At 44.9% G+C, this 576,566-nt stretch overlaps 3 protein-coding genes, 1 long non-coding RNA gene and 1 pseudogene across 5 annotated transcripts; 2 read left to right on the top strand and 3 right to left on the bottom strand.

The window, feature by feature from the left end:
* Positions 1–9,192: 9,192 nt before the first annotated feature.
* Positions 9,193–112,633, bottom strand: WNT10A (Wnt family member 10A). The gene is made up of 4 exons (XM_073634347.1): positions 111,956–112,633; positions 71,362–71,624; positions 38,810–39,183; positions 9,193–12,869 (listed from the first exon to the last, which is right to left on the bottom strand). Exons 1-4 carry the CDS (start codon positions 112,018–112,020, stop codon positions 12,393–12,395), a joined length of 1,179 nt encoding a protein of 392 aa, XP_073490448.1. The 5' UTR covers positions 112,021–112,633; the 3' UTR covers positions 9,193–12,392.
* LOC141101871 (U2 spliceosomal RNA) lies at positions 33,344–33,464 on the bottom strand (annotated as a pseudogene).
* Positions 112,634–190,328: 77,695 nt separating the features above from the next.
* Positions 190,329–358,194, bottom strand: WNT6 (Wnt family member 6). Its single transcript, XM_073634348.1, has 4 exons — positions 357,874–358,194; positions 248,842–249,062; positions 224,535–224,839; positions 190,329–192,041 (listed from the first exon to the last, which is right to left on the bottom strand). Exons 1-4 carry the CDS (start codon positions 357,948–357,950, stop codon positions 191,580–191,582), a joined length of 1,065 nt encoding a protein of 354 aa, XP_073490449.1. The 5' UTR covers positions 357,951–358,194; the 3' UTR covers positions 190,329–191,579.
* LOC141147195 (uncharacterized) lies at positions 356,065–437,702 on the top strand. 2 transcript variants are annotated; one of them, XR_012245035.1, is made up of 4 exons: positions 356,065–356,235; positions 357,679–357,967; positions 401,166–401,265; positions 437,102–437,702. It is a non-coding gene; the product is annotated as an uncharacterized lncRNA (long non-coding RNA). The 2 variants fall into 2 exon arrangements; XR_012245034.1 differs by lacking the exon at positions 356,065–356,235 and having other exon boundaries at positions 357,602–357,967.
* Positions 437,703–518,710: 81,008 nt separating this feature from the next.
* Positions 518,711–566,859, top strand: LOC141147196 (sterol 26-hydroxylase, mitochondrial-like). Its single transcript, XM_073634350.1, has 9 exons — positions 518,711–519,269; positions 545,609–545,799; positions 548,680–548,879; positions 550,341–550,538; positions 551,618–551,781; positions 552,786–552,952; positions 559,361–559,442; positions 562,840–563,040; positions 566,117–566,859. The coding sequence occupies exons 1-9, from the start codon at positions 518,769–518,771 to the stop codon at positions 566,237–566,239; spliced, it is 1,827 nt and encodes a 608-aa protein (XP_073490451.1). The 5' UTR covers positions 518,711–518,768; the 3' UTR covers positions 566,240–566,859.
* The last annotated feature ends 9,707 nt before the right edge of the window (positions 566,860–576,566 follow it).

The following is a 576,566-nucleotide window of genomic DNA, read 5'->3' on the forward strand; positions in this document are numbered from 1 at the left end:
CATCCTACAGTTGACACCGCCTCCCTCAATGCATGGAGTGGTCCATATGGGTTTTTTGGTCCAATATTGTCTTCCTCTTCAAGATGGAGGCAGTGACACGAGGCTCCCCTTCTCCCACCGCTCCTTACAGCTTGACTACTCCATCTGTCTAAGGGAAACTTTCTGCGATTTTTTTTTACCGGCATTTAAAAGACATAAGATTATTGTTCATTTGAACATTTATTTTGACAATTTTGGACCAAAAAACCCATGTGGACTACTCAATGCATTGAGGGAGGTGGTGACAGCTGATTGTAGGATGACAATCTTTATATTGACCTATGTCTATCTAGAGCTTGCGCCGTAGTTCTAAATTCCTGAAGAAGCGGGCTTTTTGTACCCGTGAAACTTATCATCACCTGGCTGCAGTAAGGTCATGATGAATGTACACAACTTATTACAGGAATCTTTTCCCTAAAAAGGTAAGTTCGCCTTTTGTACACTTTTTTTTTTCCCCTAAATTCCAGCTCCCCTATGCACGAATATAGCATTCATGTACTTTTTTTTTTTGCAAAAATATCAAAGCTTTCTATTAAATCTACAGTCACTTACTTTTCTTGTCCTAATCCATGTTTCCAGACATTTCTATTAGTAATGTCTTTCTTCCTGATCAGACTTTAGGTCATGACACAGGAAGGAGTTGACCAGCTGACCTCATTAGCACACATCCTGCATCATCTACCCTCCCACTCCCATGTGCATGTTTTTTTAAATGAAATGCAATCAATCAGTGATCACCCTTCTCACTAAATACACAATATACAATCAGATTGCATAGTATATGGGTATGTTTATACACCCAAAATTACTAGTTGTGCTTTCAGTGCCATTAATTGTTAACAGCACACCAAACACAGAAGCGAACACACATTTTGCCATGTGAAAAAACGAGGGGCAAATGCTGCAATACGCACAGTAAAAAACACGCAACCCACAAAACACCAAAAACATCCCATTAACCACATGTAGTGCAGCCCAATGAAGTCAACAGGCTGCCCTATGTGTGTCACAGGAAAAACGAGACACAAAATGTGCGCTGCCACTATGCTAGATGTGAATGGGGCCTGAAAGTGAAATTTGGTGCAGTAACACAAGAACAACGAGGCTCCGTTCACATCTGTGCTTTCCTTGCATTTCAGAAATGGGCTGCACCAAAAATTGCAGTAAAAAACGCACCAAGCTCCGCTCTAAAAAAAAGAAAAAATCTGAAGTTTCTTTGGGGCAATTGCTGCGTGTAGGGCAGCCCATTCAGGTGGATGGGCTGCCCTATGTGTGATGAGTGAAAATGCTCCAAAACGCCCCCCTCGCTAAAAAAAAAGAAAAAAACGCATGTGGGAATGTGAGTTCCCTCTATGCAGAGTGGTGAATGGGGCTTGACAGCTGAGTGTTTCTGTCTACTCCCTCCTATGTACTTGTATAAAGATGGCCATACACTATGCCATCTGATTGTGTATTTAGTGTGAAGGGTGATCACTGATTGATTGCATTTCATTTAAAAAAACGTGCACCTGGTAATGGGTGGGTGGATGATGCAGGGTGTGTTCTAATGAGGTCAGCTGGTCAACTCCTTCCTGTGTCATGACCTAAAGTCTGTAAGGAAGAGGACACTACTAATGGAAACATCTGGAAAGGTGGATTAGGACAAGAATATTAAGTGTCTGTAGATTTAACGGAAAGCTTTGATATTTTGGCAATAAAGTACATGAATGGTATATTGGTGCATAGGGGAGTTGGAATTTAGAAAAAAAAGTGTACAAAAGATGAACTTACTCTTTAAAATTGTGCAATGTACTATATGTGTTTCTTCATGTTATTGACATGTTTTAATCTCTGTATAATAAAGCTTTTTTGACATTTTATTCCAATAGTATAGTGAAAGTTCTTTATTTAGTGGTTAGAGTTTTTTTTATATATGATATATTTTAGGATGTGGTACTGGACAACTATGTCCATTTCTTAGAGGGACTTTTCCTTGGCCCCTCCTCCCAATCCCTCTTTCTCCTACTGTAGAAGATCACTGTAGTAGTGGTGCCTATTGTAGGAGATCACTGTAGTAGCAGTATCTATTGTTGTTGACTACTGTAGTAGCAGTGCCTACTGTAGGAGATCACTGTAGTAGCGGTATCTATTGTTGTTGACCACTGTAGTAGCAGTGCCTACTGTAGGAGATCCCTGAAATAGTGGTATCTATTGTTGTTGACCACTGTAGTAGCAGTGCCTACTGTAGGAGATCAATGTAGTGGAGGTGTCTACTGTAGATCACTGTAGTAGCAGTGCCTACTTTAGGAGATCACTTTAATAGCAGTGCCTGCTTTAGGAGATTACTGTAGTGGAGGTGCCTACTGTAGGAAATCAGTGTAGCGGCGGTGCCTATTATAGGAGATCACTGTAGTAGCGGTGTCTACTGTAGGGAGATCCCTGTAGTAGTGGTGTCTACCGTAGAAGATCATTATAGTAGCACTGCCTACTGTAGGAGATCACTGTAGCAGCACTGTCTACTGTAGGAGATCACTGTAGCAGCACTGTCTACTGTAGGAGATCAATGTAGCAGCACTGTTTACTGTAGGAGATCACTGTAGTAGAGTGTTCTACTGTAGGAGATCACTGTAGTAGAGTGGTCTACTGTAGGAGATCACTGTAGGAGCACTGTCTACTGTAGGAGAGCACTGTAGTAGCAGTGTCTACAGTAAGAGATCACTGTAGTAGCACTGTCTACTGTAGGACATCGCTGTAGAGGAGGTGCCTACTGTAGTAGATCACTGTAGTAGCAGTGTCTATTGTAGTTGACCAATGAATCAGCAGTGCCTACTGTTGGAGATCACTGTAGTGGAGGTGTCTACTGTAGATCCTGTAGTAGCAGTGTCTACTGTTGGAGATCACTGTAGTGGTGGTGCCTACTGTAGGAGATCACTGTAGTAGGAATGATCCAGCTTCCATGGGGATCCCACAGTTATTGTTTATCTATAGTTAGGTTGGGACAATGTAACTACAGTTTATAAAAATATCTATACCTGGAATTCACCTTTTATGTGCCAGAGAAGATGAAATGTATGGGAAATGTTATTGTAGAGATGAACTAACCTTTTAAATTAGTAATTTCATGTTCTGTTCATGTATTATAGGTATCCGGAGAAAGAAGTATGAGACCAAACGCAGCAAAATGGAAACAATTACAACTTTATTACAATATTATTTGAATGACTATTCACAACAAGAAAATAACTTATATAATATACATATAATATCTACATATACAAATAACATGATTGTAATGGTCGGTTTGATTTATTTCAAAATCCAAAATCCATCCAGAGCATAAAACTGTCGTTATCTGGTATGGGAGACCGTCTAGTGATATGTGTGCTGGTTCCCTAACCTCTGGCATTGCAAAATTTTGCTGTTCGACTTCGGAATTCACCCCAGGCATGCATGTTTTTGGGTAAGTTAAGTTCGCATGAGGAAGACAGCCCTGGGGCCTATACTTTTTAAATCAAGTTATCAATGCCTCCTCACTGTTTTACTTTTAAGATACCTTGTAAAAAAAATAAATGAAAAAGGTCTTATCACCGGTCTTCACTCTTTTAAAGACCTCTGGTGGCCAAAGATTTCTCTTCACCTGACACTTCCGGGAGTGTCGGATTTCTGATCCCCCCCCGCCAAATGCTGTGGTTCCTTCCACCGGTCTCTATCTCACTGCAGGACACAGTAATGATGCAGGAAAACAGAGGAAGGAACTACAAGTCTGGGCGTGGGGACCAGGACTCAAACATGTCCAGAAGTGTGTCAGATGTTGGGGGATGATGAATCCAATACATCCAAAGCAACGCCTCCTCACTCTTTCACTTTTAAGTGACCTTGTCATAAAATTAAAAAGGTCTCACCACTGGTCTTGACTCTTTTAAAGACCTTCGGTGGCCAAAGAATTCTCTTCAACCGACACTTCTGGGAGTGTCGGATTCCTGATCCCCCCCCCATCGAGTGCTGTAATTCCTTCCACCAGTCCCCATGTCATTGCAGGACACAGTAATGATGCAGGAACATGAAGAAAGGAATAACAGCTCTTGGCGGGGGGGGGGGGACGGGACCAGGAATCCAACATGTCCAGAAGTGTCAGATGATGGGGGGGACCAGGAATCCAACACATCCAAAAGCAATGCCTTCTCACTGTTTTACTTTTAAATGACCTTGAAATGTCATAAAATTAAAATTTTCTAACTAGTCTTTACCCTTTTAATGACCTTCTGTAGCCAAAGAACTATCTTCAACTGACACTTCTTGTAGTGTCGGTCTTCCTGATCCCCCCGCCAATTGCTGTGGTTCCTGCCACTGGTCTCTATCTCACTGCAGGACACAGTAATGATGCAGGAACATGGAGAAAGAAGCTACAGCTCTGGGCGGGGGGACCAGGAATCCAACATGTCAAGAAATGTGTCAGATGATGGGGGAACCAGGAATCCAACACCTCTTCAGCAATGCCTCCTCGCTCTTTCACTTTTAAGTGATCTCATAAATAGGTTAAATAGGTCTTCACCAGTCTTCACTTTTTTAAAGACTTTCGGTGGCCAAAGAATTCTCTTGAACTGACACTTCTCGGAGTGTCGGATTCTTAATCTCCCTACCGAGTGTTGGCTGTGGTTCCTTCAACCGGTCCCTGCCTCACTGCAGGATACAGTAATATTGCAGGAACCGGTGGAAGGAACTACAGCTGTTGGCGCAGGGGACCAGGAAGCCAACATGTCCAGAAGTGTGTCAGATGATGGGGGACCAGGAACACATACAAAGCAATACCTCCTCACTGTTTCAATTTTAAATGACCTTGTCAATAAATGAAAACAGTCTCACTACTGGTCTTCACTTTTTAAAGACCTTCGGTGGCCAAAGAATTCTCTTCATCCGACACTGCTGGGCGTGTCGAAATCCCGACCCCCCCACCGAGTGCCGTGGTTTCTTCCACCAGTCCCTATGTCACTGCAGGACACAGTAATGATGTAGGAACCGGTGGAAGGAACTTCAGCTCTTGGTGGGGGAACCAGGAATCCAACATGTCCAGAAATGTGTCAGATGAAGGGGAGTCTCCAAGCACCGTACCTGTTGAAGAAAGCAAAGATGACCGGCACAGGCAGCAGGACAGGTAACTATAATATCTGTTTTTTACAGGGGAACCTTCTTTACTATTTTTTATTTCTGTGACAGGATCACTTAAAGTCAAACTACAGACAATTTTTTGAAGCTTTAAACATGGCTTGGAAGAGTCACGACCTCTGTCAGGTTTTTATTGCGGTCTGCCCCCGTTGGAGGGATGCACACTTTCTATTTGTTCTGATGGCCATTGTCCTTGGGAGAGAAAGTAAGGGGGAATCCAAAATTTTACAGTTGTCACCAGAACTGGAGTAAAGGAGATATTTGTGGTCCATGCCCCCACTGGGGAGATTCACCCTCACTTCCTGTGAGACAGGAAGTAACACTAAAGTCCTCCAGTGGGGACACAGATGCAACAAAACACTATTAGTAAAAGTGAGAAGTTAAGATCCATGTTTATGGTTATCACAAATTGTAGCAAAGCACATTACATGCATTGGTATTATACTGAATGGTTCCCCTACACCCCTTGGCAAGGGACTTGTGTTGCCAAAAATGCTACATACACCATTTTTGGTGCTTTAGCAGTCCATTAATTTTGGGTGGGCTTCCATAATGCAATGCACATCAATACACAGCATAAAGTGCATGTGCTAACACACCAAAATTATGTATATAGGTCCTAAGACCATTTCAGCTAATGGAAGGTGACAGAGATGGCACCAGAGATGACAGTAAGAGCCCATTCACTCAGGTGTGGTTACTGCAATGCGTGGCAACACATGTTACGTGTTGGTGCAATGTGGCACTATTCATTCCGAATGGCACCCCAAGCCACCTAGCTGACAGAGGTGCATTGTAAAACACAGCCAGAAATGGTACATACACAATTTTTGGTGTGTTTTGGTGACTTGGCAGCCCGTTAAATTGTAATTTGCTGGTTGAATGCAACAAGGGTGCGACATAATGCGCATTAACGTGTGTGCATTAACGCACTGCAAGGATGTAAATGGACCCTATAAGACGATTTCAGCTAACAGAAGGTGAAGACTGCAAGGGGCTGTGGTGGTAAGATTAAGGAAAATCTAGGGTGGAGATGGGTCTCATATTTTTCACTGGGGGCCTTAGACAGGCTGTTGTATAAAGGGACAGTTATCCTTTAAATATTTAATACAATACGCAGAAAAGGAAGAACATTTAAATGCACAATTATCCCCAAAAAACTAAGATGAGAGTTTCCATGGAACGTGAGGGTGTCAACAGACAACTCAGCCCATTGACAACTGTTTACAATCGGCATACCAGTTGACCAGCAATCCAACATCTAAACTTTTCAGCTTCAATCTGGCACTCTAGAGCTATACCTTGATTTTCTATCAGGAGCCCAACGTGGTGTTGCCTGTCACATGACCTTCCTATCTGCCCTGATCAGCGCCACAGGGCAGGCATGTCTGGACTATCTTACTTGAACTACAAGTCCCAGCATGCCCTGTCAGCCTCTAGTTCAACAACAGCTGTGAAATCACATGTTATCCGGTAAGATAAATACATGCAGCTCTCATACACGCATATCATTCCGTGGAACATCCTGGAAGTATTTCTGGAATGTAGCGCAGACGATGTGTCATTCAGCTTTTCAGGTACATGCAGAAATATGCACGGCCGACCTCAGGGCATTTCAGCAGGTGTGAACACCTTCATTTCCCCCCACTCCCTCTTAACCTGAGGTTTACATGTAATGAGCTCAGAGGGCCTGAACTTCTTCTTTGTCACTATCATAATTTAACTGGATTTAACAATTCTATGCTAGAGAGAGGAACTCCGAACAACTAAATACAGAACTGAATTACATAGACTATGTGGCCTTCGGTTTGTAGACACCTGACCATCACACTTATATGAGCTTGTTGGACATCTTATTCCAAAACCATGGCCATGGAGCTGGCCTGTCCTTTGAGGCTAAAACAGACTTCACCTTTAAGGGAATGCTTTCCACTAGATGTTGGAGTGTGTCTGTGAGAATTCGGGCCCATTCATCCAAAAGACTAATTTGTGAGGTTTGGTGCTGATGTTGGATTAGGAGACCAGGGCTCTGACCACTTGAGGTCCTCCACACCAAACTCATCAAATAATGTATTTATGGAGATGTTGGTTGAGAAGTCCTAATTCATTCCAATTCATCCCAAAGATGTTCAGTAGGGTTGAGGTCAGGGCTTTGTGCAGGACACTCAAGTTCCTCCACACCAAACTCATCAAATCATGTCTTTATGAAGATGTTGGTTGAGAAGACCTGGCTTGTTCCAATTCATCTCAAAGGTGTTCAGTGGAGTTGAGGTCAGGGCTCTGTGCAGGGCACCTAAATTCCTCTACACCAAACTCATCAAATAATGTCTTTATGAAGATGTTGGTTGAGAAGATCTGGTTTGTTCCAGTTCATCCCAAAGGTGTTCTGGAGGATTGAGGTCAGAGCTTTGTGCAGACCACTTGAGTTCCTCCCCACTTGAGCTAACCTGGCTTGTTCCAATTAATCCTGAAGGTGTTCAGTAGGGTTAAGGACAGCATTTACAGTATTCTTCACTGGAAACATCTGGATCTAAACATTTTGGAGGGAGCCCACATACTTTCGCCACACAGAAGGTGTAATAGTTAGGTGTCCCCATGATTTTCGCCATTTAGATAGTGTGACAGTCAAATATCCACATACTTTCAGGCCATATAGAAGGTATAATGGTCAGGTGTCCACGTATGTTATGCCCATGTAGTACATATGCAAACTGTTTCACTTGGTGCAGTATAAGGGCCACCTGCCCAACATTTCTTGTTAGTACTGGTTTGAGGAAAGGTGAAGGGGTTGGGGCAAATGCCCAGTCTAGTGAGTCACACACGTACCACATTACATACCCAGAAGGGTAACACCATTAATGCTCCTTATAGCTCTCTAACATCTGTCAGTTCATCAAACTAGTAACAAACCTTATGACTTTCTCTTCCTCCTCTAACCTGATACCTAAAAACCTCCCCTTTTATCCCCAAGTGTCTGAAACATGTAAGACTGGCAGTTAAGAGCAATGCAATAGTCTAACTGGATCACACTATTACGCTGACCACATGCACTGTAATTGTTTTGGTAATTTTAACGATGATCAGTTAGCTTTCAATTACAAAGCAATCAAACAGATCAAGAAAACCTGCTACAAACATTTTATATGTTCATGTCTATATCTATACGGTAGGAATGGTGGTAGGTTGCATTGATCCGTTTATTGTTTTGTGTGCAGCCAGAAATGGTTGAAATTGGCTGCAAATATTGCTGGATGCATGACCAGGGCTGCCGATAGCGGGGTACCACCGGACCTACTGTAGGGTACATAGGAGGGCCCAGGCAGCAGGGGGATCACTGCAGTGAGACGGGAGGACAATTACAGAGCATTGCACTGTGTCTGTGTCTCTCCCTCCAGCAGCTGAAAGCCAGGTTCCACTCCCTCTCCCTCCCACCAGCTTTCAGCTGCTGTAGGGAGAGACACAGACACCGTGGATCGTTCTTGGTCTGGCTGTACCAATCCCCCTCCCTGTGCTGCCCACATCTGCTTCCCCCTTGTGTGCCTGGGACCCCCCCCCCCCCGCAGCGCTGCCAGCTCTTCTCTCCCACCGGCTGCTGGGGGTTCACAGGCGGATCGAGAGTGAAGGAAGAGGCTGGTAAATATGTCATTTACTGGCACCTTCCTTTTCTGAATTGGACAAAGTGAGGGATTGGTACCAATCACTCCTGTGTCTATTCATAACTGAGCATAGTAAAAGTTGTTTACAATGCTCCAGTTTATGAATGAACAGGAGCCTCTGTCTTCAGTACAGGCATACCCCACTTTTAAGTACGCAATGGGGTTTATTTACTAAAGCTAGAAAGTGCAAAATCAGGCTCACTTCTGCATAGAAACCAATGAGCTTCTAACCCCAGCTTGTTCAATTAAGCTTTGGTAATAAAACCTGGAAGCTCATTGGTTTCTATGCAGAAGTGAGCCTGATTTTGCACTTTCTAGCTTTAGTAAATAAACCCCATTGTGTACTTAAAAGTGGGGTATGCCTGTACATCTGAGTAATTTCTGTATTTTGGGAGGGGCTGTGATTTCTGAAGGCAGTCCTCTGCAACGCCACTGTGGGAAGATAGCATAAAGATAGAATCCTGGCGGTTACATTAGCAGGATTTTTAACTACACCTTATGACTCTATTTTTTCGATCTGTCTGTATTTGCCTGGAGTTCTACTTTAAAGCGTTGATCTTTTAGCAATGTTCTGAGTTTCTGCTTTAAATGTGCTAAGTGAAAATTACACAAACGCTGCCTGTTGGAAATGTTTAGTAGAAACAGAATCCACACTTCACAGAAGAAAAGGCAACATAACGTCGCACAGAACCCCTGTTGGTGTCACATTCACCCCTGCCTGGCAGCCACATGGAGTCTGTGCATTTGAGAAAAAAACAATTGGTGTTTTAAAGAAATTTCAAATCACCAGGAAGGTAGAAAAGCAGCAAAATGGTTCCATAGGCCCACATAGGATATAGCAGACCGCCCCAGACGCCTGATAAGGAGGACGGCTCCAATTAAAATAGAATGCAAGTCTACATAATAAGTGATCTACTCCATCACTCCCTGACAGCTGCATGGAGTCTGCACATTTGTTAAAAAAAAACAAAAACAATTGGTGTTCCAGAAAAATATCAAACCACAAGGTAAAAAGAAAAAAGCAGCAATATGGTTACATAGGCTCACATACAGTGAGATACAACAGACCAGTCCGGATGCCAGATAAGGATGGCTCTAATTAAAGCCTAAGGCCGGCCATAGACGGTGCAAATTTCTTTTGCACGATCCCCCCATCAACACTGATGGTGCTGACAGGGGAATCTCTCCTGCCGAGCAATTGTCTTTTCCCAGCGGTGGGGGATCCCTGCAAGGAGAAGACAGTGATAATTGCTAGCGGCTATACCAGCTATAAGCGATAATCGCAAGTGAATACGGAAGGCTGATTGTACCCAAGTTGATTGATTGCTCAAATTGGTACATTCACCCTGCCCACACACAGTTGAACTGGCCGAGATTCGAACCGTTTATGGCAGTCCTAACTCCAACTTTAGCATCACTATACTGTAAATAGTTCATTCGGGCCAAGCTGGCCCAAACTAATTTATTTAAAGTGATAGCAAAGCTGGCGTTGGGCTTTAAAGTAGAATGCCGGTCTATACTGTATAAAAACTGATCTGATTTACATCAGTCTCCCAAAATTGTATTTTTTTTTCTTTTTTGCAGCAAGGCAAAGCAGATCTCTAAAGCTCACCGCCCGTCAAAGACATAGAGACATCCTGAGCAAAGAGGTGGATGAATTGGCTAGGTGAACAGTCTCAGTGGGATCTAAACAATCCATTCAATTTGTATGCAGTCAGATTGGCTCTCTTACCACATAGTTTGATAGATTGTACAATTTGATTGCAAGGTGTATGGCTAGATTTAGATTCCCCAATTTAGAGAAAAGACCTGTCTGATTGTATACAAACTGAATGGTCGGCTTAGGTAAGCTCTCACATGATATCGTTTTTGACACATAAAAATCGGCTTGTACAGAAATTGTAAAGTGTGTGGGAAGCTGGCCATCTACTATACATTCTGATAGTACAATCACCTTTATTCCCTCTGTGCAAGGACCTATCGGAAATTCGGAATACAGACTGAGGTTGATTTACTAAAACTGGAGAGTGCAAAATCTGGTGCAGCTCTGCACAGAAACCAATCAGCTTCCAGTTTTTATTGTTCCAGCTTTATTGAACAAAGTGAAGTTAGAAGCTGATTGGCTGCCATGCAGAGCTGCACCAGATTTTGCACTCCCCAGTTTTAGTAAATCAGCCTCACTGTATGAATTGTCATGATAGGCTCTCACGTTACATAGTTTATGGTAAATCGAAAGGTGACCGTGCATTATACAATCTGATTGTACACGCCCCTGAAGATCTACCATCAACTATGTAGTGCCTGATTTGATACAAATTGAATGGGTTGTTTAGGTTTTTCCTTATAATACATAGTTTTGGTAAATATAAAGGAGATTGTGCCTTGAACCCGGAATATGCCCAGGAGGCTCTGTTTTGTAATTTTGCATACGTAGACAGGCCATAGATGGTGCAAATCTTTCCGGCAATCGCAGGTTGCAGGAAAGAAATTTGCACGATTCCCCCATCTATACACACAGTGCTGACAGGGGATTCCCTCCTGCTGAGCCATTGTCTTCTCCCGGCGGGCAGAAGACAGTGATTATCACCAGGGGCTATAGTAGCCCCTAGCGATAATTGCAAGTGAATCCGGCAGGCTGGTTGTACCCATGTTGATCAATCGATTGATCAACTTTGTACATTCAGCCTGCCCACACGCGGTTCAAATCTCAGCCGGTTCTCGCTAAACTGGTCAAGATTCGAACCGTCTATGGCCGGCTCAAGTACTAAAATAAAAAAGACCCCCCCCCCCCAAAAAAAGGAGATTGTATAGTGCAGGGATATGCAATTAGCGGACCTCCAGCTGTTGCAAAACTACAAGTCCCATCATGCCTCTGACTCTGGGTGTCATGCTTGTGGCTGTCAGAGTCTTGCTATGCCTCCTGGGACTTGTAGTTCTGCAACAGCTGGAGGTCCGCTAATTGCATATCCCTGGTATAGTGTATGGCCAATTTAAGACAGGTCTTTTCAACTAAACACATCCCTAAAAATGAAGGGGGAGGGTTACAGGTAATAAAAGCATGTTTTAACCTTTACATTTATTTAGGACATTTATTAGGAGTTAAATTAATCTTATTTTGCTTTGAAAAGTCCTATTTTTTTCCTGTGTTTTTATATTTTTGGATATACAGTCCAAGCTTTGCTTCTTATTTTAAGTCCAATGTCTAAGTTTATTGATTTGGTTTTGACCTGGTGGTTTGAGCAGCCACACCGAGTTGTCACCAAGGCTCTGACAAGAGTACCTGTCACTTTGCCTTGAATTACAGATCATCTTTATTTCATATTGGGCAACCGAAATCCGGTATGTGAAGAAGTAAACACGGGCAGTCAGCGGTGCAATGTAGTCCCAGGCTAATCTATGAGGGAGATGGGAGATGCATGAGTTGAAGGCCTGTAAGTCCCTGAGCATCTCTGCTCTTGGAGTGATAATATTTATTTTTCCCATAGAGAACCTCCTTGTTTTTTTATTTTTCATATCAAATCTTGGAAGCCGGGTAATCCTCGTAGCGTCCGCTCTTTATTTACACACGCTCACCCACTCCGTGATGCGGCACTCCTCGCACACCACATAGCAGCACCAGTGGAACTTGCAGTTGCAGCGCTCGCTGCGCGTCTGCCGCAGGATGTTGTGGCCCCGGCCGCAGCAGAGGCTCTCACAGTTGTCCATACCGGGGCTGGTTTTGTTGCATATCCGCCCTTGCGTCCCAGCCGAGTCCATATGCAGCTCCTGCTCACAGAAGTCGGGCGACTTCTCGAAATACACCAAGTCATTAATGCTGGCTCGCCTCCGATACGGGGCCTGCGTCTGCTCCAGCTGGCCCAGCTGTCCATTGTTTCTGTTGTGGGGCCTTATAAGGGTGGCCACCGTGAACCTGTCCTTCAGAACGGAGCCAATCGCTCGAAACTCAGGGGTGACCTGCCAACAGGTCTTGAGCTGGCAGCTTCCTGAAGTTCCATGGCATTTGCATTTCCGTTTCATGTTGTCCATCACAACCTAAAGAAGGTAAAAAGAAAAAAAAAAAGAAAATAGTTAAAGGATCACAAAACTTAAAATATATTTAAAGCCAGCACTTTCTTAATATTTTGGAGTGTGGAGGGGTTGGAACTTCTATCAGGTGTTTATTGCTATCTGATACCCAATGTGGATATTTCCCATCATTTCCTGTCCCAGAGACAAAACAGGAAGTTAAAGGAAACCTCTCCAAAGTGAGGAAAATCCCCTCTGAGTTCAATTGTAACATTTTGGATTTTCCATCATATTTTGTCCCTATGATAATGATCACCAGGACAAAAAGAAAGGGTTAATCTCCCCAGCAGAGACATGGATGTCAATAAAAACATGCCAGAGGTTTTCAGCCTTCCCCATTTTTTCCAAAGGGAAAAAAAATTGGCTTTAGATATTCTTTAACGTATACGTGCAATGGCCACGGCACATAGACGACATACATTCTTCTTGTAATGAAGGTTTTATATACTACAAACACCTACTCTTATGGAGCATAGCAGGTACGCTCCATTCCTTAACTCACCATACCATTCCTGCCTGCTTCCCAGATCCATGCTACAACCCTGCCTATAGACCAGCTACTTAAGAATTTTGGGAGCACGTGAACCTTTCCTCCGCCAATCCAGTTCTGCAGCCTCAACCAATCACCAGGTCTGAACACTGTCACATGGGGGCAAGTGGAAGGTGACATGTCAACCAGTATGCAAATGTCAACTATAGCAAAGAGCTGATAATTGCATAGGCTCTATGGGGTTGATTTACTAAAACTGGAGAGTGCAAAATCTGGTGCAGCTGTGCATGGCAGCCAATCAGCTTCTAACTTCAGCTTGTTCAATTAAACTTTGACAACAAAAAAAACCTGGACGCTGATTGGTTTCTATGCAGAGCTGCATCAGATTTTGCACTCTTCGGTTTTAGTAAATCAACCCCAATGTGTGGAGGGGTTTGAACATCCCCCATTCCTTAACTAAATTTCAGGAGCATATGAGCCTGTCCTCCTCCAATGCAGTTCAGCTACAGCCAATCACATTGCACGTGGGGCAACAGTAAGAGGGCATGTGAAACAGTATGCAAGTGTCAAACTGCTAATTTTTGCACAGGGTCTATGTGGGTGTTGGGGGAAGGGGGGGGGGGCACTTTATAAACTCTGCTAGTCCTGCATTGTATGTGAAGAGATTGGAGATGTGGCAATTATACGACAGGCGTCTGATGGGGAAGAAGCCTGCAGGACTGAAGACTAAGATAAGCAATTAATTCTATTAGCGTTCCTCTAGACTAAACGAGCACTAAATCCAATATGTGCGGGGAAGGGGGGGGGGGAGCAACCATTACTTATTTTTTATTGCTGGCGCTATTTCTGTAACAGGATGCATAATATGCCGAATGATCAGGAAGAGAGTAACTGTAACCTGCAGTTTACTAAACAGGTTCAAAGTTAGAATTATTAGCGCAAACAAGGTCAGAATGGCCAAAAGCATGCATAACTGCACATTAATACAAACCAGACTATGAAAGCTGCACAAATATGAACTCTTCCCAGTAATGTCTCTGCGGCTCAATCAGCGTAATAAGTGGCTACATAGCACAATCTCTATAAGACTCTAATGCAACAGAGAGTCTAGCTGAGAATCATTACTTCAGTAAAACAGTTCAGAACACAGACAGCTACTTGTGATATATATATATATTGATATATATATATATATATATATATATATATATATATATATATATATATATATATATATATATATATATATATATATATATATATATATATATATATATAGGGATGGGCGAACGCCCCCCGGTTCGGTTTGCACCAGAACACCTCGAACAGGCAAAAAGTTCTAGGGAACATGCAAACTCTATTAAAGCCTATGTTACACGAACATGAAAAAGTGCTCATTTTAAAGGCTTATATGCAAGTTATTGCCATAAAAAGTGTATTGGGACCTGGGTACTGCCCTAGGGGGACATGCATCAAAGCAAAAAAAAGTTTTTAAAAGATTGTTTTTAAAGAAGCAGTGATTTTAATGATGCTTAAAGTGAAATTATAAAAATTAAATATTCCTTTAAACATTGTGCCTGGGGGTCACCTTAGTCTGCCTGTAAAGTGGCGCATCTGTGTGATGTATAGAACATGCCGCAACAATAATGAAATTTCTAAAGGAAAAAATGTAATTTAAACTTGTTCGCGGCTGTAATGTATTGACGGCTCCTGGCAATATAGATAAAAAAAAAGGAAAAAAATAAAACGGCATGGGTTTCCCCCCAAAATCCATACCAGACCCTTATCCGAGCATGCAGCCTGACAGGTCAGGAAAAGAGGGGATGAGCGAGTGCCCCCCCTCCTGAACCATACCGGGCCACATGCCCTCAACATGGGAGGGGTGGGAGCTTTGGGGCAGGGGGGGGCTCTGCGCACCCCCCCACACCAAAGCACCTTGTCCCCATCTTGATAGGGACAAGGGCCTCTTCCCGACAACCCTGGGCGGTGGTTGTCAGGGTCTACGGGCAGGGGGCTTATCGGGATCTGGAAGCCCCCTTTAACAAGGGGGCCCCCAGATCCTAGGCCCCCCATGTGAATGGGTATCGGGTACCCGAAAAATAGCAAAAAATGAAAATGCTCCGCTTCCATGGGAAAGCAGTCGGTGGGAGGCCTCCCATGGAGGCGGAGTGTTTTCATTTTTTCAGAATAATATAGTGCAGCGCAACTAGCAACAATGTATCAAAGATTCCAAACAATACATGTGAATAACTGTGTGTCAATGTGTTCTAAAGGCAAAACAAACCTGATACAATCAAAGAAAATTGTGGAAATCAGTCCAAATAAATGGCTCAAAAGTTAATTGTGCTAGTGAATGAAACAATATACTGTGATCTTCCATCTCCGTGTTACAAAGTAAATGTGCTCTTCAATAATAATCCTCCACCGGTGAATGTATGGCCGCTCACCTTATACTTAGACCCCTTTTTCATAAGTGGGTCTAAGCAAGCAGTCCCCCTAATAGGGATGATAACCGAGCTCATGATATTTCCTCCCTCAGGTGCCACTTCCCCTGATTTCCCTGTCAAGGTCAACGGCTCAACTATCAACCCATCTCCCCACGCCAAGGTCCTAGGTGTAATCCTGGACTCTGAACTAACCTTTCGACCCCACATTCTATCACTATCCAAAGCTTGCCGCCTCAATCTTCGCAACATCTCCAAGATACGCCCCTTCCTAACCAATGACACCACAAAGCTTCTAATCCACTCTCTGGTCATCTCCCACCTCGACTACTGCAACTCCCTCCTCATTGGTTTACCTCTAAATAGGCTATCCACACTTCAGCCCGTCATGAACGCTGCTGCCAGGCTCATCCACCACACAAACGGCTCAGCGTCTGCCACACCCCTCTGCCAATCCCTCCATTGGCTGCCACTCAGTCACCGAATTAAATTCAAGATACTAACTATAACTTACAAAGCCATCCACAACCTGGCCCCCAGCTACATCTCTAACCTAGTCACAAAATACCAACCTAATCGTTCTCTTCGCTCCTCCCAAGACCTCCTGCTCTCAAACTCCCTTGTCACCTCATCCCATGCTCGCCTTCAGAACTTCTCCAGAGCCTCCTTCATCCTCCGGAATGCTCTACCCCAATCCGTCCGATTTTCTCCTACTTTATCCACTTTCAGACGATCCCTGAAAACTCATCTCTTCAGAGAAGCCTATCTGGCCCCCACCTAACAACTGCACTTCTCAATCAGCACATCACCCATAGTTATTACCTCTTGTATCTCTTGACCTTCTCTCTTAGATTGTAAGCTCTAAGGTGCAGGGCCCTCTGATTCCTACTGTATCAAATTGTATTGTATTTGTACTGTCTACCCTCAAGTTGTAAAGCGCTACGTAAACTGTTGGCGCTATATAAATACTGTATAATAATAATAATAATAATAATATCAGATAAATGCTCCTGGTCCGCTCTTTAATCTCCAACACCTCCTGTCAGTGCTGCATGCTCTCAATCAGCAGTATATGAAAATCAAACAAAAGGAAATCTAGTGCTCTCTGTCAGAATGATTAATGTTGGATAAAATCAAGGTAGCACACTCACATAGAAGGCACTCAATCGTGCTGGCATGTCAAACGAGTAATCAGCTCCTAAAGTGCTTCAGCATCAGTGGTGATGACCGCGGGATGAAAAACCGAGGGTCTGGGACTTAGCCCCTGAACTATGATTGGCCAAAGGCACTTGCCTTTGGCCAATCATGGCTCTCACTGTACATCACAGTGTGACTGGCCAAAGCATACAGGTCAGGTGCATGCTTTGGCCAATCAGCAGCCTTCAATGCACTGCGAACTCGCAGTGCATTATGGGGCACTCTGCGGTGGGCAAATGTCCTGTGAGTGCCCCATATGTTCACTTGTTTTACATCAGGCCCATCCCTAGTTATATATAGCATCCCTTACAGGTAGCTCTGGTAACACAGCTGGAGGGATCCCGGGCCTGAGGACACAGGTCCTCCCCAATGGAACTAGAGTACTCTGGTAGCAATCAGGGAGAGGCTCCTCACAATCACTGGGTGTTCCAGACAAGACAGTTCTGACAGTGGAAGGCATCTACTGTAAGTAAGTATGTGCCATACCTGTGGGATCCCTATGGAAGCTGGAAATCACTGTAGCAGGCATTGCTACAGTGATTGCCACCAGCTTCTGGGTCCCGTGCCAAGCAGCTGTACTGCTGTTTAATGAACACAGGAGGTTGTATGCTTGGCCTGGGCAACCATTCAAAGAATGCTATGCATTTTCTCAATGAGTGCAAAGTGTACTCTGAATGGACAAGGTGGACATCACCGCCCCACCTCTCCATCTTGTCCAATGGCACCTGTGCCAAGTGAGCTACCTCCTGGGTCCACAATGCAGCGGGGCAGTTTCTTGGCACAGGATCTGGAAGGTAGTGGCGATCATCCATATAGTACCAGGTATGGTCCAAGGTAGACCAGTGCAACTAAGTAAGAATTGTCCTACCTAAACTTCAGCTTTAAGCTGACATTTCTCCGCTTATACCTGATTTGAGATTTCTGGACAAGAATTCAACATTTTGTCTCCTCTTTAGCCACCTACCGATATTAGATGGCAGTGGAACATGCACAATCCAACCATCAAAAGCCCTGTAGAACATCAGTTGGTTGAGATATGAGCTCCTTTACAGCCTTATGCCCTGTACACACGATAGGATTTTCCGATGGAAAATGTGTGATAGGACCTTGTTGTCGGAAATTCCGACCGTGTGTGGGCTCCATCACACATTTTCCATAGGAATTTCCGACACACAAAGTTTGAGAGCATGCTATAAAATTTTCCGACAACAAAACCTGTTGTCGGAAATTCCGATCGTGTGTACACAAATCCGACGCACAAAGTGCCACGCATGCTCAGAATAAATTAAGAGATGAAAGCTATTGGCTACTGCCCCGTTTATAGTCCCGACGTACATGTTTTACGTCACCGCGTTCAGAACGATCGGATTTTCTGACAACTTTGTGTGACCGTGTGTATGCAAGACAAGTTTGAGCCAACATCCGTCCGAAAAAATCCATGGATTTTGTTGTCGGAATGTCTGATCAATGTCTGACCGTGTGTACAGGGCATTATAATCTACCTTTACAGCTCATTGACCTGTCTTGCATTATTTTTATGACTAGTGAGTCTCAGGTCATAGGCAAAAGCCTTTTTTGCCCATTTATTACAAAAAAAAAACATTCCAGAGCATGCATCCCAAAAATTACAGTATGGGACCCGAAAGCTAGCGACGATCATTATAGTAGCGGGTATGGTCCAAGGTCCAATGTAAATTTACTGACCCAAAAGACCTGTATCATGTGCCGCTCAGGCTCTCTGGAGGTTGTACTAGTCCTTAATGTCTACCACTGGGAGTGCTGGTCGAGAGGGAGTCTGTCCTGGCTCCAGTGATAACTCAGAATGAAGAGAGGTATCCCTATGACCGCATATCCATATCATCCCAGGTGCAATGGTAAGTGGCAACCTCAGCCTGGACTCCAGCCAGGCCACACCTCTATGCTTTTTGCTCCGGCCCTCGGAGCTTAATCATGGGAAACATGACTAAGCTCCGAGGGGTGGAGCAAAACGCATCAGGGGCATGGCCTGGCCAGAGTCTAGGCTGATGTTGCCACTTACCATTGCACCTGGGATGATATTGATTTGCGGTCATAGGGATACCTCTCTTCACACTATGTAAAATGAGTCCTACCTAAACTTTAGCTTTTAGCTGATATTCCTCCACTTATCCCTGATTTGAGATTCCTGGACTGGAATTGAACTTTCTGTCTCCTCTTTAGCCACCCACAGATATAAGACGACAGTGGAACATGCACAATCCCACCTTCAAAATCCCTGTAGAACATCAGTTGGTTGAGATATGGGTTCCTTAACAGTCTCATAATCCACCTTTACAGCTAAATGACCCATCTTGCATTACTTTTAGGACTGGTGAGTCTCAGGTCATAGACAAAAGCTTTTTTTGCCCATTTATTATAAAAAAAAAAGCTCCACGTTCCAGAGCATGCATCCCACAAATGAAGGTTGTGAGGAAGATGCAAGCGTTGGGCCGAGCTCTAGATCAACACAGAAGTCTCCAGGTATACAGTCTCGTTACCAATAATACGTTATTGATGCCAGAGATTAACTAGGATTTCTCTACTCTGAGAAGTCAAAGTGAACTTGAAAGTGTCTCGGATTTGTTTACACATCCATCCAGCTTATTTTTATTGAGCTGTCTCTCCGAGACCAAAGGGTTAACAGAAATTTTTGCAACAACTGTCAATATGAGTCCAGGCAAATAAAGGGGAGGCTTAAAGATTTATGGAAACAAGCCTCGAGCTAATTGGTATGAAAGCCAAAGCTTCTCTGACAAGTTGTTTTCTAACAAGACTTACGTGCCCCGCAGGTGAAGCGTGAGGTCGCAGGTAGGTCAAGGAGGAGAAGGGTGAAAGGTCAGAGCAGAGTTATGCACAGAGTCAGATACCTTTAGAGATGGTGTTAATATTGGGAAGCTTTTCCTAGTCTTGATCGTAAGAAAAAAATATTGTAAAGAATAACAATTTTATAGTGGGCAATATCTAAATTTAGGGAGTCATTTCAGGTTGTCATCTTGCAGTTTCAACCACAACTGACAATTCTGTTTGCATGCATGCTGGAAAATTGCATACTTGTTGGCCTGTTGTATCTCCTGGGGACTACAACATGGCTCCCAACAGTCCCTTTTTAAGGATGGACAATCCCTCTTGTGGAAGCAAATCCCTCTGTCTCGCTTACCTCCCCATCTGACCTTATGTTTGGCCTGAAATATCTCCGTATGTAATTGTATTATTTAATTGTCTTGCTATTGAAAAACATGTCAGTTTTTTGGAATGGGCCCACATACGCAATATGCAATGACGATATGAAAATTCGAAGAAGCAGGATGGAAAAATGTTCTCGACTGTATGGATTTCTAATGGTGCATGTGGTTTTCAGTTGGTAAAGTCCATTCATTCTAAAATCGAATGTTAAAAACAATCAAAATTTTGAACTACATTCGAATTTACTGGGAATCTTCCTACAAATTTTCATTTGAAGTTCTATTAGTGTACACCCAGCTTAAAGGTGTCCCTCTTCCCATTTTGGAAGTTTGGTTATAGGAAAATATTCTACCTGTTGAGGATACATTGATACATTTATTACATGGGATTCCTATGAATGATCCTGTAGAATATTGTGATACTTCTCAACCCAACGAATGTTTCCAATCTGACCCAACAAAGGCCGGGATGTCTAGGCATTGCAATATACGGCACAACTGATAAACAGAGCCGTATCCTTGTACACAAGAAGATCAGTGCGCCCCGGGCTCTGGATCTCACACACACAAACACCCTCTTCCTGCAGATACGCCCTCCGAACAATGGCACAACATTGTCCTCCATGGAGTTTACACAATCATGGGCACGCTTGTCATATGATTGACACTGTTTAGCAGATCAAAGGCCATTGTCTAATGTTTTCCAACTGTTTTTCTGGTCGTCAAGATGGACCATTGTCATGTTGTGGCAGACCAGGAAGTCGTTTGTCAGTTGCTACATATGTGTCTATGTGGAGTTAATGGAAGGCAGAGGGACCGCGCGTGCATTATTATTTCTTCAATGGCAAATGCACAACAGCTGAATACACAGGCGGTACACCCGGAGAGGATCTTGTGATGTGAGTAAAGTCATACATCTCAAAGTGACACTAAGCTCCGGAATTAAAAGAAAAGATTAATTTCAAATATATATTGATAAAAGGACACTTAATTCCTGGTGCCCAACCTGCAGCCCTCGGGCCCCCTGCGGACAATAATCTGTGTTTCCTATTTACCCTGTTATAGCAGTAATCTCTAGCAGTCTTCTATAATATATCTCAAGTCTATGACTGTCTCCGGAAGCATGTCCCACCAGTCTACAATAACTCTTATAGCATGTTCACCGTTTCTGAAAGTCTCCTGCAAGGTGTCTGTAGTCTCTGACCATCCCTTGTGTTATTTCAGCAGTCTTCGACCATCCCTTGTACTATCCCTGCAGTCTCTGACCATCTCCTGTACTATGTCTGCAGTCTTCGACCATCCCTTGTACTATATCTGCAGTCCCTGAGCATCCCTTGTATTATGTCTGCGGTCTCTGACCATCTCCTGTATTATGTCTGCAGTCTCTGACCATCCCTTGTATTATGTCTGCAGTCTCTGACCATCTCCTGTACTATGTCTGCAGTCTTCGACCATCCCTTGTACTATATCTGCAGTCCCTGAGCATCCCTTGTATTATGTCTGCGGTCTCTGACCATCTCCTGTATTATGTCTGCAGTCTCTGACCATCCCTTGTATCGTGTCTGCAGTCTCTGACCATTCCTTGTATTATGTCTGCAGTCTCTATCTGTTGTATCATATCCTCAGTCTTTGACCATCTCCTGTATTGTGTCTGCAGTCTCTAACCCTTTCTTATATCATGTCTGCAGTCTCTGATCATCTCCTGTATCATGTCTGCGGTCTCTAACCCTTTCTTATATCATGTCTGCAGTCTCTGATCATCTCTTGTATCATGTCTGCGGTCTCTAACCATCTCTTGCATCATGTCTGCAGTCTCTGACAATCTATTGTGTCATGCATGTAGTCTTTGACTATATCCTGTTGTGAGTCTGCTGTCTCTGACACTGAATAATCACTGAAATTAATGTGCGGCCCTTGTGTGATGTTAGGGGCTAAACTTGAGGCAAGAAAGTCGAGAAAGTTAGACACCACTGCACTATACAATATCCTTATTCTCCAAAAATAATCCATACACATCCAATATTTAATGGCCCTGTTATCTATTGTTTATTAAATTCTTTCTTACTTTCTGCCTCCTTGTAATGTCTTCTGTAAGCTCCTGCACCTCTCTTTTCCTCCCTGACTTCTATTTCTCTGAGCAGTGCATATTAGTTGTGGTATACTATTCTATGCTCACTATAAATCCCACAGTCCATAGGCCATCTCAGAAGTGACCAAGAAAGGGTGGCTACTTTCCTACAGACAGTGGGACTAAGAGCCCTTTCACACTGACAGCGTGGCCGCCTTAGCGGAAAATTTTTAGCGGCGCTTTACTGTCATTTCAGAGGCACTTTTCAGCCACTAGCGGGTTGCTTTTAACCCTTGCTGGCGGCCGAATAAAGGGTTAAAAGCGCCGCTGCCAATGTGCTTTGCAGGCACTTCGGCGCCACTGCCCATTGATTTCAATATATATATATATATATATATATATATATATATATATATATATATATATATATATACACCGCTCTTAAAGCGCCCCAAAGATGCTGCTTGCAGGACTTTTTTTAATGTCCTGACAGCGCAGCGCCCCAGTGTGAAAGCACTCCGCTTTCACACTGGGACTGCAGATGAGGCATTTTTTAAGGCGCTTTACAAGACTATTTTTAGCTCTAAAGCACTTGAAAAACACATCCAGTGTGAAAGGGGCCTAAGGCAGGGTGGCTATGTTTCTACATACAGTGGGACTAAGGTAGGGTGGCTATGTTCCAGCATACAGTGGGACTAAGACCCCTTTCACACTTGTGCGACTTCAAAGTCGCACGATTTTACTGCGATTTCGCGGCCGCGATTTTACTGTGATTTTGCTGCGATTTGGGATCAGTACTACTTTGTACGACTTTACAGGGTTGGTGTTTACAAATGCTTTGACCCTCAGCTTGTGCTTACAGCTTGTACTTACAAAGTCGTACTGAAATTGTGTCTCTATTATTCAGGTACGATTTGCATGCTACTTAACATTGAGGTCTATGGACATCAACTCGCATGGAAGTTGGACCAAAGTAGTGCAGGGACTACTTTGAAGTCGGCACGACTTAAAGTCGTGCCAATATGAATGGTAGTCATTGAAAATCATGGAGAATGTTTTGTCATGCAATTTTGCAGTACAAAATCGTGACCAATTTGCATAAGTGTGAAAGGGGACTTAGGCTGGGTGGCTATGTTCCTACATATAGTGGGACTAAGGCAGGGTGGCTACGTTCCTACATACAGTGGAACCATGAAGAATGTATGTAGCTACCCTCTAACAGGGAGACAGATAAAAAAAAAAGGATTTAGGAGATTTGGAGGAGGCTGAGAGCAAAAGAAGGGACTTTTCTGAGTTAATAATTCATACTGAAATAGAATTCATTTTTTTAAACCAGAGTTTAGTGTCACTTTACCTCAAAAAAGTACAGAGTGACCCGGCTGAGCCCCCAGGGCCTGTGAGAGAGAGAGACTGCTTTTTTTGCTGGTTTCTTCCTTCTTCCTTTACTTTTTTCTTCTTTACCTCCTTTTCCCTCCTGTCCCTGCCCTTTCCCCCTACCTCCCTTATTCCCCTCCCATACCCTTTATGAAGTTTGGTGATATGTCCTTGCAGTTTCGGTAATTACCCGGCCATTATATTTTGTCCATTTGGTTGTAGGCCCTGCCTGAGTCATTATGGCCCCCGGGGCCTCTCTGATGACCCCGGTTTTCTTTATTCTTCTTTTTTCACATTGAATGTAGTTGTATTCTTATGCTGCACTTCATGCACCGATACGGATACCGGTATCAGTGCTGATACTAAGCATCTGCACAAGTATCGGTACTCGTGTAAATGCTCAGATAATTGAAACCAATATTTTCAGGCTGAGTTCTTTCAGCTGACAGTGGGATTCCCCCACTGACAGCTGAAATGTAAAAAAAAAAAAAAAAAGCGTTAGTGGAGCTGCCGTGTCCCTAACAACCGATGACTCATTCAGCTGTCAGTGGGGTTCCCCTGTTAACAGCTGAAGTATAAACGAAGTCCCGGCAATTGGAGCTGTCAAAAAATAAATGAATCAAAAAACAGCCTGGGCAATGTTTACCAACAACATTGCTCAGGCGAAAGAGAAAAAGAAACATTGTTTCTTTTTGTATCTTACTGATTATCTTCATCTACAGATCAAAGGGATGAACTTCCATCTGCAGATGAAGTCAGTTTAAATCAACCTGTCAAGTAAAAAAAACTTGCTTTTTATTAAATGTTTCTCTGTTTAATTTCTCATTACCCCTTAATTTACTCTAATAAGCCTTAATTAACTCTTTATTCTCCTCCCTTTAATTAATATTTTCCTGCTGTTTTTTATTGTTCACTTCCATTTTATAAACTATTAATAATTAAAACTTTTTTTTGTTTGTTTGCTTTGTTCATTAATATTTTTACACCTTTAACATATATTTACATGTTTCACATTGAAAAAAACGCAAAATAAAAAATAAAAAAAAAATGTATTTCATTTGTAGACAACTTTTCAATGCTTTGTACCATTGCTGTACAGCTAAAGTATAAACAAAACAGTTGCAGTAGGTATCGGTAATTGGTATCAGCGAGTACTTAAAAAAAATATCAGTATTCGTACACATTGTAAGAAAAATGCTATCCGTGCATCTCTAATCTGTACGGGTTGGAAACTCTCAACTGCCAGCTCTCTCTGAAACTTTTATGTTTTTTGTCAATAGTCGCTTGATTTGCACAATGTCATTTCTTGGGTGCTCATTGATGCTGTGCAGATCTTACTGCATTATCACCGATATTGCAAGTTTGTCTATTCATGCGACCAGGGGAGTAGCTATAGGGGTCTCAGGGGTCTCAATTGTGACCGGGCCCCATGCTCCAGGGAGCCCATGCGGCTGACCTGTGCACCCGATAGGAGGGGCAGTGGGGGTGACAGTTCCTCTGTATGTCAACCCCCGCCGCCCCTCCGATCCAGGCCCTGCAGCCAGGTCTATGCGCAGTGTCTAGCTCGCCATGCCCCTGCCTCAGGAACTTTTGCTGAGCCATACACCAGTCATGGCAAAAGGGGATCCAGAGGAGGCAGAACTACAAGTCCCTGAAGAGGGGGGGAGGGGCAGAGGAGCCCATGAGGGTCAAAAAAGTATTAATTACACCCAACCACCTACTATCACTGACCTAGGATCCTCTGCCCCTAGATAAAATAACGTGAAAGGATCCCACTATGGGACTGTGAAAAAGGGCCCTGCAATGGGAGTAAAGGGCCTCTGGATCAGAGGGAAGGGCCCCAGCTGGGTGTCAGGGGGGCCTTCACGGTTTCTTGCACCGGGGCCCTGAAGGTTCTAGTTACACCTCTGCATGTGACCTTGTTATACACTATTTTTGCACAAGTTTGAATTTGCAACTGTTTGTTAAATAAAGGAATTACAAAAAAGTGGCTGCACCTGCTGATCGACAAAAAGTTTCCTAATGACTGACCTCTGTCAAACTGGGACGACCACATATGGCTCAAAATCCATCAATTTTCTGCTGAATTAGTGAAATTTCAATCAATCTATGGCCAGTTTTAGTGTCACTTTAACACAAGGATAGAGATCTTTATTTTAGCCATGTGACAGCTCCGGTCCGCTCGCTCGGAGTCACCAGCAAGTATACCTCTAAACTTTTCGAGATGGGAACGAGGGACACCTATTAGGAAAAGTATGCAGGCACAAGTGCAAGTGCTTTTTTTTATACCACTACTATTCCTTTATACTGGATTTTGACACTAAGGTTCCATGCACACTGGACTTAACCTCCTTGGCGGTTTTCCTGAATGTGGCTCGGAGTTAAATTTTAGCACCATTAGCGGTAACCCCGAGCCACACTCAGGATTGCATTGCAGGATCCTGGTCCAGATTACTTACCTTGTCCCCAGGATCCTGCGATGTCCCCCTCCGCTGTGTCTGCAGGCTCTGTCCTCCGCCCGATGCCTCTCTGTGCCGGGCTCCGTTCCCCTTCGAGCGTCGCGACGCACGGGGGCGGAGCCCCGTGGCAAATTCAAAAAAGTGAAAAATCATAATGCATACAGTACACTGTACTCTTACAGATTACATTACTGTATGAAATTATTTCACATCCCTTTTGTCCCCAATGCTTTGTCCAGTGCCCTGCATGCAGTTTTATATGATATATACTGTTCTTTCCGCCTGGAAACTGGAGATTGTCCATAGCAACCAAAAAGTTTCCCTTTACATCAAAAGTGGTTTTAGACCAGCTAGAAAACAGCGATAATAAATTAGAACACTTGCAGAATTGAGCGATAGTGAATTGTGGGGAAATTCATTTTATTATTATTATATTATCATTTTTTATAATTATTTATATTTATTTATTATATTATAATTTATGATTTTGTGTTTCAAACTTTATTATACCCGGGATATCTACTAGACACTTGTTTGGACAGATTTAAAGAAGAGTTCCAGGCTTTTTATGTTTATTAAAAGTCAGCAGCTACAAAAAGTGTAATGCGAATGTTATCCCCGCACAAGGGTAAAACTGCCCAGGTATAAAATAAAAGTTGCTCTCCAGAGACAAGGAGCCCCAGGTGCTGGCTAATGCTAGTTGAAGCTGTGTGCAAACAGGAAAATCCGGACAGCCGCACTCCAGGAAATTATAATCCAAATTGCTTTATTGTAAAATCAGGAACATGTCATACAGGACATCATTGACAGAGTGTACAGGCAATCAGCTATGAGTAAGCACTTGGCATTGTGCGAAACGCGTTAGATGATTGCCTGTACACTCTGTCAATGATGTCCTGTATGACATGTTCCTGATTTTACAATAAAGCAATTTGGATTATAATTTCCTGGAGTGCGGCTGTCCGGATTTTCCTGTTTGCACACAGCTACAAAAAGTGTAGTTGCTGACTTTTAATGAACAGACACTTACCCGTTCCACGGTCCAGCGATGCGGTCGAAGGGAGCGTTGCTTCTCTCCCCCGGCGCTTCCATTGCCACTCTGGGCACCCAGCCGTGACAGCTTTTGGCTTCACCGCCGGGCACGCATGGCGCATGCGAGAGTCGCGCTGTGCTCCCTGAGTGGATAGGCGATCTCCTGGGACCTGTCACGTGTCCCAGGAGATCGCCTAGAGGGAGGGGGCGCCTAAGGCAAAAGGAGGAGTCGCCTTGGCGGTCCCTGGGCGGAAGGAGGAAGTGGGACAGGAAGTCCCCCTCCTAACGAAGCCCCCACTCCCCCCCCCAACAAAAAATTGCATGCCAAACGTGGCATGTAAGGGGGCGAGGAGTGCTTACATTTTTGGGTGGAACTCCGCTTTAAGTATGTTATTGCTAAGAATTACAGGCCCACAATATAAAACGCCAAATTTCTATGCAAAATAATTGTACCGCTTTGAGTCGCAAAAATCTGACATAATCATACCAGCAGGGAGGCTACAAAAAGTCGATTGTACAGGCGTTTGATGTTTTTTTCACCTGCCTCTAGAAGCACTTCTATTGTGTTCTATGTGTCTTTGCACATTATGACTACTACAGGAAAAAAAAAAAAAACCTTCTCTATCGTGTTTAGGAGCTGTAAAAACGTCAGTCTCTTCTAAACTCCTCTTATCTCTTCTAAACGTCAAGTTTCAACGTTTTTTTAGTAAAAAAAAAAAAAAAAAAAGGTGTGTTGTCACTGTACATCATTTCCTGGCTTTACAGGAAGTATCTTTTGACCCCGTCCATCATCTCCATCATTCTATGAGAGAGCCTCACGTTCAGACATGACCAGGAGGGAGGTCACACAACATCAGTTAATTGCAGCTGTGCAAGGACATGCCAACCTCTGGGATAAATCTCACCCAGATTATAAAGACAGAATTATAAAACATTCATCCTGGGAGGCATGAACTGAAGCACCTTGAGTATTCAGGAAGTATTCGGAAGAGTAGAATTGAAGAATAGAGTGGCATGGCTCTTGATGGCTCAGGAATCTCTGCTCACAATATCCTTTGCGCTTTTTGTCCAAAATGGCAACCAGCAAAAAAAAGGCTGTGAAATGCTTATTTTGGGAGTAAAACTTTTGCAGATGGGAGTGTAGTGCAAAAAACACCTATAAACTAAAATGCTCTTAAAGAGGAAATAAACCCCGATGGGTTTTACTTCCTCTTTGTTTCCCTGCAAAGGTAAAGCATAATGGGCTACTATGCATCGCATAGTAGCCCATTATGTGTCACTTACCTGACAAGGCAGTCTGCGATGTCACCGCTGTCCCTTCTCCTACGAAGCGTCCATCTTCTTTCCGGGTATCGCGGCTCCGGGGCTGTGATTGGCTGGAGCCGCGATGACGTCACTCCCGCGCATGCGTGCTGGTGCCGCCACTAACGGCATGATCGCTGTTAGAGACGGCATGCTCAGTGCGCCTGTGCGCCGTAGACATCGGTGCCTGTCTTTTGGAAATATCTCCTCAACCATGTAGGTTGAGGAGATATTTCTTGCACCTACAGGTAAGCCTTAATCTAGGCTTACCTGTAGGTAAAAGTGCTCTGTAAGGGTTTATAACCACTTTAAACTCTCACAGGGGTTGATTTACTAAAGGCCAATAAACTGTGCACCTTGGAAAGTGCAATTGCACTCTGCAAGTACAGTTGCTCCAGAGCTTAGTAAATGAGGTAAAGCTTCACTTTGCAAAGAATACCCAATCACATGCAAGGAAAATTAAAAAAACAGCATTTTTGCTTGCACATGATTGGTTGATGAAAGTCAGCAGAGCTTCTGCTCATTTACTAAACTCTGGAGCAACTGCTCTTGCCGTGTGCAACTGCACTTTCCAAAGTGCACAGTTTTTTTGCCTTTTATGCCACGTTTTTAAGCTAAAAACGCTGGCCTTTTTTTTTGTGCTCATGGTGTGCATGGAGCCTTACAAATGCAGCGACTTCGAAATCAGATGAAAGGTTTAGCGCTGGGAAACACTTTTTGAAAGATAAAAAGTGCATTTTATATACAACTATATAGATCAGATCAAAATGAGGGACAAATGAGGAGCAAAAAGGGACTTTGTTCCAAATCAGGGACAGTCCCTCGAAATCAGGGGCAATTGGGAGCTATGGCAGCAAGACAGACAGAAACCTCCAGCGCCTAATAGAAGAGTCAATTCTGATGCTGGTGTTTCGTCACATTCGGCGACCCATCACATTTGGCTACGGATCTGACGTTCCGCTGAGAAATTTCACACTGCGCATGCGTAACTTGCTGGTATGCGTTCCAAAAGTTTTGCGACAATAATGTGTAACGAAAGTGACGTTCCGTCGCCGCCATCTTGCTACACCCGCACTCCTCCATAGTAAGGATACACTGAGAAGGGGGAAACCGGACATCTTGTTACACCCACCGGAGTTTTGCATTTTACACTTATTTTTAACAGTAAAGTGAGTTTATATAATGAAATACAGTTCGGTACTTAGAATTCCGTCTGACTGGTTAAATGTTGAATTTTAAAAGCAGCAGCAAGCCTGCTCATCTCATAGGTTTGCTAATCTGACAGAAGTTCGCTGCTTTTAAAATTCAACATCTAACCAGTCAGACGGAGTTCTAAGTAGTGTATTTCACTATATAAACTCACTTTACTGTTAAAAAGTAAGTGTAAAATGCAAAACTCAGGTGGGGGTAACAAGATGGCCGCTTCCCCCCTTCTCAGTGTATCCTTACTATGGAGGGGTGCGGGGTGTAGCAAGATGGCGGCGACGGAACATCACTTCCGTTACACATTCCGACGGGTCACGTAGTGTGCTGTTCTGTCGTAAAAGTGTTGGAACGCATGTGGCGGCGTCGCGCATGCGCACTCCAGCGGGTAGCCAAATGTGATGGGTCGCCATATGTGACGAAACACTGCCAACCCAATGCTTTTATCTTAGCGTGCAGGAAGGCTGGCTGTCCCAGGGAAGGAGAGCTGAATATGCAAACAGGGACCTTTCAGTAGATTTAGAAGTCTACATAAATACATTCCTGACATTTCACAATATACAGAAAATGTATCAGAACAAAACAGATGTATAGACCTCGTTGTCAGACCATTCATCTCAACACAAATATTCCCATTAGATTTTATTTGTATCGTATGGATTTTATTTCCTTTGTATAATCTTCCACTGTGTAGACCAAACTTATTTTTTTAAAGAAATTAACCAGGAAGGCCTAACTAAATAGTAAGGAACGTAGAAAAATATAATAAAACAAATGTCACTGTAAAAATATTAACTTACCCTACCTTAAAAGTCGAAAGTGTCAGTCAGTAGAGCAGTGGATGGCATGGGTAGGGCAGAGGACGATGTCAGTCCATACAGCTGTGGACTGTGCCAGTAGTAGAGCAGTGGACGGTGTCATTAGGGCACAGATTGGTGGCAGTGGGGCAGTGGACAGTGTCGATAGTTAGTTTTTTATTTTTATTATTTTTTTTTTTAACAATTTTATTACTTTTTACAATCATATGTTTTATTTTTTTACAATTTTTTTAGGTGCCCAGTTGGGGGCTTTGGTAAAATATCAGGGGCCTACACAGGTCTAACGTTTGAGACTGAAGAAGGAACTGAGAACAGTCCAGTTACATAGACAGTGAATGAATGGGAGGTGCTCTGTGCTGAGAGGCTCCTTGTTCATTCATAAATTGAAGCATAGCAAACTCAGTTATGAACGAACATATTGGGTGATCGGTACTGATCACTCACTGTATTCATTCAGAAAAGGAAGAGGCCGGTAAATTACATATTTACCGGCCTTTTTCTCCCCCTCTCCATCCTGAAGATCCCCTGCAGCAGCTAGTGGGAGAGAAGAGGAGGGAAGCCAGCAGCACTGCAGGGGGAGGGGGGAAACCAGAGGAGCACACAGGGGGGGCCCAGCAGCAGAAAGAAGAGGAACAGGAGAGGTGTTGACGCGGCATTTATTAGAACTGATCTGTATTTTCCTCCTGCAGCACCTGAATGCCGGCAGGAGGGAGAGGAGGAGAAGCCAACTTACAGCTGCTGCAGGAGGAAAATAGAGATTGGTCCTAATAAATGCTGCCCCTCCTTTCCAAGTTCCCCGTGGGTTGGCAAGAAAGGATCGTGGTCTACTCGTCACCTGCCCGCGGTTGACGGGTTGTTGACCCTGCAATAGAGGTAGCTAAGCTGGACCCGGCAAACGTCAGTGTGATGGTGATGACCAATCAGAATCCATCTGGTCCATCCTGTAAGTGCTGATGGAGAAGAGCAGGGATTTCAAATACCCGGACCGCTGGGGTGCTGACAGCTCGGCAACCCTGAAGGAAAGTACAGCGGGGGTGGGGAGAGTGTCCGGTGTTAGTTCACCTTTAGGTTTTTTCTGTAGAGGAGAACTAACACTTTAAGGAAGATTTCCGGTATGGATATTTTTACATAGTTTCATTGGCCAACTATGTATATACCATACCTGTGGGATCCCTCTAGAAAAGGGGTCTCCAAACATCCTAAACAAAGGGCCAGTTTAATGCCTTTCAGACTTTAGGAGGGCCGGGCCATGGCCAGTGGGAGTAGAAAATGCCCCAGCATCAATGGGAGTCCACAATGTCTCAGGTGTGGTGGTCAGTGGGATTTAAAAAATTAGTGGCAGGAACAGTGTTGGTGTCAGAGGGAAGAATTATGCCCTATTATTGGTGTCAATCGGAGGAACAGTGCCCCATTGTTGGTGTCAGTGGGAGGAATAACGCCTCATTGTTAGTGTCAATATAGGGAAAGGCCAGACAAACTCAAGCAAAAGGCCACATCCGGCCCTCAGGCCACAGTTTGGAGACCACTGCTCTAGAAGAGTGGTCTCCAAACTGTGGCCCTTTGCTTGCTTTATCCAACCCTTTGTACACCCCCCCCCCCACACTGTCAGCAACAGTGGGGAATAGTTCCTACCCCTGACATACATAGAGAGTGGGGCACTGTTCCTCCCCTAATACCAAAGATGGAGCATTGTTTACTCCACTGACCCCACAACATTTTCCACTTCCAGTAGCCACAGTCTGCCTCCCCCCCTAAAGTTTGTAGGACAGTAAACTGGCCCTTTGTTCAGAATGTTTGCAGACCCCTGATCTAGAAGCTAGAAATCATTGTTCTAGGCACAACTACAATGATCTCCCACTTGCATCCAGGTCTGGTGCTCAGCAGCTGCCCTACTTCATTGTGAACACAGGAGGTTGCTTTGCATGGTCTCAATGACTGCAAACCATTTTTTGATCAGGAGAGGTGGGGTAATGACGTTACTCTCTTAAACTCATCCAATCAGAGAATGTTCTGCATTCATTGAGATAATGCAACACATTTTTTTTTTTTATAAATCCATGGTGCTGCAAAAACCAAAAAGTATATAAAAAAAACATGTGAAACACTAAGAAGTGCACTTAAGGGTGTGCTTTGTCCACCCCCTGAAGGGGTAGGACCTCTCCCTGATCGCCCGGGGCGCAAGGCTCCTGACAGGGACATAGGGCTCCAATGGTTCTGCCTGGCCAGAAGGCCTGGCAGACTCTGTTCTTCTAGGTTAGCCGAAGCCCACCATCGAATACTAGGTCGAGGGGCTCTCCCGAAGAGCGAGAGGCCTCCCCTCTCAGGGGCAAGAAAGGAAGGCACCTCAGGGCCACACATCCTCCCCCTAGACGTCAGGGCAAGTCTGAGGACTCACACCCTTCATCTTAGTGAGAAAAAAACAAACACAAAAGTGAAAGAGTGACAAACGTGGGGAGAAAATCAATTAAAATAAATAAGTGGCCGTGCATGTGCACTGGCCAGGCCCTGAGGCCTGGAAGACAAAAACTGTCCCAGACTTAGCCAAAAGGCCCAGCCCCAAAAGGCACAGTGCAGAAAAGCTTTTAGTGACGGTGACCATGTGATGGTTCACACAGTGGGGTCCCACACCCAAGTGTTACTAAGAGAACCCCTAGGGCAACCAGTGGCAGGGGGCACAGACACTGGCGCTCTCTGCCTTCCCAGCCAATGGTCAGATAAAGTAGATCCACTCAAATCAGGAGGAACTGGGCTCTTCCAGTTTTCCTGAGGGAAATAAGCCTGTGCCCCAGCTGCCTGTGAGTGCCCTGGTTTCTGTTCCAGCCAGTACTAGCCTTCAGAGCCCCCATTACTCCAGCAGGGGTACTATACAGCCAATCATCTCAACCGTAAGGCAGGAATAATGGCGTAGCACCCCTACTGGACACTGATAAGACCAGATACTACACTTGATCTTAGCCAAAAGGCCGAGAAGCAATATAATACAATACTATCTCCCCAATTCCCCCCCCCCCCCACAACCATGGTGGGTGGGTGGGGGGGGGGGGTCAGCAGGCCCACCATTCACAGAATGCTCATCGGAAATTGTGATGAAGTTTAATGATGCAGTGCAAGTTTCTAAATTGGCGCCACTTATAGAAATGTTTTTGCCTGTAGTGTTCTTGTGCAAAGTACATACAAACGGGTTGATTTACTAAAGGCATATAGACTGTACTTTGCATGTGCGGTTGCTCCAGATCTTAGTAAATGAGGGGAAGCTCTAAAGACTTCTATCATCCAATCATGTTGAAGCAAAAATGTTGCATTTTAAAAAAAAAATTTCCTTGCATGTGATTGGGTATTATTTGCAAAGTGAAGCTTTACCTCATTGGGGTTGATTTACTAAAGGCAAATTGGCTGTGCACTCTGCAAGTGCAGTTGTTCCAGAGCTTAGTAAATGAGGTAAGGCTTCATTTTGCAAAGAGTACCCAATCACGTGCAAGGAAAATAAAAAAAAAACTGTGTTTTTGCTTGCACATGATTGGATGATGGAAATCAGCAGAGCTTCTGCTTTTTTACTAAGCTCTGTAGCAACTGCACTTTGCAAAGTGCACAGTCTATTTGCCTTTAGTAAGTCAACCCCTTTATACCTGGCTTTAGTAAATCAACCCCAATAATTCTCTACTGGTCCGCTGGGCTCTCATAACTATTCAGCTGTAAAATACAAGAGCCATGAAACCGTTTCATGGGGATTTTCCACAAAATTTGCAAAAATACGTGTTTTATGCAATGTACAGCATTGGGGGTTGATGTACTAAAGGCAAATAGACTGTGCACTCTACAAGTCCAGTTGCTCCAGAGCTTAGTAAATGATCAGAAGCTCTGCTGACTTCCATCATCCAATTATGTGCAAGCAAAAATGCTGTTTTTTTTTTTTTTATTTCCTTGCACGTGATTGGGTATTCTTTGCAAAGTGAAGCCTTACCTCATTTACTAAGCTCTGGAGCAACTGCACATGGAGCGTGCAACTGCACATTGCAAAGTGCACAGTCTATTTGCCTATAGTAAATCAACCCCATCGACCATTTGGTTATAGAATACAAGGACCTGCAAACTGTCAGCGCTGTACATTGCTGGTTTCATTGTGCGTCATGGCATGCCAACGTGACTTTTATAAGGCGCATATCTTCCATAAAAAGATTTGATAGAATGGGCACAAATAAAAAATAAATACATATACAGGCGGTCCCCGGGTTACAAACAAGACCGGGTCTGTAGATTTGTTCTTAAGTTGGATCTGTTTGTAAGTAGGAACAGGTACATTTTGTACATGTACTGGGATAACTTTCTGGAGCAGATTCTTTTTTTTTCTTTTTCTCCATGGAAGCCCCCAGCAAGTGTCAACCCCTGCAGGTGAGTCCTGATCCATGATTTACAACGGTAGCTCGTACAGGTGGTTTAGATAATTACAGATGATCATCATTAACATCAAACACGGCACGAGAGAGCAACAAAGAAGTTGCCGTACTTCTGAGAAGATCAGAGGCTTAGCGGGGAAACCTTCCCCACCCAACTCCAGAGTAGGACCGATGGAGAGATGAGAGGCAGAAGGGAATAATCCAGCTGAGCCTTAGAAGGGTCAGGATCAGATAAAACACCAACATTATTTATCCACAGACTAAACAGACTGGAGGTGCACTACACACACACACAGGTGGAGGCTCAGCCGTGCATAAAGTCATCCCTGTGTTTACTACAAAATAAAATTCTGTCCTGGAGACGTGAAATCCTATACCTACTCAACACTTACCCAATAGTGAGAACTCTAACATAAACGAACACTCTACACCAGCCTTATTTAACCCAGGAGGAACCCATGAAATAACGTTCCGGTCTCATGGAACCAATTATTTTTAACTATAGCTACAACCCATAATACAGTAGCATGATGATCAGTGGGAAGAGTGCTCCTTATATTTGTGGTCAATTGGAAGAATCCCTCTGACCACATTTATGTTAGTGGTTACTTATGTCAGATTCATTTTTGGTCAAGGAACCCCAAGCAATCTTTTGAGGAATCCTAGGGCTCCATGGAACCCCCATTTGAGAAAGGCTGCTCTATACACATAAAATATACTTTTACCAGCATATTCTGACCACAGCACATAGTACAGTTCTTCCACACTCTACATCCAAAAAACATAAAAGATTCCTTCATAGCCTGACCAATAGACATCATCAAAATATAATTATATTATACCCTATCCATAGAACACTACACATGACCCACCACTGGACATGACTATAATACAATTCTATTACACTCTATACATAGAACACTACACCCCCCAACATGACCGACCGCTGGACATGACCATAATACAATTCTATTACACTCTATACATAGAACACTACACCCCCAACATAACCCACCACTGGACATGACCATAATACAATTCTATTATACTCTATACATAGAATACTACACCTCCAACATGACCCACCACTGGACATTACCATAATACAATTCTATTACACTCTCTTTATAGAATACTACACCCCCAACATGACCCACCACTGGACATGATCATAATACAATTCTATTACACTCTATACTGTACATAGAACACTACACCCCCAACATGACCCACCACTGGACATGATCATAATACAATTCTATTACACTCTATACTGTACATAGAACACTACACCCCCAACATGACCCACCACTGGACATGACCATAATACAATTTTATTACACTCTCTTCATAGAACACTACACCCCCAACATAGCCAACCAGTGGACAGAACAGAATTCTATGGTACTCGACAGATATAGAATTTCAGTAAAAAACGTCCATGATTATTCTTTTCAGCAGTAATAACAGTTAACAGTTGTGCAGATTCAGTATCTTTGTACACAAAAACAACACACATTATCTTTAGTTAACAATTACAATAAACTGATTTGACAGGACTGAAAATCTCCTGACCTTATTATAATTGCACATTCTTACACACAGGGATGTCTTTAAGGTGGGGAAAAAGGGGCAACTGCCCCGGGCCCAATCATTGTTGTGGGGCCCGAATCAGCTGCCCCTTCAGCCCATGCTGCCCATGGTTGCCATTGCCAACAGTACATTTAGCAATGGCAGGCACTTTCTCCAAAAGGCTCTGGCAATGCTGGGCAGGTGCCGCAGAAGAAGCAGTCAGCCACATTTGCCAATACTGCTTCTCTAGTCCCAGCTGCAGCCCTGTCAGTCATGATGGAGTGATCTGTCCTCCACCTCACATTGCACAGCTTCTCATCCCATATGGGCGCTGCCGCTGATGTCCCGGAACGTGCTAAAAGTCTGGGGCCATCCGCTTTCTTGAACCCCCACCCCACTGTGACAGTTTCATTGCCTTCATCTTAGGGAAAGCGCCCATGCCACCCCGCACCTGCCTGCTGTGGAGGAGGAGGGGAGAGATGCATTGGCTCAACTTAGCTCAGGTGAGACCCACATACAGGGTGCACACGGAGGTGGGGGTGGCGGGAGGGGAGCACAGTGTTCCTGCACTACTGTCACTATTGTCACTACTGGGGCTTTTTATTCTAATGTCTCTCTGTAATAGGAGAGGCCCCTGGACTGGAGGTAGTAGTCCCTCTATAGAGGGGCCCCTGGACTGGAGGTAGCAGTCTCTCTTTGAAGGGCCTCCATAGAGGGACTGCTACCTCCAATCCAGGGGGCCCTCAATAAGGAGACTGCTACCTCCAGTCCAGGGGCCCCTTCGCAGAGAGACTGCCACCTCCATTCCAGGGGCCCCTTCATAGGGAGACTGCTACCTCCAGTCCAGGGGCCCCTCCATAGAGAGACTGCCACATTTAGTCCAGGGGCCCTTCTATAGAGAGATTGCCACATTTACCTCTAGCAACCAATAAATAAAATGGTAATGATGAACAATAACCAATAGCAACCAATCAGTGAGAAGTAATTATGTTCAGTAACCTCTAGCAACCAATCAATGGATGATAATGATGTGCTGTATCCCCTAGCAACCAGTCAGTGAGTGGTAATCATATGCAGTAACCTCTAGCAACCTATTAGTGAGTGGTAATGATGTGCTGTAACCTCTAGCAACTAATCAGTGAGCGATAATGATGTGTTGTAACCTCTAGCAACTTATCAGTGAGCAGTAATGATGTGGTTAACCTCTAGCAACTAATCATTGAGCAGTAATGAAGTGGTGTAATTTCTAGCAACCAATCAGTGAGCGGTAATGATATGCAGAAACCTATAGTAACCAATCAGTGAGCAGTAATGATGTGCTGTAACCTCTAGCAACTAATCAGTGAGTGATAATGATGTAATGTAAACTCTAACAACCACTCAGTGAGCGGTAATTATGTGCTGTAACCTCTGGCAACCAGCCAGTGAGCAGTAAAGATCTGCTGTAACCTCTAGCAACTAATCCGTGAGCAGTAATGATGTGCTGTATAATCTAGCAACTAATCAGTGAGCGGTAATGATGTGGTGTAACCTCTAGCAACCAGTCAGTGAGTGGTAATGATGTGCTGTAACCTCTAGCAACTAGTCAGTGAGCGGTAAAAATATGCTGTAACCTCTGGCAGCCAATCGCAATCATTGCCTGATCTTGCGCAGTAAACTAATTTTGAGTCAAGCTATTGACCAGGATCCAATCAATATTAAAGACAGCCCTGCCTACACACATAGTGCAATGCCAACCTGACAACATAAGTAGATGTACATGTGTAGGTAACAGGTAACATGCAGGCTCTGGACAGGAGCCATTTAGAAAGAAGTAATCCCTTTGAGCCAAGGTCCATTGGTTAGAATACATGGCCTACAACCCCACTGCAAGCTTTTTAATGCTATGATCTGGGAACCTTCCACTGTGGTTCATAAACAACTTTGGCTGTACTTTGCCTAGGCTACAAAAAGTCTTGAGGGACCTATTAGCATTCCCTCTTGTCCTGTAGTCCCATCTCTTATCTCTGCTATTAGCCTCAAAGGGTCATTTGACCCAGCAGTCAGATCTCCCTGCCATAATTCCTGACTTTGTTCCTGTCCATCCAGGAGTTTTAAGTGTTCCTGTGTACTATTGTGTGTTCCAGCTTCTCCTGTCAGATTCTCCATATTATAAAATAAGTGCAAACCCCTCATAATGCGCACATCGGGTGCACTGACCCAGAAACTCAGTGCAGAGATCTCTCCAAAAGAGTCCCTGAGAGACAGAAGATGTCAGATGTTGGCTGACCACTCTTACCTTATCGGCCCATGAGTGACATGTGGCATTTTAGATTCTGTTAGGAGGACTTGTGCAAATTAGGTCATTGACTCACCTGCCTTCCCACTCTGTTGTTATGGAGCCTCATGCGGGCGTGTATGTCTCTGTAAAGTTCCCGAGAATCCAAGAAGTCTTTGGAAAACTTCTCCCCGTATTCCACATCGGGGCTGCAGCCTCCCCATTCCCAGGAGTCCTGTGGCCCTGGAACCTCAGCAGGCATGTGTTCCATTACACCATGGACCATCCCCTTCCCTCGATTCATTGCTTCCATCTGCAACCTGTGCAGCTTAGCTTTGAATGCATCTTCATCCCCTCTCCTCTTCTCATCACAGCCGCACGACTTCAGCTTGCCCATGGCACAAGCGTTGGACACTGCATGGACCACTCCAGCTGCCGCGATAGCATAGGCGTAGGCACTCTCCCGGAATCCTGCAGGGAATAAGGATGATAAATCTCAATTCTGACAATCATTTCAGTCTAAAAAAAAAAAGAATCTTGTTAAGGATAAAGTATATAGAACAACATATAGTATATACAGGTGCATCCCAAAAAAATGTAAATATCAAAAAGTTCATTATTTTCAGTAATTCAATAAGTGAAACTCATATATTATATAGATTCGATACACACAGAGTGATATATTTCAAGCATTTCTTTCTTTTAATGTTGATTACTATGGCTTACAGCTAGTGAAAACCCAAAATTCAGTATCTCAGAAAATTAGAATATTACATAAGACCAATAAAAAAAGGATTTTTAATACAGAAATGTTGGCTTCCTGAAAAGTATGTCCATGTACACTATAGTATGCACTCAATACTTGGTCGGGGCTCCTTTTGCACGAATCACTGCATCAATGAGGACTTTGCAATTCATCTGATCACTCTTCACAACATTCTGGAGTATTTGCAAATTGCCATCATAAAAACGGAGGCAGCGGACTTTGTGAAAATTAATATTTGTGTCATTCTCAAAACTTTTGGCCGCGGCTCTACAACTCATGATACATTAGTGTGGTGGCCAGTGGGAAGAACGCCCTTTACACTTGTGATCATTGGGAAGAATTACTCCCTTACAGATAGCTAGAAACATCATTGGTATCAGTGGGAACTTATCTGAGAGGCAAAAATTTCTAATTGCTCAAAGAAACCCCTAGCAATCACTGGAGGAACCCTGGAACCCTTGTTGAGAAACCCTGTATTAGAACAACTGATGTATGTGACAATATAAAACCTTTTTTCTTTTACGTGTCTTTAAGGGCTCATTCGCACTGCTGGCAGCCCTTGCCACCCCTCTGAAAAGCGAACCATGGTGGATTGATTTTCAGGTGGCGGTTGGCAGATGATGTGTTGTCTCTTCCCTGCTTGTTTTAACCCCCGCAAAGCCTGTGCATTACAATTTGTTGATGGGCATTTGTCCCATGTCCCCTCCTATTCCTTCTGTTTTAAAAATGTATTGTAATTGTACTGTAATTCTTTATAATGTCAAGCACTGCGCAAACTTTTGCCACTATATAAATCCTGTAAAATAATATAATAATTCATTTGATGAATGTGACATGGGTATGATTTTTGCCACGGCTGCAAAGCACAGCATCAAGACTGTGGCATATACAACCCTATCGGGCCATCGTTGGAGCTCAACTGCAGGTCGGCCATCTATTTTACCTAATGATTATGAGTAATTTGTTTCTTTATATAATAATGTATAGAATATTTAAATTTAAACCCCTTCCTTCCCAACCTTGGAGTCCCTTTAACTATGTTGATACTCCCGGGGAGCTGGAAGGTCCGCTGTCACAGTAGTCACATGATCGGGAGCCAGTCTTGCTGACCTCCATTCATTGCTAGAAATCGGGAGCTATCTTTGACAGCTTGGTCACTCTTTTGGGAACACGTTCTCAGCACAGAAACCTCACCTGCCCACGGACGCAAAGTCATTAAAGTCCACCCTCTTTTCCCCTGGACATATGCGTTACATGAGCGTCAAGAGGGTAATTACCATCTTTTCACGATTATGGAATAGATTCACAAATGAAGCAAATGCCAGAATTTTAGTTTTGTTTGCTATTTAGCTACCCTATTGATTGAACAATCTCTAGTCATTGAGGGCCGATGGTGGGATTACGTTTTTCTGGCCACCGCCTGAAGTTCCTTTCTGTTCTCAGCCACCACCTGTGCCCTATAGCTGCCTCCAAGTCAGTAGATTTTAATCAGTTATTTTTCAAGTTTCAACTTATTCTCATGACCGTCGTTTTCGGTGGTATCTGTTTGCGACGGATTGGCAGAATGTTGAGCTGTTTCTATTTTGGGAGAAGCTGAGCGTGGCTGGGGCTCTTCTCATTTCACCGTTGGATGGAAGGCAGAGCAGAAATTGTTGTTTTTTCAGATTCTGGCAGCTCTTTAGAATACATTCTTTACATTAATCCTCTTTATCGAGTCTGTTTACCAACCTTCCTGTGCAAAGTGATTGGAGGGAGAGCCAAGACCTTCGCCGTTTTGCTTCCTCACAATTCCACCGGGTGCCGGCCCGAACATGTCTCCCCTATCCATCACCTTCACCACCCCCACTCTCCAGACTCCACCTCGGCTGAGAGTATACCTGCCTCGGCTGAACACCAGCCACGTATCCCAACTTGTTCCAGTCCCTCAATGCACCTTCTGTGTGCCGGAAAAAAAAATATCCTTAAGTGTGATGGGTTTAAAGATGAACTCTGGGCAATCAGCTGAATAGACATGCAAAATACATCTATGGGAGCGGTTTTGCCTGCAAAAGGATTTGCAATTCAGTCTAGCCAGTCTTCAGATTTACACAGTCCTATTACAGAGTAGGGATGAGCTTGAGTTTAGTAAGAAGGAAGGAAGCTCTCACTCCTGCCCACTGCCACATAATCACCTGCAGCCAGGATATTCCCTGGTCTGCATCTGCACATGCACGAAGAGGGTGGCTCATGCCATGTGACCTAATATAGCCACAGGCCATTGACCTAATATGGCCATGTGGTCTAATTTAACCATAAGCTATGGATTTATTATGGCCAGAAGGCCATGTGACATAATTTAGCCATCGGTCATGGACCCAATTGGCCACATAGCCATGAGACTTAGTACAGCCATAAGCCATTAAACGAATATGGCCACATGGCCTTGTGACTTAGTATAGCCATTGACCGAATATGACCACATGGCCTTGTGCATTGGTGTAGCCACATGGCCATGTGACATAATTTAATCATAGGTCATTGGCTCAATATGACCACACGGCCATGTGACTTAGTACAGCCATATGCCATTGACCGAAAATGGCCACATGGCCTTGTGACTTAGTATAGCCAATAGCCATTGACCAAGTATAGCCACATGGCCTTGGTATAGCCATATGCCATTGACCTAATATGGCCACATGACCTTGTGACTTAATATAGCCATAGGTCATTGAACTAATATGACCACATGGCCATGCGGCCTTATATAGCCATAGGTCATTAACCTAATATGGCCACATGGCCATTTGACCTCATATTATGGCTATAGGCCATTGGCCTAATAGGATTTCCCCTGTCTGTTTATTATTGCTGTTCACTTCCGTTACCTACCTTGGCCTAGACTTCTGACTATTGACTTGGTACTTCTCTGCCCACTAACCTGTGCTTTTACCTGATTTTGATTCTGCCTACAATTTGGTGCTTCGCTTTTCACCTGCTACCTACCCCAGTTTGTGTCCTGAGATTTCTTATATGTGAACTGGGTGTATCTTAGGGGCATTCCCAACTGTACTCCTGCATTTCTGATACCAGCACTCTCGAGTCCCAGACACCAGTTTCGACACCCAAGCACCTGTGCCCTCCCATTGCCCTTGCAGGCCCTGTCCTAAATTCAAGGAGTGCTTGGATGCCAGTTGTGCAGGAGGCCACTCTCATCATCCTTGCTGTTCACCTGCTACTGACCCCGCCTTGTGATCTGACTTCTGAACCTGGTATTTCCTCGATTCATTACCAGCTTTACACCTGCACATCTGATACCTGACCTTCCGAGTTCCAGTCATCAGTTCCAGCACCCAGGCACTTGTGTCCCTCGGCGGCCCTTGTAGGTTTTGTCCTAACTTCAAGTAATGATGGGAATTGTGCATTAGGCCACCCTCGTCATCTGCACTGTTCACCTGCTACTGACCCCGGCATGTGACCTGACTCTGCTCCTGTCCGAACTTGGTGTATCCTTAGATCATTGCCAGCTGTATCCATGCACATCTGATACCAGCGCCCCTAAGTTCTAGTCACCCAGACACTTGTGCCCTCCCATTACCCTTGAAGGCCCTGTCTTAACTTCTAGGGGTGATTGGATGGGAACTGTGCAAGAGACCACCCTCATCATATTCACTGTTTAACTGCTACTGATCCCTGCTTGTAATAAGACTTATAGGCTTGGTGTATCCTCAGTGCATTACCAGCTACACACCTGCACATCTGGGTCCCTAAGGGTCCCTAAGTCCCCCAGGTACTTTGTGTCCTCTAATTGTCTTTGAAGGCCCTGTCTTAACTCTATAGGTTTCTTGGATGGGAATTGTGCAAAAGGCCACTCTCGTCATCTTTCCTGTTATTGTTGATGACCTTGGCCTGTGACCTGACTCTGCTTATATCTGGACTTGATGTATCCCCTCTGCATTACCAGTTTTATCTTTGCACATTTGATACCACAGTTCCCAACTTCCAGTCACCAGTTCCGGCACCCAGGCACTTGTGCCCTGCCAATAACCTTGCAAGCCCCGTCTTAAAGTGGTTCAGAAGGCTGAAGCTCCCCCCCAAGGGACCTCTTAAACTTACCTGAGCACCATCTCAATCCAGCGTTGTGCAGGAGAATGGCAGCTTCCAATGCTGTCAATCACATCCAGTGAGAAGGGAGCAGGGGGTGGAGCCAAGCCCTGCTCTCACAGCAAGCGACTTAATATGGGGGCACTAGGCGAAGAGGAGGAGCCAGGAGCACCGGCGGGGGACCAGGGAAAAGGAGGATCGAGGCTGCTCTGTGCAAAAACATTACACAGAGCAGCTAAGTATAACTTTTTTTTTTTTTTATGTACCTTTAATTTCCTTTTAACTTCAAGTAGTGGTGGTAAGGGAATTGTGCAACAGGCCATCCTTGTCATTTCAGGCTCCTCATACAGGTACGTGACAAGGACTATGAAATGGCACAATGACCAGAAACGAATTGTTTGCTGTATAAAGATTAAACATAACCAGGATCAGTGGATCAATGAATCAGAATGAATCAGAATACTTGTCCCAGCATGTGATGAGTAATCCCTCTGATCACAATGTTCAATGCCAGCTCCTGAGCTTTACAACACACATGGCTGCCCCACACCCTTCTCCCAGTCTGAGCTCTGCTGTACAGAGTGTACCTCCCAACTTTTTTGAGAAGAAAATGAGGGACATCTATTAGCAAAAGTATGTAGGCATAGGACACACCCCCTGCCACACCCCTTTAAAGGAGAATTATACAGTAGTGTTTTTTTTTTACCATTACTATTCCTGTATACTGGCTATTGAAATTTACAAATGCAGCCATTTAGAAATTGGCTGAAAGGTTTAGGACTGTGAAAAACCTTTTGACAGATAAAAAGTGAATTTTATATACAACTATAAAAAAGACCAAAATGAGGAACAAATGAGGAGGCAAGAGGGACAGAGGGACTTTGCTCTGTGTCAGGGACAGTTGGGAGCTATGACAGAGGACTTTAGGAAGGGTATACCAATTCAAATCCAGCTGCTTGAGATTAAAATACATTCCCTTTTTTTTCATCTGCCTTGATTTTAGCCTTAAAGCCGACCTTCTCCTTCCCACTTTCTGTCATTGCACTCCTACAATCCTATTGTTTACTTTTAATTTTTTTGAATATCATTTTTGTGGCACTCTCCCTGGATTTTCACCTAGGGACGAATGATGCATTTGTTGCCTGCAGCCTCCTGGGATACCCACATTATAAATCCTAAAAGTCCTTAAAGCGGAGTTCCACCCAAAAGTGGAACTTCCGCTCATCGGATTCCTCCCCCCCTCCGGTGTCACAATTGGCACTTTTCAGGGGGGAGGGGGGTGCAGCTACCTGTCTAAGACAGATATCTGCACCCACTTCCGGGAATAGACTTCCATGGGAGTCAAGCCCCCTCCCGCACTCCCCCGCTGTCTCCTGGGAAAGACACAGGTCCCAGGAGATAGCGGGGACCATTGAGAAAGCGCAGCGCGACTCGCGAATGCGCAGTAGGGAATCGGGAAGTGAAGCCGCAACACTTCACTTCCTGTCTCCCTCACTGAGAATGGCAGCGGCAGCACCTGAGGACCGAGGGACGGTTCGGTCTAGGGTGCTGACATCGCTGGACCCCGGGACAGGTGAGTGACCTTATTTTAAAAGTCAGCAGCTGCAGTATTTGCAGCTGCTGACATCTAAAATTTTTTTTTTCGCGGGACTCCCGCTTTAAGGTACTTTATGGCCCATAAATAGGAAAAACAAAAGGAAAACACCGCGCTGTGAGGGGATATTAGTGAATAATACTTGTGCAAGGACAAATTAAAATTATGAAACCATAAAACAATCAATGATCAAAAACAATATACAAAAGCAGCTGCTAAAAGTAAGATACAAGTTACTTATATAAATGGTTATAAAGGAGCAGCGCTGTGACAAACCATGTAATACGAAGGCATACAATAAATATTCTCAAAAGTTCATTATTTGTATAATAAACAAAGTGTAAATAAGTATAGAAAGTCCCATTCAAAGGATCCTAGACAGCAGATACGTGGGTAGGTAGATGGCAGTTAATTCTTAGTCCTTCACCGCACCACTGTGATAATAATACAAATGCGCGCTTACCAAACAGCAAGCTTAGGAAGCTTGTGACCTTAACCCGGTCGGGGCCTTTCCAGGAGGGACCATCAAAGGAGAAACAGACCACCTTCGCTTGGGATAAGCACGCTGTTCAGCAGTTATCACTAATAGGAGAAATACCCCTGGCTAGGGATAAGCCTCAGGAGAAGTATGGCAAGAAAAGAAGGAGGGCAACATAGCGTGATCCTGCTTTCAATGTTTAATAAAATCAAATGGAAATACACTTACATTTGGATGATAAAAACAAGCACATAAGCCGGCCGGCTAGAAACGATCGCCCGTCCTACAGACGGTAATGCAGCACGTCAGCACGTCAGCACGCCCAACGTACGTTTCGTCACACTCTGACGTCGTCTGGGGCACGGGCGACGCACTGACGTGTCGCATTAATATAGTAAACAACATACCAAGCCTCGTACTGAGGACGGGACCGGAAATCACCTTGCGTTCCACTAGTTCCGGGCGGATACCAGAGAAACGTCATCTTGAGTATGGGATTAAACTTAACATACGGTGGTTCGTTATCAATAGTGTGCACAGTATGTTAAGTTTAATCCCATACTCAAGATGACGTTTCTCTGGTATCCGCCCGGAACTAGTGGAACGCAAGGTGATTTCCGGTCCCGTCCTCAGTACGAGGCTTGGTATGTTGTTTACTATATTAATGCGACACGTCAGTGCGTCGCCCGTGCCCCAGACGACGTCAGAGTGTGACGAAACGTACGTCGGGCGTGCTGACGTGCTGCATTACCGTCTGTAGGACGGGCGATCGTTTCTAGCCGGCCGGCTTATGTGCTTGTTTTTATCATCCAAATGTAAGTGTATTTCCATTTGATTTTATTAAACATTGAAAGCAGGATCACGCTATGTTGCCCTCCTTCTTTTCTTGCCATACTTCTCCTGAGGCTTATCCCTAGCCAGGGGTATTTCTCCTATTAGTGATAACTGCTGAACAGCGTGCTTATCCCAAGCGAAGGTGGTCTGTTTCTCCTTTGATGGTCCCTCCTGGAAAGGCCCCGACCGGGTTAAGGTCACAAGCTTCCTAAGCTTGCTGTTTGGTAAGCGCGCATTTGTATTATTATCACAGTGGTGCGGTGAAGGACTAAGAATTAACTGCCATCTACCTACCCACGTATCTGCTGTCTAGGATCCTTTGAATGGGACTTTCTATACTTATTTACACTTTGTTTATTATACAAATAATGAACTTTTGAGAATATTTATTGTATGCCTTCGTATTACATGGTTTGTCACAGCGCTGCTCCTTTATAACCACTTTATGGCCCATGCAGCGCATCATTGGGGCTGTCTCCTCCAGTTTTTTTGCAGCTCAGCCCCACTGATGGTGAGCCGTGGTGCATGTGCACAGTGCCGGAATAAGGTCATCCAGTGCTCAGGGCAACAGAAGAGGAAGCGTGAGAAAGCGAGGAAGGGTGAGAGGGAGAGAGAGATATAGTTGCCAACATTGTAAAAAAAATTTAGAGGGACACTTTTTTGTCTGTAGGCGAGTCTTATTATAATTAGGGGGTGGGGCATTTTGTTTTTAGGCGTTGTGTAACGGGAAAGGAAAATGGCGAAAAATAGGCATGGCTTAAACTAAATATTGGGCGTGGCTTAAAGGGGGCATGGCTCAAAGGTGTCCCCTACATCAGGTGTTCTCAGTGGAGTCCCTCTTACATCAGGTGTTCTCAGTGGAGTCCCTCTTACATCAGGTGTCCCCAGGCAGCGGAGTCCCTCCTTACATCAGGTGTGCCCAGACAGTGGAGTCCCTCTTACATCAGGTGTCCCCAGTAGAGTCCATCTTACATCAGTGTCCCCAGGCAGTGGAGTCCCTCCTTATATCAGTCCCCCAGTGGAGTCCCTCTTACATCAGTGTCCCCAGGCAGTGAAGTCCCTCCTTACATCAGTGTCCCCAGTGGAGTCCCTCCTTACATCAGTATCCCCAGGGGAGTCCCTCCTTACATCAGGTGTCCCCGGGCAGTGGAGTCCCTCTTACATCAGGTGTCCCCAGTGGAGTCTCGAGTCCTAACATCAGTGTCCCCAGTGCAGACCCTTGGCTCTGCCTCTCGTAGGCAGCAGGCCACAGGACCGAGGGTTGGCAGCAGCTCCATTTAGGTTTCTTTTCCATGTGTTCAGTGGAGAGGGAAGGGGCCTCCGATCCGGTGAGAGGGGGGGGGGGAGAGAAAGGGAGAGAGAGGAAGGGTGAGAGATAGGGTTGCCACCTGATCGGGTTTGGAATCATGCGTCTGGGTTTCAGACTGCCTGAAACCCGGACACATTATTCAGACTGGACTATGGCTTCCCAGCAGGGTTGCTGGCTGCAGTTGTCTAAGCTGAGAGTGTCTGTTACACTCTTTTATGCTGCCCAAAGCCAGCACTAACAATCCCCCCCAACACACACACAGATGGGAGAGAAGAGAGGCCTCGATCTGCACCTCTTGCTCCCACCCCTACCCCTCTGTGTCTGCCCACACTCCAATCCCCAAGGCTGTGCCTCAGAAAAGGAAAGTGTGGGCTGGAAATTTGAAGTCCAGCAGCCTCAGCTACATCTGGATGAGAGGTGCTGACTGCCAAGGGGTGAGTGAGCTCACCATCCATCCCTGTCTGTGACTGAAGTCTCCCCCTTCTCTATCTTGCCTCTGAGTAAGTACACTAAGGTAAATCAGGGTTCTCAGAGCACCCCTTACATCAGAGTTCCCCTTTACACCAGAGGCCACAGTGTTCCCCCTTCAATCCGGGTTCCCAGAGCATCCTTTATGTTAGAGTCCCCAGAGTTCTCCCTTACATCAGAGTCTGCAGAGTTTCCCCTTACAGTGAAAGGGAACTCTATGAGTTCAGATGTAAAAGGGGAACTCTGTGGACTCTAAAGGGGGACTCTTGTTATTAACTTCATATGATTAGAAATGTTATTTAATATCAAAATATATCTAAAGTTTATACTACAAAAAAAATTGCAGTGCGCTGCTAAAGTGTTCTGGTTTGACTTGAAGAAATGGTGGAAACCCTAGTGAGAGAGTGGGTGGTGGGGGTGAGGGGGAGAGAGAGAGAGAGAGAGAGGGAGAGAAAGGACAGGTGAGAGAGAGATAGAGGGGGTAAGAGAAAGGGAGGGGGTGAGAGAAAGGGAGGGGTGAGGAAGAGGGGGTGAGAGAGAGAGGGGGTGAGAGAAAGGGAGGGGGTGAGGAAGAGGGGGTGAGAGAGAGAGGGGGTGAGAGAAAGGGAGGGGGTGAGAGAAAGGGAGGGGGTGAGAGAGAGGGGGTGAGAGAGAAAGGGGGTGAGAGAGAGAGGGGGGTTGAGAGAAAGGGAGGGGGTGAGAGAAAGGGAGGGGGTGAGAAAGAGAGGGGGTGAGAGAAAGGGAGGGGATGAGAGAGAGGGGGTGAGAGGAAGAGGGTGAGAGAAAGAGAGGGGGTGAGAGAGAGAGAGAGAGAGGGGGTGAGAGAGAGAGAGAGGGTGCCTTAACTGGGCCCAGTTAAGTAAGGTGTCTGGAGCTGCAGCTCCAATAGCCCCTATGTTCACCCGGCCCTGTCTATGGCAATGCCAAAGTCAAGCTCCTGGTGCAGACTTGCTCTGCTGTAACCTATGAGGAAAAGTGACCACACACACACACACACATTATTATTACAGAAAAGGAATGGGTGGCCTCTAAAGGTGATATCAATGAGTATAAATTTTAGAACAAAATTTGTACCATCATCCAAAACTTAGTAGAATAGAGGTATGGGAGCCTAGTCCAGTGATGGCGAACCTTGGCACCCCAGATGTTTTGGAACTACATCTCCCATGATGCTCAACCACACTGCAGAGTGCATGAGCATCATGGGAAATGTAGTTCCAAAACATCTGGGGTGCCAAGGTTCACCATCACTGGCCTAGTCCCTCAAACCAAGCTCACCAGAGACAAGGGAGAAAAGTGGACTATCTTGGTACAACGTAGAAAAATGTACAAATACTATGTATAGAAAGAGATAAAAACTTACAAAAAGTTTATCAATACATATTATTGATAAACTTTTTGTAACTTTTTTTCTCTTTCTATACATATTATTTGTACAATTTTCTACGCTGTACCGAGATAGTCCACTTTGCTCCCTTGTCTCTGGTGAGCCTGGTTTGAGGGACTAGGCTCCCATACTTCTATTCTACATTATTATACAGGATTTATATAGCGCCAACAGTTTGTGCAACACTTACGAACATTCAAATCTCCACAGGTGTGACTGGCAGTCCGCACACACAAAAGTGAGCCGATTCACAGAGTGCTACTATTTCCGAAACTGTAGTTGTTGCGGAGTGCTCCTTTAGCCTCCAGAAGCAGCCATTACACAATCGGCAGGCAGCATGTCCTCAGGTCCTAAGAAGACCCGGGCTGAGATCGCAGGCGTGACGCGTCCATGTAAAGCGAAGGAATTACTTTCTTCCGTGTATATAAATATCCGCGCCACAAATAATTCATCGGCCATCCACACGCACGGCTGGGCTGATGGCGAAGAAGTGGGAAAAGGGGATGAAATATTGAGAAGGCCTTGTCGCTTCTCATTAGGCTTGAAGACCCCACGAGCGCTCTTTGTACCGGGATAGCGGTGGGATAACGCGGGGAACGGCCATCCCCGGAGGCACTCCGAGCCATTAGCGAAGAAACACAAATATGTGTCTCTTCTAAGTGTTAGGAGGCTGTTAAAGCTAAACGGCGTCCTGTTTCACACCTCCGCGCCCCCCCCTTCCACGGACCACCAGGACAGCGCGTCTTCCATATCTCTGCCTAGGCCTGGCTTCAAGCAGAACTATTTATTTTATTATACAGTGCTTACAATTTACACAGCGCTTTACATACTGTACATTCACATGCGTCTCTGCACCCCAGGAGCTTGCAATCTAATGTTCCTATCTCACATACTAGGGGCCAATTTAACCACTTCACCCCCCCCCACATCATGACCAGGCCATTTTTTTACGATATGTTACTGCGTTATTTTAACTGACAATTGCGCGATCGTGCAACACTGTACCCAAATAAAATGTAGGTTATTTTTTCCCCACAAATAGAGCTTTCTTTTGGTGGTATTTGATCACCTCTGCGGTTTTTATTTTTTGCGCTATAAACAAAAGAAGAGCGACAATTTTGAAAAAAAAAACAAACTTTTTTTTACTTTCTGCTATAAAACATATCCAATAAAATTTTTTTAAAAATATCAAAAAACATAAATTTAAAAACATTAAACATTAAAAACATAAATTTAGGCCAATACAGGCAGTCCCAGAGTTACGAACCTCCGACTTGCGAACGACTCCTACTTACGAACGGAAGGCGGCGTGGCGTTCTGCGCATGCGCGGCCACTTTTCGACAGCGGGCACCTCGGAAAACATCGGAAAAACGACGTCCGCGCATGTGCGGCCACTTGACAGAACATTGGAAAACGTCGGAAGACGACGTCTCTGCCATTCTGCGCATGCGCTTCCGACTTACGAACATATCCGACTTAAGAACAAACCAGCAGTCCCTAACCCATTTGTAACTCAGGGACTGCCTGTATGTATTCTGCTACATATTTTTGGTTAAAAAAAATTCAAAATAAACGCATATTGATTGGTTTGCGCAAAAGTTATTGCGTCTACAAACTATGGGATGTTTTTATTTATTTCTTTTCTACTAGTAATGGTGGGGATTAGCGACTTACATTGCGGTGGACAGTTGGACACTAACTGACGCTTTTGACACTTTTTGGGGGACCAGTGACACTAATACAGTTATCGGTGCTAAAAATATGCACTGTCACTGTACTAATGACACTGGCTGGGAAGGGGTTAACATCAGGGGGCGATCAAAAATGTGTGCCTGATCAGTGTTTTACTACACTGTGGGGAGATGCTTTTAGTAGGAGAAGAGATTGAATTTATTTGCAGGGGCACAAATCCTATCCCTCCCCCCCCCTGTCAGAATGGAGATCTGCCTTGTTTAGTGTAAACAAGGCAGATCCAGGCAGATCGTAGTTCTGTCTTTCTGCCTAATGATCGGAGGGGCGCCTGAGAACATCAGTTACTGTGCACCTGGCAATCGCCTTCCGCTGTGTGTAATCACAAGTGCGCCCCCCGGCCTAGAAGTGTCGGATCACGTATATATATATATATATATATATATATATATATATATATATATATACACACATACATACATACACTTACGTGATCCGGCGCACAGGTGTCGCCCTATAGCAGTAAAACTGGAGGGAGATTTAGAGTGGGGGGGGGTGAATGTGGGGGGGGGATTTGAGGGGTAGAGGAGGGGTGATTTTTTTTGGGGGGGGGGTAAATGTGGAGAGGAGATTTGAGGGGTAGAGGATTTGTGCTAGGAGGGGTGATTTTTTTTTGGGGGGGGGGTGTGCATTTGTGCTGGGGGCTATGGGGGATGGGGGCAGGGATTTGTGCTGGAAGGGGGGATTTCAGCAGGGGGGCAGATTTGTACTGGGAGGATGGCGGGACTTAAGCTTAAGGGGTAATCATGCAGATTAGTGCCCAATTTTTTTTTCTTTGGGGGGGGGGGGGGGGGATTTTTTCTGACACATAAACAAAAAAAAAACATTTAGTACATCTCTGCAGTATATGGACATTTCCTCATGTTTTGTCTCCTTGAGATGCATGTACAGGTAAATATCTGTTGACCCTGCCAGAAATCCAGTGTACTCCTATCTTCATTTAGGGCCAGTTCACACCACATGCAGTGTGTGGGTTTTTTTTCTGCATCAGAAAAGCATGAAAAATAGGTTATATGGTTTGCAATGGCATAGTTCACACCAGTGCAGTCAGTTCCAGGGCGTTCCAGTTCCAGAAAGAAAAGAACATGCTGCATTTTTCCTGCGCCGGACTGTACTGGAACATGGTAAAACATAACAAAAACTCACCAGACCCCAGTACAGTGAAAAAAAAAAAAAAGAAGAAAAAAGCATCTGAAACGCATCAAAAACGCACCAGAATGTGCCAAAAATGCCTTAAATGCGCATGCAGAAACGTAACCGAAACGGATCTGGAGTGCGTTTTTGCAGCGTGAACCGGCCCTTAGTGAGTTGACAACACAATGCTTATGCTGCACTAAATTCCCAACCACTGTTGTCAGCAGTTCTCACCTTGGACTACAGAACACTTCTATCATATGTTATGGGGATGATGAGAGGGGGGCGGTGTCCTATAGCCCAGCCCTTTATTTTCAAAGGACGTTTATTTGAAGTATTTGGATTTGCCAAAACCTGCTGACTGCGCAAAGATCCGCCAAAATGTGAGCGTGTGTAATGCTGAACTGGACTCTAAGTAGGAAAAGGGGAGGGTTAGGGACAGCAAGGCTGGGGAGGAAAGGGGCTGGGGAGGAAAGGGTTAGATGGCGCTGGACGTCCTCCAGCCAGGAAATGAGGCGGGGCTCTATCTGACTTGCCACAGCTTCTAATGCACATTGTGAGAAGCTCACAGTGTGCAGTGAAATCAGGGGAAGCCATTCCAGTCCAGGAGAGGAGCCGGTACAACGGTGGAAGACTGGAGGTAAGGCCCGGAGTTATGGGCCGCTGTGTATCAGATAAGAGCAGTGAGAGGACCTGGGCGCCGCCTTCCCTCTACTGCAACAGAACAGATTTCATTGCAGCCACAGAACAGACTTGGCAGCGAAATGTGGATGTTTCTAATTTGCAAAAAAGCGTGTCAAAAAAGTGCGGTCACGCCCGAGATCTGACACCTCTCAAGCACGGGGCTCCAATTCACGGAACATTTAACTAAACAATCTTCATAATGGGAAGAGATTCCTTCCAGGGGCTGGGCGGTGAGGAGACAGGAAGAGCGTTGGATCTCATCTCCACAAGTCGGGGAACGAGGGAGACTTCTGTGCTGTCAGCGGGGACCAATCAGATTCCAGCTGAACGGGGTAAAGGGGACCTCAATGGTAAACCTAGGTGTATTTTAACCACTTCAGCCCCGGAAAGGTTTTACCCCCCCCTTCATGACCAGGCCATTTTTTTGCTGTGTATCACTGCACTACTTCAACTGGTAGTTGCGCGGTCATACAACGCTGTATCCAAAAAAAGTTTGTATCCTATTTTCTTTTATACGAATAGTTTTCTTTTGATGCTCTTTGATCACCACTGCGTTTTTTTTTTTTTTTTTTGCAAAATAAATTGTAAAAGACCTCCTGAAAATTTTAAAAAAATATATATACAGTCAGGTCCATAAATATTGGGACATGGACACAATTCTAATCTTTTTGGCTCTATACACCACCGCAATGGATTTGAAATGAAACAAACAAGATGTGCTTCAACTGCAGACTTTCAGCTTTAATTTGAAGGTATTTACATCCAATTCAGATGAACGGTGTAGGAATTACAACAGTTTGTAAATGTGCCTCCCACTTTTTAAGGGACCAAAAGTAATGGGACAGATTAACAATCATCCATCAAACTTTCACTTTTTAATACTTGGTTGCAAATCCTTTGCAGAGAATTACAGGCTGAAGTCTGGAACACATAGACATCACCAGACGCTGGGTTTCATCCCTGGTGATGCTCTGCCAGGGCTCTACTGCAACTGTCTTCAGTTCCTGCTTGTTCTTGGGGCATTTTCCCTTCAGTTTTGTCTTCAGCAAGTGAAATGCATGCTCAATCGGATTCAGGTCAGGTGATTGACTTGGCCATTGCATAACATTCCACTTCTTTCCCTTAAAAAACTCTTTGGTTGCTTTCACAGTATGCTTCGGGTCATTGTCTATCTGCACTGTGAAGCGCCGTCCAATGAGTTCTGAAGAATTTTTCTGAATATGAGCAGATAATATTGCCCGAAACACTTCAGAATTCATCCTGCTGCTTTTGTCAGCAGTCACATCATCAATAAATACAAGAGAACCAGTTCAATTGGCAGCCACACATGCCCAGGCCATGACACTACCACCACCATTCATCACTGATGAGGTGGTATGCTTTGGATCATGAGCAGTTCCTTTCCTTCTCCATACTCTTCTCTTCCCATCACTCTGGTACAAGTTGATCTTGGTCTCATCTGTCCATAGGATGTTGTTCCAGAACTGTGAAGGCTTTTTTAGATGTTGTTTGGTAAACTCTAATCTGGCCTTCCTGTTTTTGAGGCTCATCAATGGTTTACATCTTGTGGTGAACCCTCTGTATTCACTCTGGTGAAGTCTTCTTTTGGTTGTTGACTTTGACACACATACACCTACCTCCTGGAGAGTGTTCTTGATCTGGCCAACTGTTGTGAAGGGTGTTTTCTTCACCAGGGAAAGAATTCTTCGGTCATCCACCACAGTTGTTTTCCGTGGTCTTCCGGGTCTTTTGGTGTTGCTGAGCTCACCGTCTTTCTTTTTAAGAATGTTCCAAACAGTTGATTTGGCCACACCTAATGTTTTTGCTATCTCTCTGATGGGTTTGTTTTGTTTTTTCAGCCTAATGATGGCTTGCTTCACTGATAGTGACAGCTCTTTGGATCTCATATTGAGAGTTGACAGCAACAGATTCCAAATGCAAATAGCACACTTGAAATGAACTCTGGACCTTTTATCTGCTCCTTGTAAATGGGATAATGAGGGAATAACACACACCTGGCCATGGAACAGCTGAGCAGCCAATTGTCCCATTACTTTTGGTCTCATAAAAAGTGGGAGGCACATATACAAACTGTTGTAATTCCTACACTGTTCACCTGATTTGGATGTAAATAACCTCAAATTAAAGCTGAACGTCTGCAGTTAAAGCACATCTTGTTTATTTCATTTCAAATCCATTGTGGTGATGTATAGAGCCAAAAAGATTAGAATTGTGTTGATGTCCCAATATTTATGGACCTGACTGTATGTTTTTACTTTCTGCTCTAAAATATATCCAATTAAAAAAAAAACAAAAAAAAAACAAATTTCTTTATAAATTTTGTCTAAAATATATTCAGCTACATGTCTTTGATAAATAAAATCTCATTAAGTGTATATTGATTGGTTTGCGTGAAACTTATAGCGTCTACAAACTATGGGATATATACTGGAATTTTTATTTTGTTAGTTTTTTTTTTTTATACTACTAATCACGGCGATCAGAAACTTATAATGGGACTGTTATATGGCGGCGGAAAATCTGACACTTGGGGGGGGGGGACTGACTAACTGCTACTGACAGCACCAGTGACACTTATACAGTGATCAGAGCTAATAATATGCACTGTCACTGTACTATTGACACTGGCTGGGAAGGGGTTAACATCTAGGGGCGATCAAAGGGTTAACGGTGTGCCTAACTATGTATAATGTGTGCTGCTTTTACTAACAGATCTCTTTGTTTCTTATCCCTGCAAAGAAACAGAGAGATTGTTCCTTCTGTATAGATCCCTGTGTTGATTGTTAACAATCAAGGGCTCAGGGCTGCTGACAGACTCCCGCTGTGTACAATCACAGTTGTTGTTGGCAGGGGGGCGGGGGGCGCGCATGCGTGCACCATAAACCTGGAAGCAGGCAGCGACGTGCCAATATATCGCTTTGCCTGTCTGCAGTATATTGTGGGCTCTGGTCCTTAAGTGATTAATAGGGGATTCAGAAGTTAGGGGGAGAGGGTAAGCAGAAATGTACCCATGTCCTTCACAATTGTCACCTGTGGGCAGTGCTGGGACAAGGTCATCTAGAGCCCAGGGCGAACATGCCGAACTACCCCCCCTCCCTCCAAGATGCATGAGCATTATGTGTCAGCAAAAAAGCCCCCCAAAAAACTGAGCACTAACCTGCATGATTACCCCTTAAGCATAACTGACCCCTCCTCCTTACAAATCAGCCCCCCTGCTGAAATCCCCCCTCCCAAAACAAATTTTTGCCCCCCATCCCCCAAATACCCCCCCCCCCCCAGCACAAATGACCCCCCCAACAAAAAACTACCCTGCCTAGCAAAAATCCTCTACTACTAAAATGTCCATTCCAAGTACACATCCTCTCCCCCAGCTCAGAACAAACCCCCCCATCCCCAAATTCCCTCCCCAGCACAAACCCCCAATCCTCAAACCCCCCCCCCAAAAAAAAACAACAATTTCCCTCCTAACACAATCCCACATCCCTACCACAAACCCCCCCGATCCTCCCTCCTAGAGTACAGAACATGGGTGTAACTACAAATCATAGGGCACCATAGCAAACATTTGATGCCCCCCCTCCTCCCCAGCAACTTTTCTCTGTGGGTGGCACCTGTGACTCTATCAATGAACGTAACATAAATGATGCTGAAATCAATGACTGGCAGTAGGAGATCTGTCAGCATAGGCAGAAGATTAGCAGGAAGCAGAGGTGTGGATACAATTTGCCATGGAAGAGCAAATGTGCAGAGCAGTGGCGGCCAGTGGAAACATTTTTTTTGGAGGGGTGGCAATGGGTATGCCACCCTCACCCCCACTGGTGCGGTAACACTTACTTACCCTATCACCGGCGGCGGCCTCCCGTTTTCCTGCTCTCCACGGGTCATCAACGCTGATGGCGGCTTCAGCTTCCTCCCTCCTTGGTTCTTTTCGGCCAATCTGTAAAACAGGTCTCACACCCACTTCTGATTGACAGTGCGGCGCTGGAGGGCTTTGTTTTGTAGTAATATGCTTTATGACACTGCCTTGCAGAGAATTTTTTTGTTTTGTTTTCCTCGACTGCAGTTTACCCGCAGAAAAAAAATTAAAAAATGTAAAAAAAAAAACCTGTAAGGCACAGGCATAATGAGCTAGTATGCACTGCATACTAGCTCATTATGAAATACAGTACCTTAGAATGAGGCGTCACACCGAGGGAGCTGACATTTTGCCCTCTGCGTGTCTTCCGGGTTCGCAGCTCCGGCGCTGTGAGTGGCCGGAGCTGCGTGCGCGCGGAAGTCTTCTTCCCGGCAAGGTCTGGCAGCGTCTGCCGGACCTTCAGCCGGGCATTCACAGCGCATGCGCCGCTGACGTCAGCGGCTGCATGCAAAGTGAATATCTCCTAAACCATAAAGGTTTAGGAGATATTCATTTATCTACAGGTAGGTATTATAGGTCTTATTATAGGTCTTATTATAGGTCTTATTATAAGTCTTATTATAGGCTTACCTGTAGGTAAAATTTTAAAAAATGGGTATACAACCGCTTTAAAATCCATGCAATGTACATAGCTCACCCAGAGGAGAGCGTTTTTTTCTCAATAAAAGTGGAGTTACTCTTTAAGGCAAAATTGGGTGCTAGGCAAGGTAGCAGCTTAAAAATAACGCAGATAAACGCGCATAAACGCGTGTTAAATAGCGTTCGGCTTTCTATTTTTTCAATGCATTGTGGGAGTTTGGGAACGCATTGTGGGATTTTTGGAGTGTCCTCTGTGTATTTTTATTAAAAACACCCATAAACGCTAACGCTAAAAAAACCTGCATAAACGCTAATACAAAACGATGTTAAAAGCGCGTTTTTCAACCAGCGTTTTCTGCCAGCCATCTGGCATCCAGAAAAAGCTTTTTTGAGCTCCAGTGTGCACGGAGCCTTATGGACAATCCAACTCTGGTGCTTTTCTGTTCTGTGTACAGATGCTGACCCCAATTTTTTGTACAGTCACAGAGACAGGAAGTGAGGGAAAGTCTCCCTAATGGGGGTCACAGGCTGAAATTAAACCCAGCCCGGCTGAGCAGCGGAAACTGTTGGCCATGTCTGCATGTTTAAAACCGCAACCAAATAATGCGCTGGTTGGCAATTTATATTAACCACTTCAGCTCCAGCAGGTTTACTTGACCAGGCCATTATCAGCGATACGGCACTGCGTTACTTTAACTGACAATTGCGCGGTCGTACGACGCTGTACACAAATAAAATTGATGTCCTTTTTTCCCCACGAATAGAGCTTTCTTTTGGTGGTATTTGATCACCTCTGCGGTTTTTATTTTGTGCTATAAACAAAAAAATGACCGACAATTTTGAAAAAAACAGTAATTTTTCCTTTCTGCTGTAAAAGACATCCAATAAAAAAATGTAAAAAAATCTAATTTCTTCATCAATTTAGGCCAATATGTATTCTACTGCAAAAAAAAATCCCAATAAGTGTAACTTGATTCATTTGTGCAAAAGTTATAGTGTCTATAAAATAGGGGATATTTTTATGGAATTCTTTTTTTTTTTTTTTTTTTACAAGTAATGGTGTAGATCAGCGACTTGTAGCGGGACTTGTGGCGGACAAATCTGACACTAAGTGACCCTTTTTGGGGACCAGTGACACTAAAACAGTGATCAGTGATAAAAATATGCACTGTCACTGTACTAATGACACTGGCAGGGAAGGAAGGGGTTAACATCAGGGGCTATCTAAGGGTTAATTGTGTCCCTAGGGGGTGCTTTCTAACTGAGTAGGGGAGGTGCTTGTACTGTGGGAAGATAGAGATCCATGTTCCTGCTTAGCAGAAACACAGGATCTCTGTCTTCCCTTGTCACAGAACGGCGATCTGCCTTGTTTACATAGGCAGATCTGCCTCTGTCGGGAACGATCAGTGAGTCCTGGCGGATATCGGGTCCGCCAGACCTGCTGATTGGCTCCCGCTGTGATTGTACACAGCACGCGCGCTGCAGACCCAGAAGAGGCGATCACGTACAGGTTTGTGGTTTTTCCTGTGGTTTTGCAAGTGGTTAAAGGAATCCTGACATGGGAAAAACATAGGCTGCCACTCCGGAAAATGCCATCAGCTTGGCTGTTGTGCTGACTTTCTTATATTAACCACTTGCTTACTGGGCACATAAACCCCCCTCCTGCCCAAACCAATTTTCAGCTTTTAGCGCTGTCACTCTTTGAACAACAATTGCGCGGTCATGCTACAATGTACCCAAATAATAATTTTTTCCCCACAAATAGAGCTTAATATTGGTGGTATTTGATCACCTCTTTTTGTTAAAAAAATAAAAAATAAAACGAATTAAAAAAAAAAATACAAAACTGTTTTATATTTTGTTAATAAATTTTGCAAACAGGTAATTTTTCTCCTTCATTGATGTACCCTGATGAGGCTACACTGATGGGCACTAATAGGCTGCATTGATGGGCACTGATAAGGCGATACTGATGGGCACTGATAAGGCGGCACTGATGGGCACTAATAGGCAGCACTGGTGGGCACTGATGAGGTGGCACTGGTGGGCACTGAGAGGTGGCACTGATGGGTGGCACTGAAGGGCATTGATGGGTGGCACTGAAGGGCACTAATAGGTGGCACTGATAGCTGGCACTGATGGGTGGCAGTGATGGGCACTAATGGGTGGCAGTGATAGGCACTGATCGGCACTGGTAGGCGACACCGATAGGCAGCACTGCTAGGTGGCACTGATTGTCACCACTGGCGGGCATTGATAGGTGGCACTCGTGGGCATTGATAGGTGGCACTGATGTACTGGTGGGCACTGATTGGTGGGAACTGTGGGCACTGATTGTTGGGCACTGTGGGCACATATGAGGTGGCTTTGCCTCTCCCTGCTTGGGACTGATGTCCTTTCAACAGAAGCCGGTGATCGCGCTGTCAGCGTGAGAAGAAAAAAAAACGATTACCGATCCTCTGTTTACATCAGGTGATCAGCTGTCATTGGCTGACAGCTGATCACGTGGTAAGGGGTCGGGATCGATACAAGTCAGATTTCAGGCATCCGCTGCAACAAGAATGTCATTTTTTGGAGAGATACTTCTGTACACAGAGTGTGTACTGACCACTCCCCAGAAACATAATTCCCTGTATGTGTGATTGGCTCACCAATTTTGGCCAGAAGTCTGCCTAAGATACAAGTCAGATTTCAGGCATCCGCTGCAACAAGAATGTCATTTTTGGAGAGATATTTTCAATAGGAACACGTCTAAAGGGATGCAGGCCCAGCAGCTTTCCTCATTAGTGCTCTGCAGCTGCACACCTGACAGTTAATAATAAAACCACTCCCATTGGAACCACTCAGTACAGAAGCACAGACAAACACACATGTATTTCTTCAGAATAACAAAAGGTAGGAATCTGCAACAAAGTTTGTTATAATCCTTGCAATGTACATAGATCACCCAGGGGGGAATGTTTTTTTTTCTCAACAAAAGTGGAGTTACGCTTTAAGTGACTGTACAATGTTGCGCTGATTGCGAGATTCACATAACTGGACAAAGAATGCTTTGAAGTGAGTGAAATCATTTGAAAACGTTGTAATTAGCCATCCATACATTCATAGAGATGTACGGGGCCTGCTCATTTTGGGGCTGAAGGGAAGATATTGCAGCCGCTGTGAGCTGGAGGGAACAAGTGTAGCCAGGTGCTTGACGTTCATTTTGAAGACGTGCAATTATCAAGACCTTTCATCATTTATCAACCCAAGATCTGACCATTTACAGCATTTTTGGAACTTGTAAAGAAAACTGCCCCATCTCTCCTGACCTGAAACCTGCCCAGCAGCAGTTTTATGTGAAGCATTTTTACAGTCTGCCTTATGACATGGTGCTGGTTATTAGCCGGGGGTCAAGGTTAACCCGGGAGGGGGTTATAGAGTAAATAAGGGAACGACCTGAGCGTCTGCCTTGGCTCTTATCTGCTCTCAGACATCTTTGCTTCTGTGTGTCTTGACGTGAGAGCCAGATACATCAGTGTCAGATCAGAGGGGTATAGAGAGAGGGGAACTCTTCAAAGACTGCGGATGAAGATGAGCCATCAGACAGGAATGGGGAGCCGCAGGCCATTCGTCTGAGTCACGTCTTTGGCGCAGGAATTCCGACAAGATGGCTGTGCAGAAGTCAACCCGACAAGGAGGCCCGGTCAGCTTATTTCCCGGTCTCGGGTAGACATGTGCAATCTGTTTCGAAAAGAAACGAAATTCGGACGAATTTTGCATCTTTCGGACATTCGGATGCAACGAATTTCAACTAATACGAAAGAAATTATAGCGGATATAACGAATGAATTCGACATGATTGGGTAGTTTGTTAAAGATCTAATGAAACAAAAGGTTGACTCAAAGTAAATCTTACAGTCCGATCAGCTGATTCATTTTGCGCCGGAGGTTGGATTACTGGCAAAGTCCATTCCTGAGAACTGAGTGAGAAGGGTGTTGTATTGTATTTGAGCAGAGGAGAAGAGATATAGTCATTGTGTGTGTTAACCACTTCAGCCCCGGAAGGTTTTACCCCCTTCCTGACCAGAGCACTTTTTACAATTCGGCACTGCGTCGCTTTAACTGCTAATTGCGCGGTCATGCAATGCTGTACCCAAACGAAATTTGCGTCCTTTTCTTCCCACAAATAGAGCTTTCTTTTGATAGTATTTGATCACCTCTGCCGTTTTTATTTTTTGCGCTATACACGGAAAAAGACCGAAAATTTTGAAAAAAAATGATATTTTCTACTTTTTGTTCTAAAAAAAATCCAATAAACTCAATTTTAGTCATACATTTAGGCCAAAATGTATTCGGCCACATGTCTTTGGTAAAAAAAATGTCAATAAGTGTATATTTATAGGTTTGCGCAAAAGTTATAGCGTCTACAAACTAGGGTACATTTTCTGGAATTTACACAGCCTTTAATTTATGACTGCCTATGTCGTTTCTTGAGGTGCTAAAATGGCAGGGCAGTACAAAACCCCCACAAATGACCCCATTTTGGAAAGTAGACACCCCAAGGAATTTGCTGAGAGGCATGTTGAGCCCATTGAATATTCATTTTTTTTGTCCCAAGTGATTGAACAATGACAAAAAAAAAAAAAAAAAAAAAAATTACAAAAAATTGTCACTAAATGATATATTGCTCACACAGGCCATGGGCATATGTGGAATTGCACCCCAAAATACATTTAGCTGCTTCTCCTGAGTATGGGGATACCACATGTGTGGGACTTTTTGGGAGCCTAGCCGCGTACGGGGCCCCGAAAACCAATCACTGCCTTCAGGATTTCTAAGGGCGTACATTTTTGATTTTACTCCTCACTACCTATCACAGTTTTGAAGGCCATAAAATGCCCAGATGACATAAAACCCCCCCAAATGACCCCATTTTGGAAAGTAGACACCCCAAGCTATTTGCTTTGAGGCATGTTGAGTCCATGGAATGTTTTATATTTTGACACAAGTTGCGGGAAAGTGACAAATTTTTTTTTTTTTTTTTTGCACAAAGTTGTCACTAAATGATATATTGCTCACACAGGCCATGGGCATATGTGGAATTGCACCCCAAAATACATTTAGCTGCTTCTCCTGAGTATGGGGATACCACATGTGTGGGACTTTTTGGGAGCCTAGCCGCGTACGGGGCCCCGAAAACCAAGCACTGCCTTCAGGATTTCTAAGGGTGTACATTTTTGATTTTACTCCTCACTGCCTATCACAGTTTCGGAGGCCATGGAATGCCCAGGTGGCACAAACCCCCCCCAAATGACCCCATTTTGGAAAGTAGACACCCCAAGCTATTTGCTGAGAGGCATGGTGAGTATTTTGCAGCTCTCATTTGTTTTTGAAAATAAAGAAAGACGAGAAAAAAAATTTTTTTTTTTTCTTTTTTCAATTTTCAAAACTTTGTGACAAAAAGTGAGGTCTGCAAAATACTCACTATACCTCTCATCAAATAGCTTGGGGTGTCTACTTTCCAAAATGGGGTCATTTGGGGGGGTTTTTTGCCACCTGGGCATTCCATGGCCTCCGAAACTGTGATAGGCAGTGAAGAGTGAAATCAAAAATTTACGGCCTTAGAAAGCCTGAAGGCGGTGCTTGGTTTTCGGGGTCCCGTACGCGGCTAGGCTCCCAAAAAGTCTCACACATGTGGTATCCCCGTACTCAGGAGAAGCAGCAGAATGTATTTTGGGGTGTAATTTCACATATTCCCATGGCATGTTTGAGCAATATATCATTTAGTGACAACTTTGCGCAAAAAAAAATAAAAAAAATAAAAAATTGTCTCTTTCCCGCAACTTGTGTCGCAATATAAAATATTCCATGGACTCGACATGCCTCTCAGCAAATAGCTTGGGGTGTCTACTTTCCAAAATGGGGTCATTTGGGGGGGTTTTGAACTGTCCTGGCATTTTATGCACAACATCTAGAAGCTTATGTCACACATCACCCACACTTCTAACCACTTGAAGACAAAGCCCTTTCTGACACTTATTGTTTACATAAAAAAATAATTTTTTTTTGCAAGAAAATTACTTTGAACCCCCAAACATTATATATTTTTTTTAAAGCAAATGCCCTACAGATTAAAATGGTGGGTGTTTCATTTTTTTTTTCACACAGTATTTGCGCAGCGATTTTTCAAACGCATTTTTTGGGGAAAAAACACACTTTTTTACATTTTAATGCACTAAAACACACTATATTGCCCAAATGTTTGATGAAATAAAAAAGATGATCTTAGGCCGAGTACATGGATACCAAACATGACATGCTTTAAAATTGCGCACAAACGTGCAGTGGCGACAAACTAAATACATTTTTAAAAGCCTTTAAAAGCCTTTACAGGTTACCACTTTAGATTTACAGAGGAGGTCTACTGCTAAACTTACTGCCCTCGATCTGACCTTCGCGGCGATACCTCACATGCATGGTGCAATTGCTGTTTACATTTGACGCCAGACCGACGCTTGCGTTCGCCTTAGCGCGAGAGCAGGGGGGACAGGGGTGCTTTTTTTTTTTTTTTTTCTTTATTATTATTATTTTTTTATCTTATTTTTAAACTGTTCCTTTCATTTTTTTTTTTTAATCATTTTTATTGTTATCTCAGGGAATGTAAATATCCCCTATCATAGCAATAGGTAGTGACAGGTACTCTTTTTTGCAAAAATTGGGGTCTATTAGACCCTAGATTTCTCCTCTGCCCTCAAAGCATCTGACCACACCAAGATCGGTGTGATAAAATGCTTTCCCAATTTCCCAATGGCGCTGTTTACATCCGGCGAAATCTAAGTCATAAAATGCTCGTAGCTTCCGGTTTCTTAGGCCATAGAGATGTTTGGAGCCACTCTGGTCTCTGATCAGCTCTATGGTCAGCTGGCTGAATCACCGGCTGCATTTTCAGGTTCCCTGTTGAGACAGGAGAGCCAGAGAAAAACACGGAAGACGTTGGGGGGGAGGGGCATTCCCTCCCACTGCTTGTAAAAGCAGTCTAGAGGCTAATTAGCCGCTAGGATTGCTTTTACATGAAAGCCGACCGCTGGCTGAAAAGAATGATACCAAGATGATACCTAAACCTGCAGGCATCATTCTGGTATAACCACTCAAAGTCGTGAATGGCGTACCTGAAGACAAAAAAATGGTTAACAATAAAGCACAGTAAACGGTAAGGTATAAAAAATTGCATACCTGAAAAGCAAACATGATAAAACATAATAACAATAAAACATTGCAGAATATAATACAGTAAAAAAGAGCAGAACAATAGAGAGAGAATAGAGAGAGAGAGAACAATAAAACGACAACTATTTTTTTTTATTTTATATTTTTGTATGTGTTTTTTTTTTTTTTTTTTTTTTTTTACACTTTTTTTTGTAACTAACTTTTATAACTGTAACCGCGATGGCATCTTGGGAGACCCTGTGAAAGTGTGCCTAGTCTGTGCAATGCTGTACCCTACGCTAATACTCAACTAGTGAATGGTAGCGTTCAAAACATTCACCAATGCAAAGACCAGGATTGTCAGGACAGGAGGGACAATAATAGTGGATGTCATGCCTATATTCGCGCTTGCTGCAGACACGACATCTTTTTTGGGGGTTCGCTGGGTAGGGGTACTCGGGAGGACATAAAGAAAATGCCTCTCATGCAGCCGACTGCATTTGGTTGGGGATGTGAATGGGGGAAGTACGGGCGCTGCAGAAGTGGTGGGTTCCCAATTAGGATTGGCGAATGCAGCAGGAAGGGCATTATGGGCACGACAGGCCTATGTTTGTCTTTTTGGTGGCAGCGGGACACTACTTGTGCTTGCCACCTCACCAGCTTGAACTGCACTTATGGGACTCGCCACGTCACCAAGTGTTACTGCAGTGCTGGTTTGACTACGACCGGGGTGTACTAGGCCGCTGGTGCTTGCCAGTTCACCAAAACGCTACCAAAAAAACTGTTAGCGATCGCAAGGATCAGGCCTGACTCTGCGAACGCTGCAGTTATGCGTTTAGTGTTTTGTAAGTGTCAGTGATCGATCGATACTGCACTTGGGTGGGCTGGGCTGGGCCGGGCGGAGGGGCAAAACGCAGGTGCTAGCAGGTATCTGGGCTGATCCCGCTAACACTGCGTTTGTGGGAACCCTAAACTGCTGGGGACGCTAGTATAGATCTGATCGGATCAGATATTGATCCGATCAGATACTATACCACTAAGGGAGGCGTATGCTGCGTGCGTGGGTGTTAGCGGTACTGGCGCTAACCTGACACTGCTTGGGGCTGGTGCTTGCCAGTTCACCAAAACGCTACCAAAAAAACTGTTAGCGATCGCAGGGATCAGGCCTGACTCTGCGAACGCTGCAGTTATGCGTTTAGTGTTTTGTAAGTGACAGTGATCGATCGATACTGCACTTGGGTGGGCCGGGCAGAGGGGCAAAACGCAGGTGCTAGCGGGTATCTGGGCTGATCCCGCTAACACTGCGTTTTTGGGAACCCTAAACTGCTGGGGACGCTAGTATAGATCTGATCGGATCAGATATTGATCCGTACAGATACTATACCACTAAGGGAGGCGTATGCTGCGTGCGTGGGTGTTAACGGTACTGGCGCTAATCTGACGCTGCCTGGGGCGACGCATATCACCGCCGGGCGATCAGGGGGCTAAACCTTTATTCGGTAATAAACGGCGGGTGCCCTGACACTATAAAAAATAAACGAACTAACCAGCGTCACCCGTAACAGTTATACGGTGATCAGTGGTGAAAGGGTTAACTAGGGGGCAATCAAGGGGTTAAAACATTTATTAGATAGTATATGGGGGTCCCTGTCGCTATAAAACGCTGACGGCGAACCTAAATATTTACCTCACTAACTAGCGTCACCAGCGACACTAATACAGCGATCAGAAAAATGATCGCTTAGTGACACTGGTGACAGAGGGTGATCAAGGGGTTAAAACTTTATTAGGGGGGGTTAGGGGGGTATCCTAGACCTAAAGGGGGCCTAACACTCACTGCCCTAACACTGTAACTGTCACAAACTGACACTATGCAGTAATCAGGAAAAAAAAAAAAAAATACTGCTAATGTCAGTTTGTGACAGGGGGGGGGGGTGATTGGGGGGGGATCGGGGGGCGATCGGGGGGGGATCGGGGGTGTAAGGTATGCCTGGCATGTTCTACTGTGTGTGTTTGTGTTGTGTGCACTTACATGTCTTCTCTCCTCGGCGCTGGACGGAAACTGCCAGACCGAGGAGAGATGACATCACATCCTCTGCCTGTGTGAAACTACACACAGGCAGAGGAGGATTCCCATTGGCTGGGAGCGATCGCGAGGGGGGGGCCACGATCGGATGGTCTCCCCCTCGCCTCCCGACGCTCCCAGTCAGATGCCGACCGCCGCTGGCACCGGGGGGGGGTCCAATCGGACCCCCCGCCCGCGGGAGGCAGATCACGTATATATACGTGATTCTGCCTGCCCGTGCCACTCTGCCGACGTATATCTACGTTAGGCGGTCGGCAAGTGGTTAATAGATTCAATAAACAAACGTCTTTCCAAACTACGAATCGTTATCACGAATCAATATACATACATGAATCTCAAATTTCAACTGATTCGAAAGAAATTAGAGCGGATATAACAAATGAATTTGACATGATTCAAGATTCAGTATAACGAGTATCGACACTCTACGAATAATAACGAATTATCCGAAAACGAATTAAGGTAACATAACGAATATAAGAGAATGAAATGATGTATTTTACGAATGAAAACGAAACGAAACAAAAATTTTCCGTTGTGCACAAGTCTAGTCTCGGGTACTGAACACTCCTTGGAATTATAATTTTAAACCGTGAGATTGGGCTCTATAAAAGACTGAAGAAACTACAGGAAAATGCATTTTAATACAATAAAGTAGCTGTTTATTAATTTGATAATACCTATAAATATCTAAATGACATTTAAGGTCTCTGTAATTTGTCCACTTAAAGTGTTACTAAACCCAGGACCCTACACTCACTATATCTGGTCTCCCACAGTACACAGAACATGGAAATGCAATTATTTTAGTACCGTAAATATAAACTGCTAAATACCTTTTCTCATCAGCAGTATATAGCAGTCTTGTGACTTCTATCAGTGTCCAGCCAAGCACTGGTTGAAGCTTGTAGGAGGAGTTTTCGTTCTGCTCTGACTGTCCTATGAGGCTGCATGACCCCTGACCCTCTGTCTGGACAGTGCTGTTTGGCTCTGTGCTGATCACATGCACCCCCCCCCCCCCCAACAAAAATCTTTAGCAATACACACCAAACTGAGCATGTGCAGAGTACCCCCAAGGTTCTGTTCTATCAGGAGATGGATTGGGGACAGTAAAAGAAGAGGGGGATCAGAGAAGACAGGATCAAACAGCCTTTTTACACAATGCAGAGGATTAACCCCTTAGGTTCCACAGTGAGTACAACAAGCATGCTTTATTGAATATACAGACTGATTTTACTGTTGTGGGTTTAGTAACACTTTTAAATCATTTCTACTTTGTTTTTATTTAACCTCCTTAGAGGTAACCTCAAGTGTTAGCTTTAAATATAAGTGTCTGCGCTTAATGGAAAACTCCCTTTATACGTGATTAACATACTTGAGATAAGCCTGACAAAAAATCTTAGTGAATACTAATTAAATGGTATTATTGAAAATCCTTTATACCCAGCTGCCACTTACAAAGTGATCCCAAATTGCACTTGCTAATTTCAGTTGAAAAAGCGGTGCTTCCTCATGTGAAACAACACTGTAACCAAAAACTTCCACAGTCATTAAATCATAACTTTGTGTATTACAATACACACTCCTCGTCCAAAACTGACTGCTTCCAAAAAGGCGTCCACTGGACAAAACGCGTAAAGGTGGGGCTTTTGATTGGCCATGTTGACGGCACTTCCGCCCAGGGGAACACACAGCGGCTCCAGGAAGAGCAGAGTGGCTGCGTATCCATGGCAAACTTGGTGCCGACTCATCTGTAGTGCATCATATCGACACAATTATATGTAAGTGCAATCAATGGTTTTATTTATGGGGTTTTAAATAAATATATATATATGTGCAACGAAGTGCTCTCTTTTGGCTTTCATCTGAACAACTGGTGGAGAGAAGACAAGGTGGTGAACACCTGTACTGGATTTCCCTTGGTTACGTTGGTGCTATACGGGCGAGGAGTTGTCCTAGATATACCTTGGCTTAATAATATGGAGAAGTCCACGGCTGCAAGAGATTCTTTGACCTTCTTACACAAAGAGACCACAGGCGCTCTGGTGATTTCACTTATGCCCTATACAGACGATCAGACATTGATCGGACATTCCGACCACAAAATCCATGGATTTTTTCCAACGGATTTTGGGCCGAACTTGTCTTGCATACACACGGTCGCACAAAGTTGTTGGAAAATCCAATCGTTCAGAACGCGGTGACGTAAAACACGTACGTCGGGACTATAAATGGTGCAGTAGCCAATAGCTTTCATCTCTTAGTTTATTCTGAGCATGCGTGGCACTTTGTGCGTCGGATTTGTGTACACACGATCGGAATTTAAACAATCGGATTTTGTTGCCAGAAAATTTTATATCCTGCTCTCAGGCTTTGTGTGTCGGAAATTCCGACGGAAAAAGTCCGATGGAGCCCACACACGATTGGAATTTCCGACAACACAATCCGATCGCACTTTTTCCGTCGGAAAATCCGACCTTGTGTACAGGGCATTAGTGTTGGGGACAAGAGTGTGGACTACACAGCTGTACATTGAGTATTGATACAGCATATGAACTGATTTTTTCAGAAAGTTTATTACTATTACAAAGAGTGTGTATTATAATACACAAAGTGATGATTTATTGATTGTGGAAGTTTTTGGTTACAGTGTTGTTTCACAAAGCGCCTCTTTTTTTAACTGGAACCCCAAGTGTTACTCAGGCTCGGAATTCTATGTAAATACGGTTAACCCCAAGCATTACTTTTAAACAATACCCTGAACACGAGTAACGCTCAGAGTTAACGTCAAGGCAGAGTGGAGGGAGGAGATGGGTAAATATCTGATCCTTACACCTTTTGTGAACCCAGAAGTGCTCTGCACTGAGCACTTCCAGGTTCCCAGCTGTCAGATTTTGCCCGCTGGTGGCCATGCCTAATTGACCCCTGATATCTCTGTAAAGAGGACCTGTCAGGTAAAATATACTATCACATAGGGGCTTATCATCTCCTCTGTGATGTGCACAAAGTCCGATAAAGGACTCTTCTTGGTGGTCCTGTCTTCAAGGAGACCAGAATAAATAATAACTTCCACCCTGAACAACCAGATAGGGCCACCTGGAATAATCCACGACTGTGACCGCCAGTGGTACGGGGACAACAAACTAGAAATAGAGAATAGGGAGAAGGCACACCAGCCTAGTGCAGGCTAGCTCTGAGGAAGAGGGCATGTCCCTTGAAACACATCAGCTGCGCCTATCCGGCTGACATGCATCCGGTGGGGTTTGCGTGCTATTGCTTGTGACTATTATCACTTTGAGAGTATAATGGATTGTTTTATTGAAATGTATTAAAAGTTTCATAGGATAATGCACTAGGCTGGTGCGCCTTCTTCCTATTTTCTATCTCCTCTGTGATATCAATAAATTAAAAATAAATACATAACATAAAAAAAGATTTAAAAGTTGGGAGAGGTTTGCTTACTACATACGTGACGACTAAAGGCCAGTGTTGATTGATGGGTTTTAATATCCAAATGCAACTTGCTTTTGACATCAGTATGAGATGTTTCTGAAGGAACATTTAACCAGCATTTGACCTGCACCTAACCTACATTTTACCTTCTCCTAACTTACATTTGACCTGCACCGAACCTACATTTGACCTGCACTTAACCTACATTTTACCTTCTCCTAACCTACATTTGACCTGCACCGAACCTACATTTGACCTTCTCCTAACTTACATTTGACCTGCACCGAACCTACATTTGACCTGCAACTAACCTACATTTGACCTGCAACTAACCTACATTTGACCTGCAACTAACCTACATTTGACCTGCACCAAACCTACATTTGACCTGCACCGAACCTACATTTGACCTTCTCCTAACTTACATTTGACCTGCACCGAACCTACATTTGACCTGCAACTAACCTACATTTGACCTGCAACTAACCTACATTTGACCTGCACCGAACCTACATTTGACCTGCACCGAACCTACATTTGACCTGCACCGAACCTACATTTGACCTGCACCTAACCTACATTTTACCTTCTCCTAACCTACATTTTACCTGCTCCTAACCTACATTTGACCTGTACCTAACCTACATTTTACCTTCTTTTAACTTACATTTGACCTGCACCGAACCTACATTTGACCTGCTTCAGCTGCTTTTGCATTCCCAGAGACTTGTATGGGAAGAGAGAAGTGCCAAGTATGATTGCCGAACTCTACATACAAACAGGGGTGTTAGAACTTTACCATGTATTAACTGTGGCCTTTATCACACAACAAATAGTTTATGTTACACTTTCATTATCACCAAAATATTTTATTTTTTTATATTTGAAGGCCCTTGAGTAGGACCCCCACCATGCTCACCTCTGCTGAAAACTGCGCTCTCATAAGGAATCTTGTTCTTTGTTTCCAGACTGGAACAATTCCAACGGTGGTCCCTGAACTGGTGCTGACACTCGTGGATGGCGATTTGGATCCCCTGTATGGCTGAGGCCGTGACATCAGGGTTCCGCATACAGACTTCCATCTGGCGCCGGGTCAGTCCAGGTAATGTCAAGCACACGGTGTTGGCATTAAGTATCGGTTCTGGTGGTATCTTCAGTCCTAGAATTTCATTCGTTAGGGACCTGAATGGTGCAAAAAAAGAAAAAAACACAATATTTATTTATCTCTCTTATCATCAAGCCAACATGTTCAATAGCAAGCCAGACACGACCAAAGCAATTGTTACATTTCGGCTATAGAGACCTATCTCGGCACTAATTCTGTCATTACTTACCATAATAAAGTAATACATATATATTTTTTTGTTTTGTTTTGTTTTTTACAACAAACAAGACCTTCATTTGATTACATTGTCTTGCAAATTATTATTATTATTATTTTTTTTTTGCAATCCGCAAACAAAAAAAGCATAACAAATAAATGTACTTTATATCTAATTTGATCAGTTTAAAAAAATTGTGTTACTGTAGATAAAAATAATAAATATTATTTTATAATTTGTCCTCTTTAAATCGACACTACAATTATTATTCTGCTACAAAGTATTGCATTTTTTTTACAAGTGAAATAACATTTTTATTCTAAACAAACAAAATGAATAAAAGAAATATAAACAAAAAAAGGGGGGGGGGGAGGAGTAATTTAGGGCTGGTAGGGTAAACTAAGGATTAGTAAGGATTTAAATACTAACAAATTTTATTAAAAATTTGGGCCGATGATGTATCCACCTAGGTGAGTATGATTCTTAAAAAAGAAAAAAAAACTTCTCTTTTAATTTTGGTCAAAGCTGCCCAGTTTGTTTTCATTTCTAAACAAACAAAATGAATAAAAGAAATATAAATATAAAAAAAGGGGGGGGGGGGAGTAGTTTAGGGCTGGTAGGGTAAACTAAAGATTAGTAAGGAATTAAATACTAACAAATTTTATTAAAAATTTGGACCGATGATGTATCCACCTAGGTGAGTATGATTCTTAAAAAAAAAAAAAAAAATACTTCTCTTTTAACTTTGGTCAAAGCTGCCCAGTTTGTTTACATTTCAAAACAAACAAAATGAATAAAAGAAATATACATATAAAAAATGTGGGGGGGGGGGGGGGGTAATTTAGGGCTGGTAGGGTAAACGAAGGATTAGTAAGGAATTAAATACTAACAAATTTTATTAAAAATTTGGACCGATGATGTATCCACCTAGGTGAGTATGATTTTTAATAAAAAAAAATACTTCTCTTTTAACGTTGGTCAAAGCTGCCCAGTTTGTTTTTATTTACAGGCACCCCTTACCTGCAAAGGTAGTTTTTTGGTAAAGGTGGACTAACCCTTTAAGTACTCCCCTTCACTCCTCCCACAGCAGCTATCTAAAAACGTATATAGATATGGTGGGAGGGGAGGGCAGAGGAGCTGGGGCAGCACAGACAGTGACTGCACACTTCCAGAAGAGGAGAGGGCTACGATCTGCAAAGAGGGAGGGTCCTGAAGTAGTCAAATTTTCAAAAATACATTACAATTTTGAATTAGTTGCGGTGTGTTGGTTCAGCGCTTACAGGGTTAAAAACAGATGATTAAGAGGCGTCACGTTGCCTCCACACCACCTGTCAAATGTCTCTGAAAACCAATCTGAATGTGGATTCCCTTTTAGAGACACAAGTCTGTATTTAACGTTGCTCCCTATGAAGCCCTTGATTGACAGGTGGCTCACACATGTCACCTGAGAGTATTATCTGGCATAAAGACAAGCACCTGGCTGCGGGAATCGAGGCATTGTATACCAGTCAGTGTATGTGACTGCGAACAAATGAGCGATGAATAGGGTGAGGTCACTGCCAACCGCCGTCCGCAGTCACCTGGGAGGTATTCCGTGTCATTCCTGCATTTCTACCTGTCCCTTCCTGACGTTTTACAGACATCTCCACCTTTTATCTACAAGAGCCTTGAGCTACGAAGCTCTCCAGGTCTGCCCGGGCCCCATTAAAGATAATTATGCCTCTCTCTCTCTCTGGGCTGGAGGATGAGCGCTGCACAGCGGGCTGAGATAGCGCAGGTGACGGGAATTAGAGCGCCAACATGCCCTCCGGACACCGGCTCTAATGGTCTATTTCAAACACTTCCCAACCTGTTTGTTGCAAAGTATCCTGTAAACAGCAAAAAAAAAAAAAAGAAGTACAAGAAATCTTGTACTGAGAGAAACATAAAGGCTGCCATTGCTATTTGTCTGCTTGTCATACTGATCCGCTGTCTTCTCAGAGAATGTACGGGTCTGAAGATCACTTTGCTTGTGGACTGCTTGTTTTTCGGGGGATAGGATTTAGTTCAGTGGTCTTCAAACTGCGGCCCGTGGGCCTTTGCTTGCCTTTATCCAGCCCTTGGAGGCATTTTTTTTTTCCACTGATACCAATGATGGGGCACTATTCCTCCCCCATCACATGCCTGATGAAGGGGTCCTGCGTGGCTCCGAAACGTTGCACTACACTGTTTTGTGATGTGATTATTGGAATAAAAAAAAGTTTTGATTATCCTTGGTGTGCTGGCGAATATCTACATATCGCATTGGTTCCAGTATCCAGCTGGCTGTCGCTACAGCACCCAATACCTTCATTCTAGGAGCTCATTCTAGGAGCAAATGGGAATATAGACTATTCCTCCCACTGACACCAATGATGGGGCACTATTCTTTCCACTAATACTAATGATGGGGCACAATTCCTCCCACTGACACCAATGATGGGACACTATTCCCTCCACTAATACTAATGATGGGACACTATTTCTCCCACTGACACCAATGATGGAATACTATTCTTCCCACTGACACCAATGATGGGGCACTGTTCCTCTCACTGACACCAATGATGGGGCACTATTCCTCCCACTGACACCAATGATGGGACACAATTCCTCCCACTAATACTAATGATGGGACACTATTTCTTCCACTGACACCAATGATGGAATACTATTCTTCCCACTGATACCAATGATGGGACACTATTTCTCCCACTCAAACCAATGATGGGACACTGTTCCTCCCACTGACACCAATGATGGGACACAATTCCTCCCACTAATACTAATGATGGGGCACAATTTCTCCCACTGACACCAATGATGGGGAGCCATTCCTACCACTGACACCAATGATGGTGCACTATCCCTCCAACAAATACCAATGATGGGGCACTATTTCTCCCACTGATAACATTGATGAAGCACCATTTCTTCCACTGACACCAATGATGGAATACTATTCTTCCCACTGATACCAATGATGGGGCACAATTTCTCCCACTGACACCAATGACGGGGAGCCATTCCTACCACTGACACCAATGAAGGGGCACTATTCCCTTTTTTATCATTTACACACTTTCCAAAACTTCAAAAGTGTTATCTAAACGTTCTCACAGTACAAGAGAATGTCGCCAAATAAGCAAGTCCCATTTGAACTAGGGGTGATCCTAGGACAGAAAGTGAGGGGAAATTTCCCTAATGGGGACACAAATCACAATAGAAGCCTGATGTTTTTTGCAATCATTTCCGCTCTTGGGACTTTTTATCTCAACTTTCTCATACGGGATGTCCTTAAATAAGAAAATGAATTGACAAGTCCCATGTGAACTGACAAGGCCAAGAGTCACAACATGTCACCTAAGGTGACCCTGGGACAGGAAGAGAGGGAAATTTCTCTAGTGGGGACACAGATTGCAATAGAAGCCTATTCTTTATTCTTAGCCTTTCTGTACTTTCCAATTTTTTTTTTTTTATCCAAACTTTATAACAGTACAAAGGAATGTCCCCAAATAAGGAACAAGTGGCAACAAGTCCCAGTAGAACTGACAAGGCCAAGTGGCAACCTTACTTGTCACAGTGGGGTTGATTTACTAAAACTGGAGAGTGCGAAATCTGGTGCAGCTCTGCATGGAAACCAATCAGGTTTTGTTTTTTGTCAAAGCTTAATTGAACAAGCTGAAGTTAGCAGCTGAGGCTCCATTCACACTTGTAGGACTCCAAAGTTGTGCTGACTTTGGAGTGCAACTTTGATGCAACTCTTGCGTTGTATAACATTCAGGTATGACTTTTTATTGGTGTGGGTGGTTGTGGTGTTTTTTTGGGTGGTGGTACCACCATTCAGGTATGACTTTAATGCAACTTTTGAGGGTTAACATTGAAGTCTATGGCCCTCAAGTTGCATAAATGTCTGACCAAAGTAGTGCATGAACTATTTTGAAGTTGCTGCAACTTTAAGTCACACATATACTCACCGGCCACTTTATTAGGTAACCTGTTCAATTGCTTGGCAACACAAGTTGATAATCAGCCAATCACGTGGCAGCAACTCAATGCATTTAGGCATCTAGACGTGGTGAAGACGACTTGCTGAAGTTCAAACCGAGCATCAGAACAGGGAAGAAAAGGGAATTTAAGTGACTTTGAACGTGACATGGTTGTTGGTGCCAGACGGGCTAGTCTGAGTATTTCAAGAACTGCTGATCTACTGGGATTTTCACACACAACTATCTCTCAGGTTTACAGAGAATGGTCCGAACAAGAGAAAATATCCAGTGAGCGGCAGTTGGGTGGAGGAAAATGTCTTGTTGATGTCAGAGGTCAGAGGAGAATGGACAGACTGGTTCCTGATGATAGAAAGACAACAGTAACTCAATTAACCACTCGTTACATCCAAGGTATGCAGAATACCATCTCTGAACGCACAACACATCAAACCTTGAAGCAGATGGGCTACAACAGCAGAAGACCACACCGGGTGCAACTCCTGTCAGCTAAGAACAGGAAACTGAGGCTCCAATTCTCACAGGATCACCAAAATTGGACAATAGAAGATTGGAAAAACGTTGCCTGGTCTGATGAGTCTGGATTTCAGCTGCAACATTCAGATGGTCGGGTCAGAATTTGGTGTAAACAACATGAAAGCATGGATCCATCCTGCCTTGTGTCACCGGTTCAGGCTGGTGGTGGGGGTGTAATGGTGGGTGGGGGGGATATTTTCTTGGCACACTTTGGGCCCCTTAGTAGAAATTGATCATCATTTAAACACCACGGCCTCCCTGAGTATTGTTGCTGACCATGTCCATCCCTTTATGACTACAGTGTCCCCATCTTCTGATGGCTCCTTCCAGCGAGGGGAGATTATATTAGTGGGGACACAAATCGCAGAAGAAGAAATCATTTTTTTTTTTTTTTTTTTACGCTTTCCAAAACTTTGTACATTTTCTTATTGTACAAGTGAATGTCCTCATAAAAGCAATTAAATTGTTTAAATAAATCATAGTAGGTTTGAGCACCTGCAATGGTGCAAGGAAAGGAGCGTGTGACCTAAAATGGTCTTTTCCTGGGCACCCGACTCCCCCGTACCTGTAACGTGTGTCTCCTCACTTTTAAGGGTGCATGCCACCTCTGTGCCCCCCGCCCCCTTTCCTGCCTCCCCCAGACCATTTTATTGTATTCATGGACCTAAGATCAAAGCCTAGGCCATCTCCCAAGAGATGAAACGAGAATCCAGCCAAAAATAGCCAGTGATCCCTCCACGTCCTGCGTTCCCCTGATCAAAGCCGAGGCCTCTGATACATTTCCTGCCTGGAATTTATTCCCTGACATATTTTTTTTTTTTTTACTCCCAGGCTTCCCCTCTAAAGAGGCTGCAAGTTCACATTTGCAGAGCCAATTTCCATTCGCCGGAGCGGCGTGTGGAGGAAGGTGGGGTGGGGGAGGCCTGCGGTCTACAACACGGACGATGAAAGTGGGGCGTGGTTTTGTGGTTCGCGGGCTCGCCTTTGAAGTGGGCAGCGTTTTCAAGGGTGACACGTTCTTGCCTGACCTGCTGCAAACCCGTTTTAGTTTTTCCCCCCGACTTGTGCTTAACCCTTTCCTGCTGGGGACCTGTTCAAAGACGCCCCCCGTCTACAGGAATATTTACACCTCTTTTGTTTCAATGCAATTTAACCACTTCATCCCCGGAGATTTTACCCCCTTCCTAAACAGAGCACTTTTTGCGATGCGTCGCTTTAACTGACAATTGCGCGGTCGTGCAACGTTACACCAAAACAAAATTGACGTCCTTTTTTTCCCCACAAACAGAGCTTTCTTTTGGTGGTATTTAATCACCTCTGTGGTTTTTATTTTTTGCGCTATAAACAAAAAAAGAGCGACAATTTTGAAAAAAAAAGCAATATTTTTAACTTTTTGCTATAATAAATATCCCCTAAAAAATATATAAAAAAACATTTTTTTCCTCATTTTAGGCCAATATGTATTCTTCTACTTATTTTTGGTAAAAAAAAAAATCGCAATAAGCGTATATTGATTGGTTTGCGCAAAAGTTATAGCGTCTAGAAAATAGGGGATAGATTTATGGCATTTTTATTATTATTTTTTTTTAATATAGTAATGGCAGCGATCTTAGATTTTTATCGTGACTGCGACATTATGGCGGACACATCGGACACTTTTGACACTATTTTGGGACCATTCACATTTATGCAGCGATCAGTGCTATAAAAATCCACTGATTACTGTGTAAATGACACTGGCAGGGAAGGGGTTAAACACTAGGGGGCGATAAAGGGGTTAAATGTGTCCTAGGGAGTGATTCTAACTGTGGGGGCAATGGGCTACCACTGACATGACAGCGATCACTGCTCCCGATGACAGGGAGCAGTGATCTCTGTCATGTCACTAGGCAGAACGGGGAAATTCCTTGTTTACATAGGCATCTCCCCGTTCTGCCTCTCCATGACACGATCGCTGGGACACTGGCAGACATCGATCCCGCGGGACCCGGGGGCACGGTCACGCTGTACGCGGCGCGCACGTGTGCCCACTAGTTCCGCAAATTAAAGGGGACGTACAGCCCACTGCTGCCATTGTGCCGATGTATATCGGCGTGCAGCGGTCGGCAAGTGGTTAAATTATAGCTAAAGCAATTTTGGATACAGATGCGAAGGTTTAAAGCTGAAGTCCCAGAGCAAAGAAAAGCCTTTTCATTTAAATATATTCCTTAAATAGCCACAAAGGATGATATACATCCACTGTGTGCACCAAATACCTTTATAAACCCAGATATTACTTTGCAAAAGTAGCATCATCATCGCTGTTCTGTCCTGTGCCGGGAATAGAGTTGTGGGAGAGGCTACTGCATGCCCCACCCACTAAAGGCTGCCTGAAGAAAAATACAGGAGGGGGCGGAGACAGGACCAGTCACCCCACGCAAGGAGAGAGAGTAGAGCTGTGGGAGGGACCCAGCAGGCTCCACCCACTGCAGGCTGCCTGCAGAAAACTACAGGAATGGGCGGGGAAAAGACCAGTCACCCTGCACAAGGAGAGAGAGAGAGAGAGAGCAGAGCTTCGGGAGGGGCCAGCAGGCTCCACCCACTACAGGCTGCCTTCAGAAAACTACAGGAGGGGGCGGAGACAAGACCAGTGACCCTGTACAAGGAGAGAGAGCAGAGATGTGGGAGGGGCCCAGCAGGCTCCACCCACTACAGGCTGCCTGCAGAAAACTACAGGAGGGGGCGGAGACAAGACCAATCACCCCACACAAGGAGAGAGAATAGAGCTGTGGGAGGGACCCAGCAGGCTCCACCCACTGCAGGCTGCCTGCAGAAAACTACAGGAATGGGCGGGGACAAGACCAATCACCCTGCACAAGGAGAGAGAGAGAGCAGATCTGTGGGAGGGGCCCAGCAGGCTCCACCCACTACAGGCTGCCTGCAGAAAACTACAGGAGGGGGCGGAGACAAGACCAGTGACCCTGTACAAGGAGAGAGGGAGCAGAGCTGTGGGAGGGGCCCAGCAGGCTCCACCCATTACAGGCTGCCTGCAGAAAACTACAGGAGGGGGCGGAGACAAGACCAGTCACCCTGCACAAGGAGAGATAGTAGAGCTGTGGGAGGGACCCAGCAGGCTCCACCCACTGCAGGCTGCCTGCAGAAAACTACAGGAATGGGCGGGGACAAGACCAATCACCCTGCACAAGGAGAGAGAGCAGAGCTGTAGAAGGGGCCCAGCAGGCTCCACCCACTACAGGCTGCCTGTGTTCCGTCAGATTAGGCGACGCATCAGATTTCTTAATGGAAGTGACACTCCGCTAGCCCACACTAAGTCTACAGTCTGAAGTCACCAAGCGGACATCTTTTTGCACCCACCGAAATCTTGCATTTCACACAAATTTTTACCACTAAACTGAGCTTATATTGTGAAATGCAGTATTTAGAAATCTGTGACACTGTTTTGATGTTGAATTTTAAAAGCAGCGGCGAGCCTGCTGATCTCAATGCATTTACAAATCTGACAGAACACTGCTGCTTTTAAAATTCAACTTTAAAACAGTGTCACAGATTTCGAAATACTGCATTTCACGATATAAGCTCAGTTTAGTGGTAAAAATAAGTGTGAAATGCAACATTCCGGTGGGTGTAAAAAGATTCCGCTTGGCGACTTCAGACTGATATCTGCCTGCCATTGCACAGAGCGGCCCCAAACCTCCTCTTCTGGGGTCCCTTGCTGGCTCTGTCTGCTCCACCTATTCCCTGTGTGCCCCCAGAGCAAACCAGCTGCTAAGGGAACACTCGTGCAGGTGTGCTCCTGAGCCGGGCTCTGTGCATCCATAGACACACACACACAGCATGGCTTAGACTCCGCCCCCTCCTCCTCCCAGGATTTCAGTGACAGCAGCAGGAACCAATGGCTCCCACTGTTGCCTCTGTGCCTGTGAGAGCGGGGAGAGAGACCAGTGCTGCTGAAGGCGGGCACAGTGCTGGATGGAGAGAGAGGGCTCAGGTAAGTATTTAGGGCAGTTAGTTGGAGGGTTTTTTTTATTTTAATGCAGGGAATGCGTTAAGGTAAAAAAAAAAGTTTTGGCTTTAGAACAACATAAACCACTTCAGCCCCCGGAAGATTTACCCCCCTTAATGACCAGGCCATTTTTTGCGATACGGCACTGCGTCGCTTTAACTGACAATTGCGCGGCCGTGCAACGTTATACCCAAACAAAATTGAGGTCCTTTGGGTGGTATTTGATCACCTCTGCGGTTTTTATTTAAAAAAAAATAAAAATTTTGATAATAAAAAAAATATTTTTTACTTTTTGCTATAATAAATATCCCCCCCCCAAAAAAAATTCTTCCTCAGTTTAGGCAAATATATATTCTTTTACATATTTTTGGTAAAAAAAATCCCAATAAGCGTATATTGATTGGTTTGCGCAAAAGTTATAGCGTCTACAAAATAGGGGATAGATTTATGGCATTTTAATTTTTTTACTAGTAAAGATGGCAATCAGCGATTTTTAGCGGGACTGCTACATTGCAGCGGACAGATCGGACACTTTTTTGGGACCAGTGACATTTATACAGCGATCAGTCCTATAAAAATGGACTGATTACTGTATATCTGACACTGGGAGGGAAGGAGTTAGCACTAGGGGTGCGATCAAGGGGTTAAATGTGTTTCCTGGGAGGTGTTTCTAACTGTGTGGGGGGGACTGACTAGAGGAGGAGGAGAGAGATCGCTGTTCCTGATCACTAGGAACAGCAGATCTCTCTCTACTCCCCTGTCAGAACGGGGATCTGTCTGTTTACATTGACTGAACCCCGTTTTGGCTCTCTGTGGAGCGATCGTGGGTGGTGTCGCTCTGGCATTGCCCCTATCGTTTTTGAAGCGGCCGATTTACACCTACGCCGATTCGCCCAGGAGAGCCAACCTGTCGCAGTATAATGACAGCAGCTGGTCCTTAAGCGGTTAAAGAGTAAATCCACTTGTGTTGATAAAAACATTCCCCTTTGAGTGACCTGTGTGCATTCCAACTTTGTTGCAGATTTCTACCTTTTATTATTCTGAAAGAAATTGCTATTTGTCTGTCTGTGTCCATGTGCACAGTGAATCTGTACGGGAGTGGTTTTATAATGATAAATCAGCTGCTGCACCTGCAGGGCTCTAATGAGGAAAGTGGCAGGGTCTGCATCCCTAGATGTGATTTCCCTTTTGGGATTATCTCAACAAAAATGAAATTTTTATAGCAGGGGATGCCCAAAATCTGAATTATATCTTAGTGCAAACTTCTGGGAAAATCAGTGAGCCAATCACACAAGCAGGAAATTACATTTCTGGGAGGGTACTCCAGTTGGCCATATTGCATTTTACAGAAAATTACAGCGGCTGTAGATTGGAAAGGAAAGGTAATTTTTAATAACATTCAGTTACAATATGACTTGTGTAGAAATTATATATGCATGTTTTTTGTTATTTTTTCCCACAAAAGTGGAGTTACCCTTTAACCAGTTCCCGCCCAACCTATAGCAAAATGACGGCCGAGCTGGACTTTTCACCGTTCTGGGTGGATGTCAAATCACGTCCTCCTGGATCGCCGGGCCACGATCTGTCACCGGCAGCGTCCATCAGACACAGCTGATAACTGATCAGTGTATCGGCACGCTGCCGGTACCATGTGATGGCTGTGACCAATCCCATGACAGTTGTAAACAATGGATGGCTTCATTTCATGCTATCCATTGTATACAACTGTGTTGCGAGCTGTGATTGGTCACAGAGATCACATGGTACAGACAGGGCCAATCACAGCTAAATCGCAACAAAATACACTGAATGAATAAGTTTCATTCAGTAAAAATGGTTGCTTATACCTGGGAAATTCACAGGTATAAACAACCATTATGTGTAAAAAAAAAAAAATAAATAACCTGATCACTACTAGTAACACTGTATTGCTCAGGTCACTGTGTTAAAAAAAAAAATAAAATAAAAAATGTTTACTGCACTGGCGACAGTATGTAAAAAAAAAAAAAAAAAAATTGTAAAAAGTTTTTTTTTTTTTTTCAAAAAATTGTGCAAAAAATTACAGCTTCCAAAAAACTCGCCATGCCTCTCACTAAACACCTTGGGCTGTCTACTTAATTAATTTGGGGGATATTTGTCCTGGCATTTTCAGGCCTCAAGAAATAAGATCATTACACCAGCATTGACTGACCTTCCGATATATATATATATATCTATAGATATATATATCTATAGATATATATATATCTATATATATCTATAGATATATAGATATATATAGATATATATATATATATATATATAAATCCCATAGAATGTGGACTTTATAACTTTCCTACAGACTAAATAATATACACTGATTTGGGTTATTTTCACCCAAAAATTTAGCAGCATAATACATTTTGGCCTAAATTTATAAAGAAAGATTATTTAACTGCAAAATTTTTTAACAGAAACAAAGAAAAATGATATTTTTTATTCAAAATTTTCAGTAGTTTTTTGTTTATTTAGCAAAAAAAAAAAAAAAAACCCCAGAGATGATTAAATATTTTGTGTATTAAAGCTCTATTTGTGGAAAAAAAAAATGATAAAAATTTCATTTGGGTACAGTGTTGCATGACCACGCAATTGTAATTCAAAGTGCGACAGCGCTGAAAGCTGAAAATTGGCCTGGGCAGGAAGGGGGGGGGGGGGGGGTAAAAGTGTCAGGTATTGAAGGGGTTAAGTGCATGGGTCATTTTTCAGAATATTCCAGTAAATACAATTTCTTGTTTGATGTCATCGTACATCATAATTGTTCTCACTTCCCTATTGAAGAGGGACACATGATGTCACAATTGGGTATGACTAGACACACATTTGGGACATTCGTCTGCCCCGGCTGGTAGAGCTCTGATTGCTCAATCATTACAGAAATTCCCAGCAGGTTACTCAGCTGTTTGTTGACGAAAGAGAAAAAGAACAACTCCAGGTAAAACTTTTTTTTTTTGCCATCTGTTCCCCCATTGGAGGATCTTGCTATTCTGAGGACTGCCATCTCTTGGAAACAAAAAAAACCCTTTAAAGAAGAACTCTGGGCAACCTATATGAACACCATACGGATGTATAAGCAGCTTTGCTAAAATTATTCTCAAATTGTCCATCATTATCTGATCAACTGACGGTGCGTTGGGTGTTTTTTTTTTTTTTTTTGCAATGTTATACATGAAAATGAATGTATGAATGTATGAAATTCAAGTTGAAGTTGTTGAGTTTATGTCAAGTTGACATAAAAACGTTCATATATATTCCTCACTAGCCACAAAGGATATAAATCCACTTTGTGTGCACTAAATGCCTTTGCAAACCCAGGTATTACCTTGTAAAATTATCAGTGACATCATCACTGTGCTGTACAGAGAATGGAGCTCTGGGAGGGGCCCAGCAGGCTCCACCCACTACAGAGCACTACAGGAGGGGGGGGGGGCGGAAACAAGACCAGTCCCCCTGCACAAGGAGAGAAATCAGAGCTGTGGGCAGGGCCCAGCAGACCCCACCCTCTACAGGAGGGGGCAGAGACAAGAACATTCCCCCTGCACAAGGAGAAAGAGCAGAGCTGTGGGAGGAGCCCAGCAGAACCCACCCTCTACAGGAGGGGGCCGGAAACAAGACCAGTCACCCTGCACAAGGAGAGAGAGAGCAAAACTGTGGGCGGGGCCCAGCAGACCCCACCCTCTACAGGAAGAGTGGAGACGAGACAAGTCCCTCTGCACAAGGAGAGAGAGCAGAGCTGTGGGCGGGGCCCAGCAGACCCCACCCTCTACAGGAAGAGTGGAGACGAGACAAGTCCCTCTGCACAAGGAGGGAGAGCAGAGCTGTGGGCGGGGCCCAGCAGACCCCACCCTCTACAGGAGGGGGTGGAGACAAGACCAGTCCCCCTGCACAAGGAGAGAGAGCAGGGCTGTGGGAGGAACCCAGCATACCCACCCTCTACAGGAGGGGGCGGAGACAAGACCAGTCCGCCTGCACAAGGAGAGAGAGCAGCAGTGATCGGTCTTTATTACAGGAAGTCTCACACTGGATTACTGCACAGATCTGGAAGAAATACACAAAGCTCACCGAGATTCAAGAAGAATACACATGAAAAATGGATTTAGAGAGAGGAAATCCCTTCTTAGATCACCACTATTTCTGTTCTAGTAATACGTGTATGTATTGTGTAAATATGTGTATTTTACATTTCACATTCAGTCCTAATGACAGGATATATAGAAAGCATAAATCTCACTAATGGAGACGCAGACAGCGATAAAAACCTGATAGAGATTCTAACCCTTCTATACTATTACTACTTATATACTCTACCCAAAATTGTAAAAAAAAAAAAAAAATAGACTTTAACCGCAACCAAACTCCTAAACCCGAGCCCGCGATTGTGTTATCTCTGAGCTGGAGTCTCAGTCTCAAGCCACTAATCCTAAAGCACTTTACCATAAACCCTAAACTTTACATCCGATTTCTAAATTGCTGCATTTGTAAATTCCAAAAGCCAGAATAAAGGAATAGTAGGGGTAAAAAAAAAAAAAAAAACGTGTGGGTTTAACCAATCTTGTTTTTTTTTTTTTTTTTGTACAATTCTCCTTTAAGGGGGCGTGGCAAGGGGGGGTGTCCTATGCCTGCATACTTTTGCTGATAGGTGTCCCTCATTCCCATCTCAAAAAGTTGGGAGGTATGCATCAAGGCTGGGAAAGAATGTGATGCAGTGCGATGTGAATTGCATTACACAGGGGAGACATGCCGGGTCTTTGTCTCATTAAAGAGAACCTGTCACCGAAAAAAAAAAAATCATCACATAGGCAACTTTTTGTCCCATATGTGATGTAAGTAAGACCCCTTTCACACTGAGGTGCTTTTCAGGTGCTTTCACGACAAAAAAAAGTGCCTGAAAAGCTCTCGAAAACCTATTTGAATGCTTTCACACTGGGGCAGTGCGCTGGCAGGGTGGTGAAAAAACGCCCCTCTCCATTGCAATTAATGGAAAGCACTTCAAAAGCGCCCGAAAAGCTCTTCAAAAGTGCTCAGTGTTTTACTGGCAGTTTATAAGCGCCTCAATGTGTAAGGTGCCTAAAAGTTACAGCAAAGCACATAAACCCCCCCCCCCCAAAAAAAAATGTTTTTTGAGCCTCCCGCATATATGCACATACAAACGTAAATGCGGGCATTGGGGCACTACGCATGAAAATGTCAATCGCGATACACATGTTACATATCCCCGTGCACACGCACAAACGGGCTCCTAACTTTTTTTAGGCTGCTTTCACACTGAGGCACTAAAAATAGCGCCTGCATAGCGCCTGTAAAGCGCCTCTCCTGTGTCTCCAGTGTGAAAGCCCAAGTGCTTTCACACTGGAGCGGTGCGCTTGCAGGACGGTCAAAAAAAGTCCTGCAAGCCGCATCTTTGCAGCGCTATAAGAGCGGTGCATTCACCGCTCCTAAAGCGCCCCTTCCCATTGAAAACAATGGGGCAGCGCCGCAAACCCGGGCGGTTTTAACCCTTTTTTTAGCGGCGCTATTTGGCCGCTAGCGGGGCGGTTTTAACCCCCGCCCCAGTCTGAGGGTAGCCTTAGCTGGCTCCTAGATTCAAACAAATTTGTCATACCCTGACTTTATAATTACAGTGTATGAATAATAATAATAATAATAATAATAATAATAATAATAGAGAATAAATAATAATAATTGTTATTATTATTACAATGTAATTACAATGTCATATTATGAAAACAATACAACAGATCATATAACACTTTATAATTACAATGTATGAATGTAAATATTATAATTATTATTTCATTACAATGTCATATTACGCAAACAATTACCCTTACAATGACCTTATATTAATCCTATAACCTAACTAGCTTATAATTATATAATTATAATATTATATATTATGTTGTAACATCTGTTGAGTTTTGTTCATAATATTCACACTGTCATAATAATTATTATTATGATTATTATTACTATGTTTTTACAATGTAAACAATACAAACACAATGATATAACATAATATATAATATTATAATTAAAATGCATGAATAATATCAACACTACCACTAAACTACTACTACTAATATTAATAATAATAATGATTTTTTGTCATTATTATTTTTTACATTGTAATATTATGAGCGCAGAACAACAGATTATAAAACAGATGATAAAACAATAAAAATATCTTAGGCCACGTTGGGGTCGGCCACTAATTTGTGACAAAATCAAAAACACTTCATCAGGGTTTTTCAGCCAGGGTGCCGCCGCCACCTGTGAGTCCCCAGGGGTGCCGCGGCAGAAAAGCCCTTTACAGTCAAATCATGAAAGGGTTAATGTCTGTATACAGAGAGGGGGGAGAGGGCTCACCCCTCACCTCCTCTACACTGTTATCTGTACTCTTGCCAGCAAAACTGAAAGCTGTGCAAACCACCCGCCGGCGTCTAGGCAAACGATGATGTCATCGGTTACTAAGGACAGGTCGGGTGGCTTGCACAGCTTTCAGATTAGCTGTGCTGCAATGTCAATCTGCTGTTCCTGTAAAAATTAGATCACATGACCTTCACCAGGCTGAATCTCGGACTAGTTGTTAGTGCTGAGTGCTGAGAAAATAGAACGCTTGTTGCCTGGGTTGAGATTGCATAGAAAAATAATTGTAGACTCAGAAAAGAGAGTCTCAGATATCAGGACTGGCTGTACTCAAGAAGGTAAAAGATTTCCAGGTTAGAAGGCGGCCTTAATAGCTGTCTGTTTTATGTTTTTTTATGGAGTTCCTGACCAGCAAGAGGCTGAATGACTTCAGGGAAGAGATAATAAAAACTCGTTTTATTTGTAACATGCCGAAAATGTGTCCCGTGCCCCAGTTTTTTACCCCGAGGTGATAAAAGGTGTCTGCCCCCCCCCTCCCCCTACAGACACAAGTCATTACCAGAATCCCCGGACGCCTTTGTCTGCCTATTCACCGCTAAGACAAAATATTTTGTTAACAAAAAAAAAAATCTTACATTTCCAGAAAAAAAAAAAAAGTTTTTCATAACTGCAAATGTATACTTTCCTCTTAAAGAGACAGTTCCCTCCATGGACATTTTACTCTCACGCATTTGTTTGTATAAAAAATAATCGGCCTTCATTGTGATATAATAATATCATATCTTATATATTTTCATTTATCAAAGTAGCTAAAAGTTTATATATTAAAGCAGGACTCCGGCCAGCGGTTTAGACATTAATGGCTGTGTGTTGAGTTATTTTGAGGGGACAGCAAATTTACACTGTTATACAAGCTGTACACTCACTACTTTACATTGTAGCAAAGTGTCATTTCTTCAGTGTTGTCACATGAAAAGATAGAAGAAAAGATTTACAAAAATGTGAGGGGTGTACTCACTTTTGTGAATACTGTGTATTTTACTTTCTACTATAAGACATATCCAATAAAAAAAAAAAAGTTATTCGTAAATTTAGGCCAGTATATATTCTGCTACATATTTTTGGTAAAAAAAAAAATCCCAATAGGCGTACAGTATATTCATTGGTTTGTGCCAAAGTTATAGTACAAACTATGGGATATATACTGGAATTTTTATTTATTTATTTATTTTCACTAGTAATGGCAGCAATCAGCGACTTATAGCGGGACTGCGACATTCTGACACTGACACTTTTGACGCTTTGCTGGAACCAGTGACACTAATATAGCGATCAGTGCTAAAAAAATATGCACTGTCACTGTACTAATGACACTAGCAGGGAAGAGCTTAACATCAATGGCGTCCCTAGGGGGGGCCAGAGAGGGCTCTGACCCCACCAACATTATGCTGTGCCCCACTTGTGCCCCCCAATTGAAAAAAAAAATTTTTTTTTTTTTTACAAAAAGGCAATGTCTAAGAGGGAGAGCTCCCCCAGTCAGCTCCTGCGGGTGAATAAATATATATAGTTGCATTTTATAGTTGCCCCCCCCTACTTTTGTCCCTGTCCCCCCATGTGCCCCCCCTAAATATGAAAGCTGGAGACGCCACTGGTTAACATCAAGGGGCGATCAAAGGGTTAAATGTGTGCCTAACCAGTGTTTTTGTGTGCACTATAATGGGACATGGTGGATTTTTTTCCCCTTTTTTGCAAGGAATCCAAATCCATCTCCCCCCCCCCCCCCCCCTCAGAACAGAGGTCTGCCTTGTCTCTCTCCTCGCTGATCGGTGGATGCCGGCAGATATCCATTGGCCAGCACCCACTGACCGGCTTGTGCTTGTATCTAATCACAGCACTGACGGGTTGCTGGCGGCGCGTGCGCCCCCTACCTGGAAGAGCCAAATCACATACTAGGTACTGTACGTGATCTGCAACAGAAGAGCTGCTCTGCCGCTGTACATCTAAGTGATGCGGTCGGCACGCGGTTAAAGCGATTTTCATTCAAATTAAAAGTTTGGAACGAAAATCTGTCCATGTATTGGCCAGCATTACTATATGCTATAATATAACGCTAACTGTCACATTTGCTTGTATCCCCAACCAAACTGTCAACCCATCAGATGGCTGGTGTCATCACTGATCACATGTGCAGCACCATGGCGGTTGCAGATAAAACAGAAGTTAGATGGCGGCTTCCTTGGCTAAAAAAGGACAGGAGGGTTAAGTTCCGCTTTAAGAGGTCAGAATTCTGACTGCTGGTATAAATTCCTGAACGTCAGCAACAGCTTTTTTTTCTTGTTTGCGCTTCAGGAGGCAACCTGTAGGAGGCAACAGTGAGCGACCTGTTCATTTCAAGTTGCAAACTCTTCAGGTTTTTTGGCCAACTTTTTTTGGCGGTTTTAGCCAGTGTTTGCGGTATTTTGCTAGGATCAGACAGGTACAGGTGAAAAACAAGTGATGCACAACGGGAGACCTGAAATGGACGGGTTTTAAAAGAGATCCAGCCTACTGCACCCCCTAAACCCAATATTAGTCAATGAAGCCGTGCATCAAAGTGATGGACCAATAGGGAGCAGCAGCAGGGGCCAGATGACACTAGCGGCCATTTTGGGTGTGGCAGAGTCTATTTAAGAGCATGGCCCCTGGGTTTGGTGTGCTTTATGGGTAGTGGGTAGTGAAGGGAAAGGTACTCCATCTGTTAGGAACAGTACTAGCAATAGGGAAAGATTCCTGATAATGAGGGAATGCTTAGGGTTGCAGCTCTCTGGAGACCTTGCTGATTGGGCAGGAGACGGCCAGGCCGTATTCTGTCTTCTCTCAACAGACGCTGGAACCCTCTTTTCACGAAAACTGTAATGCCGCGTACACACGGTCGGAATTTCCGACAACAAATGTTCCATGTTAGCTTGTTGTCAGAAATTCCGACCGTGTGTAGGCTTCATCGGACATTTGTTGTCGGAATTTCCGACAACAAAAATTTGAGAGCCAAGAAAATCCGCTGTCAGAAATTTTCCGACAACAAAATCCGCTGTCGGAAATTCCGATTGTGTGTACACAATTCCGACGCACAAAGTTCCACGCATGCTCGGAATCAAGCAGAAGAGCCGCACTGGCTATTGAACTTAATTTTTCTCGGCTCGCCGTACGTGTTGTACGTCACCGCGTTCTTGACGTTCGGAAATTTCCGACAACATTTGTGTGACCGTGTGTATGAAAGACAAGTTTGAGACAACATCCGTCGGAAATAAATACAGGATTTTGTTGTCGGAATGTCCGATCAATGTCCGATCGTGTGTACGCGGCACAAAGGTGCCGGCTGGGCTAATGTGAACTGTTGCTTCATTACTTCAATGCAAGTTCTATATTGCACCTGACTTTGTGAATTATTGTTGCTGCACCCCACCTATACACCCCCTCCCCTTCCCCCAGCCGTCCTCGTTTTTACATAGATAAATAAAAGCTGATCATTGTAAGCACCCCTGCTAGTAGTAAATGGTTTGTCTCAGCCCTCTAACTCGGGGGGTCGGCAACCCGTTGATCGCAGTCCACCTGTTGACCGCAGGCAGGTGACAGGTGGACCATAAACAGGTTCCTGCACCGCCGACCCCCGCTTTCTAAGTGCCGGTCCTTGTCTCCCCTCCCAGCCTCCTTCGCAGCTCCGCCGCACCATCTATGTCCCGGTCTCTCCCCCTCCCACCTCCTCCGCCGCTGTAATCAGTGAACAGTGGAGACCGGGATGAAACACAGCTCAGGACAGAGGGCGGGAGGAGGAGCTGGCCAAATTAACTTTTTATGTTTAACCGCTGGTGATTGGCTGCTAGGACACAGGGTGGTCCTAAGCAACCAATCACCAGCTTGCTAATATGAAAAGTCACTCGGCCATCTCCGTCCCTCTGTCCAGAACTGTGCTGCCTCCCGGTCTCCGCTGCGGTAACAGGTAGGACACTGCTATGGGGGGAAGGGGAGAAACCACTGTGTGCGTGTGTGGGGTGATGTGAAGGGGGCAGAGGACACTGTTATGGGCAGGGTCACCCCCATAGCAGTGTCCATTACCACCCTTCACATCACCCCCCACCTTCCCCCAATGCACCCCTAAACCCTGCATTCTGAGTGTAACGCACCCCTAAACCCTGCATTCTGAGCGCAACACACTCCTGAACCCTGCATTCTGAGCGCAATGCACTCCTGAACCCTGCTTTCTGAGAGCAACGCACCCCTGATACCTGCATTCTGAGTGTAACACACCCCTGATCCCTGCATTCTGAGTGTAACACACTCCTGAACCCTGCATTCTGACCGCACCGCTAAACCCTGCATTCTGAGTGTAACACACCCCTGATCCCTGCATTCTGAGTGTAACACACACCTGAACCCTGCATTCTCAGTGTAGCACACTCCTGAACCCTGTATTCTTAGCGTAACGCACTCCTGAACCCTATATTCTGAGTGTAATGCACTCCTGATCCCTGCATTCTGACCGCAACGCACCCCTGAACCCTGCATTCTGAGTGTAACACACTCCTGATTCCTGCATTCTGATTGTAAAGCGCCCCTGATTCCTGCATTCTGAGTGTAACACACTCCTGAACCCTGCATTCTGAGTGTAACACACTCCTGAACCCTGCATTCTGAGTGTAACACACTCCTGAACCCTGCATTCTGAGTGTAACACACTCCTGATCCCTGTATTCTGAGTGTAACGCACTCCTGAACCCTGCATTCTGAGTGTAACACACTCCTGAACCCTGCATTCTGAGTGTAATGCACTGGTGAACCCTGCATTCTGAGTGTAACACACTCCTGAACCCTGCATTCTGAGTGTAACACACTCCTGAACCCTGCATTCTGAGTGTAACACACTCCTGAACCCTGCATTCTGAGTGTAACACACTCCTGAACCCTGCATTCTGAGTGTAACACACTCCTGAACCCTGCATTCTGAGTGTAACACACTCCTGATCCCTGTATTCTGAGTGTAACGCACTCCTGAACCCTGCATTCTGAGTGTAACACACTCCTGAACCCTGCATTCTGAGTGTAACACACTCCTGAACCCTGCATTCTGAGTGTAACACACTCCTGATCCCTGTATTCTGAGTGTAACGCACTCCTGAACCCTGCATTCTGAGTGTAACACACTCCTGAACCCTGCATTCTGAGTGTAACACACTCCTGATCCCTGCATTCTGAGTGTAACGCACTCCAGAACACTGCATTCGGAGTGCAACGCACTGCGGAATCCTACATTCTGACCGCAACACACTCCTGATCCCTGCATTCTGAGTGTAACGCGCTCCTGATCCCTGCATTCTGAGTGTAACGCACTCCTGAACCCTGTATTCTGAGTGTAATGCACTGGTGAACCCTGCATTCTCTGCATAACGCACTCCTAAACCCTGCACTCTCTTGTAATACTTATTTTTGTTCTGAGTAAAAATATTTTATCAAAAAGAAGAAAAAAAAAAAAGGTCAGTCTTACTGTCTTTTTTTTTTGGGGTGGGGGGGGGGACGACACTGTGATCGTTAACTTTATCAGTGTTGTTCAAGTAGATCTCCATCTCTCGATGGTTGCCTACCCCTGCTCTAACGTCTACATCTGCAGGACAGCTTGTTCTGTTGAAAAACAACAGACTTACTGGCGGGATCAGCAGGTGAAAATAAAGGAATGAAAGCCTAAATAAGAAAACTAATGCAGCCATCACATAATGCACAGAATTGGTAATCTGCAATATAATAAATGTTTGCTTTTAGGTTTATTACTGCTTTATTAGTGATGGAAACATTTGACAATTGACTATTTTGAACCTGAAAATGGGTTTGCCTGAAAACCTTTGATTGGCCGGATCAGAGATGGCAGGATGAAGGATGTACAGGGTTGTGCGTCGCTGTTCTGCAGAAGAGTAAAACGGAAGGAACGGGCAGCCATTGCACAATATCCCCTGCGCAGGGCACACAGGCCGGGCATTGTCTCACATTGTCAGATGGTAGTTCTCAGACTTTACCAGCGAAATCTCAGCGACGGTTTCACAATCAAAAAATGAAGCCACAGTGAAATCGGATGTACAAATCGCACTGATGTGCAGCTTTCGAAACCGCGCTGAAGTAGCACAATTTCAAAGCCGCATCAGTGTGATTGGGGGATAAAGAATATCCTGATTTTCCAATAATCTATTCACATCCACTACTTCTTGGCCCAGGCTGTGATCTATTTTTCATGAAATCGTTTCTTGCTGTGTTTTTCTGCCTCCTTGTAATGTCCTCCATGAGCTCCCGATCCTTTCCTTCCCCCCTCGCCCATTTGTTTGGGATGAGCAGTGCATGTTAGTTGTGGTCATGTACACTGCTCTATGCACTTTAAAAACCTCATAGTCCATAGTTCATCTCCGGATCGAGCAAGAGAGGGTGACTATGTTCCTACATACAGCGGGACCATCAAGAATGAACATCCTCCAACAGGGAGTCAGATCACAGCAGGAAAAAAAAAAGAAGAGATTTTGAGATTTGGGGGAGGCTGAAAGCTATAGAAGGGACTTTTTTTTAAGAATACATACTTGAATATACACTAGATTACCAAAAGTATTGGGACACCTGCCTTTACACGCACATGAACTTTAATGGCATCCCAGTCTTAGTCCTTAGGGTTCAATATTGAGTTGGCTCCGCCCTTTGCAGCTATAACAGCTTCAACTCCTCCGGGAAGGCCTTCCACAAGGTTTAGGAGTGTGTCTATGGGAATGTTTGACCATTCATCCAGAAGCGCATTTGTGAGGTCAGGCACTGATGTTGGACGAAAAGGCCTCACAGCTCACAGCCTCCACTCTAATTCATCCCAAAGATGTCCTATCGGGTTGAGGTCAGGACTCTGTGTAGGCCAGTCAAGTTCCTAGACCACAAACCTTGCTTTGTGCACTGGTCCAAATCATTTGGTGGAGGGGGGATTATGGTGTGGGGATTTTTTTTTTTCAGAAGTTGGGCTTGGCACCTTAGTTCCAGTGAAGGGAACTCCTAATGCGTCAGCATACCAAGACATTTTGGACAATTTCATGCCCCCAACTTTGTGGGAACAGTTTGGGGACGGCCCCTTCCTGTTACAACATGACTGCGCACCAGTGCACAAAGCAAGGTCCATAAAGACATGGATGAGCGAGTTTGGGGTGGAGGAACTTGACTGGCCTGCACAGAGTCCTGACCTCAACCCGATAGAACACCTTTGGTATGAATTAGAGCGGAGACTGTGAACCAGGCCTTCTCGTCCATATCAGTGCCTGAACTCACAAATATGCTTCTGGAAGAATGGTCAAACATTCCCATAGACACACTCCTAAACCTTGTGGACGGCCTTCCCAGAAGAGTTGAAGCTGTTATAGCTGCAAAGGGCGGAGCCAACTCAATATTGAACCCTACGGACTAAAACCGGGATGCCATTAAAGTTCATGTGCATGTAAAGTCAGGCGACCCAATACTGTTGGCAATATAGTGTACTGTATATATATATATATATATATATATATATATATATATATATATATAATTTTTTATATATTTTTTACACCAGAGTTTAATGTCATTTTCCGCATTTGAGAGCTGCAGCTATGGCCCTCAAACAGATTCATGGGATAATGCCTATGAGTTGATAAAGGGAACTCCACAAGGCTCCTGATAATCTAGAAGTGTATTAGTCACAAGACACGTTAGGGGGGTTCAGAAAGCTCCCTTAATCGGGGCTTGAAGCTGAACTCGAGGAATTATATTTTTGCACTTACATTGGGCCAGCTTGGCTCCAATTAGGTATCCATATCTGATAATGGAGATGCTGTAAATCTATATACAGTGAAAGCCGTGATTTTCTGCACCTTGGCAGTAGGCACTGAACACTGGGTGCCACCATGGTAAACACAGCCCTAGTGGCCAAAAAGGCCATGGCACGAACAACAACACAACCTTCTTGCATTCACAGTCACATCTACCTACTCATCTAAAGTGGTGATCAACTTTTCGGATATAGGGGACCTCAACTGCACACCCTGATATCAACAGAGAGCCCCACATAAAAAAGGTCAGAGACTGAGAACATACTATAGGAGAAGGTCAAAGCCTGAGAACATATGAGAGGGTCAAAGCCTGAGAACATACTATAGGAGAGGGTCAAAGCCTGATAACATACTATAGGAGAGGGTCAAAGCCTGATAACATACTATAGGAGAGGGTCAAAGCCTGATAACATACTATAGGAGAGGGTCAAAGCCTGATAACATACTATAGGAGAGGGTCAAAGCCTGATAACATACTATAGGAGAGGGTCAAAGCCTGAGAACATACTATAGGAGAGGGTCAAAGCCTAAGAACATACTATAGGAGAGGGTCAAAGCCTGATAACATACTATAGGAGAGGGTCAAAGCCTGATAACATACTATAGGAGAGGGTCAAAGCCTGATAACATACTATAGGAGAGGGTCAAAGCCTGATAACATACTATAGGAGAGGGTCAAAGCCTGATAACATACTATAGGAGAGGGTCAAAGCCTGAGAACATACTATAGGAGAGGGTCAAAGCCTAAGAACATACTATAGGAGAGGGTCAAAGCCTGATAACATACTATAGGAGAGGGTCAAAGCCTGATAACATACTATAGGAGAGGGTCAAAGCCTGATAACATACTATAGGAGAGGGTCAAAGCCTGATAACATACTATAGGAGAGGGTCAAAGCCTGATAACATACTATAGGAGAGGGTCAAAGCCTGAGAACATACTATAGGAGAGGGTCAAAGCCTAAGAACATACTATAGGAGAGGGTCAAAGCCTGAGAACATACTATAGGAGACAAACACTTAAAACATGTTATAGGAGAAAGTCAGAGACTGTGAACATGCTATAGCTGATGGTCAGAGACTGAGAACATGCTAAAAGAGATGGTCTGAGAACGGAAACATACTATAAGAGGTGGTCAGAGAATGGGAACATGTTAAAGGAGGTGGGCAGAGACTGAGAACATACTAAAGGAGATGGTCTGAGAATGAGAACATACTATAAGAGGTGGTCAGAGAATGAGAACATACTATAAGAGGTGGTCAGAGACTGAGAACATACTAAAGGAGATGGTCTGAGAATGAGAACATACTATAAGAGGTGGTCAGAGAATGAGAACATACTATAAGAGGTGGTCAGAGACTGAGAACATACTAAAGGAGATGGTCTGAGAATGGGAACATACTATAAAGAGGTGGTCAGAGACTGAGAACATGCTAAAGGAGATGGTCTTGTCAGAGAATGAGAATATGCTAAAGGATTTGGTCAGAGACTGAGAACATACTGTAGAAGTTGATGACCGCGACAGGTTACATCCAGGACTAGGAGCATGTTACTTGAGACTGCTAGAAATAACTACTATTACAGGGCAATAGGGTGACATGGGCCAAACATGTGTGCCAAATGGCCCCAGGTTCGTGCACCAGGGATCTAAAGCATCAGCATTGTCAATGCATTGTAACTCAGTGAGCTGGAACCCAGTTATTAATAAAAGTTTTTCATAAAGACAATCTATCTATCTGGGCCTGACATAACCTTCCAGCTCCCACATGTAAAATCTGAGTTTTGGGTGGGCTGAGGCGATCACTAGGGCACATCCAGCACACACAATGTGACCTCCAGGCCTCCTCGGGTTCCCACCGTATTGTGTTGGAATAATTAAAGTTAAACTGCTGAGAGTTCACTCCAGGCTGCTTGCACCGGATAATTAAACCTAAAGCCTTAATTTGTGACAGTAGCAATCAAAAATACCAATTTGCACAATCAGGGAGGAGAATGCGCTCCACTGAACTTCTGAAACAATACCCAGGCCACAGACAGCAGGAATAAAATGGGATTAGACTATATTTTTTTACTATTGCAAGTATCACTGAAAATGTATCTTTTCATTTACACCCCAAATCCGCTGCACACCAAAACTCCAGTAGATGGAGAGTAAGGGATATGAGCCAGGTATTTTGGACTGCACTGTGCCGTCTTGTTAACATGTTTCAGCCACTGGGAGCTCAGGGTGGAGGCTGTCCAGCAGGATTGTGGGATGTGGATTGTAGAATTACATCTATAAAAGCCTGCAAAGATGTATTCTCTTTTTAGGTTAGCATGTACTGTACACAGTCTCTAAGGTTACCTATACATATCAAGAATGGAACTGATCACTTCAACTCATTTTATCAGAGGGGTCCATCCCACGGAATTCATGAGACCATCACTTTCACACTGCTGCCATATTTTGGTCATCTGACCATAAATCAGACTAATACCGCAGAACATTTTTAATTCCAATTTATTCTAATAAATTCCTAATATATATCACAATATACAGCAACAGTATCATTTTTATCTCTTCCTTTCCTTTTCACTTCCCTTTCCCATCAATTTCCTTTCCCATCCTTTTCCTTTTCCTAACCTTTTCCTTTCTTTTTTCTTTCCTTTTTCTTCTCACTTTTCTTCCCCTTCCTTTCCCTTCCCTTCATTTCCCTTTTCCTCTCCTTTTCCCTTCCCTTTCCCTTCCCCTTTCTTTTTCCTTCCCTTCCTTTTCCCTTTTCTTCCCACTTCTCTTCCCCTTCCTTTCCCTTTTCCTCTCTTTTTCCCTTCCCTTTTCCTCTCTTTTTCCCTTCCCTTTTCCTCTCTTTTTCCCTTCCCTTTTCCTCTCTTTTTCCCTTCCCTTTTCCTCTCTTTTTCCCTTCCCTTTTCCTCTCTTTTTCCCTTCCCTTTCTTTTTCCTTTTCCCTTCCCTCTTTACATCCCTTCCTTTTCCCTTTTCCTTTCCTTCTCAATTCTCTTCCTTTTCCTTCCCTTCCTTTCCCTTCTCCTCTCTTTTTCCTTTCCATTCCCCTTCCCTTTTCACTTCCCTTCCCGGTTTCTCTCCCTTCCCTTTTCACATCCCTTTGCCTTCCTTTTCTGTTTCCCTTTCCTTTCCCTTTCATGTTCCTTTCCTTTCTGCTCCCTCCAGTCCAGTGATTCTGCCTAGGCTGAGCTGATGTCATTAGTCTGCTGCAGACAGAATTTCCTCAGTCTCCCCCCCCCCCCCCCCGTGATTAGGTGGCAACATTGTAATTTTACAGCAAGACACAAGGGCTGGGGGGGGGGGTTAGGGACTTACTAAAACTGGAGCACTCAGAATCTGGTACCGCTGTACATGGCAGCCAATCAGCTTCTAACTTCAGCTTCAGAGACGCACCAGATTTTGCACGCTCTGGTTTCAGTAAAGGTGAGAGGATGCAGCAGGGGCTGATCTGTGTCAGCCAAGCACTTGCACCGGCACCAGGATTTACATGATTGCACCGTCTCTGAGCCGGTATCTCAGTCCAGGAAGGAGATGGTGACCCTGGATGATGCCTGAACAAAGATGACGCCGTCCTTCTGAAGAGAAATGCAGAGATGAAGGCATTGCCAGACATTTTATAAGCCAATATAAAGGAATAGTAGTGGTAAAAAAAAGCACTTGTGGATTTAATTAACCTTTTTTTTTGGTTTATTCTCCTTTAAGGGGGTGTGGCAGGGGGTGTGTCCTATGCCTGCATACGTTTGTTAGTAGATGTCCCTCATTCCCATCTCAAAATGTTGGGAGGTATGCTACTGTTTTACAGTGCTGGGACAAGTTCCTTTGGCACCCAAGTATGAAAGGCCAAAGTACCTCCTCATTAGCTGTGAACCACTTCAGCAGCGCAGTCTGCAGGTCCTGCCGTTTTTTGCGCCCCACTCCTGCCAAAGTGCCCAAGGCAGCCGCCTCTTCTGCCTACCCCTCAGCCTGGCCCAGACTCTACGGGGGGGGGGGGGGGGGGGGGGGCTCGTGGAGATGTTCCAGCTTCCTACAGGATCTACATGCAGCTGGGTCCATTCTTTCCTGTTTATGGTAAGAAGATGGAAAATAATACTGGCCTCTTTGGGTGCCACTCCGGTCCGGCAGGCAAGTGTCACCTACAGAACACAAGCCAATGTATTCCTGCCCCTCATCCTACCTATAGCCGTTCTTCAGGACAGACCCAATGGGGGGGGGGGGGAGATTTTACAACTGGAGCACTCAGAATCTGGTGCAAGCTGTGCACAGTAACCAATCAGCTTCTAACTTCAGCTTGTTCAATTAAGCTTTGACAATAAAACCTGGAAGCTGATTGGTTTCTATGCAGTGCTGCACCAGATTTTTCGCTCTCCCAGTTGTAGTAAATAACCCCCAATCTGTCCTGAAAGTAGGTGGTGGCCAAAAAAAAAAAAAAAAAAGATCAATGACCAATTCAAATTAAAGTGAAACTCTTACCTATCCCCACCTTAATTATCATGAAACTGTTTTTTTACGCTCTCCCCCTAATTGATGCCCCCTTAGGCAGGAGCCAACTTCCCTTCATGCTAAATATAGCCCTGGCTTGGTATTGTGCACCACGTGTAATTACTAGACCTGTCTCCTGAAAATCCACGTTCTGCTATTGCACTATTATCATCCTACATCAGCATTTCCTATGAAGAGAAGGCGATGGGAGGACCTAGCAATGTGCGGCAGTTTCTGGTTATATATTACAGCCTGACAGCTTTACAACCTCCTACTCCTTCCATGGTACCCAGTGAGACCAGATCTTCCACATTGCCCGAGAAAAGGTTCTCTCTGCCTAATTTTATAGGTCCTGTACGGCTCGGGGGCAAATGAGTGACTCGGGTAAACCTGTTAGGTCCTTCCTTGGTAACCCTTCGCAGAGTTTTTGCGACGTGTTTCCAAACCACCAGCCGCTGGGACTTGTGGTTCCACGATGGTTGGGGCGATGGTGGGCCAACCTGGATGTTTGGGAAGGTATCTGTTGATCCCAGGTCATGGTATAGCTAGTATTAGTCACATTCAACTGGACTTGGACAATCAACATCCGGCTTGACATTTTCCATGGTCATTGAATTAAGATGGTTCTAAAGCCGTAAGGTTTTTTTTTACCTTAATGCGCTCCATGCATCAACCGCTTGGCGACCGTATAGCTTACATATATACAGCGGCAAGGCAACTCTCCTGCGCCTTGCTGGGTACGTGATCTGGCCAGTGGCAACTGGTGCTTAACCACTTCAATACCGGGTACTTATACACCTTCCTGCCCAGACCAATTTTCAGCTTTTAGCGCTGTCGCAGTTTGAATGACAATTGCGCGGTCATGCTACACTGTACCCAAATGACATTTTTATCATTTTTTTCCCACAAATAGAGCTTTCTTTTGGTGGTATTTGATCACCTCTGGGGATTTTATTTTCTGCTAAACAAATAAAAAAAAGACCAAAAATTTTGAAAAAAAAACATTTTTTTTTTTAGTTTCTGTTACAAAACTTTGTAAATAAGTAAGTTTTATCCTTCAATGATGTGCACTGATGGGGCTGTATTGACGGCCACTGATAAGGCAGCACTGATGGGCACCAATGAAGTGGCACCAATGGGGTGGCACTGATAGGCACTGATGATAGGCACTAATATGCGGCACTGATGGGGCACTGATAGGCGGTGTTTCGTCACATTTTGCTACCCGCTGGAGTGTGCATGCGCAACGCCGCCATATTCGTTCCAACACTTTCAAAACTTTACGTTTTAAAAGTGTTAAAGTTGACAAAAACACTTTTAACACTTTTTATTTTTTTTTTAAACACTTTTAAAAAAGTGTTAAAAGTGACAAAAGTTTTATAAGTGTTGGAACGCGTATGGCGGCGTTGCGCATGCGCACTCCAGCGGGTAGCCAAATGTGATGGTTCGCCATATGTGACGAAACAGCGGCACTGATGGGCACTGATAGGTGGCACTGATATGCAGCACTGATGGGCACTGGAAGGCAGCACTGATAGGCGGCACGGATGGGCACTGATAGGTGGCACGGATGGGCACTGATAGGTGGCACGGATGGGCTTGGATGGGCACTGATGTACACTAATGGATGGTACTGATGGGCATCACTGATTGGCAGGCATTATTGTTTGGCACTGATTGCCATCCATTGTGGGCACTGATTGGCATCCCTGGTGGCCATGGGTGGCATACCTAGTGGTGACTAGTGGTGGGCATCCCTGGTGGTCATGGTGGCGTCCCTGGTGGTCCAGTGTGGGCATCCTCGGGGGGGCTGCACTGATAATCAGCACAGACCCCCCCTGTCAGGAGAGCAGGCGATCGCCCCTCCTCTACTCATGTCTGACAGATGCAAGTGAGGAAAAGCCGATCAATGGCTCTTTCTGTTTACATCGTGATCAGCCGTGATTGGACATGGCTGATCACGTGGTAAAAAGTCTCCGACAGAGACTCTTTACCTAGATCGGAGTTGCAACAACGATCGCCATGATGCTATATGGCGGGCGGCAAGTTGTTAATAAATTAGGGGGGGGGGGGGGGGCGGCAAACTAACACCATTCCCTCCACATGAGATGGTTGTGAATGCGGTGATCGAACCCCCCCCCCCGCCACCCGCGGGAGATGGACGGGAGTGCAACAATCGATCCCCCTCCTGGGTTTTCACACTGGAGACACAGCAGCGGCTGTTTCGGGTCGGTTTACAGGCGCTATTTTTAGCTCAATAGCGCCTGCAAACCGCCCCAGTGTGAAAGGGGTCTTAGAGCCTCTGGCTCTAATCACGTCATCGTACGTCGGCTCTTTAAAAGGCTTTAGCAGAAACGCTCGTACCCACACCACGTCCCCGGAGCTGATGCGCGTCCCCGGCGCCCGCGATGTCCGCCGGCCACCCGCGATCGCTCCACAGAATACATCTCGGCCTAAACTGATGAGGAAATTTGTTTTATACATTTTTTTTGGGATATTTATTATAGCAGAAAGTAAAAAATATCGCTTTTTTTTATTTATTTTTTTAAATTGTCGCTCCTTTTTTGTTTATAGCGCAAAAAATAAAATCCGCAGAGCTGATCAACTACCACCAAAAGAAAGCTTTATTTGTGGGAAAAAAAGGACGTCAGTTTTCTTTGGGTACAACGTCGCACAACCGTGCAATTGTCAGTTAAAGCGACGCAGTGCCGTATCGCAAAAAATGGCCTGGTCATTAAGGGGGGCAAATCCTTCCAGTCCTTAAGTGGTTAAATCAATATCAATGGCATGGTATTTATTGATAAGAGCTATTTTATCTAAGGGAAGTTCCCAAAACATGGCCCGTTGGGGGTACTTGAGGACCGAGGTTGACATGTAACAGAGATGAGGAGAGGGGGAGAGGTATTTGTAGTCCAGATCAAGGCGTGGGATGACAACGCTGCTCCTCCATAAATACAATGAGTGACAGTTGTCCCGCTAGGACAGAAAGTGGATCGCCAGGTGATAATAAGGGGGAAAAAAGAAAACGAATGCACCCACCCCCCCATCTAAAGACTGATGAGTTGCAACATATTGTTGAGTATTTAAAGCTTCTATGACTTCATCTTAGTGAATTTCCCCGAATCCTAAGCAGCTGAAGGGTTAAGCAGCGGATGACTGCAGAAAAAAGGCATTTAATTCCTTCCTCGCTCACCGCCCCTAATGTGATTTAATCGCTCGACTTTCCTGTACTTTTTATTTTGTGTGTGTATAATGGATTTTTATTTAGCACGAAGTGACGGATGTGCGCTCTGGTGTCTTCCGCCCTTGCAGTGCCATGATTAGGGTTACAGTCCTATGAATGATGGGGAGAGGAGGGGGGGGGGCGTGTGCCCCCCCCCCCCCTCCCTACCCCCCAATCATTGTATCTCCAAAAACATGATACAGGGACAGGCAGAGATCGTGGACGAGGAGCGCAGGGAACGTTCGCCGGCTCCGGGGGGGGGGCACGTGGACAATTAGTGGTTCGGTTTCAACAAAGTATCTGGAAGCCTTTGAAGTGGAAGTTCATGAAAACTGTTTAAAATCAGCAGCCGGGCCAAGAATTCAGAACAGTTATGATAGAGATTAGGATTAACCAGGAGGAATCGCGTCCTGTTTTATCTGTCGTTTTATTTTAGGATTAACCAGGAGGAATCGCGTCCTGTTTTATCTGTCGTTTTATTTTAGGATTAACCAGGAAGGATCGCGTCCTGTTTTTTTATCTTTAAAAAGTTTTGCAAATCTCTCCTACACAGCTGTGAAAAAAAAAAACAAAAACCCCAAAACATTGCAGATCCTACGAGCCGTGCAGTGGTTTAGCATTGCCGCCTTGCATATCTAATGATGGCTGAGGATTTTTATACAATCGTATTGTTGAATTATTTACTATCAGGGTGGATAAAAGTCAATGAATTAAAAAAAAAATAAAATAAAAAAAATATGATTTTTTTTAATTTAAATCAGATTTTTTTTATTTTTATTTTTTTAAATAAAAAATAAACTGAGTTTTTTTATTTAAATCATTTTTTTTTAATCAAATTTATTTTAATAAAATGCGTTTGGAGTAAAAAATGTATCTAAAGATAGCTTTCTATTTAAGATATATTAATAATTTAGTTTATTCAGCATGAAATGGAGCTTAGTTATGTAGCATGAGGCAGTCTATTCTGCAATATTTACATTTTTGGTAAACTCATTCAATGAATCCAAGCTCTGCAAGCTGAGATAACATGCACTGCATTGATGCATTCACACAATTTGACAGTAACCATGAGATAAAACAAAGTTCAGGAATATCCCTTTATCCCAGGGGTCTCCAAACTATGGCCCTCCAGTTGTTCAGGAACTACAATTCCCATCATGCCTAGTCATGTCTGTGAATGTCAGAGTTTTACAATGCCTCATGGGATGTGTGGTTCCGCAACAGCCGGAGGGCCGTAGTTTGGAGATCCCTGCTTTATCCCATTGTTTTGCAAATTTATGTACACTACAAACTGTATGACTGAATCAGTTCTGATATTGCCGTTTTACTAACCTGGCGGCTTATTATTCTAAATAGGAAAGCTTCATTTTGTTTGCAAATAATAAAGATTCTAACTACCAGCAAGAATGAGTCCTTACATTTAAAGAGCACCTGTCATTTCAGATCCATCATTCCAGCACCTGTTAGCGGGCATCCACTCGCCTGCTGCCACCACGTCCCTCACCTTGTTGTGTCACTGCCGCATCACCATCCCATTAAAGTGAATGGGACTGTCGGTGAGTCAACAGCGGGTCAGAGGAGGAGCCAACAGCGGGTCAGAGGAGGAGGCAATAGCGGGTCAGAGGAGGAGCCAACAGCGGGTCAGAGGAGGAGCCAACAGCAGGACAGAGATGACAGTTCTTTAAAAATTATGATTTAAATCAAGTTGATCCACCCTGTTTACTATCCAGGAGAAAAATAGGAACTAATAATAAAATCTACAATACTTGTAAGAATCATATTGTTCATTCTACTTTCCTAAGATTGGATTTTTCATCCATTCTGTGTGAATGAGGCAATAAAAAAAAACGAATGTTATTTGTAATGCTACTTCCCGGGCTGGTTTGAATATCTTTAATTGATTTAAAATGGAAAATAATGCAACTGGCCAATAGTTGGTGCTTTGTGTCATACCTGGAGCCATCTAGTGGCCAAATGTGGTATTTTTCTGTTTTAAATCAATGAAAACCAGGACAGGAAATAACTTTTTTTTTGTTTTTTGTTTTTTTTTTTTTTTGGGGGGGGGGGGGTTGTCTTATTTATACAGAAGAATGTAATGCACTTTCACTGGGTGAAATTCTATGCAAATTTTTTACCAAATCCACCCCTAAAGGTCAATTTTTCACAGATTCAATCGTATTGTCCAGTTCTGTGATGATCGCTATGTGTAGGGCCACTATTAGGTAAAGCAATTTGACCTGAACCAAGATATGGAATTCTGCCCAAGGTTTTTATGCTTTATTGCATTCACATGCTTTGTGTCGCATGTGTTGTGATGCGGCAGCCCATTCATTTTAAGTTATCTGCTGACGCCCATAAAAGGACCAGAAAATAATCGTGCAACTTTTTTTTTTGTTTGGCCGCAGTGCACCACAACGCATGGTAATGCCTTTCTGTATGTTGTGGTGCATTGAGACGCATGGTTTGCTGGCGCTGCATTGCCTTGTGCATTGGGGGCACCATTAGAAATAAATGGGACCACGAGTTAATGCATATAGTATATAGTATGCACTGACAGGCATTGTGACATTGTGAGCTTGATTATTATTATACGTCATATATACAGGATACACATATATATATATATATATATTATTGTATTATTATTATACAGGATTTTTACAGAAAAATGGAAGACTGTACAATACAATTCAACACAAGAGGGTTAGGTGGGCCCTGCTCTCCAGAGCTTACAATCTAGAGCAGGGAGGGGTCCTCTGATGGGGACTCGGATGTAAGAAGAGATCTGATGAGGACATTGATGTAAGGGGGAATCTGATGAGGACATTGATGTAAGGGGGGACTTTGATGGGGACCCTGATGTAAAGAAGGGCTATGATGAGGACACTAATATAAGGGGGGGATGCTGATGAGGACATTGTTGTAAGGACTCTGATGAGGAAATTGATGTAAAGGGGGACTCTGATGAGCACCCTAATGATAGAAGGGTTCTAATGAGGACACTATTGTAAGGGGGGACTCTGATGTGGACCCTGATATAAGGAAGGACTCTGATGAATATATTGATGTAAAGAAGGGCTATGATGAGGACACTGATGTAGGGGGGGGGAATCTGATGAGGACACTATTGTAATGGGGACTCTGATGTGGACCCACATTGCTCGGTGTATGGTGAGATCACATTGCTCGGTGTATGGTGAGATCACATTGCTCGGTGTATTATCAGATCACATTGCTCGGTGTATTATCAGATCACATTGCTCGGTGTATGGTGGGATCACATTGCTCGGTGTATGGTGAGATCACATTGCTCGGTGTATTATCAGATCACATTGCTCGGTGTATGGTCGGATCACATTGCTCGGTGTATGGTGAGATCACATTGCTCGGTGTATGGTGAGATCACATTGCTCGGTGTATGGTGAGATCACATTGCTCGGTGTATGGTGAGATCACATTGCTCGGTGTATGGTGGGATCACATTGCTCGGTGTATGGTGAGATCACATTGCTCGGTGTATGGTGAGATCACATTGCTCGGTGTATGGTGAGATCACATTGCTCGGTGTATTATCAGATCACATTGCTCGGTGTATTATCAGATCACATTGCTCGGTGTATGGTGAGATCACATTGCTCGGTGTATGGTGGGATCACATTGCTCGGTGTATGGTGAGATCACATTGCTCGGTGTATTATCAGATCACATTGCTCGGTGTATGGTGAGATCACATTGCTCGGTGTATTATCAGATCACATTGCTCGGTGTATGGTGGGATCACATTGCTCGGTGTATGGTGAGATCACATTGCTCGGTGTATGGTGGGATCACATTGCTCGGTGTATTATCATATCACATTGCTCGGTGTATGGTGAGATCACATTGCTCGGTGTATGGTGAGATCACATTGCTCGGTGTATTATCAGATCACATTGCTCGGTGTATGGTGGGATCACATTGCTCGGTGTATTATCAGATCACATTGCTCGGTGTATGGTGAGATCACATTGCTCGGTGTATGGTGAGATCACATTGCTCGGTGTATTATCAGATCACATTGCTCGGTGTATTATCAGATCACATTGCTCGGTGTATTATCAGATCACATTGCTCGGTGTATGGTGAGATCACATTGCTCGGTGTATGGTGAGATCACATTGCTCGGTGTATGGTGGGATCACATTGCTCGGTGTATGGTGGGATCACATTGCTCGGTGTATGGTGGGATCACATTGCTCGGTGTATGGTGAGATCACATTGCTCGGTGTATGGTGGGATCACATTGCTCGGTGTATGGTGAGATCACATTGCTCGGTGTATGGTGAGATCACATTGCTCGGTGTATGGTGAGATCACATTGCTCGGTGTATGGTGGGATCACATTGCTCGGTGTATGGTGAGATCACATTGCTCGGTGTATGGTCGGATCACATTGCTCGGTGTATTATCAGATCACATTGCTCGGTGTATTATCAGATCACATTGCTCGGTGTATGGTCAGATCACATTGCTCGGTGTATGGTGAGATCACATTGCTCGGTGTATTATCAGATCACATTGCTCGGTGTATTATCAGATCACATTGCTCGGTGTATGGTGAGATCACATTGCTCGGTGTATGGTGGGATCACATTGCTCGGTGTATGGTGAGATCACATTGCTCGGTGTATGGTGGGATCACATTGCTCGGTGTATTATCAGATCACATTGCTCGGTGTATGGTGAGATCACATTGCTCGGTGTATGGTCGGATCACATTGCTCGGTGTATGGTGAGATCACATTGCTCGGTGTATGGTGAGATCACATTGCTCGGTGTATGGTGAGATCACATTGCTCGGTGTATGGTGAGATCACATTGCTCGGTGTATTATCAGATCACATTGCTCGGTGTATGGTGGGATCACATTGCTCGGTGTATGGTCGGATCACATTGCTCGGTGTATGGTGAGATCACATTGCTCGGTGTATGGTGAGATCACATTGCTCGGTGTATGGTGGGATCACATTGCTCGGTGTATGGTGAGATCACATTGCTCGGTGTATTATCAGATCACATTGCTCGGTGTATGGTGGGATCACATTGCTCGGTGTATGGTCGGATCACATTGCTCGGTGTATGGTGAGATCACATTGCTCGGTGTATGGTGAGATCACATTGCTCGGTGTATGGTGGGATCACATTGCTCGGTGTATGGTGGGATCACATTGCTCGGTGTATGGTGGGATCACATTGCTCGGTGTATGGTGAGATCACATTGCTCGGTGTATGGTGGGATCACATTGCTCGGTGTATGGTGGGATCACATTGCTCGGTGTATGGTGGGATCACATTGCTCGGTGTATGGTGAGATCACATTGCTCGGTGTATGGTGGGATCACATTGCTCGGTGTATGGTGGGATCACATTGCTCGGTGTATGGTGGGATCACATTGCTCGGTGTATGGTGGGATCACATTGCTCGGTGTATGGTGAGATCACATTGCTCGGTGTATGGTGAGATCACATTGCTCGGTGTATGGTGAGATCACATTGCTCGGTGTATTATCAGATCACATTGCTCGGTGTATGGTGAGATCACATTGCTCGGTGTATGGTGAGATCACATTGCTCGGTGTATGGTGAGATCACATTGCTCGGTGTATGGTGAGATCACATTGCTCGGTGTATGGTGGGATCACATTGCTCGGTGTATGGTGGGATCACATTGCTCGGTGTATGGTGAGATCACATTGCTCGGTGTATGGTCAGATCACATTGCTCGGTGTATGGTCAGATCACATTGCTCGGTGTATGGCTGGTTGCACTGCAGCTCCCCGGGGTGCACAGAGGTGAATTCTCGGCACGTTGTGATGCGATTCGTTCTAAACATAATTCCTGCCATATCTATAATTAGACAGCTCATTAAAAACGAACGCATGCATTTTATAGTGTGAACGAGTCCTTAGAGCTTTCGCTTTTGAAAAACGTTTTCCTACGTTGGCTCTTCCTGGCCACGCACATTACAATCGGAGCGTGCAATCTAATTCACCGCAGACCGTAAAGAAACCTAAACCTGAATGAGGTGGAATCAGATAACGCCCAACCACATTCAATGGAGGAGAGGGAAACGCTCGGCAGAGATTAAAATGAGATGGAAAACGCGTGTGGGGTGATGCCAGCAGAAATGCCACCCCCCCTAAAAAGAAATCACCCATCCTAAGACAAATCCTCTACTCCCCCCCCCCCCAAAAAAAAAAAAGAAAAAAGAAAACTGGGCTAATCTGCATGCTTACCCCATAATCATAACCCCTCCCCCTCCTTTCCCTACACAAATCTTTGCCCCCCCCCCCAAAAAAAAGCACATATCCTCTCCCCCCCACTCCGAATCCCCCTCCTAGCACAAATCCTTCACCCCAAATCCCCCCCTCCCCAAAATTTCCCCTAACACAAATCCACCCCAATCATCTCTACTAGCACAACCGACCCCCCCCACCCAAAAAAAATCCCTTCCCAGCAAAGATTCCCCTTATCGCTACTAGCACAATTCCCTTCCAAAAATGTTTCCCCCTAGCAACCCTCCCCTAATCATCTATACTAGCACACAAATAACATCCCCCCCCCCCAATAATCCATACTAACACAAATCCCCCCCCCCAAAAAATAAAATGTCCCCCCTAGCACAAATACCCCCCCCCCAATCATTCCTTCTAGCACAATTCACTTCCAAAAAAATGTTCCCCCTAGCACAAACCCCCCCCCAATCATCTATACTAGCACAAATCCCCCCCCCCCAAAACAAAATATTTTTTCCCTCCTAGCACAATTCCCCCCTCCCGCTAATATAACCAGCACAAATCTCCCTAAATCACCACCCCTAGCACCCCCCCCCCCAATTTCCCCTTCTAGAACAACTCTTAGCCCCTGACACCCCCCCAAATTCCACCTCCTAACACAAATTCCCCCCCACCAATCTCCTTGCAGCTAACCCCCCCCCCCCACATGACATGATACCACACACAGACACACCGTGCCCCCCCCCCCCAGTCTGAAGGGGAACCCTATTGGACTGAAAACAACTGTCACTTTTTTGGGAATACAAATGCTCCTCTTGGGGGGGGGGGCTTTGTGATGAGCCTATTGGGTGAAAATATCTCACAGTTCAGAAAGTAACAATCCTGGATTGTGGGAGAAAATTGTACCGTGTGTAACGTTCCCACGCAACCCGAATGTAAACATTGAGGAATTGGGAGATTAGAAATGTCAGTTCTACTAATCATCCCCCATTCCCTTCTCTCTACAGGAAAGGTAAAGACCCCAGAGGCCCCGTCCACATATTGCGCAGCGTTCCCGCTCGCAATTTTTGATGCATGATTTTTACGTGTTTCCGCGTGCCGTGCATAGGGCCGCCCATTCACTTCAATGCACATTTGTCACCGGAAAGAAGCTCCTGCTCCTTTTTTTGAGTGACAAGCTTAATGCGATTTTTTTTTAAACACGCGTTTTGCACACGATTGCGTTGCGCATTTTCCTGCAATTCCAAATCATGTAATGTGAGTGTAACCGATCACCTTGTAAAACAATCCATTCCGTTTAAAATAGAAATAAAAGGAAAAACATTTCCGTATAGATATAAAAAACATTATAAATACTTTTTCTTTCTTTTTTTTATAAGTGATCACATTCCCTCTGTTCTCAGCTGCATAAGAGCTGGGGGAGGAGAAACAGCAGAACACTAAGCTTCGCAGTGAATGGCTGTGCAGCGGGGGCCTGTCAGGACAAGTCTGATCATTGGTGGAAAGCACACTGCGTTCCCAGCACAGCTAGAGAACTGACCACGCGTAGCTCTCCTGTTTAGTGTGGTCAGTTTTTAAATAGGAAAGCAGAGGGACTGGCAGAACAGGAGACTCTCATACAAGTACATGGTACCGCAGCCACATATCAGGAATATGAAGTGTTGGGGTAAAAAGTTCAGACGTGCAGTTTGGGGGGGGGGGGGGTTGGGGCATTAAATACACGCAATTGAGTCGCTTGCATGCCGCAATCCCAATGCTACGTTTTGGGAAGGTGGCAAAATGTATCCAACGTACTCATCCAAACCCGTCCCATTCAAGTGAATAGGGAAGCGCAGCAAATAACCCACAAAAGCATGCAATTAATGTAGTTGCGGTGCATTTATTCACATGTGACGTCTGGATATCTGCAGGTGTATTGCCAACCTAATATTGGACGTGTCTCATGGGACATTCGCCTGCAGGAATCTGGTCATAGCAGATGGAGTTAGGAGTCATGTATGGTGGTGGGCACTGCATGTGTGGAGTTTATATGTTCTCCCTGTGTATGTATGTATGTGTGGATGTCTTGCAGATTCCTTCCTCAATATAAAGACATCAGATACTTTGTATTGACTTATGACTGTAGATTGTAAGCTCCTTTGGGTGCAGGCAGCAACAGTGTGAATGTATCGATGTACTTAAGTGTTGTGGGGAGCATAGAAGGGTATATATATATATATACACAGTACAGTACATTATAATTAATATAAATACATAAAAAATTAAAATATACATATAAATAAATTTTATTATTAATTATATTATACTATATATATATATATATATATATATATATATATCATATTAATTTAAATATATATATAATATGAAATATATATATATGTACAGTACATACTAGTATATACAGTACATTATAATTGATATAAATACATGAACAAAAATATACATATACACACACACACACATATATATTATATATATATATATATATAATTATATTATACTGTGTATATATATATATATATATATATATATATATATATATATATATATATATATATATATATATATATATATATATAACATTTTATATATATGTATATATATAAAATATTTTATTATTAATTATAATATACTGTATATATAAATATATATATTTTTCCCTATTCATTCTAATATATATGACATTATATATATATTTTATTTCATATTAATTTAAATATATATAACATTAATTATATATATATTATAATTAATATAAATATACTAAAAATAAATATATATACATATAGATATAATACATATAAAATGTGTATAATATACATAATATTATATAAGATATAATAGTAATATAATATATAAATGAATACAATGTATCCATATTTAACAAATAAGCGCAATGACGCACATGCAACGTGGAATCCTATCAGCATGTTGGCAAATTTCAGAAGATAGAAGGAAGAAACAATAAAAAGAAGAATTGTTCACAACAAATTTGTTGTGTGTATGGGCTCATTGGTTACCATGGTGCTGCATTTAGATGCGTGCAAAACTATATGCTATGTGCATCTAAACGCAGCGTTTTTTTTTTTTTTTGCCCATGTGCATAAGCCCCTAACATGCCATGAAAGTTATGTGCACAACTGCGTTTTTGAAAATCGCAAAAAAAAAAAAAATGTCTGCTTGTATGCTTTTTGATGTCTACAGAGATCCATGGTATCGCTAAAAAACGCATTCGCTTTCAGATCCTGGTAGTCAAACTAAATTTGTTTTTTTTTAATTGGTCCAAAACGCACAACGCATGAAAACGTATAGAAAATGCATCGGCGCGCATTGAAAAAATATGTTAAAAACACACGAAGGGTTGTGAACCCAGCCGGCTGTACTATATATACATATATAGAAAATAGTTACCTCTGCAGGGAGAGCAGGAGCCCAACCAGGACGGCGAGGAACCCAGAAAGGGGCCACCGTGCCATGTTGCCTTCTCAGCGCGTCTGCCTCGGCTCCCGGGACCCTTTACCCCTCTCTTCCCTGCTGCCTACTCTCATGGATGTGCAGCTCGCTGTCACAAAGCTTCATCTTCCTCTGCCGGAGCCCAAGACACTTTTCCGGGCGGGTGAAGCTGCGATCCTTTCTGCCTTCCACACTTCCAGGAGTTCATTGGCCGTAGTGAAGAGTCTTCATCATCAACCCCAACCCCACCACCCCTTCCCCAACTTCTTCAAGCCTTGTTGACTGGATGAGTTGAGGGTCTACCTGGTGTCCACCTAGGAAGTCCACCTAGAAGGAGAATCTTCTGTCCTTTCCACCTTCTTCTCTACAATGTTACAATGTTTCAATGTTTCCTCTTTTTCTCTCTCTCTCCCCGGCTGCCTTGTTCTAAAATTCCCATAGATGGGACTTTTGCTGTCCCAGGATCTCGAATTTGCACCCTAACGAGGTCCTGGTGGCAGTCAGGTCGGCGTTGGGATGAACTGTCGGTGCTTTTCAGACAAGCTGTCACAATTGTGTCCTCTCAAGCTGTGAGCTGTAGGGCGATTCCTCCCTCGTTACACTTCCCTTACAACTCTCCACCTCTTCAAATTACCCTCTCCGCCGTGACGGGCACACCCCCCCCCCCCCGTCCTCCCTCCTCCGAGAGCTGCTGACAGGTAGAGGTGGCCAGTCACCGCGCAGGTCCACCTAGTGCCTGGCCGGGGTCCATATCATACGTAGGATCCCGATATTGCCTAATAGTATTATAAAAGATCTAAACTCAAACTGGACAACACTTTGGGGTTGATTTACTAAAAGCAAATAGAAGGTGCACTTTGCAAGTGCAGTTGCTCCAGAGCTTAGTAAATGTGGTAAAGCTTCACTTTGCAAAGAATGACCAAAAAACCTCACATACAAAAAAAAAAAAAAAAAAAAAAAAAAAAAAAAAAGGCTTGCAAAAAAATTCACTTGCAAAAAAAAAAAAAAATTACTTTGCAAAAACAAAAAAGAAACACTTGCAAAAAAACTTACATGCAAACAGAAAACACTTGCAAAAAGAAAAATGACTTGCAAAAAAAAAAAAAAAAATCACTTTGCAAGAAAAAAAAAATGACTTGCACAAACAAAAAAAAAAAAAAAAAAAATCACTTGCAAACAAACAAAAAAAAAATGACTTGCAAAAAAACTTACATGCAAAAAAAAAAAAACACTTGCAAAAAGAAAAATCACTGGCCGGGGTCCATATCACATGTAGGATCCCGATATTGCCTAATAATATTATAGGAGATCTAAACTCAAACTGGACGACACTTTGGGGTTGATTTACTAAAAGCAAATAGAAGGTGCACTTTGCAAGTGCAGTTGCTCCAGAGCTTAGTAAATGTGATAAAGCTTCACTGTGCAAAGAATGACCAATCACTTGCAAAAAAAAAAAAAAAATCACTTGCAAAAAAAAAAAATAATTACTTTGCAAAAAAAAAAAAAAAAAAAAAAAGGCTTGCATAAAAAATAACTTGCAAAAAAAATAAATAAATAAAAAAAAATTACTTTGCAAAAACAAAAAAAAAAAACCTTGCAAAAAAACTTACATGCAAACAGAAAACACTTGCAAAAATAAAAATAAAAAACAAAAATCACTTTGCAGGAAAAAAAAATCACTTTGCAGGAAAAAAATCACTTGCAAACAAAAAAAAAAAAATCACTTGCAAAAAAACTTACATGCAAAAACAAAAACACTTGCAAAAAGAAAAATCACTGGCCAGGGTCCATATCACACGTAGGATCCTGATATTGCCTAATAGTATTATAGGAGATCTAAACTCAAACTGGATGACACTTTGGGGTTGATTTACTAAAGGCAAATAGTCCGTGCACTTTGCAAGTGCAGTTGCTCCAGAGCTTAGTAAATGTGGTAAAGCTTTTACGAACTTGCACAAAAAAAAAAAATAATCACTTGCATAAAAAAAAAAAAAAATATTACTTAAAAAAAAAAAAAAAGACTTGCAAAAAACTCACATGCAAACATAAAACAAAAAACACTTGCAAAAAAAAAATCACTTGCAAAAAAAAAAAAAAAATTACTTTGCAAAAACAAAAAAAAAAACACTTGCAAAAAAAATCACATGCAAAAAAAAAAAATCACTTGCAAAAAAAAATAAAAATTACTTTGCAAAAAGAAACACTTGCAAAAAAACTTACATGCAAGAAAAAAAAAAAAAACACTTGCAAAAAAAAAAAATCACTGGCCGGGGTCCATATCACACATAGGATCCCGATATTGCCTAATAGTATTATAGGAGATCTAAACTCAAACTGGATGACACTTTGGGGTTGATTTACTAAAGGCAAATAGACTGTGCACTTTGCAAGTGCAGTTGCTCCAGAGCTTAGTAAATGTGGTAAAGCTTCACTTTACAAAGAATGACCAATCACTTGCAAAAAAAAAAAAAAAAATCACTTGCAAAAAAAAAAAAAAAAAAAAAATTAATTCGCAAAAAAAAAAAAAAAAAGACTTGCAAAAAAACTCACATGCAAAAAAAAAAAAAATTACTTTGCAAAAATAAAAAAAAAACACTTCCAAAGAAACTTACATGCAAAAAGAAAACACTTGCAAAAAGAAAAATCACTTGCAAAAAAAAAATTAAAATCACTTTGCAAGAAAAAAAATTAATCACTTGCACAAAAAATCACATGCAAAAAAAAAATTACTTTGCAAAAAAAAAAAAAAAAATTGCAAAAAAAAAAAAAAAAAAAAAAAAGACTTGCATAAAAAATAACTTGCAAAAAAAAAAAAATAAATAAATAAAAAAAAATTACTTTGCAAAAACAAAAAAAAAAAAAAAACTTGCAAAAAAACTTACATGCAAACAGAAAACACTTGCAAAAATAAAAATAAAAAACAAAAATCACTTTGCAAGAAAAAAAAATCACTTGCAAACAAAAAAAAAAATCACTTGCAAACAAAAAAAAAAAAAATCACTTGCAAAAAAACTTACATGCAAAAAAAAAAACACTTGCAAAAAGAAAAATCACTGGCCAGGGTCCATATGACACGTAGGATCCTGATATTGCCTAATAGTATTATAGGAGATCTAAACTCAAACTGGATGACATTTTGGGGTTGATTTACTAAAGGCAAATAGTCCGTGCACTTTGCAAGTGCAGTTGCTCCAGAGCTTAGTAAATGTGGTAAAGCTTTTACTAACTTGCACAAAAAAAAATAAAAAATCACTTGCAAAAAAAAAAATATTACTTAAAAAAAAAAAAAAGATTTGCAAAAAAACTCACATGCAAACAAAAAAAAACACTTGCAAAAAAAAAAAAATCACTTGCAAAAAAAAAATATTACTTTAAAAAAAAAAAAAAGACTTGCAAAAAAACTCACATGCAAACGAAAAAAAAAAAAAAATAAAATAAAAACATTTGCAAAAAAAATAAATTACTTTGCAAAAACAGAAAAAAAAAAACACTTGCAAAAAAAAAACTTTCATGCAAAAAGAAAACACTTGCAAAAAGAAAAATCACTTGCCAAAAAAAAAAAAAATAAAAAATCACTTTGCAAGAAAAAAATAAATCTCTCCCACAAAAAAATCACATGCAAAAAAAAAAAATCACTTGCAAAAAAAAAATAAAAATTACTTTGCCAAAAAAAAAAAAAAACACTTGCAAAAAAAACTTACATGAAAAAAAAACACTTGCAAAAAGAAAAATCACTTACTGGGGTCCATATCACACGTAGGATCCCGATATTGCCTAATAGTATTATAGGAGATCTAAACTCAAACTGGACGACACTTTGGGGTTGATTTACTAAAAGCAAATAGAAGGTGCACTTTGCAAGTGCAGTTGCTCCAGAGCTTAGTAAATGTGGTAAAGCTTCACTTTGCAAAGAATGACCAATCACTTGCAAAAAAAAATCACTTGCATAAAAAAAAAAAAATTACTTAAAAGAAAAAAAAAAAAAAAAGACTTGCAAAAAACTCACATGCAAACATAAAACAAAAAACACTTGCAAAAAAAAATCACTTGCAAAAACAAAAAAAAAAAACACTTGCAAAAAAAATCACATGCAAAAAAAAAAAATCACTTGCAAAAAAAATAAAAATTACTTTGCAAAAAGAAACACTTGCAAAAAAACTTACATGCAAGAAAAAAAAAAAAAACACTTGCAAAAAAAAAAAAATCACTGGCCGGGGTCCATATCACACATAGGATCCCGATATTGCCTAATAGTATTATAGGAGATCTAAACTCAAACTGGATGACACTTTGGGGTTGATTTACTAAAGGCAAATAGACTGTGCACTTTGCAAGTGCAGTTGCTCCAGAGCTTGGTAAATGTGGTAAAGCTTCACTTTACAAAGAATGACCAATCACTTGCAAAAAAAAAAAAAAAATTACTTGCAAAAAAAAAAAAAATTAATTCGCAAAAAAAAAAAAAGACTTGCAAAAAAACTCACATGCAAAAAAAAAAAATTACTTTGCAAAAACAAAAAAAAAACACTTCCAAAGAAACTTACATGCAAAAAGAAAACACTTGCAAAAAGAAAAATCACTTGCAAAAAAAAAATTAAAATCACTTTGCAAGAAAAAAAATGAATCACTTGCACAAAAAATCACATGCAAAAAAAAAAAATACTTTGCAAAAAAAAAAAACACTTGCAAAAAACTTACATGCAAAAAAAAAAAAAAAAAACACTTGCAAAAAGAAAAATCACTTGCAAAAAAAAAATTAAAATCACTTTGCAAGAAAAAAAATTAATCACTTGCACAAAAAATCACATGCAAAAAAAAAAAAATACTTTGCAAAAAAAAAAAAAAAAAACACTTGCAAAAAACTTACATGCAAAAAAAAAAAAAAAACACTTGCAAAAAGAAAAATCACTTGCAAAAAAAAAATTCAAATCACTTTGCAAGAAAAAAAATTAATCACTTGCACAAAAAATCACATGCAAAAAAAAAAATACTTTGCAAAAAAAAAAAAAAAAAAAACACTTGCAAAAAACTTACATGCAAAAAAAAAAAAAAAACACTTGCAAAAAGAAAAATCACTTGCAAAACAAACAAAAAAATCACTTTGCAAGAAAAAAAAAAAAAAATTACTTGCACAAAAAAAACAATTGCAGAGGTTCCCCTCATTTACTAAAATCTGGAGCAACGGCACTTGCAAAGTACAGTCTGTTTGCCTTTATTATATCAACCCCTTTAGCCTCAATTCACAAAGGTAAAATACCTGTATAAAGATAAAAAATATTCATCTATGTGACAGTTATCAGTTCAGCCCAAAATAATAAAAATTGATAAGAAATGAAAATAACGGTACTTTATCCTTCTGGAAAGCTTTGTGAGTTGAGCCTTTAGTTTGGCTAAATAACTATGAAGTTAATTTACTAAAGGCAAATAGACTGTGCACTTTACAATTGCATTTGCTCCAGAGCTTATTATATGAGATGAAAAGTCATTTTGTAAAGGTTACCCAATCACATGCAAGGAAAATAAAAAGAAAGTGCTTTTTTGCTGGCACATGATTGGATGATAGAAGTCAGCAGAGCTTCTACTCATTTACTAAGATTTGGAGCAACAACACTTGCAAAGTACACAGTCTATTCACCTTTAGTAAATCAACCCCTTTAGCCTCAATTCACAAGGATAAAACACCTGGTTAAAGATACAAAATATCAATCAATGTGACAGTTATTTTCAGCTGAGTCCAATACATTTGATGAGGACTGAAAATAAAGGCACTTTATCGTTTTGTAAAGCTTTGTGAGTTGAGCCTTTAGTTTGCTAAATAACTATGGGGTTAATTTACTAAAGGCAAATGGACTGTGCACGTTACAATTGCAGTTGCTCCAGAGCTGTGGTCTCGATACTGAGGCCCTGGGGGACGGATGTGGCCCTCTACTTGCCTTTATCTGGCCCTTGAGGCATTATTCCTGGCACTGACACCAACAATGGGGCACTATGCCTTTCACTGACACCAATGATGTGGCATAATTCCTGCCAATGACACCAACAATGGGGCACTATTCCTTCCACTGACCCCAACCATTTTTCCCCCTAATACCAAAGATGGAACATTGTTTACTCCCACTCGGCATGGTCTGCCCCCCACCCCCCCACCCCAAAGTCTACAGGACAGTAAATTGTCCCTTTCTTTAGAAAGTTTGGAGACCCCTGCTTTAGAGCTTAGTAAATGAGATGAAGAGTCGCTTTGCAAAGGTTACCCAATCACATGCAAGGAAAATAAAAAGAAACTGTATTTTACTTGCACATGATTGGATGATGGAAGTCAGCAGAGCTTCCCCTCATTTACTAAGCTCTGGAGCAACTGCACTTACAGAGTGCACAGTCTATTAGCCTTTAGTAAATCAACCCAATGTAGGTGCCAATCAGTTTAAGTGTTGCAAAGAAGCATGCTGATAGGAGGAGAGGGCAGAGTGGCAGAATATTGAGCCCATCACTGTGCTGCTTCTTCTTTCACTGTCAAGTCACATTCTGGGAGCCTGTCCGGGATCAACTGGGTTTTTAGAGGATGTGAGTTAAATGATGCCGGCCAAGTGGACATCTAGTGGTAGAAACAAGTACTGCAGTTGAAATCTATGGATTGAAGGCGACTTTTCCAGCCAAGACAGATTTTTTTAATTTCATCTTTTACTGGACTGTTCATTTCTTATGTCTGGTTGGAGCTCTGCTTAAATACTGCTGCTAATCTTCTCCAGCCTCTTTTAGCCACTTTTTTTGGCAATCCAGCACTAACTACTTAAGGACCAGGCCTATTCTTCAAACTTGTTGTTTACAAGTTAAAATCAGTTTGTTTTGCTAGAAAATTACTTAGAACCCCCAAACATATTATATATATATATATATATATATATATATATATATATATATATATAATATATATATATATATATATATATATATATATATATATAGATAGATAGATAGATAGATAGATAGATAGATAGATATACACATACAGCACACACAGTATATATATATATATATATATATATATATATATATATATATATATATATATAATTTTTTTTTTTCAGACACTCTAGAGAATAAAATGGCGGGCGTTGCAATACTTTATGTCACACCGTATTTGCACAGTGGTCTTACAGGCGCAATTTTTTGGGGGGGAAAAAAACACTTTTTTTAATTAAAAAATAAGACAACAGTAAAGTTAGCTGAATTATTTTCTATATCATGAAAGATAATGTTAGGCCGAGTAAACTGATACCTAACATGTCACGCTTCAAAATTGCGCCCGCTCATGGAATGGCGACAAACTTTGACCCTTAATAATCTCCATAGGCGACGTTTAAGAAATGTCTACAGGTTACCAGTTTTGAGTTGCAGTTACAGAATTATTGCTCTCGCTCTAACGATTGCGGCGATACCTCACATGTGTGTTTTGAACACCGTTTTTATATGCGGGCGCGACTTACGTATGCGATCGCTTCTGCGTGCGAGCTCAGCGGGACGGGATGCTTTCATTTAAAAAGAAAAAAATTCTTATTTATTTTACTTTTTATTTTTTATTTTGACACTGTCCTTTTTTAAAAAAAAAAAAATTGGGTCACTTTTATTCCTATTACAAGGAATGTAAACATCTCTTGTAATAGAAAAAAAAAAGCATGACAGGTCCTCTTAAATATGAGATCTGGGATCAAAAAGGCTTCACATCTCATATTTACACTAAAATGTAATGAAAAAAAAAAAAAATCCCTGTTAAGCGCATTGGGCGGAAGTAAGGTTTGATGTCGCTTCCGCCCTCCAATGCTATGGAGCCGAGTGGGGGCACATCTTCCCCTCACTTGGCATCCAGGCTCAGAGGAGAGCGGATGCGGTCGTCTCCACCACTACCGACGGCTCCGGTAAGCGGCGGAGAGGACTGGAGGAAGGCTGGAGGGCCCTCTCCCACCCCCTGATAAAAGTGATCTTGCGGCGAATCCTGTGTGTGCCAAGCGGAACCCTTCGGTAAACACCTGAGCATGCGCCATAATAAGGAAAATGGCGGCGCTGGAGGGGAGACGCCGCCAAATAAAATGGGGACTGAGTTTCCTGTTTGAAGGGGAAGTAAACTCCCATGCATTAATTTTTCCTACAGGTAAGTCTATAATAAGGCTTACCCATAGCTCCCAACTGTCCCTGATTTCCAGGGACTGTCCCTGATTTGGAGCAATGTCCCTCTGTCCCTCATTCCTCCTCATTTGTCCCTCATTTTGGTCTGATCTATATAGTTGTATATAAAATGCACTTTTTATCTATCAAAATGTGTTTTCCAGCGCTAAACCTTTCATCTGATTTCTAAATTGCTGCATTTGTAAATTCCAAAAGCCATTTTAAAGGAATAGTAGTGGTAAAAAAAAAGCACTTGTGGGTTTAACCAATCTTGTTTTTTTCTGTACAATTCTCCTTTAAGGGGGCATGGCAGGGGGTGTGTCCTATGCCTGCATACTTTTGCTGATAGGTGTCCCTCATTCCCTCATCTCAAAAAGCTGGGAGGTATGCTTACCTGTAGGTACTGCCATTTAGGAGACATTTACAGTAGATTCAGCCATTGATTTTGCTAACGATGCCGTTCCTTCAGAGTCTCGCGAGTCCTATGCCGTAAACGGCAGTGATGTCATAGTGGCACCGGGCACTCACACGGCTTGGAGTCCACGAATCCAGAAGGAAGAGCGGGTGAAGATGGAAGCGCCTTCAGCGGTGGCAGCGTGCCACTGGGAGGGCTTCGTTCTAAGGTAAGTTTCACATACAGTAATGTGCTAGTATGCGATGCACTAGCTGAATTGGGGACATGGACGGAAGGGGGGACAGAGAGCAGCAGGATCAACCAGAATACAGAAAACAAATCTCATAGTGACTGAGTGAGTATAAACAGCGTGTAATACACCATTTATTGATAGTTTTTTTTTTTTTTATGATGGGGGTTTAATGACACTTTAACGCGCACATTACTCCGGCAATGGACATTTCATGTTTCGACAAGTTGTGGCGTAAATCATTTTGAGTATCACCCCAAGGCACCAACACTAGGTTCACACTTGTGTGTTCTGTGAGTAGGCAGCCCATTTATTTCCATGGGGCTGCCCTACCTGTAGAAACACAAGGAAAAAAATGACACCTGTTTCTTTATTTCAAATTGCGCTGCACCTAGTTGCGCCTTTTTCACAATGTGTGTGTGTGTGTGTGGGGGGGTACCATTAAGAATTAACCTCCCTGGCGGTTTTCCCAAGTGTGGCTCGGGGTTAAATTTCAGCACCATTAGCGGTAACCCCGAGCCACCCTCGGGATTACATTGCAGGATCCTGGTGCGATGTACTTACCTTGTCTCCTGGGTCCTGCGATGTCCCCCCACGCTATGTCCTCCGCCCGAAGCCTCTGTGTGCCGGGCTCTGTTCCCTGCGAGCGTTGCAACGCACGGGGGCGGAGCCCGGCGGCAGATTCAAAAAAGTGAAAAATCATAATACACACAGTACACTGGAATCTTACAGATTACATTACTGTATGAAATCATTTCACCTCCCTTTTGTCCCCAGTGCTTTGTCCAGTGCCCTGCATGCAGTTTTATATGATATATACTGTTCTTTCTGCCTGGAAACTGGAGATTTTTCATAGCAACCAAAAAGCGTCCCTTTACGTCAAAAGCGGTTTTAGACCAGCTAGAAAACAGCGATAATAAATTAGAATCACTTGCAGAATTGAGCGATAGTGAATTGTGAGGAAATTAATTATTATTATTATATTATTATTTTTTTATCATTATTTATATTTATTTATTATATTATAATTTATGATTTAGTGTTTCAAACTTCATCATACCCGGGATGTCTACTAGACTCTTGTTTGGACAGGTCTAAGTGTGTTATTGCTAAGAATTACAGGCCTACAATATAAAACGCCAAATTTCTATGCAAAATAATTGTACCGATTTGAGACGCAAAAATCTGACATAATCATACCGCCAGGGTGGCTACTGGCACTCCTGCCAAAGAACAGCGAGTTTTGCCTGGGGGTTGGGAACGCACGCAATTTAGCAAGTATCCCAGACCCGCACAAGTGTGAACCTAGCCTACGGCAAAAGCACATGCGTCGTGATGCAATGCACCAAAGTGCGCAGCGGAACATTTTTTTTGGGAAGTTAATGCATAACAACATAATATGTGCTGACATATTGGGATTGATTTACTAAAGGCAAATAGACTGTGCACTTTGCAAAGTGCAGTTGTTGCAGAGATTAGTAAATGAGCAGAAACTCTGCTGACTTCCATCATCCAATCATATGCAAGCAAAAAATGCGATTTTATTTTTTTCCCTTGCATGTGATTGGGTATTCTTTGCAAAATGAAGCTTTACCTCATTTACTAAAGCTCTGGAGCAACCGTCCTTGTAGAGCGCACAGTCTCTTTGCCTTTAGTAAATCAACCCCAATGTGCATAGCTCCCAACTGTCCCTGATTTCGAGGGACTGTCCCTGATTTGGAGCAATGACCCTCTGTCCCTCTTTCCACCTCATTTGTCCCTCATTTTGGTCTGATCTATATAGTTGTATAGAAAATGCACTTTTTATCTATTAAAAAGTGTTTTCCAGCGCTAAACCTTTCATATGATTTCTACATTGCTGCATTTGTAAATTCCAAAAGCCAATATAAAGGAATAGTACAGTAGGTGACCGCAATATTGTGTCAATCTCGCCGCACTTCTCGGCGAGATTTGACACCTACGAGCCCCGTCGCAGGGGCCAGCGCCGAGATGGCTCACTCATCGCGAAAGGAAAACTTTGTTTTCCTTCCGCGATGAGTGACAGGCAGTGCTGACAGCTGTCTGGTATGAATCCTGAGGCGGGAACACCGCGCCAAATTTTAAATGAAAAAACCGGCGTGGGTTCCCCCCTCGGGGGCATACCAGGCCCTTAGGTCTGGCATGGATTGTAAGGGGAACCCCCTATGCCGAAAAATCGGCGTGGGGGTCCCCCCCAAATCCATACCAGACCCTTATCCGAGCATGCAGCCCGGCCGGCCAGGAAAGGGGGTGGGGACGAGCGAGCGGCCCCCCCCCTCCTGAGCCGTACCAGGCCGCATGCCCTCAACATGGGGGGGTGGGTGCCTTGGGGGAGGGGGGCGCCCTGCGGCCCCCCCACCCCAAAGCACCTTGTCCCCATGTTGATGAGGACAAGGGCCTCTTCCCGACAACCCTAGCCGTTGGTTGTCGGGGTCTGCGGGCGGGGGGCTTATCGGAATCCGGGAGCCCCCCTTAATAAGGGGGCCCCCAGATCCCGGCCCCCCACCCTGTGTGAATGAGTTTGGGGTACATGGTACCCCTACCCATTCACCTAGGGAAAAGTGTCAATGTAAAAAAAAACACACTACACAGGTTTTAAGAATAATTTATTAGTCAGCTCCGGGGGTCTTCTTCCGACTTCGGGGGGTCCCCTTCCGACTTCTCCCGGTGTTCGGCCTCTTCTCCCGGTGTTCGGCCTCTTCTCCCGGGCCCCACCGCTATCTTCTTCCAGCTCTATTGCCAGCGAGGGGCCCGGTCTGCTGCCGCTGTCTTGTCGCCGCTGTCTTGTCGCCGCTGTCTTGTCGCCGCTGTCTTGTCGCCGCTGTCTCGCCGCCGCTGTCTTGCCGCTTCTTCTCTTCTTCCCCGATGTTGACACGACGCTCTCTCCGACTCGAATGCTGTGTGCGAGCTGCGGAGCCATTTATATAGGCGGTAACCCCGCCCCCTTACGACGTCATGGTCCCAGCATGCGCAGGGACTCTGGCGTCATAAGGGGGCGTGACCCCAGAGTCCCTGCGCATGCTGGGACCATGACGTCGTAAGGGGGCGGGGTTACCGCCTATATAAATGGCTCCGCAGCTCGCACACAGCATTCGAGTCGGAGAGAGCGTCGTGTCAACATCGGGGAAGAAGAAAAGAAGAGAAGAAGCGGCAAGACAGCGGCGGCGAGACAGCGGCGACAAGACAGCGGCAGCAGACCGGGCCCCTCGCTGGCAATAGAGCTGGAAGAAGATAGCGGTGGGGCCCGGGAGAAGAGGCCGAACACCGGGAGAAGAGGCCGAACACCGGGAGAAGTCGGAAGGGGACCCCCCGAAGTCGGAAGAAGACCCCCGGAGCTGACTAATAAATTATTCTTAAAACCTGTGTAGTGTGTTTTTTTTTACATTGACACTTTTCCCTAGGTGAATGGGTAGGGGTACCATGTACCCCAAACTCATTCACACAGGGTGGGGGGCCGGGATCTGGGGGCCCCCTTATTAAGGGGGGCTCCCGGATTCCGATAAGCCCCCCGCCCGCAGACCCCGACAACCAACGGCCAGGGTTGTCGGGAAGAGGCCCTTGTCCTCATCAACATGGGGACAAGGTGCTTTGGGGTGGGGGGGCCGCAGGGCGCCCCCCTCCCCCAAGGCACCCACCCCCCCATGTTGAGGGCATGCGGCCTGGTACGGCTCAGGAGGGGGGGGGCCGCTCGCTCGTCCCCACCCCCTTTCCTGGCCGGCCGGGCTGCATGCTCGGATAAGGGTCTGCTATGGATTTGGGGGGGACCCCCACGCCGATTTTTCGGCATAGGGGGTTCCCCTTACAATCCATGCCAGACCTAAGGGCCTGGTATGCCCCCGAGGGGGGAACCCACGCCGGTTTTTTCATTTAAAATTTGGCGCGGTGTTCCCGCCTCAGGATTCATACCAGACAGCTGTCAGCGCTGCCTGTCACTCATCGCGGAAGGAAAACAAAGTTTTCCTTTCCCGATGAGCGAGCCAGCGCGACATTCACAGTACCCTGTCGCCGAGAACCAGCGCGATGGTATCGCGCTGGAAACACAATCTCGCGGTCAGGTACTGTAGTGGTAAAAAAAAAGCACTTGTGGGTTCAACCAATCTTGTTTTTTTGTACAATTCTCCTTTAAGGGGGCGTGGCAAGGGGTGTGTCCTATGCCTGCACAGTTTTGCTGAGAGGTGTCCCTCATTCCCATCTCAAAAAAGTTGGGAGGTGTGCCAGTGTGTGCTAATGCAAATTACAATAACAAATTTGAAGTGGGCCCTAAACGTGGTAAATCTTATACAAGACTTTAATGTTTGGGGGTCGAATCTACTTTAAATTATGTAGCGACTTCCTGGCATGACAAACACAATCCGATCTGTGATACAATCACTTCCATGTTCTGATTATTTCTCTTTTCCACAAACAATTTTGACCAATTTTTCAGAGATAATCAAAGATGAATGCATACCTCCCAACATTTTGAGATAGGAATGAGGGAATACCATATATTAAATAAATGTAGCGCTAAATCAACTTGTATAAGTAATAAATGTGCACGTGCATATAATGTCCCAAATAATGCCGTGTGGCTGTCAACACAAAAGTCCACAATCAGGGTAAATGAACCATGGGGCAATACATGCAACTTCTCAACGATGTACTCAGAAGTCTTCAAGGTAAGTAGAAGGATGGAATACGCTTACCAGCTGTGTTGGATTCTATTGCCATAAGCATAGAATCAGTAAGACTTTGTGCCACCAAGGGCAGAAACATGAGGTGATGGAGGCAAGGGTAGAGCCTCTATGGTGGAGGCAAGGGTAGAGCCTCTCTCGGCTATGGATGTCCCTTCTGGTCCACTAGAACTGGGTCAAAGATGATTTCCACAGATCAATAGTTCCTTTCTCTGTTGGAAAGAATTTGCTCACACGGCATTATTTGGGACATTATATGCACGTGCACATTTATTACTTATACAAGTTGATTTAGCGCTACATTTATTTAATATATGGTATTCATTCTTGTCACATGGTTTGTAGCAGCTTACTCACTCACTGTCCATCCTCATTTTTTAGGGTAGCGCAATAATTATTCCCTTCCTCGGAATGAGGGACACCTACTAGCAAACTGTATTGAGGGATAGGACACACCCCCTGCCACACCCCCTTAAAGGAAAATACCCCCCCCAAAAAAAGTTAATTAAATCCACAAGTGCTTTTTTTTACCACTACTATTCCTTTATATTGGCTTTTAAAATTTACAAATGCAGCAATTTAGAAATCAGATGAAAGGTTTAGCTCTGGGAAACACTTTTTAAAGATAAAAAGTGCATTTTATATACAACTATATAGATCAGACCAAAATGAGGGACAGAGGGACATTGCTCCAAATCAGGGACAGTCCCTCCAAATCAGGGACAGTCCACAGGGGAACCCTTAACCAAAATTAAAAAAAAAATGACGTGGGGGTCCCCCTAAATTCCATACCAGACCCTTCAGGTCTGGTATGGATATTAAGGGGAACCCCGGCCAAAATAATAAAAAAAAAAACAGCGTAGGGTCCCCCAAAAATCCATACCAGATCCTTATTCTGAGCATGCAACCTCTTTCTTCTTTCTTCTATCTTCCTTCATCTTCTTCTGGTTCTTCTGGCTCTTCCTCCGGCATTCTCGTCCAGCATCTCCTCCGCAGCATCTTCTATCTTCTTCTCCTCGGGCTGCTCCGCACCCATGGCATGGGGGGAGGCTCCCGCTCTTCTCTTCATCTTCTTCTCTTCTTCATCTTCTTTTCTTCTTCTCTTCTTCATCTTCTTCTCCGGGCCGCTCCGCACCCATGCTGGCATGGTGGGAGGCTCCCGCTGTGTAACGAGTCTCCTCTTCTGATGGTTCTTAAATAACGGGGGGCAGGGCCACCCGGTGACCCCGCCCCCCTCTGATGCATGACGGGACTTCCCTGTGGCATTCCCCGTGACGTCACAGGGAAGTCCCATCAAGTCACCGTGCGTTAAAGGGGGCTTCCAGATTCCGATAAGCCCCCCGCCTGCAGACCCCCACAATCACCGGCCAGGGTTGTGGGGATGAGGCCCTTGTCCTCATCAACATGGGGACAAGGTGTTCAGGGGGGGGGGCTCTCTCATCCCCCCCTCTTTTCCTGCAGCCTGCCAGGTTGCGTGCTCAGATAAGCCTCGGTTCACACCAGAGGCGGCACGACTTGCAGGTCGCCTCACCAAGGCGACCTGCACACGACTGCCCGGGCGACTTGCAAAACGACTTCTGTATAGAAGTCTATGCAAGTCGCCCCAAGTCGCCCCCGAAGTCGTACAGGAACCTTTTTCTAAGTCGGAGCGACTTACGTCGCTCCCCTTAGAACGGTTCCATAGCACAGAACGGGAGGCGACTTGTCAGGCGACTAGGTCGCCTGACAAGTCGTCCCTGTGTGAACCGAGCCTAAGGGTCTGGTATGGAATTTAGGGGGACCCCCACGTCATTTTTTAAATAAATTTTGGCCAGGGTTCCCCATAATATCCATACCAGACCTGAAGGGCCTGGTATGGAATTTAGGGGGACCCCCACATTATTGTTTTTTTAAATTTTGGTTCGGGGTTCCCCTGTGGGGAATTCCCATGCCGTTTTTATCAATGAACTTTTATGTGTATTGTCGGACCGGCAATGCAATAGCCGCGAGTAGTTTTAAATGACTTTTTTCCTTTGAAATGTCATTTTGCTGTCAGACTGTTCTAAACACGGGAAACATGCGCCCCTTTACAGGCATACTATAGACACCCCCCCAGGTACGAAATTTAAAGGGATATTACACTTTTATTGTTTGAATTTAAGCATTAATAAAATCACTGCTCCTGAAAAAAACTGCCGTTTTTAAAACTTTTTTTTGCATTGATCCATGTCCCCTGGGGCAGGACTCGGGTCCCCAAACACTTTTTATGACAATAACTTGCATATAAGCCTTTAAAATTAGCACTTTTGATTATTCATGTTCGTGTCCCATAGACTTTAACGGTGTTCGCAAACTTTTTTCCTGCTCGCATGTTCTGGTGCAAACCGAATAGGGGGGTGTTCGGCTCATCCCTACTCATCAACATGGGGACAAGGCAACCCCCCCCCGCCATGTTACGGACATGTGGCCTGGTATGGTTCAGGAGGGGAGCCACATGGTCATCTGACACCTTTCCTGGCCAGCTGGTAAGGATTTTTGAGGGGACCTCACACATTTATTTCATTTTTGTGCCCCCCCCTTAAAATCCAAGACTCGAAAGGTGTGCACATTTGTTTTTTATTTTTTCATTCCTGCTGTAGGATGTTCTACAGCAAAAGTGACAATTACAAAGAAAAAAAATTTAAACAATTTAAATTTCCAGCAAATAAAACATAATACAAGGAAATCCCTCGTAATAGAAATAAGGGATGGCAGGTCCTCTTCAAGGCGAGATCTGGGGTCAATAAGACCCCAGGATTCTTTACCTTTTGAAAGCAAAAGATTAAAAAAAAAAAAAATCTTCTGCTTTAAGAAAAAAACGCTTACTTCCAGCCGGGCCCGGAAGTGACGTCATGGCGTTGCTCCGGTGCTCCAAGGCCAAAGAGACGATCAAAGAGGAGAGATGGGTTTGCTTTAAGAGCATATTAAATAAGGGCATTAGCCAATGTATCCCATTGGGTAATAAATTTAAAAGAGCGAACAAAAATCCTGGATGGCTTAACTCCAATGTAAAAATGCATATAAAAGCAAAGGCGAAGGCCTTCAAAAAATACAAGGTTGAGGGATCATCATCAGCATTCAGACTTTATAAAGAATGCAATAAGAAATGTAAGGGTGCAATTAGGACGGCTAAGATAGAACATGAAAGACACATAGCGGAGGAGAGCAAAAAAAATCCCAAGAAATTCTTTAAGTATGTAAACAGTAAAAAAGGGAGGACAGACCATATTGGCCCCATAAAGAATGAGGAAGGACATCTGGTTACAAAGGATGGGGAGATGGCAAAGGTATTGAATTTATTCTTCTCCTCAGTATTCACGAGTGAATCGGGGGGCTTCAGTAACTAAAACTGCAGTGTTTAGCCTCATGACATAACACAGGAAGCACCTACATGGTTAACAGAGGACGGAATTAAAATTAGACTTGAGAAACTTACCATTAATAAATCACCGGGACCAGATGGCTTGCATCCGAGGGTACTTAGGGAACTCAGTCAGGTGATTGCCAGACCGTTGTTCCTAATTTTTACAGACAGTCTATTGACTGGAATGGTACCAGCTGATTGGAGAAAAGCCAATGTAGCACCAATATTTAAAAAGGGCCCAAAAAACATCCCTGGGAATTACAGACCAGTTAGCCTAACATCAATAGTATGTAAACTCTTGGAGGGGATGATAAGGGACTATATACTAAATTTTAGTAATAAGAATGATATCATTAGCAGTAATCAGCATGGATTCATGAAGAATCGTTCTTGCCAAACCAATCTATTAACCTTCTATGAGGAGGTGAGTTGCCATCTAGATAAAGGAAGGCCCGTAGACGTGGTGTATCTGGATTTTGCAAAAGCATTTGACACAGTTCCCCATAAACGTTTACTGTACAAAATAAGGTCTGTTGGCATGGACCATAGGGTGAGTACATGGATTGAAAACTGGCTACAAGGGCGAGTTCAGAGGGTGGTGATAAATGGGGAGTACTCGGAATGGTCAGGGGTGGGTAGTGGGGTTCCCCAGGGTTCTGTGCTGGGACCAATCCTATTTAATTTGTTCATAAACGACCTGGAGGATGGGATAAACAGTTCAATCTCTGTATTTGCAGACGATACTAAGCTAAGCAGGGCAATAACTTCTCCGCAGGATGTGGAAACCTTGCAAAAAGACCTGAACAAATTAATGGGGTGGGCGACTACATGGCAAATGAGGTTCAATGTAGAAAAATGTAAAATAATGCATTTGGGTGGCAAAAATATGAATGCAATCTATACACTGGGGGGGGGGACCTCTGGGGGAATCTAGGATGGAAAAGGACCTGGGGGTCCTAGTAGATGATAGGCTCAGCAATGGCATGCAATGCCAAGCTACTGCTAATAAAGCAAACAGAATATTGGCATGTATTAAAAGGGGGATCAACTCCAGAGATAAAACGATAATTCTCCCGCTCTACAAGACTCTGGTCCGGCCGCACCTGGAGTATGCTGTCCAGTTCTGGGCACCAGTCCTCAGGAGGGATGTACTGGAAATGGAGCGAGTACAAAGAAGGGCAACAAAGCTAATAAAGGGTCTGGAGGATCTTAGTTATGAGGAAAGGTTATGAGCACTGAACTTATTCTCTCTGGAGAAGAGACACTTGAGAGGGGATATGATTTCAATTTACAAATACTGTACTGGTGACCCCACAATAGGGATAAAACTTTTTCGCAGAAGAGAGTTTAATAAGACTCGTGGCCACTCATTACAATTAGAAGAAAAGAGGTTTAACCTTAAACTACGTAGAGGGTTCTTTACTGTAAGAGCGGCAAGGATGTGGAATTCCCTTCCACAGGCGGTGGTCTCAGCGGGGAGCATTGAAAGCTTCAACAAACTATTAGATAATCACCTGAATGACCGCAACATACAGGGATATGTAATGAAATACTGACACATAATCACACACATAGGTTGGACTTGATGGACTTGTGTCTTTTTTCAACCTCACCTACTATGTAACTATGTAAGAGTGTTAAAGTGTTTGTAAACCCTTGTTTAAAAAAAAAAAAAATAACAAACATGTCATACTTACCTCCACTGTGCAGTTCGTTTTGCACAGAGCGGCCCCAATCCTCCTCTTCTGGGGTCCCCCGGCGGCGCTGGTAGCTTCTCCCTGCAACAGGTGTCCACGTTGGAGAAGCGATCCCGACTCCTGCATCTTCACACAGACATCGGGACCTGGCCCCCGCCCCCCGCGTCACTGGATTTGATTAAGCCAATGGCTGTACTGCTCTCAATCTATCCAATCAAGAGCTGAGACAAGGGGCAGAGAGGAAGAGTGCGGGGGCTGGACAGTGTCAGAAGTTTTTTCTCCTTAATGCATAGGATGCATTATGGTGAAAAAACACGAGGGTTTACAACCCCTTTAACTCTTTGATCCCCTATGGGAGCAGCCGGCTGCACCATCGGCTGGTTTCTTGGAAACGGTAAGCCTGAGAAACACCAGCGAGTTGGGGGGCCGGGGGGAGGGGGGACGTCCCCTCCCACCGCTTTGGAAAGTGTTCCAGCATCTCATGAGCCCCTCAGAATCCTTTCATAAGAAAGCCAGCCACTGGTTGCAAAAAATGATACCGGGGTTATGGATGGTATCTTCAGACATAATCCACAACGTATATATACAGTATCTCACAAAAGTGAGTACACCCCTCACATTTTTGAAAATATTTTATTCTATCTTTTCATGTGACAACACTGAAGAAATGACACTTTGCTACAATGTAAAGTAGTGAGTGTACAGATTGTATAACGGTGTAAATTTGCTGTCCCCTCAAAATAACTCAACACACAGCCATTAATGTCTAAACCGCTGGCAACAAAAGTGAGTACACCCCTAAGTGAAAATGTCCAAATTGGGCCCAAAGTGTCAATATTTTGTGTGGTCACCATTTATTTTCCAGTGAATGACTGAAGCCAGAGACAGCCAGGCGACTAGCATTTTCATGAGAGCATTTTCTGTCATGGCAGGGGGGGGGTGTCGGGAAGCATCACGTGACCCTCCGGCATTCTGACGCTGAGAGGGTTAAGCGATGGGAGAAGCAGATATGGGTGGAGCAGAGCCGCTTGCACATTTGTCATGGGTAATTTCCTAAGAATTCACAGCTAGATTTGCCGGGATGCAGGACCTGCACTCTGGAGATTCCCATTAACTCCGCCACTGCCGGTCCGCTGCAATAAACGAAGCGCTCTCTCACACCATCGTGTTTTATGTGCGCTGCAACGCAGGGTCATGGCGTGCTAAGGCTAAGTTCACACTGACCCGTGCTGTGAAAAGTGATCCACTAAACTGAACTAATATGCCGCAACCACGAGCCAAGCATTTGGTTCGAAGTTGTGGCGCAGTCCTGTTGACTCGAATGGGGGTGGTTTGACAGGTGGTGCTGCCTATCAACTAAACATGCTGCATTAAAACCTCATTCACACTTATGCGACTTGAGAGTTCAAAGTTGCATGATAAGTCGCTCCCCATTACCTGCAATGGAACCGTTCTAATCGGTGTGACTCAAGTTGCTCCAACATACAAAAAGGTTCCTGCACTACTTTTGGTGCGACTTCAGCATGAATTGCATTGCCGTCTGTTAAAGAAGTCGTATGCAAGCCACGGTGAAGTCGCGTTGGGATGTTGGATTCAAAGTCGTGCAAGGCCACGGCAGTGTGAACCTGGGCTAAAGGAAATCATGGGTTGATTGTTTACAATGTTTCTTACCTGAAACAAGTATAGTGATAAGGAATTCTGAAACATTTCAGAGGCTCACTTACAGCATGCTTGTTCTGGGGCGCTGACTCGAAAAGCCTTGATTTCAAGAAACAGCCAGGAAACTGGCATTTATGCAAGGAAGCAACAATTGCACTGTGTGTAATGGCAAGTTTTTGGATGGAAATGTACAGAATCAAATTTCCTGATGCCTTTTCATAAAATATCTGAATTCTGTCGATTTGGCGAGGTCCACAGTTGTCCAAATCATTTGGTGGAAGGGGGATTATGATGTGGGGGTTGTTTTTCATGGGTTGGGCTTGGCCCCTTAGTTCCAGTGAAGGGAACTCTTAAGGTGTCAGCATACCAAGACATTTTGGACAATTTCATGTTCCCAATTTTGTGGGAACAGTTTGGGGATGACCCCTTCCTGTTCCAACATGACTGCGCACCAGTGCACAAAGCAAGATCCCTAAAGACATGGATGAGCGAGTTTGGGGTGGAGGAACTTGACTGGCCTGCACAGAGTCCTGACCTCAACTCAACCCAACTCCTTTGGGATAAATTAGAGTGCAGACTGCGAGCCAGGCCTTCTCGTCTAACATCAGTGCCTGACCTCACAAATGCTCTTCTGGAAGAATGGTCAAACATTCCCATAGGCACACTCCTGAACCTTGTGGACAGCCTTCCCAGAAGAGTTGAAGCTATTATAGCTGCAAAGGGTGGGCCAACTCAATATTGAACCCTACGGACTAAGACTGGGATGCCATTAAAGTTCATGTGCGTGTAAAGGCAGGTGTCCCAATACTTTTGGAAATATATATATACGTATATACACAGACACCAGACTGTAATAAAGTAAACAAGTATTCGAAGCAGATAAGAACAAGAATAACTATCCTTCAGTGTTAAAGAGGAAGTAAAGTCTTCCTCTTTAACATACTTGCCCTCAGCCCCGATTTTCCTGGGAAAATCCTGATTTTTGGACCCTCGCCCTGATCTAAGGCTGTTCCGATCAAAATCCCAGGATTTGCTTTTGTCCCCGGAAATCGGGACTGTTTTTGGCACCGCAGCTTCTGACTCCAAAAATATGGCCACCACTGCAAGATCTCTTTCCGGCTAGCAGGTTCTTTCCCCTTGTGTTCAGTGGAGAGGGGAGGGGCCTCTGACCTGTGGAGCCCGTTGGCTTCTCTCTTCAGTGTACAAATAGACAATTCTCTTGTACACTGAAGCCGGTTAGCTGCACAGACCAGAGGCCCCTCCCCTCTCCACTGAACACAGGGAAAAAGAGACCTGCGAAGACACATGGAGCTGCCGCCAACCCTCCACCCCTGCTACCGGTCTGTGAGAGGCAGAGCCAAGAGACTCTACTGCACTGGGAGCACCTGAGGTGTAAGTAGGCACTCCACTGGGGACAGCTGATGTAAGGAGGGACTCCGCTGGGGACACGTGATGTAAGGAGGCACTCCGCTGGGGACACCTGATGTAAGGAGGCACCTGAGATGTAAGGACGCACTCCACTGGGGACAGCTGATGTAAGGAGGCACTTCGCTGGGGACACCTGATGTAAGGAAGCACTCCACTGGGGACACCTGATGTAAGGAGGAACTCCACTGGGGACACCTGATGTAAGGAGGCACGCCGCTGGGGACACCTGATGTAAGGAGGCACTCTGCTGGGGACACCTGATGTAAGGAGGGACTCTGCTGGGGACACCTGATGTAAGGAGGGACTCTGCTGGGGACCCCTGATGTAAGGAGGGACTCCGATGGGGACCCCTGATGTAAGGAGGGACTCTGCTGGGAATGCCTGATGTAAGGAGGGACTCTGCTAGGAATGCCTGATGTAAGGAGGGACTCTGCTGAGGACACCTGATGGCATCTGGTGGCAGGCGACGTGGCAAGTGACACTCTCAGGGCTCCCACTGATTCTGCATTATGGTGAGTTGAACTATTTCATTTTGTAATACAATGTGATAATAGAAATAATGTGCTTCAATCAGTCATGTGGACATGTGCACTGAAGGAACAGCCCGCTCGTGCCGTTTCTATAGGGCCCGAGCCGTGACTGGTGCCACCCGCGCGCATGCGCGGGAGTGACGTAGTCGCGGTTCCGACCAATCACAGTGCTGGAGCCCGTGAAAGCGGAAGTAACTCCGGGAAAGATGTCGGCCGCGTCAGCGGTGTGCCGGCCCCACTGCAGGGCATCGTTCTAAGGTAAGTGTTTCATAATGACCTAGTATGCAATGTTTACTAGCTCATTATGCCTTTGTCTTGCAGGTTTTTTTTTTCTTTTTGATTTTTTTTTTTTTTTGGAGGTTTAGAACCTCTTTAAACTCTTACTCGTGGTAAATATGCAAAGGGTATGCAATGAAAAGAAAATCACAATAAGTCAAACAGTAGTATAACCATATGTCAAAGGGGGTTGTGACCAATCCACATATTATTACCAAGAGAGCACCGACATGCCTCCATCCCAATAAATATGCGAAAAAGTGGGGGGACAGAAGCGGGACTTTGTATGAGGCACGTGGGTGAATATATTGGGCTGAATGCTGAATGTTGAGATGTAAATAATAAAGTCAATGTAGGTTCCACAAAAGGTATTGAAACGTAATCATGATCTAAAAAGTTTTAATGGCATGTGCATTTGGGCCAAATACAATCGAAGGAGAACACATATAAGATCCTAATAAAAGCGTATTGACAATACTGTATAACAGGCAGAGTTCATGAATTGATAATACAGTAATAATAACACATATACATGGTACATTACATAGGTGCATCAATAGATCTAAACTCAACGCGTTTCATGGCTTGTAACCAATCGTCAGGAGTCCGATGCCATTTAACTAAATCAGAAACAATAAAATACCTATTAATGTGTGAGCAGATGTATGTGAGGGAGATATACTGGAAATGTAATCTTCCGTATACTCACAAGTTGCGCATTGATCGATAGTGATGTGTTCAAATACGATATCAGTCTGGGTCCATAGAGTCTCACCCGGGGTTGAGGCAGAGAGCATACCCCAAAGGGGCCGCCAGCACGGCAGCCAATATGACAGAGGCACCCATGGAGACTGGCAGTCAGGGGCATCTGGCGGGGCCAAGGGATGTGGATGAGCTGGGGAGAAAAAACGATGATGATGAGGAAGGATGTGTAGGTGGGTGGGTGAATAATGATGGGATCAGTGAAAGCAGTGTGGGATAACCATAGGTGTGTAAAGGAAAGCTTGAGTGGATCAGAAGTGAGGGTGATGGGAGGGAATGGATGTGTGTGCAACAGGAGGTCATTACTGTGATGGGTGAGCGTGAGTGACAGAAGGTATGAAGGTTACCTGTGTGGTGAGTGCGCCAGCCGAGCCAGAAGTCCGGATGAGTGACGGGGTCATGGGATGCCCGGCCAAAGGCAGCCATTTAATGCCGCGGACATGAGGTGCGCTCACGCCAACGTCATGCGCGGGCGTGATGACGCGGTAAGGGGAGGGAGGGAAGGGCCGATGTATGCGGCCGCCCACCATACCCTGCAGCGTCTGAGCCCGGAGATGGAAAAACGCTAAACGTCCCGTGTGCGGCGGCATAGACGCCGCAGGCGGGATGTAGGAGGCATGACGCCGATGCGCCGAGGCAAGGGCCCGCCCACGTCGTAGACGAAAGGGTGATGGGTCCTAGGCTGGGCGCATCGCAACCCCGGGAAATAGAACGGAACTCGGCACATATTGTATATGAGAGACAGATGGATGACAATAGTGTAAGGGAAAAAAGGGGAGAAAAGTCTGAAGTAACTCAGGAATGAGTACAAAAGTAATGTCTAAAAGCTAGCACATCTTTGCCTTGAATATAATCAATGTGGCAAAGAAAACGAAAACATATTTGCTCCCTGCATAGGATGCATTCTCTGTACAGGGAAGTATGAAACATAAAAAAGCTTTGGCCCTGAATTTAATCAGTATTTATTTGACCAAAGCTAAGCAAAAGAAAAAAAAAAAAAAAAAATTAGTAAGAAATGCGATAGAAAAATATAAAGGGTAAAAAAAGTATAAAAAAGTAAGGGAGCTTTAGCCCTGAATTGAATCAGTTATTTATCTGGCTAAAGAAATGAACAAAAAAGAGGAGTAGAGTAAGAACTTTAGCCCTGAAACCTATGACCCCAGGTATAAAAGGGAAGAGAATGAACTTTTATGTCAGACTGGTCCCAACAAATCCTGATGCCACGGGCCCAACACACTTTGTGGCATAATTATAAAACAACAAGTTACAAGAAATGCAATACTTAATCTCTGATTGGAGTTCCCTTTAAAGTGTAGAGATATTGTGCACAGAGTCCTTTAGGTGGGGGGGAGGGCCCAGCTAACTCATTAAGGGCCCAGAAGGATTGCTGTGCAACAGTGACCAGCAACAGAAACTAGCATGTGCAAAGTGTTTTTTGAGGCTTTAATGTAAAGAGATGGGATAAAGGTGTCTGTATGCAGTGTCTTTGTAGGGTGTACAAAGGGTGGGCTTCTGCCCGCTCACCAATCCTGATGATACTAAGGCTCAAGGGCCTGCTCGCATCTCCCAGAGCAGCCGGGCCCCTGTTCTCAACTGAAGGTCGTGGTCCCAAGAGGAAGACTCCTCCCCAGACCAGGCTATTTATGTCCTCACCCAGCATTCTTCTCTCTCTTCCAGTCGGCTGGAACTTGTAGTCTGCAGCAGTCTGGCTTCAATGCAAATCCTGGCTCCTTGGACTACATATCCCATGATCCCTTGCTCTCAGCTGTGGTCTCTGCTTGCTCTGCATTCAGGAGATGATGACACAGTGTCCAGGCTGAGCACTAGAGGGAAACAGGATCACTGCAGCTGGTGTTACAGAATGTCCCATGATGATACAGACAAAGTTAGCCAGCACAATCATATTTCGTCATTGATGTAACCCAGGACTCTTGGCACTAGTGCTACTCAGGGGCGGATCCAGGGGGGGCAACGGGGCAATTGCCACCCCCGAGAAATCTGTTGCTAGCCGGGCGGGTGAGATAGCGGGCGGCTCTGTGGGCGGGTGAGAAAGCGGGCGGTTCTGCGAGCGGCTGACATATCGGGCGGCTCTGCGAGTGGCTGACATTTCGGGCGGCTCTGCGAGCAGCTGACATATCGGGCGGCTCTGCGAGCGGCTGACATATCGGGCGGCTCCACGGGTGGATGAGATAGCGGGCGGCTCCGATAGCGGGCGGACCGGTTTGTGGGCGGACGGCGAGGTTTGTGGGCGGGCTGAGCTGCCAGGTGTCTCAGTGTGTTGGCAGGTGAGAGAGAGAGAGAGCAGGCTCAGTGTGTCAGCTGGCCAATCAGTTAGCCAGGGGCGGGGGAGCAGAGAGATGAGATCATCTCTCACTGCCAGCCCTGCATCCCTGTAGTAACTTCTGCCCTCACTGGGCAGGAAGCAAAGAGATTACATTATCTCTCTGCTGCCTGAGTCTGGGAATTCGGGGTCACAGCAAGAGACAACTAAAACACCCACTTAGCAGGCAAGTGACAATCCACAAGGTGTGGCAGGTGATGTGGCAATCCGCAAGGTGTGGCAGGTGACGTGGCAAGTGACAATCTGCATCTGGTGGCAGGCAAGTGACAATCCGCAAGGTGTGGCAGGTGACATGGCAAGTGACAATACACAAGGTGTGGCAGGTGACGTGGCAAGTGACAATCCACAAGGTGTGGCAGGTGACATGGCAAGTGACAATACACAAGGTGTGGCAGGCAACGTGGCAAGTGACAATCCACAAGGTGTGGCAGGCGACGTGGCAAGTGACACTACACAAGGTGTGGCAGGTGACGTGGCAAGTGACACTACACAAGGTGTGGCAGGTGACGTGGCAAGTGACACTACACAAGGTGTGGCAGGTGACGTGGCAAGTGACAAAACACAAGGTGTGGCAGGCGACGTGGCAAGTGACAATCCAAAACGTGTGGCAGGTGACGTGGCAAGTGACAATCCGCAGGGCTCCCACTGATTCTGCATTATGGTGAGTTGAACTATTTCATTTTATTTTACAATGTAATTATAGAAATAATGCGCTACTAATCATCCTGACACTGTAACAACCATGGTGCCAGGATGATTGAAGCGCCAACACCAGCTGTGTCCCCGATAAATTGCCCACAAAAAAAATGGATTTTCTGGCAGTGCCCCTCCCGAGACTAGACTCTGGATCCGCCCCTGGTGCTACTGCCACTAAATGACACATACCCCTATCTGGCAGGTGTTTGTAAACAAACCATTCGAGGTTGCAGGGTGATGTTATTGACCAAATAAGATCATGACTAAATTTGGTCTATGATGTCACCCAGGACGCTCAGCAGTAGTGCTACTGCCACTTAATGACTGATCCCCAGCCGGCAGGTGTTTGTAAACAAACCAGCTAGAGTTTTTGGGTAATGTCATTGACCAAATATGGTCATGAGTATATTTAGCCAATGATGTCACTTAGGATCCCCGGCAGTAGTGCTACCACCGCTAAATGACAGATCCTTAGCTGGCAGGTGTCATCTGTGGTTCCCGGATGATGTCTTTGACCAAACATGGTTATGACCATATTTGGTCAATGATGTCACCCAGGACCCTCAGCAATAAGTGTTACCGCCACTAAATGACAGATCCCCACCTGGCAGATGTTTGTAAACAAACCAGCTGGATTTCCTTGGTGATGTAATTAACCAAATAAGGTCATGACTAAATTCGGTCAAAGGTGTCACCCAGAATCCAGAAGTGCTACCACCGCTAAATGACAGATCCTCAGCCAGTTTCTTTACAAACTGCGGGTTGGGGATTTGAGCCAGTTTGTTGGGCGGTTCACCAAAGTGTGGACAGGCAGTGTGGGTTTGACCCGACTCTAATCTAATCCCTACTCATCCCAACTCTTGACCCTTTGGAAGGTGTGATCATTTTTTTTTTTATTTGCCGACACCAGGCCAAAGAGAACCTTCCGGGTCAGTTTGGTTTGTAGCTGCGCCCCCAGCAGTTACCTGACGTCTATATCGGCCAGGCAGACCTCTGCGCCCTTTCAGAATATTTTGCACATTCTCTGCATTATTCCATGCGGCAGGTCACACCGTCTGCTTAATGTCTCTAAGAAGTCATCAGCAAGTTATGTGCGGAGCATCGTTCTGTCATACCCGATTGTCAGCGGGAGACTCGCAGCGCTCATAAATCAGACTTTCCCCGGCAAATATGCTTTCATGTGCGTCACACAATGGGAATTCCGATTGTAACAATGGCACCTGGGGGGGAGAGCATGGTTCACATTGCTGCGTCACCAGAGGGCGATTATCATTGTAACAGATGATTAAAGGGAGCAGAATGAACAAATAATTCCAGTATACAGAACAAAAATATACAGCACCTAAATACAGAACAAATACGGCTTAGGACCCGTTTACGCCAGAATCGTGTGGTGCGATTTTGCAACTTATTCACTTGAAAGAGCTGAAAGCCCACTGGAACGCAGAGAAAATAGTCCACGCACTACCTTTAAAAAATGTGCCGCACCAAAGCCACATGGCAGTGCAGTACTATGCAATCTGTTGCCCACAAACATTACCGGGGCAGGGTTGTCCATCCCCCAGGACAGGGAGCCAGTACTGCTCCCCACTGTTAATACATGCTGTAGAATGGGTGCCCCACCCTGCATCCATTACTTGCCCCCTTGCTTCACTGTGCCTGGGTCGGTTACCCTCCTGCCCACCCCTTGTCACGGGCAGTTGTTGCCGCTCTACACAGGGCACAGGGGTGCCGCCCCCCTAATCTATGCACCCGGCCCCTAATCTACAATATCTCACAAAAGTGAGTACACCCCTCACATTTTTGTAAATATTTTCTTCTATCTTTTCATGTGACAACACTGAAGAAATGACACTTGTCTACAATGTAAAGTAGTGAGTGTACAGCTTGTATAACAGTGTAAATTTGCTGTCCTCTCAAAATAACTCAACACACAGCCATTAATGTCTAAACCGCTGGTAATAAAAGTGAAAATGTCCAAATTGGGCCCAATTAGCCATTTTCCCTCCCCGGTGTCATGTGACTCGTTAGTGTTACAAGGTCTCAGGTGTGAATGGGGAGCAGGTGTGTTAACCAGTTGCTGACCGCCGCACGACTATATACGTCGACAGAGCGGCACGGGCAGGCAAAAGGACTTACAGGTACGTCCTTGCCTGCCCGCGGGTGGGGGGTCCGATCGGACCCCCCCCGGTGCCTGCGGCGGTCGGCAAATGTGCCCCGGCGATCGGTGGTGAGGGGGAGGCCATCCATTCGTGGCCCCCCCCTCGCGATCGCTCCCAGCCAATGGGATCATTTCCCTGCCTCTGTATTGTACACAGAGGCAGAGGAAATGATGTCATCTCTCCTCGGCTCGGTATTTTCCGTTCCGGGCCGAGGAGAGAAGACTGCAATGTAAGTGCACCAACACACTACACACAGTAGAACATGCCAGGCACACAAAACACCCCGATCCCCCCCCCCCGATCGCCCCCCGATCCCCCCCCCAATCACCCCCCCCTGTCACAAACTGACACCAAGCAGGTTTTTTTTTTTTTTTTTCTGATTACTGTATTGGTGTCAGTTTGTGACAGTTACAGTGTCAGGGCAGTGAGTGTTAGGCCCCCTTTAGGTCTAGGGTACCCCCCTAACCCCCCCTAATAAAGTTTTAAGCCCTTGATCACCCCCCGTCACCAGTGTCGCTAAGCGATCATTTTTCTGATTGCTGTATTAGTGTCGCTGGTGACGCTAGTTAGTGAGGTAAATATTTAGGTTCGCCGTCAGAGTTTTATAGTGACAGGGACCCCCATATACTACCTAATAAATGTTTTAACCCCTTGATTGCCCCCTAGTTAACCCTTTCACCACTGATCACCGTATAACTGTTACGGGTGACGCTGGTTAGTTCGTTTATTTTTTATAGTGTCAGGGCACCCGCCGTTTATTACCGAATAAAGATTTAGCCCCCTGATCGCCCGGCGGTGATATGCGTCGCCCCAGGCAGCGTCAGATTAGCGCCAGTACCGCTAAGTGCAGTATCGATCGATCACTGTCACTTACAAAACACTAAACGCATAACTGCGTTTAGTGTTTTGTAAGTGACACTAAATCAGATCGATCAGATCTATACTAGCGTCCCCAGCAGTTTAGGGTTCCCAAAAACACAGTGTTAGCGGGATCAGCCCAGATACCTGCTAGCACCTGCGTTTTGCCCCTCAGCCCGGCTCGGCCCAGCCCACCCAAGTGCAGTATCGATCGATCACTGTCACTTACAAAACACTAAACGCATAACTGCAGCGTTCGCAGAGTCAGGCCTGATCCCTGCGATCGCTAACAGTTTTTTTGGTAGCGTTTTGGTGAAATGGCAAGCACCAGCCCCAGGCAGCGTCAGGTTAGTGCCAGTAGCGCTAACACCCACGCACCGTACACCTCCCTTAGTGGTATAGTATCTGAACGCATCAATATCTGATCCGATCAGATCTATACTAGCGTCCCCAGCAGTTTAGGATTCCCAAAAACGCAGTGTTAGCGGGATCAGCCCAGATACCTGCTAGCACCTGCGTTTTGCCCCTCCGCCCGGCCCAGCCCAGCCCACCCAAGTGCAGTATCGATCGATCACTGTCACTTACAAAACACTAAACGCATAACTGCAGCGTTCGCAGAGTCAGGCCTGATCCCTGCGATCGTTAACAGTTTTTTTGGTAGCGTTTTGGTGAACTGGCAAGCGCCAGCGGCCTAGTACACCCCGGTCATAGTCAAACCAGCACTGCAGTAACACTTGGTGACGTGGCGAGTCCCATAAGTGCAGTTCAAGCTGGTGAGGTGGCAAGCACAAATAGTGTCCCGCTGCCACCAAAAAGACAAACACAGGCCCGTCATGCCCATAGTGCCCTTCCTGCTGCATTCGCCAATCCTAATTGGGAACCCACCGCTTCTGCAGCGCCCGTACTTCCCCCATTCACATCCCCAACCAAATGCAGTCGGCTGCATGAGAGGCATTTTCTTTATGTCCTCCCGAGTACCCCTACCCAACGAACTCCCCCAAAAAAGATGTCGTGTCTGCAGCAAGCGCGGATATAGGCGTGACACCCGCTATTATTGTCCCTCCTGTCCTGACAATCCTGGTCTTTGCATTGGTGAATGTTTTGAACGCTACCATTCACTAGCTGAGTATTAGCGTAGGGTACAGCATTGCACAGACTAGGACACACTTTCACAGGGTCTCCCAAGATGCCATCGCATTTTGAGAGACCCGAACCTGGAAACGGTTACAGTTATAAAAGTTACAGTTACAAAAAAAGTGTAAAAAAAAAAAAAAAAAAAACACAAACAAAAATATAAAATAAAAAATAATAGTTGTCGTTTTATTGTTCTCTCTCTATTCTCTCTCTCTCTATTCTCTCTATTGTTCTGCTCTTTTTTACTGTATTCTATTCTGCAATGTTTTATTGTTATTATGTTTTATCATGTTTGCTTTTCAGGTATGCAATTTTTTATACTTTACCGTTTACTGTGCTTTATTGTTAACCATTTTTTTGTCTTCAGGTACAGCATTCAAGACTTTGAGTGGTTATACCAGAATGATGCTTGCAGGTTTAGGTATCATCTTGGTATCATTCTTTTCAGCCAGCGGTCGGCTTTCATGTAAAAGCAATCCTAGCGGCTAATTAGCCTCTAGACTGCTTTTACAAGCAGTGGGAGAGAATGCCCCCCCCCCCCCATCGTCTTCCGTGTTTTTCTCTGGCTCTCCTGTCTCAACAGGGAACCTGAGAATGCAGCCGGTGATTCAGCCAGCTGACCATAGAGCTGATCACAGACCAGAGTGGCTCCAAACATCTCTATGGCCTAAGAAACCGGAAGCTACTAGCATTTTATGACTTAGATTTCGCCGGATGTAAATAGCACCATTGGGAAATTGGGGAAGCATTTTATCACACCGATCTTGGTGTGGTCAGATGCTTTGAGGGCAGAGGAGAAATCTAGGGTCTAATAGACCCCAATTTTTTTAAAAAAGAGTACCTGTCACTACCTATTGCTATCATAGGGGATATTTACATTCCCTGAGATAACAGTAAAAATGATTAAAAAAAAAAAAAAAATGAAAGGAACAGTTTTAAAATAAGATAAAAAAGCAAAAAAATAATAAAGAAAAAAAAAAAAAAAAGCACCCCTGTCCCCCCTGCTCTCGCAAGCGTCGGTCTGGCGTCAAATGTAAACAGCAATTGCACCATGCATGTGAGGTATCACCGCGACGGTCAGATCGAGGGCAGTAATTTTAGCAGTAGACCTCCTCTGTAAATCTAAAGTGGTAACCTGTAAAGGCTTTTAAAGGCTTTTAAAAATGTATTTATTTTGTTGCCACTGCACGTTTGGTATCCATGTACTCGGCCTAAGATCATCTTTTTTATTTCATCAAACATTTGGGCAATATAGTGTGTTTTAGTGCATTAAAATGTAAAAAAGTGTGTTTTTTCCCCAAAAAATGCGTTTGAAAAATCGCTGCGCAAATACTGTGTGAAAAAAAAAAATTAAACACCCACCATTTTAATCTGTAGGGCATTTGCTTTAAAAAAATATATAATGTGTGGGGGTTCAAAGTAATTTTCTTGCAAAAAAAAAAAAATTTTTTCATGTAATCAAAAAGTGTCAGAAAGGGCTTTGTCTTCAAGTGGTTAGAAGAGTGGGTGATGTGTGACATAAGCTTCTAAATGTTGTGCATAAAATGCCAGGACAGTTCAAACCCCCCCCAAATGACCCCATTTTGGAAAGTAGACACCCCAAGCTATTTGCTGAGAGGCATGTCGAGTCCATGGAATATTTTATATTGTGACACAAGTTGCGGGAAAGAGACAAATTGTCACTAAATGATATATTGCTCAAACATGCCATGGGAATATGTGAAATTACACCCCAAAATACATTCTGTTGCTTCTCCTGAGTACGGGGATACCACATGTGTGAGACTTTTTGGGAGCCTAGCCGCGTATGGGACCCCGAAAACCAAGCACCGCCTTCAGGCTTTCTAAGGGCGTAAATTTTTGATTTCACTCTTCACTGCCTATCACAGTCTCGGAGGCCATGGAATGCCCAGGTGGCACAAACCCCCCCCAAATGACCCCATTTTGGAAAGTAGACACCCAAAGCTATTTGCTGAGCGGTATAGTGAGTATTTTGCAGACCTCACTTTTTGTCACAAAGTTTTGAAAATTAAAAAAAGAAAAAAAAATTTTTTTTTTTGTCTTTCTTCATTTTCAAAAACAAATGAGAGCTGCAAAATACTCACCATGCCTCTCAGCAAATAGCTTGGGGTGTCTACTTTCCAAAATGGGGTCATTTGGGGGGGGTTTGTGCCACCTGGGCATTCCATGACCTCCGAAACTGTGATAGGCAGTGAAGAGTGAAATCAAAAATGTACACCCTTAGAAATCCTGAAGGCGGTGATTGGTTTTCGGGGTCCCGTACGCGGCTAGGCTCCTAAAAAGTCCCACACATATGGTATCCCCATACTCAGGAGAAGCAGCAGAATGTATTTTGGGGTGCAATTCCACATATGCCCATGGCCTGTGTGAGCAATATATCATTTAGTGACAACTTTGTGCAAAAAAAAAATAAATAAATAATAAATTGTCACTTTCCCGCAACTTGTGTCAAAATATAAAATATTCCATGGACTCAACATGCCTCTCAGCAAATAGCTTGGGGTGTCTACTTTCCAAAATGGGGTCATTTGGGGGGGGTTTGTGCCATCTGGGCATTTTATGGCCTTCAAAACTGTGATAGGTAGTGAGGAGTAAAATCAAAAATGTACGCCCTTAGAAATCCTGAAGGCGGTGCTTGGTTTTCGGGGCCCCGTATGCGGCTAGGCTCCCAAAAAGTCCCACACATGTGGTATCCCCGTACTCAGGAGAAGCAGCTAAATGTATTTTGGGGTGCAATTCCACATATGCCCATGGCCTGTGTGAGCAATATATCATTTAGTGACAACTTTTTGTAATTTTTTTTTTTTTTTTTTGTCATTATTCAATCACTTGGGACAAAAAAAAATGAATATTCAATGGGCTCAACATGCCTCTCAGCAATTTCCTTGGGGTGTCTACTTTCCAAAATGGGGTCATTTGTGGGGGTTTTGTACTGCCCTGCCATTTTAGCACCTCAAGAAACGACATAGGCAGTCATAAATTAAAGGCTGTGTAAATTCCAGAAAATGTACCCTAGATTGTAGGCGCTGTAACTTTTGCGCAAACCAATAAATATACACTTATTGACATTTTTTTTACCAAAGACATGTGGCCAAATACATTTTGGCCTAAATGTATGACTAAAATTGAGTTTATTGGATTTTTTTTAGAACAAAAAGTAGAAAATATCATTTTTTTTCCAAATTTTCGGTCTTTTTCCGTGTATAGCGCAAAAAATAAAAACGGCAGAGGTGATCAAATACCATCAAAAGAAAGCTCTATTTGTGGGAAGAAAAGGACGCAAATTTTGTTTGGTTACAGCATTGCATGACCGCGCAATTAGCAGTTAAAGCGACGCAGTGCCAATTTGTAAAAAGTGCTCTGGTCAGGAAGGGGGTAAATCCTTCCGGGGCTGAAGTGGTTAAATTTGGTGTTATCGCTCTCACTCTCTCATACTGGTCACTGGTTCAACGTGGCACCTCATGGCACCTCATGGCAAAGAACTCTCTGAGGATCTGAAGAAAAGAATTGTTGATCTACATAAAGATGGCCTAGGCTATAAGAAGATTGCCAAGACCCTGAAACTGAGCTGCAGCACGATGGCCATACAGAGATTTAACAGGACAGATTCTACTGAGAACCGGCCTTGTCATGGTCAACCAAAGAAGTTGAGTGCACGTGCTCAGCGTCATATCCAGAGGTTGTCTTTGGAAAATAGATGTATGAGTGCTGCCAGCATTGCTGCAGAGGTTGAAGGGGTGGGGGTCAGCCTGTCAGTGCTCAGACCATTCGCCGCACACTGCATCAAATTGGTCTGCATGGCTGTCATCCCAGAAGGAAGCCTCTTCTAAAGATGATGCACAAGAAAACCTGCAGTTTGCTGAAGACAAGCAGACTAAGGACATGGATTACTGGAACCATGTCCTGTGGTCTGATGAGACCAAGATAAACTTATTTGGTTCAGATGGTGACAAGCGTGTGTGGGGGCAACCAGGTGAGGAGTACAAAGACAAGTGTGTCTTGTCTACAGTCAAGCATGGTGGTGGGAGTGTCATGGTCTGGGGCTGCATGAGTGCTGCCGGCACTGAGGAGCTACAGATCATTGAGGGAACCATGAATGCCAACATGTACTGTGATATACTGAAGCAGAGCATGATCCCCTCCCTTCAGAGACTGGGCCGCAGGGCAGTATTCCAACATAACAACCCCAAACACCCCTCCGAGACGACCACTGCCTTTCTAAAGAAGCTGAGGGTAAAGGTGATGGACTGGCCAAGCATGTCTCCAGACCTAAACCCTATTGAGCATCTGTGGGACATCCTCAAACGGAAGGTGAAGGAGCGCAAGGTCTCTAACATCCACCAGCTCCGTGATGTCATCATGGAGGAGGGGAAGAGGAATCCAGTGACAACCTGTGAAGCTCTGGTGATCTCCATGCCCAAGAGGGTTAAGGCAGTGCTGGAAAATAATGGTGACCACACAAAATATTGACACTTTGGGCCAACAGCTCATTCCCCACAGTTACAACCTTTTGTACCACCTGCCCCACCCTATTAGCTTGTAAGCTCTTCTGAGCAGGGCCCTCTTAATCCTCTTGTATTTTATAGTATTATAACTGTATTGTCTCCCTTTTATATTGTAAAGCGCTGCGTAAACTGTTGGCGCTATATAAATCCTGAATAATAATAATAATAGTAATAATAAAATTTGGACATTTTCACTTAGGGGTGTACTCACTTTTGTTGCCAGCGGTTTAGACATTAATGGCTGTGTGTTGAGTTATTTTGAGGGGACAGCAAATTTACACTGTTATACAAGCTGTACACTCACTACTTTACATTATAGCGTCATTTATTCAGCGTTGTCACATGAAAAGATATAATAAAATATTTTTTAAAATGTGAGGGGTGTACTCACTTTTGTAAGATACTGTTCATGCAGGGCGCTGGACACATGGATTCCATTGGGGTTTTTTTTAAGCACATGATTAGAGCCTGAGGCTCTAATTGGCTTCAATAAAGGGAGGGCTCGGGGCGCAGCCCACCCAGTTGTGTGACAGTAGCGAATTAATATTCGCTATTGTCTTCCTGCTTCTCTTGGCCAATCAGGAAGCGGGAGGAGCGATCTTATTGGTCGCGGGCGGGGAGGATGTACAGGGAGATCCGGAAGATGGCCACCTTCATCTCTCTGCTCTGCATCACCACTCAAACACGTGGCGGCTGGTGGTCCAGCCATGGGGGGGTCGGGTGATTTCTCTGCCACTCCTGGGGGGGGGGGTCGCTCTATCTCTTATCGTTTTCGGTTCGTGTCCTTTGGCTGTTGTAGGGGGGCTGGGTGATGCCATAGTCCGACTCCGACTTCAGAGCGTACTCCCTGTACTACTTGGATCCGACTTCTAGGCGACTTGTATCATTCAGTTCAATGGAAGTCGCCTCCAAGTCGGATCTCCATCTATACTGAAGCGACTTTACAGTTAAAAAAATTAGTTTGCCCATGCAAACCCCTACCTCCCAGAGAGCTGATTATATTGTGATTGGCCACAGCCAAAGTCGCCTGTCCTGGAGGCGACTTGAAGTCGCGTTGTAAATTGATCAAAGTCGCGCTGAAGTCGCGTTGAAGCCGTGTTGAAGTCGCCGTGCAAAGTCGCGCTGAAGTCGTGTTGCCCCTGTGTGAATCAAGCCTAAATAAATAGGTGCCAAAAATTCTAAATGATTGTAAATAATCCTCATAAGTACAACAAAAGCAAACAAATATAATTGGCACAGAATGTGCCTTTCCTGCACCGCATTCTGGTGTGAACCGGCCCTAAGTTCACATCTATGCATGTCGGGAACATGCGCAGAATGGAAATGCACTGCCATTTAGCAAGACCCATGGTGGCGCCATTAATTGTTAATGGCACCCCCCACGCATCTGCAAATGCGCACGTTTTTTGCACATGCCAAGCTGCATGGTGCTCTGTGCAGTGCGTGTTTGGAAAAGAATCAGGAACGCCTTTCTTGCGCAACTCATTGAAATAAATAGGCAGGCTGCATCGCGCAGAGATGTGCCTGCACTTGGTTGCACCTGTAGGTGGTAACTAAGCCTAACACAATCTGGAATGCTCTGATGTAGGGGTCTCCAAACTGCTGCCCTTTGCTTGCCTTTATCCGCCCCTTGGGGCACAACTCCTCCCACCGAAAGCAGCAATGGGGCACTAATCCTCCCAATGACACCAACAATGGGGCACTATTCCTCCCAATGACACCAATGATGGGGCACTATTTCTCACAATGACACCAATGATGGGCCACCGTTCCTCCCAATGACACCAAAGACCTGCGTTTTAATGCACAACAACCTATTGCACATGGTAAATATGCATGGCCCTTTATATTGCCAATGTGCATTGTGATGCCAAAAAATCACACAGGTACTAATTTCTGTGTGTTGAGACTTGTTACAGACCAGGGCGGGGTACTTTTATTTAAATGGTACCCCATAAAGAGTTTGAAAGGAAAAAAAAAAAAGTTTTGACTGCAATACTCACCTCCTTTGCAGTGCTGGCTCCTCCACACAGGAACTCCTTTCTGTCACTAGATGTCCTCAGTCTTCCAGGTTGATTGTCATGTAACTAAGAGGACTGAGAACGTACTATAAGGGATGGGCTGCGAGGCCCCTTGAGGTGGGGGGGGTGGTTTATCATGGAGCACTGCACTTAGGGCCTATTTACATGTAAGCATTTTGTTGTGGCATTTTAATGCACAGTGCCGGGTCATGTAGTGTCCGGGGCGAAGATGCCAAACTGCACCCCCCAAGATGTATGAGCATTATGTGTCAGCAACCCCCCCCCCCCCCAAAAAAAATAGCACTAACCTGTATGCTTTCCCTCTAAGCACAAATCCCCCCTCCTCCCATTATAAATCTGCTTCGCCTGCAGAAATTCTCCCAGCACAAATGCCCCCCCCTCAAAATAAATCGCCCCTCCTAGCACAAATCCTCTACCCTTTTAATCCCTCAAAGTTCATCTCCGAGCACACAACCCCCCCCCCCACACTCCAAATCCCTACTCCTAGCACACCCCCCCTCCCCCTCCTAGCACATAGCACCCCACCCCACCCCCATCTTCCTCCTAGCACAAATGCCCCTCATTTATCCCTAGTAGCACAACCCCCCCCCCCCTCCTAGCACATACCCACCCCATCCCCCTGCTAGCACAAATCCCCCCCAAAAACAAAATTTCCCTCCTAGCACGATTCCCCTCCCCCCTCTACTCTACCACCCCTTCTAGCACCAACCCCCCCCCCCCCCCCGATTCCCCCCTCCTAGCTCCTAGCACAAATCGTCTTCCCCCATACCCCCTTCTAACACAAATCCCCCTAAAACACCCCTCCTAGCACAAATCGTCTACCCTTCAAATCCCTCAAATTTCCCCTGTGAGCACACAACCTCTCCCCCCCCACTCCAAATCCCTACTCCTAGCATAAATACCTCCCTCCCCCTCCTAGCACATACTCCCCCCCCCACTCCAAATCCCTACTCCTAGCACAAATACCACCCTCCCCCTCCTAGCACATACTCCCCCACCCCCATCCCAGCACAATTCCCCTCCCCCGCTACCCTCTCACCTCTTCTAGCACCAAACCCCCCCTCCCCGAATCCCCCCTTCTAGCATAAATCTTTTTCCCCCATACCCCCTTCTAACACAAATCCCCCTAAAACACCACTCCTAGCACCCCCCCCTAAATTTCCCCTCCTAGAACCTAGAACAATTTGTACGCCATGCTGCCCCTCAAATTCCCCCTCTCAACACAAATCTCTTCCCCCACCTCACATGATATCGCAGTGCCCAGAGCAGCCGTCCCTCCTGCCCACCCCTTGTCCCGGCCCTGCTAATGCACGTGCGTTAATGCACATTATGGCATAGTTTGCGTCAAGGCGCTTCATACATTATAAAGAGTCTGCCAGCGCACCGCCACAGATGACGAAACATACCCGGCCCATTTTAAAAAATGTAGCACACCACCACGCACAGTATATGCACGGTGGGGCGATGCTTTGTGTTGGGCTGTACTGCACAATGCATTAGAGAGTTATTTGCAATGATTGACACTGCAACACACACTGCCATGCGTTGTGGTAAATGCACATGCACATTGCTCACAATGCACACGTTAGGATGAGCCCTTAACGATATAATGACGCTGAGAGTGTCGATGACATCACTGAGGATCGTCCACCGCCGGGAGAAGATCCGAAGAGGAAAGGGGACCCTGTTTGTCAAGTGAACAGTTCAAAGATACAGTATCTGAAAAAGTCCATTTAAAAAAATGATGGGGGTGGGGGGACTCCAGTAGGGAGATGGGTACACTGGGGGGGGGGGGGGGGCAGAATAAGGGAGCCCAGAGTTGGGCTTTAATAAAGTATATGGTTTGCCTTAATGCAACTCTCATCAATGCAGAAAAAAAATACAATAAAATGTGCGTTATCGCACTCAGCAAAGGTGAGAATGGGGCCTTAAATGTTGTAAAGTTTGCTAGAGAAGCAATCGAATTGGTCGCTGTTACGCAGAACAGACAATTATGCCTTCAGAACCATCTGGTACCTTCTGTTGGCATAACTAATTTTAAGCAGAAGAGGTAGCCTGACAATGACAGCATGTCTGTTCTGTGCCCTCCAAGCTAAAACATCGCAATAGATTGTTCCTTCTTGCATAGCACCTCCTACTGGCAGGAGTGAGAATTACAATTAAAGTATAACTAAAGGCAAAACTTTTTTTTTTTTTTTTAAAGCGAAGTTCCACCCAGAAATAGAACTCCTCCTCCACTCTGGTGTCACATTGGGCATCTTTCGGGGGGGGGGGGGGGGGGGGCGGATACCTGTCAAATCCAGGTATTTGCTTCCACTTCCGGGCACCACACTTTCTGCGGAGAACTACGCCATGTCCGGCCCCTCCCCCCCTGCTGTCTTCTAGGAGACACACCCAGAAGACAGCAGGGGGCCATTCAGGACACGCAGCGCGGCTCACGCATGCGCAGTAGGGGACCAGGAAGTGAAGACGAAAGTCTTCACTGCCTGGGTCCCTTACCAGGAATGGCGGCGGCAGCACCCGGGAGTCGATCCGAAGACCGGCTTAGGGTGCCGACATCGCAGGCTCCCTGGACAGATAAGTGTCCTAAGTGGAGAGAGTTTTGAATACCAGTTTTTATTGCTACCTCTACCCCCATTAGGGAGATTCACCCTCTCTATTTGTCCTGTTTACCCTTATCATTAAACGTGAAATTAAAAGAAAATCCCAATTTTTGGGTTGTTCCCAGAAGAGTAATAGAGGTGAAATCGTTCAATGGGGACACTAGTTCTGGTTACCTGGGGGGGGGGGGGGGCAAGGAAATCTCTTAATTGGCAAAAAATGTCTCTCACTTCCTGTTTGGCTAAATAGAGATTTCTTTTGGTGCTATTTGATCGCCTCTGTGGGTTTTATTTTTTGCGCTATAAACATAAAAAGACCGACAATTTTGGGAAAAAAAAAATATATATATATATATATATATATATATATATATATATATATATATTTATTTATTTATTTTTTTTACTTTCTGCTATGAAACACATCCAATAAAAAAATGTAAAAAGTCAAATTTCTTCATAAATTTAGGCCAATATATATTCTACTACATTTTTGTTGGTAAAAAAATCCCAATAAGCGTATATTGATTGGTTTGCGCTGATTGGCTCCCACGGTGTCCAATCCCGGCGGCCCAGACCCGGAAGTATCAGACCACGTACTAGGTGTGTGATCTGACACAGTATATGTGCGTGGGGCGGTCTGCAAGCGGTTAAAAAAAAAAACCTGCGGCTTCTACAGGAGTTTGGTGTTTAGCCTGTAGAAGCCGCTCAATGTTATCCTATGTCTCCATACACATTAGGACGTTTAGAGGCATATTTTAAGCTCAACATTTAGAGGCCGATGAAAAAATCCCCTCCCGGGTTTGCGTTTTTTGAGAGGAGTTTTCGGGCAGAAATAAAAAAAACCTAAACGCCTGTACAAAAACACGTTTTTTTCTGCCAAGGGAACCAGTGTTTTTGTTTTTTTTAACCACTTCAATACCGGCCACTTTCACCCCTTTCCTGCCCAGGCCAATGTTTAGCTTTTAGCGCTGTCATACTTTGAACGACAATTGAATGTACTTTTTTTTTATCATTTTTTGAGACAGGCCACTCATGGCCACGATAAAACATTTTTTAAAAATGCAGCGCTCAGTGGGACCAGTAGTAAAGAACTATGGCTGATGGTATAATCAATAAAGTTCATTTATTGGATGTATGCTGAGATTTGAGATTAAAAACAACTGTCAATGAAAAAATGAGATTATAAAATGATTAGACTTCATAAGCACAACTCATTATCATGGTTGAAGTAATCCGAAAATTAGTATATACGATACCACCATGACTTCCAGACGACAAGGGGTTGATGTCAGCAAGTATGCTCCAAGCTCCGATCCTAATTGTCAGACCCAATGGCTCAATGTGCAGGGAGAAAAATAGAGGTGGAGAGACACCGCTCTCTATCTAAGACGCACTTAGTGGCTGTAGCCCGGGTATCGGACTCGCTGCGATCCAGGAGGTGTATTGTAGATCGCGCCTCTGAATGACCTCGGTCAAGCTGGCTGATCAGGCTGGCTGGAACCCCGGCGTGCTGGAGGGCGCTCTGGATGGCGCGCACTGAATCCAGAAGCCGGGAGGCGGGGTCGGGGCCGGAAACGAGGAGTACCAGGAAGCTAGGCGAATCGCAAGCTCAATGTAGCCGTGGCGTAGTCGGACTTTGATAAAGCGCAGGGGCGTGAAACATGTAAGTCACGGTCGCCGCGGCTACTTTGAGGGTATCTGCTCCCCCCCCCCCCAAAAAAAAATGACATGCCAAATGTGGCATGTCAGGGGGTCACCTTCCTTTAAAGCGGAAGTTCCATTTTTGGGTGGAACTCCGCTTTAACTATAGGGGTCGCAATTGTGATGCAGCTCCCCTGTACAGCTGGATAGGAGAGGCAGCGGGGGTGGTATATAGACATAGATCCCAACTGTCCCTGATTTGGAGGGACTGTCCCTGATTTGGAGCAATGTCCCTCTGTCCCTCTTTCCTCCTCAATGGCCCCCTCATTTTGGTCTGATCCATATAGTTATATAGAAGAAGCACTATTTATCTGTCAAAAGGTGGTTCCCAGTGCTAAACCTTTCATTCTACCCTACAATTCTCCTTTAAGGGAGGCTTGCGGGCATGTACTGGCCATTGGGACTACAGGGAGTTTCCCGGTGGGCCGATGGCTCAGTGGGCCAGTCAGGCACAGTCCTGGAGCCGCTCCTCACTGACAGTGAGTGATCGTGATTTCACTCCTGTCAAGGAGCAGCTGCCTACACTTGCTGGAGAGATGATTAGGCTTTCTGCTCCCTCCAGCCTACAGGGGGAGATAGACAGCCGGCAGATTTCCCTTCCTCTCTCCCCTTATCACTTGTCACTTATCACATGACTGGAGAGAGGAACGAGAGGCTGCCTTCAGAACTGTGAGTACACATGGGAGGGGGATGAGAGGGGGGGACACTCTGATGTAAGGGGGTGCTGATGGGGACACTCTGATGTAAGGGGGTGCTGATGGGGACACTCTGATGTAAGGGGGTGCTCTTGAGGATACTCTGATGTGAAGGGGGGTGCTGATGGGGACACTTTGATGTAAGGGGGTGCTGATGGGGACACTTTGATGTAAGGGGGTGCTGATGGGGACACTTTGATGTAAGGGGGTGCTGATAGGGACACTCAAAATTAAAGTGGGCCAGTCTGGTTGAATTCCAGGGCCACATGTGTGTCCCAGTCCAGCCCTGGAGGCTTGGCAGTGGGTGTGTCCTATGCCTACATACATTTGGTAATAGGTGTCCCTCATTTCCATCTCAGAAAGTTGGGAAGTAGGTATAGAGCAGTGGCCTTTAAACTGTAGCCCTTTGCTTGCCTTTAACCGACCCTTGGAACTATTCTTCCCACTCATACGAAACGCTATTCTGCCAACTGACACCGACAATGGGACACCATTTTGCCCACTGACACCAACAATGGGATACTGTTCCTCCTAATGATGCCAACGATTGGGCTCTATTCCTCCTCCTAATACCAAATGTAGCGATGCCAGGAAAATTTCCACACCCGCTGGACACAGTCCGCCCCCCCCACAACCCCCCGCCCCCTAAAGTCTTTGGACAATAAACTGGCCCTTTGTTTAGAAAGTTTGGAGACCCCTGGTATAGAAGAACCGATCCCCTCCATTTTTCTCCTGTAGCCGCTGAAAGTTTGCTTCTCCCCCTCTCCCTCCTGCAAGTATTTAGCGGCTGCAGGAGGAAAAATGGAGGGCATTCGTTCGTCTACATGCTTCTTCCTCCTCTTTAGGCTGACCATGTGCTCTTCGTGTCCCCCCTCTCCCGTCCCTCATGATGGGCACAGCAGGTGTACAGACCCGGGAACTCAGCACATGAATGGTGGGAACTCCTCATAATGGGCACAGTAGATATGCAGAGATCTCACCAATAGTCTTCAAAGCATAGGCAAAAAACTGTAAGGTGATCTAAGTCCATCTAAAACTGAAATATATATATTTTTACATTCCTTATTCCTAATCCTGCCCGGTCCCGGGTTTTGTACATTCTGGGGGTTGCTCTGGGTGGGTAGGAGACGATCGGGGGGTGTCGGAGGTCATATCAGATGGAACGGTTGATTGAAGCAGCGCTGGGAGTTCTCATCATTACATAATGTTTGCTTTGCCATTCGCGTTCCCCACGCCGTCCCCTCCCTGCAGCCCCCCCGCCTGCCATCTGCGGCTCTGCAGATGCTGAATTCTGGCGGCAGTTGAGTCGGCCGCAATGTTCGGAGTCGCATAATAGCAGGTTTGTGATTGGTCGTTGGGTGAGAGGTTCAGAAGACCCCGGAGGGTGCTTATCATGTCTGGGTGTGCGGGAACCGCGCCAAACTAACCCCCAAATGTTCCTTCATCCTCTGCGATCATCTGCTTTCTCTGTATGGCTCGGCTGTCCGAGTAAGGTGTGTTCTCTCCCACTGCTGTAGAACTACAAATCCCAGCATGTCCCGCTGAGATTCACACACTGATACATCAGCTCTGTCATCTTTAGTCACAGGAAGTTTAAAGCCCAATCTCTCCATTGCATGAGAAAATGCATAATGGTGTCACCTGGTCCTCAGTCTATGACACGAAGGATCCCGGAGAGCCTGCAGAAAAGAGGGAAAAGCTGAACTCCCGGCAGACAGCTATTGACACAAACTTTGTATCCCCGTCCATCCAGTCCTGAGATTTACACAGCTCCGTCACACAGCCCAGCCCTGACTGACAAGGCAGGCGATCTGATTTTTCTCTGCTGCAGTTCAGTAACACATACAGGTCTTATTTCTCCCCCAGCTTATGATTGGACAGTGAGAGGAGAAGCCGCAGATTGATAAGCTCATCTTTCTGCTCTTTCCTCCAATCAGAAATGCAACACAGCACAGGCTCCTTGTCGGGGTGGATAAAAATCAATGATTTAAAAAAAAAAAAAAAAAAAAGATTTTTTAAATTTAAATCAAATTTATTTTAATAAAATGCGTTTGGAGTAAAAAATTTATCTAAATATAGTTTTCTATTAAAGATGCATTAATAATTTAGTTTATTTAGCATGAAATGGAGCTTATTTATGTAGCATGAGGCTGTATATTCTGCAATATTTACATTTTTGGTAAACTCATTCAATGAATCCAAGCTCTGCAAGCTGAGATAACATGCACTGCATTGATGTATTCACACAATTTCATAGTAACCATGAGATAAAACAAAGTTCAGGAATATCCCTTTATCCCATTGTTTTGCAAATCTATGTGCACTACAAACTGTATGACTGAATCGGTTCTGATATCGCTGTTTTACTAACCTGACAGCCTATTATTCTAAATAGGAAACTTTTATTTTGTTTGCAATTATTAAAGATTCTACCAGCAAGAATAAGTCCTTACATTTAAAGAGCACCTGTCATTTTAGATCCAACATGGCAGAGCCACTTGCTTACTGGGCACTTAAACCCCCCTTCCTGCCCAGGCCAATTTTCAGTTTTCAGCGCTGTCACATTTTGAATGGCAATTACTCGGTCATACAACACTGTACCCAAATGGAATTTTTATCATTTTTTTCACACAAATAGAGCTTTCATTTGGTGGTATTTAATGACCTCTGGGGTTTTTATTTTTTTCTAAACAAACAAAAAAAGACAGAAATTTGGGAAAAAAACAAAAAAACATGTTTCATAGTTTGTTATAAAATTTTGCAAACAGGTAATTTTTCTCCTTCATTGATATTCACTGATGAGACTGCACTGATAGGCACAGATAAGGCGACACTGATAGGCACAGATTAGACAGCCCTGATAGATGTCACTGATGGGCATTGATAGGTGGCACTGATAGGCACTAATGGGCATTGGTAAGTGGTATTGATAGGTAGCACTGGTGATGAGGTACTTTGATGGTGACTTTTATAGGTGGCACTGTGGGCACTGATGGGTGGCACTGATAGATGTCACTCATGGGCATTGATAGGTGGCACTGATAGGCACTAATGGGCATTGGTAAGTGGTATTGATAGGTAGCACTGGTGATGAGGTACTTTGATGGTGACTTTTATAGGTGGCACTGTGGGCACTGATGGGTGGCACTGATAGATGTCACTGATGGGCATTGATAGGTGGCACTGATGGGCACTGGTAGGTGGCACTGATGGGCACTGGTAGGTGGCACTGATGGGCATTGGTAAGTGGTATTGATAGGTAGCACTGGTGATGAGGTACTTTGATGGTGACTTTTATAGGTGGCACTGTGGGCACTGATAGGTGACACTGTGGGCACTGATGGGTGGCACTGATAGATGTCACTGATGGGCATTGATAGGTGGCACTGATGGGCACTGATGGGTACTGGTAGGTGGCACTGATGGGCACTGGTAAGTGGTATTGATAGGCAGCACTGGTGATGAGGCACTTTGGTGGTGGCTTTTATAGGTGGCACTGTGGGCACTGATGGGTGGTACTGTGGGCACTGATAGGTTGCGCTGGTGGGCACTGGTAGGTGGCACAGATGACTCTGCAGAGGCTCTCCATGATCGGAACTGATGTCCCCCTCACAGCCGCTGGCGATCTGCTTTTTTTTTCTCCTGACGCTACCAGCATGAGGAGAGAAAATAGCCGATAATCCACCTGCATTGCAGAGAGAAGCACATAGACCCAGTGATGACATCACTGGGTCTAAAATAAGGTATGTAATGATAAAAAAAAAGGTTTTATTTCAAAATTGCATGTTGATGAGGGCATATGGGAGGAGCCAGGGAAGGCAAAATATAAGCAGATCAAATGACAGCTTAAAACATACTGTGCAACACATGTTAAAGCACATCACATGAGTTAGAATGCTGCAACACGCTTTACACATTAATGCACTAAAAGCAGTAAAGCAATGCAGTAAATGCACGAGGACGCCAAGGTCTGAAAGGGCTTTCTCTTGAATGGACGGCCTTACAGTGCGAGTAAACTCCCATCTCTGACTTTTACCTATAGGTAAGCCTATAACAAGGTTTACCTATAGATACTTCAAATATCTCCTAAACGTGCACCTTTTAGAAGATATCTACTACATGCAGCCGGCAGGGCCGCTGATAGAAATCATAGGGCCCCGTACAGCCTACCTGACGTGGCCCCCTTCAGCCCCACCCTCAACCCCACCCCTGGTCCCTCCACAACCCCGCCTTGAAAAAATGAACGGTTATGGCTGGACGGTGTCGGTAGAGCAGTGGACAGTGTCAGTAGTTTTTTATTTATACATTTTTTTACAAATGTATTCTTTTTTTTACAATTTAATTTCTTCTTATTTTTTTTTTACATTTTTTTCACAATTCTTTTTTGGGGGGAGAAGGTTGACAGTGAATCGTATCAGTAGGGCAGTGGATGGTAGAGAAGTGGGCGGAGTCAATCGTTTTTTTCTTTTGTTTTTTTTTTTACAATTTATTTATTTTATTATTTTGACAATTTATTTGTTTTTGTTTTGTTTTTTACAATGCTTTCTTTCTGGGGGGGGGGGGGGGACAACGGAAGCCGGAGGAGGACACTGGGATCCGGAGGAGGACACTGGGAGCCGCAGGAGGACACCGGGAGCTGCAGGAGGACACCAGGAGCTGCAGGAAGCCACAGGAGGACACGGGGCCCAGAGATTAGGGACATTTGATGGGCCGTCGAGGATGATCAGCGGGGGAGGTTGCAAGCACCGATCTCCCTGTGTGGCTTTCAATGAAGCCGCTGTCAGCGGCTTCATTGAAAGCCACACAGGGAGATCGGTGCTTGTACCTCCCCCCACCGCCACACTGATCATCTGTGAGGCTGACCGGGCCTCCCCCCCTGTTGAGCTGGGGACGCCGGGCCCAGTACAACAGGGCTAGCTGTACTGGCCTATCAGGGGCCCTGGCAGCTGGTGACGTCATCAGTGCATGCACTCTGAAGGAACGGCCACCCGGGCTATTCCTTCAGAGTCCTGTGCCGTAAATGGCGGCTCCTGTGTGCATGCTCGGGCGTGACGTAATTGTTGCTCCGGCCAGTCACAGAGCCGGAGCCCGCGAACCCGGAAGAAAGACCGGCTGAAGATGGAAGGGCTTGCAGTGGTGACATCTCGACGCTGGAAAGCTTTGTTTTCAGGTAAGTTTAAAGGAGTTGTAACTTTTCAGTGTTTTTCACCTTAATGCATTCTTTGTGAAGTGAAAAACCTTCTGTGCTGCAACTGCCCCCAAAATAGCCCCCCCCCCCCAGAGTCCCCCCCCCCCCCTTTTTCTTACCTGAACCTGATCATTCCAACGACGAGCATGAGCCCAGCAGCTCCAGCCGATATCTCGGGTCCTTTTTGGATAGATTGATAGCCATTGGCTGTCAATCAAATCCAGTGACACAGGAGCCAGGGGCGGGGCCGAGTCCTACTGTCTGTGTCAATGGACACAGCAGCAGGACTCGTGAGCGTGCCCGCACGAGTGTCCCCATGGAAAGAGGCTCTCTATGGGGACACCCGATGAAGAGGAGGAGCCAGGAGCACCGGTGGAAGACCCCAGAAAAGGAGGATCAGGGCCGCTCTGTGCAAAACCCTTGCACAGAGCAGGTAAGTATAACATGTTTATTTAAAATAAAAACAAAAAAAACCCCTTTACAATCACTTTAACATAATGTGCTAGTATGTGATGAATACTAGCACATTATGATATTACCTTGCAGGTCAAAAAAAAAAAACACCCAGGGGTTTACTACCGCTTTAATGTGATGGACGTTGAAAAAATATACATAACTCATGTTAAGGTGCCAAGGTCAAATAAAAATTTAAAAAAAAAAAAGGAAAAAACATGGGCCAAGCTGGCCAGAGAATACTCCCAAGCAGCATGTGTGTGTGTGTGTGTGCCCTGCACACGGTGAGCAGGCGGTAGTGAACACTGTCGGTAGGACCGGATGGTCGGCTTCTCCTGTTTGCTGTCTCCTCTCAGCCATGTAAACTGGACCGGATCTGCCTTTCCCGCTGGCTAATCTCATTAGATAAACATTCGGAAAGGTTACATAGTTCTCAGTGATCGGCTGGCGCAGAGACTATAGAACTACTGCTAAACATTCAGACGCATTGACAAAGCCTGCCTTCAAGAGAACCTGTCATACAGCATTGAATGGACTTAACTACTTCAATACCGGGCACTTTCACCCCCTTCCTGCCCAGGCTAATTTTCAGCTTTCAGCGCTGTCACACTTTGAATGACAATTGCTCGGTCATGCAACACTGTACACAAATTATATTTTTTCCACAAATAAAGCTTTTTTTTTGGGTGGTATTTGATCACCTCTGTGTTTTTTTTGAAAAAAAAAAAAAGGTTTTCTTAATTTCTGTTATTAAATGTTTTAAATAGGTACGTTTTCTCCTTCACTGATGGGCACTGATGAGGCTGCACTGACGGGCACTAAAGAGGTGGCACTGATGGGCACTGATGAGGAGGCACTAATATGCAGCACTGATGGTCACTGATAGGTGGCACTAATGGGCACTGATAGGCGGCACTGATGGGTGCCACTGATGGGCAATGATGGGCATTGATACATGGCACTGTTAGGCAGCACTGATGAGGTAGCACTGACAGACATTACTGATGGGCACTGATGAGGCTGCACTGACAGGCTCTAATGAGGTGGCACTGATGGGCACTGATGAGGAGGCACTAATATGCAGCACTGATAGGCGGCACTGAAATGCAGCACTGATGGCCACTGATAGGTGGCACTAATGGGCCCTGATAGGTGGCACTGACAGGCATTACTGATGGGCACTGATTGGCATCCCTGATGCGCACTGATTGGCATCCCAGGTGGGCATGGATTGGCATCTCATGTGGGCGCTTGTAGGCATTCTGGTGTGCACCGCTCATGGGTCTGCACTGATAATCAATGTGCTGAATATGAGCGCAGACCCCCCCCCCATTGGGAGAACGGTTTATCGGCTCCCCTCTACTGGTGCCCTGTCAGCGCGAATAGAGGAAAGCCGATAACTGCCACTTCCTGGGTACGCTGTGATCAGCTGTGATTGGACACAGCTGATCATATGGTAAAGATTCTATGTCATAGGCTGTTTACTGAGATCAGGGATGCGGTATGTCGGAGCTCCACACCGCACCACCGATTGCAGCGCTGCGCGTCCCCGGGGTACACAAGCAGCTTATCCTGCTGGACGTCATATTTTATGTATATGCCATACCTAGCCAATGCCCCTGGAAGCTGGAAATCACTGAAGTAGACACCACTATTCCAGTGATCACCACTTGCTACCGGGCCCTGTGCAGAGCGCCTGCTCTCCTGCATTGTGAACACAAGAAGTCGCTCATTCGGAGTGGCTGCCATTCACAGAATGCCTTTTTTTCAACAAGGTCAAATAGTTATCGTCCTGCCTCTCCAACTCATCCAATCAGAGAACAATTTGTATTCATTCAGAAAATGCAAAGCATTCTCCGAATGGCACCTGTGCCAAGTGAACAACCTCCTGTGTTCACAATGCACAGCAGGTGTGCAGTTATGTGATTCCACCTTATATTCCTATTTGACAACGGCTTGGCAGGTGTGCAGACCTGGGAACTCAGCTCGAGGATGGTGGGAGCCCCTCATAATGGTGATAGCAAGTGTACAAACCCCTGAATGGAATGGTGGGAACCCCTCATAATGGTGATAGCAAGTGTACAACCCCCTGAATGGAATGGTGGGAACCCCTCATAATGGTGATAGCAAGTGTACAACCCCCTGAATGGAATGGTGGGAACCCCTCATAATGGTGATAGCAAGTGTACAAACCCCTGAATGGAATGGTGGGAACCCCTCATAATGGTGATAGCAAGTGTACAACCCCCTGAATGGAATGGTGGGAACCCCTTACAATAGGAACAACAAGTGTACAGACCCCGAAATTTCAGAACAGGAATGGTGGGAACATCAGGTCTGTAGATAGTTACATAGTTAGTAAGGTTGAATAAAGACATCATTCCATCCAGTTCAACCTGAGTGTCTACAATTATCCCTATCCCTGTACATTGTGTCTCATTAAGATGCTCATCTATTATATTATTATTTTTATTTAAGGTACCCATATAGCGCCATCAATTTACACAACACTCCAAACACACATCGGTCCCTACCCTCAAGGAGCCCACAATCCAAGGTCCCTAACTCACATTCATATACTAGAGCAAATTTTTGGACACAAGCCAATTAACCTACCAGCATGTCTTTGGAGTGTGGGAGGAAACTGGAGTACCTGGAGGAAACCCACGCAGGCACAGGGAGAACATGCAAACTCCAGGCAGGTAGTGTCGTGGTTGGGATTCAAACCAGCGACCCTTTTTACTGCTAGGTGAGAGTGCGACCCACTACACCACTGTGCCACCCTAACAATCTGGGAACAAAGCACATGGGTGGTGAGAGACCCTCATAATGGGCACAGCAGGTGTACAGACCCAGGAACTCAGCACAGGGATGGTGGAAACCCCTCATAATGGGCACAGCTGGTGTACAGTTATGTCATTCCACCTTATATTCCTACTTGACAATGACTTGGCAGGTGTGCAGACCTGGGAACTCAGCTCAAGGATGGTGGGATCCCCTCATAATGGTGATAGCAAGTGTACAAACCCCTAAATGGAATGGTGGGAACCCCTTACAATGGGAACAACAAGTGTACACACCCCGAAATTCAACACAGGGATGGTGGGAACACCAGGTCTGTAGATCTGGGAACAATGCACATGGGTGGTGAGATACCCTCATAATGGGCACAGCAGGTGTACAGACCCAGGAACTCAGCACAAGGATGGTGGAAACCCCTCATAATGGGCACAGCAGATGTACAGACCCAGGAATTCAACACAGGGATGGTAGGAACCCCTCATAATGGGCACACTGGGTCTGTAGATCTGGGAACAAAGCTCATGGATGGTGAGGTACCCTCATAATGGGCACAGCAAGTGTACAGACCCAGGAACTCAGCACAGGGATGGTGGAAACCTCTCATAATGGGCACAGCAGGTGTACAGACCTGGGAAACCATCACAGAAACCTCACCTATATAGTCTTGGAGAAATAGAACAAATTGGGGGTTTAAGTCTCCAGCATCTACATAACACTAAAATGTCACCTCTGGACGGACTGAAATGTGTGATATTCATGGAAAAGTTGAATCATCACAGACAGAGTTATCCTTTATACAGGTTCTCTTGAGCAGCGTGCAGATCGCTATCCTGCCAGTTGTTGCAAACAATCAAATCGTGGTGTAATAATTGGTGGTGTTGGCTGCTTACTTTTTCCACTACATTTTTCATTTTTTACATTTACTTATATTTGTTTGTTTGGTTGGCGCAGCAGCTTTTTTCTTATTTTTTACCTTTAAACAATCAAATCTGCACCTTTTATGTGGCCAGAGGCGGCATATACCCCCATCGCTCCCCCTCCTCAGCCTTCCTCCGGCTGACTCTCCCCGGATTTTATTTATTTGGCTGTGCCGGGTACACAGCTGGGCTGGTGGGATGTCTGAAGCAGATGCTCCAACCACAATTATAGGGGCGCCTTGACTGCCGACTTCAGCATATCTCTGATCCAAAGAGACAAAAATAGAATTAAAAGAATCGGGGCAACCTCAGAGCAGGTCCATTCTCTCCCTTCCACTGGCTCTTCACTAAAGAGATGTTTTCGGCCTACACACAGGCTTGTTTATGGTGTCCGTGTCACCCAAAACAGCCAATCAGATCCCTTATCTTGTTTTTAAATTATGCAACAGAAAAATTAAATCTGTATTCTACATAAATAACAATAATAAGATGAATAAAACACCAAGGGGGTCTATATATAAAAAAAATTTGCTGTGTGATTGTCTTCAGCATTGACACAGGAGCAACAAATGATTGCCATATTGCATGTATAGGATTATACCCTATGATCGTCAGCGCCATCTAGTGGTAATAATGCATTTTTTTTTACAAAAAGAAAAAAATCTGCCACAAAAACAAACCACAAGACCAAGCTGCTGTATAAAAAAAAATAAACAAATATATTATTTAATTAATGTTACAATGCTAAATGTAATGTATCTATTGATCATGCACAATGTATGCACTTGCATTGGATGATTTATGGGCACTACATGGGAATTTTATTTGATTCATTCAACTCCTTGTACACTAAGGTACGGCTCCCAACTGTCCCGGATTTGGAGGGACTGTCCCAAATTTGGAGCAATGTCCCTCTGTCCCTCTTTCCTCCTCATTTGTCCCTCATTTTGGTCTGATCTATATAGTTGTATATAAAATGCACTTTTTATTTTTCAAAAAGTGTTTCCCAGAGCTAAACCTTTCATCCAATTTCTAAATTGCTGCCATTTGTCAATTTCAAAAGCCAATATAAAGCAATGGTAGCGATACCGGATGCATGCGCTCTGAAGGAACGGCCACCCGGGCCGTTCCTTCAGAGGTTCTGTGCCGTAAACAGTTGCTCGGGAGTGACGTCATTGCGGCTCTGGCCACTCACACAGCCGGAGTCTGCGAACCCGGAAGGAAGACGGGTGAAGATGAAAGCGCCTTCAGCGGTGACATCACGGCGCTGGAAGGCCTCGTTCTAAGGTAAGTTTCACATAATGTGCTAGTATGCAATGCATACTATCATATTATGACATTGCCTTGCAGGTTGCAAAAAAAAAAAAAAAACATAGGTTTACTACAGCTTTAAGGTAAAAATGATCCGACCGGGTTTAACAGGGTTCCAAAGGTGGCACCGCCCCCTTTCCTCCTCCATCACCCGTGGTGGTTTCTTGGCTCTCCCGTTCCTCTGGGGGGGGAGTACGGGACCACAGTAAATGCTGGTAACTTAGAGAGCTGGAGGTGACTGTCATTTTATTCTACAGGGTCTCTGCTTTCATAAAATATAAAATTGTTTATGTATTTTCAGGACAAAAATGCAGATTTTAACCACTTCAATACCGGGCATTTTCACCCCCTTCCTGCCCAAGCCAATTTTCAGCGCTGTTGCAATTTGAATGACAATAGCACGGTCATGCAACACTGTACCCAAATTACATTTTTATAATTTTTTCCCCACAAATAGAGCTTTCCTTTCATGGTAATTGATCATCTTTGCGGTTTTTATTTTTTGCGCTATAAACTGTGTTTACACACACAGATCAATGGTCCTGCTCTGTTAACGGGCAATCGCGGGTGCCTGGGGGACATCGCGGCCACCGGACACACGCATTGGCTCCCGAGTGACGCGGCGGGGGGGCGCACTCACCGGCGGCAGCTCACGCGCACCCCCCCCCAGATGGTCGGGAAGCCCAGGACGTCATATGATGCCCGCCCAGGATGCGGGATCCCTCCTGCGGGCGTCATCTGATAATGGGAGGGATGGGAAGTGGTTAAGTCATATGTGCAAAAAAAAAAAAAAAAATTGGCCCAGTAGGCAAGTGGTTAATTCATTTTTGTGGGTTGTGCTTTTTTTTTTTTCTGGTTTATATATTTTTTCTATAATTATATGGTCTTTTTTCTAATGTGGTATCTCAGGAAAATACCACATTATGGTCACTAGATGGCGCTTACAAGCACATAAGAAAAATCACATTATAACAATGTGGCGATCATTTGTGTTTTGTATATGTTGACCCCTTTGAGTTCAGTAAGGATTCACACTTTTTTTCAGAATTAAATGAGAAAAACATGTAAATCTTGGGTGGAAATATTAATATCTAGGCCCCTTGAAGTAGATCCAAACCCAAACTGGATGCCAATTACTTTGCTAAAGCATTTTGTATTATAAGCAATTTTTTATTTTATTTTTTTGCATAAAATACTGTTTCAACAATAACTTCATGCACTTACTCCGGGGATGGCGGCACGTAATTGCTTTGCGCCAGTTTCCTGATAGTAACGGAGACACTTGTCTGCGCAATGTGGTTGGCTGCGGCTGCTCCTAGTCTTAACCACTTGCCCGATAAAAATTGCAGGGGTGATCAAATACCACCAAAAGAAAGCTCTATTTGTGGGAACAAAATGATAAAAAAATTTGTTTGGGTACAGTGTAGCATGACCGCACAATTGTCATTCAAATTGCAACAGCGCTGAAAGCTGAAAATTGGCCTGGGCAGGAAGGTGTCTAAGTGCCCGGTATTGAAGTGTTAACCAAGGCACCAGGCTGAGGGACAGAAGAAGACCTTGCTTCGTCTTGTAGGGATTGGTCAATGAGCTACAAGAACTTTCCCTTAGTCCACTTTTCATGCACATGCACTCATACAAAATGCTTAGCTTTTTGATTTTCTTCTTCTTCAATTTCTCCACCCCACTACCTGGAAATGAAGTGATGGAGAATGTAGGTGTGATGTAGAGCCGGCCCGTTACATGCCGTGGCTGTCAGCACCGAAGGAGTTACGTCAGCCGTGACCCTCTGCCAAGGCCATTCTCGTGTGATATTTCTGTTTGCACAGTGGGAGGATTACCTAATTCCATCAGTGTGAGCGCTCATTGCTGAGGACGGGATTAGATGTACAGTATGCCTGACTTCAACCCGCACAGATCCAAGGGAAGGCAGGAGAAGGATTAGTCTACCTGTGCCAACCTAACCCCGGCCTGGTGACAGCTGCTTCCTCCATGACTTGTAACTCTTAACATCCCTTCCAAAATTAAAAGTATTAGAACCCCTGTCAGTTCTTATTGCTGTCTGTGTCCCTGTTAGGAGGAGGATTCACCCCTCTCCATTTTCTTGGTGACCCCCCACCACCACCGAAAGTAAAAGGAAACCCCAAACTTTGAGTTGTCTCCATAACAGAGATAGAGGTGAGATCCTCTAATATGTGACACTAGTTTTATTACCAACTTCACCCCCTCGAAGGATTTACCCCCTTCCTGACCAGAGCGCTTTTTGCGATTCGGCACTGCGTCGATTTAACTGACAATCGCGCGGCCGTGCGACATTGCACCCAAACAAAAATGACGTCCTTTTTTTCCCCACAAATACAGCTTTCTTTTGGTGGTATTTGATCACCTCTGCGGTTTTTATTTTTTTGCGCTATAAACAAAAAAAGAGCGTCAATTTTGAAAAAAAAAAAGCAATATTTTTTACTTTTTGCTATAATAAATATCCCCCAAAAATATATATAAAATTTTTTTTTTCCTCAGTTTAGGCCGATATGTATTCTTCTACATATTATTGGTTAAAAAAAATCGCAATAAGCGTATATTGATTGGTTTGTGCAAAAATTATAGCGTCTATAAAATAGGAGATAGATTTATGGCATTTTTATTATTTGTTTATTTTTATTAGTAATGGCGGCGATCTGCGATTTTATCATGACTGCGACATTATGGCGGACACTTTTGACACTATTTTGGGACCAGTGTCATTTATACAGCGATCAGGGCTATAAAAATGCATTGATTACTGTGTAAATGACACTGGCAGGGAAGGGGTTAAACACTAGGGGGCGATCAAGGGGTTAAGTGTGTCCTAGGGAGGTGTTCTAACTGTGGAGGGGGAGGGGCTACTACTCACATGACATCGATCACTGCTCCCGATGACAGGGAGCAGTGATCTCTGTCATATCACAAGGCAGAACGGGGAAATGCCTTGTTTACAAAGGCATCTCCCCATTCTTCCGCTCCGTGACACGATCGCGGGCACCCGATGTTGTGTAAACCAATCAAGAGCAACCCCCATCCTCCTCTTCTCAAGTCTCCCGCCGGTGCTCTGGGCTCCACACCCACCCCCCCCGCTGACTGCCCCCACAGCACTGGTTATCAGTGTCCTGATTATCAGTGCAGTCCCGCCAGTGCTGTCAATCAGCGCCCACCAGTGCTGTCAATCAGCGCCCACCAGTGCTGTCAATCAGCGCCCAACTGTGCCTCCTAATCAGTGTCACCTATCAGTGCTGCCTACCAGTGCCCATCAGTGCCACCTATCAGTGCCCATCGGTGCCACCTATCAGTGCTTATAAGTGCCGCCCATCAGTGCCACCTATAAGTGCAGCTTCATCAGTGCCTCCTCATCAGTGCCCACCAGTGGCACCTATCAGTGCCGCCTTATCAGTGCTACCTATCAGTGCCCATCAGTGCAGCCTCATCAGTGCACATCAGTGAAGGAAAAAAATTAACTGTTTGCAAAAAAAAAAAAATTCTGTATTTTTTCGTTTGTTTTTCAAAAAATAAAAAAAGCTCTATTTGTGTAAAAAATGATGTAAATGTCATCTGGGTACAGTGTTGCACGACCGCGCCATTGTCATTCAAAGTGTGACAGCGCTGAAAGCTGAAAATCGGCCTGGGCAGGAAGGGGGTAAAAGTGCCCAGTAGGCAAGAGGTTAATCTTTATTTCTTCTTTGTTCCTTTGCTGTTGATGGGCCGGGTGACGTTCGTTTTGCTAATATAACACTCACACCTCACTCGATCGTGTCCGGAGTTTGGGCTTTAGAGCAGAACTCAAGCCAACAATAACAAGATAAACAATGAATAACTTAGTAAAGATAAAGTGACAAAACCAGCTTTTGTTTTCATAGTCACTTATGATGCTTGCAGAAGTCTTCTCTGAGGGTACTTTTTTTTTTTTCTGCCGCGATAGAAAGGTACGTTGGGCTGCCATTAGGTATGACTGGCACCACCGTGTGCTGGCAAAAGAAATGCGTGTTTTTTTTTTTTTTGTGCATTGCGATTTTTTTTTTTTTGCGCACGTTTCCGCAAAGCACAAACCCCTCTCAACTGTTATTTCTTTTTTCCTACTCTCTTTTTTTTTTTTTTTTTTTAAAGTTTGTACTGGAGATGGTCTTGTAGAGAATTGGGGGATTTCCTTGCTGCAGGTGTCAGTCCTGACAATCCGGGGGGATTTCTGAGGACATAAATGTCAGAATTTTTGAACTGAGCAGCTGTGGAATTAGGATCCTGGATATTCCTGCAGTACGGTGATGCCCCTCATCTATAAAGACGTATGTAAATGTTCGATGAACAGAACGCAGAGCTCATCCCCCTCCCAGGACGATTGTGATTCATCGCTAACTGTCTCCAATACACACGCCATAGAGCACAGCGTGTACGCAGCTCGCCGCTGACATCACACAGCAAGAATGTATAATACCCATCCCGTCCTTATAAGGGACCATGTATAGGAGCGCAGGACAGAGAAACTCTACAAACACTATTTATACAAAAAAAAAAAAAAAAATGAAAAATCATAAATCAAAAAAATCAAATCAAATAAACAAAAATCAATAAAAAAAATACAAATCAAAAATTAAATTTGCAAAAAGTCACAAATAACCACCATAATGTCTGTAATATGTGTGAAATGTCAGCTTCTACTTGTTGCCTTTCACAGGGTGAATGTAACAATTCCTAACATTCATAAGAGAGAATAGACTTAACCACTTAAGGACCGAGCCTCTTTCTGAGATTTGTTTACAAGTTTAAAACGTTTTTTTTTGCTAGAAAATTACTTAGAACCCCCAAACATTATATATATTTTTTCTTGGAGGTGGGGGAAAAAGACTGCGCTAAATTAGAACACAAGCTGCTAACACTCAAACATGCAAAGTTCAAAGTGAATAATATAATAGTGTAGCGCAAAATTTGCGAGATTGCTGAAAAGTTGCTGATCGCCGCCATTACTAATATAAAATAAATAAATTAATAAATAAAAATTCCAGTGTATATCCCATAGTTTGTAGATGCGATGACTTTTGCACAATAACCAATCAATATACGCTTATTGTTTTGTTTTGTTTTTTTTTAAACAAAGACGTAGCAGAATACATATTGGTCTAAATTGATATAGAAATTAGATTTTTTTTATTGTTTTATTGGATTTGTTTTTAGCAGAAAGTAAAAAAAAAATTCTATTTTTTTTCAAAATTGTCGGTCTTTTTTTTGTTTATAGCGCAAAAAATAAAAACCGCAGAGGTGATCAAATACCACCAAAAGAAAGCTCTGTTTGTGGAGAAAAAAAGGACGTCAATTTTGGTTGGGTACAGCGCTGCACAACCGCGCAATTGTCAGTTAAAGTAGCGCAGTGCCGAATCGCAAAAAATAGGCCCGGTCATTCAGCAGCCAAATCTCCTGGGGCTGAAGTGGTTAATGAAGAAATTTGATTTTTTAAAATTTTTTTATTGGATGTGTTTTATAGCAGAAAGTAAAAAAATATATATTTTTTTTTTTTTCAAAATTGTCGGTCTTTTTTTTTATATACTTGTGGATGCTATAACGTTTGCGCAAAACAATTAATATACGCTTATTGCGATTTTTTTTACCTAAACTGAGAAAAAAAAATATATATTTTTTGGGATATTTATTATAGCAAAAACGACAAAATATTGTGTTTTTTTCAAAATTGTCGCTCTTTTTTTGTTTATAGCGCAAAAAATAAAAACCCCAGAGGTGATCAAATACCACCAAAAGAAAGCTCTATTTGTGGGGAAAAAAAAAATTTTAGTTGGGTACAGCGCCGCACAACCGCGCAATTGTCAGTTAAAGTAGCACAGTGCCGTATCGCAAAAAAATGGCCCGGTCATTGAGCAGCCAAATCTTCCGGGGCTGAAGTGGTTAATGAAGAAATTTGATTTTATTTAATTTTTTTATTGGATGTGTTTTATAGCAGAAAGTAAAAAAAAAAAAAAAATTATATTTTTTTTCAAAATTGTCGGTCTTTTTTTAAATATACTTGTAGATGCTATAACGTTTGCGCAAAAGAAAGCTCTATTTGTGGAGAAAAAAAGGTTGTCAATTTTAGTTGGGTACAACGTCGCACGACCGCACAATTGTCAGTTAAAGTAGCGCAGTGCCGTATCGCAAAAAATGGCCTGGTCATTCAGCAACCAAATCTTCCGGGGCTAAAGTGGTTAATGTTAATGAAGAAATTCGATTTTTTTATTGTTTTAGCAGAAAGTAAAATAAATATTTTTTTTTTCAAAATTGTCGGTTAAAGTAGCGCAGTGCCCAAATTGCAAAAAATGGCCTGGTCATGGCAAGAACTACTGGTTAAAGTTACCAAGCCCTAAGAAAGGCAACCAGCGCCCCCCCCAACATGGTATGGGTGTCCAGATGAAGATGGGTAGAATCTCACTGCACCCCTAAAATCTCTCAGTCATCCTATTACAAGGCAGGAAACGCTCCGACCTCGGATGATCTTCTGCGCCCCGGCGCCTGCGGACGCGGCCTTAGAGCGTTCAGGACATGGAGTGACCTTGCCGAGAACCTCGGCTTTATCTTAATTAAAGGCATTCGTTCCATCGATGGAACCCACCCCTACGTGCCTGTAAATCACACAGGACCCACCCAGTGGAAGACGGCCGGACCGCGATGTCCTGATCGGCCCGGCGTGGTCAGCGCTCACAGCAGGCTCTGCGGAATCCAGCTCATGTCACTTGTCTCATTGTACGATTTGCTGCCATTTGGCAGCCGCAGCTGAGAAAACTCCCTCTCTGACATTAGAAGGACATTGTGTTTGCTGGCTCTCCTTTGGCACTCCTTTATTCTATTGTGTAACCCTCTCCCCTGCCAATATTCAGAATCACAATTGCTCTTATTAAAATACCGATCCATATTTATTTCCCAAAGCCCTAGGAAGGGTTGGCGGCGCGAAGGTGGACAGCTTAATATATCGCTTTATTCGGGGGCATTGAGCTAAAACGCTGTGCTGTGGAAATAAACCTGTCTGTATTATTGAGTTTTATGTATTGAATTTAGTTGTCTGGGTGCTTTTTCTGTAGAGTTAAAAAAAAAAAAACAGAATTCAGATTGTTGGGCTGTGCCTAATGTCAGGGAGGAGACCCTGGACTGGCATATAAGCGGGTGTGACGCTCCCTCTGGTGGAGGATAAAGGAATGACAATGGGGACAACAGCTGCGGAATTCCTGTGCTGAGACCTCGTGCACACTTACATAGCTCCCAACTGTCCCTGATTTCGAGGGACTGTCCCTGATTTGGAACAATGTCCCTCTGTCCCTCATTCCTCCTCATTTGTCCCTCATTTTGATCTGATCTATATAGCTGTATATAAAATGCACCTTTTATCTATCAAAAAGTGTTTTCCAGCACTAAACCTTTTTATCTGAGTTCTAAATTGCTGCATTTGTAAATTCCAAAAGCCAATATATAGGAATAGTAGTGGTAAAAAAAAAAAAAAAAAAAAGCACTTGTGGGTTTAACCAATCTTGTTTTTTTTTTGTACAATTCTCCTTTAAGGGGGCATGGCCAGGGGTGTGTCCTATGGCTGCAAACTTTTGCTGATAGGTGTCCCTCATTCCCATCTGAAAAAGTTGGGGGGTCTGCACTTGAGATAAAAAATGCCCATTTTACAGTCATTTGATGTTTTTTTTTTCTGCCTATAAACTCCCCCTCTGTGTTAAGCTATGTGTCCATGCACGCTATAAGTCAGGAGTCTTTCTAAACAAAGGGCCAGTTTTCTGTCCTTCAGGCTTTTGGAGGGCCGGACTGTGGGCACTGGGAGTAAAACATGTCCTGGCATCAGTGGGCGTAAACGATGCCCCATCTTTGGTGCCAGTGAAAGGAATTGTGCCCCATCCTTAGTGTCAATGGGAGGAATTGTGCTCTGTTGTTGATGTCATTGGGTCCCATTGTTGGTGTCAGTGGGATACAGGGCCGAAACTAGGGGGGGGGGCAAAGGGGTGGGCGGGCGCATGCCCCGAGTGACGCATCTAGGGGGGCACTGCCAGGGGTGCCACCCCTCACCCACTCTGGGAACTGCTACCCTAAGGGTTTCACTGCCGCCCGATCAAGTGTAATGGACAGACATCGCCCGCTGCATAGTTTGCCAAATACTGGAGAATCAAATAGGAGGGGGACCACACAGGCGCACTAGCGCTGAATCACCCCGCTCCTCCCACCCGCGCTAAAGGATTTCATTCCAGAGCGACGCTGCAGCTACTGTTGCTAAGCAACAGTAGCTGCAGCATCGCTCTGGAATACTTTTTTATAAGATGGCCGGAGCGGGGTGATTCAGCGCTAGTGCACCTGTGTGGTCCCCCTCCTATTTGATTCTCCAGTATTTCGCAAACTATGCAGCGGGTGCTGCCTGTCCATTACACTTGAACCAGCAGCAGTTACACCCTAGTGCGGAGGTGACCTGGGGGGGGGGCACAGAGGAGACCCTGGACTTGGGGGGTGCAGAGGAGGCCCTGGGCTGGGGAGGGGGGAGGGGGGTGTTCAAAAGAACATTTTGATTGTCTGCTTTATTGCCCACATATATATCGCTTGCCTGCTTGTTGCCCACATATTGTAAACAATTGTCAAAATATTGTCCACTTAAAGTAAATATTTCCCATTTGTTTCCTGCTTCTAATAAGAATGTACCATTTGTTTCCTGCTTTTAGTAACAATTTCCCATTTGCTTCCTGCATTTAGTAACAATTGCCCATTTGCTTCCCATATGTTTCCTGCATTTAGTAACAATTGTCTAATTGCTTCCCATTTGTTTCCTGCATTTAGTAACAATTGCCCATTTGCTTCCCATATGTTTCCTGCATTTAGTAACAATTGTCCAATTGCTTCCCATTTGTTTCCTGCATTTAGTAACAATTACCTATTTGCTTCCCATTTGTTTCCCGCATTTAGGAACAATTTCCCATTTGTTTCCTGCATTTGGTAACAGTTGCCTGTTTGCTTCCTGCATTTAGTAGCAATTGCCCATTTGTTTCCTGCAGTTAGTAACAATTGCTTCCCATTTGTTCCCTGCATTTAGTAACAATTGCCCATTTGCTTCCCATATGTTTCCTGCATTTAGTAACAATTGCCCATTTGCTTCCCATATGTTTCCTGCATTTAGTAACAATTGTCCAATTGCTTCCCATTTGTTTCCTGCATTTAGTAACAATTACCCATTTGCTTCCCATTTGTTTCCCGCATTTAGGTACAATTTCCCATTTGTTTCCTGCATTTGGTAACAGTTGCCTATTTGCTTCCTGCATTTAGTAGCAATTGCCCATTTGCTTCCTGCATTTAGTAACAATTGCCCATTTGTTACCTGCATGTAAGAGGGGTCTCTCCACCCCTTTGTGCTGAGACTATAATAACGAGGGAGGAACTTGGGAGGGGAGAGAGAGATAAGAATAAGGGATGAGTTCAGTCATGTTCGGATACAAGTCTGAACCTGCCTGAGCTATCCTGCTAGGAAACTGTCAAAGCAAACAGCCAATCATAAGTGGCGGAGGCATGCCAGGCTCCGAAGCCACATGTATATAAGGGGTGTCTATACATGCGGCTGGGTGGTAGGGCATGCCCCCATCGCCTTTGACAGCTTCTGGCAGGATAGCTCAGGCCTATTCAGACTCGTGTCCAGACATGCCTGAGCTCATCCCTGATGGGAAGGTTTGAGTCTCCAAGAAACAGATGTAAGTGTAGACAAGGACAATATTCTCCCCTTTGCTAGCCTTCCCTCATGGGGGTCGAGATTCCATTACAGGGGCTGTGATCTTCATGTGTTATAGGTCTCACTCCTGAGAAAAGGAGAACGACAATGCACTGCAGAAAACCCCCCTTGGAAGCCTTTATAATAAAAACGTATTATGTAGACTAGGGTGACCAGACATCCCCGGTTTCTGGGGACAGTCCCCGGATTGAGGACACTGTCCCCGGACCAAGTCTGTCCCCAGTTTTATCCCTGGATTGGATTTGAACAGGGGCTGGGGCAATTTCAAAGACAGCAGAATAAAAAGAAAAAATCTGAATTTCACCCCCCCTCCCTCTGCCGCTCTTACTAGCTTATGGGGGTTTATTTTTTTCCATTATCTGTGCCCCTTTCTGATGAACATGTGCTGGTTGGAGCGGAGGGACTATTTCTTCAGTTTCGGGCGCATACCCATTCAGCTCCACTCGCATGTTCTTCTGCCTTGACTCAAGTCCGGCCAGCCGCCTGCTTATCTCCTTGTCTTCCCTGGTGGAGTGATCTTCCTCTGCTCCCCACCCAGTAGTAGCCGGGGCCCGAAGAGTAAAGCCCCATACACACTATCAGATTTTCTGCTGATTTTTGTCTTCAGATTTACCAAAACCATGTAGTGCAAGGGCCTGCCTGATTGCAGACAACTTGAAACTCCTAAGGTTTGACCTCATATTATATGGTTTTGGTAAATCAGCAGAAAATCTGATAGTGTGTATGGGGCTTTAGACTTGACAGGCTGTGAGGCGGGCGGCGGTGGCGGAGACGGGCAAAGAGTCGTCGATTGCTGCCATTACTAGTAAAAAAAAAAAATATGTCCCCGGATTTCATTTTAAAAATCTGGTCACCTTAACGTAGACGCATGTGAATACTCAAATACTTTCATGATAAATTATGCAATACAATATCAAAAACAAAAAAGAAATAGTCTCTTGAACTAAAACTCCATGTGATGTCTTTAAGCAAATGCCGTTATTCCATAAACTCCCTGAGGAAGTCACGTGACCCCCGGTGATGAAACGCGTAGGGGCGAGCTGGAGAAGCCTAGGGGTATTCTCTTCAGCATTGCACTGTATTATTGCTTTGATTTGAAATTGTTCTTAACATTTTTCGGAACGTAAATAAAGTTATTTACTTGATTTTTTTTGCCTTGTTCTGTGTCCCGCAGAGTAATAGACGTGGGCCGTGTTAGGCTATGAGTACCCCTATAGTTGAATAATGGGGGTTGGACTGGGGGAACACAGCCAGCTTGGGACAAGGAGAGGTGGTGGCCGGGTGATGGTGGAATCTGATGGAGAGGTGGTCCGTAAGGTCCAAGGGGCATCATTCCTTGGCTACTGTTAATAGCAATCAGTCATGACCCAGCACCAAGGGACCTGGATTATAACAACAGGATTAGAAAGGCCTTGCATATACTCATGCTTAATGTTTGGCTCCTGACCTTCCCCTAGTGCAGTGATGGTGAACCTTGGCACCCCCAGACGTGTTGGAACTACATTTCCCATGATGCTCAACTACACTGCAGAGTGCATGAGCATCATGGGAAATGTAGTTCCAAAACATCCGGGGTGCCAAGGTTCTCCATCACTGCCCCAGGGAGAAGCGTGTCATGCACCCTGTGCTTGTAACTGGGAGCCGGTATGAAGGCTCGATCTCTATACTTTCCCTCCTGAAATGGAAGAAAGAAAGGACCTGGATCCCTGATTTACAGCACTGATCAGGTATAATTGCAAATTCAAGGAGTTCCTTCCTCTGAGTAGGACCATAAAAGGTCGTTATGATGACCTCCATTGGCTAGGGGGTGCTTACATAAGAAAAGAAAGAAACCAAAAGGAAGCATTTATTACATTGCAGATTACCATTCTTAGATGTGATGGCTGCATTAGTTTCCTTTTTTACGCTTTCTTTCTTCTATTTTCATCTGGCGAGCCAGCCAGCATGTCTGCTGTTTTTTCAAAAGCGCAAATTATTCAGCAGAATGTATCAGTTTACAGGGATGAGACAAACCATTTAACACTGACAGGGTTGCTTACCATTATAAGCTTTTATTTACTTATGTAAAACCTTTTTTTCTAAAAAAAGAAGAAACCGTTTGCTGTAACTGCTTATAGAGTGTGGCCTGGCGTTTGGCTTCAATTTGTTAGCGAATCGAAATCTGCCAGTACATCTAACACCCTCCCCCCCAGATTTACCATGCTGCTGTCCAAAGGTGTGCTCCACAGCAGAGGCTCTCTAATACAGGGGGTGTGTTACTGGCCAGATCACCATGTGAGATTAGAAGGGAAAAACCCCCCCCCAAAAAAAGAAAATGAATGCAGGCGCCACATCTAATGATTGGTAAGCTGCAAAATATTACATTTTTGGTTCTGGGTTTAATACTGGCTTTAACCAGGTGTAGGGATCTGCTGCCCTCTTCTGTCTGCATTTGTAAATGCATGGGTTGCTGATATATTGTGTATGCACTTTCTGTCTCTGGGTTGTTGGATTGGAAACCCCAGAAGGAGGAAGTGGAGAGAAAGTCTGAGACTTGATGTTCGCGAAGAAGCTGCTGCTAAATCCAGATCAGAAGGGATGGATAGGGAAATGCTCCTATGCTTAACAGTTTACTATTTGTGCCCATAGCTTCTGTGTGTATATATTTATATATATACATACAGTGCCTTGAAAAAGTATTCATACCCCTTGAAATTTTCCACATTTACCAAAAACGTAAATGTATTTTATTGGGATTTTATGTGATAGACCAACACAAAGTGACACATAACTGTAGAGGGTAAAGGGGGCTGAATACAAATGCACGCCACACTTTTCACATATTTATTTGTAAAAAATTTTGACAACCATTTATAATTATCTTTCTACTCCACAATTATGAGCCACTTTTTGTTGGTCTATCACATAAAATCCCAATAAAATACATTTACGTTTTTGTTTGTAACATGAGAAAATGTGGAAAATTTCAAGGGGTATGAATACTTTTTCAAGGCACTGTAGATACACTATAGTGTTAGTCCTCCTGGCCTACATCCCCTGCAGCTGGTGGTTCCACCAGATAAATCCCTTTTGTTGACAGTATCCTTATCTTTTGGGAAACTTGGAATTTTAACCTCAGAAAAGAAAATTGAAAACACTATGACAAATCACCTGCCTAATACATACACAAAGTATTGGGACGCCTGCCTTTACACGCACATGCACTTTAATTGCACCCCAGTCTTAGTCCGTAGGGTTCAATATTGAGTTGGCCCACCCTTTGCAGCTATAACAGCTTCAACTCTTCTGGGAAGGCCGTCCACAAGGTTTAGGAGTGTGTCTATGGGGATGTTTGACCATTCTTCCAGAAGTGCATTTGTGAGGTCAATCACTGATGTTGGACGAGAAGGCCTGGCTTTGGGGTATGCGTGGTATAACTCAATATTGAGCCCTACGGACTATTGCCCCGTACACACGGTCGGATTTTCCGAAGGAAAATGTCCGATTGGAGCGTGTTGTCGGAAATTCCGATCGTGTGTGGGCTCCATCGGACATTTTCCATCGGATTTTCCGACACACAAAGTTGGAGAGCAGGAGATAAAATTTTCCGACAACAAAATCCGTTGTCGGAAATTCCGATCGTGTGTACACAAATCCGACGGACAAAGTGCCACGCATGCGCAGAATAAATAAAGAGATGAAAGCTATTGGCCACTGCCCCGTTTATAGTCCCGACGTACGTGTTTTACGTCACCGCGCTCAGAACGATCGGATTTTCCCACAACTTTGTGTGACCGTGTGTATGTAAGACAAGTTTGAGCCAACATCCGTCGGAAAAAATCCTATGATTTTGCTGTCGGAATGTCCGAACAAAGTCCGACCGTGTGTACGGGGCATAAGACTGGGATGCTATTAAAGTTCATGTGCGTGTAAAGGCAGGTGTCCCAATACATTTGGTAATATAGTGGAGGGCTCAAAATTTCAAGTCTTGAGCTACTAGCCAGGCTTTAAGAGTTACTCGCCACCAGTTGCCCCGCGCAAACCCCTACCCTGCCCCGCCCCTAAACACGCTCTCGTAAATTATCTCATGAAATTACACTGTTACAGTAAAACCCCTTTCACACCGAGCCGCCTATAGCATCGGCGGTAAAACGCTGCTATTTTTAGCTGCGTTTTTACCGCTGGATTTGCAGTGCATTTCGGCCGCTAGCGGGGCGCTTTTACCCCCCCGCTAGCGGCCGAGAAAAGGTTAAAACTGCCTGCAATGCGCCGCAATAGCAGCGTTTTGCCAGCGGTATTCCAGCGCTGCCCCATTGATTTCAATGGGGAGCAGCGGTGGAGGAGCGGTAAACACAGCGCTCCTTGACCGCTCGAAAGAAGCTGCTGACAGGACTTTTCCTGACGTCCTGCCAGCGCACCGCTCCGGTGTGAAAGCCCTCGGGGGTTTCACACTGGAAACAATGGAGCAGCTGTTTGAGGGCGGATTGCAGGCGCTATTTTTAACGCTATAGCGCCTGCAAAATGCCCTCGGTGTGAAAGGGGTCTTAATGTTTTAGGCAGAATTAAGTTACAAAAATAAATATTAACAACTTTAGCAATATTAACATAAAGCATATTTCATTGATCTGATTATAATAAATAAAATAAGGATAAATATGATTGGCTACTATAGACACTGTACACATCATTACTGCCTTGTTAAGTAAATATGCACTACGTACAGAGTTGTACAGAGTTCAGAGTTGCAAGATGCGCTGCTGCAGGGTTGAGGGGTGCACTATGTACAGAGAGCAGGGTTGAGGTGCGCTATGTACCCAGTGCACGATAGAGGGGTGTGCTGCGTACCGAGTGCAGGGTTGAGGGGTGCGCTATGTAATGAGTGCAGGGTTGAGGGGTGTGCTGCATACCGAGTGCAGGGTTGAGGGGTGCGCTGCGTACCGAGTGCAGGGTTGAGGGGTGCGCTATGTACAGTGTGCAGGGTTGAGGGGTGTGCTGCGTACTGAGTGCAGGGTTGAGGCGTGCGCTATGTACTGAGTGCAGGGCTGAAAGGTGAACTGTGTACCGAGTGCAGGGTTGAAAGGTGCGCTATGTACCGAGTGCAGGGTTGAGGGGTGCGCTATGTACAGTGTGCAGGGTTGAGGGGTGCGCTATGTACAGTGTGCAGGGTTGAGGGGTGCGCTATGTACAGTGTGCAGGGTTGAGGGGTGCGCTATGTACAGTGTGCAGGGTTGAGGGGTGCGCTGCGTACAGAGTGCAGGGTTGAGGGGTGTGCTATGTTTAGACTGCACTGCAGGGCTGAGGGATGTGCTGTGTACTCCCAAGATGTGGGCTTCCAAAATCACAGAAACCAGAAAATGTACATACTGAACATGCTCTTGAAGCATCCTAATGCTTATCAGTCAGAACCCGGCAGATAGAGTGGGCGGCCCCATATAAGCCATTGCTATGCCCTGATTTGACAGCCACTCACCACACCCACAGAATAAACTTGCAAAGGGAGATGGAGGCAAAGTCATCTAAAATGACATCAGTGCCTACCCAAATCCGTCCCGCCTCAGTCCGTCCGAATGTACCTGACACTGGCCCAAGGTGAGCGGACCCGACACTGGCTCAAGCCAAGCAGGCCTGCCCCCCCCTCCCGAGCTGAGTGGATTGGACACTGACATTGGCCTGAGTCGGCCAGTCTCCCCACCCGAACCGAGTGGACCTGACTTGCCTGAGCCGACCGGACCCACCCCCCTGCCCGTGCCAGAGCACTCGCCCTCACATAATTTCCAAATGCGAGCAGGCGAGTGGAAATTTTGAGGGCTGCTGGTGTGCATCTATATGCTTAATGGCTCCCAATCACCCAGCGAATTAAATAAAAAATGCTAACCACAACATACAAAGCCATTCATAACTCTACCCCGAGCTACATCACCAATCTTGTCTCCAAATATCACCCAAATTGTCCTCTCCGCTCTTCTCAACACCTCCTACTCTCAAGCTCTCTCATCTCCTCCTCCAATGCTCGTCTCCAGGATTTCTCCAGAGCCTCTCCCATCCTCTGGAACTCTCTACCTCCATCTATCCGGCTATCCCCTACTCTTGCTACCTTCAGGTGATCCCTGAAAACTCACCTCTTCAGAAAAGCCTATCACATCTCCAACTAATCTTTTACCACTTCCACCAGCTCATTCCCCACAGTTACAACCTTTTGTACCACCTGCCCCACCCTATTAGATTGTAAGCTCTTCTGAGCAGGGCCCTCCTAAACCTCTTGTATTTTATCGTATTATAACTGTATTGTCTCCCTTTTATATTGTAAAGCGCTGCGTAAACTGTTGGCGCTATATAAATCCTGAATAATAATAATAATAATAATAATAATGTTATATGCTGGTTGTAGTAGTTCTTCTGCTCTCAATTACTTTGATTAGATTACTGAATAATTTCCCAGGAAGGGAACAACAGGCAGGATCAAACAATAACACATATGGGTGTATTTATAAAAAAAAATTGCAGAGCTTTTCATCTTGCAAAACTGTGTGTACCTTCATTCTGTGTGAATGCCAAGGTCAAATTTTATTGGGCTATTTTCTCTCCAGGTCAAATGTTATTCATTCATAGGAATAGCATGAATCAGGAAAATCCTGCTTATGGCCACCAGATGGAGCTGTTGATCACAGTAAATAAGTATTCATTTCCTATAATCATCAGCTCCATCCAATCATCATAATGCATTATTTTCCTGATTCACATTATTCTTATGAATGAATAACATCTGGCCGAAAATAGCCTGGTAACATTTGATTTTGCCAGCATTCACACAGGACAAATGTACATGTAGCTTTACAGGACGAATAGCTTTGCAATTTTTTTTAATAAATGCAAGAGAAAGAAGGAGACCTCTACCCGTGCCACATTTTTTATAAATGCCTTTTAACTTGCGGTCAGGTGATGTAGCTCGTCTACCTCTGCACCTCACTGACCAATACTTGGGGCAGAGATATGTTTTAGTGTGTGAAACAGCTCTGAGCCCGAGTGTCAGATTGAAAGAACACATTCCCCTTGCTGGCCATTGTAGGCTGCAGAATTTACCTGTGCAATCTGCTGATCATTTGCTTAAGCCTGAGTGTAATATAAAAGAACACATCCCTGGCATCCCTTTAGATATGAATGCTACTCCCTGCTGGCCACTGCATGCTACAGACATTAGCTGTGCAATCTGCAGATCAGTTGCTTGAGCCCGAGTGTAATATGAAAGAACACATCACTGGCATCCCTTTAGATGTGAATGCTCCTCCCTGCTGGCCACTGCATGCTACAGACATTAGCTGTGCAATCTGCAGATCAGTTGCTTGAGCCCTAGTGTAATATGAAAGAACACATCACTGGCATCCCTTTAGATATGACTGCTCCCATATTGCTGCATTAGCTGTGCAATCTACTGATCAGTTGCTTGAGCCTGAATGTAATATGAGAGAACACATCCCTGGCATCCCTTTAGATGTGAATGCTCCTCCCTGCTGGCAACTGCATGCTACAGACATTAGCTGTGCAATCTGCAGATCAGTTGCTTGAGCCCTAGTGTAATATGAAAGAACACATCACTGGCATCCCTTTAGATATGACTGCTCCCATATTGCTGCATTAGCTGTGCAATCTGCTAATCATTTGCATGAGCCTGAATGTTAGGGTTGCCACCTCATCCCTTTAGACCCAAACACATAATAATCACACAGGTTCTGAAGGCTAATTGAATGCAGATAAAACACCAAGTGAGTTTAATTACCACCTTAATCAGCCACAGAACCTGTGTAATTAATATGTGTTCGCTTTTAAAGGTATGAGGTGGCAACCCTACCGAATGTTATATGAAAGAACACATCCCTTGCAACCCTTTAGATGTGACTGCGTCTCCCTGCTGGCCACTGCATGCTGCTGGCATTAACTGTGCAATCTGCAGATCAGTTGCTTGAGCACGCGTGTAATATGAAAGAGCACATCCCTGGCATCCCTTTAAATGTGAATGCTACTCCCTGTTGGCCAATGCAAGCTGCTGATCAGTTGCTTGAGCCCTAATGTAATATGAAAAAACACATCCCTGGCATCCCTTTAGATGTGACTGCACCTTCCCTGCTTGTCACAGCGTGCTGCTGACATTAGCTGTGCAATCTGCAGATCAGTTGCTTGAGCACGCGTGTAATATGAAAGAACACATCCCTGGCATCCCTTTAAATGTGAATGCTCCTACCTGTTGGCCAATGCAAGCTGCTGCATTAGCTGTGCAATCTGCTGATCAGTTGCTTGAGCCCAAATGTAAAATGAAAAAAACACATCCCTGGCATCCCTTTAGATGTGACTGTGCCTCCCTGCTTGCCACAGCGTGCTGCACACATTAGCTGATCAGTTGCTTGGTTATTCTCTCTCGGAGCTGCCTCTGGAACAGATCTCATAACTAATATCTGCAGCACCCAGTCACCACAGGGAAGGAACATGCACCTCTAAAGGGATGCCAGGGATGTGTTCTTTTCATATAATGCTCAGAGCAGAGCACGACTTCCTTCCATGGGAAAACTGGAGCGTGTGCAACATGGAAGACGGAGGATCAGCTGGAATAGAGTTGCCGCTCTGAAAAAGGAAATAGAAAGCAATGACAGAATCAAGTGAATATTTAAGAATATAGTAATGAAAGAAACAATAAAAGTTTAGAGCCAATGACACAAAAAAAAACAATTTTGGGGTTACTGACACTTCAACCAGTGAATATCAGAGGCGCTTTCTTAAATAACTTTATTAGTAAAAAATAAAATATTATGATACACACATTCCCTCCTAGCACAGTTGGGTGAAGCTGTACATCGATCGGTAATAATATGAAGAGGAAATTCCTCCTTAAAGGGGGTTTCCACCTCCAAATGCATTTCATTCGTCCCGGTTACAGGCTGTTTGATAAACCTTTTTTTCTTTTTCCTTGTCTCTTTCTATATTTTTTTCCGATTTATTTCTACATCCGTGCGAAGATTTTGTTTGACCGTTTTATGATGTGAAAATCAGAAGCGATCAGAAGCGATGGCTGACAAAACTGTCCGGGAGATAGGAATACAAAACACGAATATTACCAGGTTTGTGATCACAGTCCATGGTGCGGTCTTATGAAGCATCGATCGTACCAGAATGATGGAAGGTACCACTAAAAGCCAAGGGGACGCCACAACACGGTGCTTTGTTTAAACAGACCTCCGACCCTGAATCTGAATTATAAGTGCTTAGAACCCGTGGCCATCCAATGCCCGGGGTGAAAATGCCGAATTGTGCCCCCCCCCATCTCTCCATGATATACAGTACATATCTGATTGACTTCTGCAGCTGGGATCTCACTCTCTGCTGCCACCCTGTGTTGGTCACAGTGTCACTGCGCAGCTCCGGGTCCACTAATTGAGTTTAACGTGGACCCGGAAGTGCACAGCGGCTTTGTGGCACCTTCCTGCTGTGTGTTCTCTGCCTCCGGTAGTCTCCTTGTGCTGACGGTGATTACCGTCGGACCAGCCAAAAGCAAAATGAATGACATGGCATATCCCTTTCCCCCCACATGAAAACATTGCACCCGGGGCACCTGCCCCTCCTGCCCCCCCCCCGTCCCATTCCTGCTTAAAGTGTTACTAAACCCACAACAGTAAAATCAGTCTGTATATGCAGGGCACCCGCGATCGCTCGTGACAGATCGAGAATGGGGATGTGTATGTGCAAACACACAAATCCTGGTTCTCTCAGGGGAGAGGAGACCGATCGGTGTTAATACTAAGTAGGAACACCGATCGGTCTCCTCCCCCAGGCAGTCCCATCCCCCCCACAGTTAGAACACACCTGAGGGAACACAGTAAACCCCTTGATCGCCCCCTAGTGTTAACCCCTTCCTGCCTTCTCTGATCCTGCCCTTCTTATACTGTCCCCAATCCATCTCCTGATAGAACAGAGCATTGGGGTCACTCTGCACATACACTGTTTGGTTTGGTTTTGGGAGGGTGCCTGTGATCAGCACAGGGCCAATCGCCACTGTCCAGACAGAAAGACAGGGGGTCATGCAGCCTCACAGGACAGAGGAGAATGAAAACTCCTCCTACAAGCTTTAACCGCTAGCCGACCAGCCGCCGCAGTTATACTGCGGCAGGTTGGCACGGCTGCGCAAATCGCCGTAGCTATACGTCGCTCCTTGAAGACGTCATAGCAGGCGCGCGCGCCGCATGTCCGCCGGAGCCAATGCGCAATCAGATAATTCGAAAATAAGAACGAAAATTCAAAAGAACGAAAATCCGAAAATTTGAAAACAAGAAAGTGAAAAAAATCTCAAATAATAACTAATAATAACTTAACTACTACTTGTGGGCGGGCGCGATGTCCGCCGGGCACCTGCGATCGCTCGTGACAGAACGAGAAGGGGGACGTGTGTGTGTGTGTAAACACACAAATCCTGGTTCTCTCAGGGGAGAGGAGATCGATCGTGTGTCCCTACTAAGTGGGAACATCGATCGGTCTCCTCCCCCAGGCAGCCCCACCCCCCCACAGTTAAAACACATTTAGGGAACACATTTAACCCCTTGATCGCCCCCTAGTGTTAACCCCTTCCCTGCCAGTGACATTTATACAGTAATCTGTGGCTATTTTTAGCTCTGATAACTGTATAAATAACAATGGTCCCAAAATAGTGTCAAAAGTGTCCAATGTGTCCGCCGCAATGTCGCAGTCACGATGAAAATCGCAGATGGCCGCCATTACTAGTAAAAAAAATAAAATAATAAAAATGACATAAATCTATTCCCTATTTTGTAGACGCGATAACGTTTGCGCAAAACAATCAATATACACTTATTCCGATTTTTTTTTTACCTAAACTGAGGAAAGAAATTTTATTTATGTTTTGAGATATTTATTATAGCAAAAAGTACAAAACATTCTGTTTTTTTTCAAAATTGTCGGTTATTTTTTTGTTTATAGCGCAAAAAATAAAAAACGCAGAGGTGATCAAATACCACCAAAAGAAAGCTTTATTTGTGGGAAAAAAGGAGGTCAATTTTGTTTGGGTACAACGTCGCACGGCCACGCAATTGTCAGTTAAAGCGACGCAGTGCCGTATCGCAAAAAAATGGCCCGGTCATTAAGGGGGCAAATCCTTCCGGGGCTGAAGTGGTTAACCAGACACTGATAGACGTCACAAGACTGCTAAATACTGCTGATGAGAAAAGGTTTCTAATAATTGCATTTCCATGTTCTGTGTACTGTAGGAGATCAGATATAGTGAATGCAGGGTCCGGGGTTTAGTAACACTTTAAAACAGGAAAACGTGAGTTGTGATGATCCCTGGTGGAAGGGTAACCTACAAAACGGAGCATAGCCCAACATACAGAAAACACTGCACCTGGGGCATACTTGCAGATTATAGTGCATGCCTACCTCCTGCTGTGCTGTCCTCCAGAGATAGTGGGTTGATGTCACTGCCACGTTCCCTGACACCGGTACTGATTCTTCAGGGTCCTGCAATGAACCTATTTAGCCACTGGGTGGCCACTGGTGACATGATTCCTGTGTATGCACACAGAAGTTACGTCATCCCCAGCACCCGGCCCATTCCAGGTATCCTACAGAAGCGAGGAATGAGCTGAGAGCATGCAGTACGTACCCAGAATTACACATATATATATATATATATATATATATATATATATATATATATATATTTTTTTTTTTTTTTTTTATTTATTTATTTATAGGTTTTAATTCTTCTTTAGGAGCTGAGTACATTTCAGGCAGATCAATGGGTGTTTTCTGTACTTGCAGTGTTTTTAAAGCTGAATGTTTTTTTCCCTTCTGTTTTTTCGGGGGGGGGGGGGGGGGGGAGGGGAGAGGGCATTGGAGATATACTTACCCGATCCTGCAATCCTCTCTGCGCAAGACCGGTCCGACACCCTCGCGCTCCAGCGGTCTTGAAAATGGACTGTTCCTGACGTCAGCACGCTCCATAGTCAGGAACATTCCACAGTTGAACCGTGGGGGGGTCGTTTTACAGAGGATTGAAGGATCAGGTGAGTATAAACATTGTGCTCACCCGCAGAAAAAAAACAAGCATTTAACCCTAGACATGTGCAATTCGTTTCGTTCTGAATTAATTTCTTGACAAATTCATTCATTTGGAAGTATCCGATTAACGAAAACCCGTTTAACAAATTTTTTTGAATATTCGTAAATTTGAATATTCGAATATTCGGAAATTCAAAAATTTGAGTTTTCGGAAATTCGAAAATAAAAACGAAAATTCAAAAGAACGAAAATTCGAAAACAAGAAAATGAAAAAATCGGAAATAATAACCAATAATAACAATTACTTACTATTAAATTATAGGTATTGGAATTTCCTGTCAAATTTGGCTGTTAGTGAACGTAACGAATACGAATGTATCCGAAGTTCCGAATTATCTGAAATAACGAATGCCGTATCTAAACGAATGGAACGTAACGAATTAATAATAATAAATAACAATAATAATAATAATAATAAAAAAAAACTTTTTATTATTATTATTATTATTATTTATTAATTTGTTCCATTCCATCTGTTTAGATGCGGCATTCGTTGTTTCGGATAATTCATAACTTCGGATAAATTCATATTCGTTACGTCGACTAACAGCCAAATTTGAAAGGAAATTCCAATACCTATAATTTAATAGTAAGTTATCATTAGTTAGTTAGCTATTATTTAGAATTTTTGGATGTTTGTTTTTTCGAATTTTCAGATTTTCTTTCTTATTTTCGAATTTTCAAATTTCCAAATTTCCAGATTTTCACATTTTCGAACTTCCGAATCTTCGAATTTCCGAATTTTCAAATTTCCGTTTTTTTCGCATTTTTGAATTTACGAATTTCTGAATTGTCGAATTTACGAATTTTGATCATAATGAATGACCTGAAAAACTGAAAAAAAAAAAAAAACGAATGAAATGACATGTCTAGTTGACCCATGCAGTACGAGCACGGCCCCACTGCATGGTGGAGAAAATTTTGCTTTAAGTATATAATACATGGGGAAAAAAAATACATGTATTGTAGAAATGTATTTTTTGTTTATATTATTATTGTGCCCAAACATAGACTTTCAATGTTCCACTAGTCGGTCTGTTGTGGCTGGACTCCTGGAATTTTTATTTTATTATAAATATTTTTTTTTCCCATTGCTTACCCCCCCCCCCACCCCCACCCCCACCCCCCCATCCATATCAGTCATTGATACAGAAAAGATTTCTGACCCCTTCCCTATGTATAAGCGCCTCCATTGAATAGAACGCCTTGAAGAGCCTGTACTGGAGATTCTAGACGGATGATGTCATTTTATTGGCTGTAAATCTCCCATCAGGTGACCTGAACATTCTCAGGTTAAACGGAGGTCAAAGGTTACCCCTGTCCAGACTCGCTCAGCCTCCCAATGAGAATTCCGGTCTCCTGTGTGGTCTGAAATGTGTCAATGAAGTCCACCAGTCTCATTTCACACCGGGTCATATTCTGCATAGAAAGCAGTGGGCACTATTACCTTCTTTTTTTTTTTTTTTTTTCTCCAGCAATGAAGGTTTTAGGTCTCATGCACAACGTTCGTATAAGGCCATGTATGGCGGAAAATCAGGCGTATTGTCATGTTTAGGTGCTGCCTATAGAGATGAATGGCTGCGTGCGGATTTACGTCAATATACGCATGTATAGAGTATGGGCATATTCCGCAAATGCAGAATTTTTGTGTTCGGGGAATATGCCCCATGCTATGCGCATGTGCACATGAGTACAACCATTCATTTCTAGGGGCAGCTGTATGCGGTTCTTGGGCTTCCTGGGTATGAAAATACTGTACATAGTACGTGGCTGCAGGTGCCCGTGTGTAGGAGCGTTTGGGGAAGGGTGATATTATGCCCTACCTTCCATATAAGGTGTATCTAAAGCCAAACATTTTTATTATTATTATTAGACATGTGCAATTCATTTCGTTGCAAATTAGTTTTTTAACTAATTTCGGGAAATTCGTTCATTCGGAAACATCCGAATTAACGAAAACCCATTTAACGAATTTTTCCTGGAAATTCGGAATTCGAAAATCCGAAATTCGAATATCCGAAAACCTGAAAATGTTAAAATCTGAAATAATAACTAAACTATTAAATTAGGTATTTGAATTTCCTTTCAAATTTGGCTGTTAGTGAACATAACGAATACGAATTTATCCGAAGTTACGAATTATCTGTAATAACGAATGCCGCATCTAAACAAATGGAACGGAACAAATTAATAATAAATAATAATAATAAAAAGTTTTTATTATTATTATTTATTATTATTAATTTGTTACGTCAACACGAATTTATCCGAAGTTACGAATTAGCCGAAATAATGAATGCCGTATCTAAACGAATGGAACGCAATGAATTATTAATAATAAATAACATTAATAATATTAATAAAAACTTTTTATTATTATTATTTATTATTAATTTGTTCCGTTCCATTTTATTGAGATGCGGCATTCGTTATTTCGGATAATTCGTAACTTTGGATAAATTTGTATTCGTTACATTGACTAACAGACAAATTTGAAAGGAAATTCCAATACCTATAATTTAATAGCTAGTTATTATTAGTTAGTTAGTTATTATTTAGAATTTTTGGATTTTCGTTCTTTCCTATTTTCTTTCTTATTTTTGGATTTATGGATTTTAAAATTCATGAATTTTTGAATTTTAAATTTTACGGCTTTACGAATTTTCGCATTTATGAATTTACGAATTACGATCATAATGAATGAACCGAAAAAAACAAAAACAAAAAAGAAACAAATGAAATGAAAACGAACACATTTTTCGACAGTGCACATGTCTAATTATTATTATTAATAATAATAATAATAATAATAATTACAAAAACAATATTTTTGGATACAGTATTAAAGGGTACACCGACGCATTACACATTATGGCCACTAGATGGAGCTGATGACCATAGCAAGTATTTACTTCCTATGATCACCAGCAGCACCCTCTAGAGGCCATAATGCAGTATTTTCCCAACTCACTCACTATTTTTGCATGAATGAAAAAGCATTCTACCTGGACAGAAAATAGAATAATTAAATATGTTTCCAAAGTACACCAACGTATCACACATTATGGCCACTAGATGGAGCTGATGATCATAGTAAAGAGTAGAATAGTGGAACCTCGGATTGCCAGTAACGCGGCTTACAAAGCGTTTCACAATACGAGCTATTTTTTTTTAAATTCTGACTCGCTTTGCGAGTGTTGTTATGCAAGACGAGCAGGATTCAAGCCGCTGGGGTGTGCAGTACCACATTTGGCCAGAGGTGACGCTCGGAGAAAGTCGGAGACACTCGGTTCCCGAGTGTCTCTGAGCGTCTCCGGCGCCCCCCCTGCACCTCTGGCCACATGCGGTACTGCATAGACTCAGTAGTGGCTGTGGAACGGATTATCTGAGTTTCCATTATTTCCTATTGGGAAACTCGCTTTGATATATGAGTGGATTACGAGCATAATCCATTCCAGGAGAATTCTTGTAATCCAAAACACTCGCATATCAAAGCGAGTTTCCCCATAGAAGTCAATGGAAATGAAGATAATTAGTTCTGCATTGACTTCTATTGCATGCAATACCGCATGTAGCCAGAGGTGGGGGGGTGCCGGAGAGCCTTGCAAATACTCAGGGACAGCTCGGCTGAACTCGGAAACCCTCGGAAAGAGTTTCCGAGTATTTCCGAATATTTCCAAACAGCTCCGAACCGTTCCGAGTGTCACCGGCGCCCCCGCACCTCTAGCCAAATGCGGTACTGCACACCCCATTGGCTTGAATCCTGCTCGTTTTGAGAGACAACACTCCTCAAACCGAGTCAGAATTTTTTTTAAAAAAAAGTTGCTTGTCTTTCAAAACGCTTGTTAACCGCGTTACTCGTAAACCAAGGTTCCACTGTATTACTGTATTAAATTCCAACGATCGGCACCATCTAGTGGGCATAATGCCTAATAAAATGAGTTTCTAGAGCAGTGATGGCGAACCTTGGCACCCCAGATGTTTTGGAGCTACATTTCCCATGATGCTCAGGCACTCTGCAGTGTAGGTGAGCATCATGGGAAATATAGTTCCAAAACATCTGGGGTGCCAAGGTTCGCCAATCACTGGTCTTGAGTATACAGATGCATCGCACATTATGGCCACTAGATGGAGCGTACGATCATAGCAAATAAATATTTACGTCCTATGATCATCAGCGCCATCTAACCATCTAGTGGCCATAATGCAGTATTTTCCCAAATTAATCTATTTTTGCATTAATGAAAAAAACATTCAACCTGGAGAGAAAGTAGCCTAATAACATTCGTTATTGGCCCCTATTCGCACAGCACATTTTCAAATTTCAAAACATGAATTTTCACAGGACAAATAGCTCTGCACATGTTTTTTTTTCATAAATACACCCCTTTAAACAAGAGTTCCGCCTTAAAGCTGTAGGCCTGGTTCTGATGGAGTACCCAGACACTCAAGTTCTCTATGCAGCATCCTGCATTAGTAAGGTCCGGGTGGCCCCCGGTCATGTCTAGTATGGGCCAGCAGAAGCGTGTAGGGTGCGGTAGCCCATCTTCTTCTATTAGTCGGCACACCGACTTGTGACAAACGCTGTGAAAGTGAGCGATAAGGTCGGCATGCGGCAGGAAGACCCATTGCAGACTGCAAAAAAAAAAAAAGCCAATACAGGAGTAAATTCCATTACGGGTCCAACTGGAAGTGAAATCTGTATTGTGGGTGGAGTAATGTGGAGGTTTTTTCAGTTCAGTAAATCAGTTTTATTTGCAAAAGTCTTTTCTCTCTGTATATGGATATTGTTCTGTATATATGTGCTGTCCTGGAGATAACCTATACAATGTTATTGATCACCCCCCCTTTTTTTGACCCCCCCCCCTTTTTATTGATCCACCTTGTTCTGCATTTCGCCATGGCTGAAGAGGTCATGTGACTGGCCGTGCCTCTGCGGATCACACGGTGCCCCAGCAAAAGCTTTTTTTAAAAAAAAACAGGGGGGGAGGGGGGCGGTGCAGGGCGGAGTCCATATTGGCGGTCCACATAGACAACGCGTGCCGCGCTCGCGTTTTCTCGGCCCGTTTCACAAGCACACGCTGAGTTCTTTTTTCACCGTGCATTTATTGCAGTTCACCACGCAGCACCAGTGGAAGCGGCACAGGCAGCTCTCCTCCACCACCACAGTCTCCTCCCGGTACCCCCTGCCGCAGCACAGGAGGTCGCACCCTCCCACGTCCATCGCCGTGCTGTTACAGGCGCGGCCCCTAGTCCCCGGCGAGCCGGTCTTTCGGTTGGCCTGGCAGAAGTCCGGGGAGTCGGCGGAGTAGATGAGGTCCTGTTTGTCGGGGGGTTTGATGTTGTGGCCGACGGGGATGATGGTCTTGCCGTCGTTCCCCCCCATGACCTTGAAGGCCCCGTTGAAGCGCTCTAGGAGCCGGTCCCCGACCTCCCGGAAGTGCGGCATCTTCTTCCAGCAAGTGCGCAGGGTGCAGGAGCCGGACAGGCCGTGGCATTTGCACTCCGTCCTCATGTAGTTTTTCACCGCCTGCGGACAAGAAAACGGAAGAGCGTTAGAGAAGCCTTGCAAACCCTCACATATACCCAGTGCAGTGACTGGCCTCAGGTGATACACAGGAGGTGAAACAAATCCTCCTTTATAAGTGGTACCTGTTTATCTGCCCAGTGGAGGTAAGTATCACGTTTGTTTGAAAAAAAGGAGTCTAAGGAAGTAAATCAATGCAGAAAGCGCCATTTGAAACAGAACACAGGAGATTTGAATTGAGATTTGGTGACTAGGCTGCTCACTGTTTTCCTAGCTGGAGTGGAAGCGACACCTGAGGACCTGCAGTGCAAGGATCTCCCTGCTTCTGTTTCATTCATTCTGTGAATCTGTGCTTCCTTCACCTCTCTTGCTGTTTCTTATGTATTCCCCCAATAGTTATTAGATCCCCAGTCATCAGGAGGCAAATATGACAGAAGGAAGTAAAGTCCTGCCTTTACCAAGATGGCTCCTCCACACAGAGACACAGTGCAGGACAGACATTGTTATTCAATATTGGGGGGGGGAAAGCTGCAGGAAGACTATGGACAAAACCGGTCATTCCTCCCACTTTTTTGAGATGGGACTGAGGGACACCTATTAGCAAAAGTATGTAGGCATAGGACACACCCTCTGCCACGCCCCCTTAACCACTTCAGCTTGGGAAGGTTTACCCCCCTTTATGACCAGGCCATTTTTTGCAATACGGCACTGCGTTATGCCCCGTACACACGGTCGGACTTTCCGATGGAAAATGTCCGATCGGAGCGTGTTGTCGGAAACTCCGACCGTGTGTGTTCTCCATCGGACATTTTCCATCGGATTTTTCGACACACAAAGTTGGAGAGCAGGAGATAAAATTTTCCGACAACAAAATCCGTTGTCGGAAATTCCGATCGTGTGTACACAAATCCGACGGACAAAGTGCCACGCATGCTCAGAATAAATAAAGAGATGAAAGCTATTGGCCACTGCCCCGTTTATAGTCCCGACGTACGTGTTTTACGTCACCGTGTTCAGAACGATCGGATTTTCCGACAACTTTGTGTGACCGTGTGTATGCAAGACAAGTTTGAGCCAACATCCGTCGGAAAAAATCCATGGATTTTGTTGTCGGAATGTCCGAACAAAGTCCGACCGTGTGTACAGGGCATTACTTTAACTGACGCTGTACCCAAATAAAATGTACGTCCTTTTTTCCCCCCACAAATAGAGCTTTCTTTTGGTGGTATTTGATCACCTCTGCTGTTTTTATTTTTTGCGCTATAAACATAAAAATATATACAAAAAGCAACAATTTTGAAAGAAAAAACAATACTTTTTACTTTATGCTATAAAACACATCCAATAAAAAAATTTAACAAATCCAGTTTCTTAATAAATTTAAGCCAATATGTATTCTGTTACATATTTTTGATTCAAAAAATCCCAATAAGTGTATATTGATTGGATTGCGCAAAAGTCATCGCAGCTTCAAACTATGGGATATATTTATCAAATTTTTTTTTTTATACTAGTAATGGAGGCGATCAGCGATTTTTAGCGGGACTGCAACAAATCGGACACCTAACTGACACTTGTGACACTTTTTTTGGGGAACCAGTGACATTATTACAGTGATCAGTGCTAAAAAATATGCACTGTCACTGTACTAATGACACTGGCAGGGAAGGGGTTAACACCAGGGGCGATCAAAGGGTTAAGTGTGTCCCTAGGGGGTTGCTTGCTAACTGTGTGGGGGAGGTTCTCTGACTGGGCGAAGACAGAGATTGGTTTTCCTGCTTAGCATAAGATCTCTTCTCTCCTGTCAGATCCCTGTTCTGCCTCTCTGGGGAACGATCGCGGACCCACTGATTGGCTCCCCCTCTGTCCAATCAGCGCATGCGTGCCCCCAGTATCTATTGCATGAAGCGACGTACAGGTACGTGATTTCGCACAATAAAACCGACCTGCCGCTGTATATCTGTGCCAATATCTGCGGTAGGCGGTCTGTAAGGAAAATTTAGAAATGCAGCAATTTAAAATTTGGATGTAAGGTTTAGCGCTGGGAAACATTTTTGAAATATTAAAAAGTGTATTTTATATACAATTATATAGATCAGACCAAAATGAGGGACAAATGAGGAGGAAAGAGGGACAGAGGGACATTGCTCCAAATCAGGGACAGTTGGGAGCTATGATACTAGTGACTAGCCCTTTGTCTGCTTACCTTTTGTTGACGCAGCTTCCACAATACAGGCCCTCTTTATACATTATAATTTCTCTTAAAAAAAGGGGTCCATCAACCCAAGGATCCATTTAGGAACCATTAAGGGCCCCCCTGATCCCCAGGCCGGGACCCTTCCCTCTGAGCCCGGTGGCAGATCGACAGAGCCCAGTCACAAGTGTGGTCTTTGTGACAGTGGTAGTTTGGCCACTGTTGCCAGTAGTTTATTTTTATTTTAAAATTTTTACCATTTTTTTATCTGTATTTTTTATATTTTGTATTATTTTTTACAATTTTTTTAGGAGCCATGTTGGGGGACTTTGGTGAGATGTCAGGGGTCTAAACAGACATCTGACATTTCACCTTTAAGACAGAAAGAAGAGGGGAGGGGGGAGAGAGCCGGGGGGAGAGGGGATGGGAACCTGGCAGAGCTGCGGTGGATGGGGAAATGGGGAAAGGAGAGAGCACAGGGGGCTGGAGAGCACACAGGGGGGCAGGAGAACACACAGGGGGGGGCAGCAGAGCACACAGGGGGGCAGCAGAGCACACAGGGGGGCTGGAGAGCACACGGGGGGCAGCAGAGCACACAGGGGGGCTGGAGAGCACACAGGGGGCAGGAGAACACACAGGGGGGCAGGAAAACACACAGGGGGCAGCAGAGCACACAGGGGGGCTGGAGAGCCCACAGGGGGGCAGGAGAACACACAGGGGGGCAGGAGAACACACAGGGGGGCAGCAGAGCACACAAGGGGGGCAGGAGAACACACAGGTGGGCAACAGAGCACACAGGGGGGCAGGAGATCACACAGGGGGGGGCAGCAGAGCACACAGGGGGGGGGCAGCAGAGCACACAGGGGGGGCAGCAGAGCACACAGGGGGCAGCAGAAAGAAGCTAGATAGGAGGAGTGGCGGCATATAGAGGAACCGATCTCTCCATTTTCCTTCTGCAGCAGCTGAATGCCGGCTTCTCCTCCTCTTCCTCCCATAGACATCCAGCACCGCTCCTCCTATCCAGGTGTACAGGGGGGCCGCGCAGCCCCCTGCAGAATGGGGCCGGGTTGCAATTGTGACTCCTGCAGGTACTCCCCTGCCTTTCGCTGCCAGTGACGTGGAAATTGCATTGTAGCAACGGAGGGTTTTACACACACTCCCAGCAGTTATCTCTAAACGGATGACCTGTAGGGGCCTTTAAAGCATCGCCAATGGAAAATATTAGGGATACATGAATACTGTTATCGGCGCCGATACCAAGCATTTGCGCGAGTTTTGTTATTCGCACAAATGCTTCCGATACCGAAACCAGTGCTTTGTGGTGCTATTTGCATCAATGCAAAATGAATGGGCGCAAATCGCACTGCAAAGAGTTGCATGTGATTTTAACAGGAATGCGGTGCGATTCCTGTCCGAATCGCATGCGATTTACCCCACTTGTCCTGTGTGTGTAGAAATAGGAAAAGCACCATCTATTGGAAGTTTTATTAAAAATGTTAGAACTCACAGTACATATCTGGCCAAATGCAAAGTCTGCATAGGTGTCCCGGTCCTGCCGATGATAGCAAATCACGGCCGCTGGAGGTGCTTACAGGGCTGGAGGAGATGTAGAGGCAGTCCGCCCCCAAGCTGACATCACTTCCGCCCTATACCCACGGGGTCCTGGAACTTCTCCTCCAGCGACCGTGATTTGCTATCATTGGCGGGAACAGGACACCTATGCAGACTTTGTATTTGGCCAGATATACACTGTGAGTTCTAACATTTCTAATAAACTGCCCACTAGATGGAGCTTTTTTCTTTCTATACACACACACACGGGAACAGTGGGGGAAATCGCATTAGATTTAGACAGGAATCGAACTGCATTCTTGTTCAAATCGCATGAGATTCTTTGCAGAGCAATTTGCGCCTTTTTTTTGTATTGATGCAAATCGCAAAGTATCAGTACTCGTACTCGCCTAGAAAAATAAAGCGGTATCAGTCAATCCCTAGAAAAAACAGGGTGTTGAATTTTGTTGCCGTTTCACACGCACACGCAATATTAGGATTTGACATGTTGGGTATCTATTTACTCGGTGCAACATCGAGCCTGCCGGACCCGCGGGCACACTCCCACGGCTGGTAGCGGGCACGCGAGCACGCCGCCAGCGGCGCACACGTGCGCCTACAATCTCACCTGTACGGACCGGCGCACAGGTACGTCGGTTTGCGCAGGAGAGCTGACCTGCCGCTGTAAAAGTACGGAGGCTGGTCGGCAAGTGGTTAAGGTTTGAACACGCACTACAGACACCGATTTAGCCATTGTGACATAAAACGTCTTTATGAATAAAACCAAGTTTCATAAAGAATAATATTTAAAAAAAAAAAAAAAGAAAAGAAAAAAAAAACTGTAAACTCTATTGGCTGTAATGTGATTGCACATATTACTGAATATATTACCAACATTAACCACTTCAATACCGGGCATTTTCACCCCCTTCCTGCCCAGGCCAATTTTCAGTCGAATTTTAAATGACAATTGCGCGGTCATGCAACACTGTACCCAAATTAATTTTTATCCTTTTTTTCCCCAAAAATAGAGCTTTCTTTTGGTGGTATTTGATCACCTCTGCGGTTTTTATTTCTTGTGCTATAAACAAAAGAGCGACAAGTTTTAAAAAAAAACAATATTTTTTACTTTTTGCTATAGTAAATATCCCAATTCTTAAAAAAAAAAAACGAAAATTTTTTTTCCTCAGTTTTGGCCGATATGCATTCTTCTATATATTTTTGATTTAAACAAAATCGCAATAAGCGTATATTGATTGGTTTGCGCAAAAGTTATAGCGTCTACAAAATAGGGGATAGATTTATGGCATTTTTATTATTTTAAATTTTTTTTTTACTAGTAATGGCGGCGATCTGCGATTTTTATCGTGACTGCGACATTGCGGCAGACACATCAGACACTTTTGACGCTATTTTGAGGCCATTCACATTTATACAGCGATCAGTGCTATAAAAATGCGCTGATTACTGTATAAATGTCACTGGCAGGGAAGGGGTTAACACTAGGGGGCGATCAAGGGGTTAAATGTGTTACCTAGGGAGTGATTCTAACCGTAGGGGGGAGGGGACTCACAAAGCGGAGGAGACCGATCGGTGTTCCTCTGTACTGGGAACACACAATCGGTCTCCTCTCCCCTGACAGGACGAGGATCTGTGTGTTTACACACACAGATCCACGTCCCGGCTCTGTTACCGGCAATCGCCGGTGCCTGGCGGACATTGCGGCCACTGGGCACGCGCACCGGCTCCCAAGCGTTGCGGTGCGCGCGCGCCGCGACCCCTAGATGGCCGGGAAGCCCAGGACGTCATATGACGCCTGCCCAGGATAGGAGATCCCTGCTGCGGACGTCATTTGAAGATGGGCGGGGTAGGAAGTGGTTATTAATATTAAGAAAAAAAAAGCCTTTCTCTTTCAGCAGCTTAGTAGATGCCCCCTATTTATTGTTATGTGGTAGTGTAGTGTTAATTTTGATGTAAATTTTTGATTTATTTTTAATCCTTTGACAAAAATGCCATTTTAGTTTTAGTCATATTTTAGTCACCTGAATTGTTTTTCGTTTTAAGTCATATTTTAGTCGACTAAAATAGTGTTAATTTAGTCAACGAAATATGTTTTCGGCAACGAAATTACCACCGGGGTGGGCTGACCCCTCACATGATATAAGTACAACGTGTGACCGAACGGCTCTCAGCCCCTTTGCAATGTGGATATAGCGCTGAGATCTCACGTCGGCACTGAAGGACGCGACCCGCGATTGCGCCATTCCCTTTCCTTCCTTCCTTCATTCTTTCAGACGTGAAGTTCTGCCGCGTCCCGTAGAAAGCCGAGTTCCTGCACTTTTCATATTCTCCGTCAGACAAGTTTGAACAATTCTAAACCTACAATTATATTGACATACAAATTTGAAAACTGGAAGAGAGAGAGACAGCCTGCAGGGGGGTACGGCGGCCGTGCCAAGTGAACGTCTTCCAAAATGTATCTTACAGTAGAAAAAAAGAGAAAAACACGCAGATGACTTTAGGGCAGAATTTGCCTGGATGATGAACTATCAGGAAATTCGGTGGAATACTGAAAACTACAGAAAACTTTCCAAGTAGAAAACACATCTATGGTCATTATTTTCGGGCCACATTCTGCCTGGTCACTACCCGCAGACACCCAAAAGAAAAAAAAAAGTATCTAAATTTAGGCTCCATGCCCACTGGACGCTAAAATAACGTTATAAAAACGCCAGTAGCTTTGCAGTGAGACTTTCAACGATTTTTAACATTTTTTGCAATAGCGTTTATTAGTGTTTTTAGTAGGGTTGTCCTGATACCACTTTTTTAGGACCGAGTACAAGTACCGATACTTTTTTTCAAGTACTCGCCGATACCGATTACCGATACTTTTTTTATTTTTTAGTGTCACGTGACAGTGTTTTTTGTTTTTTTTTTACAATTTTTTTTCTTTTTCTTTTTTAAGGGGGGGGGGGATGGTGTCTGTGTGTTTCTTACTTAAATTTTTATTATTTTTTACAATAATTTTTTTCTTTTATTTATTGCAATACTTTGTGTGGTTTTTTTTTTTTTTAATCAGCCCTGTTTGGGGGCTTTGGTGAGATATCAGGGGTCTTAACAGACCTCTGATATCTCCCCCTTGAGACAGAGAAAGAGACCGAGCATAGAGATTCCCCAGTCCCTTTCTCTGCAGCCTCAGCTGCACTGAGAATGAATGGAGAGAAGACAGCGGCTCCTCTCCATTCATAAACAGACATCGTAATCACAGGAGGTTACAATGTTTCAGTTATGTGAATGGACAGTCAGCTGACTCTGTCCATACAGAAAAAGGAGGAGGACACGGAGAGGGACAGCACAACAGAGGGGGACAGCGGAACGGAGGGGGACACGGAGGAAGAATGGAGGGGGACACTGAGGAAAACTGGAGGGGGACAGCCGCAGAACGGAGGGGGCATGGAGGAAGAACGGAGAGGGACAGCAGAACGGAGGGGGCATGGAGGAGGAACGGAGGGGGACATGGAGGAGGAACGGAGGGGGACACGGAGGAGGAACAGAGGGGGACATGGAGGAGGAACGGAGGGGGACATGGAGGAGGAACGGAGGGGGACAGCGGAACGGAGGGGGACATGGAGGAGGAACGGAGGGGGACAGCGGAACGGAGGGGGACATGGAGGAGGAACGGAGGGGGACATGGAGGAGGAATGGAGGGGGACATGGAGGAGGAACGGAGGGGGACAGCGGAACGGAGGGGGACATGGAGGAGGAATGGAGGGGGACATGGAGGAGGAACGGAGGGGGACAGCAGAATGGAGGGGGACATGGAGGAGGAACGGAGGGGGACATGGAGGAGGAACGGAGGGGGACAGCAGAATGGAGGGGGACATGGAGGAGGAACGGAGGGGGACATGGAGGAGGAACGGAGGTGGGACATGGAGAAGGAACGGAGGGGGACAGCGGAACGGAGGGGGACATGGAGGAGGAACGGAGGGGGACATGGAGGAGGAACGGATGGGGACAGCAGAATGGAGGGGGACATGGAGGAGGAACGGAGGGGGACATGGAGGAGGAACGGAGGGGGACAGCGTAACGGAGGGGGACATGGAGGAGGAACGGAGGGGGACATGGAGGAGGAACGGAGGGGGACACGGAGGAGGAACGGAGGGGGACATGGAGGAGGAACGGAGGGGGACAGCGTAACGGAGGGGGACATGGAGGAGGAACGGAGGGGGACATGGAGGAGGAACGGAGGGGGACATGGAGGAGGAACGGAGGGGGACAGCGTAACGGAGGGGGACATGGAGGAGGAACGGAGGGGGACATGGAGGAGGAACGGAGGGGGACAGCGGAACGGAGGGGGACATGGAGGAGGAACGGAGGGGGACATGGAGGAGGAACGGAGGGGGACAGCGTAACGGAGGGGGACATGGAGGAGGAACGGAGGGGGACATGGAGGAGGAACGGAGGGGGACACGGAGGAGGAACGGAGGGGGACATGGAGGAGGACCGGGGGGGGACAGCGTAACGGAGGGGGACATGGAGGAGGAACGGAGGGGGACATGGAGGAGGAACGGAGGGGGACATGGAGGAGGAACGGAGGGGGACATGGAGGAGGAACGGAGGGGGACAGCGTAACGGAGGGGGACATGGAGGAGGAACGGAGGGGGACATGGAGGAGGAACGGAGGGGGACATGGAGGAGGAACGGAGGGGGACAGCGTAACGGAGGGGGACATGGAGGAGGAACGGAGGGGGACATGGAGGAGGAACGGAGGGGGACAGCGGAACGGAGGGGGACATGGAGGAGGAACGGAGGGGGACATGGAGGAGGAACGGAGGGGGACACGGAGGAGGAACGGAGGGGGACATGGAGGAGGAAAACTGGAGGGGGACAGCTGCAGAACGGAGGGGGCATGGAGGAAGAATGGAGGTGGGACAGCAGAACGGAGGGGGGCATGGAGGCAGAACGGAGGTGGGACAGCAGAACGGAGGGGGGCATGGAGGCAGAACGGAGGTGGGACAGCAGAACGGAGGGGGCATGGAGGAGGATGAGGTGACAGCTGTGATTGTGTGTGGGGGAGTTACAAGCACCGATCACCGCTGTATAGATTTCACTAAAGCAGCTGAAAGCCGCTGGGGGAGAAGCTTGTAACTCCCCCACGCACCAATCACTGCTGACTGTCCAGGAATCGAGTGAAGCATCGGGAGCATTTGCCCGAGTACAAGTACTTGGGCAAATGCTCAGTATCGTGCCGATGCCGATACTAGTGTCGGTATCGGGACAACCCTAGTTTTTAGCATTTTTTTTTTTTTTTTAGAAATTTTTTTTTTTTTTTCAATGGATCAAAAACGATAAAAAAACGCTGGTGAGCCACGTTTTTGAGCGTTAGATTGCGGTCAATGGCTCCATGCACACTGAAGCTCATAAACGGCTGTTTTTGGGAGTTTGGGCGTTTTTTTTTTTTAACAGCCCATAATCTCCCCTCTATGTTATCCTATGTGTCCATACACACATGGACGGTTTTGAATGTTTATCAGCAGCGTAGCTTATGGGCTGTTTTCTGAACTCCACAAAATCGCGTGCAGGAAGGCTCCATGCACACTGGACGTTAAAATAACGTTATAAAAATGGCAGTAGCTTTGCAGTGAGTCTTTCAACGTTTTTAAAATTTTTTTGCAATAGCGTTTTTTTTGCGTTTTTCCGCGTTAGCGTTTTTTAGCATTTTTTTTTTTTTTTGCTTTTTTTTTTTTCAGTGGATCAAAAATGTTAAAAAACGCTGGTGAGCCACATTTTTGAGCGTTTTTTGACGTTTATCAGCGTTTATCAGCGTTTTTTTGTGGTCAGAAAAACGACTTCTGAACGTGATTTTATGGCGTTCAGAAAACAGCCCGTAAACTCCACTGCTGATAAACATTCAAAAACGTCCACGTGTGTATGGACACATAGGATAACATAGAGGGGAGTTTAAGGGTTGTTAAAAAAAAACACCCCAACTACAAAAAACGGCCGTTTATGAGCTCCAGTGTGCATGGAGCAGAATCGGTTTTCTGACCACAAAAACGCCAAACGCTCATAAACGCTCATAAACGCTCAAAAACGTGGCTCACCAGCGTTTTTTAACATTTTTGATCCATTGAAAAAAAAAAAAAACGAAAAAAAAAAAACAATTTTTCAAAAAAAAAAAAAAATAGAATGCTAAAAAACGCTATCGCAGAAAAACGCTAATAAACGCTATTGCAAAAACGTTAAAAAACTTTGAAAGACTCACTGTAAAGCTACTGGCGGTTTTTTATAACTTTATTTTAACGTCCGGTGTGCATGGAGCCTTATCGTTTTTTGTGGTCAGAAAAACGACTTCTGAACGTGATTTTATGGCGTTCAGAAAACAGCCCGTAAACTCCACTGCTGATAAACATCCAACAACGTCCATGTGTGCCATGTATGGACACATAGGATAACATAGAGGGGAGTTTATGGGCTGTTAAAAAAAAAACGCCGAAACTCCCAAAAACTGCCGTTTATGAGCTTCAGCGTGCACGGAGCCATAATCTTCAACAGCCACAAAGTATATAAATCGACTTTGTGTGCACCAAATGCCTTTGAAAAAACTTAGTTATGACCTTTTAATAGTTGCAGTGACATCAGAGATGGGACAAGGGATGGGCAGGAGGGGAGGCCGCCCTGGGCACAGCCCTGATTTTCACACACAACCATCTCTCGGGGTTTACAGAGAATGGTGGGAAAAAGAGAAAATATCCAGTGAGCCGCAGTTGTGTGGAGGAAAATGCCTTGTCGATGTCAGAGGAGAATGGGCAGACTGGTTCCAGATGATAGAAAGGCAACAGTAACTCAAATAATCTCTCGTTACACCCAAGGTATACAGAATATCATCTCTGAACGCACAACACATCGAACCTTGAAGCGGATGGGCTACAGCAGCAGAAGACCACACCGGGTGCCACTCCTGTCAGCTAATAACAGAAAACTGAGGCTACAATTGGCACAGGATTACCAAAATTGGACAATAGAAGATTGGTAAAACGTTGCCTGGTCTGATGAGTCTGGATTTCATCTCCAACATTCAGATGGTCGGTCAGAATTTGGTGTAAACAACATGAAATCATGGATCCATCCTGCCTTGTATCACCGGTTCAGGCTGGTGGTGGTGGTGTAATGGTGGGGGGGATATTTTCTTGGCACACTTTGGGCCCCTTAGTACCAATTGATCATCATTTAAACCCCACAACCTACCTGAGTATTGTTGCTGACCATGTCCATCCCTTTATGACTACAGTGTCCCCATCTTCTGATGGCTCCTTCCAGCAGGATAATGCACCATGTCACAAAGCTCCAATCATCTCACCACTGGACAATGAGGTCCCTGTACTCCAATGGCCTCCACACTCACCACATCTCATCCAATAGAGCACCTTTGGGATGTGGTGGAACGGGAGATTCCCATCATGGATGTGCAGCCGACAAATCTGCAGCAACTGCGCGATGCTCTCATGTCACCAGTGGTGTATTTAGGTTTATGTGCTGCCCTAGGCCTGACTAAACTCATGCACCCCCCCCTAATTTAACTACGACCCACCCCTTGCTGCCGAGGCCACACCCCTTCTGCGGGATCCCTGGACAGGTAAATGTCCTAATATTAAAAGTCAGCAGCTACAGTATTTGTAGCTTCTGAGTTTTAATGTTTTCACAGGGTGGGGGCGGGACTCCTCTTTAATGAGTTTGCATTGATTTTAGCATTGATGGAGCACTTTATTGCAGTATCATGATCTGCATATTAATGCACTTTCACTAAATGTGGACTGTGTAAAGGGTTTGCATTGATTTTAGCATGTATGGAGCACTTTGCACATGCCAGTGGCGGCTGGTGCTCAAAACTTTTGGGGGGGTGCAAACAAACTAAAAAATTCAGAAAGAAAGACATTAATTGCAGCCTCACTGTGCCCACCAAACGCAGCCACTGTGCCCATCAATTGCAGCCACTGTGCCATCAAACGCAGCTACTGTGCCCACCAAACGCAGCCACTGTGCCCATCAATTGCAGCCACTGTGCCCATCAATTGCAGCCACTGTGCCCATCAATTGCAGCCACTGTGCCATCAAACGCAGCTACTGTGCCCACCAAACGCAGCCACTGTGCCCATCAATTGCAGCCACTGTGCCCATCAATTGCAGCCACTGTGCCCATCAATTGTAGCCACTGGGCCATCAAACGCAGCCACTGTGCCCATCAATTGCAGCCACTGTGCCCACCAAATGCAGACACTGTGCCCATCAAACGCAGACACTGTGCACATCAAACGCAGACACTGTGCCCCATCAAACGCAGCCACTGTGCCCACCAAAAGCAGCCACTGTGCCCATCAATTGCAGCCACTGGGCCATCAAACGCAGCCACTGTGCCCATCAATTGCAGCCACTGTGCCCACCAAACACAGCCACTGTGCCCATCAATTGCAGCCACTGTGCCCATCAAACGCAGACACTGTGCCCCATCAAACGCAGCCACTGTGCCCACCAAAAGCAGCCACTGTGCCCATCAATTGCAGCCACGGTGCCATCAAACGCAGCCACTGTGCCCATCAATTGTAGCCACTGTGCCCACCAAACGCAGTAACTGTGCCCACCAAACGCAGCAACTGTGCCCATCAATTGCAGCCACTGTGCCCACCAAACGCAGCCACTGTGCCCATCAATTGCAGCCACTGTGCCCATCAATTGTAGCCACTGTGCCCTCAAACGCTGTCACTGTGCCCATCAAATGCCAACACTGTTCCCATAACACTGATATAATTTATTAAATAACTTTACCTGCTGTCCTGGGGGGTTCCCTTGTGCCTCTCTCCCTCTCTCTCCCTCTCTCTCCTCCTGACGTCACTGCCAGACCCCGCCCCAGTGCCGAGGAGAAGAGTCAAGCAGTGTGGAGGAGGGTAGGCGGAGCATAAGGCTCCACCTCCGCCAGTCAAAGGCTGCTTATGGGGGTGTGAGTCACACGCCGCCCCCCCCCCCCCGCATGAGAGAAAGTCCCCCCACCCGTCTTCCTGATTCCCGGCTCCCGCGCCCGCCCCCCGCACACATGCAGCCCACGGCGGCCGCCTTGCTGTAGCGGGCGGCGCTGCTGTGTATGGGCGTGCTTGGCAGAGGGTGGAGGGGTGTGAGCTTTGCTAAGAACGCCCATACACACGCCCCTCCACCCTCTGCCAAGCACGCACATACACAGCAGCGCCGCCCGCTACAGCAAGGCGGCCGCCGTGGGCTGCACGTGTGCGGGGCGGCCGCGGAAGCCAGGAATCGTGTGGGGGGACTTTCTCTCATGCAAAGTGCCGCCCTAGGCCAAAACACAGCCCTGCATGTCACTATGGAGCAAAATCTCTAAGGAATTGTTTCCAACACCTTGTTGTATCTATGCCACGAAGAATGAAGGCAAAAGGGGGTCCAACCCGGTACTAGCAAAGTGTACCTAATAAAGTGGCCGGTGAGTGTATATCTGTACTGTAAACCGGCGGTGCTTGGTACACAGATGACCCAGGGGGCATAAAGGAACCATTTGCATGCAGATAATGTCCTGCCTGGGATTCAAACCAAAGACCCCCATTACTACAAGGGGCTAATCACTAAGTCGCTGTGCTGTGCAGGACCACCACCCTGAAGAACGCTCCCTTTATTTTTGGAAATTGTGATGGAGACACGCAGATAGCGTCTGTTTTAGCAATGTCCTGTTGTGCTTTGTGCATGTTTCATTTTAGATAATCTTGGGAGCGATTATATTCTTTGCCAGGTTTTAATTTCTATGTCCCCCATTAGTGAGATTACCCTCACTTCCTGTCAAGGTGACACCTGCAACAAGGGTACAAAGTGAAGAGTACTCACCAATGGGGACACGAAAAGCCTGACAAATGTTCCAATCCTCCCTCGCTCTATCCAAAATAAAAAATAAAAATAAATAAATTGCTGCCTCTATATAACCACCTCAGCTCCGGAAGGTTTTACCCCCCCCCCTTCCATGATCAGGTCATTTTTTGCTATTCAGCACGGCACTACTTTAACTGGAAATTGCGCGTTCATACAACACTGTACAAAAATAGAGCTTTCTTTTGGTAGTATTTGATCACCACAGTTTTTTTTGTTTTGTTTTTTTTTTTGTTTGCGCTATAAACAAAACAAAAAAAAAATGAAAATGTAAAAAAAAACACAATAGTTTCTATTGTTATAAAACAATTTCCCAAAAAAAATTGGTAAAAAAAAAAAAAAAAAATCCCAATAGGCGTATATTAACCACTTAAGCCCCAGACCATTTGGCTGGCCAAAGACCAGAGCACTTTTTGCGATTCAGCACTGCGTCACTTTAAGGCTGCTTTCACACTGGGGCGGTAGGGGGCGTTGGCGGTAAAACAGCGCTATTTTTAGCACTGTTTTACCGCGGTATTCGCCCGCTAGCGGTGCGGTTTTAACCCCCCGCTGGCGGCCGAAAAAGGGTTAAAACCCCTCGTATAGCGCGGCTATAGCTGCGGTATTGCCGCGGTATAGCCGCGCTGTCCCATTGATTTCAATGGGCAGGAACGGTTTAGGAGCGGTGAATACACCGCGCCTTCACCGCTCCAAAGATGCGGCTAGCAGGAGATTTTTTCTTCTCCTGCCAGCGCACCGCTTCAGTGTGAAAGCCCTCGGGCTTTCACACTGAACAAACAGCGGAGGCTGTTTTGGGGTGGTTTGCAGGCGCTATTTTTAGCACAATAACGCCTGCAAACCGCCCCAGTGTGAAAGGGGTCTAACTGACAATTGCGCGGTCGTGCGATTTGGCTCCCAAACAAACTTGACGTCCTTTTTTTCCCCCACAAATAGAGCTTTTTTTTGGTGGTATTTGATCACTTCTGCGGTTTTTTATTTTTTGCCATGTACTATGTGATAGCTGTTGGTCAATCACAGCATAGGAAACAGAGTTGTATGTGATGGAAAAATCTGGACAGGCGCACTCCGGATTGGAAAAGTGAAAAATAAAATCCTCTTTATTGAAAAAGTAATAACATGATTAAAATCTGCTGAGTAAGCTATGAGTAAGCGCTCTATGGGAGCGTGAAACGCGTTAGCGGTTAAGCTGCATTATCCCAACAAAGCCATGTACGGATTTTAATCATGTTATTACTTTTTCAATAAAGAGGATTTTATTTTTCACTTTTCCAATCCGGAGTGCGGCTGTCCAGATTTTTCCATCACATACATACCATTGGAATAGCAATTGCCGGCACCTGGGGCTCTCACAATCATCCACACAGCGGAGGACGGGAAGCTTGAACCCGATCACCTAGAGCGGTGGTAATTATCCTGTATAGGAAACAGAGTTGTTATCAATGAATTCATTCATGACAGCTTTGTTGACATTGTGATCATGGGGATCGGCGAGCCCCGAGTATCGGAATCTGCATTCCACACCGGACACCCCGGTCCTAAACCCGGAGCAGGCACATGATGTACATGTACGTTATTGTGCCTGCATGTGCCGCCCCGCCACAGTATATGTGTTCTGTGGTGGGTCGGCAAGTGGATAATTGGCAACACCCCACCTCCTCCCAACAATATGGGAGTCTCTCTATTGGGCGGTACGCACTGTTTTGAGGGCGTTGCAAATTTCTGCACCAGTAAGCTTTTTTATTTATTTTTTTTAGCTCCAATACATAAGAAAAATGTTAAGGTTTCCGCTCCTTTAAGGATGTTGCCATAAGCGCATCAAAAACACGCATGCAGAAAAGCTTCAGGAACGCATCAGAAAAGCGTTTCTACGGTGCGAACTGGCACTTAGTTATACTTTAACCTCCTTGAACTTCGCACCAGCACGTCGCAACCGCGTACATTGCATGCAGTTGCGGGACACTTGCAGAGCAACCTCATTCACTTGAAAGCAACAGTGAGTATAATTCCTGGCTCAGCTGTGGTACGTGTACACCCCTGTCCACTGCCTCTGCAGCTAAAGGGGGTAGCAGTTGGGGGGGCAGTAAAAGCATGTCTCAACTGCAGGGTTTTACCGCACATTTTACCACAAGCTATGGTAACGAACAACGAGTGTCACCCCAGTACACTATAAGGTCTCTTTCCCATGAACAGACATGGAATTATTGGAATTACCGGCTGCCCGTACCATGTGATCGCTGTGGCCAATCACAGCAGATCACATGACTATTGTACAAAATTAATAGCTTTGATTTATGCCATTCATTGTGTACTATTGCGATGAGCTCTGTGATTGGTCACAGTGATCTCGTGGTACAGACAGAGCCAATCACAGCCCATCTGTACCATGTGATCTGTGGCCAATCACAGCTAACAGTAAACACTAAATAAATAGCTTTCATTCAGAAAAATGGTTGTTTTTAACTGTAAAATTCACAGCTAAAAGCACTCTAATGCCCCGTACACACAGTCGGATTTTCCGACGGAAAATGTGTGATAGGACCTTGTTGTCGGAAATTCCGACCGTGTGTGGGCTCCATCACACATTTTCCATCGGATTTTCCGACACACAAAGTTTGAGAGCAGGCTATAAAATTTTCCGACAACAAAATCCGTTGTCGGAATTTCCGATCGTGTGTACACAAATCCGACGCACAAAGTGCCACGCATGCTCAGAATAAATAAAGAGATGAAAGCTATTGGCCACTGCCCCGTTTATAGTCCCGACGTACGTGTTTTACGTCACCGCGTTCAGAATGATCGGTTTTTCCGACAACTTTGTGCGACCGTGTGTATGCAAGACAAGTTTGAGCCAACGTCCGTCGGAAAAAATCCATGGATTTTGTTGTCGGAATGTCCGACCGTGTGTACGGGGCAATAGTGTGTAAGAAAAAATTCTGATCACCTCCTCAGAGCACACCTCCCAACATTTTGAGATGGGAATGAGGGACACCTACTAGCAAATGCATGTAGCCATAGGACACGCCCCCTGCCACACCCCCTTAAAGAAGAAGAAATAAAAAAAAAAGAAGGTTAATGAACTCCACAAGTGCTTTTTTTTAACACTACTAATCTTTTATATTGGCTTTTAAAATTTACAAATGCAGCAATTTAGAATGTGGATGAAATGTTTAGCTCTGGGAATCACTTCTTGAAAGATAAAAAGTGCATTTTATATACAACTATATAGATCAGACCAAAATATGAGGGACAAATGAGGAGGAAAGAGGGACAGAGGGACATTGCTCCAAATCAGGGACAGTCTCTCGAAATCAGGGACAGTTGGGACGTATGCCTCAGAGTAGTACAGCGTTACTGTGGTAATACTGTATTGCTCTGGTCACTGTATGTAAAAAAAAAAAGAAAAGAAAAAAATGTAATGAAAAAGAGAAAAAAAAAATATAAAAAAAAAATGAAAAAGAAATTATAAAAAATGTTTTGTTCTTTTTTTACATACTGTCAACCGTCAGTGTCCCTGATCACCGCCACACCAGTTATATGATAAAGCTGTACTACACCAGTGAAAGTATGTGAAAAAAATTGTAAAAAAATATATATTTTTTTTTTAGTTTCTTAAATTTCCCAAAAATCGTAACAAAAAACTTCAAAAAACTCACCATGCCTCCCACTAAATACCTTGGACTGTCTACTTTCCAAAAAAGGGGTACTGTCCTAGCGTTTTGGGGTCTCAAGAAATGAGATCGACCGTCAGTACATCAGGATCGATCGATTTTCAGATATATATCCCATAATTTGTAGACTCTATAACTTTCCTACAGACTAAGTAATATACACTGATTTGGGTTATAGCAAAAAAGATTTCACCATGTCAGACCAGTGGGTACAGCAGACTACTATATACCGGAGAGTAACAACAACCTTTATGTCATGAAAACCATGTAACCTGTCGTGTTTGTCTTTTCTTTGTTTCTCTTTATTTTTTTTTTCGTATATTCATTTTTGCTATGTCCTTTTTAATTATCGCTCATTTCATGATCGAATGATTTTATGTATACCTAATAAATTCTATTTTCTAATTCACATATGTGTGGTTGTTGCCTTCAAAGTCCCAACGAAAGGGGGAGGGTTCTCTTTTTTTCTGATTTGGGTTATTTTCACCAAAGAAATGGAGCAGAATACATTTTTGGCCTAAATTTATGAAGAAAGATTATTGATTTGAAAAATGTTATAACAGAAACAAAGAAAAAAAAGCGTTATTTCTAATCTTTTTTGGTCTTTTTATGTTTATTTAGCAGAAAAAAAAAAAAAAAAAAAAAAAAACAGCGATGATTAAATATCACCAAAGGAAAGCTGCGCAAATTGTTGGCGCCATATAAATCTTGTATAATAATAATAATAATAATTTGTGTGAAAAAAATGCTAAAAATTTCATACTGGTGCCACGTTGCATGACCTGACTTGGGTTATTTTCACCAAAGAAATGGAGCAGAATGCAGTTTGGGCTAAATTTCTGAAGAAAGATTATTTAATTGCATAATTGTATAACAGAAATAAAGAAAAAATAGTTTTTTTCCAACATTTTCAACCTTTTTTCGTTTATTTAGTAAAAAAAAAAAAAAAAAAAAAACTGTGGTGATTAAATACCACCAAAAGAAATCTCCGATTTGTGTGAAAAAATAAATAAAAATGTGGGTACAGTGAAGCATGACCGCGCAATTGTCATTCAAAGTGTGACAGCGCTGAAAGCTGAAAATTGGCCTGGGCAGGAAGGGGGTGAAAGTGCCCGGAATCGAAGGGGTTAATTCGTGGATTATTGTATGTGAGGGTCTCAGGTAATGGTATTTGGATTTCTTTCAAGGCAAGGAGGTCAATCATTCGGTCTGTTTAGTGTTTTAAACAGTTCCGATTATAGGAAGAGAACAATAACTACCTTTTCCTTTAGGCCAGAGCAGCATGATGCATTGGAAGAGACAATGATAATTGACAGAAGGTAAGAAGTGTTCGGAAAGAGACAGGAGAACAAGGAGAGAAGGAAGAAGGTGAGATGGTGAGAGTCATGGGGAGGAGGTGGAGAAGGAGATAGATGGGTTAGATAAGACTAGATGCTTCTCCCCTTGGAATGTGTCTTCCTTCCCTGCAGGCACAAACTCGCCACCCCCAGGAATTCTACACGGCTGCCTCCTTCTCCCCTCTATCCCTCCTCGCTAATTAATTCATGATTCATGGAAGGCTCTCTCCTCGTCTGGCTCTTTAATTAAAATAGTTTTGTGCGACAGTTAAATGGAAAAACCACAAGCCCAGGAGACTGCAGCCAAAAACAATAGTTGGAGGTGCTCCTGGGTGACGGTGAGGAGGGTTCTGGGTATGACCAGACGCTGGAGAGGTCACGGTGGCTTCCACTTCAGTTTTTTTTTTTTAAATAATTCTCTAATTTTAGGTTTTTGCGGTCATAACATGGTTACAAGAAGCGACTCCTCCATTTAATTTCAAACGTTACAATATAATGTCGAGCGACAGCGCCAGGACGGCTTCAAAAGATGTGCTAGTGCGCCAATATGCAGAAATAAGGATCGTTGGCAGAAGTTTATGTGGGAAGGTTCAATTGTGTGAGAGTGCATGAGTGGACGTTGTGCGAACGTCTTTACATGCAGGCGCATGGACGTGCACACCTGATTAAAGACTTGGCATCAGACAGCCTACTTTATGAAGTGTACTGAAACAGGAAGTTCCTGGAGGATCTTTAACTGTTCCTTGTGTCCCGAATCTGCCCTTCTGATTTCCCCTTGTTGATCTGGCCTTTCTCTGGATTCTTCTCTGCTCTGATCTTCTGGTGTCACCCAGCTTGATTCTGACTTTAGCTTATTTGTTTACTCATTGCTGATCTCGGCTTACTCACTGACCATGAGACTGATGACTACCTGTTGCTGACCTCGGCTTACTTACTGACCATGACACTGCTGACTAACTGTTGCTGACCTCGGCTTACTTACTGACCATGACACTGCTAACAACCTGTTGCTGACCTTGGCTTACTTACTGATCATGACACTGCTGACTACCTGTTGCTGACCTTGGCTTACTTACTGATCATGACACTGCTGACTACCTGTTGCTGACCTTGGCTTACTTACTGACCATGACACTGCTGACTACCTGTTGCTGACCTTGGCTTACTTACTGATCATGACACTGCTGACTACCTGTTGCTGACCTTGGCTTACTTACTGATCATGACACTGCTGACTACCTGTTGCTGACCTCGGCTTACTTACTGACCATGACACTGCTGACTAACTGTTGCTGACCTCGGCTTGCTTATTGATCATGACACTGCTGACTACCTGTTGCTGCTATGAGTAAGCACTTGGTGTAAGTGCGAAACGCGTCAGCTATTCTTGTACCACCCCACAGTCCTGTTTTGTGTACCCCATGATCCTTTATTTTGAATAAAAAGACGGATTTATCCATTCCGGTGTGCGGCTGTCCAGGTCTTCTTGTTCTCTTCTACTTGCATCAGCATTTAGCCAGCACCTTCTCTTCCTGGAGGTAATGAGACACAAGCCCTCTGGTTTAAGCCCCTCTTTGAGCGGAGGATCCCATATCATCATCACGTTACCTGTTGCTGACCTTGGCTTACTGTCAGGACTGGGCTCAGCCTTTCCTTCTCTGAGCTGGCTGCTCAGCTGTCAGCTAATTGCCAGCTCCTTTCTCTCCACAGGTACTCAGCTGTTGATGATTTCCTGCTCGTCCGTCCTGCCTACTCAAGCCGTCCAGCCCAGAGGATCTCTGCCTTCACCTTAGTCAACATCACAGAGACACTCTCCTGCATTCCGGTTAAAAGACTTGCTTGGCTGACATCCCTTCTGGCTCCAGATCCTGCTTGCTGTTTTACTACGCTTATCTCCGGCTCCCTGACGTTTGGCTTGTCTAACTATCCGTTAAGGGTTCGTGAACTCTGGCTATGTTTTGACTACGTTTGTTCTATTTATTTTTATTATTAAACAACTGTAATTTAACTGTATTTCTATCTTGGTCTGATTTCATGGTTTATGACACTTACTGACCATGACACTGCTGACTACCTGTTGCTGACCTCGGCTTACTTACTGACCATGACACTGCTGACTACCTGTTCCTGACCTTGGCTTGCCTCTTGACCACAAACCTGTTGATAACCCATTGCTGACCATGGTTTGCTTCCTGACCATGTTCCTACTGCCAACCCTTTGCTGATCTCGGCTTGCCTCCTGACCATGCCTCTGCCTTCTCTCCTGCCTGATACCTGCCTTCCAGGTTGTCAATCACTGCTCGCTTCAGATTCTGCCTCCAGTCTGTCACTGTGCCTATGTTAGCTGTTCCAAACTGCCCTTTTGTGGCTATATTTCACCCGGCTCACTGGTGATCTTCTCAGCAGTCTACAAGAGTACCTCTCTGCCAAGTTACCTACCAGAGGTGATCATCTGTGGACTCGACACTCAGCACCTGTGCCACTTTGTGCCCTTTCACTCCCTATCACTATTTTCAGGGACCAGAGCTGTAAGTGAAGGCATCTCATCAATTTAGCCTTTAACCAAGTATGTGATAGACAGTTACTGTAAGGAAAGGCATTTGCATACATGCAGGCGTATAAGCCTAAGAACCCCTGCTTGTGGCTGTATAACGAGAGCGCATGCACATGCCGGTGCGTGTGTATTGGATCGAGGAGGGCTATTTAAACTGCACTAGTCCTCCGTGTCAGTGTCGTTTGGTCTATTACGCTCCTTAGCACCTGTTCCTGTGTTGATCCTCTGTTCCAGACCTGACTCTGCCTGAACGCCACCTGTACCAACCCCTGGATTGCCTTTGGACTATTCTTGTGCCTGCTCCCTTGGATGGTCTGCCTTGCTGTTACTGACCCGGCCTGGTTTCTGACTACTCTGCTGCCTGCTGTCTGTACCTTGATCTGCCCGAACGTTGCTGACCTGGACAGTCTGACCTTGCCTTGGCTCTCGTACCTGCACCCACATCAGCTAACCTGTGCCTGCCTCCAGCTCTGGTCCTTCTGCTGGTGTCCATCCAGCTAGTCATCTCTGCGCACCCTAACGCACATCAGCTCCTGCCGGCAGAAGACTTTGGAGGCATTCGTGCCACTCTGAGCCCTTGTGCTCCCTGTTACCTTACCAGGGATCCTGAGCCGGAGCTGTAAGAGAGGCCTATGTCTGCAATTCAGACTCCGTCACCAGGTATATTACAGTTACATTGGAGAACATAGCCTTTGCGAAGCGGGAATATTAGGGGTGTAACCCAAGTTACATCTGTCTGAGCGGAGCCTGAAGAGGGTCTTCCATTCCATAGAACTATAAATCATTCAAAAAAATGACCAATATGTTGCAGAGAAGGTAAAATCTACCCAATAGTACTATATTTTATGGAATAGTTCCTCTGTATGGTTCCTCCATCGATCTAATTTCATTACTCTTCAAGAACCAAAGGCCAATTAGTAAGAGTATAATTTATTTTGAACACAGTACATCCTGGCCGTAGGGTTGCCACCTTTTCTTCAAGCCAAACCCAAACACTTTAGCAGCGCACAGCAATTTATTTTCATAGTATGCATATATAAACTATGCATAGATGTTGCTATTAAAAAACATTTCTAATCATATGAAGTTAATCACAAGAGTCCCCCTTTACATCAGAGTCCACAGAGTTCCCCTTTTACATCTGAATCTACAGAGCTCCTCTTTTTTACATCTGAACTCGCAGAATTCCCTTTCACTGTAAGGGGGGGGTGGGGCTCTGCAGACTCTGATGTAAGGAGAACTCTGGGGACTCTAACATAAGGGATGCTCTGGTGTACAGAGAGGACTCGGATGTAAGGGGGGAACACTGTGACCTCTGGGGTAAAGGGGAGCTCTGATGTAATGAGTGCTCTGAGAACCCCGATTTACCTTAGGGTACTCACTTAGAGGCAGGAGAGAGATGGGGGGGGGGGGGCAGGGGTAGAGACTTCAGTCACAGACAGGGATGGATGATGAGCTCACTCACCCCTTGGCAGTCAGCACCTCTCATCCAGATGTATCTGAGGCTGCTGGACTTCAAATTTCCCATCCCCACTTTCCTTTTCTGAGGCACAGCACTGGGGGTTTGAGTGTGGGCATACACAGAAGGGTAGGGGTGGGAGAAAGAGGTGCAGATCGAGCCCTCTCTCCTCTCCCGTCTGTGTGTGTATGGGGGGGGGGGGGGGGATTGAAAGTGCTGGCTTTGGGCAGTGTGAAAGAGAGCTGAGAGAACAGACACTCTCAGTTTAGACAACTGCAGCTAGACACCTTGCTGGGAAGCTATAGTCCGGTCTGAATAATGTGTCCGGGTCTAAGACAGTCAGAAACCCGGACGCATGATTCCAAACCCGAACTGTCCGGGTAAATCCCAAACAGGTGGCAACCCTACCTTTAATTGTAGCATTTTATTGACGACAGTGTCAAATGGAGGAAAATTATGTTTTTTACCCAGTTTCAGAAACCTGTATAACTAATCAGGACCAAAAGATATGCAAAAAGGAGCCCTTGCACTTTTGGGGCACTACAGAAAGAGCTTGTGGGAGCAGGGGGAAATCCAAGTCCAGTGAACTCACAGACCTCAATGCGGGACGCTTGGAACCCTGGGAGTTGTAGTTTGAAGCCACAACCATGTATTGATATAACCAGCTTTCCGAAATACAGGTCCCACACGAACAGGAGGAGCCTGAGAGAGCTTTTATTGAATCGCTCAGGAAAGTCTGCTCTCGAAGGAGTTGTTCATCCCTTCTGATAGCAATAAAGTTGATAAAAAAATAAAAAAATAAAAATGAAAGAGACAGTGTGAAAATAAAACGCTTTTAATAAAATAAATAATACAATTTTTAAAAGTTTAAAGCGCCCCCAACCCCCCCCCCATGCTCGGGCCAAAAAGTGATTGCATGTTTATGTACCGGATTTTAACATTTCCAAATTAAAAATTTTGGGATTTCCGAATTTTCACATTTTTACATTTTCTAACTTTACTTTCTAACTTTCTAATTTTCTAATTTCTGAATTTTCAAATTTTCTAAATACTAAATTTTTGAATGTCCGAATTTGCAAATATCCGAATTTTCAGATTCCGAATTTCCAAATTTTCAAATTTTCAAATTCTGAATTTTGGAATTTTCGGAATTCGAAAATTGGTACTTCAAAAATGAGAAAATCCGAAAACTCGAAAATCTGAAAAAAAGAAAGAAAATCAGTAAAATTTGAAATAACTAACTATTAAATTTATAGGTATTGGAATTTCATTTTCAAATTTGGCTGTTTGTGAATGTAACGAATACAAATTATCCGAAATAACGAATGCCGTATCTAAACAAATGGAATAGAACAAATTAATAATAAATAATAATAATAAAACAGGTTTTATTATTATTATTGTTATTTATTATTATTAGATCATTCCATTCCATTAGTTTAGATACAGCATTCGATATTTCAGATAATTTGTAACTTCAGATAAATTCGTACTCGTTACGTTCACTAACAGCCAAGTTTTAAAGGAAATTCCAATAAAATTTAATATCTATTATTAGTTAAATATTTAAGATTTTCGGGTTTTCAAATTTTCAGATTTTCATTCTTTTGAATTTTCAGATTTTCATTCTTATTTTTTTACTATCAAATTTCCAAATTTTTGAATTTTCAAATTTATGAAATTTCGAATTTCCGAATTTTTAAATTTCCGATATTTTCCGAATTTCCTAATTTCCAATTTCCAAAATTTAGAATTTCCGAATGTCACATTTCTGAAATTTCGAATTTCCCAATTTCCGAAATTTCGAATGCCGAATTTTGGAAATTCCGAATTTCCGAAATTTCGAATTTTCGGAAATTCGAAATTTGGAAATTCGGAAATTGAAAAATTCGGACATTTCGGAATTAACGAATTTGTCAAAATTTGTTAAAAAATGTATTCGGAACTAAACGAATTGCACATGTCTAATAGCGACACTGCAGTCCCACCGCCCCCTCGTGTGAATGTACCCCAAGCGCTCATTCACACGGGAAGGCAGTGGAGGAAACCCACGTTCCATGCGCGTTTCCCACACTGCATTTAAAAAACACACACCGGGTGTGCAATCTCCTGCGGGTGTCAATATATTCCTAATAACATCCCAAATGAAGATTGCAAATGCAATGCGTTTTCCTGCATCAGATCGCTTGGTACAGCAGCACCATGTGGTCTGGTTGCAGTGCATTTTTAAAAGTAGTGCATGCACTACTTTTGGTGCAATCCAATGCGATTTTCAACCCATTCGAATGGATGGGCTGAAAACTGCACCGTAGTGAGTTGCACAGGAATCACACAGGACCGCGTTCCTCTGCAATTCAGATGTGAATGAGCCCTAAAGGCCCTGTTCACACCGATGTAAATCTGATGCGATCCGAAAGGCATAAATTCACATGTCATCTGAAAATACTTTGGGGGAGATTTACTAAAACTGCAGCACTCAGAATCTGGTGCAGCTGTGCATGACAGCCAATCAGCTTCTAACTTCAGCTTGTTTAGTTAAAGTGGAGATCCACTCAAAAGAGGAACTTCCGCTTATCTGTCTCCCCCCCCCCCATATTTGGCACCTTTTCAGAAGAGAGGGGGGGAAGGGGTACCTGTTTTTTTACAGGTACCCCTTCCCCACTTCCGGAGACGGCGCCGCAGCATCGTCCCTTTGGAAGTTCGCCCCCTCGCCTTCCTCTGCCGCCGGACCAATTAGAAAGCGCAGCGCGCTTCACGCATTCTTAGTAGGGAACCGGCTGTGAAGCCAGGAATGGGGGGCCGACATTGTGGGATCCCCGGACAGGTAAGTGTCCTTATATTAAAAGTCAGCAGCTGCAGTATTCATAGCTGCTGACTTTAAAAAATTTTTCTGCAGGAGCTCCTCTTTAACTACTTCAGCCCCGGAACTATTTATCCCCCTTCCTGACCAAGCCATTTTTTGCGATACAGCACTGCGTTGTTTTAACTGACAATTGCGCGGTCGTGCGACGCTGTACTCAAACAAAATTGATGTCCTTTTTTTTCCCCCACAAATAGACCTTTCTTTTGGTGGTATTTGATTACCTCTGCGGTTTTTATTTTTTGCGCTATAAGCAAAAAAAGAGCGACAATTTTGGAAAAAAAATTATTATTAACTTTTTGCTATAATAAATATCCCTGTTTTTGGCTTCAGGTGTTTTTTTTTCTGCAGCCAGTAAACCCCCCAGTAGACATGCGCACTGCTGAAAAATTTGTTCGTTTTAATTTTCGCTTCATTTGTTTGTTTGTTTGTTTTTTTCGTTGTTCGGGTCATTCGTTATGATCGCAATTCGTTATTTCGAATAAATTCGTAAATTAAGAAAAATTTGAATTCGTTATGTTCCATTCGTTTAGATGCGGTCTTCGGTATTTCAGTAATTCGGAAAAATTTGAAAATAAGAACGAAAATACGAAAATTTGAAAAAATCTGAAATAATAACTATTAAATTATAAGTATTGTAATTTCCTTTCAAATTTGTTTGTTAATGAACGTAACAAATTTATCCGAAGTTATTATCATTATTAATATTTAAGGCACTTATATAGCGCCGTCAATTTACGCAGCGCTTTACATATACATTGTACATTCAGTCCCTACCCTCAAGGAGCTTACAACCTAAGGTCCAAAAAAATATAAAAAAAAACACAAATTTTTTCCTCAGTTTAGGGCAATATATATTCTTCTACATATTTCTGGTAACAAAAAAAACCCCCCAAAAAATGCAAAAAGCGCATATTAATTAGTTTGCGGAAAAGTTATCGCATCTACAAAATAGAGGATAGATTTATGGCATTTTTATTACTTATTTATTTTTTACTAGTAATGGCGGTGATCTGCGCTTTTTAGCGCGACTGCGACATTGTGGCGGACAGATTTGACACTTTTGACACTTTTTGGGGACCGGTGACATTATTACAGTGATAAGAGCTAAAAATAGCCTCTGATTACTGTATAAATGACACTGGCAGGGAAGGTGTTAACACTAGGGGGGGGCGATTAAGGGGTTAAGTGTTCCCTGGGAGGTGTTTCTAACTGTGGGGGGGAGGGGACTGACTGGAAGAGGAGAGAGATCGCTGTTCCTGATCACTAGGAACAGCAGATCTCTCTCTCCTCCCCTGTCAGAACGGGGATCTCTTTGTTTACATACACAGATGCTGTTCTGGCTCTCTGTTGAGCGATCGCAGGTGGCCAGCGGACATCGTGGCCACCGGCCACAAGCATCAGCTCCGTCGGCACGCCCGCGCCCTCTATCACTCTTAAAGTGGCTGACGTACACCTACGGTGGTTCATGCAGCCGTGCCAATTTGCCGCAGCATGATGACGGCGGCTGGTCGGCAAGTGCGCTCTGTGAATGGGTGAGGAAGGAGGAGGGGGGGTCAAATCAGGTACCCTCTCCCCCCCCACCCAAAAGGTGCTAAATGTGGCAGTGGAGGCGGGGGGGGGGGGAGGCAGACAAGTGGAGCTTCCCCTTTTGGGTGGAGCTCCGCTTTACACTTTGACAATAAAACCTGGAAGCTGATTGGTTTATCCTCAGAGCTGCACCAGATTATGCACTCTCTCCAGGTTTAGTAAATACCCCAAAAAAAACCCATTGCTTTCTATGAAGGCCGTTCACACTGCAATTTTGCGATTTTTGATCCGATTAAAAAAAAATAGGGTCCTGTGAGTGTTTAGTGTGAATTAAATCTCCCAGCTATGCCCAGTCCCCTTAGAAATCGCATTCAATTCACACAAATCGTCAAAACACAAATCGCACTGTGAAATCGCATCAATTCGCACCGCATCAGTGCATTTAAAACCCCTTTTTAAAAGAAGCATTTAACCCCTTTGCCATTCTGGGGGGGGGGGGCACTGCAAGGGTAGATTTTTGTCTGATTCCCGAGGTTCGGCTTTAGGACTTCTGGATCAGAACTCTTTACTTAACGAGGCGGTGCGGTAAAAGAGGCGCCCCCCCCCCCCCCCGCCGATAAGTACACAGATTAACCTGGATATACCGTGTCACGTTCGATCACATAGAAAGGCGATAGGAAAAGTTGAGGCTTCTATCTTAGAATGTATAAAGTACATTAGAGAAAACAGAAAACGAAATACTTGACATAGTTGTCTGCTAGTACCAAACAAACACGCCCGCCCCTCGTCATGACATCACCTATTTTGACAGCGCTTGACAGAGGAATGTACCAAACGGACAGAGGCAAAAATGACACACAGATATGGAAAAAAAATACCGTACATGCGGAAAATCTGTTTTAAAGAGGAACGGCGAATTTTAGTAAAGTGAGCACTTTACCATTGTAAAGTTGCATTTTTGCTGTGATTTGCACATTTTTACTGCTTTGCTGTTCCATATTTTCAGGGCTGTGGTTAACTGCTTTAAGACCCCTTTCACACTGGCGGCGCTTTGCAGGCACTACAGCGCTAAAAATAGTGCCTGCAAACCGCCCTTAAACAGCTGCTCCATTCACTCCAATATGAAAGCCCCGGGGGGCTTTCCCACTGGAGCGGTGCGCTGGCAGGACGCTAAAAAAAGTCGCATCTTTGGAGCGGTGAAGGAGCGGTGTGTATACACCGCTCCTCCACCTCTCCTGCCCATTGAAATCAATGGGGCAGCGTGGCTATACTGCCGGCATAGCGCTGCTGCAGCAGCTCTTTACGGTGGTTTTAACCCTTTCTTGGCCGCTAGCAGGGGGGGTAAAAGCGCCCAGCTAGCGGCCGAATAGCACCGTGAAATTGACGGTAAAGCACCACTAAAAATAGCAGCGCTTTACCACCGACGCAGCCACCGCCCCAGTGTGAAAGGGGCCTAACTGCAGTGGCTATTTGTAGACATGTGCACTGCCGAAAAAAATTGTTCGTTTTCGTTTCATTCGTTTTTTTCATTTTTTTTTTTCATTTTTCGGGTCATTCATTATGATCGCAATTCGTAAATTCAAAAATTCGTTAATTCAAAAAATGTGATAATCTGAAAATAATAAAGGAAATCCGAAAATTCTAATAACTAACTAACTCATAATAACTAACTATTAAATTTTAGGTATTGGAATTTCCTTTCAAATTTGGCTGTTAGTGAACGTAATGCATACGAATTTATCCGAAGTTATGAATTATCCGAAATAACGAATGCCGCATTTAAACAAATGGAATGGAACAAATTAAGAATAAATAATAATAATAAAAAGTTTTTTATTATTATTATTGTTATTTATTATTATTAATTTGTTACATTCCATTTGTTTAGATGCGGCATTCGTTATTTCGGATAATTCATAACTTCGGATAAATTCATATTTGTTACGTTCATAAACAGACAAATTTGAAAGGAAATTCCAATACCTAAAATTTAATAGTTAGTTATTATGAGTTATTATATCAGATTTTCACATTTTCGGGTTTTCGAATTTACGAATATGCAGAAAAATTCCTTAAATGGGTTTTCGTTAAATCGGATATTTCCGAATTAATGAATTTGTTGAAATTAGTTAAAAAACAAAATTCGGAACGAAACGAATTGTACATGTCTAGCTATTTGTGTTGCTAACAAGTTCAGTCTGAAGCCCTGTGTTACTCCCTCATTCACACTGGCTTAGCACAACAACTCAACATTGGCTGATTGTGATTGGCTGTCACAGCGGTCACATGATCGAAAAACTCTCGATCACTAGTATGTACCAGGAGCTTTCCGGTACCCGCCGGCTACCACGCTTGGAGCCTGCAGGGAGCGCGCTCTCAGCACAGAAAGTGATTCACACAGGGCTGCATATATGAAGGCCCATGTGCCGAGAGGCCGCATATACACGTGCATCTCAATAAATCTGAATATCATCCAAAAGTTAATTTAATACAGTAATTCAATTCAAAAAGTGAAATTCATATATTACATATAGATATGTTACACACTGAGTGATATATTTCAAGCATGTCTTTCTTTTAATTTTGATGATTATGGCTTACAGCTAGTGAAAACCCAAAATTCAGTATCTCAGAAATTTTGAATATTACATAGGACCAAAAAAAAAAAAAAAAAGGTTTTTTAATACAGAAATGTTGGCTTAGTGAAAAGTATGTCCATGTACAGTATAGTATGCACTCAATACTTGGTATTTTGCATGAATTACTGCATCAATGCGGCATGGCATGGAGGTGATCAGCCTGTAGCACTTCTGAGGTGTTATGGAAGCCCAGGTTGCTTTGATAGCGGCCTTCAGCTCGTCTGCATTGTTGGGTCTGATGTCTCTCATCTTCCTCTTGACAATACTCCACAAATTCTCTTTGAGGTTTAGGTCAGGCGAGTTTGCTGGCCAATCAAGCACAGTGATACCATAAAAAGGTATTGGTACTTTTGGCAGTGTGGGCAGATGCCAAGTCCTGCTGGAAAATGAAATTAGCGTCTCCATAAAGCTGGTCAGCAGAGGGAAGCATGAAGTTCTCTAGAATGTCCTGGTAGATGGCTGTGCTGACTTTGGACTTGATAAAACACAGTGGACCAACACCAGCAGATGACATGGCTCCATAAATCATCACTGACTGTAGAAACTGCACACTGGACCTCCTGCAACTTGGATTCTGTGCCTCTCCACTCTTCCTCCAGACTCTGGGACCTTGATTTCCAAATTAAATTCAAGATTTACTTTCATCCGAAAAGAGGACTTTGTGGACCACTGAGCAACAGTCCAGTCCTTTTTCTCCTTAGCCCAGGTAAGGCTTCTGACGTTGTCTCTGGTTCAGGAGTGGCTTGACACAAGGAATGTGACAGTTGTGTCCCATGTCCTGGATACGTCTGTGTGTGGTGGCTCATGAAGTACCGACACCAGCCGTAGTCCACTCCTTGTGAATCTCCCCCAAATTCTTGAATGGCCTTTGCTTTACAATCCTCTCGGGGCTGTCGTTATTCCCTGTTTCTTGTGCACCCTTTTCTACCACACTTCTTCCTTCCACTCAACGTTCCATTAATATGCTTGGATACAGCACTCTGTGAACAGCCAGCTTCTTTAGCAATGACCTTTTGTGACTTACTCTCCTTGTGGATGGTGTCAATGACTGTCTTCCGGACAACTGTCAAGTCAGCAGTCTTCCCCATGATTGTGTAACCTACTGAACCAGACTGAGAGACCATTTAAGGGCTCAGGAAACCTTTACAGGTGTTTTGAGTTAATTCGCTGATTAGATTGTGACACCATGAGTCTACAATATTGAACCTTTTTCATAATATTCTAATTTTCCGAGATACTGAATTTGTTTTTTTTTACTAGCAGTAAGCCATAATCATCAAAATGAAAAGAAAGAAATGCTTATAATATATCACTCTGTGTGTAATGAATCTATGTAATATATGAGTTTCACTTTTTGAATTGAATTACTGAAATAAATGAACTTTTTGATGATTCTCACATTTTTTGTGATGCACCTGTATGTGTGCGGCCAGCGTGAAGAGGTTAATCACTCTTCAGAGACCAAAGCAAGTGTGAAGGAGTGGCCTCGTGGGTCTGGGCGTTAAAAACGCCACTTTTAGAAGAGTTTGACATCGAAATGCCCCTCAATGTGGGCACACATAGGCTTTACAGGTGTTTAGAGGGAAAAAAAAATGCTGCCAATGCAAGACTACCTAAAGGATGCATTGACTGAAAAAGGGTGAGAAGCACTGCATTACAGGACCAATAGAAAACCCTGGGAGGTGGAAGGGGGCTGAGCTAAGCTTGACTTGACTTTGAACAAGTCGAGAAATGAGCCTAACTTCAGCTGCAGTTATTTCTGGTCCTTCTGATTGAATTTATGTGGGGTTTTTTTCGGGAGGTAACCTCTGCCTATGGTTAGTCTGAATATCCCAGGCTTGTGATCGGTCTACGGCAGTGGTCTCCAAACTGCGGCCCGGGGGCCGGATGTGGCCCTTTGCTTGATATTTATATGGCCCTTGGGGCACTATTTAATTTACTGACACAAGCAATGGAGCACAATTCTCCCCATCTGACACCAAAAAAGGTGGACAATTCCTCCCGATGGCACCAGCAATGGGGCACAATTCTTTCTAATGACACCAGCAATGGGGCCAAATGACACCAACGATGGGGCACAATTTCTCCCAATGGGGCCAATGACACCAAATGATGTGGCACATTACCCCCATCTGACACCAACAATGGAGCACAATTCTCCCCATCTGACACCAAAAAAGGTGCACAATTCCTCCCGATGACCCCAACAATGGGGCGCAATTCTTCCTAATGACACCAGCAATGGAGCCGAATGACACCAATGATGGGGCACAATTCCCCTATCTGACACCAACAAAAGAAGCATAATTCCTCCCAAAGACCCCAACGATGGGGCACAATTCCTCCCAATGACACCAACAATAGGGCACAGTGACACCATCGATGGGGCGCAAATCCTCCCAGTGAGACCAACAATGGAGCCCAATGAGCACCAATGAAGGGGCACAATTCCTCCCAGTGACACCAGTGACACCAACAATGGGGCCCAATGACACCAATGATGGGGCACAATTCCTCCCAACCACACCAATGATGGGGCAAAATTTCTCTTACTGACACCAAAGATGGGGCATTGGTTACACCCACTTATACCGGGACATTTTCTACTCTCAATGGCCACAGTCCGGGCCCCCTGAAGTCTGAAGGACGGTAAACTGGCCCTTTGTTTAGAAAGTTTGGAGACCCCTGGTCTACGGTATGAAACTATGCCAATCTTGGTGGATTTTTCTGGCACATCTGAGTAAAATGAACCAATCGTCAATTCTCACATTTTTCCTACTCACCAGTCGCCCAGCCTCATTGTTATGGAGGTCTATGAGGGTTCGTATGTCGCTTTTCCCCTTTTTCCTCTTGGCATCCATGAATTGTCGTGACTTTTCGTAGCCGTATTCGACGTCGTCTCCGCAGCCCCCCCACTCCCAGGCCGAGCCGTCAGCCCCGGGTCCCATGGCCAGCGGCGGAGGGGGCCCCCAGTTTCGCGTCACCTCGCATCCACACTGCATCAGCTCTCCCATGCTGCAGGCCTGGGTCACGGTGTGGATCACTCCGGCGGCGGTGATGGCGTAGACGAACGCCGTCTCCCGGATATCTGCAAGGCAACAGATCACAGAAAGTCAAAATTAAATTCATAACGTGGCTGGAGACATTGGGAAATATTCACCTGTCAATCAGACTAATCATCCTGTAGAAATGATATGTTCTCTACAAGCGCCGGAACTAAACGGGAGCAAATTGCCAATTTTCCCGTGTCATGCGATAGCTCCCCTCTCTTGGCCGAAGTCCATACGCTTTGGGGGTTTTGGTTTTGCCAACTGCAGCCCATTGTCAGCCACAGTGTAGTAAATGTAACATAATATAGTGCCAGCCACTGACTGCCTTATTTCATCTCCCCACTAATAACACTGTTCTCATTTGGAGGAGACAAAAGCATCTATCTGAACAGTCCGGGTACAAATGAATATTAACAGAACTTAGAATATTCACATCAGTGTTTTATTTAACCGCTTCAATACCGGGCACTGTCATCCCCTTCCTGCCCAGGCCAATTTTCAGCTTTTGGCGCTGTCACACTTTGAATGAGAATTGCGCGGTCATGCTACACTGTACCCACATTTGTTTATTTATTTTTTTCACACAAATAGGAGATGTCTTTTGGTGGTATTTAATCACCACAGTTTATTTAGTAAAAGAAAAAAAAAAAGGTTGAAAATGTTGGAAAAAAACAAGTTTTTCTTTATTTCTGTTATACAATTTTGCAAATAAATAATCTTTCTTCAGAAATTTAGCCCAAACTGCATTCTGCTACTTTTCTTTGGTGAAAATAACCCAAATCAGTGTATATTATTTAGTCTATAGGAAAGTTAAACTATGGGATATATCTGAAAATTGATCAATCCTGATGTACTGAGGCCCGAAAACGCCGGAACAGTACAAATATCCCCCAAATGATCCCTTTTTGGAAAATAGACAGTCTTTTGTAAGACCCCTTTCACACTTGACCTGCCCCAGGCGTCAGCGGTAAAGCGGCGTTTTAGCGGCGCTATTCGGCCGCTAGCAGGGCGTTTTTAACCCCCGCTAGCGGCCAAAAAAGGGGTTAAATCCGCCCACAAAATGCCGCTGCAGCGGCGCTTTGCCGGCGGTATGGCAGCGCTGCCCCATTGTTTTAAATGGGCAGGAGCGGTGGAGGAGCGGTGGAGGAGCGGTGAAGGAGCGGTGTATTCACCGCTGCAAAGAAGCTGCTGGCAGGACTTTTTGTGACGCCCTGCCAGCGCAGCACCCCAGTGTGAAAGCACTCGGGCTTTCAGACTGGGTTTGCAGCTGAGTCTTTTTTCAGGCGCTAGGCAGGCGATATTTTTAGCGCTATAGCATCTGAAAAACGCCTCAGTGTGAAAGGGGTCTAAGAGGCATTGAAGTTGTAATTTTTTGGAAAATTAAGAAATTAAAAAACAATAGTTTTTGTGTCACGAGTGCAGTACAGCATCATCATATATCTGGTGTGGCAGTGATCAAGGACACTGACTGGTGATAGTATGTTTAAAAAAAATTGTTTTTTTTCAATTTTTTTTATTTTTTATTACTTTTTATTTTTTTAATAATTTAACACACTGTCACCAGAGCAATAAAGTGTTACAAAAGTAACATTGTACTACTCTGGTGAAGTTTTTTTTTTGTTTTTTTTTTACATTTTTTGACTGTGTAGCACTCTGGTGTTTAGGTAGGGTTGCTCCTAAATTTACCTGCCAGGTATAGCTACCTTGGCTGATTGTTGAGGATCAATTAATTTCACTCTGTCGGTAATTGCTTAACTTCTCTCTTTTGCCGCTAGGTAGCCAGGTACCTGGTGGCATTAGATATGAGAAGGGCAATGCCAGGTTAGATTATGGGTATATGGGGTGTCCCAGCCAATGGGCAGGGGTTTTCCTAAATCCCTTGGCCTGCTGGGAGAACCTATATATTTGGGTGGAGTCAGGTGATCGTGGTTCTGTGCCACCCGGACGGCTGTCTTGTATTGCCCGGGCTGCTAGGCCGGAATTTGGGCCTATCCCGGGCACACCACGGATGATCAATGAGAAAATGTTGGTGCTTCCTAGGGACTCTGCCGCAAGCATTGTGGCAGATATATACCGTCCAATGTTGTGTCCAGTGTTGTTCTCAATGTGCGCTGACAATCAATACTGTCAGCGCACGTTGATACGCGATGCCTCTTATGTAGTTCTGGCTCCTGTGAACTCGGAGGCAGATGCCGGGAGTAGTGCAGAGAGCAGGAGGTGAAGAAGGAGGGAACTTCCAATGGCAGCTCTGATCACAGACTATGGAAGCACGGAGCTCGAGCACATAGCTGGATAAGGAGGTGAGAGCCAAAGATGAGTCTGTGTAAGGCAGCAGTGTGATGCAGAGTGCAGGGGGGAGGGGGCAGAGATCCAGAGAATTGTGTGTATAAGGCAGCAGCGCGATCCAGGGGGAAGGGGGCAGAGAGCTGGAGCACTGTGTGTATAAGGCAGCAGTGCGAACGAGGGGGAGGGGGGCAGAGATCCCGAGCATTGTGTGTGTATAAGGCAGCAGTGCGATCCAGGGGGGGCAGAGAACCGGAGCATTGTGTGTATAAGGCAGCATTGCGATCGAGGGGGAGGGGGGCAGAGATCCCGAGCATTGTGTGTGTATAAGGCAGCAGTGCGATCCAGGGGGGGCAGAGAACCGGAGCATTGTGTGTATAAGGCAGCAGTGCGATCCAGGGGGAGGGGGGCAGAGATCCCGAGCATTGTGTGTGTATAAGGCAGCAGTGCGATCCAGGGGGGGCAGAGAACCGGAGCATTGTGTGTATAAGGCAGCATTGCGATCGAGGGGGAGGGGGGCAGAGATCCCGAGCATTGTGTGTGTATAAGGCAGCAGTGCGATCCGGGGGGGCAGAGAACCGGAGCATTGTGTGTATAAGGCAGCATTGCGATCGAGGGGGAGGGGGGCAGAGATCCCGAGCATTGTGTGTGTATAAGGCAGCAGTGTGATCCAGGGGGAGGGGGACAGAGAATGTCCAATCCTAGGCTGGGGGTGGCACAAGATTTGTCCATGTTACTTAAAGAGGAGTTCAGGACTGTGAAAAAAAAATAAAAAATAACATAATAATATAAGGACACTTACCTATCCAGGGATCCCACGATGTCGGCCCCCCAAGTCGATCCGTCCAACCCCTGGGTGCAGGCACCAGCATCTTCAGCTTGCGACTCCACAGCCTCTTACCTGCTGCGCATGCGCGAGTCATACTGCTCTTTCTGAATCGTCCCGCTGTCTTCTGGGACCTGTGTATCTCCCAGGAGGCAGCGGGGGGGAGGAGCCAGAAATGACGTAGATTGCCCTTGTGCAGCAATCTTACCCAGAAGTGGGAGCGGATACCTGGTTTTGACAGGTATCTGTCCCCCCCCCCTAAAAAGTGCCAGATGTGCCAGTAGGGGGGGGGGGTGCAAACAAGCAAAGCTTCCCCTTTTCGATGGAGACACCTGCGATTGCTCGTGACAGAGCAGGTACGTGGATCTGTGTGCGTAAACACTTCCTGTCAGGGGAGAGGAGACCGATCGTGTGTTCCTAATCAGGAACACTGATCGGTCTCCTCCTCTAGTCAGTCCCCTCCCCCCACAGTTAGAATCACTCCCTAGGTAACACATTTAACCCCTTGATTTTCCCCTAGTGTTAACCCCTTCCCTGCCAGTGACATTTATAATATGTATAATAAATTTACAGTAATCAGTGCATTTTTATAGCACTGATCGCTGTATAAATGTCAATGGTCCCAAAATAGTGTCAAAACTGTCCGATCTGTCGGCCGCAATGTCGCAATCACGATAAAAATCACAGATCGCCGCCATTACTAGTAAAAATAAATAAATAAATAAAAATGTCATAAATCAATATCTTATTTTGTAGGCGCTATAACTTTTGCGCAAACCAATCAATATACGCTTATTGCGATTTTTTTTTTTTTTTACCACAGATATGTAGAAGAATACATATCGTGGGTTTTCCTCCGGGTACTCTGGTTTCCTCCCACACTCCAAAGAGATGCTGGTAGGTTAATTGGCTTCTGTCTAAATTGTCCCTAGTATGTATGAATGTATGAATGTGAGTTAGGGACCTTAGATTGTAAGCTCCTTGAGGGCGGGGACTGATGTGAATGTACAATGTATATTTAAAGCGCTGCGTAAATTGACAGCACTATATAAGTACCTGAAATAAATAATAAATAAATATCGGCCTAAACTGAGGGAATTTTTTTTTTAAATAATTTTTTTTTAAATTGGGATATTTATTATCCACTTGCCGACCGCCGCACGCCGATGTACATCCAAAGTTTGCCGGCGGATATCGTTGTTATGGCAGCAGCTAGCTGCCATAACCCCAGTATCCCCGTTTTCGTGCGGCGGTCGGCTTTCAGATAAAAGTGGTCTCTGCGGCGGATTCACCACGAGATCACTTTTATCGGTGGGGGGAGAGGGCCCCCCCTCCCGCCGCGATCCGGTGCCCTCTGCCGCTTACTGGAGCCATCGGTAGCGGCGGAGGCGATTGCGTCCTTCTCAGTGTTGTGCCTGGAGATGAGTGAGGGGAAGATGGCGCCCATTCGTCTCCATGACACTGCTGGACGGAAGCGACGTCAAAACGTCACTTCCGCCCGTACGTCTTAAAGGCACATTTTTTTCAATGTCATTTTTTTAATGACTTTTTTTTTTTTTTTTTTAATTGCATTTTAGTGTAAATATGAGATCTGATGTCTTTTTTGACCCCAGATCTCATATTTAAGAGGACCTGTCATGCTTTTTTCTATTACAAGGGATGTTTACATTCCTTGTAATAGGAATAAAAGTGACACAATTTTTTTTTTTTTTTAAACAGTGTAAAAATAAATAAAATAATGTCAAATAAATAATAAAAATAAAATTTATTTTTAAAAAAAAAACCCTGTCCCAACGAGCTTGCGCGTAGAAGCGAACGCATACGTGAGTAGCGCCCGCATATGAAAACGGTGCTCAAACCACACATGTGAGGTATTGTTGCAATCGTTAGAGCGAGAACAATAATTCTAGCACTAGACCTCCTCCGTAACGCAAAACATGCAACCTGTAGAATTTTTTAAACGTCGCCTATGGAGATTTTTGAGGGTAAAAGTTTGAGGACATTCCACGAGCGGGCGCAATTTTGAAGCGTGACATATTGGGTATCAATTTACTCGGAGTAACATCATCTTTCACAATATAAAAAAAATTGGGCTGACTTTACTGTTGTCTTATTTTTTTATTCAAAAAAGTGATTTTTTTTCCAAAAAAAGCACGCTTGTAAGACCGCTGCGCAAATACGGTGTGAAAATTCTGCTTTAACACGTAGCTCAGAGCCCCCCAATAATTCCTCTTTTTTTTCTTTGTTTCACACCATGTAATGCAGATATCACGCCAAGGTTATCGGAAAGCCTCCTTTTTCTGGTTAACGCCTTATCCAGCAGAAATGATTCCAATCACGTTCCTTAGAACATCGAACGTTGTGCAACGTTGGGCTCCACGCCGGCCGGTGATGGGGGGGGGGGGGTCTGGACAGCCCTCATCTTCTGCCCCTGTTTGTCTTTCCTGCTGCCTCTGAAAGGTTCTCAGTCTTGCAGGGATCCTTCAGCAGGTGCCCCAGGCAAAGATATAACTCAGGAGTCAGACATATCGCAAGGCGTCAGGGACATTCCACACACATCATGCTCACTTAAGAGACTCACTCTGCGTGTCCATCAAATTCCGCGGTGAAAAAAGGCGAAAATCCTCATCAGCGACATTAAGGGGAGGCGAAGGGGAAAAAAAAAAAAAACTGACTTAAGCCTGTGAAATGCAGAGTCACTGCCAGATAAAAAAAAACGGGGGCCCAGGGGCCACGGATCGTTCACGTTTTTTTTTTTTTTTTTTTGTAGAACTAGATGCCAACCCCCAAACTGGATGATATTTCGTTTTTTTTGCAAAAACGCAGTAACATTTATTTTCACTTTTTTTTTTCCAATACGTTGTTGTATCTCAGTGCTGCTGATCGCCTCCAGCCTCTTTCAGCCGCTTCCCATCTACATGCGCTCGCTTGATGATCGTCAGCTGCACATCATTGTTCTGGACCAGCTTCCCCCCCACGGTGACATCGGTGCGCGTGGGCGTGGCCGCTTATAGTTTCCATGTGACGGGGTGACAACGCAGGAGAGCAAATGGGAGACAGGGACACAGCGTTGTCGTCACCATATAAAAGGAAGTGCATGAACAAAGACGTTCATGGCAGAATCAACGGGTATTATTTTAACCACTTGCCGCCCGCCATATAGCAATATGACGGCAGCAAAGTGGTTGCGATATCCTGACCGGACGTTGTATGATGTCGCCAGGATATCAAGCCGCTGCGCGCCCTCGGGGGGCGGGCATCGCGGTGATCGTTGTTGCGGTGTGTCATTCTGACACACCGTAACTCTGATCTAGGTAGAGTTTCTGGCGGAGACTCTTTACCATGTGATCAGCCGTGTCCAATCACGGCTGATCACAGTGTAAACAGGAAGAGCTGTTGATCAGCTTTTCCTCACTCGCGTCTGACAGACACGAGTAGATGAGAGCCAATCGGCTGTTCCTCTGACAAGGGAGGTCTTGATTATCAGCGCAACCTAGAGTTGCCACCTCATCCCTTTAAACCCGAACACATATGAATTACAAAGGTTCTGAGGCTAATTACCGTATTTATCGGCGTATAACACGCACTTTTTTCCCCTTAAAATCAGGGGAAAATCGCGGGTGCGTGTTATACGCCGATCCCCTGCGATCCTGACCTGTCAGAACGAAAAAATCGCTGACCGCGATTTGAAAATGGCGCCGCCGGTGCCGAAATACACAGTGCCGGTCCTCGGCTCTTCTCGGCCGCTTTCGGTTTCACTCGAGCGCCGCCCGAACCTAGCCGAGTATACTCGGCTAGTTTCGGATAGCTCCGCTCACCGTCCGAGTGGAGCCGAAAGTAAACGAGAGCCGCCGAGAAGAGCCGAGGACCGGCTCTGTGTATTTCGGCGCCGGCGGTGCCATTTTCAAATCGTGGTCGGCGATTTTGAAGCTCAGAGGCTTCAGCAAGACTGCACTGGGGCAAGGCTGGACTGGGGCAAGGCTGGACTGGGGCAAGGCTGCACTGGACACTGGGGAAGGCTGCACTGACATGGCTGCACTGACATGGCTGCACTGACATGGCTGCACTGGCAAGGCTGCACTGACATGGCTGCACTGGCAAAGGCTGCACTGACATGGCTGCACTGACATGGCTGCACTGACATGGCTGCACTGGGGCAAGGCTTTACTGAGAAGGCTGCAATGATGGGCATTTAAATGTAGTTTTTTTCCCTTCAAGTTCCCTCCTAAAAGTTTTTTTTCCTTAAAATTCCCTCCTAAATTGAGGTGCGTGTTATACGCCGATAAATACGGTAAATACAGATAAGGCACCAAGTGTGTTTAATTACCACCTTAATCAGCCACAGAACCTGTGTAATTATTATGTGTTCGGGTTTAAAGGGATGAGGTGGCAACCATAGCTCCAGCCCCCCCGAGGATGCCCACACTGGACCACCAGGGACGCCACCAGGGATGCCCACCACTAGTCACCACCAGGTATGCCACCCTAGACCACCAGGGATTCCAATTAGTGCCCACAATGGATGCCATTTAGTGCCCACAATGGATGCCAATCAGTGCCGAACAATAATGCCTACCAAATCAGTGATGCCCATCAGTACCATCCATTAGTGTACATCAGTGCCACCTATCAGTGCCCATTCATTCCCATCTGTGCCACCTATCACTGCCCATCCGTGCCGCCTATCAGTGCCGCCTTTCAGTGCCTATCAGTGCCGCGTATCAGTACCACCTATCAGTGCCACATATTAGTGCCCATCATCGCTGCCCATCAGTGCCGCCTTATCAGTGCCCGTCAGTGAAGGAGAAAACGTACTTATTTACAAAGTTTTGTAACAGAAACCAAAAAAAAAGTTTTTTTTCAAAATTTTCGGTCTTCTTCTTATTTGTTTAGCAGAAAATAAAAACCCCAGAGGTGATCAAATACCACCAAAAGAAAGCTCTATTTGTGGGAACAAAATGATAACAATGTAGTGTGGGTACAGTGTTGTATGACCGCGCAATTTTCATTCAAAGTGCGACAGCGCTGAAAATTGGCCTGGGCAGGAAGGTGTATAAGTGCCGGGTATTGAAGTGGTTAATGAAAGCTGCAGATTTAGTGTATAATCACACCAGATGCATTTTGTGAGCGCATTCCCAATGCACGGCAATAAAAAAAAAAAAAAAAAAGGTTCCTTATGAATGCAGTTCACACCAGCGCATCGTGTTGCATTGCATTTCCCCAGCGCTGACGAAAAGCACAACATGCACTACCTGGCTCGCAGTCTCCGCTCTAATTCATCACAATGGTGTTCTATTGGGTTGAGGTCAGGAAAGATATGGAGGAGCGAGTTTGGGGTGGAGGAGCTTGACTGGCCTGCACAGAGTCCTGACCTCAACCTGATAGAACACCTTTGGGATGAATTAGAGTGGGGACTGCGAGCCAGGCCTTCTCGTCCAACATCAGTGCCTGACCTCACAAATGCTCTTCTGGAAGAATGATCAAACATTCCCATAGACACACTCCTAAACCTTGTGGACGGCCTTCCCAGAAGAGTTGAAGCTGTTATTGCTGCAAAGCCAACTCAATATTGAACCCTACGGACTAATGGCCCGTACTCACGATCCGAATATCATACGACCTTTTTCGCTTAATTGTCGCAAGTAGAAATTGAATAGGTAAATAAAGTCACGAAAAATCTCGTACAACATAAAGAAAAAATCGGAAGTTATGTCATGTGTTGTGATGTATTTGTATTGTATTTTCGGACGACAACTATACTGACTAAACGAAAATCGTACGATCTGATATCGTACGAGGAAAATTTTCGTGCATGTCCGATCAAATAATATCGGATGAACTGTTGTGATCGGCTGTCGAAAGCAGTGTACACACGATCCGAAAATCGTACGATTCTTCCTCAGACGACAGTTTTCGTACGATATTCGGATTGTGTATATGGGCCACAAGATTTAACTGTACTTCTGTCTCAATCTGATTCATGATTTCTGACACATACATTATTCCATAAAATTGATCCATAATACAATCTTATTCATCAGTTTCACCAAAACTTTTTGTTTTGTGTTATACATATATGCTGGTCTTTTATGGTCCGACGCGTTTCATGGAATAATCCACTTCTTCAGGAGCCGCCAGTCAAATATTGTATCAAAATTGATCTGGATAAGAAAATGTATACATATACTGTACATGTGTCATAATTATAAAGTACCATCTTGACCTGAGGGCCCAGCATCTATTTTATGGAATATTGTATGATAGATTTTAATGTTTTTATACTTTTTTGGATTGAATACAGTATATTTTTTAATAGTTGTGCCTCAAAAAAAAAAAACATCTTTCACAATATAGGCAAAACTTTTTATTTCATTTTGGATAGAGTAAGGAAGGGTCAGTTTTTTTTGCCATCGTTATCTCATTAGGGAGATTTCCTTTCACTTCCTGTCCCACAGCCAAACAGGAAGTGAGAAGAAATTCGTGCAAATTAAGGGAATTCCTTGGGGACCCCCGAGGTCTCCATAACTAGTGCCCCCATTGGAATATTTCCACTCTATTATTTTTCTGGAGACAACCCAAAATTTGAGAATTTCTTTAACTGCATGCCGATCAGGCGCCGGAGTTGTACTGCGGCAACATGGCTCGGCTGCGCGAATTGCCGTCATGTTACGTCGGTAACATAGACGGCCACTAGGGGGCGTGTGCGCGCCGCCGGAGGCACCCCTTGCTCGCCCATGGAGCCGATGCGAGTGTCGGGCGGTCGCGATTACCGCCGGGCTCCCGCGATCGCACGGGGCACACCGAGAACCGAGATCTGTGTGTGTGAACACACAGTTTCCGGTTCTCTGAGGGGAGAACAGACAGATCGTCTGTTCATACAGAGTATGAACAGCGATCTGTCATCTCCCCTGCACAGTCCCCTCCCCCCTTCAGTTAAACACACACGAGGACACACTTAACCCCTTTACTGCCCCCTAGTGGTCAACCCCTTCACTGCCAGTGACGTTTTTACAGTAATCAATGCAATTTTATAGTAAAAATGCCAATGGTCCCAAAAATGTGTCAAAATTGTCCGCCATAATGTCGCAGTCCTAATAAAAATGGCAGATCGCCGCCATTACTAGTAAAAAAAAAAAAAAAATTAATAATAAAAATGCCATAAAACTATCCCCTATTTTGTAGACGCTATAAATTTTGCGCAAACCAATGAATATACGCTTATTGCGATTTTTTTTTTTTTTTTTTACCAAAAATATGTAGAAGAATACGTATCGGCCTAAACTGAGGAAAAAAATGCTTATATATTTTTGGGGGATATTTATTATAGCAAAAAGTAAACAATAATTTCAAAATTGTCGCTCTTTTTTTGTTTATAGCGCAAAAAATAAAAATCGCAGAGGCGATCAAATACCACCAAAAGAAAGCTCTATTTGAGGGGAAAAAAGGACGTCAATTTTGTTTGGGTGCAGCGTCGCACGACCGCGCAATTGTCAGTTAAAGCGACGTGGTGCCGAATTGCAAAAAGTGCTCTGGTCTTTGGCCAGCCAAATAGTCCGGGGCTGAAGTGGTTAACTTTGACTTTCAATGATAATGGTAAACAGGACAAATATAGAGGGGGAATCTCCCTAACGGGGGGGGGGGGCACAGGCCGCAATATAAACTGACAGGGGTTCTAATCCCTCTCCACTCTATCCAAAATGAATAAAAAAAAAAGTTTTGCCTTTAGTTCTACTTTAAGACATTATGAAATGTGTTTTTAATAGCAGAAGGTGTAAGTACCTGAATCTGTCTTGGTATTGGTCTCATGGAATCCCTCATAGAGCAGCACTAGAAAAGGGACGCCATTAGTATACCTGGGAACTTTTATTAATCAATGGGCCTGTGAACGGGGCTGGGACAAAGGTGAAGAATTGGGGACTGGGGTAATAATGGTGAGTGATGTGCCAAAATGTATGTAATGGTTGTGGCATAGTGCAGCAAATTGGAGGACTTAATAGTGACGCCCCTGTGTCCGCGGTGTCACTGGAAGGAAAATATACCCCATGCATTGGTGGAAGTGGGGGAACAATTTCACTATGTTGGTGGTGTAACTGGAAGGAAAAATTACCCAATGCATTGGTGCCAGCGGCGGGAAAAAAAACATCACTGTGTTGGTGGTGTGGCTGGAAGGCAAAAATACCCCATGCATTGGTGTCAGTGGGGGAAAAAATGCCGCTATATCTGTGGCGTCACTGGAAAGAAAAATATCAAATGCGTTGGTGTCAGTGGGGGAAAAAAACGCCTCTGTATCGGTGGTATCACTGGAAAGAAACAATACCCCATGCATTGATGTCAGTGGGTGAAAAAAATGCAGCTATGTAGGTGGTGTCACTGGAGATACGGGGCCCCAAAGTCGGTTTGGAAAATGTCATTCTCTGCTGCAGAAAAGTGCTAGACATTTTCTGAACCGATTTTGGGGCCCTGTATCTCGGGGCCACTTAGTGCTAGGAACCCCCGCTTTGGATATATTATGGTGCTAGTTCCACTGGGTTTGCACACCAAATTTGGGGTTCTTAGCACTAAGTGGCCCCGAGATACGGGGCCCCAAAGTCGGTCAACTGTGTCCATCTGCAGCAATGTCATTTCGGGACCCTTTGGGTTCAGAGACCCCAAATTTTGGCTGCAGCTAGGGGGCTTCTAGGAACTCTTAACTACTGAGTTTGAAGTGCGGGGGACCTATGGCTGCAAATGGGCACAGTGAGGCTGCAAATGGGCATTGTTGACCCTCTTTTCCACTTACAGTAGCTGCGCTTTTCTCAACCTAGGCTTATACTAGGGGTCCCGGCTTATATTCAGGTCGACTTATACTCGAGTATATACGGTACTCATGCATCGGTGTCGGTGGGAAAAAATGCTGCTGTGTCTGTGATGTGAATCCAAAAAGGAATGCCTTGGCATCCACGCGAGTGGGATAAAGGAGGCGAGGGAGCTAAGGGGGTATCTGTAAGTAGCATTGGACTAAGCGGCCCTGTGATGGGAACCTCGTGGAGCAAGTGCTCATTTTCATGCGCATGCATAGGAGTTTAGAAAGATGTGCAAGGACAAGAATGCATGCGTGTGCTCGCCACGACGTGCTTATGCACGCACGGGCGTGCCCGCAGATCCTGGCGCCCAGCGGCCTTTTAGACCTGCCTAGCTCCATTGCTGGATTGTCTTCAGCTCTGATCCCTGTGTTCTGTATTCCTGAAAACTTGCTGATCTTGTGTAGCGCTGGTAGATTTTTAATCTACCGCTTATAGGTAAATTTAGTGGGTTACCTGTTCATACATAGTCGGATTTGCCTCTGTTCCAGTTTGGCTGTGTTGTATGTAGTTTCACACTGTGCCGGTGGGTGTCGTTGTCACCATGGGTCAGTGTTTGAAAGGCAACACGTTGAAGCGTATGAGTGCTCCTCTGTCCCGGAGATAACTCGGCAGAGGTGGTCCTCCGAGTTGCATTCTGGGAGAGGGTATTTATGGGCAGACACCATGTTTTAGGGTCTTTCGTTCCACCTGCTGGCCCTCCTGGCCAACAGGTATGTGTTAGGAGTACTTCCGCATGGTCCTCCGACCGGGAGGACCACGTTGCTGCAGCGTGTGGGTGGGCCCAGAAGCCTGTCTGGGGCCTACCACAGCAGCGAGGCAATGGTCCTGAGCTGTCTGTCCTACGGGAAGAAGCTGGACAACTGAGAAGATCCCAGGGGAGGAACCGTCATGGAAGGATCATGCAGAGTGCTGGTCTGGAGAGGGGCCTGGTGACTCCGTTGGAGGACGCATCCTAAAGTAACCCTACCGGATAGTACTGCCGGGTCGGCTTAAAGGTTCTAGTGCTGTGTTTGCTATCTATCATAAACCATTACATCCTGTGGCAGAGGATCGTACGGGTTTCTATTCCATTCAAGTCAAGTGTGGCAGAGACTTTTGTTCGTGCTGCGTACTGGCTGCTAGGTTAGTGAAACCTATCTGGGCGGGCAAAGGTTCAACTCTAAGAGGAAAGTACATTCACCTACAAGATTCCAATTTCTAATACTACACTAAGAAAAGGTATTTGAACTTCCCTGCAACTCTCCTTCTACCTCTTTCCTTCTACTTCCTTCAGTTACCTGTTATTAAAGCATTGGAAAAGATACTCAAGTGTCTGGTGCCTACACTGTCCGGTATTAAGCTCAACGGAACCCTAGACCCGGTTCTGGTGAAATTGAGGTAACAAAGGTGACGGTAACAGCCCGCTTTAAACCAGCAGCTCCACCATGAGTTATTGCTACATGCTACTGTCCTGGCTACATCTGACACTTCTCTTCCCTTACCTCTTATGTCTGCTGCTCATCCGTGTTACTGACCCCAGCCTGGACTTCTGACCACAACTCTGCCTCATGACTCATGGCGTTGCTGACTCCTGCCTGTTCCTGACTGTACCTATCTGCCTGGCTGGCAAAGCTTGTGTCCTGAATCCATATTGCCACTGGGTGGATTCCTGTGTTCCCAAGCTCAAGTTCACTGCTCCAGCTTCCTGGCACCTGCACCCGCTGCCCCAGCAGTCACTGTTCCCACTGCCAGGGGTGCTTGGATGAGAATTGTGCAAAAGGCCACCCTAAGTCACTTCGGGCGCCCCAGTCAGGTCTGTGACACCCTGTGTAACTGTACGGCTGAAAGGCAATGAGGGAGATTGGGTAGATAGATAGATATGTAGCCCAGGTCGCAGTGCTGTTCTGTGCAGCCTGCCCCAGGTACTCACACACCCATGCTAAGTGTGCGGAGCAGCTGGGCCAGGAGGGATAGGGAAGAGACAGACTGTCACCAGCAGGAAAAAGGCTACTGTGATTGGCTACAACTGCAGCCCTAGAGGGAAGTCTGCCACTAGGTGGCTCTGACCCAGAATAGTGTGTAGTAGCAGAGAATGGTGTAATCAGGTGCTAGGTCCCTTCTAGCTAACATTCTCCTGTAGTGATGTCATGAGTGAGACTGAGTAAGGGGAGATGGCCTACTAAAGTTTACCATGTGCTGCTTTCACATGTGACTGCTGCGGATCGTCCACTATAATAGATTGACAAGTGACCCTGGATAGTAGGTCTATGTGATGTACCTGTAAATACCATCTACAAGTACCATCAGAAAAGTGCAGCAACCCTATCTTTTTCTGTGGACATTCTTTCCTTCAGATCTAAATGTTAATGGCCGGGAATGTAGTGAGGAGGCCTCTGGCAAGGCGATAGAATAGATAGATAGATAGATAGATAGATAGATAGATAGATAGATAGATAGATAGATAGATAGATAGATAGATAGATAGATAGATAGATACTGTAGATAGATAGATATGTAGCACCCTCTAGATAGGTAGGTGTTAGAGTGAGGATTTTCTGGTTAGGTTTAGGTAAATTCAGGTAGGCCTGCCGGCCGCCAGGCCTGTTTGTTTTGGTCTTATCTGATCCGGGATGGGAGTGGATCAGGGTAGCAGCTGGTGACTAACAGGCAGCATCACTGAGACCTCCCTCTTCTTTCCAGAGGATTCTGGAAAGAGAGGAGGAGAGATGGAGCCTGGGGTATTCTGAGGAGCCCGGACCAATCCCTAACCTGGATTGGCAGGGGGCAGGCCTCCTTAAATACCCATGGGTCAGCCCAGCTGGGGAGAAGTTGTCGGATGGAAGAGCTGGAGTGAGAGAGTGTGGAGGCTGTTGGGGCCTTGAGGGAGCTCCCCACTCTGGGGGGTGACCTTGGGCCTGGGCTCGGGTGCAGTTGGGACCATCTTCAAGAACTCATGAAAAGGTCCTGGACCAGAGGCACAAGAGAGAGCAAGTAGAGGACAGCGGGAGAGAGCACTGCTAAGAGAATCCAGGGAGGACAACTGGTCGCAGCCAGGAGGCTGGTGATTGAGGCACAGTCAGGAGGACTGGGGAGGCACACCTGGGAGGACTGGGAGAGTGCAGTTTGAAGATGGGGGCAGAGCCAGAAGTGTGTACTGTGGTGAAGGGGGCAGTGGAGAAAGGCAGCTGCAGCTAGGAGGGCTGGCAGGGCCTGAAGATGGGTTACTGGGCTCAGTAGCCGCATGTTAGAACAGCTAGCACCAGAGACTTTCTACTTGTTATACTATAAGGGCCTGCGGTCCCTGCCTGCAAAAGGTAACTGCTAGGGCCTGGCTGAGCCAGTGTCAAGCCTGACTGCTTTGTGCTAAGCTGCTCCTGAGAGTTCAGAAAGGAAGCTGAAGGAGTATGTACAAACCTAATTGCATTGATTCTCGCTGGGCATCCCATATCTCCTAATCCCATCCAAGTTATATCCCTCAATAAAACAAAAAAAAAAAACAAAGTTCACTGACTAATTCAGGGCAGAGTGACAGACATACCACAATTCTTAGCAGCCCCTATGGGGGTACCGCGATAGGTGGATGGATGGATGAATGGGTAGGTGGGTGGGCGGATGGATGAATGGATGGATGAATGGGTGGATGAATAGATGAACGGGTGGGTGGATGGATGAATGGGTGGGTGGGTGGATGAAGGGGTGGGTGGATGAAGGGGTGGGTGGGTGGATGGATGAAGGGGTGGGTGGGTGGATGGATGAAGGGGTGGGTGGGTGGGTGGATGAATGGATGAACGGGTGGGTGGATGAAGGGGTGGGTGGGTGGGTGGATGAAGGGGTGGGTGGGTGGGTGGATGAATGGATGAACGGGTGGGTGGATGGATGAATGGGTGGATGAATGGGTGGATGAATAGATGAACGGGTGGGTGGATGGATGAATGGGTGGGTGGGTGGATGAAGGGGTGAGTGGGTGGATGGATGAATGGGTGGATGAATAGATGAACGGGTGGGTGGATGGATGAATGGGTGGGTGGGTGGATGAAGGGGTGAGTGGGTGGATGGATGAATGGGTGGATGAATACATAGATAGATGTTTGATAATGTTAATATTACAGTTTATTTCACCTGCAGAAATCATTGTGTGTTTTCTAAGTCTCCTTCCCTCATAGACTCCATCAGATTTAATAAAGGTCCCGTCTCCCCCTGCCACCGTATAAATGACATAATTTAGCCGTCGCGGGACGGAAGCCATCTCTGCTCATTAGAGCGATCTTTCCTGTCTCCCGGTGTACAGGCTGCATTTCCGCTGTGCCGTACACCTTTGCTTTGTCATCCAAATCAAATACTACCTTTGCCAAAATCATTTAGTAGATGCAGCTAAAAATATCCCAAATTATAGCTTTGCAGGGAGCAGCGGAGGAAGCGGTGGCTTGAAAAGTAAGTGGTTTCCCTCCATTACGGAACTATTAGGCTATTTAAATGCCATAGTAAAAGCTGTGCCATCCGTAACTCCGGGGTCAGGCTAACCTGGGAACCCAATGTGTACAGGGGCCTGGGGCCCTTGTTAAAGGGGCACCACAATTTAACTTGCAAGGGTGCTTTCCAGGGACTGTCATTGATAACCATGGTAAAGCGCAAAGAACTTATCAGAGCTCAGGATATTTAAAGGGTCGGAGAGGTTCCTTCCCTCTTTTTTCCCCAAGATATTCACTTAAATAATTTCATACTTCCTATACAACACAACATTGCTTGTTTTAGGATAACTAGTCCTTTAAAAGATCAACAGACATAAAAGACGGACATGTTAAATGAAGGTAAGAGCCCTCCAGTGTTGACCTGATGGGGCCCTGGGAAATAGTATAACCATGCTCCATAAACAAGTAGGAGCGGGCGAACAGTTACATAGTAGGTAAGGTTGAATAAAGACAATAGTCCACCCAGTTCAACCTGTGTAGGTGCACGTGTGTCAGTGTCTATAATTATTTCCTACAGTATATCCCTGTATGTTGTGCTCTTTAAGATGCACATCCAAGAGTCTCTTAAAAAATATCCATTCTCTTCGCAACCACCACCGATTGTGGAAGAGAGTTCCACATCCTTATTGCCCTGACAGTGAAAAACCCCCTACGCAGTTTAAGGTTAAACCGCTTCTCCTCCAATCTCATAGTGTGTCCCTGTGTCTTCCTTACACTCCTTGAGACTGAATAGTTTTTTTCCTATGCTGGGATCGCCATTGAGGTATTTGTAAATCGCTATCATGTCTCCTCTCAAGCATCGTTTCTCCAGCGAGAATAGATTAAGCGTTTGAAGTCGTTCCTCGTAATTGAGGTCCTCCAATCCCCTTATTAGTTTTGTTGCCCTTCTTTGAACTCTCTCCAGCTCCAGCACATCCCTTCTGAGGACTGGTGATCAGAACTGGACGGAATACTCCAGATGTGGTCTAACCAGAGTTTTAAAAAGTGGTAGGATTATCGTTCTATCTCTGGAGTATATTCCCTTTTTTGTGCATGCTCATAGTCTGCCGGCTTTGGTAGCTGCAGCTTGACATTGCATGCTATTGCTCAGTCTGTCATCTACTCGGACCCCCACACCTCTCTCCATCCTTGATTCCACCCAGAGGTTCCCCCCCTAGTGAGTAGTTTGCAATTATGTTTGCTAATGTATATTGCAAATAGAAGTTTTCAGTACAATATGCCAAAAGTCTTTATAATATTTGATGTTACAATGGCAGTCCTAGCGGATTCCTCTGTGAAGAGCTGAGTGCTGGGGATATGGCAGGAGAACTTGCCATAATATGACATTATACATTTTGTTGCAAATTTAACTTGAAGTTTCCATGTTCCAGCACTTAGGCTCGGTTCACACTAGGACGACTTGTCAGGTGACCTAGGTCGCCTGACAAGTAGCGTCCCGTTCAGTACAATGGAACCGTTCTAAGGGGAGCGACGCAAGTCGCTCCGACTTAGAAAGAGGTTCCTGTACGACTTCGGGGGCGACTTGCATAGACTTCTATACAGAAGTCGTTTTGCAAGTCGCCCGTGCAGTCGCGTGCAGGTCGCCTCGGTGAGGCGACCTGCAAGTCGTGCCGCCTCTGGTGTGAACCGAGGCTTACAGTTTTGCACTCTCCCTTCTCTCTCATTCAAAAAAACATTTACTAGTAAAAAAGAAAAATAAGAGACACAGAATGCCTATGTATGTCAAAAACTGCAAACTTTAATTGGCACTGATCAGGCTGCACTTAATTTGGCGCCGGAGCGTCACCTCCCTGAAATTCGTTTTTGCAGGTTGGAATGTCTGAAAACTGGAGAGTGCAAAGTCTGGTACAGCTCCACATAGAAACCAATCAGCTTCCAGGTTTTATTGCCAAAGCTTAAAATGGTTGTTAACCACTTCAGCCCCCGGAAGGATTTACCCCCTTCCTGACCAGAGCACTTTTTTGCGATTCGGCACTGTGTCGCTTTAACTGACAATTGCGCGGTCGTACGACGTTGCACCCAAACAAAATTGACGTCCTTTTTTTCCCCATAAATAGAACTTTCTTTTGGTGGTATTTGATCACCTCTGCGGTTTTTATTTTTTTATAAACAAAAAAAGAGTGACAATTTTGAAAAAAAAGCAATATTTTTTTACTTTTTGCTATAATAAATATCAACCAAAAATATATAAAAAAACTAATTTTTTTCTCAGTTTAGGCCGATATGTATTCTTCTACATATTTTTGCTAAAAAAAAAAAAAAACGCAATAAGCGTATATTGATTGGTTTGCTCAAAAGTTATGGCGTCTACAAAATAGGGGATAGATTTATGGCATTTTTTATTATTATTATTTTTTATTAGTAATGGCGGTGATCTGCGATTTTTATTGTGACTGCGACATTATGGCGGGCACATCAGACACTTTGACACCATTTTGGGACCATTGTCATTTATACAGCTATCAGTGCTATAAAAATGCACTGATTACTGTGTAAATGACACTGGCAGGGAAGGGGTTAAACACTAGGGGGCGATTAAGGGGTTAAGTGTGTCCTAGGGAGTGATTCTAACTGTTGGGGAGAAGGGCTACCACTGACATGACAACGATCACTGCTCCCGATGACAGCTAGCACCCTGTCATGTCACTAGGCAGAACGGGGAAATGCCTCGTTTACATAGGCATCACCCCGTTCTGCCTCTCCACACCGGAATCGTGGGCCACCGGTGAACATCGAGTTCCCGGGACCCACGGGCACGCTCCCGCGGCGGGCGCCCGATAGGCGGAAAATTTAAAGGGACGTACAGGTACGCCCAATTGCCTGCCTGTGCCATTCTGACGACTTCCATCTGTGTGCGGCGGTCGGCAAGCAGTTAAGGCTGAAGGTTTTTTTTTTCTTCATGCATTCTATGCATGAAGGTGAAAAACCATCTTGTGCAGCTCCCCCCACAACCCCCCCCCCCTAATATTTAGATACATTTACACCACTCCAGGTAGCTATCCCATAATGACACCCATCCTGCTGGTAGAAGCATAGGTGCTGGCTCTGCACATAATTCGAAAGAACAAATAATAGCTGGACTCCGCTGCACTAAGAATCTGGTGCAGATGTGTATGGTAGCCAATCAGCTTCTAACTTCAGCTTGTTCAATTAAAGTGGTAGTAAAGGTTCGGCTTTTAGAAAAAATAAATGTCATACTTACCTGCTCTGTGTAATGGTTTTGCACAGAGCAGCCCCGATCCTCCTCTTCTCGATTCCCCCGCTGGCGCTCCTGGCTCCCCCCACTTGACCAGTGCTCCCAATAGCGATCTACTTGCTCTGGGGGCACTGGTGCGTGCTCGCTCTAAAGCCCTGCGCTATGCTTCCATCAGACTTTGTTCCTGTACCTCTGTGATCTATGTGACTACATCGATTTTAATTATTTTCAATAAAAGTAAGTGCGGCTGTCCAGCTATTTTTTGTTCCCCCGTAATACTTACCCGAGCCCTCTCTCGTTCCAGCGATGTGCACGAGAACCTCGGCTGTCCCGGAACTCCCTCTCCTCATTGGCTGAGACAGCAACAGGAGTCATTGGCTCCCACTGCTCTCAATCACAGCCAGTGAGCCAATGAGGAGAGAGCAGGGGCGGGGCTGAGAAGTGGCTCTATATGTCTGATGGGTGCAGAGAGCAGGGCTTGGGAGCGAGCACGCACCAGTGCCCCCAGAGCAAGCAGCTTGCTATTGGGGCCACTGGTCAAGTGGGTGGAGCCAGGAGTGCCAGTGGGGGAATCGAGAAGAGGAGGATCGGGGCTGCTCTGTGCAAAACCATTACACAGAGCAGATAAGTATGACATTTATTTTTTTTCTAAAAGCCGAACCTTAAGGCCCCTTTCACACTGAGGCACTTCTAAACCACCAGTAAAACACTGAGCACTTTTGAAGAGCTTTTCAGGCGCTTTTGAAGCGCTTTCCATTCATTTCAATGGGGAGGGGCGTTTTTTCACCGCCCTGCCAGTGCACTGCCCCAATGTGAAAGCATTCATTGATTTTAATGGAACTAAGTTTTCATGAGCTTTTCAGGCGCTTTTTTAAATGTGAAAGCACCTTAAAAGCGCCTCAGTGTGAAAGGGGTCTTACCACCACTTTAATTGAAGAAGCTGAAGTTAGAAGGTGATTGGCTACCATGCACAGCTGCACCAGATTCTTAGTGCTCCAGTGTTAGTAAGGCTCCATTCACACTTGTGCGACTCCAAAGTCCTGCGATTTACATTGCGACTCTGATGCAACTTTGGATGGGTGCGACTTGGATGCGACTTTGGCTTTGACTGTTGTACTTATAGCATTCAGATGTGACTTTCATGCAACTTTTGAGACTTTGCATTTCAGTCTATGGCACTCGAGTCACGTCAAAGCAGTGCAGGAAGCTTTTTAAAGTCGCTGCGACTTTAAGTCACATAGATTTGAACGGCTTCCATTAAAACACATGGGCTGCGATTTGTCGTGCGACTTTCTGTGTAAAAAGTCACATCACAAGTCACACTATTGTGATTGGAGCCTAAGTCTCCGCCGTGGATTGAGTTTCTAAAAGAGTTCCAGTTGGGCGTTCTGTAGACTGTACATAGCTATGGAGATCAGGGTGGTCCTCCTTTAAATTACTTCTTCAGAAGCCTCTAAAGGGCTTTCCTTTTTTTTTCTTTTTTTAAATGCTTTAATTGTTTCAAGTTCAAAAGTCAATCAATAAAGACGATGGGATTTTACACATCAGACGGCCATAAATCCCCAATGAGTGTGTTTTGATGTGTAAATGGCGGCTAAACGGCACTTAGACCCATTAGGGTCATAAGTGAGAGCTCCCAGGGAATTCTGGGACTTGGTATGGGACACCTTGGAGGACACAAATTCCGAGCACCGAGGATTCTGATTGGCCGGGGGAGGGGGGGGGGGATCTGCGCAGTAAATCATGCGTCAGACAGCAGAACATTCTTTTTCTTTATTAAACCCACACATTGTCTCGGAGCATTCATAATTACTGCATTACACACCGGGGGAACATGTCTAAGCAATAAAGCCAGGGACTTATGTAGAACATCGCAATAATCTGACTTCTGCCTGCAGGGGAGAGAGAACGCAGCGTGCAAAGGAACGTCCACCCCTCCAACAACAAAACATCCCTGAGATCCCGGAACAAGCTGTGTGTTGTGTTCACAGCTGCCTGGGCAGACCAACAAGTGGCTGGTGGTGGTCAGTAGACCTCCGGGGTCCCGAGCGGCGATGGCCATGTTCGCTTACTTGGTATGGCGCAGCTCGCAGCCGGGGCATGGCGAGGATGCCAAGTTGTGCTACACAAATTAACTTTTGTTGAGAGAAAAAAAAAAAAGAAAAACATTCCCCTCTGGGTGATCTATGTACATTGCAAGTATTCTAACAAGGTTTGTTGCAGAGTCCTACCTTTTGCTATTCTGAAGAAATAGCCGTTTGTTTGTCTGTGTCCACGGGCAAAATGAATCTAATGGAAATTATTTTTATCGTTATCAATCAGCTGCTGCACTTGCAGGGTTCTAATGAGGAAGGTGGCAGGGTCTGCATCCCTTTGGGTAGTATCCCACCAAAAATGACATTTTTGTTGCAGGGGATGCCCAAAATCTGACTTGTATGTTAGTGCAGAAGTCTTGGAGAATCAGTGAGACAATCACACAGGCAGGAAATTACATATCTGGGGGGCCGTTCTGTACATCATCTGTGAACAGAACACCTCCAGGTTGCCATATTGCATTTTTACAGAAAATTACAGCACTGAAGTTTGAAAATGAAAGTTGATTTTTAATAGTATTCAATCACAATATACTCCTTACATTGGTGGTCAGTGGGAAGAATGTTCCTTACATTGGTGGTCAGTGGGAAGAATGTTCCTTACATTGGTGGTCAGTGGGAAGAATGTTCCTTACATTGGTGATCAGTGAGAAGAATGCTCCTTACATTGGTGATCAGTGGGAAGAATGCTCCTTACATTGGTGGTCAGTGGGAAGAATGTTCCTTACATTGGTGATCAGTGGGAAGAATGTTCCTTACATTGGTGGTCAGTGGGAAGAATGCTCCTTACATTGGTGTCCAGTGGGAAGAATGCTCTTTACATTGGTGGTCAGTGGGAAGAATGCTCCTTACATTGGTGGTCAGTGGGAAGAATGTTCCTTACATTGGTGATCAGTGGGAAGAATGTTCCTTACATTGGTGGTCAGTGGGAAGAATGTTCCTTACATTGGTGGTCAGTGGGAAGAATGCTCTTTACATTGGTGGCCAGTGGGAAGAATGCTCCTTACATTGGTGGTCAGTGGGAAGAATGCTCCTTACATTGGTGGTCAGTGGGAAGAATGCTCCTTACATTGGTGGTCAGTGGGAAGAATGCTCCCTACATTGGTGGTCAGTGGGAAGAATGTTCCTTACATTGGTGTCCAGTGGGAAGAATGCTCCTTACATTGGTGGTCAGTGGGAAGAATGTTCCTTACATTGGTGATCAGTGGGAAGAATGCTCCTTACATTGGTGATCAGTGGGAAGAATGCTCCTTACATTGGTGGTCAGTGGGAAGAATGTTCCTTACATTGGTGATCAGTGGGAAGAATGTTCCTTACATTGGTGGTCAGTGGGAAGAATGTTCCTTACATTGGTGTCCAGTGGGAAGAATGCTCCTTACATTGGTGGTTAGTGGGAAGAATGCTCCTTACATTGGTGGTCAGTGGGAAGAATGCTCCCTACATTGGTGGTCAGTGGGAAGAATGCTCCTTACATTGGTGGTCAGTGGGAAGAATGCTCCTTACATGGGACATCAATGGGAAGTAGTCTTCAATAGGAAGAAGACTCCTTACATTGGTGATCAATGGGTACAATACTCCTTATTTTGGTGGTCATAGGGAAGAATGCCCCCTTATTGATAGCAAAAAGGTAATTGGTGTTAATGTTTGCTTATCTCGTTGCTCAAGGAACCCCTAGCAACTTCTAGAGGAACCCTAATGTTCCACAGAACCCTAGTTGAGAAAGGTTGGGATAAACTAATAGAAAGTCTGAAATATAAGCTAATCCTCAGTGCTGGTCACATATATCCCTGAGCGTTGGTCACGTGTTATCTCAGCAGAGCATTGGCCACTCTAAATGTCACCGTCCCTCAGCAAAGATCACACAACCAAATGCTTAGACTTTTCATCATGTGAGTTGCATTGGAAGGAGCATGGAGCAGCTTTTTCTTAAGAAAATGTATTTTAGCTCCTTTATGAACCTGTATTCACCAATGCCAGCAAGTATGCTACATAGATTTATAATAATGTTTGACCATAAGGTCCATGTCATAGTAAATGAACATCGGTAATGCCTTGTAACGTCATCTCCATCCCTCCCATGGTGACCCTTTTCACCTCAATACCATTTTATGTTCCACAGATATCTCATGTCATTGCTTGTTGAGCCTGTTCTAGCTGTTAATTATGATAACATGATAACAAGCACTGCAATAATAGTTTAAATTATTCTAGCCCGGGGCTACATGGAGCTCCCTAATAAGTAATGTTGAGTTACAGTATGCTGCTAATTAACACCGTGGACTGGTAACTTGGCTCATTTCCTAATCCTCTCCGTTGACACCTCTCAGGGGTGGAGAAGACATTGCGCTTACCTTGCTGAAGGATCTTTCCAAAGTACTTGTTGTGACCAGTGCAGTTCCACCGCCGTGACCTGAACTGGTACTGACACTCGCGCACTCCCATCTTGGCGCCCTTAGCCACCTCGTTGACGATCTCCGGCTCGGTCTGGCAGAGCTCAGCCTGCTTGCCCGCCAGGCGCTTGGTTTTGCGGCATATGCTGTTGGGGTCCATCACCAGGGGGCTTCCAACTGCCCTGCCAAATCCGTAAAAGAAAGACAAAAAATGAGATTAGCGCAATGTATCCTAACCTGAGCCTACCATAGCTGTCTCCGTGCAGGGGCGAGGCAACAAGTTAAAGCTGAACTCTAGGAACATACAGTATAAACTACGGAAATGAATGCAGTTTTGTAATCATTAATACATCATTCATTTTTTTTTTCTTTTATAAATGCAGTGTAAATACCTGAATTTGACCTGGCATCAGCCTGTTGCAGTCCCAGTACAGCAGGGCTGGAGTGTGCAAAGAAGAAGAAACACAAGCAGCCAATCAGTGACAAGGAACGTGCTGGTATGCTGATAAGAGCAAGAAGCAGTAAGATGAGCTCATCAGTGCACTGCTCCCCCTTTCACTGTCCAGTCACAGGCCAGAATGGGCGCAGATGACCTGGGCTGGGTATCAGACTGAGGACATCTAGAGGCAGACAAAAGTACTGCAAGGAAAATCTCTGGATTGAAGGTAAGTTTTGCAGCAAATGCATTTTTTAATTTATTTTATTTTATCTTGCTTATCTTTTATTGAGTTATTCATTTTTATCTTGATATTTTTGGCTGAAGTTCTTTAGCTTAATCCCTCCCTTCCCAGCAACAAGTGCTTACATTTTCTTCACTCCTTTGCAGCTCTGGGATCAGTGGCGTCTCCAGCTTGGGGGGACAGGGACAAAAGTAGAGGGGCAACTATAAAACGCATATATATATATATATATATATATATATATATATATATATATATATATATATATACTGGGGCCCTTTACTACGACCCCACAACGGCCCTTTCACATGTTCTGCAGTGAGCTCCCTTCCTACTGTATTCCCCCCCCCGGGTGGCAGAAAACAAGAGATATATGTCGCCAGCATACCAAGAAAATATGGCCCCCCCCTAGGGACGCCATTGTCTGGGATTAAGGAAAGCAACCCTAGTAAGCTCCAAAACAGAAGACTGTCTCAATGACCCTATGTGACACCACTAAGAGAATCCCCAGTTTTTTAAATGAGGTAAGGAAATAAGTCGTATTCCTCTCCAAATTCAGATATACCCGGTGGCACCGCAGATCACATGACCCAGTGCAGGTCACATGGTGAAGGATCAATGCAATTTTGTTTTATAAATACATCCCTTAGCTTGACTGCTGGTACCTCCAGGTTCCACCCTTCTATCTTGGTTTCCCTGGTAGGGTTTTCAAAGCAAGTAGATCATGCTATTTTTGAGTCATCTTGTCAGGCAGGGCTGCCAGGGGTTTCCCAAAACCATTCTTGCCCCAAACTAATTTTGAACCATTTGCTGCTTTGTAATTTCTATTATCTTGAATTGAACTTCTGGTTCAGAAATTCCAAATTCTCAATTTTTTTAAAATTTCAGCCAAAAACAACAACCGATCAAATGTTTCAGAGGCTTGCTCAGGCAGGGTTCACCTACAGTTGTGCTCATAAGTTTACATACCCTGGCAGAATTTAATGATTTCTTGGCCAATTTTCAGAGAATATGAATGTTAACACAAAAAACTTTTCTTTCACTCATGGTTAGTGTTTGGCTGAAGCCATTTATTTATTTATTATCAATCAACTGTGTTTACTCTTTTTAAATCATTATCACAACAGAAACTACCCAAATTACCCTGATCAAAAGTTTACATACCCCAGTTCTTAATACCATGTATTGCCCCTTTTAACATCAATGACAGCTTGAAGTCTTTTGTGGTATTTGTGGATGGGGCTCTTTATCTTCTCAGATGGTAAAGCTGCCCATTCCTCCTGACAAAAAGCCTCCAGTTCCTGTAAATTCTTCGGCTGTCTTGCATGAACTGCACGTTTGAGATCTCCCCAGAGTGGCTCAATGATATTGAGGTCAGGAGACTGAGATGGCCACTCCAGAACCTTCATTTTATTCTGCTGTAGCCAATGACAGGTCGACTTGGCCTTGTGTTTTGGATCATTGTCATGTTGGAATGTCCAAGTACGTCCCATGCGCAGCTTCCTGGCTGATGAATGGAAATGTTCCTCCAGTAATTTTTGATAACATACTGCATTCATCTTGCCATCAATTTTGACCAAATTTCCTGTTCCTTTGTATCTCACACATCCCCAAAACATCAGCGATCCACCTCCGTGTTTCACAGTAGGAATGGTGTACCTTTCATCATAGGCCTTGTTGACTCCTCTCCAAATGTAGTGTTTATGGTTGTGGCCAAAAAACTCAATTTTGGTCTCATCACTCCAAATGACTTTGTGGCAGAAGGTTTGAGGCTTGTCTCTGTGCTGTTTGGCGTATTCTAAGTGGGATACTTTGTAGCATTTCCGTAGTACTGGCTTTCTTCTGGCGACCCGACCATGCAGCCCATCTTTCTTCAAGTGCCTCCTTATTGTGCATCTTGAAACAGCCACACCACATGTTTTCAGAGTCCTGTATTTTACCTGAGGTTATTTGTGGGGTTTTCTTTGGATCCTGAACAATTATCCTGGCGGTTGTGGCTGAAATTCTAGTTGGTCTACCTGACCGTGGTTTGGTTTCAACAGAACCCCTCATTTTCCACTTCTTGGTTTGAGTTTGAACACTGCTGATTGGCATTCTCAATTCCTTTGATATCTTTTTACATCCCTTTCCAGTTTTATACAGTTCAACTACCTTTTCCTGCAGATCCTTTTGACAATTCTTTTGCTTTCCCCATGACTCAGAATCCAGAAACGTCAGTGCAGCACTGGATGAAAGATGTAAGGGTCTGTCAGGAGTCCAGAAACTCATTGACGTTTTATACACACACGCTAATTACAAGCAAACAGATTACAGGTGAGGATGGTTACCTTTAATAGGCATTCAAACCCCTTTGTCTCAACTTGTGTGCATATTATCAGGCCAAAATCACCAGGGTATGTAAACTTTTGATCAGGGTCATTTGGGTAGTTTCTGTTGTCATTATGATTTAAAAAGAGTAAACACAGTTGATTGATAATAAATGGCTTCAGCCAAACGCTAACCATGAGTGAAGGAAAAGTTTTTGTGTTATTCATAGTCTCTGAAAAATGGCCAAGAAATCATAAATTCTGCCAGGGTATGTAAACTTATGAGCACAACTGTATATGTGAATTGGATATGTTCTTAACCGCATTCAATTTGCATAATGAAGCCGGTTCACACATGTCTGGTTCGGTTTGCGGTGCGAATTTGAAAAGGGTCCTGTGCATTTTTGGTTCCGGTTCAGGTGCAAATTTAAAGAAAAATGTGCACCTGGATCGCAGAACAGAAACGCAGAGGACATCGGACTGCAAACCGCAGCCGGACCTGTGTGAACCCAGCCTCATCCTTACTCTTGCCTCCAGTGAGTCCATAGGCGATTAGCAGTCGTTATGAAAATGCTACTTTTGCCTTTTTTTTTTTAAGTGCTCTGAACTTTTTTTTTTTTTTTTTTATTGTATCTCTTGGAATGTTCTTTTACAAGCTGCCCAGTGTTTTACTATTGTGCACGCAGCCAAGGGACCTCCGATCTCTGCGGCCGGAGGAACAGCGATCCCCGCTGTCTCTTCTCCTCCGCGCCCCGACACCCCGCCCCGCCTCTCCTCTGTGAACGGAGGAAAGCACAACAAACCAGACAGAGCGCTGTATTATTTGGGAGAAGTGCAATAATATTGGCGGAATATATCAACACAAAGCAATATTTTCCCTGTCCCAACGGTCCAGCCATTGTTTTCTCCATGTGGCCGCATCAGATCATTTGAGCCGTGTTACAAGAGAATTTTGTTTTAAATGGGTTTTGGCTTATGATGATTAAGATCTGTTGGCTTAGAGAGCTGATCTCCTAAATTAGATAAATCTAAACATTTCTTGTCTGGGACTGGTTTACAGGGTATGTCTGGGCAAAATAATAAAAAAAAAAAAAAAAACACATTTAGTCCATTTGCCCATGGTTTATTCCTTTAAAAACTCTGTTTTAAAACTGTCAGTAATCCGGTGAGCTCCTAACTTCCTGTTTAAACACATTTTTTTTTCCCCAGCCCACGGCGTGGTGCGCAAAAAAAGAAAAAAAAAAGTGAACCAAAAAAGTGCACTAGGGTGCATCATGGTCCCCTCTCGAAGAGGAAGGACCCCTCCCTGGCCCCCTGGTGCACAAGACTTCTGACTGGGGCAAGGCATACTCAGGTCCACCTACTTAAAGCGGAACCTTCAGTCATTTTTTTAACTTTCCATCTATTAAATTTTCCACCCTTGTTGTTGTTTTAACTTTGGATAGTATTTTTTTTTTCTGCCAGTAAATCCCTACAGCCCACTTCCTGTTTCTTGTCTGGTCATTAGCCTAGGCTTATGACATCATGCACACCTCTCTCTCTCTCTTACTCTCATGAGAGTTTGCCAGGAAGGGAGGGGGATGAGTCATAAGAGGGCCAATGAGAGCTGCAGGGCTGCAGAGCTGGAGGGGTGCCTCTGTGTAAATCCGGGAAGTGAACGGGCAGCAGCTTCAGCTGCCCACAGTTAAAATGATTGCAGACTTAGTGGAGGGAGATTTCTGCTGCATATTTGGCAAGTACAAGTGGAACCTTGGTTTACGAGTAACGCGGTTGACGAGCGTTTTGAAAGACGAGCAACTGTTTATTTTAATTCTGACTTGGTTTGCGAGTGTTGTCTCGCAAAACGAGCAGAATTCAAGATAATGGGCGGTGCAGTACCACATTCGGTCAGAGGTGCGGGGGCGCCGGGGACACTCGGAACAGTTCGGAGCCGTTTGGAAATACTCCGAATGACTCGGAAATACTCGGAAACACTCGCCTTTCCAAGGCTTTCCGAGTTCAGCTGAGCTGTCCATGAGTATTTCTCAGGCTCTCCAGCACCCCCCCACCTCTGGCCACATTCAGTATTGCAAGTAATTTAAGTGGAACAAACTATCTTAACTTCTATGGGGAAACTCGATATGCGAGTGCTTTGGATTACAAGCATTACAAGGAACGGATTATGCTCGTAATCCAAGGTTCCACTGTACAGAATCACAGTATATATACAATAATATGCAAAGTGGTTGGAGGGAAGCTTCAGAACGGCAAAGATGTTTTTATTACAAATTATGTGAGCAGACTGCAGTTCCTCTTTTAAAAGGCCTGGAAGACCCTACTCCTTACGATCAGCCGAAGCCGAACAATGGGTACTCTCCTGAAGAGAGGCCAACCACAGCAGGGAAGGATGGAAGCTGGTGGCCCCACATCCCCACATAGACTTCATAGTCTGGTGGCCACACATAGACTTCATGGGGGGCCTGAAGACCCACACCCTACAATCCCGAGTCAAAGGTGACACATAAATAAGTGCGATGACAAAACAGTGAGTAAAACACATACAAAGTGCCAAAGTGCAATACAATGGATAAGCCTTGTGGCCTGATAACAAAAATTGCCCCGTTCTTGGCCAAAAGGCCTAACCCATAAGGCAAGGTGCAGAAGAAAGCAAGAGGTGTCTTTGGCTTAGAGCTATTTTACACAGTGGGGTCCCAAACCCATAGTGATACTACAGGCACCCTATGGACGCCACCCCCAGGGAGCACTTGACACCACAGGCTCTTTGCCTACCCAGTCCTCAGCCAGATAAGGTAGCACAGTTCAAACCAAGAGTCACTGGGTCCCTCCACACTGGGGAAGTACTACCACCCCACCCCACCCCACCCCCCACCTTACATGGTGGGCTCTCAATTTGGATTCCTTCCCACAAGGAAGATCCCTCAGGATTAGCAGCAGGGACACTATACAGTCATCCATCCTAGCCTAAAAGCTAGAATGATGGAAGGGCACCCCTACTGGACAGTCATAAGAACAAATACTACACTTGATCATAGCCAAAAGGAGCTGATAACACAGTGCCTTTGCTCCAAGTCAATTCCAAGCACTGCTGTCAGCCCTGCTCAATTCTCCCATGCTAGACCGCAGAACACCAGACATCTGGGCAGAGCTGACAACACTATTTGGGACCACAGCCAATCAAACTTTTCAGAAGTACATTCATCACTATTCATGTTTACCGACATTATGGAACCAGATCCTGGGACACTGAACTCTGCCCGTGCTCCACATTTCATCTGTCTACTTTCCAGGAGGGCATGGCCAAATAACGCCCACTTTACAGTTTGGCCCTAACGCAGACCTCGCCTCTAAATATGCAGAAATGGTCAACAATGCCCCCTTTACTGGTTGATCCCACCCAGAGCCCACCTCTAAATACACAGAGACTGCCCATCAAACCCACTTGACATACCCTGCCTCTATATATGCCAGGGTGGCACTCAAGCCCACTTTAGTAGTTGACCCCACCTCTATACAGTATATGTGAGGACTGCCCATCACATGCACTTTACGGGTTGGTCCCGGCCAGACCCCACCTTTAAATATGTGGGGACCACCCACACACATCCTTGATCCCTGCAATGAATTCCTTTTTGAGTTATTGGGCATTTACAGTAAATTAAAAAAGGTTGATGCTGTGGTCCTGGGACAAAGCATCAACAGGGCAAGCGGTCCAACATGTGGAACTGTCCTGGCAAATCTGCCACAGCTGGCATGAAGGACTACTGCATGGATATTCACAGAATTGTGAAGGGGAATTGAAGACTCTGCAGTAAAGTGCTAAACAGTTCCTACCACCAGCTTGTGGGTGACCTGCTGCCAATAATCATTTTCTTTAGCAGTAATCATATGCTTTTATGCCATGGAGTCATGTGCTATTTATGGCGGGAACACCCAGTTTCACCCTGCTGAGACTGAATTGATGGTTCTGCCTTTTAGTTCTTATATACTCAACCTTCCCAAAAGTTCCCACACATTGTCCTAATTAGGTGGCTGAATTTACGTGGGTGAGACAGAAGTGGACACATTTCTTGATAGGTGAGAACTGAGAAAGTGACCTCCAAGAGCAGTAAGAACATACTGTAGCCCAAACATTGATGGTCAAAATGGGTTTGTCTAGAACAGACTTTCTCAAGCTTTTTACCACCAAAGAACCCTTGAAAGTTTTTAGGTCCCAGGGAACCCCTTCTATAAATAAATCAATTGAGTCTCATATACAGTTCGCGGTACATTAGCATGATCACTAAATTGTAGAATGCTTTTTTTATATAAGAATGAATAGTATGGCATGCCTAGCATATCTGGCTTCCTGGGCAGATCATTTTTTACACCCTCCTGCAGTGTGCAAGTAATATGCTTGAAATTAATGAATAATAATAACGCAGACAGTAAAAAATGTGGTGTCTCCTAACATTTGTATTCAGTGTAGTTTGTATTGGTGATCAGTGTAGGTAGAAGGTCAATTCACCACTGCACACTGCTCAAGGGACCTCCAGCAAACTCAGGAGTAGGGATGACCCATCCCGTATGAGCTCTAAGTTCGGACTGAAATTCGAGCATTTGCCTTGCCCTGGATTTTTCACTCCTTTAGAAGGAGCTAAACATAAAAAAATAGTAGTGGCATTTCTAGTTTCTATGACAGCTTCCTATCGATGTTTGCTAAGGAAGCAGTAGGTGTCAGCACCTGCTCCATTCTTAGTGTAGCACCCTGGAGTTTAGTCAGGGTTGCTCCTTAAAATTTACTTGCCAGGAATAGTCATCTTGGCTAATTATTATTATTATTATACAGGTTTTATATATCGCCAACAGTTTGCGCAGGGCTTAACAAAATAAAGGCAGACATTACAGTTACATTACAATTTGGTACAAGAGGAATCAGAGGGCCCTGCTCGTTAGACCTTACAATCGAAAAAGGGAGGGTCAATTGATACAAAAGTTAATAGCTGTGGGAGATGAGCTGATGGAGGAAGTAAAGCGGTCTTAGTTAGAAGCAGGATAGGCTTCTTTAAAGAGAATGGTTTTCAGGGATCGTCTAAAGATGGATAGATTAGGGGACAGTCGGACAGATTGGGGTAGGGAGTTCCAAAGGATGGGAGAAGCTCTGGAGAAATCCTGGAGGTGAGCATGGGAGGAGGTGACAAGGGAGCTAGAGAGCAGGAGGTCTTGGGAGGACCGAAGAGAGCGGCTTGGTTGATATTTTGGGACTAGGTTAGTGATGTAGCTGGGGCAGAGTTATGGACAGCTTTGTAAATATTGTTATTACTTTGAATTTTATTTGTTGGGTGAGTGGAAGCCAGTGGAGGGATTGGCAGAGAGGGGTGGAGGACACTGAATGGTTGGTAAGGTGGATGAGTCTTGGACCAGCATTCATTATGGACTGAAGGGGGGATAGTCTATGTAAAGGTAATCCAATGAGGAGGGAGTTGCAGTAGTCGAGGCGAGAGATAACCAGGGAGTGAATTAGAAGCTTGGTGGTGTCATTAGTTAAAAAGGGGCGTATTCTGCAAATGTTGCGGAGACTAAGGCGACATGATTTGGACAGGGATTGGATGTGATCCTGAAAGGACAGTTCAGAGTCTAAGGTTACCCCTAGCACCCTGGCATGTGGGGACGGACTGATAGATGTGCCATTGATCTTGACAGAGAAGTCAGGGGAAGGGGCACGTGGGGGAGGAAATATTAAGAGCTCAGTTTTAGACAGATTCAGTTTGAGGAAGTGTTTTGACATCCAGGCTGATATGTCTGTTAGTAAATCAGTGATGCGCGAGGAGATTGATGGGGTGAGCTGAGGGGCAGAGAGATAGATTTGGGTGTCATCAGCATATAAATGGTAGTGGAAGCCATGGGAGGCTATCAGCTGACCCAGGGAGGACATGTAGATCAAGAATAGTAGAGGTCCAAGGGCAGAACCTTGGGGGACCCCAACGGTAAGAGGGGTTGGAGAGGAGGAAGTGGAGTTGTAAGTGACACTGTAGGTGCGATGTGATAGGTAAGATTCGAACCAACGGAGAGCGCAGCCATGGAGACCAAGCAAATTTAGTTTTTTGAGGAGGAGGGGGTGGTCAACTGTATCAAAGGCAGCGAAAAGGTCCAAGAGTAAGAGTACGGAATAATGACTCTTGGTTTTGGCTGTTAGTAAGTCGTTTGTGAGTTTTAGGAGGGCAGTTTCTGTGGGCGAATTCCAGACTGAAGGGGATCAAGAAGGTTATTCCCAATGAGGTGGTCGCTCAGTCGGTTGTAGACTAAACGTTCAAGGAGTTTTGAGGCAAAAGGGAGTAAAGAGATGGGTCTTAGGTTGTTTAGATTGGTGGGGTCTAGTGAGGCCTTTTTTGGTATGGGAGTGACTAGCGCATGTTTTAGAGGGTTGGGGAAGATGCCAGTAGAAAGTAAGAGGTTAAAGATATGAGATATGCCCCGTACACACGGTCGGACTTTGTTTGGACATTCCGACAACAAAATCCTAGGATTTTTTCCGACGGATGTTGGCTCAAACTTGTCTTGCATACACACGGTCACACAAAATTGTCGGAAAATCTGATCGTTCTAAACGCGGTGACGTAAAACACGTACGTCGGGACTATAAACGGGGCAGTGGCCAATAGCTTTCATCTCTTTATTTATTTTGAGCATGCGTGGCACTTTATGCTTCGGATTTGTGTACACACGATCGGAATTTCCGACAACGGATTTTGTTGTCGGAAAATTTTATAGCCTGCTCTCAAACTTTGTGTGTCGGAAATTCAGATGGAAAATGTGTGATGTAGCCTACACACGGTCGGAATTTCCGACAACAAGGTCCTATCACACATTTTCCGTTGGAAAATCCGACCGTGTGTACGGGGCATTAGAGTGTAGGATAGAGTCAGATGGTGACCGTAGTATTTGAGAAGGAACAGGGTCCAGGGGGCAGGAGGTTAGGTGGGCGTTAGAAAAAAGTTTAGTGACTTCTTCTATAGTAGCTGGGTTGAAAGAGGGAAGTATTGATTGTGCAAGAGGACAAGGAGTGTAAAGTGAGGGAGATATCTGTAGAGCGGAGATCTCGAGACGAATTGTCTCAATCTTATTTTTGAAGTGATTAGCAATAATCCTGGGCAGTGAGTAAGTTAGTGGGTGGAGGTAATGGAGGACGAAGTAGAGTGGTAAAGGTAAAAAAGAGTTGATGGGGACTACGTAAAAGGGTGTTAATGAGAGTGATAAAGTAGGTCTGTTTGGCAGTTCGGAGGCAGGAATGGTATTTTTGGAGGGCAGATTTATATTGGCTGAAATCTTGCTGTGACTTGGTCTTACGCCACAGATGCTCAAGAGCGCGACTACGTTTTTTGAGGCTTATGGTATTGTCTGTCTGCCAGGGTTGTAGCGGTTGGGGCCTGATTCTGTGTGTAGTGAGGGGGGCGAAGGTATCCAGGGTGGATGACAGTGAACTGTTGTAGACAGAAGTGGCCAAGTTGGGGCAGGACAAGGATGAGATTTTGTCGTAGAGACAATCTGTAGCAGAAAAAAGAAGAGAAGGGTTAAGATGGTGAAGGTTTCTACGGGTAATAGTTTGGTAGTTGGAAGGCAAGGAGGAGGCAGACAAGGAGAGAGTGAAACTAATAAGGTGGTGATCAGAGAGAGGAAAAGGAATATTGAAGAGGTTGTGTGGAGTGCATAGGTCAATTCCTACCTAAGTTTGTTATGTATATATATGTTTATGGGGCATCTCAGCCAATGGGAAGGGGTTTTCTTGAATCCTTTGGCCTGCTGGGAGAGCCTATATATTTGGATGGAGTCAGGTGATCGGTGTTCTGTGCCACCTGAATGGCTGTCTGGGTGGACATGTGTCGTATTCCCCAGGCACATCTGGCTGTTAGGCTGTCTGAGGGCCAATCCAGAAGCAAGAGAGCAGTGTAGGGTTGGGATTGCGGCTTGCAGTCCAATCAAAAGTGACGGTTCTGCCGACCAGAGAACCTGTCGTGGCCGGAGGTAGAGGGGAAGTTCTCGCCAGTAAGGGATCATCCACCTTATTACCAGGGACCACAGTGAGTAACTGAAGCAAGTACCGGAGCAGCATCTTCACCAATGGATGATCAGCACCACCACACCACCAGAGTAAATATTTTGGGGCCCCAAAATATTTACTCTCTTCCTTATATATACGGTACATGTCTTTTATCATCCTTAGGTGGTAACAATTGCCACTCTACAAGCAATTGTCCTCAAGGATGTAGACTTCAGGGTCTCATTGCATACAGTTGCAGGTGGGATACTTCTCCATCGTTTGATATGAGAACCTTTTCTGGATGTGACACACCCTCCATGAAATATACACAATTAAGCCTTCATTAATAAGGTATGAGTCCACTCTATAGCAATTAAATACTGGCTTTATGTAGGTCTTTCTAGTTTCTGAATGCAATGCATATTTATATCGCCACATTTAGTTGGACATTATCCTGACACTATTTAAACAAAACTCCCCCACAAGCGACTACGAGCAATCTCCTGGAGCATGGGTGAATTCAGGGTGTCCTTTGGATGGTACTTCTCTGTCTGGCATAGATGAATGTTTCATGCCCACTACTTGAGTGTGTCTCTTCAACGGCTGGTGAAATAACTGTATATTTGGGGTCAGTATTTCTAGCTTTTAAAGAAAGATCTTTTGAATTTGCAGTATATGTATCTACTAAATGTACAAGTTCATCGAGTGCATGATTTTGATGGCATATTTTTGTTATCCTCGTAGAACTACAGCATTGGGAGTGGTGCAAATTGTAAAGTCCCTGAGGAAGATCCGCACTTCATAGTGCAATTGAAACGCGTCGGACATTCCTTTGCGAGCTCCCTCCTCTCTTTAAGCTGGTTTCCCTCTATATAGATGTTTTTTTTTTAATCATCAGCCACTTGTTCATATTTATATTTATATTTTTGTTACACTATTGACTGGTTTATTGTTTGTCAAATAAATTTTGTATTTTTATATTACCACTGCCTTGCGTCCATTTAAAGTCCCAAACCTTGAGGAATCTTGTTCTTAAATACATGCCGGGATGGGACGCATAGGTAATTTAGTTGGCTAGATGAGGCAAAGCTCTATCTTCACTGTAAACATTTTTAAAGCGTCGCCTATGGAGATTTTAGAGTACTGCAGTTTGTCGCCATTCCACGAGCGTGAACAATTTTAATGCGTGACCTGTTAGGAATCTATTTACTCAGCGAAACATCATGGTTTACATTTTACCCAAAAAATTGTATTTCATATCTTTGTCGTTATAGTCGTTTAGAGGCTTTTTTTGGGAATATGCGTTCAGGACAGATGTTCAGAGGCATTTAAACCGCCAAATGCCTGTAACCGCTTGTAAACGCTGCTAGACGCGGTAACTCGCGTTTAGCAGCGTTTTGTTTACAGACGTTTTTTCATTTTAACCATTTTAAAAATGTTTCTAATTGCAAACGCGGCATGTAAACGCGGCTAAACGGACGTTTTTTTTTAGACATTGGATTCTAGCTGTCAAGTTAAATCATTCAGGAGAGGTTAAACAACGTCCCGTGTACATGAAGCCTTACATCCTAAGATCACTGAACTTTGCCTCACAGACTTTATTTGGGGGGACTTGTTCACACCAAGTGCAGGGAGATAACACATACAAAGTTATACGGTTACCTGTACCTTTTGCCTTTTTTCAGTCACATGTGGGTGCAATAATGACCCCCCACCCCCCCCCCCACATCTAGCAAATGTATGTACATTCGCAACCCATTAAAAAATGTGACGTGCGCAAACACACAACAAAAAAGCGTGCGCTCGGACGCACTTCCTGGTGTGAATGAACCCTCAGACTAATGTGCCCTGGGACTGTTCTAAAAGGTGTCTTTATTGAAATAAGCTTGAAAAACTCTGGTATATAGCATATGGTATACATAGCTCCCAACTGTCCCTGATTTCGAGAGACTGTCCCTGATTTGGAGCAATGTCCCTCTGCCCCTCATTCCTCCTCATTTGTCCCTCATTTTGGTCTGATCTATATAGTTGTATATAAAATGTACTTTTTATCTATCAAAAAGTGTTTTCCGGCGCTAAACCTTTCATCTGATTACTAAATTGCTGCATTTGTAAATTACAAAAGCCAATATAAAGGAATAGTAGTGGTAAAAAAAAAAAAAACACTTTGTGGGTATAATCAATCTTGTTTTTTTGTACAATTCTCCTTTAAGGGGGCGTGGCAAGGGGTGTGTCCTAAACCTGCCTACTTTTGCTGATAGGTGTCCCTCATTCCCATCTCAAAAAGTTGGGAGGTGTGTCGTATATTAATTATTCTAGTTTCTAATATTTTAAACAATATCCTCCAGAAGTCATTCTTTAAACTCAAACATCTTCATGCAAGAAACAAAATGTTTTGGAAGTTGGAAGCTCTGTGATAAGTGTTCATCCGCCAGTCAGCTGCAGAAAATCCTGCACTGGAGGGGATATTTTTAATTTTTTTTTTTAAGTACCGTCTGCCGGCCCCCCCATCACTCCATGCTTTTTGCTTTTTGTGTCACCTTTCTTCTAAAAAATGCATACAAATTGTCTGATCCCCGAGGCCAGCGCTGACACTGACAGCACATGACGGATGGGCAGGCGGCAGACGAAAGCGTTAATGAGACCTCAACTCCAGCTGCCTTTTGTACTCTTTTGCAGGTAACTCTACAAGTGCTGGAATTTGGAGTCACCGCAGATCTATGTTTTGTGCGGCTTTAACCCCTTCAATACCGGGCAATTTCACCCCCTTCCTGCCCAGGCCAATTTTCCGTTTTCAGCGCTGTCGCATTTCGAATGACAATTGCGCGGTCATGCTACACTGCACCCAAATTAAGTTGTTCTTTTGGTGGTATTTGATCACCTCTGCAGTTATTATTTTTTAAACATAAATTATAAACAAAAGAAGAGTGACAAGTTTGAAAAAAAAAACACAAAATCTTTTACTTTTTGCTATAATAAATATCCCAATTAAAAAAAAAAAAAAAAAAGTTTTCCTCAGTTTAGGCCGATATGTATTCTTCTATATATTTTTGGTAAAAAAAAAAAAAAAAAATCACAATAAGCGTATATTGATTGGTCTGCGTCTACAAAATAGGGGATAGATTTATGGCATTTTTATTTTTTTTATTTTTTTTACTAGTAATGGCGGCGATCTGCAATTTTTATCGTGACTGTGACATTGCGGCGGACAGATCGGACACTTTTGACACTATTTTGGGACCATTCACTTTTATACAGCGATCAGTGCTATAAAAATGCACTGATTACTGTGGAAACGTCACTGGCAGGGAAGGGGATGATCAAGGAGTTAAATGTGTTACCTAGGGAGTGATTCTAACTGTAGGGGGGAGGGGACTCACAAGGGGAGGAGACCAATCGGTGTTCCTCTGTACTGGGAACACACGATCGGTCTCCTCTCCCCTGACAGGACGTGGATCTGTGTGCTCTGTTACTGGCAAACGCGGGTGCCCAGCGGACATCGCGGCCGCCGGGGCACGCGCACTGCCCCCCGAGTGACGCGGCAGTGCGCGCGCACCCCCCTAGACGGCTGGGAAGCCCAGGATGTCATATGGCGCCCGCCCAGGATGGGAGATCCCTCCTGCGAACGTCATTTGACTATGGGCGGGGTATGAAGTGGTTAAAGAGACCCTGTCACCGAACTGTAACAACTGCATGTAAATGCATAAAAAAAAAAAATCCAAAATTCTAAATGTCCTCCCCAAGCGTGTTTGCTTTCCGTAAACATTTTTGACTTGCAATGTACCTTTGAACTTGCAAGAACATTTGACTACTCCATGAAGATTCCCTAGTACAGGCGCCTCCCTCCTTGCTTGTCATAGCCCTCTTATTTGTTTCTAATTATTGCCTGTGCTGGCCCAGCTCCTCCACCACCTTTCATGTATATAGTGATCAGCGATAACATTTTAGACAACTGACAGGTTAGGTGAATAAATAGTGATGCACCGATACCGATAATTCGTAACTTCGAATAAATTCGTATTTGTTACATTCACTAAAAGCCAAATTTGAAAGGAAATTACTTATATTTTAATAGTTGGCTACTATTTCAGATTTTTGAATTTTCGGGTTTTTGGATTTTCAAAAAATAAAAACCGCAGAGGTGATCAAATACCACCAAAAGAAAGCTCTTATTTGTGGGGGAAAAAAAAGGGAGTCAATTTTGTTTGGGTGCAGGGCTACAAGACCGCGCAATTGTCAGTTAAAGCGACGCAGTGCCGAATCGCAAAAAAATGGCCCGGTCATTCAGCAGCCAAATCTTCCGGGGCTGAAGTGGTTAATGTGGGAAGATTGATCGGTTTTAGGGAGAACATCAATATAGGCATCATTACAGTAAGCCTAAATCGCTCCAGCCAATCGCATTTCCTTCTGCTGGAGTCGGACTTGTGAAAGCTGGTTTCTTATTGGTTGCTTCAGGGTCACGTTTTGGAATTGTACAATTGAGTTTTATATGCATTTGATGAGTTTGTGCCCCCAAAAGGGTTAAACGTCTGGAAAGAAAATTGAGAACTTTGGCAAATCAGTCTGACGTGATTGCAGTGACTGTCCTGCAGGCAGTGTGCTCTCTCCAGGGACCACCTGCAAGACGATAATCCCACCTGCAGGGGCATATGCCATCACTCACACTCGTCAACGCTCAATATATGATCTATAGGGTGCAAAGATTAAGTGAAAACAGAATGTATGCTATTAGGAAAGTAATATCATATTCTTAGTGTTGAATTTATTTTTCCTATATTTACGAGATGCAAAATTAAACTTTGGAATGTAAAATATAAATTTGAATGAATAATTAATTTTACTATTTCTTTTTTATTATTACAGTTTCCCTTTTTTTTTTTATTTTTACAATGTTTTTTATAATAATTCACATTGTGTGTCAATTATTTACAGTGTAGCTAAAGTCAAAAAGTTTCTTTTTTGTAGTTTTGGATTAGAGCTGCACGATTCCGTCCAAAATGAGAATCACAATTTTTTTTGCTTAGAATAAAAAGATCACGATTCTCACGGCGTAAAATCTTTCACATTATACAAAAAAAAAAATTGGGCTAACTTTACTGGTTAGTTTTTTTTTCTTTATTCATTAATCACTTAAGGACCGAGCCTCTTTTAGAGATTTGTTGTTTACAAGTTAAAAACAGTTTTTTTTTGCTAGAAAATTACTTAGAACTCCCAAACATTATACATTTTTTTTTCTAACACCCTAGAGAATAAAAATGGCGGTCGTTGCAATACTTTCTGTTACACCGTATTTGCGCAGCGGTCTTACAAGCGCACTTTTTTTGGAAAAAATACACTTTTTTGAATTAAAAAAAATAAGACAGCAGTAAAGGTAGCCCAATTTTTTTTTTATATTGTGAAAGATGATGTTACGCCGAGTAAATTGATAACCAACATGTCACGCTACAAAATTGCGCCCACTCGTGGAATGGCGACAAACTTTTACCCTTAAAAATCTCCATGGGAGACTTTTAAAAAATTTTACAGGTTGCATGTTGTTTCGAGTTACAGAGGAAGTCTAGGCCTAGAATTATTGCTCTCACTCTACCGATCGCAGCGATACCTCACATGTGTGGTTTGAACACTGTTTTCATATGCGGGCGCTATTCACATATGCGTTCGCTTCTGCACGCGAGCTCGGCGGGATGGGGTGCGTTTAAACGTTTTTTTTTTTCTTATTTATTTTACCTTTTATTTTTTATTTTTACACTGTTTTTAAAAAAAAAAGTGTCACTTTTATTCCTATTACAAGGAATGTAAACATCCCTTGTAATAGAAAAAAAAGCATGACAGAGCCTCTTAAATGTGGGGTCAAAAAGACCTCAGATCTCATATTTACACTAAAACACAATAAAAAAAAAATTGTCATTTAAAAAAATGTTTAAAAAATGGCCCTTTAAGAGCTATGGGCGGAAGTGACATTTTGACATCGCTTGGTATGGAGACGGGTGGGGGGGGGGGCATCTTCCCCTCACTCGTCTCCATACCCAGCATGGAACAACATCCGATCCCCTCCGCCGCTGCCGATGGCTCCAAGTAAGCAGCGGAGGGCACCAGAGCGAGGTGCCCTCCGCCAAAAAAAGTGATCTTACGGTGAATCCGCCGCAGAGACCGCTATTATCGGAAACCGGATCGCTGGCCGAAAAAGAGGATACCGGGGTTATGGCAGCTAGCTGCTGCCATAACAACGATATTCCTCTTCAAACTTAGGACGTATATCGGCGTGTGGCGGTCCGGAAGTGGTTAAAGTGTCCTTTTTTCCAAACAATTGCATTTGAACGACTGCTGTGCAAATACAGTGTGACATAAAATATTGCAACAACCACCATTTTATTCTCTAAGGTCTCTACTAATATATATATATATATATATATATATATATATATATATATATATATATATATATATATATATATATATATATATATAATGTTTGGGGGTTGTGTTCTAAGTAATTTTCTAGCAAAAAAAAAAAATATTTCAACTTGAAACCAACAAATGTCAGAAAAAGGTTTAGGGTTTAAGTGGTGAAACTTCCCTCATTTTCACACCAAAGTGTATTCCTTTGATCTAAAGGACAAATCGTTACAATGTTTATACTTAACTTCCACTGCTAAAGAATGTTGTGATTCTTGGCAGACTGCCCGTTTTTTTTTGCCCTTTCCTTTGACGCCTGTCGGCTTCAGCAGAACAGAGAGAATTCTCTGCATAAAAAGAATCGGGAAATACTTTGTCAAGATCGCAACGGGGAAAAAAATTGTGATGACGATGCTTAATGATTAGTCGCAAAGCTCTATTTTGGATACAAAATTGTTCTTTTATCCCTCCCCTGCTATATCGAAAACAATGTGGCAGTTTGACTGATTAAAGCGGCGTTCCGCTCGTTTTTCTGTTTATTAAAAGTCTGCAGCTACAAAAAGCATACCTGCGGACTTTTAATAATCAGACACTCACCTGTCCCACGATCCGGCGATGCAGCCGCCCGAAGCCTCCGTTCTCTCCCCCTCCTCTCCACGGCGCCGGCATTGCAAGTGTGGGCACCTGGCTATGACAGCTTGCGGCTTCACAGCCGGGTGCGCACTGCGCATGTGCGAGTCGCGCCGCGCGTCCTGAATGGGTGAGCAATCTTCTGGGACCTGTGACGTGTCCCAGAAGATTGCAGGGAGGGAGGAGGAGAGGAGGAGTCGCCTAGGCGGTGTGGGCAGAAGTGGGAGTTGGGTACCTGTCAAAACTAGGTACCTACTACCCCGCCCCCCACTTCCGGACCGCCCACCATCGTTATACGTCAGTACTTTGACGTTGGATACCGTTGTTATGGCAGCAGATAGCCGCCAAAACCCCAGTATATTCTTAATTGGCGGGCGGTTGGCTTTCAGATAAAAGTGGCCTCCGTGGCCGAGAAAATGAAGTTCAAAGCTTCCGAGCGTGCTTCGAACTGTTTCCGAGCATGCGTAGGAATTTTGCGCGTCGGAATTGCCACAGACGATCGCATTTTCGGATAGGAACTTTTTCCAACCGAAAAATTAAGAACCTGCTCTCAATCTTTTGCTGGCTGGAATTCGGCCAGCAAAAGTCCGATGGAGCAATACACACGGTCGCATTTTCCGACGAAGAGCTCTCATCGGTCTTTTGCTGGCCGAATTTCCGATCGTGTGTACGCGGCATTAGATGTACTAGCAGATTTAGATTCACTAACAAATTGAAGCCAAACTCCAGCTAACCAGTTACAGCAAATAGTATTTTCGTTTTGTGATAAATGTTTTCTTTACATGAATGAATAATCACTGTAAGCACCCTGGCCAGTGTTAAATGGTTTATCTCATCCCTGTAACTGATGCATTCGCAAGAGAGCTTGTTCTTTTGAGAAAAAAAAAACAAAAAAAATACACAGACTTACTGGCCGGATCACCAGGTGGAAATAAAGATTAAATCCTAAAAAAGAAAACAAATGCAGCTGTCACATCTAATGCCACGTACACACGGTCGGACTTTTCGTCTACAAAAGTCTGACGGACGCTGACGGACTAAAGCTGGCTGACAATCCGATCGTGTGTGGGCTTCCCCGGACTTTCAGCGGACTTTTCCAGCCGCAAATCTGACGGACTTTAGATTTGGAACATGCTTCAAATCTTTACGTCGTAACTACGCCGGACCCAGAAATCCGCTCGTCTGTATGCTAGTCCGAAGGGCAAAAACCCACACTAGGGCAGCTATTGGCTACTGGCTATCAACTTCCTTATTTTAGTCCGGTGTACGTCATCACGTACGAATCCGTCGGACTTTTGTGTGATCGTATGTAGGCAAGTCCGTTCGTAAGAAAGTCTGGTGCAAGTCCGCCAAAAGTACGCCAAAAGTCCGACAAAAGTCCGTCGAAAGTCTGACGGACAGGCTGTCGGACTTTTGTAGACGAAAAGTCCGGTCGTGTGTACGCAGCATTGGAATTGGTTAAGCTGCAATATAATAAACGTTTGCTTTTGGGTTTATATTACTGTTTAAAAGAATAATAATTGCTGCGACGGTTTCGGGCCATAGAGGAAACCTGTGTTTTTGGTTCGTACCGGCTGGCCAGGAAAGTGTTAACGACGTTGTGCAAAAAAAAAAACCTGTAACCGCGATGAATACAAATGCTGGGAGCGCGACTCCGGCCAGAGATAAACTGCTCCCAGTATATTAAAAACAATTTATTTCCCGGAGCTCGTTCCCCTTCCTCTGAACTCGCCCTTTGTTCTGTATATTGGTATAATAAGTGGTTGCCATGTTAACTCTTTCACCGGCGAGCGCGGTGGGATGATGAATTGTCGGGCCCCCCGGCTTCAATATTCTGAGATCAGATGTTCGGGAATATGGGGGGGGGGGGGGGGGGGGTTTGTTTGGACCCAGCTGACATTGCGATGAAATGAATTGTCGCACTATTGCAGGATTTTATATACCCTCCAAAATAGTAAAATTACATGAAGTAGGAGGGCGTAAAAAGGAACCTGTATGGAGGCCCCGCCTCCCAAGTGGACCCTGATCCTTCGCCCATCTTTACTAATATATAAGCCAAGTATTTTCAGCAAAACTGATTTTGTTCCAGCGGAAATTTTGAGCTCCTTGCAAGAAATTTGCCTGAAAAGACCCTTTATTGTTTTGTTTTGTTTTGTTTTTTTTTTTTTTGGGGGGGGGGTATTTTATTTATTTATTAAAGTTTATTAGAGTTTATTAAAGCAGAAACTTGAACTATTTGCAAGAAATCTGCCTGAAAAAAAACTTTATTTATTATTTGTTTATTTCTATTTAGAGTTTGTTTTTGTTTTTTGTTTTGTTTTTTTTTGGGGGGGGGGCAGGTTGGTATTTCATTTATTTCACCAGATTAATTCCTTATTTTTTTTAGAAAATTAAATTTTTTTTTTAATTTTTTTTTTTGATCATCATTTTTGTACTGTTCCTTAAAACTTTTTTATTTTACCTTTTTTGGCTGTCCTTTTTAGCACATACATAGGTCCAGGATAGTTGGAAGGGGCTTCCATAGCCCTATGGAGCCATTTATTATTTATTATTTGTTTGTTTCTATTTAGAGTTTGTTTGTTTTTGTTTTGTTTGTTTTTTAGGGGCAGGTTGGGATTTCATTTATTTCACCAGATTAATTCCTTATTTTTTTAGAATATTTTTATATTTTTTAAATATTTTTTTTGATCATCATTTGTGTGTACTGTACCTTAAAACTTTTTTATTTTACCTTTTTTTAGCTGTCATTTTTAGCACATAAATAGGTCCAGGATAGTTGGAAGGGGCTTCCATAGCCCTATGGAGCCATTTATTATTTATTATTTGTTTGTTTCTATCTAGAGTTTGTTTGTTTTTGTTTTGTTTGTTTTTTAGGGGCAGGTTGGGATTTCATTTATTTCACCAGATTAATTCCTTTTTTTTTTTTTAGAATATTTTTATATTTTTTTTTATATATTTTTTTTGATCATCATTTGTGTGTACTGTACCTTAAAACTTTTTTTATTTTACCTTTTTTTGGCTGTCATTTTTATCACATAAATAGGCCCAGGATAGTTGGAAGGGGCTTCCATAGCCCTAAGGAGCCATTTATTATTTATTTATTATTTGTTTGTTTCTATTTAGAGTTTTTGTTTTTGTTTTGTTTGTTTTTTTAGGGGCAGGTTGGGATTTCATTTATTTCACCAGATTAATTCCTTAATTTTTTAGAATATTTTTTTATATACTTTTTTGATCATCATTTGTGTGTACTGTACCTTAAAACTTTTTTATTTTACTTTTTTTTTTTTGGCTGTCATTTTTAGCACATAAATAGGTCCAGGATAGTTGGAAGGGGCTTCCATAGCCCTATGGAGCCATTTAAAGCCAATTGCACCCTTTAGAAAAAAACACCCTAATGTTGACTTTCAACACCAATTCTGAAACTTTATCGAAATCTCCTGATCTTTGCCAAACTTTAAAAAAAATAAACTCTTTTTTGCAATATACAAAAAACAATATAGAAAATATGGACCCCCCTTTACTGTAGTGAACCTACTGAAAAATGTTTTTGTTAAAACCCCTCCTATATGTGGAAGAAGCTTTTAATTGGATATATTCACGATGGCAATAATATAGACATTTTTTGTAAAAATGAAGAATTTAGTATGATTTAAGAGACCTGGGCACTAACCCGAAAAATACTCAGATCAGTGATGTGCGGACGCCGCTGGAAGGCGTCGTTCTAAGTACAGTATTCCATAATGCGCTAGTATGCAATGCATACTAGCTCATTATGCCTTTGTCTTACAGGGGTTTTTTGGGGTTTTTTCCTGAGTTTACAACCTCTTTAAAACATTTTTTCCTATCTGTAAAAGAATTTAGTAATCACTCACCTTTCCTAGTGCTCACATTACCCAACACCATTCTGATCACTAGAACTGGTCCCCTAAGGTCTGATGGGAAAACCAACACTACTGGAAATATCCTTCTCTTGGCTCCCCTTTAACTCTCATTGGTTCCTCCGGCTGACCTCACATCCCCACTCCTTCCTGCAGCAATGTGAGGTCAGCGGGTGAAACCATTGAGAGCTGTGGGGGGAGCCAGGAGATTGACAATCCCGGAAGTGTCAGTTACCGATTGGACTTCAGGGGAGACCAGTTCTGGCGTTCAGTAGTTGCGGGCATCAGCAAAGGTATTGATAGGAACAAATGGTTACACCAGGGTCCCTCAAAGGGGTAATAAACCCAAAAACAAACATTTATTATGGGGTAGAGCTGCATGATTCTGAATAACATGAGTGATTTTTTTGCTTATAATAAAGATCAAGATTCTCTTTACGATTCTCGCGGCGTAACATCATCTTTCACATTATACAAAAAAATTGGGCTAACTTTACTGTCTAGTTTTTTTTTCCAATTCATTGAAGTGTATTTTTCCCCAAAAAACTGCGTTTAAAAGACCGCTGTGCAAATACGGTGTGACATAAAATATTGCAACAACCGCCATTTTATTCTCTAGGGTCTCTGCTAAAAAAATAACTTTACTGTTAATTTTCTTTTTTAATTCATTGAAGTGTATTTTCTCCCAAAAAACTGCGTTTGAAAGACCGCTGTGCAAATACAGTGTGACATAAAATATTGCAACGACCGCCATTTTATTCTCTAGGGTCTCTGCTAAAAAATATATATATATAATGTTTGGGTTTTCTAAGTAATTTTCTAGCAAAAAAATACAGATTTTAACATGTAAGCAACAAGTGTCAGAAAAAGGCTTAGTCTTTAAAGTGGGGTTCCACCCAAAAAGAAAAAAAAAAAAACATGAAAATCCTAAAAAACAAAACAAAAAACATTTGGATATATATATTTTTTTAACTTACCTCTAAATGCCTGTTGCTAGGGGGTCCCTCGTAGTCTGCCTCTTCCAGTGCCTGGACTGGTGACATCACTTCCCCCTCGGCACAGGAAGGGCTCCGCTCTGCTCCCTCCCTCCTGTCAATCATCTGGGACCCATTACAGGTCCCAGGTGACTGAGCGGCCAATCACGGCGCGCGGCGCCGCTCACGCATGCGCAGTGGGTGCCAGGCTGTGGAGCCACAGCCCGGCGCCCACAGTTGCAATGCCGGCCCTGCTGAACGGAGGGGGAGACGAGCGGAGGGGGGGGGACGAGCGGGGCTTCGATCCCCCGCATCGCTGGACCCTGGGACAGGTAAGTGCCAATTAAAAGTCAGCAGCTGCAGTATTTGTAGCTGCTGACTTTTAATTTTTTTTTTTTTTTAATGGACCTCGGGTGGAACTCCTCTTTAAGTGGTTAAACTGACCTCATTTGCAGACCAAAGTTTATCTCTTTAATCTAAAAGAACCAAATGATACATTGTATCTCTTCTCTTCATAAAACATTTGCCGTTTTTTTTTTTTTTGTTGACAGCTCTGAGCAGAGAACGGCTCTGCACTTGTGCCCCATCGTTGGTGTCAGTGGGAGGAACTGTGCCCCATCGTTGGTGTCATGGGGAGGAATAGTGCCCCATCATTGGTGTCTTTGGGAGGAATAGTGCCCCATCATTGGTGTCATTGGGAGGAATAGTGCCCCATCATTGGTGTCTTTGGGAGGAATAGTGCCCCATCGTTGGTATCATTGGGAGGAACTGTCAACCATCGTTGGTGTCATGGCGAGGAGTCGCACCCCTTTGTTGGTATCAGTGGGGGGAAATATTACAGGTTTGGCTTGAAGAAGAGGTGGTAACCCTAGTTAATAGTCCATAATATTGTTTTGATCCATGTAAACAGGCCGATACTCCTATCCCCGATTCCTGTGCATGATGACATCACGTCCCGCCCATAACATGGACATTTTAGGCCGCATTTGCACTATATCATTTCATGAACGTGAGTAAAATCATGATGTTAAAGGTGATACTAAAGGTTCAGCCCTTTTTTTTTTTTATAACAAACATTTTATACTTACCCGTTCTGTTTAATGGTTTTGCATGTGTGTCTGTGTGTCCACATAGAGCGTGGCACAGCCCCGCCCCCTCCTCACTGGCTGTGATTGCCAATGGCTCCTGCTGCTCTGTCTCAGCCAATGAGGAGGGAGAGACCCGGGAGAGACGCTGCTCTCAGGCATAACGCTGGATCCGGATCGGGAAAGTATTGGGGGGGGGGGCTGATAGGGAAGCTGCACACTAAAGGTTTTTACCTTCATAGTGTTCAGAGGAGCAAAGCAAACCCCATGTGGGCACGAGGCCCTATTATTCATGGCATCCCAAACATGGCAAAGCAGACAGCAGATAAACACAATCTTTAAAAATTAAGCAAAACTTGAAGCTCAGAAAAGGTACATGAGCGAGTTTGCTGCATTTGTTACACGTAGGGCAGCCCGGAGCTGCCCTATGTGCATAGCACAATAATACACAAAGAAAATATGCACATGCTCACCTGGCATTGCATATCATACTATGAATGGTGGTCGTCACCAGGTGCAGACTGGGGTGCTTGGGCTCCTCCAGAAGAAAGGGAGCAAGAGGGCCCCCTGAAGTGCCCTGCACCAAAAAAAAGGGTGTGTGGCTACAAAGCGCTGCCTCTTGGTCGTGGTTTAGAAAGGGAGTCTGAGACCACTCACGGTACACACTGACTCCTCTGATGCCCCTTGAAGACGTCCTCTGTGACGAAATGCTTAGGGCGGCGCTAGCGGTGAGTTCAGCTGCTCTGAGTTATTATTTAATTCACGCACACTAAGCGCAGGTTCAGATTTACACACTGCACATGTTTGTACACTAAGCCCAGGTTCATACTGAATGCGGGTTCCTGCGGGTGAACTCGCACGATTTCAAACCGGCATTTGAGTCCGACTTCGAGGGCGATTCGAGAGACATCTGTGCGGGTTCGTGCACAGATCTTTATTGAAATCGCCCCCCGAACTCGCCAAAAGTAGTGCAGGAACTACTTTTGGGAATCGGTGCGGCGCCGCAAAGTGGGCATCGCGCCGATTTGGACAGTGCTGTTGCCGGGAATAGGCTCCGATTTGGCATGCGATTTGACATGTCAAACCAGCCCGGTGTGAATGCGGGCTAAACGCTATGAGAGATAGTTTGAAAAAAAATATTTAAAAAATGTATATAAATAAAATAAAGGATCAGATCTCAGATCAAACCCCCTGCAGCACACACACTAGAGATAGCTCTAAATAAAATCCTCATCAGACCAACACTGGGTGTCTGCATTTTATCACAGCGCGCTGCAGCAGAGCCATAGGCTGCATTTCTGTAGAGCAGGGGTCTCCAAACTTTCTAAACAAAGGGCCAGTTTACCGTCCTTCAGACTTCAGGGGGGCCGGACTGTGGCCATTGGGAGTAGAAAATGTCCCGGTATAAGTGGGTGTAAACAATGCCCCATCTTTGGTGTCAGTGAAAGAAATTTTGCCCCATCATTGGTGTGGTTGGGAGGAATTGTGCCCTATCATTGGTGTCATTGAGCCCCATTGTTGGTGTCACTGGGAGGAATTGTGCCCTATCATTGGTGTCATTGAGCCCCATTGTTGGTGTCACTGGGAGGAATTGTGCCCTATCATTGGTGTCATTGAGCCCCATTGTTGGTGTCACTGGGAGGAATCGTGCCCTATCATTGGTGTCATTAAGCCCCATTGTTGGTGTCACTGGGAGGAATCGTGCCCTATCATTGGTGTCATTGGGCCCCATTGTTGGTGTCACTGGGAGGAATCGTACCCTATCATTGGTGTCATTGAACCCCATTGTTGGTGTCACTGGGAGGAATTGTGCCCTATCATTGGTGTCATTGGGCCCCATTGTTGGTGTCACTGGGAGGAATCGTGCCCTATCATTGGTGTCATTAAGCCCCATTGTTGGTGTCACTGGGAGGAATCGTGCCCTATCATTGGTGTCATTGAACCCCATTGTTGGTGTCACTGGGAGGAATTGTGCCCTATCATTGGTGTCATTGGGCCCCATTGTTGGTGTCACTGGGAGGAATTGTGCCCCATCATTGGTGTCATTGGGCTCCATTGTTGGTCTCACTGGGAGGATTTGCGCCCCATCGTTGGGGTCTTTGGGAGGAATTATGCTTCTTTGTTGGTGTCAGATAGGGGAATTGTGCCACATCATTGGTGTCATTGGCCCCATTGGAAGGAATTCTGCCCCATCGTTGGTGTCATTTGGCCCCATTGCTGGTGTCATTAGGGAGAATTGTGCCCCATTGTTGGGGTCATCGGGAGGAACTGTGCACCTTTTGTTGGTGTCAGATGGGGAGAATTGTGCTCCATTGCTTGTGTTAGTAAATTAAATAGTGCCCCAAGGGCCAGATAAATATCAAGAAAAGGGCCACATCCGGCCCCCGGGCCGCAGTTTGGAGACCACTGCTGTAGAGTATCGATATTCGTTATAATGAATCGATTCGTTTTCGGATCATTCGATATAATTATATATGTATATATTTGTTTGTGATAACAATTCGTAGTTCGGAAAGTCGTTTATTTATTGCATCCATTAACACACAAAGACAATATCTCTTCTCCTCTGCTCCAATACAATACAACACCCTTCTCACTCACTTCTCAGGAATGCACTTTGCCGGTAATCCAACCTCCGGCACAAAATGATTCAGCTGATTGGACTGTGAGATTTACTCCGAGTCGACCTTTCATTTCATTAGACGAATTAACGAATCATGCCGAATTCATTCGTTATCGTCACTATCATTTCTTTCGTATTAGTTGGAATTCGTTATTTTCTTCTTCAGACATTCAGATGCACCCGAATGTCCGAAAGATGCAAGATTCGGACGAATTTCGATTTGTTACGAAACTAATTGCAGTTGTTTAAAGTGGAGTTCCACCCAAAAAAAATAAATAAATTCATTAATCTGCATGAAACAAATTTAAAAAAAAAAACATTTGGACAAATTTTTTTTTTTTACTCACCTCTTAATGCCTGTTGCTAGGGGTCCCTCGTAATCTGCCTCCTTACTCACCTCGGCTCCTGATGTCACTTCCCTCGGCGCCGGAAGGGAGATCAGCTCTGCCCCCTCCCTCTAGGCAATCATTTGGGGACACGTCACCGGTCCCAGATGATTGAGCGGCCAGCCACAGCGCGCGTCGCGGCTCGCGCATGTACAGTAGGTGCCCGGCTGTGGCGCCCACAGTTACAATGCCAGCGCCGCCGAGCGGAGGGGGAGACGAGCGGGGCTTCCATCCCCAGCATCGCTGGACCCTGGGACAGGTAAGTGTTTCCGATTATTAAAAGTCAACAGCTGCTGTATTTGTAGCTGCTGACTTTTATTTTATTGTATTCTGCTACATATTTTTGATTAAAAAAATCCTAATAATATTAATAATAATAATAATGTTAATAATAATATTGATTGGTTTGCGCAAAAGTTTTAGCATCTACAAACTAAGGGATAGAATTATGGACTTTTTTTTTTTTTTTTTTTTTACTAGTAATGGCGGCGATCAGCATTTTTTATCGGTACTGCGACATTGTGGCGGACAAATTTGACACTAAGTGACACTTTTTTGGGGACCAGTGACACCAAAACAATTTTTTAGCTATACATACTGGCTGATGAGGGATGCTGGGACTAGTAGTTCCTCATCAACCAGCACTATGTTACCTCTTAACCTGGCTCTGGGGGTTCTCCAGCTCAGACCCGTTTCCTTCCCCTCCCTCCACCCCCCCGGCAGATCCTGACCCCCCCCTGCAATTCATCACTGGGCTTGCAGCGGTGCCAAGGATTATGTGATCTGATCTCTTCTATCCTCTGTTTAATGATTCAGCGCTCTATGAAATGATTCAGCCCCGCGGTGAGTAATGGTGACTACATAACTGTTTGTGTGCCCGCGCAGTCGTGTGTTCTCACTCAATTACCCATGCTTGCTGCTGGGCAGGGTGCCCACTACAGAATAACAAATGCATCTGTTTTCCCGTAAGACCAGGAGCGGCGCTCAGCCTGAACGTCAGCCCCGGGGTTAACCCTTTCCGGGAGGCCCAAAGACGTTTCATCGCTTCTCGGGGAATGTTTACCACCCTGAGGACACATGTGAGCTCATAGGATTCGCTGGGCTGTGTACAATCGGGTTCAACGCCGGGCACTTTCACCCCTCTTCCCGCCCAGTAAAATGTTCAGCTTTCAGCGCGGTCACACTTTGAATGACAATTGCGCGGTCATAAAAAACTGTACACATATGACATTTTTATCATTTTTTTTTTTTTAGACAAATAGAGCTTTATTTTGGTGGTATTTAATCACCACCGGGTTTTTTTATTTTTTTGCTAAACAAACGAAATAAGACAGAAATTTTTGAAAAACAAAATGTTTTTCTTAGTTTCTGTTATAAAATTTAGCAACTAAGTCATTTTTATTCTTCACTGATGTGCCCTGATAGGCTGCACTGATGAGATGAGGGAGCACTGATGGGAACTGATAACCTGAATTGATCTACACTGATGGACACTGAAAATCTGCACTGAAAATCTGCACTAATTGGCACTGAAAATCTTCACTGATTGGCACTGATAATCTGCACTGATAAGCTGCACTGATAACCCACATTGATCTACAGTGATGGGCACTGAAAATCTGCACTGATTGGCACTGAAAATCTGCACTGATTGACACTGATAATCTACACTAATGGGAACTGATAACCCGCATTGATCTACACTGATGGGCACTGAAAATCTGCACTGATGGGCACTGATAATCTGCACTGATGGGCACTGATAATCTGCACTGATCTACACTGATGGGCACTGATAATCTGCACTGATCTACACTGATGGGCACTGATAATCTGCACTGATCTACACTGATGAGCACTGATAAGCTGCACTGATGGGAACTGATAACCTGCATTGATCTACACTGATGGGCACTGATAATCTGCACTGATCTACACTGATGGGAACTGATAACCTGCATTGATCTACACTGATGGGCACTGATAATCTGCACTGATCTACACTGATGAGCACTGATAAGCTGCACTGATGGGAACTGATAACCTGCATTGATCTACACTGATGGGCACTGATAATCTGCACTGATCTACACTGATGAGCACTGATAAGCTGCACTGATGGGAACTGATAACCCGTATTGATCTACAGTGATGGGCACTAAAAATCTGCACTGATTGGCACTGAAAATCTGCATTAATGGGCACTGATAATCTGCACTGATCTACACTGATGAGCACTGATAAGCTGCACTGATAACCTGCATTGATCTACACTGATGAGCACTGATAATCTGCACTGATGGGAACTGATAACCTGCATTGATCTACACCGATGGGCACTGAAAATCTGCACTGATTGGCACTGATAATCTGCACTGATCTACACTGAAGGGAACTGATAAAATGCACTGATTGGCACTGATAAGCTGCATTGATAACTAGTGTAAAAACAACAAACTCACTGTGCCCTGTCAGCCTTGCCGATTACTGACTCTCCTTTCCTCACACAGACACAGCGTGTGAGAAGAGGAATGCCGATAACCAGAAAGTCTGTTTACATGTGACCCCCTGTGATTGGCCCTTTACCGCAATCTGTGATCAGCTGTGTCCAAAGGACAGAGCGGGCCCCAGAGCGCACCCAAGTAAGGTGTGTGGGAGGCGCAGTTCTGGGAGGATGTCCATAAACCCCCTCCCTGAACTGGAGAGCCGCACTGTAGCCGTCTTTCGTCTATAGTGCGGTAGGGAAGGATCAGCCCGCCCAAAACTGTTTTTTTAGTTCTTGGTAGTGACTCTACCTGACTGTGTCTTCTCTATCTCAGGGATTCTATTGATGACATATCGGTGATGAGTTCCCGGGTCTGTACACCTGCTGTGCCCATTATGAGGTGTTCCTACCACCCCTGTGCTGAGTGCCCGGGTCTACACACCTACTGTGCCCATTATGAGGGGTCCCCACCATCCTTGCTGGATATTCTATTTATTTTATATTATAAAAAACACACCAGGAGTAAACTTGATCAGCTTCAACAGAGTGCAAAGGAGACATTATGGATCTATTTAGACAGCCCCTTGTGATAACAATAAAGTAAATGTTAAAAAAAGTTTAAAACATTAATGTTTAAAAAAAATGCTCTTAAAACAATCCTCAAAATGTTTTTAAAGCTCCCCTGAACGCTCACACAAATGATATGGACACACAGGTATGATTTGCAGCACGATTTACATTATAGTCTATTACAGTGATATCGTGCTGAAGTCCTGAATAAGTAATACATGAACTACTTCTCAAATCGCACTACTTGAAATCGTATCTATTAAGACACCGCCATAGAAACGCATTAGATGCTACTTCAGGTACGATTTGTAAATCGCATGTCGTACCTGACGTTGTACAGGTGTGACCGGGGGGGGGGAGGGGGATGGGGGGCTAAATGGCTTGTCTCAGCCCTAAACCTGCAGTCACGCAGGGTACAATTTAGGTAGGGTTCACATTATTGCGATGTCAGACATCGCATGCGATTCTAATCATTCGCACCACATTGCTGTGCAGATCACATGTGATGTCTGTGCAATGCGAATTCAGCCCATACGGGTTGTACGGCTGAATTTGCAGGTCCCTTTTTTTGGTCCGCTCTGGAATCAGATAGCATGTGCGTTCCCATCTATGTGATCTGATTCCTGCACCATTTTACAGTTAGCGCTGCGATCTGTGAACCGACCTGGGGGTGTCATTAACTTTGTATTGTCACCCGCAGCGGTTGGCATAGGGCAGTGTGAACTGACTGCGAGTCTTATGTGATGCGGGAACCCGCACAGGAATCGGGCTGGTTCCCACATTGCATATATGTGAACCCAGCCTTAAAGTAGTGAGACGCTATATCTGCTGGAGAGCTTGTTCTAAAACAACAGACTAAAGCTGGCCACACATTATACAATTTCCTTTAGATTTTACCTTCAACTATGTAGTGCAAGGGCATGCCTGATTACATACAAATTGAAAGTGTTTAGGTTTGACCCCATATAATATGGTTTAACAGAGAATTGAACAAGAAAATTGTATAATGTATGGCCAGCCTTACTGGTAGGGTTACCAGGTGAAAATAAAAGGAAGAAAGCCTCAAAAAGAAAACTAATGCAGCCATCACATCTAAGAATTGGTAAGCAATAGGCAATATTGCAATATAATAAATGTCTGCTTTTGGGTTTAACACTGCTTGCAATATTCTAAAAAGAAGGAGAGGGGTGAATTGTATCCCTACTGACACCGTCCTCTGCTCTACTGAAACCGTCCACTGCTCTACTGAAACCGTCCACTGCTCTACTGAAACCGTCCACTGCTCTACTGAAACCGTCCACTGCTCTACTGAAACCGTCCACTGCTCTACTGAAACCGTCCACTGCTCTACTGAAACCGTCCACTGCTCTACTGACACCGTCCACTGCTCTACTGACACCGTCCACTGCTCTACTGACACCGTCCACTGCTCTACTGACACCGTCCACTGCCCTACTGACACCGTCCACTGCCCTACTGACACCGTCCACTGCTCTACTGACACCGTCCACTGCTCTACTGACACCGTCCACTGCTCTACTGACACCGTCCACTGCTCTACTGACACCGTCCACTGCCCTACTGACACCGTCCACTGCTCTACTGACACCGTCCACTGCTCTACTGACACCGTCCACTGCCCTACTGACACCGTCCACTGCTCTACTGACACCGTCCACTGCTCTACTGAAACCGTCCACTGCCCTACTGACACCGTCCCCTGCTCTACTGAAACCGTCCCCTGCTCTACTGAAACCGTCCACTGCTCTACTGACACCGTCCACTGCTCTACTGACACCGTCCACTGCTCTACTGACACCGTCCACTGCTCTACTGACACCGTCCACTGCTCTACTGACACCGTCCACTGCCCTACTGACACCGTCCCCTGCTCTACTGAAACCGTCCACTGCTCTACTGACACCGTCCACTGCTCTACTGACACCGTCCACTGCCCTACTGACACCGTCCACTGCCCTACTGACACCGCCCACTGCTCTACTGACACCGTCCACTGCTCTACTGACACCGTCCACTCTACTGACACCGTCCTCTGCTCTACTGACACCAACCACTGCTCTACTGACACCGTCCACTGCCCTACTGACACCGTCCACTGCTCTACTGACACCGTCCACTGCCCTACTGAAACCGTCCACTGCCCTACTGACACCGTCCACTGCTCTACTGACACCGTCCACTGCTCTACTGACACCGTCCACTGCCCTACTGAAACCGTCCACTGCCCTACTGAAACCGTCCACTGCTCTACTGAAACCGTCCTCTGCTCTACTGACACCGTCCACTGCTCTACTGACACCGTCCACTGCTCTACTGAACCGTCCACTGCTCTACTGACACCGTCCACTGCTCTACTGAAACCGTCCACTGCTCTACTGACACCGTCCACTGCTCTACTGACACCATCCACTGCCCTACTGACACCGTCCACTGCCCTACTGACACCGTCCACTGCCCTACTGACACCGTCCACTGCCCTACTGACACCGCCCACTGCTCTACTGACACCGTCCACTCTACTGACACCGTCCACTGCTCTACTGACACCGTCCACTGCTCTACTGACACCGTCCACTGCCCTACTGACACCGTCCTCTGCTCTACTGACACCGTCCACTGCTCTACTGACACCATCCACTGCCCTACTGACACCGTCCACTGCTCTACTGACACCGTCCACTGCCCTACTGAAACCGTCCACTGCCCTACTGACACCGTCCACTGCTCTACTGACACCGTCCACTGCTCTACTGACACCGTCCACTGCCCTACTGAAACCGTCCACTGCCCTACTGACACAGTCCACTGCCCTACTGACACCGTCCACTGCTCTACTGACACCTTCCTCTGCTCTACTGACACCGTCCACTGCTCTACTGACACCGTCCTCTGCTCTACTGACACCGTCCACTGCTCTACTGACACCGTCCACTGCCCTACTGAAACCGTCTACTGCCCTACTGACACTGTCCACTGCTCTACTGACACCGTCCACTGCTCTACTGACACCGTCCTCTGCTCTACTGACACCGTCCACTGCTCTACTGAAACCGTCCACTGCCCTACTGAAACCGTCCACTGCCCTACTGACACCGTCCACTGCTCTACTGACACCGTCCACTGCTCTGCTGACACCGTCCACTGCTCTACTGACACCGTCCTCTGCTCTACTGACACCGTCCACTGCTCTACTGACACCGTCCACTGCCTTATGGAAACCGTCCACTGCCCTACTGACACCATCCTCTGCTCTACTGACACCGTCCTCTGCTCTACTGACACCGTCCACTGCTTTACTGACACCCTCCACTGCTCTACTGACACCGTCCACTGCTCTGCTGACACTGTCCTCTGCTCTACTGACACCGCCCACTGCTCTACTGACACCGTCCACTGCTCTACTGACACCATCCACTGTCCTACTGACACCGTCCACTGCTCTACTGACACCATCCACTGTCCTACTGACACCGTCCACTGCCCTACTGACACCATCCACTGTCTTACTGACACCGTCCACTGCTCTTTTGACACCATCCGCTGTACCAATGCACATGTGTGTTTGAGCTTTGGTGTGCAGTGTGCAATAGGTTGCGCATACCTATGATCCAATCACAAATCATCTTATTATCTTTGCGACTTGGCTTAACTTTTTTTTCTTTCTCCTATAAATAGGAGGAAGATTTGATAATCATTCAGAAATTAGAGACAAAAATGTATCCTGAAGGGAAATAAGATTTATGTATTAGAAAAAGATTTGAAGGTATTGCATCAGTTGAAGAGCCGGAATGGGGGATACGAGAAGGGGGTGTGGAATGGAGGAAGTGGGGAGAAGTAGGTGTGGAATGGGGGGGATACGAGAAGTGGGTGTGGAATGGGGGGGATGCGAGAAGTGGGTGTGTAATGGGGGGATACGAGAAGTGGGTGTGGAATGGAGGAAGTGGGGAGAAGTAGGTGTGGAATGGGGGGGATACGAGAAGTGGGTGTGGAATGGGGGGGATGCGAGAAGTGGGTGTGGAATGGAGGATACGAGAAGTGGGTGTGGAATGGGGGGATACGAGAAGTGGGTGTGGAATGGGGGGATACGAGAAGTGGGTGTGGAATGGGGGATACGAGAAGTGGGTGTGAAAGGGGGGGATACGAGAAGTGGGTGTGGAATGGAGGATACGAGAAGTGGGTGTGGAATGGGGGGATACGAGAAGTGGGTGTGGAATGGGGGATACGAGAAGTGGGTGTGAAAGGGGGGGATACGAGAAGTGGGTGTGGAATGGAGGATACGAGAAGTGGGTGTGGAATGGGGGGATACGAGAAGTGGGTGTGGAATGGGGGGATACGAGAAGTGGGTGTGAAATTGGGGAAGTGGGGAGAAGTGGGTGTGGAATGGGGGGATACGAGAAGTGGGTGTGCAATGGGGGGGATACGAGAAGTGGGTGTGCAATGGGGGGGATACGAGAAGTGGATGTGGAATGGGGGATACGAGAAGTGGGTGTGGAATGGGGGGATACAAGAAGTGGGTGTGGAATGGGGGAATACAAGAAGTTGGTGTAGAATGGGGGGATACGAGAAGTGGGTGTGGAATGGGGGGATACGGGGAAGGGGTGTGGAATGGGGGGGATACGAGAAGTGGGTGTGGAATTGGGGAAGTGGGGAGAAGTGGGTGTGGAAGGGGGGCGATACGAGAAGTGGGTGTGGAATGGGGGGATACGAGAAGTGGGTGTGGAATGGGGGGATACGAGAAGTGGGTGTGGAATGGGGGGGATACGAGAAGTGGGTGTGGAATTGGGGAAGTGGGGAGAAGTGGGTGTGGAAGGGGGGCGATACGAGAAGTGGGTGTGGAATGGGGGGATACGAGAAGTGGGTGTGGAATGGGGGGATACGAGAAGTGGGTGTGGAATGGGGGGATACGAGAAGTGAGTGTGGAATGGGGGATACGAGAAGTGGGTGTAGAATGGGGGATACGAGAAGTGGGTGTGGAATGGGGGATACGAGAAGTGGGTGTGGAATGGGGGGGATACGAGAAGTGGGTGTGGAATGGGAGGTTACGAGAAGTGGGTGTGGAATGGGGGATACGAGAAGTGGGTGTGGAATGGGGAATACGAGAAGTGGGTGTGGAATGGGGGGATATGAGAAGTGGGTGTGGAATGGGGAATACGAGAAGTGGGTGTGGAATGGGGGGATATGAGAAGTGGGTGTGGAATGGGGGATACGAGAAGTTGGTGTGGAATGGGGGGGGATACGAGAAGTGGGTGTGGAATGGGGGGGGATACGAGAAGTGGGTGTGGAATGGGGAATACGAGAAGTGGGTGTGGCTTTAAAGGGGTTTTCCAGCATCGGATGACTTTAATTTACAGCTGAGCGACGTTACATTCATCACAGTGCAACCTGAAATAAAGGTCACTGTGTACATTGATTACCCATACAGAGCAATGTATAAGGAAGAGAACCTGTCAGCCATTGTTAAAGTGGTTGTATGGCAAGTCTGGCAAGTTCCGGCACGAAACACCGGACCTTCACTGCACATGCGCCGCTGACTACAGCGGCTGCATGCAAGGTGACTATCTCCTAAACCGTACAGGTTTAGGAGATATTCATTTTACCTACGGGTAATAAGCCTTATTATAGGTCTTTATTATAGGCTTACCTGTAGGTAAAAATGACCAAGCGGACAATACAACCACTTTAACTACTTCACCTCTTGCACCCATATACCCCTTATGGACCACAGCATTTTTCTACTAACATTTCTATAAGCTTCCAGGTTGTTGTTTTTTTTTGGTCAAAACTTAATTGAACAAGCTGAAGTTAGATTTTGATTTTGCACTCTAAGGTTTTAGTAAATCAACCCCATAGCGTTGCTGTAGACAAATGAAATGTTTTTTTACTTGTAAGATTGCCTAAAGCTGAAGTTTGGATATGATTTTTATTGCATAGTTACATTGGTTCACCTAGGACCAATGTAACTATGTACAGTAGGTGACAGCGATATTGTGTCAATCTCGGCGCTGTTATCGGCAAGATTTGACACCTGCGAGCCCCTTCGCGGGAGCCAGCGCCGAGCTGGCTCGCTGATCGGGAAAGGAAAACTTTTTATTCGCGATGAGCGACAGGCAGTGCTGACAGCTGTCTGGTATGAATCATGAGGGGGAACGCCGCGCCAAATTTTAAATAAAAAACCGGCGTCGGTTCCCCGCCCCGGGGGCATACCAGGCCCTTAGGTCTGGTATGGATTTTAAGGGAAACCCCCCCAAAATCCATACCAGACCCTTACCCGAGCATGCAGCCGTCCATCAAGCCCCGGGACTGTGACATCATAAGGGGCGGAGTCACCGGGTGACAGCACCCAGTGACCACACCCCATGCCTATATAAGTCGCCCCGCACCTCGCACACATCATTACAGCGGGAGAGAGCGCTGTGTCAACATCGGAAGAAGAGAAGAAGGAACAAGACGGGGAAGACCGGGCCACCACTAGCAAAAGAGCGGCAGAAGATAGCGGAGGAGCCCGGCAGAAGAAGCGGACACCGGGAGAAGAGGCCGGAGAGCGGGAGAAGAAGCGGACACCGGGAGAAGAGGCCAGAGAGCGGGAGAAGAAGCAGACACCGGGAGAAGAGGCCGGCGAGCGGGAGAAGAAGCGGACACCGGGAGAAGAGGCCGGAGAGCGGGAGAAGAAGCGGACACCGGGAGAAGAGGCCGGAGAGCGGGAGAAGAAGCGGACACCGGGAGAAGAGGCGGGAGAGCGGGAGAAGAAGCGGACACCGGGAGAAGAGGCCGGAGAGCGGGAGAAGAAGCAGACACCGGGAGAAGAGGCCGGAGAGCGGGAGAAGAAGCGGACACCGGGAGAAGAGGCGGGAGAGCGGGAGAAGAAGCAGACACCGGGAGAAGAGGCGGGAGAGCGGGAGAAGAAGCAGACACCGGGAGAAGAGGCCGGAGAGCGGGAGAAGAAGCAGACACCGGGAGAAGAGGCGGGAGAGCGGGAGAAGAAGCAGACACCGGGAGAAGAGGCCGGAGAGCGGGAGAAGAAGCAGACACCGGGAGAAGAGGCCAGAGAGCGGGAGAAGAAGCGGACACCGGGAGAAGAGGCCGGAGAGGGGGAGAAGAAGCAGACACCGGGAGAAGAGGCCGGAGAGCGGGAGAAGAAGCAGAAACCGGGAGAAGAGGCCAGAGAGAGCATAGAAGTCGGAAGAAGACCCCGAAGTCGGAAGAAGATCCCTGAAGTCGGAAGAAGACCCCCGGAGCTGCCTAATAATTTACTTTTAAAACCTGTGTAGTGTTTTTTTTTATTGACACTTTTTTTCCCCAGGTGAATGGGTAGGGGTACGATGTACCCCGTACTCATTCACATAGAGTGGGGGGCCGGGATCTGGGGGCCCCCTTATTAAAGGGGGCTCCCGGATTCCGGTAAGCCCTCCGCCCGCAGACCCCGACAACCAACAGCCAGGGTTGTCTGGAAGAGGCCCTTGTCCTCATCAACATGGGGACAAGGTGCTTTGGGGTGGGGGGCCCGCAGGGCGCCCAAAAGCGCCCACCCCCTCATGTTGAGGGCATGCGACCTGGTACGGTTCAGGAGGGGGGCGCTCGCTCGTTCCCACCCCCTTTCCTGACCGGCCGGGCTGAATGCTCAGATAAGGGTCTGGTATGGATTTTGGGGGGGACCCCTACGCCGATTTTTTGGCGTAGGGGGTTCCCCTTAAAATCCATACCAGACCTAAGGGCCCCTGGGGGGGAACCCATGCGGTTTTTTTATTTAAAATTTGGCATGGCGTTCCCCCTCATGATTCATACAGACAGACTGTCAGCACCGCCTGTCGCTCATCGCAAAAGGAAAAAAACTTTTTTTTCCGATCAGCGAGCCAGCGGAGATGCACAGTACCCTGTCGCCGAGAACCAGCACGATGGGATCGTGCTGGAAACACAATCTCGCGGTCAGGTACTGTATACCCAAATTTTCTTTCTTCGTACTAAACATTATAGTATTATAAAAGGAGAGCAGTAATGCTGCGCTCATATTGCGCCACGGTGAACAGTGGGTGTGGCCAAATTGCTCTTGCTGACGTCTTTGCTCCAGCCCTTCAGTGATGTGGAACCTGCCCCCAGACAGCCATCAGCAGCTCCTGGACAGCAACAAGTTTGTTTGCGACTATCTGGGTTACTTGGGGAGACACAGCCCGGTCTAAATAATGTGTCCAGGTTTCAGGCTGACTGAAACCCAGACACATGATTCAAAACCCGGACTGTCCGGGTGAACCCTGGACAGGTGGCAACCCTAGTCCAGGAGAGAAGCCGGTACAACTGCGTAAGACTGAGTCCAACCATGCCTTTATGGGCAATAAAAAAAATAAAAAGAAGAAACGGACTTTCAGGCTGCGTTCACACACATTGAGCGTGTTGGGAACACTGCTCTTTCCTGACACGCACAGAAGCACACTGTCCTTCAGCAGATATGTGGTGGTGCCATTGAACCACCTCCGGGCCCACAATGTACTGCAGACGCGCATCCTGTGTAGGCGAAGCGCCGCACTTGTACGTTGCTGCCTGCCTCCGGGTTTAGGGTGCGTGCAATGCACGCTCCCGCTGACGCCCATTGCGATTTAACACAGTGGCAGTCTGTCAGAAAGTCCCAGCCAATGATTCATGCCCGGGACCTGCTGATCGGCTGTGCCCAATCACAGCTCAGAGCTCTGTGTTGACAATCAACACAGAGCTGTGTACAGAGGGAACAATCTCTCTCTCAACCCTTTGATCGTCCCTGATGTTAACCCCTCCCCAGCCAGTGTCATTAGTACAGTGTATAGTATTATCACTGATAACTATTAGTGTCCCTGGTGGTGGCAGTTAGGCTACTTTCACACTGGGATGGGCGTCGGCGGTAAAGCGCTGCTAGTTTTAGCGGCGCTTTATTGTTGTTTTAGCGGCGCTTTTCGGCTGCTAGCGGGGCGCTTTTAACCCCCGCTAGCGGCTGAGGAAGGGGTTAATATCGCCTGTGTAGCGCCGCTGCCGAAGCAATTTGTAGGCGCTTCGGCAGCGCTGCCCATTCATTCCAATGGGCAGGGGCGGTGGAGGAGCGGTGTATACACCTCTCCCAAACCTCCTCAAAGATGCTGCTTGCAGGACTTTTTCTAACGTCCTGTAAGCGCACCGCGCTCGGGCTTTCACACTGGAGTGACAGGAGAGGCGCTTTACAGGCGCTTTGCAGACATTATTTTTAGCGCTAAACCACCTGTAAAGCGCCTCAGTGCGCCCCAGCATCAGTTAGTGTCAGATTTCCGCCGCACTATCACAGTCACCAATCACTGCCATTAGTAGTATAAAAAAAAAAAAATTCCAGGAGGTATCCAATAGTTTGTAGACGCTATAACTTTCACGCAAACTAATCAATATACACTTATTGGGATTTTTTTTTTTTTTTACCAAAGACATGTAGCAGAATACATTTTGGCAAAAATTTATGAAGAATTTTAATTTTTTTTAATTTTCTTTTTATTGGATATGTTTTATAGTTTTTTTTTTTTTTTTTTTAATTTTCGGTCTTTTTTTATTTCTATCGAAAAAAAAAAAAAACCTAGTGGTAATCAATACCATCAAAAGAAAGCTCCATTTGTGGGAAAAAAATGATATAAATTTAATTTGGGTACAGTGTTGCACGACCGCGCAATTGTCAGTTAAAGTAGCGCAGTGCTGAATAGCAAAAAAATGGCCCGGTCCTAAAAGGAAGTAAAACCTTCCAGAGCTGAAGTGGATATTATAGGCATAAAACATGGAGAATGTGGTTAATTGCAGCACTATTCGGTTCGGTGCAGTGCGATTTTGCTAAAGGGTTGGGGACTTCTTTTGCTCATTTCTCATGCGTAGGGCAGCCCATTAAAAGGAATGGGCGCAATGTGTGGAAATGCACGTGCGCCCATTTGCACCAGCATGATACCAATACCTGGTGTAATGATCATGGTATCACTGTGCTTGATTGGCCAGCAAACTCGCTTGACCTAAACCCCATAGAGACTCTGTGGAGTATTGTCAAGAGGAAGATGAGAGACACCAGACCCAACAATGCAGATGAAGCTGAAGCAACCTGGGCTTCCATAACACCTCAGCAGTGCCACAGGCTGATCTCCTCCATGCCACGCTGCACGTGGAAAAGGAGCCCCAACCAAGTATTGAGTGCAAACTATACTGTACATGGATATACTTTTCAGTCAGCCAATATTTCTGTATTAAAAATCCTTTTTTTTATTGGTTTTATTGTAATATTCTCATTTCTGAGATACTGAATTTTGGGGTTTCACGAGCTGTAAGCTATAATCATCAAAATAAAATGAAAGAAATGTAACAAATCCATATAAAATATAGGAGTTTCACTTTTTGAATTGGATTACTGAAATAAATTAACTTTTTGATGATATTCTAATTTTTTCATATGTACCTGTAGCTCATGAGGGTTATAGAAGCTCATTACTACTATTCTGGACCTGGTCTTGTTTTATGGGTTTTTTTTTTCACTAAATAAAAATCAACATATAAAGAAACAGTACACAAATAATGATTGTATACACAAAAAAGGGAGAAAAAAACCTAAATAAATACTGTTGGTGCTATATAAATCTCGTATAATAATAATAATAATAATAAATAAATAAACTAAACTAACCTAAATACACTAAAAATAACTCACGTCTCCAAAAATAAAAGGATAAAGAAAATATAAAAGGATTAAGAGAATATTTTTGCCTACACAGTTTAATGACTGAACATGAGAGTTTTCGCTTCGGCCAAAGTTTGTCAACGACAGCAATTCCACGGCAAAATCAGTTTTGCCTGAAACCACTCCGCTCATCCTTAACCGGCTTACGCTGGTGCGATTCGGGGAAACCCTGCGATTCACTGCCGGCTCCCGCATCGCACCTGAATCGCACACTGGTTCACACTGAGATCTGTGAACCGCTGGGGGGTGTCAATGTAAAGTTAATGACACCCCCCCAGATCGCTTCGTAGATCGCAGTGCGAACTGTCAAATGGTATACAGGAATCGGATCGCATAGGTGTGATCACCCATGCAATCCGATTCCAGTGCGGACTAAAAAAAAAGGGTCCTGCATCATTTTGGTGCGAATGCGATGTGATTTCAGCCATACAGACATCGCACAGACATCACATGTGATCTGCACAGCAATGCGTTGGGAATCACATGCGATGACTGTCATCGCACAAGTGTGTACCCAGCCTTAAGTGGTTGTAAAGTCAGAAGGTTTTTTTTTTATCTTAATGCATTCCATGCATTAAGAGAAAAAGCCTTCTGTGTGCGGCAGCCCCCCTAATACTTACCTGAGCCCCATCTCTATCCAGCGATGTCTACGAGTGCCTCGGCTGTCCCGGTGTTCTGCCATATAGTGTCCTCGTATCAGATAGTATCCGCCTCGTACTGCGCAGGCGCAGCGCCTGCGCAGTACGGAGGAGCAGGAGATGCCGAAAATGCCCGAAGTTGATCAGCTGACCATCAGCTGTACACGGCGCTCGGGCACCTGTTAGCGATGGCAGTGTAAGAGGGCCCCTCGCGGGCTCGCTTCGCTCGCCACGCTTCGGGCACGGCCTCGCTGCGCTCGGCAAATATTTATTCTAACTCTATGTCCACTTGGATAGTAGGGAATGATCCTGGACATAGGGTAAGAATAAATGCGCAGGCGCCGTGTACAGCTGACGATCAGCTGTTGAACTTCGGAGACTTTCGGCGTCTCTTTTGTCCTCCGTACTGCGCCTGCGCAGTACAGGGAGGACACTATATGATAGGGGACTGAATTCGATAAGACACCGGGACTCTCCCTCCTGATTAGCTGAGACACAGCAGCTGTGCCATTGGCTCCCGCTGCTGGCAATCAAAATCAGTCGCCCATGAGGAGAGAAAGGGGGTGTATTGACACAGGGAGCTGTGGCTCGGCTCGGGGGCCCCAACAGCAAGCTGCTTGCTGTGGGGGCACTCACCAGGAGGGAGGGGCCCAGGAGAACCAAAGAGGGACCCGAGAAGAGGAGGATCTGGGCTGCTCTGTGCAAAATCAACTGCACAGAGCAGGTAAGTATAACATTTGTTATTTAAAAAAAAAAACAAACAAAAAAAAAACAAGACTTTGCAATCATTTTAAAGCGGAGTTTCACTCAAAAGTGGAACTTCGGCTTATCCGTTTCCTCTCCCCGTTTTAAATTTAAAAAAAAAATCACGTTGAAATCATGGTAAAAAGGCGGTACTTGCGTTTTGGATGCGGGTCCAGTGAAGTCTGTTACATGCAAAACTATGCATTTTGTGGGAAAAAAGCCCCTGACCCTTTCCAGAAATGCAGAGGCACAAAAATTCATTGATGTGAACATGTTCCACAGGGATCCATGTTAAAAATGCAAAATGCATCAAAAAATGCATTAGTGTGAACAGTCTTATAGAGTTCTATTCTAACAGTGTTTTCAATATATGTAACAAGAAAGAGCCATTACATAATAATGTATCAATATCCACACTTTTTGACAATGTGATCAGGATCCTTCCACATATTGGAGCGGCTCTGTGTCGGCTAATTCTTGGTCACAGAATAGCAAATGTGAGTTGCACTCCTGTGACCAGCGCTATGTTCCAGCTGGGACATGGGGCAACACAATTTCGGCACCTCCAGACCCGAATGCATGTAATGGCAAAGGGTTCTGGAGGGTCTATTGATGCTGCCTGTTGGGGAATTTATTGTTACTGGGGAGGTCTTTTGTTGCTGGTGGGGGATCTATTGTTGCTGGAGGGGGTCTTATATTGTTGGGGGTCAGTTTTTGTTGAGAGGGATCTACTCTTGAGGAAAGGGTCTATTGTTGCTTGTAGCTGGGGGATCTATTGTTGCTGGGGGTAGTATATTGTTGGGGGGATATCTATAGTTGCTGGGGGGTTCTATTGTTGCTGGGGGGTCTGTTGTTGGTGAGGTTCTATATTGTGGCTGGGGTGGATATACTGTTGCTGGGGGTGGCATGTTGTTTCTGGGGGATCTATTGTTGATGGGGGGTCATCTATTGTTTCTGGAGTCTAATATTGCTGGGGGTCTATTGTTGCTTGGGGGTCTGTTGTTGGTGAGGATATCTATTGTTGCTGGGGTGGATCTATTGTTGCTGGGGAATTTCGTGTTGCTGGGGGGGGGGGGTCTAATGTTGCTAGCTGCACAGGACCTCTTTAACGTTTTTTCTTGTTATCCATACAAATTATTTAGGAACAAACCTGGCAGACCTGATAGACAGCTCTATGGCCAAATGAAGGTGCTTGCAAAGCAGGCTGACAACGCTGCCGTTCAACTTTACCATTCATTCATTAGCAACATGTCGCTTGTCTTTGTGTGTCTGGTGCCAATAAGAATGTGCCTGAGCTGCCATCAGTTACTGCCCCCCCGTGCAGAAGTTTTTACCAGTGCATTTTGGCACGTTTACCAAAGGTATGTGCGTAGTGCTGTTTGCATGTATGTGTGTGCAGCTGTTTGTGCGAGCGGCGTGCAATATTAGTGCTCTTGTGTGTACCGAGGGGGGGGGGGGACACGGTGCAGCTGCCAATTTCTCCCTCTCTACCAGGAGCTCCGGGTCTGTCTAAGCTTGTTCTCCATGACACGATTTTAGGAGCCATCCAAAATCTATAATTATCATGACAAGCTTGTCTCAACGCCTCCCTCCCTGAGCCCTTCCACCCCTGTAATCAAGATTTAACCCCTTCTACCCAACAGGTGGCCCGCCACTTACTAATCTTACAAGGATGGGTTGCAATACATGGTGTTCTAGGTTGTCCTATAGGTATGGATGATATCCAGGACTGGTATGAAGGTAGTCTGGTCTCTAGTCTTCTGGGTTGTCCAATATAGGTGTGGATGATACCCAGGACTGGAATGAAGATAGTCTAGCTCAGTGTTTCTCAACTCCAGTCCTCAAAGCGCCCCAACAGGTCATGTTTTCAGGCTTTCCATTATTTTGCACAGGTGGTTTGATCAGCTTCACTGCCTTAGTAATTAACACAGCCATTTCATCTGATGAAAATCCTGAAAACATGACCTGTTGGGGCACCTTGAGGACTGGAGTTGAGAAACACTGGTCTAGCCTCTGGTCCACTAGTTTGCCCTATATAGGGGTGGATGATATCCAGGACTGGTATGAAGGTAGTCTAGCCTCTAGTCTTCTAGGTTGTCCTATATAGGTGTGGATGATACCGAGGACTAGTATGAAGGTAGTCTAGCCTCTAGTCTTCTAGGTTGTCCTATTTAGGTGTGGATGATATCCAGGACTGGTATGAAGGTAGTCTAGCCTCTGGTCTTCTAGGTTGTCCTATATAGGTGTGGATGATACCCAGGACTGGAATGAAGGTAGTCTAGCCTCTAGTCTTCTAGGTTGTCCTATATAGGTGTGGATGATACCGAGGACTAGTATGAAGGTAGTCTAGCCTCTAGTCTTCTAGGTTGTCCTATTTAGGTGTGGATGATATCCAGGACTGGTATGAAGGTAGTCTAGCCTCTGGTCTTCTAGGTTGTCCTATATAGGTGTGGATGATACCCAGGACTGGAATGAAGGTAGTCTAGCCTCTAGTCTTCTAAGTTGTCCTATATAGGTGTGGATGATATCCAGGACTGGTATGAAGGTAGTCTAGCCTCTAGTCTTCTAGGTTGTCCTATATAGGTGTGGATGATATCCAGGACTGGTATGAAGGTAGTCTAGCCTCTAGTCTAATCTACTAGGTTGTCCTGTATAGGTGTGGATGATATTCTGGACTGGTATGAGGGTAGTCTATAATCTATGCACAGGTTTTTATTATATAGAACTAGGGACGAGTGTTGGAGTCATGTGCCACCTTGGGTTTGTTCATGGTGGATCTCCTGATTTTGCAGTTCCTCTGCATTTCAGGTTTCTGGTCATAAATTTGTGCCTGAACCCATATTGTAGTGCAAAGTCCTTGCCCTTGAGTCCTTAGGAGTCAATACACCAACGAGCTAGCCAACTGACTATAAGAGCAAGTCATGTTTTCAGGCTTTCCATTATTTTGCACAGGTGGTTTGATCAGCTTCACTGCCTTAGTAATTACCACAGCCATTTCATCTGATGGAAATCCTGAAAACATGACCTGTTGGGGCACCTTGAGGACTGGAGTTGAGAAACACTGGTCTAGCCTCTGGTCCACTAGTTTGCCCTATATAGGGGTGGATGATATCCAGGACTGGTATGAAGGTAGTCTAGCCTCTAGTCTTCTAGGTTGTCCCATATAGGTGTGGATGATACCGAGGACTAGTATGAAGGTAATCTAGCCTCTAGTCTTCTAGGTTGTCCTATTTAGGTGTGGATGATATCCAGGACTGGTATGAAGGTAGTCTAGCCTCTGGTCTTCTAGGTTGTCCTATATAGGTGTGGATGATATCCAGAACTGGTATGAAGGTAGTCTAGCCTCTAGTCTAGTCTTCTAGGTTGTCCTGTATAGGTGTGGATGATATTCTGGACTGGTATGACGGTAGTCTATAATCTATGCACAGGTTTTTATTATATAGAACTAGGGACGAGTGTTGGAGTCATGTGCCACCTTGGGTTTGTTCATGGTGGATCTCCTGATTTTGCAGTTCCTCTGCATTTCAAGTTTCTGGTCATAAATTTGTGCCTGAACCCATATTGTAGTGCAAAGTCCTTGCCCTTGATTCCTTAGGAGTCAATACACCAACGAGCTAGCCATCTGACTATAAGAGCAAGTCAAAGGCATAACTAGAACCTTCAGGGCTCTGGTGCAAGAAACCATGAAGGTCCCCCCTGACTGCTGGGGCCCTTTCCATTGGTCCCTGGGCCTTTTTCCTCTGGTCCCGGGCCTCTACCCTCCTAGACTGCAATGTTAGACTACAAGGAAGTCGGAGGCAAGTCGCAAGAAAATCACAAGCAAGTTGCACAACTTTGGGGTTGCAGCAGTGTGAACCAAGCCTTACTGTCTGGCCCCATGGTGGTGGAATGTCAGGATCCAGTCACAAGTGCGACCTTTGTGACCCCGGTAATTCCGCCACTAGGGCAAGTTTACACTATAAGGGAATAACCACACTCACTATAAGGCCATGTTCACAGAACAGGCAGGTCAGGGGGGAGGTGAAACCCCACAGTTTAGCTGTGCTTTTACTGCCCCCAATCGCTACCCCTTTAGCTGCAGAAGCAGCAGCCAGGGGTGTACACATGCCGCAACTGTGATGGTTGCCGCAATAATTAAACTCCCTGTCAAAGGGGCAAAATGGTTAAAGCAGGTGGTGGAGGAGGAAAAAAAAAACACTTCCTCACTGCCTGACAAATTCTTTCTGAATCACGATCAGAACGCGGATCACTCTTTAGAGAGCACCACTACTGTGAACAAGCCTGTGAACAACCCTGCAACCATATTGTGCCCTTGCCCACCCCCTTTGGCTGTCAGTCATATTGGGAGGACACAGCACGTTACCTCTCACTACAGGCATACAGCATTGCTTGTCTTGCAGAGAAGGGGTCATTGCAGCAGTTTCTCCACCTACCTATCAGTGTGCCCGTTACTGGCCTCCAAGGAGAACCTGGGGTAGTAGGGAATGATCATATACTGACAATGGGTGATGGGGCCAAGAAACACCCCATGCATCAGAAATATTATTAGACTGAGAGACCCAGGGATTGTGGGATATGTAGTTTCTTCACTGGAAGCGTCAGTTCTTAGACCCCATGCATCAGAAATAGTGTTAAGTCCCCAGTGCAGCTGCAATGCTTCCCAGACTGCATTTAAAGGCATTGTAAACTTTCAAATGTTTTTATGGTTTTACCTATGTATTAGTGTAATTCTAGTCCCTGTGTTGTTACTTTGCTGCTGCAATTTGTAGCATTGTGGCTGATCGATTCCCCTATGTCCATGTATTAGTTCAAATAGCTTGTCCCTATTCACTTAACCACTTGCCGTCCGCCCATCGTCAAATGATGGAGGAGCGGTGCGGATCTCGTACTGGGAGGACGTCATATGGCGGTGCCCCAGAACGTCCGCGATCGCTGCGCTATGCTCCCCCTGCGGGTGCGTGAGAATGGCCGCAACTGTGATGTCCTCCCAGCCCCCCGATCTTTGTAGAGAGCCGATGGCATGGCCCTTTAACCATGTGATCGGCCGTGTCCAATCACAGCCGGTCACATGTAAATGCGGAAGTACCGTTGATCGGCTCTCCTCGCCACACACTGAGAGTATGTGGCGAGGAGAGCCGATCTGCAGCATCTCCTCGCAGGGGAGACCAGGGCAGGTAATCAGGGCACTGATCATCATTACAGTAAAGCCCCAGCAGTGCCCATCAGTGACACCAATCAGTGCTCATCAGTGATGCTAGTCAGTGCTGCCCTTCAGTGCCCATCAGTGCCGCCCATCAGTGCCATCCATTAGTGCCCACTAGTGCTGCCTATCAGTGCCAGTGCCACCTATCAGTGCTCATCAATGTCGCATATCAGTGCCACCTATCAGTGCCCATCGGTGCGGCATATTAATGCCTCCTTATCAGTGCCACCTAATCAGTGCCGCCTCATCAGTGCCCATCAGTGCAGCCTATCAGTGCCCATAAGTGCCGCCTCATCAGCGCACATCAGTGAAGGAGAAAAATCACTTATTTACAAAATTTACTGACAGAAACTAAGAAAAACTTTTCTTTTTCTAAATTTTCGGTCTTTTTTCTTTTTCTTTTTGTAAAAAATAAAAAACCCAGCAGTGATTAATCACCACCAAAAAGAAAGCTCTGTTTGTGTGAAGAAAATGATTAAAAATTCATATGGGTACATTGAAGCATGACAAGGAAGGCGATGAAAGTGCCCAGTATTGAAGTGGTTTAAGTGATATTAAAGGCTGCTTTTTTTAAAATAACAAACTTGTTATACTTGACTGCTCTGTGCAGGGGTTTTGCGCAGATCAACCCGGATCTTCCTCTTCTCGGGTCCCCCGCCGGTGCTCCTGGCCCCTCCCTCCTGCCAAGTGCGCCCATAGCAAGCAGCTTGCTATGGGGGCACACTAGCAGGCTTGCTCCCGAGTCGCTGCTCTGTCTGTCCATTTAGACACAGAGCGCCGCTCAGCCCCGCCCCCGTTCTCTCCTCATTGGCTCACTGGCTGTGATTGACAGTAGATGATGTCTCAGTCAATGAGGAGGCAGAGACAGAGACTTTGCAGCAAACAGAAGGTGTTTAGAATGCCTTTGAGCCTTTATAACCACTTTAAAGGACAGGAAACTCCACACAGCATCCGATCCATGCCTTGCTATTTCCTCTGTGTTGCGTCACAAATGAGGGAGTGCTGAAAAACTGCATGGTGATCTCTCTGTTAATGTCTCTGCCTGTTTGTGTCTGTGTCAGATCTAATTATTGTGTAGCTTTCACCTGCAGAGCACTAGACAGAGAGACCCAGGGATTGTGGGATATGTAGTTTCTTTACTGGAAGTGTCAGTTCTTAGACTACAGACAGATTAATTAACCTGTACCTGCATTAACCTGTGCAGTGCCATGCCACCTTCTATGTGTTTGAACACAAACATAAATGGCTAACAAAGAATTGTGAAGATTTACTTGACTATAGACTGTGCGTAAAGGGCAACAAATGGCACCATGAAACTACATAATCAATGCACAGGTAAAAATTACAAAGTGCAGGTAGGAAGGTTTTTAATGCCTTTAAGGGTTTGCTGAATGGTTTTACTTGTTGTCCAGAGTCATACAGTTTTTCTTTCTATGTGAACTAGCCCTTTAAACCGACATACTTTGAGCTGTAGGTACATGCAGGTCAGTAGATTGCAGAGTCGTTAATCACGGAGGAATCTGACTGTATTTGGCACGTTACATTGTTTTAACAGACGTCTGAAGTGAGCATGCTTGTTAATCAATATTTTATTTGAGTGACTAAACACGGGTGTCTCGAGTCATCGTGTTTAGCTTATTTATTTATTTTTTTGACTGAAGACAGAGGCATCAAGCAAAGGGCAGCCAAAGGGTTTTACCGTTTCTAATTTCTTACCTGGAGATTGTATTTTCTGGGGGCCGAGTAGTTCACTCAGGTTCAGAGGGGACTGGAAAGTCTCCTATTATTGCATTATAAAATGTGTGCAAAATCTACCATTATGTGCAGCACTGCACACATACACTATATTGTCAAAAGTTTTGGGACAACTGCCTTTGCACGCATATGAACTTTAATGGCATCCCAGTCTTCGTCCGTAGGGTTCAATATTGAGTTGGCCCGCCCTTTGCAGCTATAACATCTTCAACTCTTCTGGGAAGACTGTCCACAAGGTTTAGGAGTGTGTCTATGGGAATGTTTGACCATTCTTCCAGAAGCGCATTTGTGAGGTCAGGTACTGATGTTGGATGAGAAGGCCTGGTTCGCAGTCTCCACTCTAATTCATCCCAAAGGTGTTCTATCACGTTGAGGTCAGGACTCTGTGCAGGCCAATCAAGTACCTCCACCACAAACTCACTCATCCATGTCTTTATGGACCTTGCTTTGTACACTGGTGCGCAGTTATGTTGGAACAGGAAGGGGCCATCCCCAAACTGTTCCCACAAAGTTGGAAGCATGAAATTGTCCAAGATGTCTTGGTATGCTGACGCCTTAAGAGTTCCCTTAACTGGAACAAAGGGGCCAAGCCCAACCCCTGAAAAACATCCCCACACCATAATCCCCCCTCCACCAAATGATTTGGACCAGTGCACAAAGCAAGGTCCATAAAGACATGGATGAACAAGTTTGGGGTGGAGGAACTTTACTGGCCTGCACAGAGTCCTGACCTCACCTCACCTTTGGGATGAATTAGAGCGCAGACTGCGAGCCAGGCCTTCTCGTCCAACATCAGTGCCTGACCTCACAAATGCCCTTCTGGAAGAATGGTCAAACATCCCCATAGACACACTCCTAAACCTTGTGGACAGCCTTCCCAGAAGAGTTGAAGCTGTTATAGCTGCAAAGGGTGGGCCAACTCAATATTGAACCCTACAGACTAAGACTGGGATGCCACTAAAATTCATGTGCGTGTAAAGGCAGGCGTCACAATACTTTTGACAATATAGTGTAGCTGGCTGATAGGAGAGCTCAGGTATGACCTCATCATCCAATCAGAGGATGGGGTGAGCCCTGACCAAGCTGCACTGCTCTAACTACAGCAGAGGAGAGAGAGGTCACACTTACAGAATGTATTTAACCACTTAAATACCGGACACTTTCACCCCCTTCCTGCTCAGGACAGGTTTCAGAATTCAGCGCTGTCACACTTTGAATGACAATTATTCAGTCACTCAACACTATATCCAAATACAATTTTTATCATTTTTGAGACATTTTTGGTAGTATTTAATCACCACTGGGTTTTTTTTATTTTTTTTGCTATATAAATGGTAAAAATTAAGAAAATAAAAAAAAACAAAAACGAATTTTTCTTTTTTTCTGTTATGAAATTTAGAAAATAAATAATCTTTCTTCATAAATGTAGGTCAAAGTATATCCTGCTCCATTTCTTTGGTAAAAATAACCCAGATCAGTGTATATTATTTAGTCTGTAGGAAAGTTATAGAGTCTGCAAACTATGGGATATATAGAGACATTAACAGATTATATATATATATATATATATATATATATATATATATATATATATATATATATATATATATATATATATATGAAAATTGATCAATACTGATGTACTGACGGCCAGGGGTGTTGCTAGGGGGTGGCTTTTGGGGCTATAGCCCCGAATCTGGGGCCAATAGCCCAGAGTCTCTGCAGGGGTCCCCAAAGGGGAAGGGAGGCTCTCTGGGAACCCTTATGTAAGTGGGGGGCTCTCTGGGGACCCTGATGCAAGGGATAGGCTATCTGGGGTCCCTGATTTTAAGGCAGAGGCTCTCTAAGGAACCAGATTTAAGGGGGAGGCTCTCTGGGGACCCTAATGTAAGAGGGGCTCTCTGGGAACCCCGATGTAAATGGGGGGCCCTCTGGGTACCCTGATGAAAGGGGGAGGCTTTCTGATGACTCTGATGTAAGGGGGGCTCTCTGGGGACCCTGATGTAAGGGGGAGGCTCTCTGGGGACCCTGATGTAAGGGGGGCTCTCTGGGGACCCTGATGTAAGGGGGAGGCTCTCTGGGGACCCTGATGTAAGGGGGGACTCTCTGGGGACCCTGATGTAAGGGGGGACTCTCTGGGGACCCTGATGTAAGGGGGGGGCTCTCTGGGGATATATATACACACACACGTATATTACTGTATATACATGTGTATGCCCGCCCAAGCGTATGACTTTCTTTACTACGCTGCTATGGGCTCTAGCCCCAGATCTTTTGTAGACCTAGCAACGCCCCTGCTGACGGCCTATCTCATTTCTTGAGGCCCTGAAATGTCAGGACAGTACAAATGACCCCTTTTTGGGAATTAGACAGTCCAAGGTATTTAGTAAGAGGCATGCAAGCTTTTTGAAGTTGTAATTTGTTGTCACTTTTTTTGGAAAATGAAGAAATTCAATAAAAGGAGATAGGAAAACAACATTATATGACTAGAGTGTCAGTGATCAGGGACACTAAATGGTAACAGCATGTTTAAAAAAAATCATTTGTTTTCAATTTGTTTTTACCATTTTTTTTTTTCTTTTTTACATACAGTGTCACCATAGTGAATATGGTGACACTGTACAGGCAACATATATATCCCTAAATATGTTGCCCGTAATTTTATGTGGCTAAATAAAAATTGGAACCATGCTGTATAACTCTTTGTGCAAGGTGTTCTTCACCACCACTTACTGGTGGCCGGTTGCTCCAGGAGCCAAAGACCAAAATTCCCACATTTGGGGTCTTTTTTTTTTTAAATTTCCAAATAAATTTTTTTTTCTTTTTTTTTACAATTTTTTTTTCTTTTTCTTTTTTTACATACTGTGACCAGAGCAGTACAGGGTCACCATAGTCAATTGTCAATTGAGTGTCAAATGGCTATATACTGTATATAGCTTTCATGGCTGGAAGAGGAGAATTCAGGCTGCTTGGGGGGGGGGGGGGGGGGGTTAAGGTAAGTAGTAAAAGTGCTTACCCTAGATATGAATGAGAATTTAACTTTGATGGGGGTTGGGCAACTGCAAGGAATATTTTTAATTGTCTCAGAGTTCAGCTTTAAACATCAACAGTGTCTTACGCATTTTGGGCAAACAAACAAACACAGTTTATTAGTGACACTAAAGCATATTCATATTCTCCAAATATTCTCCAAATATAATCCATGTACATCCACTACTTAAAGCGTAACTTCACTTTTTTTGAGCAAAAAAAAAACCTTCCCCTCTGGATGATCTATGTACATTGCAAGGATGATACCAACCTTTGTTGCAGATTCCTACCTTTTATTATTCTGAAGAACCCCTGGGCTGAGTGAGTCTAATGGGAGCAGTTTCATAATTATCAATCAGCTGTGCACCTGGCACGGCACTAATGAGGAAATCTGCAGGGTCTGCATCACTTTAGATGTGATTTCCTATTGGGGGTATCTCACCAAAAATGACATTTTTGTTGCAGGGGATGCCTGAAATCTGACTTGTATCTTAGTGCGTTACTGGACCTACTGATTACCAACAATACAGACCTGATCACGGATGTGGAAATACAGGGCAATTTAGGAAACAGCGATCACCAGTCAATTAGTTTCAGTATAAATCATACCAATAGGAACATAAGGGGAATACAAAGACACTGAATTTCAAAAGAGCCAACTTCCCTAAACTATGATCCTTGCTAGAAGATACTAATTGGGATAAAATCTTAGGAACAAAGATCACCGAGGAGAAATGGGTATACTTTAAGACCATATTAAATAAGGGCATTAGCCAGTGCATCCCAATGGGAAATAAATTTGAGCTAATAAAAGTACTGGGTGGCTTAACTGCAACGTAAAAATGCATACAAGGGCAAAGGAGAAGGCTTTCAAAAAATTCAAGGCTGAGGGTTCATCATCAGCATTCCAACTTTACAAAGAATTCAACAAGAAATGTAAGGGTGCAATCAGGGCGGCTAAGATAGAACACGAAAGGCACATAGCGGAGGAGAGTAAGAAATATCCAAAGAAAGTCTTTAAGTACATAAATAGAAAAGAAAGAGGCTTTCACCGTGTCTGAGAAAAGAGTATGGTGGTCCCATCCCTGATACATAGACCAAGAAAAAATACCCCCTAGATGGGACTTTGAAAGGCCACCAACTCAATGTATGTACAAAAGTTTATTTGCATAAATATTAAAAGTACAAACAAATGACTAATTGCAAAAAGACGTATGGCGCCTACAAATGCATACAAACAAACATAACAAAAACAAAAAGAAATATACAATGACACTGATAATCTCTGATGGGTGAATACCCTGGTACCGTAATACCCGACGCGTTTCCGTTTTTTTACACCTTCATCATGGGTACAGGATGGAGAATGGTCACTTATATTAACACCATTGGAGCAATTCCATATCAGGAGCTTGAAAAATTATATGTCAAGATAGGCACAGGGCGCCGTTCAAAGTACGTGGTTGGCTTGAAAAAAACAGTTCCCACATGGGTGGAATAACAGGTAAGTGACGGTGATCAAATATCGGCCGTACACCAGTCAGTGCTTGTAGAGGACAAAAAAAGGGGCAGACCAGAGCCTCAAAGAGAGCTACTAGGTTAGCAAATGCTAGCCATGGGTCCCTGCCTCCCTACGCCCTGTAACACCGTGATAACTATATACAGCGTCGCCCCTGTGTGACCCTGCACAGTCTATATAAGGGACTATACACAAGATTTTAGTAATGAGAACGGTATCATTAGCAGTAATCATTATGGATTCATGAAGAATCGTTCTTGCCAAACCAATCTATTAACCTTCTATGAGGAGGTGAACTGCCATCTATCTAGGAAGGCCCGTAGACGTGGTGTATCTGGATTTTGCAAAAGCATTTGACACAGTTCCCCATAAACGTTTACTGTACAAAATAAGGTCCATTGGCATAGACCATAGGGTGAGTACATGGATTGAAAACTGGCTACAAGGGCGTGTTCAGTGGGTGGTGATTAATGGGATGTACTCGGAATGGCCCAATGTGGAAAGTGGGGTCCTCCAGGGTTCTTGCTGCTGCTGCAAGCAAAGCAAACAGAATATTGGCATTAAAAAGGGGATTAACTCCAGAGATAAAATGATAATTCTCCCACTCTACAAGACTCTGGTCCGGCCGCACCTAGAGTATGCTGTCCAGTTCTGGGCACCAGTCCTCAGGATGAAATGGAAATGGAGCGAATACAAAGAAGGGCAACAAAGCTAATAAAGGGTCTAGAGGATATTAGTTATGAGGAAAGGTTGGGAGCACTGAACTTATTCTCTGGAGAAGAGATGCTTGAGAGGGGATATGATTTCAATGTACAAATACCGTACTGGTGACCCTACAATAGGGAGAAAACTTTTCCACGTAAGGGAATTTAATAAGACACGTGGCCACTCATTAAATTTAGAAGAAAAAAGGTTTAACCTTAAACTGCGTAGAGGGTTCTTTACTGTAAGAACGGTTAGGATGTGGAATTCTCTTCCACAGGCGGTGGTCTCAGCAGGGATCATCGATAGTTTCAAAAAACTAATAGATAAGCACCTGAATGACCACAACATACAGGGATATACAATGTAATACTGACATATAATCACACACATAGGTTGGACTTGATGAACTTGTGTCTTTTTTCAACATCGCCTGCTATGTAACTATGTAACTAAGTGCAGACTTCTGGGAAAATTGGTGAGCCAATCGCACAAGCAGGAAATGAAGTTACTGGGGCGTGTTCAGTACACATTCTGTGTACAGAAGAACTCCAGGTAGCCATATTGCATTGCATTTTCAGAAAATTACAGCGGCTGCAGATTGGAAAGGAAACTCAAATTTCTTAGAGACTTCCCAGATTCCCTTCATATTTTCACTTCCCACACAGGAGGTGCCCTCGAATGGCTTGCGGTGCCCAGTGCCAAACCATCAATACACGAACTACAGTAAGTAAGCATGCACCGGGTGTGGGGTCTTTACTTTACCCTGCCCCTGTTTATGTTTATATATATCAGACTATTCGTATATAATAATTCTATTTTAGATACATCACAGCAGGACTATGGCAGGTTGGCTACGTTTCTACATACAGTGGAACTAAGGCAGGGTGGCTAGGTTCCTACATACAGTGGGACTAAGGCAGGTTGGCTACATTCCTACATACAGTGGAACTAAGGCAGGGTGGCTACGTTCCTACATACAGTGGGACTAAGGCAGGTTGGCTATGTTCCTACATACAGTGGGACTAAGGCAGGTTGGCTACGTTCCTACAGACAGTGAGACTAAGGCAGGGTGGCTACGTTCCTACATACAGTGGGACTAAGGCAGGGTGGCTACGTTCCTACATACAGTGGAACTAAGGCAGGTTGGCTACGTTCCTACATACAGTGGGACTAAGGCAGGTTGGCTACGTTCCTACATACAGTGGGACTAAGGCAGGGTGGCTACGTTCCTACATACAGTGGAACTAAGGCAGGTTGGCTACGTTCCTACATACAGTGGGACTAAGGCAGGTTGGCTATGTTCCTACATACAGTGGAACTAAGGCAGGGTGGCTATGTTCCTACATACAGCGGTACTAAGGCAGGGTGGCTCCGTGCCTAAAGTGGGACTAAGGCAGGGTGGCTACTACATTCCTACATTCAGTGGGACCATGAAGAACAAATGTAGACACCCTCTAACAGGAAGTCGGCTCACAGCTACAACAAAAAAACGTATTTGGAGATTAGAAGGCTGAGAGCAATAGAAGGGACTTTTTAAATTTATGAAAAGATTACTTGAGTATAATTTTTTTTAGACATTAAGGAATATTGCATGAGTTGCTGGTCAACACTGTGCTTGCAATGAGAGCCATAGCCGCTGCGATCTGCAGGTCAGGGGAGTCTACTGGATGCTGTGAATCAAGTGAGCAGTTTGTATCTGTTGGTTTTAAAATTCTAACGCATTGATAAATAAACTGGAAGCCAGTATAGCCTAAAATTATGCAATGGGGTTGCGGCCTTTGAGAGGCACCAATTAAGGTTAAATGGCTCAAAGCAAACACTTTATATATAGCGCATACAATCTTTCTTATCAGTTTCTTCTGCAAATGGTACTTACAGTCTAATGTCCCTACCAGGCTCATGACCAATACAGTCAGATAAATTAGTTAATCTACCTGTGCTTTCTTTTTGGTTTTGTTATGGGAGGGAACCCACAAAAAACATGTGGAGAACATACAGACTTCTTGGAGATGTACCCTGAAATTGCAAGCAAGGCTGGATTGCCCTCTAGTCACACAAGGCATATGAATAGGTTCTGCACCATTGAGGACCAACAAGAAAAGGGAGAACATTATTGTCAGATACCAACATCATCCTAAGGTCCATAAACTTTTTTGTCTCACTGTCTTCTTGGACTTTCCTAAAATAGCCAAAACCCTCAATGGAGGAAACTTTGTATCCATGGTAAGGCCTAACAAATGTTCCTGGCCACCTAGCATTGCCAATTAACTGCCTGTCCCATTCAGGGAGGGCACTGCAACAGGCTGAGATGTGGATTTCCCCAAAGGGACCACCATTGTCCACATTTTGGTGTTTCAGTGCTACATTATGAAGCCCACATAGCCATTGGTACACCTTTACCTACTGTAAGTGGTATTAGTGTATGGTGGGTGCTGAGCACCTTGCACAAAGAGACGTACAACTTGAAAATGAAAAAGGAACATCATTCAGCTATCCAAAAATAAAAGTCGGCAGCTACAAGTACTGACTTTTAAAAAACACATACTTACTGGTCAATGAAGTCTTCCTCCCATCCGAAGTTTTTATGGCTCTAATTTTTGCCATGTCGCCATCTTGGATTCAAGAGCCCACTGTCACTTCCTAATCACTCATGTGTGAGATCAGCTGACTGAGGACGATGATCCTAAAGCCTCCCCAGATGTGGGATGGTTGATGCTGGTGTTAGAGCTAGGGCTCTCCCCTGGATTGTTTTGGCTTATACATTGGAGTTGATTTACTAAAAACTAGAGAGTGTAAAATCTGGTGCACCTGTGGATGGTAGCCAATCTGCTTCTAACTTTAGCTTGTTCAATTAAGCTTTGACAAAAAACCTGGAAGCTGATTGGCTACCATGCACAGCTGTGTCAGATTTTGCACTCTCCAGTTTTAGTAACCCCCCCCCCCCCATTGTGTCAGCTGTGGGACAATCCAACACAGATTCCAGCATCAACCATCCCCCAGAGCCCTGAAGAACAGAGAGCCCTAATTCTCTAAACATATTGGCTGTATTTTTAATGTGGCTACCAAAAAAAATTGGAACCGTGATGTATAATTCCTTGAGCAAGGTGTTCCTCACCACCACTTACGGGTGACTGGTTTCTCCAGGAGCCAAAGAGCCAAAAACCCACAATTGGGACCTTATGCACCACTACCATTTGAACCCTCCAACTTTGACTAGAACCTTCCAGACAGATTGGCCACCTCACCCACCAAAGACTGATGTCAAGTTAGAAGTAGGGAGTTTGGTGCCTAAATCCACATTGAAACTGAGAAACCCCATCCTTACGCTGTTATTTTGTGTTTCTGAGAGACGTAAGAGCCCTCAACATAAGCAGTTAAAAACGCTTCCACTCAAAAGACAATTAAGGAGGAAAAAAAATTATCACGTTAAATACCTCAAATTCCTAAAGTCAGTGGAAAATCTTGACATACATATATAACTGTGAATTCTACCAAGTTCTGAATCATAAAGACAGCTAGTCTGCTAGAGAGGGCAGGTAAAGGAAAATCACATCACCTTAAATGGAAGTTTATTGTTTTCCTGTCCAAACCAGTTATTTATTGAAAGGTTTGATTTGTCTTACATTATTTGCCTTTATTGCACCATCAGTGCCCCAGCAGGAGGGGTATTTGCAAACAATTTTAGCTAAACAATTTTAGCTTTTAATTTAGCTAAATTGTTACCTCCTCGTCTGTGAACTAGAAAGGGTTCAGATAAGACCCCTTATCCATACATAATGTTGAAAGTCTAGCACCCTCCTAATACAGTATATAACAGCCTGTGAGGTCAATTTATTCTGGCTTATCTGTAATCATTGGAGCAGGGTTTAATTATTCAGGGCTGTTCAATGTTTCACTGGCTGCCGTTCTATTACTCCCCCCTGTCTTCTAGAGGGTTCTGTAAGTATAGTGGGAGGAAGAACAGAGCAGGCAGCCTCAATATTTATGGAAGTCCAGCCAATCCCTGGGGAGGTGTGCCCAGAAGGTAGTGAGCAGTGCCTTAACAGCAGTGATGTACCTAGGCCCAGTTCTGCAGGAGAAGACCTCTGTGCAGGGACTCTGCCCCCTGGCGCAGGACCATAGAGGAGCCCATGAAGAAGACACCAAGGTCCCAGCTGTGCTTAGCTGGGGGGGATATCCAGGGATCAAGTTGGGTCACTGGAGAGAGCCAGTAGGAATAGTGTTGCCACCTTTTCTTCAAGCCAAACCCGAACACTTTAGAGGCACACAGCAAAGGGGAGCACACAGGAGCCCGGGTGCAGCAGAAGGAGGAGGAAGCTAGACAGGAAGGGCAGCGGTGGCGGCGTTTTCTAGAACAGATCTTCTGTATTTTTCTCCTGCAGCAGCTGAATGCCAGCAGGAGGGAGAGGAAGAGAAGCCGACATTCAGCTGCTGCAGAAGTAAAACACAGCCAATCGGTTCTAGGAAATGTGTGACAGGGAGTCGGCACAGGTCCCCTGAAAGCCCTGTCTGAATAATGTGTCCGGGTTGCAGGCCAATATCGCCAACGTCCTCTGCCAGGGATACGCGAGGATGAAAAGCCGGAAACTGGGGGTGAGGGAAGGGGGATCGGGAGAGGAGGGGAAACACCAATCGTTCTTCCCATCATCCCCTGAATGGTACTGAGTACCCCAACACCGCTCATCCCTCAACCACAGTCTGGTCTGAATAATGTGTCCGGGGGGTTTCAGGGGGAATGAAACCCGGACACATGATTAAAAACCCGGACTGTCCGGGTGAATCCCGGGCAGGTGGCAACCCTAAGTAGAAAGTTAGTGGGAAAAAGACCAGAGCTCCTATGCTGGTGTGAGTCTACATCTCCCTCACTAGGAAGAGTCTGGTGGATGCCGGCAGGAGGCAACCGATGATCCTGTGGCTATGCGAGTAGAAAACCCCAGTGCCGAAGGCAAGTTACTGTGTGTAGCTTTTAACTCTGGAAGGAGTACAGGTCACCAACAGCTTAGAGATCCTGTGGGACATTCAGTATGTACAGCCAGCAACTTTGTGCAGTGCAGCCAGGAATTGAGGAGTCCTCAAGTTATCCAGTTCTGCAGTTTTCTTGGGGTATCTCATGCTTCCTCTGCCTATTCCAGTTTATTGTTCCCAATAAAAACCCTAAAAAGAACCCGTGGACTGCTTTCTGAGCCAGTGAAAGAATGCAGGTTTCCTGGCTGTATGTGTTCAAAGGGGGTAGATAGGACTGTATTCACCAGCAGCTCCCACAGGTGTGCACTACACAAGTTAAAGGTAAGTTCCTGTCAAAATTGACAATGTTGCCTTGGGATTCATATGAGTCACAAAGACTAACTGCCAAGAATTTTAATTTTTCTTTAGTTTTTTTTTTAAATTACAAAAGTGCAAAAGTCCATCCTGCTATCTATTGCTAGAAGTCTGTTGACCAGTGGACCTAGGGTTGCCACCTTTTCTTCAAGTCAATCCCGAACACTTTAGCGGAGCACAGCAATTTTTTTTTTATAGTATAAACTATACTGTACATATATTTTACTATTAAATAACATTTCTAATCATATGAAGTTAATAACAAGAGTTCCCCTTTACATCAGAGTCCAGAGTTCCCCTTTTACATCTGAACTCACAGAGTTCCCCTACACTGTAAGGGGGGACTCTGCAGACCTTTGATGTAAGGGAGATCTCTGGGGACTCTAACATAAGGGATACTCTGGGAACCCTGATTTAAGGGGGAACACTGAGAACTCTGATGTACGGAGAGGACTCTGAAGTAAGGGGGGGAACACTGAGGCCTCTGGTGTAAAGGGGAACTCTGATGTAAGGGGTGCTCTGGGAACCCTGATTTGCCTTAGTGTACTTACTCAGATACGGGAGAGAGAAGGGGGAGACTTCAGTCACAGACAGGGATGGATGGGGAGCTCACTCACCCCTTGGCACCGCTCATCCAGATGTATCTGAGGCTGCTGGACTTCAGATTTCCAGCCCCAACATTTCCTTTTCTGAGGCACGGCGCCAGGGATTGGAGTGTGGACAGACACAGAGGGGTGGGGGGAAGAGGTGCAGGTCGAGGCCTCTCTCCTCTCCCATCTGTGTGTGTGTTTGGGGGGGTTGTTAGTGTTGGCTTTGGACAGTGTGAAAAAGAGTGTAACAGACACTCAAAGCTTAGACAACTGCAGCCAGCAACCCTGCTGGGAAGCCATAGTCCGGTCTGAATAAAGTGTCCGGGTTTCAGGCAGTCTGAAACCTGGACGCATGATTCCAAACCCGAACTGTCCGGGTGAATCCTGGACAGGTGGCAACCCTAAGTGAACCCCTTTTGTTTACTTATTTGTTACGCTTACAGTGTTCCCAACCACACCCACTGGCAAGCCCCTTGCTGTATCACTCATATGAAAAGCCTGATACATCATCACTTCTGAGTTGCTCACTTCCACCAATCAGGTCCAAGGAGGGGACTCGCCCAGCTCACATGTGAGCAACTGCCTGTGGAGCATTCCATAGAAGTCAGATAATGATGAACAGAATTTAAAGGACAGTTCACACCAGGTTCGTACAGGAACGAGTGCCGCGCTCTTGTGTGTTCCTGCACGGTGCGATTTTTGCAGCCATATCCATTTTAATGGGTGGCAAAACTGCACCGGAACACAGAAAAAGTAATGCATGCACTGTGGTGCCATGCAATTTGGTGCCCGCAAACACATGCCTCATGATCTGTTTTTGGGGTGCTGTTAACATTCCATTGGCATCTGCATGCAGATTTCAAGCTCAGTGCATTTAAACACGGTGTGGAAACGGAACGCGCCTTTCCCACACGGGGTGTGGTTCGGCCCTTAAAATGTAAAACCGGGCAAATAAAAGAAAATATATTCCCTACATCTCCCTGATACTTGTACATTTCCCATGTTTTATGCCTTTAACTGCTTCAGCCCCGGAGGATTTTACCCCCTTCCTAACCAGAGCACTTTTTGCGATTCGGCACTGTGTCGCTTTAACTGACAATTGCGTGGTGGTGCGACGCTGTACCCAAACAAACGTCCTTTTTTTCCCACAAACAGAGCTTTCTTTTGGTGCTATTTGATCGCCTCTGCGGTTTTTATTTTCTTCGCTATAAACAAAAAAGAGCGATAATTTTGAAAAAACAAACAAACAATATTTTGTACTTTTTGCTATAATAAATATCCCCATTTTTTTTTTAAAAAAATGATTTTTTTGTCAGTTGAGGCCGATATGTATTCTCATACATATTTTTGGTAATAAAAATCGCAATAAGCGTTTATTGATTGGTTTGCGCAAAAGTTATAGTGTCTACAAAATTAGGGGATAGATTTAAAACATTTTTATTATTTTTTTTTTACTAGTAATGGCGGCGATCTGAGGATTTTTATCGTGACTGCGACATTATGTCGGACACATCGGATACTTTTGACACATTTTTGGGACCAATGTCATTTATACAGCGATCAGTGCTATAAAAATGCATTGATTACTGTAAAAATGTCACTGGCAGGAAAAGGGGTTAACACTAGGGGGCGATCAAGGGGTTAATTGTGTTCCCTAGTGTGTGTTCTAACTGAAGGGGGGTGGCGACTGACTAGGGGAGATGACAGATCGCGTGTCCCTAGTGGCCACCAGAAGGAGCTATGTAACATAATGGCGATAAGCCTGGCCGTGCCATTCTGCCGCAGTACGACTGCGGCGGCTGGTCGGCAAGCGGTTGATATCCACTTCAGCTCCAGGAGGTTTTTACTGCCCTCCATTACCAAAGCGTTTTTTTGCTATTCAGCACTGCGCTATTTTAACTGGTAATTGCGCGGTCATGCAACACTATACCCAACCAAAATTTATATCCTTTTTTTCACACAAATAGAGCTTTCTTTTGGTGGTATTTGATCACCACTAAGTTTTTATTTTTTTATTTTTTACGATATAAATGAAAAAAGACTGATATTTTTGAAAACAAAACAATATTATTTGCTTTCTGCTATAACGCATATCATATTTTTTTTTTTTCTTAAAAACATTTCCTATAAAATTTTGGCCAAAATTTATTCTGCTACATATTTTTGATTAAAAAAAAAATCCCAATAAGTGTTTACTGATTGGTTTCAAAGTGTCTCCTAACTATGATATACTGATATATTTTTTTCTTATACTACTAATGGTGGCGATCAACGACTTATAACGGGACTGCGATAGTGCGGCAGACAATCTGACACTTACTGACGCTGGGGAGGAACTGACTGACTGCCACTAACATCACCAGTGACATGAATACAGCGATCAGTGATAATATTGTTTACATTCCTTGTGACAGCAATAAAAGCAATCATTTTTTTTAAAAAAAAAACACAATTTAATAATATAAAAATAAATAAGAAAAATTAATTTTTTTAAAGCGCCCCCGTCCCCGCGAGCTCACGCAGCAAGGAAAACGCATACGGAAGTCGCGCCCGCATATGTAAACGGTGTTCAAGCCACACATGTGAGGTATCGCCACGATCGTCAGAGCGAGAGCAATAATTCTAGCACTAGACTTTCTCTGTAACTCTAACCTGGTAACCGTAACAAAAATTTAAAGCGTCGCCTATGGATATTTTTAGATACCGTAGTTTGTCGCCATTCCACGAGTGCATGCAATTATAAAGCGTGACATGTTTGGTATCTATTCATCATCTTTCACATTATTTTTTTTTTTTCTTTTTTTCTTTTTTTTTAAATCTTTATTTAATTTTCAAAATCTCGATACAAAAAATAAAACCCAAACATTTGGGGGGAACACAATAAGACTTATTAAAAAATTCACCAGTTCTCTTAAACAAATGCAATAAATAAACCCCCCCCCCACGAGTGCGTGCAATTATAAAGCGTGACATGTTTGGTATCTATTTACTCTGCTTAACTTCATCTTTTACATTATACAAAAAAATTGGGCTAACTTTACTGTTTCGTTTTTTTTTTAAATTCATGAAAGTGTCCCTTTTCCCAAAAAGTTGCGTTTAAAACACCGCTGCACAAATACCGTGTGACATAAAATATTACAACAATCGCCATTTTATTCTCTAGATTCTCTGCTAAAAAATATATAAATATAATGTTTGGGGGCTCTAAGTAAATTTCTAGCAAAAAATACGGATTTTAACTTGTAAACACCAAATGTCAGAAATAGGCGTAGTCATGAAAGGGATAATTAGCATATACACATCTACAAATATTAACTACATATACACAAACATACAAAAAAAAAAAACAAACAAAAAAAAGAAAAAAAACAAAAAACAAAAGAAAAAAACAAAAAAGGATCAAATAAATCAAGCGACTAATCTAATCCTTGGCTAATATACTAAGCTGTATATGTATATAAAAAAATACAATTTAAGTGTTTGAAGACCTGTCCCTGGCCAGCATGCTGGAAAGTTGTACTCTTTGTATGAAAGCAGGGGGTATTTCTGCAGCGGTCTGACTGTCCCCCCTGCTGAGTAGGTGCTAGAGCTCTTCAATTAGAAAAGAATGTGAACCTTGCTGATTGGAGAGCTCCAGCTCTGACTCAGCAAGGGGGGCGTGTCAGATCTCTGCAGAGAGACCGCTGCTTCTGCACAGAGACCAAGGGTCCGTCACTGCAGCATGCTGGCAGGGGACAGGCTTTTCTGCCAAGGCTGTGGCTGCTTTTTTAATAAAAAATGAACTATAGGTCTTTGAAAGCCTTTTTTTCTTTTGATGTGCTTGGTATACATTTAGCTCCGTCGGATGCCTTTATTATAGGAATATAAGAAATGTCTTCCCTCCTCGCTCCCAGAAGAAGGCCTCGCTCCCTCTCTTCATATGTGTGTTTCCATGACAGTGCCTCTGGCAATAACACAGCGGGATGTGGCATTAAATAAATCATTTTGGGATAAGAGCCATCGAAACGGTTTAGATGAAGCTTTATTTGGCAGGGGCGGAGGAGGAGGAGGGGGGGAAGCCGTGAATCGGAGCCAAGGATATCTGGATCGCGGATCACCTTAGATAATAAATTGTGTACAATTGCAGGTTCTGGCTGGAATAGCACGACTTTGGAAGGGTGGCTTAAATTCTTAATAGATTTAAAGAGTTCAAGTTTCGACACATACCTGCTTCCCCCTGCCTGGATCTGATCCGTGTAATGAAAACCCTCCGTGCACTTCCCTGTCCCCAGCGCACCGCGCCGAGCAGAGCTGGGGAGGAATGAGGGACCGCTCCGATTTTGGAAATTTCAGGAGGTTTCGGTGTCCACCGACATTTCCACCGAGGAAGTGACCTGAAACTTCACTATATTGCCAAAAGTATTGGGATGCAATGCACAAGAATGTTAATGGCATCCCAGTCTTAGTCCGTAGGGTTCAATATTGAGTTGGCCCACCCTTTGCAGCTATAACAGCTTCAACTCTTCTGGGAAGGGCGTCCACAAGGTTTAGGAGTGTGTCTATGGGAATGTTTGACCATTCTTCCAGAAGTGCATTTGTGAGGCCTGGCTCGCAGTCTCCGCTCTAATTCATCCCAAAGGTGTTCTATCAGGTTGAGGTCAGGACTCTGTGCAGGCCAGTCAAGTTCCTCCACCCCCAAACTTGCTCATCCATGTCTTTATAGACCTTGCTTTGTGCACTGGTCCAAATCATTTGGTGGAGGGGGGATTATGATGTGGGGTTGTTTTTCAGGGGTTGACCTTGGCCCCTTAGTTCCTGTGAAGGGAACTCTTAAGGCGTCAGCATACCAAGACATTTTGGACATTTTCATGCTCCCAACTTTGTGAGAACAGTTTGGAGATGGCCCCTTCCTGTTCCAACATGAGTGTGCACCAGTGTACAAAGCAAGGTCCATAAAGACATGGATGAGCGACTTTGGGGTGGAGGAACTTGACTGGCCTCCATTCAACCACTTGCCCCTTTCCCGTTCCTTTTCCTAATTTTTTTGAACTAATTACCTAAGTTGTGAAGGTCTACACTAGACAAATTGGTTTCTTTTTTGCCCACCCAAAAAAAATTAACAGTAGTCTGAGATCCATCTTTTAAAATTGTTTCTATCTCAACCTGATAGAACACCTTTGGGATGAATTAGAGCGCAGACTGTGAGCCAGGCCTTCTACAGGTGATATACAATATGTTCCTTTTTTCTGACATAGTTACAGCACTTTCCATGATACAGTATATCACTACAGCACCCAGAAAGGAGGTTGAATACTGTTTGGAGTGCAACTAATTTCTATATCCAACATGAGACTTAGACACTTAGCAATTTGCCAGGCCTTCTCATCCAACATCAGTGTCTGACCTCACAAATGCGCTATGGTCAAACATTCCCATAGACACACTCCTAAACCTTGTGGACGTCCTTCCCAGAAGAGTTGAAGCTGTTATAGCTGCAAAGGGTGGGCCAACTCAATATTGAACCCTACGGACTAAGACTGGGATGTCATTAAAGTTCATGTGCGTGTAAAGGCAGGTGTCCCAATACTTTTGGTAATATAGTGTACGTTGTACATTTGAAGAATCTGTATTAGGTACAGTGGGGATGGAAAGTATTCAGACCCCCTTAAATGTTTCACTCTTTGTTATATTGCAGCCATTTGCTAAAATCATTTAAGTTCATTTTTTTCCTCATTAATGTACACACAGCACCCCATATTGACAGAAAAACACAGAAATGTTGACATTTTTGCAGATTTATTAAAAAAGAAAAACTGAAATATCACATGGTCCTAAGTATTCAGACCCTTTGCTCAGTATTTAGTAGAAGCCCCTTTTGATGAGTCTTTTTGGAAAAGATGCAACAAGTTTTTCACACCTGGATTTGGGGATCCTCTGCCATTCCTCCTTGCAGATCCTCTCCAGTTCTGTCAGGTTGGATGGTAAACGTTGGTGGACGGCCATTTTTAGGTCTCTCCAGAGATGCTCAATTGGGTTTAAGTCAGGGCTCTGGCTGGGCCATTCAAGAACAGTCATGGAGTTGTTGTGAAGCCACTCCTTCGTTATTTTAGCTGTGTGCTTAGGGTCATTGTCTTGTTGGAAGGTAAACCTTCGGATCAGTCTGAGGTCCTGAGCACTCTGGAGATGGTTTTTGTCCAGGATATCCCTGTACTTGGCCGCATTCATCTTTCCCTCGATTGCAACCAGTCGTCCTGTCCCTGCAGCTGAAAAACACCCCCACAGCATGATGCTGCCACCACCATGCTTCACTGTTGGGACTGTATTGGACAGGTGATGAGCAGTGCCTGGTTTTCTCCACACATACTGCTTAGAATTAAGGCCAAAAAGTTCTATCTTGGTCTCATCAGACCAGAGAATCTTATTTCTCACCATCTTGGAGTCCTTCAGATGTTTTTTAGCAAACTCCATGTGGGCTTTCATGTGTCTTGCACTGTGGAGAGGCTTCCGTCGGGCCACTCTGCCATAAACCCCCGACTGGTGGAGGGCTGCAGTGATGGTTGATTTTCTACAACCTTCTCCCTTCTCCCGACTGCATCTCTGGAGCTCAGCCACAGTGATCTTTGGGTTCTTCTTTACCTCTCTCACCAAGGCTCTTCTCCCCCGATAGCTCAGTTTGGCCGGACGGCCAGCTCTAGGAAGGGTTCTGGTCGTCCCAAACGTCTTCCATTTAAGGATTATGGAGGTCACTGTGCTCTTAGGAACCTTAAATGCAGCAGAAATGTTTTTGTAACCTTGGCCAGATCTGTGCCTTGCCACAATTCTGTCTCTGAGCTCTTCAGGCAGTTCCTTTGACCTCTATGATTCTCATTTGCTCTGACATGCACTGTGAGCTGTAAGGTCTTATATAGACAGGTGTGTGGCTTTCCTAATCAAGTCCAATCAGTATGATCAAACACAGCTAGACTCAAATGAATGTGTAGAACCATCTCAGGGATGATCAGAAGAAATGGACAGCACCTGAGTTAAATATATGAGTGTCACAGCAAAGGGTCTGAATACTTAGGATCATGTGATATTTCAGTTTTTCTTTTTTTATAAATCTGCAAAAATGTCAACAATTCTGTGTTTTTCTGTCAATATGGGGTGCTGTGTGTACATTAATGAGGAAAAAAATGAACTTAAATGATTTTAGCAAATGGCTGCAATATAACAAAGAGTGAAAAATTTAAGGGGTCTGAATACTTTCCATCCCCACTGTAGCCTTAAAGGTGAACTACAATCTTAAAAAAAAAAAAAAATCTCCATCTTTTCTAAGCTTTTATTTTATATTTTTATTTATTTTTTGCCCGTGGCCCCATTGGGAAAATATACCCTCACTTCCTGCGTAGTCACCAAGATAGGAAGTGTGAGACAACCTCAGCAGAAAAACATTTTTGAAAAAAAAAAAGACAACAATCGCATGGCTCCTGTTTGTCCTTCAGTCGGTTCTCCTCCCACAGTGGGTTCCAGTCCCCCTGGAAGCACGTCTTACATCATGGAACAATTACAATAGCAACATTTAGGGGCACACACCACATGAATCAACCACATCCACTGGTGAGCCAACAGAGGCTTCAGCTACAGTCCCCGAATCTTGCCCCCCCCCCCCCCGTTTTACCCTGATTGGGCTTAGTTGTAGCCCCCTTATAGCCCCCTCTGGAAGCATGTCTCCCTCCATGGGGCAATCACAATAGGAAAACTAGAGGGCGCACATCACATAAATCAACCACATCCACTGGTAAGCTAACAGAAAGTTCAGCAACAGTCCCTGCATACTGGCTATGCCTCGCCGATGCGTTTCACTCTGATTGGGCTTAGTCATAGCCCCTCTGGAAGCACGTCTCACTCCATGGAGAAATCACAATAGCAAAACTAGAGGGTGCACATCACATAGATCAACCACATCCACTGGTAAGCTAACAGAAGGTTCAGCCACAGTCCCTGCATCTTAGCCGTGCCTCACTCGACGCGTTTCACTCTGATAGGGCTTAGTTGTACAACTAAGCCCAATCAGGGTGAACTATGTCAGAGGGGCGTGGCCAAGATACGCAGACTGTAAGCTGAAGCCCTTACCAGAAGATGTAGTTGATCTATGTGGTGCGCTCCCTCTAGTTTACTATTGTGATTCTGTCGATCCTTCTTGCAATCTAAATCAATGAAAACTGTTTAGGCTGGAATTGGGACTCCAACGAGGGGATTGACTAAAACTGGTGCACACAGAATCTGGAGCAGCTGTGCATACTTAGTAACCAATCAGCTCTTAGTTTGTATTGTCAAAGCCTTATTGAGCAAGCTAAAGTTAGAAGCTGATTGGTTACTATTCACAGCTTAACCAGATTCTGTGTGCACTGATGTTAGTAAATCCTCCCAATGGATTGATTTAGAAAAAGTTTGCTGGGGGAAGGTGTCAAGCACTCGCACATCTGTCACGAATAATCGCTGTAATTTGCGTTATATGTTTATTATCGATGATCGTGGGCTCCATCTAGTGGCCATAATTCTGTATTGTCCTGAAATAACTCAGTGAGGATAAATGCCGCATTATAGCCTAGATGAAGCTGACAATCCTAGGAAATCAACGTATTAGGCAAATTATGAGGATTATACATGGCGGGATTTGTTTTTTAAATAAACCCCTATATGTATTTTAACCCAACAGAAATGTAATATATTGCAGTTTAGATCTTTAGATGTGATAAATAGACACAAATAGAGCTTTCTTTTGGTGGTATTTGGTCACCTCTGGGTTTTTTATTTATTTATTTTTTTTTAGGTATAAATGAAAAAAGACCAAAAATTAAAAAAAGAAAAAACAATATTTTTTACTTTCTGCTATAAAACATATTCAATAAAAAAAAAAAAATTAAAAATCTGATTTCTTCATCAATTTAGGCCAATATGTATCCTGCTACATATTTTTGGTAAAATAAATCTCAATAAGTGTATATTGATTGGTTTACACAAACGTTATAGCGTCTACAAACTATGGGATATATACTGGAATTTTTTTTTTTTTTTTTTACTAGTAATGGCGGCGATCAGCAATTGCAATATTGCGGCAAACAATCTGACACTAACAGACACTTTTGACACTTTTTGGGAACCAGTGACACTAATACAGTGATCAGTGCTAAAAAAAATATGCACTGTCACTGTACTAATGACACTACCTAGGAACGGGTTAAACATCTAGGGAAATCAAAAATGTGTGCTTAACAGTGCTTGGTGTGTTTACTGTTAGACATAGGTGTGCACAGCCTATTGCATTAAGATGTGCACCCTAAAGCTCAAACACACGTCTTTCTCTGCAGCCTCGGCGGCACTGGACAGGGAATGAATGGGAAGGGCTCTGTGCTGAGCGGCTTCCTGTTCATTTATAAACTGAAGCATAGTAAACAGTTTACTGTGGTTCAGTTATGAATTATTGCACTGAGTGAGTGAGTGTGTTCACTGTGTTCATTTAGAAAATGAAGGGGTCGGTAAATGACATATTGATTAGTCCCTTCCCCCCCGCTCTCCATCCTAAAACATCCCCCGCAGCAGCCGGGGGGAGAGGCCAACAGCACTGCGGTGGGGAGAGCGCAACACGGGGGGAGCAGTATGGAGAATTGGTACTGCACAGAATGATTAGGGTGTGCCCGGGCACACCTGGCACACCCCCTGTGCACATCTATGTTGTTAGGTGCTTTTACTAAGGGACGTGCTTAGCAGAGAAACCTAAACCGGCACATCCCCGCTGACAGGGCAAAGCTCTGTATTGCTTATATGGCCAGAGCTCTGTCCAGTCTTCCTCCTCACCGATCAGTGGCTGCCAGCAGTCATCCATTGGCTGGCACCCGCTGATTGGCTTGTGCTGTGACTAATCACAGCACAGCCGGCGTGCCCCCTACCTGGAAGTGCTGGATCATGTACTAGGTATGTGATCCGGCACAGGGGAGCCGCTCTGCCGCTGTACTCCTATATGAGGTGGTCAGCAGTGCCGGGACAAGGTCAACTAAAGCCCAGGGCGAACATGCCAAATTGTGCCCCCCCCCCCCCCGAAGATGTATATGTCAGCAAAAATCCCCTCCCCCCTCAACCTCAAAAAATTGAAGTCTAATCTGCATGCTTAGCTCAAATCCTCCCATTCCACCAATGCCTCCCCCCACCAAAGATAAATTCCCCCTTCCCAGCACAAATCCTCTACCTCTCAAATATCCCCTCCTGGCACAAGTCCTCACCCCCCCCCCCCCAACTTCGAATCCCCCCACCAGCACAAATTCCCCTCCTCCGATCCCTCATCCTAGCACAACCCACCTCCGAATTTTCCATTCCAGAAAAAAATGCCCACCAGTCATCTCTACTAGCACAGATCCCCCTCCCCCCCACCACCATATTCCTTTTTCTAGCACAAATCCTCTTTCCCCATCTCCATAGCTCCCAACTGTCCCTGATTTGGAGCAATGTCCCTCTGCCCCTCATTCCCCCTCATTTGTCCCTCATTTCTCCTCATTTGTCCCTCATTTTGGTCTGATCCATATAGTTGTATTAAAAAATGCACTGTTTTACGTTTCCCAGCGCTAAACCTTTCATCCAATTTTTAAATTGCTGCATTTTTACATTTTAAAAGCCAATATTAAGGAATAGTAGTGGTAAAAAAAAAGTCCCTTGTGGATTTAATTAACCTTTTTTTTTTTTTTTGTTTATTCTCCTTTAAGGGGGTGTGGCAGGGGGCGTGTCCTATGCCTACATACAATTGCTAGTAGGTGTCCCTCATTCCCATCTCAAAATGTTTGGGAGGTGTGTATCTCCCATCTCAACACAAATCCCCCCAAATCACCATTCCTTCCTAGCGCACCTCCCCAAATTTACCTTCCCTAAACAATTCTGACGGTCAGAATTGTTTAGGGAAGGTCAATTTGGGGAGAATCTGACCTCCTGTCGCCCCCCCCAAATTGCCCCTCCCAACACAAATCCCCTCTCCCCAATCTGCATGTTGTGCCCCCCGAACCTCACAAGATAACACAGTGCCCAGGGCAGCCTCCCCTTGTCCCGACCCTGGCGATCAGTAATTAGTAATGAGCTGCCCTACCTGCAGGAAATGCTGGGGAAGAAGTGCCCGACCTTTTTGAAAAAAAATTTGCTGCGCCCAACCGCACACCTCCCAACATTTTGAGATGGGAATGAGGGACACCTATTAACAAATGTATGTAGGCATAGGACACACCCCCTGCCACACCCCCTTAAAGGAGAATTAAACAAAAGCAGGTTAATTAAATCCACAAGTGCTTTTTTTTACCATTACTATTCCTTTATATTGGCTTTTAAAATTTACAAATGCAGCGATTTAGAATTCGGATGAAATGTTTATCACTGGGGAACACTTTTTGAAAAATAAAAAGCGCATTTTATATACAACTATATGGATCAGACCAAAATGAGGGACAAATGAGGGGGAAAGAGGGACAGAGGGACAGAGGGACATTGCTCCAAATCAGGGACAGTCCCTCGATATCAGGGACAGTTGGGAGGTATGCCCAACCGCATGGTGTTGCTGCACCATGCAGTTTGGCACGCATGTGTTCACTGATGCATGGGGTTGCCATTAGGAATGATTAGCCCCCCCCCCCCCCCGTGTGTCTGCTAAAGAGCAGCGCGCTGCTGCGCGTGTCGGGAAAGTGCGCAGATTTGTGTGCGTTCCCGACACGCATTACGCCTACAGGATGGACTTTATGATTGCCGCCCCAATGTTCCTGGCATCAGGCGTGCAAGAGGAGGCCTTGCAATTTAATGCGATGTCACATCTGGCGTTCTACAACTTCCAAATCCCGCACGCACCTTGGGAACCCCCGGATATGAAAGCCTGCCCATGGCTGGTTACCGATATCTCAGCATATACATTGCCAAGGCCACATCTACTCCCCTGTGCAGAGAATGAGCATTTCATCACCATTATCAGCTGGAGGAGAATATACCGAGCACAGCTGCATCCCATCACCCACCCAGCGCGCGCCGAGACAGCGGAGGGCCTGATTAGGTCGTGTCCACGCCAATGCGATTTTCATGATTTCTGCATGCCGATTGGCCGATGGGGGTTGCGCCCTGATTAGGTAGTACTGGTGCTTGAGCATCTTTGCTGTAGTTCACATTGGGGTTGATTTACTAAAGGCAAATAGACTGCGCACTTTTGAAAGTGCACTTGCGCCCTGCATGAGCAGCTGTTTCAGAACTTAGTAAATGAGGGAGAACTCTGCTGACTTCCACCATCCAATCACGTGCAAGCAAAAATGCTGTTTTTTTTTGTTTTCCTTGCATGTGATTGGGTATTCTTTGCAAAGTGAATCTTTACCTCATTTACTAAGCTCTGGAGCAACTGCACTTTCAAAAGTGCACAGTCTATTTGCCTTTAGTAAATCAACCCCTTTGTGTGCAGTTTACTCCTATATAGTAAATGTTAAAGCCTCGTACAGCCGATCAGATTTTCGGCAGACAAAGCGTCAGACTCTTGTCTGGAGGGCGTGTGCCAGGAACTTATCTTGCATAGAAACGGTACACAATTGTCGGCCAACAAACACGAACGTAGTGACGATAAAGAGGAAGTTCAATTGTCAGGCGCCCCCCTTTAGGCTCCTTCTGCTAATTTTGTGTTAGTAGAAGTTTGGTGAGTGCTGATTCGCGCTTTTCATTTCACGCTTTCATTTTGCGCTTTTCATTTTGCACTTTTCAGTTTGTTTCTGAACGGCCGTTCGTCAACCAGACATGTTGCGGAATCGGAGGAGATAACGTGTTATTTATTATTGGCCTTGGAGTTATTGCTTTTACCCAAGTCCAGTCCAGGAACAGGAGGAGGAGGAGGATTTCTTGGACCAAAAATTGGTTGCTTTATTAATCGTGACCAATTATGTCATATGCCTTTGCTGCGGGAGCTCCAGGAGAATAATCCGGATGATTTTCGGAATTATCTCCGGATGACGGACCCCTGCTTTCACCAACTCTTGGCATTGTTGACCCCCCTATATTAAGAAGCAGGACACATGCATGAGGCTTTTTTTTTATTTTTTGGTTGAATAATAATGATTTGATTTGGAATATTTTCTATATTTTCGGATGCATAGAATGCTCTTTTTGGTTAAGTTCTATTGGCAGATATCATGTCTAATTTTATTTGTTTTCTTTTTTTTAATGCACAATAAAAAAAATTGTGGAGAATAATTCTTGGCTATGTGTTTTACTTCAAATGACAGTTTGGGAGTAGGCAGTTATATTTTATAATATACAATGTAAAATTAACAAGGGACACCAACATAGTTGTATCTTTGAGATTAAAAACTACAGGATAATGGTGTTGTGGTAACAAAAAACAAAAACAAAAAAACAAGCATAATAATATTATTCTTGATATCACTAGAAAACAAAAGATACGTTTGCAATAACTCCATCAGTATCATCAGCAAAGCAGCTTCATTCTTATCCCAATAAAGAAGAAGAGAATTGTGCGCTGCATTTTGAGATTTCATAATTTGCCGCGTCATGAATGTTAATTCTCCATTACGAACGCTAGTTTACAAGACCGACTGCTTCCGGCTCGTCCTTGCTTCCGAGCATGCGTGTTTGTACTTTGGACTTTTGTTCGACCTACTTGTGTACACACGCTCGGAAAATCTGACAACAGACCACGGTCCGCCCCGAAAATTTACTAGCCTGCCATCCAACATTTGTTGGCCGAAAGTTGGACAACAATTGTCTGATGGAGCGTACAAATGGTCGGATTTTAGGCAAACAGCCTGTCATCACACAATTCCCTGCCGAAAATCCGATCGTGTGTACGAGGCTTTAGAGTTGGGAGTTAAAATAGTATTAACCACTTAAGACCAGGAATTTTCTAGCACTTTTTACTTACATGTGATATTTTTCTATTTTTTTTGGCTAGAAAATTAGTTAGAACGCCCAAAAATTATATATATATATATTTTTTTTAAAGCAGAGGTCCTAGAGAATAAATTAGTTGGTTTTACAATTTTTCATGTCACACCGTATTTGCACAGTATTTTTTCAAATGCAATTTTTGGGCAAAAATACACTTTTTAAATTTGAATGCAAAAATCAACACAATACATATTTTTTTGTAAATGATAGAAGATGAGGTCACACCGAGTAAATAGATACCAAACATGTCACGCTTTAAAATTGCGCACGCCCGCATGCCTGAACGGCAACAAATGATGTAAGTTTTACTATTCATAATCAATGCTTTAAAAGCCTTTACAGGTTACCATAGGCGTGCGCACAGGTGTGCCAGGTGTGCCCGGGCACACCCTAATCACCCTGTGCTGAACAGATTTCCCTCTGCTGCTTGGCTGCAGAGAAAGAGACTGGGGCAATCTCTGTCCTCGGTCCCTTTCTCTGTCTGAAAAGTAAGACATCAGGGGTTACATAGTTACAAAGTTAATCAGGTTGAAAAAAGAAACAAGTCCATCTAGTTCAACCAATAAAAGAGGGAACAAAAATAAATTCTGTTTAGAGCCCTGATATTTCACCAAAGCCCCCCATTAATCCTAATAAATTGTAAAATAATAATAATAATAATAATAATAATAATAAATTGTAAAAAAAATTGTAAATAATTAAAACTACTGACACCAATCTCTGCCCTACTGGCATCATCCACTGCTCTAGTGACACTCTCCATTGCCCTACTGCTATATATATATATATATATATATATATATATATATATATATATACACATACACACATTTTATTCATACAGTGTGGTGTTAGAATTACTGTCCATGATCTGATGCTGATACCTCACATGTTATAGGCAATCATAGTGTGTAAAAAAAAAAAACAAATCCTGATCACCTACCCAGAGTAGTACAGTGTTACTGTGGTAATACTGTATTGCTCCAGTCACTGTGTGTAAAAAAAAAAAAAAAAAAAAAACATTGTAAAAAAAAAAAGAAAAGAAAAATATTTATATATATATATACATATATATATATATATATATATATATATATATATATATATATATATATATATATATATATATATATATATGTATATATATATAGAGAGAGAGAGAGAGAGAGATAGATGTATATATAGATATCTCTCTCTCTCTATCTATCTCTATCTCTATCTCTATCTCTATAATTATATATATATATATATATATATATATATATATATATATATATATATATATATATATATATATATATATATATATATATATATATATATACACTTATTTTTATTTGTTTTACATATAGTACTGTCACTAGTCAGTATCCCTGATCACAGCCACACCAGTCCTATGATGATGGCGTACTGCACTAAAAAGTATGTAAAAAAAAATTGCAAAAAAATATTTTTTTTCTTGATTTTTTTCCCAAAAATTGTGACAAAAAAATGACAACTTCAAAAAACTCACCATGCTTCTTACTAAATACATTGGACTGTCTACTTTCCAAAAAGGGGTTATGGGGGGGGGGGGGGGGGGGGTATGTATACTATCCTGACCTTTCAGGGCCACAAGAGTGATGAGATAAATCAGATCTACCGTATATCCTATAGTTTGTGGACTCTATAACTTTCCTACAGACTAAATAATATTCACTGATTTGGGTTATTTTTACCAAAGAAATGAAGCAGAATACACTTTGACCTACATTTCTGAAGAAACATTACATTTTTATAACAGAAACAAAAAAAAAACTTTCTTGTTTTTCCTTTCTCTTTTCACTTTCAATTGATTTTTATTGAAAAAATATAAAAAAAGGTACAAAACTTGGCATGTGAGAATTTTCTAAAATTATCAAGAAGATAGTAAACGGCTAGAATGTAGCTGCAGAGAATGTAAAAACATCCAACAATATAAATCCCATAATAATAAACAAAACTTGTAGCCTGTAAGTTAGAATAGATATTGATGAGCCAAGTATTATTTCTATAGGCTACGAAACAATAAGCAGGTCCAGACATCAAGTCTGAGTCACTAACAATATTTGCAACAAGGAAATAAGAAAGAAGTAAAGAGAAAGGTGGGATGTCCACAGTAGGAGGATGGGAGAGATTATCGGTCTTTTTTCATTTATTTTGCAAAAAATTTTTTAAAAACTCAGTGGTGATTAAATACCACCAAAAGAAAGCTCTATTTGTGTTTTTAAAAAAATGCTAAAAATATCACATGGATACAATATTTAAAAAAAATTAAACTGCAAAAAAAAATACATCTATTTTCTGTAATTTTTTCTCTAATTTTCTGTATTTTTTCGTTTGTTTTTCAAAAAATAAAAAAAGCTCTATTTGTGTAAAAAATGATGTAAATGTCATATGGGTACAGTGTTGCATGACCACGCAATTGTCATTCAAAGTGTGACAGAGCTGAAAGCTGAAAATTGGTGTGGGAAGCAAGGGGGTGAAAGTGCTTGGTATTGAAGTGGTTAAAACACTTGACCCTATAAAGGGACTTGATCAGTCCCTGTATAGCAGAGCTCAGGAAGGGAGAGAGAGAGAAAGGCAGCACAAGGAGCCATTCCGGTATATTGTAATGCAAAGAGCATGCTGATAGGAGGAGAGAGCAGAGTGATAGAGAGATGAGGCCGTCTGTGTGGTTCTTCTATTTTCAGTGTTTAGTCACAGGCAGGGGGTGAGGAGGAGACTGTGATTGTGTTGTGTAGCAGAGCTGTATGAATCTCAGGACTGGATAGGCAGGTAAGGCAGCTCCTGTATCTGTATTTCCTCTGTGTAGATAGTGGTTGGATGTTACATGTTAGGAGGACAGTGAAGCCTGTGGGGTATGTTGAACAGTGATTGATCAGTGGTAGTAGAAAATGGTGTTAGTGGGAGGTATGGTGCCCCGTCGTTGGTATCAGTGGGAGGTAGAGTGTCCCATCATTGGTATCATTGGGAGGGAGAGTGCCCCATCATTGGTATCATTGGGAGGGAGAGTGCCCCATTGTTGGTATCAGTGGGAGGGAGAGTGCCCCATCATTGGTATCATTGGGAGGGAGAGTGCCCCATCATTGGTGTCAATGGGGGGGAGTGCCCCATCGTTGGTATCAGTGGGAGGGAGAGTGCCCTATCATTGGTGTCAATGGGAAGGAGAGTGCCCCATAGTTGGTATCAGTGGGAGGGAGAGTGCCCCATCGTTGTGTCAGTGGAAGGGAGAGTGCCCCATCATTGGTGTCAGTGAGGGGGAGAGTGCCCCACCGTTGGTGTCAGTGAGGGGGAGAGTGCCCCATCGTTGGTATCATTGGGAGGGAGAGTGCCCCATTGTTGGTATCAGTGGGAGGGAGAGTGCCCCATCGTTGGTATCATTGGGAGGGAGAGTGCCCCATCATTGGTGTCAATGGGGGGGAGTGCCCCATCAATGGTATCATTGGGAGGGAGAGTGCCCCATCATTCTGTCAGTGGGAGGGAGAGTGGCCCATCGTTGGTATCAGTGGGAGGGAGAGTGCCCTATCATTGGTGTCAATGGGAGGGAGAGTGCCTTGTCATTGGTATCAGTGGGAGGGAGAGTGCCCCATCGTTGGTATCAGTGGGAAGGAGAGTGCCCCATCGTTGGTATCAGTGGGAAGGAGAGTGCCCCATCGTTGGTATCAGTGGGAGGGAGAGTGCCCCATCATTGGTATCAGTGGGAGGGAGAGTGCCCCATCGTTGGTATCAGTGGGAGGGAGAGTGCCCCATCGTTGGTGTCAGTGGGGGGGAGTGCCCCATCGTTGGTATCAGTGGGAGGGAGAGTGCCCCATCATTGGTATCAGTGGGAGGGAGAGTGCCCCATCATTGGTGTCAATGGGAGGGAGAGTGCCCCATATTTGGTATCAGTGACAGGGAGAGTGCCCCACCGTTTGTATCAGTGGGGGGGGGGGAGAGTGCCCCATCATTGGTGTCAGTGGGAGGGAGAGTGCCCCATCCTTGATATCAGTGGGAGGGAGAGTGCCCCATCCTTGGTATCAGTGGGAGGGAGAGTGCCCCATCCTTGGTATCAGTGGGAGGGAGAGTGCCCCATCCTTGATATCAGTGGGAGGGAGAGTGCCCCATCCTTGATATCAGTGGGAGGGAGAGTGCCCCATCCTTGGTATCAGTGGGAGGGAGAGTGCCCCATCCTTGGTATCAGTGGGAGGGAGAGTGCCCCATCCTTGGTATCAGTGGGAGGGAGAGTGCCCCATCCTTGATATCAGTGGGAGGGAGAGTGCCGCACCGTTGGTATCAGTGGTAGTAGAAGTGCCCCATCACTGGTTGGAGGACAGTGAAGCCTGCGGGGTATGTTGCACGCTGTCGCTGTCCATTGACGGTCTTTAAAAAGTAAAATCGATTTCTGCATTGTCCCGTCCACACTGATGTTCTCTCCTATGTGGCGGATTCACTATGAAGTTTTTTTTTTTTAATAGATTTTATCACTGCATTAGGGAATGTCTGTTCTTCCTTCACTAGATAAATATTAGGTGGCAGTCTTCCTCGTACCGCATGCAGGCGAGGTGATCTCTTCCTCATCCCTGCAGGCCAGATTTCTGTGTAATTTGTTCTTCTTGCACAATCTAATAGGACTCTGCCTCCGGAGGAATTGCAGCGCGTGTAGGTCATGCATCTTAGTAATAAAGTGTACCTGTCACTCATAGGCAGCATAGGGTCCATTTACTATTATTGACAAAATTTAGCTGCAGCGACAGTGATGTGATGTGCCTGATCTGAGCTGAGAGTACGGACATGTTACAAGAGATGGTCAGAGACTGCAGATATGATACACGAGATGGTCAGAGACTGCAGACATGATACAAGAGATGGTCAGAGACTGCAGACATGATACAAGAGATGGTCAGAGACTGCAGACATGATATTGGAGATGGTCAGAGACTGCAGACATGATACAAGAGATGGTCAGAGACTGCAGACATGATACAAGAGATGGTCAAAGACTGCAGACATGATACAAGAGATGGTCAGAGACTGCAGACATGATACAAGAGATGGTCAGAGACTGCAGACATGATACAAGAGATGGTCAGAGACTGCAGACATGATACAAGAGATGGTCAGAGACTGCAGACATGATACAAGAGATGGTCAAAGACTGCAGACATGATACAGAAGATGGTCAGAGACTGCAGACATGATACAGGAGATGGTCAGAGACTGCAGACATGATACAAGAGATGGTCAGAGACTGCAGACATGATACAAGAGATGGTCAGAGACTGCAGACATGATACAAGAGATGGTCAGAGACTGCAGACATGATACAAGAGATGGTCAAAGACTGCAGACATGATACAGAAGATGGTCAGAGACTGCAGACATGATACAGGAGATGGTCAGAGACTGCAGACATGATACAAGAGATGGTCAGAGACTGCAGACATGATACAAGAGATGGTCAGAGACTGCAGACATGATACAAGAGATGGTCAGAGACTGCAGACATGATACAAGAGATGATCAGAGACTGCAGACATGATACAAGAGATGGTCAGAGACTGCAGACATGATACAAGTGATGGTCAGAGACTGCAGACATGATACAAGTGATGGTCAGAGACTGCAGACATGATACCAGTGATGGTCAGAGACTGCAGACATGATACAAGAGATGGTCAGAGACTGCAGACATGATACAAGTGATGGTCAGAGACTGCAGACATGATACAAGTGATGGTCAGAGACTGCAGACATGATACCAGTGATGGTCAGAGACTGCAGATATGATAATAGGGATGGTGAGAGATTGCGGACATACAAGAGATGGTTAAGCTTGCATTGCCTATTGGCTAACATTGGCTTCTCCAGTCAATGAGGTTGGTTGAAGGACTCTGGAAGAGAGGAGGCCTGCAATGAATGTTAGGTAGTTCAGGGTCACACAACCCAGAGCATTGGAGTGAGGTGGGGAGCACCGGAGTGAGGTTACACGTTATTCCTCTACCCTGGGGGGAGGGGGCAATGAAAGGGTATTTCTTACAAAAATCCTGAGGTTAAGCTTCGATCGCCTGTTGACTACGATGGACTTACTCTGGTCAATGAGGGTGGGTGGGGGACCTGTGCTCTGGAGGAAACTTGCATTACACAAGGACGGTTGCAGGATGGTTGCAGTACAGAAGTGGACTGATCTGGGGTAGAAAGGTTCTCCATAGCCGTTCAGCAACCCACAGAAATGATCCGCCCTGCGAGCGCGCAATTGTCATTCCAAGTGTGACAGCGCTGAAAGCTGAAAATTGGTGTGAGAAGGAAGGGGGCAAAAGTGCCTGGTATTGAAGTGCTTAAAACACTTGACCCGATATCAGTCCCTGTATAGCAGAGCTCAGGAAGGGAGAGAGAGAAGCAGCACAAGGAGCCAATCCGGTATATTGTAATGAAACAAGCATGCTGATAGGAGGAGAGAGCAGAGTGATAGAGAGATGAGGCCGTCTGTGTGGTTCTTCTATTTTCAGTGTTCAGTCACAGGCAGGGGATGAGGAGGAGACTGTAAGTGATTGTGCTGTGTAGCAGAGCTGTGTGAATCTCGGGACTGGATAGGCAGGTAAGGCAGCTCCTGTATCTGTATTTCCTCTGTGTAGATAGTGGTTGGATGTTACATGTTAGGAGGACAGTGAAGCCTGCGGGGTATGTTGAACAGTGATCAGTGGTAGTAGAAAATGGTGTTAGTGGGAGGTATGGTGCCCCATCTTTGGTATCAGTGGGAGGGAGAGTGCCCCATTGTTGGTATCAGAGAGAGGTATGGTGCCCCATCGTTGGTATCAGTGAGAGACAGAGTGCCCCATCGTTGGTATCAGTGGAAGGAATAATGCCCCATCATTGGGATCAGTGGAGGGAATAGTGCCTCATCATTGGTGTCAGTGGGGGGAATAGTGCCCCATCATTGGGGTCAGTGGGGACAAGAGACCCTTATTGTTGGTGTCAGTGGGAGGAGTAGTGCCTCATAATTGGTGTCAGTGGGGGGAAAGGAGCCCCATCAATGGTGTCAGTGGGGGGGGGGATGGAGCCCCATCATTGGTGTCAGTGGGGGGAATGGTGCCTCATCATTGGTGTCAGTGGGGGGAATGGTGCCTCATCATTGGTGTCAGTGGGGGGAATGGTGCCTCATCATTGGTGTCAGTGGGGGGAATGGAGCCCCATCATTGGTGTCAGTGGGGGGAATGGAGCCCCATCATTGGTGTCAGTGGGGGGAATGGAGCCCCATCATTGGTGTCAGTGGGGGGAATGGAGCCCCATCATTGGTGTCAGTGGAGGGAATGGTGCCTCATCATTGGTGTCAGTGGGGGGAATGGAGCCTCATCATTGGTGTCGGTGGGGGGAATGGAGCCTCATCATTGGTGTCGGTGGGGGGAATGGAGCCCCATCATTGGTGTCAGTGGGGGGAATGGAGCCCCATCATTGGTGTCGGTGGGGGGAATGGAGCCCCATCATTGGTTTCAGTGGGGGGAATGGAGCCCCATCATTGGTGTCAGTGGAGGGAATGGTGCCTCATCATTGGTGTCAGTGGGGGGAATGGAGCCCCATCATTGGTGTCAGTGGGGGGAATAGTGCCTCATCATTGGTGTCAGTGGGAGGAATAGTGCCTGATTGTTTGTATCAGTTGAAAGAATCGCCCCTCATCATTGGTGTCAGTGGGGGCAATAGTGCCCCATCACTGGTCTCATTGGGAGGAATAGCCCCTTGTCGTTGGTGACTAATGGGAGGAATAGGGCCCTGAGGGACAGATAAAGGCAACAAAGGACCGCAGTTTGGAGACCACTGATCTAGTGTCATCCACTGGTCTTCTTCAGGGCAGAACAACACTTGTATCATTTCCTGTGTGCCCACCCCTCCCCCCATACATTCACACCATGAATGTCCATCATAACCCAGGCTGGGCTCCTAGTATTCCAGGCCTCACTCATCATTACATAATTGCCTCTTAGTTCTGGAAGAGTTACTGCTCCCCCTTGACACCGCCACTTAAAGAAGAAGACCTGGTGATGTCATCGGACCTGATGATGTCATCAGACCAACAGGGAGACTGCAGGAGAAAGGTAGGTATAACATATTTTTTGGGGGGTTGGTGGAGGCAGGTGGCGGGTAATGTGGTTGGAGTTCCTCTTTAATATGGAGCTCAGCACTCTGCCTATTGAATCTTTGCCTTTTTAATAAAGCCCACATGTGCAAAGTCCGCATGTGTTTTCATTTGAGCCATCAGACATTGATTTCCAGAAGGGGGGTGGCCAACAAAATCACTCGATGGCATTTCCCATCATACAGCGTGGTAACAATTAATGACAAGGCTGAGTCACATGGAACTGATACAACTTTAATTTCCACTTGAGTCAGCTGGATTTGTTTGGATCACAAAGCAGACGAAGATAAGGACAACCGGGGTTCATTAACACTCAGCGTCCTATTTATAATGGCCGGCGATATCGGCAGCGGCGAAAAAGTGGACGGGGTGTGGACAAACGTCAGCAAAGGCTAAAACAGAAATAGCGCCACTATGAGGTCACAGCGTCTTCACCCCCTTCCGGTGGAAATTAATGTAGCTGCATTTTCTAAAAAGGACAAAATTAGAGGCGTTTGTCTTGAGCATGATCAATAAAATGATCGAGAATTATTATCATCTGATATGAATCCCGAAACGCATGTCAGCAGATTCCCATTCACTTCATTGAGTAGTGTAGACGGGAGCGCCAATAGAAATCATGGTGCTCTGTACAACCTACCTGACAGGACACCCGCCCCCCCCCACCCCTTCCTGGGCACACACAAGAGACGAATGAGGCCACAATGAATAGTGGATGTGGAAAAATTGCACTGTGCAGGAGTTGGAAGTATGTAATGTAGTAGAGTGCAGGAGTCAGAAGTAAGTAATGTTCCGGGGTCATGGGTGGGCAATGCACAGATTGCAGAGGCCAGGTGTGTGTGTGCAACGTACTTAGTGCAAGGGTCAGGTGTGTAATGTAGAGTACGGGGGTCAGGTGTGTGTAATGTATGTAATGCATGGTTTAGGTGTGTAATGTAGAGTGCAGGGGCCAGGTGTGTGTAATGTACACAGTGCAAGGGATAGGTGTGTAATGTAGAGTGTGTATGTGTGTGTGTGTGTCAGGTGTGTGCAGAGTGCAGGGGTGTGTCTGTTTGGATAAAAAAAAACTTCATAGTACAGGGGTCAGGATTGTGTAATGTACAGAGCGCAGGGGTCAGGTGTGCAGTGTACATAATGCAGAGGTCAGGTGTGTAATGTGTGCAATATAGAGTGCAGGGCTCAGGTTGTGTGTGCAATGTCAAGTGTGTGTAATGTACATAGTGCAATGGTCAGGTGTGTGTAATGTATATGGTACATGCAATGGTCAGGTGTGTACTTTACCTAGTGCAGGGGTCAAGTGTATGCAGTGTACATAGTGCAGGAGTCAGGTGTGTAATGTACATAGTTCAAGGGTCAGGGGGTTTGTGATGTACATAATGCAGGAGTCAGGTGCGTATTATGTACATACTGCAGAGGTTGTGTGTAATGTACAGAGGGCAGAGCTTAGGAATGCGTAATGCACATAGTGCAGGGCTCAGGTGTATGTAATGTACAATGTCCTGTAATGTACAAAGTACAGAGGTCAGATGTGTGTGATGTACATATTGCAGGGGGCCAGTGTGTGGATCAGGGCCCGCCTTGGCCTCCCATTAATCCCTATATTCCTGCTCTACTACCAGATATGCCCACCTCTACCACAAATCCAGATCCCCTTTATCTTTAACCTTGTACTTGGAACAGTACCCCTGCAGTCCCTCCACCCATCACTTACCATGTACCCAGGACATGCAAAGTCCAGCAATCATCATTTTACATCTAGTAAAACTGTGGCCACGTCCCCCTTTGCCATGAAAACCTTGGCACCGCTGGCTAATAGCTAGTAAGGCAGCCAGCCCATCGGGGACAATCTTCCTTAGCACTGTGTGTATTACCCGGGTTATATTAGGCAGCATGCTGTCCAAGGTGCCCCTATAAGATGGTGCCCCTTTTGTGAAGCCCCGCCCCTTGCGTAGGGTTGCCACCTCATCCCTTTAAAACCGAACACATATTAATTACAACGGGTTCTGTGGCTGATTAAAGTAGTAATTAGACTCACTTGGTGCCTTATCTGCATTAAATTAGCCTCAGAACCCGTGTAATTCATATGTGTTCGGATTTAAAGGGATGAGGGGGCAACCCTACCCTTGTGTCATGCAAATGATATAGTAAAATAAAAGGTTTTTGAAAACAATATACAGTTTTTTTCATATGCCAAGCTACTTTTTTAACTCTGCAGTCCACCAAACATGGAAAAGTTTTCTTGAGCTGTAATGAGTCTCCTGACTCCTCTTAACATCCCCTTCCCCTTACAGCTGCTGAATTAGTAGATGAAAACAAATGAAGGAAAAAAGTTATCACTGTTTTGTAAGTTATGAGGCTTGGTGGTGCCCTTCTCCACCCTTGGGGGGGCCATGGCGGTGGTCTCTAGGGTCCCTGTACACGGGGTCACCAGCAATGGAGGAAGCCAGACTCGGAGGAAGCCGTACAGAAGGCAGTGAAGAGTTAAGGCAGATAATTGAACAGATCTGCCTGTAGAACGATTCCGCCTTGCTGCATTGCCAGATCAGATGCAATAGAATTGTTTCTTAATTGTGTCAGTAGCACACTGCGCACAGCCTTGGGTAATGTGTCCCTCGCAAGACTCCAACCGCTCGCCGCCTTCGCAACATTCAAACCTTTTCATCACTTGCCGAGCTGGAGATTTAACCCCCTCATCCACCATTGGCCCGTCACAGATATCAGCGTATTTCAGAACGTTCCTCTGCAGACAAGGAGTTACATTTCGCTAACCAGCATCGCCGGAGGGAATTTACGCAAATGTGACGTTTTGGTAATTAGAGACTCCCATTTGCAGTCGTTCAGAATAAATAAATAAGATTAATTGCATCTTTTGGCATATACAGTATGGTCTAAAGAGGTTAGATCTCAGCAGTCGTTGTTACAGATATTATAATGTTTGATGCTATAAATCAGTGGTTGTCAATAAGGATGATCTCGGGTTGGGTCCGGATTTGGATTAAACCTGAAAGACGGTTGTCACTCCTGTCTACTGCCACCCAATCAACTGCAGCCAGGGCATTCCCCGCACAGAGTAGGGTTGCCGCCTTTTTCTGCAAGCCAATCCCGAACATTCTTGTATCCATAAAATATGCTTACAATGCTGAGCCTAGGGTTGCCACCTCATCCCTTTAAACCCGAACACATATGAATTACACAGGTTCTGAGATTAATTTAGTGCAGATAAGGCACCAAGTGAGTTTAATTATCACCTTAATCAGCCACAGAACCTGTGTAATCAATATGTGTTTGGTTTTAAAGGGATGAGGTGGCAACTCTAGCTGAGCCACATGTAAGTCTCTCACAGACATGTATAAACCTCAGAACAATAATTAAAAAATAAAACTCTTTCAATACATATGATTTGTGGACTAAATGCAAAACACTGATTCCTCTATCCACACAAATTAGTTGGATGGAGGAATTTCCTCCCTCCTTAGGGGGAGGGGGCCAGAGGATCTGGCCATTTCTGATTAGTGCTCTGTGTGGCGAATCAACAGATCGCCCGACTCTGTGCAGGGGCAGAGATCCCGCTGACTGGGGGGGGGGGGGGGTAGTAGAGTGTTCCTCCTGCCCAGGACAGTTAGCCACAGTTCAGTGTGAATTAATGTGTCTGGGTTTCATGCAGTCTGAAACCCGGACACATAGTCCAAAACCTGGACTGTCCGGGTGAATCCTGGACAGGTGGCAACCCTAGCACAGAGGCTTGTGACACCATTGACGTAACATGGCTACATGTCATGAGCAGGGGCGGACTGACCATTGAGCCACTCGGGCACTGCCCGAGGGCCCTGAGCCACTAGGGGCCCCATCAGGGTTGCCAGCCTTTACAGTATGTAAAAATCTGTGTTTTTTTTTACATCTGTCTCTGAAATGTCCCTTGGTCTAAAAATCCCAAGATTATAGCTGCCCCACCTCTCCAGTACCTTCTCAGGCCAATAGAAACATGTCTGTGTATACTGTGTGATTTGTATACTGTGTGTGTGTATACTGTGTGGCCCCATTATATCTCTGATTGCCTAGGGGCCCCATAATCTCCTATTGTCCGGGGGCCCCATGAGTTGTCAATCCGCCCCTGGTCACGAGCAACCTTGTTCCTTCATGCCCTGGCCGCAGTTGATTATGTGGGGTGATAGGTTGATACAGAAGCATAACTAGAACCTTCAGGGCCCTGGTGCAAGAAACCATTAATGCCCCCCCCCCCTCCCCCCCTAGGGTTGCCACCTCATCCCTTTAAACACATATTAATTACACAGGTTCTGAGACTAATTTAGTGCAGATAAGGCACCAAGTGAGTTTAATTACCACCTTAATCAGCCACAGAACCTGTGTAATCAATATGTGTTCGGGTTTAAAGGGATGAGGTGGCAACTCTAGCCCCCCCCCCACAACCGCTAGGGCCCTTTATTCTATTCCCAGGGCCCTTCCCACTGATCCAGCGGCCCTTTACTCCCATCAGGGGCCCACTTTATAAGCCTAGTTCATACTGCTGCGACTTATCTTGTGACTTGCAACACAGAAATTCGCATAACAAGTCAAAACACATTCATTTCAATGGGTGCCAACTCAATCAATGCAACTCAAGTTGCAGCAAAAAAAAAAGGTTCCTGCACTACTTTTCTTCGACTTTGGTGCGATTTTTATGCTATAGACTGCAATGTTAAATTACTCAGGTCTCAAGGAAATCGCAAGCACACAGTGGCACCAGTGACACCAGGGCCCTCTTGCAAGTTACATAGTAGGTAAGGTTGAAAAAAGACAATAGTCCATCCAGTTCAACCTGTGTAGGTGCACGTGTGTCAGTGTCTATAATTATTTCCCATATCCCTGTATGTTGTGCTCTTTAAGATGCACATCTTTTAAAAATATCCATACTCCCCGCTGCCACCACCAGTTGTGGAAGAGAGTTCTACGTCCTTATTGCCCTGACAGTAAAAAAAAACCCTATGCAATTTAAGGTTAAATTACTTCTCCTCCAATCTCCTCGTACACTCCCTGAGACTGAATAGTTTTTTATCTATGCTGGGATCACCATTGAGGTATTTGTAAATCGCTATCATATCATAAGCGTTTCTTCTCCAGGGAGAATAAATTTAATGCTTGAAGTCGTTCCTCATAACTGAAGTCCTCCAGGCCCCTTATTAGTTTTGTTGCCCTTCTTTGGACTCTCTCCAGCTCCAGCACATCTCTTCTGAGGACTGGTGACCAGAACTGGACGGAATACTCCAGATGTGGCCTAACCAGAGTTTTATAAAGTGGTAGGATTATCATTCTATCTCTGGAGTAGATTCCCTTTTTTATGCATGCTAATATTCTGCCGACTTTGGTAGCTGCAGCTTGACATTGCATGCTATTGCCCACATCTGTCATCTACTCGGACCCCCACACCTCTCTCCATCCTTGATTCCCCCAGCGGTTCCCCACCTAGTGAGTAGTTTGCCTATATGTTTTTTTGCGCCCAAGTGCATTACTTTACATTTTTCCACAGTAAACCTCATTTGCCATGTGGTTGCCCACTCCATTATTTTGTTCAGGGCATTCTGTAAAATTTCTATATCCTGATGTGACGTCATTGCCCCGCTTATTTTTGTGTCGTCTGCAAAAAACTGAGATTGAGCTATTTAACCCATCCTCTATATCATTTATGAATGAATTTAATAGAATTGGTCCCGAGACGGAACCTTCGGGTACCCGACTTACCACTCCAGATCAGTCTGAGTACACGCTATTTACCACTACCCTTTGGACACGCCCCTGTAACCAGCTTTTTACCCAAGCACAAACCTTATGGTCCATGCCTGTAGACTTCAGCTTGTAAATTAAGCCTTTATGGGGGACTGTATCAAATGCCTTTGCAAAATCCAGATACACGAACTCTACAGGCCTTCCCCTGTCTAGATGGCAGCTCACTTCCTTGTACAATGTTAGCAGATTGGTCTGGCAGGAACGACCCTTCGTAAACCAATGCTGATTTCTACTAATGATATTTTTTTTCCTCAGTACATTTTTGAATATAGTACCTTATCATCCCCTCCTATAATTTACTTACTATTGATGTTAGGCTGACTGGCCTGTAGTTTCCAGGAATATATCTCGGCCCTTTTTTGAATATAGGTACCACATTGGCTTTTCTCCAATCAGCTGCCACAATTCCTGTCAGTATGCTGTCCGCAAAGATTAGGAACAGCGATCTAGCTATAACCTGACTGAGTTCTCTGAGGACTCTCGGGTGTAAGCCATCTGGTCCTGGTGATTTATTTGTATTAAGTTTATCTAGTCTTTCCTTGACTCCGCCCTCTGTTAGCCACAAGGGTACGTCCTGTGATGGGTCACTAACAGTACTGTCGCGGTTGGTATACCCCTCCTTTTCCTGCATAAAAACTGAGGAGAATAAGACATTTAGTACAGTTGCCTTCTCTGTGTCATCTGCAATCCTCCATACATCATCGTCTTTTATGTGGGCAACGTGCTCTGATTTTGCCTTATTACTGTTAATAGATCTAAAAAACTTCTTTGGATTTTATTTACTTTCCTCCGCTATGTGTCTCTCAGAATCTTTTTTAGCCGCAGTGTGACCTTTGCTACCCTGGTGGTTCCACCACTGGGTTGATAGGTTCTGTTGGAATACAATGTTAATTTGTATTTTTTGCAACAACTACATCAATATCAGTATTCGGTAGAGACATACAGTATTCTTCAGCCAGTAGATGGCACTGTTTATAAGTTTGTACCTGCATCTATGGTTCAACTCTATGTCTTTTCTCTTTTTCTCTATAATAAAGTTTCCTGTTTCCTGTCTGCAGTTAGGCAGCAAAGCCCATGTGGATCTGTGCACTGTCTGTTCTGTGGGGGCTATATACAGAATTTCTAACAGATTTTTTCTTGGTTCGATCTGAAGACAAGTTTGGGCCAGACCTGAGCTCCTCCTTAGTTGTCATCTTACAAGGTATGGATGGGGGGGGCCTCAACCTAATATCAGTTATATTTGATACTACAGAAGACTGTCTGTAGACATACCACGGAGATGGTCAGAGACTGTGGACATGCTACATTTGTGGTTAGAGACTGGAGACATGGTGCAGGACACAGACAGGGTCTGGGAAGATATTACAAGAGATTACTGCCATTGCAGTCTCTTTACAAATAAATGCTCCTACTACTGACTGCTGGGGTCTAAGGGCTGCGCAACAAGTGCCAAAGGGTTGCATGTGACCCTTGGGCTACAGATTTGACACCAGGGATATAAAATGCAGTGAGGGATGATCTGTTTTAGTTCTACCAAACTTTTAAAAAATATGTAAACCTTTGAAAATTGATATTTCCGAAGCGGAAGTCTTGCTGAAGTCAGGATGAAATCTCTACCAGGGCAAAGAAAAGTGTTGTATGAGAAGCAAACGATGGAAAAATATGCTGAATGGTTTGGGGATCTCTTGGCAGCTTTGCCAGATGATGGGACCAAAAAAAATGGGAAAATAAAATTTGAGTCAGATGAACCAGCAGCAGCTATTGGCAGCTCTAAATCCATCTTTCTTAACCTTTTTACCCCAGAAGAATCCTTGAAATGTATTTTAGGCCCTGGGAAAGTGCTAAAATCAATTCATTGGGAGTCAGTGGAAAAAATACCCCCTACATTGGTGGTCAGTGGGAAGAATGCTCCTTACATTGGTTGTCAGTGGGAAGAATGCTCCTTACATTGGTTGTCAGTGGGAAGAATGCTCTTTACATTGGTTGTCAGTGGGAAGAATGCTCCTTACATTGGTGGTCAGTGGGAAGAATGCCCTTATATTAGTGGTCAGTGGGAAGAATGTCCCTTACATTGGTGGTCAATGGGAAGATAACCCCTTACACTGGTGGTCAGTGGGATGATAGCCCCTTACATTAGTGGTCAGTGGGAAGAATATCCCTTACATTGGGGGTCAGTGAGACAAAAGCCCTTTACATTGGGGGTAAGTGAGACAAAAGCCCCTTACATTGGGGGTCAGTGAGACAAATGCCCTTTACATTGATGGTCAGTGGGAAGAACGCTCCTTACATTGGTGGTCAGTGAGAAGAATGCCCCTTACATTGGTGGTCAGTGGGAAGAATGTCCCATACATTGTAGGTCAATAGGAAGAACTGGGATCTGGTGGCGCTGACATTCTAGCTTGGGATGCTCAGGCAACAGCAGAAGCAGATATAAGGCAGGAACAGCCTTTGGATAAAGCGTTGGTCCCTCTCTCCCAGAGGTCTTTAACAATCCAAACTGCCAAAAATAACACTGAAATTAGGATTTGGCTCAGGACATCTGAACTCATGAAATTCAGCCTGAATCTAATGTTATCTCCTGAATGTTGGGATTAACTCTACCCACAATAGACTATACAGTATATGCTAGCCTGAGGAGTACACTTACCAACCTATTTGCACATTTTAGGCAAAGAACAATCCAGACATGTTATCAGTCACATTACGGCAGCCTTTACATTGGGGGTAAGTGAGACAAAAGCCCCTTACATTGGGGGTCAGTGAGACAAATGCCCTTTACATTGATGGTCAGTGGGAAGAACGCTCCTTACATTGGTGGTCAGTGAGAAGAATGCCCCTTACACTGGTGGTCAGTGGGAAGAATGTCCCATACATTGTAGGTCAATAGGAAGAACACCCCTTACATTGATGGTCAGTGGGAAGAAAGCTCCTTACATTGGTGGTCAGTGAGAAGAATGCCCCTTACACTGGTGGTCAGTGGGAAGAATGTCCCATACATTGTTGGTCAATAGGAAGAACACCCCTTACATTGGTGGTCAGTGGGAAGAATGGCCCCCTAACAGTGGTGGTCAGAATGCCACCCTTACAAAGAGCTAGAAAGATCCTTGGTGTCCTGCAGTTGGCTTTGCCAAGTGTCATGGACTACAGAACCATGCAGGAGCCATCAAATGGGACATCAGTCAATCACAGCTCAAGAAACCTCTAGCAAACTCTGGAGGAACCCTTTTGGGGAATGGCTGTCCTGGATAACTGTACCAGAAATGATAAGATAAGGGTGGGATCTGGTGGCGCTGACATTCTAGCTTGGGATGCTCAGGCAACAGCAGAAGCAGATATAAGGCAGGAACAGCCTTTGGATAAAGCGTTGGTCCCTCTCTCCCAGAGGTCTTTAACAATCCAAACTGCCAAAAATAACACTGAAATTAGGATTTGGCTCAGGACATCTGAACTCATGAAATTCAGCCTGAATCTAATGTTATCTCCTGAATGTTGGGATTAACTCTACCCACAATAGACACTATACAGTACATGCTAGCCTGAGGAGTACACTTACCAACCTATTTGCACATTTTAGGCAAAGAACAATCCAGACATGTTATCAGTCACATTACGGCAGCCTTTCTCTGCCTTTTCTAAACAGAGGAACCCTTGAAATAACTTTCCGGTCTCAGGGAACCCCTGCTAAAAATGACTATATCTACAACACACGATACATTAGTGTGATGGTCAGCGGAAAGAATGCTCTTAGTCCTTACTCTTGTAGCCACTGGGATGAATTACCACTTTACAGAATAATAGTGTCACTTGGAAGTGACCTGAGAGTCAGAAATTGCTCAAGGAACCCCTAGCAACCTCTGTAGGAACCCTAGGATTCCATGGAACCCTGGTTGATAAACCCTGCAGTAGAGTTGTCATCCGGAATCCCTAGCTGCCAATAGTCGCTTCCTGGTGCTGCTAGTTCTCGTGAGAAGCACAGTGCACATCATGCACCATGACATGTTGCCCTTGGAACTAGCACTAGCATCTTCAGCTGTGACAGTCAATGCTTCTTCTAACAGGTTCCATATAAATTAAAGTGCATCAGAAGCTTGCAGTACTCATTCCTGGTCAACTTAGACCTCAGTGGAGAACATGGTCTCCCTTTTGCTCTTGCATGGGATAGAGCGATTCCTCTTGTAGCCCATCAATGGGGAGATAGATCTGTGTGACCTTACCTGACCAATTGTCAGTTTGTGTGAGGGCATCTTACATGTCCTCTTTACATGCCTGGAGAATACTATCATATTAAGCCCCGGTTCATACAGGGGCGGCACGACTTGCAGATCGCCTCAGCGAGGCGACCTGCAAACGACTTCCACGGCGACTTGCAAAACGACTTCGGTATAGAAGTCTATGCAAGTCGCCCCAAGTCACCCCCGAAGTAGTACAGGAACCTTTTTCTAAGTCGGAGCGACTTGCGTTGCTCCTATTAGAACGGTTCCATTGTACAGAACGGGAGGCGACTTGTCAGGCGGCTAGGTCGCCTGACAAGTCGCCCCTGTGTGAACCGGCTCTAAAGAGAGTGCAAGTTCTTGTGAACAAGTGATATATTGGAGGTTTTTCTCTTTTACTTTCTGTCCAATGTTTGGGATACTGGGATCAGTAAAAGTCACCACCTAATCGCTCCTCTTATGTCACAGAGACAGACAGGAAGACCTGTACAGAGACAAAGGTGGAGGCTACTATTGCCGGCTATTCCAAATAGCTGACAATAGCCGGCAATCCAACCGAAATGTTAAGTGCTTAGTTGCCATTTTAATCCTTCATTTTTTTCAAAGTAGAAATTGGTAGATTGAATGTTTTTTGCCAGGTAGAGAAGCATCTCTGGCTTCAGGAATTCTGACTTTACTTGGACATCAATGTCTGACATCAAGGCTTCTGACACTACTCAGATTTCACTGGCTGCTAGCTAGTTCTAGGCTGGGGACTTAGAAAGTGTCCCTTTAAAGCCACCCTGCCTACAAATTGCATATGTCGCCCCCATGATCCAATTTGCAGCATGTGGGAGAACTGGCTGGTAAAAAGACTGTATGTACACTTTCTCATGGTTGGCCGGTAAAAATAGGGGGCTTATGAGGTTAAAATGGAACTAAACCCTGAAACAAGTGCTAGGAGGTAGGCCTGAACATTGTGGCAAGAGTAGCAGGCTGTTTGCCCATATAGTACTTAAAGTGGAAAATCCACTTTAAGGTGGAACTTTCCTGCCAGCTGGAGGCAGGGGGATAGCTAGTAGCTCATTTCCACTTTCAGGTGCAGAACTGTCATAGCTCCCAACTGTCCCTGATTTGGAGCAATGTCCCTCTGTCCCTCATTCCTCCTCATTTGTCCCTCATTTTGGTCTGATCTATAGAGATGTATATAAAATGCACTTTTTATCTATCAAAAAGTGTTTTCCAGCGCTAAACCTTTCATCTGATCTCTAAATTGCTGCATTCAAAAAGCCAATATAAAGGAATAGTAGTGGTAAAAAAAGCACTTGTGGGTTTACCAATCTTGTTTCTTTGTACTATTCTCCTGTAAGGGGGCGTGGCAAGGGGTGTGTTCTATGCCTGCATACTTTTGCTGATAGGTGTCCCTCATTCCCATCTCAAAAAGTTGGGAGGTATGCAGAACTTTCCACCAAGTTTACTAAATAGACTATTTATGTAGTCATATATGGTGATCTTACCCCCTTTTTAAGCTACGGAGAATGGAATGGTTCTACTAGAAGGTACAGAGATGGGAAAGGGCATGGCTAGTCTGACCCAATTTTGCCATGGCCTGCACACTTGTCTCTGAGTTGCCACCACACACATTATGATGATGGTCCACATCTTCCCACAGAACCAGAACACTCCAAAGAGGAAGAAGGAAGGTCAACACCGGTGATCCATGCTTCTTATACAGCAGATAACATGGACCTCTTACTGATACATTGTAGAAGGTGAACCTCCTCTCTCATGTCTGTTCCTCTCCATCATCATCATCATGGATCCTTTCTAGATCATCATAATTGGACCTTCAATCAGACACCTCATAGTTAGCATTACTATAGAAAGTATCCCTTTCCCCCTCCTCCCCGACATTTGGCACCTGCCATTGCAACAATTCTATTCAACGCACAAAAGTTTAGAATCTAAGGCCGCATTCACACCTGTGCAACGTGGCTTTTTTTTTTTCTTACCATGATTTTGGTGAAACAGCATAGTGCAGCCCATTTATTTCTCTGGGCTGCCCTACGTCAACAAACACACCAAAGTAACTCATGTACTTTTTTATGGCAGTGAGCCAAGTGCATTTTTTGCATGTTTTTTTCATGCAGCAAACGCACAACTGCTACCCTTGTTTGGGGTGCCATTAAGAAACAAGTTTTGTGTTGTTTCTTCTACGTATCCAGGAAACACTTAGGTGTGAGTGCTGAGCCAAAAAACTTACCAAAAAGAAAAAAAAAGGAAACACTAATCAAAGATGTTTGAGACAAGGTTGCCATTTCTCTTCCAGCAACAGCAAAACAACAGATGTTTTACCATCCACAACTCCTTGCATAAGAAATTGAGTGTCTGATTGACTGTATGTATATAAAGAAACCCAGAGGTTGCCATTGGTGACCTCTCATTTTGCAAAGGCTAGTTGCCTGGCCTCTACTTTTAAGCCCCAAAAAGGACGAAACACGTCTCAGGAGTTGTCTACAGGTAGAGAACAGGAGCTGAAGCCATCTTTTACTCATTTTATTCACATTCGTGCAACAGAATCATTTCCCGTTTTGCAGACGGCCGCCATTTTGTTGAAGTCTATTTGCCTGGCTGCCATGTTGGAAGTCCTATTCAATAGCGGAGACTAAGCGAAGCGCAAGAATGCAGACAAGGGCTTCTTCTGACTTTGCTCTGACTTTCAGTCTGCATATTTGTTCTGATTCAGTGACTTATTGAAGCCAGGTACCTTTATTAATTGAAAAATATCCCCCTTTGTAGCTCCGGTGCTGTCTTCTTTCTCCAGTCTTCTCCCCCCTCTGTCTTCTTCCTCTGGTTTTCTCCCCCCTCTGTCTTCTTCCTCTGGTCTTCTCCCCCCGCTGTCTTCTTCCTCTGGTCTTCTCCCCTCTCTGGTATCCCCCCCCCCCACTGTCTTCTTCCTTCGGTCTTCTCCCCCCACTGTCTTCTTCCTCCGGGCTTCTCCCCCCAATGTCTTCTTCCTTCTGTCTTCTCCCCCTGCTGTCTTCTTCCTCCTGTCTTCTCCCCCTGCTGTCTTCTTCCTCCGGGCTTCTCCCCCCAATGTCTTCTTCCTCCGGTCTTCTCCCCCTGCTGTCTTCTTTCTCCGGGCTTCTCCCCCCAATGTCTTCTTCCTCCGGTCTTCTCCCCCTGCTGTCTTCTTCCTCCGGGCTTCTCCCCCCAATGTCTTCTTCCTCCGGTCTTCTCCCCCCGCTGTCTTCTTCCTCTGGTCTTCTCCCCTCTCCGGTCTCCCCCCCCCCAACTGTCTTCTTCCTTCGGTCTTCTCCCCCCACTGTCTTCTTCCTCCTGTCTTCTCCCCCTGCTGTCTTCTTCCTCCGGGCTTCTCCGCCCAATGTCTTCTTCCTCCGGTCTTCTCCCCCTGCTGTCTTCTTCCTCCGGTCTTCTCCCACTGCTGTCTTCTTCCTCCGGTCTTCTCCCCCTGCTGTCTTCTTCCTCCGGTCTTCTCCCCCCACTGTCTTCTCCCCCCGCTGTCTTCTCCCTCTGGTGATGTCTTCTCCCTTCGCCAATTTCTTCTTCTTTTTCTTCTTCTTCTTCTTCTTCATGCCCCGGGCTTTGACGTCACAAGGGGGGCAGGGTTTACACGTGATGTCACTGGATGGCCACGCCCCAAAGCTATATAAGAACTGGCAGACACTGTTGCCGACATAACTGCGGGAGCCAGCGTCAGAGCAGCATCGTTTTTTTTATTTTGAGCGGAGTTGGCGGTGACAGCGGCGGACGAAGAAGAACAAGAAGAAGAAATCGGCGAAGGGAGAAGACAGAGGGGGGAGAAGACCGGGGGAAGAAGACAGCACCGGAGCTACGATGGGGGACATTCTTCAATTAATAAAGGACTTGTCAAAAACTGTCTCTTTGTTTTTTGTAACACTACACTTCTTTTTTTTCGGTGAATGGGTGGGGGTGCAATGGGGTACCCCATACTCATTTACATAGGGGGGGATGATCTGGGGGCCCCCTTTTCTGTTGACTTTGGCTTTGACTGTTGCACAACTGTTGCATTGATAACATTAAGCTGTGACTTTCATGCTACTTTTGAGAGTTTACATGGCACTCAAGTTGCATGAAAGTCGCACCAAAGTCGTGCAGGAACCATTTTCAAGTCGCTGCTTCCATTGAAACGGCTTCCATTAAAATACATGGGCTGCGACTTGTCATGCGACTTTATGTGTCCAAAGTTGCATGACACATTGCACAAGTGTGAATGGAGCCTAAGGCCCTATTCACATCTGAGCATAGCAAAAATCCACGTTCTCGCTCGTCTATTTTTGCATGATTTTTTGCACGTTAACGCGCGTCACACTTAGGGCAGCACCTTCACGTTGACAGCCTTATGCGCGACAAAACGTCCCAAGGTAGCTCCACAACCTTTTGCGGTCGTGGAGCATTGGCCGTATTTTCAGTGCGTATTTTGGTGCATTTTATCGCACGGGATGCCATGAACAATCAATGGCACCGCAGGCGTGACCAGTGATTGCAGCGCATTTGCAACCTGATTTCCGAAACGCGCGGCAGAACACATTTTTGTGTGTTTTGTCGCACGTTTAGGAAACACGCAGGTGTGAATTCAGCCCAATTCTTAATGGCACCCCCCCCCCCCCCCAACTATCTAAACCACCATGTTTTCTCGCTTGTGAAACCGCATGGTGCCGCAACAATGCGGCACAAAAAAAAAAAAAAAGGGTCGGGGACTTCTTTTCCATTTCTCATTGAAATAAACGGGCCGCCCGTCACGCAGAACACAGCCCCACAGGTGTAAGCGAATGAGTGCGATTCATCGCAAATCCCGATTCGCACAAGAACAGTTCTGTCTCTCTTTTGCATATGAAAAGCTGCTGATTGAAGAATCCTCGGCTCCCGGGCCACAAAAATCAGCCCTGCCAGGAACATCAGGCGGCTGCATCTCTGCGAGTTGTGCAATCGTTTAACCCCATCTCCAGCCAATAACAGACGAGCCACTAATTCTGCTACAATGTGGCTTAACCCGTTTGCTCCGTGCCTTTGCCTGGACTTGCCTGCACCATAAAACTCCATTTGATACAGTTCACTCGGTAATAATTAATACGGAGAGATCAAGATAAAGAGAGCGATCTTAAAAGCGATCACAGCGTGTTCTTTTCAGGCGGAAGAAGCTCTTAAGCTGCCAGTGTACTAGACCTGGGAGAACTAGTGGTCCCAGCATGCCCTGAGTCAGGCTCCGTTCACACTTGTGTAACTTGTCATGTGACTTTTAACACATAAAGTCGCAGGACAAGTCGCAGGCCATGTATTTCAATGAAAGCTGTTCAGATTTTTTGCGACCTAAAGTCACAGCGACTGTAAAAAAAAAAAAGTTTCCTGCACTACTTTGTTTTCGACTTTCATGCAATTTGAGTGCCAGAGACTGCAATGGAAACTCTTAAAAGTCGTATCCTAACCACTTAAGGACCGGAAGGATTTGCCCCCTTAATGACCAGGATATTTTTTGCGATACGGCACTGCGTCGCTTGAACTGACAATTGCGCGGTCGTGCGACGTTGTACCCAAAAAAAATGTATGTCCTTTTTCCCCCACAAATAGAGCTTTCTTTTGATGGTGTTTGATCACCTCTGCGGTTTTGGGGGTTTTTGCGCTATAAACAAATAAAAAGCCTGAAAATTAAAAAAAAAAACAAAACTATATTTTATACTTTTTGCTATAATAAATATCCCCCAAAAAAACTAACAACTAAAAAAAAAACAACGCATTTCTTCATCAGTTTAGGCCGATATGTACTCTTCTACATATTTCAAAATCGCAATAAGCGTATATTGATTGGTTTGCGCCAAAGTTATAGCGTTTATAAAATAGGGGATAGATTTATGGCATTTTTATTATAATTTTTATTTTTTACTAGTAATGGCGGCGATCTGCGATTTTTAGCAGGACTGCGAGATTGCGGCCAACAGATCGGACACTTTTGACACTTTCTTGGATCATTGACCTTTATACAGCGATCAGTGCTAAAAATAGCCACTGATTACTGTATAAATGACACGGACAGGGAAAGGGTTAACACTAGGGGGGGGCGATCAAGGGGTTAAGTGTTCCCTGGGAGGTGTTTCTAACTGTGGGGGGAGGGGACTGACTGGGAGTAGAGAAAGATCGCTGTTCCTTATCACTAGGCACAAACGATCTCTCTCTCTCCTCCCCTGTCAGAACGGGGATCTGTTTGTTTACATTGATAGATCCCCGTTCCGGCTCTCTGTGGAGCGATTGCGGCCACGTGAATCGGCTCCAGCGTCCCGCCCTATCGCGTTTAAAGCAGGCCGACGTACACCTATGGCGATTCGCGCAGCCGTGCCACCCTGCCACAGTATAATGATGGCGGCTGGTCGGCAGGCGGTTAAAGTAGAACTATAGGCAAAACCTGTTTTCTCATTTCGGATAGAGTAAGGGAGGGTTGCAACCCCTGTCAGGTGTTCACCGTCTGTGTCCCATTGCGGAGATTTTTCTTCACTCCCTGTCCCATAGCCAAACAGGAAGTGACAGGAAATCCCTGCAAATTAAGGGAATTCCTTGGGGACCACCTCCTCCCAACCCCCCCACCCCCCCACCCCCCGGATTTACCCTCTATTACTTTTCTGGGGACAACTCAAAATTTGGGATAATGGTAACCCGGACACATAGAGAGGGTGAATCTCCCTTAGGCTCAGCTCACACCTATGCAGTGCTTTTTGCGGTGTGTTTTGCGTTCTTGCACATGCATTTTTGATGCGTTTTTCCTGCTTTTTTTTATGCGTTTTGCATTTTTTATGTTTGTTTTTTTTGGCCAATTTGTTGTCGGGCAGATAAAATAAATGCAATTCGCAGCAAAATCACAGAAAAAAATCGTAGCAAAAAAACGCACTACATGCTTTTCTGCAGCTTCCCCATTGATGTCTATTGAACCAAAAACGCATTGTTTCGTGGTTTAAAAAAAGTTCCTGACCCTTTCCAAAAAACGCTGCGACTGAAAAAGAGCAGAGATGTGAACATGTCCCATAGGAACCCATGTTAAATGGATTGTAGTGCGTTTCTGCAAAAAAAAAAAAACGCATAGGTGTTGCCTTTATTACTTATATGTTATACTTTAACCCTTTCACAGCCAAAGCCGTTTTTGCATTTTGTGCACACATTTAAAAAAAAATCATTTTAGGCCTGAGGCTCTGTTCACATCTGGGCATTCTTTTGGGGCGACAGGCGTCCCACAATTCTGTTTGCGCAATTTTAGGGCGATTGTCGCCCGACGAATCGCGGCAAGATCGCGATTTGCTGCTATGTTCGAATCGCAGGCAGAATCGCAGCGAATCCGCCCGCGATTCGGAACGCCAAGATGTGAACAAATGTGAAACAGGGCCACAAGATTACCTAAAACCCCAAAACATTATATACTTTCTGAAAGCAGACACCCTAGAGAATAGGAAGTTTTTATGTCACACATTATTACTGCAAAGGTCTAGGGAACACAAAATTTCATTTAAAAAAAAAACATTAAAAGTTAATTTTAGGGAGTACAAAAATGCAATAAATTACCCAATGTTTTGGTAAAATATAAAAGCTGAGGTTGCACCGAGTAAATAGATACCCAACATGCCAAACCTTAACCACTTGCCGACCGCTGCACGCCGATATACGTCGACACAACAGCAGTGGTGGGCAAATGGGCGTACCTGTACATCCCCTTTAATTGGCAGGGCTAGCGGGCGCGCGCACCTGCCGCGTACAGCGTGACCATGCCCGCGGGACTCACGAACTCTTCTGCGAAGAACAGGAGATGCCTATGTAAACAAGGCCTTTCCCCGTTCTGCCTTGTGATATGACCGGGAGCAGTGATCGCTGTGATATCAGTGGAAGCCCCTCCCCCCACACAATTAGAATCACTCCCTAGGACACATTTAACCCCTTGATCGCCCCCTAGTGTTTAACCCCTTCCCTGCCAGTGTCATTTACACAGTAATCAATGCATTTTTATAGCACTGATGGCTGTATAAATGACAATGGTCCCAAAATAGTGTCAAAAGTGTCCGATGTGTCCGCTATAATGTCGCAGTCACGAAATAAAATCGCAGATCGCTGCCATTACTAATAAAAAAACGCTAATAGGGATGATTGGGGGTGGAATTTGTGCTAGGAGAGGAAAACGGGAGGGGATTTGTGCAAGGAGGGGAAATTTGGGGGGGGGGCTGTGCTAGTAGGGATGATTGGGGGGTGCTAGGAGGGGAAATTGGGGGAGGGCTGTGCTAGTAGGGATGATTGGGGGGTGCTAGGAGGGGAAATTGGGGGAGGGCTGTGCTAGTAGGGATGATGGGGGGGGTGCTAGGAGAGGAAATTTGGGGGGTTAAATTTATTTTTTTTGGGGGGGGGGGATTTGTGCTAGTAGGGATCATGGGGGGGGGGGGTTGTGCTGGTAGGGATGATAGGGGGTGCTAGGAGGGGATTTTTTTTTTTGTTTTTGGGGGGGATTTGTGCTAGGAGGGATGATTGGGGGGATTTGTGCTAAGAGGGGGGGCATTTTTTTTGGGGGGGGGAGGTTGTGCTAGTATTGATGATTAGGGGGGTGCTAGGAGGGGAAATGGGGGGGGGGGGATTTGTGCTAGGAGGGGAAATTGGGGGGGTGCTAGGAGGGGAGATTTGGGGGGGGGGGGAATTGGGTTAGTAGGGATAATGGGGGGGGGGCGTGCTAGGAGGTGAAATTTTGGGGGGGGGGGGTTGTGCTAGTAGGAGGGAAGCATTTGTGCTGGGCGGATTTTAGCAGGGGGGGGGGGAGGGAGGATTGTACTGGAAGGGGGGTAATTTATGCTTAGAACGTAAGCATGATGATTAGTGCTTAATTATTTATTTTTGCTTATAATGCTCATACATCTTGGGGAGGGCGTAGTTTGGCCCCTGGGCTTTAGATGACCTTGTCCCGGCACTGACTGTCAGACGTTTCCTGTGTCCCTTCCCTCCAATCAGCTCTCAGAGCTCTGCAGTGTTTAATTTCAGTTCTCCGCTCCCTTTTTTTTCTGACAGCTCAGACGAGCTTTATAAATTCAGCACTTTGAACGGATGTAGAAAGGAGAAGACTGCAGATAAACAGGTACAACTTAGGTAGGGGGATGTGTTTCATCTCTGTGTCCAGACACTGCACTGGGTGCATGGAAGGGTTTACAACCACTTTACAAAGAACTTCAGAAATGGTAGTGGAACTACAAGTCCCACATTACCCATCATAAAGCATTATGGGGTATGTAGCGCTGTAACAACTAAACCAATCAGAATTCCTTCTGATGCATCAGATCAGTGAGAGAAGAATTCTGATTGGTCCGTCTGGATTGCTGCCTTACTGGATAATCCCATACTAGTGTGATGAAGATATTTCCATCTACTTATGCAGCATTCCTCCGGCACGCGTCGCGCAGAGTTTTCTGTGTCCTTTCCGCTACGGCTAAACCAAACCAGATCCCCAGCGCTTTGCAATTCAAATTCGCCGGATTCTTCATATTCATCATAATCATCCCGTCACGGCCGACGTGCCCAAAATTCTTCAAAAGACTGACAGTAGGGTTACACCGATACCGGATTGATATCGGCGACTACAGATACCTTCGCAGTGCGATTTGAGCCCATAGAGATTTAATAGGCTTACATCACACTGCAAAGAATCGCATGCGATTTGAACAGGAATGCGGTGCGATTCCTGTTCCGAATCACATGCGGTTTCCCGCACCGCACCAGTGTGAACCCAGTCTGGATTTCAGCCTGGGATCATACAGTACGATGCGATTCGGACAGGAACTGCACCAATATAATACGTTCCAGTACAGTTCTGTGCAGGAAAAATGCAGCACGTTCTACTTTTTTTTTTTCCCCGGAACTGTAACGCACTGAAACTGCAAGCACTGGTGTGAACTATGCCATTGATAACCATGTGACCTACTTCCTATGCATTTTGGATGCAGAAAAAAAAGCCCTGGAACCCATATGATGGGAACAACTAGTACTGAAAAAAAAGAAGAAAAAAGAGCATCTGAAATGCACCTGGAAACGCATCAAAAACGCATAAAAAGTGCATAAAAATGTGTGTACAGAAACGCATCCTGGAGGACGTTTTTTGTGGTGTGAATTAGACCTAATCCTAAACAAATAATGTAATATATTGCAGCTTACCGATCATTCGATGTGGTGGCTGCATTCGTTTTCTCCCCCCCTCTGTTTTCACCAGAGGATCTGACCAGTAACACACCTCCTGTATTAGTGAGACACAACTCCGGAGGAAGGAGCACAGGAGGCGCAGCAGACAGCAGCATTGCCAGTTTGGGGTGGAGGGGGAGGGTGAAATATATTAGCAGATTTAGATAAACTAACAAATTGAAGCCAAACTCCAGTCCACACTTTATCATAGCTCCCAACTTCCCTGATTTCGAGGGAATGTCCCTGATTTGGAGCAATGTCCCTCTGTCCCTCTTTCCTCCTCATTTGTCCCTCATTTTTGTCTGATCTCTATAGTTGTATATAAAATGCATTTTTTATCTTTCAAAAAGTGTTCCACAGTGTTAAACCTTTCATCCAGTCTCTAAATTGCTGCATTTGTAAATTCCAAAAGCCAATATAAAGGAATAGTAGTGGTAAAAAAAGCTCTTGTGGGTTTAACCAATAATTTTTTTGTTGTACAATTCTCCTTTAAGGGGGCGTGTCAAGGGGGTGTGTCCTCTTCCTGCATACTTTTGCTGATAGGTGTCCCTCGTTCCCATGTCAGTACTCTATATTTTCCATAGGCGACACTTTAAAAAGCCCCCCCTATAGGTCATCAGTTTAGCGTTACAGAGGATGTCTTATGCTAGAATTATTGCTCTCACTCCGACGTGCGCGGCGATATGTAACATGTGTATCACAATCGACGTTCATGTGCGTTTACGTTTGTACTAGTGGGGGTGGGAGGGCCCGCCCCAATTTTGGGGGGGATTTTATGTGTAACTTTAATTTTTTACAATTAACTTTTTTTTTCCCATCACATAGGGGACAAAAAGTCCCCTATGTGATATTTTTTTTTTTTTTTTGGTGACAGGTTCTCTTTAATGAGACATCAGGGGTCTCTCCGGAGCTCCACAATACAGGTGTGTCCTATGCCTGCATCCTTTTGCTGATAGGTGTCCCTCGTTCCCATCTCAGAAAGTTGGGACGGTGCCCAGACTGGCTTTTGAACACTTAGCCCCGGTTCACACCGGTGCGGCTTTGAAATCATGCTACTTCAATGCGCTTTCAAAGCCGCACCTCGGTGCTATTTGCACTGAAGGTGCAATGAAATCCCCAAAAAAGTTGTGCAGGAACTTTTTTCATAATCTCTGCGACATGAGACGCGGCAATATAAAAATAGTTCTATTGCAGGCAATGGGGGTGCGACTTGTCATGCGATTTTGAACTGTCAAATCGCATGACAAGTAGCACCGGTGTGAACGGAGGTCTAAAGCGAACTTCACACCTTGTAGACATCAGGGACGTGTGCGAATGTGTGTGCTTTCCCGACACGCACAGAAACGCGCTGCCCTTCAGCAGACGCATGGCGATATTTATTTATTGTTAACCGCACCTCCGAGCATCCGCTAATGCACATGACAAAGTACAGAGTTCCGCAGCAGCGCGCGGTTCGGTGTGACGATATTGAAAAAAGGGTCAGAGACTTCTCTTTTGCACTTCTCAGGCGTAGGACAGACTTTTGAAATAAATGAGCCGCCCTACACCCGACACACGCATGCGCTCCGTCCCACATTTATGCCTTGTCCGCTTTCCTGCCGCATGCGCAAACCAGCGTGGTTCTAATGAGATGATTGTCAGTATGTCATTTACTCAGTAGACAGATTTAGGGGCCACCCAAGCACAAGTAGAATGCAAACGCCATGCAGATAGTGTGATGACCAGGATGTAATCCAAGGATCCCAGTGCTGGAAGGCAGAAGGACCAACCGCTAATCCACTGTAATAATAGAATCCCCCCCCCCCCCAAAAGAAACAGGGGATCCTTTCAGTACGATGAATAAATTCCTCGCAGGGTTTAATCCTTAAACTTTCAGTGACAGACGGACCAGCCCAGATCCCGACTATTCTCCAGATCCTGACTATTCTCCAGATCCTGACTATTCTCCAGATCCCCACTATTCCCTGTATCCCGGATAGTCTCCATATCCTGGCTACTCTTCGTATCCCAGCTATTCTCCAGATCCCGGCTCTTCTCCAGATCTCGGCTCTTCTCCAGATCCCGACTATTCTCCAGATCCCGGATAGTCTCCAGATCGCGACTATTCTCCAGTTTCCAGATAGTCTCCATGTCCCGGCTACTCTTCGTATCCCGGCTATTCTCCATATCCCAGCTATTCTCCAGGTCCCAACTATTATACATATCCTGGCTATTCTCCAGATCCCGACTATTCTCCAGATCCCGACTATTCTCCAGATCTCGACTATTCTCCAGATCTCGACTATTCTCCAGATCCCGGCTGTTCTCCAGATCCCCACTATTTTCTGTATCCCGGATAGTCTCCATATCCCGGCTACACTTCGTATCCCGGCTATTCTCCATATCCCAGCTCTTCCCCAGATCCCGGCTCTTCTCCAGATCCCGACTATTATACATATCCCGGCTATTCTCCAGATGCCGGCTCTTCTCCAGATCTCGGCTATTCTCCAGATCCCGGCTATTCTCCAGATCTCGGCTATTCTCCAGATCCCGGCTATTCTCCAGATCCCGGCTATTCTCCAGATCCCAACTATTATACATATCCCTGATAGTCTCCATATCTCCATATCCCAGCTATTCTCCCGGCTATTCTCCAGATCCCAGCTCTTCTTCAGATCCCGGCTATTCTCCAGATCCTGGCTCTTCTCCAGATCCTGGCTCTTCTCCATATCCCGGCTATTCTCCAGATCCCGGCTATTCTCCAGATTCCAACTAGTCTCCATATCCCGGCTATTCTCAGTACTCATCTATTCTCCAGATCCCGGCTGTTCTCCAGATTTTGGCTATTCTCTGTATTCTGGCTATTCTCCAGATCCCAGCTATTCTATGTATCCCAACTATTCCCCAGATCCCGGCTATGCTCCAGATCCTGACTATTCTACGTATCCCGGCTATTCTCCCTATCCCGGCTATTCTCCGTATCCTAGCTATTCTTCGTATCACGGCTATTCTCCGTATCCCGACTATTCTTCGTATCCCAGCTATTCCCCTTATCCTGGCTATTCTCCATATCCCAGCTATTCTCTGTATACCGGCTACTCTCCATATCCCGGCTACCCTCCGTATCCCGACTATTCTTCACATCCCAGCTATTCCCCTTATCCCAGCTATTCTCCATATCCCGGCTATTCTCTGTATCCCGGCTATTCTCTGTATCCTGGCTAATCTCCATATCCTGACTATTCTCATCTTTCCTCTTGTAATATTCTGGGATTAGCCTGATCTGCTGCCGACAAATAGAGGATTTTGTAGAGCAGCCATTGGTCAGAATTTATCACCTTCATCTGTCTATTAAAACTTTGGGCAGAGTGTAAAAACCTTCCAAACCGCACCCTGAGAGAGATACTCTGCAGACTATTACTATTACAATACTCTGTGTATCCATATTATTCTGCAGACTATTATCATTAATATACTCTTTGCATTCCATACTATTCTACAGACTATTACTGTTATCATACTCTGTGCATTCCATTTTTTTTCTGCAGACTATAAGGCTAGGTGCACATCTATACTTTTCATGTGCATTTTTGATGCATTTTTTTGGGAAGTGTTGATATTACTAGGAGGAGGTGTCTGTTGTCATGAAGAAGAACACACCAAAAACACAATTACGTGCATTCTTGATGCGTTTTTCCATTGAAGTATATTCTGTGCATCCATATTATCCTGCAGACTATTATCATTTACTACTATTATTATTATTAATACTATATTCTATGCAATCTATATTATTCTGCAGATTATTACCATTACTATACTCCGTGCATTCCATATTATTCTGCAGACTATTACTATTACTATACTCTGTGCATTCCATATTATTCTGCAGACTATTACTATTAATATACTCTGTGCAATCCATATTATTCTGCAGACTATTACTATACTCTGTGCATTCCATATTATTCTGCAGATTATTACTTTTAATATACTCTGTGCATTCCATATTATTCTGCAGACTATTACTTTTAATATACTCTGTGCAATCCATATTATTCTGCACACTATTACTTTTAATAAACTATATGCAATCCATATTATTCTGCAGACTATCACTATTACTATACTCTGTGCATTCCATATTATTCTGCAGATTATTACTTTTAATATACTCTGTGCATTCCATATTATTCTGCAGACTATTACTATTAATATACTCTGTGCAATCCATATTATTCTGCAGACTATCACTATTACTATACTCCGTGCATTCCATATTATTCTGCAGACTATTACTATTAATATACTCTGTGCATTCCATATTATTCTGCAGGCTATTACTTTTAATATACTCTGTGCAATCCATATTATTCTGCAGACTATTACTTTTAATATACTCTGTGCAATCCATATTATTCTGCAGACTATTACTTTTAATATACTCTGTGCAATCCATATTATTCTGCAGACTATTACTATACTCTGTGCAATCCATATTATTCTGCAGATTATTACTTTTAATATACTCTGTGCATTCCATATTATTCTGCAGACTATTACTATTAATATACTCTGTGCATTCCATATTATTGTGCAGGTCACAGCCCCATCCTTGCTGCTTTAGCTCTCATTATTATGAATGTCTTCCCGTGGGGTTGTGGCGTATTGTTTCCTCTCCATCATCTGCACATCACATTTGTTATTTTTGTAGGGATCGCAGGTAATCCCGGCGCTGTCACAGCCTCGCTCCCCGCTCTGTCAACAGCCCAGAGACCTGAGCACCGTGTCACCGCAGGAAGCCGGGGGAGCGGAGACGACCAGCCCCTCCAGAGACCGCAGCCTGGACTTGAACGTTTTGCAGGGTGTTCCACCTTCCTCAGGTATTGTAGTAAACTTCCCATCACCCTCCCCAGAAATGTCCCCTGGGGGGCTTTTAGATTGCAAGCTCCCGCGAGCAAACCTCCTAACCCTCTTATCTTGAATTGTATTGTAACTGTACTGCCCCCCTTTATATCGTGCAAGCTGCTGGCATTATATCAATTCCTAATAATAATAATAATAATTAATATTCAAAAACTCGGATCCATTATCAGCTTTAGGCTCCATTCACAATTGTACAACTCCAAAGCTGCGCTGACTTTGGAGTGCAACTTTGATGCAACTTTGTCTTTGACCAGTAATAATGGACAATTGTTGCACAACTGTTACATTGTATAACATTCAGGTATGACTTTCAGGCTCCATTCACACTTGTGCGACTTGTCATGCAACTTTGGACATTAAAGTCGTATGACAAGTCATTCCCCATGTTTTCCAATGATAACCATTCATATATGTGCGACTTAAAATTCCAGCAACTCCAGCAGTTCATGCACTACTTTGGTCCGACTTTCATGTAGCTTGAGGGCCATAAACTTCAATGTTAACCCTCAAAAGTTCCATGAAAGTCGTACATGAATGTTATATAATGCAACTTGTATGCAATAGTTGTCCATTATCACTGGTCAAAGTCGTATCCAAGTTGCGCTCATCCAAAGTTGCACCAAAGTTGCATTCCAAAGTCATCCCAACTTTGTATTCGTACAGGTGTGAATGGAGCCTAAGGCTATGTTTCCACTAGTGCGACTTTTCATGTGACTTGGGACCGAAAAGTCGCATGACAAGTCGTACCCCATGATTTCCAATGAGTACCGTTCATATCTGTATCTATACTTCAAAGTAGTCCCTGCACTACTTTGGTCCCACTTTGATGCGACTTGAGGTCCACAGGCATTGCTTCAAGTCGCGGTAAAAAGTTGCGGTAAAATCGGGGCAAAAAATCATCGCGGCAAGATCGCGCAAATTTGGGGACGCAGTAGTGGAAACATAGCCTTAATCACAAAACACTGCAAAAAAAAAAAAAAAAAACCGCACCAAAGACGTGCATTTTCCATGCGCTCCCATTGAAGTAAAAAAACGCAGTATGTTGCCACCATAAGAAGCACCTGCACCTTTTCAAACAGTCACACTGCACCGCGTTGCATTGATATACGAAGGGGCAGTAATGCGATTTGCAATACGGCAACGCATGGCGCCCGGTCACATGAACCAGCGGGCAGTGCGGCGCGCTGGCAGACGCAGGAAAAATCGAACCGGTGTGAACAGCTCTTGTTCTGAAGCCGCAGCGTGATTCTCCCCTGCCGGGCTCGGAATAAACTAAGCTGGAAGCAAACCCAGCTGCAGGTTAGCACAGGAAAGGGGGGGGGGGAGGGAACAACGCCCTTAGGAACTTTAAAAAAAAAAAATTTTTAATGCAAAACTATTTAATGGTATTCTATTTGCAGCGTGGGGGACATTCCCGGTAGAGGGACATTGTCCCTGGAAGTAACATGTTGCTGGTTGCGGATCCCCGCTGGCTGCGCTCTGCCATTACCTGGGGCATGTGAAGTGGAACAAGTGGCAGCTTGCGGAATTAAAATAAAAAGAAGAAGAAGCAGGAGAAGTCAGCCGGGGTCACCCCCTGAGCCGGGTCTACTCACCACCACAACCCGATGATGTTGGCAGGACACAGGAGGATGAAGAAAAGTCCCAGCTGAGTCCTGGAAAGGGGCATCATGATTCCCCCTGGCCAAGGTGGGCGCAGGCAGAGGAGCACCAAGAATAATAAGTTATCCGGAATTCAGATTCTTCTTCTTCTTCTTCTTCTTCTCTACAAGCCAGGCAACCAAGAACACACAAGGAGCGAGGTCAACAAGTAGAAAACTCCAAGGAATGCCTGGATTTTTTCCCTATGGGGATGGATGAGAAGGTGGGAGGACAGTAGCTGAGTCTGAGCCGGGTGGGGTGGTGGTGGTGGTGGTGGTGGTGGTGGGGGGGGGGGACACACAAGTGACTGGTGGGGGGGGGGCACCAGGTCTCAGGTGGCTCCGGAGTACAGGGACTGTCCTGAGGACTGGCAGAGTAAGGAAGGGGAGCCCGTCTGGGAGGAAGAGAGAGAAGGGTCTGGGGTGGAGAGGAGGAGGTGAAGAGAGGAGAGGAGCAGGGAGGAGGGAGAGGAAGAGATAGAGGGAGGTGAATCCACACAATTACTAATCGTTCTTCTATCAAAAAAAAACTATTCTGTCCCCCCCCCTCCCACAAAAAGGTGCCCGAGGGGGGGGGGGTGTTGATGGAAGTCGAAGAGCGCCGGTATGGCGTACAACTGTGACAACTTTTTGAAGTCAATTGGCCGGGGGGGGGTTGGATTTTTTTTTTTTGGAATCTTTCTGTGACAGTGGTTTGGGGAAGTTCGATGAAAGTCAAAAAGTTTGGAAAGTCATAGGTGAGCGTTGACGTATGTGTGGCGCACGGGCCACCGCAACCCACCTTAAACTTTTTGAAGTTAATTGGCCAGAACAAAAAAAAAAAAAAAAAATCGTAGTCTTTGCACGACTTAAGGCTTCTTGAAGCAGCACATACAGAAAGATAAAAATTGATGCCGGTGTCAGCGGATGCGGGGGGGGTTGGGGGAGTCAAAACGGTGAGAAGCCATAGATGAGCGTCGGCGCGTGTACGGCGTACGGACAATCACAGCAGACCTGAAACTTTTTGAAGTCAATCGGCTGGGTGGGTTTTTTTTTTTGTACATTTGATATCAGTGACAGTGTTTTGGGGAAGTGCAATGAAAGTTAAAATGTCGGAAAGTCATAGGTGAGCGTCGGCGGATGTGTGGCGTACAGGTCACCGCAACACACCTTCAACTTTTTGAAGTCAATTGGCCAGAAACATTTTTTCGTAATCTTTGCAAGATTTAATGTCTCTAGAAGCAGCACATACATTGAAAGATAAAAAAAAAGATGCTGCTATTAGTGGTTGGGGGGGGGAGGAGTCATAAATGAGTGTCGGCGCATGTACGGCATACGGATAATCACAGCAGACCTGAAACTTTGTCAGTTGGCCGGATGGATTTTTATGTATTCTTTCTGGAAGCACACATATATTGAAAGATAAAAATTGATACTGGTGTCAGTGGTTTTGGGGGGGGATTCAAACAGATGAGAAGCCATAATGAGTGTCGGTGAATGGACGGCGTACGGATAATCACAGCAGACCTAAAACTTTTTGAAGTCAGTTGGCTGAGGGTATTTTTTTTTTGTAAATTGTACATTTGATATCGGTGACAATGGTTTAGGGGCAGGTTGATGAAAGCCAGAAGGTCAGAAAGTCATAGGTGAGTGTCGGCGTATGTATGGTGCACAGGCCACCGCAACTGACCTTTTTGAAGTCAATTGGCCAGAATTTTTTTTTTGTAATAAACATACATTGAAACAGGGGCGGTCCATTAAGGACACACAGGCACCGCCCCCCCCCATCCATGCATCCGGCCTCAATGCAGGACGCCGGACACATGGATTCCAATGGCGGGGGTGTGGGGTTTTTTTTTTGAAGCACGTGAATAGAGCCAGAGGCTCTAATAGGCTTCAAAATAGGGTGGGCTCGGGGGGCGCAGAGCACTGTAAACAGAGCCCACCCAGGTGTGTTGCAATAGCAAATAAATATTCCCTATTGAAACACTGATCCTCCTCCCGGCCAATCAGGAAGCGGCTCTGAGACCCATCACCCGATCGGCTGAAAGGACAGGCGATCGGATTGGACGCCTAGGAGGAGGAGGGAGGAGACGCACGGCAGAAGCTGCCGTGATGCAGAGAAGGAGAAGACCCATCAGAAGCCGCCGCCCATCCGCAACCTAGGACGCTCGGCAGCCTTATAAAAAACATTTGCGCCTAGCGCAAATGCGCACGCTAAGTGCTTTCCCCGACTTGTTCATTCCCCGACTTAACTGGGGTGGGCGGAACACTTTGGTGGGGGTGGGTCAGCCACGCCCCTTGAACTTTGACCTCTGGGGTCAAGCCTGCTGACCTTTGCTCTTTGTAGGAGGTCCCTATTCCAATCCTTGAGTCCTAACCTTGCTCTTCAAGGGTAAACCCTAACCTTATGGGGCTGGATGACCGACCCACACTGACAGCTGTCACTGCATTGAAAGTCAAAAATTGATGCCAGTGTCAGTGGTTGGGGGGGAGTCATAGATGAGTGTCGGCGTATGTACGGCATACAGATAATAACAGCAGACCTGAAACTTTTTAAAGTCAGTTAGCCATGTCGATTTTTTTGTAATCATTACACGACTGAATCCATCAGCAAGCGGCACATACAAGGAAAGATAAAAAAATAATTTTGGTGTCATCGGTTGGGAAGTTCGATAGAAGGTCAAACGGCGATAAGCCATAGATGAGTGTCGGCGCTTGTATGCCGTACCGACAATCACAGAAGACCTTAAACTTTTTGAAGTCAGTTGGCCGGGTTGTTTTTTTTTTTTTTTGTAATCTTTGCACGACTGAATCCTGAAGCAGCACATACATTGAAAGATAATAACTGATATCAGTGTCAGTGGCGGGGGGAGGGGGGGGTTCGATAGAAGTCAAAAGTTGAGAAGCCTTAGGCAAGCGCCAGCCTATGTATGGCGAATGGCGTACAAACGACCATAAAAGACCTTAACAAAGTCAATTAGCTGGATTAAATTTTTTGTGGGCTTTAAACGACTAAATCCTTCTGAAAGCAGCACATACTTTGACAGATAAAAATTAATATTGGTGTCAGTGGTTGGGGGAGGGGGGTGTTCGAAAAAATTCAAAAGGAGGGAAGCCACGGGCGGATGACCGGGACAGACCCTAAACTATTTGAAGTCAATTGGCTGGGTGGATTTGTTTGCAATCTTTGCAGGACTGAATCCTTCTGGAGGCAGCACATACATTGATAGACGGAAATTGATATCGGTGTCAGTGGTTGGGGGGGGTTGATAAAAATTCAAAAGGTGGGACGTCATAGTTGAAGATTGGCACATGTATGGTGTACAGATGGCAAACCTTAAAAAACTATTTGAAGTCAATTGGCCAGATTCGTTTTTTTGTAACCTTTACAAGGAAAGATAACAATTGATATTGGTTTCGGAGGTGGGAGGCAGAGAGTGGGGAAGTCCTAGGCGACCGTTGACACATGTATGGCATAACAAACTACTGTGATAGACCCCAAACTATTTAAAGCACCCCACACTTTTCACATATTTATTTGTTAAGAAATTGGAAAACCATTTACCATTTTCCTTCCACTTCACAATTATGAGCCACTTTGTGTTGGTCTATCACATAAAATCCCAATAAAATACATTTACGTTTTTGGTTGTAACATAAGAAAACGTGGAAAATTTCAAGGGGTATGAATACTTTTTCAAGGCACTGTATTGGTGTCAGTGGTTGGGGGTATTCAAATAAAGTTAAAAGGTAGAGTATCGGCGCATGTATGGCACATCAATGACTGTGACCGATCTTATCAATCTGTTTGAATTTTATTTTTTTCGTAAGCTGCATCCTTCTAGAAGTAGCACATACAAGGAAGGATAAACGTTCATATCGGTGTCGGGAGGTTTGAAGCCCATTGGATAAAATAGTTACAAGTTACATATAAACATTCGCTGGATACAAAGTAGCAGTTTTTCCTGATTTCACCTGATCCGTTGAATAGAATTGTGCGTTTATGTTACGCTCCTCCCTTTTAATGACATGGTGGGCATTCCAGAGCGGAAAGAGCTCTCCGGTTGGAGGGTGGAGATCGCGTTGGACTGACTCAATCAGTCACGGCATGTAAGTGGGTGAAGGTGTAGGCGGGTCGGAAGAATTCCCTTCCAACGTCCTCCAGGTACAGCCTTATGGTCGCTTCCACATGAAATCTAGAAGAGTGGATGTAAAGGAGCGCCCGGTATCCAGCAAGTGTGGGTTTGGAAAGGTACTTTATTTAGGGTAGCAGCAAATGAAACCAAGCCAACGCGTTTCGGGGGGGAACAAAGACTCCTTCTTCAGGGCTGTTGCTGCATGCTTATGGAGAAGATTCTTAAAGCGGAGTTCCACCCAAAAATGGAACTTCCGCTTTAAGTGAAGGTGACCCCCTGACATGCCACATTTGGCATGTCATTTTTTTCAGGGGGGAGCGTATACCCTTTTTTTTAGGAGGGATCCAGCTCCTACTTCCTCCCGTTGCACCGGAAGCAAGTTCACCTCTCCCCCCCTCCCTCTTGGTAATCATCTGGGACACGTCACAGGTCCCAGATGATTGCCCGGCCAGTCACAGTGCGCAGCGCGGCTCACGTATGCGCAGTGCGTGCCCAAGGAGCGAGCCGGGCGCCCGCAGTGACAACGCCGGCGCCGCACAGAGGAGGGGGAGAGGGGCGGGGCTTCCTTCGTCGGCATCGCTGGACCGTGAGACAGGAGAGTGTCCGATTATTAAAAGTCAGCAGCTACACTTTTTCTAGCTGCTGACTTTTATATGGGTGGAACTCCGCTTTAAATCGGATATGCCTGTGGCGAAAAGTTCGGACCGAAAGATTCCTAATGCCGCGTACACACGGTCGGACTTTTCGGCTACAAAAGTCCGACAGCCAGTCCGACAGACTTTCGACGGACATTTGGCGGACTTGCAGCGGACTTGCAGCGGACTTTCTAACGAACGGACTTGCCTACACACGATCACACAAAAGTCCGACGGATTCGTACGTGATGACATACACCGGACTAAAATAAGGAAGTTGATAGCCAGTAGCCAATAGCTGCCCTAGCGTGGGTTTTTGTCCGTCGGACTAGCATACAGACGAGCGGATTTCTGGGTCCGGCGGAGTTACGACGTAAAGATTTGAAGCATGTTTCAAATCTAAAGTCCGTCAGATTTGCGGCTGGAAAAGTCCGCTGAAAGTCCGGGGAAGCCCACACACAATTGGATTGTCAGCCGGCTTTAGTCCGTCGGCGTCCGTCGGACTTTTGTAGACGAAAAGTCCGACCGTGTGTACGCGGCATAAGTGTCAGCAGTGAGTGAAGAGGCAGCATTCTGCGGTCTACAATCACAGTCGACACTCGGAAATCTTTCGGTCCAAACTTTTTGCCTCAGGCATATCCGATTTAAGAATCTTCTCCATAAGCATGCAGCAACAGCCCTGAAGAAGGAGTCTTTGTTCCGCCTCGAAACGCGTTGGCTTGGTTTAATTTGTTGCTACCCTAAATAAAGTACCTTTCCAAATCCACACTTACTGGATACCGGGCGCTCCTTTACATCCACTCTTCCAGATTAACAATTATTGGCACCGCAGTGTGTCTGCTAAATGGCAGCGCGTTTCTGTGCGTATTGTGCGCATCCCCAAAACTAAGTAGTGTGATCCCAGTCTTAGGCTGGCCATACATGAGCTTTTTTTTTTTTTTTTTTTCATTCAACCAGAGAGTTGAACGAAAGAAAAATGACTCGATTTCCCCATCCAAACATTCGACGTGGATGGAATCCCTCTCGCTGACAGCAGGGAGACTTCCCCCGTCCATCAGAACACTCTGATCAGCATTGCCGACCAGTGGCGGCTGGTGTTTTTTTTTTGAGAGGAGCAAACCCCACCCCCCCAGGTGGTCGGTTGGTACCCCCCCACCCCACCCTGGCACTTACCCCATTGGTTACAGGCGGGCAGGCACCAATGGGCGGCGGGCAGCAGCCGTGTTGTGGGCTCCTATGGGCAGCGGCTCCTGTGTCCTCTCTGCATCACAGCGGCTCCTGCCGTATGGCTCCTCCCTCCTCCTCCTAGGCGTCCAATAGGATCGCTTGTCCTTTCAGCCAATCGGGTGACCGGTGTCAAAACCAGCTTCCTAATTGGCTGGGAAGAGGATCAGTGTTACAACAGCTAATATTGATTCGCTGTTGCAACACACCTGGGTGGGCTGAGAGCGCACTTTCTGCGATCCGAGCCCCCACTATATTGAAGCTTATTAGTGCCTCTGGCTCTAATCAGGTACTTAAAAAAAACAGCCCCTCCACATAGGAATCCATCCGCCGGTGTCCTGAATGGGGCCTGGACGCATGGATAGGGGAGGCGGCGATGGACGGGGGGGAGCGACGCCCGTGCGCCCTTAATGGACAGGCCGCCCCTGTTGCCGACGCTGATCAAGAGAAAAATTTCCAGCAGGCTGGATCGATCGACTAAAGAGAACCGACTAAATTTCGATCCATGTATTGCTGGGTTTAGATTTGGCGCAATTGTCCTTTATTGCAAGACCATAATCAGTCGCAGAACATTTTTCAGCATGCTGGGCATTTTCCCCCATGCCTTTGTATCTGGTTGTGGTTAAAGTGCAACTCCGGCACAACGAGAAAAAAAAATACCCCTGCAGTGGGCTTTCTATCCACACTGCAAGGGTTAAATATGTGAAAATTAATTAAGAATTAATTACTTGAAACCGCGCTCCCTGTGAATTGAAGTGAAACCCCTGATGACATCAGAGCGTGCTGACGAAACATGTAGGGTGGCTTCCGCCGTTTGAAACGCAGCTGGAACGCAAATGGCGTCTCCAAACACATGGTTTTTGATCTTTTTATGTGTTTTTGAATTTTTGATTCAGCATTGTGGACACTTTACATAGATATATTTGGATGACACATACCTATATATATATAATTTTGTTGTGTCTGTTGACACTGGTCTATGCATTTTGAGTATTTTTTGCACTTGCACTTTAATTCACAGAGAGAGCAGTTTCAATTAATTAATTCTTAATTAATTTTCGAATATTCATATCTATTTACAAATGAGCTGCTCCTATTGTCTTTCACTGATATTTGGTTTTATACGTCCTTTGCGCAGGTTGGTGGTATTCCCACATATTTTTTTTGCAAGGATTAAATGCTTGTTAAAGTGGAGCTCCACCCAAAAGGAAAAGTTCCTCTTTAGGCCTGGCTCTCACCCAGGCATTTTTTTAGTGTGTTTTCAGTTTTGCAGAAACAAACTACAGTCCATATAACATGGTTTCCTATGGGCCACGTTCACATCTGTGCATTTTATGGAGGGACGGGGACTTTTTTGGGGGTTTTTGGTTCTATAGACTTCAATGGAGCAAAAACGTGTAATGAAAGAAACGCAGAATGCACCTGGAGTATGCGAACAGCAACCTGCATAGGTGTGAACCGGGTCTCAAGGACGCGTCCCCCGCCCCTATAGAAGAGTTGGCACCTTTAAGGAGCGGGTACCCGATTTTGACAGGTACCCGCTTCCCACTTCCGCTCCGACCGCCAAGGTGATTGGAAACAGAGGTTCTCCTCCCTCCCCCCCGTGGGAGGTCCCAGAAGACTACATCCACCATTCACAATGCGCAGTGCCGCTCACGCATGCGCAGTGGGCACCCAGCTGTGAAGCAGCAAGCTGTCACAGCCGGGTGCCCATAGTGAAGATGCCGGCGCCGAGAAAAGAAGACAATGGGTGAGACCGGCTGGGGGTGAGCTCACCGCTGGATCGTGGGACAGGTGAGTGGCTGTTTTTTTTAAAAGTCAGCAGGTACAGTTTTTGTAGCTGCTGACTTTTTTATTTTTTATTTTATTTTTTTTTACAGGAGACTGGAGCTCCTCCCTAAGTCTAGGGGGTTGCAGAGGAGGCGGGCACTTACCTTGTCCTCGCTCCGGCAGGCTCCCTTGATCTGAGTGACAGGTCCTCTTGTGTAGGCTGCTCCTGGCCGAGGTCGCACTCCTTCCTCCACCACATTAATTGGCCTGCATTGTACATGATAATGCTGGGGGGGGGGGGGCGCCACCTACAGGCCGGAGCTTTGGGGAGAAGATGAGGGCGGAGCAGGGGTGGGGGAGGGTAAAGATATAACACAGCCTCTCCTTCTGTCATCAAGCAATTAACCCTTGCACTGCGAGGAAGGAAGAGGAACTTGCCAAAACACGTGTTTATTCTTTACTGTGCCCAGAGTTGGGCTTTAGAGGGTATCTAAACCAAAAAAAATGAATATACTGAACCTTACCGGTCCTTAGATGTGACGGCTGCTTTTGTTTTCTTTCTTTTTCCAGACTAAGTACATTTTCAGCAAGAACAGAACAATACATGTCGATCCTGCCAGAAATCCAGTGTCCTTCTAACTTCCTGTGCACTGAACTGAAATCTTAAACAATGTCATTGGCTTTGCAGCAATCTTCTGTGAACTACAGAACACTTTCTCCCCATGTATTCGTGTTGAGGGGAGGGGGGGAGGTGTTTGTAGTTCAAATCAGGAGCACAACCGAGGGTGACAACGCTGCTCCTCCATAGACACAGTGCAGTGAGTGCAAGTCATCGCCCTAGGACAGGAAGGGTATTACTGGCCAGAGCTCCGGGCAAAAATAAAAAGGGAAAAAACCTGAAAAAAAAAAAACAAACAAAAAAAACAAAGCAGCCACCTAAGGAATGAAAAGCTGCAATGTATTACATTTTTGTTATTTATTTAGACGCACTTTAAAAATTATTGAAATAATTATTTAAAAAAAAATAATTCTAAGAATCTAATAATAATAGTAGCTAACAATAATAATAATTATTATGATTATTATGATTATTATTATTATAACATTTTTATAATTATTTTTTAATAATAACAAATAATACATAATAATAATAAGTAATATTATTATTATTTTATTTGTATAATTGTTCTATTATTAATTAATATTACTTATTATTATTTGTATTATGATTATTATTGTTATTATTATAGTCTTATAATTATTTTATAATGATAACAACAAATAACTACTAATAATAATAATAAGTATTTTTATTATTATGTTGTTATTATTATTACTATTATTAGTATTATTATTATTAATAATAATACTACTAATAAAAATAATAATAAATATAATAATATAATAAAAATACTTATTATTATTATTATTATTATTATTATTAGTTATTTGCTGTTATCATTATAAAATAATTATAAGACTATAATAATAATAACAATAATAATCATAATACAAATAATAATTAGTAATATGAATTATTAATAAACATATTATACAAATATAATAATAATAATAATAATAATAATAATACTTATTATTATAAGTATTATTATTATTTATATACGTTATTCAACACTACTTAAAAATTATTAACAATAATTGATTACTTCCTCATTAATGTAATGGTCATTTTTGAGCTGAGCCCAGCATCCTCTCTGATAACTGAACTATTCAGAGGGGCCAACATGCCAACAGGGAAATCTCTGTGATAAAAAGAAAGAAAGCTGAACTCTGGGCAGATATAAAAGACACAAATTAATACAGTTCTGGAACCATTAATATATCTTTAAATGTATTTTTAAATGCAAGCAGTGTAAGTACCTGAATGTAACCTGGTATCAGCCTCTTGTGTTCCCTGTACAGCTGGGTCGGAGTGTAAGAAGCAGAAGCAGCACAAGGAGCCAATCAGTGACTGGCAATATGCATGCTGATGGGAGGAGAGAGCAGAGTGACAGAGATAGGTGTTCATCACAGTGCTGCGTCTCCATTACCTGTCCAATCACAGGCAGAACCTGGGCTTAGGGGAAGCTGGTTGAATGATGCTGGACATCAGGCTGAGGACATCTAGTGGCAGAAAAGATGTACTTCTTTCAATGCTCTGAACTGAAAGTGAATATATCAGCAAAAGCTTTCACTTTTCTTTTATCTTTTAATGGGCAATTCATTACTTCTTGTTGCATTAAAAAAAAAAAAAACATTAACGCTAGGTTAAGCCACTAAGTGCAAAACTGCGAGCTTCTCCGATGCACACAGAAACGCGTTGCCATCTAGAAGACGAGCGGCGGTGCCAATAACTGTGAATGGCGCCCCCGCACACCTGCAAATAATGCAGCTTTTGGAAACGAGTCAGGGACTTCTTTCCTGCGTTTTCTCATGCGCAAGGCAAGACCATTGAAATGAACGGGATGCTGTACCGGTCACGCGCGGGAACGCGCCTGCGCTCAGTCGCGCTGCGACCGTGAGAACCGAGTCCTAATGAGAACGAGAGCTGCTTTGGGTTATTTTCTATCTGCCTGGAGGTCATCTTTAAGTCAACCTGCCTGTCCATATAGAACATTTTATATACATTTTGGTGTAATTTCTCTGCCATCAATCACAGCGCTGCACCAAGGCATACAATAAAATAAAAGCTAACCCTTGATTGGTCAGGTCACCGTATAGGCTCCAGTATTAATGGGCATGCCTGTTTCCATTGCCGTACCACCATATGGGCAGGTCAGAGGGCACGGTGCAGGTGTGTCTTTTACCCCCCCCCCCCCCATCCCCCTCGTCCTGCACACCTTGGCCGTTTAGTCACCCTTCCAGTAATTTGGCCCCTGACAGCGAGCGATCATGGCAGTCGATCTAATAATGAGCCGCACGCCTGTCAGAGAGATGCCTCTCTCCTTCCATCATCCTCTCCCTCTGGGCCAAAATTTCGACTGTCATTCAAAAGGCTGCTGAAGAATGTACAGGGGGGGGAGGGGGGGGGCTTGGCAGTGTCATAGGGTGGGGAGATCGTGGGGGGGGGATACAAAGGAAATGGGAAATGTACCACTGAAGGGAATCTAAAGTCTTGTGGATTCTTGTGATCAGCTTTAGGACTGGTTCACACCGTGCGCCTTTGTGTGTCCCCAACAGCCCATTCATTTCAATGGGCTGTCGAAACGCGTGGGGGCGGGGGCACAAAAAAGTGACTTTTTAACATCACCCCACACCACAGGGGCTCTGCGTTACTATGCAGTTTTGGTGAACGCAACGTGCGCATTTCCCAGATGCGTTTGGGGGGGGTAACGTTACAATATTACTGGCACCCCATGTGAATCTAACAAGAGCGGTGCGTTCTCGTGTGGTGCTGGAAACACGCACAGGAATGAGCTGCACCGCCATTGATGTGGACGGGCTCTAAGCTCTGGTTCACACCAGTGTGGTTTTGAAGTTGCGCGATTTCAAAGCCGCAGCTCAGTGCGATTTCCACCTCCGTTTTCATTGTGGCTTGCAACTTCGTTTACTAGAAGACTATGCAAGTCGCAATGAAATCGGGGAAAAAAAAAGTAGCACAAGAACCTCTTTTAATGTCGCGGCATTTTGAAACTGTTCCATTGCCGGCAATGGGTGCGACTCGTCATGCGATTTTGAACTGTCAAATTGCATGCCAAACTGCACCAGTGTGATCGAGGGATAAATAGTATTTTCACTTTTGCAGTCAAATATGAGAACTCCTCCCTCTATACCTTTGTTATGTGTTCCCATTTACACAGAATACCTAAAAAAAAAAAAAAATAAAGGGCCCTTTCGCACTACTCTAATGCAAAAACCTAAAAACGCATATGCATTCTTTCCCGCCTTTCAGGTGCGTTTTCTGGGTGCCTGTTATTCAGCACGCACCTGTGAAACTTGGACATGTGACTCAAAAAAAAACGCATCAAGAACCCAACACCAGATGGGTTTTGATACATTTGATAGAATGTAACTATGTAATTCGATACATTTTTTTACGCATTTTCTGGTGCGGTTTTGAAAAACGCACCAAAAATGGAGTGGGCGCGACTTTTCAAACACACCATAACGCAGTGGTGTGAAGAGTCCCATAGGTTTAAGCCCCCGGCTCACACAACAAACCTGCGTACGAATCGCACAGGAGCAGCACTGCGACCGGATCACGCGGTCTTCTCTCCCCTATGCGACCCGGTGCGGGCAAATCGCACTGCGTTTGTGATCCTTTTGGGGCGTCATTTAGTTTGTATTGACACCCGCAGCAGATCGCAAACCTTATTATGCTGTGCGGGAAATGCACAGGAATCACTGCGTTTCCCTCACCACTTATGCGTGAACCTAGGCTTATAGGGGTTGCGATTTTTGCTGCGTTCTTAGCATAGTAAAAATGCAGCGAAAACACATCAGTGTGAAAGCAGCCTAAATATTTATTACCTATTAGATGTTTTTTTAGGCCCCATTTACATCATCATGTAGCGGGAATGAGAGTTCCTACTCTGCCAGTGCGATTTTTCACACGATTCTGCGTGCCGCAAAGGGCAGCCCATTCATTTCAATGGGCTGCCGTAATGTTAGGGTTAGGTTTATGTCAAATAAGTACACAAATAACTAAAAATCATCATAAATACGTAAAATAAATTAATAATATGTAAGAATACATTAATAAATAGCAATTAACCTTAAAAAATATCAAATACATTATTATTAGTAATAATAATACTAATAATAAAATAACAATAAACACCCAAACGCTATTTCATTATTAATAATAAGAAAAATAATAATAATAATTTATTTTGTGTTAGGGTGTTTAGTTATTTATTATTATTTTATTTTTTTAAGGGGTAAGGGTTATTTATTTATTTATTGTTACTTAGTATTAATTTATTGAATTTATTTTTTATGTATGATTTTTACTTATTTGTGTATTTATTTTACATTTATTTATTTGTTTATTATTATTATAATATTATTAAGTATAATAATAAATAAAATAATTAATAAATATAATAATAAATAATAATAATAAATAATAATTAATAAAATAATAATAAATAACCCTAACCCTAAACTGAACTCAAACCCCTTACCCTAATGAAAAAAAAAACAGTATAATAAATGAAAAATAATAATAAAAGTGGAAATAAAAGCTAATGGAAAAGCATGTAAATTGCGCTTTTAAAATCACAAGTGGGAACGCTCGCGATACAGTGGGAACGCTCGCGAGACTTCTAGGTATTTATTACCTCTCCCAGAGATCACAGTACTTACCCCCCTGCCTTCATCTTCTCTGGATGGGCAGCACCATCTTTGTTCAGGCATCACCCGTAGTCACCATCATGCTTCCCAGGCGGAGATGCCGGCTGCATTCCACACCTCAGCGTTTTGCAGCTTGACGCTTCAAAACGCTGGAGGAGAAAAAAAAAAATCAAGGATTCTCTATGGAGGTGGATCACATCTCCACTCCTAGTCGCCTGAATCCAAACGCCTGAAGCTCACAAAAGTTCTGGAGCTCGAATCGAGGGCAGATTTGAGCGTTTTTGGCGTGCTTTGATTCTCATAGAAGTGAATGGAAACGCGCCATTTGTGTGTTTTTGTGCGCATTTGTGCGTTTTTGCGTGATTTTCTGCTCAAATGAAAAAAATTTCAAAAACAAAATAGTAATAATATATGAATAAATAAATGTCAAATAAATACACAAATTAATAAAAATCATCATAAATAAGTAAAATAAATTAATAATATGTAATAATACATTAATAGCAATTAACCTTAAAAAATATCAAATACATTATTATTAGTAATAATAATACTAATAATAAAATAACAATAAACACCCAAACGCGAACAAAATAATAATAATTTATTTTGTGTTAGGGTTAGGGTGTTTAGTTATTTATTATTATTTTTTAAGGGGCGAGGGTTATTTATTTATTGTTACTTAGTATTCATTTATTTAATTTATTTATTTTTTATTTATGATTTTTACTTATTTATGTATTTATTTTACATTATAATATAATATAATAGTATAATAGTATAATAATAAATAATAATAGTATAATAATAAATAAAAAATAAATAAAATAATAAAAATGAACCCTAACCTAAACTGAACTCGAACCCCTTACCCTAATGAAAAAAACATTATAATAATTATATTAAGAATTATATTATAATTATTTATTATTATTTTTTAAGGGGTGAGGGTTATTTATTTATTGTTACTTAGTATTCATTTATTGAATTTATTTATTTTTTATCTATGATTTTTACTTATTTGTGTATTTATTTTACATTTATTTATTAGTTTATTATTATTAGTATAATAATAAATAAAATAAAATAAAAAATAAATAAAATAATAAAAATTAACCCTGACCTAAACTGAATTCGAACCCCTGACCCTAATGAAAAAAAACATTATAATAATTATATTAAGAATTATATTATAATTATTTATTATTATTTTTTAAGGGGTGAGGGTTATTTATTTATTGTTACTTAGTATTCATTTATTGAATTTATTTTTTTTTTATTTATGATTTTTTACTTATTTGTGTATTAATTTTACATGTATTTATTAGTTTAATATTATTAGTATAATAATAAATAAAATAAAAAATAAATAAAATAATAAAAATTAACCCTAACCTAAACTGAACTTGAACCCCTTACCCTAATGAAAAAAACATTATAATAATTATATTATGAATTATATTATAATTATTTATTATTATTTTTTAAGGGGTGAGGGTTATTTATTTATTGTTACTTAGTATTCATTTATTGAATGTATTTATTTTTTATGTATGATTTTTACTTATTTGTGTATTTATTTTACATGTATTTTTTAGTTTATTATTATTAGTATAATAATAAATAAAATAAAATAAAAAATAAATAAAAAAATAAAAATTAACCCTAACCTAAACTGAACCCGAACCCCTTACACTAATGAAAAAAACATTATAATAATTATATTAAGAATTATATTATAATTATTTATTATTATTTTTTAAGGGGTGAGGGTTATTTATTTATTGTTACTTAGTATTCATTTATTGCATTTATTTATTTTTTATTTATGATTTTTACTTATTTGTGTATTTATTTTACATGTATTTATTAGTTTATTATTATTAGTATAATAATAAATAAAATAAAATAAAAAATAAATAAAATAATAAAAATTAACCCTAACCTAAACTGAACTCGTACCCCTTACCCTAATGAAAAAAACATTATAATAATTATATTAAGAATTATATTATAATTATTTATTATTATTTTTTTAAGGGGTGAGGGTTATTTATTTATTGTTACTTAGTATTCATTTATTGGATTTATTTATTTTTTATTTATGATTTTTACTTATTTGTGTATTTATTTTACATGTATTTATTAGTTTATTATTAGTAGTATAATAATAAATAAAATAAAATAAAAAATAAATAAAATAATAAAAATCAACCCTAACCTAAACTGAACTCGAACACCTTACCCTAATGAAAAAAACATTATAATAATTATATTAGGAATTATATTATAATTATTTATTATTATTTTTTTAAGGGGTGAGGGTTATTTATTTATTGTTACTTAGTATTCATTTATTGGATTTATTTATTTTTTATTTATGATTTTTACTTATTTGTGTATTTATTTTACATGTATTTATTTGTTTATTATTAGTATAATAATAAATAAAATAATAAAAAATAACCCTAACCTAAACTGAACTCGAACCCCTTACCGTAATGAAAAGAAAGCATTATAATAAATGAAAAATAATAATAAAAGAGGAAATAAAAGCTAATGGAAAAGCTAAAAAAAAAAGCTGAAATACCTAGCAGCAAATGATGCAACAGATAATAGTTTTCTCTATCGGCTAATAAAAAAAAACGGCAAAGCCCAAAAATGCTGCATATAAATGCGCAAGTCGCGCATAAAAACGCGCCAAAATCATGCATAAAAACGCCGGAAAAGTGCTCAAAGACGCTACGCTGAGGTGTGAATGCAGCCTCAGAGATGATATAATCCTGTAGGTCCTGGTGCCTGTGTGTGACACAGATCAGCCCCTTGGCTTAGCACACAGTTACAATGTTGCATTTTTTGTTGTTGTTTTTTCTGGATGATACAATTAATGTACATTGTTGGATTTCTTCATGCAGACTTGTAGAGACAGTGGAAGGTCTGTGATAGAGAAGGGGGGGGGGGGGGGGGGTAGAAGAAGGGATGTGTTTGTTGGAGAAGGGAATGTCTGAGGAATGAAGTCCCTGCAGGTGGCGGATCCTGGGCAGAGGTTATCTGCTGATGGGAGAGGAGAAGAGGAGATAAGAGAGGAGCTCACACACTCCTCACAAATATCAAGACATAAGAAAGTTTATGTCAGAGCTGCAGAGGAGGGGAAAAAAAAAAAGAGTCGGGAACAATTTTTTTTTTCAATTTAAAGGAATTTAAAAGCAACCCCCCCCCCCCCCCATAGGGTGTCATTGTACAAAGCCCGGCTGTAATTGTATGTCGGAGTCATAGCAGTAGCGGAGTATGGTGCGTGTCTGACATCAATTAATGCAGGAAGTTTGCAGTTTAAAGCTGCCCATAGATGTATGGAATCTTGCCCGGTTTAGGACTGGCCGAGATTTGATCCATCGATCGACTTCAATTCAACTAGCCCTTAGGAAATTTTTTCCTGCTTTAGCTGCCAGCAGTGATCATTGTATTCTGAAAGTAGCAGTGGTGGTGGTGGTGGGGGGGCAAACATTGCACCCACAAACAGGGCCGGGACAAGGGGTGGGCAAGAGGGACAGCGCCCTGGGCACTGTGGTATCATGTGAGGTGCAGGGGCACCACAAGTAGATTGGGCTAATAAAGTAATATGGTGGAAAGGGAGGGGGGGTGGGGTTGTGCTAGGAGGAGAAATAGTTTTTTGGGAGGGGGATTTGTGCTAGTAGGGGAGATTTGGGGAGATTTGTGCTGGGAAGAGGGAATTTTTTCTGGGGGGGGAGCATATATGTAATGAGAGGATTTGAGCTAAGCATGCAGATTAGCGCCCAATTTCTTGGAGGGGGGGGGATTTTTGCTAACACGTAATGCTCATGCATCTTGGAGGGGGGCGCAATTTGCCATATTCGCCCCGGGCTCTAGATGACCTTGTCCTGGCACTGCCCACAAACACTCCCCCCCCCCCCCCCCTGGTCAGTTGGGTCACCCCCCACCACCTCCTTCCCCCGGGCATTTACCCCATCTAGGCAGCGCTTCCTCCGGGTGGAAGGCGCCAGCTTCCCCTGCGTCTTCCCCCTCCTCCTAGGCAGCCAATAGGATTGCTTCTCCTCATGGCCAATCAGGTGACGGGTCTCAGGACTCACTTCCTGATTGGCCGGGAGGAGAATCAGGAAGACAGTAGCGAATATTATTTTGCTACTGTCACACAACTGGGTGGGCTCGGGGCGCAGAGTCCACCCTTTTTTGAAGCCAATTAAAGCCTCTAATCATGTGCTTCTAAAAAAAAAAACAAAAAAAAAAAACGCTCATTGGAATCCATGCGTCGTGCGCCCTGCATGTAGATTAGGGGCCGGTCACATGGATTAGGGGGGTGGCGCCCCGTATGTACTGCTGCCACTGGACGGTGGGGAAGACTCCCTGCCAGCAGAACACAATAGCACTGCGGGAGGGATTCCCCCATCAACACTGACTATGTTAACCTCTTCCCGCCCGCGCTTTAGCCGAATAACGGCTACAGCGTGGACTTAATTTGCCATAGAGGGGGTAAATAGATGTCCTCCCATACTCGAGCGGCCTGCGCGCCCCCTGCAGGGCACGTGCGGTGCGCTCTGTGATCAGGGAGTCTATGAGACTCGGCTGATCACAGATCAGAGTAAGGGGTCGATCCCGACCCCTTACCACGTGATCAGCTGTCAGCCAATGACAGCTGATCATGTGATGTAAACAGGCGGTAATCGGCTATTTTTTCTCCTTACGCTAAAAAAAGCCGATCACCGGCGGCTGTGAGAGGGACATCATTCCCGATCGTGGAGAGGCTCTGCAGAGTCATCTGTGCCCACCTGTGCCACCTGCCAGTGCCACCTACCGGTGCACAGCCAGTGCACAACAGTGCCCACCAGCATCACTTACCAGTGTCCACAGTGCCACCCATCAGTGCCCACAGTGCCACCTATAAATGTCACCAATCAGTGCCTCATCACCAGTGCTGCCTATCAGTGCCACCTACCAATGCCCATCAGTGCCACCTATTAGTAACATCTATCAGTGCCCATCAGTGACACCAATCAATGACACCCATCAGTGCCACCTATCAGGATCCATCAGTGCCGCCTCATCAGTACTGTCTTATCAGTGCCTATCAGTGACACCTATCAGGGTCCATCAGTGCCGTCTTATCAGTGCCTATCAGTGCCGTCTTATCTGTGCCTATCAGTGCAGCCCATCAGGGCCCATCAGTGCCCATTAGTGCAGCCTCATCAGTACTGTCTTATCAGTGCCTATCAGTGACACCTATCAGGGTCCATCAGTGCCGTCTTATCAGTGCCTATCAGTGCCGTCTTATCTGTGCCTATCAGTGCAGCCCATCAGGGCCCATCAGTGCCCATTAGTGCAGCCTCATCAGTACTGTCTTATCAGTGCCTATCAGTGACACCTATCAGGGTCCATCAGTGCCGTCTTATCAGTGCCTATCAGTGCCGTCTTATCTGTGCCTATCAGTGCAGCCCATCAGGGCCCATTAGTGCAGCCTCATCAGCGATTATCAATGAAGGAGAAAAATTACCTGTTTGCTAAATTTTATAACAAACTATGAAACATGATTTTTTTTTTTTAATTTCTGTCTTTTTTTGTTTGTTTAGCAAAAAATAAAAACCCCAGAGGTGACCAAATACCACCAAATGAAAGCTCTATTTGTGTGAAAAAAAAGATAAAATTTTCATTTGGGTACAGCGTTGTATGACCGAGTAATTGTTATTCAAAGTGTGACAGCGCTGAAAGCTACAAATTGGTCTGGGCAGGAAGGGGGTTAAAGTGCCCGGTAAGCAAGTGGTTAATCATGGAATTGACCAATTTTCTTACCTTCCATCCATGGTGGAAGGAAAGAAAATGACATAATCTATGGCGGGGGTAGGTAACCTTAAAGAGATGGAGATCCACCTGAACAACATGGGAGAAGTCAAAGATCACCGGGCACAATGTCTGTCGCCTCCTCTCCCCCGATTTATACCTCTAATTGCCGCTCTCCCGTCTCACAATCGCATTGCACGGCAATCATGAGTTTAAATCAGGGGGTGGGGTGGCAACATATGACCACCTCTACCACCTGGCAAACATACTCAGATCGCTTATCAGAGGAGCTGCAGTGCCTGCTGCACTTGAGAATGAGCCCTTAGTTGCATTCAGCACCCTTAAGGCTCACTCACACGTAAAGTTGGGGGTTGGTAAAACTCTGTGGTCAAGTCACGGTTTTACCGCTCCAGTCCCTACCACCTTTAGCAGCTGAGGCAGCAGTCAAAGGTGTACACATGCTGCAGCAGGAATTAAACCCCCTGTTGTTTTTGGTGGGTGCTACCGTCTGCCTTCCAATCGCAACCCGTTCAGGTGTAGCACCCTGGAGCTCCTCATAAATGTACTTGTCAAGGGTAGTTATCCTGGTTGATTGATAGAGATCTATTGATTTCTCCCTTAGTTTGGCCTTGTTGCCCTATTCTGTTCTACCACCAGGTGGCCGGGTACTTGGTGGTACTAGATTTGAGAAGGACAACCCAAGGTCATGTTATGGGTATATGGGGTATCTCAGCCAACGGGCATGGGTTTTCTTGAGTCCCTTGGCCTGCTGGGAGAACCTATATATTCAGGTGATGTCAGGTAAACGTCGTTCTGTGCCACCTGGACGGCCGTCTGGGTGGACGTGTGTCATGTGCCCCGGGCTGCCAGGGCAGAGATTGGGCCTATCCCGGGGGGGTATCTGGTTGCCAGGCTGTGTGAGAGTCTATCCAGAAGTAAGAGAAGCAGCGCAGGGTTGGGATTGCGGCTTGCAGTCCAACCAGAAGTGACGGTTCTGCCGGCTGGAGAACCTGTCAGTGGTCGGAGGTAGAGGGGAAGCTGTCACCACGAAGGGACCAATCGTCTTTACCAGGGACCACAGTGAGTAACTGAAGAAAGTACCGGAACCGTATTCTCACCGAACGGGCACAGTGGAGAATCTTGAAACTTCAGGTGGTGATCAAGTCAGGGAACCAACCAGCGGAGGAGACGCTTGTAGAGCAGCCTTGTGAGTCAAGCCAGGGACCGAGCCAGTTAACAGGGGTAAAGCCTGAGGAGTATCTGGAGTGCCAAGCCAGGGACCCAGCAGAGAAGAGAGGGTGACACTTGAGGGAGAAACCACCGCCAACCTTGGAGGAGCTCAAGGGATTCAGAGTCAGAGTCAGTGAATCAGAGGATCTAGTGAGAGACCAGGAGCTCAGTGTTGAAGAACTACAAGAAGCAGTTGTAGTGAAGCTGAAGGAACTGTTACGTTTGCGTTAGGAACTGTTAAACACTGTTGCCATAGGAGACAGCATTCCTGCATGTGCAGATGTGGCTTCTTGCTGGGGGCCTTTCCCTGCACTGCTGTCCTCCTATTGAAGTCTCGGAATCTGCCAATTGAATCTACAACTACTTAAGGGTGTCCTGGCCCTAACCCTCCTTCCCCCCAAAAATACAAAAAGGACTGTTAAGAGAAATAAAACCTTTTTTTACATCAAGAAGTGTCTGGCGCCCAATGACTTTCACCATCTTTGCACCCACTATACCTCACAACCCACATATTGAAGGATGTCAGCTATATTTGTCCTTGGAGGTCCTGATTAGACTGGAAAAGGTTAAAGACTTTGCTACACGTGTAAATGGGGTCTCTCTGCAAGTGCCCCGCAACACATCTTAACTATGGGGTTTTACCACCCCCCACCCCCACCCCCCCAAACTTCAAATGTAGGCTGCTTTCACAGTGCATTTGCAACTTTCCTGGGTTAGCTGCACTTTGCCATAGACTTCTCTGATATCCTGCAGGTGTGGTGCACTTTCTGAAAGCGCACCAAAATTCCTGCATTCAGAGAGAGCACCAAACCCGCGGGATATAATAGAAGTCTATTATAAGTGCAGCAAACAGGTAGCTACAGGTACACTGCACTGCACCCACGGTGTAGGTAAACGGCAGCACATCGGTGTAAAACAGTGGCAGACTGTGCATTAAGAGCGCACGGCGCCGCCCCCTCTCTCCGGCCAGCCCCTCTATCACCAGGGCCGTCTTTAAGGCAGGGCAAAAGGGGCAGCTGCCCTGGGCCCTGTCATTGTTGTGGGGCCCAAAGCAGCTGCCTCATACTTGCCAACTATCCCAGTTTAAATTACCTTGTCCTTTTAAGTTTTAATCCTGTGCTGTGTCCCTATATCTCAGTGTGAAGTGCTGGTGTTAATGCTGCCCATCTCTGCCCTATTGTTGTGTACAGATGACTCACCAGCAGACCCTGTGTTTACACGTAAATAATCGGCATTCATAAGTAAATAACTGCGGCCGGTGGCATTGATATGTAAATAAAGGCAGCATTCATATGTATATCATGCCCCCCTTCAGTGAGGAGATGATGTACTGTAACCTCTAGCAACCAATCAGTGAGCAGTATTACTGTACAGTAATCTCTAGCAACCAATTAACAAGCAGAAATCATTTGCTGTATCCTCTAGCAACTAATCAGTGAGCCGTAATGTGTGCTGTAACCTCTAGCAACCAGTCAGTAAGCAGTAATGATATGCTGTAACTGCTGGCAACCAATCACAATTGCTGCCTGATCCGATACAGTAAACTGATTTTAAGTCTAACTGCTATTTATTGTATGTCTCAGAGCAGATGGAGAGTGAAATTGCATGGGGGGGGGCCCAGGAAATTTTTTGCCCAGGGTCCAATCAATATTAAAGACGGCCCTGTCTATCACCAATAGATAGATTCATGCATTGCATGAATCTATCTATGGCCGCCGCTGCCACCCACTATTCAGGCGCCCAGCCCCTTTTCGTGTGCAGGGCACCTGAATTACAGAGGCGGGGGGGTGTATTTGAAGCACCTGATTAGAGCCATAGGCAAAAACAAAAAAAGTTGAGCAGGTCACTCAGCTGTGTTAGAAAAGCAAATGAATATTCGCTTTCCTAACACTAAACCGCCTCTCTGCCAATCAGGTGCTCGGTTCTGTTACCTGTCACCTGATTGGCTGAAACAACAGGCGCCGTTATTGGATGCCTATCAGGAGGAGAAGATGGGAGATGAGGACGGCAGGACCCCCCACGAAGGACCCCACTCGTCGCCGTCACCCGCTGCCCCACCAAGACAGGGTAAGTGGGGGTCACACTGGCAGCATTTAATGGGCCGACTGGCAGCATTTGATGGGCACAGTGGCAGCATTTGATGGGCACAGTGGCAGCATTTGATGGGCACAGTGGCAGCATTTGATGGGCACAGTGGCAGCATTTGATGGGCACAGTGACAGCATTTGATAGGCACAGTGGCAGCATTTGATGGGCACAGTGGCAGCATTTGATAGGCACAGTGGCTGCAATTGATTTAAAAAAAAAAATTTTGAGACTTCTAGCTGGGATAAGAGGTGAAGCGCAGTTGGTGTCACTCCGCATGGGACAGGAGCCGGCACTACAGAGGAGGCATCGGCTTATGTGGCTCTGGCTCCCATTACAACTCCAACTTTACAAGTAGTCCCTCTGCATTGCACTCTGTTTGATGCTCTGGAATGGGGGGTCACCAAGCCCAGATCGCGATCTACCAGTCACCTGGCCGCGATCTATTGTCTGCTGACCCCCCCCCCCCCATCTATGGGCTGCTAAGTCAGATCCCAAGTTGCTGTAGTGTGAACCGGCACTAAAAGAGAAGTAATTTTTTTTTGTTTGTTTTCAGAGTCATACTTGCCTAGGTGGATTCTGCATCTGTCCCCCGCCGGCTCTAAGGCTGAGAACTGAGTGAAACAAACACTGCTGATCGCTCGGTTCTCAGGGCTCCCCAAGCAGAGAGCCGGTGACTGTCAACCGCCACTGTCTGCTCTGCCCCCCCCCCTCTCCTAGGCTCACTGGAGCGCTGGGCTGTGGAGGGGGGCGGGAGCGTCCGGCTCAGGCTCTCATTGGCTCGCTGAGTGGCTGAGCCGGGTGCCGGTCCAGGCATGTGGGCGGATCCTGACTTCATTGTCGCGATCTTGCCCGAGCCTGGATCGGCTCTGTGAGGTCAGCCGACAGCGGGCTTCAGCCTGCTGTCTGCTGAAAACGGGTCACAGAACGAACTGCACTCCTGTGATCCACAGCAGAAGTACAGCCAAACAATCTTCAACTTCAACTACTTGGTGACCCGCTGCACTACATATACTGAGGCGGGGGGGGGGGGGGGTTCCTACAGGCACCATAACATACCTGTACGTAGGGGCTTTCTTCCGGGTCTGCTTGCACATTCGCACGCATGCACCTGAAAGACTGTACTGTCATTTGTTGCAGCACAAGCCGATCAGTGGGTCGCAGCCAATGATTTATGGCCAACACCCGCTGATCAGCTGAGCGAATGACAGAAGAGAGCCCTGTGTTGGGAAATAACACAGAGCTCTCTACAGACAGCAGCAATGTGACATTTTTTTTCTCCCTGCAAAGCAGAAAGTAACAACCGGCACGTCACTTATTAAAAGCAGCACACAGTTAACCCTTTGATCACCCCTGATGTTAACCCCTTCCCAGCCAGTGTCATTAGTACAGTGACAGTGCATATTATTAGCACGGATCACTATATTAGTGTCACTGGTGATGTCAGTTAATCAGTTAAGGGCCAGTTCACACCACATGCAGTCCAGTGCGTTTTTTTTCTGCATCAAAAACGCATGGAAAGTAGGTTATATGGTTTTCAATGGCATAGTTCACACCAGTGCTTGCAGTTCCAGAAAAAAAAGTAGAACATGCTGCATTTTTTCTGCCTTGGACTGTACTAGAACGCTGTAAAACGCATCAAAAACGCACTGGAACGCACCTAAATGCACCAAAAACGCACTGCAACACACTTGTCCTTATTTAGTGCTAGTTCACACCAGACGCAGTTCCGTTCAGTTCCTTGCCCTTTTTTTCTGCACTCAAATGCATGCACAATGTTTTCCATGTATTCCAATGGCTCTAGTTCACACCATGCAATCAGTGTCCAGTCAGTTTCTGCACCGGAAACTGACTGCATGGTGTGAACTAGAGCCATTGGAATACATGGAAAACATTGTACATGCATTTGAGTGCAGAAAAAAAGGGCACGGAACTGAACGGAACTGCGTCTGGTGTGAACTAGCACTTAGGCTCGATTCACACCTATGCAAGTTGCTTTTGAGCATTTTTGGAGGTTTTTTTTTCATGCTTGCCACGTTTTTGAGCAGCGTTTTTGCACGTTTTTGCGGCGTTTTTGCCGCGATTTGCGTTTTGCGTTTTTTTTTTTTTTTTTTTTCTTTTACAGTTTTTTTTTACAGTCTAAAAAAAAAATTTAAAAAAAAATTAAAAAAAAAAAAAAAAAAACGGCAAAAACGCTGCAAAAACGCTGCAAAAACGGTGCACTTGCGTTTTTGATGCTTGTCCATTGAAATCCATTACATGCAAAACGCTGCTTTTTGCATGAAAAAAAGTCCCCGACCCTTTCCAAAAATGCAGAGAAACAAAAAGGCATTGATGTGAACATGTTCCATAGGAACCCATGTTAAAAAATTCCCGTGCATTTCTGCAAAATGCAAAATGCATCAAAAAACGCGCCTAGTGTGAATGGAGCCTTAAGGTTAAGAAAAAAGAGGGGGGGGGAAAGCACTGGACCACATCAAAAACGCATCAAAAATGCACTGAGCTGCATCAAAAATGCACCAAAAACACATCAAAAACACACGGGAATGCATCAAAAACACGCATGCATAAAAGCACCTGGAACGCATCCGGACTGCGTTTCTATGGTGTGAACTGGCCCTAAAAAAAAAAAAATCGGGCAAACATTTTCGTCCGAGGACCGATCGTACGATTTTCTGATAGTGTGTACACAACTTTCAACAGCCGATTCCAACCTTCCAAACTAAAATTTCCGAAGGGACAAAAACCCCAAATTTTTCTCGTACAGGAAAAGAAGGAACTATTTTCGTTTTAATGTGTACCCTTTTCGAACGATTTTCATATGAGAAATATCAGATACAAAACACTGCACATGATCAGAAACAACAAATAACAAAAAAAAGTCGAGAATTATTCTACATTATTTGCTGTGAAACATCGAGGAAAACCTGCCGATCGCTCGCACGATTTTCTCATACCTATATCGCAGTCCCATTATGAGTCGCTGATCACCGCCATTAGTAGTATATAAAAAAAAAGAATTAAATACAAATTCCAACATATACAGTATCCCATAGTTTGTAGACGCTATAACTTTCACACAAACCAATCAATATACACTTATTGGGGTTTTTTTTTTTTTTTAACCAAAGACATGTAGCAGAATACAATTTTTCCCAAAAAAATTTATGAAGAAATTGTATTTTATTGGATATGATTTATAACAGAAAGTAGAAATTATTGGGGTCTTTTTTTTCAAAGTTTGTAGTAATAATGTTTGTGTATTTTTGGGATTTTTTTTTTCACCAAAAATATGTAGCAGAATACATATTGGCCTAAATTTATGAAGAAATTCAATTTTTTTTATTGGATATGTTTTATAGCATACAATTTTTTTTTTTTACTTATAACTAAAAGGCAATTTTTTTTTTTGTTTGTTTTGCATGGAGTGTAGAGGGATTAGAACACTGTCAGTTTTTATTTCACCCTCTCTATTTATTGTTTACCATTATCATTGAAAGTGAGAGAAATTACCCACATTTTGGGTTGTCCTCAGAGAAGTAATAGAGGGCCAATCTTCCAATGGGGGGGACACTAGTTCTGGTGATCTGGTGGTCCCCCAAGGAATTCCCTCTCATTTCCTGTTTGGCTATGAGACAGGAAGTGAAGGTAAATCTCTGCAATGGGACAGAAATGGTGAAAAAAATAAAAAAAAAAATCTGACAGGGGTTATAACCCTCCCTTAAAGTTTTGCCTACTTTAAATTTTCAGTGTTTCTTTCGTTTATAGTGCAAAAAAAAAAAAAAAAAAAAAACCGCAGTGGTAATCAAATACCACCAAAATAAAGCTCTAACTGCGGGGGAAAAAAATTCTATATATTTTATTTGGGTACATTGTTGCATGATTACGCAATTACCAGTTAAATTAGCAAAGTGCCGAATAGCAAAAAATGCTCTGGTCAGGAAGGGGGGGGGGGGGGGTAAAACCTTCTGAAGTTGAAGTGGTTAATGATGAAAGGCGGAGCTTTTATGGAGATTTCACACACCTCCCAACTTTTTGAGATGGGAATGAGGGACACCTATCAGCAAAAGTATGCAGGCATAGGACACACCCCCTGCCACGCCCCCTTAAAGGAGAATTGCACAAAAAAAACACGATTGGTTAAACCCACAAGTGCTTTTTTTTACCATTACTATTTCTTTATATCGGCTTTTGGAATTTACAAATTCAGCAATTTAGAAATCAGATGAAAGGTTTAGCGCTGGAAAACACTTTTTGATAGATAAAAAGTGCATTTTATATACAACTATATAGATCAGACCAAAATGAGGGACAAATGAGGGACAGAGGGTCATTACTCCAAATCAGGGACAGTTGGGAGCTATGGTGTTCGGTTTCTATATATAGTGACAGATCAGGAATTTATTCATTCATTGTGACATCATCCGCTCGCCTCCCCACCTCAGCCAATCAGAAGAAGCCTTCTATACATTTATAAAATTACAAAGCTTGCTGTGAATGGCTCAGCTCAAATTGATTTTGTTTCGGTAAAGGGACGGGAAGTCCATGTACTGCCGCCGACACACATTGCTGTATACTGCGGGTAGCTGATGTTATTACGGGACTGCGATAGTGCGGTGAACAATCTGACACTCTCTTAGATTGTAAGCTCTGAGGAGCAGGACCCTCTGATTCTTCTTGTACCAAATTGTATTGTAACTGTAAAGTCTGCCTTTCATTTTGTAACGCGCTGAGCAAACTGTTGGCGCTATATAAATCCTGTATAATAATAATAATAATAACTGACGCTGGGGGAGGGGTTATGGGGCGACTAACTGACACTGACATCACCAGTGACACTAATACAGTGATCAGTGATAATACTATATACTGTCACTGTACTAATGACACTGGCTGGGAAGGGGTTAACATCAAGGGGTTAAATGTGTGCCTACCAATGTGTAATATGTGGTGCTTTTACTAACAGATCTCTATGTTTCTCATCCTTGCTTTGCAGGGATAAGAAACAGAGAGATCATTCCCTCTGTACAGAGTCCTGTGTTTATTGCTAGCACAGAGCTCTGGGCTGTGATTGGACACAGCCGATCAGCAGGTCCCCGGCCATGAATCATTGGCAGGGATTTGGTAACAGACCCCCCGCTGTGTACAATCACAGTGGGTGTTGGCACGTACGCATGCCCTATACCCAGAAGGAGGCAGCGACGGACGTACCGGTGCATCACTGCGCCTCCACGGGCCGCCCGTCGGCAGTACGTTGAGGGTGGGCGGCCTGGAAGTGGTTAAAATAGCCGTTCTGCAGCTCCATCCAGTGACTTTGCCAAGGCTGGGATGATGTCATCAGTCTGCTGCAGGCAGGAAGAAGCATTTCCTCAGTCTCCTCTCCCCCCAGTGATTCGACTGCAACATTGTAACTTTGCAGCAAGTCACAATATGAGAGGCTGAGCAGCGAGGGGGCTGATCTGTGTCAGACATTTGTGAACTGTTATCTTCGAGGTGGAAGTAGATGGTGATGGTGAGCAAAGATAGTGCCGTCCTTTCAGAGAGGAAAGCATGCATGGGACTTCCTATCGATTTGTGATCGATTTAGTTGATGCTGGCCATGCACACTTTGATTTTATCATCCAATCGATGTGACATTCACTCAATGCAGGTGAATTGAATAGTAGAATTTCCCTTCCAATCGATTTTGATTCCATTTAGATTGGAGTTTGAAAGTTTTCGATCGTTTTGCATCAACTGGCAGCACTGAGAAGCTTTGGTCATGAATTAGATTGTATTTCAAACAGTCAGATTATGAATTTGCATGGAGCTAACAGCGATGTGATCGATAAATTACAATTGTGGCATATCGACCAATCGATTTGTCAACTATAGATTATTTCTAAAAGGGGGGAAATTGTTCGGGAAAGGAAATCGAACGATTGAATGGACGGTCAGTGGTTCATGACTCTCTCATCAGCCAAGCACACTTCAATACACAATCAATGTATTATTCTATTTTGATAGGAATATTCGATCTACAACCCATTTGGTCGATATTTTACACACAGGGAAGTGGATTTTGATCAATGATTAAAAAAAAAGGTTTTCTTAGTTTTTCTCTTGTAAATAAGTAATTTTTCTCCCTAACTGATGGTCACTGATAGGCAGCGTGGATAGGTGGACACTGATAGGCGGCACTGATGGGCACTGAAAGCCAGCACTGACTGGCATCACTAATGGGCACTGATTGCTGGCACTGGTGGCGCTTTAGTGTAATCAGTGCCCTGATTACATGTCTTGCTGTCCCCCGTGAAGAGATGCCGCTGATCGGCTCTTCTCGCCACACACTCTGCCAGTGAGAGGCGAGGAGAGCTGATTACCGGCACTTCCACATTTACATGTGATTGGACACAGCCGATCACATGGTTAAAGAGCCGTGTCAGCGGCTCTTTTCAGAGATCGGTGTCGCGCTGTGTCCTAGCAACATGGCACGGGCATTCTGGGGCGACGTCATTTGACAGTGCGTGGGCGGCATCTGGTTAAAGTGATTGTAAAGGTTTTTTTTTTTTTTTTTTTAATAACAAACATGTTATACTTCCCTCCTCTGTGCAGTTGGTTTTGTGGGTGGCCCTGATCCTCCTCTTCTGGGTTCCCCTGGCGGCGCTCCTGGATCCTCCTCTTCGGCAGGTGCCCCCATGGAGAGCCGATTTGCCTCGGGGCACCAGTGCGGGAGCGCTCCCGTGTCCTGCTGCTGCATCCATTGACAGACAGCAGAACTTGGCACCACCCCCCGGCTGCTGTCTCACTGGATTTGATTGACAGTAGTGGCTGCGCTGCTATTATTCTATCCAATGAGGACCCGAGACAGAAGCTGGAGCTGCTGGGCTCGTGATTGGCACTGGAACGATCGGGTGGGGAGGCAGCTGAAGCACAAAAGGTTCTTCACCTTAATGCATAGAATGTATTAAAGGTGAAAACACTGAGACTTTACAACTCCTTTAAGTTGATCAGAAGGACTGTTAACATTTTTGTGAATTTGATCGTTTTGATTGAATCGCTCATCGATCTGATAAAAATATTATCATAATATCACTCTTCACGAGTCAATCGGGGGGGCTTCAGTAACCAAAACTGCAGTGTTTATCCTCATGACACAACACAGGAAGCACCTCCATGGTTAACAGAGGATGAAATTAAAATTAGACTTGAGAAACTTAACATTAATAAATCACCGGGACCAGATGGCTTGCACCCGAGGGTACTTAGGGAACTCAGTCAGGTGATTGCCAGACCGTTGTTCCTAATTTTTACTGACAGTCTACTGACTGGAATGGTACCAGCTGATTGGAGAAAAGCCAATGTAGCACCAATATTTAAAAAGGGCCCAAAAAACATCCCTGGGAATTACAGACCAGTTAGCCTAACATCAATAGTATGTAAACTCTTGGAGGGGATGATAAGGGACTATATACAAGATTTTAGTAATAAGAATGATATCATTAGCAGTAATCAGCATGGATTCATGAAGAATCATTCTTGCCAAACCCATCTATTAACCTTCTATGAGGAGGTGAGTTGCCATCTAGATAAAGGAAGGCCCGTAGACGTGGTGTATCTGGATTTTGCAAAAGCATTTGACACAGTTCCCCATAAACGTTTACTGTACAAAATAAGGTCCATTGGCATGGACCATAGGGTGAGTACATGGATTGAAAACTGGCTACAAGGGTGAGTTCAGAGGGTGGTGATAAATGGGGAGTACTCGGAATGGTCAGGGGTGGGTAGTGGGGTTCCCCAGGGTTCTGTGCTGGGACCAATCCTATTTAATTTGTTCATAAACGATCTGGAGGATGGGATAAACAGTTCAATCTCTGTATTTGCAGACGATACTAAGCTAAGCAGGGCAATAACTTCTCCGCAGGATGTGGAAACCTTGCAAAAAGACCTGAACAAATTAATGGGGTGGGGCGACTACATGGCAAATGAAGTTCAATATAGAAAAATGTAAAATAATGCATTTGGGTGGCAAAAATATGAATGCAATCTATACACTGGGGGGAGAACCTCTGGGGGAATCTAGGATGGAAAAGGACCTGGGGGTCCTAGTAGATGATAGGCTCAGCAATGGCATGCAATGCCAAGCTGCTGCTAACAAAGCAAACAGAATATTGGCATTAAAAAGGGGATCAACTCCAGAGATAAAACGATAATTCTCCCGCTCTACAAGACCCTGGTCCGGCCGCACCTGGAGTATGCTGTCCAGTTCTGGGCACCAGTCCTCAGGAGGGACGTACTGGAAATGGAGCGAGTAAAAAGAAGGGCAACAAAGCTAATAAAGGGTCTGGAGGATCTTAGTTATGAGGAAAGGTTGCGAGCACTGAACTTATTCTCTCTGGAGAAGAGACGCTTGAGAGGGGATATGATTTCAATTTACAAATACCGTACTGGTGACCCCACAATAGGGATAAAACTTTTTCGCAGAAGAGAGTTTAATAAGACTCGTGGCCACTCATTACAATTAGAAGAAAAGAGGTTTAACCTTAAACTACATAGAGGGTTCTTTACTGTTATGCCCCGTACACGCGGTCGGATTTTCCGACGGAAAATGTGTGATAGGACCTTGTTGTCGGAAATTCCGACCGTGTGTAGGCTCCATCACACATTTTCCATCGGATTTTCCGACACACAAAGTTTGAGAGCTTGCTATAAAATTTTCCGACAACAAAATCCGTTGTCGGAAATTCCGATCGTGTGTACACAAATCCGACGGACAAAGTGCCACGCATGCTCAGAATAAATAAAGAGATGAAAGCTATTGGCCACTGCCCCGTTTATAGTCCCGACATACGTGTTTTACGTCACCGCGTTTAGAATGATCAGATTTTCCGACAACTTTGTGTGACCGTGTGTATGCAAGACAAGTTTGAGCCAACATCCGTCGGAAAAAATCCTAGGATTTTGTTGTCGGAATGTCCGAACAAAGTCCGACCGTGTGTACGGGGCATAAGAGCGGCAAGGATGTGGAATTCCCTTCCACAGGCGGTGGTCTCAGCGGGGAGCATTGATAGCTTCAAGAAACTATTAGATAATCACCTGAATGACCGCAATATACAGGGATATACAATGTAATACTGACACATAATCACACACATAGGTTGGACTTGATGGACGTGTGTCTTTTTTCAACCTCACCTACTATGTAACTATGTAACTATAAATATGTATCAATATAATCATATTGATACTTACGGTGCCAGTTTTATACCCCTTTCACACAGAAGGCGCTTTTCAGGCATTTTAGCGCTAAAAATGGCACCTGAAAAGCGCCTCTCAAGCCTCCCCAGTGTAAGAGTCCGAGGGCTTTCACCCCGGGGCGGTGCGCTTACAGGACGGGAAAAAAAAAGTCCTGCAAGCAGCATCTTTGGGGCGGTGCGGGTGTATACAGCGCTCCCAAAACGCCCTTGCCCATTGAAATTATTGGTGCCTGTGTTGCGGCAGTGCTGAAGCGCTTTGGCAGCACCACAACACGGGCGTTATTATCCCTTTCTTCGGCTGCTAGCGGGGGTTAAAAACGCCGCCATAACAGCCGTAAAGCGCCGCTAAAACTAGTGGCACTTTACCACTAACGCCCGCACCGCCCCAGTGTGGAAGGGGCTTCAATGGTGGCCATACGTGGTTTTTGATAAATGACCAACTTCTTTTTCAATAGGACTAATCAATCTATAGTTGACAACCAATTTGATCGATATCCCGCACAAAGGGAAGTGGTTTTGATTGGTAGTTAAGATACAATCATAACCAACAGTCACAGGTCACTGACCACAACTCTGTTTTCACCATGTAATCTCATATTCTAATCGATCAATATCGTATGTGGAGAATGAAAACATTTGTTTTGTTTCTATTCATTATTTACGTAAATTTGTTTAATTAATTTTCGGAATTCGTTTTGATTATTCGAATCGATTTGAATTTTCCAAATTCGGTCGAATTGAGGTCAATTCAACCGAATTCAGAAAAATCAAATCAATTCGAATTCAAGCCAAATTTTTTATTCAAAATCAAATTTATTCTATTTGAGGTTTGAATTTTGAAAGATGGTTATATTCTTTCTACTCCATGCTATTCTATTGTTTTTACTATTCTATTCTTTTATTTTCTATTCTATTTTATTTTCTATTATATTCTATTCAAAGTTATTCTATTCGAATTCCAGAAGATGGTTATATTCTTTCTATTCTATTGTTTTTTCTATTCTATTATTTTATTTTCTATTCTTTTATTTTCTATTCTGTTCGAATTTATTCTATTTGAAATTTGAATATCAGAAGATGATTATATTCTTTCTATTGTATTGTATTGTATTCTTTTTTTCTGTTCTATTCTAATCTATTCGGGAAATGATAATACTCATCCTATTCTATCTATTCTATTCTATTGTTTTTTCTATTATTTTATTTACCATTCTTTTTTAATTCTATTCTTTTCAAATTTATTCTATTTGAAATTCAAATTTCAGAAGATGGTTATATTCTTTCTATTTTATTCTATTCTTTTATTTTCTAATCTATTCTAATCTATTTCGGAAATTATAATATTCATCCTATTCTATCTATTCTATTCTATTGTTTTTTTCTATTATTTCATTCTCTATTCTTTTTTATTCGATTCTGTTCGAATTTATTCTTTTTGAAATTTGAATTTCAGAAGATGGTTATATTCTTTCTATTGTATTGTATTGTATTCTATTCTTTTTTTCTGTTCTATTCTAATCTATTCGGGAAATGATAACATTCATCCTATTCTATCTATTCTATTGTTTTTTTCTATTACTTTATTTTCTATTCTTTTTTTTATTCTATTCTTTTCAAATTTATTCTATTTCAGAAGATGGTGATATTCTTTCTATTTTATTCTATTCTTTTATTTTCTGTTCTATTCTAATCTATTCGGGAAATGATTATATTCATTCTATTCTATCCTGTTCTATTCTTTTGTATGCTATTGTTTTTTTCTATTCTATTTTATTTTCTATTCCATTCTTTTTTTATTCTATTCTATTCTTTTCAAATTTATTCTATTCAAATTCAAATTTCAGACGATGGTGATATTCTACTCTATGCTTTTATTTTCTATTCTAATCTATTCTATTCTATTTGAATTTTGCAAATGGTTATACGCATTCTATTCTATAGTTTTTTCTATTGCTATCATTTTATCTTCTATTCCATTCTTTTCCGTTTTAATTCTTTTTTTTTTTTATTCTTTTTTATTCTCTTCTCAAATTTGAATTCCACTTGAAAAACGATTAAATTTAGATTTGAAAACTATTTGAATTCCAATTTTCGTCCAAAATTTTTTTCCCCGTTATTTCCGATTCCTTTAAATTCGTTACTGTTGTCATTCGGAAGTTCGGAAACCGCACGCGTCTGTCAATTTCTTTTACAATCAAATCTCCTCCAATAGGAACAAATCGACCTATAGTCAGCAACCCTTGAGGCGCCTTGAGGCTATTCAGTTCGCATTCGTAGCGCTATACAAATCATTCATTCAACCCATTTGATTGATTTCTTGCAAAAAGGGGACAGGGGTTTTTTTATTTGATCTTTAGGATGGAAATCGTAACTGACAGTCACATGTTACCGATCGCACGTCTGTTTCCACCATGTATTCTCTTAATCTGTTCATTCAAAATACAATCGGATCAATATAGACTGGGTTGCTGATCAATGGAAGACTTCAATCATTTTCCGCCCTCATTTTGATTGAAACTGATCTAAAATTGATCAGAAAGGAAGTTATCCCTGTTTAAATTGTTTGTGGATTCGATTGTGTTGAATGGTCCGATAAAAAAAAAAATTTGCAGTGTGCATGGCCCCCATTGGGCCTCGTTCTCACAATGGCGCGTGATGGCGTGTTTTGTGCATGTTTTCACACTACATGAATAGGGCAACCCATTCGGTTCAACAGGGGGCCACACACTCAGCAAGGGCACTAAATGAGCTCATGCAGCTTATTGAGGCCCCGTTCACGTATTGCATTGTGGGAACGATCGTTTGCGCTGCGCGATTTTCAAAGCGCGATTCTGCATGCGGCGCACAGGGAAACCCGTTGACTTTCACCACTTAAGGACCACCCCACGTACATATACTGCGGCAGGGCGGCCCTTAAGCGCAAAATCACGTACCTGTATGTGATCGCTGTTGTCGGCTCTGGGGCGAGCGCGTGCGCTCCCGCTGTGATTGTACACAGCGGGAGCCAATCAGCGGCTCTGACGGCCGCAGCGGCTGCCGGCCAGCGGCAATCGTTTAGAGGAGAGACAGAACGACGATCTGCCTATGTAAACAAGGCAGACCGCCGTTCCGTGAGAGGGGAAGATGGAGATCTTGTGTTTCTGCTAAGCAGTCACAGCACCTCCCCCACAGTTAGAAATCACTCCCTAGGAGCACACTTAACCCTTTGATCGCCCCCTGATGTTAACCCCTTCCCTGCCAGCATCATTTATACAGTGACAGTGCTTTTTTTTTAGCGCTGATCACTGTATTAGTGTCACTGGTCCCCAAAAAGTGGCAGTTAGGTGTCCGATTTGTCCGCTGCAATGTCGCAGTCCCGCTAACAATAGCTGATCGCCACCATTACTAATAAAAACAATTAAAAAATTTAAAAAATTATTTTGTAGCCGCTAGAACGTTTGCGCAAACCAATTAATATACGCTTATTGCGATTTTTTTTAACAAAAATATGTAACAGAATACATAATCGCCTAAACTGATGAAAAAATTAGTTTTTTTACATTTTTTTATTGCATGTTTTATAGCAGAAAATAAAAAATATTGTTTTTTTTTGTTTTCAAAATTATATAATCGCATATTGGATATGTTTTATAACACAAAGTAGAATTTTTTTTTTTTTCAAAATTGTCGCTCTTTTTTTGTTTAAAGGGCAACAAAAATAAAAACCGCAGAGGTGATCAAATACCACCAAAGGAAAAGCTCTATTTGTGGGAAAAAAAGGACATCAATTTTATTTGGGTACAGCGTCGCACGACCGCGCAATTGTCAGTTAAAGCAACGCAGTGCCGTAATCGCTAACAAATGGCTAGAAGGGGTTAATGAGATGCCCTATGCGAGTTTGTTACCCAATAAAGAAGATCCTGTTCCTTTTTTGGGGCATCAAGCTTCATGCGATTTTAAAAGGCGCGGTTTGCCGCCGTTGCTGCGCGATCCTGTCACGCCAGAATCACCTCCTGTTTGGGGGGTGCCCACTGAAGCATAATGACACCCAAACACATGCCACGCAATGTTCTGCGATTGCCATGCGATTTGGAATCGCGGGCAGGGACGCAGCGATTCTGCGCACAATTCCAAAATCGCAAAGTGTGAACAGAGTCTGAGTATTGAGCATCGCACGTTATTTTTAAACTGTGCATTTTGACGCATTTATCATGCATTTTTCTACGCCAAAAAACACATTTCTGCTTGCCGCATTTGAGGTGCCGTTAATGGCACGGCAAGTGTGACGCGTGTTTTTCATACATTTCGTAAAAATAACTCGCAATTTTGCGCTTGTTCACTAAACTCTCAGGTGTGAATGGGCCTTACCCTCAGTTCACATCAATGCGCTTTCCCGCGGGCACGATAGCTCGTGAATGGGCTGCCGTGCCTGCACAATAAAAGAGCTGCGTGCGCCATTTTAAAAATGCAACTGCAGGAAAATCGCATTGGTGCAGCACCATGCAATTTCCCTGCGTTACCCGCACCTGCAAACGTGCTGCGTTTTTTTTATATGCACGGAATGAATGGCAGCCTCAGCGTGTGTTTCACAGCAGCACATTTTCACTGCGGATGGTTGCAGGTGCGGAAAAAAACTTTGTTCGTTTTCGTTTCATTCGTTTTTTTGCTTTTTTCGGAAATTTGAACATTTCTAAAATTCGGAGATTCGTAAATTCGAAAATTCGGATTTTCGAATTTCCGATTTTTCCGAATTTCGAATTTCACTTAAATTTTTTGGGTTTACGAATTTACTAATTTCAAATTTTCGGATTTCCGAATTTCAGAATTTTGGAATTCCGAATTTCCAAATTTTCGGATTTTCGGAATTCGAAAATTCGGAAATTCAAAAATTTGAAAATCTGAAAAAATAAAGAAAATCAGTAAAATTCGAAATAACTAACTAACTAATAATAACTATTAAATTATAGGTATTGGAATTTCCTTTCAAATTTGGCTGTTTGTGAACGTAACGAATTCAAATTTATCTGAAGTTGCGAATTATCTGAAATAACGAATGCCGCATCTAAACAAATGGAATAGAACAAATTAATAAAAAATAATAATAATAATAATGAGATTTTATTATTATTATTGTTTTTTATTATTATTAGATTGTTACGTTCCATTCTTTTAGATGCGGCATTCGTTATTTCAGATAATTCGTAAATTCGGATAAATTCGCATTCGTTACGTTCACTAACAGCCAAATTTGAAAGAAAATTGCAATACCTATAAATTTAATAGTTAGTTATTATTATTATTATTCGAAAATTCGAAATTCAGGAAATTTGAAAATTCGGAATTCCGAAATTCGGAAATTCCAAATTTGGAAATTCGAAATTCGGACATTTCGGAAATTGAAAAATTCGGAAATTTCGGAAATTCAGAAATTCGAAAATTCGGAAATTCAGAAATTTCAAGAAATTGAAAAATTTGGACATTTCGGAATTAACAAATTTGTCAAAAAACGAATTCGCAACTAAACAAATCGCTGTGATTCCCACAGCCACCCGCATAGATGTGAACCGAGCCTTAGCCTGCGTTTCACACTGCTGCGGTCCGCAGCACATTCCATGCGGTGTCTCTGGGGTGCGATTTCAGCCATGGATTTGTATGGCGCAAATCACACCACATTCGCACCAAACTGATGCAGGACCCTTTTTTTTTTTTTGTCCGCACCTAAATCGGATTCACACCCGTGCGATCCGATTCTACAAATCGCGCTGCGTTTTGCAAACCCGATTGCTGGATGTCATTAACTTAACATATATTCCGCAATCGGTTCGCATTGGACGGGAATGCGATTTATATGCGGTGCCGAATCTGCACCAGTGTGAACCTAGCGCTCTTTCACACTGGCGCAGTGCGGTTTTCCTGCAGCGTGGGCGCAGCACCGCTTTCATGCGTTTTACCTACACTTTGTGATAGAGTTTTTGAGATGGCGCAGTTTTTGTTCACTTTCTGTAAGGTCGCCAATATTTCTGCATGCGGGACTTTTGGCGAGCTTTCATAAAACGCACCAAAACTGCTTGATCTAACAGAAGTCTATGGCAAAACGTAGGTAATCTAAACAAAAACAAAAACACGGGTACGCTGCGTTGTAGGAAAAGCACACTATATCAGGTCCCTAAATCACATCAAATGATTGAATAAATGATCATATTGATACAAGTGTAGCCTGTTCACACATACCACTGAAATACCCCCCCCCCCGATTGGTTCCTTTGGGTTGGCTGGGACTTGTAGTAGCCATAGAAGCCTCTGAGCACCTCGTAGTACCGCAAGTCCTCCTTCTCCGCCCCTCGCCGACGTGTTGATACAAAACGAAGGCTTTCACAATCCGGAGATTCCACGTTCTGAAAGCAGAATTTAATGCGTCTCCCTAACACAAACATTGCGCGGAGAATCGGAGTAAATTCTGACCCCCCGGGGCACACAATATCTCCCCGCCGCAGGATTTATGGCGCTCGGCCTGCGGATTACGAAATATTAAAATAAATGTTTATGCCGGCTATTCACGTCCGCAGTCAGATGGTTTACGATCTGTGAAGCTGCTATTGTGTCCCTCGTACAATGTGCTGGGAGAAGCAGGCTCGCCTGAAGAGCTTACGATCGCATGTGCGGCTGCGGATCCTTCGCTGAATAAAGCAAGTGTGAGAAGGAGGCCTTTTTTTTCTCATAGGATAGGTGCAGGGTACTCTCCCCTTTCCAAGTCACCCCTTGTCTCCGCCATGTACCCACCCTCCTGCCTCTGTGATCAGCTGGCTGCACTGTCGGATCGCTTTCTCGGGCGCCACGGTGAGAACGGTAAGCCCGAGAAACACTGGCGAGTGGAGGGAGGGAGGAAGGGGGCGATCCTGTGGCTAATAAGCCACTCGGACCGCTTCCATGAGAAAGCCAGCCGCCGTGTAAAAGAAATTACCAGGGTTATGATAACTTCAGCTATAATCCCGGCAAACCACTTGCAATGTCAGTGTGCCAACTGTCAGCATTTTTACTGGCAGCCAGTAAAAAAACGGGCACTTTTCTCCTGCTAGTAAATGCCAGTGATAGGAAAAGGTTGCCAGTAAAAAATATGGCTGTGACGCTCGGCTCGGAACTGCGCTCCCAAGACCGTCCAAGTGCCTGCTACAGTGTATTTGGGCATCACCAGTGGGGGGGGGGGGGGGGGCAGGCGGTGCCTGAGTGTGTCGTGGGATGTCATAGTGCAAGGGAGCCAAGCGGAACGGACAGAGCCTCGTGTGCGGGTCTGTAGGACGGGAGCAAAGCAAGCCGGGAGCCCGACTGTCAGTGCTCTTTGGACTGAAATGGACAGAAGGGACCACCTGGCGTGGAGAGAGAGACTGTCACCGTAACTCAGGAGGGGGCGTGGCGTGCCGGTGATCTGTGATGCTGTACACTGCTGTCAGGGTCACTGTGAGAGTCAGTTTCATGTGTGTGCCTAGGGTTGCCACCTGTCTGGGATTCACCCGGACAGTCCAAGTTTTGAATCATGTGTCCGGGTTTCAGGCGGACTAAAACCTGGACACATTATTTAGACCAGGCTGTGGCTCCCCAAGTAACCAAGATAGTCGCACACAAATCTGTTGCCATTCGGGAGCTGTGGGCAACCGTTTAGGGGAAGAATCGGCATCACCGTTTGGGGGCAGGGTGATGATGTCAGCAAGAGCAATTTGGCCACACCCACTGTTCGCTGTGGCACGCTATGCGCACCGCATTACTACTCTCCTTGGGGCACCAAAAGGTGTCCCAGGCCGCTAAAGTATTCGGGTTTGGCTTGAAGAAAAGGTGGCAACCCTATGTGTGCCGTCCATTCTAATTTCTTGCCCTCCTAAATCCTGTCCCTGAGCTAATTACTATATCAAAAATAAAATAAGAAATAAGTATTTTTGTCTTAAATCGCATTGCAAATTGCATATTGTACTTGACCTGCCCCCCCGTGAGACGGACGGCCTCCTTATTTTCTCACTCCGATCTCCCCTCCCTCCCCTGTCCGAGCCGGGGAGCGCCGCTGCGGGTGAGCCAATTCAGTGGCCGCAGGTGGGTTCGGCGAGTCTTCTCCTCCGGCCGTACTCTCTGCTCTCCGCTCTCTCCTCCTCCTCCTAGGCCTCCAATAGGATCGCCTGGTGTTTTGGCCAATCAGAAAACAGGTCTCATAACCCACTTCCTGATTGGCCGAGAGGAGGATTAGTGGGAGAATAGTGAATATTAATTCGCTGGTGTCACACAACTGGGTGGGCTCGGAGCGCAGTGCTCTGCGCCCCCCCTGAACCCACCCGTTTTTTGAAGCCTATTAGAGCCTCTGGCTCTAATCATGTGCTTAAACCACACTCCGCCCCCCCATTGGAATCCATGGTCCGGCGTCCCTGTATGTAGATCAGGGGATAGGGGGGGGTGTGGCACCCATGCGCCCTCTATGGACAGGCCACCACTGATATACATATTGCGGTCAGCAAGTGGATAAAGTGAATGGGCTGCCCTATGTGTGACACGCGGAATCACATGAAAATCACACACACAGAATCAGGAGCGGGAGCGCTCATTCCCACTACGTCATATGTGGAAGGGGCTGCTAAGCTCCGGCTTTCCCTCCGGTGTGGCACAGTTGTACCGCCAGTTGTGCGGCGGCTGGTCGGGAAGGGGTTAAAGCATAGGATGCATTAAGGTGAATAAACACAAGGGTTTACAATCCCTTTAACTACTATTTTTTTTTTTTTTTTGCATTATTTTTTAAGGGGCGTGGCAAGGGGTGTGTCCTATGCATACATACTTTTGCTAATAGGTGTCCCTCGTTCCCATCTCAGAAAGTTGGGAGGTATGGTTTTGTCCGCCTAATGCAACATGCTGCTTAAAGTGATTGTATAGGCTCAAGGTTTTTTTACTTTAATGTATTCTAAACTTCTAAAAAAAAACTTCTGTGTGCAGCAGCCCCCCCTCCCCCCTGCCCGTGAAACTTACCTGAGCCCCATCTCAATCCAGCGATGTGCATGAGAGCGTCAGCTCTTCCAGGTTTCTCCCTCCTCATTGGCTGAGACAGCATTTGGCTCCCGCAACTGTCAATCACAGCTAGTGAGCCAATGAGGAGAGAGCAGGGCAGGGCCAAGCCGTGCTCCATGCGAGAATGGGCACACAGAGCAGTGGCTCGGGAGTAATGCCTGCTCAGGTGCCCCCATTGCAAGCTGCTTGCTATAGGGGCACTTGGCAGGAAGGATGGCCCAAGAGTGCCCGAGGGGGACCCAAGAAGAAGAGGAACGGGGCTGCTCTGTGCAAAACTACTACACAGAGCAGGTAAGTATAACATGTTTGTTATAATTTTTTTTTTTTTTTTAAAGAGGAACCTTTAATATCACTTTAATTTTTGGCGTGGCCCTAGCAGCTGCATCCCCTATTTTAGATGGGTGCCCTGAGTGCTTTTGTAGCAATTATATATACACTGATCAGCTATAGCTTTATGACCACCCACTAAGCAGGTCCCCCTATTTCTGCCAAAACAGCCCTGATCCATTGAGACATGGGCTCCTCTAGACCTCTGAAGGCACATTATCCTGCTGAAAGAGGCCACTGCCATCAGGGGATACCGTTCCCATGAAGGGCTGTACTTGGTCACCAGCAATGTTTAGGTAGGCGGTTCGGGTCAAGTAACATCCACATGAATGGCAGGAGCCAAGATTGCCCAGCAGAACATTGCCCAAAGTTAACACACTGCCTCCGCCGGCTTGTCGACCTGGAGGATGGGGTAAACAGTTCAATCTCTGTATTTGATGATACTAAGATAAGCAGGGCAATAACTTCTCCGCAGGATGTGGAAACCTTTCAAGACGATCTGAACAAATTAATGGGGTGGGGAAACTACATGGCAAATGAGGTTCAGAAAAATGTAGAAAAATGTAAAAATAATGCATTTGGGTGGCAAAAATATGAATGCAATCTATACACTGGGGGGAGAACCTCTGGGGGAATCTAGGATGGAGAAGGACCTGGGGGTCCTAGTAGATGATAGGCTCAGCAATGGCATGCAATGCCAAGCTGCTGCTAATAAAGCAAACAGAATATTGGCATTAAAAAAGGATCAACTCCAGAGATAAAGCGATAATTCTCCCGCTCTACAAGACTCTGGTCCGGCCGCACCTGGAGTATGCTGTCCAGTTCTGGGCACCAGTCCTCAGGAAGGATGTACTGGAAATGGAGCGAGTACAAAGAAGGGCAACAAATTTAATAAAGGGTCTGGAGGATCTTAGTTATGAGGAAAGGCTGCGAGCACTGAACTTATTCTCTCTGGAGAAGAGACGCTTGAGAGGGGATATGATTTCAATTTACAAATACTGTACTGGTGACCCCACAAGAGGAATAAAACTTTTTCGCAGAAGAGAGTTTAACAAGACTCGTGGCCACTCATTAAAATTAGAAGTAAAGAGGTTTAACCTTAAACTACGTAGAGGGTTCTTTACTGTAAGAGCGGTTAGGATGTGGAATTCCCTTCCACAGGCGGTGGTCTCAGCGGGGAGCATCAATAGCTTCAAGAAACTTTTAGATAATCACCTGAATGACCGCAACATACAGGGATATATAATGTAATACTGACATATAATCACACACATAGGTTGGACTTGATGGACTTGTGTCTTTTTTCAACCTCACCTACTATGTAACTATGTCTTCTTCCCATACTGCATCCTGGTGCCATCTCTTACCCAGGCGTGCGATGCACACACACACCCCGCCATCCACATTTTTTTTGCTTTCAACACATCAACTTCAGGGACAACATGTTCACTTGCTGCCTAATATATCCCACCAACCTTCAGATGTCATTGTAAGAAGATCATCAATGTTATTCACTTAACCGCTTGCCAAGCGCCCTATAGCAGTTTTACTGCTAGTGTGTGCCGCCGGCGGCTCGCTCCCACTGTGTCTATTCACAGCGGGAGTCAATGGGTGGGTACCGCGAACCCGATGTCCGTTGGCACCTGCCGATCATTTCGATACACGGGCACAACAGCAGTCTGCCCATGTAAACAAGGCAGATTGCTGTTCTGTCAGTAGTGAAGACATTGATCCTGTGTTCCTGCAAAGCAAGGACATGGATGCATGTCTTCCCCTAGTACAAGCATCTCCCCCACAGTAAGAAAAAACACTGGCTAGGCAACACATTTAACCCTTTGGTTACCCCTGGTGTTAACCCCTTCCCTGCCAGTGTCATTAGTACAGCAACAGTGTATATTTTTAGCACTGATCACTGTATTAGTGTCACTGGCCCCCAAAAAGTGTCAGTTAGTTTCCAATGTGTCCGCCGCAATATCGCAGTCCCTCTATACGTCGCTGATCGCCGCCATTACTAGTAAAAAAATAAATACAAATATCCCTTAGCTTGTAGACGGTATAACTTTTGCGCGAACCAGTCAATGTTGGGATTTTTTACACCAAAAATATGTAGCAGAATACATATTGGCCTAAATTGATGAAGATATTTGATTTTTTTTATTTTTTTTTTTTTATTGGATATGTTTTATAGCAGAAAGTAGGAAAGGTTGTTATTGTTGTTTTTAGCGCAAAAAGTAAAAACTGCTGTGATGATCAAATACCACCAAAAGAAAGTTCTAATTGTGGGGGGAAAAAAGGACATCAATTTTATTTATGTACGCCGCACGACTGCGCAATTGTCAGGTAAAGTAACGCAGTGCCGTATCGCAAAAAATGGCCTGGTCATGAAGGGGGGGGGGTAAATCTTCCAGGAGGTGAAGTGGTTAACCTGTCAGTGGTCATAATGTTAAGGCTGATTGGTGTAAATCTTTTTTTTTTCTTTTTTTTTTTTTTCTTTTTTATAGGTAAAGTGAATTATTCCTTTAAAGAGATCTTTGAAGATCAGACAACTCCGAGGATTTCCATTCTTTCAGGGATCTCAATGCTGAGACATGAATTATTCAGGTGAGTCCTCATCCGCCTCTTGTAATCATCAAGATGAAAAAAAAAAGTGTTGGAAAAAAGAATTTTGTGCCAAGTGGGCCGGCCGGGAAGGTCGTCATACATTTCACGGTAAAGCACAGCCTGTGCGAGCCAATAAATTCCCAGCGTGGTGACCAGGTGCGCTAGGAATACCCGGGGCGGGGTTCTCCATCACATGGCATTCCAAATTATTTCCATTTGAATCATACAATGAGAAAAACAATATCACATGACATCGGGGGGGGGGGGACCGCTCTCACCTCTCTACCTTTACTTTTCTATTATATAATTTTACCGAAATATCTCCTGGATAGAAGCAGTTTATGTCTTTCTAGCAATTTTTTTTTTCTAAATTGTTCCAGAAATGCCACCCCCACATTCGCCGACTTCATTATATTTCTATCTTTATAAAAAGCATAATATAACAGCTATAATATAATATAAATAGTAAAATCACCGGCTATAAAATGATGCAACCGGACTTGCTCAAGACGCTGTTCGCATCTGAGCGTAGCAAGAGTCGTGCGATTCTGAAACACGCCAAAATGTGCAATGAGTGTTTGGGTGCCATTTTTTTGTTGATGGCACCCCGAACATGCTAAAAATGGGCGTTTTTTTCGTGTAAAAAAAAAATCCTAAGAAACACGCAAAACTGCACCAAAGTCAGCTCCAATAAAAACGGTCGCTCCAAAAATCTCAATGTTTCTGCGTCGCTCAGATGTGAACGGTGCCTGTTGAACTCGCAACAGAAATAAAAGACGCAAATAAATGATGAGCTTCAGCCCCCATTCTTCATGGCGCAACCTCTGTATCGCTCTGCCATTATGGCGCATGCACAGATATGCCGAAGGGCTGTTTCCGGCTGTTGGGTCCTGACAGAGCCTTTCCCATGCATGCACAAAGATTGGGACGTTTTGGGACTTCCGTGCTACTTGTCTTTGCGTATGTGCAGAAGAACCCAGCGCATGCACAGATGTACTGGGTAACCAGCAGGTGCATAGATGTAATGAGAAACCAGCGCATGCTTAGATGTACTGGGAAATCAGCAGGTGCATAGATGGAATGGGAAACCAGCATGTGCATAGATGTAATGGGAAACCAGCACGTGCATAGATGGAATGGGAAACCAGCACGTGCATAGATGTAATGGGAAACCAGCACGTGCATAGATGGAATGGGAAACCAGCACGTGCATAGATGGAATGGGAAACCAGCACGTGCATAGATGGAATGGGAAACCAGCATGTGCATAGATGGAATGGGAAACCAGCACATGCATAGATGGAATGGGAAACCAGCATGTGCATAGATGTAATGGGAAACCAGCATGTGCATAGATGGAATGGGAAACCAGCACGTGCATAGATGGAATGGGAAACCAGCACGTGCATAGATGGAATGGGAAACCAGCACGTGCATAGATGGAATGGGAAACCAGCACGTGCATAGATAGAATGGGAAACCAGCATGTGCATAGATAGAATAGGAAACCAGCATGTGCATAGATGTAATGGGAAACCAGCACATGCATAGATGTAATGGGAAACCAGCACGTGCATAGATGGAATGGGAAACCAGCATGTGCATAGATGGAATAGGAAACCAGCACATGCATAGATGTAATGGGAAACCAGCATGTGCATAGATGAAATGAGAAACCAGTATGTGCGGGAAACCAGCACGTGCATAGATGGAATGGGAAACCAGCATGTGCGGGAAACCAGCACGTGCATAGATGTACATGGAAACCGGGACATGCATAAATGTAATGGGAAACCAGCACGTGCATAGATGTACATGGTAACTGGGATGTGCATAGATGTAATGGGAAACCAGCACGTGCATAGATGGAATGGGAAACCAGCACGTGCATAGATGGAATGGGAAACCAGCACGTGCATAGATGGAATGGGAAACCAGCACGTGCATAAATGGAATGGGAAACCAGCACGTGCATAGATGGAATGGGAAACCAGCACGTGCATAGATGGAATGGGAAACCAGCATGTGCATAGATGTAATGGGAAACCAGCACGTTCATAGATGGAATGGGAAACCAGCACATGCATAGATGTAATGGGAAACTAGCACGTTCATAGATGGAATGGGAAACCAGCATGTGCATAGATGTAATGGGAAACTAGCACGTTCATAGATGGAATGGGAAACCAGCATGTGCATAGATAGAATGGGAAACCAGCATGTGCATAGATGTAATGGGAAACCAGCACGTGCATAGATGGAATGGGAAACCAGCACGTGCATAGATAGAATGGGAAACCAGCACGTGCATAGATGTAATGGGAAACCAGCACGTGCATAGATGTACATGGAAACCGGGACGTGCATAGATGGAATGGGAAACCAGCACGTGCATAGATGAAATGGGAAACCAGCATGCGCGGGAAACCAGCACATGCATAGATGTACATGGAAACCGGGACATGTATAAATGTAATGGGAAACCAGCATGTGCATAGATGTACATGGAAACTGGGATGTGCATAGATGTAATGGGAAACCAGCATGTGCAATTTGATTTACTGGGAAAGCAGCACTTGCGTAGATGTGCCTCAGAGCTGTCGGGACCCAAAGCCCTGCTGCACATCCCTGCATGTGCAAAATCCGGAGAGAAAGGGACCCAGACGTCATCCTTGCTCAACGAGTTGTCTTTTGGCTAATGATATTATTGGGATGGGTCATGTGCACCGGGTCATCAAGGTTTTTTTTTTTTCCGTGACTCAGCAGATGGTGGGCATTGTGATTGATGGATTTACAAAGAGGGACATTTTTGGGGGATATATTTAGAACTTATCAACCGTTTAGGTGTTTATATTTCTAGGTTACAACTTTTTTTTTGTACTTGTTCATGTAAGACTCCAACATTCACCAGCCAGGGCTGTGGGGATGAGCCCTGGTATAGTTCGGGAGGGGGGGGTATGAATGCTTGTCCCCCCTTTCCAGGTCACATTTTCATTAGGGGCTGTTATGGACTTTTAGGAGGACCTCACTTATTTATTTTTTATTTGCCTGAGATACCCCCTTAAAAGAGATGTATGGACTTTAAAAAATATATATATATATAATAATAATTATATATATATAATATGTATATAAGTTGTGGCCTGAATTTATGGGAGGAGCCCGGAGGGTATTTAAGCAGCACACTCGCCCATGCTCTTTGTCGGTTCCAGTGCGCGATACTACACGACACTGGGCCGACTCTTCCCAAGCTCACCTCATGTTCGTGAGTCTGTGCGTTCGATCACAAGTGTGTTGCGGCTTCTCCGTTCGTGGTCTTCGTCGGTGGTTCTTGCTCACTGTTGCAGGTAGGATTCAAACCTTTTTGTATCATACGCAATGTTGCCATTCGTTATGCTTCCCTTTCGTTGAAAACCTGCCTCCGAGTTGTTGTCGCTCATGTCCCGACATCATTTGGCACAAACGTAGTACATTTGTAGGTTCCTTCTGCCTTGTTTGTCATCCCATCTACAAACATACGATTCGTTCGTAGATCCAATCCTCCGAGCCACTGTCAGTCGTTGTCCGATATCACTGGACATAGGCTTCACTGGTTATAAGATTCACTGTCCATGGGGCTGCCGTCTCATCCATTTGGAGATGAGCATGTATTGTTTGCATGGGTTCTATGGCTGATTAAGGTGGTAATTAGAAAACGCCTACCTGTCACGAGTGCCATCTTCAGAGGCAAGTCTGAAATCCTTACCCGTTGTACGTTTGGGCTTTGCCCAGCCTGGCCATCTACTTGGCCTTCTATGGTTTCCTGCGACCTAGTGAATTTACCGTTAACGGCACCGGAAGTCAAACACTGCTCGGACGTCACCTAATTTGTTTTCAGGACCGCTACTCTCTGTATCTTACAGTCTCCAAAACCCAACAAACCGGTCCCGGGGTTGACAATCAACCTGTTTCAAACCAACAATATATTTAGTAAAAACTTTTTTGATTAGAAAAAAAAACAAAACCAGTGCCTGGTGCCCAGTGGCGGTACTCGACCGACTACTGTCCCAGCTACCCAGCCAATCTGATATTAGCACGCTGCTGCCCTTTCCGAACGGCCCCCTGACTGGCAACCAGTTTATCAGACATGTCAGGATCCTTCTAGTCAACTTGGGCCTGCCCCAGGCAGTTCTCTGGACAATCGTTCCGGATTGGAGCAGCTTCTGCTGCATCCCAGCACGGGGTACCTGACCACGTGATCAAGAAGTTAGGCAGATGGATGTCCACTTGCTTCGCTACGTATATCCCAAATCCTCAGCTGGAAATGGCACAGGTCTTCATCAAACTGGCTAAATAAACCACTGAACCAATAAAGATTTATTACCCTATTTCAGTCTTTTGCCCCCTTTTTTTGGCATAACGACCAGACCACCAAGGCACATTTCAGGTCTATTTATGTTGTATGTCTTGTTGCGTGTTTATGTGATCCATATTGGTCTCGGTCTTAGGGCCACAACCTTAAATTGGTGTTCCGGCCGAAATTATACTTTTTAAATAAAAATACCCCTATAATACACAAGCTCAATGTATTCTAGTAAAGTTAATCTGTAAACTAAGGTCTGTTTTGTTAGTTTATATCAGTAGTTTGTTATTTTATAAACTTACAGCAGGCCGTGGCCATCTTAAGTGTGGGCATCTGAAACCAGACTGTATTTCTTCCTGGATCTCATCCTTGCAGATCTCGCACATGCTCAGTGCAGCACAAGCAGTGTAATAGGTTTCAGGTCAGGTTTCCATAGCAACGGCAGTGTCGGAGGAAGTTGCCGCCCCTTCCCAAAAGGCATTGCAAACAGGAAATAATGCGATGGGCCACGGCCAGGGAGGAGGAAGTGAAAAATTAATACAGCAGATATACAGTAGGTGCTGAGAATTTTTTTTTTTTAAATATCCAATTCGTTTACAGTGTGCAGTTTAGTGAGGGATGCTGAAGAGTTGTAAAAGTGGGTGGAAGAAGGTCAGTATGGAGGCCTGAATTTATGGGAGGAGCCCGGGGGGTATTTAAGCAGCCCACTTGCCCATTCTCTGTCGGTTTCAGTGCGCGATACCCTCCCTCCCTTCCCTTTTTCAGGGCACTTCTCAACACATCCTTCTCTATACTTACCTTGGGTATGCCCCCTTTTCTTGGCATACCAACCAGACCACCAAGGCACACCTCAGGTCTATTTATGTATGTCTTGTCGCGTGTTTATGTGATCCATATTGGTCTCGGTCTTAGGGCCACGACCATAAAAATATATATATAAATATATATACTCACCTGGGTCCATTGCTGCATCTGTGCCCTGCCGGCTCTGCATTGAGAACTGAGCAATCAAACACCGTTGATCGCTCAGTTCTCCCCTTCACTTTGAGCAGAGAGCCGTGACTGTCAGTCTCCCACTCTCTGCTCTGCCCCTCCTGTGCTCACTGGAGCACTGGGCTGTGGAGGCGGCGGGAGGGGCTGACTCAGGTGTTTAGCGGATCGCTGAAAGGCTGAGCCAGGTGCTGGTCCAGACTTCTGGGCAGAACCCGACCATATTTCAGAGCCTGGACCGGCTGAGTGACATCAGCGGACTTTAGCACGCCATTGGCTGAGACTGGGTCACAGGAAAGCAGAACGAGCTGCGCTACTGTGACCTACAGGAGAAGTATAGTCAAAAGAGCCTTGGCTATACTTCTTCTTTAAAATGAATACCAGAGTCAAAGGGTCTGGCATGTATTCTGGAGAGGACCACATTTTTTTTTTTTTTAGTCATTCTTGCTGTAGGATGTGCTACAACAAATATGACATTTACAAAAAAAAGATACAGTTTAAATTGTCAGCAAGGTCATCAGGGGCACCGTCACATATAACGAAACGCACAGGATGGAGCTGGGACACACGCTACTACGCATATGCAAACTAGCCACGATCATCTTTGTTTTGGCAAATGGACTACAGATGGGAACTTAATTGTTTGTACAACTTCTACAGACTATACTTGCATCCAATTTTATTAAATATAATTTTATTTATGGTTTTACACTATGGAGGATGTCTCTTTCTTCTTTTATGACATCTGGCCTGTGTGGAGCTTCATTGCATGTTGATTTGTGGGATACATCAAAGTGGAATGATCTGTCAGGACCCCTGAAGCAGGTTGGAGGCTTTGTGTGGAGATCTATAAGCTCTTTTGACCTTTCCTTTGTGAGGGTCATCATAATCTTGTCACATATGGTGGTGGTCTGCGTGGTGGTGCCACTGTGCCATCCAGTGCTGCCACTCTGCCCATCAAATGCTGCCACTGGGCCCATCCAATGCTGCCACTGTGACCCCCCCCCCCGTCCGCTCACCGTCTGACCGGAACTTACCCTGTCTCAGTGCGGAAGCGGGTGACAGCGGTGAGCAGTGTCCTCCATTAGTCTCCTCCCATCCTCTCCCATCAGGCGTCCAATCACAGCGCCTGTTGTTTTCAGCCAATCAGGTGATGGGTAACAGACCCGAGCACCTGATTGGCGGGGAGGCGGTTCAGTGTTAGGACAGCGAATATTAATTCGCTGTTCTAACACACCTGGCTTGGAACTCGCAGGTCACCTTTTTTGATGCCTTTTTCGAGCCTATGGCTCTAATCAGGTGCTTCAAAAACAAATCCCCACCCCCACCCCCGCCGCTGTAATTCAGGTGCCCAGCGCCTGAATAGGGGGTGGCAGCATTCAATGCATGAATCTATCCATTGGTCATAGAGGGGGTGGCTGGAGAGAGGGGGCGGTGCCCGTGCGCCCTTATGGACGCACCCCAACTGGTTCCAGTGCTGAAAAGGTTTGAGGATCTTTGGGATTCACAATCTTCTATTTCTCTATATACAGTGAAGACCACTCAAGAACTTTTTGGTTTCTCAGTTTATATGTATACACTTATATGTGATTAATTTTGATCTTATACAGCAGGGGGTCTCCAAACTGCAGCCCGAGGGCAAAATGTGGCCCTTTGATTACCTTTAGCTGGCCCTTGGGGTACTATTCCTCCCAATGATATGAGGTACTATTCTTCCTACTGACACCAGCAATGGGGCACTATTCCTCTCACTGACACCAGCAATGGGGCACTATTCCTCTCACTGACACCAGCAATGGGACACTATTCTTCTTACTAACACCAATAATGGGGCACTACTCCTCCTACTGACCACCAACCCTGAGGCCATATTTATTTTGAATGATGCTGGACTCGGGTCATTTTCTACCACCACTGGCCACAATATGGCCCTCCTAAAGTCTGAAGGACTATGAAAAGTTTGGAGACCCCTATTATACAATATGATGAATATTTGTATATTCGGTTTATGTAATTTTTATATGCGCTGCACTATTTTTTCCTAATAGAAAAAAAATAGAACAATCACTTGTAAGTTTCTTTTAGCTGAAAATAGCAGATGTTAAATCGGATATAAAAAAAAAAAAAAAAAACTAAAATGTATTTGCAGCAATATTTTCCATTGCAAAACTGCCTTCCTACTCTGTAAAAAAATAAATAAAATAAAAGTCAGAAAAAAACTAAATATAAAAAGAAGTAAAAAAAAAAATAGAACAATTGTTTGTAAGTTTCTTTTAGCCGATCATAGTGGCCATTAAATCAGATAACCAAAAAAAAAAAAAAGACACAAACACATTCATGCAAATGACGTCATTTTCTGCACCTTGATGAAAAGCGTGTTTCTTTTTATCTCTTTTACATCTTTTGTTTTGGCTTTCCAGATCTCCCGAGCCCTGACAGGGGGGGGACGCGACGTGACATTGCAGCGCATACTTGGCCTTTATGTGGCAGAATTTCTTTGTGTCATTGTATGTGTTTTGGCAACACTGGCTGGGTACGCATGTCAGGTCCCTCTTTCCTGTTTTCCGAATGGCCATCAGAAGGAAGCAAAGAGGGGGGGGGGCAAAGGTCCCGGCTCAGCTGTCCACCGGCTAATTGACCCCTCTGTGCTGGCCGACGTCACCTTTTATTCCATAGACTAAACACCTGCACCCAAATACAGCTGGGCACCACCAGCATACCTCCCTAAATTTTGAGATGGGAATGAGCGGACTTTTCGACCGGACTGGTCCGACGGACCGAATCTGGCGGACAATCCGACCGTCTGTGAGCTTCATCGGACCTTCAGCGGACTGTTTCTGTCGAAAATCTGACGGACTTTAGATTTGGAATATGCTTCAAATCTTTTTACGTCGGAACTCCGCCAGACCCAGTTCCTATCGAAAAATCCGCTCGTCTGTATGCTAGTCCAACAGACGAAAACCCACACTAGGGCAACTATTGGCTACTGGCTATGAACTTCCTTATAAAAGTCCGGTCGTACGTCATCACATATGAATCCGTCGGACTTTGGTGTGATCGTGTGTAGGCAAGTCCGTCCGTTCGAAAGTCCATCGGAAAGACTGTCGGACCTTTGTTGCCGAAAAGTCCGCCCGTGTGTACAGGGCATAAGCAGGGCTGGACTGGGACAAAAATTTGGCCCTGGACTTCATCCAGACTGGCCCACTTTGACAGGTCTCTCCCATGCCGGCTTGCCACCCAAGCCCCCCCCCCCCCCCCAACTAGCCATTAGCCGTTCTACATTATTTCTCTTATAGGCAGTACCAGTGGGGAAGCTAGACATTATTTCACCTGGGGCAAAGAATCAGTTTGGCGCCCCCCCCCCCCCCCAATGGGACAAGATTAGGCAGGAAAGTGAGGCCGCCCTCCTTCCAGATCGTATGATGAGCTTCTCAGTGTTGACTCCTGAGCATCATGTCTGTATTCAGGCGCGCTGCATAACTAGCCAGGGAGAGGAGGTGAACACTGCGGGGGGGGGGGGGGGGGGGGACAGAGGACCGGAGGGAGGCAGCGGTCCACTTTCACTGAAATCGGCCCACTGAGCCATCGGCCCACCGGGAAACTCCCTGTAGTCCCAATGGCCAGTACATGCCTGGGCATAAGTGGTTAGCACTTCTGTCTTGCAGCACCGGGGTGCTTGTTTTGGATCTGGGCCATCTGCATGGAGTTTGCATGTTCTGTGCTTGTGTAGGTTTTCTCCCACACTTTAAGAAAGGAAAATGATCCCATGTCTAAATTAGCCCTAGTATGTAATCTGTAATATGTCAGGCCTTCTTGTCCAACATCAGTGCCTGACCTCACAAATGCTCTTCTGGGAAGAATGGTCAAACATTCCCATGGACACACTCCTAAACCTTGTGGACGGCCTTCCCAGAAGAGTTGAAGCTGTTATAGCTGCAAAGGGTGGACCAACTCAATATTGAACCCTACGGACTAAGACTGGGATGTCATTAAAGTTCATGTGTGTGTAAAGGCAGGTGTCCCAATACTTTTGACATTATAGTGTGTGTGAATTGGCTCCACACATGACACTAAAAATCTGTATGGTTAATTGGTATCGGCGAGTACTTGGGGAAAAAGTATTGGTGCACCCCTAGACTCCACTGTACAGTACAATGGGGTGCCAGTCACAATCAATGGCACCACAAGACACTGTCTACAGAGCAGGGTACGTTGCCAATGCTTTGTGGCAACATTCATTACCGCGTTGTGTTTTACTGAGCATTGCCACAACGCACAAATGTGACCGGGCCCCTAGGATTCACCAGCTGGGCAGGGCCCCCGGAACAATAAATAATTGATGGGTACGGGTGGGCTTTGCGAATCGTCCCTCTGCACCTGAGAAGACGTCTCTCCGCAGCTAACAGATAACTGGTGCTGAAATGTCAGAATCTTCTCCCCGGCCTTCCCAGCGCAGTGTGCGGTGCAGCTCCAGACAGAGCTACAGGTGTAACCGCTTATCAGATCTGCGGGCCCAGGGGGCGGGGCCACCATCAAATAATCCCTTTGATTCTCCAGCAGAGGAGGGTGAGGGGGGGGCGGTGTGCCGCAAAGACAGGACAGGGGAGATCTCTGCAGGTGCAGGGGACTGTGGGTGGCTACCACTCAGCAGACATTATTAAAGGGATCTCGTCATCCTCATCACTCCAAGCTGGAGAGGTTCATCCGAGACCCCCGGACTGCTTGTAGGAGATGGTTAAAAAGAAACCGGAGGCTGCGGTAAAAAAAAACGCTTTTTAGTCCAGGTGGGGAATTTGCAAAAATGTCTTTATGTTTTGTTTTTTGTTTTTTAGTACAAAGAGATCAAACATGCAAAGAAAGGTTATCCTAAAAATAAATACACGTCCAGAGAACCCAGCGTTGTCCGGGTGCAATCCGCTAATCCGCCGCCGCATGTTATGAGGGACCGGCAGTCACTTCTGGGTTATTGCACCTGGGCCCCTGATGACGTGATGGTGCATGCGTGTCACCGGGGCCAGTGTTAGAGTAGAAAACTCCCCATGGTCAGTGGGAGTAAACCATGCCCCATCATTGGTATCAGTGGGAGGAATAGTGCCCCATCATTGGTATCAGTGGGAGGAATAGTGCCCCATCATTGGTATCAGTGGGAGGAATAGTGTCCCATCATTGGTATCAGTGGGAGGAATAGTGCCCCATCATTGGTATCAGTGGGAGGAATAGTGCCCCATCATTGGTATCAGTGGGAGGAATAGTACCCCATCATTGGTATCAGTGGGAGGAATAGTGCCCCATCATTGGTATCAGTGAGATGAATAGTGCCCCATCATTGGTGTCAGTGGGAGGAATAGTGTCCCATCATTGGTATCAGTGGGAGGAATAGTGCCCCATCATTGGTATCAGTGGGAGGAATAGTGCCCCATCATTGGTATCAGTGAGATGAATAGTGTCCCATCATTGGTATCAGTGGGAGGAATAGTGCCCCATCATTGGTATCAGTGGGAGGAATAGTGCCCCATCATTGGTATCAGTGGGAGGAATAGTGCCCCATCATTGGTATCAGTGGGAGGAATAGTGCCCCATCATTGGTATCAGTGAGATGAATAGTGCCCCATCATTGGTGTCAGTGGAAGGAATAGTGCCCCATCATTGGTGTCAGTGGGAGGAATAGTGCCCCATCATGGGTATCAGTGTGAGGAATAGTGCCCCATCATTGGTATCAATGGAAGGAATAGTGCCCCATCATTGGTGTCAGTGGGAGGAAAAGTTCCCCATCATTGGTGTCAGTGGGAGGAATAGAGCTCTATCATTGGGAGGAATAGTGCCCCATTATTGGTATTAGTGGGAGGAATAGTGCCCCATCATTGGTATCAGTGGGAGGAATAGTGCCCCATCATTGGTATCAGTGGACGGAATAGTGCCCCATCATTGGTATCAGTGGGAGGAATAGTGCCCCATCATTGGTGTCCGTGGGAGGAATAGTGCCCCATCATTGGTATCAGTGGGAGGAATAGTGCCCCATCATTGGTGTCAGTGGGATGAATGGTGCCCCATCATTGGTGTCAGTGGGAGGAATAGTGCCCCATCATTGGTATCAGTGGGATAAATGGTGCCCCATCATTGGTGTCAGTGGGAAGACTTGTGCTCCGTCATTGGAAGAAAGAGCACCCCTTCATTTGTGTCAGTGGAAGGAACAGTGCCACATCATTGGTGCCAGTGGGAGGGATAGTACCCAATTGTTGGTCCTTGTGCACTTGCGTATAGAAACCTGCGCATGCGCAGATGTGCCAAGAGTCTCTGCTAGGTCCCGAAGCCAGGGAGAGTCTTTCAGTACATCTGCGCATGCGTGCGCAACATCATTCTGACCTAAGTGAGAAAGGAGGATTTGCTGCCCTGGAAGGATTTGTATAGATATACAATTGTGGTAGAGGGAGGGGGGCTGGAGCCCGGTGCACACACACAGGGGTTGATTTAATAAAGGCAAATAGACTGTGCACTTTGCACTCTACAAGGGCATTGGCTCCAGAGCTTAGTAAATGAAGTCCATCTTTACTTTGCAAAGGATACCCAAACACATGCAAGGAAAAAAAAAAAACAAAAAACAGCATTTTTGTTTGCACGTAATTGGATGATGGAAGTCAGCAGAGCTTCCCCTCATTTACTAAGCTCTGGAGCATATGCTCTTGTAGGGTGCAACTGCACTTGCAAAGTTGCCTTAGTGCCCTGGGATGTCATTCAAAATCGACTGCAAAATCAATGGCACCACAACGCATTTAACATTGCATTGCCGTGCATTGTGGCAATGCGGGTGTTAATGCTCGCTTTACCGCAACTCTATGCTGTAGAACAGGGATATGCAATTAGCGGTCCTCCAGCTGTTGCAAAACTACAAGTCCCATCATGCCTCTGCCTCTGGGTGTCATGCTTGTGGCTGTCAGAGTCTTGCTATGCCTCATGGGAATTGTAGTTCTGCAACAGCTGGAGGTCTACTAATTGCATATCCTTGCTGTAGAGGGACCCTTAAGGTTAAAGAAGGTCTCCGCTTATCACTGTTTGCTCCTGCCGAACCTTCCTGCTGAGAATGCTATCTGCCCGGCTGCGATGCCTCTGTACATTCCGACTTCTATACCTCCTGAGTCTCTGGCCTCTAACAGATGCAGAGATAACAGAAAATTGTATCAAATATTTACCATCATTTTCTTTTCCTGGCTCCAATCCATTGTGGCATACATGTAGTAGTAGTGGTAGTAGTGGTAGTATGCCTCCATGTTGGCGCCAGGAAAAGCTATTCAGAATTTTCTGTGACTTTAATTTACAGCACGCTTGTTCATGGTCTGTGATTAAGAAACCAGAGACAACCAGCTAACTAGCATTTTTTTAGAAAGGGGTCAGGAACAACCAGTGTCATTAGTACAGTGACAGTGCATATTTTTAGCAGCGATCACTGTATTCGTGTCGCTGGTTCCAAAAAAAAAGTGTCAAAAGTGTCGGTTATGCCGCGCACACACGAGCGGACTTTCGACGGACTGAACTCCGAAGGACTTTTTGACGGAGTTCCGACGCAACGGACTTGCCTACACACGTCCACACCAAAGTCCGACGGATTCGTACGCCTTGACGTACGAAGGGACTAGAATAAGGAAGTTCATAGCCAGTAGCCAATAGCTGCCCTAGCGTCCCTTTTTGTCCGTCGCACTAGCATACAGACGAACTGATTTTTTCGACCGGACTCGAGTCCGTCGGAAAGATTTGAAACCTGTTCTATTTCTAAAGTCCGTCTGGTTTTTTTCGACAGCAGAGGTCCGATGAAGCCCACACACGATCGAACTGTCCGGCGGATTCGTTCCGTCTGACCTTTGCTGTCGAAAAGTCCGCTTAGTGTTCAATTGTCTGTCGCAATATCGCAGTCCAGCTACAAGTCACCGATCGCCGCCATTACTAGCAAAAAAAATTTTAAAAAATCCATAAATATATCCCATCGTTTGTAGATGCTATACATTTTACGCAAACCAATCAATATACGCTTATTTGGATTTTTTTAACCAAACAAATGTAGCAGAACACAAGTTGGCCTAAACTGATGAAAAATTTTGATTTTGTTTACATTTTTTTTTCCATTACTAATTTTTTTTATTTTTATTTTTTTATTAAAGACAAAGTTTATTAACCAGCACAGAAAAGAGTCCCTGGAACATCTGTGTCACAGTATACAGCAGAATGTCTAACGCTTGAATGTACAAGCGGGCAAAGAAATCAGCAGTAATTCAAATGACAGAACATCTGCAGAAATAAATATAGAGCCTCAGCTCTGTTATCACAACGCCACCAATATACGGGTTAGGTAATGAACAGACATGCAAGTAAACATAGAATACGGAGGTAAAAACAAAAAAAAATTATTGGATATGTTTTATAGCATAGAGTAAAAAATTTTTTTTTTTTTTTTCAAAATTGTCGCTCTTTTTTTTTGTTTTATAGGGCAAAAAATAAAAACTGCAGGGGTGATCAAATACCACCAAAAGAAAGCTCTATTTGTGGGGGGGGGGGGAAAGGACATACATTTTATTGGGGTACAGTGTCGCGCAATTGTCAGTTAAAATAACGCAAAAAATGGCCTGGTCATGAAGGGGGGGGGGGGTAAAATTTTCCGGAGCTGAAGTGGTAATACATAGACTGAACGCTTCTGAATATTTTCTTCTGCTGCCACTAGAGGGAGCACTAGATGGTCCGACTCCATGCGTCACTCCAGCTGATAATTTGGGACAAGCGGGAGTGACTTCAGGGAGATTGACTTTGCCAAAAATGTACTCAATTGCACTCACTGAGCTGACAAAATTTGCTTACAAAAAAAAAAAAAATTACCTTTTTGTGTTTTTGTTTTAGGTGTGCCAAGAGTAGTTTTGTTTATTTTATCTTTTTACTTTCTATTTGTGTTTTTGACCATTTTGGTCAAAAACACAAATAGAAAGTAAAAAGATAAAATAAACAAAACTACTCTTGGCACACCTAAAACAAAAACACAAAAAGGTAATTTTTTTTTTTTTTGTAAGCAAATTTTGTCAGCTCAGTGAGTGCAATTGAGTACATTTTTGGCAAAGTCAATCTCCCTGAAGTCACTCCCGCTTGTCCCAAATTATCAGCTAATATATATATATATTATTTATTTTTGGCACAGGAACTGGCCCAGAATAGAAGAAAGAAGCTTCTGTAACTCTAAGGGACCATGTAAAGCCCTTTGCACTCTTAAAAAAAACTACCTTTATAGTGTATGTTACCCCAGAAATGAATATTACATATATACAGTATGTCTGTGTTTTGATATAGTCCTTGGTAAATCTATCCTGTTTCTTTTATTTCTTCATTTACAGAGAAATATTCAGTGATCCTGCCTGCTCCCCTTCTTTCCTGTTTCACCTTCCTCATGGATATTAATGCATTTTGCCAAAATGACAACCTTTTGGCAAAATCAGGGGCAATGAAATCTCATCCCTACAGATAAGGCTTCTCCACCCAATTACTCTTTAGCCAGTTTGTAAGGCTGGCCGCTGAGGAGTCTATTTGTCATCCAATTCAACCACCAAACCAATTGTTGCAGGTACACTATATTACCAGGATGCCTGCCTTTACACGCACGCGAACTCTAATGGCATCCTAGTCTTAGTCCGTAGGGTTCAATATTGAGTTGGCCCACCCTTTGCAGCTATAACAGCTTCAACTCTTCTGGGAAGGCCGTCCACAAGGTTTAGGAGTGTGTCTATGGAAATGTTTGACCATTCTTCCAGAAGAGCATTTGTGAGGTCAGGCGCTGATGTTGGATGAGAAGGCCTGGCTCGTAGTCTGCGCTCTAATACATCCCAAACATTCTTTATCAGGTTGAGGTCAGGACTCTGTGAAGTACAGTCAAGTTCCTCCACACCAAACTCACTCATCCATGTCTGTATGGACCTTGCTTTGTGCACTGGTTCAAATCATTTGGAAATTATGGGGGATTATGGTGTGGGGTTGTTTTAAGGGGTTGGGTTTGGCTCCTTAGTTCCTGTGAAGGGAACTCTTAAGGCGTCAGCATACCAAGACATTTTGGACAATTTCATGCTCCCAACTTTGTGGGAACAGTTTGGGGACGGCCCCTTCCTGTTCCAACATGACTGCATACCAGTGCACAAAGCAAGGTCCATAAAGACATGTGTAGCGGGCACCTACTTTTAGGTAGGTGCAGTGGCATAGCGTGGGGGGTGCAGGGGGTGCCATGGCCCCGGGCGCGATATTTAGGGGGGCGCCAGTATGTGTCACTGGCTGCCTCCTCCTAATTTCTAATTCTGTGTCCCCGGGCTCCGGCCGCCATGTTAAGTGTCCGGCGCCCTGTGATTGGGTGTATGGGGGTCATGTGAGGCGTAGGGCTGGTCTGTCCTCGATTGCTCCTGAAGTCCCACCTCCGCACATGACCCCCCATACGCCCAATCACAGGGCGCTGGACACTGAACATGGCAGCAAGCAGAGCGCAGGGGAGAGAAGAATGTGAGCCACTGCTGTCTTCTCCTCCTCCGGATTGATGCAGCCAGGATAAGAAGGTGAATGAGAGTCTTGTTACTGGCCGGGGGTGGGGTTTGGGGAGACTGTAGGCAGGACAGTGTAGTATAGTATGGAGGTCGGTGTAGTGGTCACTATGGGGGACAGTGTAGTGGACAGTATAGTGTAGTATAGTGGTCAGTATAGTGGTTAGTGTAGTATAGTATAGTGGTTAGCATAGTGGTCAGTATAGTGTAGTTTAGTATGGAGGTCAGTGTAGTGTAGTATAGTGGTTAGTATGGTGGTTAGTGTAGTGGACAGTGTAGTGTAGTATAGTGGTTAGTGTAGTATGGTGGTCAGTATAGTGGTTAGTGTAGTATAGTATACTGGTTAGTATAGTGGTCAGTATAGTGTAGTTTAGTATGGAGGTCAGTGTAGTGTAGTGGACAGTGTAGTATAGTGGTCAGTATAGTATGGTGGTCAGTGTAGTGTGGTGGTCAGTGTAGTATGGTGGTCAGTGTAGTGTAGTGGTCAGTGTAGTTTAGTATAGTGGTCAGTGTAGTATGGTGGTCAGTGTAGTATGGTGGTCAGTGTAGTGTAGTATAGTGGTCAGTGTAGTGTAGTATAGTGGACAGTGTAGTATGGTGGTCAGTATAGTGTAGTATAGTGGACAGTGTAGTGGTTAGTGTAGTGGACAGTACAGTATAGTGTATAGTGTAGTATAGTGGACAGTGTAGTATGGTGGTCAGTGTAGTGTAGTATAGTGGTCAGTGTAGTATGGTGGTCAGTGTAGTGTAGTATAGTGGTCAGTGTAGTATAGTGGACAGTGTAGTATGGTGGTCAGTGTAGTGTAGTATAGTGGTCAGTGTAATATAGTGGACAGTGTAGTATGGTGGTCAGCGTAGTGTAGTGTAGTGGACAGTGTAGTGTAGTGGACAGTGTAGTATAGTGGACAGTGTAGTATAGTGGTCAGTGTAGTATAGTGGACAGTGTAGTACAGTGGTCAGTGTAGTATGGTGGTCAGTGTAGTATGGTGGTCAGTGTAGTATGGTGGTCAGTATAGTGTAGTATAGTGGACAGTGTAGTACGGTGGTCAGTATAGTGTAGTATAGTGGTCAGTGTAGTATAGTGGACAGTGTAGTATAGTGGTCAGTGTAGTATAGTGGACAGTGTAGTATAGTGGACAGTGTAGTATGGTGGTCAGTGTAGTATGGTGATCAGTATAGTGGACAGTGTAGTATAGTGGACAGTGTAGTATGGTGGTCAGTGTAGTATAGTGGACAGTGTAGTGTAGTATAGTGGACAGTGTAGTATGGTGGTCAGTATAGTGTAGTATAGTGGTCAGTGTAGTATGGTGGTCAGTATAGTGTAGTATAGTGGACAGTGTAATGTAGTATAGTGGACAGTGTAGTATGGTGGTCAGTATAGTGTAGTATAGTGGTCAGTGTAGTATGGTGGTCAAGTGTAGTGTAGTATAGTGGTCAGTGTAATGTAGTATAATGGATAGTGTAGTATAGTGGACAATGTAGTATAGTGGACAGTGTAGTATGGTGGTCAGTATAGTGGACAGTTTAGTATGGTGGTCAGTATAGTGGACAGTGTAGTATGGTGGTCAGTATAGTGGACAGTGTAGTATGGTGGTCAGTATAGTGGACAGTGTAGTATGGTGGTCAGTATAGTGGACAGTGTGGTGGTCAGTGTAGTGGTAAGTGTAATATAGTGGACAGTATAGTATAGTGGTCAGTATAGTATAGTGGTCAGTGTAGTGGACAATGTAGTATAGTGGTCAGTGTAGTGTGGTGGTCAGTGTAGTATGGTGGTCAGTGTAGTGTAGTGGTCAGTGTAGTTTAGTATAGTGGTCAGTGTAGTATGGTGGTCAGTGTAGTATGGTGGTCAGTGTAGTGTAGTATAGTGGTCAGTGTAGTGTAGTATAGTGGATAGTGTAGTATGGTGGTCAGTATAGTGTAGTATAGTGGACAATGTAGTGGTTAGTGTAGTGGACAGTACAGTATAGTGGACAGTGTAGTATAGTGGACAGTATAGTGTAGTATAGTGGTCAGTGTAGTATGGTGGTCAGTGTAGTATAGTGGACAGTGTAATATGGTGGTCAGTGTAGTGTAGTATAGTGGTCAGTGTAGTATGGTGGTCAGTGTAGTGTAGTATAGTGGTCAGTGTAGTATAGTGGACAGTGTAGTATGGTGGTCAGTGTAGTGTAGTATAGTGGTCAGTGTAATATAGTGGACAGTGTAGTATGGTGGTCAGCGTAGTGTAGTGTAGTGGACAGTGTAGTGTAGTGGACAGTGTAGTATAGTGGTCAGTGTAGTATAGTGGACAGTGTAGTATGGTGGTCAGCGTAGTGTAGTGTAGTGGACAGTGTAGTGTAGTGGACAGTGTAGTACAGTGGTCAGTGTAGTATGGTGGTCAGTGTAGTATGGTGGTCAGTGTAGTATGGTGGTCAGTATAGTGTAGTATAGTGGACAGTGTAGTACGGTGGTCAGTATAGTGTAGTATAGTGGTCAGTGTAGTATAGTGGACAGTGTAGTATAGTGGTCAGTGTAGTATAGTGGACAGTGTAGTATAGTGGACAGTGTAGTATGGTGGTCAGTGTAGTATGGTGATCAGTATAGTGGACAGTGTAGTATAGTGGACAGTGTAGTATGGTGGTCAGTGTAGTATAGTGGACAGTGTAGTGTAGTATAGTGGACAGTGTAGTATGGTGGTCAGTATAGTTTAGTATAGTGGTCAGTGTAGTATGGTGGTCAGTATAGTGTAGTATAGTGGACAGTGTAATGTAGTATAGTGGACAGTGTAGTATGGTGGTCAGTATAGTGTAGTATAGTGGTCAGTGTAGTATGGTGGTCAAGTGTAGTGTAGTATAGTGGTCAGTGTAATGTAGTATAATGGATAGTGTAGTATAGTGGACAATGTAGTATAGTGGACAGTGTAGTATGGTGGTCAGTATAGTGGACAGTTTAGTATGGTGGTCAGTATAGTGGACAGTGTAGTATGGTGGTCAGTATAGTGGACAGTGTAGTATGGTGGTCAGTATAGTGGACAGTGTGGTGGTCAGTGTAGTGGTAAGTGTAATATAGTGGACAGTATAGTATAGTGGTCAGTATAGTATAGTGGTCAGTGTAGTGGACAATGTAGTGTAGTGGTCAGTATAGGAATCAGGTAGGTCAGTACTATTGTATTTGAAGGGACTCAGGGATAGCTAAAAGTCCGCAGGTTGGGGGGGGGCGCAAATTACTTGCCTTGCCCCGGGTGCTGACAACCCACGCTACGCCACTGGGTAGGTGACCTTTCTTGTTAGTTTATTATATTAGGCAGATTTACACAGGCTGATCCTATTTGCAGCAGGCCTGTATTGCTGATTTCTCTATTTGAGTGACAGGTGTTTATGTGTTGGTCTCGGCCAATCATTGATCTGTTTGGTAATCCCGGGACTCTCATATAAAAAGGGCCGGTTCCAGTTCAGCCCGGCTCTAAAGGAGCGGGAGAGCCAGCCTGGCTCCCGGAGGGGGAGTTGGAAGTTTCCCCTCCGGGAAGCCAATGGAGCTTCGCCCTAGCGAGAAGGGTGGAGATTCGGTCCTCATGGGGGAACAGATGACATCTTGCCGCGTGTAGTCGTGGATGTCGTAGGTCGCCCCAGCGCGGAGGGGAACGGGCCACAAAGAGATAAAGGGAACTGAGAAACATTGCGGATGAAGTAGCAACAAAGCGGAAGGAAACTGGGCGATTGATCGTTTGTGAGTGGCACATGGATTATCGATCACGTGAGTGAAAGCCCAAGGGAAAGGTACTGCCAGAGACTGAGGGTTGTTGGTGCACAAGTCAGTGAGATGGGCAGTAATGGCCTATGACTTTGAGTTCAGCATTGCCCCGGGATTCCAATCAGTCAAGCGGGAGGAGTTATCCAGATTTGCTCTCCTTTAGCTAAACCTGGAAGTACCATGTCGGTGGGAAGTAGTGGTAAAAGGGTAGCGGTGAAGCTGCCAGCACACATGTAGAGATATGGATCGTTCTTTAAAAGTTATCCTGATGAAGAAGTTATTCAGAGTGACTCTTTAACTACTCATTCTCTATTAAATCTACTTCCATCGTCCCTGATTGAAGAAATCATTGAGAAATGATTTCTTGATTGTCCGCAATTATGCACAGTTTCTCTTGTATGACTCATGGAAAAGTGACAATGTAATAGAAGAGCATCTCAAAGAAAATCCTTCTCCCATCCCAGTTTATGTTTGATGAATAAAGCATTGAGAAAAAGCACTAAGGACTGTGACTTTTAAATCTATGGGCTGCGAAGGTTGAGCTGTAAATGTGAATTTCAGATATAACAAGGGCTTTTTTTTCATGGGGAACTTGGTGGAACTCAGTTCCACCACCTCTGGCTCAGACCCTTTGGTGCCTGCTCACCGCAATCCTGGTATTTAATGTCCCTTTAAGACCCTCCTACTGTTTTCGTGAAATTTGACTGATCAAACCCACTATTTAATGTGATTTGGAGGGTGTGTGTGGGAGGAGGGGTTTTGTGGGGCCGTGGTTAAGTTCCAGCACAAATTGTTTGAGAAAAAAAGCCCTGGATATAACAATATTCAGCCGCTCCTTCGGGGGTAAGCGCTACACATGGATAGCACCTTCCTAGGTGGGTGCTAGAAGAGAGTATAGTTTTGGGCTTTTTCTGCTGACCAGGAAGATTGTCAGGTCAATTTAGATGCACTCTGCCTACCAGGGAGCATTGATCCATTGATAGGGTCTGCTCGTGTTGCTCAGGTGCTGCTCGTGTTGTCTGAATGTTTCACAATGGTCCGGTAGGGGTGCATATTGGACAGTGGGAAGGAAACCTGACAAATGAGAGCACAGGCTTGGTTACAGCCCTGGCCATTGGCAGAGAAAAAGTGCCTCGATGCATGCTGGGTGACTGTATATATGCCAAGGGCACATGTGCTTGGGGTCTTTGGCTGGAGAGCGGTGTCCTGGAGGCAGAGGCGGCTCTAGGCTTTGTGAGGCCCTAGGCAAAACTTACACATGAGGCCCCACGGACTGGGACGCTCCGTGATGAGGCCGCTATTCCTCAGGATGCGGGCAGTATCCGATTTGTCCGTCAGCTCCTAAGCCACAGAGTCCCAGTGGGGGTAGGCGGAGCCGCTGGTGTCAACTTCAGTGATTGAGAACAGGCAAATTAGGCGGCCGCGAGGCCCCTGTGAGTGCGAGGCCTTAGGCGACCGCCTAATTTGCCTAATTAGGGAGCCGCCTCTGCCTGGAGGGAGGGGGCAGCTGCCCCTGCTTTGTAGAATCTGCCATGCAGCCTTAGGTGTCTGACCTGAGGGCCTGAATCTGAGTATAGCTGCAACCCAGATGCCCTGCAGAGCTGGTTTGGAAGGAAGACACACTAGGAAGGATCTGATTCTGCCTACAGTGAGTACAGATCTGTGCCTTAGGGCCTGTCCTGTGAGGGCCCCCTTCAGCTAGTAGAGTCAGCGGATAGGTGTCAGTTAAAGGGGATGCTAGTGAGTTGTCCTGAAGATAACCAGTTTCATCAAGTCTGCTGCGCGAGCAAAGCAAAGGATTTATTCTTCCCATATTGTTGTATGGTGAGCATACCTCCCAACTTTTTGAGATGGGAATGAGGGACACCTATCAGCAAAAGTATGCAGGCATAGGACACACCCCATACCACGCCCCCTTAAAAGAGAATTGTACAAAAAAAAAAAAAATTGGTTAAACCCACAAGTGCTTTTTTTTACCACTACTATTCCTTTATATTGGCTTTTGGAATTTACAAATGCAGCAATTTAGAGATCAGATGAAAGGTTTAGGACTGGGAAACACTTTTTGATAGATAAAAAGTGAATTTTATATACATTTATATAGATCAGACCCAAAATGAGGGACAAATGAGGAGGAATGAGGGACAGAGGGACATTGCTCCAAATCAGGGACAGTCCCTCGAAATCAGGGAGCTATGCTATGTACACGTTGTCTGGTATAGCAGCAAGTTTATAACCACATCTAACCTTCGAGGCCGAGTGAGAGTTGTCCTCATTTGTAATTAGTTCCAGTTGGAGTAAAAAACTATTCCCTTCTCCTATCCAAGTTCCAACAATAAATACCAACGAACAAAAACAAACCCCTAGATTGATTATTGGAAACAAGTGGATGAGAGCACGGTTGGTCATGTGAAAACCCTTAGTAACTGGCTGCAAGATAAAAAGGGAAAAAGCCCAGGGAAGTCTACACACAGCAATCCCTTTGGGGGCAGTGCTACATATGGATGGGGTGGAGGAACTTGACTGGCCTGCACAGAGTCCTGACCTCAACCCGATAGAACACCTTTGGGATGAATTAGAGCGCAGACTACGAGCCAGGCCTTCTCGTTCAACATTAGTGCCTGACCTCACAAATGCTCTTCTGGAAGAATGGTCAAACATTCCCATAGACACACTCCTAAACCTTGTGGACGGCCTTCCCAGAAGAGTTGAAGCTGCAAAGGGTGGGCCAACTCTATATTGAACCCTACGGACTAATGCCCCGTACACACGGTCGGACATTGATCGGACATTCCGACAACAAAATCCTAGGATTTTTTCCGACGGATGTTGGCTCACACTTGTCTTGCATACACACGGTCACATAAAGTTGTCGGAAAATCCGATCATTCTGAACGCGGTGACGTAAAACACGTACGTCGGGACTATAAACGGGGCAGTATCCAATAGCTTTCATTTCTTTATTTATTCTGAGCATGCGTGGCACTTTGTGCGTCGGATTTGTGTACACACGATCGGAATTTCCGACAACGGATTTTGTTGTCGGAAAATTTTATAGCCTGCTCTCAAACTTTGTGTGTCGGAAAATCCGATGGAAAATGTGTGATGGAGCCCACACACGGTCGGAATTTCTGACAACAAGGTCCTATCACACATTTTCCGTCGGAAAATCTGACCGTGTGTACGGGGCATAAGACTGGGATGTCATTAAAGTTCATGTGCGTGTAAAGTCGGACGTCCCAAAACTTTTGACAATATAGTGTATAATGTTTGGAGGTTTTAAGTAATCTTCAGGCCTAAAAAGATTTTTTTTAACCACTTGCCGACCGCTGCACGCCGATATACGTTGGCACAATGGCAGCGGTGGGCAAATGGGCGTGCCTCTATGTCCCCTTCAATCGGCGTGACAATGCCCGCGGGACCCCATGGACTTGATGTCCACCGGTGTCCTGGCGATCGTGTCACGAAGCTGCAGAACGGAGAAGTGCCTATGTAAACATGCCATTTTCCCGTTCTGCCTTGTGACATGACAGAGATCGCTGCTCCCTGTCATTGGAAGCAGTGATCGCTGTCATGTCAGTGGTAGCCCATCCCCCCCACAGTTAGAATCACTCCCTAGGACACACCTAACCCCTTGATCGCCCCCTAGTGTTCAACCCCTTCCCTGCCAGTGTCATTTACACAGTAATCAGTGCATTTTTATAGCATTGATCGCTGTATAAATGTCAATGGTCCCAAAATAGTGTCAAAAGTGTCCGATGTGTCCGCCATAATGTCGCAGTCATGATAAAAATCGCAGATCGCCGCCATTACTAATAAAAAAAAAAAATTAATAATAAAAATGCCATAAAACTATCCCCTATTTTGTAGACGCTATAACTTTTGCGCAAACCAATCAATATACGCTTATTGCGATTTTTTTTTTTTTTTTACCAAAACTATGTAGAAGAATACATATCGGCCTAAACTGAGGAAAAAATGTATTTTTTTAATATATTTTTGGGGGATACTTATTACAGCAAAAAGTAAAAAATATTGTGTTTTTTTCAAAATTGTCGCTCTTTTTTTGTTTATAGCACAAAAAATAAAAATCGCAGAGGTGATCAAATACCACCAAAAGAAAGCTCTATTTGTGGGGAAAAAAAAGGACATCAATTTTGTTTGGGCACAACGTCGCACGACCACGCAATTGTCCGTTAAAACGACGCAGTGCCAAATCGCAAAAAGTGCTCTGGTCAGGAAGGGGGTAAAATCTTCTGGGGCTGAATCGGTCAAACATGTGCGCAAAAAAAAAAAACAAAACAAAACAAAAAAAAAAAAACGGCTCTTGCGGTGAAAGGGTTAATGGGGACCTGACGCTGGACCATAAAGCAGGAAGCCATACTTACTTACAACCACCAATTCACTGTCCGCATCCCAGAGGTTTGTATGTAGGAATGTAGGACCGGTGTTCTTTCATTTTATTACTAGCTGAGGGTAAGAAGAAATGTTTCGGTAATTATTTCCCTCTGGGTGTTATTCCAAATGAAAAGCTTTTGTAAGAACACAGATTTGTCTTTTTTTTTTTTTTTTTTTTAGAATCCAAACACAGTAAAGGGAGATGGCTGGATGTCAGTGATGAGGACAAAAAAATCAAGAGCTCCAAACTAAACATGAGAGAGAAAACAGAAGCGCTTGCCAATTCCTAATAACACACGCGGTGCTGCTTAAATTATCTGCTTCTAGCCACCCGTCCTGCTGAGGGGATGAAACGGGGACTTGTGTACAATGCCCACCCGTCTTGTGTGTTTTGGGGTTAAAATCCAACTCCAGCAAAAAAACTTTTTTTTTGGATAGAGCTGGGAGGGTTAAGGCCAGATTTTTATTACTACCTCTGTCCCCCTTTGGGGGAGAATTCCCTTTACTTCCTGTGTGGTCAGGAAGACAGGTGACAGGAATTTCTTAAGTTTGCTTCCAGTTTCACACCAGGCTTTCCCGGATGGTTCTCCTGGGATCCTGCCCTCCCGGAGACTTCTAGTCACCTGGTCTGACCTCAGCGGATGGGCAGGGTGCTAGCTGCGGCACTGCCTATCCCTCTTCTGCAGCTAAGTGAGTCCTGGCCAGCAGGGCCGGGACAAGATCGGTGGGCAGGAGGGGTAGCTGCCACGCTCACTGCGGTATCAAGTGTGGTGGGAGGGGGGCACCACAAGGAGAACGAGGGCGGAGGGGATTTGAGTTGGAAGTAGGAATTTGGGGGGCAGCAGGCAGTAAGAATTGTTCTAGGAGGGGAAATTTGGAGGTGTGCTCGGAGTGGTGATTCCGGGGGAATTGTGTTTTAGGAGAGATGAGAGAAGAGGATTTTTGCTAGGAGGGTCAGTTTGGGGGGTTTGTGCTAGAAGAGGTGATATGGTAGAGGGGGATTTGTGCTAGGAGGAGATCTTTTTTGTGGGGTGGGGTGGGGGGGGGGTAGTGCTAATAGGGATGATTGGGGGGTGTTTGTGCTAGGAGGGGGGATGGGGGGATATTCGTGCTAGAAGGTGATTTGGAGTAGGGGGGAGAATGTGCACTCAGAGGGGAAATTTTAGGGGTGAAGGATTTGTGCTAGGGAAATTTTTTTTGGGGGGGGTTCATGCTAGTAGGGATGATTGGGGGTGTTTGTGCTAGGAGGGGGGATAGTTGTGCTAGAAGGGGGATTTGGAGTAGGGGGGAGAAAATGTGCACTCGGAGGGGGAATTTGAGGGGTGAAGGATTTGTGCTAGGAGGGGTGATTTTTTTTTGGGGGGGGGGGGCATTTGTGCTGGGGGGATTTGGGGGATGGTTGGGGCAGAGATTTGTGCTGGGAGGGGGGAGTTCAGCAGGGGGCACATTTGTACTGGGAGGAGGGGGAAGTTATACTTAGGGCGTAATCAAGCCGATTAGTGCCCAATTTTTTTTTGGGGGGGGGGTTTGCTGACACATAATGCTCATAGGTTTGGGGGGCGGAGGTGGGCTCTGAGTGATCTTGTCCCGGCACTGCTGGCCAGCGACACTTTCAAGGCATGAAGAGAGAGGCAAGATGCTTCTACTTCAAAGGAAAATGTTTCATGCATGATAAAGGATTCCCCGGAGCACCACGTTTCAGCTAACAAATCTGCACAGCAGAAGCTGCCTGCTTTGAGGCTGACTTTGTGTGATTGAGGCCTCCAAGTCCAACCATTTGACAAAGGAGAAGTCATTAGATAGAAGCCAACATTATATTTACATACAATAGGAGAATTTATCAAAACTGGAGCAGCCAGAATCTGAAGCAGCTATGCATAGAAACCAATCAGCATCTATCTTTCACTATGAAAGCTAAAAATGAACAAGCTGAAGCTAGAAGTTGATTGGTTACAAGGCACAGCTGCTCCAGATTCTGGCTGTTCCCATTTTGATAAATCTCCTCCAATGTTCCTTGATGGGAAAATGAGAGGACCTTGCAAGGAGGGAACAACAGGAGCACCTTGTAATGATGGAATATTGGAAGCAACTTGTAATGGCAGAACAAAGGAAGCCCCTTTTAATGAAGGGACAATGGGATCCCCTTGTTATTGCGGGACAATGAGAGCCCCTTGTGTTGACGAAACAACAGGAGCTCCTCATATTAACGGGAGCCATTGATAATGATGGCACAATATGAGTCCCTCGTAATGATGAGATGATGGGAATACCTCATATTGATGGGACAATGGGATCTCCTCGTAATATCAGGGCAACGAGAGTCCCTTGTATTGATGAAATAACAGGAGCTCCAGGTTGTGATAAGTCAACAGGATCCCCCCCCCCTCCCCCATAATAATGGAAGAACTTCATAATGACAGTACAATTAGAGCCCCACGTAATGACAGGATGATGGGAGCCCCTTGTACTGATGAGACAATGGGTGCCCCTCACTTTGATGGGAAAATGGGATCTCCTCATAATCACGAGACAATTCATAATGATGGTACAATATGAGTCCCTCATAATGATGGGAACTCCTCATATTGATGGAACAGGGGAATCCCCTCATCGTGTCAGGGCAAGGAGAGCCTCTTGTTTTTTTGGAATAAATACATGATAAGCCAACAGGATCCCCCCCCATAATAATGGAAGAACTTCATAATGACAGTACAATTTGAGCCCTGCGTAATGACAGGATGATGGGAGCCCCACGTACTGATGAGACATTAGGAGCCCTCTCATATTGATGGGACAATGGGATCTCTTACAAGAGACAGCAGGAGCTCCACATAGTGATGAGCCAACAGGAACCCCTGATAATGATGGGAGCCATTCATAATGATAGTATAGTATGAGTCCCTCATAATGACGGGATGATGGGAACCCCTCATATTGATGGAACAATGGGATCCCCACGTAATGTCAGGACAAGAAGAGACCATTGTATTGATGAAATAAAGGGAGCTCCTCGTCGTGATAAGCCAACAGGATCCCCCCATTACAATGGAAGAACTTCATAAGGACAGTACAATATGAGCCTGGCTCCTGCATAATGACAGGATGATGGTGAGCCCGTCTTACTGATGAGACATTGGGAGCTCTTCATATTGATGGGACAATGGAATCTCCTTGTAATCACAAGAGACAACAGGAGCTCCTCATAATCATGAGCCAACAGGAACCCCTTGTAATGACGGGATGATGAAGCCCCTGGTATTGAACAATGGAAGTCTCCTGTACTGATGGGACATTGGATCCCATTATATTAACGGGATCCCTTTGTAATGACAGGAGAATGAGTGCCCCTTGTATTGATGGAATAACAGGGGTTCCTTGTAGTGAAAAGCCAACAGGAGCCCCCCATAATAATGGAAGAACTTTATAATGACAGTACAAAATTAGCCCCATGTAATGATAGGATGATGGAAGCCCCTCGTATTGATGGAACAGTATCGTACTGATGAGACATCGGGAGCCACTTGTAATGATAGGCCGCTCTTGATGATGAAATAATGGAAGCCCCCATAATGTTGGTACAATGGGAGCCCCTCGTATTGATGAGACATCGGGAGCCACTTGTAATGATAGGCCCCTCTTAATGATGAAATAATGGAAGGGACATTGGGAGCCCCTCAAAATGACCCTCGCAAGTGATCAGACCCAGAAATCCAAAGTATAACTCTTTAGCACCTACAAAAAAATGAAAAAACAAATGTTAGCTCTGAGTGGAGAGATCCTTTAAACATATGTGGTACATCTGTGACTGACAGGCCAGCCAAGATAATCTCTCCCGGTGATTGATGGCGGTGCGGACAGCCGTCTGTGGATGACCCTCACGGAAAAGCCAGTGTCCACTGTTTTTTTCTGTGCTCCTCTAACTTGCCTGTCCCCTCCTTCCTTTGTTACTTTGTTGTTATAAATTATAAAGCCATTATTTCTCTGCCTTGCTGCATTCCTGAGCCCAGTGGAAGAATTTTAATGTATTTTTGTTTTAGGACGGCCGGGTGTGCAGGAAGGTCGCCCAGCCAAGTCCCTGCTGAAGAGCTGCTGAAACTTAGCGATAAGAAAACTCTTGTCGTCCTAATTTGCAGAGCCCACTTCAGGGGGTCCACCACCGCTGTGGCTCATGAAATTGTTACTAATCGGTTCACTCCCCCAGTGAAGGCACTTCTGCATCTGATTACCATACCTGGGAATTGTGGGCCCGGATGACCCGTCGACCCCTGAAAATGTTAACCCTTCATAGCACAACAACGCGTTCTTGTTTCCCGTCTCAGGAAATTGGGAGAGATGCATGCCGATATTATTATTATTATTATTATACAGGATTTATATAGGGTCAACGGCATGTGCAGCACTTAACAACGTTAGGGCAAACAGTACAGTTACGATACAATTCAATACAGGCGGAATCAGAGGGCCCTGCGATATGCAGCTTTGTTTATGCTACAACAGGTTTCTGCATATCAGCCTGCACATCTCCCAATTTTCTGAGATGGGAAACAAGGATATCTAGCAGCAAAAGTGTAAGGGCATTCTCTTTTATTTTTAGCGCAAAGTGGCGGGCACAGAGAACAAATTTTGCTGTGTGCAAATGTAGCACCCCTAGTGTAGCTAGAGTGCGATTGTCAGGATTTTTTTTGTTAGTGTAGTAAATTCAGGCTTGGCTAGCAGCCAAGCCTATGTGTTTTTCTGGGTCAGGGTTTTGAGTGACTCAGGGGGGGGCTAGATGACTCAGCTGCAGCATCTCTGGTCACTCCTCCCTGCTTGCTGGAAACTTGGAGAAGGTTCCAGAAGCAGTTGGGAGGGGTCTAGGAGGAGCTGGCTAGAGTATTCTGAGGGCCCTGACCAATTCCCAACAGATGGGTTGGCAGGGGGCAGGCCCCCTCAAATACTCAGGGTTCAGCCTAGCTGGGGCAGTGTGAGTTCGGGTGGAAGATCGAAATGGAGTGTTAGGCCTTTGATAGTAGCTCCCCAGTCTGTGCCTCCAGCTGCGGCTCCTCTCCATCTCCTCTCTCCTCCTCTCCTCTTGCGGCTCTGGTGTCCTCCAGCTCGGCGGGGTGGCGGGCAGCGGCTCCGGTGTCCTCTCCGTCTCCTCTCTTCTCGTCCTAGGTGCTAGACATCCAATAGATCACCTGGCGTTTTGGCCAATCTGGAAACGGGTCTCACGACCCTCTTCATGATTGGCGGGGAGGAGATTTAGTGTGAAAATAGTGAATATTCATTCGCTATCAGCACACAACTGGTTTGGATCGATGCCCAGTGCTCTGCGCCCTGAGCCAACCCTTTTTTGAAGCCTATTAGAGCCTCTGGCTCTAATTAAGTGCTTCAAACCCCCCCCATTGGAATCCATGGTGCCGGCTCCCTGTATGTAGATCAGGGGGCCGGACGCATGGATGGGGGGGCGGCGCCCATGCGCCCCTAATGGACGGGCCACCACTGATGCAGGGTCAGTCTGGGAGGACTGTGGAGTCTTAGCAAGAATGGCTAGTGGAAGGGGCAGTTGCAGCCAGGCGGGCTGGCAGTGCCTGAAGAGGTGGTACTGGAAGCAGTAGCCACAGGAATAGGCACACTACCAAAGGGGCCCGTGGTCCCTGCCTGCAAAGGGCATTCACCTGGATCTGACTGAGATTGTGTTGGATCAAACTGTCAGTGCCAGCTGGACCTGGGAGATGTAGTTCTAAAAGCAAGTCTGTGCTGGAGGTAGAAAAGGAGAAGTTTATATACTGGATGTATATAGCTGAGTCCCTGAAGAGTTTCTTTGCTGATCAAATGGGCATCCTATAAGAACCCTTACCCCATCCAAGTTTAATCCCCCTAAAATAAAAAAACAAAACAAAGCTGCAAAGACTGTTTCTTGTCTCCAGAGTGAGTGGAAAATGAATGTGCCCGTCCGTGCGAGGTGACAGATAACCATATTCACCAGCGGCTCCTGTGGGGGTACGCTACACAAATTAGAATATTATGTTTGTCCCATGCCACACCCTTGGTCATACTTGCCCATATCACAGCTCTGGTCATACTTGCCGCATGTCACACCCTTGGTCATATTTGCCCAGGACAAAGCTCTAGTCATACTTGGCTATTCCACAGCTCTGGTCATAATTGCCCATCCCACAGCTCTGGTCATACTTGGCAATTCCACACCCTTGGCTGTATTTGCCCATACCACATCCCTGGTCATAATTGCCCATGCCACACCCTTAGTCATACCTGTCCATATCACAGCTCTGACCATGCTTGCCCATGCCACAAGTCTGGTCCTACTTGCCTATTCTACAACTCTAGTCATATGTGCCCAAGCTACAGCTCTGGTCAAATTTGACCATGCCACACCCTTGGTCATACTTGCCCATGCCACATCCCTGGTGAAAAAGAAAACAGACAAACATGACTTGCAATAATGAAATTTTCCTAAACTCAACTCCATAAAAGCCTATGGGGTTGATTTAATAAAACTGTAGAGTACAAAATCTGGTGCAGCTTTCCATAGAAATCAATCAGCTTCCAGGTTTTATTGTCAAATCCTAATTGAATAAGCTGAAGGTAGAAGCTGGTCGGCTATCATGCAGAGCTGCACCAGATTTTGTACGCTCCAGTTTAGTAAATCAACCCCTATGTGTCAATGTACACTGGTTCTAAAGGCTGAAAGTTTTTTACCTTCATTCTATGCATGAAGCTAAAAAAAACCTGCAGTGTGCTGCACCTCCCCGCCTCAGCCCCCCCCCCCCCCAATACTTACCTGAGCCTGATCGTGATCCAGCACTGTGCAAGAGAGCCTCGGCTCTCCGGGGGGGTCTCTCCCTCCTCATTGGCTGAGACACAGCTGCGGGAGCTATTCACTCCTGCCACTGTCAATCAAAGCCAGTGAGGAGGGGATGGGGGCGCAGGGCCGAGCCAACTTTTGTATGTCTTATAGACATACAGGGCTAGCTCGGGATTCAAGCACACGCGTGTACCCCCAGAGCAAGCAGCTTGCTCTGGGGGCACTCGGCAGGAGAGAGTGGCCAGGACCACCGGTGGGGCGATTGGGAAGAAAAGGATCTAGACTGCTCTGTGCAAAACCATTAAACTATGGAGATAAATATAACACGTTTGTTATTTTAATAAAAAAGCTTTACAACTGGTTTAAGGCTTTTTCCTAATTTACTGTGCCTGGTGATCCTGCCACTAACACTCCTAGTTCGTAAAGAACTTTGCCACTGAGGCATAGAGACTGCATTTATTCTGGAGGGAGTACAGTCCAGGATCTTCTTTTTTTTAGAGAAGGAAGTTTGCCCTCATCTGTTGTTCTTCAAGTCAAGTTGGGTATCACATAGTCCCTATACCCTATTCAAGTTGTTTTCCCCAAAGAAACAACCCCATGGACTGATTTCTTGTGTCTGGATGCAAGTTGGAAATGCGTGTTGCCTGGCTGTGCAGGTCTAGGGAGAACCAGTATCAAGCAGTTTCTGCAGAGGTAGCGCTACACCATGACTGTACTCTATCACTCCTGCCTTTTAAGAATGGTAAGCACCTGCCACCTAGCTCCTGAGAGTTGGGTGACCATACATGCATGACCAAAAGTTGGTCTCCCAAAAACTTTCTAAAATGTTCTCTTTTCCAACAGCTGCAACAACGCCATGTTACCCATCTGCTGTACCCAGTGGTGGAGATTTTCCACTCTAGTTTTTCTATCCATCACTGGTGCACTAGTGCAGCCCAGAATATGTGGAAATGTCTGGCCTCCTCTATGTTGTGTCAAAAAGTCAACCATACTATTCAAAACATAACCCTTGTTAGGAATTCTGTAAATTCCTAATATCTCATTACACTCAGTGATAACATGTCCTCATATCATTTGTGCATTCATCTGCCCCCCACCCAAGAATGCCATGTCTTCTCTGAGATCACGAGGAAAGTGCACGCACCTGACCTTGCTGTAACCTAATCTTAATCCCTACTCTTACACTGGGCATGGACATTAGCGAGCAGTTGGACATCCTTTCTGCTGTATTTTTAGGGCTGTCACAGTGCCCTCTGGGAAAACAAAAAATGTATTACAAAAAGTTAATTTTCAGCCCTAATACCACCCCCTCAAACCTTGCCACCCTTGGCAATACCCACAAGCTCTTCATGATGGCACATACTACCTGTAAGGGCCGTTTATACAGTTCTGCACACATTGATGCATGTTTTTGATGCAAATTGTGTTGAAGCAGCCAATTTATTCCCTATAAGTCCTTAACAATCCTCAGTGCACCAAAAATGTACCTGGTCCATAATTTGCCAAACCATGGAGATACAGAAAGGAGTGCCAGACCAAAACCGGATCGAAGAGCCCAGGATAATTTTTATTGTTGGTGAAAAAATTTAAAAACATCCAACATGCTTTGGGGGCAACTCCTCCCTTCATCAGGACCCAGCACCGGAAAAAACTTGGGTGAACTTCACAATTCTATATTAGAAAATAGAATAAATTACCGCGCTGTGATAATAAGACTAAAAATAATACTCCCAAAACAAAAAGCTGCTGCTAAAGTGAGATACACACAACAAATAATAAACAATAGAAAGCAGCGCTAATCCCCCAAATTAGATAAATTAAATGCAGTGAGTAATCAAGAATTAGTGTACAATAATAGAACACTCAATAAATCAATATGGTCAGAAAGGAACTGAAAAGTCCATCTTAATCAACAGTGAAGGAATAAAACGACATATGTCAAAATGGTGACACAAAGTTCATATCGTGCATAGAGAAAAACAGGATTGATGGCCCACGGTAAGTACTTCAACCTTCACCACACCACCAGTGCTAAGAGAAATGCTCACTTACCAGATGGCAAGCAAGAAATGCTTGCGACCTATACCCGGCCAGGGCCTTTATCCAATATAGGGACACAAGAGATCTCCAGAGGAACCCGTCTGGGGGGGTCAAAATGGATTCGCCAAACTTGTCAGCCAAGGACCGTGACCAGGTAGGATACCGTAATATTCAGACGTTCCCAGAATACAAAGGAATCACCATAGCGTAACATTGTAAAACATCATTTATTAAAAGAACGAAAAGCCACTTACAATAAACGTAGCAAGTAAAAGCAGTTCAGCCGGCCGGCTTGTACGGACACCCGTCCCTTCGAACACAGCACGCGAGACGTCAGCACGTCAGCTCCTCCCGATGCGCGTTTCGTCATATAATGACGTCGTCTGGGGCACACGTGCAAACATTGAGCAACTAAAATCCCTGCTTTTAATGCAAATTGTCATTTGTTTTATTTTTTGTTTTGTTTTTTTTTGCTGGCTATCTGGTAAGTTTGCTTGGAAAATGTTTTTGTTTGTGCTGTGCAAATCCCTTCTATCTGCACCTTACATTAAAAGCTAGTTATAAATTGGGGCGTCTGACATTTTTGTTCTTCTTGCTGAAAATGGCAGAGGGGCACATTGGAAGCCTTCAGCTACCATTGTGCTTTGCTGGGCTATTGCTGTTCCTTTAAGGAGGAATGGGCTCCCTCCAGGCGCACCTGCCCTTATTGCTTTCATTGGTATATACCCAGGGCTGGTGCAAGGAGTTTTGACACCCTAGGCGAAACCTCATTTTGCCTCCCCCATTGGCTCCGCCCCTGACTCCACACCCTTTGCCCTGCCCATGTAATCCATGTGACCTACCTGACCATTACACTGACCTCTACACTGACCTACCTAACCCCTACACTGGCCTACCTACACTTACCTACCTGACCATTACACTGACCCCTACACTAATCTACCTGACCACTACACTGAGCTATGAGTAAGCACTCAGTCCTGAGTGCGAAACGCGTCAGCTTACCTGTACTTTCTGCATGACAGTCTTGTTATTTTGATGATCCCATTTTTTCAATAAAGTGAAGTTTTTTGACTACATCCGGTGTGCGGCATCCAAATCTTCTCCTCCATTCAAGCCCACTACACTGACCTTCCTGACCTTTACACTGACCTACCTGACCCTCCTGACACCTTCACTGACCTACCTGACCCTCCTGACACCATCACTGACCTACCTGACCACTACACTACACTGGCACTGAACAGGTTGATCAGCATCAGGAAACCACTTATGTGCCCTCATACCTCTATAACGTGCCCTCCTGACCCCCAATACCATGTACTCTTGACACCTCTGTAGGCTGCCCTCCTGATCCCCTAGGACTGTGACTTCCTGACCCCCAGTACCATGGCCCTCTGACTCTCCAGTACTGTGCCCCTTGACCCCCCTGTAGTGTGGCCTCCTAAATCCCCAGTATCATGACTACTGGACCCCCCCCGTAGCGTGCCCTCCTGATCCCCCAGGACTGTGCCTTCTCAACCCTCAGTACCGTGCCCTGCTGAGCCCCCCTCCCCCAATAACATACTCTCCTGACTCTCCAGTACCAACCCCTCCTGACTCTCCAGTACTGTGCCCTCCTGTCCCCCCCCCCCCCCCCAATAATGTGCCAATAATGTGAATGAAAAGATAATGTTTGTCAAATTTGTTGAAAAAGTCAACAATTCCCATGGGGTTTACTTACATTTTCATATAACTGTACAATTTATAGGCAAAAGTTTGTTGACACCTGACCAGCACACCTGTATTATTGGACATCCCATTCTAAAACCACCTCACCCACCCTTTGTGGCTATAAGAACCACCAATCTTCTGAGAAGATTTTTCACTAGATTTGGAAATTTGTGCCCATTCAGCCAAAAGAGCATTTGTGAAGTCAGGTACTGATTTTGGATGAGAAGTCCTGGCTCACCATAGGTGTACCAATAGGTGTACCAATTCATCCCAATGGTGTTCAGTAGGGTTGAGGTCAGTGCTCTGAAAGCCAGTTGAGTTCCTCCACACCAAACCCATCAAACCATGGCATCATGCAGATGTTGGTTGAGAAGATCTGGATAATTCCAATTCATCCCAAAGGTGTTCAGTAGGACTGAGACCGGGCACTAAGCCTAGGTTCACACCGAGGGCGGGTTTGAAATTGTCCAAGTTCAGCTGAACTCGCACGATTTCAAACCGGCATTTCAGTCTGACTTTGGGGGCGATTTGACAGACATCTGTACAGGTTCATGCACAGATGTCTATTAAAATCTCCCTCGAATTGCATACTTTTGGGAATTGGTGTGATGCTGCAAAGTCGGCGTCGCACCAATTCGGACTGTGCTATTGCTGGCAAAAGGCTCCGATTTGGCATGCGATTTGACGTGTCAAATTGCAAGCCAAATCGTCCCAATGTGAATGTGGGCTCAAAGCCAGTTGAGTTCCTTCACAACACACTCATCAAACCATACCATTATGCAGATGTTGGTTGAGAAGACCTGGCTCATTCCAATTAATCTCAAAGGTGTTTAGTAGGGTTGAGGTCGGGATTCTGAAAGCCAGTTGAGTTCCTTCACAGCACACTCATTAAACCATACCATTATGCAGATGTTGTTTAAGAAGACCTGGATCATTCCAGTTCATCTCAAAGGTGTTCAGTAGGGTTGAGGTCAAGGCTCTGTGCAGGCCACTTGGGTTCCTCCACACCAGACTCATTAAACCATGTCCTCATGGAGCTGACTTGGTACACAGGGGGACAGTCTTGCTGGAAGATAAAAGGGTCTTTACCAAACCGTTGGAAGAGCACAATCGTCTAAAATGTTCTTGTATGCTGTAGCATTACCATTACCCTTCAAAGGAAACACCTGAACTCAATCACATGGAGGGATGTCTAAACTTTTGTCCATTTAATGCATCTAGTGAAGTTGAAACCTTTATTTTATAACTTCTCTCTGCTTTACATTCAAGGATATGACTTGGTCTACTGCAGCAAAAAGCTATGCAATAACTCGGGATGAAGCGTCCTCTCCTCCCTGGGTCTGCACACCTGTCACCGCCACAGAAAATTCCTACAAAGCAGCCCTCAATCCTCCGCCAGCTGCGGGATTCTTTTCCAAGCCAGACTATTGTCTACAAACACCTTGAGGCTTCTTAAAGCTGGAACTTTTTCAAAGAGGTGAGAGGTCTTGCGATGCTAAGCCCCCATCAGGTAGACAGGCGGTGCTTATCCTCAGAATTCCCAACATCCCAGCAGCTTCTGTATCACGGCCGGCACAAGCGAGACATCCTCCTGACCTCCGAGAGCCCCTCGGGGGCCGCAGATTATTGCATTGCATTATGACAGTGGAAGTATGTCACTCCGCTTATTACTGCTGGGGCCACCGACATAACTGACATTTTATGGAATCCTTACCTAGTCTTTTATATTAGGAAGGGTTTATTTCTTATATATTGCAGCTCACATTCTCCTTTATGACATTTTATATAATGTACTCTGTATTATATTTCAGCACTCATCTTTCAGTACTCACCGCTTGTATTTAAAAAACACATGTAATGATGCATTGATGAATACAGATCTGATTTCATTTGTGTCTTTAATATCTGCTTGGAGTTCAGCTTTAGAGCCAGTGCGGAATTTTACCTTCTTTCAATTCTAAGATATACATTGTCGCAATTTGATTGTACAACCTCCTTTATGTAGTGTGAGGATCTGTCTGGCAGGATTGTTTAGGTGGATCCAATGCTACATTGTTGCTTAAAAAAAGCTAATTGTGTTGGTTGAGAGAAGTTGCTCTCGGGGGATGTTTTTGTACCATTCTTTATTCATGGCTGTGTTCTTAGGCAAAATTGTGAGTGAGCCCACTCCCTTGGCTGAGAAGCAAACCCACACATGGATGGTCTCAGGATGGTGTACTGTTGGCACGACACAGGACTGATGGTAGCGCTCACCTTTTCTTCTCCAGACAAGGTTTTTTCCAGATGCCTCAAACAATCGGAAAGTGGATTAATCAGAGAAAATAACTCTACCCCAGTCCTCAGCAGTCCAATCCCTGTACCTTTTGCAGAATATCAGTCTGTCCCTGATGTTTTTCCTGGAGAGAGGTGGCTTCTTTGCTGCCTTTCTTGAGACAAGGCCGTCCTTCAAAAGTCTTCTCCTCACTGGGCGTGCATCACACCTGCCTGCTACCACTCCTAAGCAAGCTCTGCACTGGTGGCGCCCCGATCCTGCAGGTAAATTAACTGTAAGAGATGGTCCTGGCGCTTGCTGGACTTTCTTGGGTGCCCTGAAGACTTTTTCACAAATACAATCGAAATTTTTTTTATGGGATTACTGTATATACTCGAGTATAGGCCAACCCGAATATAAGACGAGGCACCTAATTTTACCACAAAAACTGGGAAAACTTATTGACAAGTATAAGCCTAGGGTGGGAAATGCAGCAGCTACTGGGTGAACAATGCCCATCTGCAGCTTCACTGTGCCCATCTGCAGCCTCACTGTGCCCATTTGCAGCCTCACTGTGCCCATCTGCAGCCTCACTGTGCCCATTTGCAGCCTCACTGTGCCCATTTGCAGTCTCACCGTGCCCATCTGTATCATCAGTGCCCATTTGCAGCCTCACTGTGCCCATTTGCAGTCTCACCGTGCCCATCTGTATCATCAGTGCTCATCTGCAGCCTCATTGTGCCCATCTTCAGCCTCACTGTGCCCATCTGCAGCCTCACTGTGCCCATTTGCAGCCTCACTGTTCCTCTTTGCCATGAAAATGAACTTATCATATATACTCGAGTATAAGCCGAGTTTTTCAGCACATTTTTTAGGCTGAAAAACCCCCCTCGGCTTATACTCGAGTGAGGGTGCTCACCTGCAACTGTACCTGTGATAAATAAAACAGCGGGTGTTTCCCGCTGTGTCATGCAGTCTGTTCAGCGGCCGTCCATTGTAAAAAAGCCCCGCCTGCTCCTCGTCCGTGATAGACAGCACACTGATACAATGCTGGGAAACTGTATCAGTGTTCCGTCTAGCACAGACGAGGAGGAGGCGGGGCTTTGTTACAATGGACGGCCGCCGAACAGACTGCAGGACACAGCGGGAAACACCCGCTGTTTTAGTAATCACAGGTACAGTTGCAGGTGAGCACCCTCACTCGAGTATAAGCCGAGGGGGGTTTTTCAGCCTAAAAAAATGTGCTGAAAAACTCAGCTTATACTCGAGTATAGATGATAAGTTCATTTTTAATGGCAAAGAGGAACTTTGCAATTAATTGCAATTCATCTAATCACTCTTCATAACATTCTGGAGTATTTGAAAATTGCCATCATAAAACTGAGAGAGCGGACTTTGTGAAAATTAATATTTGCGTCATTCTCAAAACTTTTGGCTGCGGTTGTATTTGAATTTGTCCTCAGCACAGGTCTGTGGAGTAAGCAGGGCCCTCATGGAGGGGGCGGAGAATCGATAATGTACTATTTATTAGCAGAATACTTGATATATGATGAGAATGATAAAGTCCTGAATGTCACGCGGGAACTGGATGACTCCTATAATTCAGTTCCTCTGCACTTCTATCCCCAGCGCTCCCCTCACCCTCCCACCCCCAAACGGCTTCCTAATGCTGCTGTCAGCATATGTAAAGGATGGAGGAAGCAAATTACCTGTATGAGAAGCCTCCGATGGAACTATCAATCTACTTCTGTCTCCATGACCCCAGCTTTACTACCATGGAGCTAATATGCAGCCAGAGAGTCAAAGAATGACAGCTTCCATCTGAGGCTTCTCAAGCGGGTTATTCTGCTGCATGACATTCTCTACACCAGGGGTCTCCAAACTTTCTAAAATGTACTGTCCTTCAGACTTTAGGGGGGCCGGACTGTGCCCAGAGGGAGTAAACAATGTCTGATCTTTGGTATTAGGGGGAGAAATAGTCGGTGTCAGTGGAAGGAACAATGCCCCATAGTTGGTGTCAGTGGAACAAATAATGCCACATTGTTGGTGTCAGTGAAAGGAATTATGCCCCGTAGCTGGTGTCAGTGGAAGGAAAAGTGCCCCATTGTTGGTGTCAGTGGCAGGAACAATGCCTCATAGTTGGTGTCAGTGGAAGGAAAAGTACCCCATTGTTGGTGTCAGTGGAAGGAAAAGTACCCCATTGTTGGTGTCAGTGGAAGGAATAGTTCCCCATTGTTGGTGTCAGTGGAAGGAATAGTGCCCCATTGTTGGTGTCAGTGGAAGGAAAAGTACCCCATTGTTGGTGTCAGTGGAAGGAATAGTTCCCCATTGTTGGTGTCAGTGGAAGGAATAGTGCCCCATTGTTGGTGTCAGTGGAAGGAATAGTGCCCCATTGTTGGTGTCAGTGGAAGGAAAAGTACCCCATTGTTGGTGTCAGTGGAAGGAATAGTACCCCATTGTTGGTGTCAGTGGAAGGAATAGTGCCCCATTGTTGGTGTTAGTGGCAGAAATAATGCCTCAAGGGCCGGATAAAGGCAAGCAAAGGGCCACAACCGGCCCCGGGCTGCAGTTTGGAGACCACTGCTTTATATCTATATCAAAACTTTTTCTTTACTTTTGGTTTAAAGTGATTGTTATGCCCTGTACACACGACCGATAAACTCCGAAGGTTTCTCCGACAGAACTCCGACGGAATTCTGCTCAAGCTGTCTTGCCTACACACAGTCACACCAAAGTCCGACCGTCCAGAACGCGGTGATGTACAACACGTATGACGGGACTAGAAAACGGAAGTTCAATAGCCAGTAGCCAATAGCTTCCGTCTCGTACTTGCTTCACAGCATGCGTCATTTTTGGTCCGTCGGAACAGCATACAGACGATCGGTTTTCCCGATAGGAATTGGTTCCCTCGGAAATATTTAGAACATGTTCTATTTCTAGGTCCGTCAGAATTTTCGAAAAAAAAAAAAAAGTCCGATGAGGCATACACACGATCGAAATAGACGATGAAAAGCTTCCGTCTGACTTTTTCTGTCGGACATTCCGCTCGTGTGTACGCGGCCTAAAGTCTTGTTTTTTTTTTTTTTTTCAATAAAAATAACAAACATGTTATATTTACATACCTTCCAACTTTATGAGAACGGAACGAGGGACACCTATTAGCAAATGTATGTAGGCATAGGACACACCCTCCTGCCACGCCCCCTTAAAGGAGAATTATACGTAAAAAAAAAAAGATTTGTTAACCCACAAGTGCTTTTTTTTTTTTTTTTTTACTACTATTCCTTTAGGACCAGTTCACATCATAGAAACGCAGTCTGGATGCGTTCCAGGTGCTTTTCTGCATGCGCGTTTTTGATGCGTTTTTGATGCAGTCCAGTGCTTTTTTTTTTCCCCCCCCTCTTTTTTCTTAACCTTAAATAAGGACAAGTGTGTTGCAGTGCCTTTTTGGTGTATTTAGGTGTGTTCCGGTGCGTTTTTGATACGTTTTACAGCGTTCCAGTACAGTCCAGTGCAGAAAAAATACAGCATGTTCTCCTTTTTTTTCTGCAACTGGAACTGCAAGCACTGGTGTGAACTATGCCATTGAAAACCATATAACTTACTTTCCATGCGTTTTTGATGCAGAAAAAAAAACGCACTGGACTGCATGTTGTGTGAACTGGCCCTTATACTGGTTTTGAAATGTACAAATGCAGCAATTTAGAAATCAGATGAAAGGTTTAGCACTGGGAAACACTTTTTGAAAGATAAAAAGTGCATTTTATATACATCTATATAGATCAGACCAAAATGAGGAACAAATGAGGAGGAATGCTCCATTGCTCCAAATCAGGGACAGTCCTGCAAAATCAGGGACAGTTGGAAGCTATGTATTTACCTGATCTGTTGCCGTGGATTTGCACAGAGCAGCCCGGATCCTCCTCTTCTCGGGTCCCTCTTCTGTGATCCTGGCCCCTCCCTCCTGGGCGCCAATGGCGCCGCTGCTGTATCTCAGTCTATCTGGAGGGAGAGTCTTGGACAGCCGAGACAATTGTGGATATTGCTGGATAGAGATGGGGCTCAGGTAAATGTTAGGGGGGGGGGGGGGTGGCTGCTTCACACAGAAGGCCTTTTATCTTTATGGACACAGGTAGGGAAAAAAAAAAATTAGGGCCCATACACATTATCGCGTTGCAATATTGTGCACCTTACATTGACGCACGCTACATTACAATGGTATGAAGCTCAAAAGCAAACATTTATTTTATTGCAGCTTACCGATTCATAGATATGATGGCCGCATTCGATTTTTTTTTTTATTTTCATTTGGTGATCCGGCCAGTAAGTCTGTTGCTTTTTCAAAAGACCAAGCTCTTCAGCAGAATGTAGACATGTGCACTGACAAAAATATCGTTCGTTTTCGTTTCATTCGTTTGTGTGCTTTTTTTTTGGAAATTCTGAATTTTGGAAATTCGGAAATGGGAAAATTCTGAATTCGGAAATCTGAAAATTTCGAATTTCCGATTTTCGGATTTCCAAATTTTCAAATTTTCAAATTTCGGGTTTTCGACCTTCCGAATTTTCCAACTTTCCAGTTTCCGAATTTCATTTTTTGAATTCCGAACTTCCGAAATTTAGAATTTTCCGAAATTCGGAAATTTTGGAAATTTGGACATTTCGGAAATTCGGAATTCCGAAATTCGAAATTTCGGAAATTGGAAAATTTCGGATATTCGAAATTTTGGAAGTTCGGAATTTCAAAAATTCGGCAAAATTTGTTAAAAAAACGAATTTGGAACTGAATGAATTGCACATGTCTATGAAGCACTTAGAGGGTTGAGGCAAAATAATTTCCCGCTGGCAGGGGTGCTTACAATGACCAGCTGTTATTTATTTATTTAATATCTTTATCCCAAAAGGAAAAAAACAGTTTGCTGTAACTGATTATAAAGTGTGAGCTGGAGTTTGACTTCAATTTGTTAGTGTATCTAAATCTGCTAGTACATCTAACACTCCATTCCCCACAAACAGACAATGCTGCTGTGCCCCCTGTGTTCCTTCATTCAGAGTGGTGTCTCCCTAATACAGGAGGTGTGTTACTGGCCAGATCACCAGTAAAAAATGGGGGGGGGGGGGCAAAAAAAAGGAATGCAGCCACCACATCCAATGATTGGTAACCTGCAATATATTACATTTTTGGTTTTCGGTCTAATACCACTGGTCCATTGTGGTGTGTTGGGCATCCTGTTCAAATGAATGGGCTGCTTGGACGCAACGCATTTTAATGCGTGTTTGCAACACTGCAGTGAATCAGGGGGGTGTGAATGGGAACAACGATTTCTTACCTTGTTCACTATGGAAATGAAAAAAGTTTGAGGATTAATATACTTCATGTAATGCATGCAGTTGTGGGGAAGTAACGGTGCAGCCCTATTCAGTCTAATGGGTTGAGTCCAGCGGCGCTACTGGCTGCTGAACGCTAAAGGGGGATCACTTTTGCTTTGCTGCCGCAGCATGTGAGCGCACCCTGTCCATTGCTTTTGCAGCTTAAAGGGGGTGGTAAAAAAAAAAAAAAAAAAAAAAAAAGCTCAACCACATGCTTTTACCACCCCCAACAGCAAGTCTTAACCAGCCCTTAGGGCCTATTCAGACCAGAAAAAGCATGTTTCTAATGCCTTTTGCACATGTGCGTATGCATGTGTTTGCGGTGCATTATTCCTAAGCATTTTGACATGGGGAAGGAGACTTCAAAAGAGCCAAGCTTGTCTTTTGTGTCCAGAGTCCCTTCTCATGCGTTTATGCACATTTGTGTTCAGGACCGGACTGAGACAAAAAACAGGCCCAGGCATTCCAGACCGAGCAGCCGAGTCCTCCAGGGACTGGGGGGGGGGGGGGGGGACACCCATAGATCATGTCCCCCACACTGCAGCGCAACCCCCCCCCCCCACAATGACAGGCCCCTCCCCCAACCACCGCCCCCCCCCCCCCCCCGCTTACAGACCTTTACCACCCAGCTAATGACCCCCAATCCCCCCAAATACCACCCCCTCCCTCCACTGACAGACCCCCAACCCCCCCCTACCCGATCATCATGCTACAGCCGCTGTGAAATCCTGTATCCCTGTGTGTCCCCACTGTTAATAATGATCATTCTTGAATGTATCCCCGCTGGGCTGTCAAGGTGCCCGAGCTTGTGTCGTGCCTCTGTCCCCACTGACCCTTGTTACCTCCTCCCATGCTCGCCTCCAGGACTTCTCCAGAGCCTCTCCCATCCTCTGGATCTCCCTGCCCCAGTATGTCCCGTCAGCCCCTTTAGGCGATCCCTGAAAACTCACTTATTCAGGGAAGCCTCCACCTAAGAACCAAACCCGAGCCACCTTCATCAGACCATTCCCTGCAGCTATTACCTTGTGTACCACCTCCCCCTCCCTTTAGATTGTAAGCTCCAGGAGCAAGGCCCTCCTGTCCTTTCTGTACTGAACTGTATTGTAATTCCCCCTCTACACTTTAAAATGCTGCACAAACTGTTGGCGCTAGGGTTGCACCAATACCAGTATCGGTATCGATGGCAATACCGAGTATTTTGTATTTTCACAAGTATCGGTACTCGTGCAAATGCACCGATACCTGAAACCGATACTTTCAGGCTCGGTTCTTTGAACTGTCAGCGGGTCTCCTCTGTTGACAGCTGAAGTGTTAAAGCAGGGGTCCACCCACACCGCCAAAAAAAAAAAAATATTAAAAGCCAGCAGCTACAAATACTGCAGCTGCTGACTTTTAATACATGGCCACTTACCTTTTCCAGGGTCCAGCGACGTAGACAGGGGACGCCGAGAACCCGCTCGGTTCTCGGCAGCTGCCGTCGCCATCCTGGGTGAGGGAATCAGGAAGTGAAGCGTTGCGGCTTTACTCCCCGGTTCCCTACTGCGCATGCGCGAGTCACGCTGCGCGTCCCAAGTGGTCCCCGCTCTCTCCTGGGAGCTGTGTGTTCCCAGCAGACAGCGCGGTGGGGACGGGAAGTGGCGTAGACTCCCATGGGAGTCTATGCCGGAAGTGGGTGCAAATACCTGTCTTAGACAGGTATCTGCACCCCCCACCCCCCTGAAAGGTGCCAAATGTGACACCGGAGGGGGGGAGGGTTCCGAAAAGCAGAAGTTCCATTTTTGTGTGGAACTCCGCTTTAAAGAAGTAATTGGAGCTGTGAAAAAAAAAAAGCTGATCAGCTTCTGAAGCACTAAAATAAAAAGAAACATTGTTTCTTTTTTGTATCTTTCTGTTTCTTCATCTGCAGATCAAAGGGATGAGAAAATGTTCCTACACATATATTAACATATATTTACACATTTACATTGAAAAAGCACACAATTAAAAAAAAAAATCTATTTGTTTAATTTATAAATAACTTTTCAATGCTTTCTACCATTGCTGACAGCTGAAGTGAAAACAAAACAGTTGCGGTAGGTATCGGTAATTGGTATCGGTGAGTACTAAAAAAAAAGTATCGGTACTCGTACTCGTAAAAAAAAATGTTATCGGTGCATCCCTAGTTGGCGCTATATAAATTCTGTATAATAATAATAAAAATGCAGCCCTGGCCCTCTGGGCAGATGCCCGGTGTGCCCTTTAGCCAGTCCGGCCCTGTTTGCGTTGAAGAAAATTGCAGTTTGCTGTACATTTTTGTTACTGCAATACAATGGTGTGAACTCCGCTCATTAGTTAACATTGATTTTGGAAAGTCCATGCAGCGGAAAAGAGGTCAGAAACATCGCCCTATGAACCTGGTTCTAAAAAAAAAAGAGGGACCGTCTCTCCAGACCAGATGGGAGCTCCGGTGGTGCCGATCACATCCGTCATATGAAAAGCCTGGCTTAGATACACGCGTCACCTCCGCTGGCGAGACATGTCGGCACTTAGCGGGGCTCGGCGTCTGATAGCGGGTCTCGGCATTGAAGAGCCGGGGGGGTGGGGGTGGTGACCGCTCCTTCCTGCCAACAGGCTGACACTCGCCTGACACCGTCTCTTGGAGTGCCGTCCCCGGTACCCTGATAACCTCGGGCCCGGACACGCCGCCCAGAGGGGCTGAGAGCCTGTTAACCCCTGGCGGCTGGGTTGGCAGGACTTGGGATTTACCCACGCACAGCCTTATCTAGCCCCTAGAGCGTATATTGTTTTCACATACCATCTCCCTCCTAATCATAACTTACTCTTCTACAGCTGGACGTGTCTGGGCTATATCACCGCTACGCAAGTTTATATAGGAAGAATCATCTGAAAGGCCCAAGTGAAAAGTACAGTAAATATTGTGATTTATGGTTCCCGCGTCCCATATGTAACGCTGGAAGGTGATTTGTGCGCACAATGATTGTGTATGATGTTTTGTGCGCAGCAATTCACACTACAGTAAAACCTTGGTTTGAGAGCGTTTTGCAAGACAAGCAAAATTTTTTAATACATTTTTCCTTGATAAGCAAGCGATGTCTTGATATAAGTGTAGCGTCACGTCCAGGGGCGGACTGACAACTCATGGGGCCCCCGGGTAATAGGAGATTATGGGGCCCCCGGGCAATAGGAGATTATGGGGCCCCCGGGCAATAGGAGAAGATTATGGGGCCCCCGGGCAATAGAAGATTATGGGGCCCCCAGGCAATAGATTATGGGGCCACACAGTATACACACACACACATACAGTATACACACACAGACACACAATATACACACACAGTATACACACACACACAGAATACACACACACACACAGAATACACATACACACACATTTTTACACACTGTCCCTGGTTTTATTGAGGCTGGCAACCCTGATGGGGCCCCTTAGTGGCAGTGCCCGAGTGCCCGAATGGTCAGTCCGCCCCTTGTCACGTCACAACTGAGTATAAAAGAGAAGAGAGACACCTCTAAATGTAGCAATATGGTTACATTTAATGAAGCTACAACATTTAGCAACATATTGCTACACTTAGAGGCGCCTCTCTTCTCTTTTATACTCTGGAGCTCCTGCTGGATTTTGCTTCTAATCCCCTTGTGGAGGCTTTCATTTTTTTGGATGGACATTTTTTATGGTTACACAACCCATCACATTGCTATAATCTTTTTATAGGACTATAAACTGAAGGGCTTATGAATAAATGGTTGTGGAACGAATTATTTGAGTTTCCATTATTTCTTATGGGGAAATTCACTTTCATATACAAGTGCTTTGGATTACAAGCGTGCTTCCGTAACAAATTATGCTCTCAATTCAAGGTTTTACTGTATTCAGTTTGCTAGGAAAGGCTGAAATCGCTGAAGGGTCCCTCGTGTGTCAGGTGACCACTCTGTCCATTTTTCAAAAATATACACTCCAGATGTTTTGGAACTACATTTCCCATGATGCTCATGCACTCTGCAGTGTAGTTGAGAATCATGGGAAATGTAGTTCCAAAACATCTAGGGTGCCAAGGTTCACCAATCACTGCCCTAGGTTCACTAGGAGCCAATGACATTGTTACTATGTTCCCCCTGCATGCTTTTTTATTTGGTTGATATTTAGGCTCTCATGCACACTGACCAGTTCTGCTGCAGTGCGCCCGGGGGGGACAGCCCCCAGCGTTTTGCGAGAAGGTTCCAGAACAGAGGTTCAGGTGTACCACTCATCACAGCATTCAGCCCTGTACATCTGCATCCTGCCATAGACTCGGACAGGCTGCCTGCAGCGGAGCGGGATACTGCACCTGTCCGCCCCCCCGGGAGCGCTAATGTGGCAGACCGCAGCTAAACGGCCCAACGTGCAAGGCGCCTTATAGGTACACATTTCCAGGAATAAGTGCGCATTTTAACCACTTCCATACCGGGCCTATTCTGGCACTCCTCTCCTACATGTAAAAATCATCATTTTTTTTGCTAGATAATTACTCAGAACCTCCAAACATTATATGTTTTTTTTTTGCAGACACCCTAGGGAATAAAATGGCGGTCGTTGCAACGTTTTATGTCACACTTTGCTCAACAGTTTTTCAAACGCTTTTTTTTTTTTTTAAGTTTCAAGAATTAAAAAATTAAAAAACAGAAAAGTTAGCCCAATTTTTTCGTATAATGTGAAAGATGATGTTCTGCCGAGTAAAAAGATACCCAACGTGTCGCATTCTAAAATTGTGCACACTTGTGGAATGGCGCCAAACTTTGGTACTTAAAAATTTCCATAGGCAACGCTTTAAATTTTTTTACAGGTTACCAGTTTAGAGTTAGAGAGGAGGTCTTGGGCTAGAATTATTGCTCTCGCTCTAACGCACGCGGCGATACCTCAGATGTGTGATTTGAACGCCATTTGCATATGACACGACTTACGTGTGCGTTCGCTTATGTGCGTGAGCACACAGGGACGGGGGCGCTTTAAGTTTATTTTTTATTATTTATTTAGCTTTATTTTTTTTATTTTTATTCTTTTTCTTTAAATGTTTTTTTGTTTTTTTTTTAATCACTTTTATTGAATGATGCGTGACAGGTCCTCTTTATGGAGAGATGTGCGGTCTTTCTCCGGTTCACCGATTGCACAGGCAACCCTGGAGAAGCACCGGAGGGTGGTGGGAAGAGGCAGGGGATGTCCCCTCCCACCGCCTGTAAGAACGATCAAGTGGCTGAACTGCCATTATGATTGTTCTTACAGTGCACAGAATCACTGGCTGTAAAAGATGATATATGAAAGATGCCTGTAGCTGCACCCATCATTCAGATATCCCCACTCAAAGTCAAAGACGTCATATAATGTCCTTGCGCTGGAAATGGTTCAATGACACATTATTATATGTTATTATATTATACTGTATATTATTATTTTTACACATTGTTATTATACACATTATTATATTACATATTTATAAGTACGCATCCTAGAGTAAGTACACATTGGTGGGGGGGGATTTACTAAAACCGGTGCAGACAGAATCTGGTGCAGCTGTGTATGGTAACCAATCAGCTTCAGGGTTTTATTGTCAAAATTGAACATGCTGAAGTTAGAAGCTGATTGGTTACTATACACAGCTGTTATATCTTTCACTTGGATGTTATAAGTTGCACTGAGTGTATACAGCTGGATAAAGCAAAAATTGTGTATGTCTTCATTTCAGGCTGCAAAGCAACAAAATGTGATTCTTTTTTATACCCACTGTACACATTTTAATTACATATTATGTTATTTAAATGATTACACGTTTATAACATCCTAGTATGAGTACACATTTTTATTACATATTATTGTATTTATTATTATTATTATTATTATTATTGCACATTTATAACTCCCTAGAACAAGTACGCGGTTTAATTACATAATATTTTAATTTATTATTATTATTATTACACATTTTTAAATACACATCCTAGAATACCCTATACCCTAAACCTATGCCCACTGTACACATTTTAATGACATATTATTTTATTTAAATTATTACACGTTTATAACATCCTAGTATGAGTACACATTTTAATTACATAATATTTTAATTTATTATTATAATTATTTTTATTATTATTATTATTCCCCTTTTTTAAATACACATCCTAGAATAAGTACACATTTTAGTTGCACATTATTGCATTTACTTATTATATTTATAAATGTTATTATTATTATTACTACACATTGTTATAATATACATCATTATATTACACATTTTGAATTATAGTACACATCCTAGAATAAGTACACATTATAATTACAAGTTATATGTTTTTATTATTATTATCTTTATTATTACTACACATTTATAAGTACACATCTTAGAATAAGTACACATTATACTTACACTTCATTTTATTTTATTATTATATTATTACAAAAAGAATAAACGCCTTCCCATTTTGTTGCTCTCTTAGAGAGAATTCCCCTCACTTCCTGTCTTGCTGACAACACTTTGTCTGACAGGAATTATATTCTTTAGTAGAGTAGGTGAAGACTAGAACCCCTGTCAAAGTTTATTGCTGTCCTTGTTGCAGATTTGCCCTCTATTTGCCCCCCTCCTGTTTGATTGTCAGCAGGACAGGGAGTGAGGTGAAGCTCTTTAACCACTGGGATCCCGCCCACCATCATTTCCCTATACGGAGGGCGGGATCCCCTCTCGTCACCGCCCTCACGAGCCCGCGGTGGCTCGCGGCGATTGTGGGCGCGCCGCGTTCCTAGGACACGGAATGACCCCGATCTTGGTAAAGAGCCGATGCCGCGGCTCTTTAACCATGTGATCGGCTGTGTCCAATCACAGCCGATCACCTGTAAATATGGAAATTCCATTTATCGGCTCTCCTCGCCTCACACTGACAGAGTGTGAGGAGAGGAGAGCCGATCAGCGGCATCTCCTCATGGGTGAGACTGTACAGGTAATCAGGGCATTGATCATCAGTGCCCTGATTACAGCGCAGCCCCAACAGTGCCCAGCAAGTGATGTCAGTCTGTGCCCATCAGTGACACCAATCAATGCTCATCAGGGACACCAATCAGTGCTGCCCTTTCAGTGCCCATCAGTGCCACCTATCAGTGCCCATCAGTGCAGCATATTAGTGCCTCCTTATCAGCGCCACCTAATCAGTGCCCTTCAGTGCCGCCCCATCAGTGTCCATCAGTGCTGCCTCACCAGTGCCAATCAGTGCAGCCTATTAGTGCCCATCAGTGCCGCCTCATCAGTGCCCATCAGTGCAGCCTATCAGTGCCCATCAGTGCAGACTCATCAGCACCCATCAGTGAAGGAGAAAAATTATTTACAACATTTTCTGACAGAAACTAAGAAAAATCTTTTTTTTTTTTAATTTTCAGTCTCTACGTTTTTTTTAGCAAAAAATAAAAAACCCAGCAGTGATTAAATACCACCAAAAGAAATCTCTATTTGAGTGAAAAAAATTATAAAAATTGAATATGGGTACAGTGTTGTATGACCGCGCAATTGTCATTCACAGCGCTGAAAGCTGAAAATTGGCCCCGGCAGGAAGGGGGAGTAAGCGCCTGGTATTGAAGGGGTTAAAGTCAAGAACTGCATTAAAAACATGACAAGGGTTCTAATCCTTCCTGACTATATCCAAAAAAAAGATTTTTGTTTAACTCGATAAACACATCAAAACATAACCAAGCAACTGAAGATAAATGGGTACAAAATGTGAACTTATGCCTCATAATAAAACCGTTGAGTGATAAAAAGGGAAGAATAAATTAAAACAAATGAGCATTTGATGCGGCATTGTTCTGAATCATCCCATTCTTTGCCCCTGACCTTTTGCAGAGTCAGAAAAAAAAAAACTGCTAACCATGATTGCTGTATCCGCTTTATGGGCCCTCGTCTCTAAGCGCAGGGGAACTTGGCCATCGCAGTATTAAAACCAGATGTGAGGGGTCATAAATTACCTCTAGGAGAAGAGATTATCTCTGTACCACAAATATATCACCCAGAGGAAGTCAGGGAGATAAAAGATTCATCTGTCACTGCTCAGAGTGCAGCTACTTGTTACAGCTGCAGGTAGGGAGACCACGTCTGTGGTGGGCCTGGGATGAGGCAGTGGTCTCCGGTAAGAGGTATTAAAGGCCACTGAAGACCTAAGGCCCCATTTACACTTGAGCTGAGCCTCTTTGGGGGGAATGGTTTTTGAGCGTCTGTGCAGCCATTTTTGCGTTTTTGGTTTCTTGTTTTATTTTTAGCCAATGGAAGTCTAGTTACTAGGCAAGAAACATGAATTTTTGAGAGGAGTTTTAAAGCGGAGTTCCACCCAAAAATGGAACTTCCGCTTTTCAGAATCCTCCACCCCCCGGTGTCACATTTGGCACCTTTCAGGGGGGAGCAGATACCTGTCTAATACAGGTATTTTGCTCCCACTTTCGGGCATAGATACCCAAGCTACCCGCGGGTATCTACGCCACTTCCTGTCCCCCCCCCTCTGTCTTCTGGGAGACACACGGGTCCCAGGAGACAGCAGGGACCAGTGGGAACGAGCAGCGCGAATCGCGCATGCACAGTAGGGAACCAGGAAGCGAAGCCGCAAGGCTTCACTTCCTGATTCCCTTACCGAAGACGGCGGCAGCACCCGAGAGCCAAGGGACGGATCGGCTTCGGGTGCAGTCATCGCGGGTGCCCTGGACAGGTGGGTGTCCATATTTTAAAAGTCAGCAGTTGCAGTATTTGTAGCTGCTGACTTTAAAATAAAAATTTAAATATCGGCGGAACTCCGCTTTAAGGAGCTCCCGTTGAAGACTATTTGGGCCAAAACATACAACTGTTCCCCCAAATGAAGCTCATGTACTTTCTCAAGCGACAAGCTTTAAGCAACACTAGTCAGGTATGATCATGCACCACTAAATATAATGGAAATCCTAGAGTTGTGCGTTTAACCGCTTCTAATGAAGCTTCAAATCGCTCAGGTGAGAGCGGGGCCTAAGAGGGCTCTTGGACATTTATGGAAGGTATAACTTCCTTCAGGCAACTACGCAATGGGGGGGAGATTTACTAAAACCAGTACACACAGAATCTGGTGCAGAGGCATTGCTAGGGGGGTGCGGGGGGTGCGGTGTGTGACACCATGTTATACCGCACCAGGTGACACCAACCCTAGTGACGCCACTGATCTGGTGTAGCTGTGCATAGTAACCAATCAGCTTCTAACTTCAGCTTGTTCAATTAAGCTTTGACAATAAAACCTAGAAGCTGATTGGTTACTGTGCAGATTCTGTGTGCCCCAGTTTTAGTAAATCTCTCCTCTATGGCCAAAAGTATGAGAATGTCCCATGCAAGTCATCATAGGTGTGCACGGCCTATTGCTTTGGCATGAGCACCCCAAAGCTCAAACACACATGCATGTGTGTGTATACAGTATATATATATATATATATATATATATATATATATATATATATATATATATATATATATATATATATATATATATATACAGCATTTCCCCTACAGCATTTCAATGAGATTCAAATTAGAGCTTAACCAGTCCAGTTCTTAAACTTCCATTTTTTAGCCACTTTTTGGTGGATTTGCTAGAGTGTTTTCATTGATCATTAATCTTTATCATGTTAAAAGATCCATTTCTGGTTCATCTTCAACTTTCAAACAGATGGCCTCACGTTTCCATCAAGCACACTTTGATTTGATGCAGGTTGGCTCAATGACTGCAAGCTGTCCAGGCCCTGCTCAGAATAAATAAAGAGATGAAAGCTATTGGCTACTGCCCCGTTTATAGTCCCGACGTACGTGTTTTACGTCACCGCGTTCAGAACGATCGGATTTTCCGACAACTTTGTGTGACCGTGTGTATGCAAGACAAGTTTGAGCCAACATCCGTCGGAGAAAATCCTAGGATTTTGTTGTCGGAATGTCCGATCAATGTCCGACCGTGTGTACGGGGCATAAGGCGAAGGCAGAGATCCTCTGGCCTGCACGGCTTAAGTAGGCAGGGCTGACGAGCAGGATATCATCAACAGCTGAGTTACTGTGGAGAGATAGGAGCTGGCAATTAGCCGACAGCTGAGCGGCCAGCTTCGAGAAGGAAGGGCTGAGCCCAGCCCTGACACTGACTTCACAAATGCTCTTCTGGAAGAATGATCAAACATTCCCATAGACACACTCCTAAACCTTGTGGACAGCCTTCCCAGAAGAGTTGAAGCTGTTATAGCTGCAAAGGGTGGGCCAACTCAATATTGAACCCTACGGACTAATGCTGGCCATACACTATACAGAAAATCGGCCGAACCCATTTTCGAAAAACGAACGTTCGACCGTGACCGCAAACGATCGTGCCATCATATAATGACCGATAAATTGTTCAGTGGACACGAATAAATAATTTTTTGTTCGTTTTTTTTACATATACCCAGTGCAGACAGTTCAGACGGGAAACACATTAACCTTGCAATTTATCGTACGTTCGGCAGAAATTTTCCAAACTTCCCGTTCGTTTTTTTCCCACAAAAACGTCACAAACGATTATCGATTTGTGCCCATTAACTTGCCGAAAAACGAACGAAGTGTCTATACGAACGATTTTTCAGCCGATTTTTCGTATAGTGTATGGCCAGCATAAGACTGGGAGGCCATTAAAGTTCAATATAGTGTGTGTACAGCTGGAGACTTTGATATCAGGTGTGTTCATTGGAGGTTCTAATATCAAACATGTAGAGTTGAAGGCCCTGATATCAGGTGTGTAAAGTTGGAGGGTTTGATAGCAGATGCACAGCCAGAAGCTTTGATACCAGGCATGTACAGTTGGAGGCTCTAATATCAGGAGTATACAGTTCAAGGTTCTGATACCAGATGTGTACAGCTGGAGGATAAGATATAAGTTGTGTACAGTACTGGAGGTTCTGATACCTGGTGGGTAGAAGTTCTGTGTCTCATACCAGGCATGTACACTGTGGTCTTGGTGGTGAGGTGTGTATATGGGAACAGATCATCTCTTCTGCTGGTTCCTGTGTCCACACTTCCTAAAGACGCTGCTTAGAGAAGGAATTTATTAGTACTTCCATATTAATCACCGAGTGTGCGCTCTTATTTGTCCTGTCTGTATCTGTCGTCTGTGGGAAGAACCGTCTTCAGTCACTGCATTGTACTATATTTACCTTTATTTCCTATAAAATGAAATAGTCATGTTGATCCTTGCTTCTTGATGGAGCTTACAATCCAATGTCCTCACCACTGCCGAACACACACAAACAATTTAATCAGAAGCTCATGTAGTTATATTTTTGGGTTCGGAGTCTGGGAATGAAAGGGTGAAGATCTTATCTGATAAGCCCTTCAGCTAGACAGGTGAGCTGAGTCCCCTACATCTCATGGAGCCTATGTGTATTTTTACAGTTCTTGTACGTTGTGTTGTTTTTAAAATAATTTTTCACATTGAATTGCAAAAGCGGTCAGGGATGGGCATACTGTATGTAAGGATCTAAAATATTCAATCCAGAGCTGCAGTACTTCTTCTTTGCCACAAAGATCTCTATAACCTTCCGATTTGAATGACGCCCATCATCACTCAACCCAGAAAACTGAGCATATGCTGTGAATGCAGGGCATAATAGACCCACCCCCAGGGGGCGACACCAAAGCACAGTTCTTTCACACCATACCGGTGCTGACATCGTTCTCTGCATCATTGAGGACCACCAAGCCCAGAGAAGAAGGCAAGAGGAAGATGACCGGTCTGAAGACTTCATAAAAGATATTAAAATAGACAAGCATAAAATACACACAGTGAGGGCCCCAGTGTTGGCAGGGGGTTGATTTTGAAGAGGAGGCGCAAAGCCTGAAGTTGGGTTTTAATTTCATGATTAGTTCTATTTTTTTTAATGTTTCTGAATGTAATTAGCATCAAAAGTTCTGCTTTTGGACCAGCCTTTTTTCAATCCTTCTGCCCCAGAGGAACTGTTGAAATAATTTTTAGGTCCTGTTAAAACCAGTTCATTGGTGTTCGATTGGAAATATGCCCTTTGCATTGGTGGCTATTGGCAAGCAGGGCCAGGACAAGGGTTGGGCAGAAGGGACGGTTGCACTGGGCGCAATGGTTTACTGTAGTGACAGCGGCAGTGACTGCTGGGAGTAGGATCCCCTAAGCTTGCACATCATGAATGGGGGAGGGGGGGGAGCAGTTTGGCATCTTTGCCCTGGATGCTGGATAACCTTGTCCCGGCACTGGTAGCAAGAATATCCCCACTTACAGCGATTTTCAGAACCCCCCCCCACACACACACACACACACACACACACACACACACACCACCACCCTACAGACAGCTAAGAAAGGTTATTGGCATCATGCCTCTGGCTCTGCCAAGCAGTGTTGGCCCCCTATGCAGACACCATCAGATAGGAGGTCAATCACAGCTCAAGGAACCTCCAGTAACCTCTGAAGGAACCTTTGGGTTCCATGGAACCCTGGATGAGAATGGCTGTTTTGGACCAATGGCACACTGGTGGACCCAGAGCTAGGACAATGGGGGGGGGGGGGGGGGGCAAGAGGAGCATATGCCCCGGATGCAGTGCTCTTATGCAAGGGGGTGCTGCATTGCATACACTCCTCAGATTGGTGATTGGCAACCAGTGGGCAGGGGCTTCAGTTGTCACACAGTGCTGCTTCAACACACCCACATTGCGCACAGCCAACATGAAGAACATTCTGCACATGCAGAACCACCTTCCAGCTGTTACAGAGGAAGTCCATGCCAACAATGGGCTAAGGGAGCATGGGGAGGGGGCATAGGTGCAGGGGAGTATGCCCATTGTAAACTGTGTTTTTGCCGTTTTGGGAGGGGGAAACACAGTTCCACATCCTTGCCCTGAGTGCTGGATGAGCTTGTCCCCGTTCTGGGCGCTCCTGGCACTGGTGACAATTCGCCATTTTTAAAGTGCAGAGAAAATGATAGAAACGCTACAGAATGTCGCTCGCCACCGGTGGAACGATGCCTTATCTGGCCAGTGAAGGGACAATGCATGGAAGCAGGTGAGAATTTCTCTGTGAAGTCCAACACCTTCACCTGTCTAGGAGAGCATACTGGAACTTGTAGTCCCTTGACTGCTGTGTAACACTGAAGGGGGTTCCTTCCCTAGCAGGGTCCCCTAGTGAGATACACAAGTCACACACAACAAGAACCGCTCCGATAACACTGTTTTGTCTGCGGCTTTGTTCTCATAAAGGAGATATTTTCCGGTCGCAGTGTATGGTGCAGGATGGGAGTGAGAAGGATGAGTGTTTTCCTAGCTGGTCCCACGCTGGGAGTCTGGACTCTGCCTTCCCTGGGCTGCACTCTCCATATAACACAGAGATCTTATTCTATAGCGACCTTCATAACCGCCGCAGTCCTAGGCGTATCTTTGTGACCTTGGAGCTCCTGGTGGGAAGAGGTTGGTTTATGAGGACAGGGGGGAGCTCGGGGGCTTCAGTCTTCCCATGGTCTACACAATGCAAGATGACCACTCTTAGCATGTATTACAAGTTGGTTCAGTGTCTGTAGCAAAAGGAAAATATATAAAGTTCAGGAATTCATCAGACCTGAAGAAGTTTAATTCTGACCTCCAGTCTTTCCTTCAGTTTTGCACAGTTGTACCGGCTCCTCTCCTGGACTGAAATTACCTATTATGATTTCACTGCACACTGTGAGCGTCTCACAATGTGCATTGGAAGCTTCAGCAGGTCAGATATAGTAAACACAAAAAAGACCAAATACTACTATTGAAGGAAGTATAAGGAAAACCCAGAGCTAGGGTCCCTGGTTAGGTAGTTCAGAAATGGAGAGTCTCAAGTATTTACCACTAGTGGGAAAAATAGGTCCTTCACCAAATATCCAAGTAAAATATTTTCAATCCATATTAACATGGAGAAGTTCATATAGGGTTTCACACTTCTGCAGCGTCAGCAATCTCTCGTCTGTCTATGCGTTTCGGGGTGGAATCACCTTTCTCAAGCCAACCGAGTTGCCTTGAGAAAAGGGGATTTCTCTTCAAAACGCGTAGCCACGTCTACCTACGTGTGATGTCATCTCAGCCACTTCCAGCTGCTGCCTGCTGCTTTGTTGCTGTCCACAGTGGCCAACCATACAGAAACAGAGACAGATGGCTCTTCCTGGTTCCTAGCTACCCATGTATCGCTTCCTATGTAGCTACTCAATAGAGGGTTCAAGCATCCTCTCCCTATGCTGCCATCGAGTGGGTCCTAGAAGGACACACCTGCTGGATCATGATGATAATGCTTTTTTTTAGCCAACTATTAGTGTTTGTCCAAACACCCCCTATGGGACCTGAACTTTAAAAATCAAAAGTCCCCATTTTGAAGGCTTATAGGTAAGTTATTGGCCATAAAAAGGGCACTGCATGTATCAATGGCACGTATCAATCTTTGGGTCTGGTATGGATTTTAAGGGGAACCCCAAGTCAATTTTATTTAAAAAAATGGTGTGGCCCCTCCAATCATTACCAGACCCTTACTTGAGCATGCAGCCTGGCAGGTCAGGAAAGGGGTGGACGAGTGAGCACTCCTCAACCCAAAGCACCTTGTCCCCATGTTAAAGGGGACAAGGGCCTCTTCCTGACAACCCTGGCCTGTGGTTGTGGACAACAAAGGGCCTTGGTATGCATTGGAGGAGGACCCCACACGTGTTTTTTTTTTTCATGCAGCTGCCAGCAGTGAAGCCCGCTGACATCTGATGAGTCATCAGTTGTTATGGACATGGCATCCTACCGAGCGCACAGAAAATTTGGGTGTTTGTCGAACTTATGCTCTGCCCGAACTGCTCGCCCATCCTTACCAACTATGTGTGAGTTTACCCCATTAAGTTTATTATTAATAAGTGCTACACTCAGGGGCGCACTGTGCTGGGGGGCAGGGTGGAATTTTCCCACCAGACCAATCTGATTCCCTCCTAAAAAGGCTGCCACAGCAGCAGCAGCTTACAGTCACCCGGCCAGCTGAGACCCGTCTGTTCTGCTGCTATTGTCTGCACTGGTTGCTAAGATTGCCGGCCATCTAGCAACAAGTGATGTCAGGAGGAGGAAAGCGAGGACCGAGGCCCCAGCATTCAGTGCGGAGGAGGATTTAACTTCCTCCTCCTCCGCATCTATTTGGCTCCACTTACCTCCTTCCTCCATCTTCACCTGTATGGCGGCATGCTCCTCAGATCCTGCCTGAGGGAAGAGACCTGTCTGTGTCAGGATCAAACAGAGCACCTCTCAAGAGTCGTCCTGCCTTAGGTGAGCTGCAGTGGATTAATTACAACATATGTGGAGCATGTGTGTCATGGGAGCATGAGCTTGCAGCAGAGGAGGTCACATCCTTAGACCTCAGCCAGGGTTCATGCCGGGACTTGTAGTCCTTTATTTTTGAGAATGTGACCCTCCAAAAGTGAAGGACTACAGGTCCCAGCATGAACCCGTGAGATCCCCCCCCCCCCTGTCAGAACTGAGATCTGCCTTGTTTACATAGGCAGATCTCAGTTCTGTGTGTTTTACCAACGATTGGCGGGTGCCGGAGGACATCCACAGTGTGCACCCCTTGCAGATGGAAGTGCAGAATCACACACACACTTATATATATATATATATGTACAACATTCTGCACAAGAGAGCCGCCCTGTAGCAGTAAAACTGCTATAGGGTGGACGGCAAGTGGTTAAAGCTGAACTCCGGGCTAAACAAATATTGCCTAAATCCATTCATCATGTGTAATTTTCTTGAATTTCTGTGTGCTTTGTGTATTTCTTCCATATCTGTGCGGTAATCCAGTGTGAGACTTCCTATAATAAAGACCGCTTACTGCTGCTCTCTCTCCTTGTGCAGGGGGACTGGTCTTGTCTCCCCTCCTGTAGTTTTCTGCAGGCAGCCTGTAGTGGGTGGAGCCTTCTGAGCCCCTCCCACAGCTCTACTGTCTGCACAGGTCATGTACGTGCTGTACATGACCTGTGCAGACAGTAGAGCTGTGGGAGGGGCTCAAAAGGCTCCACCTACTTTAGGCTGCCTACAGAAAACTACAGGATGATGAACTACATTGATGATGTCACTGCTACTTTTACAAGGTGTTATTTGGTTTTGCAAAGGAATTTGGTCTACATGAAATAAACTTATACTCCTGGCAAATATTAAGGAACGGTTTTAAATGAAAGAAATATTACACTGTAAATATTGAAGACCTTGGTGTCCATACCACCTTCTAGATAATATTCTGATCCAATAGACCCTCAGATTTTATAGGATTTGTGTCTCTTCCACCAATCAGACAGCTCGGATCTCTGCTCCGTCCTCAAAGCCATTATTTTTAGCAACCATGTATATAGGAGGACGTGGGAGGGGCTTATTCTCGTGTCATTTTAGGAAACACTTTCTTGAATGGTGATAGTGTATGGCGGACCTGGATACAATTTGTACCTTTGTACAGAGATTAGAGGATTGTGCTAATCCTACTTTAATCATTTAAGACCTGCGAAGGACTTGGTGACTTCCGGCCGCTGGCGATTAACCCACCCGGTGCCATCGTGCACCGCAGAGCATGGCGCTCCCCGTCTGCTGCAGCGAGCTGCGGAAACCGACAGGTTAACGGGGACTTATGTCAGAGCTAAAGAGGAACTGTTTTATTACATGACATTAGCAGACCTCTGCTAATCCTTCCCAGCCCCTGAGGATGATAAAATGATACCTAGCAGAGGACCCGAGAGACCTCCGCTGACGTAACCGCTGAATAAATCCAGTCAATGGATTCTACGGTGCTCAGTTTTGCTGTCTGGCAAAAGAAAATCAAAGCAAAAAAAAAAAAACTTCTGCTGCAATAGTTGCCTTCATTCCAAAAATGTCCAGTGTAGTACTTCTCCTCCACAGCTAGGTGGCACTAGTCTTCCAGGTTGAAATACAGTCAGGAATATTCAACCCAAAACCCCCATTTGAACCAAGGCTGTCATGGACCTGCCTCGGTGGGCCTGGGCTCACAGTACTTCTGGGCTAGGTGGCGCTCACAGGTCCACCAAAGAAGAGAAGGTCCCCTTTCATCACCATACAGGCCTGCAGTAATAGAGAGGTATTGGGTAGGTAAATGAAGTTCAGATTACATTTTCAATGTCCCATCAGTGTCCATCAGTGCCACCTATCAGTGCCCATCCGTGTCCATCAGTGCCCACCTATCAGTGCCCATCCGTGCCACCTATCAGTGCCAACCATAAGTACCCACCAGTGCCACCCATAAGTACCCATCGTTGCCACCTACAAGTGCCCATCAGTGCCGCCTATGAGTGCCCATCAGTGCCACCTATGAGTGCCCATCAGTGGCGCATACCAGTGCCACCTATCAGTGCCCATCGGTGCCACCTATCAGTGCCCATCAGTGCCGCCTCTCAGTGCCCATCAGTGCCACCTCATTGGTGCCACCTCATCGGTGTCCATCAGTGCCGCCTTATCAGTGCCCGTCAGTGCAGCCATATCAGTGCCCGTCATTGAAGAAGAAAACATACTTATTTACAAAAGAATTTGAAAAACTTTTTTTCAAAATTTTCGGTCTTTTTTTATTTGTTGCGCAAAAAAATAAAAATCGCAGAGCTGATCAAATACCAACAAAAGAAAGCTATACTTGCGGGAACAAAATGATAAAAAATGAGTTTGGGTACAGTGTAGCATGACTGCGCAATTGTCATTCAAATTGCGACAGCGCTGAAAACTGAAAATTGGCTTGGGCGGGAAGGTGTCTAAGCGCCTGGTATTGAAGTGGTTGGCCTGGGCAGGAAGGAGGTAAAAGTGCCCAGTAGGCAAGTGGTTAAATATGTATATATATTTTTTATATTGTTCAGTGTTGGCCATAGGCAAGCGAGAGGAAAAAAAAAAAAGCACAAAATTCCTTTTAAAATTCTCTTATAGACAACGATAGACATGACTTTGAGGAAAGGATTTCCCAGGGACCTTTCCTCCCTTCCCTTGTAATTGCCTCTCCCATTAGTCTGCACAGAGCCTGAAATCAAATTACAAGCAGCCCCTGCAGCGTCAGGTTAATGCCCACAGGTTTCCGTATTTTTCCTAAGAGGAACTGTGTGTGCTGGCTGGATCAATATTTCAGAGCCACTAGTTCACTAGGAACCATTGACATCATTGTAGCCTGCTTGCAGACAACACATGGGGGGGGGAGCTGCTTAGGCAGAATAAATTCTGATTGGTCGCTGCGGTACCGAATGTGGAAAGTGTCCTCTCTCTCTCTGGGTGAGGATATTTATAGTGCGGACTCAGCAGGTGGCTCGGGCTCGGTTAGCGTTCCTGAACGGCCCATTTGCCCGCTGATGAGTACAGACGTCTCCGCTGCCGTCAATGTGTATAAACTCTAATTCAGCACTCAGTGTTTTCTTTACACAAACTGACACTTCTATACACATTACAGAGTTTTTCCGCTTATCGCTGCCCACCCTCGCCCGCCAGCTGCAGGCCATTAAAATGTTAAAGGGGACCTGTCACCCCTGTCTAAAAAACTGTTCTGGCATCTTTAAAACATCAATTAATGATTGCAATAAATCAGACCTAAAGATAGAAATATATATAGATAAGTTTTCACCATGTCAGAGATTGGTGGATTGCTGCCACATCCCTGATATATAGGAAAGAAGGAACCCCCCCCTGCTTTAAAGGCAACAACACCACTAATAAAGAGTAAAAAGCATTTATTAACCACTTAAGGACCGAGCCTCTTTCTGAGATTTGTTGTTTACAAGTTAAAAACATTTTTTTTCTAGAAAATTACTTAGAACCCCCAAACATTATATTTTTTTTTCTAACACCCTAGAGAATAAAATGGCGGTCATTTCAATACTTTCTGTCACACAGTATTTGCGCAGCGGTCTTACAAGTGCTTTTTTTGGAAAAAATACACTTTTTTGAATTAAAAAAAAGAGAACAGTAAAGGTAGCCCAATTTTTTTTTTTTATATTGTGAAAGATAATGTTACACCGAGTAAATTGATACCCAACATGTCACGCTTCAAAATTGTGCCCGCTCGTGGAATGGCGACAAACTTTTACCCTTAAAAATCTCTATAGGTGACGTTTAAAAAATTCTACCGGTTGCATGTTTTGAGTTACAGAGGAGGTCTAGGGCTAAAATTATTGCTCTCGCTCTACCGATCGCGGCAATACCTCACATGTGTGGTTTGAACACCGTTTTCATATGCGGGCGCTACTCACCTATGCGTTCGCTTCTGCAGGCGAGACGAGGCGAGACGAGGCGCATTTAAAAAAAACTTTTTTTTCTTATTTATTTTACCTTTTATTTTTTATACTGTTCTGTAAAAAAAAAAATTGTGTAACTTTTATTTCTATTACAAGGAATGTAAACATCCCTTGTAATAGAAAAAAAAGCATGACAGGACCTCTTAAATATGAGATCTGGGGTCAAAAAGACCTCAGATCTCATATTTACACTAAAATGCAATAAAAAAAAAGAAAAGAAAATGTTGTCATTTAAAAAAAATAAATAAAAAATGGCCCCTTCGGAGCTATGGGCGGAAGTGACGTTTTGACGTCACTTCCGCCCTGCAACGGTATGGAGATAGGTGGGGGCCATCTTCCCCTCATTTGTCTCCATACCCAGGAAGGAGAAGGATCCGATCGCCTCCGTCGCTACCGGAGGCTCCGGTAAGCGGCGGAGGGCACCGGAGAGCGGCAGGAGGGCGGGGGGCCCTCTCCCGCCACCAATAAAAGTGATCTTGCGGTGAATCCGCCGCAGAGGCCACTATAATCGGAAACTGGACTGCCCGCTGAAGAAGAGGAGGAAGAGCTAGCTGCTGCCATAACAAAGATATCCCTCTCCAAAAATAGGACGTATATTGGTGTGTGGCGGTCCGGAAGTGGTTAATATAACATTTGATCACACATACGTGTAATGTAATCAGTTAAAAGCATAACATAAAAAACAAACAAAACAAAAACATAAAAAAAGTACATAGCGAGCATAGAATTATATGGTAAATACTTTCTGATTGTTGAAAAATCCCCGGTACCCTTGGGTAAATGCAATGATTCATCGCATTCAAAAATAAATATTCTTATTGGTAATTTTCTCCCACCCGGGCCTTGTGTTTGTGCAACCTTAGATGTACAGTCTGAGGGTCACCATACACGTTACAACCTGGCCGTACAATCTTTGTACAATAAACTTTACACTTGCCAAAATTATGTAATATGAGGACCTGCCTAATCTATGCATTCAATGTGTATCTAATCAGACAGCCCCTTGCACTACATAGTTGCTGGTAGAGATTGTGCAATCAGATTGTTTAGTGTGGGTTGAGCTTCAGGCCCCTTTCACAATGACGGACCAATTGGATCCACCTGATTGGACCAGCCATTGCTCTCTATGGAGCAGTGGATGTCAGCGGCATCTGATCCGATCCTGTCCGCTAAAACCAGACGATTGGGGATCCGTTCCCCATCTGTCTGGCGGATCGGATCAGATGGAATTACACAGGCAGTCTTTTTTCCATCCAGCCACCCCCATAGAGAACAGCGTGCAGTGTCCGTGTCCGCTCTGCATCAGCGGACACAGACCTGTCATCTCCACCTGATCAGCGGGGATCAGAGGACAGATTTCCCGCTGAGCAGGTGGCTTAGGTAAGTTACAAAACGTCCCCATTACAAAACAAGTCCAGTTGCATGTGACCAACTACTACTATCTATAACAAAGAAGTTGAGGACTTGACTCCCTTGCCATTCAGTAGGTTCAATATTCAGACACATAGGGGTGTATTTATAAAAATAATCTGAATAGTAACTTGTCCAGTGAAAGTACATGTTAAAAAAAAAATTGTTATTGGACTATACCCTGTGCCTAGTCTAATATTTGTCATTGATTTAAAATGGAAAATACTGCATTTGGCCTCTAGATGGTGCTAACTATCATAGGATTTTGCACAGTTTCCTCTAGTGGACAAATGCGGTATTTTCCATTTCATCACTGAAAAACACTCAATCAGCCCAGGAAATAGACTAATAGCATTCTTTTTTTTTTTTTTAATTGCCCCATTTGCACAGAATAAATGTACATGCACTTTCGCCAGTTGAAGCTTTTATAAATGCGCCCCTTAAAGTTAATTCCTGTCTAACGCAGTGTCGTGATAACAGACCACCTACAGCCTACAGCATACAGTAGAGCCGTGTCCGAAAAAAGAACAGCAATCCTATTTTATCGCTTCCCGCTGAGGAGGCCATCATCCTGACGAATCTCTCCGGATGCGGCAGATTCACACTTCAGGACCAAAATATCTTCTTGGAACATAAATACCGGCCATAAATATGTCACAGAGTGCAAACACTTCACAACCGGCAAGTCCTCGCCTCGCCCCAATGGGATATGACTTTTTGCTGCACACATATAAATATATATATACAGTTTATATAAAAAAAACATACAAATACAATGTATCAATGATTCCATCTGCACACTTCACAATGAGTGTGAAGCTAATCCAACACAACTAAGCTGCTACAATCCGCTGATATGCAAAGTAGCAAATCTCTTCCATCCCGTCCAGACTTTTGGAGCAAAACCGAAGAAGAGTAGATGGCCTAAAAATGGCCATTCGCTGACAAATTACTGTTGCAAAAAGTTTTATGGAACACAAAAAATCATTTTTATGAATTTATGTGTGTATGGAACTCCAGCCAAAACAATTTTATTAAGTTTGAAACGTGCAGATATAGAAGTACCTCAATAAGTTTGGCGGGAGGCCCGGGAAGAGCGGCAGAGAGGGGGGTGGATATTCCTTCCCACTCCTTTAGGATAACAGCCGACCGACTTTTAGCAGCATCAGTTGTTATCACTAAAAAGCCAACCGCCAACACTGGAATTAAAAACACTCCCATAGATAAATGAATAACAAACATATCACCAGCTCACCAAGCTGATATACAAGTGCAAACGTCCTGCGTAACGACTCCTCCCATCTGTACGCGTTACGCCCCTTGAAGGGCTTCTTCAGCAAGTCACTTGCTGAAGAAGCCCTTCAGGAGGGTGTAACGTAATGGCGACGATTTAAATAAAATGACAGTATTCAGAATCGCAAATTTTGCCGATTTGAATACTTTTAAGTCCATAAGGCTACTTTCACACTGAGGCATTTTTCAGGCGCTAAAGGGCTAAAAATGGAGCAAGTCTGTGGCCGAAACCAGAGCGAGTGCAGGTGGACAAGAAGTGACTGAAAGACGCTGGAGGAGATCAACGGCAATGAGATGGAATAACAGGATGAATAAAGAAGACAAGAATATATATATATATATATATATATATATACATATATATATATATATATATATATACATATATATATATATATATATACACATATATATATATATATATATATATATATATATATATATATATATATATATATATACACACACAGTATCTCACAAAAGTGAGTACACCCCTCACATTTTTGTAAATATTTTATTCTATCTTTTCATGTGGCAACCAGTGGCGACTGGTGCTCAAAATCTTTTTTTTTTTTTTGGGGGGGGGGGGGCGCAAACAAACTGAAAAATTCAAAAAAATACTGAAAAAAAAACATCAATTAACATCAATTGCAGCCTCACTGTGCCATCAATTGTAGTCACTGTGCCCATAAAATGCAGCCACTCTGCCCATAAAATGCAGCCACTGTGCCCCATAAAATGCAGCCACTGTGCCCCATAAAATGCAGCCACTGTGCCCATCATATGCAGCCAATGTGCCCATCATATGCAGCCTCTGTGCCCATCATACGCAGCCTGTGCCCATCATATGCAGCCTCTGCGCCCATCATATGCAGCCTGTGCCTATCATATATAGCCTCTGTGCCCATCATATGCAGCCTATGCCCATCATACAGCCTCTGTGCCTATCATATGCAGAAAGACTCCTGCGCACAAGTGAGTTACCAGGTGGACTAAAGTTCGTAGTGGAAGCTGCCTCAGGCCTTGCTGTCCTCAAGGATAGGGGTATCCTAATTGTCAAAAGAGAAAAAAGAAGGCGCACCAGCCTTGTGCATTATCCTTAAATGTCTTTTTATTAAAAATAAGATAAAAAACTACTCACAAACATGTGGAATATAAATCGTAGTACAAGTACAAATGCAGTCAGTCAACTAACTGCTGTCATCTGGAGATGACACTTACCCCATCCTGGTGGCGGGTGACGGCGGCGAGCTGTGGGACATGCAGCGGGTCAGGCGTGTCCTCCATGGTTCTCTGTCCTCCCGTGCGTCTCTTCTTCCGTTCCATTATGCCCCGTACACACGATCGGACTTCTCGTCGGAAAAAGCTATGATGGTTTTTCCGACGGAATTCCGCTCAAATTTGTCTTGCATACACACGGTCACACCAAATTCCGACCGCCAAAAACGCGGTGATGTACAACACGTACAACCGGACTAGAAAAGGGCAGTTCAATACGAAGTGCGCCACCCTTTGGGCTCCTTCTGCTAATCTCCTGTTTATCTCGTGTCAGTAGAAGCTTGGTGAGAGACGATTCACGTTTTTCAGACTCGTGCTTTTTCAGATCGTTTTACTGCTGTTCAGTTTGTGCTTGTGGGTTTGTACCTGCTTTTTAGTACGTGTAGACAGTTCATATCTGTTTTTCAGTGCGTTCTTTTCCGCTCGTTACTGATTTTCAGCTCGCTCTTCACAGGCCTTGCTGTTCTTCAGTGCGTTCTGTTAGTTCGTTCTGACCAGCCGACCGTTTTGAAGCCATGTTGCGGGTACGTGCTCGTCGTAGAGTTCGTGCTGTGCGGGGGCTTGGTGTTGGCCTTCTAGCTTTGACCCAAGCCCAGTCCATGAACAGGGTGGGGAGGAGTTCATGGACCAAGAATTGGTTGCTCCAGCGTGACCAATTCTCTCACATGCATTTGCTGCGGGAGATCCATGAGAATAACCCTGGTGATTTCAGGAATTTTCTCAGGATGACGGACCCCATTTTTCACCGTCTGCTGGCTTTGCTGACCCCTTATATTAGCAGGCAGGACACCTGCATGCAGCAAGCCATCACTCCGGAGCAGAGGCTAGTCGCCACCTTGCGGTATTTGGCGAGGGGGAGAAGTCTGCAGGACCTCAAGTTCAGAGCAAGTTCAATGATCATTGAACCCAGATCAATATCCCAGAGACATGTTCTGCCATCATCCAGGTCCTGCAGAAGGACTATATTAGGGTTTTCTCCTTTAACATCACATTATATGTATTTAATGTTTGCTAAATATATTGTATTTCTTTCATCATTCCCTAATTACCATGATTGTAATATGCTGTGAATGTCCCCTTTGTTCTCGTCCATGCTGGAAGCTCTTAATGCTCCTTTTTTGTCCTTCATGCATATTTGTCTTCACTAACCACCCCAGCATGCTATCCTGGGCCCATATAAACCTAGCCTAGTCACTTCACAATGTATTTTTTCAGCTCCATTGTAGTGCTTTAACCTAAACATCCCCTAAAATGTGTCCAAATGTTATTTGTGTCCTGAAATTCAGGCAGAGTGCCAGAGGCTTTTTTTTGGGGTCCCAAACTCATTTGAAACCCCCCGTCCCCCCAACCGCTAAGTCAACCCATACCAATCCTCTATCTGCTGACTTTGCCAAACCCATACACACTATACCCACCTCTTTTGTGTTCATATTTATGGATGAATTCCCCAAAGCATGTAGTGAAAGGTCCTGCCTAAATACTTTCAAATGGTACTGTTTAAAGTTTTGTTCTCCTATTATTATCTTGCCAGGTAATTGCAGAATGTAAAAATGTGCTTCAATTTGTACAGTGTGTATTTAGATTTTTCTATTATGACCCTTCTTACCTGTCCAGTGGGCTGCCAATAGTTTAAGTAAGGAGGGGCTGGCCAAAGTAAAACACATTATTTATGCATTTAGCTCTCAATTAAGTGGAGAGGTTTACCTGTCCAAAACATCTCCCCCCCTAAAATTTTTACAATGGGCCATCAGATGGGGTGAGGAATATGATAAGTGGACCTTATATTTTGGCCTTTAAATACTCCTTCAAATAAATGTTATACTGATGTTGGCCAAGAATGTTTAGGTCTAATCTGCTCGCAATGTTTATGTGCAAAATGACTAATTTTTTTTTTCTTGTTTGACTCCACAGTTTCCTTTAACACCACAGGAATGGCAGACTGTGGCTTCCCAGTTTGCCGAGCGGTGGGACTTTCCCAACTGTGGAGGGGCAATTGATGGGAAACACGTCCACATCGTCCCACCACCACATTCGGGGTCATACTATTACAGTTACAAGGGGTTCAATAGTATCGTGTTGATGGCGGTGGTGTCAGTGACATATGAGTTTTTATATGTGGACGTGGGGAGGAATGGCCGGATGTCAGATGGTAGAGTATTTGCCCAGACTGAGTTCTACCAACGTCTTGAGAGTGGTGGCTTGGGATTGCCACCTCCAGAGGAGAATGTGGAAGGACTGCCATTTGTGTTTGTTGCAGATGAGGCATTCGGTCTGCGTGACCACTTGATGAGGCCATTCCCCCAGAGGACCCTCACCCCGGAGAAGAGGGTTTTTAATTACCGGCTGGCCAGAGCCAGAAGAGTCGTGAAGAATGCGTTTGGGATCCTGGCCAGCCGGTTCCGCCTATTTCAAACAGCCATAAATATGGCGGAATACAAATGGACCATATAATTTTGAGTTGCTGCATCTTGCATAATTTTCTTAAAAAACATAATGCTAGTTATGTTGCCTCTGTTGGACCTGAGGCCGGACTTTCAGAAGTTCCAATGATGGCCCTGGAAGCCGGCCGTCCTTGCCTGCCCCCCCAAAGTGCCCGAGAAGTGAGAGAAAATTATGTCCAATATTTTACGGGTAGGGGGGCCATTGCTTTGCCACCAAATTTGGAATAAATTTTCTTTTTTATCAGATAAAATCTTGATTTTCATTTACTGCTTGGGTTTATTTTTGCTGTCTACTAGGTTCTCCTAGTGCACTTGTAGTGCCAAGTGGTTTTTCCATTATTAAATAACACCCATTGTCACTGTAAACGCCAACTTAACACAAAAACTGTTATTGATCATTGAAAGAAGAAGCCACACATTGTTGAGTATAAAATCTTTTATTTTGTGCACATGTACATGTGCATTGTAAAACTTATTTTTGGTAAAAACACCAATTCTTGTTTTCATTTTTATTTTATTTGTTATTTTTGAGGGTACAGAAACAGGCATGTTTCAAAACATAACATACACAACTCTGGAACTTACAAAGTTCAACATTGAAACACTGAAGGCAATATCAGACATAGTGTCCAAAATGTGTTGATATTGCCTTTATCAGATCGGGTGATGTCACCCCTGTAAAAGCCAAATTTGGAAGATGCACACAAATTGGGAGTCAAACTGGGGATTTCCCTCCTGATCCCATACCTAATGTCAACATGTGTTATCTCCCATCATGGGGGATCAATGGACGTGTTTTGGGGGTGCAACCCCTTCCTCTCACCTACTTGAGTTCCAAGGAAGGGGTTGCAGCCACAAAACGCGCACATTGATATCCCCGATGGCAGATAGCAAGTGTTGACACACTGTGTGCATCTTCCAAATTTGGCTTTTAAAATTTGACAAAAATTTGTGCTTAAAAAAAAAACAAATGGTGGCATTTTTTGGGTATTTAGATTCTTCCTAGCACATCAATCTTGTTCTTTAGTTTTTGTTCAATCTCAATTGTTTTTTGCTTCATACAGTCTAAATCCCGAATACAACACATTATCTCTTGGATTAGCCTTTGGGTACTGTCACTGGTGAAAAGATGAGATTGTTCTTCCACAACCTGTACATCACCTAAAAAATAAAATACACACCATGTATTATAAATATGCAGGCATACATCTATTACCTGAATCTGTGGTGTCAGACACTCACCTGTTGTGGTGACAATCTCCACCACCTCTCCTTCCTCCACATCCTCAGGTTGTGACCTCTGGTCCCCTTCTTCAGGAGATGGGGGTCCCTGGTGTTCAATGATGTCCCGAGTCTTTGCTCCCCTATGTGAATGAAACAAAAAGGTATACTTAGCACACAGACATTTAAGGCCAGAAATAGTAATGTGAAACATTGCTGGGAAGTGGGGTACAATTGTCTATTTGGGCAGAGTTCCAAGTTGAAGACATGATTCATTCCCTTAACTAAGCTGGAATACTTACCTTTTTTGGCCAACTTTCACACATGTATACACCCCAAGTATCCACTGGAGTACCTGTGTGGGACCCCCTAAAAAGTTTGTTCTTGTGTCCCACACTAGTGCTCCTGAGTCCAGATGTGTAAACAGCTGCTGAGTGTCCTCTCCTTACATTACACTGAATCAAGTTTGCAATTCATTCTAGTTACAAACACATCTAGACAGCAATATACAAAACTTATTTTTATACAAATTATCATGATCAAATGTAGTTAACCCTGTATCTGGCAAAAACATCGTATTTAGTTGGCAAACTAACAATGTTTACTACGATTACTGTGCCGCCCACGAACATGAAAGTAGCCATTTTAAACTGTACAACAGTAAAGAAAAGCACATGGCGCAGCATGCAAGTAATAATAATAATAGGAACACACAACAACTACTTACTTTTTAGAAGAACTCTCTTGATTCTTCTGTACTATTTGTGCTCCCTCAGTTTCAGGTCTGACCAGCGTTTCCTCAAATGCTCCTTGGATCGTCGTACCCCAAAATTCCGACGCAGACTCTTCACAACTTTAGTCATGATCTTAGCCTTTCTCACATTTGGGTTTAGGTACGGTCCATACTTCCCATCATAGTCGGCCCTTTTCAATATGTCCACCATCTCCACCATCTCTTCAAAGGACATATTTGAGGCCTTCAATCTCCTCCTCCTGGATCGTGACGTTTCTGGCTCTGGGCTTTCCTCCTCGTTACTGCTATTAAGCACCTGCTGTGTCTCCACCATGTTGTCTGCGAAGAAAGAGAAAACGTCAGGGGCGGGCGACGCGGGCGTAGTTTCACACGTGCGCAGTGTTTATAAAGCGTAACACGCATGTGTCGTATGTACGATCTGTGTGCGGAGGAAGGTGTAGTGGAAGCGACGATCGTTATAACGAAAGTACAATTTGAAGTTGGTGCCTCAGTGGCCTCTACTGCTTATAGATTGAGGCCTATATAGGGTCAAGATTAGGAGAGTTTAGCCTGACATTAGGGTTTGTCTTGTGTTGTGTCTTGCAGAGAAAATGGATCCCTTCAATGATAGGGAATTTCTAGGAAGATTCATTGATATGTCAGGGGAACTGCCCTGTCTCTGGCAGCTGAACCACCCATTTTTTAATAATCAAACAAAGAGGAAGGCAGCGCGGGATCAATTGGTGGAATTAGTGAAGCCGGTGATCCCCACGGCAGACATCCCCTATTTGAAGGCCATAATTGGTGGCATGAGGAGCACTTATATTAGGGAGCTCAAGAAGGTCCAGGATTCCCTGAGATCAGGATCTGCAGCAGATGACATTTATGTCCCCAGGCTGTGGTACTATGACAGGCTGAATTTCCTGGCAGGCCAGAATGAACCCAGGCCAGCACTCTCCAGTCTTCCTTCAACGCTTCCTTCCACCTCAGCTGAGGCTTCAGACGCCCAACCTGGGCCTTCCAGGCAGCAACATGTGGAGGAGCCCAGCTTGAGCCAGGTATAGCATTCTTCTGAATATATTTGTGGTTGTCAAATTTATCATGTTAAATATATGTTAGTTTTGATCACTAATTTCTGATTTCACAAAGTGTTTTACATATCAATAGACATTAGTGGCCACAGATGATTGGGACAAGAATGAAAAATGCTGGGGTCAGAATGATAGTCTTTTCTATTTATTAACATTCAATTTGCAACAGTCATGAGCTGAAAATTGTGTGTGATTTATGAACCAAAAACTAAAACAATGTCTCTTTTTCATACACAGGAAAGCCTCAGCCAGGCCGTGGAAAGTGGCAGCCAGGAGGTGGCCGAGCCCAGTAGCCTGCCAGAATCGCAGGTCCCTCCCCTCCGCCTTCAACCAAAAAGTGGCAGGAAGAGGAGTAACGTGAAGGAGGCAGCAATTGGCCTATTTATGAAGGCTACTGCGGCCCTCAGAACCCCCCACAGTGTTCAAGAGGACTTTGCATACATTACAGCATGCAAAATGCTGGAAATGGAGGAGGGCCAACGCCTCTTATGTGAGGAAATCATCTTGAAAGCCCTAAATAAGGGGTTGAGGGGCCAACTCACAAGACAAACCCACATATGTGAGTGGAACCATGGTCGTCCTCCTCCTCCAGGTCCTCCTCCTCCACCTCCTGCCACAACTCCAAACCACAGCCACAGCCTGGAAGGAAGCATCTAAGGAAGACCAGAGAGTGATGGCCCTGGGTTCAGTCTGGTCAACAAAAGATGCAGGCTGTGTTATGAACACAGCCTGGGGACAGGTATTTCATCTGCTGCTGTTCCTGATCGCTTGTAGTCCTGGACCGGATTGTGCTCACTATTATAAGGACTCCTCAGGCCACCAATATGGACTGCAAAATTATTGATGCCTGCTCTGGGGTACAAAGGCTTTGCAAACTTCACCAGTTTCTCCAGCGTTGCCTTCCTCTTTATTTTGCTATGACCCAGAATAAATGGATATTTTGTTTTCAGAAATACTTGGCTATGTGTTTTTCTTTAAAAAAGGACAGTTTGTTTGTGAGTAGGCCGGTACATTTCTAAAATACAATGTCAAATTAACAAAGGACACCAACCAACCTCCTTAAGATTTACAAATACAAGATAATAATGGTGTTGTGGAAAGGTGACATACAAAACAATAAAATAATGGATATCACTATAAAATAATTTTAAAAAAAACAGGAGATCTTGATTAAAAAAATAACAAATAAAAAAAAAAATTGATCCTAAACATTATTATGGAGATCTGGCATTAAAAATCAAAAAGATTATTCATGAGATCACGAGAAATAATAAAGAAAGAAGTTTGTGAGAACTCTACGTGAATATGAGCAGCAAAACAACTTCATTCTTCTAGCATTCTAAAGAAGAAGAGAATGCGCTGCATTGAGAGATTTAAAAATTCTCTGTGTGACGAATGTGCCATCTCCATTACGAACGGTAGTTTTACCAGACCGAGCGGCTCCGTTTCCATTATGAGCATGCGTGTTTTTTTGCGCGTCGGAATTGCATACACACGAACGGAATTTCCGGTAGAAACTTTTTCCAAAAAAAACTGTTTCCGGAAATTCGGACAACAAAAGTCCGATGGAGCATACACACGGTCGCATTTTCCAACCAAAAGCTCTCATCTTCTCGCTCTCGTCTTTTGCTGGCCGAAATTCTGATTGTGTGTACGGGGCTTTAGGCCTCCAATCGGAGAGCCTGTGCCTTCAGCCAATCAGGTGACGGGTATTAGATCCGCGCCTCCTGATTGGCTAAGAGGCGGTTCAGTGTTAGCAAAGCAAATTAATATTTGCTTTGCTAACACCTGGGTGGACTGCGAGCGCAATGCTTTGCGTTCCAAGTCCACCTTTTTTGAAGCCTATTAGAGCCTATGGCTCTAATCAGGTGTTTCAAAAAAACACCCCCACCACTGTAATTTAGGCGCCCGCGTCCGAAAAGGGTCCGGAAGCCTAAATAGGGGGTTGCTGAATGCATGAATCTATCTATCCAATGCATGAATCTATTCATTCTACACAGAGGGGGATGGTGTGAAAGAGGGGGCGGTGCCTGTGTGCTCTTAATGGACGCACCGCCACTGGTGACAACACTGAAGAAATGACACTTGTCTACAATGTAAAGTAGTGAGTGTACAGATTGTATAACAGTGTAAATTTGCTGTCCCCTCAAAATAACTCAACACACAGCCATTAAACCCGAGAGATAGTTGTGTGTGAAAATCCCAGTAGATCAGCAGTTACTGACCAGCCCGTCTGGCACCAACAAACATGCCACATTCAAAGTCACTTAAATCCCCTTTCTTCCCCAATCTGATAGTTGGTTTGAACTAAAGCAAGTCGTCCTCACCACGTCTAGATGCCTAAATGTATTGCGTTGCATCCATGTGATTGGCTGATTAGCAATTTGTGTTGCCAAGCCATTGAACAAGTGTACCTAATAAAGAGGCCGGTGAGTGTATATAGAAGTACAAAAAATCTTACCTGCCCTGTGTAATAGTTTTTCCCGATCCTCCTCTTCTCAGGTGCCCTGCCGGTTCTCTGCCCCCCCCCCCCCTGCTATTTGGGCACTCATTGGTGCTTATTCCCCAGCCAGCTCTCTTTCTCCATAAGGCACAGTGAGCTTGGCTCAGCCCCACCCCCTGCCCTACTGGCTGAGATTGACAGCAGCTAAACCAATGGTTCCTGCTGCTACATCTCAGCCAATGCGGAAGAAGAGTCTCAGGAGAGCCTTGGCTCTCGTGCACATTGCTGGATTGTAGGTAAGTATTGAGGGGGAGGCTGAGAGGGGAGCAGCACATAGAATGCAGGAAGGTAACAAACCTGGAGCCTTTACAATCACTTTAGGCCCCTTTCACACTTGTACGACACGACAGTCGTACAACTGTGGATCCGACTTTGCCCTGCGACTTGAAGTCAGATATGCGTCCGACTTCAATAAATGGGCATCCGACTTTGATCCCCGACATTACCAGGCACCGTCTGGTATGAATCTTTAGGGAGAACTCCATGCACACTGTAAAAAAAAAACCGGCATGGGTTCCCCTTCCAAGCGCATACAAGGCCCTTCGGTCTGATATAGAAGGGGAACACCCACGCCGAAAAAACTGCGTGAGGGTCCCCCCCAAAATCCATACCAGGCCCTTATCCGAGCACACAGCCCAGCAGGTCAGAAAAGGGGTTGGGGATGAGCCAGCACCCCCCCCTCCTTAACCGTACCAGGCCGCATGCCCTCAACATGAAGGGGTGGGTGCTTTGGGGCAGAGGGGGCTCTGCGCCCCCCCACCCCAAAGCACCTTGTCCCCATGTTGATGAGGACAAGGGCCTCTTCCTGACAACCCTGGCCATTGGTTGTCGATGTCTGCGGGCGGGGAGCTTATCGGAATCTGGAAGCCCCCTTTAACAAGGGGGCCCTCAGATCCCGGCCCCCCCACCTTATGTGAATGAGTATGGGGTACATTGAACCCCTACCCATTCACCTAAAAAAGAGTGTCAAAAATAAAACACAGTACACAGGTTTTTAAAGTAATTTATTAGGCAGCTCCGGGGTCTCTTCCGACTTCTCCCCTCTCCGACTCTTCTCCCTCTTCTGGCGACGTCTTCTGCCTCCTCCGCTGATGTCTTCTGCCTCTGCCGGTTCTTCTCCCCTCTTCGGGTCTTCTCGCCATCTCCAGTTCTTCGCCCTCTGTCCTGAGGAGGCAGAAGACGTTGCCAGAAGAGGGAGAAGAGCCAGAGAGGGGAGAAGAAGAGACCTCGGAGCTACCTAATTACTATAAAAACCTGCGTACTGTGTTTTATTTTTTACACTTTTTTAGGTGAATGGGTAGGGGTACAATGTACCACATACTCATTCACATAGGGTAGAGGGGCCAGGATCTGGGAGCTTCCAGATTCCGATAGGCTCCCCGCCCGCAGACCCCAACAACCAACAGCCAGGGTTGTCCAGAAGAGGCCCTTGTCCTCATCAACATGGGGACAAGGTGCTTTGGGGTGGGGGGCGCAGGGCCCCCTCTGTCCCAAAGCACCCACCCCCCTATGTTGAGGGCATACGGCCTGGTACGGTTCAGGAGGGGGGGTGCGCTTGCTCCTCCCCACTCCCTTTTCTGACCTGCTGGGCTGTGTGCTCGGATAAGGGCCTGGTATGGATTTTGGGGGGACCCCCACGCAGTTTTTTCGGCGTGGGTGTTCCCCTTAAAATCCATACCAGACCAAAGGGCCTGGTATGCTCTTGGAGGGGAACCCATGCTGGTTTTTTTACAGTGTGCGTGGAGTTCCCCCTAAAGATTCATACCAGACAGTGCCTGGTATTGTCGGGGATCAAAGTCGGATCCCCGTTCATTGAAGTCGGACTACAAGACGCAGGGCAAAGTCGGATGCACAGTCATACGACTGTCGTGTTAAGGTTAGTTTTTTTTTTTTTAAATAACTAACATGTTATACTTACCTGCTCTGTGCAAGGGTTTTGCACAGAGCAGCCCCAATCCTCCTCTTCTGGGGTTCCCCCGGCAGCGCTCCTGGCTCCTCCTCTTCATCGGATGCCCCCATGGAGACCGGCATTCCCTGGGGGCACCCGTGCGGGCACGCTAATGAGTCCCGCTGCTGCGTCCATTGACGCAGACAGCAGGACTCGGTCCCACCCTGCACCCTTGTCACTGGATTTGATTGACAGCAACAGGAGCCATTGGCTCCCGCTGCTATCAATCTATCCAATGAGGGCCCGAAACAGCGGATAGGCTTGGCGCTGGAACGATCAGGCTCAGGTAAGAAAAAGGGGGGCTCTATGGGGGCAGGTGCAGCACAAAAGGTTTTTCACCTTAATGCATTCTATGCATTAAGGTGAAAAACCTTGAGACTTCCTGAATTCCTGAAACTTAATTCCTTTAACCACTTCAGCCCCGGAAGATTTTCCTGCTCAATGACCAGGCCATATTTTGCAATATGGCACTGCGTCACTTTAACTGACAATTGCGCGGTCGTGCGACGCTGTACCCAAACAAAATTGCCGTCCTTTTTTTCCCAAAAATAGAGCTTTCTTTTGGTGGTAATTGATCATCTCTACGGTTTTTCAAAGAGCAACAATTTTGTTTTTTGCTGTAAATCTGAGGGGTAGATCGGAAATGAGGGGAAGCTCTGCTGATTCTATTATCTAATCATGTGCAAGCTGAAATGCTGTTTTTTTATTTTCCTTGCATGTCCCCTTCAGATCTACAGCGACCGCACTTCCAAGTGCACTTGTAGTTTGCATTTGTAGTGCAAACTGGATTTGCCTTTAGTAAATAACCCCCCAAGAGTGTATGAAGCCTAAAAGCAACCCAAAAATTATTTTGACATTTCAAGGAAAATCTATTTTATAATAAATAGGGACACACTGCCATCTTGTGGCTAAATATGGTAGTTATTCATCCAGACCCTGAAGTGTAATTGTTTACGCAATTTACGGCAATAGGCTGTTACAGTTTTTATATAAGGTCACTTAGATCCCAGGGTAAACATGCCAAACTGCGTCAACCCCCCCCCAAAGAAAGTATGATCATTATGTGTTGGCAAAAGTCCCCCCCAAAAAAAAAAATTAAAAAAATTGAGCACTAATCTGTATGTTTACCCCCTAAGCATAAATCCCCTCCCTCCCAGCACAAACCTCTGCCCCCTCCATCCCCCAAATCCTCCCAGCACAAATGCCCCCCCCCCCAAAAAAATCACCCCTCCTAGCACAAATCCTCCACCCCTCAAATCCCCCCCCCCCCCCAAGTGCACATTATCTACACTACTCCCCCTCCCCCAATTCTCCTTATAGCAGAAATCCCCTTCCCCCTCTACTATATTAACTCTTCTAGCACAAACTCCCCAAATCAACCCTCCTAGCACAAATCCCCTTCTCCCATCCCCCTCCCGACAAAATCTCCCCTGAATCACCACTACTAGCACCCCCCCCCCCAAATTTCCCCTTCTAAAACAACTCTTACCCCCTGCTGCCCCCAAATTCCTATTCCCAACACAAATCCCCCCCCCTTCAAACTCCTCGTGGTGCTCCCCCACCTGACTTGATACCGCAGTGCCCAGGGCAGCTGCCCCCTCCTGCCCACCCCTTGTCCCGGCCCTGGCATCAGGCATTTGATATGAAGTGGATTAGATTGCGTATTGGATACATTATTTTAGTTCTATTGCACAGTGCAGGGGAGTAATCAGACCCGGATCCATAGCAGTTTCCCCCACATTCATACCTGAGGACTTTGCAAAGTTGGGAAAGGGGAGGAGCTAATAGTGGTGTGGCCTGCACTCTGTGCTGAAATGAGGGCAATGGTCTAATAAAGGCATACTGAAAGTGGTTGTTAAGTCAGATATTCCAATTACTGCCAGCTCCTCTGCAATAAGAAGAAAGAAGATGTACTACACGGTGTGTGTTTTTTTTTTTTGTTTTTTTTTTTTGTTTTTTTTTTTAATTCGGCAGCTAAATACCTTTTTCCTGACAGACTCCATGGCAGCCTACGTGTGGGTTAACCCCGCCTCCTCTCCAATGCTATAGGACCCCATTCCCATAAAAGAGTACTCACCACTAGCTACTGCGTTCCTTTTTTGTCCTCCTCCAATGGACCTATTCAAGTTGTTCACGTCCGGTCGGACGGATCCAGGATTATGGCATACCTCTTGCGGTGCAGCTCAGGGCCCAGCCACGGGCGGGCGAGTAGCGTTTGAGGCTGAAGATTTTCCCCTTGTGGTGGAGGGATGGTTGCCTCTGTATGCTGAAAACTTCTGGACGTACCAAACGGCTGGCAAGGTCGGAAGCATGTTTGTCTCCATGGCAGTGTTTTCTATGTATCCTGTCTTTCCCCAGGTATCTCCGGTCTCTATATCAGCGAGACCGGTCGTTTTGGGTCCTTTTCCGCCCCTCATGGCGGCTGGAGCGCTGGTGCGTTCCAGCCTGCCTCACTACTTCCGGGTACGGCGTTCTCGCTGTTCGCGCATGCGCAATAGCCTCCTCGAGACCGAGGCTTGGCTCGCGCATGCGCAGTACGGCATAATGCCCTGGAACCGCGCGTGCGCGGTACGATCGCTGACCCATGGCGCAGGCGCGTCATGGGCGGTGACGTCACGGGCGGGGAGCTTTAAATGCCGCTCTGAGACTCCCTCACAGTGGGATTTCCCTCGCAGTGAACGGGAGTGCAGCGGTCTTCCCCATGCCCAGCACTGGTCAACTTTAGGTGAGTGTTTTGAGCACTTTGGTATACTTTGTGCGTGGAAATGTAGAAATGCATATACTTGTAAAAAAAAAAAAAAAAAAAAAACAAACAAAAATATATATATTTTATATTCAAAGTTTTAAAAAAAAAAAAAAAAAAAAAAAGGAAATAATATAATATAAATAAATTAAAAAAAAAAAAAAAAAAAAAGAAAAAATATATAATATATATAAATAAATTTTCTCCTTGATATATGATGAGATGTTGTGACTCTTTAGGGGCAACGGACTCCTTCTTACTGGTTTGTTGGCCCATCTAGGCCATTTTTTCTCTCTTTTTTGCAGACCAGCTGCATTGTATCGCACTTCTTATAGAAGAAGCAAATTATGGATAGTTCACCGCCTTTAAGTGGCCAGCCCTCTCGCACAAGGTATGTGCTTAAGAGGGGAGGGGTGGAAGGTCAGTCGCATGGTATATGCGTTTTCTGATGACGGTCCCATCATTTTCCCTTCCCTATTGTGCTTTTTTCCAGCCCTTCTAGATCGGACCCTCAGATTCCGGTCCAGAATGTTAAAGACCTTGCCAGGCCACAACGCCAGTCTCCTTCAAGATCCAGACGAGACTCTGCTTCTGGAGACCACCACCAGAGGAGACGATCTCATTCCTCCTCCAGACACCGCTCCCACCGCCATGACAGCCGCTCTGATCGTAGAGCCTGCTGGGGATGTGGAACAAGAGTTCCGGAGGGCAAATCACTATGTGACCGGTGCTATGCCCGGGCGGTCAGGGAAAAGGAAACAGAGACCCAGCATTTGGAATCTCTAGTTAAACGTGTGGTACAGCAATCCCTGAAAGAGTTGGATTCACCCCACACGCTGAGCCAGTCTACGGTACTGTCTGGCCCCCCGGCTGATGAGGCCCGTGAAGACCCGGGCACGTCCCAGCCTTATGCGGCCTCTCTTGATTCCTCAGATGATGATCTTCGGGAGGAAGAGGAAATCGGAGGCTTTGACTTCAACATGGTGTCACCTTTAATTAAAGCAATCAAAGAGGCCCTTAAATGGGAGGATCCCGCTACTCCCCCGGCCAAGCAGAAGAAATTCTTCAAACACCTCGGAAAAGAACGTTCAAACTTTCCGCTCCTTTCAGAGCTGAAAGATATTATAGATGAGGAATGGAGCAAAACGGATAGGAAATCCTCTATGGTTAACAAAACCTCCAGATTGTACCCCTTCAAGTCAGAAGAGGTGAAATACCTAGAGAATGCTCCCCTTGTAGACGCTGCCCTGATGCGGCTGGCTAAACATGTCACTCTTCCCCTGGAGGATACGGTATCCTTCAAGGATGGTCTCGAGAGAAGGATTGACCAGGATCTGAAGAGAATCTATGGGTTGGCAGGGACGGCCTGTAAACCAGCGTTTGCTCTGGCAGCCATGTCAAAAGCCATGGAGGCTTGGGCGGAAAATGTGGATTCCTTCCTTAAGGGAATTTCGGAAGAACTGGCGGGAAGTTCAGTGGCCGCAGAATTAAAGCTAGCGGCAGTCTTCTTGGGGGAGGCATCCATTGATTTGATACGCCTGTTGGCGCGAGTTATGCTATCGTCAGTCACGGCCAAACGGGCATTATGGTTACGTCCTTGGCTTGCTGACCCTATTTCCAAACAGACCTGGTGTAAAATTCCCTTCGAGGGATCCTCACTGTTTGGCAATAAACTCGATGATGCCATGTCACGTGCTACGGGTGGCAAGTCGGGCTTCCTTCCCCAGGATAGACGCCTTCTTGGGCGGAAGAAACCTCAGTTTAGAAGACGTTCCCCAGAGCGCTCCAGGGAAGCTCGCTCTTACAAGCCCGGCAGGGACTTCAGGAAGAACTGGAGCAGAGGTCAAGCTTCCTTTCGCAAGTCCGCTAAAGGCCAGACATCCAGTGGTCGTGAGCAGGCAAAGTCCTTTTGAGATTACGCCCGCCCAGGCGGGTCGGGTAGGGGCACGGCTAAGCCTCTTCCGGCACGTCTGGGTGGCCTCGATCTCGGACTTTTGGGTGATAAGAACAGTTTCAACAGGTCACAGATGGACCTTTTCCAATATTCCTCCCCCCAGATTTGTCTCCACTCTTCTTCCCCGGTCGGAAGATCAAAGGAAAGCTCTTCTGTCCTATGTGGACCTTCTGAAGTCTCAAGGAGCAGTTGTACATGTCCCCAGGGACGAATGGTTTCAGGGGGTATATTCTCCCCTTTTCTTAGTCCGAAAAAAGAGTGGCTCTTGGCGCCCGGTCATAGACCTGACCTACCTGAACGAGTTTATAGAGCAAGGAAAGTTCAAGATGGAATCTCTGTCGACCATTCAGCAAGCCATTCAGCCAAACGATTGGATGATTTCCATCGATTTGAAGGACGCTTACTTCCACGTCCCAGTAGAGGAGCGGCTTCACAAGTACCTACGTTTCCAAGTAGGGCAGGAGCATCTGCAGTTTATTTGCCTCCCCTTCGGGTTGACAACCTCCCCCCGGGTCTTCTCAAAGATCCTCTTAGCCACGGTGGCCCTCATAAGGTTAAAGGGGGTGCGGCTCTACCACTACCTCGACGACCTCCTGGTTCTATCTCAAAGCAGGGATCGGCTGCTGGCCCACCGGGAGCAGGTGATCTCCGCTCTATCCAGCTTCGGGTGGCTTCTGAATCTTGCAAAGAGCCACCTAATTCCGACTCAACGCCTAATATATCTGGGAGCACAGTTCGACACCGTAAGAAGCACTATTTCTCTTCCACTACAGAAAGTTCCGGTGGTCCGGGACAGAATTGCTCGGGCTCTACATGCCTCACACCTGAAGGCCTCTCAGTGTCTAATAATCATCGGCACGATGGTCTCCACGACTCCCATGGTCAAATGGGCCTTGTGGAGATTACGTCCCTTCCAGTCAGGGTTCCTGCAGCAATGGGAAACAGGGGACAAGAATCAGGTCATCCGGGTGACATCTTCAATGAGAAACAGCCTCTTCTGGTGGCTCCAACGCAAGAACTTACTGACATGTCATTCCATTGCTCCCATCGCCTGGATCACGGTTACGACCGATGCCAGCGGGACGGGCTGGGGAGCCCTCTGCGGTTCGAACCTTGCACAGGGCAAATGGGATCCATGCCTGCCAGTCCCGGGTTTGAACGTCCTAGAGCTCAGAGCGGCCTGGTGTGCACTGCAGTCCTTCTCTCACCTACTGAAAGGGAACTCAGTATTGCTAAGAATGGACAACACAACGGCAGTCGCCTATGTGAAGAGGCAGGGGGGTACCCGGAGCCTCAATCTCCTTCGGGAAGTCGAGCCCATCCTTTCCTGGGCACAGAAGAACCTATGCAATATCTCGGCAGTGTTTGTCCCAGGGGTCCAAAATACCCAAGCAGACTTCCTTTCTCGCACCAAGCTGGACAACAACGAGTGGTCCCTGAATATGGAGACATTCAGATGGTCTCATCACTGGGGATCGAACCCGAGGTGGATCTATTCGCCTCACGCCACAACTGCAAGTTGAAGAAATATTATGCCAGAGGTCATTGCAGCCAGGCTCTCGGGTCGGACGCACTGACGGATCTCTGGAGATTCAACAAGGCCTATGCCTTTCCACCGCTTCCAGTCATCCTGAGGTTCCTGCAGAGGTTCAGTGCGGAAACAGCCGAAGTGTTGATGATAGCTCCATACTGGCCGAACAGGCCATGGTTCCCTCTCCTTGTCCAGCTCAGCTTCAGGGACCCGGTGCCTCTCCCTCTCAGGCCGGACCTTCTTTCTCAGGGGTCAGTTCTGCACCCATGTCCGGCAGTACTGAGACTGATGGTCTGGTTCTTGAGAGGGAGAGGCTAATCTCGCTTGGTTGCACTCCCTCAGTGATCTCAACTCTTATGAGCTCAAGAAGATCTAGCACGAATAAAGTCTACAGTAGGATCTGGTCCAAGTTTGTGGATTTCTGCTCTTCTAACGGCAGGTCTTGTAGACACCCGGAGGTGCAAGACGTCCTCAGCTTCCTTCAAACAGGTTTAGACCTACCATTATCCATCAGCTCGCTTAGAGTCCAGGTATCTGCACTGTCTGCCTTCTCAGGGTCCTCTTGGGCAAATAATCCGTTATTCCGGCAATTCTTTCGTGGCGCTTCAAGGCTTAAGCCCCAAAGAAAATCCAGGTTCCCCAAATGGGATCTGCCACTAGTTCTGGATTCAATCTCGGGACTCAATACTAGCGGGCCTTCCCCGCTCTCTATTAAGGACTTCTCGGCAAAGGTGGTCTTTTTAGTAGCCGTCACATCGGCAAAAAGGGTCTCTGAGATTGGCTCTCTGGGTTGTGAAGAACCCTTCCTGACGTTCTTCCCAGACCGGGTAGTACTCGTCCCTATGCTGGGTCTAAATCCAAAAGTGTCCTCAGTGTTCCATGATAATCAAGAAATAGTCCTTCCCACGTTTAAGTCTCCAGGATCTTCCGAAATTCATCCTCTGGATGTAGGGGAAGCAATTAAAGAATACCTGAGAATAACTTCTCCCTTCAGACGTTCTGACCATTTATTTATTTTACACTCAGGAAGCAATAAAAAAAAAAAAAAAAAGAGCTTCGATTAGGACACTCGCTACTTGGATTGTTCAGACTATTCAACAAGCATACAGGGCGAAGGGCTTGGCTCCTCCACAGGCGGTGACAGCTCACTCCACCAGGGGAATGGCGGCTTCATGGGCGGCAGCTCGACACGTGGCCCCGGACACCATAGGCAAGGCGGCCTCGTGGGCCTCTATCAATACTTTCATGTCTCACTATTGTATTGAGCCTGCTTCATTGTCCTCTGTAAACTTTGCTTTGAGAATCCTATCGGTTGATAGGGCAAATTAAAATTTTTGGTTTGACTCAATATACCCACCCGTGTGGTTGGCTAGTTATTTCCCACACGTAGGCTGCCATGGAGTCTGTCAGGAAAAAGGAAAATTTATTATCAAATACTTACCGTAATTTTCCTTTCCTGATGGACTCCATGGCAGACGGAGTTCCCACCCATTGGTCATAGGGTAGGCTAGTTACGGAACGCAGTAGCTAGTGGTGAGTACTCTTTTATGGGAATGGGGTCCTATAGCATTGGAGAGGAGGCGGGGTTAACCCACACGTAGGCTGCCATGGAGTCCATCAGGAAAGGAAAATTACGGTAAGTATTTGATAATAAATTTTCCTTTTTTCATACCGCTGATGCTGTGGTTTGATAGTGACAGGACTGAATGGCGATTAAATTATAGTAATCTGCTCCTCTAAAAAAAAACAAAAAAAAAAACACTGAGTTCAAAATACACAGGCAAGAAAATGGAATGGAGTATGCCTAATGATACTTGACTAATGGACTACAAATGAGAAACAGTTAGAATACGTGGGCAACAAATGGACAATCATAACAATACACGGCAATATCAGTGACAGTAGTGACAATAAGAACGACATACTCTATAGTTATCAGTCCTCCTGTCATGACCAGCATACATTGCAGTGTCCCCAGAAGTGGCCAGTATAGATTTCAGTGTCCAACAGTGACCAATACTGATCTCAGTGACCCCAGCAGTGACCAATACTGATTTCTATAGATATCAGTCCTGCTTAGTCCCCCCTGCAGGGACCGTATAGATTTTAGAATCCCCAGCAGTGACTAGTATAGCTCTCAGCGTCCCCAGCAGTGACCAATACGGATATCTATAGATTATAGTCTTGCTCGGTTTCCCCAAGCAGGGATCAGTATAGATCTCAGTGTCCCCAGCAGTGACCTGTATAAATCTCTATAGATATCAGTCCTCCTTGGTGTCTACAACAGTCACCAGTACAGATCCCAGTGTCCTCCAGAACTGACTAGTATATATTTTATCCCCAACAGTGGCCAATATACATTTCGGTGTCCCCAGCAGTGATCAATACTGATCTCAGTGTCCCCAGCAGTAATCAATACTGATCTCAGTGTCCCCAGCAGTAATCAATACTGATCTCAGTGTCCCCAACAGTAATCAATACTGATCTCAGTGTCCCCAACAGTAATCAATACTGATCTCAGTGTCCCCAACAGTAATCAATACTGATCTCATTGTCCCCAGCAGTAATCAATACTGATCTCAGTGTCCCCAGCAATAAGCAGTGCAGATCTCTATAGAGATCAGTCCTTGTCTAAAACAGTCACCGGCAAAGATCTCAGTGTCCCCTCACGGGGACCAGTATAGATTTCAATGTTCCTAGCAGTGACCAATATTGATTTCAGTGTCCCTTGCAGTGACCAGTACAGGTCTCTGTGTTCCAAAAAAGCATCACCGACACTCACCCGAGAGTAGAGTTCATACACCCGTTGTGGCTCTCCCCGCACAGACTGGACACCAGAGATCAGTACCTCCTATATCCAGCCCAAGTTCTGGTATCCTGCACAGGTACAGGGCAAGGCTAGAAGCACACTAACTATTGGGGACTATGTACTCCTCACTCTTCCACATGGGGAGGCAGGATCTGGGGGCCTCCTCATTTTTAAAAGTGGCGACCAGATTCCGATTAGCCCCCCATCCACAGGCCTCCACAACCACTGGCCCAGGGTGTCAGGGTTGGGTTCAGCCCTTCCTTCTCAAAGCTGGCCGCTCAGCTGTCGGCTAATTGCCAGCTCGTATCTCTCCACAGTGACTCACCTGTTGATGATATCCTGCTCGTCAGTCCTGCCTACTTAAGCCATCCAGCCCAGATGGTCTCTGCCTTCGCCTTGGTCACATCTCTAGAGACATTCCTTCTGGCTCCAGATCCTGCTTGCTGTTCTACTACGCTTATCTCTGGCTCCCTGATGTTTTGGCTGGTCTGACTATCCGTTCCACTTCCTGAACTCTGCTATGTTTTGACTATGTTTACTCTGTTTACCTTTTTTTTATTATTATTAAACAAGTGTGATTTAAAGCGGGATTCCGGCTTTGAAAAAAAAAAATTTAAAGTCAGCAGCTACAAACACTGTAGCTGCTGACTTTAAATAAGCACACTTACCTGTCCTGGGTGCCCGCGATGTCGGCCGCCCGAGGCCGACCCCTCCCTCGGCTCTTGGGTCCCGGCACCGCCATCCTAACTAAGGGAAACAAGCAGTGGAGCCTTACGGCTTCACTGCCCGTTTCCTACTGCACATGTGCGAGTCGCGCAGCGCTTTGTGAATGGGACGCGATGTGTTGTGAGACACACACAGTTCCCATAACACACCGCACCCCATCCCCAGAAGACAACGCAGGGAGGAGAAGACTGAAGATCACCGCGGCATAGGAAGAGGCAGATTAGGAAGACTGCCTAGCAACATTTCACGTAAGTTAAAAATTTTTTTTTTTTCCTCCATTTTTTTAGGTATTTTTTTATGCAATTTTTTTTTTCAGGGTGGACCTCCACTTTAACTGTATCTCTGTCTCAGTCTGATGCATGGTTTCTGACACAGGGTTGTTGGGAAGAGGCCCTTATCCTCCTCAGCATGGAGACAAGGTGTTTTCCTAGGGGCAGCCCCCCTGGAAAGGTACCCCCCCATGTTGAAGGCATGGGGCCTGGTATGGCTCAGGATGGGAGGGGGGGCAGCAGTCTCAACACCTCAACCTCATCAAGGATAAGGGTCTGGTATGTATTTTTGGGGGGAACCTTATGTAGCACCCTTGTCTTAAACAGGGCTGCTAATAAATTTAGTTGTGCTGGGTGGTAGCTAGCCTGGCTAATTTGTAGTCTTTTGATTGAATGGGTTTCTCCTAAGCCTGGTTTTAACTGTGGTTTCTCCCTTTTGTCAATAGGTGGCACTGCTACGTTTGCCATTAGTGTGAAAAATTACAGTCAATTCAGCTTATGAGTGTATATGCTTTTCTCAGCCAATCAGTAGAAGTTTCTTTGGCGGCTGAGGATGCTGGGAGAAGGTATTTATTTGGAGGAGGTCAGATGATTGGGGTCTTTTCCACCCAGACTGTGGTGTGGGTGGCTGTGTGAGGAGCAGCTGCTTAAGGTGTAGGCCTGAGGCCTAGCCATGTGTTCAGGGGCTCTGTTGGAGGGAGCTGGTCGATGCCGTAAGGCATGGGAGAGGAAGTTGACAGAGGGTCAACACATCTTGTTGCCGGTGGCATGCTGAGACGGATGGAGTTCTGAGGAAGTACCAGAAGAGACTCTTCATAAGCCGGGAACTATGAAGTGGCTGGGGAAGCTTCAGGAGAGAACTCATCCGAGGAAATTCAGTGAGATGCTGTGAGTGGAGTTTGTTGCTATAGGAGACAGCCGTTGCTACAAAATATAGATCACTGGGTCCAGCTTAAAGGCACTTTTTCTGTATTGCTGTCTACCTTTTTTTACATTTTGTCTGAGGAGCCTGCCGGTCTGCTAATTTGCTATTGCATTTGCCTATGGGAGTCCGGTGCCGCCCTACCCCCCTCTCCCACAGTTTTCCTGTTAAGAGAAATAAACTTCTCTTTGTTCATTTCTAAAAGTGACTGGCGACCATCGTTCCACCTTGCACAACAGTTAGTAGGTGTAGGAAAGAGCCAGGCTGGGTTGAATCTGGGGCAGGGTGGGTGACTCAGGGAGGCTGAATGACTCAGCAAGCAGCACCACTGGTACCTCCCCCTACTTACTGTAACCTTGGAGAAGCTTCCAGAAGAATAGGAGGGAGGTTATGAGGAGCTGCCTGGAGTATTGATGAGAGCCCCAGCCAATTCCCAGCAAAATGGGCTGGCAAGGGGCAGGCCACCTCATAAATACTCATGAGTCATGCCAGCAGGGGCAGTCAGGTGGAAGATGGAGATGGAGTGCTGAGCAGGCTGTCGGTGGCTCTTGAGGGTGCCACCTAGTCTGGGTGTGGGTGACCTCGGTCCTGGGGCTCGAGTGCTGGAGGTACCTTCAACACAGAGAGGAATCCTTACTGCATGCATGGGTGAGGATGGCAGGAGAGAGAGTCAGCATGTCCAGGAGATCTCCAGGAGAGGTCAGCCGGGTGGGCTGGTGGGTGTGACAGTCTGGTAGGACTGTGGAGAAGTAGCCGGGGGGCTAGTGAAAGGGGCAGCTACAGTCAGGTGGGTTGGCAATGCCTGAGGAGGTGGTGCTGGGATCAGTAGCCACAGGGATGTGAGCTGGACACTGAACTTTGCTACACAAGTCAAGGGGCCTGTAAAGGGCTTTTGCTCACAAATATGACAGTTGCCTGTTTGTCAGATTAACTAACAGTAGGCCCACTGGAGATTCTGCAAGCAAAATGAGTGTTGGAGGAAGAGAGGAGTGTAAAAAACTGTATATGGGAAAGTTGTCCCTGAGGTCAAGTGGGAATTCTATTATCTTCCCAATCCCTATCCAAGTTCTAATCCCCTCAAATAAATAAGAACAACAAAGCTCCGGACTGTTTTCTGGCTCTTAGTGCATGTGAAGATTCTGGTCCTTTAACCACTTCGCTACCCGCCCATAGTCAAATGACAGCCTGAGATGGGATGTCCTATCCTGGGTGGCTGTCATATGACGTCCTGGGCTTCCCGGCCGTCTAGGGGGGGCGCGCGCGTCCGCGACATTGCTCAGGACCCGGTGCATGTGCCCGGCGGCCGCGATTGCCGCTGGGCACCCGCGATTGCCCGTTAACCGAACAGGACTGTGGATCTGTGTGTGTAAACAGGACCGTGGATCAGGACCGTGGAACAGGACCGTGGATCTGTGTGTGTAAACAAGACCGTGGATCTGTGTAAACACACAGATCCACGTCCTGTCAGGTGAGAGGAGACCGATCTGTGTTCCCAGTACAGAGGAACACTGATCGGTCTCCTCCCCTTGTGAGTCCCCTCCCCCTACAGTTAGAATCACTCCCCTAGGAAACACATTTAACCCCTTGTGTCCTCCTAGTGGTTAACCCCTTCCCTGCCTGTCACATTTATACAGTAATCAATGCAATTTTATAGCATTGATCGCTGTATAAATGTGAATGGTCCCAAAAATGTGTCAAAAGTGTCCGATGTGTCCGTCATAATGTCGCAGTCACGAAAAAAAATCGCAGATCGCCGCTATTACAAGTAAAAAAAATTTTTAAATTTTAAAAATTTTAAAATGCCATAAATCTATCCCGTATTTTGTAGATGCTATAACTTTTGCGCAAACCAATCAATATACGCTTATTGCGATTTTTTTTTACCAAAAATATGTAGAAGAATACGTATCGGCCTAAACTGAGGAAAACATTTGTTTTTTTTAAAAAAATTGGGATATTTATTATAGCAAAAAGTAAAAAATATTGTGTTTTTTTCAAAATTGTCGCTCTTCTTTTGTTTATAGCGCAAAAAATAAAAACAGCAGAGGTGATCAAATACCACCAAAAGAAAGCTCTATTTGTCGGCAAAAAAGGACGTCAATTTTGTTTGGGTACAACGTCGCACGACCGCGCAATTGTCGTTGAAATTGCGACAGCGCTGAAAACTAAAAATTGGTCTGGGAAGGAAGGGGGTGAAAATGCCCTGTATTGAAGCAGTTAAAGTGGTTTTAAACCCTTTACAACCACTTTTTGCTACAGGTAAGCCTAAAATAAGGCTTACCTGTAGCTACCCCGGATATCTCCAAAACCTGCACGGTTTAGGAGATATCCCCTGTATCTGCATGTGCCAACGTCATTGGCACATGCGCACTGAAGCAATGGCACGTACGTGCCGTTGCTTCAGTTAGTATGTCGTTACCGACAGCTCCCGCGCGCACGGGTGGGAGTGACATCATCGCAGCTCCGACCAATCACAGCGCCGGAGCCTGTGATACCCGGAGCGGTGTATGAGGACCACTGGGGGCTTCAATCTAAGGTAAGTATTTCATAATGAGCTAGTATGCTATGCATACTAGCTCAGTATACCTTTGTCTTTCAGGTTTTTATTTTTTTTTTTTTTTAGTTAGTGGGTTTACAACCACTTTAAAGCAGATTAAACAGCACAGTGCTTGTGCTCTGTAAAAAAAAAAAAACCTAAACCCTCCACTTCCTGTATCTCCCCCTTAAAACTGACCACGATAACCAGGGCTACTCTGCCCTGATCGCCGTGGTCAAAATACGTCCCTCCGTCAAACGCTGCCCTGCTCTACTCGCTCCCCCTTCACCCCCTCCTTCCTGCCTGTCAGCGACCTCTCTGTCTGTCTCCGTTCCCCCGCCCCCCCGCCACTATTATTGAAAATTAAAAACCTAAAATTGTCACTGCCAGTCTCTCTATTAGAGGCTGGCATAGCAGACTGTGTAAATCCTTTCTAAAAACGAGCAGTGTAAATAGCTATTTAGAGCTGTCTTCAGGCCGGTCACGTGACTCGCGGCCGATTTACAGCTCCGAGACAGGGCTTCTGCAAGAGGAGCCGAGCGGCACTGTGATCTCCCCCGCTGACGTCAGAGGGAGATCACGGTCTCTCCTGCAGTAGCTGTGTATCGGAGCTGTGTATCGGAGCTGTGTATCGGAGCTGACCGGCCTGAAGACAGCTCTAAATAGCTATTTACACTGCTCGTTTTTAGAAAGGATTTACACAGTGTGCTATGCCAGCCTCTAATAGAGCGCCTGTTAGTTTTTTCTAAAAAAAAGACTTAAAGCGGAATTCCAAAATAAATTGTAAAATCCAGCAGCTACACATACTGCAGCTGCTGGCTTTTAACGATAGGACACTTACCTGTCCTGGAGTCCAGCGATGTCGGCACCGCAGATGATTTTTCCATCTGTTGTCGGGTACTGCCGCCGCCATTGCGGGTAAGGGTACCCGGCAGTGTAGCCTTACGGCTTAACGCTGGGAACCCTACTGCGCATGCGTGAGGCCCCACTCCTCTCTCCTACTGGCCTGGCGACAGGGAGAGGAGGAGGGAGCCCCACGGTGAAATTGCGGGCCGCGTCCCAGGCTCCAGGAAGTGGGAACAGGATACCTGTTAAAGACAGGTATCCTCCCCCCCCCCCGAAAGGTGCCAATTGTGGCACTGGAGGGGGAGAGGAGACAAATGAGGGAAAGTTCCACTTTTGGGTGGAACTCCGCTTTAACAAACATCTTATTGAGAAACCTATTCCTCATTTTGGCCAGTAGATGGCGCTGATAATGCAGGAGTGAATCTCTTACAAAAATGACAGTGACATTTTGTTCAGCTTGCAGGAATGCTTCTGACATTTGGGTAATAAATGTTTTATAAACATTAATAGTGCCCCTATGACAGTAGATTAAAAGTCTGATTTACTATTGGTAATCTACGATCTGAGCATTGAATTTCCTATATCAGACGTTTCTGTGCAAAATATTTTATTTGCACAGTCAGAGATTATCTTGTGGCCTTGTAAACGCACTGTCATTGTCATAGCTGTATGTAAACATAAAGAGCTGATTGTAAATGTGTATTTTCTGGGTGAAGGATGAGATATAGAGATAAACATTGTACAGGTAAGCTCTATGCAGATAGATGAACAGGCTTTGAAGAGTTGAAGGTTGGTTATCGTGGAGACCTTGACCACGTAGATAATGACCCTCATTAGAGCAGAAGTAAATATCAGTTCTGTACTTGTCACTCCCGACTTTGTGCAAGATCCAGGAGCAATGTACAAAAAGCTTTAGAGCTCAGATAGGTGGGGTGTGTACTGTACCATTCAGATTTATTACAACTATTGGATTCTGGCAACTGTATGGAGTTATTATCTCTATTGAGTATGCAGCATAAGAATTCTTTTTTTTAGTTCACATGCCTTTATTTATGTTTTTCTCCAAATTTACATACAGACTAAGCTGCCCAGGAAATATGACAGTTACACCCATTGGGTGACAACGCTGCTATGGTTTCACTGCAGAACAAACAACGTTGTCACCCAGTTACAAAAATAACAGGTCTACTGGCAGGATTAACAGGTAATAATCTATCTTATCTTTTATTGCACATAATGAAAACTTACAGCTTGTTTACACTTGTGTTTTGGGTGGGTGGGATTAAAAACATGCAGTTGAGCTGTGTTTTACCACCCCCAACCACTCCCCCTTAACCATTTCAATACTGGCCACTTTCACCCACTTCCTGCCCAATGTTCAGTTTCAGTGCTGTCACACTTTGAATGAGAAATGCACGGTCACGTTTTTTTTTTTAAGCACATGATTAGTGCATGATTAGAGTGTGTGGCGTATGGTCTGAGCACTGACAGGTTGACCCCCTACCCCTTCAACCTTTGCAGCAATTCTGACAGCACTCATATGAGTTGGGACATCAACACAGAATATGTATAAGTGTACCTGTATCAGTAGTGCATCTTGGACAATTGGATGTAGCTGCTTTACCCCAAGAGTATAGCTTTAAAAGGAGTATAATGGGCTCTGTGAATGATAAATAGTTGAGTTAGGCACTGTGAGGAGGATAAGGATACCTCAAATAAATTCTTCAAAGCTTGTTCCCACTCCTCATCACCAAGTGTCTCTAGATCACCACCTAAAGCTCCCCTCTTGTGGATTAGTTCTGGCTGTCATTTGTAAAGAAGAATATATACTCCCTATAAGTCCCTGTTCAGAGCGTTTTACAGTTACTACCAAAGTTAAAATTGATGAATGATTATATTTTAATAATAGAGTCCTTGCTTGACTCTGCAAAGCATGCCGTAGTTGTAAGTATTGAAAAAATAGTTTATTAGGCAAGTGATAGGCAAGTGATATCTCTCTACCAGTTTATCAAATGGTTGCAGAACCTCATTATCAAATAGTTGACAAAGAAGCAGAATTCCAAAATTTTCAAGCCTCACAACCTCAGGCAATTGAAGATTATTCCATATGGGCATAAATTGAGTATTTCCCTCATATTGAGTATCTTGTTGAATAGTAGTCCAAATCTTATGTATTAAATGAAATGTAGGATAGCTACGTTTCCTGTAGAAATGATAAACTACTATTAACGGAACCAGTGGTTCTATCGGCAGCTGAGAGAATTTAATTTGCTGCATGGGGTCCTCATAATCTATGAAATTCCATCCATTTAATTTCTGAAGTTGGGATGCCAGATAATACAATCTGGCATTTGGAACAGCCAAACCTCCTTCATCTTTGGGCAGCTGTAGAATTTCCAGTCCAATCTGGGGATGGTTATACCTCGAAATAAGTTATTTAAACAAGGTATCTATTTGTTTTAAAAAATTCTGAGGAAGCACTACAGGGCAATTATGTAGCAAATATAGTAATTGCGGCATCCATATCATCTTTATCTAATTAGCTCTGCCTATTATCGTTAAATGGAGTTTTCTCCAAATTTTCCTAACTTGCCTAAACCACTTAAATAGTGGGGCTAAGTTCCTCTCCACATATGTATTTACTTGTGATGTAACTTGTACGCCTAGATATTTAAATGTAGAAACTACAACTATTTGTGAAGCAGAATTTGGCAGATTGGTCACCAGGGGGTCCACAGGTAAAAGAACTGATGTATCCCAATTAATTGTAAAACCTGAGAAAGAGCCATTTATGTTTATTAATTACTTCCCGACTGCCTCACGCAGATATACTGCGGCAGAAGGGCATATACAGGCAGAATCATGTACCTGTATGTTGCCCTTTAAGAGGCAGCTTGCGGGCACGCCCGCGCCCCCCGGGAGCTTCGTGAGCGTGATCGCGGGTCCCGTGGACTCCATATCCACGGGAACACCCGCGATCGTCTCACAGAGAGGAAGAACGGGGAAATGCTGATGTAAACAAGCATTTCCCCATTCTGCCAGTGACACTGTCACTGATCACTGCTCCCTGTAATCGGGAGCGGTGATCAGTGTTGTGTCACACACAGCCCATCCCCCCCCCCCCCCAGTTAGAATCACTCCCTAGGACACATTCAACCCCTACAGCGCCACCTAGTGGTTAACCCCTTCCCTGCCAGTCACATTTACACTGTAATCAATGCATTTTTAATTGCACTGATCGCTGTATAAATGTGAACGGGCCCGATGTGTCCGCCATAATGTCGCAGTCACGAAAAAAAATCGCTGATCAGCGCCATTACTAGTAAAAAAAAAAAATGATCAATAAAAATGCCATAAAACTATCCCTTATTTTGTAAACGCTATAACTTTTGCGCAAACCAATCAATATACGCTTTTTGCGATTTTTTTTTTACCAAAAATATGTAGAAGAATACATATCAGCCTAAACTGAGGGAAAAATGTTTTTTTATATATTTTTGGGGGATATTTATTATAGCAAACAGTAAAATATAATGTATTTTTTTCAAAATTGTCGCTATTTTTTTTGTTTATAGCGCAAAAAATAAAAACCGCAGAGGTGATCAAATACCACCAAAAGAAAGCTCTATTTGTGGGAAAAAAAGGACGTCAATTTTGTTTAGGAGCCACGTAGCATGACCGCGCAATTGTCAGTTAAAGCGACGCAGTGCCGAATCGCAAAAAGTGCTCTGGTCTTTGGCCAGCCAAATGGTCCGGGGCTTAAGTGGTTAAATACATCACTGCCTTTGGAGAGGATGATGTATCCCCCAAAAATAAAAGTGTATCATCTGCATATAAGGCAATCTTATCCTCCAAAAAGGGTCTACAAAACCCAATAATATTCGGTGATTGATGGATAGAAGCAGCTAACGGTTCCAGGGCCAATGCAAAAAGCAAAGGTCATAATGGACATCCTTGTCTTGTTCCTATTTGCAGTGAAAAAGGCGCTGATATATGTCCATTTACCTGCACCGTGCCACCGGAGTTGTATCTAGTTTATAAACTAGGATCCAAAACTGAATTTTTCTAAACAATGCCATAAATAATCCCATCCTATACTATCAAAAGCTTTTGCCGCATCAAGCGACAATATAGCTCTATTGCCCAGATTTTCAGACGGGTCCTGTAGATTAAGAAATAGGTGCCTTATATTCACTGCAATAGATCTATTCGGGATGAAGCCAGATTGATCTACCGTATTTTTCGCTCCATAAGACACACCTGACCATAAGCCGACTTCCGGCGGACTTACAACGGACTTTCCAAAGGAACGGACTTGCCTACACACGACCGGACTTTCCAGCAGACTTAGTCCGCCGGTCTTCCCAACTGACTTTCGACAGAGTTACGGCAGACTTCCGAATGAACGGACTTGCCCACAGACTTTTATCGGCGAGATTGACACCTTGTGAGCCCCGTCGCAGAGCATACCAGGCCCTCAGGTCTGGTATGGGTTTTAAGGGGAACCCCCCTACGCCAAAAAAAACAGCGTGAGGGTCCCCCCAAAATCCATACCAGACCCTTATCTGAGCACGCAGCCCGGCCGTACCAGGCTGCATGCCCTCAACATGGGGGGTGGGTGCTTTGGGGAAGGGGGGCGCCCTGCGGCCCCCCACCCCAAAGCACCTTGTCCCCATGTTGATGAGGACAAGGGCCTCTTCACGACAACCCTGGCTGTTGGTTGTCGGGGTCTGCGGGCGGAGGGCTTATCGGAATCCGGGAGCCCCCTTTAACCACTTCCCGCCCGCCCTATAGCGGATTGACGTCCGGGAAGTGGTTCTGTTATCCTGACTGGGCGTCATATGACGTCCAGCAGGATAACATGCCGCAGCGTGCCCCCGGGGGCGCGCATCGCGGCGATCGGTGGAGCGGTGTGTCAGCCTCACACACCGCTACACCAATCTTGGTAAAGAGCCTCCGGCGGAGGCTCTTTACCACGTGATCAGCCGTGTGCAATCATGGCTGATCACGCTGTCAATGGGAAGAGCCGTTGATCGGCTCTTCCTCACTCGCATCTGACAGACGCGAGTAAAGGAGAGCCGATCGGCGGCTCTCCTGGCAGGGGGGGTCTGCGTTGATTGTTTATCAGCGCAGCCCCTCCTCAGATCACCTCACTGGACCACCAGTGATGCCAGTAGAACCACCAGGGAAGGGGCAACATGTGGATGGTCAGGTATGTACCCCATGGCCATCCACATGTGCCCAATCTGTGCCAATCAGTGCCCAAAAATGCCACCTACGAGTTCCCATCAGTGCCGCCTATGAGTGCCCATCGGTGCCACCTATGAGTGCCCATCGGTGCCGCATACCAGTGCCACCTATCAGTGCCCATCAGTGCCACCTATCAGTGCCCATCAGTGCCGCCTATCAGTGCCCATCATCAGTGCCCGTCAGTGCCACCTCATTGGTGCCACCTCATCGGTGTCCATCAGTGCTGCCGTATCAGTGCCCGTCAGTGCAGCCATATCAGTGCCCATCACTGAAGGAGAAAACGTACTTATTTACAAAAAATGTTAACAGAAACATAGTTTTTTGAAATTTTCTGTCTTTTTTTATTTGTTGCGCAAAAAATAAAAACTGCAGAGGTGATCAAATACCACCAAAAGAAAGCTCTATTTGTGGGAACAAAATGATAAAAAATTTGTTTGGGTACAGTGTAGCATGACTGCGCAATTGTCATTCAAATTGCGACAGCACTGAAAGGTGAAAATCGGCCTGGGCGGGAAGGTGTCTAAGTGCCCGGTATTGAAGTGGTTAATAAGGGGGCCCCCAGATCCCGGGCCCCCACCCTATGTGACTGAGTATGGGGTACATCTTACCCCTACCCATTCACCTGGGGAAAAAAGTGTCAATAAAAAACACACTACACAGGTTTTTAAAGTAGTTTATTAGGCAGCTGCGGGGGTCTTCTTCTGACTTCAGGGGTCTCTTCTGACTTCTCCGCTCTCTCCTCCCGGTGTCCAGTTCTTCTCCCGCTCTCCGGTTCTTCTGCCAGGCTCCTCCGCTATCTTCTGCTCTTTTGCCGCTCTTTTGCTAGCGGTGGCCCGGTCTTCTTCGTCGTCTTCTTCCCTCTTCTCTTCTTCCGATGTTGACACAACGCTCTCTCCCGCTGTAATGCTGTGTGCGAGCTGTGCAATGATTTATATAGGCATGGGGCGTGGTCACTGGGTGGTGACCCCTCCCCTTATGATGGCACAGTCCCAGCATGCCCCGGAACTGTGCCTATATAAGTCATTGCGCACCGCTCACACAGCATTACAGTGGGAGAGAGCATCGTGTCAACATCGGAAGAAGAGAAGAGGGAACAAGACGACAGAGGAGGAGACCGGGCCACAGCTAGCAAAAGAGCAGAAGATAGCGGAGGAGCCCGGCAGAAGATCCGGAGATCAGGAGAAGAACCGGACACCGGGAGAAGAGGCTGGAGAGAGCGGAGAAGTCGGAAGAGACCCCCCCCCGAAGACCCCCGGAATCTGCCTAATAAACTACTTTAAAAACCTGTGTAGTGTGTTTTTTACTGACACTTTTTTTCCCCAGGTGAATGGGTAGGGGTACGATGTGCTCCATACTCATTCACATAGGGCAGGGGGGTGGGATCTGGGGGCCCTCTTATTAAAGGGGGCTCCCGGATTCCGATAAGCCCCCCGCCCACAGACCCCGACAACAAACGGCCAAGGTTGTCGGGAAGAGGCCCTTGTCCTCATCAACATGAGGACAAGGTGCTTTGGGGTGGGGAGGCCGCAGTACGCCCCCTTCCTCAAAGCACCCACCTCCCATTTTGAGGGCATGCGGCCTGGTACGGCTCGGGGGGGGGGAGGCGCTCGCTCGTCCCCACCCCCTTACCTGACCGGCCGGGCTGCATGCTTGGATAAGGGTCTGGTATGGATTTTGGGGGGACCCCTACGCCGTTTTTTCGGCGTAGGGGGTTCCCCTTAAAATCCATACCAGACGACATTGTCGCCTCTTTCTCGTGCTCGTTGCCATAAGAAAATGTGTTTTTCCTATGGCAACGAGCGCGAGATTATACCCTGTCGCCGAGAACCAGCTCGATAGAATCGTGCTGGAAACATTCTCGCGGTCAGATGCTGTAGCTGCCCTTGCGTCATATTTGGTCCGTCGGACCAGTATACAGACGAACGGGCTTCCCGATAGGAACTGGGTCCGGTGGAGTTTCGGCGGAAAGATTTGAAGCATGTTTCAAATATAAAGTCTAGCGGATTTTCGACCGAAAAGGTCTGTCGGAAGTCCGATGAAGCCCACACACGGTCAGATTGTCCGCCAGATTCGGTCCGTCGGACCAGTCCGGTGGAAAAGTCCGCTCGTGTGTACACCGCATAAGACGCACCTAGACTTTAGAGGAGGAAAAACAAGAAAAAAAATATTATGAACCAAATGGTATACCAAATTATTTACCAGTACCCATGAAAGGCAGCCTGACCTGCGCCAAAGAAATGCAGACTTACCAGTGCCAATAAAATGCATCCTGACCATTGCCAATAATGCAGCCTGACCTGTGCCATTATTGCAGCCCGACCTGTGCCATTGTTGCAGCCTGACCTGTGCCATTATTGCAGCCCGACCTGTGCCATTGTTGCAGCCTGACCTGTGCCATTGTTGCAGCCCGACCTGTGCCATTATTGCAGCCCGATCTGTGCCATTATTGCAGCCTTACCATTGACATCGCTTGGGCTGCTCTGTCTTCTATCCCGACAAGCCGGGAGATCGCCCGGCGCTTGCGAGGGCTTGGGATGTCTTTCCTCCACTCTCCTGCCTCTCTTCCGGTACTAACGTGGCGGCGGCGACGGGGGGCGTTGCCGGCAGCGGCGGGGGGCGGTGCTGCCATCAGCAAGGGGGCGATGCCTGATGTACATTCGGACCATAAGATGCAGAGACATTTTCCCCCATATTTTTGGGGGAAAAAAGTGCGTCTTATGGTCTGAAAAATACGGTATATGCACAATCTTAGATTGCTTTCGCCAATCTAATGGTTACCACTTTTGCCAATAGCTTCACATCTGACGTAAGTAGTGACATTGGGCGATATGATTCAGATTTATTGGGAATTTTATCTGGTTTTAACAAGACTATAGTAATGGACCATTCATGGATGGTGGAAGATGTCCACATTCCAATGTTGTATTAATAATGCTGTTCAGGCAGCAATTCAGTTCCATAGACTTTATAGACTTCCCCAGGTAAACCCATCTACACCTGGAGCTTTATTATTAGGCAGACTAGCAGAGGCAAATTGGAGTTCCTCTAATGTCAAGTGCTGATCCAACATCTCCCTATCAGCCACTGATAGCTCTGTTAACATAATAGAATGAAGAAAAAGTTGCAGTTCAGTCTCCTTATAGAATACTTTACTACTATACAAGTTTTTATAAAAGTCAACAAACACTGATGAAATCTCCAAAGTAGTTTGTACAATTTCAGTTGGAGAAAATTCTACTACTTGTCTCATTGGTTTCTGTGATTTTACTATTGCTGCTAAGAGACGGCTTGTGCTTTCCCCATCCTCGAAATAAGGTTGCTGAAGAAAAAAGCGTTTCTGTTCTGCTTTTTTTACGAGAGATATCAGCATACATTTGTTGTTATTGTACCCACTTCTGTTGGGTTTCTATGATAGGATTCGCTATATATTGAAGTTCGGCCTTTGAAACATCTTCAGTAACTGAACGTTCCCAAGCCCTAGATCTTTTTTTGATCCTTGAAATTTGAGAGATAAATAAACCTCTCATAAAAGCTTTTAAAGAATCCCAATAGATCTGTAAAGATACAGAGGGCTTGTTAACAGTACCATAGGCCAAAATTAAAAATTAAAAAAATAAGTAAATTCTTCTATAAAGAGGAAATGGGGCGTCTGTTGGGGGATGTGGATTCTTATTTACCCCTACGACGTGACCCAGTCTTCGAATATAAAGAGGAGTTACATCTTGTTGAGAAGGGCAAGGAGAGGAACATTCTCTCTAAGAAGGAGGCTTTGTATCTTGATCCTTTAACGTGTCGGGCATCGATTATTTATCTTTTACCCAAGACACACAAGGATGCCCAGTTTCCACTGGGTAGTTCCTATAGTGAATGGGATTAAGTCGGTGTCTACGCGTTTAGGACAATAAATTGATTTCTTTTTAAAACACCTTGTGCTTGATACTGAGGCCGATCTACGTGACACGAAGCACATGATACAAACATTAGACACTAGGTCCCAATAGTTTATTGGTTACATTTGTGAAGTTGGCCTTAAGAAATTCCTTGCTTTCACATAAACATATACGTTTCCTAATCCAACATCTCGATTTCTGTTCGAGTCTGAACTATTTCTGGTATGATAAGCAATTCTATTTACAGATCAAGGGAGTTGCGATGGGGGCTTGTTTTGCTCCCAGTGTTGCCAATGTTTTTACGGCACACTGGGGAGAGGAGACGATCTTGCAGAATCGCCCCCATTAATTAAAATGTTACAAAAGGTTTATGGTCTGGGAAGGTGATTTGGATAGTTTACATCAATTCCAAGAAAGTCTTAATTCCAACAATTAAAATATCAATTTGTCATGGAATAAGGACCTACTTTAAACCCACCGACCAAAATAGGTACATCCCTTACGAAAGTTGTCACCATAAGACGTGGATTTGCAATAGCCCAAAGGGTCAATCTGAAGGTATGAGAAGGAATTGCTCCACTTTGAGTGACTTCAATTCTCAATCTCAGGTTCTCGTTGAGAGATTTATTGAAAAAGGGTACCAGAGGAACTCTTTGGAAGAGCAACTTGACAATGTTCGTGCTATGGATTGAAATCATTTAGTATCAGGTCCCAAGAAAGTTAGGGAACTCAAACATAAATACAAGGTAGTGCTGGATTATAATTTGCAACATAAGAAACTTGAAAGGATAATTCATAAACATTGGGGGATTTTGCTAAAAAGATCATAATTTGGGACCGGTTCTGCCTGCTCGTCCACAGTTTATATACCGTAAGGCCCCAGTGTTGAGGTATTTGGTCGCCCCAGGGGTGGTGTAACCTCCAGTGATTTAAAGTAACCAGTTATTCAGGTTTATGTCCGGCTTTTATGCATGTGGCCGTTACCAACAAAAAATTCCGGATCAATAACTTGTAACACGGAGGGTGTGGTATACATGCTGGAGTGCGATTGTGGCCTCCAGTATGTAGGCCATACGAAGAGGTCACTCAGTGTCCGGATAGGTGAACATGTGAGTAATATTAAAAAAGGTCTTAAAACCCACAATGTGTCCAAACATTTTCGTCACCACCATGGTAGAGACCCCAAAGCAAGGTCCATAAAGACATGGATGAGCAAGGTTGGGGTGGAGGAACTTGACTGGTCTGCACAGAGTCCTGACCTCAACCCGATAGAACACCTTTTGGGATGAATTTAGAGCAGAGACTGCAAACCAGGCCTTTCCATCCAACATCAGTGAGAAAATAGGAAAAACCTATAAGCTGTGCACCCCGGACAATAATCAACGTAAATAAGTGTGTTAAATAACTTTTTTGGGAGCAGCTGGTAGTGAGACCAAAAGTCTAATAATGTGTTAAATAAACCAAATAAATTTCATACCGTGCTCTAAATACTGACATATACATACAACAAAAATTGCAAAAAAAGTACCTGCATGCTTTTTGATTCAGGCAAAGTTTTTTATTATGTTTTATGCCGATGCTTCTTATGGAATAAAGGTTTTTTTTTTTATACTACGCAATGAGGAGCCCCTTCTTCTTGTTATCTTTTAAACATATGACCAATCGTTGGAGTATATCGGGCCGTGGATCAGTCTCCCTTTAGAAGGCATACTTCCATTGGTATCTGCGCTTGATCTGACCACCTGTAATGAGTGCCAATTTGGCATTACACAACCCTAAATAAATATTTGCTGTGATGTTCTAAAGGTTATTGCGGTGCGTAAAGCCATGTCAGTGTAATGTGCTGAGGCTTGCATACTGGATGGATTATTCTACAGATTCCCAATATGCATCAAATGATCTCATTATGAGTGATTACTAATCTAGGCCTGGAAGGTGCCCAGAATGCCAATACATGTGGCCATAAAGGTCCTTGTTCTGGCAACACTCTGTCTCTTTCTCCCCATTGTGCTCCTGCGTTGTCACCCCGTCCTACGTGCTTCTGTGGCAGCATTCAGTGTCTAGTGTCTCTCCTCCCCCCTCCCTCTTTTTTTCTTGGGGGGGTAGTCATTGCTGCCGTTTGTCTCCGGGGGGGGGGGTGTTAATTTGTGCTGCTGACATTTTGAGCACCAGCGGCCACTGCTCTCCAGTGGCTTCATGGCAATTCTTAGGATGTGGATTTCCCGATAGTGACAACAGCAGATCATGGTGCATGAATTGTTGTCTTCATTAGAAGCAGACATGTGCAGAACAGAAAAAAAAAAATACGTGGGACCCCCCCCAAAACCCATACCAGACCCTTATCTGAGCATGCAGCCCAGCAGGCAAGGAAATGGGGGGGGGGGAGGGAGTGCCCCCCCCTTCTGAACCATACCAGGCCACATGCCCTCAACGTGGGGGGGGTGCTTAAAGGCTTAAAGCACCTTGTCCCCATGTTGATGGGGACAAGGGCCTCTTCCCCCACAACCCTGGGCTGTGAGGGTCTGTGGGCGGGGGGCTTATTGGAATCTGGAAGCCCTCTTTTAAAAAAGGGAGCCCTGAGATCCAGCCCCCCCTATGTGAATTAGTGTGGGATAAATTGTACCGCTACTCATTCACCAAAAAAATTGACAAAAATAAAAACAGTATGCAGGTTTTTGACTTAAAAAAAATATAAAAAAAAAACAATGTCCCCCGATGTAGATCTATCATCAATCACGACACCCGCCGCACCTATGGACCCCAAGACATCACTTGGTGGCCCCCCCCCCTTGTGATGTTACCAACCAGTGCATGCTGGGTCTGTGACATCACAAGGGGGCAGTGCCACCAGGTGAATTCACCAAGTGGCTCCGCCCCTTACCTATATAAGAACTATCAAATGGCGAAGCCTGCAGCAGGGGGTCAGCCTTCATCGCGGGAGGAACATTTTGTTTTGTTTTTCAGGTCCAGCAGTGGCGTTGGCTTCGTGATTGACCCATCTACATCTGGGGACATTGTTTTATTAAATTTTCTTTAATTAAGGACTTGTCAAAAACCATCTACGTTTTCTCTTTATTTTTGAAACTTTTTTGGTGAATGAGTAGGGGTACAATGTGCCCCTACTCATTCTCATGGAGGGGGCTGGGATCTGGGGGCCCCCTTGTTAACAAGTTACAAGTTGCTTTGGGGCGGGGGGCAGAGCTTGTGGGGTTCCCACTTTAAGCGAAACAATAAAAATGAAAAACTTCCTTTAAATAGAGAGCCTGGCGGGTTCCCCTTAGTCTAACTGTAAAGTGGCGCATCTGTAGCATGTATAGAAAATGCTGCAGCAAAAATTACATTTCTAAAGAAAGAAAAATGAGTCAAATCATTTAAATTGACTCGCGGTTGCAGTCGTGATTGATGGTGGATATACATCGGGGGACATTGTTTTTAAAAAAAAAATGTATTAACTACTTACTGAGCCTATTACTTAGGACTGAGCCTATTTCTGCCATTTGTTGTTTACAAGTTAAAATCTGTATTTTTTGCTAAAAAAATTACTTAAAACCCCCAAACATTATATTTTTTTTTTTAGCAGAGACCCTAGAGAGTAAAATGAAGATCATTTCAAGAGGAAGTAAACCCTGGTATGTTTTACTTCCTCTTTTTCTCCCTGTATAGCCTGCAAATTAAAAGCATAATGGGCTAGTATGCATCGCATACTAGCCCATTATGTGACACTTACCTGCAAAAGAATCCAGCGATGTCCCCTGTGTAGGCGGCGTCCATCTTCAAGCCCCTCTTCCTTCTGGGCCGCGGACTCCAGCTCTGTGATTCGCTGGAGGCGCGTGACGTCACTCCCGTGCATGCGCACAGTAACGGCACACGCTAGCGGCACACGTTTCTTCCCCGCGCATGCGCCGTTCCCTTTATCGGGGACTACAAGTGAAATATCTCCTAAACTGCGCACGTTTAGGAGATATTTCCACTACCTATAGGTAAGCCTTATTCTAAGCTTACCTATAGGTAGAAGTCCCAAAAAAGGGTTTACAACCACTTTCAATACTTTATGCCACACCGTATTTGTACAGCGGTCTTACAAACGCAAAAATAAACTTTTTTTAATAAAAAAATAAGAAAACAGTTAGCCAATTTTTTTTTGTATAATGTGAAAGATGATCTTGTGCCGAGTAAATTGATATCCAGCATGTCACGCCTTAATATTGCAAACGCTCGTGGAATGGCGACAAATGGTACTTAAAAATCTCCATACGTTTTAAAAATTTCTACAGGTTACCAGTTTAGAGTAACAGAGAAGATCTTGTGCTAGCAATATTGCCCTCACTCTGATGATTGCGGCGATACCTCACATGTGTGGTTTGAACATCGTTTACATATGTGGGCGCGACTTGCGTATGCGTTCGCTTCTGCGCGTGAGCTCGGAGGTGACGGGGCGCTTTCAATTTTTTATTTTTTTTCTAATTTGTTTTACATTTTATTTTGTCACTATCCCTTTAAAAAACATGTTTTTGATCACTTTTATTCCCATTACAAGGAATGTAAACAGTGCCTCTTTAATGTGAGATCTGTGTTCAAAATTACCTCAGATCTCACATTTACACTTAAAAGCAAAAAAAAAAAAAAAAAAAAAAAAAATTTTACTTTTAAACTAAAAATAATAAAAAATGGGCCCTTTAAGGCCGGAGGACAGAAGTGACGTTTGACACTGCTCCGGTCCTCCAAGGGCATAGAGTCAAGTGGGGGGCCATCTTGCCCTCACTCGACTTCCTGCCCATCTGTCCAGTACACCGGATCGTTTTTTCCACTATCGACGGCTACAGTAGGTGGCGAAAAAGACCAGGAAGCAGCAGGGGGGGAGGGGTTCACCTCTCCCGCTGCCCAGAAAAGTGACCCCGTTGAGAATCCGCCCACTTTTATCTGATGCCGGATTGCCTGGGCTATCTGCTGCCATAACCACGGCATGTAACGTCAAAGTAGCAACGTACATACATGGTGGGCGGTCTGTAAGTGGAAAAGGAATTGTCAAAAACCTGTGTACTGTTTTTATTTATTTTTGACAGTTTTTGGTGAATGACACTCATTCACTTGGAGGGAGGGGGCTTCCAGATTCCGATAAGCCCCCAACCCGCCGACCCCCACAACCACAGACCAGGGTTATCGGGAAGAGACCCTTGTCCCCATCAACATTGGGACAAGGTGCTTTAGGGTGGGGAGGCCCCCCCGTTCCGAAGCACCCCCCATGTTGAGGGCATGTGGCCTGGTATGGTTCAGGAGTGGGGGGGTGGCGCCCCCCCCCCCCCTCTTCCTGACCTGCTGGGCTGCATGCTCAGATAAGGGTCTGGAATGGACCACGGCATTTTTATTAAAAAATTTGGCATCAAATTCATAAAGGGCCTGGTATGGACTGGAGGGGGGACCCTACGCTGTTTTTTTTAAACATTTTTGTATTGCCGGAAGGGGCGTAACTACCACCATAGCGACCCATGCGGGCGCTATGGGGCCCGCAGCCAAGTGGGGCCCAGTGAGGATGAGAGCACTGCCAGCACAGTCTCCCAGCCAGGGGAAGGGAGAGGAGAGGAAGAGGCAAGCTGTGACCTGTGCCCAATACAGCGTTGCCTGTGCCCATTACAGCCTGGTCTGCCTGTGCCCCATACAGCCTGGTCTGCCTGTGCCCCATACAGCCTCACCTGTGCAGAGGAAGAGGCAAGCCATCCAGATCAGCAGAGAGCTGAATTGCCCGATGTAATAGCTTTCATTAGAACTTCCAGTGTTCCCGGGGCTCACGTCACATAGCTCCACCTCTTGGCCCGGCGCCTTTGATAGACAGAACGCCGATCCAATGCGGGACGTGTGACGTCATCAAAGGCGTCAGGCCAAGAGGTGGGGCTATGTGACGATGAGCCCCGGGAAGACAGGAAATTCACATGAAAGCTATTACAGCGGGCAATCCCGCTCTCTGCTGATCCGGGTGGCTTGCCTCTTCCTCTGTACAGGTGAGGCTGTATGGGGCACAGGCAGACCAGGCTGTATTGGGCACAGGCAACGCTGTATTGGGCACAGATCACGCTGCATTGGGCACAGGTCACGCTGTATGGGGCACAGGTCACGCTGCATTGGGCACAGGTCACGCTGCATTGGGCACAGGTCACGCTGCATTGGGCACAGGTCACGCTGCATGGGGCACAGGTCATGCTGTATGGGGCACAGGTCACGCTGTATGGGGCACAGGTCACGCTGCATTGGGCACAGGTCACGCTCCATTGGGCACAGGTCAGGCTGCATTGGGCACAGGTCGCGCTGCATTGGGTACAGGTCACGCTGTATGGGGCACAGGTCACGCTGTATGGGGCACAGGTCATAGTTACATAGTTAGTCAGTCAGGTTGAAAAAAGACACAAGTCCATCCAGTCCAACCATAAAAAAAAAAAAAAACAAAAAAAAAAAAAACGTACAATCCAATATACCCAATACTATACCCACAGTTGATCCAGAGGAAGGCAAAAAACCCCAGCAGAGCATGCTCCAATTTGCTACAGCAGGGGAAAAAATTCCTTCCTGATCCCAGAGAGGCAATCGGATTTTCCCTGGATCAACTGTACCTATAAATGTCAGTACCCAGTTATATTCTGTACATTTAGGAAAGTATCCAGGCCTTTCTTAAAGCAATCTACTGAGCTGGCCAGAACCACCTCTGGAGGGAGTCTATTCCACATTTTCACAGCTCTTACTGTGAAGAAACCTTTCCGTATTTGGAGATGAAATCTCTTTTCCTCCAGTCGTAAAGAGTGCCCCCTTGTCCTCTGTGTTGACCGTAAAGTGAATAACTCAACACCAAGTTCACTATATGGACCCCTTATATATTTAAACATGTTGATCATATCCCCCCTTATTCTCCTCTTCTCAAGAGTGAACAAATTCAGTTCCTCTAATCTTTCCTCATAGCTGAGCTCCCCCATGCCTCTTATCAGTTTGGTTGCCCTTCTCTGCACTTTCTCCAGTTCCCTGATATCCTTTTTGAGAACTGGTGTCCAAAACTGAACTGCATATTCCAGATGAGGTCTTACTAATGATTTGAACAGGGGCAAAATGATATCTCTCTCTCTGGAGTCCATACCTCTCTTAATACAAGAAAGAACTTTACTCGCTTTGGAAACCGCAGCTTGGCATTGCATGCTATTATTGAGCTTATGATCTACCAAAACCCCCAGATCCTTCTCCACCATGGATTCCCCCAGTTGTACTCCCCCTAGCATGTATGATGCATATTCTTAGCCCCCAAGTGCATAACTTTACATTTCTCAACATTAAACCTCATCTGCCACATAGTCGCCCAATTAGACAGTGCATTGAGGTCGGCTTGTAAATTGGAGACATCCTGTAAGGACATTATTCCACTGCATAGCTTGGTGTCATCTGCAAAGACAGAAATGTTACTTTTGATCCCAGATCCAATATCATTTATAAAGATATTAAAGAGTAAGGGTCCCAGCACTGAACCTTGGGGTACACCACTGATAACCTTAGACCATTCAGAGTAAGAATCATTAACCACTACTCTCTGAATTCTGTCTTTTAGCCAGTTTTCTATCCATTTACAAACTGATATTTCCAAGCTTGTAGACTTTAACTTACACATGAGCCGTGTGTGGGGAACTGTATCGAACGCTTTTGCAAAATCCAAGTAAACCACGTCCACAGCCACCCCTCTGTCCAAGGTTTTACTTACCTCTTCATAAAACGAAATAAGGTTTGTCTGACAACTTCTGTCTTTCATGAATCCATGCTGTCTGTTGCTTAAAATGTTTTTTTCCAGCAAGAACTCGTCTATGTGGTCTTTTATTAAACGCTCCAGTATCTTCCCGACTATAGAAGTTAAACTAACAGGTCTATAGTTACTTGGTAAAGACTTTGATCCCTTTTTAAATATAGGCACCACGTTCGCCCTACGCCAATCCAGTGGTACCATTCCTGTCATTAATGAGTCCCTAAAAATTAGATACAATGGCTTTGAAATTACAGAGCTCAATTCTTTTAGGATCCGTGGGTGGATGCCATCAGGTCCAGGTGCTTTATCCACCTTTATTCTGTCTAAATATTTCTGGACCATATCCCTTTTGAGCCATTGTGGATCATTCGGGGCTGTGTCAATACCACCCCAATTATGGACATGAACTTCCCCATGCTCTTTTGTATACACAGAGCTGAAGAAAGTATTTAATAAATTAGCCTTCTCCTTGTCCCCAGTCACCCACTCTAGATTATTTTGTAAAGGGCCTACATGCTCAGACCTGACCTTTTTACTATTAATATATTTGAAGAATTTTTTGGGGTTTGTCCTACTATTTTTTGCGATCTGTCGTTCATTTTGAATTTTTGCACCCTTGATTTCCTTTTTACATATTCTGTTAAATTCTTTGTAGCATCATGCTGCATTGGGCACAGGTCACATTGCATTGGGCACAGGTCACGCTGCATTGGGCACAGGTCACGCTGTATGGGGCACAGGTCATGCTGCATTGGGCACAGGTCACGCTGCATTGGGCACAGGTCACGCTGCATTGGGTACAGGTCACGCTATATGTGGCACAGGTCACGCTGCATTGACACTAGGGCAGCTGTGGGGGGGGGGCTGTTTGCAGGGGGGCCCCATACAACATTTTGCTATGGGGCCCTGCCATTTCTAGTTACACCCCTGATTGCCGGCATTGTTTTGTTTACATTTCAGCTGTCAGTGGGGAAGCCCGCTGACAGCTGATGAGTCATCGGCTGTTAAAGGACACGATGTCCGGCTTCCCCGCCCGCTGCTTATCAACCAGCTATTCTGTACACAGGTTTCAAATCAGTCTATCACTTTTCGACTGATCCGAATTCTAATCGTTCTGAAAATTTGGAATTCGTTAGAAAACGAATAAACAAAACAAATTTTAAGGGATTTCAACGGAATTCGTTACTATTTTATTCAGAGATTCGGATACATCCGGATCCCTGAATGACCAAAAATTCATCCAAATTTGTATTCGGACCGCAACGAAGTGCACGTGTCCAATTAACAAAGAAGCAGAATTGGAAGATGGGGACAGAGCGTTGTCACCCTCTAACAGGAAGTGTCTGAACAAGGTCCTGTAGGGAAAAATCACCAGGGATTATTTTAATGACAGTTGCAGGTTTTAAAAGGACTTTTGAAATTAAAGCGGTAATAAACCTTAAACAAAAAAATATATTGCAACTTACTAATCATTAGATGTGGTGGCTGCATTAGTTTTCTTTCTTTAGGCTTTTCCCCTCTGTAATTAGAGATCTGGCCAGTAACACACCTACTTATAGCAAGTGACAAGCTCAGGGTTCCCACTGATTCTGCATTATGGTGAGTTGAACTATTTCTATTCCCTAAACATACAGCCAGAGCTACAATGGAATGGTTTAGATCAAAGCATATTCATGTGTTAGAATGGCCCAGTCACAGTCCAGACCTAAATCCAATTGAGAATCTGTGGCAAGACTTGAAAATTGCTGTTCACAGACGCTCTCCATACAATCTGACAGAACTTGAGATAGTTTGCAAACAAGAATGGGCAAAAATGTCCCTCTCTAGATGTGCAAAGCTGGTAGAGACATCCCCAAAAAGACTTGCAGCTGTAATTGCAGTGAAAGGAGGTTCTACAAAGTATTGACTCCGGGGGGCGCCATACAAATGTACCCCACACTTTTCACATATTTATTTGTAAAAAATATTGAAAAACATTTATCATTTTCCTTCCACTTTACAATTTTTTCCCTTTTTTGTGTTGGTCTATCACATAAAATCGCAATCCAATACATTTACGTTGTTGGTTGTAACAAAATGTGGAAAATGTAAAGGGGTATGAATACTTTTTCAAGGCACTGTATATTACAATGTACTAAATGAATGTGGTCACCTTATGTCAGTCTGGGGGAAGGGGAGTGTTAGATGTACTAGCAGCAGTGGAGAAGCTAGACATTTTATCACCCAGGGCAAAGACACATAATCCTTTTATTATTTTTTTACAATGTTACCTTTTTATTATTTTTTACAAAAACCCTGTTGTCTAAACATACCATTGATGTCTCACTTTTGAGACAGAGAGTGAATGAGTGGGAAGTGCTCTGTGCTTAGAAGCTTCCTGTTCATTCACAAGCTGAAGCTAGGCTTCAGTTATGAATGATAACAGTGAGTGATTGGTACAGATCACTCACTTTGTTCATTCACAAAAGGAAAGGGCCAGTAAATGACATATGTACCAGCCCCTTCCCCAGCTCTCCATCCTGAAACATCCCCTGCAGCAGCTGGTGGGAGCCGGCAGTGCTGCGGGGGAGTGGGACCAAGAGAGCAGACGGGGGGCAGGGCAACAGAAGGAAGGATAACCTGGAGAGGAGGGGTGGAAGGGGTGGCATTTAGTGGAACTGATGGGCTGTATTTTCCACTTGCAGCAGCTGAATGCTGGCGGGAGGGAGACGAGGAGAAGCAGAATTTCAGCTGCTGCAGGAAAAAAAATACAGCCCATTGGTTCCAATAAATGCTACCGCTGCCCCTCCTCTCCAGGTTCAGATGGGTTGCCAACCCCAGATTAGGGTGTGCCCAGGCAGACCCCATGCACATGCCTATGGGACCAATTGGCCTCTGCCTGTGGGGCACTATTTCATTATTACAGCTTCTTATCCTGGTTACATAGTTACATATTAGGTGAGGTTGAAAAAAGACACAAGTCCATCAAGTCCAACCTATGTGTGTGATTATGTGTCAGTAATACATTGTATATCCCTGTATGTTGCAGTCATTCAGGTGCTTATCTAATAGTTTCTTGAAGCTATCAATGCTCCCCGCTGAGACCACCGCCTGTGGAAGGGAATTCCACATCCTTACCGCTCTTACAGTAAAGAACCCTCTATGTAGTTTAAGGTTAAACCTCTTTTCTTCTAATTGTAATGAGTGGCCACGAGTCTTATTAAACTCTCTTCTGCGAAAAAGTTTTCTCCCTATTGTGGGGTCACCAGTACAGTATTTGTAAATTGAAATCATATCCCCTCTCAAGCGTCTCTTCTCCAGAGAGAATAAGTTCAGTGCTCGCAACCTTTCCTCATAACTAAGATCCTCCAGACCCTTTATTAGCTTTGTTGCCCTTCTTTGTATTTGCTCCATTTCCAGTACATCCTTCCTGAGGACTGGTGCCCAGAACTGGACAGCATACTCCAGGTGCGGCCGGACCAGAGTCTTGTAGAGCGGGAGAATTATCATTTTATCTCTGGAGTTGATCCCCCTTTTAATGCCAATATTCTGTTTGCTTTATTAGCAGCAGCTTGGTATTGCATGCCATTGCTGAGCCTATCATCTACTAGGACCCCCAGGTCCTTTTCCATCCTAGATTCCCCCAGAGGTTCTCCCCCCAGTGTATAGATTGCATTCATATTTTTGCCACCCAAATGCATTATTTTACATTTTTCTACATTGAACCTCATTTGCCATGTAGTCGCCCACCCCATTAATTTGTTCAGGTCTTTTTGCAAGATTTCCACATCCTGCGGAGAAGTTATTGCCCTGCTTAGCTTAGTATCGTCTGCAAATACAGAGATTGAACTGTTTATCCCATCCTCCAGGTCGTTTATAAACAAATTAAATAGGATTGGTCCCAGCACAGAACCCTGGGGAACCCCACTACCCACCCCTGACCATTCCGAGTACTCCCCATTTATCACCACCCTCTGAACTCGCCCTTGTAGCCAGTTTTCAATCCATGTACTCACCCTATGGTCCATGCCAACAGACCTTATTTTGTACAGTAAACGTTTATGGGGAACTGTGTCAAATGCTTTTGCAAAATCCAGATACACCACGTCTACGGGCCTTCCTTTATCTAGCTTTATCTACTTTATCTGGTAAGGTGAACCACACACACAAAGGTAGCAATGGTCTTGTCCTATTGAGCAGTACCGGGGCAAGGTCATCTAGGGCCAAGTTGCCAATTGGCGTCCCTAAAAATGTATAATTATTATGTCTCAGGGAAAATCCCCTACCCCCCCAATAGAAAATGTAAGCACAATCTTCACACTTACCCCCTTACTTCCCTTGGCAAGCCAATATTCTCCCCAAACAAAACTTCCCCCTCTTCCAGTACAAATCCCCCCTCCCAGCTTAATACCACTCCCTCCCCAACCCCCACACTAGCACAAATCCCCCTCCAAATCCCCCTCTCCCAGCACAAACATCCCCCCCCCCCCCCATTCTCTCTCCTAGCAGTAATTTCCCTTCCTAGCACAAATCCCCCCATCATCCCTACTAGTACAAATTCTCAACACCCCCCCACCCCCCACAATCGCCCTTCCTAACATAAATACCCCCTCCAAATCACCTGGTATAGCACAACCCCCCAAAATCCCCACTGTGCCCAGGGCACAACCCCCCCAAAATCCCCACTATGCCCAGGGCACAACCCCCCCAAAATCCCCACTGTGCCCAGGGCACAACCCCCCAAAATCCCCACTGTGCCAAAGGCACAACCCCCCAAAATCACCACTATGCCCTGGGCACAACCCCCCAAAATCCCCACTGTGCCCAGGGCACAACCCCCCAAAATCCCCACTGTGCCCAGGGCACAACCCCCCAAAATCCCCACTATGCCCTGGGCACAACCCCCCAAAATCCCCACTGTGCCCAGGGCACAACCCCCCAAAATCACCACTATGCCCAGGGCACAACCCCCCAAAATCCCCACTCTGCCCGGGGCACAACCCCCCAAAATCCCCACTGTGCCAAAGGCACAACCCCCCAAAATCACCACTATGCCCAGGGCACAACCCCCCAAAATCCCCACTGTGCCCGGGGCACAACCCCCCAAAATCCCCACTGTGCCAAAGGCACAACCCCCCAAAATCACCACTATGCCCTGGGCACAACCCCCCAAAATCACCACTATGCCCAGGGCACAACCCCCCAAAATCCCCACTGTGCCCGGGGCACAACCCCCCAAAATCCCCACTGTGCCAAAGGCACAACCCCTAAAATCACCACTATGCCCAGGGCACAACCCCCCAAAATCCCCACTGTGTCCAGGGCAGCTGACCCTTCTGACCACTCCTTGTCCCGGCACTGCTGATGAGTTGTTTTTTTTTTTCGTTTTTGGAACTGTTACTTACGGTTAGGCTCGGTTCACACATGGGCGGCACGACTTGCAGGTCGCCTCAGCGAGGCGACCTGCAAACGACTGCGGGGCGACTTGCGAGACGACTTCTGCATAGAAGTCTATGCAAGTCGCCCCAAGTCGCCCCCAAAGTAATACAGGAACCTTTTTCTAAGTCGGAGCGACTTGCGTCGCTCCAATTAGAACGGTTCCATAGCACAGAACGGGAGGCGACTTGTCAGGCGACTAGGTCGCCTGACAAGTCGCCCCAGTGTGAACCGAGCCTTACTGATACTGCAGATACCTGCGCATGCGTTGTCCCCTGCGTGGGCGCTTATTTGGACCTTTATTGTAAATTCAGTAAGGCCCCTTTCACACTTGGGCGACTTGTCCTGCGACTTGGGACTGCAAAGTGCATGACAAGTCGTACCCCCATGATTTCCAATGAGTACCGATCGTGTCTGTGCGACTTCAAAGTAGTCTCTGCACTGATTTGGTCCAACTTTGATGCGACTTGAGGTCCATAGACCTCAAGATTACACAGGCATTGCTTTCAGTCAGTCAAAATCACGGCAAATTTGCTGTAAAAAATTGAGAGGAGCCTAAAGAGAGAGTGAATAAAAACAAAAACACTTTGCTCAGTTCAGTATAATCATTTACAATATGTTTATTCTGAACACTAAACATAGTAACACGCTGGGCAAGTTTTTTCAACTTCAACTTTTGGTTCACATTGGTGCGATTTGACATGCATCAAATCGCATGTCAAATCGGTGGCAATTGCCGGCAATGGCACCATCCTAATCGGTGCGACGCCGCACCGATTTCAAAAAGTAGTTTCTGTACTATTTTTTGCGATTTCGGGGTGCGATTTCCATTGACATCTGTGCAGAAACCTGAATTGATTTGACGTGTCTGCACAGAAACATCTGTGCAGACACGTCAAATCAGTGGCAATTGCCGGCAACGGCACCGTCTTAATCGGTGCGATGCCGCAATTGCGGTGCCGCACCGATTTCAAAAAGTAGTTTCTGTACTACTTTTTGCGATTTCGGGTTTGCGATTTCCATTGACATCTGTGCAGAAACCGGCACAGATGACTCTGAAATCGCCGCCGAGATCGGGACTGACACGCGGGAATGAAATGGTGCGAGTCAGTGTGAACCTGGGCATAGCTGGTTTACACCGGTGCAATTTGCCATGCGATTTGACAGTTCAAAATCGCATGACATGTCTCAGCCGATTGTCAGCAATGGAACCATTCAAATCCTTGCGACTTTGGAGAATGTTACTGCACTACTTTTTGGGGATTTCATTGTGATTTGCATAGACTCCTTTTAAATGAAGCCGCAAGTCGAAATGAAATCAGAGGTGCGAATCGCACTGATCTGCGACTTTGAAATTGCGCGATTTCAAAGCTGCACCGGTGTGAACCAGAACTAAGGGTGCTTTCATATTCGCAAAACACACCCTGTGTGCAATAATCTGCAAGAACCCCAGTTGGGGTTCCTGCAATTAGCTACAAGTAGGCAGCATTATTGAAAACAATGGGAGCCTGCCGGCTCTCATCGCTTATCGCACCCACTCGCATGTAATCCCTCCAGTAGCGATCATATGCGAGTGAGCAGCCCTGAACGCAGGGAGTCCGGCATGTGGCACTCGCATGTGATTGTTGCTGGAGCCATTACATGTGAGCTTTCAATGGGACTCCCTACTTGCAGCTGTGAATGCAACCTAAAACCATCACATCTTCTTATGACTTCTGTGCGTATTTCCAGTATATATACCAGGGCTCTTCATAATGTCTAAACATAGGGCCAATTTATTGTCCTTTAGACCTTAGGGGGGCTGGACTGTGACCAGTGGGAGTAGAATGTGCCCCACCATTGGTGTCAGTGGGAGGAATAATGCCCCACCATGCGCCGAAATACACAGAGCCGGTCCTCGGTCACTTTCGGCCACTTTCGGCTCCACTCGTACTCCCGCCCAGGATGGGCGTGACTGTGAACGGAGCTAGCCGAACCTAGCTGAGTACACTGGGCTATCTGTATATGGGCGGCGCTCGAGTGGAGCCGAAAGTGGCCGAGAAGAGCCGAGGACCGGCTCTGTGTATTGCGGCGCCAGCGGCACCATTTTCAAATCGGCGGCTGGCGATCGCATTGGATCAGCATATAACACGCACCCGCAATTTTCCCCTGATTTTCAGGGGAAAAAAGTGCGCGTTATATGCCGATAAATATGGTAGTTTTAATACTGAAATGTTGGCTTAGTGAAAAGTCTGTCCATGTACAGTATAGGGTGCACTCAATACTTGGTCAGGGCTCATTTTGCATAAATTACGGCATCAATGCGGCGTGGCATGGAGGTGATCAGCCTGTGGCACTGCTGAGGTGTTATGGAAGCCCAGGTTGCTTTGTTAGCAGCCTTCAGCTCATCTGCATTGTTGGGTCTGGTGTCTCTCATCTTCCTCTTGACAATACCCCACAGATTCTCTATGGGGTTTAGGTCAGGCGAGTTTGCTGGCCAATCAAGCACAGTGATACCTCGATTATTACACCAGGTATTGGTACTTTTGGCAGTGTGGGCAGGTTCCAAGTCCTGCTGGAAAATGAAATCAGCATCTCCATAAAGCTGGTCAGCAGAGGGAAGGATGAAGTTCTAGAATGTCCTGGTGGAGGGCTGCGCTGACTTTGGACTTGATAAAATTTAAAAATTTACTTTCATCCGAAAAGAGGACTTTGAACCACTGAGCAACAGTCCCGTCCTTTTTCTCCTTAGCCCAGGTAAGACCCTTCTGACCTTGTCTCTGGTTCAGGAGTGGCTTGACACAAGGAATGTGACAGTTGTAGCCCATGTCCTGGATACGTCTGTGTGTGGTGGCTCTTGAAGTACCGACACCAGCCGTAGTCCACTCCTTGTGAATCTCCCCCAAATTCTTGAATGGCCTTTGCTTCACAATCCTCTCAAGGCTGCCGTTATCCCTGTTGCTTGTGCACCTTTTTCTACCACACTTTTTCCTTTCACTCAACTTTCCATTATTATGCTTGGATACCTTTACAGGTGTTTTGAGTTAATTAGCTGATTAGATATATTATATTACTATACTATATTTAGCTATACTATATTTAGCGCCGCTTTTAGCGACTTTTTTTGACTGCCCTGCAAGCACACCGCTCCAGTGTGAAAGCCCCCAGGGGCTTTCACATTGGAGAGAATTGAGCGGCTCTTTCAGGGCGCTTTGCAGGCGCTATTTTTAGCACTTTAGCGCCTGTAAAGCGCCTCAGTGTGAAAGCAGCCTAATGCCCCGTACACACGTCCCGATTTATCGTACGACAGATCGTTCGCATTTTGTTGCATAAAACTAAGATCGAATACAACAGCGCAAAATGTGTGTAAGGTTTTTGTCGTACGTTTCTGGAAAAATCTTCCGCTGTGCGTAGCTACGTATTTTAAATGATGTCAAATACGTGTGACCCCCTGTGTCCTGGTTTATTTTCATGTTTCCGAGCATGCGACTTTTAGCGGTCGCATACTGTACTGATTACACGACTGTCTTAGGATGGGCTGTCGTCCGACCGAAGTTTTCCTGTTTGTCCCTTCGGATTTGGTTGGACGGACTGCCGTGATCGGCTGTCGAAAGCTGCGTACTAACGATCAGATTATAGAACAATCTGTCCGGAAGCGACTTTTGTCACCCGATAATCGGAACGTCTGTACGGGGCGTTAGGCTCCATGGACACTGGACATGAAAATAATGTTATAAAAATGCCAGTAGCTTTCAATGTTTTTTAACGTTTTTGCAATAGTGTTTATTAGCGGTTTTTAGCCTTTTTCCGCATCAGCTTTTTTTAATTTACTTTTTTTTTTATTTTTATTTTTTTCAATGGATCAAAAACGTTAAACGCTGGTGAGCCACGTTTTTGGAGCGTTTAGGCTCCGTGCACACTGAAGCTCATAAACGGACATTTTTGGGAGTTTGGGCGTTTTTTTTTTTAACAGCCCATAAACTCCCCTCTATATGGGCTGTTAAAAAAAAAAAAAAACGCCCAAAAACGGCCGTTTTATGAGCTTCAGTGTCCTATGTGTCCATGCACACATGGGCGTTTTTAGATGTTTATCAGCAGTGGAGTTCATGGGCTGTTTTCTGACCACAAAAAAAGACAAACGCTCAAACGCTGGTAAACGTCGATAAACGCTCAAAAACGTGTCTCACCAGCATTTTTTAATGTTTTTGATCCATTGTAAAAAAAAAAAAAAAAAAAAAACGCTAAAAAAACGCTGATGCGAGAAAACGCTAATAAACGCTATTGCAAAAATGTTAAAAAAATGTTGAAAGACTCGATGCAAAGCTACTGGCGTTTTTTTATAACTTTATTTTAACGTCCAGTGTGCATGGAGACTTATCGGTTTTTGTGGTCAGAAAAACTACTGAACGCGATTTTATGGTGTTCAGAAAACAGCCCGTAATCTCCACTGCTGATAAACATCCAAAAACGTGCATGTGTGCATGGACACATAGGATAACATAGAGAGGAGTTTATGGGCTGTTAAAAAAAAAAAAAAACGCCCAAACTCCCAAAAACTGCTGTTTATGAGCTTCAGTGTGCATGGAGCCTAAGGCTCCATTCACACTAACGCATTTTTTGATGCATTTTGCAGAAATGCATGGGAATTTTTTAACATGGGTTCCTATAGAACACGTTCACATCAATGCATTTTTGTACCTCTGCGTTTTTGGAAAGGGTCAGGGACTTTTTTTCATGCAAAATGCAGCGTTTTTCATGTAATAGAATTCAATGGACCAGCATCAAAAACGCAAGTACAGCGTTTAAAACGCAAGTACAGCGTTTTTGCAGCGTTTTTGACGCGTTTTGCGTTTTTGGCTTTTTTTTTTTTTAGATTGTATACAGTTTAAAAAAAAAAAAACACACAAAACGCGGCAAAAAGCCGCAGAAACGCTCAAAAGCAACATGCATATGTGTGAATCGAGCCTTAGGGGTTGATTTACTAAACCTGGATAGTGCAAAATCTGGAACAGCTGTGCATGGTAGCCAATCAGCTTCTAGCTTCAGCTTCTTCAATTAAGATTTGAAAAAAAAAAAAAAAAACCCTGGAAGTTGATTGGTTTCTATGCAGAGCTGCACCAGATTTTGCTCTCTCCGGTTTAAAATCAACCCCTTGAGTAATATTAGACAGATCCTCCAAATAGAGAACAGTTGGGTGTGGTAGATACATGACAGCGGTCCCAATCCTTGAATTGTTTTAGCTGGACATACACTTTAAGTAAGGTTGCTTTAAAAGATTGCTGGCTGAAATGTGACTATTGTGCTGCATGTAGTATGTATGTGTCCTGCTGATTGGCTGCTGCAGTAATGGTTTCCCTTGGAATGTCAACAGTGGGAAGTCCCTGAATGCTGTTTCCTTTACTTCCCCAGGCTGATGATAACAGACGGTGCACAGTACAGCCATGATAGCGCCCTCGCTCAGACGCTGCGTTCTCTCCCGCTGGCCCAGGGCTGTACTGCTGCAGCCATGTAGGGTGGGGGGGACACAGCACCGAGCAGTGAATGGAGTAGGGGGGACACAGCACCGAGCAGTGAATGGAGTAGGGGGGACACAGCACCGAGCAGTGAATGGAGTAGGGGGGACACAGCACCGAGCAGTGAATGGAGTAGGGGGGACACAGCACCGAGCAGTGAATGGAGTAGGGGGGACACAGCACCGAGCAGTGAATGGAGTAGGGGGGACACAGCACCGAGCAGTGAATGGAGTAGGGGGGACACAGCACCGAGCAGTGAATGGAGTAGGGGGGACACATCAGCACAGAGCAATAAGTGGAGCTGCAACCACCGCGATAACGGAGGACAAAAACCTGAAGACCTACGACGATTTGCCTGGACCCTCTCTGCTCACCAATCTCTATTGGTTCTTCATCAGAGGATACTTGCTCTATTCTCATGAGTTACAGGTATGCATTGCTGTTACTTTCTAAGTTACAGGGTGATTTGCTACAGAAGTAGAGGCTGTTCTAGCAAAGTGCATGCTAGATTATGATTGGATATTCAAAGTGAACCTTCACCTTTTAAAAAAACAATGAAGGACCGAGCCTCTTTTTTTAGATGTTTTTTTTACAAGTTATACTTTTTTTTTTTTTTTTCTAACACCCTAGAGAATAAAATGTCGGTCGTTGCAATATTTTCTGTCACACCGTATTTGCCCAGCGGTCTTACAAGCGCACTTTTTTGGGGGAAAAAATACACTTTTTTTTAATTAAAAATAAGACAACAGTAAAGTTAGCCCTCCTTTTTTTTTTTTTTTTTTTTTTTATATTATGAAAGATAATCTTACGCTAAGTAAGTTGATACCCAACATGTCACGCTTCAAAATTGCGCCTGCTCGTGGAATGGCGACAAACTTTTACCCTTAAAAATCTCCATAGGCGATGTTTAAAAAATTCTACAGGTTGCTTGTTTTTAGTTACAGAGGAGGGCTAGAATTATTGCTCTCACTCTACCGATCGCGGCGATACCTCACATGTGTGGTTTGAACCCCATTTTCATATGCGGGCGCTACTCACGTATGCTTTCGCTTCTGCATGCGAGCTCGTCGGGATGGGGCGCGTTTTAAATTTTTTTTTTTTCTTCTTTTACTTTTTTATTTTTACACTGTTTTAAAAAAAAAAAAAGTGTCACTTTTATGTTTACTTTTGTAAACATCCCTTGTAATAGAAAAAAAGCATGAAAGGACCTTCTTTAAATATGAGATCTGGGGTCAAAAAGACATCAGATCTCATATTTAGACTAAAATACAATAAAAATTTTTTTTTTTAAAAATCATTTAAAAAAAAAAAAAAAAAAAAAAGACCCCCTTAAGAGCTATGGGTGGAAGTGACGTTTTGACGTCTCTTCCACCCTGCAATATCATGGAGACGGGGGGGGGGGGGGGGGCGGGCATCTTCCCCTCACTTGTCTCCATACCCAGCCACAGAGGGGACCGGATCACCTCCGCCACTGCCGACGGCTCCGGTAAGCGGCGGCGGGAGGGGGGGGGGCCCTCTCCCGCCACCCGTAAAAGTGATCTTGCAGAGACCACTTTTCTCTTGTAGCGGACTGCCGGCCGAACACGAGGATACCGGGGTTTATGGCAGCTGGCTGCTGCCATAACAACGATATCTGTCCCCAAAGTAGGAACGTATATCGGCGTTCGGTGGTCCAGAAGTGGTTAATAATCTCCACTTTGTTAGGTTAACAACCTCTATGCCTTTAATGAGTTCAAATCCTTATTTCCCTCTTTTAAAAGGTATTGAATCCACAACCAAAAATGTAATTTATTGCAGCTTACCAATCAATAGATGTGGTGGCTGTATTAGTTTTCTTTTTCAGGATTTTTCCTCTGTTTTCACCTGGTAACACACCTCCTGTATAAGGCTGGGTTCACACACATGGGGGTTTCCCCGCATCCAGTTTGCATGACGTGCGAGTGTGACTGGCTCTCAATGGAGCCGGTTCACACATGTCTGGGGCGGCCGAGGTCCGGATTGAAAAAAGGGTCCTGTGCGTGTTTGGGATCGGTTCAGGTGTGAATTCAGGCAGAAATTCGGACCTGAATCGCGGTGAACAGGCACGAACCTGGCCTTAGAGTGTCCCCACTCAGGATGAAGGAGCACAGGAGGAACCTTTGGACACCATCATTGTCTGTTGGGAGGGGGGGGGGTGGACTAGATCATTTACACTCACCGGCCATGTTATTAGGTACACATTTTCAACTGCTTGGTAACACAAATTGCTAATCAGCCAATCACGTGGCAGCAGCTCAATGCATTTAGGCATCTAGATGTGGTGAAGACGACTTGTTGAAGTTCAAACCGAACATCAGAATGGGGATTGAAGTGACTTTGAACGTGGCATGGTTGTTGGTGCCCAGACGGGCTGGTCTGAGTATTTCAAAAGATCTCCTGGGATCGCACAACCATCTCTCGGGGTTTACAGAAAATGGTCAGAAAAAGAGAAAATATCCAGTGAGCGGTAGTTGTGTGGAAGGAAAATTCCTTGATGATGTCAGAGGAGAATGGGCACCGAGACCCGGTGAACTGGATAGAAAATAAGAAATGTAATGACAACAGATTTTCATATAAATATATTTAGCATGTTGATTGGGAAGGAGCAAGGGAAAGCAAAATATTACCCAATTAATATTATTATTATACAGGATTTATATAGTGCCAACAGTTTGCGCAGCGCTTTACAACATGAGGGCAGACAGTACACTTACAATACAAATCAATACAGGAGGGATCATCCTTAAGTCAGTTTATTTCATTTTATTTATTTTTTTTTTTTTTATCTTTTTATTTTTTCATTTTAAACTTATTATTATTATTATTATTATTATTATTATTATTATTTTTTTTAGTTTTGGAAATGATTAAAACCCCTATCAGGCTTTTATTGCTATCGATGGCTCCATTACTTTTGGGTCCATTTATAAAACATTTTGCTGTGCGGCAGCTGTCATAAATAATCCCCATAAAGCCTCTAATACAGAATGTGTATTTCCTCTGACTGTCGGCTCCATCTAGTGGTCACAATGTGGTATATTCCTGAGTCACTCCTATATTTTGTATGAATGAAAAACATTCCACATGGATCAAGATTGACCTCTTGCTGCCAACGCCATACCCGAAAGACGGCTACAGCACGGGCCTAAATTGCCGGGAGGGCATCCATGTACGTCCTCCTGCGCATGTGATGCCTGCCCGCCCCCTGCGGGACGCTCTCGGGTCAGTCTGGGATCAGCGAGTCCATGAGACTTGGCTGATCACAGATCGACTCCGATCCGGCCCCTTATCACGTGATCAGCGGTCAACCAGTGACCGCTGATCAGGTGATGTAAACAGAGCCGGTAATCGAAGAGAAGGAAAAAAAAGCCAATTTACTGTCTGGAGTAAACGGGACATCGGTCACACACACTCCAGACCCACTGCTGCTAACCAGTGCCACCTATCGGTGCCTCATAATCAGTGCAGCCTCATCAGCGCACATTTCAAAATTTGCGTTTTTTTGTTTTTTTAGCAAAAAATAAAAACCCCAGTTGTGATTAACCGCTTCAGCCCCTGAAAATTTGGCTGCTGAATGACCGGGCCGTTTTTTACAATTCGGCACTGCGTCGCTTTAACTGGCAAGTGGGCGGTCGTTTGACGTTGCACCCAAACAAAATTTGACTTTTTTTTTTTTTTTTTGGATGAGATGTGGTGAGTGTGGAGGCCATTGGAGTACAGGGACCTCATTGTCCAGTGGTGAGATGATTGGAGCTTTGTGACATGGTGCATTATCCTGCTGGAAGGAGCCATCAGAAGATGGGGACACTGTAGTCATAAAGGGATGGACATGGTCAGCAACAATACTCAGGTAGGTCGTGGTGATTAAACAATTGGTACTAAGGGGCCCAAAGTGTGCCAAGAAAATATCCCCCCCACCATTACACCCCCACCAGCAGCCTGAACCGGTGATACAAGGCGGGATGGATCCATGCTTTCATGTTGTTTACACCAAATTCTGACCCCACCATCTGAATGTTGGAGCTGAAATCCAGACTCATCAGACCAGGCAACGTTTTTCCAATCTTCTATTGTCCAATTTTGGTGATCCTGTGCCAATTGTAGCCTCAGTTTCCTGTTCTTAGCTGACAGGAGTGGCACCCGGTGTGGTCTTCTGCTGCTGTATCCCATCTGCTTCAAGGTTGGATGTGTTGTGCGTTCAGAGATGATATTCTGCATACCTTGGATGTAACGAGTGGTTAATTGAGTTACTGTTGTCTTTCTATCACCTGGAACCAGTCTGCCCATTCTCCTCTGACATCAACAAGGCATTTTCCTTCCACACAACTGCCGCTCACTGGATATTTTCTCTTTTTCGGACCATTCTCTGTAAACCCGAGAGATGGTTGTGCGTGAAAAACCCAGTAGATCAGCAGTTTTTTGAAATACTCAGACCAGCCCGTCCGGCGCCAACAACCATGCCATGTTTTAAAGTCACTTAAATCCCCTTTTCGGCCCCATTCTGATTCTGGTTTGGACTTCAGCAAGTCGTCTTCACCACATCTAGATGCCTAAATGCATTGAGTTGCTGCCATGTGATTGGCTGATTTAGCAATTTGTGTTACCAAACATGTGTAGCTAATAAAGCGGCCAGTGAGTGTATATGAATGGGTATCATTGGAAAACGTGGGGTACGACTTGTCATGTGACTTTGATGCCCAAAGTTGCAGGACAAGTGGCACAAATGTGAATGGGGTGTAAGAAAATGTATTACTGAAGATGAACTTGTACAAGACCTGAGGGAAGGCCAGAGGTTTTCTTTAATTTAGTACCCCTGTGTAAGGTTCTGGTTGCCCTGCAGTAGTCTGCTGGGCTATTTAATATAAATGAGTCCATGATGTCCATCATGTGTGATAAAAGAAAAGCTTGTCCTTCCAGTGGGATCCCCTGTAACAGTGGCAGCCCATCCATAAGGGGAACAGGGGTTCCACCCCCCTAAATCCATGCGCCTGACCCCTAATCTACATGCAGGGTGACAGACGCATGGATTCCAATGGGGTGGGGTTTTTTTTTTTTTTTTTTTAAGAAGCACATGATCAGCACATGCTCAAATTGGCTTCAAAAAGTCCTCACTTATGTTGGAAACCGGACCTGCAGATGGTTACCTTACTTGATATTCTGGTTTCTACTGAATTTTGGTATTTAGGTATACAGGTTACACCACCCCTTGGAGTATATTACATTAAATTTAACCCCTTGCCATGATCGGGGTAAGGTATGGTCCAGATGGAAACTTTCTCCGGTGGGTCGGAGCAACTCGATCAAAATGAACCTAATGCCGCAGATTCTATATGTGCTCCACAATTCTCCGATGGTTGTCCCGCTGAAACAACACATATTATTAATTCCATTTGTAGGTCCCTTATTTGGCACCATACAACTGCCAGAGTAATAGGGCGTACACACGGTCGGACTTTGTTCGGACATTCCGACAACAAAATCCATGGATTTTTTCCGACGGTTGTTGGCTCAAACTTGTCTTGCATACACACGGTCACACAAAGTTGTCGGAAAATCCGATCGTACTGAACGCGGTGACGTAAAACACGTACGTCGGGACTATAAACGGGGCAGTGGCCAATAGCTTTCATCTCTTTATTTATTCTGAGCATGCGTGGCACTTTGTCGGTCGGATTTGTGTACACACGATCGGAATTTCCGACAACGGATTTTGTTGTCGGAAAATTTTATCTCCTGCTGTCCAACTTTGTGTGTCGGAAAATCCGATGGAAAATGTCCGATGGAGCCCACACACGGTCGGAATTTCCGACAACACGCTCCGATCGGACATTTTCCTTCGGAAAATCCGACCGTGTGTACGGGGCATAAGACTGGAACAATTGCAGTGCCCTCCGAAGGAAGCAGGTGGAATAGCCCTTTCAAACCCATGGTTATACTATTTAGCCTCTCAACTACAGCACATAGCTAGGGCCAGTGGCGGCTGGTGAAGTTTTAGGATGGGGGGGAGTGCCAGCCCCACCCACTCCACCCCCTGTATTCCACTTGCTTCCACCCATAGTGTTAGGAGTATACAGCCCCGGCACCCCAGGATAGGGTATACAGCCCCAGCACCCCGGGACAGGGTATACAGCCCCGGGACAGGATATACAGCTTAGGCTCATCGCAGATCAGGGTATACCGCACCAGGTATACAGATCAAGGTATACAGCTCAGTACCCCACTTGTAGAATAGGCAAAAAAATGAGTATCCCCAAATTGGACTTTAAAGGCATTAATATCTATACAAAAAATATTTAAACGTAATTGAAATGTAACAAAGTTATTTTTTTGGCAAAACATGTTAATTGGATGTTTGGAATGAATACAGATCTGTATGTAGGACACCAATATTGCAGCACACAGTGTAATGTGATCCATCACCTGATTGTTTGTTTCAGATAATTTCTTTCCTCAGGGGTGTTCTTCGGGAAACACACATGATGTGCATCTATGACATTGCAAAAGATATGTACTATCAATACAAATTATTTCAAAAAAGTGCATATACTCCTTGTAAACAAACATTTTTTATATTATATTAGATGCACTTACATGTACTGTGGGGGTGTCGCAGATAAAACATTCCGTGTTTATATTAAAAACAAGAGGAAAGGCTTTATCTCATGAAGAGATTAGAATAACCCCCACAGAGGATGGTTTTCTCTGTGTTTGGAAAAACAAATCAAGAAGCCGGGAATACCGGGCCTTCCCCCTCCCAAAAAGGGAGAACCTCCAGGACAGAACAGATAGGAGCACCAGTTGGAGGCCAAACAGTTGGAAGGACGGCCTATAATTGAAAATAAATGTAAAAAATACCAATAAATATCCATGACCAATTGGTCACGACCCTCCCACCTGGCGGGTCTCGCGGCTCTGACCTGACAGCAGCCGCCACTGCCCTGTAATATCTCTCAGGTTTTTAGGCCGCACATCGTAGGTTTCTGTTGCCAGGTTTAAAAATAAGGGTGATAATGGATGTCTGTGATTCTGTCTGTTCTTGCTACAAAAATATGTATGTTTGTGAAGATCTGAAATAGATAATTCCTTATACACACGCACACTAGAAAAGTATTTGGGACTTGTTTTATGGTTGTGCAGTACTACTTTTGGGCAGCAGAGGGAGAAATCATGAATCGAGCAGCAACTTACAGTGTAACCACATGTGACTCTCAATGTATCAAACAAAACAAAATATAATGTAGCGCAACCAAAAACAAATAAATTAAGTCCAAATGCTACAAAATTCCACCGTTCTGCAACTTTCAGTGACAGTTTATAAATTACCAGTGACTACCACCTCTAGCTGGAATGTCTGCTCGCCTCCAAAAGTTGACCCCACTACAGACTCGCATGCGCCTGTGATTGAGTCTCTCAGGATGCCGTGGGAAAACTCCTCTTCCTCTTCCTCCCTGCAGAGTCGCACGCGCTTGGTGTAATATCTCTCAGGATTTTTCAGGTACAACAAATCCTCATCGCAGTGCACCTAGACAGCTCAGACCTCCTCCCAGGAATCATGTATGGCCAAAACAAAGGCAAACCATAGTGCTCTCTGCTAATAACATTTATTAAAACTATAAGGACCCTTTCACACCTGCGGACCGTTCAGGTCCGCCTGTCAGTTTTTTAGGCGGACCTGATCGTGCGCTCCATAGACCTCTAGGGAGCGACGGATGTCAGCGGTGACATGTCCACTGACATCTGACCTGCTCCGATCCGAAAAAGTGTAACGGAGGAAAACCCTATTTTTTCCATCCATCATCGGATCGGATGAAAACAGACAGACGATCCGTAATCATCCGATTTCCCCCCACCCCCCCCCCATAGGGGAGAGCGGCGCTCTGACAGGTCCGTCCCTGCACAGTGTGCAGAGACTGACTTCTCATCCGCCGACTCAGTGGGATCAACGGAGCGATCTCCGCTGAGCAAGCGGAGGAGTAAAAACGGATCCCCAGGTGTGAAAGGCCCCTTACTTGGGAATAAAATACTCACCTACAAATGTAAACCTGAATATTATCAATAATGATGTAAACGGAGAAAACGCCCTGAATGGCGGCACCTCACACCTGTATGCGTTCCGCTCTCTGATGAGCTTCACCACCGGGAGGAGGAGGAGTTGTTTTCCCGAGGCCTTCTGAGAGACACAATCACAGGCGTGTGTGACTCTGTAGTGGGGTCAACTTTTGGAGGTGAGCAGGCGTTCCAGCTAGAGGTGGTGGTCACTGAAGTCACTGTTACTGAAAGTTGCAAAACGATGGAATTTTGCAATATTTGGACTTGATTTATTTGTTTTTGGTTGCGCTACACTATATCTGGTTTTGTTTGATAGGTACGGTATAGTTTCAGCACTGGTTCATGGTAGATGTATTTCATATGCGGTAAAGGTTTGGTATAATGTGGTATAGGGTGTAGTATGGACTGGGTGCACTTGGTGTCCTGCTATGAGTGGCTCAGTGCCTGATAGGAGTATCAGCAATGGGCGAACAGCCCTTTCACAAGTCCCTGGGATGCTGTGGTGACTTCACTGTAGAAGCCCCCCCATCAGTCTCACCCTGAAAGCCTCCAGTGATCGGTGGGAAGCAGAGGGCGAGTGAATGCTCCAGTCTCCCTGTGGGTCCTGTGATGTGGGCAGCCCTTACTCCCAGTCCCGGTCTCAGGCTAATGCCGCGTACACGCGATCGGAAATGCCGCCAGCAAAACTCCCATGAGAGCTCTTTGTCGGAAAATGGGACCGTGTGTATGCTCCATCGGTCTTTTGCTGGTAGAATTCCAGCCAGCAAAAGATTGAGAGCATGTTCTCTATTTTTTTGGTTGGGAAAAGTTCCTATCCGAAAATGCGTTTGTATTCGGACGCGCAAAAATCACGCATGCTCGGAAACAATTTGACGCATTCTCGGAAGCATTGAACTTCATTTTCTCGGCTCGTCGTAGTGTTGTACGTCACCGTGTTCTTGACTGTCGAAAGTTCAGAGAACTTTTGTGTGACCATGTGTATGCAGGGCAAGCTTGAGCGGATTTCCATCGGAAAAACCATCCAAGATTTTTCTGACGAAAATTCCGATCGTGTGTACACGGCATCAGAGGTCCATTTGCATGGTCTCCAGCTGGCAGGGGAACATTCAAACAAGTGCTCTCTTTCTAATGCCGTGTACACAAAGGTCCAACGGTCTTTCCGACAGACTTTATAACGAACGGACTTGCCTACACACGATCACACCAAAGTCCGACAGATTTGTACGTGATGACGTACAACCGGACTAAAATAAGGAAGTTGATTTGAAGCATGTTCCAAATCTAAAGTCCGTCAGATTTTCGACAGAAAAAGTCCGCTGTAGGTCCGATGGAGCCCACACACGGTCGAATTGTCCGACGCATTCGTTCCGTCGGACCAGTCCGGTCAAAAAGTCCGCCCGTGTGTACACAGCATACGGTTCACGGCTTGGTTCACACAGATGCAGTTTGCTTTTGATCTGTTTCTGCATGCTTTTTGTTGTGCATTTTGTATTTCTGCACACCTGATTTTGCTGCAATTTGAGTTTTGCATTTTTAATGCCTTTTTTTTGGCCAATTTGTTGGGCAGATTAAAAAATGCAAATCGTGGCAAAATCATGGTAAAAAAGTGCTCCCCTTTTTTTTTTTTTTTTTTTTTTTTTTTTTTTCAGCTCATCTATTGAACCAAATAAGCAAAACAAGTACCGTTTTGCATTTTTAAAGTCCATCACCCTTTCCAAAAATGCAGTGGCTGAAAAAAGCATGGACGTGAACGTGCCCCATAGGAAACCATGTTAAATTAACTGTAGTGCGTGTCTGCAAAAAGCACCAAAAAACACATAGGTGTGAACTAGGCCTACCTCCCTTGGAGCCAAGAGGAAGAACTTTCCAAGGCAGTTTAATAATAATAATCATCTCTCCACTCCTCCTACTGCACAGTGCATTTTGGGAAATTTGTAGTGTAACCATTATATTATAGCCAATATATGGCTTCCATCTTAAACTACAACTCCCAGGATTCTTGGCGCTTTGCATAGAAGTCTATGGGTCTGTTTGGCCTTAGCTCTCCCCCTGCTGGCTGCAGGAGAATGGTGCAGCATAACATCAGTATCTCAGTAGAGGGAGAGAAGAATAAAAGGCAATGTGTCTCCTTTTCCATATTGTAGCACCTGGCTACACAGGTAAAGCAACAGAAAAATTGAATATTTTAATTTGCATGCTTGCGTGTTTTTTCTCCTTTATTTATCTGTGATGTGCCTTTTGACCATCCTCAAGGAACAGTCAATTATCTAATACAGATAATTGCAGAGGGGGCCGCCGAGATCTGAAACTGTTGCACATATGGATATTGTAGAACCAATTGAGGTGCTGCAGATTGGATTATATTTCTTTCTCTCACTTTGCTCCAATGTAAAGTAGTGAGTGTACAGCTTGTATAACAGTGTAAATTTGCTGTCCCCTCAAAATAACAACACACAGCCATTAATGTCTGAACTGCTGACAACAAAAGTGAGTACACCCCTAAGTGAAAATGTCCAAATTGGGCCCAATTAGCCATTTTCCCTCCCCGGTGTCATGTGACTCATTGGTGTTACAAGGTCTCAGGTGTGAATGGGGAGCGGGTGTGTTAAATTTGGTGTTATCGCTCTCACTCACTTATACTGGTCACTGAAAGTTCAACATGGCACCTCATGGCAAAGAACTCTCTGAGGATCTGAAAAAAAGAATTGTTGCTCTACATAAAGAAGGCCTAGGCTATAAGAAGATTGCCAAGACCCTGAAACTGAGCTGCAGCACGATGGCCAAGACCATACAGAGATTTACCAGGACAGGTTCCACTCAGAACAGGCCTCGCCATGGTCGACCAAAGAAGTTGGGTTCACGTGCTCAGCGTCATATCCAGAGGTTGTCTTTGGGAAATAGACGTATGAGTGCTGCCAGTATTGCTGCAGAGGTTGAAGGGGTGAGGGGGTCAGCCTGTCAGTGCTCAGACCATACGCCACACACTGCATCAAATTGGTCTGCATGGCTGTCATCCCAGAAGGAAGCCTCCTCTTCTAAAGATGATGCACAAGAAAGCCCACAAACAGTTTGCTAAAGACAAGCAGACTAAGGACATGGATTACTGGAACCATGTCCTGTGGTCTGATGAGACCAAGATAAACTTATTTGGTTCAGATGGTGTGAAGCGTGTGTGGCGGCAACCAGGTGAGGAGTACAAAGACAAGTGTGTCTTGCCTACAGTCAAGCATGGTGGTGGGAGTGTCATGGTCTGGGGCTGCATGAGTGCTGCCGGCACTGGGGATCTACAGATCATTGAGGGAACCATGAATGCCAACATGTACTGTGACATACTGAAGCAGAACATGATCCCCTCCCTTCAGAGACTCACCTCCAAGATGACCACTGCCTTGCTAAAGAAGCTGAGGATAAGTGATATAAGAGCATCTGTGGGACATCCTCAAACGGAAGGTGGAGGAGCACAAAAACATCCACCAGCTCCGTGATGTTGTCATGGAGGAGTAGAAGAGAACTCCAGTGGCAACCTGTGAAGCTCTGGTGAACTCCATGCCCAAGAGGGTTAAAGCAGTGCTGGAAAATAATGGTGGCCGCACAAAATATTGACACTTTGGGCCCAATTTGGATATTTTCACTTGGGGGTTTAGACATTAAAGCGGAGTTCCACCCACACATGAGGTGTTTTTTTTTATTTTTTTTTTTATTATCTTACTATTGTAGAAAGTATATTAAACATTGGTTATTCTTGTCATTGGCGCTGAATGTATTATTATTATTTTTGTTTTTAAAAAATTACCTTTTGATTCAGCCTTCTTGGGCATTCCCTTTTTACTTGTGGGCAGGCGAAACACACAAGCATAATCTTCCGGGAGACGGCACTGCTGTATTTCCCAGCATGCACCGCCCGTTCTCGCGCATGCGCAGTAAAAGCACGTAGCAGCGCAGGAAACTTCACAGGTTGCCAAATACAGCAATTCTAGCCCTCGGTGCTGCCCACTGACTCCTGGGAAATGATGACACTCATTTCCCAGGAGCACTAGCGAGCACAGGCGCCAAGGGAAATGACGTCAGGCGCAGCGGAGAGGAAGGGGGCAGATTACAGGGGACCACATGGCAACAGGCATGAAATAGTAAGTAAAAAAAAAAATGTTTTTTTCCAAATGTCGTTGATTATGTTAATTGCTGCACAATAATGTAAAGTTGATTTTATGGGTGGAACTCCGCTTTAATGGCTGTGTGTTGAGTTATTTTGAGGGGACAGCAAATTTACACTGTTATACAAGCTGTACACTCACTACTTTACATTGTAGCAAAGTGTCATTTCTTCAGTGTTGTCACATGAAAAGATATAATAAAATATTATTATTAATTATGTATGTATTTAGAGAGAAAGAGAGAGTGGTAGCAGTTAGAGATATCTGTGTCTATATGATCTTCAGTGTTTGTTTTTCTAGAAGTCTGCACAGTGTTATCAGTGGAGGGTCAGTGTTTCCCTTATCAGTGTTGGCGACAGTGCACTTAACCCTTTTTCCCTTTTTATGGTCCTTCTTCAACAGCGACAATCTCTGACTATTGTCTTCTATCAGGCCTCATGCACGCCATGCATGAAATTCCGGTGTTTTTGTGCGGGAGGAGAGCACAGGGGCACCGCCGGCAGCTTGTAAAACTCTACTAGAGATTGTAAGCTGCTGCGGCTGGACGGTGCACGGACTGGTACGAATGTTTAAGGCAGTATGCACCTAGAGAGCAATGCAAGAAGAAAACTAATGCAGCCACCACATCTAAGAACTGCTAAATTGCCATATATTACATTTTTGGTTTGGAGTTTATTCTTCAAAAAAAGAGAACCTGTCTGTACAACCAACCCCCCCCCCCCCTCCCCCCTTCATTCCACCCACACAGGCTGTACTCGCCTTCGCACTCCACCATTTTACCTATAAAAAGACTTTTAGTTCTGTGTAGCTGTGTAGCCAGGCTTGCAATCCAGACATCCCTTCCAGACAGCACAGTCAGGTCCTGCAAGCGTTACTTCCACTGGTTGGGTCCCTGGCTTGACACCTTGCTGAAGTTTCCCAATTCTTCACCATCCCCAGTTGGTGAGAATACTGCTCCGGTACTTGCTTCAGCTACTCGCTGTGGTCCCCGATAAGGTGGACGGTCCCTTAGTGGCGACAGCTTGCCCTCTACCTCTGACCATGACAGGTTCTCTGGCCAGCAGAACCATCACTTCTGGTTGGACTGCAAGCCGCAATCCCAACCCTGCGCTGCTCTCTTGCTTCTGGATAGGCCCTCAGACAGCTTAGCAGCCAGATGTCCCTGGGATAGGCCTCAGGCTCTGGCCTAGCATCCAGGGGCAGTACAACATATGTCCACCTAGACAGCCGTCCAGGTGGCACAGAACCCCAATCACCTGAACACACCCAGATAGGCTTTCCCAGCAGTGGCGTCACTATAGGGGTGCGGGGGTGCGGTCCGCACCCGGGTGACACCCGCAAGAGGGGTGACACCAGGACTTTTTCAGCTGGAACGTGATGGAAGAGAGTTCCGCCATCTACGTTGCTGCCCTGTGCTTTCCACTCAGTACTGTCACTTCTAAACACGGAAGCCAGGCTTCTGTATTTAGAAGTGACACAGCGCTCCTTTCCGGCCAGATTCTCGGCACCTGTCCACACTCCCGCAGCAAGCATCGCTCGCCCCTGCCTGTCACACTAGAGCCGGGGAGGGGAAGCTTTTGCTGGGTGGCTCCTCCCCGGGTCTGACGTGTCTTACAGGTCATGAGGGGAGCCTGTGAGGAGGGACATCTCTCTGGATTGAGCCGCGCTGTATCTGAGGTCTGTGTTCACAGGGGAAAGTTTAATATGTGCTAATTGTACAGGAAGGGGGAATGGGTGTCTGTGCTGGGAGGGGGAAGACAGTTCTGTCCAGGATGGTGATTTAGTGGTGGAACTCTGCACCCTGTACCTGCCTGCACCCTGTACCTGCCTGCACCCTGTACCTGCCTGCACCCTGTACCTGCACCATGTACCTGCCTGCACCATGTACCTGCCTGCACCCTGTACCTGCCTGCACCCTGTACCTGCCTGCACCCTGTACCTGCCTGCACCCTGTACCTGCCTGCACCCTGTACCTACCTGCACCCTGTACCTACCTGCACCCTGTACCTACCTGTACCATGTACTTAATTGCACCTACCTGCACCATGTACCTACCTGCACCCTGTACCTAACTGCACTCTGCATCCTGTACCTAACTGCATTCTGCACCCTGTACCTACCTTCAGCCTGTACCTACCTGCACTCTGCACCCACCTGAACTCTGCACCCACCTGAACTCTGCACCCACCTGAACTCTGCACCCTGCACCCACCTGAACTCTGCACCCTGCACCCACCTGAACTCTGCACCCACCTAAACTCTGCACCCTGCACCCACCTGAACTCTGCACCCACCTGAACTCTGCACCCACCTGAACTCTGCACCCACCTGAACTCTGCACCCACCTGAACTCTGCACCCACCTGAACTCTGCACCCACCTGAACTCTGCACCCACCTGAACTCTGCACCCTGCACCCACCTGAACCCTGCACCCACCTGAACTCTGCACCCTGCACCCACCTGAACTCTGCACCCTGCACCCACCTGAACTCTGCACCCTGCACCCACCTGAACTCTACACCCTGCACCCACCTGAACTCTGCACCCTGCACCCACCTGAACTCTGCACCCTGCACCCACCTGAACTCTGCACCCTGCACCCACCTGAACTCTGCACCCTGCACCCACCTGAACTCTGCACTCTGCACCCACCTGCACTCTGCACCCACCTGAACTCTGCACCAACCTGCACCCACCTGAACTCTGCACCCACCTGAACTCCGCACCCTGCACCCACCTGAACTCTGCACCCACCTGAACTCTGCACCCACCTGAACTCTGCACCCACCTGAACTCTGCACCCACCTGAACTCTGCACCCACCTGAACTCTGCACCCACCTGAACTCTGCACCCTGCACCCACCTGAACTCTGCACCCTGCACCCACCTGAACTCTGCACCCTGCACCCACCTGAACTCTGCACCCACCTGCATCCTGTACCCACCTGAACTCTGCACCCACATGCACCCTGCACTCTGCACCCACCTGCACCATGCACTCTGCACCCACCTGAACTCTGCACCCTGCACCCACCTGAACTCTGCACCCACATGCACCCTGCACTCTGCACCCTGCACCCACCTGAACTCTGCACCCACCTGCATCCTGTACCCACCTGAACTCTGCACCCACATGCACCCTGCACTCTGCACCCACCTGCACCATGCACTCTGCACCCACCTGCACCATGCACTCTGCACCCACCTGAACTCTGCACCCTGCACCCACCTGAACTCTGCACCCACATGCACCCTGCACTCTGCACCCTGCACCCACCTGAACTCTGCACCCACCTGAACTCTGCACCCACATACACCCTGCACTCTGCACCCACCTGCACCCTGCACCCACCTGAACTCTGCACCCTGCACCCACCTGAACTCTGCACCCTGCACCCACCTAAACTCTGCACCCTGCACCCACCTAAACTCTGCACCCTGCACCCACCTAAACTCTGCACCCTGCACCCACCTAAACTCTGCACCCACCTGTACTCTGCACCCACCTGAACTCTGCACCCACCTGAACTCTGCACCCACCTGAACTCTGCACCCACCTGAACTCTGCACCCACCTGAACTCTGCACCCACCTGAACTCTGCACCCACCTGAACTCTGCACCCACCTGAACTCTGCACCCACCTGAACTCTGCACCCACCTGAACTCTGCACCCACCTGAACTCTGCACCCACCTGAACTCTGCACCCACCTGAACTCTGCACCCTGCACCCACCTGAACTCTGCACCCACCTGCATCCTGTACCCACCTGAACTCTGCACCCACATACACCCTGCACTCTGCACCCACCTGCACCCACCTGAACTCTGCACCCACCTGAACTCTGCACCCACCTGAACTCTGCACCCACCTGAACTCTGCACCCACCTGAACTCTGCACCCTGCACCCACCTGAACTCTGACCTCTGACTCTGTATGTAGCACCCTCATAGTATTTAATGACCCTTAAGGACCCTCCCACTCCCAGCTGCTGTGGCACGCTCAACCCTCCACCCCCCTACTTGGGGAAAGGTGTGGAGCATCGTTGAGTTCCTGCACCTTTTCTCTGAGATGAATGCCCTGGGTGACACTATCAATTAGCACTGCGGCAGGCTGGGGGGGGGGGGCGTGAGAGGCACATAATGCGCTAGCCTGCTCAGTGCAATACTGCCTGTCATGCTGGGGGGGGGGGGGTGACACCATGTTTTACCGCACCGGGTGACACCAACCCTAGTAACGCCACTGTTTCCCAGCAGGCCAAGAGACCCAATAAGATTCCTGCCCCTTGGCTGAGATACCCCATCTATTCCTACTCTGTCCTTGCAATGCCCTTGTCTTATCTAATGCCACCTAGTGACGAGAGAAAAGAGAAGTGCAGCAATTCCAGAATCAGGGTGGAATCAATTGACCTCCTAACAATTGGCCAAGGCAACTATACCTTTTCTTTCACTTATGGTTAGTGTTTGGCTGAAGCCATTAATTTATCAATCAACTGTGTTTACTTTTTTAAATAATGACAACAGAAACTACCCAAATGACCCTGATCAAAAGTGTACATACCCCAGTTCTTAATACCGTTTATTGCTCCCTTTAACATCAATGACAGCTTGAAGTTTTTTGTGGTATTTGTGGACGAGGCTCTTTATCTTCTCAGATAGTAAGGCTGCCCATTCCTCTTGGCAAAAAGCCTCCAGTTCCTCTAAATTCTTGGGCTGAGATCTCCCCAGAGTGGCTCAATGATATTGAGGTCAGGAGACTGAGATGGCCACTCCAGATCCTTCACTTTATTCTGCTGTAGCCAATGACAGGTCAGCTTGGACTTGTGTTTTGGATCATTGTCATGTTGGAATGTCCAAGTACATCCCATGTGCAGCTTCCTGGCTGATGAATGCAAATGTTCCTCCAGTATTTTTTGATAACATACTGCATTCATCTTGCCATCAATTTTGACCAAATTTCCTGTGCCTTTTGTAGCTCACACATCCCCAAAACATCAACGACCCACCTCCGTGTTTCACAGTAGGAATGGTGAACCTTTCATCATAGGCCTTGTTGACTCCTCTCCAAATGTAGAGTTTATGGTTGTGGCCAAAAAGCTCAATTTTGGTCTCATCACTCCAAATGACTTTGTGCCAGAAGTTTTGAGGTTTGTCTCTGTGCTGTTTGGCTTATTGTAAGCTGGATACTTTGTGGCATTTGCGTAGTAATGGCTTTCTTCTGGCGACTCGACCATGCAGTCCATCTTTCTTCAAGTGCCTCCTTATTTGTAGAACATTATATATAACCTCTAACGGGATTTTTGAGGCAATGAAAATAGATAAATTTACTTAATTTTTCTTGATCCACAATAAAATTGATTTTATTTATACAAAATCAAAATAAGTAGAAAAAGTTGGTGTAAAAAATTCCTATTGCATAGCTATAAAAAACAATTTTGAAGAAAGGTGATACAGCACACCACTCAATACAATCACCACAGATGAAAACCGTGGCGTTGCGTGGTGAATTTCCAACGCGTTTCAACCTGTATGTTTTTATGATAAGTCTTCTTCAGGGAAATGCATCACATTCTAGAAAATCAAAAACGTCATATTACTATTTATATTACTTTTAGTCAATGTATTATAATTCCTGAATTGTACAAAGGTTCTATCACTCACATCCTTCCAGGATATCTTGTGGACAAACAGAGGTTCCCAACAAGGGTGGAAAGTACCAAGGTTTCAAAGATTAAATATCCTATAACTCCTACGAGACGGCTGGAGATATGCATTGAATCCAAATATTTGGCGTATTCAGCATCAGGTAGTGATAGCTGTATAAAAAAGGAGGGGGCATAGTTTAAAAAGAGGCCACAAATTATGAAGGGGGAGGGAGGGGAAAGGACAGGAATGGGGGGGGGGGGGCGAGGGAAGGCCTGTAAGGACCCTCCACTCACACATCTCATCCCCCATCCCCTGTACATCCGCACGGACCCCTCACCATCCTCCAAATCCCCAAACCTCCTCCCTAAAGCAAAAAGAAAAAGGGTTTACAAACTTCCCATGTGCAAAAGTCAGATGAGTTGGAAAAACTAATGCCGCGTACACACGGTCGGACTTTTCGTCTACAAAAGTCCAACGGACGCTGACGGACTAAAGGTGGCTGGTAATCCGATCGTGTGTGGGCTTCTCCGGACTTTCAACGGACTTTTTTAGCCTCAAATCCGACGGACTTTAGATTTGAAGCATGCTTCAAATCTTTACGTCGTAAGTACGACGGACCCCGAAGTCCGCTCGTCTGTGTGCTAGTCCGACGGACAAAAACCCATGCTAGGGCAGCTATTGGCTACTGGCTATGAACTTCCTTATTTTAGTCCGGTGTACGTCATCACGTACTAATCCGTCGGACTTTTGTGTGGTCGTGTGTAGGCAAGTCCGTTCGTTAGAAAGTCTGCTGCAAGTCCGCCGAAAGTCCGCAGGAAGTCTGTCGGACAGGCTGTCGGACTTTTGTAGACGAAAAGTCCGACCGTGTGTACGCGGCATAACACTTACTATTGCCAGATGTCAAGCGAGAAGTGCTCCAGGGATGGTAAAGAGAAATGGGCCAAACGTCTGCCCTGACATCCCTCGGTGGTTCCCGAGGGGAGAATGACGCCATCTTGCCGTCTCAGGCGTCCTTTATGTGATGTGGGCTAAGCGTCACCACGGAAACCAATGACGCCGCAAGGCCGCGCATGCGCACCACTACCGCGTCCGATCCGTGGCGACGGAGAGCATCGCCACGGAGACGGACGACGCTGCAGGGTAGCGCATGCGTGCCGTGGGGAGCCTGCATTGGATCCTACACGCATCCCGCAGCGTAAGCGGCCAGCCCGCTGCCATTTTAAGAAAGGGCTGTGCCCATACAGGTGTTAGATCCTCCCAAGCGAAAAGGATTGTCCCCATAGAGGAGTGAACCACAAGACAGGATCGCTCTCAAAGAACCCCCTGCATGTACCCTTATGCAGAAGAGAACATGCTGTTACAATGTATTCACCCTCCCCTTGAATCCGCAGAGTGCGGAAAGAGGGGAGGGGAGAAAAAAAGGGGGGGGGGGGGTATGATAAGTAATGGGCTAAATTTGAATATTGAAGGAATTATATGTACAAAAACCACATAAGTCCCCACGTGCACTGGGATTGTAAAAAAGGCGAGGGGGAGACTGGGACTAATAACCACCGACACGAGAAGCTCCCTGTCTGAGGAGAAAACCAAAGGAAGGGAGAAATTGGAAGGCCCCCGTGTATATCTAACACGGCGGCCCCCCTGTGCCGGGTAGGGTATAGGATGCAGGGGGTATAAAAAAAACCCCTGTCTATGAAAATCCAAGGAGACTGATCCCCCCCCCCCCCCTACCAAGTTAAACCCAGAGATACCCCAGAAGGGGGGGCAGAGTGCAGAACATAAACAGGAACCCCTGGTTGTTGATAATACATTGAACAAAGAGAATATTACCACATAAATGTCGTTTGGAAGGGCTGGAATGCCCAAACCAGATGATAGCAATACCTCTAATCAAAAAGAGGAAAAAATTACACAAAATAATGAGAACATTCAGATCATCATCTTAATTCTTTCCATCTAATAATTAAAATTGAAGAAACTCCCCTAGGAGAAAAATATCTATCTGATGCCTATAACTACGCCAAGTTTACTCATGGAGAATAACCCACATAAGGAAGGATTTAGAGGAATGAGAGCGTGGCCCATCTAGAGGGATGAGTGACCGCTGGAATGGAGAGTAGGGGGGCATCTTAGTCGGTTTTGCCCGACCCAAAGCCCTCCAAAAAGGGCCTGAAACTCTCCATTTCATTCAAACCAGGGGGGGGTGGTAGCCCTAAGATGCCTGATCCAGCGCATTTCGCGCTGGAGCAGGATCTTGTTCCAATCACCCCCCCTGGCTGGTATATGGAGTCTGTCCAGAACTGTAAAGTTTACCTTGGGCATCCTATAATTGTGTTGTTTGGCTACATGCCTACCCAAAGGTAGGTAAAGATTGCCTATGCCCATGCTGTGTATATGTTTTTCCACTCTTTTGGCAAACTCCTGTCGGGTCTGGCCAACATAAAAGGCCCCACACTGGCATTGCATTAAGTAGACTACCCCCCGTGTTCTACAGTTAGCAAAGTGTCGCAACTGGAAAATCTCCCCACTAGGTAAGGTTATCTTGGTTCTTTTTCCTATGACTCCACATTGTGCGCACGATCCACATGGGTATGTGCCCCAAGTTTTACAGGGATCTCTTCTCGCACTTCCTTTTATATTCACTCTGTGTGAGTGTATTGCCTATGGAGCCGGATTTCCTGTAGGTGATTAGAGGTCTTGGTGTTACTAGACTGCCCAGAATTGGATCCTCCCTGAGAATTGACCAGTGTTTAGAAATTATTTTCCTTATTTGTTGGTGTTCATTTGAGTATTTCAAGATGATTCTGGTCGTGGTGTCTGCATTTTTTTGAAATCTTTTTCTTTTTGAAGATCATGCCATGTCTCTCTATATTTTTTACACGATTAAACGCTTTCTTGAGAGCTGTCTTGGTATATCCTCTCTCCATAAATCTGGAGGTTAATTCATTAGATTCTCGTTGAAAGTCCTCCTGTGTACTACAATTCCTTTTTAATCTTAAGAATTGACTGAATGGAATGGATTTTTTCAGTGGCTCTGGATGAAAGCTGTCTGCGTGTAACAGTGTGTTACCAGCTGTCTCTTTTCTATACAGCTTACATGAGAGTCCACCAATCTGGTCTTTAAAGATGGTAATGTCCAAAAAGTTGACTTCCTTGGGGTCATATGACATGGTGAAAAAGAGGTTAAAGCTGTTTATATTCATGGAGTTCAGGCAGTTTCTGAGTGCCTCTTCGGAGCCATCCCAGATGATAAAAATGTCGTCTATGTATCTCTGCCACATACAGATGTGGTCAGAGTACATAGACGACCCCTCCCCCAGCAGGAAATCTTTCTCCCACTCCCCCAGGTACAGGTTGGCGTATGAGGGTGCGCAGCACGTCCCCATAGCCACTCCCTGCACCTGGAAGTAGTGGGAGACCCTGAACAAAAAGGTGTTGTGTTTAAGAATGAATTCGAGCACCTGAAGTATAAAGGCCTTGAACTTCCAATCAGTAGTAGCACGTTGCCTCAAGACGCGTTCAATGGCTGCTACTCCAGCATCATGGGGGATACTGTTGTATAACGATTCCACATCGATTGTAACTAGGAGGGCCGAGTCTGGGATGACCAGGTTGTCCAAGATTTGCAATAAATGGATTGTATCTTTGGTGTAGATACAGGTCAAGGTCATATGTATAAACCAAGTGCCTCCTTATTGTGCATCTTGAAACAGCCACACCACATGTTTTCAGAGTCCTGTATTTCACCTGAAGTTATTTGTGGGTTTTTCTTTGCATCCCGAACAATTTTCCTGGCAGTTGTGGCTGAAATTTTAGTTGGTCTACCTGACCATGGTTTGGTTTCAACAGAACCCCTCATTTTCCATTTCTTGATTAGAGTTTGAACACTGCTGATTGGCATTCTCAATTCATTGGATATCTTTTTTTATATTCCTTTCCTGTTTTATACAGTTCAGCTAGCTTTTTCCCGCAGATCCTTTGACAATTCTTTTGCTTTCCCCATGACTCAAAATCCAGAAATGTCAGTGCATCACTGGATGTGTCAACTTGTGTGCATGTTATCAGGCCAAAATCACCAGGGTAGGTAAACTTTTGATCAGGGTCATTTGGCTAGTTTCTGTTGTCATTATGATTTTAAAAAGAGTAAACACAGTTGATTGATAATAAATGGCTTCAGCCAAACACTAACCATGAGTGAAAGTAAAGTTTATCTGTTATCATTCATATTCTCTGAAAAATGGCCAAGAAATCATAAATTCTGCCAGGGTATGTAAACTTATGAGCACAACTGTGTGGTTTTTTTTTTTTTGTTTGTTTTTTTTTTCTTTTACATACATGGCAGGGGGACATGGTTACTGTCTTGGGGGGTCTGATGGAGGAAGTCAAAAATCTTCTTCCTCCTTCCCCCAGGATTCTCTCTTTACTCCCCGATTCACCAGCTCTGAGCTGGTGAATTCTGACGCAGATCGCCAGTGAAGTTCTGAGATTGCAGCTTCAAAAACTGGTCGTTTCTGTGTCCGTAAGTCGGAGCTTCTCTATGTGCGGAGCTCATCGGCAGATCATCTGTTTCATAAACGGTTAATGGACTGAGATCAGCTGCGATCCTCGGGATTACCACTGTTCAGCTTCATAAACGGACACCTACATCTCTGTGCTTCTCTATGCAATCGTGGGAGGCAGATCATGATTGGTGGGAGGAGCCAGCAGGGTGCTGTACTTGGCTTCCTAAAAACGGGAAGCTGTGGTTACGCCCACATGTGATGTTGAGTCTCCATGATTTGAAAGAACCGAAATCCAAGAAATAAAAAGGGGTAGGTCAGGGACAGTTAGGCTGGAGAGGAATAGGCTAGATGATGCTGGATGTCCTCCAGACAGGAAATTAGGTGGGTGCATTGGCTACCTTTTTTTGGATTATATCTTCTTTGTATTTTTTCACCTCCTGTCCTGGAAATGCAATTCTTGTTCAATTGGGACATTTTTTAGGAGCAAATTATTATTATTAGTTATATTATTATTTATTATAAACGAATGAACTTAAAAGGTTAAAATGGCTCATTCGTGGAAGAAGACTAAAATGACGACTTACTGTAAGTGCCTCCTCTCTTTTTTTTTTTTTTTTTTTTTTTTCCCCAGTTTTCAGTGAATAGAACGTGTTAGGTTAGTATATGCCCACTAGATGGCGCATTTCTTCTGTAAAAGCAAACCTCCACTGACTGGGAACAAGAAGGCATCAAGTAAAGTCAAGTTCAATCTTTATTATTAAAGCGGAGTTCCACCCAAAAGTGGAACTTCCACTTTAAGCACTCCTCACCCCCTGATATGCCACATTTGGCAAGTCCTTTTTTTTTTTTTCTTTTTTTTTTTTTTTTATTTTGGGCAGGGTGGTGTATCTTCTTTTTAGTGGGACTTCCCGTCCCACTTCCTCTTTTTGGCCTCCTAGGCGGCAACTCCCTGCCAGCGATCTTCTGGTACCGGTCCCAGAAGATTGGCTGGCCAATAGCAGAGTGCAGCGTGACTCGCGCATGAGCAGTGCGCGCCCGGTCGTGAAGCCGTAAGCTGTCACGGCCGGGTGCCCACAGTTGCTATGACAGCGCCGAGGAGAGGAGGGGGAGAGAACGGAGGCTCCGGGCGGCCGCATCGCTGGACCGTGGGACAGGTGAGTGTCTGTTTATTCAAAGTCAGCAGCTATGCTTTTTGTAGCTGCTGACTTTTAATAAACTAAAAAACGGAACTCTGCTTTAACCGCTCGCCGATATACGTCGGCAGAAAGGCACATACAGGCAGATTAACATCCCTGTACGTTGCCGTTTAAGAAGCCGTTTGCGTGCGCGTGCCGCAACCTCCGTGGGTGTGATCGCGGAGAACAGGGAAATGCTAATGTAAACAAGCATTTCCCCGTTCTGCCTAGTGACAGGACACTGATCACAGCTCCCTGTAATCGGGAGCGGTGATCAGTGTCATGTCACACATAGCCCCTCCCCCCCACAGTTAGAATCACTCCCTAGGACACACTTAACCCCTACACTGCCCCATAGTGGTTAACCCCTTCACCGCCAGTGTCATTTACACAGGAATCAATGCATCTGTATAGCACTGATTGCTGTATAAATGGCAATGGTCCCAAAAATGTCCGATGTGTCCACCATAATGTCACAGTCCCAATAAAAATCATAGATCGCCGCCATTACTAGTAAAAAAAAAAAAAACAAAAAAATTAAAATGCCATAAAACTATCCCCTATTTTGTAGACGCTATAACTTTTGCACAAACCAATCAATAAATGCTTATTGCGATATTTTTGGTAAAATAAAATATATGTAGAAAGAATACGTATCCAGCCTAAACTGAGGGGGAAAAAAATGTTTGTTTTATATATATTTTTTGGGGATATTTATTATAGCAAAACCTGCTTTTCTGGGGTCCCCCGGCGGCTCTCGCGGCTCCTCCCCACATCAGATAACCCTCTAGGAGAAGCGCTCTCCCGAGGGGGTTACCTTACGGGCGCGCTCCCGAGTCCAGCATTCGGCGTCCATAGTCGCCGAATGTATGACTCGGCCCCGCCCCCCGGCGCCCATGTCATTGGATTTTGACAGCAGCCGGAGCCAATGGCTGCGCTGCTATCAATCTATCCAATCAAGAGCCGAGAACTCCGGGCAGAGAGACAGCGCGTCCCTGCCGGGTCAAGTTCCAGGGCTTAGTTAAGTAAAACGGGGGGGCTGGGGGGCCGGTCACTGCCAGGTGTTTTTTCGCCTTAATGCATTAGGGTGAAAAAACACGAAGTTTAAAACCCCTTTTAATTGAACAAGCTGAAGTTAGAAGCTGATTGGCTGCCATCCACGGCTGCACCAGATTCTGAGTGCTCCAGTTTTAGTAAACCTTCCCCTGTTTATGAACGTAAGGTTTCTAAAGATATCCATAAAGACTCAGTTTAGGTGATAACCTTTTTTTTGGCGAATTTGAAAACCCATTTTAATCGCGGTTCACATATATGCGATGCAGGAATCGGCGAGAATCCAGTGCGGATTCCCGCATCGCATGTCACCTGCCGGCAGTTCACACTGACAGCTGCGAGTGTCAATGCAAAGTTAAGGACACCCCCAGATCGGATCGCAGTGCGAACTGTCAAATGGTGCAGAAATCGGATAGCATAGGTGTGATCACCCATGTGATCCGATTCCAGTGCGGACCAAAAAAAGGGTCCTGTACCATTTTGGTGCGTGTGCAATGCGGTTTCAGCCATACAGTTTGTATGTCTGAATTTGCATCGCACAGACATCGCATGTGATCTGCACAGCAATGCGGTTCAAATCACATGCAATGTCTGTGATCGCACCAGTGTGAACCCAGCTTTAAAAAAATATTAATAAAAAATGCACCCATATTGACAAATTTAAATGTGCAATTATTATTTATTTTGCTATTGAGCTTGGAAAGCATTGCAACTACAATCAGTAGATGATGGGTGCAATGGTCAGCCTCCCACAGACTTTTCCTCCAGCCCCATATCTATAGTCCCAGGTCCGTACCAGCCCCAAATCCTGCAGATCTCCTCCAGGCCAGTCCCATATTCTTGCAGCCCCAGGTCCCGCAGACTATTGTTTCAGCCCCAGGTCCCGCAGACTATTGTTTCAGCCCCAGGTCCCGCAGGCTATTGTTTCAGCCCCAGGTCCCGCAGACTATTTGTAACGACACCCCGAGCATGAAAGGGGTTAAAGTTGTTTAGGACATTCCCTTCCCGAACACCAAGGCAGCTACCGAATACTCCGATCAGCCAAACAAGAACCCCATACGAATAACTCTCCCCCCAAATACGAGAAAAAGCTCTGTCTTGAGGGTCAACCAGGAATCAACTCATTTATTTTCATACATGGACACAACAGATAAAATAACTCGGAGACTTTCTCCCCACCCTTGGAAAACCGGGCGGCCAAACTGTCCAATGACAATAGACGCACAGGTCAGGTGTGTCCAATGTCTCATCAGCACACAGTCTTAGCAAGGAGAACTGCTGGAGGAATCCCCTCTCCCTCCATAGAAATGCACATCCTGTGATCCAAGGCAGACAGACACAATAGAACATTGGAATACAGCCCCACCCCAAACTAGCACAGCAAACAGTACACAACACAATGAGGCAGCACACATTATATATACATATATACAGCATTGAGTCTGACTAGCACAGATCATAGTGGGGTTCCCATTCATCTTGGGTCCTCAGAGTCTGTGTGTCCTGGGGGATATGGACCTGAATCTAAAGTAATGCCACCTCAAGGGTCCCCAAGCATACAGCTCAAAAAGAGCACCATTCCCCCAAATGCCAGGGCCCATAATCGGATGGCAAGAGGCTTGCATTCAGTCCCCTCCAAAAGCCTCTGTCCCGGCTAGGTCTGTCACACTATTCTTTCAGCCCCAGGGTCTGCAGACTATTCTTTCAGCCTCAGGGCCTGCAGAACATTCCTTCAGCCACGTATCCATACCAGTATCCGGTCCTAGAGACCTCCTCCAACCCCCATATCTATACCAGCTCCAGGGCCTGCAGGCATCCTCCAGCTCCAGGTTCATGCCCAGGTAAAGCAGACTATTCCTCCACCCCCATATTCATACCAGTCCCAGTTTCTGCAGATTATTTCTCCAGACGCATATCCATACCAGTCCCAGGTCCTAGAGACATCCTACAACCAAATATCCATACCAGCTCCAGATCCTGCAGATGTCCTCCAGACCCAGGTCCACACTAATTTACAGACCTTCAGTTACAGGATTGGAGAAAGTATTACTGGACTATAATGTGGTAGTTTTATTTGTTTCTCACTGTCATTGAATAAATGTCATAATTCTAACAATTCAGTACAGATTATGAGTCATGATTTGTGTTGTGTTTTTTTTTTTTTTTTTTTTAAAGCTGATTTACGTAAAGCGCTATGGCCCATGGTGGAAAGCGACAATCGGTAACTACAAAATGGTGTGCATAGCCGACCCGACCATCTTGGAAAAGGTGGTGCGACAGGAGGGCAAATATCCGCTGCGGAATGAGTATGACCTGTGGCGGGTCCACCGAGATTTGCGCAACCTGGCCTACGGGCCGTTCACTGAGTAAGTTCATAGAGGATCAGGTACCATGGGGTCAGATTCACTATATGGGGACATACTAGTGTAATGTATCACAGGGTCAGATTCACTGTAGATTGTGGCTTTGTCAGTTTATTTCCCATGTATTGACACATTTGTCAGTTCATTGCCCATAGATCATAAGTTACCCATTTTTTGCCCATATACAGTGGGGAAAATAATTATTTGATCTCCTGCAGATTTTGTAAGTTTGCCGACTTACAAAGAAATGAAGGGTCTATAATTTTTATCATAGGTGTATTTTAAATAATGGAGACAAAATGTCAACCAAAAATCCAGAAAAAAAAAACACATGATACAAATGTTATAAATGGAGTTTCAGTTCAGTGAGTAAAATAAGTATTTGATCCCCTACCAACCAACTATAATTCTGGCTCCCACAGACTGGCTACAGTAGGTGCTCATGTGGTACACAGATTAGTCCGGTCAATTTTAAGAAGGTGCTCCTAAAGATAACTCGTTATTTGTATAAAAGACACCATCATGGGCAAGACCAAAGAGCTGTCAAAGGACGTCGGGGACAAGATTGTAGACCAGTACAAGGCTGGAATAGGCTACAAGACCATCAGTAAGAAGCTCAGTGAGAAGGAGACAACTGTTGGAGCGATAATTCACAAATGGAAAAAATACAAAATAACCATCAATCGCCCTCAGTCTGGAGATCAATGCAAGATTTTGCCTCATAGAGTAAGGAGGACCATGAGAAAAGTGAGGGATCAGCCCAGAACTACACGGGAGGAGCTTGTGAATGATCTCAAGGCAGTTGGGACCACAGTCACCAAACAAACCATTGGTAACACAATACACCACCATGGATTGATATCCTGCAGCGCCCGCAAGGTCCCCCTCTTCAAGAAGGCACATGTACAGGCCTGTCTGATGTTTCCCAATGAATATCTAAAAGTGCTGTGGTCAGATGAGACCACAGTTGAGCTCTTTGGCATTAACTTGTAGTGTTTGGAGGAAGAAAAAATGCTGACTATGACCCTAAGAACACCGTCTTTACAGTCAAGCACGGAGGTGGAAACATTGTGCTTTAGGGCTGTTTTTCTGCTAAAGGTACAGACCGACTTTGCCGCATTGAAAGCCTATGGATGGGGCCATGTATTGTAAAATCTTGGATGAGAACCTTCTTCCCTCAGCCAGAACACTGAAGATGGATCATGGATGGGTCTTCCATCATGACAATGACCCAAAACATACCACCAAGGCAACAAAGGAGTTGCTCAAGAAGAAGCACATTAAGCTCGTGGTGTGGCCTAGCCAGTCTCCAGACCTTAATCCTATAGAAAATGTATGGAGGGAGCTGAAACTTCAAGTGACAGCCAAGAAACTTTAAGGATTTAGAGAAGATCTGTAAAGAAAAGGGGACCAAAATCCCTCCTGAGATGTTTGCAAACCTGGTCACCAACTACAAGAAACGTCTGACCTCTGTGCTTGCCAACAAGGGTTTCTCCACCAAGTACTAAGTCACGTTTTGCTTGGGGATCAAATACTTTGTTTACTCACTGAACTGCAACTTAATTTTATAACATTTGTATTTTGTGTTTTTTCTGGATTTTTGGTTGATATTCTGTCTCTATCATTTAAAATACACCTGTGATAACAATTATAGACCCTTCATTTTTTTTTTTTTTTTTTGTAAGTGGGCAAACTTACAAAATTTACAGGGGATTAAATAATTATTTTCCCCACTGTATTACCATGATTGCCAGTGTGTTGCCACAATTACCTATTCTACACCATAATTAAAGGGGTTGTTTTTTCGCATCCTATGTATGCATTAAGGTGAAAAAACACCTGATAGCAGCGCAGCCAGTGGCTCCCGCTGCTGTCAATCAAATCCAATGACGTGGGCACCGGGGGGCAGGGCCGAGTCATACATTCGGCAGCTATGGACGCCGAATGATGGACTCAGGAGCACGCCCGCAAGGTGACCCCCCGGGAGGGCACTTCGCCTAGGGGGTTATCTGATGCAGGGAGGAGCCATGAGAACCACCGAGGGACCCCAGAAGACTGTGTTCAGGGCCACTCTGTGCAAAACGAACTACACAGTGGAGGCAAGTATATGTTTATTTTTTTAATAATCAAAGCTTTACAATCACTTTAAGTGCTATGGTACGTCTTTGTTTCCAAGTCCATGTTGTATATTTTGGGGCCATATTACAATAATTTAATCCCCACTAGGCCTTTAACTATCAAACCACGCCACCGAAAAAAAGTATAGTTTGGCCACTCTCCCCAGTTTGCTGCTATGCATGTTGCAGTAGCACTATCTTCCCTATAGACTCTCAGGCATGTGGGATTACAAAAGTAACAAAGTGTTACAATATATACATAGGTGTGTGCAGCCTATTGCATTAGGGTGCGCACCCCAAAGCCCAAACACATGCATGTGTGTCTACATATATGGCCCAGACACATTGATCTTCCGGCCAGCACAGTAAAGGGGCAGAGCCGATAAGAGGGAGATCTTTCCCATCTCCCCGCTGCTACACAGAGCGATAATGCTAATGCGCACTAGGTGATTAGGGTGTGCCCAGGCATATCCCCGGCGCACTCTGTGCACAAAACTATGAATATACACTACATCATTGTTTTAATAGCAATGTTACTCAAGTCAAGAAATTTCATGATGGGTTTAGGTGTCTAGCCATTATTGACCTGGCCAAACATGACAGATTGTACACGGCCCCCATAATTGAACTTAAATCAAATGGATTGATCGAAAAAAAAAAAACAGTTACATTCACAGCCGGCTTTACAGGGAAGAGTTGGATTTGGGATGGGAGCGTTGAATCTTAAAATATAAAAGTATCCACTAACTAGTCTCATCGTATCAAGGCAAGGAAACAAATGGCACGCCCTGCGCACCGTCCTGAACAAGAAGATGCTGAAACCAGCCGAAGCCAAGAGCTACGCCAGGAGCATCAACAACATTGTTTCAGATTTCATGGTCAGGCTGCAGGATTCGCGGAAAGAGAGTCCCTCCGGCGAGATGGTCAATGACGTGGCGAATGAGTTCTATCGATTTGCTTTGGAAGGTATTTATTTTGTTCAAATGAGGCTAGAGGACGTCCAGTATCATTGAGCTCCTCTCTCTCCAGACGAACTGTCCCTGCCCTGTGCATTTAGTTGGATTTGTTTCAATTGTGGAGGCTCAGCATCATTTGTGGACATTATCTGGGGGTGTCTGCTGTTTTTCTATAGAAGCACAGAGATCAAGTAATATCACCACTCTAAAATAATGAATGTAACAAAACAGTTTTTTTATTTTTTTATTTATTAGCTTGTTTAACCGCTTCAGCGCCGGAAGATTTTACCCCCTTCCTGACCAGAGCACTTTTTGGGATTCGGCACTGCGTCGCTTTAACTGACAATTGCGCGTTGCACCCAAACAACATTGACACCCTTTTTTCCCACAAATAGAGCTTTCTTTTGGTGGTATTTGATCACCTCTGCGGTTTTTAGTTTTTGCGCTATAAACAAAAAAAAGCGTCAATTTTTAAAAAATAGCAATATTTTTTTCTTTTTGCTATAATAAATATCCCCAAAAATATATAAAAAAAAAACATTTTTTTTTTCCTCAGTTTAGGCCGACATGTATTCTACATATTTTTGGTAAAAAAAAATCGCAATAAGCATATATTGGTTTGCGCAAAAGTTGTAGAATCTACAAAATAGGGGATAGTTTTATGGCATTTTTATTATAATATATATATATATATATATATATATATATATATATATATATATTTTTTTTACTAGTAATGGCTGCAATTTTTTTATTGTGACTGCGACAATATGGCAGATACATCAGAAATTTTGGACACTATTTTTGGACCATTGTCATTTAGACAGCGATCAGTGCTATAAAAATGCACTGATTTCTGTGTAAAGGACATTGGCAGGGAAGGGGTTAAACACTAGGGGGCGATCAAGGGGTTAACTGTGTGGGGAAATGCCTTGTTTACATAGGCACTTCCCCGTTCTGTGGCTCAATTGCACGATCACAAGTCCGCGGGTCCCGCGGGCATGGTCACACCGTACGCGGCAGGCGTGCGCCCGCTAGCCCCGCCAATTAACGGGGACGTACAGGTACGCCCATTAGCCCACCGCTGCCATTGTGTCGACGTATATTGGCGTGCAGCCGGCAAGTGATTAAGGGGAGGAATGAAGCAAGGAATGCAAAATATAAGCAGATTCATCTTCAGCTTTTAATATGTATCACAAAGCCCTTATGGGAACTGCACTCAGGATCCCAGTAGTTTTAACGGATGCGGGGCTAAGCATTTTTTTGCGGAAGTTATCTGGCATCACTGTGATACTAAATCTCACCTCGCATGTTACAATCTGATTGTACAATCTCTCCTTTGAGATCTACCAATATTAACTGTATGTAGTGCAAGGACCTCCCTAATTGGATAGCTGAGATCAATCTTCATATTGCATAGCTTTGGAAAATCTACACATATGGCGACCTAACACTATATGATCTCTTTTAGGAGTCTCCTATATCGTGTTTGAGACTCGGCTTGGCTGTCTGGATAAGCAAATCCCCCCAGAGACGCAGAGCTTTATCACTTCAATCGCTGAGATGTTCAGGAATTCTGTCTACTCCACGTACCTCCCTGAATGGACCAGAGGAATCCTACCGTACTGGAAAAACTACTTGGATGGCTGGGATAGAATCTTTGCTTTTGGTGAGTGTAGACATGACAACTCGTCCTACAATCCTGGGAGTCGCCCTGCTCTGACCCCTGTCACCCCCAACACCCCGCATGTGCAAATCTCTAGACGTGCACTGACAAAAAATTTGTTAGTTTCATTCGTTTTTTTGCGAAAATTCGTAAATTTTGGGGATTTTCGGAATTCGGAAATTCAAAAATTAAAAATGAGAAATTCTGAAAAGAAAGAAAATCAGTAAAATTCGAAATAATAACTAACTATTAACATATACAGTAGGTATTGGAATTTTCCTTTCAAATTTGGCTGTTGGTGAACGTAACGAGAACGAATTTATCCGAAGTCACAAATTATCTGAAATAATGAATGCCGCATCTAAACAAGTGGGACGGAGCAAATTGATACTAATTAATAATACTAAAAAGGTGTTAATATTATTATTGTTATTATTATTATTATTATTATTATTATTAGATCGTTACGTTCCATTTGTTTAGATGCGGCATTCATTATTTCAGATAATTTGTGACTTCGGATAAATTCGTTCTCGTTACGTTCACTAACGGCCAAATTTGAAAGGAAATTCCAATACCTATAATTTAACATTTATTATTAGTTATTTCAGATTTTCGGGTTTTCAGATTTTCATTCTTATTCTTGGATTTTCGAATTTTTAAATTGATGAAATTTCGAATTTCCGAATTTGTCAAAATTAAACGAATTCGGAACTAAACTAATTGCACATGTCTACAAATCTCCCTGGATTCCATTTACATTGCACAGTACTACTTCTTTTATTATACTTTACTGTATGCTGAGTGTAAATCTCAGTATCTGTTCTTATTCTGTATGTATGGACTCTGCACAGTAGCACTGCAACCACATCCAGCCATACCCTATACACTATAATTTACCCTATACGGAGCCCGTTGTTCTATCAATGCAGTGAAAGTAATCTTTCTGTAATTTATTGTGACAATCCGTGTTAGAATTACTGAGATAACTATATAAGAACTGTCCATGTAGTCAGAGCTTACTTTCTGTTTTCTATCTGGACAGCAGGGCGGCGCTATCATGACTATGTGGTTGTTTACAGGGAAGAAGATGATAGATAAGAAGATGAATGAGATCCAGGAAAGACTGGAGAGAGGAGAGGAGGTGCAGGGGGAGTACCTGACCTACCTGCTGTCCAGCGGAAAACTCACCATGTCCGAGGTGTATGGCAGTGTGTCTGAGCTGCTGCTGGCCGGCGTGGACACTGTATGTAACCAATTATTTATTTTATGCTGCTTTTTTTTTTTTTAGCATTTGCAAATTAGGGATCACCTAAAAAATATAAGCAAAAATGAAAAGCACAAAATGCACACAAAAGCATTGTCGGCATCTGTCAACTCCTATGTGCTGATTTGTATGCTGTGAAAATGCCCTTAGTAATAAAATTCAATACATTATTTATGTGGCACTATCATATCATGGAAACCTTCCAGATGTTGGAGAACCACCTGACAGTCTCTTCTATCTCTTGGGGACTGTATTAGTGAGATCACTGTAATGAGTCCCTGGTTCTGTACACCTGCTGTGCCACTTTGAGGGGTTCCCACCATCTCTGTGCCGAGTGCCCGGGTCTCCATACCTGCTATGCCACTTTATGAGGGGTTCCCACCATCTCTGTGCTGAGTTCCCTGGTCTCCATACCTGCTCTGACCACTATAAGGAGTTCTTACTATCCCTGTGCTGAGTTCCTGGGTCTCCATGACCATTATGAGGGGCTTCCACCATCCCTGCCATATTTTTATGCCAGGTGTTTTTTCACCTTAATGCATAGGATGCATTAAGGTGAAAAAACACAAGGGTTTGCAAACCCTTTTTAAGCTTTGACGATTAAAACCTGGAAACTGATTGGCTTCTAAGCAGGGCTGCACCAGATTTTGCACGCTCCAATTTTAGTAAATCCCCCTCTCCCTTTGCATTAACTGATTGAACATATGTGTGTAAATATTGGGTTGAGCTACTGAGCTCAGTAAACAACAAAGAAGCACAGGAGATCACTTTTAAATCAGGAAGTGCCTGTATACAGTAGCTGACAAACCTAAAAGGATGAGGAATACCCCTTTTATCAGTCACTTCCCCCAGGTATGGGAATCTTTTGGGCGTCGTGCCCTCGTGCATTGCATCAGAATGTAGACAGTTTTGTTGATACAAACCGGTAAATTTTCTATATAGAAAACGGCATATAACTCTTTTTGCTTCCTGTCCTTTTGCAGACCTCCAACACATTAACCTGGTCTCTCTATCATCTGGCAAAAGACCCACAGCTCCAGGAGGCCCTGCACCAGGAGGTCATTAAGGCAGTTCCTTTAGATCGGATACCCACCGCAGACGATATCACCAACATGCCCCTGCTGAGGGCGGTAATCAAAGAGACCCTGCGGTGAGTCCAGGGGCGGGTACACCGAGAACCAACATACTCATTATTATAAAAAGTCTTACAGCTTTGTCAGTTCCCCTAACATTGCTACTTCTATACAAGGACACTTTGTGCTGGAGATTAAAACCTTTTGCAAAGTCAGGTGCAAAGCTGCAATGCATTTAAAGCAGTATTAAACCTAAAATGTTTAATTCTTAGATGTGATGGCTGCATTAGTTTTGTTTTTAGGCTTTTAAACCTTTTTAATTTCATGTGGTGATTCAGCCAGCAAGTCTGCTGTCTTTCAGATGTAGCAGTTACAGATTTGAGAGAAACTATTTAACACTGGCAGGGGTGCTTACAATGATCAGCTATTCTATATTTGTGTAAAACCTTCATCCCAAAAGATGAAAACAAAAACTGCAACTGCTTAGAAAGTGTGTGCTGGAATTTGGCTTCAGTTTCTTTTGTGTAGCTAAATCTGCTAGTACATCTAACACTCCCCCCCCCCCCCTTCCCCCCCAAGACTGACAATGCTGCTGTTCAAAGGTGCCTCTGTTGCTCGTTCAGTCAGAGTGGGGGCGCTCCGACACAGGAGGTGTGTTACTGGGCAGATCACAAGGTGAAAACAGAGGGGGGGGGGGAGAAAACTAATGCAGCCACCACATCTAATGATTCGTAAGCTGAAATTTATTAAATTTTTGGTGTCAGGTTTACTACTTTAAACTGAAGTGCAACAATCAGCAATCAGGGCTGGATTTTCATCTCAGGAGCAGGATTCTGTAGCGCACCCCCCCCCCACAAAAAAAAAAGTAAATGCTCAGCCCTAAGTTAAAATTCTCCCTAAACCAAAATGCACAAATTCCCCATTCTTACAGTCCAAATCTCCCTCCCAGCACATATCTTTGCCCCCCAATCCCACCTTCTATCTTAAATCCCCCCCCCCCAATCAGCCACAAATCGCCCCTCCCACCACTCATTCTCTTTCCTTCCAAATCCCCCCTCCTAGCGTAAATCCTCCCCTCAAATCCCCGCTTCTAATGTAAGTTCTCCCCTCAAATTCCCCCTCTTAGTACAAATCCTCTCCCTACAGATCCCCCTTCGTAGTACAAATTCTCCCCCAAATCCCCCCTTCCAGCACACATTCATCCCCCAAATCCCCCTCCTAGTATGAATCCCCCCCCCCCCCCCAGCACAAATCCCTTCAAATCTGTCCTCTTAGCACAACCCCCTCCAAATCGCCCTTCCCAGCACAAAATCCTGCCCCCGCCCCCCAATTCTCCCCGCCTAGCACAAATCTCCCCTAATTCTCCCTCTAACAGATATGCCCCCGCCCCCCTCCCATTGCACCTTCTAGCACAAATCCCCCCCCCCCCCCCCCCTCCAATCATACAGAAGTAAAGAGGAGGTGTGGAGTAAAGCGGAGCCTCGTACCGTCCGATCTAAGAGGATCCTGTGTAATCTGCTGTATGGAGGATCGATCCACTGACAGGAGCACAGAAAGCCCACCCCTCCACCCAACGCTCTTCTTGCTGACACTTCTCCTGTCCGGACTTGCAGTGGGTACAATGCTCATGGAGGAGCCAGCCTGGGGGGGCACAACTGAAATCTGGGGGGTGCAGACCACCCCAGCACCCCCCCCCCCTGGGTCCAGCCATCTACAGACAGGTGAACCTCTAGGAAGGGTGCCTGTAGACCAGTGGCGGCCCGTCTATTAGGGGTGCATGGGCACGGCCCCCCCATTCATGCGTTCAGCCCCTGATCTACATGCCGGGCGCATGGATTACAATGGGGGGGGTGGGGTTTGAAGCACGTATAATATAGTATTATAATGTAATAGGCTTCAAAAAAAGGGTGGGCCCACCGTTGTGTGACAATGGCGAACGAATATTCGCTATTGTAACGCTGATTGTTCTCCCGGCCAATCAGGAAGCAGGTCATAAGATCAATAAATAGTAAAAATGGTCAGTTTCGCTCATATTATCCTCATATTCCCATAAGAAATGAAGGGTAAAAATATGCTTCTAAGGCTATGTTTCCACTATTGCGTCCCCAAAGTCGCGCGACTTTACCGCGACTTTTTACCGCGATTTGAAGCAATGCCTGTATCTATGGACCTCAAGTCGCATCAAAGTGGGACCAAAGTAGTGCAGGGCCTACTTTGAAGTCTCTGCGACTTGAAGTCGCGCAAATATGAACGGTACTCATTGGAAATCATGGGATACAATTTGTCATGCGACTTTTCAGTCCCAAGTCGCATGAAAAGTCGCACTAGTGGAAACATAGCCTAATAGTAACACTAAATTCCCATAAGAATGGTAAAAATAAGAATGGTAAAAATAAGAGGTAAAATTCCACTTCTAATGAGAACAGTGAATATTCATTAATAAATAAAATTCAACTAAACTAATCCCACCATAATACATAAATGTGCTCATAAAAAAACGCACAGTAATAAACCTTGCTGTGTATATGCTTTAAAACAGCTATAAGCTCCTTACAATAAATATGTTAAGTGAAATCTAATTAAATAAAATAAGTAAAATCTGATTATATATATATCGTGCTTCCATGAGATTTCTCCAAAAATAAAAATGTGACGTAACATGTAGGAGGAGCCTGTGACGTCCAGCATCTGCAGTGTGTGAGTTGGCGGCGGTGGAGGTAGAGCTGTGGCGCTGAGCTCTTGTTTGCAGCCTGATCAATATAAAAAGCGATCCCATCCAGAAAGAGTCTGTGAGTGTAACAACCCTATCTTAATTATAGTATCCAATGAATCTTTTAATCTCTGCGCAATGGATTGTTAATTTCTCTCCCCATATGTCCGGAATCTGAGTGGAGTAGTGATTAACACTGAAGAAGAAGCGCAAGGAGTAAAAAGTAACGTTTTATTCTTGACACTTTTTTCACTTTCATTTCAACTTTTGTTTTAACATTGTCATGAGTTAATTGACACTGTTTTGTTTAATTAATTATATAACACTTGATGAATTATCCACACTTCACATGAAGGATTTGTAGGAAAAGGAGGATTTTTGTATATATCCTTTTTGCACATTTGTATTTATATTTTTGGAGAAATCTCATGGAAGCACGATATATATAATCAGATTTTACTTGTTTTATTTAATTAGATTTCACTTAACATATTTATTGTAAGGAGCTTATAGCTGTTTTAAAGCATATACACAGCAAGGTTTATTACTGTGCGTTTTTTTTTATGAGCACATTTATGTATTATGGTGGGATTAGTTTAGTTGAATTTTATTTATTAATGAATATTCACTGTTATCATTAGAAGTGGAATTTTACCTCTTATTTTTACCATTCTTATGGGAATTTAGTGTTACTATTAGAAGCATATTTTTACCCTTCATTTCTTATGGGAATATGAGGATAATATGAGCGCAACTGACCATTTTTACTATTTATTGATCATATTACTCACTTAGTTGCAGCTATATTATTTGGTCATCTCATATTAACCATTTGGTTCTTATAGTAGTAAAATTGCAACCACGTCAGCGCTTGAGCTTTTTTATATACTAGGTCATAAGACCCCTCACTCGAATTGACTGAAAGGAGATCTGATTAGATTGGCCACCAGGAGGAGGAGGGAGGAGACTTTGGGGAACTGAGACAGCCGGGAGCAGCCACCGGAACCCGGAACGAGGTTGGGTAAGTGGGGACTGACGGGGGGATGTGGCCTGGCCGGCTGACCGGGGGGGGGTGTGAGGGGCTTCTGTGCCGTGCCCCCCACTGCTGTAGGCCCATACCTACAGTGCCTATTGGGAAATCCAGCCCTGGCATCAATATGTTTTTTACAGACTTAAATGAGAACAATGTCATCTGCCCCCTTCCCCCTTTTTAGTAGTGAATCAGAAGCTTAGCTCTGCTCTGCAAGCAGTGACTTGGCTGCTCAGTTCCTCCTCCCAGCAGTGACTCAGCAGCTCAGCTCAACCCCGCTCCTCCCTGCTAAGCAATGATTGGAAGCTCAGCTCACCCTGCCCCCTGCTCCATTTTAGCAGTGATGAAGAAGCTTGGCTCTGCCCTCCAAGCAGCGATTTAGGCTGCTCAGTTCCCCCTTCCAGCAGTGACTGAGCAGCTCAGCTGATCCTGTTCAACTCAGCTCCTCCCCCTATTGCGCTGGGGTGCCGCTCAAAATAAAAAGCACCTCAGGGCCATTGTGGTAATGTGTGAAGGGGCCTTCTGGTTGCCACCAGAATGAGAATGGGGGGGGGGGGGCACTAAAATGCACCCAAAAATGGTACCAAGCTGCAACTTGTATTAATGCTCTAACGTTCAACAAGGAGCGTTGGGATGCCATTCAGAATAAATAGCGCTGAATCGCACCAATGCAAGTACATGTGTTGCAGTTATGTTACCACGCACTATAGCCAATGCAGTAGTGTGAATGGGCCTTCTTACTCGCACTTTACCACTTGTTGTTGCAGCATAATAGCATGAATCCGCCCTAAAGGAAATGTACAGGATTCATATGTATTTTTTTATTTTACTTGGAAAAGAGATCAGCCAGATATAAATAAATATAAACACATTGTAACACTTTGAAAACATTTTATTCAATGTATTATTAGAAATATGCAAGATCAAGCCATATGGATGTCACCTAAAATGACGGCATCATTACTTCTAATCCCAGTATAAATGCTCTATACATTCCTTGTTAAATAATACCCAAGTGGTTCGGATCCTATAGCTGACAAATACCACTAATTGGCAATTATCTGTATGTGATTCCTCTCGCAGATGTGATTGTTATAGTGACTTGTTTTTTTATCCCCTTACCATATGTTGTCTCCATTATATTGTTTATACTTTTGTCGTTTTCTACTGCTGATTCTGAGCTGGAAGTTCCTTAAAAAAAATATACAATGTATACCTGTGCAAAAGAAAATCTTTTAGATCTACCATCAGCTATGTAGTACAAGGGCGTGCTTGATTGGAAATTATTCAAATGGATTGTTTAGGTTTGTCCTTCTATTACATAGTTTTGGTATATTGTAAATTAAGTATTTATTAGCAGTATTAGTATTACGTAAATTTGTATACCGTGTCCTCCTGCCCCCTGTAATGTACCATCCTGCCCGCCCTGTAGTTTGTTCTTTTAACCCCTCTGTACTGTGCCTTCCTGACCCCCCCACTCCCACCCTGTGCTGTGCCCTTCTGCCCACCCTGTACTTTGTCCTTTTTAACCCCCCTGTGCTGTGCCCTCCTGCCCGCCCTGTGCTGTGCCCTTCTGCCCACCCTGTACTTTGTCCTTTTTAACCCCCCTGTGCTGTGCCCTCCTGCCCGCCCTGTGCTGTGCCCTCCTGCCCGCCCTGTGCTGTGCCCTCCTGCCCGCCCTGTGCTGTGCCCTCCTGCCCACCCTGTGCTTTGTCCTTTTTAACCCCCCTGTGCTGTGCCCTCCTGCCCATCCTGTACTTTGTCCTTTTTAACCCCACTAGACTGTGCCCTCCTGCACACCCTGTACTGTGCCCTCCTGCACACCCTGTACTGTGCCCTCCTGCACACCCTGTACTGTGCCCTCCTGCACACCCTGTACTGTGCCTTCCTTCTAAACAAATAGCTAGTTTACTGTCCTTTAAAACTTTAGGGGGGAGGGTGGCAGACTGCGGCCATTGGGAGTAGAAAAGATCCCAACATCCGTGGGAAAAAATAATGCCCTATAATTTGTTTCAGTGGAAGTAATCGTGCCCCATCATTGGTGTCATTGGGAGAAATGGTGTCACTGGGAGGAATTGTACCCCTATCGCTGGTGTCATTGGGGGGGGGGGGGGGGGAATAGTGTTCCATTGTTGGTGTAATTGGCAGGAATTGTGTCCCTTCATTGGTGTCAGTGGGGGCAACTATGCCCCATTGTTGGTATCGGTGGATGAAACCGTGTCTCAAGGGCTGGATGAAAAGCAAGCAAAGGGCCGCATCTGGCCCCCGAGCCACAGTTCGGAGACCAATGGTATAGTGTATGGGCACCCTAAAAATGCAGCAAGTACAGAAAAATTCTGGTTGATCAGCCATAAAGCTACCATTTCCTGTTTGAGGTGGCAATGCTGCCTCTGCAGCATTCTCATCCCTGCCCATTTCTGCCCTGTGGCACTACAGAACACCTCCCCCCAATGTTATGGGATTAGGTGAGATGGGGAGGTGTTTTGCTGTCCAACAGTGAAAAACATCCAACCGCGTGAGATAATGCTTGGAACTTCAATGCATTAGAGGCAGTGTTGTCTGCTTACTGCAGGAAGTCGGGGGCTCACTGGATTTCTGGCAGACTGGCGGGTATTTTTCTGTACTTGCAGCATTTTCAAAGGGATAAAACATGGAGAAATGTACCCCTTTTAAATCATCTCTGTCCTACTCCCACTATGCAGCTTCTGCTGGTACCATTGACACTTCTCTTCCTCCTATCCACAGGATGTATCCTGTTGTTCCGACTAACGCAAGAATCATCACTGACAAAGAGGTGATCATTGAAGGTTTCAAATTCCCCAAGAGGGTGAGTGCTGGAATAATTCATAAACCATAAAAATACCCAGAACACACTGCAACTGTACGAGCACCAGAAACGTCCCCGGTGTGCGAGTTCTGTATAATCCATCGGTCATATGTAATAGGATCGTTGTGCAGCTTTTGTGCAGGACTGCAGTATCTGACATGATGCTATAATGGAAAAAATATACACCAATGGAAGGTGTGCCAGAACAAATCATAAGAGTTCAAATAATTTATTGGTTTGCAGTAAAAAAAAAAAAAACAGCTAATGCGTTTCGGGGTCGGAAAACCCTCCTGCTTCTTCGGGGCTCCAGTTAAAATAAGAGACTTGATTAGACTTAAAATTGAGCTTTGCTGAGTGAATCTGTTTAGGGAAGTTAATTGCTGGACTGGGGGAATTTAGCATCTGTGTGTGCAATTAAGATAGCAAGGTAGATCGTTTTATGACCCCCGAAATGCATAGATTTTTTTTTTTTTTTGCGTAAACCAATCAATGCATTTCGGGGGGGGGGCATAAAATACTCTACCTTGCTATCTTAATTGCACACACAGATGCTAAATCCCCCAGTCCAGCAATTAACTTCCCTAAACAGATTCACTCAGCAAAGCTCAATTTTAAGTCTAATCAAGTCTCTTATTTTAACTGGAGCCCCGAAGAAGCAGGAGGGTTTTCCGACCCCGAAACGCATTAGGTTTTTTTTTTTTTTTTTTTTTTTATCATTTGGTCTGTGATCGGTGTATGTTTTTTGCTAATAGCCGGCTAGGTATCCACTGGAGGGTAGTCCTTTCTGTTGTTAGCAGCCTAACCTGAGCCAGTGAGCTCTCCGAATGGTTTTTAGTCCTTTCATTACTTTGTATGCCCTCACATCAAAATCCCTGCACCTCTTGGATACTTGTTGTTGTTTTGTTTTTTGTTTTTTTTTCTTTTTCTTCTACTGTGCTTCAGTTATGAAAGAACACAGTGAGTGATTGGTAAATAACATATATACCGACCCCTTTCCCTCGCTCTCATTACTGAAATGATCCCCCTGTGTGCCTGCAGCAGCCGGCAGGAGGGAGGGAAGCTAGCAGCACTGTGGGAGGGGCACACAGGGGGGGGCCAGGCAGCACAGGAAAATTGGTTCTTTGACAGGGTTGGAGTGGGGGGGGGGGGGGTGGCAAGTACTAGAACTGATGCCCCTGTGGCTCCCCCTGCAGCAGCTGCAAGCTGGTGGGAGAGGAGAGGAGGGAAAACAGAAGAGCAGTGGGGAAATGTCACACAGAGGGGCAAGGGCAACAGGGGGGGGTTTGATAGTGGACAGGAGGGTGTGATTGTAGTGGCGGTTGGGCAATTACAGGAACCAATCACCTATATAGCTCTCCCTGCAGCAGCTGAAAGCTGGCGGGAGGAAGAGGAAGAGAAGCTGGCTTTCAGATGTCCTATAGTCCTACAGGCGATCAGGTCCTTTAGTCAATGCACCGATCACCCCTTCCTGTACATTATCCAATTCCTCCTTCTGCCTGGGCCCCCCCTGCTGAACTGATGGGGCCTGGGCCCTGTATAGGAGGCCCAGTGGTATCCCCTTACTGGCGGCCCTGTATGCAGCAGACAGAACCCCTCTCTTCAAGTCGCCAGCCAGAAGATGTCTGGATCTAAGGTATGTATGCCAAAAAAATGATAAAAACCTAGGTGTGTGGAGGGCTGCAGGGCATGGGGGAGGGGAAGGGTAACGATGGCATTGGAACTGGGCGTAAAGACATAGTCCACCTTAAAGAGGCATGGTCATGTTCCCTAACCCCCACACCACCACCCTCCTCACACACACTTCCCTGAACCATGGGGTGCCTCTTTTGGGAGCATCCAGTATTTGTTTGAATTTGGTTACAGTTGTGCATGGCTCCACCCATACAGCCGAGTCATCCATTTACAGATTCATTCACAGGGAATGGGAAGACTACAAGTCCCATCTGCCACCATGGCAAGGGGCTTGTAAATTGCACTGACACAAGTCACCATGCTCATGGTCCACTGTGTACTTCCTCCAGTTCCAGAAGGTCCTTACCTCGGAATGGACCTGGGGCAGGGATGTAAGCAAATTCAGGAGCCTCTTGCAATGCACTGATTGCGGTTATAATGTTCTGCAGTCTTTAATGCAAAAAATGTAAGAAATGCACTTCTTTTTTTTTTTTTTTTTTTTTTTTTTTTTTTATTGGTTGCATTTGTTTTGGGTTTTTTTTTTTTTGCAAAATGTGAAACACACCTTTGGTGATACGTTGTTGCTACAAAACTCCAACCGTGAGGCTCATTTTTTTTTTTTTTTCCTGATTTATTAATAAAGTGTAGCACACTCCTGGATGGGTTGATAAGATTTGGTTAGTCAAATTTTAGTCTTGTGGCTCTCCTGTAATCATTAGAGCTGTGTGTGATTACTTTGGGCTGCTCTGGGCTCTGCAGGCTGCTGGTTTGACTGCTTTCCTGTTTTCTCGAGTTTTCTAGAACATAGTGGATGGGAGATCAGATTTCCAGTTTGAATATTTATGCAGCCCCCGGCCAATCCTTGGGGAGATGTGCCCAGATGGTGGTTGGGGACTGCATAGTCTGGGAAAGCAGGGTACTTTTTCCAAGAGGAGAAGTTCCCAGACAGAAGGCCTGGCAGCCCTCCCTGGTCATTCTGCTACAGATACTGCCTAGCTCATCAAGGTCCCAGTTGTGCTTAGCTGGGGGGGAGCTATCCTTCTACAAGTCTATTGGGAGCCAAAGAGGGGTGCCGCTAAGGACCTTATCTGGAAGTGCTACAGAGAAGTCTTCCTGCTTGAGTCTGAGGGAGAAATCCAAGCCCAGGTGGCTCTGTGGGTACAGACCTAGGGAGAGAAGAACTTTATGACTGTGCTGTGTTAACCCCTGCATGCTCAGTTTAAGGCTTGCCTGGCATGGAACATTGCAAATGGTGTACCAGTTCTGCCCATGTCATGTCCCAACACTTGGAGGACTGTGTTAAGAAGCTGCTTCTAAGGAGGATAGTGTCCTCAAAACTTTGAAGTGTTCTGGAGTCCCCCACAGCTCCATAATCTCCATATAAGTTGATCTGCAATAAACTTCTAAAAGGAAACCCCTAGACAATTTCTTGAGGTGTGGACGTTTCTGTGTGTCTGGCTGCTGCTATACAGAGAGAAAAGACCCAGGAACATACACCAGCTGCCATTACAGGGGTGAGCGCTACAAAAAGCATAACAGTGTATCTCACATTGAGGAGAGAATTAGGATCCGGGTTCGGTTGGTGAAGTGAGAAGTAGAGAATGATATGAGTCTGGTCAGTAGCCGCTGCTCCTGTTGTATCTGTTGGGTGTTTGATGTGTAGTGTAGTGTGTAGATGTATACAGGAAAGGAGCACTGGTTATGTCTCTTCTTCTTCTACTTTCAGACTCTCTTCGTCTTAAACCATTACGCCATCTCCAGGGATGAAGCCCAATTCCCAGATCCAGGGAAGTTTTGTGCTCAGCGGTGGCTACGGGACGAAGGGATGACCCACCACCCGTTCTGTTCCATTCCTTTTGGCTACGGGGTGCGAGCCTGTGCGGGCAAGAGGATTGCTGAGCTGGAGATGCACCTGGCACTTTCACGGGTAAGTGTGCAAAGAAAAAGGAGCAAAAGCTGGATCTTCACGGAGGGAGAGAATGGGAAGCAACAGCCTCATGTGGGGTATTTTATTGACGCATAAAAAGTCTACGAGAGAGATCCACCGAGATAGTTGGGCGCCCGCACTCCATGTGTCAACTGCTCATTTCATCTAGGGGTGAGGAGAAAGCTTACACTCACCTGATCCTTTGTTTCCCAGGAAAATTGTGCTCCCCCCACGGTCCAGTGGTGGGTTGTTCCTGGTCTATGGAGCCTGCTCTGGGCTTGATTTTTCAGGAACAGTCCAATAATCAAGACCGCTGGAGCCAGGGGGTGCTGGACCGATCTTGTGCTGGGAGGATTGGGTAAGTATATCTTCCTTGTCCTCTCCCCTAGACAAAAACTAACATTTAACCATACAGCGCCCAGAGATGGGCTTTAATGTTCAGTCCTGAACTTTGGGTGTTCAGATGAAAGCCAAAACATTTACCTATTCAGCCGCTAACAATATTACTATGATTATACCAGTGAGGGCTGGTGTTTTTTTCTGGGGGGGGCAGCAAACAACTACCCCCCCTGGTCGGCCGGCAACCCTCGCCACCCCTCACCCGGTCAGGTCACCTGCAAACCCCCCCTTTCCGCGTGATCGGTCATCCAGCCCCGCACTTACCCCATCTAGGTCGTGGGCAGGTAGCGCTCCTACGTGCGGTGGCGGCTTCCATGGTTTCTCCTCCTATGCATCACAGTGGCTTCCGCCATGCGTCTCCTCCCTTCTCCTCCTAGGCATCCAATAGGATCACCTGTCCTTTCAGCCAATCGGGTGACGGGTCTCCGGATTGGCCCGGGAGGAGAATCGGTGTGACAATAGCGAATTTTCATTCGCTATTGTCACACAATTGGGGGAGCTCAGGGCCTTTTAAAACCTCTGGCTTTAATCACTTGCTTCAACAAGAGAAAAAAAAAAACCTATTGGAATCCTTATGGATCCGCTGGATTATACGTGACAACTTCCCGCCATCAGTCGTGGTTAAAAACAGCAGCAGGTCCAGTTACTCCTGAGTCCTTGACCAGTGAAGTCACTCGTGCGCCCATCTTCCTTGAGCGATACCAAGGCACATACCCTCAACATGGGGGATACCTTGCTGTTGCAAGTTGATGAGGGCCTCATACCCACAACCCTAGCCCTGTGGTTGTGGGGGGGGGGGGGGTAGAAGCTGCGGGCAAGGGGCTTATCAGAATCTGGAATCCCTCCCTAATAATGAGTCGCCCACATACTGCCCCACCTCTATGTGAATGAGTAAGAGGTACATAGTGCCCCTCTTGAGAGGGCTAACACAAATGTAAATGAGCTCTAATAGTCTTAAAGCCCAACAATAAGCGTTTTTTTTTTTTTGTTTGTTTGTTTTAAAAATTCCCCCCAGTGGCGGTAAAAATAAAAAAGCAGTTGCAATACTCCTCTCTGGTGCTCAGTAAATCATTTTGCCCACCTAGATGTCCTCAGTTCTCGCGTCATTCAACCTAGAAGATTGAGGACATACTGTGAGTGCAGGGGACGCTGGACTAACCCCCCCACTCACTGTGTGACCGCCCACCACCAGTAGAGCATCCTAGGATTAGGGTCGCCACCTTTTCTTCAAGTCAAACCCAAACACTTTAGCGGCGCACTGCAATTTTTTTTTTTTTTTATAGTATAAACTATACATATATTTTGCAATTAAATAACATTTCTAATCGTATAAAGTTAATAACAAGAGTCCCCCTTTACATCAGAGTCCACAGAGTTCCCCTTTTACATCTGAACTCGCAGAGTTCCCTTTCACTGTAATGCCCCGTACACACGGTCGGATTTTCCGACGGAAAATGTGTGATGGGACCTTGTTGTCGGAAATTCCGACCGTGTGTAGGCTCCATCACATTTTCCATAGGAATTTCCGACACTCAAAGTTTGAGAGCAGGATATAAAATTTTCGGAATTTTGTCGGAAAATTCCGATCGTGTGTACACAATTCCGACGCACAAAGTGCCACGCATGCTTGGAATCAAGCAGAAGAGCCGCACTGGCTATTGAATTTAATTTTTCTCGCCTCGTCTTACGTGTTGTACGTCACCGCGTTCTTGACGTTCAGAATTTCCGACCAACTTTGTGCGACCGTGTGTATGCAAGACAAGTTTTGAGCCAACATCCGTCGGAAAAAATCCATGGATTTTGTTGTCGGAAATCCTATCGTGTGTACAGGGCATGAGGGGGACTCTGCAGACTCTGATGTAAGGGAGAACTCTGGGGACTCTAACATAAGGGATGATCTGGGAACTCGGATTTAAGGGGGAACTCTGATGTAAGGGGAAGCACTGTGGTCTCTGGTGTAAAGGGGAACTCTGATGCAAGGGGTGCTCTGAGAACCCTGATTTGCCTTAGTGTACTTACTCAGATGCGGGAGAGAGAAGTGGGAGACTTCAGTCACAGACAGGGATGGATGGTGAGCTCACTCACCCCTTGGCACCTCTCATCCAGATGTATCTGAGGCTGATGGACTTCAAATTTCCGGCCCCAACTTTCCTTTTCTGAGGCACAGCGCCAGGGATTGGAATGTGGGCAGACACAGAGGGGTGGGGGGCAGAGGTGCAGGTCGAGCCCTCTCTCCTCTCCCATCTGTAAGTGGGGGGGGTTGTTAGTGTTGGCTTTGGGCAGTGTGAAAGAGTGTAACAGACACTCTAAGCTTAGACAACTGCAGCCAGCAACCCTGCTGGGAAGCCATAGTCCAATCTAAATAATGTGTCCGGGTTTCAGACAGTCTGAAACCCGGACACATGATTCCAAACCCAAACTGTCCGGGTGAACCCTGGACAGGGGACAACCCTACCTAGGATGACCCTGAGCATCACATGACTGGTTTGAAGACCTCCCAAAAATGTAAGTCTAAAAAATAATGTAATGCAACAAAAGGCCTCCGGTGGAAGAGGGGAGTTCTTGGGCTTAAACATAGATACATTCTAAAAATAAGGTTTGGACAGCATTGTATTTGAAGAGATTCTAAAATAAGCTGGAATCCCCGTTTTTAACCTCTTGGTTTCCTCTCTTACAGATAATCCGGATGTTTGAGGTTAAACCTGATCCCAAACTGGGAGATGTCAAAACAATTGCTCGTATCGTCCTATCTGCAAACCGGCCCATAAACCTGAGGTTCTTGGAGAGGAAATCTGCTTAGTGTACGAACTGAAACCAAATGGCCCTCAGCGTGACTCCTCCTGTAATCCCAACACTTGTTCTGACAAACCTACAAACAACCACTAGAGGGCAGAACTCCAAGTCACATCTGTATTATAGTCCTGAAAATATGAAGTTCCCTAATGGTAAACATTACAATAACCCAGGATGTGTTTTTTACTAAAAGGTTATAGTATATCATCCATATAAAGAAACCAACTCTTTGTTGGTTTCTCCCAGAGATGCAAATTTAGACTTCTGTAGAAATGTCGAGCTTCGTCTTTTGTCGGTGGGGCTGCTCATCGCTAAATGGGACCATTATTGTAGTAGGGGGAAGGAGAGGCCATACCAGGTGGTGCCAAAGTATAACCCAACAGGTGGGCCACAGAAGATTCCTGGGGAATTGGGGGGGGGGGTCTGGCTGTGGATTAGACGGCACTGCTCATTTAGTCCAAGGGAGAGCAAAAGCACTCTTGATAACCCAATCCTCCACTCCCACGGCAAGGGGTCTGGAGATGAACTTTAACATGTTTCTGAAACAATGACCTATATGTGTGTGTGTGTGTGTGTGTGTGTATATACAGTAAATAAGTACCTGTAATAAATAAATATGTGCATACATTTTATTGACTCCTTAACATCATAAATCAACTTCTAATTAAGGCTTCTTTATATATCTGTAAAAAAATGATTTTATGTATGTTCTATATTTATAACAAGAATGGTGAAAAAATTATATATATATATAATAATATTTTTTTTATATAAAATTTATATATTTATAATTTTTTCTAAAATATATATACATACATACATAAAAAGAGTAAAGATGCTATTGGCATGAAATGTTCATGCAATCCATACATACAAAGAAACTGAAACAAATAAGTTCAGAAATGAATGGGTAGGGTAGCCATTCTCAACCGGGGTTCCTCCATGGTATTTTAATACAATAAGATCAAAAATAAAAGCAGAAATGTGAATGTGAGTATAACAGTCGTATATCATTTACACAGTAACAGGATTCGGCAAAGGAGGAGTACAAAACAATGCCGGGAGACCATGCATCAAACCTCTATATCCATTCCTTGGATGATTGTTTCGGATGTGTGTCCACCTTTTTATTATAGAAGATGGTAGGGCTAGTCAGTAGTAGTAGATTTTGACCCCGCTCCCCTCCGACACCCCAATGGGAGCAATCTGTGTCCGAGAAGGAGCGCGACCACCTCATGGTGAGTCTGAGTTGGTTGTACACACTTGGGGAGAAGGTATCAATTCAGTTTTTGTGTACCAGGAAAGCCAAGGCGACCAGCTGTTGAGGAAGATGTGGAGACTCCCTGTGGAGGACGCCATCATCCGCTCGTATGTGCAGTGTAAGTGGGTTGAGTCTATAACATCAGCTATTGTGGGAGGAACAGTGTTTTTCCAATTTCTACTGAGCATCAATCTCCCAGCTAGAAGTAGGTGAACGATTGTATGTTGCAATGTGTGGGGGAAACGGGTCTATGCCAAGGGAGAGGATTGCCAGGGCCGGATTCGGTAGGACCTGTTGTTGAGACATGTCGGAGATGATAAATACATTTCTCCAATATAGGAGCAGTTTGGGGCATTTCCACATAACCTGTAGGAGGTCTCCTCGTAGTCCGCAATATCTCCAACAACTATCTGGAAGTTGAGGGTTGAATCTAGATATTGTGGCGGGGGGTGAAGTACCATCGAAGAGTTATTTTAACTGATGGTTAATATGAGTGGAACATTTTGAGGCTTTTTGTGTAATTTTACAAGCCTTGTGCCACTGAAGAGTTGTGAAAGATTGTTGCAAGTCAGTTTCCCATTGGATGTGTGAAGGCGATTTAACAAAGGTTTGTTTTTGTTGGAAGATGTTATAGAATAGTGTGATTCCCTTTGGAAGCAGGTGATGACAGAAAGGACCATGCTGATGCGTGTATGATTTGAGGGATGTTTGGCCATTTGTGTAGGCCATGTTTGATTTGTGCGTATTGGTAGAAGTCAGTAGGAGGAATGTGGAATTCTTTCTGGATGATAGAAAAGGATAAACCACCTTTTTGATGGTGCCTACAGAGTTCAAGGTTCAGCATCACTTAGCAAAGCCACCTAATATATTTTTAGCTGTCTTTAAGGGTGGCATTCTGAGCACCATTTTAAGAAGAACATTCTTCCTATTGACCACCAGTATAAGGGGCATTGTTCTATTGACCCCTGATGAATTGGTTTTAGTAAGGGTTCATCGAGACTTGAAAATTATTGTTGGGGTTCCTCTAGGGATAAAAGGTTGAGAAAGCCTGCGGTAGGGGTTATTGCATGTTGTCAGTCACTGTATGGAACTTTTAACTCACAATTCACTCCATTATAAAAACCTGTAAACCCTTATTTAAACCCCCCAAGAGCCCCACAAAGAAACTTGTGTGTCTTTCTGAAACTAATTTCACTTTGCTATAGAAGGTGTGTGAGAACAGGACACTGTCATTCCACTCTCCTATAAAACTGACCTTTTTTTGCTACTGATGGATTTTGCATGTTAGCTGAACGTTGGTTTTGGGAAGGCACCAGTAACAAAGTGAAACTAGTTCCATTGAGGAACACTAAGGAGGGTATTCTGTATAACAATGGTAAATGCAGCGGTGCCTGTTCTTGGGCTGCACTTTTAGGGTCCCTTTACACATAACATAGGGTGGATCAGATGTGCCTGGGCACACCCTAATCAGCCCATGCACCATAACATTATAGCTCTGTCTGCCAGTGGGAAAGATAGGAAATATGTAGACACAATTGGTGGCTGGTGCTCCAATGCGCCCCCCCCCCCCAATCATCAGCCCACTAGCCCCTCACTTACCTCATCTAGGTCGCGAGCAGTGCTTCCTTCTTCTCAGCTTCACCCTGCATCTCCTCCTCCTCGGCTTCATGGCAGCTTCCCCTGTGTCTCCTCCTCCTCCTCGGCGGCCAATACAATTGCTTCTCCTCTTGGCAAATCTGGTCGCAGGACCTGCTTCCTGATTGGCCGGGAGGAGAACCAGGAAGACAATAGCCAATGTTAATTCGCTGATGTCACAAAACTGGGTGGGCTCAGGGCGCAGTGCTGCTAGGTTGAAGCACTCCATCATCATCATCATTCATCATCATTCATCATCATTCATCATCATTCATCATCATTCATCATTCATCATCATCATTCATCATCATTCATCATCATTCATCATCATTCATCATCATTCATCATCATTCATCATCATTCATCATCATCAATCATCTCCCAGATAAGAATGGGCTCGGGCGTGTTTAGATCGATCCCGCCAGGAAGCCGGCACTGCACACCGCCAATCATAGGCAGTATGTGCAGCTGCCAGTCAGGAAATGCCTCACTGCCTATGATTGGCGATGTGCAGTGACGGCTTCCTCGCGGGCACATTTGGCATCACTACTTGCAGAGTGTTGAGCCACCTAATTTCTAACAATCCACCAAGGGATATCCTCTGTTGCTTCCCTAATTTTTGCCTAAAAGAGGAAATCCAACAGAAGGCCAGATTATATGAGCAAGTCACATTTAACAAAGTTGATATCCAACTATTTCAGGACTTATCCCCAATAAAACATGAAAAACAGAAGCGCTCTGAGACCTCTCCTTCAAATTTTGAAGGAGAAAAAAAATCAATTATAGATGGAAATTCCCTTTCGCTTTACAGGCAATTCACAATGGCAAACAGCGAATGCTCAGAGTTCCAGATGAGTTGCTGAAATTCTGTGAGAATGTCCAGATAGGTTGACCAGTCGTTGTTGCTACCTTACTAGATTCCTTGTGTTATTAATGTCGTATTATTTATTCATGCTGTGAGCCGGGTCATCACCTCGAGAGATTTCTCCTCTTTTCCTCCCCTTCTTTTTTTTTTTTTTCTTTTTATCTCTCCCTCTCTTCTTTTCTGTTCTATTTCTTGTCTTCCTAAATCATCTTTTATATGAAGGGCAATTTAATGTATTTGATATTCATGAATACTACTATGTTGCCCGTACGTTGTTTTTTTTTACTCTATTCTTGATCTACTTTTCTTATTTTCCTTTTCTTGTTTACTATATAAAAGACAACTCTGGGATACCTTAATATTTTACATAGGCTCCTTTCACACTGGGGCGGTAGGGGGTGTGACAAAAATATAAGCGTAGGATAGTTTTGCCTTAACTAGATGTGGTGTGATCTGTAGATGTAGTTTAATTCTGGGTTATTAGCAATATAGTATTCTATGTCAGTCATGCACATATGTTCTTTCATTAGCATTTGAAAAGGACAGAGATTTTGTCTAGGATCAATGTGACACCTAGATGCCAATAAAAGCTCCCATTAGAGTAAACATAGATTGCCAGCTTCCTGAGGCTCAAAGAAATCTGCTAGTCATCTTGGCCACACGGATCTGCAGGGGGCATTCACAAGGCTCCGGACAGTCTGTAAGCTTTGATTAAAATCAAGAGATCTAAGGAACCATTTTTATCTCTCATAAAAGCTAAAATATTAACGGCAGAGAGATGAAAATAATTCCTTGTGATCGTACACCTGATGGGTTACGTTTACATGTGACTCTGTATGTTTAGCAGGTGTGGAATCCTGGAGAACCACACAAAACCGTTATATGGCGCCTGATTGCGGCAGGCAGGCAGTGATTGGTACTGTTGCGATCGGCATGATGCGCTGGTATCGGAAATCCTATTCATGACCCAGCAATCAGCGCCGTTCTGGGCCAATTTGACTCTGGTCATTTCAGAACACAAAACATTTGTGGGCTGAGACAGGAACACCCCCCCAGGGTTGATTGGCCAAGGGCTAAAGTCCAGCCCGCATCCATATTTCAATAAATTGGGTAGCCTGAGATATGGACATTGTTCTTCCACGAAGCCAGTTCGAAACTGGGGAGTTCCCATATGTTCCAGTATGCTTCTACTAACGGAAAGATTTACTTGGTAAAGTTTATTTCTGTTTTTATCCCTTTTTATTTTCATAGCAAATTGCCATTGGTGTGTCTTTCTGCATTTTTTGTATCTTTTTTGGTAACTCCTTTTTCTTTGTATATCTTATATGCACTGCCCACTTTCGGGATATTAAATGATAAAATTAATAAGTGACTTCTGTGTACTAAGCTAGGACTCATATCTCTGGAGAGGTTGTTGTATTTTAGTGCCTAAGTACTCGGTTTAAGTTACGTATCAATCGGTATGCAATTGCACTGTGTGTTGGCAGATTGCATGCAGATTGTAAGCTAACAGATCTTCCAGACAGAGATCTGTGTGTGTGTGGTGGCTCAGCAGACCAGTCTGCGGACAAACTGTTGGGTGGTGGCAGGCTATCGTTTATTGTGTGTCTGGTGTGTGGGTGTGGGGACAGTGGGAAGAGTGATTAACACCGGGGTTCAAGCTTGCAGGATAGCTGGAGGAACCCTAGAAGTGTATAGTAATTGCTAGACTGCTCCCCAACCCTTAGAGTGCACCAGATTGTATGTAAGATTTGTATCTGCCTGTGTGTGGTCAGCTAGCTGGATTGGAGTGGAGTCTCCCTCTAGTGGTGGCCAAAGGTAGTGTAGGCTGTGAAAGTACTGCAGCCAGTCTTACATGCGCAGTATAAGTTCCCCCTTATTCCCTTAGTTCCTCATATACCCCGGTCACGGAACGCACGTCGCGGTTAGTTAGTAGCCGTTGGGGTGTGAATTCGTGACAGATTGGCGGCAGCGAGCGGAATTTGCTTAGTACATTAGTACATGGTTTATTCATTTAACCTGTGTACTAAAGGTTGGAAGCTTGTTAGAAGCAACTGACCTACAGAAGCTCACTCAGTGCATAATTTTTGTTTTGTAGAAGACATACTTGGCTATTTGCTCCCCACCCCCTCTTGTTTTTTCTTTTCTATCTTTTATTTGGGCAAAAAACTTGAAGATGGTAACCCACGAGATGATATGCTGGTACAAGAGGCAATCCGAAGAGACCGCGATTGACCTCTGTGAGCTAAGAGGCATCAGTACAGTCGGCAAGACGAGGACCCAGCTTTTATGTGCGTTGATAGAGGATGACCATGAACAGTTCACCATGGCATCTAAACCCAGAGACTGTGCCATTCCAGATGACTGTGTGAGACAGCATGATTCTGTTCTCAAACCCTCTCAGCGGAAGAAATCACTACAGCAGATGAAGCAAAGAGGGAGAGAGCACAAACTGAACAGTACCCAAATCCAGCCTGGAAATGCAACATCACCTCCATCTGCATCAAGAACTACAAGAGCCAGACCTACATCTGTGGAAACCTTGAAGTGTTTTGTCTGTAACCAAGGTGGACATTACTCGAGCCTTTGTCCAAAGAGGAGGAGGCCTAGCCCACCAGCAAGTGCGAAAAGTGCACCCCCTACTGTGTTGCTTGTTGGGGAAAATGTAGGAGACCGAGCGGATAACCTGCAGCCAGTTACCGCAAGTAACAGCATTACAGTCGGACTCCGAGGTATGGGATCAGAGGATGTCCTAGCTCTTCCAGGATTGAGGTGCTGTGAGGATGTGATCCCAGGGGAAGCCATGTTTGTCACCGGAGGTGGAGGAGCCATCTCTGCCGTGCCTATGGCTTGTGTTTCGTTGAACCTGGACTCTGAAAGCCAAATGAAAGAAGTGGGCAGAGCAGATCCCACGTATGTAGGAGGCCATGCGGATAGCCTGCAGCTGGTTACCGCAGGTAACAGTGTTACAGTTGGACTCCAAGCTATGGGATCAGAGGATGTCCTAGCTCTTCCAGGATTGAGGAGCTGTGAGGATGTGATCCCAGGGGAAGCCATGGTTGTCACAGGAGGTGGAGGAGCCATCCCTGCCATGCCTATGGCTTGTGTTTCGTTGAACCAGGAATCTGAAAGCCAGGTGAAAGAAGTGGGCAGAGCAGATCCCACAAATGTAGGAGGCCGTGCGGATACCCTGCAGCTGGTTACCGCAGGTAATAATGTTTCAGTCGGACTCCGAGATACGGGATCCACGGATGTCCTAGCTCTTTCAGGATCGAGGAGCCATGAGGATGTGGTCCCAAAGAAAGCCACAGTTATCACAGGGGTTGGAGGAGTCATCCCTGTGTTACCAACAGCTTGTGTTGCTTTGCTCAGAGGATCAAAAAGCAAAGTGAGAGAAGTAGGCATAGCAGATGCCAGTAATGTACTATCGGGTACTGACCGGGTGCAGTTGGTAGCCCGCTATGAGCCAAATTCATCCCCCCTGAAATCTGCATCTCCACCTGAAGCCCCGGATTCACGTAAAGTACTGTTGGGTGACTCAGTGCACGTTGGGAACTCTGGGGAGGGTCAGGGGACTAGTGACTGTGGGCCAGGTCCAGGCCCTAATGGGTTTCTGGAGCCAAGGCCCAGAAAGGAAACTAAAGTCACAATGAACTCTGAAATTGATAATGTTTTGTGTGATGTAAAAAGTCATGATCTGTGCTGTGCAGACATTCCCTCTGCTGCAGTGGTGACTCCCGGGGCCCACCGGGCTGCCCCGAACTGGTCACTGCCCACTGCTACAGAGGGACTGTCTGTGAAAGGGCCCAATCCAACTGGGTCGGACCCTTGTGAACTTGGTGAAGCAGGCCTGAGGTCCCCTCACACCGTTGTCTCCCTGGTGTCTGTGGCAGATCGCTCTGAGTCCCCTGAGGCTGTTAAAAATGACATCAGCCTGGAAGAGTACAGAGGTCTGGCTGACGGATTGCCAGTTGGGGATGGCGGGATGAGGGTGTATGGGGAACAGGACTGTGACTCTGTAACCACATGTAAAGAAAAGGAATGTTTTGAAGTACCTGCTGAAAAGGCCAATTGTGTTTCAGTAGATCCTGGTACGGACAAGCAAGGTGTGCTTGTAACCTTATGTGAGGCAAAGTCTTCTGTAGTCTGCTCCTCTGCCATCACAGCTACCAGTACTTCCATTGTGGATTCTGGGCTGTGCATCACAGAGGAAAGACCACAGGGTGAGGGGGCAAATCTGATCCAGTCTGACTCTACTCCCTTGGCAGTTGTGGCTGACAGCACTGAGTTCTTAGGGGATGATACATTTGTTGCCAGCCCAGAAGAACTCAGGTGTTGTGCCAACAGATGCTCTGCTGAGGATGGAGTAGGAGTATGGGATGTGGGTCAAAGGACAACCCCCGGTGGAATTCAGTCTTCTGTGATCTTCTCCTCTGTCACCACAGTTGCGAGTACTGCTATTGCGGATTCATTGCTGTGTGTCACTGAGGGAATATTACAGGGTGACAGGGCAAATTTGGCCCCATCAGGGCCTACCATCTCAGCAGCTGCAGCTGACAACACCGGGTACTTTCTGGCTGATAAGTCTGATGTTAGCCCAGAGGAACTGAGGTGTTGTGCTGGCAGGCCTTCTGCTGAGGAGGACAGAGTAGGAGAGTATGACACGGGTCAGAGCATGACCCCTGGCAGAATAAAGTCTTTTGTGGCTTTATCCTCTGTACCCACAGCTATGAGTATCATGATTGAGGATTCATTTCTGTGCATAACAGGGGAAGAACCACAGAATTATGGGGGAAAACTGACCCTATCTGAATCTGCTCTCTCAGAGGCTGCAGCTGATGGCACTGCGTTCCTACAGGCTGATATGTTTGGTGTCAGCGTAGAGGAATTCAGGGGTTGTGCTGGCAGGCCTTCTGTTGAAGCAGAAAGAGAAAAAGTGTGGGAGACAGGCCAAAGGGTGGAGGCCCTGGTACCCAGGTCATGGAACCAGGCCCAGATCACCCAGGGACGGCCTTATGCCAGGCTCAAACATCTGGGTGTGGTAGCTCATAGAGTACCACCAGATGGCCAGGGCCAATGGCTGAGAATGCTGACAACACACAATGACAAATTTGCCTGTACCCTTTCAGTAGGTAGTCAGTGGCCAGTGGATGAAGTGGATCCGCAGGGCAATCTACTGGCCAATCCTGATCCAGACCCGTTAGGATCAGTCAGAGAGGGGTGCGGTCGCCCTCTCCTATCTGCAAAGGGACAGGCTGAAATGTCGGTGGTGCCAAGCTTCAGTTGGGGGAACCTTCACCCCCATCTTAGGGAATCTTCCATGCAGACGCGTTAGCTGACCCGTTTAGGCTCAGCTGTGCGTCATCTGGAAGGGGGAGATGTGACAAAAATATAAGCGTAGGATAGTTTTGCCTTAACTAGATGTGGTGTGATCTGTAGATGTAGTTTAATTCTGGGTTATTAGCAATATAGTATTCTATGTCAGTCATGCACATATGTTCTTTCATTAGCATTTGAAAAGGACAGAGATTTTGTCTAGGATCAATGTGACACCTAGATGCCAATAAAAGCTCCCATTAGAGTAAACATAGATTGCCAGCTTCCTGAGGCTCAAAGAAATCTGCTAGTCATCTTGGCCACACGGATCTGCAGGGGGCATTCACAAGGCTCCGGACAGTCTGTAAGCTTTGATTAAAATCAAGAGATCTAAGGAACCATTTTTATCTCTCATAAAAGCTAAAATATTAACGGCAGAGAGATGAAAATAATTCCTTGTGATCGTACACCTGATGGGTTACGTTTACATGTGACTCTGTATGTTTAGCAGGTGTGGAATCCTGGAGAACCACACAAAACCGCTATATGGCGCCTGATTGCGGCAGGCAGGCAGTGATTGGTACTGTTGCGATCGGCATGATGCGCTGGTATCGGAAATCCTATTCATGACCCAGCAATCAGCGCCGTTCTGGGCCAATTTGACTCTGGTCATTTCAGAACACAAAACATTTGTGGGCTGAGACAGGAACACCCCCCAGGGTTGATTGGCCAAGGGCTAAAGTCCAGCCCGCATCCATATTTCAATAAATTGGGTAGCCTGAGATATGGACATTGTTCTTCCACGAAGCCAGTTCGAAACTGGGGAGTTCCCATATGTTCCAGTATGCTTCTACTAACGGAAAGATTTACTTGGTAAAGTTTATTTCTGTTTTTATCCCTTTTTATTTTCATAGCAAATTGCCATTGGTGTGTCTTTCTGCATTTTTTGTATCTTTTTTGGTAACTCCTTTTTCTTTGTATATCTTATATGCACTGCCCACTTTCGGGATATTAAATGATAAAATTAATAAGTGACTTCTGTGTACTAAGCTAGGACTCATATCTCTGGAGAGGTTGTTGTATTTTAGTGCCTAAGTACTCGGTTTAAGTTACGTATCAATCGGTATGCAATTGCACTGTGTGTTGGCAGATTGCATGCAGATTGTAAGCTAACAGATCTTCCAGACAGAGATCTGTGTGTGTGTGGTGGCTCAGCAGACCAGTCTGCGGACAAACTGTTGGGTGGTGGCAGGCTAT

The sequence above is a fragment of the Aquarana catesbeiana genome, linkage group LG06, assembly GCF_042186555.1.
Source record: "Aquarana catesbeiana isolate 2022-GZ linkage group LG06, ASM4218655v1, whole genome shotgun sequence".
NCBI lineage: Eukaryota > Metazoa > Chordata > Amphibia > Anura > Ranidae > Aquarana > Aquarana catesbeiana.

Bases quoted from the DNA above. Each gene is read 5' to 3' on its own strand.
- WNT10A (XM_073634347.1), bottom strand. From the start codon at position 112,020: ATGGCACGGTGGCCCCTTTCTGGGTTCCTCGCCGTCCTGGTTGGGCTC. The intron at 71,625-111,955 runs GTAACTATTTTC...TGCACCATTCAG, and splicing joins CTCCTGCTCTCCCTGCAGAG to GTCCCTAACGAATGAAATTC. The intron at 12,870-38,809 runs GTGAGTCAATGA...TACCTTCTTTAG, and splicing joins ACAACAGAGTGGGAAGGCAG to GTTGTGATGGACAACATGAA.
- WNT6 (XM_073634348.1), bottom strand. From the start codon at position 357,950: ATGATGCCCCTTTCCAGGACTCAGCTGGGACTTTTCTTCATCCTCCTG. The intron at 224,840-248,841 runs GTAAGCGCAATG...GTTGCCTTGCAG, and splicing joins TGGAAAGATCCTTCAGCAAG to ATATCCGGGAGACGGCGTTC. The intron at 192,042-224,534 runs GTGAGTAGGAAA...TCTTGTCCGCAG, and splicing joins ACAATGAGGCTGGGCGACTG to GCGGTGAAAAACTACATGAG.
- LOC141147196 (XM_073634350.1), top strand. From the start codon at position 518,769: ATGATAGCGCCCTCGCTCAGACGCTGCGTTCTCTCCCGCTGGCCCAGG. The intron at 551,782-552,785 runs GTATGTAACCAA...GTCCTTTTGCAG, and splicing joins TGCTGGCCGGCGTGGACACT to ACCTCCAACACATTAACCTG. The intron at 552,953-559,360 runs GTGAGTCCAGGG...TCCTATCCACAG, and splicing joins GTAATCAAAGAGACCCTGCG to GATGTATCCTGTTGTTCCGA.